Source organism: Notechis scutatus, chromosome 5 (genome assembly GCF_049901735.1).
Source record: "Notechis scutatus isolate UNSWTSFEM ecotype Mainland chromosome 5, rNotScu1.2, whole genome shotgun sequence".
Classification (NCBI taxonomy): Eukaryota; Metazoa; Chordata; class Lepidosauria; order Squamata; family Elapidae; genus Notechis; species Notechis scutatus.
The window spans coordinates 73,277,976-73,802,291 of record NC_142013.1 but is presented as its reverse complement, the minus strand read 5'-3'; the positions used below and the strand labels follow the sequence as shown (position 1 = coordinate 73,802,291).

General features: G+C 37.4%; 3 protein-coding genes and 1 long non-coding RNA gene across 8 annotated transcripts; 2 read left to right on the top strand and 2 right to left on the bottom strand.

Moving 5' to 3' along the window:
• Positions 1-14,585: 14,585 nt before the first annotated feature.
• On the top strand, positions 14,586-103,961 carry WWC3 (WWC family member 3). Of its 2 annotated transcripts, none has more exons than XM_087967040.1 (23): positions 14,586-15,277; positions 40,653-40,762; positions 45,492-45,695; positions 59,432-59,508; positions 60,174-60,253; positions 60,777-60,906; positions 66,021-66,170; positions 70,972-71,045; positions 73,603-73,845; positions 77,606-77,695; positions 83,203-83,765; positions 87,445-87,565; positions 88,483-88,557; positions 89,231-89,317; positions 89,657-89,849; positions 90,199-90,366; positions 92,769-92,920; positions 93,817-93,973; positions 94,204-94,368; positions 95,282-95,374; positions 96,704-96,934; positions 102,613-102,740; positions 103,751-103,961. In XM_087967040.1, the coding sequence occupies exons 1-23, from the start codon at positions 15,000-15,002 to the stop codon at positions 103,815-103,817; spliced, it is 3,636 nt and encodes a 1,211-aa protein (XP_087823166.1). In that variant the 5' UTR covers positions 14,586-14,999; the 3' UTR covers positions 103,818-103,961. The 2 variants fall into 2 exon arrangements, with proteins under 2 accessions (XP_087823166.1, XP_087823167.1); XM_087967041.1 differs by lacking the exon at positions 14,586-15,277 and adding an exon at positions 34,914-35,018.
• Positions 103,962-113,167: 9,206 nt separating this feature from the next.
• On the top strand, positions 113,168-146,980 carry CLCN4 (Cl-/H+ antiporter 4). The gene is made up of 12 exons (XM_026666911.2): positions 113,168-113,325; positions 115,531-115,682; positions 121,765-121,864; positions 123,387-123,574; positions 126,415-126,537; positions 126,832-127,038; positions 127,132-127,212; positions 135,715-136,260; positions 137,554-137,740; positions 138,581-138,973; positions 141,748-141,964; positions 146,039-146,980. Exons 2-12 carry the CDS (start codon positions 115,539-115,541, stop codon positions 146,127-146,129), a joined length of 2,277 nt encoding a protein of 758 aa, XP_026522696.1. The 5' UTR covers positions 113,168-113,325; positions 115,531-115,538; the 3' UTR covers positions 146,130-146,980.
• Positions 146,981-196,616: 49,636 nt separating this feature from the next.
• On the bottom strand, positions 196,617-208,200 carry LOC148130535 (uncharacterized). The gene is made up of 3 exons (XR_015749866.1): positions 208,093-208,200; positions 199,909-199,980; positions 196,617-196,729 (listed from the first exon to the last, which is right to left on the bottom strand). It is a non-coding gene; the product is annotated as an uncharacterized LOC148130535 (long non-coding RNA).
• A 2,453-nt stretch (positions 208,201-210,653) lies between these two features.
• MID1 (midline 1) lies at positions 210,654-438,152 on the bottom strand. 4 transcript variants are annotated; one of them, XM_026666914.2, is made up of 10 exons: positions 437,916-438,152; positions 288,245-288,960; positions 239,832-239,927; positions 229,312-229,419; positions 224,611-224,759; positions 223,069-223,196; positions 222,117-222,260; positions 213,697-213,858; positions 212,951-213,158; positions 210,654-211,920 (listed from the first exon to the last, which is right to left on the bottom strand). In XM_026666914.2, the coding sequence occupies exons 2-10, from the start codon at positions 288,902-288,904 to the stop codon at positions 211,572-211,574; spliced, it is 2,004 nt and encodes a 667-aa protein (XP_026522699.1). In that variant the 5' UTR covers positions 288,905-288,960; positions 437,916-438,152; the 3' UTR covers positions 210,654-211,571. The 4 variants fall into 4 exon arrangements, with proteins under 4 accessions (XP_026522699.1, XP_087823172.1, XP_026522698.1 ...); XM_087967046.1 differs by lacking the exon at positions 437,916-438,152 and adding an exon at positions 360,116-360,307; XM_026666913.2 differs by lacking the exon at positions 437,916-438,152 and adding an exon at positions 326,016-326,289.
• Between the last annotated feature and the right edge of the window lie 86,164 nt (positions 438,153-524,316).

The following is a 524,316-nucleotide window of genomic DNA, read 5'->3' as shown; positions in this document are numbered from 1 at the left end:
GTTTGTTATGAGTAATGCTTTAGACTATTTTTTAAAACAATACAGTATACAATATAAAAATAAAAACCAAACTGAGGTCTTTTCTAAAGATCTGTAAGGATGAAGAGCTTGTAAAAAGCTCACTGCATCTTAAAAAAATCTTATGGTGTGAAGCCAGTAGTTAATGCAGCTAATGCTACATTGCTAACAGTAAAAGAACAAAAGAGTTAATCTATATTTTAAATATTTTATTTTAAATGTAGTCTCAACATTTCAACTGAAACTTTGGAGATTCCCAAGGCAACAAGAATGTTTGGATCAACATTCTTAAGAAACAAAACTGCAAAAAAAAAACCTACCAGTAAAAAGAATCATTTGTAGTCATGCTTCAGCTCCTTTAATCTAGTCAAGGCAAGTCTCAGCAAGGCTAGTTTTGGTGAGGACTGGGAGAACAATTGCTCTACTGAGAACACTATTTTCAAAATAATTATTTTATTGAAAGCTTGACCAGGTTGTAATATTTTTTTATCTCATGTATTTTTCCATATTTTTAACAACTCATTTACAACTTCTGGAACCAAGTTTAACAGATAATCAGAGTTGGAAAGGACCTTGTAGTTCATCTAGTCCAACCCCCCGCCCAAGTGGGAGACCCTATACCATTTCTAACAAATGGCAGTCCAATCTCTTCTTGAAAGTCTCAAGTGAAGGTGCTCCCACAACTTCCGAGGGTAGTTGTTCCACTGATTTAATTGTTCTGTCAGGAAATTTCTCCTTAGTTCTAGGTTGCTTCTCTCCTTGATTAGTTTCCACCCATTGCTTCTTGTCCTGCATTCAGGTACTTTGGAGAATAGCTGGAGTCCCTCTTCTTTGTGGCAGCCCCTGAGATATGAACACTGCTATCATGTCATCCCTGGTCCTTCTTTTCATCAAACTAGACATACCCAATTCCAGCAACCATTATTTATATGTTTTAGCCGCAGTCTTATGAATTAAGCTTACTTGCTTTGAAAAGAGTTGAAGCAGACCAGAGCAACTGAAATACAAATCTCAGAATTTAGAAGGTATGGGATTGTCTGAGCTATTGATTAAAAAGATAGGTACATAGGAATGAAAGTTAAAACGTGAGGATACAATTGGTATCCTTACTATTCTTTGGGAATATCATAAATTCTAAGCAGTTTGGAGAACCAGTTGTTAGAAGAAATTACTGGCCTAATCCTGTAAGGAAGGCAGGAAGGAAACATTTGGGTGTTGCTTACAGAAACTACCTCTCCGTTAACCCATATTACATTCTTGGCAGGACTAGACTTCCTGTCTCTGGAACTCCTCTGGAGTTTTTTTTGCCCTCCTTTGCTGGTACTTTGCTTGTGTGGAGTGACCATTCAAAGTTACAATGGCATTGAAAAAAGTGACTTATGACCCTTTTTCACACTTAGGACTGTTGCAGCATCCCCACAGTCACGAGGCCAGGCGAGGAGATGCGTGCCTCAATGTAAGTGATATTGAGTTGGCCATGCCCAGCCAGTCACATTACCACAAAGCCATGCCCACAAAGCCACACCCACAGAACTGGTTAAAAAAATTGAATCCCACCCCTGCAGTAGATGTGAATACATCCACTGCTTTTACTTTCCTTATTAGGTCTCTGATGACCTTTACATTCTTATAATTAATTGAAAGAAATTACATTAGGTGTAAGATTTCATGGCTGTGAAAACTTCATTTTCCGAAATGATTAGGGTTAACCCAGTTGGTGTGATTATGTGTTGTCACAATACGTAATAAGATGATTTGACTGGGTTAATGGCTGCCTGGCTTAGTGGATGTATTGGAATAAATGTGTCAGTACAAGATAACAAAAAGAATTACATTCTTTGCTTTTAAGTAAAAAAAAAAGTGCCATCATTTTTTTCTGGTAGAATGCTGGTACCTAAATCCCAGAGTTACCATTTAATTAAACTTAAGTTGCTGCTTCTCTAAATTCTTCCTGCTTTTTCCACTGGGCATCTGCCGTGGAGTCTTGTATTTACTGTTTTTCTGCTGTCTTACTCTGAGTAATTCATCGGGTATTGGTAAGCATATCTTACTCATGAAGGTCACCCAGTGGTCATTCCAGCTCTATGACATTTACATTGCTGACATGTTGTTAATGAGCATTTGTCAAATGAGCATTCATATAGCATTTTTTAGTAATGTTAACCAGTTCTAGACTAGATTAGTAATTTACTTATATGATATTAACTGTAATAACATTGCCAGTTAGATTTCTACTCTCTGCCCTATCTAGAAAACATCACCCCACACACATATTTTCTCCCTACTCTATTTAAAAACAACAAGAAATTACTTTCATGATAAAGAAGAAAGTATCACTTTCTGCACAATGAGCAGAAATGTTTTTAAAAACAACTAGAAGCAGAATCTTGGAAGCTATTCTGAATTTCTAAAAACAATTCCAGTGATAACCTCTTTCCCTCCACAGGCATAGACAAAGGAATATTTGCCACCGGAAATAAATTGTATCATAATTTTAACACAGCTCTGTTTTTGCAAATCTCATTATTATGTTCTATTTCACATGTGCCATGTTTTATGGAGCTCAGGTTAAAAGTTTTACTCTTATGAAAGATATTTTTTTATTTCTTTATAGTAAAATGTTACCTGATACTCCCTCTCTTTCTCTACACACTCACAGACACTCTGTCTCTCTCTCAACACTTATACACATATGTATATGTATACAGAGAGAGAGAGAGAGAGAGACGGCGCATATATAAAAAAACCCAATACAATACAGATATTCCTATTTCTAAAAGTTGGCAATATGTGATTATTATCTGTCGTAACTACAGGTAGCCCTCGACTTCTGACCACAATTAAGCCCAAATTTTCTCTTAAGTGAGATATTTATTGAGTTTTGCCCCATTTTGCAACTCTTCTTGCCACAATTGTTAAATGAATCACTGCAAATGATAAGTTAGTAACCCAGTTGTTATGTGGCTTCCCCATTGACTGCTTGTCAGAAGATTGCAAAAGGGTTCTATATGACCGCAGGACATTGCAACTATCATAAATATAAACTATTTGTCAAGCATCTGAATTTTGATCATGTGATCATGAGGATGCTGAAAAGATCATAATTATAAAAAAGTGTCATAAGTAATATTTTTCAGTGCTACTGTAACATTGAATGGTAACTAAATGAACTGTTGTAAGTTGAGAACTACCTATATTTGCAAAATACTCTAGAAAGCATATCTGCCTTGTATAGGATCTTGGTTTAATCACTTTAAAAGTAGTGCATTAAGAGCTGAGATAAGCACCAAAAGATTATATAAATTATTTAACCATAATTACCCAGGCACCTTGACCCCTATGTTGAAAGTATTTAGGGCAAAAATAGTTCCAATGCTGACATATGGTGCAGAACTGTGGGGTTTAAATAAAGCCTCCCCACTTGAACAAACACAGACCTGCTTTTTAAGACACTTATTGGGGACTGATAAGAACACTTCTGCTTCAGCAGTCAGAGTGGAATTGGGTATCCACTCCTTACATAGCCACTTAATAATTAAAACATTTACATACTGGCTAAAGATACAATCAATGGATTCGGATAGACTTCCCAAACTATGCCTAATTGAACAGTTAAATAAGTTCCAATTTAACTCCTGGGCCATCAACTCCACAGAGCCATCTTAAGACATGGCTTTTCTACCCAATATTTATTGTCAAGGGCTTCCCAGGCAAGGGAAATTTTTAAACAGAGAGTCTTGGATATTAGTTCCCAGACTGACATGGAATTATTAGCAAAAAACAGATCTATAAGATGGTTGGCTAAGAATAAAAACATCTTCCAACCTGAAAAATACCTTTCAATGGATATGCCACAATTACAGAGAAGAGCCTATACCAGAGCCAGATTTGAGTTACTGGATTCCATGTCTAGACATGGGCGCTTCCACCATGTACCATACCACGAGAGAACCTGCCTATGTGGTTCATCTGCCATTGAAGATATTTCCCACATCTTGTTCAACTGCCAAATATATGCCCCTATTAGGCTTAAATATTTATCATTTCTACTGGAAAGAACAGCCCACTGGGAATCAAACCACAGATTGTTATATTTCCTCCGGGCCTCTGATGTACACATCGTTCGTAGGACTGCTAAGTTTATAATCAAGGCAACAGTCCTAAGAACACAATATATTGAACAAATTGGTGTATCCTGCAAAGGTGATCTATTATCCGATTTCTGACTCCCTGGTTTTCCACATATGTTTTCATTACTGTATTCTTATATATCTAACTTATCTGTATTCTGTCTTGTTATATATTTACATTATGTTATTGATACGGTCTTATGACTATTCAATTAAATAAACAATACAATCTGCCTTGTATAATGCAGTTTCATTATAATGCACCTACAGTTAATAGTCATTCAGAAAAAAACATAAATATAATTTCTGATAAAAACACTGAAAAAAATATTATGTTTTTAGGTAAAGTATTGTGGATTTCATCTGATAAAGGTAAGTAACGCCAGACATATGTCTATGTTTTGTCTCTCTGGTACATCTAAGAACAGGAACCAATAAGACCATGTGATGACAAGAAGAGTAGTAGTAAACATAAATGTATTTTGTAAAAATGATCTTGTAAAAATTACTTGCCATCTCAGTGCTGCAATTATATAACATAATGACATAGCCTACAGAAGTCTGTAATAAAAAGAAAATCTTTGATGGTTTGCTGCTTCAAATCTTAAAAGAGTTCACAGAATAATTTGTTTTTCTCAGTTCCCCATCTCTGAACCAAAATGAACTTGTTGCCAATAGAACTCTGGATATGCTTGAAATTCATAGAATTACTTGGGATCAAATATTGTATTATCCACGTTTCCCTGAAAATAAGACCCAACTGGAAAATAAGAATGATTTTTTGGGATGCTTGTAACATAAGCCTTACCCCCCAAACAAGCCCCAATTAAGATCATCAGCCAGACGGATGCATTTAGTACTGTATTTTCCCAAAAATAAGACCTAACCAGAAAATAATCCCTAATGCATCTCTTGGAGCAAAAATTTATATAAGAAACAGTCTTATTTTGGGGAAAACACAGTATTAACACAATAAGACAAACTTTGTCTATAAATTTGTCTATGTTTCTAGCCATAATGACAATTTCTTACAAAGCCATTTCATGCCTATAAAAATAATTTGTGACTCCCCAGAAATAAATGGTCTTATTCATTCACTTTGACCTAAATATTACAGAATATGACTCCCAATGAAAAATACTGTCTTCATCTAGTCTACTGTTTTTTAAAAAAATAAGCATAGTTTAATGGTAGCAAATAAACTTTATAGCCAATACTATGATCAACCTCGGTATATCAGGTAAAATTTGGAAAAGCTGCCCTTGAAACCCTTGCAAACTACGTCAGTCTACACAGACTTGCATATGACTTGCATTTCTTTGATTGAATATAGATACAAATCCTATGTTCCAGTTATCTCAATTGAAGCCTGGCATGTCCTACTCCTGAAATGAATATTTGAATTATGCATTTGAGTCTCATTACAGTTGTAACGAGGAAGCTCTTAAAAATGAGAGGACAGATTAAAATCAGGAAGCCCACCCCGGAAAATTTTACAATTTTTCCTGATTCTATGAAGTACATAACCAGGTCAACTGACTAGAGTTTGTCTACAACCTGGAATTATTTCAGTACCAAGGAAATACTCTCAATTACAGCAGACTGTTTAGGTAGGTAGCCATACATATTACTGAAGATTCACCATTCTAAAATCTTTTGAAAGAAATAAAGCTATAAAACTAGGATATACTTGAGAATGTAGCAAGTTTTGCTGGGGGAATAGGAGTTAGCTATTAACAATAGAATTTCTTTGTAACACCCAATGTGTAATTTTGTTCTAACTACAAATCAATATTGCGACTCTATTTAATATTTTCATACATTTCATATTTTTAATTTTATTTTTCAGTGATCCAATAATAGGTTGGGTGTTTCTGAGTGTTTATAAAAGAAAAGTTACAATGATTCATACAATAATATAACATTAGATTTAAAAAAAAAAGCTATTCTAGAACACAAAAATACAGTAGACATTTAAACATTAAGAGCAACATCCAGTTAATGCTAATTAAAGCTAGTGAGTAGATCTTTGATAGTATAGAAATAACTGCAGTGGTACTGATTAGTATTGTGATAAATGGGAGTAAAAATATTGAAGAATTACAACAATTCATCACATATTTTTCAGCACTCTACTTTTGTGTGAAGTTTCCAAAATGATGTCTCCAGTGACAATCGAGGAACAAGCACCACTGGAGGCAATGTATACTCTGCAATTGATTGGATTTTCAGCAGGAGCTGTGGGCTGCATCCTCTTGCCGATTACAGTACACCACTCAGACTGGAGGTTGTGGTCTATTCAAAAAAGTAGCTATTATGTAGATGGTGTCACTCGGTTGGGAATATGGAAGATCTGCTTTCCTCCGAAAGCAATGGAAGCTGATAAGTACAAGTTGCACTGTTGTCATGATTTTGACCTTTTTGAAAAATTCTTCCCAATAGAAATGAAGCTTGGTCAGATCTCAATGTTCATTGGCTCCTTGTTGGCATTTTGGGGACTGTTGTTTGCATTCCTAATTCCATGGAACAGTTTTTTTCAAAAACATATCCAGACTAGATGGCTGGCTTTTATTGGAGGCACCTTTTTTGTGATTTCTAGCTTCTGTGTCTTTGTTCCCATTAGCTGGACTGTCTGTTCTGTATTTAAAAATGAAAGCATAAATTTTCCCTCTTCTTTTCATTTGCCCTCAAGGCCCTTTGTGCAAAATATTGGGGGTGCTGTTTACTTAGGATATATGTCAGGTATTCTGTTATTTGTGAGTGGGTTTTCTATTATATTTCAGGTGGTTCTGATGAAAAAAATGTCAATTACATTTAGATCAAATAGAATTTCATCTGTATAGAAGGGAATCACCCTCCAAATTACTATTGAACAAGAATCCTAAGTTCATATAAAGACCAGTTTATACACATATATACAACAAATTCGTTAAATAGGTTAAATAATGATCAAATAATTCAATCAGTTTTGTTAATCTTAAGGACTTCTATTGTTGTGTAATTAATAGCTCATATATATTGCAACTAATAAAAGTGTTTATAAACATACATTGATTTCTCTTATTCTTTAAAAAATTCAGTTAAGCTTTGGGTTTAAATACAGAATCAAATGTAACAAGTAAAAAAATGGATTGGTAATATAAATACTTAAACTGTGCATACCTCCAATGCAACTTAGAACTAAAAAACACTTTATTAAAAAAAAATCAAAGTTTCTTTAAATGCTTATACAGTACAACCAAGAAGAGTCCTACACCTGAGTTCTAGTTATAGAGAAGAATAGAAAATAGGAATGATAATGTTCATATATATACACTTGTATGCGTGTATATGTAAGTGTGTCTATTTTGTGAGATATATAAGACAGTGCTACTGTAAAATCCTTGCAATTTGAAGATGGAAATTATGGTGGTAGACTAGGACCAAGGATATAGAGGTTCATGGGAAACATCCGTATAACATTCTGAAATTTTCAAAGACATTTTTAGGGAAAATGCTCAAGGATGTTAGGATTTGGATAATACAATTCTGTTTCTCGTCCAAATAGTTTTAGGAGAAGAAAAGAAACTAATTAGTATAAATAGAGCAAACAAGCAAACACTGATCATTTAGAGTTCTTAATAAATTGCTTTCTCCAAGTTTGTTAAAAACTATATTCCATCCTCTGATTTGGTGCTTGCAATGGCAATAGCCATATCATAAATATATTAAAAATCTAAGATGTTAAGGTTGGTTTCTCTATGGCACACATGATCTGTGGCTATCAGAACACTTGGAAGTGATGAAACAGGCCTATAATTTGGCCTGAGAAGCCTTGCAGAGGCTTTTTCCAAGCCTCTGGGAGGCCAAAAAAAGGCCTCAAACCAACAAAAAAAAAAAAATCAGCTGTGAGGCACAGGCATGCACAGTGAGGTAAGTTTGCCTGTGGCTCGCGTGCCAGCACAAATGGCTCTGCATGCCACTTGTGGCATGCATGCCATAAGTTCACCATCAGGGTTCTATGGCATTATCCGTAATATCATTGAACAACCACATCTGTCTATCTCAGGTCCTTACAAAGGACTCAAACGGTAGACAAAAATACCAAATCGTCTGTCTAACTGTGCAATGAGTCATAATAATAACTTATCATTTACAAAAAAAAAAAAATAGCACAAAATTAAGGATGGTAAGGAAAAACAGATGGAACAAAAGAGGAGAAAAGGTGCATCAGTCATCCTTGCCAAAGGCTAGGTGAAGAAATACTAATAGGGTGGAAGCCATATGAATTTTTGGGGCAACCTTATTCCATGCTTCAAGAGAAGGCAATGTTTCTGGGATTCTGTTACATGGCATTGTTTATCAATGGAAGCCAGAGTATACCATCTTGCCAGATTGAGCCAGCCAGGCAGATACTATGAGAGAAAGATGGTCCTTCAAGTAACCAAGCCCTATGCCACATAGAGCTTTGTAGGTAGCAATAAGCACCTCAAGTCACAACCAAAAGCAAACTAGAAGCCATTAGAAAGATTCAATATTATGTTGTCATTTCTTGGGGAGCAGAGAGTCATGGCATGTCTAAACAAGTTCATATAGTCCCATATCATTTGGAAGAAATAAAATTAATAACACATATCCTTCTGCTTTATTTAAATTGGCATTAAATATTTACTTGCACCTTTTAAAATGCCAATTCGATACTTCTCCTTGGAAGATATTACTGTCAGAAAAGTAACTAAATTTTGTTCCAATTGCCATTGGTGTTTATTACAAAAATAGCATAATAATTTTAAGTAATTGAAAAAATATATATCAATATATATGCCAATTCTCCCCAGATTTAAATATTTACATGTACATAGAATTCTGTAGGCTGTTAGAAAGGTCAATGAAGCAATGAATACTAACATTTGCATGTTGCCATTAGAGAACAATTCAATAAGCAATTTTATTTTCTTCTAAATATTATGTAACACAACTTAAAATAATTTATATACTATGTGGGAAAAGAGAAAGCATGAAATAATAAACCATCATAACCACAAGATGGTAGTGTAGGGCAAGTAATTAAAGAATCCAACTCCTACAAAAAATAGTCTGTTTTGAGTTTCTGTCAAATGGCCATATGTAGAGAACCTTAACCTACCAGTCGGAATCCATTACGTTTGTACACAGTTATGATTTTTCTAATGCAATAGTGTTATACTTTACAGCTAAAGGAAATGGGAAGAAAGCAAGATTCATTTAATAAGAACTTTAAATGAAATTAAGAAACTATTTGTGAACATTTTAATAACTATGAAATCCAGGCAATCAGAGAAAACTGAACATTTTGCTAGTCATACTGTGGTTGCTTTGATTTTTCTATAATCTAGAAAACCAAATATTCAAATGTATAAATAATGGTTCATTACCAAATACTGCCTGGGAATTAGACCATGGCAGCATGTTTAATGTGTAATTTTTTATTGCCATATTCAAATCCACCCAATACAATAACTTTTTAATGTCATAAATGCGAGTGGCTATATTAGTTTGGTGATTAAATGTGACTAAAAACTGCTAAGCCATTGATTGTCCTTACTACCCATCCATAAAGATTTCCATATATTTTATTGTTTCCTTTCTTATATTTCATTCTGTTTACCTACTTTTTCATGGATGAGCCATGTGTTTTAACTTTATAAACAATACTAATTCTTCAAGATCTAGACAAGTGTTTGAAAGCTTTTTTATGAAGGTTGAAGGGGAGGGAAGGAAAGAGGAAATTCCATCATATCAATATTCCAGTATGTCAATTGTAAACAAAGGTGGATATGTTATAAATGAAAGAAAAACTAAACTGTATTCATCTAAAACAGGGGTGTCAAACTGACAGCCTGCAGGCTGGATGCATCACACACAGGCCACGCCCACCCAAACTCTGCAAAGGAAAAAAAATGTCGTGAAACATCACAGGACAGAACACCCGTGATCTAAAAGGAGGAATTTCTTTGTAGAACTGGGATATATGAAGAACAAGAGAAACTTACAAAGGCAATATTAGCTTCTTGAATTGTTATAGCAAAATTTGCCAAATGGACTAGTTTGTCCACATGTGAAATTTATATTGTTTTAGAAAAATGGATATTGCAATGTAGTAATTTGGCATGTTATGACCAGTTTTAGACTAGAAAATGCCTGATGTTAAATCTTCTTTATATTATGAAAATCCTCTTATTAGTACAACAATCCATGCAGGTAGTTTTTTAGGGAGGGAAGAGGGGAAAAAAACCCAGGTGTAGAAATAATATAATTGTAGTACAAACTTTGAGATTGTCTTGTTAATCAGTAATGCGAATTTGGTTTTAGAAGTAAAATCTAGCCCATTTTGAGAATGACACCGCATCATTTTATGGATGTTTCCAAATAGTTTTCTTGGCAACAATATGGAAACAATTTGATACTGCCTTCTAGGATTTTTTCCAAGCTAACCAGATTGTTCTGAACTTGCTTAGCTTTTGAGCTCAGAGGTTAGTTAGGTGCTGCCATTTCACATGGCAATTTTGCCTCAAAAGGAGCAATATTAAATAAAGGTAGAAAATAAAGGTAACTTCATTTTGAGAAGAAGTATGCATACAACTTTAATATATTAATTACAATGTTTCCATGTTGATGACTCAGCCTTCCATCCTTCCGAGGTGGGTAAAATGAGGATCCAAATTGTTGGAAGCAATATGCTGACTCTGTAAACCACTTAGAGAGGGATGTAAAGCACTGTAAAGCGGTATGTAAGTCTAAGTGCTATTGCTATTTATATTTCACATATAAGCACAGGAAAGCTTTAAAAGACACAGTTACCTGTCTTGATTTTTCAGCTACATTGTTACTTCTCTTTAAACAGCATACATTTAGTCCTTTGTATACACTCTATGTAAAATACAATTATTAATCAAAAAGTGGTACAACATTTATCAATATGAAAAATTCAGAGGGAGGGGAGCCTGATATTTATTGTACAGAGCTTATTCACATGAATAACTGAGGAATGGGGGTACCATGTTGTCTTTCTCATCTCATGATCTGTTTTCAAGTAGTAAGTAATTAACAAAAGAAAGATGGCTATACATGAGCCATATTTAAGTGAACTTGTAATATAATATGAAAACTAGTGCTAGATTTACAAATTTGCCAATTTTTACAGCTATAGCTGTAAAATCCCTCTTACAATCTCAACTCATTAGAGATTCCTAGTAAAAAGGAAAAGGATCAAACAAATTACATCAAGTGTTAAAGGACCACCTGCTAATGTGATCTACTCTACCCCCATGTTTCATTTATTTAAACTGTTCCTTTTATCAGTGAGATGACTGATATGGGAAAAGGCACTTCTTTAGATATCCAGGTATCAAGCCATTTCTTCTTTGAAATTCAAGACCTGCACTTTGACTTTGGTCTCAAAACATAGTTTTTAACAAAATCAAAGCATTTTAACAGAATTGGAAATAATTTTAGTTTTTTTCACACACATATATATTTCTATAGTTGGAAATATGTATTGTAACTTAATAAAATCCTGTTTGTATTAAGTACATGGTTATTTCACATATATTAATGCAAAAATGTTTATGATCTATGTACTTCTGATTATATGAGTTAATCTTTCCCCATCATTTGACAATTTGCCTCTATAAGATAAATAACATAGCATCAAAGATGGTACAGGGAGGCCTGGAGGAATGTTGTCCATTGGGTCGTGATGGGTCGGACACAACTTCACAACTAACAACAACATATCTTCATTGCATGAAGAACTTCTTTGAAATGAAGCCTGGTCATCATTTATGGGCCTACAAGGTATAATACGGACAACGATGATCTTACACACACACACACACACACACACACACACGACTTTTTGGACAAATTGGACAAATTGTTCAAATCATGGTATTCTAAACACAATACACTAAACCATTCACACCTTGAAAACAATGTCATAATTACCAAATTACCAAAGTCAATGGATTTGGTCAAATGAACAGGTAAAAATAAATTTATTTAACAAAATTAAGAAATTTAGATTGGGGAATGCTGTATACATACAATATTTCATTTGTAAAAAATATTTAAAAATACAGTAACACGTGACATTTTGATTTGTAAACTAGTTAAGCATGTACTGGATGACATGACAAATGGATACAGACTTGGCTTCAAATCACAATGTTTGTCAACAGTTTCTCATGAAAGTGGTGATATATTAAATGTGATTTTGTAAGATTCAACCCCTTCAACATTTTCATTAATGACAATGATATGGAAGCACTATATAATGACATTACAGATCAGAGAGTCATTAGAGAACTAGAATGAAATGTCTTCTAATTTCTTCAATGAACACCTATCTTCTTCTGCATGGTTTCAATGGCATTCTTTGTCCAGAATTATTGATCTGTGTTCCTGAAATTACAACATGTAAAGAGATAATTCATAACACATGCATTCTGCTCAAATTATCCTGCAGTATGTAGAAATGAGTCACAAATATAATTATATATAGTTTAAAAATTTTGAATTATATGAAACTTAATATAAAAATGCAACAGATTTTACAGTCATGTGAAAAAGTAAGAACATCCCAGATAAGCTTTCTTTTACAACATATGTGGACAAATCATTATTTAATATTCATCCAAACAGCATATAGGCAGTCCTCATTTAGCAACTATTTATTTATTTAATTCAGTCATTAAATAAAGTGTGGCTATATGACATTTCAACTGTACTTACGAATCTTACTTTAACTTCCCTTTGCTTTACTCAAGGGTTTTTATGACAAGGGTTGTAAATGTGAGGATTGGTCATAAAGTTGTTTTTTCATCACCAATGAAATAGTGAACAGTTGCTAAATAAGGCAGTTGCTAAACAAGGATGCTTGTATAAAGATGCATGTAATGTAATTAAATAAAATACACATACATACCGGCATAATGTATTTAATACAATTAAATAAAAAACCCTTGTCATTATCAATAGAAGCTTCCTGTGAAATTCATGTATTGTATACTTAGAGAGAAAGGGGAAAAAAATAAGCCAAACTTCCTGTCCACAATTTTCTTGGCTCTAACACTGTTTGGGGTTCCCTGCATTATTACTTATATGGGAAAAAGACTGGGAAAATGCTGGGAATTTTCTTCTTTGAAATTCAAGACCGGAAAGACTGGGAAAATGCATTTGCCTTAAAATGTCCCAGGAAAAGGAAGAGAGGTGGAGATCATTGTTAGGAAATCTATACTGTATTAGACAGAAAGACAGACACACAGACAGACAGACACACACACATTTGGGATTGTATTTTTAAAAAAGGTTGGAGTATCCCAATACTTTACATGTCAAGCAATTATTTGTGTACTACTGAATTAGGAGCAATTACTGTATGCAATTGTTTATATGTATGCAACTTATAACTCTATACTTAAATAATTAATAGTTAAATAATTTCTGGCTGTGTGAAAATACTTACAATACTTTAGAAATACTGTTACACAGGAGGAAACTTTTATTACTTTTTCACCCTCAGAAAAACAAATTCAGCCTAATTTCTTTAGCAAAGGCCAGGATTGTTAAAGAACTAGTTCCACTTTAAAACCAGTTATTAAGACAAGAGAAGGGGATTAAATCCACTATGCATTTAACCAAATTGCCTTCCCAAAAAAGGAACAACCAATGAGCTTCCAAGAAATAAAAGTGAGAGCAGCTCCTGTAGCAATTTCATTGTTAGGCGCCGACTTAAAATACCATAAATTCCACTGAACTGACTGACGGCTAAATATGCTGAAAATGTAATGTAATGTAAAATGCCTCCGCAGTAAAAAATATCCTAACTGAGTTTATCCTAACTGAAGTGACTTTTGCATGTTCCACAGTTCCACGTTCAGATCTTCGGCATATTTTTTTTACCTTCAGTACATCTGAAGCGCACCACACCTTAAACCAGTCGGACTCGTTAGCTGCACTCTTTCCACGTGACTTATATATAGGGTAGACCTTCGACTAAGAGGGTGCCAATATTTTGTTGGGTTCAAAAATGTATCCCCGCTTGCACACACAGCCAGGAAAGCGAGTTATTTAACAACCGCTCCGCTTTTCCTTTGTCCTGAAAGGAAACCCGGAGTCTCTCATTTTTTAAAAAAGTCGCGTCCGTCAGTCATCGCTGCGGTCCCAAGGCCGAAGTTAGGAGAGACTCGAGTAAAGTTTTCATTCCCCTCCCAGCCCCACATCTTAAAACTTTTTTCTTCCGAGGGAGCCTCCCCAGCCCGCCGGCTTGTCCGGGAAACCCAGACGGCTTCCAAGCGGGCCTCCCGACGCTGCAGCCGCAGCCTCAGCAGCAGAAGGGCGGAGTGGAGGCGGACAGGCGGGCGGGGGGGGGAGGTGGTGTGGTTCTCGGGCAAAAGGGAGGGAGCGAAGGAAGATGGCGGGGCGGGCGCCGGCGGGATGGGAGCCGACGAAACTGCGAAATTGAGCCACTAGGGGAGGCCGGTCGCGGAGGCAGGAAGGAAGGAAGGGCGGGAAGCTTGCGGTGGCTGCTGCTTCCTCGGACGGGGCCAGGGCCGCTTTGAAGGAACAGCTGAGGCGGCGGCAGCAGCGGCTGGGCTGGTCCCGGGGTCCGGCCGGAGGCGGAGGCGGGAGGGCGAGAGAATGGTGAATCCGGAGCGGCGGCGGCGCTGCTGCAGCCGGACCTGCTTGGTTGTGGCCTCACGCGGCTGGGCCGCGCGCTAGTCAGGTCTGGAGGCGGCGGCGCGGAGCACTCGGAGCCCCGCGGCCGAAGAGCGGCTGCTGGAGGGAGAGAACTTACCGCCGAGGCTGCGGCCCGGGAGCGGCGGTGGAGCCATGCCGTGGCTCAGCGGAGGACGGAGACGGCGGCGGCAGCAACAGCAGCAGCAACAGGCGGCAGCGACGACGGCGCCCGGAGGACCAGGGACGGGGCCGCCTCCTGTCGTGCCCGCTGCGGCGATCGGAGGTGGCGGCGGCGGCAGTGGGCCGCGGGGCCGGGAGAGCTCGGAGTTGCCTTTGCCCGCTGGTTGGGAGGAGGCGAGGGACTATGACGGACGCGTCTTTTACATCGACCACAACACCCGGCAGACTTCGTGGATCGACCCCAGGGACAGGTCAGAAAGGCTGGGGAAAAGTCTCCCCCTGGAAGCCCAAAACCATTGGCGTCCTTGGCGCCCATTATTCTCCCCTCCCCTCCCTTTCCTTCCTGGAGCCCCGAGTCCTGACCCTGCCCTCGATTCACACAGCGGGGCCTGTGATATTGGTAGGAAGGAAGGAAAGGTTCCAGCATCTCGGGCCTGGAGTCTGATATCCCCGCTTTGCCTTCTCGAAAGGGCCTGAATCCCTGTTTTATGTTGAAAAAGGAGATCGGGCCGGTTCTCAGAGAAGTTAACTTTAGAAATAGCCTTCATTTAAAGCCCAGATTATTCGTGTACGATCATTTCCGCAAGCTTTGTAGTACAGGATGAACATCTCCAATTCCTGGATATGAAAACTCCATTTTGTTCTCCATCATTCTCTTTTAACTTGAATGAGAAGGCCAGTTCTTTATTCAAAGTTAGTACAACAGGATTTGCTTTTAAACTGCAGTGTAATAGATCTGAAGTAAGAGCAGATATGTCCATGTATTGCTTTCTAGGACAACACTTCTTAATTTTGCTGACTAGAAAGGAGTCCTGCCTTTGTTATCAGTATCCCAGTGACATTGACAATGTATTGCTTTACATAGTAGAAAAAAGATTTCTCTCTGGTGTATAATTATTTCTCTCCGGAAAATATTTCTAAAAGATCCATGTCAAATATTGTAAACTTAATATGAAATCTGAAATATTGTTTAATTCTAAGCGTTCTCTTAAAACTGTAGACATGCATTAAAATTTGTACCAGCCACATGTGTACATTGTTATGACCTTAAGTCTGTGTGCTTTATCACAGCGGAATTATTGTAATAATGAATCAGGATGATATCTGAGATAATATAGCAGATCGTTTATGGGGAATTTTGTTTTCTAAACTTTAAACAAATAAATGTACAAACCTGTTCATACACAGAAAAGGAGTAGGTTCAGTTAAATGTACTGTGTAAACTTAGGTATCATTTGCAGCTAGGACTTTGGTAGTTAGGACTACTGAATCTGAATCAATGACAAAGAAACCCAAAGCACCTTTTTTTGTATCTGTTAACTTTTCATTGATTGGTTTTGGATATCAGAAAGCTGTATATTGACAAAGATTGAATATGAATCTAGGTATTTAAGCTGCAAGTGACAGTTTGGTGTGGTTAAGGTATCAAACTAGAAACTGGGAGATTGTGAGTTCTGCTGCCTGAGGCACCCTTTAGCTGGGTTATCTTGAACCAGTCACTTTCTCTCAGCCTTAAGGAAGAGGCAATGGCAAGACACTTCTAAAAAATCTTGTCAAGAAAACTGCAAGAACTTGTCCAGGCAGTTTGAGAATTGGACACAATTGAACAGGAAAAAAAAATGAAGCTGCAGAGCAGCTTTTTCCCCTGGTTGTAATTACTTGGATTTCCACGTCTAATTACGCATCAGTCTATTTTAGTCTTCATAGGATAATGTTATATTAACATACTCCACACATACTTTCTATTTTAAGGAAATACTGCATAAATTATTTTACAATTTTAACATTACCATAATTTCACTGAATGATTAAATTATTATTTATACTTACAGTTTTTCATACTAATGCTGAAAATGCAAACGCAATTAATAATAATGGTTAGAAAATTTGCTGGCAAGTTATAGGTGAATTTTTAAAGGTTCAGGAGCATATCTTTTGTGTTTAATACTTTTTTTCACTAGTGATTTTGGAGAATGTCCCTAGCTGTCACTAGGAATTCTAAGTGGTTACAGTATAGGGTGTCTATGGAGATTCTCAGTCATCCAGGTCACAGTTGTCACAAAGGTGCTTTTTCAAGAGGCAATTGAACTTCCTTGTTTTTCTTTGAAGATGTTTCGCTTCTCATCCAAGAAGCTTCTTCAAGACATTACTTGGGACATTACAGTGTAGGGATAAAGTTATAGTTCCTGTAGAGTAAGGCACAGGAATATTTAATGTGCTTTCAAGGGACCATATGAAATTGACTGAAAGCTGAGATTACATAGGGACATTTAATACACAAATCTTTTTTGGAAAGGCTTTGTAAGCTTTATTATAAATGCATTCTGCTGCAGGCTGATGTTCTTTATGTGTGCGATGATATTGCTAGTTGAAACTCCAAAGAACTATAATCCTATTATATATAAATGATGCTAGATTGAGAAAAGCTATAACTTTGATCAAAGTGAGAAATGTAGTAAATCATCTATGTGCACCATTAGACATGCTTATTGAGCATTAGTACTATTAAATTTGCTTGACTGTAGTTCAGAAATTAATTTGGCTGAGTGGTCTTTACAAATATCCCACATCACATTACCATTGGGCTAATATTAAGTTTGGCTAGATATTCCTGGCTCCAGTCTCCTTTTTTTAATCAATAGGAACAACATTGTTTGTGATGCACACCAGGATTGAAAAACAGTTGGTGCTTAGGATTTAATGGCAGTCCAAGATCTATAGTTACTAAAATGGTCCCTGGCAGATTCTAAGTTCTAAACATGTAATGTATGCCAAGAATGTGATTAGGGTAAGAAGGGTCTTCTAAAATTGTGTATGCCATTTCTGTGCCTAATTTATATTCTGGGCCTATATCAATATACTGCTAAGCCAATAATTTAGAGATTACAAAATTTGATTGCTGGGTTGAGAATGGGCATGGGATTTGAGATCTAGCAACTTGGATTCATCTTTCTCTCTCTTTAAAAAGATAGGAAATAGATATCAGGGCTACTACTTTAAGATTATTTTTGTAAAAGTGACTGATGTTGCTAAAAGATGTGTGATTGTATAACTGTTTAATGTATTAAAAAACAAACATTTGTCAGTATTATGTGGTTTTGTGAAAGAAATATGTATTTGTTCTCATATACTGAATTATGCATTCAAGACTACTATACATCGTTTGGGTATTAGCCGCTGGTACCTGGCCAAAAAATAATTCTGCAGTGTTAAATAATTGCTAAAACAATTTGTTGTGAGTTTGTTAAAAGAAGTAAGAAAATTGTAAAATTCCTGTTTTGATACTTTAACAAAGGAGTATGACTAGCTAATTTCCAGTAATTTTAACATTTCAAAACAAGCCTTTCATAATAGTTTTGTGTCTACTACGTAATTAAGTTTCATGCATTTTTGCTGCAATTGAAAGTATTACATTAGTTTAAGTATGCTTAAGAACTGGAATAAGAAATTTACTTTGAATTAGTAGAAGTCTATAGTATCAAAAATATGTTGCAGTGTGACATAGGGCAGTGGCCTCCAACCTTTTGGGTACCAGGGACTGGTTCCATGGAGAAAGGTTTTTCTGTGGACTGGAGGGGATGTGGGTTTTGTGTATTGTCTCCATCCTGCAGATGGGGCTTCACTTGTTTGCATTAGTGTTATGCCATGGACTGGGGGTTGGGGATTAGATATTTGAGAAATATAATTCTAAGATGTATATAAGCGGTTGCATAGTTGTTGATTTCTCCCTAATATCACATTTCAGCAAAGGATTGCAAATATTCTATTTTTCAAAGAGACAAATTGTTTCAGCAACTATTTGTAGATTTGGAATATTGTATGCTTTAAAAATTGTGAAAATCAAATACACCATTCAATTAGAAAACGTAAAATTACATGTGGCAATCCTTTAAAAAAAACTCACCTTCTGTTCTAAAATAAAAAAATATTTTAAAAGCTTGCAAAATAGAACTTTAGTTAAGGGAAAAAGTAATCTTGCCTAAGAGCCTTTTTTGTATCTACAACATTTCTGCAAAGAAACCTCTGATATGTTGCTGTTAATTGTACATAAAAAAGTAAGAACTGAAAGAGCAGTTAATTTGAAGTGAGTGCATGTATTTGGCTAAAACCTGGTTTTGCTGTTTTAAATAGATTGTTTGCTCTATTTCCATTATGGATGACGTGAAGGCATTTATGTTAAAGATACCTGCCTTGATTAATTGGAAACCATCAACTTTCTTTGAAGCATTTGTGTGTATATTTTGAAGCTTATCTTTGCTACTACAAGGTATAGAAAAGAATAAGTTTAACAAAATGTTTACCTGAGCAACAAAATTTTTCCTTTTTTTGGCATAGATATGTACAATTTCTGGACTTAGAATCAAATTGTCACTGAATTACAATTTGAATATGATAGAAAGGGAATATGATTAAAGAAGTAGAAAAGAATTATTAACTAATTAAATACCAATTAATTTATAATTACATTATACTTTTCTCTTTGCTTCGTGATCTTTCAGATTTCAAGCCACTGCACTCTTCTTGAAAGTTATCTGTAGCCCATAGCGTGAAATATATTACACGCTTCTCATTTAGTTGAAGCATGCCATCCTGATAGGTATAAATATGACTTCATATGAGATGCTTTGGGAATAATATGTTTCAATATATCAATATTAGGCAACTAGTTTGTAAAGGTATATTATTGCATCTGTTACTTAAAACTTACACAAGGTAGTAACCAAGAAATTTGTAGAGATTCATCATCCCATATGATCATTTACGATCAAGTACTTCTTCTGTACTCAATCAGAATGAGGCAGTAGCCATACTTCACCATGCTCTGGGTAGCAGGCATTAGAGTAGCCCACAATTAAGACAGCTATACTTTGGGGATTGTATATTGATTGATTATCCCTAATTTACATCTCATCATATAGAATCATTTGTTGCAGGCTATGGTATACAAATTATAATATCTTTTGGGTGGGACTTTTTAAATTTCAGTTGGATGTATTTTTTATTTTTTTTTATTTTCATTTGTATAGCTGCCCATTTCAGAAAATACAACTGTAGGTAGCATACAACAATCAATAAGTATTAAAAACAAGAAATAATTCAGATTAAAAAATAAGTATTATTAAAACAAATTCAAACCCTTGTCAAAGGAAGAATAAAAGTTGGCATTTGAGCATGTTTCTGGTTCCCTGAGAGTCCCAGGCCTAATTATATAGCCAGGTCTTAAGGGGATTTCAAAATGTCAGAAGTGATGGAACTAATGTAATTTGAGGGAGAAGAATGTTTGATAAGATGGGCCCATGGCAGAAGAGACACATCTTCTGGAATCCACTGAATGTAGATCCCTAGTTGATGGTATCTGCAGCAGGCCCTCACTGCTAGATCTCATAAGGGAGATTGATGTGATTGGGAGAGGCAGTCTCTACTGAACATGTAATGAAACATTAAATGGATGCAGATTTCATCAAACTCTGAAGTCATCAATTAATTAAAATACCTTAAATATTGTAATTTAGAATAGCAAATTCCAGTTGGTAAAAGAAAAATTACTGAAGAAATTTAATGTTTACTGAACTTGCTGGTCTTTATGACAAATGCACAAGCATTTATACTTTTCATTGGATTAACAAAATAGGAACCACTTTGTGTACCATTTTATACAGTCCTTATGAAATTACCCTTTCTTAATATGTGATACTTCTATTAGAATGTTAAGACATGGCAGGTAAGATTACCTGATGTTGCCATTTCTGTAAGCTTTAGCAGCTTGGTAACTACTGTATTAAACAGAAAAGTGAAATTCATATATTAATTATACATCTTTAAAGTTCTTTGGGGGAGGTTTTTTTAGCTGAGACATGTACTTACTGGTTACTTGACAAATCTGTCTTTGCTTCTATTGTAAGACATTAATGTGCTACCTGAATGGAATGTAATTTGATTTAACTGCTTAAGTTACCTGCTTTAGAATTTGTTATTCTGTTTTCTTAAGATCTATATAAACATCTTTCTTTATTTTATATAGCTTACATGAGCATTTGGCAGGTTTTTCAAAATGTCAGAAGAAATTTGTAAAATAATTCTGAATACATTTTATATTTACTACTTATTTAGGTGACAGTGAGTTGAGTTCAAATCTAGGTGATTGTTACGAACAAATGCATCATTTTAACCTGTCCTTAGGGCAGTAACTATATTGGATTCTACTGTATAGTGCAATATTATTGCAATATCGGGTTTTCAATTCAATTGTATAGAATGTGAAGGATGTGTGTTTGTATTTTTATTTTTATAGTTATAAGGTACACTGAAGATGGCATTTAATTTCATTGTATGATTTGCAATGACAATAAAGTAAACTAAACTTAGTAATGTACATTCATCTCTCCCAAAGATGTTCCAGTAATATGTTTGATCCCATCCATTTTTCCTTATCTCCTGCCTAATTCTGTTATAACCCCTCTAACTTTGCCAAACACGCACACATACACACACACACACACACACACACACAAATCATTTTCATCCCTATGGATGCTATGTGTCTTCCTCAATCTTGAGTGTCCTACCAGAGCCTTGACAGTTTAAGGGTTCTGTGCAGTACCTTAGCAGTTCCTAGTACTGCACTCTTCTGATGTTCCTGGCATCTATAGAAGTCACTGTCCCTTCTTCAGACCTTGGTACTTCTCCAGTTTCTCACATTCCTCCTTCCCAACATTTTGGTACTGCTGCATCCATTGTCACTGTCATCTTCTGGTCCTTGTCTCGATCTAGAAATCCTACAGGATCTTAGCCCTGTTATTTTCTGTGACCCTCTGTGGAATCTCCCGTTTGGACTTGAAAGAGTGTAGCCCACACATTGTACAGATGTTCCTATGTACGGTGCCAGCCACTTCATTCTGCTATCCAATATATGCTGTTCCGTCTTACATCCAGCCACTCTATGTTCCTGATGCTTCTCAGCATAGTTTACACCTCAAATCCTTTCTAATGGGGTAGAGATCTGATTCTGTGGGTCTGTGGCTTAATGCATGCTCTTATATTGCTGCTAGTTGGATACCCATGCTTTGTGACGAAACTATGTGATTGCAGGAGCCCGGGCTTTCCTCTTTTCCTCCTTTCCCTTCCCATTCTTTCTTCCTTTCCCTTCCTTTCCTTTCCGTCTTTCCTCTTTTCCCTTCCTTTCCTCCTTTCCTTTCCATCTTTCCTCTTTTCCCTTACCATCCTCCTTTCCTCCTTTCCCTTCCTCCCTTCTCTTCCTTTCCTTTCCTTCTTTCTTCCTTTCCCTTCCCATCCTCCTTTCCTCTCCTCCCTTCCCCTCCCCTCCTCTCCTTCCTCCTTCCCTTCCCTTCCTCCTTTCCTTTTCTTTCCTTTCTCCTTTCCCCGTTCCATTCCTTTCCATCCATTCACCCACCTGCCTACCTACCTACCTACCTATCCAGCAAATGTGTTGTAAAATATATTCCTCCAACTGTTGTTCCAAAGGTGGTTTTTTGCAGGAGGCAACTGGACTTTCTGGTTTTTCTTTCAAGATGTTTTGCTTCTCATCCAAGGAGCTCCTTCAGCTCTGACTGGATGGTGGGTAATAAAAATACTAGAACCTTTGATGCCAAAGTAGCTTCCTGTTTGGAAGTGTAGTTTGCATTCTTTTAGAGAGTCGTTGAGGCAACTCGGGTCACCTGAGTGGTGAAAATGGCTGTGAAGTTAAGGTAACGGAATGTGAGGCAACTGGCAGTTGGAACAGAGTTCTTTTCAGGTGGAGAGGGGGAGTAGAAGTTCTTACCATCAGAGCATGGTAATAATAATATACGAAATACTAATGCTCTGGTGGTCATTTGAAAACAATCCTTTTTTAGCGAGCACCTAGAAGTCAAGAGGAACATATGTGCCCAATTTCAAGTTTGTAGGCTTTACGGTTCTGGAGATTTCGTGATCTGCGTGAGTGGTATTTCGTTTTTATATATATAGATAGTCAGTGATACAATGCTGTTTTTCTTTTTACTCCAACCCTTTCCAGCTGCTAGTAGAATTTACCAATGTCTGCCACCTCATCTGTATGTTGATGGTATGTCCCATTTAGGGTCTTCATTTTCCTTGCATGACTGCTGCTGCCTTAGGCATTCTCTCAGCAGCTCATCTTAAGGAGTCATCTATTCCTGGATGCTCTGGGTTTTGTGTCCTGGACAAACACTTTGACACACATTGGATGAACACTTTGACACACACTACCTGATTTATTTCCAGGTGGCATACAGTCCCTGGGTGTTGGTTTTGAGGTGGAAACTTCTGTATATTGTGAGGAGCTTCTTAACAGCTTTCATGTGCATCTTGATCAGCTATACCAGGAGGGTATTGGATGAATGGCAGGGCAAAGGTGTTGATGGCATGGATCTTCTATTCATTAAACCAGCTCTTCAGTACCTGTCTTATCCTGTCTTATCTTTGATGATACTTGGATGTTGCTGTTTTCCTTACCTCCTTATTGTGGATCCTATGTGACTTTGGGATACCAAGGTACTTGTAGCTGGTTTGTATGTCTGCTATGTAGCTGCTTAGTTCCAACCCATCAATCTTAACTACTTTCTCTCTCTTGACCACCAGCTGGCCATATTTCTTATGTCCTAATGACATCCCAAGTGTCCTCACTGTAGATCTCCGTCAGGTAGGCCAGCTTTTAGCATACGGCATGATGTCATCCATGCATAGGCGGTGCTTGATGGTAGTTCCCCTCTTAAACTTGTATCCATTCCTTATGATTGTCTGCCTGAGGAACTTCAAGCCTATGCAGAACAGCAGGACTGTGTATCACTTTGGTTTATGCCACATTTGATGACTACTTGTGTGAACTGTCTTGAGTTGACTTCCATTGTTGTCTTCCAAAGTCCTATTGAGTTCTTGAAGAAGATACTTAGATTATTATTCATTTTGTATAGTGCCAGGCATTCATAGATCCCTGTGCATGGCTTTGCATTGTAGGCTTTCCTGTAGTCAAACTTTACTGTGTTCAGATTGGTCTTTCTAGACCTTGGGTCTTAGGTGATTGCTCTCTATTGCTCTCTGTTATTCCCAATAACCTGAGTTGGGTTCATGTACTAACTAAGCTATATGTTTTTGTAGCTTGTAGGTCATGGTGCCTAATATGACTTTCCCTGTTCTGGAGAAGCTGGGGAGTGGTGGTAGTTATATGGTGCTGTTTCCTTGTGGGGATCTTTCATGATCTGAACTGTCCTTCCTTATGTTGGTTGGTTCTCTGTGCTGCTAGGTATTCAAACAGTGCTGTAAGTTTCTTTAGCCAATAGATACGGATTATTTCCAGGCCAGCTGCTGCCCAGCCTTTCATGTTCTTGACTTGTTGGATATCTACTACCATGAACGTGACCAGTTCTCATTCTCGGGGTTTGCTGTGGTCTGCTTTCAGATCCTATAGCCGCAGTCTATTGGTGTTATGTGTCTTCTTTTTTCTTCCAGTAGTTCTTCCAGTAGTGTTCAGTTTCTGCTATTGGTGGTTCTTCTTCTTACTGTGTTGATGCACTGTGTTTGGAAGTACACTTTGAAAAGTTCTTTAGAGAAGATGGCATTTATCTTTTTGGCTTCTACTTCTTTAGTATATCTCCTTAACCTGGTAGCCAGAGCTATGAGCCTTTGTTTAGCAGTCCTTAGGGCTTCAGATGGAGTTAAGACATTGTATTTTTTCAATAAATGAATCTTATCCTTAATCTTTATACTGTTCTGTAACTCTATGCAGTTGACAAACCTCTCTATAGATTGCCTTGATCTTAGTCTCTATTTTCCAGGTATGTGTGTTTACTACTGCTTTTTTTAATTGTATAGCAAATATCTCCAGGGTAACAGAAACTATAGTGTATACCACTTCATTGTTTGAGTTATGGTGGAAGTAGGGATTGTTGTTAGGGCTTCGTTGGCATTCTCTAGCATATTATCTGATGGTATCTTTTCACTGAATCCTGGAACCTGGTGTCAAAGGTTGATTGTAGCTAGCTTATCCATGATCATGTGCCTCGTATTAGCTTGTATTAGCTTCTGTATTGTGGAATGAAGGAGATGACAGTGACATTCCAGCTTCAGGTATTGGCTGTCCATCCAGTTCTCCCAGGTCTTCTTGAGTCCAGGATGTAATGTGTAGTTGATCTATGTCAGTGGTTCTCAACCTTTTCTTCACCACCAACCCCCTTTAAATATCGTTTGTGGCCACAGACCCTCACTTAACTCAAAATTTAAATCATGGCATTTCTTAAAACTTCCGCAGACCCCCCTCTGATGGCATCACAGACCCTCCAAGGGGTCCAAAGACCACAGGTTGAGAACCACTGATCTGGTTGGGAGAGTGGCTTCCTCTTCATTATGTTGAAGCATTGGATAACTAGCAGTTTCTCAGTGTGGGTGCAGTTTTTTGTCCATCCTTAGTTCCATCATATCTTTTATATATCCTTTCTTATTAGATCTATTGTTGTAATGCTATTTCATCCTTTCCAGGTTCTCTTGTTTTGTCCATGTATGGTTTGTTCTAGTAGTTCATATATCATATTGTCCTGGTTCTCCAACATCTGACATAGACCTTGTTAATCTAGGTAACATCCGAGCTGGCACAACTCTCCTAATTCATATCACACTCATATTTGACGTAGGCAGGTGAAGACCCCGAAAGACCCCTTCTGTTAATTTATTCCCCTGATATGGATAACTAAAAAGATACCTTATTAGTGGTATCATAAGATATGAGAGATCAAAGACCTTACAATGGACGTACCATTCCCAATCTGACACTGCCAAAGCTCTTCAAAGTGTGATCATGCTATCTTTCTTTGAATAATTGTTTAAATGATTGAGAAAAATTCAAAAATAAAAATCCAAAATTGATTGAGCAGGCAATCCTCCAGATGAGAGTTCAATAGTAAATTTCTGGTAGTAAATCCAAACACCTAACTCGTATTAAATCAGTTATCATCTACACTCAGAAACTCAATTAGATTAAAATCTTTACTGCAGAGAAGAATGAAGACTTAAATATAATAATCATTTGGCCACTACAATGTATTCACAGACTATATCTGTGCTTCAGAGTTTAAACTTTATGCTTCTAGGGCAACAGCACTTGATGAGTTCCATAGGAAGTGCAGTGAGCTTTGCCATAGCACGGCAACCACTAGTTCCCATCCTTACAATATATTACAAATCCAGGGAATGTGGAAGCAAAATAGTCAGGCTTGATATTTACATATATTGTGGGTACATTGTGCCTGTTACTCATATTAGTCTCAATAGTGTTTTTCAAGAAGAACTAAACTGAAGAAGCTTCTTGGATGAGAAGCAAAATGTTTTCAAGGAAAAACCCAACGAAGTCCAGTTGCCTTTTGAAAAGCACCTTTGGGACATCCATGACCTGGATGATTGAGAATCTCCATAGACATTTCTCTCATATTAATACATAAAAAGACTCCAAAATAGATTCCTGTTGTACTATATGACTATAATAAGAATTTACTATTTCTGAGACACATAAAAAAAATGATTGGATGGCATTGAGTGCAGGCATTTAGGTGCAGTGCTGCTGATTGTTGTGAACCTCTCCTGGTACAAAAATGTGCCATTCAAACAATAATTCATACAGGAGCTGATTTCAAAGCCTAAATATTTCTGTTTTTCATTCTGATCCTTCAAAAATACAAACATAGGAAGTTGATATATTAAATAAACACTCTAAGAGCTTGGAAACTAAAGAGGAAATAATAAGGGAAATGGAAATGTCTATTTTTAACTTAATGATGCTTGAATTGGTGGGGAGAGTGGAACTCTGGTAGTGGAAAAAGTGTCTTAATGCTGATTTCTATGAAATTGTCTTGAATCTTCTACCTTTGACAATTAAGATGTTAATAATAAATGACTAGTTGATGATTTTTACATCAAAAGTTAAAAGTGATGACCAAATCATTTTTTGAGGAATCCAATTGATACAGAAATGTCAGAGCATTTAGAATTTTGTCATATTGAAAGAAATTAGAATGTTTTTTATGATAGAGATACTCATATACAGCAGTGTTAGCATCATTGTTTCATGTGTGAATCAGAAGACTTGTTAAATTGCTCTGAAAATTTCAATTCTTGTTTCTAATTGGGAATATATGCTTAAAACAGGAATATAAAACATTTTGAATTTATTTTTAATTGTAAATACCTTGCTTTGAGTTAGAAAGTTATTTTGGTTTCAAAGCAGCTGTTTCATATTAGAACTGAATTGTTTCAATTATTTTGTAATTATGTTTTGAGCTTGAAACACTTGTAAACAATAGAATCTGAACTTGGTTTGAGTTAAAATACCTGTTTCAAAATTGAAGTGAGTAAAATGAAGTATTCAATTTTAAAATATTTTGCTACCCATATTTTACCGTGTTTCTCATATAATAAGGCCGGGTCTTTCTTTTTTTTTTGAGCCCCCCAAAAATGGCTAGGCCGTCTTTTCAAGGGTGACTTAATTCTCCCCCCTTGCATCTTCAGGCGGGCGGGCGGCGACAGCTTGGATGTTGACCTCGGCATTGGTGGGGCACTTCGTATCGGGGTCAATGAAGGCAGCACCATATCCGGGTGTGCAACAAAAGTACTTCCTGACGGCAAGCCCCCCATTTCGCATGTTTTAATATAGGCCTTAATTTGGGGGGAGGGGCTTAATTTCATTTCATGCCTATAAAACATGCTGGGACTTCCTATTGGGGGAGGCCATATTGTTGGAGAAACAGGGTAGTAGTATCCCCATTTTTGAAGGCACAAAGAGGTGAACTTGTACGAATGAACTATTGCAAAGGAGTACCAGTAAATCAGCATTTTTAAAAAACTTTTCCATGCATTTTAAAATAAGAGTGCTATAGTATATTAGAGTAAATAATTTGTGATACTTAGGATATCTGAGCTTTAAAAAAATCCTTCATTGTTTTATCTATAATTTCTTTAATAAAGATTATTGATAAATATACTTTACCCAGCTATGTATTTTCATCAGTAGAATGGGATTCATTTAGTACTTTGCAGTGCAACTCAAATTCAGAAAATTGGGTGAATATCTAGAGATATATCTTAGAGTAGGAGGATTTTAGTGGGAAGACATAAAAGAAGCTCTTTATTGCAATGTTAAATGAGGTTTTAAATTTTTTGCTAATTAGCAGAAATTGAAATTATTTTTAAAATATTGATATTCAAAGTGTATGCATATTGCAGAAATCTGATTTAATGTACAAATTTCAGTTTGCTTAAGTACAAGATAGTTATTATAGAACACAGAGTATGCAAGTTTGGTTGTTGTAGATAATGGGTTTGATCCTTGTGATTCATATTTAAATGAATCCTATTATTTCAGTGGTTCTTAGGAATATTCAGATCTAAGTGCTTAAGAAACATCATTTTTGAATCTAATTGTTCTTAATGAAGCACATCTAAAATGTGACTGGTAAATAGTTTGTATAATAAGTATTATTGTAAATTACTAAATTAAACACTTAGTCCTTTATAACGATTAAACGTTTTATCAACAGAGTGCTCTGTTTAAGTGATTTTAATGATTCATTTCTATAGTTTGATAGAGCTTTAATGATTTAATGTTAATAATGTGTATAATGCTAATGCTAATATAAAGTAAAATAAAGCAGCAAGAAACAAAAAGCAGAGCAAAGGAAGATAGCTTATTCTCAGTTGTACTGATTGGAGAATCCAAAGCGTGGGTTGTCTCTGCTTCCTTGCTTGAAGACTGGGTCAATCAAAGCTTAGTCCCGTCTCCTACTGAGCATGTCCAGTTTTTCACTCAGTCTTCATGCAAGGAAGAGGCATGGAGAAAGTGCTCAGGACAAAGAAACTTTAAACACGCTTTGGATTACTCAAACAACTTGGGGAAAAAAGCAAAAACCAGCCAACTTTGAGAAAAGCAAACCGGGCTGCACAGGCGAGAAAGCTGTGGTAAGGGAGTGCAATGGGGAAGTCCCAAACAGCAGTTTGGTGCTTGGATCAAAGCCACTGTGACTCTAATCGAGCAGGGGGGCTAGTGCTTGGCCATCCTACAGAGCAAAGAGCAAGGGTCTGAATAGCGCTCAGCCATCCAGAATCCGCCAGGGCTCCAAACAAGCGGACAGTAAACACTCGGTCATCTGAAGGCTTAGCAAGCCCAGAGGGAAGGGCAGAACGATGCCAGGACATCCTGAAACCGCCACAGCTCCAAACAAGCAGGCGGCCTGTAATTCAGCTGTCCTGAAAGCAGCCCATAGCTGCATCCAAGGGTGGGATTCAATTTTTTTAACAGCCGGTTCTGTGGGTGTGGCTTAGGTGGTGGGCGTGGCTTTGTGGTCATGTGACTGGGTGGACGTGGCTTAGTGGTCATGTTATTGGCTGGGTGCGAACAACTCAATATCACTCACATTGAGGCACGCATCTCCTCCCCTGGCCTCTCATGACTGTGGGGATGCTGCAACAGTCATAAGTGTGAAAAATGGTCATAAGTCACTTTTTTCAGTGCCATTGTAACTTTGAATGGTCCTCTATGCAAGCAAAGTACCAGCAAAGGAGGGGGGGGGGAAATCCAGAGACGTTCCTGAGATAGGAAGTGTAGTCCTGCCAAGAATGTAATAAGGGTTAACAGAGAGGTAGTTTCTGTAAGCAACACCAGAATGTTTCCTTCCTGCCTTCCATACAGGATTAGGCCAGTAATTTCTTCTAACAACTGGTTCTCCAAACTGCTTAGAATGTTAACAACTGGTTCTAGCAAATTGGTGCGAACAGGTAGAATCCCACCCCTGGCTGCATCCCCTCAAAAGGCTGTAAAGGGGAGGAGTCCTTACTCAGTTGCAGCTGAGCACACTCTAATTCGGAGGCCTTGTTAGCCCACCTAAGTCAGGGGACTAGAGTCACTGCTCAGTTGCGGCTGAGCATACTCCCCCAAAAGCAGAAAATATCAGATTGTTACAGCACAGCCCCAGCGTGGGCAAGACTGCCTGCCCCAGAGAGCAAAAGGGATGAACAGGGCAGATTCCTCTGAAACAGAGGTAAGTTTGGAGGATCAGTGTTCTCCTGATCCAAGCCCAGCTAGAGAAAGAGGCTCTAAAGGAGCAAGATGGCCAATAGAGCAACAATAAATGAAGAGAAAGAAAAACCTTTACAAAAGGTGTTAAAAGCTGATGAAAGGGAGGCTTTAAGGAGACAAAGAACAATTGAGAAAAGTTTTGCAAGGGCTGAGAGGGAGGTGGAGAGGAATGGAAATTCCTGCACTCCAGCAAATAGGCCAGTGGAAACAAAGCAACAGGAGGCCTATGCTCAAACTGCAACACCAGAGGGAGCTGGTGAGCAATTAGTCAGCCGTCTCTTTGTCTGAAGGAGAGTGAGTTTTTGTCAGAGAATCAAGAAAGCTCCCAGGAGTCTAACAATCACTGGGAACCTAAGAGAACAAAGTTGGCACCAGAGGCCACCTTTATGCCCACAGCAGCAGGGATCACCCCACCTGCAATGATGGGACACATGAAAGCCTTGATGTTAGAGTTTTTTAAAAATAATGGGAAACTGGTTGTACAGAGTTAGCAACATGGTGATACTTTTTTCAGGACTGAATATATGTGTGTGGCCTTCCAGAGAGCCAGCTCAATACCTCCTTACACCCAAAGTGAGGCTTCAGTTTCAGGGGAGGAGGAGCAGAAGGAAGCAGCATTTTCTGATGAGAAAGAAAATGGGCCAGAGACTCTAGCGTTCACAGGCCTTTTTCTCCCCAGCACTTGTTTAAGATGCTGCTAGGTAGAGCCAAAGCAGCAACAGGTCTAGGGATTACTACAGCAACCAGAATCATCAAACCCAAACAATCATTTCTTTGCAGGAACTAAGGTGAAATGTGTGATGGTACCCTCACCTGAGCTGTTCAAAGAGGAGATGGAAGGGCAATTGGCCTGACTGGTGATATTCCCAATACCAGGTGGGAATAAAAAGAATTACAACATAGAGCTGGCTGAGATGATACAAATGCTAACAATAGATGGACTAGTGGCTGCTTCTACATCCTCCAGCATCTTAGCCAACGAGATGGAAGAGGGCCTGAAAGGAGAAGACAAGCTGAACAGACCCTTCAGAAGGTCCACCAGGTGGCGGAATGGGCAGTAAAGGCAACCTCTACTGCGTCATTCTTCAGCAGGGCAGTTCTGATGTGGTTTGAATACCTTGTTTCTCATATAATAAGGCCGGGTCTTTTTTTTTTTGAGCCCCCCAAAAATGGCTAGGCCATCTTTTCGGGGGTGACTTAATTTCCCCCCTTGCATCTTTGGGCGGGCGGGCAGCAATGGCTTGGATGTTGACCTTGGCATTGGTGACCTCGGCACTTCATATCGGGGTCAACGCAGGCAGCACCATATCCGGATGTGCAACAAAAGTACTTCCTAACGGCAAGCCCCCCCACCATTCCCCCCCATTTCGCATGTTTTAATATAGGCCTTAATTTGGGGGGAGGGGCTTAATTTCATTTCATGCCTATAAAACATGCTGGGACTTCCTATTGGGGGAGGCCATATTGTTGGAGAAACAGGGTAGATGCAGGAAAGGGCGCCACCTAGTGATCTCTGGGTACAACAGGATCTGAATAAGATAATAGTCACAATGGAGCTTATAGCTGATGCCATGCTTAACGGTGTCAAATAGGTTACCAAGGCCATCGCAGCTTCAGTAGCAGTGAGGCGCCTGTTTTGGCTCCGCCATTGGCAGGTGGATTTAAAGCATAAATGGAAGCTAGCTTCTGCTCCAGTTAAGGGGAACAAGCTATTCAGGAAGCCATTGAACACCTGCTGGTGGAGACCAAGGACAAGAGGACGATCTTACCTAGGATATAGGGACAAGCAGATAGGCGACCTTCACCTTACACACGAAGGCAGTCTGTTCCAGCCGCAGAAAGAGTTTTGAGTTTCCAGGATCCCAAAGACCATACCCACAGGGACGACAACCGGACAGAGATGGATTTAGAGGCGGGGCAGCCAAAGATTGCAAGGAAAGCAACTGTTCAGGGGCTCAACTAGCAAGTTCTTCCGCCACACAAAGTGACAACAGGAACAGTGCACCCATCAGCGGAAGACTGGGTCTACTTGCCGACCAATGGGAAGCAATAACAACCGACACATGGGTCCTGAACACAATAAGGCGAGGCCTCATTCTGGAATTTCTCCCCACTCCTCTGAAGTGCCCGATCTCAAAAGACAGATCAAAAAGGAGCATCATGGAAGCAGCAGTGCAACACCGGTTGGACATCCAGTCTGTTCAACCAGTTCCAAAAGGGACAAGGGTTCTACTCAATCCTGTTCATAGTCCAGAAGGCATCGGGGGGCGGGGGAGACACCAATTTTAGATCTCCAAAGACCAAACAAGCACGTAGTGTACAAAAAATTCAAGATGCAACCCCTACAGTCAATTCTGGGGAATATCCAAGAGGGAGAGGTCCTAACATCAATAGACCTCATGGAGGCATACTTGCACATGCTGATTGCCCGACCGCATCGAAGATTCCTGCAATTTTGTTATGTGGGATGACACTTCCAACACAAGAGGCTACTGTTCGGGCTATCCTCGGCACCCAGAACGTTCACCATGATACAGACAGTGATAGCAGCCCATCTCAGAACAATACCAGTACGCGTCCAATGCTATTTGGACAACATAGGGATTCAGTGCTCTTCCAGTCTAAGTGCAAGGGAGGACATAGAAACCACAATGCGAACATTACAAGACCACAGGTTTTCCATGAACTTTGAAAGGAGTCTTCTGACTCCCGACAAACTGACTGCAACATTTTGGGGTAGTCATAGACACCAGCTCCTGCAAAGTTTATCTGTCACAGGAGCGGCAGGCCAGCATAAAAGCAGTAACTGGCCAGGGGATCACAGCCTCAATAGTAACACTGGAACTGCTCTCACAGCTATTAGGCAAAATGATATAGTGTATTTCAATCATGCCATGAGGCTCGTCTGCACGCAAGAACCTTACAATGGTTTTTCTTGCCCTACCAGAGAGCAAGCAAGGACAATGCGAGAACCAAGGTGAGGGTCCCACCAAAAGGTAAGCAATCACTCCAGTGGTGGAGGTCCCAGGTCATGACTAGCGGATGCAGTTTCAAGGAACCCAATTGCCTGGCCATCACGACAGATGACAGCCTATTTGGTGGGGGGACACTACCAGACTCAAATCACACAGGGCCAGTGGTCCAGAGATCTCAAAAACAATATCAACTGGTTGGCGCTCAGGGCAACGTACCTGGCTCTAAGGACATTCCAAGCAAGTACAGGGGGCCAACATGTCCTCACCCTGATGGACAATGTGGCCACAAAGGCCTACATCACATGATGGTGGGACCCACTCCAGGGCTTTCATGCAAGAAGCAGAGCACTTAGGCCACTGGGCAGAGAAAAACCTCCTATTGATCAGAGTAGAGCACATCTCTGGGACGGAGAATGTGCAGTCAGACTGGCTCAGCAGGACAATAGTCGACTACTCAGAGTAGTGTCTACACCCAGACCTTTTCAGGGAGCTGTCAGACATAGAGTCAGGAAACCAGTTAGGGATCTGTTTGTGCCCCCAACGAACACATACCTGCCAAGATTCTATCCAAGATTCCCAACACCAGGAGCAGAAAGAGCCAATGATCCCCGAGGGGCATGGCCCAGGGGCTTACTATATGCCTTTCCCCCACTCCCATTGATTCCAAGAGTAATCAAAAGAGGGATAGAGAAGGTGGAGATCCTACTCGTAGCAACTAATTGGCCCAGTTGGCCGTGGTAGGCAGATCTGATCGACCTGGCAATAGTCAGGCCATGGAGAATTCCCCCAGGATATCCCTGACCCAGGGGACAGTGCAGCACCCAGAACCACAATGGCTCCAGCTGACCATTTGGCACTTGAAAGCGCTATACTGAGTCAGCTAAAGTGCTCAAACAAGACCATACAGACACTCCAAGCTTCTAGGAGGCCTTCAACCAACAGGATTTATGATGCCACCTGGAGACCTTCTGTAGTTGGTTGTCCAAGGCACATATTGAGCCAACCATGGTGTCAATGACACAGGTTCTAGATGTTCTTCAGGAGGGGCTGGACAGGGGTCTGTCCCCCAACATGTTACGTAGGCAGGTGGCAGCAATAGTGTCAGTTTTGGGCAGTGGAACATTAGAGTCCTCGCCCGGCACCCCTTGGTTTGCACGTTCATCAGAGGGGCAACCAATTTGAAACCGCCAGTGATACATAGGTATCCCACCTGGGAGTTAACCAAGGGCTGAGAGCACTCGTGATAGAACCGTTTGAAACACTATGGATGGTTAGTTTACATTTTTTCACCTTTAAGGTGGTTTCCTAGTGGTCATTACCTCAGCCGACGCATATCTGAACTGGCAGCTCTATCCATAAGGGAGGATCTTTGCGTATTCCATCCAAACAGAGTAGCGTTAAGGATGGGTCCTACCTTTATTCTGCAGGTGAATTCCACATTTCATAGAGCACAGGAAATAGTACTGCCGGACCTCTTCCTGGAACCAGTCCATGAGTTAGAAAAGAGTGGCACTCTTTGGATGTTAGAAGAGCGATACGCATATATAGAAAGAGGACAGCTTCTATTAGGGAAACTGAATCACTGTTTGTATCATTCAAACTGGATTCTTTGGGACACAAGGTTCCCCCATCGATCATAGGCTGGTGGATTAGGTCATGCATTGCAATGACTGATGAGAATAAATCCTTAATGCTGCCCAGCTGAGTGACAGCCCATTCAACCAGGAGTGCAACCACAATGGCAGCTTGGAACACACAGGCCTCTATCGAGGACATCTATAGGGCAGCAATGTGGTCATCACCAGCTCCATTCATCAGGCACTATAAGCTGGAGGCCTTCGTGTCAGCGGAGGCAGCCTTTGGAAGAAGAGTACTGCAGAGAGTGCATACGGAGATGGAGACTCAGGACCAGACTACTACCTATCCATAGAGCAGCCAGCTTTGGTAGGTCCCACGCTTTGGATTCTCTGATCAGTACAACTGAGAAAGAGCATTGGTCTTACCTGAAACGCGTCTTCTAGTTGTACTGGAGGAGAATCCAAACCCACCCTGATGAATGTTGGGTCCTAAGTTCAAGAACACCCAGGAAGAGCACCAAGAAAATCTCCAAGTCAATCATTTAGCCTTCTTCAAAACTGGGCACGCTCAGTAGGAAGAGGCGGGATTAAGCTTTGATTGACTCAGTCTTCAAGCAAGGAAGCAGAGACAACCCACACTTTGGATTCTCCTCCAGTACAATTAGAAGACATGTTTCAGGTAAGACCAAGGCTTTTTATATTATATGCCAGCTGACATAATTTCATTCCTATTTAAACATCAATATTTTCAGTAAAATAGAAAAAGAGCTCAGGTTTTTAATTGATGAAGACTGAATCAGTTTTATACCTAAGCCATTGCGGTTCTAAATTAGTAACATGGTTGTAAAGTGAACCATTGATTTTGCTGCATAAAACATTGCAAAAAGTGATCACATGACTCCAGGACATTGCAACTGTCATAAATATGAGCCAGTTATCAAGTGTTCGAATTTTGATCATCCATGGGGATGCTACAATAGTTGCAAGTGTGAAAAATAGCCATAATATAGGCAGTATATGTAGGCCATAATATATACCACAATTTACTTAAAACAATCTAACATCTATAAGTAAAGTCAGGGATACAGCTTATATTAAATTATAATGTAAGCACTAAAATTAAATATGAAAACATCTAAAATTACAACAAAGTAATAGTATCTAAAACTATAAATATCAACAAAGTAATAATATCTATTATAAAATTTAAATAAATTATAGTTACAAAGAATGCATTGCAAGAGATTGAACCATCAGGGTCTAACAGATCCTCTGTACTGCTGCACAAAACCTAGAAGAAAGGAAGAACATGTTCTATAGCAGAGGTGTCAAACTTGCGTCGTCATGGCATTGTCACGTGACGTATTGGGATTTTTTTTCCCCCTTTGCTAAACCAGATGGGGGCAGGGCCAGCACTTGACGCATCTGGCCCACGGGCTGCGAGTTTGACACCTCTGTTCTATAGTGTCCACTTTCCAGAATCAGAAGCAGAATCTTTCAGCCAATGGTATTTTTTTAATATTTACTGTCCACTGCTACAGAAGGGTGGAGATGGCATTGGGCAAGAGAGAAAGCTTACCGATGACTGCATGTTTCTAGTTGTGTCAGGTGTAGCTGGCAGCAATGCAATATATCTGTTGAGTACTGGTGTCAGGAAAGCTAGGGCCTTCCCTAAACTGTTCGCCTCTCTATATTCTTTAACCTTTGCTTCAGGGTTTGTTTCAGCTGATCATATTCCGTCTTAAGTACTGAAGAGGGAAAGTAGCCTAGACTTCAACAGCTTTGACCCATGTGGATTGAAAATTGTCCTGAATGGTTTTAATCTTTGAGGATAGCAGTTGAGCTTTAACCAAAAGTTTATAAAACTTAGATTCACTCAGGAGTCAACTGATATCATACTTTTCTCCAGTCATAGAAGTATGTTTGTGTTTTGAGATTCATTGTATATTTGAGACCTAGTGTGATATCTTGAGATCGGCTCTGATAAATTTGGATTGTACCCTCTCCAGAGAAGTGAAACGAGGCTGAGGGCCAACCAGAATCCCATAAGGCAATTGGACTTTGCTGAAAGAGCTGAAGTGCAGCTGGAATCTAATATCCTCCATTGGACTGGAAAAATTTAAGGATGGCATTGGCAGATCTTTGTCTAGTAACAGCAGCATATTTACAGTGGGCTTTTCTCAAGCCAGTAGCATGCATGACTGCTCCTAAATAATCAGAACTAATCACTTGTTCTATTTTATGTTCCATAAGCAGAGCTTTGGCTTTTTGACAGAAGCCATAATCTTAGTTTTCTGATTTGCAGATTATCATTGCTCCAGTATCAGGCCAAAGTTCTCAGAGCTCTTTTGAGGTCTCTTGGTGTTCTGGAAAGAGCCACGGTGTTGTCTGCATAGAACAAAAGGGCAATGCTGTGATCCCCTAGTTTAGGGAGTTGGAAATTTAGATTGTTTGGATATCTCATCATATCATTGATATAAAAATTGAAAGGGTGGGACAAAATACATTGCTGTTTTATCTTATTTCAAGTTTAACTGACTTTGAAAGAAACCTTTGCATATTGCCTCTGACCTTAAGAATCATATTAGAGTGTGGAGCATGAATTAAGTGGAGACACCTACAGTTTATTGATGTGGCTTCCAGGTTTTTCCTTACTTTGGTTTTGAATACAGAATACAAAGATGCCTTAAGATCTATGAAGGTACTGTACAATGATATCACATTGTTGTTTGAATATTTTCTGATCAAGTACTGTAGGGCCAGTGGTGGTATTCAGCCAGTTCACACTGCATTGGGAGAACCAGTAGCAAGGATTTGCCGTGGGTCGCTGAACCAGTAGAAAGTTCTGGCTGGCCACGTCCCCGACCCAGTTGCCCGGTCACTGCTGGCTTGCTTGCCCCGCCCGCCCAATGCTTGCTCACCCCATCCGCCTGACGCTTGCCCCTTAAGATATTTCTTTCTTTTTTTCCCTCCCGACAATCAGCTGTACACACGATCAGCTGTGCCGGGATTCCCCTTGCTGAGGCCCAGGAAGGCAAAAAATGGAGAGAGGAGCTCAGCCCCCTCCATTTTTTGCCTTTCTGAGCCCCAGAGGAGCCTTCTGGGAGCAAAAATGCCCCCTTAGAGGCTCCTCTGAGGCCAGGAAGGTCCCAAAATGGAGCCAGGAGGGGTGCTGTGTGCCCCCTCCAGGCTCCGATTTTTTCTTCCTGAGCCCCAGAGGAGCCTTCTGGGAGCAAAAATGCCCCCCCCCGAGGCTCCTCTGAGACCCAGAAGGCCCAAAAAGGGGGGTGGTGGCTGTAAAAAAGCCACACCCACCCAGTCACATGGCCATGCCCACCTAGCCACACCCACCAAGCCATGCCCACAGAATCAGTAGTGAAAAAATTAACATTCTTCAATGGGGCCTATACCTTCTCTCAAACTGACCTCCTCTTCCGCTTTCAATATTCCCTGATTCATCTATTCCTTTTGATTATTATAGAGGCAGTTAGTATGTTTGCTGGTTATATTAAGCAGACTGGCCTGTAGTTATCTTTACCTTCTTAAAGATTGGGGACACATCCAGTGATGTCAATATAGGTAAAGAGCAATAACAAGTTTGAAGACCATCACTCTGTGTTATTTTTCAATAGTCTGAATTCCCCTGAACTTTGTGAAACAACTTAAATTCTTTACCCATGTTTCATTTTATGATCACGTTCAAAATTTAATACGGAATATTGATAGTTTTATAATTATGAGCTTAGTCAATATAAAGTTTAAAATCTGGTATTGTTTTAATGGTCTGTTTTGATTGGGTTTAAGTAAGCAGTGTGTGTGTGTGTGTACACATATATTCATATATATATGTATATGTATATGTATATAATATATACATATATTCATGAGAGAACATAATGAAGACATGCCCAGAGTTGTTGCTTTATTTGCTTTACCAAGTCATAATTTTTATAAATAGTTCATTTTAATTTTAGTTTCTTTAGAACTTCCTAATCAAATCTTTGTTTAAAAGTGATTTTTCAAAATCATTCTAGCAAACAGCATATTCTTCTGAGTTTATCTACATCAGGAAAGACCTAAAGGTTATTTTGTTAGCTGGTACAGTTGGTCTTCTATGAAAGAAGTATGCTAAATTGTAATATTCTCCAAGTTTAAAATAGTTAAGTCACTTTCTCTTTCAGAACATGAAATAAATTCTATGCTGAAAATATATATGAATGCCTGTGTTTGCTGCTGATGGTGTAGGGTGTGTATATGTTGACAACTGATATGTGTTTGTGTGTATGTATATGTATGTATGTATACACACATGCAACACACATACACCAGTTGTCAGCAAGGAGTTTCACTTTTTTTCTGGAAGCTGTATGAGTGACTGGAAAGATTGCTTCCTGAGTTGTATCTTGTATCTAAATAAAATGTAGTAGATTTTACAGGGAGCGCCTGCAAGATGATTTATCCTACAGATATAATACAGTATATAGATTCTTTTTAATTGTTAATAGAAATTATGATTGGGATTGAATAATACACAGCAGATTATTCAAGATATAGAAATGGAACTAATGTTCAAGATATAGAGATGGAATTAAAATATGCATTCTATATGTCAAATATTAGAGCAGAGATACAAGATAGAAGTGGTGAGTGAACGATCAAAGTCTTATTGAACCCGACTAAAAACAGAACAAGCAAAAGTAGCTAAGAGCAACAATGTGGATCGTGATAAGAACAAAGCAAGATTTAAATATTGTGAAGAAAAAAGCAAAATCAGGAAAATCTGAAAAATATGTTTGTTGAGAGAAGTATATGGAGAGTAGTTGAGAGAAGTATATGGACAACAAGTGAACCAGGAATTGGATGAAACCAAGATTACCCGTTTAGATTCAAAAGGATAGATGTGATTTGGCTCATGCAGAGGCATGAATGTAGTATGTGTCAGAAACACTTTAAAGCAACTGTGACTTTTCCTGTAGTTAAGCAGCTATGACTGGGAATGACACATTTTAAAGGTATTTCCAACAGGGGCTATATGTGTACTCACATGTGTTCTGAATCACATTTCTCCAGTTGAAATGTAAGCTTTCAGATAAACTTTGAAGTGCTAGTAGGCAAATGCTATGAAAGACTGCCCTTGCTTCCTTTCTCCTTGTTTCAAAACAAAAAGTTTAATAAGGTATTTTTTGTAACACAAATATATACACTCTTTTATCATTTCTTTTTGTGTGTGTGTTTATGAGAGCTAAAGATAAGAGTGTAATAATAAGATACTGTCTGCCTTCTAAATCAGTGGCAATATATCTGAGTATGCTTGTATATTTGGTGCAGTCATTTCTATTACCATGTGGCGATTTCAGTAGTGAGGTTTTAGTTTCTAGTTTAAATGTAATACTGAATGTTTAATATTAAACTGCATTTGTTTCCCCCACTAATATATCTGAAAAGTAACAGTTCTGTTAATCATATATGTCATGTCAACAGTCATAAAGGTGCTATTTTAGGTTTGAAGCTGTTTGGGACTTTAAGCACACAATCTAAAATATTCAAAGAGTTCAAAATATTTCTACTTTCTGGGAACTAGTTCTACAAGCAAAGGAGTGAAAAAGAATAACAGATAATTAGAGTTGTAAGGGACCTTGTAGTTCATCTACATCCAACCCTCCACCCAGGCAGGAGACCCTACACCATTTCTGACAAATGGCAGTCCAATCTCTTCTTGAAAGTCTCACATGATGACGCTCATACAACTTCCGTTGAGAAAAAAATTACGTAACATTATAAATAAATTGTAAAGTTCATATCTGAAAGTAAAATGTGTTACTCTTGCCTTTCTTAAAATGTTCCTACTTGAGATTGATTTTCTTTATCATATGTTAAAAGTTTTGGCATTAAAAAGTCATGTCCTTAATCATAATTTATCCAAGTTACATTATAGTCGACTATAACGATAATTAAACGCAGCATGTTTGAACTTTTTATTATTTTTTTATAATATTTGTAGGATTACCAAGCCATTAACTTTTGCTGACTGTGTTGGTGATGAACTACCTTTAGGATGGGAAACTGTTTACGATCAACAGATTGGTGTTTATTACATGGACCACATAAATCGTGAGTAACCAGTTTTGTTTTTATTTTAAGTTATGCAGTTATATAAAACTTGGATCCTAAATATTCATTTATATATAGACAAATCAGAGTTGGGCAAGGGAGAAAGATACAATAAAATTATAAAATTATTGCTATTGTGGATGCTGTCCTGCAATATGAAAAAATATGCACAATTCTCATGGGTTTAGGATTGTTTTTGTGTAATTTGTTTGAAGATTTCTGTCATAACTTATTGGAGATAGAACTATTGAATAATATTAACAAGCTTGATATGTGCTAATGCACATACTCAAATATCTGGGATTTTATATAAATTATTTTTTCCGTCAAATTTTGGATTTAATATTGCTTTTTAAAAATCTTTAGAGACTTTCCATTGATGGTAGCCATAGTAGAAAAGTCCAGGATGCTACCTTCGAATTAGATTAAATGGCAGATGGACAATGGCAGCAGAGATAGGAAAGAGCAGAAGAAAAGACAATGAAAAGAGATGAAAAAGAAGGATTAAAACTGAAAGAATAGGACTAATCCTAACCCTTCCTTTATCAATCATGAGTGATCCATTCCTGGATCTTACTCAATTACCCAAGTAATTTTGGTAGAGTAGTATAGTAGTACATGTCTATGGAGATTCTCAGTCATCCAGTCATGATTATTCCAAAGGTACTTTTTCAAGAGGCAACTGGATTTTCTTGTTGTTCTCTGAATATATTTCGCTTCTCATCCAATAAGCTTCTCCAGCTCTGACTGGATGGTGGAGAATGGAAAAATTTATATTCTTTGCAGATAGCTGGTCGTTTGCATTATTTTAGAGATTTGTTGTGGCCACTTGGAGGTTTATCTGTGTCCTCAGGATCACCTGAGTAGTGCAAATGTGTGTGGAGCCTTCTTGGAACTGCTGAAAGGACTGTATTGTAGACAGGAGATAGGTAATGTTGCATCCCTCTCCCTCTCCCTCTGTTGTGAAGTGATTGTTTTGTTTTCCCAATGTACTGCATTGTACTCCACATACTGCATTGTACTCCGTATACCATATTGCTCAGTTTGTGTCTGGGTGCTTTATCCTTGGGGTGGACAAGTTTCTTCTGCCTTAGTGTATTCTTGGGTTTAAAGTTGTATTGGTTGAAAATCCTCCTGAGCTTTTCAGATATTCCTGCAACATATGGAATGACAGTATTGCTTTGTTTATTATTCCCTTTTTTGTTATGGATGAGCTCTTTTGGGGGATTTGATAAAGGCCCAGTTGGGATAGCCACATGTTCTGAAGGTTTCATTATTATGTTTTAGTTCATTTTCTTTCCCATCTTTGCTGGCAGTGGTGTAGGGTTCTGAAAACTCCCATTTTGTGCTCCAGTGGGTGGTGGAAATCAAAATGTAAATCTTAATCTCTGTGTGGGTGTTTTCTGTAAACTTCAATCTTAAGGCTTCTGTCTTCCTTAATGTGTACTGCACAATCTAGGAAGGCCAGACAATTTTCCTTAACATCTTCCTGTGTGAATTCGTTATATCTGTCCACAGAGCTGATGTTTGGTGAACGCTTCCAATTCCTGGGTTTTGATTTTGATCCAAGTATCATCCACATTCCTGTATCAGTGAGTGGATGGAATTCCTGTGAAAGAGTTTAGGGCTTTGGTTTCTATCTCTTCCATGTAGAGATGGCCCACTATGGAGGACACAGGTGACCCCATGGTGCAGCCATGTTTTTGTCTGTAAAAACCTTCATTGTATTTAAAATAGGTAGTAGTCAGGCAAAAGTCCAGCATGGCAAATATGTGGTCTGGGCTGACGTTGGTTCCATCACCTAAGGTGCTGTCTTACAGCAGTTGTTTGTTCACTACTGTGACAGCTTTAGTTGTTGGAATGGAGCTGAAGTGGGAAGTCACATCATAGGAAACCATGGTCTCATCCAAGTCCAGTTTTGAATTTCCAAACCTTGCTGGTGAAGTCCTGTGAATTGTTGATGTGATAGGTGGTATTGCCGACAAGAGGCGCTAATAAGATGGTTAGATGTTCTGCAACATTATAGGTGACAGAGTTGATGATACTGAGAGTTGATCTGAGTGGAATTCCCTCTTTGTGGATTTTGGGAAATCCATATATGCATGGAGTTGCTTGCCCAGGGTAAAGGTGATAGTATTGTGGCTTGTTGATGGCATTGTCCTTCAGTAGTTGTTGCAGGAAATCAATGACTTTTTTCTTGTAACTGCTGGTGGGATCTCTCTTCAGAGTCTCATTCATCAGTGTCCTTCAGAAAACTGTTCACTTTGGCCTTGTAGACATCTGTGTTCTTCCTTTGTCAGCTGGCAGGATGGTGATGTTTGGGTCTCTTTCTAGGGATGTCACTACAGTATAGTGTTTTCTTTAGGGAGGTGAGGAGGTAGGGAGGTTGGGTATAGCATTTCCTAGATAACAATAACCAGGTTATAGTTACCAATAATTAATTAAACTAAAAATTAACTTTTTGTATAGAAAAGTCGATGTGGAAATATTTGGCTGGCTTTGAAGGAACTTTAAATGCTTTTTAAAAAAAAAAATTTCAAGCACAGCTATACCTTTAAATTATCATGTGGCAGAAGCGGGCATCCTCAAATCCTACAGATACTTTGAATTAGAACATTCTATTTTTGTTTGCTAAAATGGCTGGTGCCAAAAAAAGATAAAAGTTCAAAACTATCTAAGGGTTACTAGGCTAGTTAGACACTCCCTGGCTTTGGATTCAGCAACAGCATGTAAAATACTAATGTGTTCATCCTTTGTGTATTTTCTGGGCGCTCAGTGTTTCATATGATGTAATGACCACAGGAAACTTTTTAGAAACATTGCTCAGATTGAGATTTTTTCCTGAAATCTTGCCTTTACATTTATATAATTAGCCTATAAACCCAAATATACTATTTTTCCTAACTTTTAAATAGCCACATTAACACTAAAATGTTTGTTAAAGATGTAAGAGGAATTAAAGTGCATCCTTTCTCCTCTTGTCATTGAGGATTGGTATCAGGATTAATCTGAACTCCAGGTCTGACTGATGAATGTGTTGACAGTTTTGTTTCCTTTTCTTCATAATACTTTTGTTTAAAAAGTTTAATTCTAAAGCTGTCTCCTTCCAATTATGGTTCATAAACTATAATTGTTATACCCTGTTATGAATAGGCCAGCAATCTGAGCCAAAAACCAACAAATTGCCGGGAATTTGATCAGTATTCCTTACTGTTTGCCACTTAAACATTTGAAAAAGATGGACTTTTTCACATTTTATGCATTAATGAAATGAATATTGCTGTGGAAAGTTACTTCAACTTACTTTCTAGTTCTTGCTATGGAAAGTTCTAATTCAACTTTAAAGGTCAGTGTAGGCCTTGAACAAATCAGTAACTGAAATTTTATACAATCCCTATTCTAACTTCTACTTGATCATGAGACATCCTGTTCAGTTTTCAAATATAAGTAATCCTTGAATTATGACCATTCGTTTAATGATAGTTCAAAGTTACTTATTGCCTTGGAAAAAGAAACTTACGATCTATACTCGCACTTACAACCGTCATAACACCCTGTAATCATATGATCACAGTTCAGGTGCTTATCAACTGGCTTGTACCTGAGACCAATTGCAGCGTCCTATAATTATGTTGATTTCTGGCAAAAATATATCATTGGGGAAACAGGATTCACTTAAAGACTATATGATTTGCTTAACAACCGTGTGATGTGTATAATTTCTGTGATTTGCTTAATTACCACCATAAAAATAATCATAAAATTTGACTTGAATTACAATCTCAACAATTGTGATGAGAGTTTGGGGTCCCTTTTCAGTTGTAAGTAAGGGACTAATTGTAGTTGCTGTTTGTTGTTGCATCCAAACTACTTTGTAATAGTCATTTATAAGAAAAAGACAAATTGAGAATCATTGTCTTGGCTTGTTCAGGTACAATTAAAATTAACAATGTTTTCCAGTTAGGGCAGGATAAGAAACTATACAGGTAGTCTCGACTTACAACCACAATTGACCCAAAATTTATGTTGCTAAACAAGAGATTTGTTAAGTGAGTTTTGTCCCATTTTATGACCTTTCTTGCCACAGATGTTAAGTGAATCACTGCAGTTGTTAAATTAGTAACACAGTTGTTAAGTGAATCTGGCTTCCCATTGTCTTTGCTTGTCAGAAGGTCACTGAAGGTGATCACATGATCCTGGAACACAGCAACCATCATAAATATGAACCAGTTGCCCAACATCCAAATTTTGTTCACATGACCATGGGAATGTTGCAGTGGTCGTGAGTGTGAAAAATGGTCATATGTCACTTTTCCCAGTGCCATTGTAACTTCTGATGGTCACTAAACAAATAGTTGTTAGCCAATGACTATCTGTAGCTACAAAATAATGCAAATATTCCAGTATCTTCAAGTTGAGCCAAAGGGGAAGAAATGGAGCACGTTTACAGAAGCAGTGATAAAATTATGTCTAATTATTAGATTGATTCAGATCATTATCTATTTAGCATTACACCTTGTAATAATTTGGTTGTAAAGTACATTTCTTTGAAGTCTTAGTAGACTGGATAGAATACAGTTTTTAAAGTTTAAGTTAAATGTCAGTATAGTTTTAGACATTAGGTTTTTTTAAAAATAAAAATGTGATTTATTTGCTATAATATGTGAATTTTGTACATCTCTGTGTTTTTTCATTTAACATGTTGGAATACTTTTTTCTTTCTAATCAGAACACACACAAATTGAAGACCCAAGAGAGCAATGGAGAAGAGAACAGGAGCGCATGCTAAAGGAATATTTAATTGTTGCTCAGGAAGCACTTAATGCCAAAATGGAAATTTATCAAATTAAGCAGCAGCGATTTGAACTAGCACAAGAAGAGTATCAACAGTTGAATAAAATGTGTGAGGATGACAGTCACTCTTATGCAAGTAGTAAGTTTGAATTTCCTCTTCAATTAATACAAATTTGAAATTAAGATTTTGTATATTTTAGCTAAATTAAAAATCCCAATCCTTCAAAAATTGTATCACAAGATTATTACTACATTTGATAGTATGTGCAATTTATTTATTTTTATTTAATTGCAGGTTTTTAAAAATAATCTTTACTTTAAAAATCTTAAAAATTAACTCTATCTAAAGATACTTGCAGAATAAAGGACCAATCTAAATTTTATGTGGAGGTTGGGATTCTGTTTCACAATATTTTTGTTTAATGGAAAGCTAGTATAAGATATATTGTTACTAACATTGGTCTATGGGTATTAATTTTACTAACAACAAAGGTACTGTCACTCATCTTTATACAGTGTAGTAACTGAGAATCACGCTTTATGTATATCATACTTTTTCTCCACAAACTCATGGTAGCTAACAGCTAGCTTGGGGAATCAACTGTTAAGCTTGCATGGCTGAGGATAAATTTGAACATGGATCTTTCCAATTATAGTCTAATATTCACTTTCTGGAATTCAGAATGTGATATTTTCAAAATGAATGTTATCTAGATCAGATGAACTGAATTTAAGTTAAGCTACTGAAATATTTTCAAATTTAGTAATTTGTATTTTAAGTCCCAATTATTCAATGCATATAGAGCAATATATTTACTTTTAATCCAACCCAGTTGTGCAAATCTAGAGATTTGGTTTGATTTGGTTATATTAGGAGGAACTATTTATGCAGAGAACAGTGTGTATTCTCTTTTTTAATATTGGTAATACTCCTAATCATTGTCCTTTTTTGTGGAGTAAATAGTGTATTCCACTTATGAATGAAGGTGTCTTAAGGTCACTATTCAGCAATAATGGATTTGATGTATAAATTGGAAGTTCAAATTATTCAAAATAAATAAACAGTTGAAAATGAAAGAAAAATGCCACATATTTCAAATATGTGGGTAGTTTAAATAATTCAGGAATATAATTTTCATCTCAAAAATGAATCTATATTCATTCTTGAGACAAAACTGAAAGGATATCTGAATCTTATAGAATCTTTAAAAAACCAATAGTTTGATAGCATTTCTACTACATTATTTTTCATGGTGGTGTACTTTGAATTTTTTGTGCAACAACTGCAGTTTTTTAGATAACTTACACTTATATTTTAAAATCAAAATACCTATGGTATGATTTATTTAGTTTTAAAACTATTTTTCCACAATTCTATTACTTCCCCCCAACCTTTTTAAAAACAATTACAGTTGTCTATGGCAGGGGCCCTTCTTTATTTATTCAACAGAAATATTAGAATACCTACCTTTTCTTTATTTGATTGGAGTATTCCAAATTAAAGAGTCTAGAAAAATAGCTTGTTTAAAAGAGCATTAGCTTAAACAAAATAAATTTCACTGCCTAGCTGCAAATACCGTGTTTCTCATATAGTGAGGCCGGGTCTTATTTTTTTTTGAGCCCCGAAAAGACGGCCTAGGGGGTGACTTAATTCCCCCCCTTGCATCTTAGGGCGGGCAGCGACGGCTTGGATGTTGACCTTGGCGTTGGTGGGGCACTTTGTATCAGGGTCAACACAGGCAGCACCATATCCGGGTGTGCAACAAAAGTACTTCCTCACAGCAAGCCCCCCCGCCATTTCCCCCCATTTCGCATGTTTTAATATAGGCCTTAATTTGGGGGGAGGGGCTTAATTTCATTTCATGCCTATAAAACATGCTGGGACTTCCTATTGGGGGAGGCCGTATTGTTGGAGAAACAGGGTATTAATTTACTTTTAACTGTAAATAGTTAGAAACAGCATGCAAAACTATGCCCCCTCTGGTCCTTGTGAAAACCTCTTTCCACAGAACCAGATATGCCCAAAAGGGGGGACCACTGCTCTAGATCCATGAGTATCTACTAGTGTTCAAATATTACCACTGCATCTTTTTTTCCCCCAATAAATTTTTTATTTTTATATTTTAAAAGACATCTCTTTTCATAAACAATGTGGTTCCAGGTTTTTACATTTTAATGGAAGCATGACCATAATTACATATCTTTCATATTCAATTTCATATCGTATTATTACTTATTCCATTTTCTTTAAATATTCTCAAATATTCTTATATTAATTACATGTGTTTTATCCAATTACAATTCATATCATAATTTTTCATTTTTCTTTAAATATTTTCATATCTTGTTTTACAATATTATATAAGATTCTTATTTCATTTCTATACTCGTTACACATATTTACTCTTTATCTGTCACATTTGCAATTTTATTACATACTATTATTCCATTCATTGTTCAATAGGTTCCATCCTAATTCTAATAATCCAAAAGTCGTCCCCTTTAATTGTCAATTCAAGTTTGCCCCCCCTTTATATACTCCCCCAATTTATTCTCTTTAAATCGTTATAAAGATTTACCATAATATAGTCATTTTTAATTATCACATTCTACATTAATAACAATAATCTCCGAACTACTAAATATCACATATGCATATATATATATATATATATATATATATATATATATATATATATATATATATATATATATATATATATAAAATATAATAATAATATAATATAATATAATATAATATAATATAATATAATATAATATAATATAATATAATATAATAATATAATATAATTAATATAATATAATATAATATAATATAATATAATATAATATAATATAATATAATATAATATAATATAATATAATAAATATAATATAATATAATATAATATAATATAATATATAAATCAAATTCTGCATGGTATTCTTTTGCTTAATTACATTCTAAATCATCTATTTGTTTCAAAAATATTATTCTATTCAATTAATTTTAGAATTTACAATTATCATAGCTCATTTTAACTTTATTTATCACTTTATTAGATATCAATTAATATACTTATAATAAATTCACATTTCCATATCTATTTTAATTAAATCTACATCTAGGTTAACAATAATTCTTAGAAAAAAATATCAGTTCCATTATTTTCTATTTTTAAATCTATGTTCTTATATATCACCACACATTACCTTGCAGAATCCCCTTTCCTGTTCTTCTACCCATTGTCTCTCATCCTCCTGACTATATAATTTCTTCTTCATTTTTGTTTGCTTTCTGCTTCCCATCATTTTCTGGTCCTTTCTCTTAATTCCCCTTTTTTCTTTTATTATTTCCCTCCATTTCTTATTTCAATTATTTATCTTATTCCCCTCCCTCTCTTGATTTTTCCGCTGTAATTCCCTCTTCTGCTGTTTCCTTTTCCTTTGGTTAATTTTCCAAACAATTCCCCTTTTAATTATCACATCAAACCTCAAGTTTTTAGCTTTAATTCTCCCCCCCCCCCTGTTTTAATGTTCGTTGTTCCACTTGTTCTTTAAGGCTGGTTTCCCCTTTTTTAACTCCTCCCCCTCTGGTTCTCTTTGTTCTTCAATCTGCATCGCCATTTCTAATTTTTGTAGTATAATACTGCACATTTCCAAGCTTTCTTTCATCATTTCTTTCAAATTTTGTAGTTCCAATTATATTTCCACACACAATTCTCCCATTTTGTACACTACTTCTTCTTTTCCTCCTTTCTTTAATATTTATGTCCAATCCAATTGTCCAGTAGATTATTACAACCAGCATCTTTTATATTTAATTTCAACAGTCAGTGTCCATAAGTCCTTGTTTCCAGGTTTCTTCTGTTAATTTTTTCCCCAACTTTTTCCCAAAGTCACCAAATAATCCCAGGGCAATTTCTTCACATATCTTTTTTTCCTTGTAATATTCTAGTAATTAACTTTTCAGGGTTTTTATTTTATTGTAATGGAATTCCTTTTATTTCCTTTCAAATTCCCATTTTAAAAAGACCAAGCACTTTTCAAAGAATCACTGAAATTTTTCGTTTATCATTAGGTGGCGGTCTCAGTTCTGTTTTGACGTCCCACTTTTTCCTTTTTTTAAAGCTGTTATTCTTTTTGCTCATTCCAATTATTAGTTATCATTTCTTTTTAACACATTTAATTCCAGCATTTAATTATGCCTATTAGTGCCAAAATCCAAATAATTATCCAGTTCAATTTCCAAGCCTTTTATAATCCAATCTTTTTGTTCCTGAATTTTCCACCTCCAAATTAATTATTTTCAAAGTCCAAAGCCAATTTCACAAGCTTCCAATTTCCTTCACTCTCTCTCTCTCTTTGGTCGCCACTTCTACAATCTTTCATAAAAAATTCTTTGTTTCTTAATTCTGGGTAACTTAATTTCCATGTTTTTTGCCTGGTTTACACACCGCTCACAGCTTCACCACTCCAGCACAGTCTTAGTTTCCTGGACTGCCTCCCGTCTTCATGGTGGCCATTTTTGACCACCGCTGCAACTTGTCTTCAGAGGGGATTTACCTTGTCAGGGAGGGGAGATGCAGTGCCCCTCAACCCTCCAGGCGGTCCCCCCTTTCTTCACCACCCCTCCAGAGTGATTCTAGTCCTGATCGGACTCTCCAACAAGCAAGCACAGAGCAAAATTGTGCATGATCGTGGATTCCGCTCCGACGTGACGGAAGCACAACTGGAAGTCCACCACTGCATCTTATAGTAGATCTGGTCGTAAATCCTTCTACATCTTTAGATAGGACAGTCATATTCAGTCCAGTAATATAAGTTTTTGAATAAATGTTTGGCATAGAGTTTGCTAATTATATTCAAAAGTTTGATTGGATGATAATTGGCCAGATTTTTCTTTGGTCTTTTTTTACAGATTGCCATTATGATGTCTCGGGCTTGGTTTCTTGGGATGTGAATGGTATTGTCAATAAATGTAAAAAGTCCTGTGAGAAATGACTTTACTGAATGAAGAAAATAAATTATTGCTTAATTCTTGTTGAACAGTTTAGTCGTAAAATGCTTCAGATAATTTCTATTTTAGTGGGAGAATCAGGATAAAAATGAATAAATAACGTTTTCCAGCTTCCTTTAACTACACAATAGCTTTTAGTCTTAGATTGTACTTCATTCTGCTCTCTAGATAACATACAAGAAGTCTGGAAGTCATGTAGAATTAAAAGGAGCCTGGTAGCATCTTTTCAAACTGTCCATTTTATTTGGAATGGGTTACCTCATCCAGGGATGTGATGGACCTGGTGGACACAAAAGAAACATTTACAGCCTTCTTTAATACGGCAAATGAAATATAAACCGGACCCTTTCAATTTTTAATATATTGTGATGTTACTGAAATCAACTTTAAATCTACTATTATGTTCTCCTAAAAGAAAATAAATCCCAATATATCAAAAGATCAGATAACAACACCAAATCCTGCAATTGTTTAAAAAATGGAGGGGAAAAACATACAATTGTATCTGAGAACTGCTAAATTAGTCTTCTTAAGATGTAGAGCCACCCATGAGATATAACAATACTGAATTACCTTTTAAAACAACTATAATCCATAGCTTTTCATACACTATGCTCCATCAGTGTTCGTATTACAATGCTTTGTTTGAATAGGCAAAGTAGTAAAAAAAGAAAAAGTTAGAAAAATAAGAACTGGGATAGAAAGGTCACAGACCTATATCTAGAAAACTGCCCAATCCATCAAAACTGCTGGGTTTCTTTTCTTTTCTTTTTGCAGGAATAACAGTAGTTTTATTGTGAAACCAACCCACAAAGAAAGATGCTGAGTTCCTTTAAAGACTCAATTTCTGGACAGTTAAATAAACCCTGAGAAATTAAAGTGTGTGTGTGTGTGAACAAATGCATCTTTCCAGAGTTCCAGGCAGGAGTTAGTTAACTCCAAGGGGCGAAGGGGGCAAAGAAGAACCAATCAATCCCTGTAGTAATTCCAGAGCAAGGACAAGGAAGCTCTCCTTTGAGCTCTCCTTTGAGTAATGCAGCAGCTTACACCAACAGGCATGACCCTTCTAGTCCTGAATGTCCACATTTAATAGAAGTAGAAAAGCATCGGTTTTAATCACAGTCAGGTGGTGGAGGCAGAAAGGAAGGAGAGAGCCTTCACTTTGACCAATGTGGTGCTGCTTCTCCTCCAGTTTATTTCCCAGTTTTTGGCAGTTTGGGCTCCAATTGTTTTGAAGTTCTGCCTTCAATTCCCATTGGTACTAGACAATTCATGGCTATCAGCTCCCAAGCATCTGGCCAAAAGGTACACTGTTACTCTTTGTAAACAGAGGGTGGCTTGAGCTATAAAAGCAGGATTTGAAGGGGTTCAGTCTCTATACAAACTGTTCATCAACAGTATGAAAGGATGGAAAGTATACTATAAAGTAAAGGAAAGATCCAAGGAGGCACCAGATGTTCTCTTCACCAAGCCTGTTCACCAAACAGATTCCAGAGCTCCAGTGGCTTTTCCCCATCACCAGTCTCACAAGGTAAAAAGGTAAAAAAGTTTTATCTCAACTCTGCAAACCGTCTTGAGTGAAGGAAGAGAACGGGAAACAGTGAGGGGAAGGCAGTGCCAACATCTGGCAGCTGTGTCGTTCTCTCCCAGGTGGAAGCACATGTTCCAAATGTCCACGATCATGACCTCAGTCCTGTACCTGCCAGACAATGAGGTGGCTTCACTCAGCTCGACAGAGGTATGGGTTTGGGTGTAGCAGGTCACCATAGTGCTTATCGGGGTTGTCTCCTATCCATAGATTAATGTACCCTTCCCTTCCATTTAGCACCAATCTGCAAGGTTTGCTTGGTTTCTCTTGGCTGTGCGAGTCCTTGAGGTTTTCTGCAGCAGATGGATCTGCATATCCTGGGACAGAGACAAAGAAATGGACATCATCACAATGCCCATGGTAGCTGATCTGGGCTTGCTCCATAGCACACAAAGGGATACCAGCAGAGGGAGAAGTCCTTGTGGTTTCAGTAAATTCAGAGACAAAAGGCAAAGATATAATGGTGCCCCCAGATGTGCCAACTATAGCTGCTTTCCAAAAGCACCAAGAGCTGAGATGTTCAAGGCTAAGCTAACACTGTTGGGCCCAAATGTATGGCTAATGAAAGGCTCCAGTTCCACTTCCTGCAGTGGCTGCCCTGTCTCTGTATGGAGAAGATGCTGAGTGTCCAGATGGACTGAAATCCAGATGCCATCACCAGCTGCTGCCATGTGCCCGACATGGCTTTCAGGGTGCGAAGTCACTTCAAAGTATTGCTGAATGCGAGCAGTCTGAGGATCCAGCATGTAGATTTGATTTCCAGAGGCAATTAAACACAGGGATGATTGAATGAATGGAACACCATGGCCGTCCCAATTGGACCAGATGTGGGGAGTATGTTGCGATCTGCATTCCGATGGAATATAGCCAGAGATTCATCAGCAAGGGCAGTTACAACGCGACCTTGGTGTGCATAATATAATGGACAGTCTCCTTCAATTGTGCTTTGCGTTGGCAATGTCGCCAGTCAGTCGCTGCAGAATGAAAACGAAAACTGCTGGATTTCTTAAATTGTTTATTTATTTTATTTTGATTTTGGGAGGGGGGTGTCTCTGTGGGAAACACTTCTGTCCATGGCAGAGTCATCGGTACAAATGGGACAGTTGCAGCAGTGATTGCAATAGATTTCTGGCCCTAAAAGCCTTCTGCATTGACTTATATGATATCAATAGCAATAACTTTGACATACAGTACACCGCTTTACAAAGCTTTACAAAGCTTTACAGCCCTCTCTAAGCGGTTTACAGAATCAGCATATTACCTCCAACAATTTTGGGTCCTCATTTTACCCACCTTGGAAGGATGGAAGGTTGAGTCACCCCTGAGTCTGGTGAGATTTGAACTGCCAAATTGCTGGCAGTCAGCAGAAGTAGCCTGCAGTACTGCATTCTAAGTACTGCACCACTGTGAATCATCTTGTTACTGCCTTAGTCTTTAGCAGAAGAAACCATATATCTGAAAGAGAGTACTTCCTTTTGACTGCATATGAATGTTTTATTTTTTAAAATAAGGTTCGATACTGTGGAGGGCTGCAAAGTGGATAACATTTTATTGACCCAAGGCAGTTTTGACTCGACAACTATGCTAATGTTGAGAGGTAACATGCAGAATTCTTCCAGACAAGTAAGAGCTGAATATGAAATTTGCTTCTCCAATAAATAAGCATTTAATGCAATTGCTGGGGCAGGATGTGACTGAAATGAAGTTAGCATGTTAATCTATCTGATGAGATATAGTATGAATTGGTGGGACAGATTATCCTTGACACACAGCAGTTAAATCTACGCCTTAGTGCAATGCTTAAGGAGCTGTAGTGAGTACAAAATGGAAAGACATTTCTCTCTCTTCTACCTTCTTTCATCCCCCTTTTTTGACTCACTGGAGACTTTAGAGAATGAATCATTCCAGATCCAGTATAATTCTACTCTGTCCAGAAGTAGTGCCATCATATTAAACCCATAGTCATGGGAATAATACTAATGCTATGAACAGTTTCACCACTTCCGGCAGGGTAACCAGCAAAGCTTATTTAAATACTGAAGTTGGGTAGAATTTGCCAGCAAATACCCTATTCAGTTTTGATAAGAATTTATGTCCAATCACCAAGAGCAGTAAGTCTGAGATAACAGAAAATAAGTGGTGCCTACCCTTATGGAGCAATTCTTTCACAGTCATCCAATCATACTGAAAACCCATCTTAGTGGCAGAATATAACTGTAGATTGTAATAGGGTTTTGGTGTAGCGAGTAATTGTATAAAACCATTCACCTCATGAAAATATACTCTTCATTGTTCTCCATCTTGTTTTATTTGAAGCTGTTGGTGTTCAGCATATATGCTTGGACCCAATCACCAAGCTCACAAAACTATTGCAAATTGTCAGCAACAAAACCAGACATGTTCTCATGTTTTAGCTTTTCATACTTTTCAGGAGTCCTGGGAATGACCTGGCTTTCAGCTCACAATCCATGTATTCAGTGGGACCACAATGACATCACCTTTGACTGCATGCAAGATTTGTAGTTCTCAGGGGTCAGGCACTCATCAATCAGAGTTTCATAGAAGGAGGGCCTTCAACCTTGTCATCCAAATATTTGAAGTATGCAGATGTATTGGAAGAGTCAGATCTTAATCAGTCTCCACTAAAATACTGATTCCACAAACTTATCCCTGGATAAGTGTAGATAACAATCAACTCCATTATACCCATTGTTGGGCAGTCTAAAGTGTGTGTGGGGGGGTGGGAATTTGTAAAGGTGTTTTATCTATTCATTTTCTTCTTCCAGCACATACACCTTTTAGGTAAAATAAGGACAGTTATATTCATGTTGTCTGCTTTTTTTCTTGATTTCAGAGTTCTTAGAATGGTTATAGAAAGAATGAGTTTTCACTCAGGCTTCAGGAGATTTAATAATCACTATGGAAAATTTGAACACACAAAATTGCATTCAACTGTCTTTCATTATCAAATTGCCCTCATTCAGAAATTGGTTAATCCTACTTTCTATGATTTCCTAACATTTTTATGGTTTATGTGGTTGAGTTATTCAAGTAATTTGAGGGCCTTTTTCATTGGGATCTGTTCTTTTGAATCTCTACATATTTATCATTTTGAGTTAGAAGAATTTATTTTTAATCTGCCTATATTGGCTTACCTGGAATATTGCTTCTCATTTGAGAGTACACAGTTATAGAATATATATGCAAAAATGACTCATTATGATTTGTCTTTTCACACACTTCCAGGAATTACAGCAACTTTCAATTTTGACCAATTTTTTCATAAATTTATTCCAACACACTCTTCAACGATTTATCCAATATGTTAAGAAAGCATCTCTTTTCATTGGAATTTTAAGACTTAACTTTTAATTGACTCACACTAGTCTCCAGTTCTAGCCTATTCCCAATCATCCTGCTCCTTAATCATACAGGTTTGTGCTTCTGATTTTACTGAGGGAACTATGCTATTTCAGTCTGCTGTGGCTTCTGGACATAATGTTCCTTGCACATTTCTTTTTTCTTGTCCATCATCTACCAAATAAATGTGTGACATTTTTAACAAGGAATTTTGAGCTATCTAAAGATGTCTAAAGACAGAAATCTACTATATTACATTAACATCCAGAAGATGTTTAGACTGATTACAATAATATGAAACATCTAAAGAAGTTTATTCTACATCAGAATAAGTGGACACAATTTTTTCTTATTTGATTTTTGGATTTCTTATATCACAGGAATACATCACCAGCAGGCTGATGTATTATCATATTATCCAAAATCATCTGTGCCTTACAACCCTTCCTGGGCTTAACAATCTATGCCTTTAAAATTTTAGAGGACTGTTTCCCCAGCTACACTCAGAGACCGGGAGGAATATTTTTGCTTTAACAAATTAACAAAGCCTGCAATTAATTGGATGCTTCTGTCATCCTTTATGTAAGTTTTGGATAAATTTGACCATCCCACGGTTTGATGAGCTGCTAAGATTAGTGCCATCTTGGAGAAATATCAGTACAAACTAGGCCTCCCTTCCCACCCACCCCCAATACACACAAACACACAGAATATTGTATATCTGTTATGGAAGACAAATTGGGTCTCTCTGTGTCTCCCTCCGCCCCCTCACTCTCTCTCTGTCACACATACAAAATATATCTGTTATAGAATTTCTTATAAATGCTTTATGTATTCATCTAGTCATTATTCATCCTTTTGACTACCTGTGGATGCACTCCCCCACTCCTCACCCACACTTTTAACCCATGCTTTTCCTGGAAGTTTCCCAACTGCTTCAAGAGCTTCAGGCAGCTCATTGCCATCTTCAGGAACAAGCCTTACTATACCAAGGTTTCCTACAGGTGTCTTTCTGATTGCTATAACCTGGAATCTTTTCCTGAATTCCATGAGAAATGGTGTTTTGCTTTCTACCAAGCATATCCTATCTATGAAGGCATAAAAACCTAGATATTAAATTTATTGAACCATTCCTTTTTGGCAAAAGTTAGTCTGGTATTTTTTTAATTGCACCTTCTTGGTATGCTGAAGATATATCAGTTTTCCATAATCCTCACTGCTTCAAGAATAAATTCTCTGGGCTTAGTACATCTTGACTATCCTTTCTATTTTGACAGATAGGAAAAACTTTGAAATGGAACAGATTTTCAGTTCTCAATGCTCGAGAGACTTAATGGATTATTTAAAATATATTTGACTCTAAAATTCTTCTTGATAGGAATGTGGATATGTCAATACATAGCTGCTTTAAATATATAGAAACATAGAAAACTGACACCAGAAAAAGACCTAATGGCCCATCAAGTCTGCCCTTTTAGTTTTCTTTTTAATTTATTATTTTTTAATTAATAAGGTTTCCCTTAAACTACTGGTAGTCCTTGACTTAACAACCATTATTTACTGACCATTCAAAATTATAAAGGCACTGAAAAAAGTGTAATGACTGTTTTTCATGCTTATGACCATTACAACAACCCGTGGTCATGTGATCCAAATTTGGATGCTTGGCAACAGGGATGGGATTCAAATTTTTAACAACCAGTTCTGTGGGCATGGCTTGATGGTCATGTGACTAGGTGGCCATGGCTTGATGGTCATGTGACTAGGTGGCCATGGCTTGGTGGTCTTGTGACTGGGTGGACATGGCTTGGTGGTCATGTGACTGGGTGGACATGGCTTGGTGGTCATGTTATTGCTGGGTGTAGCCAACTCAATATCACTCACCTTGAGGCATGCATCTCCTTGCCTGGCTTCATGACTGTGGAGATGCTGCAACAGTCGTAAATGTGAAAAATGGTCATAAGTCACTTTTTTCAGTGCCATTGTAACTTTGAATGGTCACTCCACACAAGCAAAGTATCAGCAAAGGAGGGGGGGGAAACTCCAGAGATGTTCCTGAGACAGGAAGTCTAGTCCTGCCAAGAAAGTAATAAGGGTTAACAGAGAGGCAGTTTCTGTAAGCAACACCAGAATGTTTCCTTCCTGCCTTCCTTACAGGATTAGGCCAGTAATTTCTTCTAACAACCGGTTCTCCAAACTGCTTAGAATGTTAGCAACTGGTTCTAGTGAATAGGTGCAAACTGGTAGAATCCCACCTCTGTTTGGCAACTGGCATGTATTTATGATGGTTGCAGTATCCCAAAGTCATGTGATCATCTTTTGTGACCTTCTGACAAGCAAAGTCGGTGGGGAAGCCAGATTCACTTATCAATCATGTTATTAACAACTGTAGTGATTCACTTAACCACTGTGGCAAATAAAGTTGTAAAATGAGGCAAAAATCATTTTGCAAATCTCTTGCTTAGCAACAAAAAATTTGAGTTCAATTGTGGTCATAAGTAGAAGATTACCTATATGGAAAAAAATAGCAAGGGAAAAAAAACAAAATTGGTAGAGGAAAGAGTTGGAAATAACTTCACTTTTAGTATTATAGTAAAGATTGTTTCCTAGCTATATTGAGTTGAATGAGTTTTAGAAAGTTCTTTTCTGTTTGAATCTTAACAGGGGAGCTTGAAAATGTCCATGCTTTCAATCCTTTATATATAATATCCTTTTGTAAATCAGTTTCTGCTGTGAAGATAGATATGTATGCCTTGATTTTCCTAGAAATAAAAGAGCTGAGCTAGCAATTGTGACAGATGTTGAGGCAGACCGAGCCCATTAATTATATATAAACTACTGTGCGAACAGTTTATATATCCTTGTCTCATTTGAATTAATAATCATGGTTATTTAAATAGTATGATTTGGTAAAGATTTCCTAGACTAGGGATGTCATACTCAAGGCTCATGGGCCGGATCCAGTCCACAGGGTGCTTAGATCTGGCCACAGGGCTGCCCTGGAAATAATGAAGGACTGGCCCGTGATGCCTCTGCCAGCAAAAACGGAGCTCAGGAAGGCAACGTGCGGCCCTCCCAAGCTCCGTTTTCGCTGCCAGAGTGCTTGGGCCACCACAGGCGCTGCCAGCATGAGTGATGTCGAGCTGGCAACGCCCACCCTGACTATGCCCACCTGGCCCCCTGAGATGGAAACACAACCCTGATGTGGTCCTCAATGAAATTGAGTTTGACGCTCCTGTCCTAGACTGTTCTAAAAGTAAAATACAGAAACAAATTACTGGATTTGGATATATTTAGTCTGAGTAAATCTGGGCTTAGTAACAATTCAGGGCAGTTTATACAATTATTTATTTAATAAAAGTTACTTTGTGATTTCTTCCCCTTTATATTTAACAAAATTACTTGAATATTGGAAGTTTTTGGATTATAGTGGATTTTTCTTTCTTTTTTGCTGTCATTATTTAAATTATTATTTAAATATTTTGTAAGCTTATTTTCCAGTATGGTTTAATTTTGTGCTATGTGCCACTACTTATTATTTTTATTAACTTTATATCTTCTATACGGTACAATATTTTGAATTGAAATAATTGGACATTATTACAAGCACTATTCTTCTTTAAGTTAGAGTGAGAAGTTTAGTTCCTTACCGTTTATGTTATAAAATGCTAAATTCTAATTCTTGATTGTAAAATTAATACTAACATTGTGTCTCTTGAATAAACAGTGAACTTAGCTTTTAGGTGAAATTATATTTTTAGATGAACAGATAGATTATATGTTGCCACCTTATTAGTAAAAATAAACGTTTTCTGTGAAACAGGGAGTGAAATTCCCTTCTTTTCTTGTGCTTGTTAGGAACTTTTTGTAGAGTTTATTTTGAATACTTATTTTTTGTGTTTTTCAGCATATTCTGGATTTTCAACCAACACTAAATACAACCCATCTCAGATTAAAGCAGAAATAGCTAGTCGACGTGATAGAGTGAGTAACATTTTTTATAAATACTGTATATTAAATGTAATCATTTAAATTCATATTTTACCACAATAGAAGGACTGGTTAGGAAGAATTGGTGTAATGTTTGCATAAATATTTAAAATCCTTTTTGTCCAGAAAGTACATAATAAATTCTGGTAGTAATTAAGCCATTATATTGCATCATTTTCTTATTTGTGGTAACATTTTGAGAACAATTGCAATTTAGGATGCAGGGATTAATTTAGGAAAGTATGACATTTGTAATACTACTAATATTTTAATTATTTTTATATTTTATACTCTAACTTACTGTAGTTACCATACTAGTTGTAAATTTTATACTTTTAGATTGTCAAAAGGTGGTCTGTGACAAAGAAGGTATTATTTATTAATGTGACATAAAAATAACTCTGAATATCACAATGCAATATGGGTTTTCAAGGTAGTGCTCATACACAGTTTGAAACCAAATAACAAACTTTGTTGTATAATGCTTTTAGGTTTTCTGTCTAATTAGCTAATTGCAATAAACTACAGAAAGCTCATACTGTAATCTCAGACTCAACAACCCTATATTAAGAAACTAAACTGTGATAATCAGCTGAACTATAAATTGCAATTATTTGTTTGTTATCAGCACAATTGTTTCTTCATGGTTTTATCTCAAGCTTTCTAGATTAAAGAGAGAATTAACACAAATGAAGCAAGAGTTACAGTACAAAGAAAAAGGAGTCGAAACACTACAAGAGTAAGTTGAAATGTAAAAGGACAGGGCTGTTGTTTATGTTAATGTTTATAATGTAGGCAACAAAAAGATGTTAAAATAATGATATATATTTTATATCTTATTTTGTTTTTAGTTTTAGTGGTATTAGCAGTTTTTTTAAAAAAACTATAATTTTTACCTAAGAAATAACCTTCCTGGTGCTACTGAAGTAGTGTTTGCATAGAACAATTTCTTCTTTCTCATGACATCTGTGCATTGTATACTTTGGCCATTTTGCAGAACAGTAGCTGGCATAGATCCTTTTACTCTTCCATCTGTTCTTTCCCTCTCTATCTGTATCTATCGATAGAAGGGTTGAAAGGATAGTACTTCACCTAATTTAATATAAATGGCAAGGTGGAAAAAGCTTTTAACACTTGCCACCTCCACTACTACTTGTGACCATACAGCTGAAAAAAGGAAAACATTCTTAACATTCAAGATTTATTCAGATTCAGATATTACCAAAAGTGGGTAAACTTTCCTGTGTATGTTTGTGTATTAGGATTGATCGGAAGATGTCTAATTCTCATATGAATTATAAATTGGATGAAGCCCAAGCAATAATGAATGAACTTCGAAGCATCAGGAAAGCCATATGTTTAGGTGAAAAAGAACGGCAAGACTTAATGCAAGTAAGAAGTAAACAATAATGTTTATGGTTTTATAATGTCTGCTAACTCTTATAATTCTTAGGGATGTCCTTTTTCTTAACCAACAACAGAATTTTTTTAGTGATTGGCATATTTTTGAAGCATGAAAATATGTAAGTTTACTTCATATTTTATTGTATGACACCCAGAGTCACCTGCCGCTACAAAAATTAGATAGAAATATAAACCTTTTTTTGTAATTCTTAATAATATTTTATGTTTTTATCTTATTCAGGATTTGTCTTGGCTATAAGTGTAAAGTCAATTATCACCTCATATTTAAAATAGCTAACTATATGCAACCCTGAGACCAGTGTAGCCATCACCATTACAGCAAAAGCAAAGATATTTTGCAGACCAGTTTCTTCTTTAACTCATTTGGAAGGCAATCAAATAATTTACCAATATTAAATGCTAGAACTGGATTGAAATGAAGTAATTATGAGATATGGCCTATAAATCCTTCTTTGAAGATAAGTTGACCTCATGATTATGAATATATATATATGTGTGTGTGTGTGTGTGTGTGTATATATATATTTATATGTATATATATGTACACATATATATTTGTTTTCGTAGATTTTCACGGGTACAGGTATGTAGGTCTAGGTGTGTTCGGGTCTTTTCCCATGTAAGATTAAGAGTATCGTGGCAACATTTTGGCGAGGTCCCACTTGCCATCCTCAGGCTGGTGCTTTCAGCTTCGTGCTTTCGGCTTTCGACACTGCTTGCACTGGCACGAAGCTGAAAGCACCAGCCTGAGGATGGCGAGTGGGACCTCGCTGAAACGTCGCCAAGATACTCTTAATCTTACACGGGAAAAGACCCGAACACACCTAGACCTACATACACACACACACACACACACACACACACACACACACACACACACACACAGAGATGTTTGTGTGTATGTTCCAGCACAACTCTGGAACGCCTCAAGCAATTTCAACCAAACTTGGTTGAAGATGACTTACCCTCTGGAAACAAATACTGTGGGGATAAGACACCCCAACATCCCTCGGGGGGGGGGGTGCCTTAAAATGGCTCCTATTGTACAGCACAGTGGACTTGCCATGGTAACGACTTCACAGTACTCCACAAGGGGGCTCCCTCTTGTGGAGGAATAGAAGAATTGCAATGCACGAGAGACAGTACAACGGCGTGCGTTTGTTGGTTCAAAACTACAGGATTTTCCTGTCTAATACAGGATTGGGGTAAATAAATACCCAGGCAATGCCAGGTTATTGGCTATTTGTAAGATAAATGCTGAAAACAATCTAGCTTTGAAAGTGACCTATTTTTCTTTAAGTTAAAGAGTCACATTCATGTATCCGTATAGGTAGACCATTAACATTTCAGTCATCATCCATTACTGTACTGTTATTTATATTATTTTTTACCTGCCATGACTACATTATGTGTACTGGCATTTTAAAGTATAAGAGCAAAACACTCATTGTTAAATAAGGTTTAGAATTATGAGTATTTTAAAATTTCAGTTTTTACAAATGAAAAATAAGAAGAAATTAAGAAGTTAAAAGAAGTAAAGAAATACTGCTTTAATAATGGTCTTAGAAGAGATAGACAGCATTCATTATAACTAAAACCCTACCTTTAGTGATAGTTATTTCAGGCTATTTTGCTGAAAAGTATAAAATGGGAGAGAAGTGTCAGTCACATCTATAATTATAGTATGGTAGTTAAAATGATCTAAATGATGCAAAAATGCTGTTGTTTTACTAGTAGAGTTCAGGTTTTCTTTTGTAATGAGAAGAACTTAGAAGTTACTTCTTTTTGCTTTGGTGTAAAAAATGAAAGGCAATAATCATAAAAATATTTGTAACAATTGATAAATTGTATCTTTTATATATAGTTGATGAAGTTGAGAAAAATTACTAACACAGTAATTTTATTTTTAAAAAATCAAAATAACATTTCAACATAGATGTTGTTAGAGCTATAATAGAAAAGGGATATTACAAGCTTTCAAGAAAGAGCAGTTCAAGAAAGAACTGTTTTGTTTTCTTTGTTGGTTCAAATTCTTTGCAGTATGAATCATCTGTCTTAAACATGGCAAATAAGAGTGACAGTCAGCGTTCCTATAATACAAGAATGTTTAAGTAGGAAAGCAAAACTCCTACACAAGAATATTTTTAAAATGTTTTTCCCCTCTGATGTCTATAATGTGCATACCACAGAATTTTAATCCTTGTAGCACATCTCCAAAGTCTAAGTTTGCCTCACTTTAATTCTTATAAATTTGAGAACTGTTCCTTTTTCATCTTCAAGTTGATTTTCCCCTCCTCTTCATTGGTACAAATAGTCCTCAAATTACAACCATTTGTTTAGTGACTATTTGAAGTTATAATAGCACTGAAGAAGGTGTCTTACAATTGTTTTTCACATCTATAACTATTGCAGTTTCCCCACAGTCATGTGATCAAAATTCGGACACCTGGCATGTATTTATGACAGTTGCACTGTCTGGAGATCATGTGATCACTCTTTGCAACCTTCCCAGCCAACCTCCAACAACCAAAATAAATGGGGGAAGCCAGATTCACTTAATGACTGAGTGGTTTACTTGACAACTGCAGTGATTTGCTTAACTGTGGCAAAAAGGTCATGAAATGAAACAAAACTCACTTAACAACTGCCTTGCTTAGCAACAGAAATTTAGAGCCCAATTATGGTCCTACATCGTTGCATTCTGTGTAGCGTGGAAGTTCATTTGTTCATTTTTTAATTGTATGTATTTTGATTTTTTTTAAAGTTTTTTTTTATTTTTAAACATACATCAATATCATTTTGTGGACAGTGTAGGATCTGAGTTTCATTCATTTTGACACAAAAGTAATATTAATACAAGTAGAAGTTACCATATCAATCATACTTACATGATCTAGTGTTATACATATCAATATCAGCACATAATCCTTCATTTTTCAATTATTCAATATTTGCTCCATCCTTCTAATAGTAATGGTATTTTCTATCTCATTTTCTAAGCTTACAGTTTTCTCCCTTGTTTTCTGGATTTTATTGTCTTGCTTCATTATTCTTTGTTGCACAGTTTCAGTCTTTCCAGTTATATCATGCAATAAGTCTTTTATCTCTCTGAAATTCCCCATCATATTGTCATGAATGCTTTGGAGTAGCATAATAATTTTTTGTGTGTCTCCAGTTTCTTCCTGATGAGCCATTTTGCCTTATTTTGAAGAGTCCAAGTAGTATTCAATGTTCTGTCAGTAATCTGTCACCGCTCCGGAGTCTATTCTTTTTGACTTCCCAAAGCCAGCAGATTACTTAATCTTAATGTTATTCATCAGGAGATACAATAGTTATAGTTCTTTATATCCCACAATTAGTCAATAGGTTCCATTTATACAATCCAGGGAGTTTTCCAAATGACTCTTTAAATCCACTTTTTAATTTGCTAGTTAGTTCCAATATTCAAAAGTCATTTCATTAGATATCCTTCAGGTTTTCAAGGTTAGTCATCTAGTCACCATAAAGTAGATAAGTATAGAGCAGTAAATAATACAGCAGACCTCCTTTGATTCTTCTCATCAAAGTTTTCCCAGGCTGCTATCCTGTTTGGAATATGACATAGTATATATTCATTCACCAATAGATGGTGCCTTCAGCTTAGAAGTCAACATTAAAAATCCGTGTTCAAAGATCAACATTAAAAATCCAGTTTAAAACTATTCTGCCAATTATTTCTTTTAAGTTAATTCCAACAAAATATCCCATAGACAGTCAGATATCAAGCACTTTAAAACGCCTGTTCAGAGTCCTGTCAGTAAAGTTTATACATCCAGTCTTCTGTATTGTATAGCTTTTAGGGTGCAGTTTATCTCTGTCACTCTTTGAGTGCCGCTTAAAGGTATTCCAAAGAGTATCTTTTCCCAGATTAATTTTCTTTTAGGGAAATCCTTAGCAAAAGTTGAAAATCACCTTACCCAGCTCCAGTCACTGTCCACTTTCACCGCTCCAGCACAGTCTTGGTTTCTTCGGCTGCCCCAGCTTCACAGCGCCATTTTGGCTGCCTCGTCTTCATCCTTGGCAAAGAGGGAAGGAACCCTGGGTCCAGCAGGAGAGCTGCCACTCTCTGCAACCAGCAGTGTACCCCTCATATGTCACCCCTACAGAGTGACTTTAGCCCCTTGGAGGGCCTTCCGACGAAGAGGATTCAACGTGGGGATGCTGAGCCCCTCTCCCCTGCGCCGATCATGCAGAGATGTTTAATTTTTAATTTTCATTAAAATGACTTAGTGTTCTAGACAGGTAATCATTGCTAACAGATTTTAAAATGCAGTTAAAACATACTTTTAAAAAATTCCCATAGGAGAATAGTATCCAATATAAATTCAGTTTATAAACCATTTTCATGAACTGAAAATAAAAAGAGACAAATTCTCTAGTGTTAAGTTATAAATTAATCTTCTTTCAGTTTGGTTTTGGAGGAATAATCTGATTAAAACCAAAGATCTCAATATAAAGATGCAAGCATTGAAGTTTGTGCTATAAGAAAGCACAAATATCTTTTCCTTAAAAGATATTTTTTGCTAAGAGATCTGTAGAACACAGTTGCTTACCATCTGGATATCCCTGTTGGATGGTAGTTGCCTCAAATTAAGAAAAAAAAGTAATCTTTATAGAGGGTTTAGTACAAGGGTCTTCAAACTTGGTAAGTTTAAGACTTGTGGACTTCAATTCCCAGAATTCGTGAGCTAACATGACTGGAGTTGGAATTCTGGGAGTTGAAGTCCACAAGTCTTAAAGCTGTCAAGTTTGAAGACCTCTGGTTTAGCATATTATTTTTACTGCACATTATTATTATTATTTTAGACCTGTCAATGACTAGTTTTATATTTATAGTCTTGGGAGCTATTTTAAAATGTTTGTATTTTATTTAAAATTTCTTTAAACTTTCTTCTTTGTAAAGGTCGTATTCTCTATTATTTCCATAATTAAGAAAATTTTTGTGAACAATATTATTTTGTGTTGTTTTTTTTAAAAAAACTATTAAACCATGAGAAAGTTCTTTCATATAATTGTGTTCTTAATGTTCCTTTTTTTTCAAGAGTCTGGCCAAGCTGACAGATGGATTCAGAAATAGCTGTTGCATTACAGAATCTTTTCATGATCTTCAGCACAGTTCTGGTTCATTCAATGATTCCAATCTATCTCAACTATATTGTGACGCTTGTTCTCAAACTGACATCATTGGCGAGGTATACTATATAAATTTAATGTACTACACTATGTTTTCAGAGAAAAAGTTGTCATTATTCTTAAAAATGTGGCTAGCGTTCTATTACACTAAAATATAATTTAATCAAATCAAAACTGTCTCATATGCATTGGTGCAAACAAGAAAAAATATGTTGTATACTCTTGAACCAAAAGGTAATTTAGATATCTTAGGGATTCATGCCCAGCTTACTCTGTCAATGTTTCTCTATTTCAATCATGCTGAATTACCTTTTTTAAAAAAAATCTATAAAATAAGATTATAGAGCAGGTTTATCACATATACATTCTTAAATATAATAGTCAAATGATCAGTAATTTATTTTGAAGTAAATGAGGTAAAGTTAATAGTGGTTAAACACACACACACACACACACACACACACACAGAGAGAGAGACAGAGAGAGTGCGTTATGTGTTTCTACTATCTGTTCAACATTTGTTCCCCTTAAATAATTTTATATAATATTTATATTTTATAATATATTTATATTTATATAAATAATTTCTAGGTACACAATTTGTTAAATCTGCAATAATTGTACAATATAAAATATTACAGTATTCTAATAAATCAAGGGCACAAAGGCATTAATTAAGAAGGAAGTACAAAAATTAAAGTGCTTAGCCATTCAGGTTTCCTTAATAGTAGTGTTGAGGAAGTCAAACAACTTCCACATCTTGAGATACAAAACCACAGAAGTGAGGAAGAAACTTTTTTTTTGCAGAATTTTCTCCTTAAAGGGCATGCATACAGAAACCATTTATTCATTGGTTTGATTGAATATTTTCTTATGTTGAAATCATTGAGAAAGTTGTTTTCTTCAGATTTCAAAACAGATTGGATTCTACTGGCTCAACAACATTTTCTCCTTGTTACTAGTACTGGAGTTCTGAGAATGAACCCAGTTCTGAAGGTTTCAGGGAGCTGATAGGGATTCTGTAATGGAATTACGCTTCCTAGGTTGGATCTCTGAATGTCTAGTACTTTAGATGGCCTTTAAATCCACTACAGAGATAATAGATCATGGATAAATCTTTCAGGGACTTGAAATTAAGTAATTGCTTAACCTGCCAAAGAGGTTTGAATTTGCCTTGATTATTAAATGTCCATGGAGAGGGGAGATTTCTCTAAAAATAGAGATACCCGTTTGGTATGGTAGTAACTATCCTGAAGTTATATTTTGTATTGACAAAGTGAATATCACACACACACACACACACACACACATACACACATACACACGAGGCACTAGACTATAAGATGCACCTTGGTTTAGAGGAGGAAAACAAGAAAAAAATAGTTTTTTGCCTCCATGTGTCCTGTTTTTGCCCTCCCTGGCGTCCAGAAGCAGTCTGCAGGCCAAAAATGCACCCATTTTTGGAGGCCTCCAGAGGTCCCAGGGGAGGCCAAAAATGTGACCCCCGGAGGCCACAAACGGGTGCGTTTTTGCCCTGCAGAGTGCTTCTGGACTCGGGGGAGGGGGGGAACAGGATCCTCAGAGGCTTTGGGAGGCCAAAAATGGGCCCGTATTCACTGTATAAGATGCACAGATATTTCCACCCACTTTTGGGGAGGGAAAAGTGCATCTTATACTCCGAAAAATATGATATATAAAGACGGGCAGGGCTTCAGTTGCACACTCAAAGCCTCTATCTTGACTGTTTGGAACTTGCCCTATGCAGATACTCCTATGTACTAATCAGGAGTTGTTCTTTCATAGTGTTTTAAAGTCATAACCTGTGATGACCCATAGTCTCTCAAAATAACCCAAAACATACATTAAAGTCCGGTAAGGCCTTCAACTTAACTTCACTGTTTTATTAGGCACAGTTTAAAGTCACAAAAGTAAATAATGAGGCAAAAAGAAAACCAAAACAAACTGCATTGACGAGACTTCCAAAGCAAGCCAAGATAACTAATCATACATTCCAGGAAAATAACCCAGGAGAGTCCATGGGAAGAACGCCAGCAAAGATAAACCTCTTTCAAAGTAAACACTAAACTTTGACTCCAGCAATTCTGACTGCGCAGTTACAAACTTATATACATAGCTCCCAGCTGCAAGCCACGAGGAGGATCATGGTAATCTTCTCCTGAGTAGACCTCGCTTTTTCCTGATCCTCTCCTTCCTGCATGACCTAGGATGGATAGGAGATGGGCCTGGATCCTCCTCTGATTGCTCAGCCGGCCTCTGCCCTTCCCCAGCCTCCTCCACCACCTCTGGAGCCACACTCCCACTCCCTGTTGGCTGTTCCTCCTCTTCCTCAGAGTCAATCTCCACCAGGGGCATGACATAACCTATTACGAATCATAAAAGGCCATTGAGCTAATCCCTTCCTCCAAGTGCACAAATTCAAATAATAACATCCAAATCAGGTAGGTATTCAGATATCATTTGAATAGACTGAATGAAGAGAACCTTCTTTGGGTACTAAAACTCTTTTCTGAGTAATTAGTTTCGTTGTCAAACTGTACAAATTGTACTGTTAGAAATTTTGTTACCTCTAACATTCAGTTATATTCTATATTTCTATAATTTATAGTCTTTATTCTCTGATTTCTCAGGAATGAAATAGAACAGGTTTGACCTTTTCTGTGGCATATTTTCATGTCTGAGGAGTGCTATCAGTCATCTTTTCTCAAGGCTAAATGTACCCAGTTATTTCAGTGTCTCTTTATAAGACTTAATTTCCTTGATTATTCTCATTGTTCTTAACAGAAACAATTTATCTGAATCCTTTTTAAAGAATTAGAAATAAATATAGTACTCAAAATGGGATTGTTCCCATGATTTGGACATTATATTTTTGTGGATACAGTGTAAAATTGCTTTGGTTTGTTTTACTGCTATATTACTTCATATTCATCTATTATTCATATTCATTTATTATTTCCAATTTCATTTCACAGGTTTCATTACAGTCCCATGTTTAAATATTCGATTTTTCTTCTGAGAGTGAAGTACTTCAGATTTTCCTTTATGAAAAATGATACTTTCAGCCTATTTCTATCATCTATTATTCTTTTGAAGTTTATTTCTATGAAGTTAGCTATCCCAAACAGTTTTGTATCTGCAAATTTCTTGTCCTTATAGTCATTAACTATAATTAGAGGGTGCAGGACTGATCACTGGAATATCCCACTTGACCTTTTTCTTCAATTTTATGAAAAACCTTGATGAACATGCTCTACTTTAGAAAAGTGATGACAGCTATAGTATATATCATTAATTGTCATGCTATCTAGCCCATATTTAAATGCACTGCCAGTTAACATGGAATGTTCTGTCAGTGCTTTCCTAAAGTCCAGAGGATATTTTATTTTACAGCATTCCCAAAAACTTAGTGATGTTATTGCAATCAAACATGACTCATCTGTCAAGAGTTGATAAGCTAATTTTGATTTCTGATAATTCCTATATTATTTTCATCATGCTCTTTTATTATCTGCTGTAGATTTTTTGTCAGCGACAGACTGATTGTCTAATGGAGAGTCAGCTATTTCCTTCAGTATTCAATTCATCTAACTTTTAAAAAGTAACCTCATTAAAATATGGTTCAAGAAGTATCAGTCTTCAATTCTGCCTCTTTATTTTCCAGTGGCACATGATACTTTTTGTAACTTTCAAGAATAAAGTATAAAAGAAAATGTCAGACCTGCCCCAGTCTGATCTCCTAGGAAAGTAAAACTCTTGACTCCATTTGGTTGAAGTGGAAATGCACTTTTACGAAGAGATGCTGATTGCAATAGGGTCGGGTACAATTTAAAATTCCCATACATCAATACAGAACTAATCACTTGGTGTGTAGTCAATCCAGCACCACCCAGATGTTTAGGAAACGCTTTGGTATTTGGGCTGGTGAAATTCTACTCTCAGGTTAAATGGCCTTGAAGATGCTAGCATGAACCAAATTCAAAAACGTTCTGTTCTTCCTCAACTGTCGGTCCCCTCTCTCAATTTTCAATTATAAAAGTATACAGCTTTATTCCCCATTGGTTCCCTCCTCCCTTCTCCAGTTGATGGCAGAACATCAGCGAGGTGCCAAACTGAAGGTGGTAGATCTGACAGAAAGGGAACCAAAGCAGAAATTGAGAAGCTCTTCTTTATTATATGCTGTCTTTATTGACCAGTTGGCACACTATTAAAATTATTAGTTTTCTTTTGATATTATTTGGACATTTCAAAAGAAACTCTTTTTTGTTATTCTTAACGTCCTCTTCTAATAACAGTTCATTCTGATCTTTTACTTTTGTGACACTAGGTCAACGTGACAACAGATCAAGATGATTTATCTGTATTCTTCCTTTGTAAGCCTGTCTTGTTTTATTTCCTTTGTTTCATTTTGTTTCATCCTTTTAAACCTTTATTGAATTGATTAGAGATCCAGATTGGCTCCTTTTTTTCTCTTTGAAATTATTTGCACTTGTGCTTCTATCTCCTTTCTAAGGGACTTCTACTCAATTTGAGTTCCTTTTCTTATTAGCTTCTCCTGTTCTGAGATCTTGTTAAGCATTGTTCTGATTATCATTGATCTTTTGGGGGAAATTCAGACTAAATGTATGTGCTCAAGTTTAGTGTCTTTCAAAGTCAAGAATTTCAGCATCAAACAGACCCTTTCTTACAATGTATCTGCTAACTACCTATTCCTCAAATAAATCTTCCCTGCTGATTAATATAAAGTAATAACAGACATTTTTTTGTATCTTTCTGTAATTTATTTCTTCTCATGTTCTAATAGTATTATTAACTTTCTTGTTTTTCTTTTCTTCACAAAAGCTTGGATTGGAAGATACAACAAGCTATATAGACAAAATGAAACTAATTTGGCAGTATGAAGAGACCAAAAAAAGGTGAATATCTTAAGTTGCTATTTTTAACGTTGCAAATAATCTGTTAGTAGCTTTTGTCTTGGTTGGGATTTTGCATATATGTGACTAGATATTTAGCATAGTTTAACAATCTGAAGAACCACTAAGTAATTATCCAATACTGCAGCAATGCACATTTAAATTAGGCAAATTAAAAGTAATACAAAAAAGAAATACATAAAAAAAATTACATTCTAATTCCTTGGTTTGGCAAAACTTTTATGCTATAAAGAAATAATACTTTAATAAATAAATACGACATTAAAGTGATATGGATTGCTTTATATTTTAGCTATAACTTTTGAAGCAACAGGGTAACTTTTGAGATGAAATAAAAACCAGCTAACCAAGTTGTAATGAGGGAGTGTGAAAATCACATATTACAAACCCCAAAATATATGTGCTTGCAGTGAATCCTGGACATGGATAGACACAGAATAGGCACCAATTACATTTTGTTGAGGGGACATGATGGTTCAGTGGTTAAAGACCCGAGCTTGTCAGTGGAAATCTGATAGCCTGAGTTCGAGACTCAAGCACCATAAAAGAAGGGTGAGCTCCTGTTCCTGCCCCAGCCCACCTAGCAGTTCGAAAGCGGGCAAATGGGAGTAGATTAATACATACCATTTTGGTGGGAAGGTAACAGTGTTCTGTGTGCCTTTGGCATATAACCATGCTGGTGACATGGCCACAGAAAATATGATTGGACAACGCTTGCCCAAGAAATGGAGATGAGCACCGCATCTAGAGTTGGACGCTACTAGACAAGGAAACTTTTATTTTTACCTAATTTTGTTAGAAGATTACTCAGTCGGCCTGGTGAAGAAGAGTATTCAAATGCATTTATTAGACAGAATATTTTCATACCTCTAACCTAAGTAGATGTTGCTACATTCAGTTCATTTCTTTATAAATATATTGATATCCATTTAATATTTATATGGGTAGTTTACATCACACATTCCAGAAGCATGTATCTAAAAAAATAATGTAAGTATCACTTATAATTCCAGTTAACATTGAAGTGTCAAGTTGACAGAAAAATACATTCTCCGTTAAGTTTCCAAAGTTCTTCAGTTGGGAAAATGTAAAAAGAATAAAATATGAGTCATTTGAGGTATAAGTATGAAAAGTAAACCAAGATTTATGAGAAATTACTAGTAGTAAATGTTTGCATATTTTGTAAGCCTAGTGGTGTTTTTCTGTTATAACACAATCATATATATATAGTGTATGTGTTCATGTGTACACTGCTTAGGAAAAATATTCCTAATTGTAATTCTATATTTGTCTCTTTCATTTGTTCACAAATTTTATTCTTACATATGTATAACATGGTTTTTAAACTTTAAATCAAAGAGCTAAGACACATTTATTTCTCCTAGATTATGTCAGTGGTCACATTCTTTATTTATCATGCATTCCTTTCTGTTAGCTTATTGGCATTCTGTACAGCTTTTGTCTCCACAAAGTATTTCTGTGTTCAGACTAACTTTGCTCATGAAACCCTACTAAAGTTATACAGTGTGGATATGGAATGTGCTGTATTTGGTCTAAAACTGAAGTTGACAAAATTAAAGTGTTACAATATATTCAAAATATTTTAATCAGGCTCCTCATATAGTTAAAGTGGCAAGAGAACCAAATACATATGTTACCATTTCAGTTGGTGGATTCTTATATAAAATATATTTTTGTCTGTGAGTACTTTCCACTGGAGAACCTTCTTAACATGGTTGTCCCAAAATATAAGAATACTTTGTTATCCTTTTCAGAATGTAAATGGAATCTAAAAATTATACCTCATCTTAATTAAAAAATAGAAATAAAATATGACAGCTCTTTTTTTTTGTAGGTCATAATAATGCCAATGGTGAAATACCTAAGATACAAAAAACCCATACATTAAAAAGCTTTTGATTTGAAATGGGATAAATACTACAAATAACTGTTGTTATTGCTTCCTTGACAGAAAATTAAATACAAACAAACAGATATATTCTAGTAGGCCATTTGTGATACAGAATTTCCATTTTAAATGGTAGAAGAACTGGCACTATTTAATGCTTAGCAAAAAACATTGTGCAGCAGATTTCTTTCCCATAGCATGCTTGCACATTATTACCATTATGTTCAGAAACTCTCCTTCCCATTATTCCTGCTACTGCCTTGATCCAGCCATAACATCAACATTTTAAATTCCAATTTAAGTTTGTACCCTGGCAAACTCTTTGGAGTTAAAAAACAAAACAGAAGTAGAAGTAGAAGTTGAGAATAAGGATTCCAGAGATAGTGATAGAGATGTTTTTGAGAAGACATCAAATTCCGAAGATACACCTTTTAACTATATTAAAAGTTTATGCAATTCAAATTTATTATGGATTTTATAACTGCTTGTTATGTTATATATAGATGTTATTTTAATCTCACAGTATTTCAACTAAATACTTCCATATCAAAAAAATGTATCTTTGTATAGATTTGGAGGGGAGATGTTTCTTGTTGATATATTAACTTTTCATATTCCTTTGTAATTAAGAGTTATCAGAATCCAGCAACAATTGGCTTTACAAGACCAGGAATCTTGGCCAGGAATGGCGGAGGCTGATATTGATCATCTTCAGCTTATTAAAGAAAAAGAGGCTCTCTTACAAGAACTGCAGCTTATAAGTCAACAGCAGCGTTCACCAGAAGATCTGAAACACATAGAGGAGGAAAAAAGGCGCTTGGAGGAGGATATCCAGCAGGCTCAGGCTACTTCTTCTCATGGTGCTGCTGAAAGGTTGAGAATATATTGCTTTTGTAACATACTTGTTAATGCTAGTATAGCTGTTTAATAAAGGCAATAATAACAGTTATCAGACATCAACCATACAGAAGTTTATGGACTTTTTCTAATTTGGTTGCAGGCCTGGGTATGAGTTATTGATTGCACTTGTGGTTGACCTTTGGAGAGAGTGGGAGGTAGTAATCCATCCATCTTTATTCTCCCTGATTTCTCAATGGTCTTAAGAACCATGGTATCCTTTTGAAGCTGCTCCAGGAATTAACGGTTGAGAGTACATTGTTGTGCTGATTCTCATTCTTCCAAAAACAGAATAATTTCCAATCTGTATTAATTGGGAAAGGGGAGGGGGGCAGGAGAGAACTTGCCCTATGACTTCTGTTACACAGAATGCTTCAGTAATGACTTTTTTCACATTCCTGTTTTAACTTGTACATGAAACCACTGGCTGAAGTCATTCAGTAACAGAGAGTAAAATATTATCAATATCCTGATGATACTCTAGCAATCACATATGGCCAAATGAGGCTGTCTGAATGCATAGAGGCAGTGGAATCTTGATACAAAATAACAGGTTTAATATCAACCCTAGTAAGACCAAGTGGGTTGGGTTTTTAGACTTCCTGGATCTGGTGATTTTCCATCCTTAGTTCTGGATGGGGTTGTGCTACTGCCAGGGTGACACAATAGCAGGTATCAGCCTTTGCACAACTTTGTATTGTGTACTAATAGTTCTGCTAAATAAAAAAGCAAGAATTTATACCTTTGTCACCCTGTATTTTTAGGTGACAACTTAAAAACTAAATACCCAGAAAATAAAAATGGAAAATAATCCTTTCATTTTCTTGATGTCATCATTTTATTGTCCTGCTTGCCCCAAACCTATACTAGAGAGAGATTTGGTGCAATCCTTGCTCTACTCTCTTGTACTTTCTTGTGATGTAGTATACTTCAGTTGTACATAATAATCACTTTTTAGTCCAAATGTATTTCACCAGTGCAGTGTATTGGCAGTGCAATATTAACACCTGGGCAATTCCAATCATTAGATACATATAGTTGAATTAGAAGTCCTGGATAGGAAGACTAGAGAAACAATGACAGTGAATCATGTCCTTCACCCATATAGCAATGTTGACAGACTCTATTTGGCAAAGATCATACATGGGCATGGAATTTTGCAACTACATCAGATACTTAAAGAAGAAGAAAAAAGGCATTGGAAGAATATCTAAAGGATAGTGAAGACATTGCACTAAAAGCTAGTATACTATGAAAGCTTACCGAGTACTGGAGACAATCGTACTGGCTTACAAGAAAGACCAAATGAAAAATAGAAGGGAGACATGGCAATGAAAGTTAAAGAGGCAGAGGGGCGTGGACCATCTAGTTTTAGCTGTTGCAAAAAGAATGCACAAGACTGTGCAAACAACAGTATGACAAAGTAACAACAATGGCACATTGGAATATCTGTGCGAAATACCACTTCCCTGCAGACAAAACTAGTGGGACCACAAAAGAGAGAAAGTAATAAAAAATGTACAAGCTAAAGTCTCTGGGACTTCAGGTTTCACACAGACAAGCACCTGCCACACAATTACCAGTCTTAACAATTGTCAGTAAAAAGACAAAAGAATCTGGATAATGGACATTGCAGTACCTGGAAACACCAGAAGAGAAGAGAAAAAACAGGAGAAAATCACAAAATACAAATACTTGCAATTAGAAATAGACTGATTGTTGGAAAAGGAAGCAAAGACAGTACAGTAACCCCAAAACATCTGGAGCACCACTTGAACACTGCCAGCATTGAAAAAATTGCCATCAGTCAGTTGCAAAAGGTAGTTTTATAAACAGCATACATTCTGCAATGATGACTTTAACACCATCAACACTATAACAACAACAATAATGGCAGCAACCCGTATCAACCATTAGCACCAGTCAATGGTATTTATGATACATGGGGAGAACATTGGTGAAGTCAACATCAGATGAGGAATCTTCCAAGGGGACTCACTTTCGCCAATACTGTTCAACATCACATTAATCCCACTGATAATAATCCTACGAAACACAAAACTGGGCTACCAAATCTCAAGCCAACATGGCAAGATAAGCCATCTACTATACATGGATGACTTAAAACTGTATGCGAAAAGCCCCACTGAACTTGAATCAATACTCAACACAGTTCAAATGTTCAGCAACTACATCAGAATGAAGTTTGGACTTGAAAAATGTGCTATACTATCCATGCAGTGAGGAAAAATAGAAGGAATAGAACTGGGAAATGGGAGCATCATGAAAGCATTTGCAAAGGATGACGATTACAAATACCTAGGCATATTGGAAGCAGATAATATCTTGAATGGAAAAGTCAAAAGAGTCAATGCAAAAGGAATATATCAGGAGCGTCTGCAAAATATTAAAATCAAAGCTGAATGCTGAAAACACAATTAAAGCCATTAATACATGGGCAGTTCCAGTGATACGCTACCCAGCTGGAATCATCAACTGGACTGTGGCTGAACTGGAAAACCTGGACTGGAAAAAGCATAAACCTTTGAAAATTTACCACGCTTTACATCCACAAAGTGACATCAACAGGTTATACCTGCCAAGAAGAATAGGGAGCAGAGGGCTATTGCAAATCCATCAAACTGTAGAAGAAGAAAAACGAAATTTGAATGATTATGTGAACCAAAGTATAGAAAAATGGCTACAGGCTGTAAAAATGGAGAACATTATAAAAACAACAAAAACAAAGGCAGAATATAAGGAAAGACAGCTGGATGACAGATTAAATGGATGGAAAACCAAAACTTTGCATGGACAGCATTTGAAAAATATTGAACAAAAACGTGGTAACAACTTGACATGGCTTAAGAGAGGACTGGGCATCAAGAAAGAAATGGAAGGTTTAATACTTGCTGCTCAAGAACAAGCACTACAAACTAATGCCATGAAAGCGAAGATACAAAAATCCACTGACAATCCAAACTCTGACTTTGCAATGACAAAGTTTCACGTGAGTGCAGCAAAATCGCACAAACTGACTACAAAGCTGGATATGTTAGAGTTGCTAAATTAATCCATTGGTCATTATGTAAAAAATACACCCTACCTGTATCTGAAAGATCATGAGAACATAAAGTGGAAACGGTTGTAGAGAATGAGACATTGAAGATCTTGTGGGACTTTTGAATACAGACAGATTGCCATTTGATACACAACACGCCAGATATTACAGTTGTCGAGAAAAAGAACTGGGAAAAAAATCATGAAATATTGTGACCTGGCCATCAAAACTACATGGTTATAGATGAAACATGTAACAGTGATATCCATTGTCATCAGGGCACTTGGTACCATGTCCAAGAATTTTACAAAACACATCAAGAAATTACAGCTTCCTGCAATAACACCAATGGAACTGCAAAAAACTGTGCTACATCGTATATTTTAAGAAGATATTTGGTTGATACCTAGGCCACTGGCAGCAACCTGTATCAATCATTAGCACCAGTCACTGGTATTTATTATACATTTTTAAATGTTCAGTTGACTGAGTTTCATGTTTAGTGAATAAAAGAGATGACAATAATAATAATAGATGTCTGCACATGGAGTATGTAAACATTGAAAATTAGAACACTGTCTACAAAAGCCTATGTCAGTTCTCTGCCATAAGTTTTCTACATAAGAGGTACATTATATAAAAATTATAGTAAGGAAACAATTTGCTTTATTTTAGGATACTCTTACAAGAGAAGAAGAACTGTTTGCTTATGCAGTTGGAAGAAGCAACTCGTTTAAGTTCCTATTTATGCTCACAATTGAAAAGGTTAGTATATTATAGAGATTGACTAGCATGTTAGAAGGAAATAATAAGGATCAACCAATATAATTAATTTCTCATTGTTTCTAAAAATACTTTGGCTTACCCCAGCAGGATAGAATGTAGAATTATCCATTGTGTCATATTGTCGTTTATCTTCCTAATCTTAACTTGTTGGCCCTCCTGAGTTTCAGTGGAAATAAAATACTTTTTTTTAATAAAAGTTTTATTTAAGTTTTCACAAAACATATAAATACAAATAAAATATCTTTTTTTGAGAACAGCGTGACCCTGGGTTATCACTTCTCCATACAGACATAAACTCAATACATATTTATCTTAAACATTCTAATCCATATCTTATAACTATTTTTGCAATTTTTTTCAATAGCTTTTCCCTTTCTTTACTTCCTATAGCCTTATTTTAAATTATCTCATTCCTTTCTTAATTTAACTACATATCTTTTTCTAATTTTTAAAATCTTTCTAATCAATGTTTTTATACTTTTGTCTGTCCTCTTTACAATTTCATATTATCTTTTCTCATAAAACAAATTTTCCCCTGTAATTACTAGACTAGAGTGTAACACCTTTGTATCTTTTTTCAAATCTTGTTTAAAAATTTAAGTTACACCTTTACAGTTATAAATTCATTTTTTAACCTCTATTTTATAACACATACCTATTTTCAATTGAATTCTGCTTGGTATATTCCCTTAAAAATACACACTAAATTCTTAAAAGAAAAAAGTGTATATGTATATATATCTGCGTAAATATGTAAATAGTAAATGGGATAATTATTCTATTCAAGTACAGCTCTGCCATTAATATTAATAACAATATTTTACATTTCTATTTCTTTTAACAAACATTACCTAGTAATATCAGTTGTCTTTCACTTTAATCATCTATATTTCATATTTTACTTATTACTGTATTTAAATAAAAAACAAAACAATAGTTATTAACAGAAGTCAATAAAATTATTATTATTATTCAAATTCATCTTGTCAACTGATAAAAATCTGCCATGTTTTTTTTCCAGTTTTTTTACTTTCTTTTTAAATCATTGAGAGCCTTATTTTCTTTACAAACAAATATTCCATTACACATCAATACAATTTTTTTCTCTCACTTTAATCATCTAAACATATTTTCTAACCCTTTTCTATTTCTAATATAACAATGCTATCCCATGCACCCTTGCAGAATCCTCTCAAGTTAAATTTTAACCATTGTCTCTGTCTTTTAAATAGGTTTATACCTTTAATTCTTGTACACTTTTCCTGTACTTTTATATCTTGTTTCTGTCCTTTGTAGCTTCTTTTCCTTTCCCTCTTCCCTCTCTTCTTCTCCCTCCCCTTTTTATTCCCTTTTCTATCTGATTCTCCCTTCTGTGATCCTCCCTTCTGCTTCTTCCTGATATTATGATTGCTTTTCAAATTACTCTTTTTTTTGGTTGTTGCTTCAATGCTTAAGTTTTTAACTCCCTTTCTCCCCTTTCCCTTTTTTACCCCGCTTAAAGTTGCTTGGCCATTAAAGATGGCTTCTTCTTTATCCCGCCCTTCTTGTTCTGCCAGCATTTCTTGTTATTTTTCATAGTTCAAAATCTCCGTTTCTAAAAATTGAATTATGAAGCTAAAAGATCCTCTTCCCTCTTGTGCTTCTTTTTGTTCTTTAAGTCTCATTTTTAACTCTTCAAGGAGTGATGCCATTTTAAAAAAAATTAAACAACCCCCAATTGATTTTATTTTGTTTCATTAGGATCCACCGTCCAAAATTCCAGGAATCATCCAATATTCCAAAACTGTTTCTTGCTTCTTTTCTCACTTTCTCTTTCCAGAGGCTTTGTTATCTTGTAACAAGGTTTCAGCTAAAATGTATCTTTTGCAAGCCTTGTTAAAATTCCACTATCAATTTTTTAAAGTTCCAGGTGGTCTCCTCCATTTTCCAGATTCCACCCTCTTGTTTCCTTTTTCCCTCCTCTGCTTTCTTTCTTTTTTTAAGAAAATTTTTAAATTATCCAAGAATCTTTATCCCTTTGATACTTTATTTTCAGCTAGAAATAGTCTATTAATGTCAAAGTGGATTAGTATCAATTTCTTGTTCAAATCTCTTCTTCTTAACGTTCCAAGTCAATTAAAACTGTCAATATGAGAGGAAAAAAAGCCAATTCCGTTTCCTTTCCCTTTCTCTTTTGCTGCTTAAGATATTTTTTAGGAATAGTATTAGTCTTTAAAATTCAGGTTCCAGGTGCCTTAAATAGATGTTCTCCATTCAACCCTGTCAGTCAAGCTTTCTCCTTTAAACTTCCTCCTGCACAATCTTGTCCGGTCGGGTTCTTCTTTGAGTTGGCCATTTCTGACCACCGCTGCAACCACCTTTGGGAAAGGGAGTAATGGCCAGCTGAGGAGGAGAGATGCAGCTCTCCTCAACCCCACTGATGGCTCTCCCTTCTTCACCACTTCTATGGGGTGGCTTCAGCCCCAAATCTGGGCGGCTCGGGGCGCTCCAGCGGTGAGCACGGATCAAAACCATGCATGATCACGGATTTCGGTCCGTCCCTGAAGAAGCCCGAACCGGAAGTCGAAATAAAATACTTTTGTTAGCTTAATATGCACAGGTAGTCCTTGACTTATGATCACAATTGAGCCCAAAATTTATGTTGTTAAGTGAGACATTTGTTATGTGAGTTTTGCCCCATTTTACAACTTTTCTTGCTACAGTTACTAAGTGAATCACTGCAGTTGATAAATTTAGTAACCTGATTGTTAAGTGAATCTGGCTTCCTCGTTAACGTTGCTTGTCAGAAGTTGCAAAAGGTGATCACATGATCCTGGGACTAGAAGAGGTCATAAATATGAACCAATTGCCAAGCATCTGAATTTTGATCACATGATCATGGGTATGCTGCAGTGGTTGTAATTTTGAACAGTCACTAAACAAACTGTTGCAAGTCAAGGACTACATGTGTATGTTGAAGGGGCAGATCATAAAAATGAAAGATGTTGCACTAACAGTAGATTTTTACTTATGGAATGTCTGTAGGATCTGAATATTATGGTTGTTCCAATATTTTTACATCCCCCTTTCCCAAAAACAGAACTAAATGTTGCTTTTGTTACATTGGTTCCTTTTCATCTCCCAATTTACTGCTCTAACCTGTGTAATAGCTTATTCCATCCAGTTATTTCATGTCTGCCTTTTTGCTAGCTGTTCATTTATTATTTGGTAATTATTTTTAATGTATCTAGACTTTAAATTGTGCAAAGCATTAAAAATGCTTTACCTAGTGGGCTAGCATAAGGAAATATCCTACCCCCTCCCCAAATTGTAGAAGCAGATGTGGTCTTTAGATTCTCTAAATATTATGATGTGTAAGGCATTCAAATGTTGCTTCTCCTCCTTTGGGGTGGATCCGTTGGGAGAATCCTCTGGGAAGCTTGGTGCTAAGGGTCTGTAGGATGATTCCCTTTCTCTTCTGTTTGGATTGGAAGGTTTTCCTCTGCTCGAAGGGCAAGGTGGATAGATGGTTCCCTTTTTAAAACTACCGGGAGGGGTGGAGAGGAAGCTGCCTGGCCAGTCTGTATTCTTAGGGGACTAACGGAGGGAATGAGAGTAAAGAAAACTTAAAGAAGGGGAAAAGGTGCACAGGGGGTTTCGGGCGGCTGGAGCAAGAGGACAGCGCCTGACAGTACAAGGGACGAGACCATGACCCGAAGCTCTGGGGCGGGAAGCAAAGCGAGGCGTGGCAGGGGAGAGAAATGATTGCATCACCCTCCCTCCGCCACTTCCACCTACCCAATCCCAAAAGACTCACCGACTTGCAGGACCTTGTCAACGCAGCTGCCATCAATCAAAGCGATGCCCCTGCGGGAGGGCAGGCGGTTCTCATCGGCAGCGGGGTCTGTCTCACCGCTGCCCCTGTTATTGGAGATGGCACTGGTGAGAGAGGCACCAGCGCCGGCGGGAACCATTGAAGCTATGGCTTCCCCGCCTGAGAAGCAGCTGAAACGCTGCCGGTGGAGGAATGTGTAGCACTCCAAATGCGGCAGCATACAGGCAGAAGGGAAAGCAACAGCAGTGGAGGAAGCAACAGTGGCAGGCGCGATGCAAAGTGCCCCACCACCACCGAAGCCGACATCCACGCTGCCGCCACCCGCCCACTGACCCAGCCTGCACCCAGAACCACACCCGGATCTGCAGCAAAGGCGCTTGGGGATAGGGAGCTCTCCATGCTCCGCCATGAACAGCCGTTAGGAGCGGCTTGTGGTGAGGCGTGGCTGCCCTCAGGGTGTTCCTAACGGCAAGTTCCCCCCGCCCCCCTCCAATTTTGCATGTTTTAAACTAGGCCTAAATTTGGGGGGAGGGGCTTAATTTCACCTTATGCCTAGAAAATATGGTGGGTCTTTCTATTGGGGGGGGTGTATTGTTGGAGAAACACGGTATATCTATATCTATATATATGTGTGTATGGTATTCAGCTTTGTTGGGTATTTTCCCACGTCATTATAGTTGTGCTTTTACAGTTGTAAGTTGTAGCGATGTTTTGGTAGAATCTCATCTGCCATCATCAGGCTTGTGTATTGTGTTCGTCTGTGAGTCAGGCTTTCACAGCCATTTTTGTTTTAAATTTGGGGCTAGCCTACTGCTGTATTAGAATGATTTTTTCTTCATCCTGATTGGTTGGGAGTCTTGGTCTGTGTTTAACCAATCAGGATGAAGAAAAAAACTATTCTAACACAGCAGTAGGCTAGCACCAAATTTAAAACAGAAACGACTGTGAAAGCCTGACTCACAGATGAACACAATACACAAGCCTGATGATGGCAGATGAGATTCTGCCGAAACATCGCTACAACTTTAAAAGCACAACTATAATGACGTGGAAAAATACCCAAACAAAGCTGAATACTATACATATAAATACCTGCGAAAACTTAAGAAAACACACACACACACACACACACACACACACACACACACACATCTTTAACTTTTAGCAGTTCTTGCTATATGTATGTGTGATTTAGGAAAAGTATACTTTGCAATTTCATGCAGACATGTTCAGTCCAGAATTGCAGACTTGTTCTGATTATAATTTGGAACTCTTTTCTGAAGGAGAAAGGTCAGATCACAAATTCAGTCACAGATGAAAAATGGAAGACATAGGAGATACAGGAGATATAAATGTGTGAATTCAAGGCTGTCTAATATAATGCATAATTCAACTTATTTTCTATAGTTACTTGGTTCTGTTATTTATAAGTGTAACAAACATTAATCCTTCACTGTAATTAATTTTCCATTCTCTGATTTTAATTTTTCCCTGATGTTATTAATTTGATAATAAATATAATGACAAAGGAAAGCAATGGAGTTTTTATCTGCAAAGCCTGCATATAGGAGTATATCTTGATTATTGTTTCAGCTAATGAAGAGGGAAAAACTCATATTTTGAATCTACATTTGTGAACGCACATTTACTACATATATCTGTTATATTCCAGTTTATCTGCCAGTTCTTTGACAATATCTTCTGGAAGCAGTCGAGGATCATTGGCATCCAGCCGTGGGTCATTGGCATCCAGCAGAGGCTCCCTGAGTTCAGTTAGTTTCACAGACATCTATGGTCTCCCTCAGTATGATAAATCTGATATTGCTGTTGAATATGGTCATCATATGCGATATGATCCAGTTCCAGTTGATTCTCACAACAAAGATGTACAGTATCATGAATCTATCGGATCTCCAGCTAGCAGTAAACAACGAAGATCCTTAGATACTCCTCTGTCTTTGGCATCATTGTCATCAAGATCATCCCTTTCTTCACTATCACCTCCAAGTTCTCCTCTGGACACTCCCTTCCTACCAGCTTCTCGGGATTCTCCATTAGTTCATAAGTCAGAAGGGTATGAAGAAGTAACATACACAGGTGCTTCAGAAGTACTTCGAGCTCAGGGCTCTGTTTTGGGTGAAGACAAAGGACAAGAAATTGTGGCATTTAAGGCTACTGAATATTCCACAAGAAATGAAGCCGGGCTGCAAATTCTCAATATTCCGAATTCTGGTGGTAAGTTAATTTTTAGCTATTTATATTTCAGATATCAACAAAACAATGAATATAGGTCGGATGTCACAACCTACATAGCAGCTTATCTAAAAAAAATACAGTTGTACATGTTTTGCTTTGGAGGAAAAAAGGCTGAATGAAATTGTGAACAGTTAGCATGTCTGTGTTTCAGTTAAGTAAACGTTATAAAAACTTATAGTAAGTTTTAAGAGAAGGAAATAAAATGTTTTGCTGGCTTGTTACACATTTTAGCTTTTTAATTTGTGTTCATATTCTAAACTCCTTCCTATCTATTTCTGAAACAAAATGAGGGAAACTACTTTAAGTCCTACTGAAGTTATAGGGCAAATTAATTGTAATTTGAAATGAATAAAACATTTCTGCTTTGAAACTCATTTGCAGTGTTCTGAGCCTAAAAAAAGACATTTATTTGTTCATTCATTCAGGTTTTAACATACCACAATCACGCAAGTAGTTTCCACCACTCCCACACCACTTCTGCTATAAACTGACCAATAATTTCCATAATATGTATTTTAGTACATTTTTTACCATTTTTGCTACATTATAATATAGAATTTAATTTTTCAATGTTATTAGCTAGCATTTTTTTAAAAAAATATTTGCTATTTGCTAATTGCTATGGGTCTGTGTAGGATCATTTTTAAAAAATTAAATATATTACAGATTTTTCTGCTTTATACCCATGTGATTGAATTGCTTAGGCATTTCCATTTTCCTTTTCTCATTTTGCTCGTTTTCATATTTAAAGGTTAGGGAAATAAATGAACAACACTGTTGTTGCTTTTAAATGTAGTGCATAGGGTATAAATGGCTGCCATCTAGTGGTGGAGTACCATGAAATATGCTCATTTTCTGAAATAATTCATTTGATCTGTTTTTGATTTATAGAGACTTGAGTATTCAAACTTTCACTAATGCTGTTTGTATTTCTCTGCTGAGTGTAAAAGGAAAGAATAATTATTAGTACAAATTCATATTCTTTTTTTAACAATATTTTAAATGTGACAGAAATACAATTTTGGATGCAGAATTGAACGTAAGATGCCATAAATCTGCACTCTTAGGTTAACAAAAATAGTTCCATGAAAACGATTGGTTCTTCTTTTCCACAAAATAAAGATGTTACTGTACATTTTGATTAAAGCAATAAAGTTTAAGTGTTTCATTTATTATTTGTAGAATATTTGTTTGCGATAAAGAATAAAGATATATAAAGAACATATATATAAAGAATAAAGATAAAAAATATTTCTCTTGTACTATAGACTGTTAGCTCTCATTAATGAAGTTTGGAGAGTACTGTTGATCTAACCTTCAACATTCACTTTTTTCCCTGAGTTGCAGAATTTCAGGGGATGCTTAATTCTGTGGGGTTTTTTTTTTTAATGAAAATGTCAGATTGGCAAACTGGTTCCACATTTCACTTAAATTATTCCTTTATTTTGTTCCTCATGTGGCACAACAGAAAAAATGCTGTAAGTTATTCTAGATTTACTCTTTTCTTTCTGCCTGTAAAGTTAATGTGTATTTGTAGAGTTTGGGTTTTGTTCTGCATGTTTAAAAACCAAAATATTTTTTATGATTTCATTAAAAAAATCTTAGGAGCAACTATTGTTTCCTAGCCATATTGGATTAATAGTAATGTAACAATAATCTGGAATAGCTGGTATTAATAATTGTTGTACTTAAGGATCTTAAATATTTAGGTATACAATCTCTACCTAAGTTCTTCTACTAGCTAGTGTAAACTGAACAAAAATATGGAATTCTAATATCTTGCATTTCTACTTCATCATTTGATATTAGCTACATGTTCTCTTATTTGATATTAACTATGTTCTCTTTTGAAACTTTTGCTGCCGTTCCCTAACCCTAACTATTCCCTATCATATGGCTAGCATTTAGCCAATGCTAGTTGATCGCAAGAAGCTAAAATGATTTAGGCTTGGTTCTTTGAAGCAAAACTATCAGTTAAACCCCAAACTGTAAGCTAGATTGGGAACTGTGAAAGCAAACTGAAAACCAAACACAGAATAATTTTACTCAATTAATCAATGTTGTAACACAAAGTCAAGATCATTTCAAAGAAGACTTTAATCTTTTAAAATCTTTTAAAATGAAGTTTCTTTTAAGAGTCAATAAAATATTTAAAAGTGGGAAGACAGTTACTGCACAAAACGACAAACTCCTCAGTTGGAAATTCTGTTTCTGTCATTTGAGTAGGAAGCATGTCTTAACTTGCTGGCAATAGCCGTGTTACCAAATTGAAACAAGGTAGCAATATTATTATCTTTAACACTTCAATATAGATAAACATCAGAATATCACAATTATAGAATTTGATTCTAAGTGTTAAGAGCATCCTATTTTTAAAAACTGAAAATAAAAACAAAGATTTTGTATGGCAAGCAAACAAACTGTAAAATTGTATTACAAACTTTCTTGCAATAAGATAAACAAAATCTTACACTTAAAACACTGGAAATCTAAAATAATTATATATAACTTATAGCTATAATATAACATAATTATATATAATTTTTTAGAGAAATAAACTCTGTATCACTATATTTCTGGTAACACTAGCTGGCTTTGCCAAGATGGGAAGCTGACAGAGTTTGACTAATAAAACTGTAGACTAGGAAGTCTAAATCCTGAAGAATAAAATGACAACATATTTTCTTTGTTTGCGTTGTGCAATATATCAAAAGTTTGCTTACTGTTTTGTTACTGATCTTAAAAATACTTTGCATTTTTATGGCATAATTATTTTCATGCGATTTTCAATAAAATCATTCAACTTGGAAATATTTAAAATTATAATTGACATGATTATCTCGTTAATGAAACAGGTAGAGAGGTAAAGATAGCTTTAAGAAAACACTTGATATAATTATAATTTAATTGAAACAAATGCATATGAAACTCATACTTTTGGTGTTTGATTTCATTAGTTGGCTCCTCTTAATGTGCTGCACGTATATAATTGGTATTAGAGCTTGCTTAAAGGGTCCTTGTGTCATTTGTTCTTGGTCATTGGCTGAATGACTATTGTGCTGTTTTCTCTGATTTCCATTCATTGCCAACTTGAATATAAATCTAAGACAAGATATGGGTTATTTTATATTTGTTTCTCTTGTTAGTGAAAGGAGAAGTCATAGGCCAATTAGCATTAATCAGTCTGTTAATCTGTTAGTAATCATAAAGAGAATCATAAAGGATTGTGAGTAAGTGTTGGATAATTTATATAATCTGAATGCAGCCAATTATCTTCTATATATTCATGCTAGTGGACTATACTCATGTTAAATTGTTAATGGTTTATAAATACATTCTTTATGTTTTGCTTTAGCAACATGTATTATCTTTTTAATTTGGAGTGAATTGTATGGGTAGTCATGCAAGCATGTGCTCAAGACTCAGTTAAAAGTATTCAGATGCAAATTTAAGGTAGGCCAGTGTGTGTTAAGATTTCAATATACATATGACACATTTAATATATTTGTATTAGTAAACTGGATGGAAGAGAAAATAGGAAGAGGGAGTATTATGAATGCTACCTTTATCTATGCTTTACAAATTAAAAGGAGAGGATAAATCCAATAAATAAACAAACTTTCAGTGTAACTTATCTTTACTGTTTTCCATGTTGTAGCTGTGACCTTACGTGAAGATAGTACTAGAAGATTGGAAAGAAGATCCAGGCGAGTCTCAGCATGTCTGTCCAATTATTCACTGGCTAGTGACAGTGGCGTGTTTGAAGCTTTAAGCAAAAGGTCAGGTTGTACAAATATTTGTAAAATGGAATTATACTTAATTCCCCTCAAAATTCCCCTCAAAAATACTTGATGAAGATCTTTTTATCTTCTACTAGATAAGATTAATGGCAAATAAAATCTGAGCAAAGTAGGTTTTTTAATTCTAGGTCTTAAATTTTTTTTAGTTTACTGAGCATTGTAACTACATAGAAGTATGAACTCTTCTCTTTTAATAGTAGTTAAAAGGCATTTGGAAATGTATCTTTAAAATATTTTTACGTTTTAAAAATGAATAGAAATGAAACAGGAAAAATAAATGAATTAAAAGAAGAAAAGAATAGCTGCCATTTTATGAGAGGGTAAGGAAACACTGTGTTGCATCCACTGAAATTTTAATAATGTTGGATCCTTGTACTTTTCTCTGGCTATGCTTTAGTGCTCTAGCACTAAAATTTTATAACAAAATTCAGTTATAATAGACCAGAACACTACATATTAGTACATAGAATATAAGCAACTTTGCTTTGAATAGAAACTTTTATCTTTGAAAAGGACCTTGGGGATGTTAAAGTAGCTTCAGCTTTGATACCTGTACCTGTTTTAAAACTGGGAATAGCACATGCCTCAATATTTAAAATCACTTTTGATGCTTGTCTTGCCTATCTGGGCATCAACATACTATTTTTTTTATTTTTTGCAAAACGATCAAATGTGGTAGTTGCCAGTAAATAAAGTTAGACATTAGGTTAATCACCTATGAACTTATTACATACCATAGAATTCAACAATATCTTTAAGATTTGAGTTTGATGAATGTTTGTCATATAATATGGAAAGCAGAGGAAGGAGAGGTTTTTTGTACGTATTAGCTAGTATTATTTATAATGACAGAGTACTACTGTAATAAGTTATTAATTTTTTTAATTCCTATATAGAAATGAAGATGTTGAAGAATCACTTTATAATGATGGTGTCACTAATGAAGAGCCCAAAATGCAGGTTGGATTTCTGTAAGTATTTTTCTATGCCTTGGTCATTACTAACTATATGCCAAAACAGACGATATTCAGGAATACTTGTGAGTCGTGAAGGTACATCTTCTGGGCTACCTCATCTTTACTGCTTTAATTTGTGAAAAAAGAGTATGGGACTAAAAGAAAATCCCCCCTAATCCAGAACAGTACATCCAAAATGTATGGTTCATCGCACTGTCCTTAAATGGCCAAATTAATCAGTTCCCCAAATTTGTGAGCATGAACTAGAATTCCTCATAAGTTCTGCTAGCTGTATCAGAGACTTCTGCTAAAAGAAGAGGAATGTTAAATTAAATTGGTTACTAATTCTAAATTGTTGCTATTTTAAAGTTACATTATAATATAATGCTGTCATTATTGCAATATGATTTAATAGAAAATTTAATGTTTTATTTAATCGCCTGACATGCGGCAGAACATTTCGTGCCTATATAGGCTTTACCAGCCACCTGTGGACGTACTGTGGACAGCCCACAACCTATTAGATGTCAACGTCCTCTTTCTCGCAGATGTTTCAGACAAACATCATGATTGCTAATAAATATATGATATATCAGTTATATACAAACAAAAATATGCCTTACTGTAAATCTATCTGCCTTGTATGTTTGAGAATAGACTGGCAGTTAACAGTTATCTTGTTTTTCAGGCATGACAGTGGAAGTGAATGTCTCCTTGTCCATGTGTTGCAGCTGAAGAATTTTACTGGCTTTGCCATGAAAGAAGGCTGTAAAATGTACGTTGAGATTGTCATTATTCTAACACTGTCTTTTTAATCCTATGAAATGTCAAGATATGTGATTAATTATGCACATCAAGTGACCATTACATTTCTTAGCAACAAAAATTCTGGTCCAAATAAGTCAAGTTCTACTTGTAGGCATTCAGAATTACCAGGATTTGTATCATATTGACTATCTCAAATATTATTGCTTTAGTACATGCAAGAGAATTACAGCCCTTTGCAGTGCAGTGCTATAGTGACCATTTAAAAAGATAAAAAGAAAATGTATTTACCAATTTTATATATTTTATTGATATTTCTATTATATAGGAGTTTTTTCTTTTTTTCCAGACACGTGAGAATATATTTACCATCTGTTGAATCAGGCACCACAACCACATATTGCTCTAAGGCTTTGGAATTCCAGGCTTCTTTAATATTTAATGAAGTCTTTCAGATTCCTGTACAATCAAATATCTTAAAACTCAAAGCACTGCAACTTTACATTTGTTCACTTGGCCAGCACCAACAAGAAGAATTATTGGTAAGAGATTCATTTCCATGAAATGTTCCAGAATAGTCAGAACAACCCATTTCAGGGTTGAAGCAAAGGTTTCAAACTTAAGATAGATTTTTTTTTTAAGCTGGAAACATTTTACGCTGAAAATGTTTTACATATCCCTACCAACTAGTGAAAAAATCAAAGATAATTTATTAGAATTAGATGTGAAATATCATCTGCAGAGAAATGTAGGCAATGAGGCTAATTACACAGAATGTGACAAGTATTCCTTAAATACTGCAACTAATGTTTTTTTAATTAAAATAAATAGTTTTGTAATAGAAATGTTTTCTATGATACATTGACACATTTTGCATTGATATGTTTGCAGGGCATTGCTCAGATCAGCCTAGCTAACTATGAGAGTGCTAGTGAGATGCAGCTTTGCTGGTATCCTGTTCAGACCTTCATTGGTTCAGATTGTGAACAAAAAAAAGAACAGCCTAAGCGTGAAGAAAGTGCTTCTCATTCTGTTGAAAATAAAAATATAATGAAAATGGTATAGTCATATATAATTTTTCTTGTGTTTCTATGTTTATGTGATACTTGATACTAAAGGAAGATACCGTATATACTCGAGTATAAGCCGAGTTTTTCCAGCACATTTTTGTGCTGAAAAAAAAAAACCTCGGCTTATACTCGAGTCAGATTCCCCTCTGAAAAAAAAATGGTGTGGAGCTCCGGAGCTGGGTAGCCGCTTCCGTGTTTCCTTTGCAACTTGTAAGCATGGGGGTAATTGGAAGCAGAAAAGTTCTTGCATGAGGATATATTGTTTTTTCTTTTTTTAACTGTTTTTAGGGGGGAGGAAAGACCCACCGTCATGTGAGAATGCTCAGACACGAAATCTATCCGCCTGAAAATAAGTGTGTGTGTGTGTGGAGATTTTAACAGAGGGAAGACGTAGGGAGAAGGCAAAAGCGATGGAAGATCCTTCAGGGGAAACTGAGGGGGAGACTCACCCTTGGTCCAGATGAGCCCCCTTCCCCGCCCCTAAGGAAGCAGAGGCAGCCAGCAAGGGCAGGCAAGCCCCACTTCGCGGACTTCGTCCGTCCTCGCTCCCACCCACCCAAAGCCACGAAGTCCCCCAATCACGCAGCCCAGAATCGCCCTCCCCTCAGGGGACAGCTACGACGCCCGGCGTTTCCCGAGACAAGAAGCTCCGCCATGCAATGAAAGCGCCCTGGCTCTAGGCTCGCGGGCTCAGAAACAACGCGAGCCGAAGTGGTTTCGGCTCCGGCTTGGCTTCGTTTCCTCAGCCCCAGCTGCTTTCAGTCCGCTCGGGAGGAGGGGAGGAGGTGGTGGCGGCGGCTCGCGTGGTTTCTGAGCTCTAGGCTCGCAGGCTCAGAAAACAACGCGAGCCAAGGTGGCTCGGCTCCGCTTGGCCGTTCCTCAGCCCCAGCTGCTTTCAGTCCGCTCGGGAGGAGGGGAGGTGGTGGCGGCGGCTCGCGTTGCTTTGTGAGCCCGCGAGCCTAGAGCTCAGAAAACAACGCGAGCCGCTGCCACCACCTCCTCCCCTCCTCCCGAGCGGACTGAAAGCAGCTGGGGCTGAGGAACGCCAAGCGGAGCCGAAGCCACCTCGGCTCGTGTTGTTTTCTGAGCCCACGAGCCTAGAGCCAGGGCGCTTTCATTGCACGGCGGAGCTTCTTGTCTCGAGAAATGCCGGGCGTCTTTGCTGCCCCCTGAGGGAGGCGATTCTGGGCTGCGCGATTGGGGGACTTCGTGGCTTTGGGTGGGTGGGAGCGTTCTTATGATCTCTCTCTCTCTCCCCCCTCATACAGTCAAGCCCTTTCCAGCACGCGCAATCCACGCCGCCGCTTTGCACCTTGCAAATGCAAAAACCCCGGGATTTTGCATTTGCAAGGTCTAGGCGGCGGCATCGCGTGCTGGAAAGGGCTTGACTGTATTACGAGAGAAAGAGAGAGAGGGAGAGATCATAAGAACGGCTCTTGCTTTTTCTTGCAAGGGAGAGAGTGACTCCTGCCTCCCACTGTCATCATCATCTTCTTTTGGGTTAGTGAATCAATTAAACCTTTCATGATAGTGAGATCGTTTCCCAAATTTCCCTTAAATCAGGGAAGAAATCAGAAAAAACCTTTGGACTGAGAATAAGCCTGTTCCTATGATGCCATTTTTGTTCACTGCAGTGTGAAAAGTGTGAAAAAACACACTTCTTTTTCTTCATCTTCTTGTTCCCTATTTACTGGTCTCTTTCAAAGAGGAAATTGTGAACATCAAACTTATTCTCAAATGTCCTAGTGAAAGTTTTTATTGGTATCTATTTTTATTTTTGAAATTTACCAGTAGCTGCTGCATTTCCCACCCTAGGCTTATACTCGAGTCAATAAGTTTTCCCAGTTTTTTGTGGTAAAATTAGGTGCCTCGGCTTATATTCGGGTCGACTTATACTCAAGTATATACGGTATGTCTGAAATGCTAGATAAATGAGGCAATTGATTAAATGCTGCATTGGTAAAACTTCTTTATTATCAGTGGAACTGTTTAATTGGCATTGATCTGCTGGTCATGCTAAAAGAGTGAGTATGTTCTGTCTATGCATCCTTTTTTAATTGTCTGGTCATGTTTAGGTTATTTTGAAGCGTATGATTCATTCTACATGCTATGTTTGATATCTGAATTTAAGGAAATATAGCCTATTTGTTCTGGAAACTGTAGAACAACGAAAAATACAGCAGAAAGGGATACTTTTTGGAATTCAATATGAAATGGCACCCTTTACATAAGAATTTCCTAAAGTGTAGAATATATTGTGTATTGGCTAATTTAAGACCCTTTTGGGACATATGAACTTGGTCATTGTTATTATGTTTTGAAAATATTAATTCCAGCTCACATATAAATAAAATGGGAATAATTCAATCTGAATTGTCCTTTCTTCTCTAGGATGCTGTGACTGTTCTTTTAGCTAGGACCACAGCTCAACTGGAAGCTGTGGAGAGAGAGCTTGCAGAGGAAAGGGTAAAACTGGAGTACACAGAAGAAGAAATACAACAGATGGAGCAAAAAGAGGATCAGGGAGAAGCTGTGTCAGAGAGGTACTTTTTATTGTGAAGAATGCATACAATAAGAATGTGCAGAAGTTGGACAGCCATGTATATCCATCTATAGTGTCGTAAAACTGATTCCACTTCTGATGTTTGGTATTTTGACATGAATCCTAAATCTATCCAATTAATTCTAGCATGATTTCCCCTCTTTATTGTAGGAAGTATCTTAAGCATTTGTAGCTGAAACAGACTTAAAATGTTTTAGCCTTCGAGCTAAACTTAAGGAGTACACAAATCCATATTCTTTTCTGAGCCAACATGAGTTCATGCACGTTTCAAAAAAATTTTAAACATAGAATAAATAGCATTCTATACATCTGAAAAATACATATGTATTTTTGAGCCAACATGAGTTCATGCACGTTTCAACAAAATTTTAAACATAGAATAAATAGCATTCTATACATCTGAAAAATACATATGTAAGCAGTAATTACTACTGTGAACATAAAGAAGCCATCCTATTGATCGTGATTTCATACCTGAGGAGTCTAATAACAAAGATTGCATATTTGTTAGGATTATGATGCAGTAAAATACAATATAGAAATCAACCTGTCTGAACTGCTCTGCCAGGTATATTAAGGGTGTGGTTACAATATAAGACCTTTTCAATTATGACGACCATCACTTGAATATCTTCCTAGGAAGGGATTATATTGTCTGCCTCCAATTGATTGATTTAGTGTATTATCCAATATATACATCTTATTTTCTCTTAAATATAAATACAAAAATTTCTGATCCCTTGGTGGCTGATTTTAAATGGTTTGGTTGTTCTGTTTTTCTCTAAGTTGCCTATTGCTCATTCAGATCACTAGTTACTGAATTTCATAAAATAAATCAAATAATCATTAAAACAATATAAAATATTTCCTCTACAGAAGCTGGCAAGCAGAATCAGTTGATAGTGGATGTAGTAATTGTATGCAATCCAGTCATCACTTGGACTCCTATTGTGGTGAATCATTGCAGATTCCCATGTTTGCATCTCAAACAGATCGGTGTATTTCTGGAAAAAATCTGGCTTCAACATTAAAGGCAAGTAAATATAACTGGTACAGTTTTTCCTGAATCTTTATGGGACTTGGCTTGGATTTTTTATTTAAATCATGATGGCTTATTTTCTTCTTTTTTAAAAAGAAAGCACTATGAATTTGATTTTTATTATAAGTATGGTATAGTAATGGACTAATTACTTTAAAATTTTCCCTAAAATATTTGTGCTTTCTTTGTGAATAAAAGTATTGAGATTTTGATTGTTACTATAGGTGGACAAGGAGACTAATACAGAAGATCTTTTTCCTGAAGAAATGGTTTTGTCTCATAAAAACAGACTAGGCCGTCGCTCCCGTGGTTCTGCATTTGTTCGTAATAATACTATTGTTCGCTCACATACATTTTCACCTGGTGCACGAAGTCAATATATTTGCAGAGTGAGTAGAAAATGTCATAGCAAAAGTCATTTGGAATGCCAAATAATTCTTTCTAAAATGTGTGTAAATGATCTATCAGCAGAATACATATTTTCAAGAACTTTTTCCCATTAATTAATACAAGTCAAGCTATCTACAAAGGCTTTTTACTGTATATGTGTAATGGAATAGCTAGATAAGATTTGAACAAATCAGTGTATAGAGTTTGCTATCCTCTTCATGCTTGTTGCATTCTAACTCATATCAGCTCTAATCAGAATGATGAAAAACAATGCCATTGAAGATTTGTCAAAATCTGGATTGTTTTATATTAGATAGTGGATTTTTTTTATACAAAGTACATTATTCTAAAGCACGAAACATAATTTAGTTAACAAGTATTATGGATTAAGTATTAATCCATAGGACAGGTTACATTACAGGTAAATTTTATCTATATTTTGCCCAAATGTCTATATTCTTCCTTCTGAGGATTTTCACTATCATTACAAGCATTGCTTATATCTTACAGTATCATTACCTTGCTGATGAATTTTTTCATGGGAAAGTTATGGCAGAATCTGCTTCTGAAAATATCATTCCTTAAATTGTGCCACACTTATAGCACAGAAGTCATTTTCCTCAGCTGATCAGGGAAAGGGGTTCCTGCAGATAAGGGAAGATATAGATATGGGCAAAAATGCATCCATTTCCAATTCAATTATTCATTGATTTTTCATTTGGTTTTTTTGGGGGGAAAAAATGATTTTTTTTTGTTGCTATCGATAAATCAATAAAAGGAGATATAAGAATGATAAAACTGAAATTTTCATCAGATTCAAATTAATATGGATACCTATAATAAAATTACTGTCTTTAAACTTTAAATTGTATTAAGATTGACTTTAATCAGTGTTTTACATCTTTCTGTCAGCTATATCGTAGTGATAGTGACAGTTCCACTTTGCAAAGAAAGTCACCTTTTATACGGAATACTTTGGAAAGGCGTACGCTGCGTTATAAGCAGGTATTTAATAGTCTGATCTTATGATAAATGTTACAATTATGCTCATATAGTTAATAATAAAGGCTTGCAATAAGGTGTTCATTAGTTGTTGCTGTGTTTTATTTGTCTCATATAACTCCTTTTATTATTGATACTGCCTGACATTTTTATTATATATTTGACTAGACTTTTCATTACTTTATGTGAATTACCCATCATTGTTAAAAGAAGGCCAGATGATAACCGCATCTTTTTATTGATTTGATTATTTTAATATATGTTCAGTAGCTAGATAATGTCTTGATTAATATTGGTATCAAGAAGATTCAAAAAGGCTATTTGTTAGTGGCATACAGAAGCTAGCTTGGACATCAGTCTGAGGAAGACAAGTCTTATATAAAACCACAATTGAAGAACAATAGTGCATGCTTTATCAATATTTCCTAACACTTTTTTAAATAGTGCATAAAATGGTTAAGAATAAATACTTATACCAAATTAGAAATCAAGCAGGAATAGGTAGACATTATAGATAAAAATTCAGTTTTTATAAGGCACAAAACAATTAAAATAAGGATAAATAGAAACTGAAACTGACAATAGATTAAAAAAATAAAATGGAAAATTCATGTGATACAGTATATTGTATACTTTGAACCGTGGTTCTTTTTCCATTTTCCATATGTTCCTACTATAAGATAGATAACCTGTTTTTAAAACCGGACCTGTTATCTGCCAGTTTCTCCTAAAAGGCAAACATTAAAAATGCTTAATTTCTTAAAGTGTATCAATTTGCAGTAAATAAAAATAAAAATCTGTTTGATAACATGTATCAGTAACTTTAAAATTATATGGGTTAATTTATCAATTGTATATATTAGACATATTTTATGAACAAGTAATTCAATGACTTTATATTTGTAAAATATCATATTTTAATTTTTCTGACATTTTCATTTGTCCTGAGTAAAGAGCAGCTTTCTTCCACTGCTTCAACATTTCTGGAAATTTAATCCCAGCAATTTCATGATAAATTCCTGTTAGTTTTAATTGGGATTATATCAGTGCAAATATAAGTGTAAAATTAAAGTAAGAAGAAAAGGAAAACAATCTTAACGTAAGACATGGTGAAGAGGATATATGCCAGCCCCTAATTGTGTAAATGTGGTTTAAAGTTGTCCCATTTAACCTATAGTGGACCAATTTCTGCCTGAACATAACTGAACCAATTTTCTCCTACTGTTTTTGCTCACCATTGTGCAACAGCTGTATACCTGTGAAATAGTTTAGAGCCTTATAATTCTTTCTAAGACGGATAGAGGCATTGCCATAATTTTTATATTATTGTAGCATTCATGTAGAACATCTTTGGCTGATCTTATGGAAAGGACTTCCCTAGACCTGGAGCTGGATCTTCAGGCATCAAGAACAAGGCAGAGACACTTAAATGAGGAATTATCTATTCTAAGAGAATTGCGGCAGCGTCTGGAGGATGCCCAGCTTAGTGGTCAAACTGATCTGCCTCACTGGGTCATTCGTGATGAACGATTCCGAAATTTGCTGAAGGAAGCAGAAAGGCAGGTATGGAATCATCTGAACATTTAATACAGCTTGTTTTTATCGTTCATACAGCAATGAGATATAAAAATCAGATTTGTGATGTTTAGTTTTTATAAATATTTAAGAAATTATTGAAGAGCAAATATAAATAATTTAACAGCTTGAAGTAATGCTCTTGTATCAAGCACAGGAAAAACAGGTCTTAAATTGTTTAGAGTGGTCAATGCCTGGAATGCACTACCTGATTCTGTTGTTACATCCTGTAACCCCCACTCCTTTAACCTTAAACCATCTACTACTGACCTCACCCCATTCCTAAGAGGTCTATAAGGAGTGTGCATAAGTGCACAATCGTGCCTACCATCCCTGTCCTATTGTCCCCATTTATTTGTACCTATTTCTTGTATTCTTACTCATGTTTATTCTTATATCTATTATCTTGTAAGCAATTGACAAATAAAATAAATAAAATAAATAAAACTAAAAAAATAATTTTTTGCTTCTGGAAGAAGTTGATTTAAATATCCCCTAATATATAATATAATATAAAATATAAAATAGGGCATTCTCTTCTCTTTCTCAATCATTCATATCTGTTGCTAAGTCTACTGATATGGAACACTCCAGAAATAGGATTTAAAAACAAACCATCCTTGGAGTATGTGGAAAACTGCTTCTGCACTTACAAAAAAGTAGAAAATAAACCCAGTGTCAAACTACATGAGCACTTACATTGAAGTGGTCTGATAAAAATCTGTTTTTATCAGATTTTTAATGTTTAAAGGTTTTTAAAAAGTTATGTGGAGCTATTTAGAAGTCTATTTGGATTCATAATTCTTTTCAGATAATATAAGATAGTGTTTATGTTTCAGAGGGTGGATTTACATCTAGTAATGTATACATTTCAGATTTATATCCTAAAATCCTAAATAGAGATTTGTATCAAAATGATTATAGGATAGATGAATTTGTGTTGCATTGTTTTGTGGGAGGAGGAATTTTTACTAGCAGTTTCATTCATTTTCATATCTTAAATATAGCTTTAACAATGAGTGTAATTTTAATTGTAACAGATCTGCTGCCCCAAAAAAAAAAAAAAAAAAAAAGACTGAGACATTGAATTTTCCATATATAGTCTAATACCGATGTGGTATTTAGCTGGTTCGGACTGGTTTTGGCATCCAGTAGCGGAAATTTTGATCAGTTTGGAGAACCGGCTAATACCACCTCTGACTGGCCCCACCACCTTCCCCCCTTTTCCTGTCCTATATGCTCTTGTTTTTTGGATCAGCTGATTCGTGTGGGAGAGCGGATTGCCATGCCTCAGCTGAGCTAAAAAAAAAAACCAGCTCACCTCACTAGTGCTGACACAGAGGGCAGTTTTTGAGTGTTGCGCTGCACAATCAGTAGGAAAATCGCATCACTGGCTGGCCCCGCCCGCCGCACCCCACCCTGCCCTATATATCTTGCCTTCGCCATACGGCCTGGCTAATCTCTGCTCTGCGCCTCGCATGTTCTGCTCACCAAAGGTAAGCATGCCTCCTGATCACCCTTCTCCTCGGGTCGGGGCCCAGGGATGCTCCATTCCCCAGCTCCAGCCTTGGTCCGGAGCCTCTGCCTGCTTCCTGTTCATCTCAGCTGGGTCAGGGAAAGCACCATTTCCCTGCTCTGGCCTTGCCCCAGGCCTCCGCTCACATGCCGCCACACCACCTAGCCTCAAACTACAGCCCCTCGGCCTGTGGCTGCTGCGCTAGGCCAAAGAGCCACGGTGGGGGGTGGCATGGGCACAGGGGGCAGAAGCAGCTTGGGAATGGACCAGACAGTTCTTCTTATCTGTAAGAAGTCCTATCCAGAAAGCACTGCAGCACAGATCCTTCATCTGCTTCTGTCCCTTGTCGAGACTTGGTCACTCGTGGAAATACTTATATGTGCTCTCCGGGTTGGCAGCTGCTTCTCTCCAATGCTGCCCTTGCTGAGAGAGCATCTTGTGCAGTTTAGCAGCTGTGAGCTGCCGCTTTTCGGCTATTTGGTCGAGTCTTGCCACATAGCGGAAACCACACATGTGCGGAAACCGTGCAAGTGCGCATGCACAGAAGCCCTATGTGCGCACATGTGTGGAAGTCGTGCGTGCATACACACCACACTTACATTTTTGGCGAACTGGTTATGGAATTATTTGAAACCCACCATTGATCTAATAGGAGTTTAGGCCCATAGGAACCAATTTGGAAAAGTTGATATTAGGAATGGCTCTGTTAGAGAAATTGCTGAATGTCCATTCTTTTTCTGTGCTTATTTGTATACTGCTATCTATCATTTTAAGCCAAGTTAGTGCTTGCTTGCTTGTTTATTTATTAATTAATTATTAAATTTAAAGGTCCATCCAACTATATAAGACTCTGAGCGGTATGCCACATTAAAAATAGTAAGAGCAAAGAAGGATTAACCAAAAAACCTCCATTTCCCTCTCATCAATAAAATGCTATTGACACCTATCTTATCACTAGGCATGGGTAAAAATCCATGTTTTCAAGGATTTGTTAAACATCTTGACTGGGCAGAAACAGTCAAAGATAGGCAATACCTCAGATAACCAGTAGGTGATAGCTATCATTTTGAATAGCACCCCTTCTTCCAGCTATTACTTCCTTAAAGATATAGGCCTAGGACACAAAAAAATCACTCCATTTTTGAAATAGGAAAAAAATTACTAATTATTGAAAGTTATAACCCACTAAATAAATAAATATAAATTATATATATATATATATATATATATATATATATATTTGGTTATTCGGGTTTTCTCCCGCATAAGATTGGAATTATCTAGGCAACGTTTCGATGAAGTCTCATTCATCATCTTCAGGCTTGTGTCTTCGGCTCTGTGCTTCTCAGAGTGATGTGAGCTTGCTGCTTCTTCCTTTTAACTGCCTTTTAACTTTCCCTTTAACTTCCTTTTAACCCACACCCACGAGGGCCACACAAGATGCCACCACCACACTTCCACGTAAAAAGCAGACTCACCCACACAGAAGATGAGACACGACCACGGACCAGAAGCCGCACTGCAGCTGCATCACTACCCACTTCAAACCCCTCCGAGCCATACATGAAGCGTACTGACACCCACCATGAAGATGCGGCACAACCACGAACTCGAAGCCAAACAGCAGGATCACAGCTCACCAGCTCAAATCCCCCAGCAACTAAGACTAACCTGAGCACAACGAAGCCCCCACCTGAACAGAACACACCTCCAGCCAATCAGAACATGGCCAACCCCCCAACCAATCAGAACACAGCCAAACCCCCAACCAATGAGAACACACCCCCACCCAATCAGAACACAGCCAAGCCCCCACCCAATCAAGTCACACCCCCACTAGCAGTTAAAAGGAATATATACTACAATGACGTGGGAAAATACCCGAACAAAGCCGAATGCCACACATACATACATACATACATACATACATACATACATACATACATACATTTATTTATATTTATATTTATATTTATATTTATATTTATATTTATATTTATTTAAAGGTCCACTAATCTTGACTTTTTTCAAGCTGAGTCTAGAAAATAAAAAGGGGCATTGTTATTTTTATAGTTTGTACATTGGGTTTTTATTCTTTGTAAGAGCCACTGAGAATGAGTGGACAATCAAATTCTCTAACTAAGTAAATAAATCTAGAAAATATTGGAGGCATTATTGGTAGGCAAAAGCTTAACTTGAGGTTTGATATGAGGCTTGTTTTGGATGAGGTGGCATTTCCTGGAAAGTATAGTTTACAGTTTGGGAATTTTCCAGGAACCGCCATTTGTCATTGAATTTGCATATGGCATTTGTGCTTCAAATGGCATATGTGTAACTTAACAGCTAGTACACCAAGCATGATCCTTCCTCAATCAGTCCGATGGTTACATGCATCTTGTTTTGCAGTATTCTTGTTGTGGCCTGTCGGCTGCCAGCAGAGATAGCTGCAGAGTCAGATGAGAAGGAGGAGGAGGGACAACCTGGGCCAGCTTCGGATCCTTTGGAAGGCTCTGATAAGGAAACAGCATCAGAGGCAGAGCCAGGGCCTTCCATCCTCCCCCAGGTGGAGAGGCAGCTGTCTTCGGGGGCCTGAGTTGAATGAGGGGGAGGAACAGATGGGTCCCATCCCAGATGTGCCTATGCACAGAGAGGAAAAGAGAGTTGAGCAAAGGAAAGCAGTAAGGTGGCTCTCAGGGAGATGCAGACGCAGCCCTCCCTGGCTGGGAAATAAATAGGAGTGGTTTGGGAGTTATCACAAACAACTGTTTGTTTCTGGTATACAAGCAATTCGGATTTCTTGGATAAACCCAGGTTTGTTGGGACTACCGTATTTGCCGGCGTATAAGACGACTTTTTTGCCCTGAAAAAGATGCCTCCAATTGGGGGGGTCGTCTTATATGCCGGGTCGTCTTATATGCCGGCAAATAGTAATTGGGAAGCACTGCGGCTGCCCGCGGCTGAGGCACTTTTGCGCACCGTGGAAACGAATCCCGTGAAGCCGAAAGGAGCAGCCAGCCTTCTCCCAGCTCCCAAGGAAACGAGGCTCGCACCGCCCGAGCTCCGCTGAGGTATCCGGCTGGGGCTGTCAGGAATTGTTACCGCTGGCGCGGCTCAGTCCCGCGTTGCCTCGGGAAGGGAATGGCAAAACCAGGAGCCGCTGCTGCCATTGCAAAGCGCCGCCGCGGCTCTTCCTTTTTGCCTTTCCCTTCCCGAGGCAACGCGGACTGGAGCCGCGTGGAGCCGCGCCAGCGGTAACAACTCCTGACAGCCCCAGCCGGATACCTCAGCGGAGCCCGGGCGGTGCGAGCCTCGCTTCCTTGGGAGCTGGGAGAAGGCTGGCTGCTCCTTTCAGCTCACGGATTCGCTTCCACGGTAGACAAAAGTGCCTAAAAAAAAAAAAAAGTGCAAAAGTGGAAGGCGTGCGGAAGAGGGGGCGAGTATATAACAAACTATATTTTGAGTGGAAATGTTGGGGGGTCGTCTTATACGCCGGGTCGTCTTATACGCCGGCATATACGGTAATTACATTTGCTTTTTTAAAAAATCCCTGTGAATAAAAGACTGTGACTGCCCTGTTTTTCAAAAGGGGTTTGTTTTACTTGTGAGTAAACATTTTATCACTACTTGTGAAGCCTGGGTCAGAACAGTTCTTTCCTTGATACTGCCCTTCCGAAATGTCTCAAATAGTACCAGATAACAATGTGCAAGATACAGGGATTACATTAAGCTTGCACATAAAGATAGCCACTTGTCAGTAATTTATTGAGAACAATTTAAGGTGCTGGTCTTGACTCCAGAGCAACTTAGATCTTTACTATTTGAGGGACTGTGGCTCTCCTCTCACCATGAACCAGCCTAATTACTTAGACCAGTGTATATCATCAGTGTTGGAAGTCATATGGTCTTGGCTGCTTTCTAGCATAAATCTGAGGCTACAAACTGCACTCTAAGGAAAAGGGCAGAAAAGAGTTCTCTTTTGGCAAAGTTCATAATTATGCAGATTTTTTTCAAATGGATTACATTGATTTAGTGGGATAATATTTTATGTAATTATTTGAATGGTTATAAGCTACCTGGATTACTTATTATACCAAGAGAAATTTGTGGTATACATTCAATAAATAAATTAAGGAATTAATTGCTTCCTTAGACAAAGCAAACAAAATTTGAGCATCGTCAACAACAAGCAGCTGAAAAATTGCTTAAAAAGGCTTCCAAAGAAATATACCAACTGCGTGGTCAAAATCAAAAGGAACCTCTTCAGGTGCAGACTTTCCGGTAAACTATTAAGAATGGTTTAAAATATTTTGAAACTATTTAAGCTGATAGTTAATGTCATAATTTAAAAGAGCATACATTTTATTTCTCCTACACATACTATTTATTTATTTCTGATCATAGACTTCATGGAATAAAAAGTGAAAATGAACAGTTAAAAGATTTTTCATTTATAGTCTGAAGTGATAAAACCGAAATATGAGTTACCACTTGATTGATCACTAGGCTTGAGAAAAATTACAGGCTTTTCCTTAATTGTCTTAAACTTTTAGAATACAACTCTTTTATCAGACATGGTACACTTTCACATTTGACCTGCTATGCATTTGCTTTTAGATATAAGCAGATAGGTTATGTAAAATCAAATCCATGTCTGTAAGTACTAATGAATCTAAAATTTTTGAAGTACATATTTGGCTAATGATGTTTATATAAACAAAGAATGTATACATATGCGCACACGCAAACTTTCTATATTTATGTTCTATGTTACATGATATTTTTTTCCATAACAATACAATCAGATACTTTAGGCTCAGGCTAACTGATTAACTGCATGATCCTGGGTCATCCAAGGAGGGGAAATGTAATATCGGACCATTCCTGCTCTTAGTTCTATACTAAATCTCCTGGTTTTCATACATGCATATATTTGTACACACACCCAGATAAAGATAAACCATAAAAAATAAATGTAGAGAGGGGATTTGGGGATTTGAAATCTGATTTAATTTTTTCATCTTGCCTGAATTTGTGGAGGTCTCATAGATTATGCTTTATTATGCAAATACATTTGGTGCAGTTTCTAAGGTAATTAAGATAGCATCCAGTGGGACTAAGCAAATATGGGGATGATTGAGGACATCCAAACACCTGTTTATAAATTTTTCTAGTCTTATGTTGCTACTTTAGGAGTTGGTTTTGGGTGAATGATGTAATATTGTGCTTGTTTATTTGTTAAATGGGTTAAACTATGAAATAATTGTACAATATTTTTCCCACATATGAAGGGAGAAGATGGCATTCTTTACAAGGCCAAGGATCAACGTCCCACCTCTGCCAGCTGATGATGTATAATGAAGTATTTATCTGCCTTTTCTTGTTTTAAAATGAAGTTATTGAACTACTTAAGTTTATTTTTAAAAAATATGCAAAGAGTATTAATATACACATTTTGTAAAAATTTTTAGAAAGGTATACATATATACTGTGTGTGTGTGTGATATATATATATATATATATATATATATATATATATATATATATATATATATATATATATATATATATGGTATTCAGCTTTGTTCGGGTATTTTCCCACGTCATTATAGTTGTGCTTTTAAAGTTGTAGCAACGTTTCGGCAGAATCTCATCTGCCATCATCAGGCTTCTGTATTGTGTTCGTCTGTGAGTCAGACTTTCATAGCCATTTCTGTTTAAACTGAAACAGCTATGAAAGTCTGACTCACAGACTAACACAATACAGAAGCCTGATGATGGCAGATGGATTCTGCCAAAACATTGCTACAACTTTAAAAGTACAACTATAATGACATGGGAAAATACCCAACAAAGCTGAATACCATACATGTAAAACTTAAAAACGAAAACTTAAAAAACACATATATATATATATATATATATATATATATATATATATATATATATATATATATATATATACATACATACATACATATATACATACACGCGAAAACTTAAATATATATATATATATATATATATATATATATATATATATATATATATATATATATATATTGAGGTTCTCATGGTACTTGTATGTGGATCTTTGGTTATTCGGGCTTTCTCCCGTGTAAGATTGGAAGTATCTAGGCAACGTTTCGATGAAGTCTCATCATCTTCAGGCTTGTGTCTTCGGCTCTGTGCTTCTCAGAGTAATGTGAGCTTGCAGCTGCTTCTTCCTTTTAACTGCTAGTGGGGGTGTGACTTGATTGGGTGGGGGCTTGGCTGTGTTATGATTGGGTGGGGGTGTGTTCTCATTGGTTGGGGGACAAGAGAACAAGAGAACGGCAAAGCCCTCCTCCCATATATAAAAGGCACTACAGACAAAATCAGCAAGATCCTCCAAAAACACAACATTAAAACAGCATTCTGCACAAACAGAAAAATATCGAGTTAGAAAACCAAGGAGTATACGAAATCCCTTGCACCGCCTGCCCCACCACATACATCGGACAAACTAATAGAAGAATAAGTGCACGCATTGAAGAACATAAGAACTCAATCAAAAAAGAAGGACCGATCTCTTCCCTGGTCCAACACCTCAAAGCCACAGGACATGAGATTGACTTTAAAAACACCAGAACTATCACCAAAACTGAACACTTCAACAACAGAATAATCAGAGAAGCCATAGAGATAGAAAAACGGCCACACAGCATGAATAAACGAGATGACACCTCCCGCCTACCAGCCATTTGGAAACCCGCCCTCATGAACAGACGAGTACCTAACATGAAGAATGACACCAGACCCACACCCCCGAGGGCCACATAAGATGCTACCACCACACTTCCACGTAGAAAGCAGACTCACACCCACACAGAAGATGAGACACGACCACGGACCAGAAGCCGCACTGCAGCTGCATCACTACCTGCTTCAAACCCCTCCGAGCCATACATGAAGCGAACTGACACCCACCATGAAGATGCGGCACGACCACGAACACGAAGCCAAACAGCAGGATCACAGCTCACCAGCTCAAATCCCCCAGCAACTAAGACTAACCTGAGCACAACCAAGCCCCCACCTGAACAGAACACACCTCCAGCCAATCAGAACACGGCCAACCCCCCAACCAATCAGAACACAGCCAAACCCCCAACCAATGAGAACACACCCCACCCAATCAGAACACAGCCAAGCCCCCACCCAATCAAGTCACACCCCCACTAGCAGTTAAAAAGAAGAAGCAGCTGCAAGCTCACATTACTCTGAGAAGCACAGAGCCGAAGACACAAGCCTGAAGATGATGAATGAGACTTCATCGAAACGTTGCCTAGATACTTCCAATCTTACGCGGGAGAAAACCCGAATAACCAAAGATCCATATATATATATATATGTATGTACACACACAGACACACACACCTCACACACAAATAGATACACTTATACACATATATTTTTTAATAGTGACTGCAGCAAGGCTTGGGTTTTCCTTGTTGTGAAACTGATTTCTCTGAAAACAACTTATTTTATATTAAAAAAGACTATCATGTCAGAAATTGTAAGGGGTGGTTTTCTTCTTTTTTTGCTGTTTTATTTTATTTTAAGGGCTGGAAAGCAGAAACAAAGTGAGTTCAGGAAAATTCACTGTATTGTAATTTATTTATAGTAATGTGTTTTCCTTGAAGGAAAATATTTACTTTAAGATGTATTTTAAATGACATAAATTTTGTTACTTGGTGTTTGTCATACAGTAGAATGGAAACATTGAGCTGGTTTTGTTTCTGATAGCTGAACTGAAAACTCTAAATTTGTTACTTTTTAAATCAGCGTTACTGATTTATATTGCATAATACAATGTAATGTACTTTGGGCACTGTCTCTAGCTATATGTTATTTGCTATGTTTTTTTTTCCAAAAATTGAAAATGTTACTGAAACATTGCAGAGTGTGACTGCATGTTCTTATTGTGCACTAGTAGATTGTTCTTATTTTATTTGTCAGGTGTATCTTGTTATTTTAACTAGTTTTTTAGTTTAACGAGGGAAGGAAGAAGGTGACAGATCTTTAGTTGTTGTTTTAGGAAAATATTTCTCTGTGAACTATGCGAATAATGTAAAATGTGGACAGTTTCACTGTTATGGAAATTAGTCTGGAACTCATTTAGGAAAAACTTCAAATATCATAGGACTGTGATTTCCATACATTTCCTTGCATTCCAAATTTCATTATTTCACAAAAAAAGCTCAAATTCATGCTGAATCCAAGTATGCACAAAAGGAAGGCATCTGTCTTTCGAACTCTAGATTTTATTAGATTAGATCCTATAATATTTAACCAATACAGCCAAAAGCCATGTTCTGTCTAGATAGAACCTGTCTGAGGAGGTTGTGACATATAGATTATTGAATTAATGCATCTCAGGAAAAGTGTTATGAATTTTGAGAGTGATTAATCCTAACATTATTATATACAATAAAAAATCCAAATCCAAAATATTTTTTTTAGTTCTAAACCAGATGCCACTTTTATACATTCAGATTTTTCCCATCTTTTTAGTGAAAAGGCTTGTTTATCTTAATTAAAGCTGCATCAAAATTCCATATCTATGCAAAATTTAAGTACTACATGGATTTATTCCTAGAATTAATATGCCACAAAATATTCCACTAAAATGCTCATGTCATGATAATACTATATTTGATAGTATATTTGTTACTTGTTTTAGTGTCAAATTCTTAAATGGCCTTTTTTTCTTGATCCATTGCTTTACATATTCATTATTATAGTTTATTTTTCTTTATGAAAATTATGCCAATTTTATAAAGTGGCAACTTCCTCTGCCCTTATGTTTCTTGGGACATTTCAAATACTTTTCCTTCCCAGTGCTAATAATAAGTTTAGCTATTCAGTGGTGAGATTTTGGCTCAACGTTAAAGATTTTAAAATATGAGCTAAAATAGTTCAATATTATGTTTGAAAACAATATATTATTCAGTTAAATGTCATTGCTTTGGAGATAACAAATCCTTTTAGGGTTTTTGCTCATAAATTTTTACAGTTAAGGGTCTGTCACCTTAAATTCCTGAGAAAGCCACTTTTATGTCTTTGCAATGTATGCAATGTTGTTTATTATGTTGTTATATTCAGCTTCAGTTATCCAAATAATTATGCTCTTATATAATATAAAATATACTTGGGGGTGTTAATAAGAAATGCAATTTTAACATAGGATATTATAAAATAAAAAAAAATGGTTTTGGTTAAAAATCTAACAACAATGTAAAGAAATGTTAAGCACAGGAAATCAGGAGTCCAGGCAGTTCAAATGAATATAGATTTATTGTATGCTTAGTTTATTTGTGTTTCTCTACAAGAATCTGAATTAGTTCAGATTCTTGTAGAGAAACACAAATAAACTAATAAACGTGGAGTGGACTTAGATATCTTGTGGGCATGAGGGACACAGATTGATGACACATTTGACCCCTCCCTTGATCTCATCATCTATAAGAAGCCAGATAACAAAGAAACTTGTAACCTCAATAAATCAACAGTTTCTGTCAAATCTGAAATTGTGTTTCATGTTAAAATAATTAAACAGTAACCATTAAATTGTATTCTGTAGAGCTGGGCTTTGAGATGGTAGCAGTGTTATAAATCCTACATTGGGCAATTTTTAAAATCCAGATTAAAGAGAGTTCAGCACTGCTGAAAATTCACTGCTTCATATGATGTCTGTAAGCATATTATGACAACATAAACCCATTAAATTAACAAGAACTTACATGAAATCAAATAATTCATGATGGATGCTATATATTTTCCCATTGGTTGACATGATTAAATGATAAAATTTGCCATTGTCTTCTAATAAATTCTTATGGGTGTGATAGTAGATTACAAAAGTGTTTTTAAATTTTTATCTCAGAAAGATACAGGAATAAATGGGTGGATTAGATGGATAATGAAAAAAAAAGGTGATCAAATGCTTAAAATGTTAAAAATTTAAACATTGTTTTATATATTAGCCGCTATCATGGATTGCTGCATAATTCAATACATTTGGTCTCTAATGCAGCAGTCCACAACCTTTCCGGCTCGGTGGACTGGTGGAGGCAGCGATGGTGGGGTGGGGGGATGGGATGGTTTTGCACACACACACACGTGCCACTTTCACAAGTACAGCTTTGTATGCATGTGCGCACGTGCTCGCCCACCAGTTCCGCGGCCTGACTCTGGGCTGTGGACTAAGGGTTGGGGACCCCTGCTCTAATCCATTTGGGAAACATAGCTGAGAAAGGGTGGTGTGTGGTTTTGTTTTTTTGCCCAATCTGAAAGAAAAAAAATTACTTCTGATATGAAGCACTGCCTTGTCACCTGTGTCATACAAATTGTTTATGATAAAAAGCAGTTAGTATAAATATTTTGTCATCTGTTAGGTCCAAATATGATCAGCTTCAGCTGTTATGTACTTGGACAAAAAATGTGTTTGGGGTCCCAAATAGAAAGATATTAGTGGATAATAGTTGTAGTGACTATGTAGTATACATTCAGTATTTGTTTAGGAGGGAATAAGAACATGACTGCCCACATTAATATTATTACAGTATGTTATCCTCCACAGTATTCATTCCTTAATGTTGTCATTGTTTCTGAATGATTGTCATTTGTATTTGAAAAGTATTCTATGAAATTAATAAAAAATATACTTGCTATAAAGTCTTCAGGTTGTGCATTTATTTTACAGTTAACTAGCATAATGTTAGCTTATGTTTATACAGCTATTATGAGTTTGCAAATTGCAAAACAAGTGATCTTATAAAGGCTTTTATTTGTTTTGGATTAGCTACATTAAAATTTTATAGTTTTTATTCCAAAGTGTACATTACATTTTGTGACAATGACTAATGTATACAATACATACATACATATATATGGTTGTTACATTACTTATAAAACACTTTCTGCATAATGCTTTCATGTCCATTTTTATGTCAGCCATTCTGCTTTATGAAAGCCATTTATAGATTTCTTAATTGATTGGTAAGTATAGGTAGGGATGAAGGAATTTGTGGTTATTATAGCATCCTCATGGTCACATGATTAAAATCCAGATATTTGGCAACTGGCAATGATGGTTATGATGATTGCAGCAACCTGAAATCATATGATTGCTATTTGTGACTTTCCCAACTGGTTTCCAACAAGCAAAATCCATGGAAAAAGTCAGAGTTGATTAACAACTGCATAATTCACTTAACAACTGCAGTGATTTGCTTAACCACTATGGCAAAAAAAGTTGTAAAATTGGGCAAGACCCACTTAAGATCAGCCTTGCTTAGCAATGGAAATACTGGTCTGAATTATGGTTATAAATCAAGGACTATCTTTAATGTAGGATTAGAATGTATTGGATGTTATTGTAATTGGGATGAATTTAGTGTTTGTTTCTCCCAAGTTAGTAGCCCTGTCCTGGGACGTGTAATTTGATTGGCCTCAAAGGGTTGCTAGTAAATACAGTATCTGTAACGAAGCTATGCCCATTCATGATCGTGATGAACAGGCTACCAGGGGTGCATTACCAAAACCTGACTGAGGAAGGTGGCGATGTTGGTCTGTCATCTTGGAGCACTTTTTAGAATCACAACTTTTTTTCTGGAAGGGAGCAGCTCCAAGAGCTTCCCCCTGGCTGCTAAGAACAGTTACTGCTGGTTATCACTAATAAAGTCCTGTTTCACTTGAGTCTTGACTCCACTTGGGCAGGATCTATAGTAGTAATTGGGACAATCGCTTGCCAAGTTATGTGGTCTTTTTTTCTCCCTGTAACTTCTGAGAAAGTGGATACAGTACTTACAGGATGACCTCTGCAATCTGTAGTCTAGACCTTTGTCCTTCATGGCTTTTTGGTATAATGAAGGGGAGTTACTCTGTGGATCTGGAAGATTGATAACAGTTCCTTGTAAAACAGGTTATGGCTGGAAGCCTTGAAGAAAGCTGTTGGATTCCTTCAATAGCCCTCTGGATCCAAAGAATTATCCAACTGTCCTTCGGTAACAAAAACTTGAGAGTGAGGGATCAATTACACAGTACCATAGATGAACCAGATTATCTGGAATAACATCAGAGTTCAGGCATGAATTCTTTGTAAGTAGACAGACAACCATCTAGAAATTATTTTAAAATGTATGCAAATTATTTAATTTTTCAAAAGGGCTGGCAATCCACAAAAACACATATAATCTTTAAAACTATCAGGAGATTCAACATCTGAAGGTCAATGGTAATAAAAAATTACCATTTTTTAAAATGAAAATTACCAATTTTCATTTATGCATCAAGGGTTTTGGGGGGAAGGGGTTATTTGCATTTTAAAGGTCTGGAGATTCTCAGTCATTCAGATCATCATTGTCCCAAAGGTGCTTTTTCAAGAGGCAATTGGACTTTCTGTTTTTTCTTTGAAGATGTTTCACTTCTCATCCAAGAAGCTTTTTCAGCTCTTGCTTTTGCATTTTAAGTTGAATCCATTTAAAAATATTCTCCAAATCTCCCAGAATGAAAATATCCCCACTCACCTTTAACATGTTAAAATACAAGTAGGTGCATTGCGGCCTTAGTCCAATTTTTGCAATATATGTGCACTAAAACAGAAACTATATATATATATTTGCAAATGTGTGGTTGTATATGATTGCTGGTGCTTCAGGAATGCAGGTAGTGGTGCTCCTCACCCCTAGGTGTTGAAAAAGCCTCTTGGCCATCAGGAAAGCATAGCTTTGATGACTGTCTAAGACACTCCATGTAGAAAAAATAACTTGGTTAACAACTTTTGGACATCTATATTTGCTTTCTATGCAGAGACAATCAAATCGTGCTCTCCAGAAGTTTGTAGTACAATGACTGTGAGCCTAATCTTATGCTTAGGATATTAGGTTGCCAGTTCCTGAAATACAAGATAAAAATATAAAGAAAACAAAGGGGCAATTCTCACTGATACATGAAACTTGGTCCTGAGCAATGCTGAGCTACACTTTGACTAATTTGGCACTTGAGAGGTGCATCCAGTGTTCTCCTTTTATACCCTGAGTCATGCTTTTGCTTACCTACATTTACATATTTCAGCTTGGTTGTGGTAAAAATAATTGCTCAAAATATCTGCAGATGTCTAGGCTAAACATCTGATGGTGGCTGTAGGAATAGGTTGTCCACTTGAGAATCCTTCCAAACTTACACGAATATGAAGTATTTATCATAAAGTTATTTGATGAAGAACATAATTTAACTTTTGCTGTTTGCTTTCATTTATAAATTATGGTAAGTACTTTTATGGTTATTTCACTGGTTACAATATCCTAAGGGGGGAAAATACCAAATACCACATCCGTTTTCCATGGACCTCATAAACTAAAGCTGCTATTGCAGGATCCAATCTCAGTTGGTCACAAAGGATGGAAGATTTATTCTTCCAAGCTTTCAGACTCGTGCTGGAGCTCATTCTCAGAGAATTTTTCTTTCTCCATGGATGGGCTCCAGCACGAGCCTGAAAACTTGGGAAGAATAAATTTTTGGTCCCAATGAGTGACTCAGATTGGATCCTGCAACATTTGCCTTCATTCCTAAGGCTGCTGTTGCAAATGTTCTGCACATTTTGCATGTGTATGTGCAGTCCCAGTTAAAGGCAGTTCAGTGGTGAAAAAAAAAATAAGATCTTGTAATTAGACAGGAAAAACCAAATGAAGAAATACAGGATAGGTAGTACCTGGCTCAATATAATGTCTATGTGGGGTCTAGATGTCCTGGTGAACTGTCACTTAAACATGAGCAATATGCCGCAGTCACCAAAAAAGCCAACACAGCCCTAAGCTGCATCAACAGAGGGATAGCATCAAAATCACAGGAAGTGATAGCACTACTCCATACTGAATTAGTGAGGCCACCTTGAAATACTGTGTCTAGTTCTGGTCACCATGACACCAAAAAGATGCTGAGGCCCTAGAAAGAGTACAGAGAAGAGCAACAAAGATGAAAAGGGCTCTGGAGGCCAAATTGTGAGCTGAATGGCTACAATAACTGGTACATTTAGCCTAATGAAAAAATGTCTTAGGGGAGAAGTAATAGCAGTCTTCTAGTACTTGAAGGCTGTCACAGGGAAGGATGGGTCAATTTATTCTCCATAATATCTGAGGGCATGACAAGAAGCAATGGGTGGAAGCTCACAAGAGGGAGATCCAACATGGAAATAAGGACAAATTTCCTGACAGTGAGAACAGTTAATCAATGGAACAGTTTGTCTCCCAGAGTTATGGGTTCTCCATTGATGGAGATTTTCAAGAAAAGATTGGACAACCATTTGGTGTAAGGACTCTTGCCTCGGGCAGGGGGTTAGACCAGAAAACCCCCAGGGTTCCTTCAAGCCCTATGATTTTGTGGTTCTATAAAATCTCAGGAAAATACAAATAGCCTTTGTTTCTCTTTTTTGCATTTGTTCCTGGAGGGTCATGAATCAATCTTCTCACAGTACCACTTAATTTCATAGCCACTGTTCTATTATTTTAAGCAATGAAAATTTAATTGTTCTGGATAGGAATGTTTTTTAATTGAAAGCCCTTCCTTCCTTCCTTCCTCCCTCCCTCCCTCCCTCCCTTCCCTTTCTTTGCAGCCAGCTCTGAAGATGTAAGAGCATTTGCTTAGTCCTGAAGGAGCTCAGTTCTTGCCTATCTGCCTGCCTCTCTAGCAGTTCTCTAATGTGGCATGTGGTCATGTGACTAGCTGCTTCCTCTACATGACATCATTGCCTTTGCAGACATACCAGCGAAGAAAGGATGCTGTCAGGATCCTTAGAGCAGAATTAAATTATGTTGCATTGCGGGTAAGAGAAGATGATTATGCTCTGTTCCATTATTTTTTAAGCTTTTCATGGGCATTGTTCTGAATCAGCCATAGTCAAAGGAGGGCTTTAAAAATAAATCCTGATTATAATAGGCCTCTATGAATCTGAAGCCAGCAGGCGCAAAGGCTGTTTGATGGGTCTCCAGACATTCAGATGAGAAGTTTACAAATAATACTGTCAAATGGGGTCTTAAAGCTGACAAAGACAAACAATTGTCTGTGCCTATTATGTGACCTTTTTAATATGCAGGAAGCTGTATTTTTATTCTGTCCAAACGGCTGGAATGAAACAATTGTGTTCAGATATGTGAACTGATTCTTTGCAATATACCAGGCTATCGGAGAATATTTGTTTTAAAGGGAATAGAACTCTAAATTTCTGACATAATTCATGTGGAAATTCTGTTTCATTTGTTCTTGGGGAGCTTACTGGGGGGGGAAATCTTCAGTTAAATGGCTTACCGAAGGAAGTGTTAAATTGCCTATTTTGTTATTTTTTTCCTTGTAGTAGGGAAGAAGTGCGTTCTACGACCAGTTTATATAAAAGGAGATACTTATTAAGATATTTAGGAATATTTTTACAATGTGTTGAAGAATGGGATAATACGTAACCTAGTATTTGGTAGAATGGATCGAATAAAGAATAACTGCAAGAAAATAGTAAGAGTTCTCAATTTTTGTACCATTCAAAAGGCAATGATGAAATTTGTCTGCATAAAGAGAAAATATTACTTTGTGGTTCAGGAAGGCAGTTCTGTAATAATTTTGTCGAAACAGAATGTTCAGCTGTACAGCACTGAATTTTTCTACTACAGGGCAAAAAATGACTATGCTTTATTTTCTCTTCCAAAAACCTCTATGGTTTATGATGTCAAGCAGCATAACATTCAAACAAATTATTTAAAAATCTTAAACCACAGATTTAAAAAATAATTTTCATTTTTATTACCAAAATGTTGCATTGTCTAATAGCTGAAGCAGACCATCTGTCCCTCCCCCCCCCACCAAATTCCTTTTTATAACAAAGATTGCATTGTCCTATGTAAGCCTAGGATTGCTCTCAATCACAATATTACCTTATGTAGTTACAATTTTCATTCACCTCTCCAGGTAAGGAAGATTGCTGTTTTGCATATGCTGTAGACTACATGGCAAAGAAGATAATTTGGGTTAATTAAAAAAGTTGTGTTTATTTTTAAGCTTACACCCAAAACATATTTAATATATTGTTTAAGAAAAAAAAATTAAGGAATTCCACAATAACTCAGTCTGTAAAATTACACAATTAGTACACAATCATTAATCTGATGTAACCCCTCAGGAGTAACTATGCTTTACTAAGTTTACAGAGGCATTAAATGAACATTAAAACAGCAGGAATAATAAAAGTAGCATTATCTTTATACTGAAAAAAACCCTGCACTCTGATTTGTTGTACCTCATACCATTTAGTGAGTTTTCTGAATTTTCCTGTGGGTTTTCTATTTGATTGTAATTCATCTGTTGTAATTTAAACAAAATTGAAGAAGAATGGAAAATTTCCATAATTGTAAGAAAGGTTCAGCAATTAGCTAGGTAAATAGCATGCTAGTTGCCTTTTAGGAAAAGTACCTTTGGAACAATTGTGACCTGGATGACTGAGAATCTCCATAGACATCTTTTTAATGCCATTGGTCAGGGCACATGATTATCTCTTCAATCTCTTATTAAATATGTCAGCAATTCTTAGTAGTTTACCAAGGATTAGTCTGGACATTGTTTTTTAAGATAATTGGCTATTGGAAAATTCTTGGCCTCATCTTTCAAGTTCTTATTGAGTCACTAAAGCTGTATGTGAGGCATGCTTTACAGCAGTGCTCCCTTCTCCCAATCTTTTGGGCACCAGAAGATTGAGAAAAACCTTCAGAAAGCTTTTTCCGCTGACCAGAGGAGACATGGTTTTGCGTGCTGCTTGTATCCTGCAGATGGGGCTTTACTTGTTTGTGCAGCTCAGTTGCTGGCGTGCCACAGCCTGGTGCTGGTCCACGGCTTGGGGGGTGGGGACCCCTACTTTATAGTATTGCAAGTAATTTCTTCTTTGCAGGAAAGGGCTTGATGAGTATGAGGATGTAAGCATGATGTAAAAGAAATGCTAATGTCTGAATACTGAATACATAACCTGCTCCTTTTGTTTTTCATTGTACAGGTTCTAATATGGTTAATGCAGGAAACATGAATGGTTCTGGAAATCTGATGGATTTTTTAGACGAACCTTTTCCTGATGTTGGCACTTATGAAGACTTTCATACCATTGATTGGTTAAGGGAAAAATCTCGGGATACAGACAGACATAGGAAGGTAAATAAAAGATAAACACTTAGCATATGTGTTTAAAGTGATCACTTTTTAATTTTATTCCATTAATAGTTATATGCCTGAAATACTGGTAGTCCTTGACGTAGAGCAGTTCATTTAGTGACCGTTTGAAACTACAACAGCACTGCAAAAAAACAACATGACCATTTTTCACACTTAAGACCACTGCAGCATTCCCATGATCACATGATCAAAATTCAGTTGATTGGAAACTGATTCATAGTTATGACAGTTGCAGTGTCCCGGGCTCATTTGATCACCTTATGCAACTTTATGACAAGCAAAGTCAATTGGGGAAGCCAGATTCACTTAACAACCGTGTTACTAATTTAACAACTGTAGTAATTGACTTGTGTGCCAAGAAAGATTGTAAAATGGGGCAAAATTTACTTACAAATGTTTTGCTTAGCAACAAAAATTTGGGCTTAATTATGGTCATAAATTGAGGACTACCTGTATAGCAATATAATGGGAAACTGATCTAAGGAACTGATATGGCATGGAACATATATTTCCAGCTTCACTTCTAGATGAGTTTGAATGTTCAACCTGATCATTCTCACAAATAATGGGTTTTAGATTTCTGGCTTATTCTTTGCTCTGTAAGTAAAATGCTTAGAAGCAATTGAAATAAAACCTTATCAAACATTAATGTTAAGAATGTTTGAGATGACATTAGAGATGTATTCTTAAGGAAATTAACATGCATGTTCTTTTCTATGCAGATAATGTTGTTGCTAAATAAGGACAGAATTATTTGCAGCAATCATTAAATAACTGTATGGTGCAACAAGGAGTATAGATCAGAAATTAATGTATCAGAAACCAAGGTAGTTGTGATGCGAACAAATGCAGTATATACATAAATGTTAAAAATAAAAGAAATAGGTACAGTGCATCCAGAAAATATTCAGACTCCCTTCACTTTTGTCAATTTTATTATGCTGCAGCCTGATCGTATAGTTGTTGAAAATCATTTTGTTCTCATTAATCTATACTCAGTACTCCATAATGACTAAGTGAAAACACACTTTTAGAAATGTCTGTAAATTTATTAAAAAGAAAAAATACTGAAATATTGGCAGAAGTATTCAATCCTTCACTCAGTACTTTGTTGAAGCATCTTTGGCAGCAATTACAGACTCTGGTCTTTTTCGGAATAACGTGACAAGCTTTGCACGCCTGGGTTGTTTTTTACCATTCTTCCTTGCAAATCCTCTCAAGCTCAGTCAGGTTGGATGGTGACTCAGTAGACAGCCATTTTCAGGTCCCTCCAGAGATGTTCAATAGGGTTCAAGTCAGGACTCTGGCTGGGTCACCCTAGGAAATTCACAGAAGTGTCCCTAAGCCACTCTTGTATTGTCTGGTTGAAAAGTGAACCTTCAGCTCAGACTGAGGTCCTGGGTGCAGTGGAACAGGTTTTCATTGAAGATATCCCTGTACTTTACCATTCAGCTTTCCCTCAATCCTAACCAATCTCCCAGTCCCTGCTGCTAAAAAACACAGGCTGATGCTGTCACTACCATGCTTCACTGTTGGAATGGTACTGGGTAGGTAATGAGCAGTCTCTGGTTTCCTTCAGACATAATGTTTAGAATTGAGACCAAACAGTTCAATCTTGGTTTCATCAGACCAGAAAATCTTGTTCTCACAGTCTGAGAGTCCTTCAGGTGTTTTGTTTTTTTGCAAACTCCAATTGGGCTTTCAAGTGTTTTGCACTGAGGAGAGGCTTCCATCTAACCACTCTTCCATAAAGCCCAGATCGGTGGAGGGCTGCAGTGATAGTTGTCCTTCTGGAACTCTGTCCCATCTCCACACAGGATCGCTGGAGCTCAGTCAGAGTGACCATTATGTTCTTGGTCATTCTTGGTCACCTCTTTTCCTAAGACCCCCAATTGCTCAGTTTGAGTAGGTGACCAGTTCTTGGAAGAGTCCTGCCAAACCTCTTCCACTTGAGAATTATGGAGGCCACTGTTCTCTTAGGAACAGTGCAGCAGTGCAGCAGAAGTTTTACTGTAGCCTTCCCCAGATCTATGCCTTGCAATAATCCTGTCTCTGAGCTTTGCAGGCATTTCCTTTGACCTTATGGCTTTTGCTTTGCTATAGTATGCATTTTAAATCATAGTTTTTATTGTTTATCTATATATAAACTACAAAGAGAAATAAAAATGGAAAATTAGGGGGAAAGAAAATGTAAGGTATAAGAGAAAAAAAAAGCTGTTGACCTCCAACTCTTTTTAGCATAATGCAAGATAAAAACACCCCAACTTCAACTTTTTGCTTTTACACATTAGTATATAACTAACCATTTCTATAACAACAAATCTAATTGACAAAACCAAAGTCAAAGTTTAATTCTTTTCACCACAAACATAAAATTCAGAAGTGATATCCAAATGAAAAACATACTTAAATATATTATCCTCTTTGAATAAAATAATTAATATAACCATTTCTGCTTTATCTTCCTTACTGTGGAAATAATATATATTTCTATTTGCATTTAATAATCTTTATAAACTTCACTATTTATAATGCAAGGTTCACTGTATTCAGGGAAAAATACTTTAACATCCTTTTTAAAATGCTAAACTTTTCTTTAAACACATTTCTGAAATCAAAACTTTCTAATACATCTTTTTCTTTTAACTACTTAACATACATACTTTGAAATTTGGTGTTAAATTTACCTAAACTAACCTCATAGAATAATATTTTTTCTTTTGTATACATTCTTTTTAAAAGTCTAAATTTTTATTTAAACTAATACATCATTTTTTTAACTTTCTCTTAACACAAGTACTCTCAAATACATTTTCAATAACATTTTGCATAGTTTAGGAATTACTTATGCATTATATATATATATAAAGTTATATTTTCAAATTTTAGATTAAGATTAAGACTTTATTTCAATTATAAATATCAAACAGATGAAAATCCTAATTGCAGTTAACTTGTTAAGTTTAACTCACTCCTTCCAGCTTGTCTTCATGGAGTAAAATCGTTTTCTTGTCTGGAAAGTTTATCAAGTAGCTTCCCTTTTTGTCAAGGATTTCTCAATTTGTTAATATCCTTAAAGAAAAAGTCCCAAACTTGTCCTTTTAAAAGTTACATATTTCCTCGAAACTCTTATTTCAGTTGTGTTGAGAGATTTATATTAAAACCATCATAATAAGAGTTGGTATTCCAAAATTGCAGTTCACTTCTCTGCATTTTCAGCTACTTGTGAAGATGCCTGGATAGTTTGATAACTTTCTACACATTTGTATCTCCAAAGTAGTTTGAGAAGTTTTTTTTAATCATCCCTGGAGCACAGCTGATCCAAACTGAGGAATTTTATTTACAAAATTTTCCAATACATCTCTAATAATTTGCTCCTCCTTCTTTTATCAAAGAGTTGCTTTTTTATAAGTCACTTAGAAATTGCTAGCCGTTCAGGAATAATAAAAATCAGAAAGTTTTAGCCACCCACAACAAAGCAGACCAAATTACTACAAATAATACAAATAATAAACTAAAGCCACAACTTTTTGTCTTTATGTTTCCCCATCAGCTTTTTTTTTTTGCTCCGCACTTCCTTATTTTGGCTTGCCTTCACAGCCTTCTTCCTTGTTGTTCAACACTGAAGAAACCCCCAAAATGGCACAGAACTTCAAAAAGGAGTGACTAAAAAGAGCCTCTTTTAACTTAGTAAAGATTAATAGTCCTTAAAGGTGCTTAAGAAATGAAAAGCACTGTCAATTTGAAAAGTAAATTTGCAAGTGGCTGCTTCTCCCATGACAATCACATTGCAGCCCCTCTCCCCAGCTTTCAGCACGCAGTTGCTTCAAAGCTCCTGAAGTTACTTGCAGACCTCAGCTGTATCGGAGGATCTTGAGGGATAAGACTTTTCCTAACTTAGGAGAATCATATAAATTGAAGGAATGCTAGTTCCTTCCGTTAGTAGATGAAGAGCTACAGCCCTGGGAAAAACCCTTCAGGGAACCCTCCCTGGATATGTGTTCACTTGGCCATCTTCATCGGAAATGTGCTACAGCATGCATTGTCAACTGTGAGGCCTTCTATAGAGAGGTGAGTGCCTTTCCAAATCATGTCCAATCAATTTAATTTACCACAGATGGACTCCAGTCAAGGTGTAGAAACATGTCAGCAACCATCGAGAGGAACAAGAGGCACCTGAGCTCAATTTCAAGTGTTGCAAAGCGTCTGAATACTTATGCCAATTTGATATTTCCTTTTTTTCTTTTTAATAAATTTATAGACATTTCTAAAATTCTGTTTTCATTTTGTCACAATGGGGTACTGAATGAAGATTAATGAGGAAAAAAAATGAATTTCAACAACTGTAGACTCAGGCTGCAGCATAACAAAATTGACAAAACTGAAGGGGGTCTGAATACTTTCTGAATGTACAGTACCTCTGCTAATGGTAAAATACTCACCAAAGAGAGACAACTTGATAGAGAAACTGTTAGATATGAAATTCTGATAGAAAGATAGGTTGGATGGTGTACTGAAGGCAATTAATGTTTGTTGAAAAGCAAAAAAAAAAAGCTTTGTATAAGAGAATCCTTTTGCCTACTTTGTTATTGACAGTTTGTTTCTTGACAATTGAGTGTCAAGAAAGATAGGGCCAATTGAATTCAATGGGGATAGGTTACTTCAGCCTGTATGATAAACAAGTAAAGATAATACTAATTTAATAATTTATAAAGCTGTATGCCAACTCACTCTCAATGATTCTGGTTGATTCACAACAATCAGAGAAATTACAATAAAACATAAAACTAAAGAAAAAAGATGCTGAAATGAAAAATCTCATTTTCCCATGCCAAGTGAAGATCAAGTCATAATTTATTTTTATTAAAAAAAAATTGAACCAAAGAAAGGATATACTGAGAAAGTTGGATATTCTCAAAACCAGAGAGGATAAAAGTTTAAAAGGTTAAAAGTCACATTGATGTGGTGGGAGTAAGGATAGTTTCAAGGGTAGAAAAGTACAAATACATACAATGAATCAATTAGAAGCTAGTGTTAGCAATTGTACCTTTCCTTGTTCTTATATACCTTTAATTTTTTTAACTTACTATTCCTCATTCTTTTTAAGCAGTTTGCTTAAGAGTGCTTAGAAAAGAGTGCTTAAAAAGGAGCATTATGACTTATATGGATTCCTGATATGGGATAATGCCAGACCATAAGAGATCAAATTATCACATATAGTTTGTATAAAAACACCCAGCAATTGGCTAGGCTACCATTTTTGGAGAAGAAAGTTAAAGAACTACTGTTTGTAATCCCATTTATCTCTTGATGTCTTTTAAATATGAATTTACTAAATTTCATGTTTATAGGGCATAATTTTTATTACAATAGACAAGATACTAAGAAAAGAGAAAGAACCTTAGTAAAATATTAGCAGTGAGAGTTATACAAGAAATACAATATTGAGTCCAATAAAAATATGATTCCAGATTGATTAAATAATTTTTTAAAATTTTTACTCTAAACTCTATAGTTACAATTATTAGAAATATAGCACTAGAAATAGCACTTAAGCTTATATATTGCCCCATAGTGCTTTACAGAACTGTCTGGGCAGTTCACAATTTCAGTGTTATTTGCATATTGCCCCCAACAATCTTAAGTCCTCATTTTACCAACTTCAGAAGGATGGAAGGCTGAGTCAACCTTATAGATTTTATAAGGATAGATCATTTTTCCCCAAAAGTCAATCTGACACACATTACAGGAAATGATTAATCTTAATTTAATTTTTTTCTTCAATAAATTCACACTGCAACTAACTCTAGATAATGGAAAATATTCCTAGCCCTGACAGATTTCTTCAACACTTTTATGGAATATGTTTTGTTCATAAAAGCGGGATACAAATAAATAAAATAATAATAATAATCATATCTTGCCTCATCTTCTCTGCCAAATAAAAATGCCATTTGCATTTTATAGCTTACATATATTTATGTTAGGTTGAATATAGGGGATATATTTAATGAAATATCAACATTGCAACTTTTTCAATTAAATAATATATTTTTTCCAGATTACAAATAAAAGCAAGGAGTCCATATGGGAATTCATCAAAAGTTTATTGGATGCTTGGTCAGGATGGGTTGTTATGTTACTTATAGGATTGCTGGCAGGTAATTTCAAACAAATGTTAACTCATGTTTACTTATTAAAGGTTGTGCGCTGTAGAGACAGTTGTTTATTCTGGGTATACAAGAATTTTTGGGTTAATTGATAATAGTTTGCAAAACCTTATGTTTATTTATTAAATTTATATAGCTGCCCATTACATGAGAAGTTACTTTAGAAAGCGTATAATATCTCTTATAAAGATAAGAGGTAAGTGCTTAGCATATTTTTTACTTACTACAATATCTCTTATCAAGACAAGAGATATTGTAGTAAGTAAAAAATATACTAGGCAGTTATTTTAGATTGTATTGTGGTTTATTATATATATTTTGGTTTGGTATAAATAAACAACAAATGTTCTTCTAGTGTTTAGCTGAAATATGTAATTAGAGCCATGTATAGTTCATGAAGCAATATGACATTTATTCAGGCAAACTCTTATAAAGCAGTCACTAAAAATGCTATTTCAGTTTTTCTTGCTATGAGAAACCACTTGATGTCACTGTTGGTTGTACTATGTTATTTTAAAAACTGCAAACTATTTGGAATGGAAAGACAAAAATATTACAATTTCAAAATGGAAGGTATAAAAATTATATGTATTTCTAATACAATATAAGCCAATTATAAATATTTAATGCTACAAGTTGATGATGTTTTTACCATAACTATATAAAAATAAATATAAAAAATGTTTTTGATGGCCTAGTGGTGAAGATGCTCACTTTCCACTTGGAAGATTGAGAGTTCAATCCCAGGCAGTGGCAGATATTTCTCTCCAAGAGTGCAAAGAAAACATATCTGCTGCGAACACCACATGGCATCAGGAAGGGAATCCGGCCAGTAACTCTCAGCTCCATCCAGTCACCCCAACTCTATTCCATATTAAAGGATTACAGGGTTGTAAAAAGAAAGTTTTTATTTATGGTATTTGTTATTGAATCAGTGTCTGCTTTTAGGTCGGTATATTGAAAATAACAATCATGCACACTTCCTATTTGTTCAACAAGTGGTCTTAACCTACTATGAACTTTGGTGAATAATCCCAAACCCAAGTTTTGACCTTATCAGTTTCAGCTGCTCATGGAATAATCCAGATAAGAATATATTTTCTTGCTTTAAAAGCTTATTTAGACGAATAATGGTGTGTGTTGTTTAGAAGTTCTTAGAAATAAGTCAAGAAAAGCAATCTATATTTTAAGAGAAACACTATATTGCATAAAAAAGGTTATAGAAATATACAAGGAAACAATTCTCATCTTTTGTTTGGCAGATTTCATTCACTCACTCACTGTTGTAGGTGCTAACCAATATGTGTAATAAATGCTCTTGAAGGCACCCTATGGCTATGAGATGGACAGCTCTCCTAACTTCTTGTTTTGGTAACTGCGAGGTGACTTAATACGGAGTTACAGATGTGTCCAACTCATATTCAAGAGGCACTTCTACAAGAGCATGTGCAAACTCATTTCTTAGCGTCTATCGTTTGGGTCCTTCTTTAACATCTATTTCTCTTCCTGTTAGGCACATTGGCTGGAGTGATAGATTTAGCAGTGGACTGGATGACTGATTTGAAAGAAGGAGTCTGTTTAGAAGCCTTTTGGTATAGTCATGAGCAGTGTTGCTGGACATCCAATGAAACTACTTTTGAAGACCGGGACAAATGTCCTCAGTGGCAAAAGTGGTCTGAACTTTTAGTTAATGAATCTGAGGTATGGTTATAATTTTGCTGTAAATTACACACTAATTATTTAAGGTTTTAACTCTGTCTCTCTGTCTCTGTCTATATCTGTCATCTATCTATCTATCTATCTATCTATCTATCTATCTATCTATCTATCTATCTATCTATCTATCTATCACCTATCTCTATATTTCTCTATGTACGTTCATTTTATGTCTGTTTTTTAATCTTATAGTAGTTTGTTCAAATAGTTGCCTCAGTGTTAAGTAATGATGGTTTGTAAGGGGATTGCATGCATATCTACATAAATTTAGTTTACCATTATGTCATCACTGTCTCAGCATAGCAGTAAGTCCAAAATATTGCTTATATGCTTTTTGGGATGAAATCTTAATTTATATATGACAAACTGAGACAAATGTTCTTTGGCTGCCTCCCTATATATTTATTTATCAAGGAAAGAATATGTGTTGAAACTGTTCTTCAGTCACTCTGTTATGGACTGTAATTTTCAAACAAAGTTCAGCCTGCGAAGGAATAAAACTTATTGTCATAGCTGTCTCTTATTTAAAAATATGCAATGACAGCTGTAGCAATAAGAATCAAAGCATCAGAATAGATGCCCTTCATTTCAGATCTGCCTGGCTCAACTTGGGAGGCCTCATAGGAATCCTGCCATAAAAAGAAGAAGGGGGGGGAGGATGAAAGAGGGAAAGATGAAAGGGCAATAAAGCTTTTTGTGTATGTGATAGGAAATCGGGAGAAGGGAGCGATAGGTTAGAAGGACCAGAGCAGCCGGAACCTGTTTGTACCAGCATCCCACAGCCAGGCACCCTGAGACATGTACGAATTACCCTCAAACATCTCAGAATTCTCAAACATCTTGGCGAGCTCCAGTTGGCTGAAAACGGACTGGTCACAGGAAGAGGAATGGGATGGGTGCAGCCTACATTTTATTTTTGTATTCAGCAAGCACGGTAGTTTCAGAGCTCGCTTGACTTTACTGCAACTAAAAGAACCATTTGCTTTAACCAAATGGAGTTAAAGGCTTTTCTTTCCTAAGCGATCGGATTGGGACAGGTCTAACAATTCATCTATGTCAGGGGTGTCAAACTCACGGCCCACAGGCTGGATGCATCATGTGCTGGCCCCACCCTCACCCGATTTAATGAAGGGGGGGGAAGTCCTGATAGGTCATGTGACACCACCGTGACTATGCGAGTTTGACACCCCTGATCTATGTCTTAAGCTTGAATAAGTAAAGCCAGATGTCAAAATTATCAGAAGAATCTCCAGTCATTCATCATTCTATGCAATAGGTGAGAGTATAAGTGGGAAACATACATTTGTTACAATAACAATTTTTTATTATTGTCCCCCAAAAATTCAATTTTTAATGCCTATGTGAAATGCCATTTTTTCACTGCCCCCAAAGCATCTCATTAAAGCTGCAAAAAGCGTTATACATATTGAGCAATGGATTGTATTTATTTAAAATAGTTCCCCATTCTACTATTTTACAGGCTTAATTCTTTTTCATCCACTTTTTGCATAGACTGTAACTTTTGCTAACTTACAAAAGGAAACAAAACTGATTTGAAATGAAGGAGCCTTAATGGGAAATATTGCAGTTTTCAGTCCCAACTCATTTAAAATTGATTTAATTTGCCCTGCCCTCTTCATTTATGGCTACAGGACCTCTGCAATAATTTAGGCCTTAGTGATCAATATTTTTTGTAATGCATTATGTTTCCTTCTATGTTTTTGAAAAAATATTTGCAATTTTCATAAATTGCCTTATTGAGATCCCATATTGGAAGACCTGCAGTCCCAAACTTTTGGTGTTTATTTGGGAGTAAGTCCTCTGACAACATAAAGATTTATTTTCAAATAAACACGACACAATTCATGATCTTTTGAGTCATCCTTCTTCCACATATAATGTAGGCTGATGCTGCTTCCCTTCCTCTCACAACCTCCTAGTGAAGCCCCCTCAGCTGACCCATGGATTTGCCTGCCACTTTACTGGCCGGAGAGAGGGGGATAAAGAGACCTGAGGACCGCAAGGAAAACTGCATGCCTACTCCGCATTCCAGCATGCCCCTACAGATCCCTTTCTCCAGTGGGCTTACCCAGCCAGCTCTATCCAGCTATCCTTTTCTTGCCAATAGGCATACAAATCGTTTCCTAATCATTCCCTCACTGCCCACTATTGCTAAGAGATTTCAATTTTTGGTTTCCATTCCAAAGAAGTCAATTATCACTTACCCATCAGACCTTGCTGACAGCTGATTTGGTGCAGTGGTCAGAATAAGGCAGGAAAGAAAATGGGGATATGCCCCTCCCATCTTCCCTTTGATCATTTATTTCAATTAGGTGGGAGTAATGGTTCCTGGATTTTGGATGCATTATTTAAGTTAGCCCACTTGAAATATCTTGGTCAGAGGTGTCAGACTGGCGGCCCACGGGAGAGCTGTATCATGTGCAGGCCACGCCCACCCCAGCTCCACAAAGGCAAAAAACATCATGATATGTCACAATACGTCACATGATGCAATCAACATGTCCAAAACTTGTTTCTCTATGATGCTCCTTCTAGCCTAATTGACAAGACAAGATTACAAATGGACAAAAGAGACAGGAGAGTTTTACTAATATTTAGATGCATCAGACTGCAGACGTCAAGGAAAATATTTGTGTGGTTGAATAAGCCAAATATGAAAAATATACTGTACAAATCTTATAACATAGTTGATGAAGAGATTGTGCTTCATATTTTCTCACTCTCCCATACAGCCACCATAAATGTGCCCCCCTTTTTGGACTGTCCTAACAGTGATCTGTTCTTGTTTCTTTTTTCTTTTTTAGGGTGCCAGTGCTTACATTCTAAATTACTTCCTATATATCTTATGGGCATTGTTGTTTGTTTTCCTGGCTGTCTCCCTTGTGAGGGTGTTTGCTCCTTATGCCTGTGGATCTGGAATTCCAGAGGTAATGTCTCCTTACTTGATTGGTATAACTTTGACATTGGGAGTGAGAGGGGAGGGAATAATTTTCTACAATGCAACATTTCAGGCAGGCTCAGTCTGCACTCCTTGCTAATGGAGATGAAAGTAGGTAAAGGAAAGGAAATGGTTGACTTTAAAACTGGCCACTTGGTTCGAGTTTTTCAGCACGGAATATTCACCTATCTTGAAAAAGCAAAATGATTCCTGACCTGCCTAGATTTCCTAGTGGTTTCACAAAAATCTGATCAACCAACTTTTGTTCTTCTTTCTCTTTTAGATAAAGACCATCTTAAGTGGCTTCATTATTCGAGGATACCTAGGCAAGTGGACGCTCTTAATCAAAACTGTAACTTTAGTTCTGGTGGTATCCTCAGGACTCAGTCTTGGCAAAGAAGGGCCTCTCGTGCATGTAGCCTGCTGCTGTGGCAATTGCTTTAGCAGCCTCTTCTCCAAGTATAGCAAGAATGAAGGAAAAAGGAGAGAGGTATTGGTAGTTTCACCATTTCCTTCGTTCACCTAATATTCTGTGAATATTTTCCACAGACTACTAACATGTGGATTCATGTTTCCATGTTAGGTGCTGTCAGCTGCAGCTGCTGCTGGTGTCTCTGTTGCCTTTGGCGCACCCATTGGGGGGGTCCTTTTTAGTTTAGAAGAGGTAAGAAGTATTTTTAATGTCATAAGCTGAGCAAATGCTTTGTATGGCATAGTTTATTGGTAGCTGTTCCTGTATTGTTTTGCTTTAGACAGTGGGTGGCAGTCAGCGCTCAAGGGACAGAAATCATTAGAGAAAGAATGGAAATAGGTAGCTGAGCTGAGCTGGTGACTAGAAGCTGGAATTCAATATAATGCAAACACAAGCAATGGAACATAATCCAGCAGGTATCTAAGAAAAATTCCATGGATGAAAATCCTAAAGGGGAAAACAACTCAAGAAGCATAGGAAACTCTGAAAAATATTATCATAAAAGTCCAATCCAACACAATACCACTGGAAAAAAAACAAGAAATCCAAGAAGAAACCAGCATGGTTGCCCAAAGATCTCTCTGATAAACTGAAAAACAAAAAGAACAAATACAAAAAATAGAAAGACAGACACATAACTATCAGCAGATAGCCCAAATCTGCAAAGATGAAGTCAGGAAAGCAAAGCCTCAGAATGAACAAAGACTTGCAACAAAAGTCAAAGATAATTTTTTAAAAAGTTTCTTTCAACATACAAATAACAAGAAAAAAGTCAAGGAAACAGTAGGCCCACTTAAGAGAGAAGATGGCAGGGAAGTCACAGGCAGCAGAGAGAAAGCAGAACTGTTTAACTCATTCTTTGCCTAAGTCTTGAAGCAAAAAGAAATTATAGACCAACCTACTAAAAACCTAATTTTTAAAGCCAGACTAGAAATAAAAATTAAAATAAGCAAGAAAGTGGTTAGGGAACACCTGTCTGATTTTGATGAACATAAATCACTGGGACCTGAAGGATTACATCCCAGAGTTCTGAAGGAACTGGAAGATGTTATCTCAAAAGCATTGTACCATATCTTTCAAAACTCCTGAAACAAATGGGAATTACCCGAGGATTGGAAAACAGCTGATGTGGTTCCCATCTTCAAAAAAAGGGGGAAAAACAGATCCAGGAAACCGCAGGCCAATCCATCTAACATCAATACCTGGGAAGATATTGGAAAAAATAATTTAAAAAAAATCAGATCTGCGAACATCTAGAAACAAATAAAGCTATAACTAGTAGCCTGCATGGATTTGTTAGGGTTAGATCAATCTTATTTCATTCTTTGACAAAGTGACTAAATTAGTAGACCAGCGAAATGCTGTGAACATAATATACTTAGACTTTAGGAAGGCATTTGATAAAGCAGACCACAACCTTCTTGGTAAACTAGGAAAATGTGGAATAGACAACATCATCACCAGATGAATTTGACAGCCGTGCTCAATGAGTAGTCCTTAATGATACTACATCTACATAGAGGGGTGTAAACAGTGGCATACTACAAGGCTCCGTCTTAGGCCCAGTACTCTTTAATATATTCATAAATGACTTAAATGAGGAAATAGAAGGGGAACTCATCAAATTTGCAGATGACACTAAGCTAGCAGGAATAGCCAACACCCCAGAAGACAGGCTCAGGATCCAAAAAGATCTTGACAGACTTGAATAATGGGCCCTATCCAACAATATGAAATTTAACATGTGGAGAAATGCAAGGTTTTACACCTGGGCAGGAAAAACCAAAGTTACAAGTACAGATTAGGTGAAATCTGGCTCAAAAACAGTAAAACTGTGAGAGGGACCTTGGAGTTCTAGTGGACAATCACTTAAGCATGAATCAGCAATGCACGGCAGCAGCCCAGAAAGCTAATGCAATCCTTGGTTGTAATAAACAGAGGTATAAAATCAACATCACATGAAGTATTAGTACTGCTTTATAAACCCTTAGTAAGGCCACACCTGGAATATTACATCCACTTTTGGTTACCACATAACAAAAAAGAAGTTGAGACTTTGGAAAAGGTGCAAAGAAGCACAACTAAGATGATTAAAAGGCCTGGAGAGTAAAACACATGAAGAATGGTTACAGGCATTGAGTAAGCCAGGCTAGCTGGCGGTGGGGGGACATGATAGCAGTATTCCAGTATTTGAGAGGCTGCCACAAAAAAGAGGGGGTCAATTTATTTTCCAAAGCATCAGATAGTAGGGCAAGAAACAATGGATGGAAACTAATCAAGGAGAGAAGCTACCTGGAATTAAGGAGAAACTTCCTAATAATGAGGACAATTAACCAGTGGAACAGCTTGCCTTCAGAAGTTGTGAGTGCTTCATCACTGGATATTTTTTAGAAGAGACTGGACAATCACTTGTCTGAAGTGATATAGGGCAGGGGTGTCAAACTCAAGGCCCACAGGCCAGATTTGGCCCATGGGGTGCTTCAATCTGAACCGCTGGGTCGCCCTGGAAATATCAAAGGACCCACCTGTGGTGCCTCTGCCAGCCAAAATGGGCCACACGGAGGCCTCATGAGGCCCATTTTTGGCCTCCCCAGCCTCCAGCAGCACTCTGCCAGCCAAAACCAGGCTGCCCATGGGCCCCTGTGCCCCATTTTGGCTGGCAAAGTGCTGCAGGAGGTCATCCAAGCTGAAAATAGGGTGCGGGGTGCCATGTGTGGTCACTCTGTGCCCCATTTTAGCCAGCAGGATGCATCCATCATGTCTCCTCCCTCCCCACTCCCCCCGGCTGGTCCGTGAAGGAGAACTGCAATGCTAATCCAGTTTGATACCCCTAATTTTCTGCTTGAGCAGGGGGCTGGACTGCTTGATCCTGATTGTATCTTGATACTGCTGCTGTTATGCTTGCAAGGCCTTATATCAGTTGAAAACATTCCTAAAAGTAAGATTATCCAAAACAGTTTTTTTGTTTTATCTTCAATTGTATTTTAGTAACTACAATGGGTCCAGCAACTCAGTTATTAAGTGAAGCCGTCACTAAGTGAACCATGACTGTGCTTACTTCAGCTTTCCTTTGCTTTGATCTGTGAAAATCATAAATGCAAGGAGTTGCTTTTTCATCACCATTTTATTTGTGAATTGTTGCTGAACAAGGCAGTAGCTAAATGAGGACTATTATATTGTAACATTTTTTTTATTTCTCTGAGTCTCTTCTTGGCAGGAAGATATATTATTAATCCAGATGCTTCGTTGCTGTTGATCGGCCTGGAGGATTAAGTCATTTACATAGTTATATAAAGAACAAAATGAAATGCCTTAAAATGCATGGAAAACATCCAGTCTTGGTATCATAGAAACCAGTAACATAGCAACAGTGTTGTTAAGGAAGAATAACTTACCACATATACATCCTTTTTAGAAGATAATACCAAAAGATCATATTATAAATTGGTGAGGATGGTATGAACTACTGTACTGCTAGGTAGAAGTGGCTTTACAATAGATATTTAGGCAACAATTTGTCATATACCTCATTTAATATTCAGTTATTTTATTAAATGTGATAGAAGTGAACTTCTCATTTGATTCTTTAAAATAACTAGCAAATGTGAAGGCAATTTTCTTTTGCAATCCATGAACCATAGGGTAAGATTACCTTCCTATGAAAAGTACATATCAATTTCACAGTTGTATCAAATTAATTTTTATGTGGCTACTAGTAAAAACTGGGAAACATAAACGATTATATAACATTATATGATGAAATATAAGTACTGTATTTTTCGGACTATAAGACACTTCGAAGTATAAGACACACTAGCTTTTGGGGAGGAAAACAAGAAAAAAATCTGCCTCTGCCTCCTTGCAGCAAACAGCAAATAGCCTGGTCGGCTTTACCACAGCCTGATTAGCACAAGCAGCTGATCGTCAGTTGGATCTGCCTCGCGAGGATCAGCTGTTTCAGACTGCAGGGATTGCCAGCGCCTATGGCCACCTCTGCGTGCCCCATTTTTGGCCCCTCTATCCCATTTTCAGCCTCCACGTGCCCCGTTTTTGGCCCATTCTTTTTTTTAAAAAGAGTTTTTATTTTTTTAAAGACAAACATACACATACAAAACATAAAAACATAAAACCATCTTCCATTTTATATATATACAGTGTGTCAGTTGGTTGCAAATCTTTTGTGCTATTCTTTTATAGTCATTTACTCACAGTTTATATCAGTTTTCACATTGTCAAACTAACATATATTTATCAGTTATTAATCATACATGACTAAACTATTCCATCATTTTATACGAGATATTCCAAATTTTATCTTAAAATTTATGTTATGCTTTCAACCAATGGTTATATATGTCTATATCTTATATCAATCTATTACATTTCTATCACAAAATTATCTAGTCTATTATATTACCATGTCTTTTTGTCCAACCATTGATAAAACAAATCCCATATCATATAAAATTGTTTATCTTCTTGTTCTCTAATTTCAAATGTCAATTTACTCATTTCAGCACAGTCCATAATTTTCTTAATAACTTCCTCCTGCATAGGTATTTTATCATTTTTTCCAATTCTTAGCAAATACAATCCTAGCTTCTGTTTATACATTTACAATCAAATATTTCAGCTCTGTTGTATATTTCCAGTATAATTCCCAATAAAAAGATCTCTGGTTTAAAGTCTGTATGTTGTTTTATCATTTTTTCCAACCATGTGTGGATTTTAGTCCAATATTTCTTTGCGTCTGAGCATGTCCACCACATATGGTAATATGAACCAGGTATCTGATGACATTTCCAACATTTATCTGATTTATTCTTAAACATTCTCACAAGTCTTGTCAGGGGTAGATGCCACCTGTAAAACATCTTTTCAAGTTTTCTTTATATGCAGTTGACATTGTCATTTTATAATTTTGAGACCACAATTTTTGCCATTTTTCTAAATCAATCCTGTATCCAATTTTTTCCCCCCAAGCAATCATCATTTCTTTAACTTGTTCCTCCTCCAATTTAAATTCTAGTAAGTGTCCATGAAGTTTTTAAATTACCTTTTCATCAGTACCCATCAAAATCATATCTAAATCAGTCAACTTATCATAAATACTTTCTGCTTTAACATCTTTGTCAAATCTAGATTGTATTTGCAAATATGAAAACCAATTCATTTTTACACCTTGTTCTTCCAATGCTTGCATAGATTTAAGTTCACCCTTTTCATTCAATATCTCACCATGTCTAACTGTTTGTTCCTTTTTATATATTATTGGATAAGAGAAAGCTTCAATAGTAGATATTCATAGTGGAATTTTTAAATAATATTGTCTTTTTATCTTTTCCCAATTCAAAAACAATGCCTCTCGTATGTAGTGTCTTCTAAAAGACCCCTGTGTTTTAGTTCCCTTGTACCAAAGAAAGTCATACCCTTCTAAGGTCAATAGTCTATTGTTCCTTAATGTTATCCATTCCTTTGCCCACATCAATTTTTTTTGCCTGGTAGTACAATTCCCAATTAGGCAAGGCAAACCTCCTCTTATTCTTGCATCTTGTAACAGTTTTAATTTTATTCTTGCTTTTTTGCCCTGCCAAATATATTTCAGCACAATTCTATTTAAATCTTCAAAAAACTCCTTCCCTAGTCGGATTGGAATTGTCTGGAATAAATATAGAATTCTAGGAAATACATTCATCTTAATTGTAGATATTCTCCCAATCAATGATAATTGCAAGTTTCCCCATTTTGTCAAATCTGTCGCAATCTGCTGCTGGAGTTTAAGATAATTATCTTCCTTCAGTGTGCTGCATCTTGGTGTGATATATATCCCTAAATACTTAACCTTGTTTGTGACCTGTATTTCTAAAACTTCTTCCAACTCTTTCTTTCGTCTTACTAACATATTCTTTGTTAATATCTTTGTTTTATCTTTGTTTATTTTCAAACCTGCTACTTTTTCATATTCTTCTATTTTTCTATTAATCTAGAAAATGTTTCCAATGGGTCTTCTAATATAAATACCAGGTCATCTGCAAAAGCTTGCAATTTATACTCTTCCTTTTTAATTTTCATTCCTTTTATTTCTTTGTCTTCTCTAATATTTCTATTCAACACTTCCAAAGTTAACACAAACAGCAGGGGCGACAGTGGACAAAAATTAGGGAAATTATTAGGGAAATTATTCACATCGCTGGCACAATAAAAAAAAGAGGTGTGATTTTATATATTAAAGATACAATTTTGGCAGAATTAATTTACACAGATGACGATGGAAGGATTTTGATGGTGGAAATAACGGACAATAATGTTAAAACACTTTTAATTGTAATTTATGCTCCGAATTATAACCAAGAAGAATTTTACAGGAAATTACATATGAAAATAATTGAATTGGACTATGTTAATGTTTGTATGATGGGAGATCTTAATGGAATAGTTAATGATCGGTTGGATTACAAAACACAGAAATCAACAATGAAAGCTAGAAAGATATTACCAAAATCTTTCTTTAGAATAACAGAAGAATTCAACTTAAAAGATGCATAGAGAGAGAGAAATGTGGAGAGTAAGCAATACACTTTTTATTCAAACAGACATGTTTCATTGTCCAGAATAGACATGATATGGATGTCAGCAGAATTACTGGCCAACATATGAGAGACTGAAATAGAAACAAGCACCTGGGCAGACCATAATCCAGTGAAAGTTACTTGGAAAGGATATAAGAGGAGATCTAGATGGACCTTAAATAATACGATATTAAAAGAAAAAGACTTCAAACAGAAAATAGAAAAAGAACTTGCTTTCTTTTTAAAAGAAAATAGAAAAGAGGATACATCTCTACAGAACCTCTGGGACACAATGAAGGCCTACGCAAGAGGCTTGATAATCGACTATACAAGGAAAAGAAATATAAAACAGAAAAAGACTTTCAAAATATTGTAGGATGATTATAAAAAATTTGAAAAAGATTTACAGAAGTCCCCGCAAAAAAAGACATTAAAAACAAAATGGATATAATTAAGCATAAAATGGGACTAATGGAAAAAGAGGAACTAGCACAAAAAATTAAAAATGCTAAACAGAATTACTTTGAAGATGCAAATAAACCAGGCAGGTGGCTAGCTTATAACTTGAGAAAGGAGAGAGAGTCAATAAGGATTAGCCAACTAATAAATGAAGAAGGACATGCTTGCTATGGAAATGAGGAAAAGAAAAAAAAATATACAAGATTACTATGGAAAATTGTATTTTCAAGAGAATATTCAAGAAGAAAAAGTTAAGTAATATTTACAGAAAGTGAATTTACCTCAGATATCGAAAGATACTGAAACAATGCTAGAAGGGAATATAACAATGATGGAATTAACAGAAGCCTTAAAAAAACAGAATGTTGGAAAAGCACCAGGTCCAGATGGCTTACCAGCGGAATTTTACAAGACTTTCCAGGAAATATTGAATCTTCACCTATTAGAAGTTATGAATGAAGTTAGGTTAAAGAAAAGAATACCCAAAACATGGACAGAAGCATATATTACACTTATACTGAAGGAGGATACAGACCTGCAGCAAGTTAAAAATTACAGACCTATATCCCTATTAAATTCAGACTATAAAATTTTTGCTTCAATTTTGGCAGAAAGACTAAAAAGTTATTCAAATAATTTTATCCATATTGACCAAAATGGGTTCCTGCCAAAGAGACAAATCAAAGACAATGTGAGAATTATTTTGGATACTCTGGAATACTATGAGGCACATCCTGAGAAGCAAATGGCTTTGATGTTTTTAGACGCACAAAAAGCCTTTGACAATGTGAGTTGGTGATTTATGTTATTGCAATTGGAACAAATGGGCTTTGGTAAAAAATTCATTCAAGCCATTGAAACGATATACTATGAACAAACTGCAAAGGTTATGGTAAATGGAGAACTAACAGAATCTATTGATATAAGAAAAAGGGCCCATTCTGATCCCCACTGCCTGGAACTGGTCAAAAATGGGGCGCGCAGAGGCCAAAAATGGGGCGCGGTGGCCAAAAATGGGGGGCACAGAAGCAGCAATAGGCAATGGCAATCCCTGCAACCTGAAACAGCTGATCATTGGGAGGCAGATCCAATCAACAATCAGCTGCTTGTGCTAATCAGTCTGCGCTGAAGCTGACCAGGCTGTTTGCTATTTGTTGCAAGGAGACAAATTGCTGGGAAGCAGAGGGCGAAGGGTGGAGGCCGAATGGTGGGCAACATTTGCTGTATAAGACGCACAGACATTTTCACCCACTTTTGTGGGGGAAGAGCATCTTATACACCGAAAAATATGATATATGATGAAGCATCTTTCCTATATTCTCTTTTTTCACAATATGGATATTGTGTACCTGTAGAATTCTTTGGTACTTTAATAGCAATGGTTATGGGATCCTAGTATCTCCTGAAAATTTGAAAGTAGCTTATGATTGATTGATTGATTGATTGATGTATTTATTTATTTATTCTATTTCTGTGGTGTGGTTGCATATTTCTAATAATATATGCAAAGGTAGTGCAATCTTTCCACTCTTTTAAACGTCTACAATCCTGTCCTTGGACTGCATCTTTATCAATGCACAATAATATATCACTTCCACAAGTATTTGCAAAGGAAACCCTTTGAAAGAATTGAAGATAATTATTGATAGATTCTATTTTATCCTAGGTGAGTTATTATTTTCCCTTGAAGACTCTCTGGAGATCTTTCTTTGCTGCACTTGTGGCAGCCTTTACCCTGAGATCCATCAACCCATTTGGAAACAGCCGCTTGGTTCTCTTTTATGTGGAATATCACACCCCTTGGTACATGGCTGAACTTTTCCCCTTTATATTGCTTGGAGTTTTTGGAGGATTGTGGGGGACACTTTTTATTCGATGCAACATTGCATGGTGCAGGAGGCGTAAAACTACCAGGCTAGGAAAGTATCCAGTCTTAGAGGTCATCGCAGTCACTGCCATAACTGCTATTATTGCCTATCCCAATCCTTACACCCGAAGGAGCACCAGTGAGCTCATCTCTGAACTTTTCAATGACTGTGGAGCCTTGGAGTCGTCGCAACTCTGTGACTACATAAACGATCCCAACATGACTAGACCCGTGGATGATATTCCCGACAGACCAGCTGGTGCAGGAGTATACATGGCTATGTGGCAGCTAGCTCTAGCTCTGGTTTTTAAAATCATCATTACCATATTCACTTTTGGCATGAAGGTAAGTTGGAAAACCAAGCATAGTTTAACAAACGTTGTAGTCACCTAAGATCTGATACACTGAAACAAATATACCATTATAGCAATGGCACTCATATACTTCTCTATAGTGCTCTCTGGGCAGTTTACAATGTCAGCATATTGTCCCAGTAATCTAGGTCCTAATTTTACTAACCTCGGAAAGATGAAAGGTTCAGTCAACCTCGATTGAACTCCTGGCTCTGGGCAGAGTTAGCCTGCAATACTGCATTTCTAACCACTGTGCCATCAGAGTTCCGTCTTTTACTTATCCAAGTACAACTAAGGGGAAGATTGCACTAAAAATAATATTTTATACCACATTAAATGTTTATATTCAGTTCAGTTTTTAAAGAATTCTTGAATATTTTGATGTATTTATTTATAGTACTCTTGCTTTTTTTCTACACCACCATATGTGATAAAATGTTTCTTCTTTGTTATGGCATTTCTCACATTTCTTGTTGTATAATTTGTCTATTTTGGTAATAATTGACAGAGTTATATACTATCTATAAAGCATTTTGTAGCAATTTCCCCTTAAATTATAATGTGAAGTATCTACCAGTGATGGGGAGAATCATAGCGCTAATTAAAACTATTTTTTCATGCTATGATTCCTTCATATGTTGTCTCTTCTGCTCTTGCTTGATTAATTGTTGTTAAAGGGCAGAATTGATAACAATCTTGGAAAATAGCCAAGGTATTAAGAAATGCAAGGTGATAAGTTTCTGCAGTGAACAAAAACAATGGAGTTCTCTGAAGTAATAAGAAAGAAAAACATTTAATAGGAAGACTTCAGTAGTCACTGAAATAATTTATTAAATTTAAGAAATGTAATATGTTTATATTTAAAGTAAACTTTGAAATCACCTTTACCATATATACTACAGGTAATCCTCAACTTATGCACACAGTTGAGCCCACAATTTATGGTGTTACTTGAGACATTTGTTAAGTGAGTTTTGCTCCATTTTATTATCTTTCTTGCCACAGTTGTTAAGTGAATCATTGCAGTTGTTAAGCAGTGGTAGAATTTAAAAAACTTTTACTACTGGTTCTGTGAGTGTGGCTTGGTGGGCGTGGCAGGGGAAGGATACTGTAAAATCTCCAGTCAGAGGTGGTATTTGCTGGTTCTCCGAACTACTCAAAATTTCCACTACTGGTTCTCCAGAACTGGTCAGAACTTGCTGAATGCCACCTCTGTTGTTAAGTTAGTAACACAGTTATTAAGTGAATAATAATTTGGTTTTAACTTCACTTTGTGTTATTTGAGATTCCTTCAGGTCTCTTTATACCCAGCATGGCTGTAGGAGCAATAGCTGGTAGAATTGTTGGAATCGGTGTGGAACAGTTGGCCTACCATCATCACGACTGGATCATCTTCAGAAACTGGTGTAGACCAGGAGCTGATTGTGTTACTCCAGGACTATATGCAATGGTGGGAGCTGCTGCGTGCTTAGGTACCATATATTATTCTTTTATTTTAATTGTTGTTCTGTATGACAGATATCTGTTTACACTCCTAAATTTTGCTGTTCGTGAATATAGTACCTAAAGTTTCCTTGGAATGAAGGCACCATATCCATTTGGGAATGAAGAAAGCCAAGGCTGTATACTAATTCAATGGATACAATACAGTACAACTGCAGAGCTGCCTTTGTGTTTGGTTTATGGAAAAATGTCAACATTTAATAGTTGATTCCACTTATGAAAATGCATGTTAGGTTGCAGAAAATCAAACTGGCATTGTCTATAACAGTGATGGCGAACCTATGGCATGCATGCAGGTGGCACGCACAGCCATTTGTGCTGGCACGTGAGCTGCAGGCAAACTTATCTCACTGCGCATTCGCACGCCTCACAGCTGATTTTCGGCAGGTTTGAGGCCTTTCTTGGCCTCCCAAAGGCTTGAGGAAGGCTTCTGCAGGCTTTGCAGGCCGAAAACTAGCCCGGTTTCATCACTTCCTGTTTTTCTGAAAATACCGGAAGTGATGAAATGGGGCTAGTTTTCTGCCTGCAAAGCCTGCAGAAGCCTTCCTCAAGCCTCTGGGAGGCCAAAAAAGGCCTCAAACCTGCCAAAAATCAGCTGTGAGGCGCAGTACAGGTAAGGGGGTGGCAGGGGTGGGTAGGGATTGCCTGTGCAGGTGTAGGGGCTGTTGGAGGGCACACATTGCCTTCTGGGTGCTGGCACACGAGCGTGAGTGTGCAAGCATGTGCACAATTTCTGGCACAGGATGCCAAAATGGTTAGCCACCACTGGTCTATCACAATCCTACCCATCAATTTCTTTCTGTTGACAGGTGGAGTTACCAGAATGACTGTCTCGCTTGTCGTAATCATGTTTGAATTAACAGGAGGACTAGAGTATATTGTGCCTCTTATGGCTGCAGCTGTGACTAGCAAGTGGGTTGCGGATGCTTTTGGCAAAGAAGGGATCTATGAGGCACATATCCATTTGAATGGCTATCCATTTCTGGATGTAAAAGATGAATTTACCCACAGAACACTGGCTACGGATGTTATGAGGCCCAGGCGTGGAGAACCTCCCCTTTCTGTCTTGACCCAAGACAGCATGACTGTGGAAGATGTGGAGACATTAATCAAGGAAACAGACTACAATGGCTTTCCAGTGGTGGTTTCTAAAGAGCGTCTTATTGGCTTTGCACAGAGACGGGACTTGATTCTTGCAATAAGTGAGTTGCATCTGTTTCACATAGAGGTGATTAGTTTTATGGGTGGCCTAGAAGAAAGTTAGGTAAGAAATTAATTGTGTGCAATAGTATTCTAAACTTAAGATCCCAATATCATATCTTCTCACATCAATACATTTAATTTTACTTTTGCAAATTAGCCTTTATAAAATCTTGATTCTTTTAAGAATAACAGAAAGTTTCTTTCTTGTTTCTTTTTGTAACAAAAGAAGTGTTTCAATATATATTAACAATTATACTCAGCAACAGATTGAATGTCTATACAAATTTTCTGTCTTCTTTTTCTTATTCTTTTCAAAGTTAAAGCAGAACTATAGTAAATTGATGCATAGAGGAAGGTGATAGAGATGAACGCAAACACTGCAATTACAAAATTAGCCATATTTACCATAAGAAGAAAGAGAAAAAAGTCAATAATTTATATAAAATGTAATAAATTACATGTAGGCTTGAAAGCATTGAAGGATGATGCAGTTTGGATTTGGTAAATTACATTTCATGGCTTTTACAAGATGAGTTTAAGTGAGACATAATACAGTACAATGCCAATGTGTTAGAAACTGACAAGGTTCTGTTAGAAGTTAAGAGTTGGTTTTAGCTCCATGATTGATAGAAAATAGTTCAAAGGGAGAGATAGAAAAACTTGCACTGAAAATCTCTTTTGAAGATTAGCATCAAGAGGAAATATTATTAGTGTTAGTTAGCCTTTGTTTTTGAACAGAGGATATTTTTTAGAAAGCCTATTATTGTTCAGGAGATTTTAGCACTTCTACACACTGAAAACCAAAGAAAAGGAAAAGAAAGGGAAATGGACGCATTATTCAGCAGTAATTTTGCTATGATATTGCTGTGCACACACATTAGAGAAAAAAAAGTCAATAATAATAATAATATATGCTTCAATTAGCTGAAAAATATATGTCAATACTTTGAGCTTAATGAAGAGTGTAATTTAAAAGTCAAATAGGCACTTTCCTAAAATCAGGTGTAAGCTGATTAAGTTTTCCATTGGCAACCGCTTCAAGAATTTGACATTTAATTCTATTCAATAATCACAGTGCTAAGCTAACAACAAGCCACAGTATGGTTTCATGTTATATATGCTACTACTAGATTTCATAATCCTTTGCCATTTGTATCCCTTGCTAAATTCAGATTCCCTTCTATGTTCAAACTAATTAGTTTGTTGTTTTATCCAAATGCTGTCCACAATATTTTGCTCTTTCACAAGATTTTATTCCTTTATTTAAGCTACTGGACTGCCCAATATAAAAGTATGACTTTTAAAAGGCTTGTCTGTGTCTGGAAAGCAATCGTTTGTGAACCAACAGTTGAATTGTGTGAAAGAAAGATTGTGAGACTTGGTTTCAGTCCCTTCAGTGCCCCTACAAGATAGTGCTTTTGCATACCTTTCCCAGAAGATAAGATAAAATAACCTGGATGGTTAAAGATAAATGTTGGTGTGTATCGGCTCTACATTTTTCAGTTAAAATGATTAGGGATATGTTCCAAGTCCTTTCTACTGAAGCAGCGTCATCTGGTGACGCCTAGCAAGTAAACCTTCCCTCAAGATCTGGAGGACCCCTAGTCACTTAGGTTCAGGAAGGGTGTGTAAACCTGCCTCTTCTGCCAATCACTGGGCCAAGATGAAAGTTGAACACAACACATATTTATTTATTTATTTATTTATTTATTTGATTTGCCAATTGTTTACAAGATAATAAGTATAAATGTATACATTGTTGTGAATACATGAAATGGGTACATATAAGAAAAATAAAAGAATAAGAGAAACAATAGGACAGGGGTTATTTGGGCTATGAGTATTCTGCTGCTTTGGCTCTGTGTCCTGGTTCTAAGTTTGTTCAGTTGTGCTTTTTGTTGTTGTGAGCATCAGGATTGAATTGTAGTGGCCATGTAAATCTTTTAAATAAATGAATACATTTTTGTTATTGAGTTGAAGAAGCTTTTGAGGATCCCCTTGAATCTGCTGTCATATTGAATGTAGCAGAAAAGTCATATTAAATGATACTGTCACAATGGAAACTAGATCACTGCAGTGATCTAGTTTCAAAGGGTTAGGATTGTTCAGAATTTCATTTAACACTTTAAAAAAAGCACTATTCTTGAGCTTGTGCAATAGCTATAGAGGCAATTGCAGAAGCCCAGAAGAAGTTAGAGGTTCTTGAACAAGTTTTTAACATCTTATAGGGGAATATCTGGCTTGCTCTGAAATATTTTCTCTCTGTAGCCTCAAGGTAAGTAGTTTGGTTTGTGACCAGTGAAAGCAGAAATGTAGCAATCTACTTAATCTCTTCTCCTTTGCTCCCATTAAAGGGATTCAAATTAGTTAATTTGAACAACAGGGACAAAGTTATCTTTGTCTGTCTGTCTGTCTGTCTGTCTGTCTGTCTGTCTGTCTCTCTCTCTCTCTCTCTTTGAGCCTATGTAGTTGTGTGAATGCATGCAGATGGATTTCCGTAGGCCTGAACCTTATGGCCTCAGATATGAAAAGGTGCTGTTCATATAGAACAATGTGGTATTCTAGATAAATTATTCCATATCAAGATTATCCCTAAAAAGGGAGCTGGGATAAATCTGGCATCAGCATAAGTGTGCTGGGACTGCTATACAGATGCACTTAATAATAATCCTGATCTTATAAGAACCATTAAAGGATCATCAGAAAACAGTAACTATTTCTCTCCTGAGATGGATGTGCAATAGTCCTTATTTGTCTGACTTTTTTCATACAGAAAATGCAAGGCAGCGCCAAGATGGTGTAGTAAGCAATTCAATTGTATATTTTACTGAAGAGCCTCCAGAGGTCCCTGCCGATAGCCCTTATATGCTGAAACTCCGGCGTATTTTGAATCTGAGCCCCTTCACTGTCACGGACCACACACCAATGGAAACAGTGGTAGACATTTTCCGAAAACTTGGACTCAGGCAGTGTCTTGTCACACGCAGTGGGTATGTATATAAATTATTTTTGTTTTAAAAATACGGTATTTCTGTTAAAGGGGAGGAGTTTATTTTCTGGAAGAAATAATTCCAATCCTCTTCAGATGCATGTAATGTTAGACCTGGAAAAACGAGCTGGGTTGTTATAAAGGATTCATGCTTGAGTTTATAAAAAAAAAACAATAATGCAATTTTTGAAAAATAAATTAAAACTAAACTGAAATAAAAGAAGGTACAAGGTGCGTTTGAAGCACCTTCATAATTTTCAGTAACAATCAGAAAACAAGAACTTAAGGAAAAGATGCCATTGAAATAAAATAATGAATTCTCAAATTTGTTAGCTATTAATGCTTTTTATAATTTAAATACCTACCCTCTAGCTCAGAGCAATATATCTTATTTTTGCTCTTTTGACTTAGAGCAGAATTTATTACATGTATGTAATTAAGCTTCATATGTAGGTCAAGCTACTGCTAAATATGTATTATTTTTAATCTATGAAAAAAACCCTATATATTGCTGCTAGGGAGAAATGCCAGCCGAATATAATTGTTAGCAAAAGTTTTGCTAACGTTTTAGCTTTTATCCAGACTAAATGTGCCTCAAACACTTATGAAAATCCCTGCATGAATGACACATTAAGGGAATTAACTAATAGATGTTTATTTTTTTTTATAAACTGAGAGTCCATGGGATTTGTAAGCCTATAAGAAGGTAAGGAATAAACAATATAAGAGGTAGAAGCTAAATCTAATGAAACAGATCCTTGAATATAGAATATGTCCCTCAAAAGCTCAAACATTCTGGAGCCATGAGAGAAATGGTGAAGGCCTTCTGAAGCTATAAAGAACATTTGCAAGGTTGGAGGAATATTTAGTGCTTTTTCCAACTTCCTCATTGGCTAAAATGTAGACAGATTCTGTTTTTGATAAGCAACATTCATATACCAATACTTACAAAGGACAAAAGTTAGGAACCTGTCCTGCTGACAGTTTTCATATCAGTACAATTAAATTAATATAATAGTATAAGGCAAGAACATTTTTGTCCCCAATTCTGGTCTGAGCCTGGTGCTGAGGCCGATGAAGAACACCAGACATGAGGTGCAGGTTTTGTTTCTTTTTATTGAAGCGCTCCAAGAAAAGGGGTTCTGGCCAAAATGCCAAGGAACCCTGAATAATAAAATTATGAAAGCTTTATACAATTTCACTAAAGTAGAAGGTGGGATATATAAAGAATATCATCTAATAAACATTTTAGTAATGATCTAACAATTATTCTGTTGGTCTCTAGCCTTTCTTATTCTTAAACCTTGGCTAATGAATGTTCCAGGAGTTATCTAATACACATTCTACTTCCTCCAGGCCATTCCTATTCCTAATTTCTAGCTGAGGTCTGCAAGATGCCCCAATCTTTGTTTCTTTTATCAGCTTTCTAACCACCCAGAATTGTTACAAGCATTACAGGTGCATATTCCCTGTGAATAAGCAGGCTTTGTTCTTGCCAGACAGACTCCACAATTAGAAGCTTCCTGGTTTCCTTTCAAGGTTATGCCATAACCTTGCTTTGTTTTACCAGACAGCCCATCACTATTCTGATAATATGAAAATTGTCAGAGAGGGAGTATTCATAAGTATAATTTAATTCAACTTAAATTAATGAAAATTTATTGCCTTACACTTAGAAAATACTAAATACCTGAAACATTTTGAATTTGACCCAGGCATAGAAAGATGCTGCAGACAGAGCAGTATCCAAGTGTAGAGAAGACAGGCAGGCTACAGGTAGTCCTTGCCTAACAACAGTTCCCTTAGTGACCATTCAAAGTTACAACGGCACTGAAAAAGTGTCTTATGAGTTGTAGTGATCCCTGTGGTCACGTGATTTACATTCAGATGCTTGGTAACTGGTTCATATTTATGATGGTTGCAGCATTCTGGGTAGTGGTGGGATTCAGAAAATTTAGTACCGGTTCTGTGGGCGTGGCTTAGTGGGCGTGGCAGGGGAAGAATACTGTAAAATCTCCATTCCCTCCCCACCCCACTAACCTGCTTTCCAGCTCTGTTTTCCTGTGCAGGGCAACAAAAGAAGACCCAGCCCATCAGCTGGGACTCAGGAGGCAGAGAATAGATGGAGGCGGGGCCAGTCAGAGGGGGTATTTGCCAGTTTTCCGAACTGCTCAAAATTTCTGCTACCAGTTCTCCAGAACTGGTCAGAACCTGCTGAATACCACCTCTGGTCCCAAGGTCATGTGATCATTTTTTGCACGCTTCTGACAAGCAAAGTCAATGGGGAAGCTAGATTAATTTAACAACTGTGTTATTAATTTAATAACTGCAGTAATTCACTTAACAAATATGATTCACTTAGCAACAACAATTTTGGGCTCAATTGTGGTCGTAAGTTGAGGACTACCAGCATTTATTTGCACAACAAACTTGAGGGGAAAAATTGAGCCATTTGGAGCCAACAAAAGTTTAGCCAAACAAACTATGTTGTTTTTGCCCAATGTTACTCTCAGTGGGATTCAGTTCTGGTAAAATCAGGAAAGTACATGAGTTTACTAATTATGTTATTTTGACAGACTCTTTGCCTAATAGGCAGGCTTTTTTAAAGCAGGTAAAATATTGGTAAAAAGAGACTGTGGTTTAAGATCAATAATTACTATATCTAACTTATTTTTTTAGACATAGGATGTACAGAATCCTGGTTTTTAAGATAAAAACTCCACAAAATCTAGTTTTGTGAAAGTAATTTCAGATTATGGCTACAGTTCAAGGTAGAAAGTGTCCTATAATAAATATTTTAAAACACACTATTTAAAGTATTCTTTACTTTCTGCAACTTTTTACTTCAAGATATTGTCTAACAAACTATAATTGCATATATTCAATAAAAATAAATGACCAGACTCCACAGAAAGGAAATACTCTTCACTAGACAGATTTTTAATGGAACCCCAACGTTTCATAACTGCACTAAAATAATTGGAAATAGAAATATTTCTTTGAAATGATTCCCCTATTTTGCAGTATTTAGTACTATGAAAAGGATATAGTGTGATATTTTTAAAATAGAAAAGTTATCCAGACATCGCATTGCTCTTATATTTTTTTGGAGCAGTGTTAATAGAATATCTATCCTCTTTTTCTGTTTTTCCAATCCTTTGAGAAATTAAAAGGAATGAAAAATTGCCTTTCACACCTAATTATTTAAGTGTGTATAGTGTTTAAAAAAAAATATTTAAAACAGTAACGTCAATTATTTGAGGCGTTGGACTGAAAAAAATTAACATTGATTTTTCAAAAGGTTTTCTTATCAGGGTAAGTTAGTAAGTCTGTATTAATACAGTTAACATTAGCTTGACTATTAATTTCATTTCTATCTTTTTACCATTGTTTTTCAGTTTTCTTAACAGCTATAGCAATCCCCCTCTAAAATAATTAATAAAAACTCATGATAGATGGAATGAATAGATATTTGAGAGCTTCCAACCTTTTGCATAGTAGCATGCCTGCAGGAGAACGGGGAGGACATATTATTGAATGATTTTGCAGGAAGCTTTCTTTAAATGTGATACATTGGCATTCAGGTCACAGTTCAGGAGTCTCTGCCTTTAAGGTTTTAACAATACTTTGATGTATCACTCTCTTTATGCCCTGCACTGAGTTTCTTCTGCTTTGGCCTGGAGGATCCCAACAGTTTCTGCAAATGTTTTCTGAGAGATGTCAAGTTGGACAAGTTTGAGCCTGCTCAAGAAACAGCCTTAACTAAGTGCATTGAGGAATGCAGCTGGATAGAATATGGAATTTTTATCCCTTTGCCAAAGGCTGAGAAAAATATAATGAAAGTTCTGTATTCATAAAAGCAATGCATTGTGATGATTTTTTTCAGTTTGTAAATGTAAATCATTCTTTTTTGTTAAAAAAAAATCCCATTTCTTGGTTTTTAGAGAAGGAAGGAGCAGGGTGTCCTTCTGAAACCGATCGTTTTGTGTTTAAATTTTGCCTGCAGCAGACTTTGAAAAATGAACAAGACAGGTTAATGATTAATCACAATTTTGTTTCTTCCCTTCTTCTCTAGGAGGCTCCTGGGCATTATCACTAAAAAGGACGTGTTAAGGCATATGGCTCAAATGGCAAATCAAGATCCTGAATCCATCATGTTTAATTAGGCTGTTCCCAGCAGAAAGGCCCAAAACTTAAAGAAAAGATTCTTACTGAACTGATTGAAAGGAATTTGAATAAGCTGTTCATTTTTTGTTAAAATAAAATTTAAATTAATTGAACTTTGTTAAGGGTAGAACCCAGGGAAAATTATAGCAAACTGAACATTTGAGTTATGTTGGTAAAGGTATCTGAAAATTCTATTCAGCTATGGGCTATTTTTCCTGGGAACATGTTTCTCTTGTCATAAATGCAGTCTTTACTATGGCATATTTTTTGCCTTGTCCTGCCTACCATATCCCATTCATAAAAATACATTTTCCTCATGATTTGATGAGAACAGAAAAACCATCTTTACAAAAATTGGGAGCAGAAAGAAGCCATATCATCTTCATAAAAGATATTAAAAACAGCAAGCATATGTATGCCTACAATATAATCAAGAATGCCAAATGTTTTCATTGTACATGCCCTATTTCTTATTTCTTAAATTTCTATTTGGGTTCACAAATTAGGTTATTTTCTAAAGCTGCATACTTTTGTGAAGAATGTTCTTGCTTTTGCCATTTTTGCAAAATTCATAGATATTGTAGAAGTAAAGGGTACTTCAGTTAACTTTTAGTGCTATTGTTTAGTCTGAGTTATTCTGTTCACTTGTAATAGAATGAAATAACCTGCAAATTATGTCCTTTTTTATGATGAATTGTTTTCTTACTGTGTTCCCATATATGAGCATGATGTCAGGTAGAGTACAAAAGGTTATATATTTTCCAGGATAACTGACATTAAATTGCAATTCTGGCCACAAATTTTTGTTAAAAAGTATTTTGAATAATAAGCTTCAGTATTCCTACACACACACACAAATAATTGTTTTTTTCCCTAGAGAAAAAAAAACATATTAACACTCAGGTTTTTTTTTTTAAATGTATTTATTCTTTGTGGAAATGTATATTTATTTTATGTCACAAATAGATTTTACAGTATGAAATATTTTATAAACCATCTTAGAATCAGCTTAAACTAATTTTTATAGTTAAAAAAGTATAATCGAATTTGAAGTTGGACATGAATATGATAAATAAAATATTTGCCATAGATAATCTTCATATTACATGTCTCAGACATATGATTTTTGGGATGCTCATTTATTACTTGGTTCTTGGAAGAAATATGTTGAAATAGGCTCCAGGAAACATCAAGATAGTTTCCCAGGGTGTAACCCCATTAACATTAGCACATATTCTATGTTATATGGTTTGTTGAAAAATTTATTGACTGATGTATACATGAAACCTACTTCCTGTGTAAGCATGTTCAATATTTTGCCAAAAGATTACCCAACTGAAAAACCCATGGTTATTAATGCCTGGAAAAAAGAATTGGTATTAAGCTGCTTATGACAACATGGTATTGGTTTTAAGATTCATCAATATATCACTTTCTGGACACATGAAACAAAGTGTATTTAGCTGATTGTCACCCAATTTTAGTGACTGGGAATAACAATAATTATAATAATTGACAGGATTTTTTTCAGAATTGATAGAGGAGACTTACCTTTATAGAAGAACACCAGAGAATGTCTATTGTATTTAATTAAAAATGCAGTTTTCTACTTCTTCAATTGCAGAAAATAATAAAATAATAATGTTAGAAAAATAATAAATTTATCCAACTTTCCAAAAGTTATTAACCATCCCTACCTTTTAATACAAAGCAATGGCTCTTCCATAAGAAAGTGTATGAATTTGAGTGTGTGCTTGGAGACAAAATCTAGCATTATGTGGGGCTGTATATCCAAGCCACAATGCAACCATTTTTAGTAACTGTTTTTAAACTCTTTTCTCCTTGACATCCAAATATAGTTTTTATACATTTAACAAATTAGTCTGTACAACACATGGAACAGAATGGAAATATGGGAGATTGAACTGATAAATATTACATTTTGAAAGGTATTAAGAGAGAAGTTCACTGCAATAATCAACATGGTTCTGATATACAAAAAGAGTATGATAGTTTTCAATATACAAATAGATATGGAAAATATGTTAGATATTTTAGTTATATACTTTCTTATGTTTAACTATTAGCCTATAATTTATCAGCAATCCATGGCTTTTTTTTTGTTTGATATATGATGAAAAATTATCAAAAACAGTTATCTTTTTGTTTCATATTATTTCTGAAGAAGAAAAGTGCAGCTTGATAAAATATATTCTGAATTGCAACCATGAATAATAGATTTATTGAATTTTCTCATTTCTCATTTATATGTGTGGATTGAACTTGCATATATTCACTAAATGAATAAAAAAGCTTTGGTAAATGAACATCATCAAAAAAAACTGTACTTCATGTAGCTCTATCCTGATTTAATATACATTAATTGTCAAAGCTGCTGTTTTATTAAAATGTAAATTTTAAAGTAGGTTAAACATTACAGTAAAATTGCAAATCCCACAATTTGTATTCTACATATCAAGCTACAAACATGAAGAAACAAAAATACAAAGATCTTTTGAGTTCCTTGTATTTGACAATTGTTAAAATATCTAAATTTCATACTTACTACCTTCCAGTATGTATCTTAATGCAGAATTTGTGTTCTAGCCATCAGCTCAGTTTAGCACCTCTGGTTCCTGTTAGTTGTCTATACTCCCCAATTTCCCATAGCATTCTTTCACACCTCCAGCGTGCTTACCCTCCCAGATGCCCACTCCCACTGGTTATGGCAGTTGCTAGCAAGCTTCAAAGAATGTGAAGATAAGCAGCTGACATTCGGGCCTCCTTTGCAAAGGCGTTAGCGCTAAAAGAGAAAAGAAAAGAGAATTTTAAGTATTCAGTTGAGTTCTGACATTCTAGATTTGTTGGAATATTTCTTGCGGAAAGCATGAAGGAGTTTGTCAGCTTGAATGTGGTTTCTGTCAACTCATTTGGATTGGGAAGCAGGGAAATGTTTCCATGCAATCAATACTGGATCCTGCCCTTCTATTTTCACAAAATGTCTTTCACCTCAAAATGTTGTCTGGAAATATGTTGCACAAATAGCTCATCCAAAGTATGAGGTGATGGGATCTTTGAGCAAGGGATAAAGTGGACTTGTTTTGAGAACAAGTCAGTAATCATCCAAATGATGGTGTTCCCTGCACTTTCTGGCAGTTCTAATATAAAGTCCAAACAGATCTCTTTCCAAGGGACATGAGGATTTGCCACTGGTTGCAGTAGTCGTATGGATTTCCCTGGTTGTCTTTTGGCTGATGCACACACTAGTCAGCAGGCTACATAGCTTTCAATGCCCTTTTTGAGAGATGGCCACCAGAATTGTCATTTAACCAGGTGTAGGGTGTTTACAAAACCATTAGCCATTATGGCTAATTCCAATACATTCTGGGTGGCTTTGCTGCTGATCTTCCAGGGAGAAGTCTCACCTTTCTCAGGTCCCCCCACTCCAAATGTTTAACAGTCTCTTTCACCCGTTCATGTAGAGATTCAATTTTTGGAACAATGCCAGCCCCAGCAATAGGGGTCTCTCCATCCGGAATCCTCAATAAAACTCAGGGTCTCCTGGTGACCACCCATCCTTATTTCCACTGATTCCAAATGACCAGAGCTTCCCCAGGCATGGTCCCATCTAGCTGGCAAAATGCTACGGGTAATCTTAACTGTTATAGTCTGAGTCCTAATTTTTCTACCACATCAGGGCTCACCATGCATCTGGTGCAGCCTAAGTGCAGTAAGGCCAAGATCTTCCCCTGGTGCCTGACAATGGCACATTCAGCTCTACTGAGGTGGTGATGGGGATCACAGGGTGACTTACTCTGATATTGTCAGAGTTTGTGTTCCTTCTCTCTGGGATGGTTGGAGTTTCCCACCCCCCGGAGCAAGGAGGGGAGAACTCAATGATTTCAACTACCTTTAACACCATTTCACAGGGCTTTGGGATGGCTTTTCCTGCCTTTTTCCAATGTTGCAACCAGTCTTTGGGGTCATTTTGGTAAGTCATCAGTCAATGGCTCAGTGCCCTTCATCCCTGCACTTGAAGCATACAGCAGGTTGGCATATGGGGCTGAGATTGCATCTGGGAGTTCTCAGGACCTCTGTCTTTGCCAGAGGGGGAGAACAACACCATCCATGGTGTTTCAGCTTCAGGAGTAGCCACGTCAATTCAATCTCTTCTGGCAGAGAGTGTGAGGGGAACCCCCCCCCCATGAGATGTAGGTATAATATACATTATCATTGACCCCATCTTGGAAGCATTCTGCTAGGATGTCCTCTGGCCAGACAACCAGCTTGCATGCCAGCTCTTGAAGCTCTTGGTTATACACTGCCACTCTCCTGTGGCCCTGATTGATGATTTTGATGCAGGTTCAAGCCACATCTAATGACAGTTTAATGAATAGGTTGTTAGTGTCCCTACAGTTGATACACTAGCAAAGAGAGAGAGAGAGAGAGTTGTCTTTACATATGTGTGTGAGACAATGTGAGTGTAAAGATTCATGCCTTGTGTTTGTTGATCCTGGTTTGGTATCACATGCAGCCTTAACTGTTGGAATAAAGCCTCAGTCATACTTGCCTATTTTTCCACAAAAAATGGGGAAAAATTCTGCATAGTGATTTTTGCAGCCTGGGACCACAGTCACATAATCTAAATCATATTTTTGATTTACAAGGATGGCATGCTGTGATTAGAAGCATATATGTTCTCTGATAATTCCTGCTGGCACTTCATATGGATGGCTTCATTTTTAGCTTAGCATGCTTAGCTTGTTATGGGCAAATCTGGGACTTCCCAGCTCTTTTCTTCTTTTTCTGTGACACAAGCTGTAGCCTTTGATTGAAACAGCTGGCTAAAAAAAATCTTTGATAGATCCATCCATGCTTTGTTAGCTACACCAACTATACTACATATTTTGGATATCTCTGGGTATTAATATTTTCTTTTTATATTCCTTTATGGAAGATTTTGAAAATGTAAATATAAATAGCACAATCCAAAACATATGGCTTCTGGAATGTCAATATTCTAGAAGACACAGCTATTTTCTGAATAGATATTTCAGTCAGCAGACTGGTCATTTTTCATTCAGAATGAAAGGTTAACTCTGAATTTACTAATAATAGAGAAAATGACATTTAAGTGATCTAACAATTAGGCAAACAAGATGCAATTTAATCTTTCAAAACTTTTAATTAATATAATTTATTATTCTTTTTTATCACTGGGAGTTTATCTCTTCAATACTATAATAGTTTCATAAGTCTGATAATTTTCCTACATAATTAAGGCATGAGAAAACAAGAAAAAATACCTAACTATAAAATCTTTTCACTAATAACAAATAAATGAAACTTTCTAAAGTAAAAGCAAATTTGAGTAATTCTATTCACTAGTAGAATTTTCCTTATGACCCCTCAGTCTTTCTAGTTGTTCTTGATCATAAGCTTAATATAAGATGACAAATTTCCTTAGATTACTATTAGAAGTTGTTTATCAACAATTAAAAGTAGGTGACATACAGACTCCCAGGGAAGAAATTGTGAATTGAAGATGGCTCCATTAAAAGGCTCCATTAAATGGTTAAGGTGGAATGAAGAGCTGGCAATAGACTGCCTCTTTGTAATTTCTATCCTGACAAGGAGAGGATTTTAGATTACCCACAAAGGATCCAGACAGTTGTTCTTCATGAAGAAGCCTCAAGAAAGTGGTCTCTGGCAAACATAGGAATAACCATCTTGCTCAAACCACAGTGCTGGGAAACTGTTATCTAGGCAAGGAGGAGAGCTCAAGTGGGGAACTAGCCTTGAGTTGTTGCATAACTGCAGGAGACCTAGGACTGATCCTCCCTATGTTCAGTGAGTTCTTATCTGTTTGTTCCCAACACAAGGCAAGCAGTCTGGGGAGATTCCTGTATTATAGGAATACTACTACTGATAATAATTTTTTAAAAACACCTAGCTTGAACCCTCTACCTGTGGACTGGCTTTTTTCACCTGACAGTTGGCACAATTTAAGGGCACTGAGTTTGCATACTTCCTTTTGTAATCAAATTTTATAAATTGCTTAACTTTTTTTCAGCTTTTAGGATCTTTGAATCAAAAAGTCTGAAAACACTTGGTAACTTTCTTTCAATCCTTAATGGAAGATTTAAATATAAGTTTAAGAATTGAAATGTTTTGGGGAAATAAACAGCAAAAAGTGATTAGAACTTTGATTTTGGAAATTTACAAATGGACTAAAGGTCAAAATGAACTTGAACTAATATTTTGGATATTATTTCATTTAATTATAAGGATACTTCCCACTGAAAAATGTTTTTGCTTTGAATTTTTTTTAAAAAAACCTAGAGAACACATGGCCACTGTTTCATAGATATTTCTTTACCTAACAGAGAAACATACACACAAAAATAACCAAAAAGCACTGGCAACAGGAGTGAGTTCCAATTACCTTCTGGCTTCTCCATTGAGTTCCATGTGGTAATCAAGGTAGGATGATAGGAAATCTTTCCTTCCATTCCTTTTTCAGCAGGAACGGAAGTGCATGCTTCTTGGTAAGGTGTGAGTGATGGATTGCAAGATTGGCTGGGAAACTGTCATAGAACATCTAAAATAAAGGTCATGTGACTGTAGCAGTAGCCGTTCAGAAATGCAGCAATCAGCCAGTATCACTGAAAGAACTACGACATCTCCAAATTTCATGAGTCATGGGCCCCGTATTTTGGATACATTCTGTAAGCCTATCATTCAGGAAATGTTGTCATATGATGCACCATTTCACCCAACTAAAGGTCATGAAAATTAGACGATTAAAGTATATAGATGATATAATTGAACTTTGAAGTTCAACACTATTAGTTGGACACTATTAAGAACTAGAAGGAACTAAACTACCGTATTTGCCGGCGTATAAGACGACTTTTTTGCCCCGAAAAACATGCCTCCAAGTGGGGGGGTCGTCTTATACGCCGGTATATCCACTGCCGGCTTTCGGATGCTTGTTGGACGCAGCGAAGGCGCCTCTGGCTTCCTGGATCCCCTGCGTCGCTTCCGCTTCATCCCGCTCGCCTTGCTCCGCCCGAGGCTGCAGCCTTCCTGCTCTTCCCACGGCCCCTGGCACTCTGCCCTGCCGCTGCAGCCCCGGGGATTTCTGGAGGGCGTTTCCGGTGGTGGTGGGGGGTCGTCTTATACGCCGGGTCGTCTTATACGCCGGCAAATACGGTACAAGTAAAAGAGAATATCTAAATTTGACTTACTACTACAGAACAGAGCAAAATATTTTAACAGTCATATTGAAGATATTTTTGAACAATGGATGCAGAAGTTAATTTTAAGCGAGTCTGCCTCTATACTTAGACTGCATTTAAAATATGTAATGGAACAACAACAGGTCCTACTGGACAAGAGAAATTGATTTGAAAGCTGATTTTAAAATGATGCTATAAGAATGATTTGAAAAAAAATGTTATACAAAATAAAAAAGATGGACATACAAAATGAAGCCAGCTGATATCTTAATAATTAAAAGGAATATGCAAATAACAAACCAAGAGGATGAGCTGGATAATTTTTGTATTGCATTTATAAAAGAAACTTGTTAACATTTTAAAGAATTTTGTGAGGACAAAGGAAAAATGAAAAGAAATCAAGTTTTAGGACATAATTTGAAAGGATCAAAGATCAAGAATAATAATCTTTCTACTTCTTTCTAGTTTATTGGGCCTTTTCTAAATAATAATCTGTTAAGTATGCAACAATTGTGGTCTAGTAGTTAGATACACATCCCAAGTGATGTTTTTGTGCACAATGCTTGTCAGTCACCCAAAATAATTAAATTAATGAAAGATTTTATAAAGCATTTTATTCATGTTGTTCAGTAAGCCTGTTGAAAATCAAAGCAAAGCTTTACAAGTCCAGATAATGAAATGGTTGCTATTCTTATAATGTAAAGTAAATCCTACTGACTTCGATCATCGTCAAACAACTGTGTAAAGGATTACAACTTCAGTCATTCCTTTACTGTATCTAATCCTACAAAGTATGAGTCTGTCAATTGACATGAGACCCAGAATATTCAGTGTGGCTGTTTACTCCCAAGCTAGGGTAGATACCAAACATTATAAGGAAATATGGCTAACAGAAAAATCTTAGCTTTCTTATCAATCTACAGTTTAACCAACTGTGTTGAGATGAGAGCGGGGACCTTTCATGATAATATAAGCTACCACCAGTTTTTTTTAAAAAAAACAATTGTATTACAACCAAAGAAAAGTTATCTTCTCTGAGAATGTAATTCCTATTTTTTTAAAAAAATATTTTATTCACATGTTTGGGTCTTGTAAATGTGATATTTTCCTATCCTAGCTGAAAGCATCAGTTAATGAAATGATTTTTTTCTGTTCTTAAAGCAGATACCACATTCAGGTAATTCTTGACTTATGTCTGAAATTCTGACAGACCCAAGAAAAGGTACTTGTGATCTGAATTCAAAGTCCCAATAGTCAATGCAGTCATTTGATCATATTTTTGGCACGTAGCAGCCAGCTTGCAAGCATCCTGGAGTCATGTGACTGAAATTTATGGCCTTTTTAAACCAGAAACCAGCTTTTACTTATGGCTTCCAGCAAAAACCACCAATTCTAGACAATGGTTTCACTTAAAAATGTAGTATTTGCTTAACAACCATGAACTTGCTTAATGCCATCACAAAATAAAGTTGTAAAAATTTTCAGTCATGTGATGTCCTATTTAATGACCAGCATGACTTACAACCATAATTCTGGCTCAATTATGATCATAAATTGAGGAGTACCTTTACAGTAATATTTCATAGTGCCAATAATGCAGATTCTCTTTCCTGCTTCTCCATATCAGAAAGTCATGAAAGAGATAGAAAACTAAGCTTTGTTTTATTATAACTTATGTTATGCCTCAAATATGCAAAACATTTCTGCTACATGTTTTGCAGAATTGATTAAAACGTGAATTGATAAGCCTTTGTGATGGCTTGCTGGCTATAAATCCTGTTTGTTCATTTTGCAGCTTAGGACATGCATTCATTAAGGTCAGAGGTTAAACTCACCACTGTGGCATTTTGTTTGTTCAATATAGTAACACTGAAAGAACAGCATGAAATTTGTGTATATACTTTGAATTTCAGTGAACAGCCTGGTAATATCTTCCACTTTCAAATGGACAGAGAAAACTAAAGGAAAATACACTACACTTATCCTGCTGAGATGAATGTGACACAAGTAGGTCTTCTTTTAAAACAGAACCCTTATTACTCTGTTCAAAGAGCTGTATAAATGGTAAATCGTAAAATACTGTGTGGTGTCATGTAGTCAAACACTAAGAAAATAAAATTAAAATGAACAGGGTTTTTTTTTTGGCTTGACATCCCACTTCAATCCCCACTTATTTTTGAGACAGCATGAAAAGAAAGATTGTGCAGTGTAGAATTCTGTGCAATTTTCTCAAGTGTATTAAATAAAATCTTTACTATGGTCAAAGCCCAGTATAAGTAGAGTGGAGTGCCAAGCTAAAATACAGAGTAATTGTAAAAAGCTAAAAGATTAAAAAAAGGTATATACAGGGGTGGGATTCTACCGGTTCGGACCGGTTCTATAGAACCAGTTGTTATGATTCTGTGCCGTTCAGAGAACCAACAAATCATGCTCCTGGCTGGCCCCACCCCTCTCCGTCCACCTCTTCCCTTCCCTCCCCTCCCCTCTCAGTCAGTCCTTATCGCGCATGAGTGACATTGCGTGCATGCCTGACATCGCTGACTGCATTCTTCCCCACCCAGTCACACCTAAAGGTATTTTGTTTTTTTCCCCTCCTATGTTCCTATGATCCGTTGTGCCAGGATTCCCCTTGCTGCCTTACTGCTTTACCTAGGAGGCTTCCCTGAGGCCCAGAAGCCCCAAAAAATGCGGTGCTGCCAAAAAAGAAGAAGAAGAAGCCACGCCCATCCAGTCACATGGCCATGCCCACCTAGCCACACCCACAGAACCAGTTGTTAAAAAATTTGAATCCCACCCCTGGGTATATATAAAAACATCTAAAAAAAATCTAAAAGGTGAGGGAGATGAGTATAGGGGAGCATAAAAAACAATATGTGGCAAACTACACCTGTTGCGGTATGGAACAATCTAGTATGATGAACTAGGTACCCATTAAAATACACATTAAGACTAGATTGTGGCACAGGTCATGATCTGATAGGTTTTAAGTGCTGCTGCACAGAACTTGGCAACATTATATATTGTAGCAGGGTTAGAATATTACAGCATCAAGGAGGTGTAGAATTGCCCTATGTGCTCTGGGTATTTATGTAATAATAAATGCAAAGTTTCTGTTGGATTCACTGGCAATAATGTTGGGGACCTACCTAGATCCAATTGATGCTCTGTATCTTTTATTTATTTGTTTGTTTATTTATTTATTTATTTATTTATTTATTTATTTTGTCAAACAATTATTAGATAACAGGTATAAGTATAAACATGGTTATAAATACATGAAATGGATATGAATAAGAAAAAAAAAGAAACAATAGGACAGGGATGGTAGGCACATTTTGGTGTGCTTATGCACGCCCCCTACAGACCTCTTAGGAAAGGGGTGAGGTCAACAGTAGACAGTCTAATGTTGAAGATTTTGGGGTTTGGGGAAGAAACCACAGTTAGAGTATTCCAGACATTGACTATTCTGTTGCTGAAGTCGTATTTCCTGCAATCAAGTTTGGTGCGATTTATCTTTAGTTTGTATCTATTTTGTGCTCTTGTATTGTTTTGGTAGTTGTATCTGCTACATCCTACTTAATGGGTGCCTTGGCCTGATCATATTCCATACTGAGTTTAAAAAAAAAAAGTTTAAAAAAAAAACCCAGAGAGAAGCCCAAAATGTCACCCAGAAAGCTTCATAACTAGACATTTCTTTATATGTTGTTAATATTTTCTTCAGTACACTATTTCCTTTATAAAATAAAATTTTATATTGAATACAATGAAATTATCATATTGCAGGTTTCATATAATTAATCATCTTAGGGAGAGTGGGCTCAAATGTTAGTTGTTATTAAAATAGCATGAGTCCACTAGATGGCAAGCAAATACTCCAGATAAAGTGTCTACCTCTCACACTATTCACACACACTATTCATTTTGTAGATAGCTTCATATTTATATAATGTAAAATGAGGTTATAATTATATCTTTATTTTACTGTATAATATTCCTATAATAAAGGAAAATCAATAGAGAATGTTGATTCTTTGGAAAAGGGATCAATAGTAAACTTTTGCTGATCTTTTCCGACTCTGGAAGTACAAAGTTGATTGCACTAAGATAGATCTGATATTGTATACAATCAGGAGCACCATTTAGAGTAATTACTGGCCATCTTCTCCATTGGACAGGCTAGAAGTTAAAGTTCTATTGAAGTTCAGCAATATCTTTGAGAGGAGTTTGCTACACCTCATCTGTGGAAAGTAGTCATTCTTCTAAAATCAGTTGGGATGATAGAACTAGAGGGAGGAAGTCAAAATCATATAGCCAAGTTAAATCAATAAATACGCTGCAACAACAAGCTTGCAAAACATCTCAATTTTGGCTATTTTAAGGAAGTAGAATTTTTCTGCCTCATGATTTTAGCAGGTGTTTTATGCCACAGAATGAAAGCTCCTGTAGTAGAAAATATTTTTCCTGTTCAGCATTAGCTGAGTTGGAGCAAGGTCACTTTAGATAGGAAAACAGTGGTTGAGTGAAACCCACCTACCTCAAGCTGCCAGCCTGCCACCACATATCAAGTGGAATCTGGAGTAGACATATGAGCATCAGCTTAAATTTTCTATACCATTTTTTAAAAAAGGGACATCTGTAATTGTCATAGGAGCTTTAGAAGGATTGTTTGCTTAATAGATTGCAGTATATGTGATATATTCTTTATACACAAATATACCATTGAACAGTAGTCTGTTCTACAACTTTCTTTTGCAGTTTATTGCTTCCCAATTTTTAATATTTTAATAACCTTATAAATAATATATCAAACCTACTACTCATTTATATGCAATAATTCATAATGCTTTTTCAACAAATGTAAACTGGACAGCAATGGATTTTGCTTGCTACTGGTATCTATGTCTATGTGGAAGTGTCTGCTTACAAAGATCAGGATATTTCATATAAAATCTTATAATCTATAGAACATTTATTTTTCATTTCATTTTTGGCTTATTGGAGATATGGGAGAGTAAAGGAAAACAGGGCTGTTCCTCCACTTCTCCTCAGCTAAAAATATGTAAATCTGCATTTTCCATCCAATATTGATGCTGTGTTCTGTGAAAAGATAAAAGGAGTCTTGACATTGTCTCTTGTGGAGTTAGGACTGCTTATCTCAACACTTTGAATCAAATTCTTGGAGAACTCTCATTTGTATCACAGTTAAAGTGTTTCAAGAAAGGGAAGATATAGCTTATTCCATTGCAGTAGTAGATTTTATCTTCTGATTTTGAGAATTGCCATAAAATCTCAGATGTGAAGATTGAGGTATGAACTCAGTGTATATGCCAGTTTTTATTAGAATGCAATGTACTCTGAGAGAGAGAGAGAAAGAAAGAGAGAGAGAGAGAGAGAGAGAGAGAGAGAGAGAGAGAGAGAGAGAGAGAGAAGCCATCAGGACAAACAAGCACTTTTAACATTTCAAAAGACGAGTGATTCCAGCTTAGATTTTCAAATCTAAGCTGGTATCAAGAAGATCAAGACAGAATCCCTTAAAATATGCATTAAAATTGTGATTCTTGTAATGTCCCTCACCATACAAACATGTTGAGAGTTTAAGTTTTAAAAATGGTTCTCTGCTTTAGATACTGCATTGGTATGTGAATGCTTTTTCTTTTGTTGCAACCAGTCTCCCTTGTTGTTACATAAAACCTGGTTTGAACACGGTCTATCAATGCCTTGAAAAGCACTTGCAGCAGAGATTAGTTTAAAATTCTCACTGACAGACAATGATTTTTTTGAAACAGGCCGCTCTGCATGAGGTCTGGAATTGTCTTCTAGATCTAGAGTGACAGTCAGTGAACAAAGATTAAACTGTCAGCAGATGCCCTGTGCCTAAGAGCGAATGAATTCCCTTCAGATCAATCCAATTTGATAATATGTATCCTGTAGAGATGATCTTCTTCTGTGGATAAAGAAAATTGGGCATGCAGGGTAGAAGAAAAACAAACATTTTTCATTCTAAAAATGCATGTAATGTATGCTAGTCACTTTCCAATCTTGGGTAGCTGTGGAGAAATTATTTGTACCTTGATGCTGTTAATCAGTACAGAATTTATGTGGAAACACATGACTGGGAAATCTGAAAAAATAAGCTTGTTTTGGCTAAAATAGCCAGTTGTGCATTATAGGGACAAAGTGTGATCACTCAGGGTGGGATACAAAAGCAACAAAGTCACAAAAACAGGCGAAGTCCCTTTAATTCCTTCAACTTGGCTTTAAAGGTCCAATTATCATTGACTGGAGAAAAAACTCCCCCACAAACAGTTGAGAAAAGGAAGAACGTTCAAACTCAAAATACCCTGTTTCTCCAACAATACGGCCTCCCCCAATAGGAAGTCCCAGCATGCTTTATAGACATGAAATGAAATTAAGCCCCTCCCCCCCCAAATTAAGGCCTATATTAAAACATGCGAAATGGGGGGGAATGGTGGGGGGGGCTTGCCGTTAGGAAGTACTTTTGTTGCACACCCTGATATGGTGCTGCCTGCGTTGACCCCGATGCGAAGTGCCCCACCAATGCTGAGGTCAACATCCAAGCCGTCGCTGCCTTCCCGCCCAAAGATGCAAGGGGGGGGAATTAAGTCACCCCTGAAAAGACAGCCTAGCCATTTTTTCGGGCCTCAAAAAAAAAAATAAGACCCGGCCTTATTATATGAGAAACATGGTACATATAAATCATAAATAGAAAATATTTTGTTACTGTGGTCAAAATGAAAAATGGATCCTTCCCTTTCCGTATCTATATATGAAATGGCCCAGGGTAAAATTGCCGGATTTTTACTCTCTCCACAAATCTCCCTTAAACAAGAATTGTTGCACTGAAATAGTTAAATTTGGTGCTACCTCATGTGAAGCTACTTTAAATAAACAGTTTATCATTTGGAATGACATTAGTACAAGTCTATTTGTAACAAAGGCATATGGCAGTTTTCTTAAAGATAAACAAGGATTTTCGTGTATAAATTCAAAGGAACATAGGATTTCCCCTCCCCCCCCTACAGAATAGTATTTACCCTAAAGGGAAAAGCCACATCCTCATTCTCTATATTCTCAGATATTAAATTATAGATGTCAGCATTGGTAGTTCTAAATGGAAGTTAGTATATCTTTAGATTCTAATTGGATGTTTGCCTTATACAACCAGAGAGAAGAATTCTGAACAATTTTTATAATAACTTGTAGAATCTATCTGTATCCTGAACTATGTTCAGATTTACTTCTTTTTAAAATGTATATGATGTACAGAACAATCTTTGGTAAAGCACATTGCTACAAAAGTAAGATATATTTCCTTCATAGGCACCAGAAATAGTGGAGATATGTTGAAGAACAAGATACAAAGAGCAAATCTTTGATGCGCAGATGTAATAGAACAGGGGTCACCAACCTTTTGGACCTCAGGGACCACCAAACTCATAATTTTTGATCCCAGGGACCACTAACCGGTTCTGTGGGCTGGCCTAATTTGTGGGTGTGGCTTGGTGGTCATGTGACTGGCTGGATATGGCTTGTATGTATATATTATAAATATTTATATAAATATTGATTTTTTTATTAAAAAAAGAACAACTTTTACCCAAAATCAGACAAAGCAGGCAGGCAGATTGAGTTGCTCACAGAATCATTCAGTGATCTATCTATCTGCCATCAACTACCTGAGTCTGTCACATAAAATTTGCTTGCAAGCAAACTCATAAAATTTGCTTGCATGCAAACTCACAAAATTAACTCACAACACATCATGTATGTAAATATTGATTTTTTTATTAAAAAGAGAGCAACTTTTACCCAAAATCAGGCAAAGCAGGCAGGCAGATTGAGCTGCTCACAGAATCATTCAGTGATCTATCTATCTGCCATCGACTACCTGAGTCTGTCACATAAAATTTGCTGTGAGTCTGCACTGAATAATAGAATCTTCAGTCCTAAGGGAGGTTCAGCTGTGCTTAAAAGCAGAGCCGAAGATCTAAAGGCTAGCTAGAAAGCAAGAAATCCAACCATTTCCTGCTTCCTAGCTAATCTAAATCTCCTGGCACAGCAGAACAGCTGATGGTCGGAAAAAGGAAAAATAGCAATTTAGCAGGCAAGTTCGCCAGGTAAGGAGTGAATGGGTGGGGAGCATTCCCATGGGCCATGTGGGAGGCACAGCCTTGTGTTTCTGCGCAGCCTGGATTAATTGTTTTGGGGGGGTGCTCTGGAGGTGAGATTTATCTGCGGCCCACCAAAAATTTCTCATGGCCCACCAGTGGGCCATGGCCCACCAGTTGGCGATCACTGTAATGCTAGTCCATCACCACAATGAAATTCAATTCAACTACAAGTCCAGGAGATTTCTGGGATGTGTGCTACCTAGTCCATTGTTTCAGGAAGACAAAAGTCTTGAAAATGCCTGATAATTTCTCATGGAAATGATAAATTTTATTTATTTCCCTCCTTTAACATTGTTTTAATAGACAGCTGTCTCCACATCAGATTTTTTAAACAATCCCAATAAGATATAATATACGAGTAAGCATATCTCCATAAGAGTTCTGTAAAATATTTCCTATCCCACTTCATTAAACTTCAACCTTTCGCAATCACTTTTACATTTGAGGCTTGGGAAATGGCTTCCATGCAGTGTCACTTTTGTAGGTATTTTATACATTAGTATTACTTTTTGATAGAAAATCCTATATTTTTAGTTACCCTTAGGGGCACATATGTATTAGAAAAAGCGTATTATTTTCTATTGCACTTTTCTATAGTGTAATATACTTCTGAATATATCATTACATATTAACCAAAATTAGGCCTCACATTTCTTTTAAGATTAGGTTGGGAAATATGACTGGAATTTTCATATTTTATTCATATAACAATTTTGTTTTTTGGATTAAACCAAAGTGAGAAAGAGAGGAGGGGAAAACTGATATAAGGTTACCCACCTGTTTCATGGACCAGTTGGAATCCAAATCTTATCACTCCAAGTCAAGCATTGCACCAGAAGTGAACTTTGTACTACTTCAGATAAGAGACTAGATCAGTTTTATAATGGAAAAATCAAAATTTGAAAATGTTTTTATGTCCACTCATATATTTTAAATATGCTATTCAATGAATAAAGTGAACTGTATTCTCAAACACCTTTAAATTTCTGTAGGCAGTTTGAATCTCTTGAGTCAAATCTTTAATCTTCATAAAGTGAAAGGTTAGAATATTAAAATAAATGTCTTCAAGGGCTACCATCTCTCCTGATAAAAGGAGGATCTGTTTTGTAGATGAATGGCAGATAACCAGTCTATGTTTATATGAAAAGGCATGACACCAGGGCATTTCTAATTTGTTCAAGATGAGCTTTTGAAGCAATTTGAGAATTTGGCCTAATTCTCATATGGCATAGAGAAGGAAGGAATTTGTGTTTTTTTCCCTGGGCAACACAATTAAGCTGACAGGAGTCTCTGGAGACGAGAACTCATCTTTCACTATACACTAATTTGGAGATGTCATTTAACTGCAGAATACTTGACATCAAATAAACAGAGATGGCACATGGTATTTACAATACTGTTCCCAATTCCAATGAAAAATTTAAAGCATATATAGGAAATAACTAGTTGCTTGTTGATTATCTTCAGCATTGTTTAAGAGAAGACTGAAGTTTCCTTCAAAGACTTTTAATAGAAGTGAAATATTTTGAGGAGGGTAGGAGTTAGGTTATGTCTGATTATATGGCTGAGTTTTGTGTGAAAGGCAAAATACATGAACTGGATAGCCGAACTCAGCTGTTTTGGATGCAACAGCTGTGAGCTCCTGACATGCCCCTCACCACCTTCCCATACATACACAAGTATGGTTTATTAAGCTAGTTATCTATGCATCAGAGGAAATTCTGATTTAATTTCTATTATCATTATCAAATTTCTATGTACATTACCAAATCCTTTCAGACTCCTGTAAACTACAACAACCAACTGTAAAATATAAAACCTCAACTATATTAACCTCCTAACAGCAAAATACCATAAATTAAAAAAAAATAAAAATAGTAGAATAAAAACAATATAACACAAATTATACATTACAAAATTCTTCAGTGCAAGTTACCAGTCATGAATAGTCAATCCCCAAAGATCTTACAGAAGAGATAGATTCTCAGAAGCTTCATAAGGCTGTCACTGAGTTGCCAATGTAGTTTTGTGGGCAGCTGATACAGAAAATTGGCACCATGGTGGAGAAACAGAACTTCCTGCCCCCATTCACAAATTCAGATTATTGGGGCTGGATGCCAGGTTAAGTTAGTACCTACACTGGTTAGGAATAAAAAGGATATTATGAAGGAACTAGGGCTATGGATAAGGCCATCTAATGACTTATTATATAATACTATATAGATAGTGACTGGGCAAATGATATGCGGGACAAAAAAATCAAACTCAGGGTTTTTGGTATTGTTTGCCGGCACTGTAATTGTATGGACATCCAGAAAACAATCTTCAGTAGCACTTTCAACTGCTGAAGCTGAATTCATAGCATTGTCTGAAGCATGTTATGAAATAACTTGGTATATACAATTGCTAAGGGATGTACATATTGATGTAAAAGGAACTTACCAATATTGTACAATGTTGCATGTATTAAAGATGGCAACAGGAGAACGTATCGGAAGCAAGAAAAGTATTGTAATCTCAGGGAGGCTGTAAAGAATAAACTGATAAGGTTACAGTATTGTTCCATTGAAGACAATATAACCAATAAGTTGACTAAGCCTTTAAATGCAAACAAGCATCAAAGGTATGTAAAAACATTTGGACTGGTCGCTGTTTTAAATGGGAGGAGTGTCAAGGTAATAATTTAAGAGCTGATCAGCTGAAGCAATGATGGAAATGAGTCAGCAGGGTCTTTGGCTGTTATCCCTTTAAGAGCCTGTGTAATAAGAGGAGGCCCTGCTAGAGTGTTTACAGTTTGCCAAGATTCTTCCCTGTTGCAATTACTGTTTGCTTGGACACTGCTTGTAGCACGTGTGTGTATATTATTCCTATATTCCTATTGCAGATAAAACTATTTGATACAAACTACTGTTGGTTCTACTTGCTCTTGGGTTAATACACATGATAGACCTGTGTAAATCCTAACAGTTTTCTGAATATTAATATTTGTATTTTAAGCCACTTGATATCACTTGCAGCATGGTGATGTACAGAAACAGTAAACAAACAACCCCTCTTTTTTTATTTCTCAGAGAACAATCTATCATCAAATGCTACATCCATGCACAAGAAGCATTGTGGGATAAGCAAGAAGGACATGAATCATTATTCACCATATGATATATGAGAGCAGATACATCAGGAGAAAAAAGTTTGAAGCACCTGAAGAAAAACTTCATTTTGCTGACCTTAAATCCAGGGGATGTTTTAGTGTACCTTGGCAATTATGTGGTGGCCAGTGGCACAGGAAATATTCTGGAATGAAGAATTGAATTAGCCAAATATTAAAAAACCAAAGAAATTAAAGTTCCACCATTAGTGAAAAATCTGAAGGAAAAAAATTGAGTGTTTCAGGAAGACAACAATCCAAGACATATCTCCAAGTCAGTCGTGAATTAATGAGTCAGTTTGGTCTAATGATTAAGGCTCCAAGCTACAAAGTGGGAGATTGTGATGAGTTCAAGTCCAGCCTCAGCTGTGAAAGCTAGCTGGGTGACTATTGGCCAGTTACTCTTTCTCAGCCCAACCCACCTCACACGGTTATTGTTGTGGGGAAAATAGGAGGAGGATGTTGTTCACTGCCTTGAGTTATTTATATAAATAATGAAGGCAGGATATAAACAAACAAACAAATAAAAGACAGAAAGATAAAGATTTTCCTGAATGCAAGAAATCTTCATAGTCCCAGACTTGAATAAAATTAAAAATCTGGGAGGAGATTGCAGTGCAAGAAAGGTGACTAAGAATATTTCTCAGATAGAAACATTAACCAAGAAATGTCTGCTAGTAGTTACTTTTGCAAAAAGAAGTTATTCCAAAGAATTGACTGAAAAGCGTGGTCAAACCTCTGCACCAGGTCAATGGTACTGTCTTGAGAAAAATGATGGAAAAGAAAAACAGAAAAAGTGAATTCAGAGAAATAAAAAAGAATAAATGGGGAATTTTGTGTTAAAACTATATACATTAGTTAATTGTAGATTGAAAAACAAAATATTCTGTATATATTTGCATTTCTGGGGATTATTACTTTATTTCTATACTTGTAAAATATGTCCTATTGTTTGAAAGCTAGATAATATTTGAAGGTTTTAAAAAAGATGATGAAGCTACAATAGTACTGATCATCATAAAGAATTCTATGTAGTTGCTAAGAGTTGTGAACAATGTTATGGCACATACTCAAATAACTCCCATCACCAGCAGGATATTGTAAACTGGATCACTTTACTTAAACAGATAATGCTGATAGTGAAAAATATTTGGTTCATAGGAATACTGTTTCCTTAAAATATTACTGGATCAGTCTTTGATTTAATAAGTTGAGGAGTGAAAGGAAACTAAATACTATTCATAACAACAGTTAGGGGTTGTTGGGTTTTTTTTGCCTTGTCTCTCGTAATTACCGTACTACCTCTCATGGTTGCTTTTAATATTAGAAAATAATTATTCTCCTAAATCATTTTTCAATGTTTTTCCAAAGAAAGAAAAGGAAGAAGAAAGTTTTGGGAGAAAGTTTTTTTTTTTTAAACCTCTCACATGTCATCTGGGGATTGTTAGTTTATAAACACTCAGCATCTGATCTGCTTTCCCTCCCTTTTTGCTGAAATCTGGATGAGAGAAAAAAAAGTTTCTTCAAAGTTTTCAACACTGCAAGCTGTGGAATGTAACACTTTCTAGCATTTTGACTTTTTAAAGCCAGGATGAGTTATTGTGGCAATTCAACAGGTTTTTTTTTCTGTTATATGTTTCTGATCTTTTAGGATGAAAATGGCAATTTCTTATGAATCCAAGTCAATATCTCTTAGGAAAGAAATATATTGTACACCAAAGGTATATTATCCCTCCACATTTATCTTACAACTTTGGAAATAGGTCTCTTGGAAAAAGCCAAATAGAATCTTAATAATCAGATGCTCACAAATCTATTAACTATCTTATTTAAATTGTTACAGCTTGAACTTTGGTAACATAAACATAATAACTGCTTAAATGTGGAACAAAGAACAGGAAAATAGAATTACTTAAGACAAATACATCTTACAGGCAATTTTAAAAATACAAATAAATGTGATAATCCATTTTATATTTGACCCTTGGCCCCAGAAACCCATCATTGTGGCAGCAAATTCTGTCTATTTTGCAAAATATCTGTCATACAAATGCCTCAGTAATAGACAGTATTCAAAGTTCTGGAAACTGACTTGTTTTAGCTAAACACAGTAATATCTGTAAAGCTTGGGAAAGAAAAAAAGGAGGGAAAGTTATCTGAGAAGGAAATGGTTACTTTGATTCAAATATTAGGTTAGCTTATCTGATACACAATAAGAAAAATGCACCAGAGAAACAGAATTTTCATATTCTCTGTGGTGTCTAATTGAATGAGATCATCTTGGCTACTAATACTTAGAACGTTTTTGAAATCACATAATCCATAGAAGTCCTCTTATTTTCTTCTTCTTAGGATAAAACATAAACAGAGCATCTTTAGAATACTTGCTTTATATATAATCCCTCATCTGATCATATATTATAAGGAAATTTAGAAAGTTATATGAAATGTAAGATGGAGTTAAAAAAAATGGAAAGTGCTACGTGTCATGCACAAAGAATGTATTCATCACCATCGTTGAATTTAGGAGTGTGTGCAACAACATGTCATAAATTTTAACATTTTGGACCACATTGTTTTGCCAAAGTCATTTCCTTTATGCTGCTGCTAGATTAATTTACCTGATCACAATTTCTGCTTGTTGATATCCTTCCAGTCCCTAATTTGATGTCTGCTGCTATAATATGCATAGGATATGCTCTTCCAACTGGATCCTAAGATAGACTTGCAATGTAAACTACTGAATGTTTCCTGGGGTATACTTTTATCATTTTAGAAATATTTATTTTATGGTTTTAATGTTTCGAAATGCTGTAAACTGCCCAGAGTAACTTCAAAATGAGAAGAGTGGCAAATAAATTTAATGAATAAATAAATATAATAAATTATCCACCACTCGTTCATCATTATTATCTAAAACACCTTGTGATGGATTGGCCCCAACCTTACTATCTTTTTGTAAGGCCTAAAGATGTGGCTCTGATAGTTGGCTTGGGGCCCCAATGGATGAACAGTGCAGTGGAGGTGGTTGATTGAGACAAGAGATCCTATTCCCCCCTCCACCCCCGATCCTCCCCATGTGTCCATGGTTTTAATGTCTTTTTATGTTTTAACTGTATATGTAGCTGTAAGCTATCCAAAGTTACCCTATGGTAAGAAGGGCGGCCAATAAATTTTGTAAATAAAATAAATGAATAAAAATGGTTATGCAACAATGCATTCAGTTATGTTAATCAGCTTAACATAAATAGCATAATCACTAAAGAGTTGATTCCATTTAAAAAAGGAATAAACAATAATGATCGGAATAAACAGGTACTAATTTATAAACATTACCTTCTCATCCTTGTGGGTGGTATGTATCTTCCTCAATTTTGGGTCCTCTGTCAGAGGCCTAGTAGTTTGAGGGTTATGCACAGTATCTTTTTCTAGCCCTGCATTTTTCTGAACAGAGAGCTCTGATGCTGAACAAAGAACTCTGTTGGAGCCAGTCTCCCAGCATAAGAGTCAAAGGCCCAAGAACTCCTACCACCACTGGGACCATTTTGGCTTTTACTTTCTACATCCTTCCTCTCTAGTTCCTCCTTCAGGCCCTGGTACTTCTCCAGCTTCTCATATTCCTTTTCCCTGATGCTACTGTCACCCGGAACTGCTACATCTATCATCACCCACTGTCTTCTGGTCTTTGTCTACTATGTATATTGACCTTAGGACCAAATTTAAACTCATTGCTTGCAATTACAAAGGAACAGAATTTAGTTTTATAAGTGGATCAATTCTCTAATAGAAAATCTACTGCCTCCTTTTCAGGCTGATCTAAAGATGGAAGTTCCTAGCTTAAAGCACCTCATGTCATAAAAAGGAAAGGGAGGTAATTCATGACCAGCTATTTCAATAGCTCCATCCAGTCATGGACATAAATATTTCAAGAATGGGGCATTTCACTGAAAGTTGATCGAAAAGTAATGCCTCCACCTCCATAACTAAATTATTTTTCATGTATGACACAGAAAAATACATGTTGAAGTGAGATTTTTTTAAACTGTATTTACTTCTCCGCACGTTCTCTACACATGTTTTCTAACAATACAGTACCTTCATCCACCTTGGCTGGCTTGTCATATTACAGCAAAATTTCTTTCTTATGTTTTTTTTTTAATTCTGCTCAATTTTTAAAACATTTTCAGTGTTGCAATGTAGCACCTCGAGTTGATAATACGGCACCAGATTCAAGAAAAACCATGTAAATAACCGTAACAGCAACAGAATCTTAAAAACTATAACCATGAATATTTCTGCTGAACCCCAAGTTTTGACTTTATTTATTTAAGTGAATACTTGTTTCTGAATCATAATGATGAGCCCTTGTTTTATCAGTTGTCACAATACTGTGAAGAAATTCTTCACCTTTGTTTTTGCAACAATTTTTAGCAAATTTCAATTCTTGAAGCTTTCATTTTCACCATCAGCATACAAAGAATCTTTTAATATGAAAAATAAAATGACTCACACATTTCTGTGAAATTCTAGACTTGATTTGGTCCTCCAGTATTGCATACCTGTCTCAGTGTCTTGTAATTATGATCTGGACTTTAAGCTAATCTACTGCCGTCCTTTCTCAATATGCATTATACATTTCCCTGAGATCAGATGACATCATTACAGATGGAATCCATGTAGAATTTGTCATTATCCTAATCCCTGAGAGAGGTGTTAAGTATAAAAACCTGTTCTGATTCTGAACAGCCCCGACTTGGACAAATCTGTTAATTTTTTGACCCTCTTGAAAGCTCACATTGACAAGCACTAATACAGGGCAAATATTGAGTCAGTTGCTGAGTCTCTGCTGTTAGCACAGGATATAAGTTGATGAAAAAGCATTAATTAAATATTTCATAGAATGACTAACAAATGAAGACACCCCAGATACTATGATAGTATTAATTTAGGTCTGCTTGTGCATCAATGGATGATTCAAGAAGCTGCAGCACAGTGCAGGTGGAAAGAGTAAATGCAGTGAATTCTTTCCTTCTCTTTCAGCACTCTCCACCTAACTGGCCAGAATAACAATGGTAACAATATATCTATGGAAATTCTCAGTCATCCAGGTCATGATCGTCCCAAAGGTGCATTTTCAAAAACCAACTGGATTTTGTTTTTCCTTTTAGACATTTCACTTGTTATCCAAAAAGTTTCTTCAGTTCTGACTGAATGGTAGAGGATGGAAAGATTTATATTCCTTGCAGTTGTTAGCACTCTTTCTGAGAGTTGTTGAGGCCACTTAGAAGGCACAGATAAACCATCTTCAAGGAAAAACAAAGTCTAGTTGAAAAAGTCCTTTTAAAACAGCATCTTGGGAGAATGGTAGCAGTTGTATTAATTTTATATATTACGCATTAAGAAGGTAAGAACAGTACATGCATAGAATAAAAATTCTGTAACATTTTAAAGTAAATACACTCTGAAATACTCAGTGCCCACCTTAGATCTGTAACGTTCTTCTATGTCTGAATATAAGTATTTTCAAATAGCTACATTTTTACATCTAGAGAACATTATACAGAGGTGGTATTCAGCAGGTTCTGACCAGTTCTTGAGAACCGGTGGAGAACCGGCAAATACCACCTCTGATTGGAGATTTTACAGTATCCTTCCCAAGCCATGCCCACAGAACTGGTAGTAAAAAAAATTGAATCCCAGCATTATGAAGAATATAATATCAATTCTTTTAAATATCTAGAATTATGTGTCATCTCTCTGTGATGAAAGATTTACAGATTTGTTGACCGTATTTTCTCTGGCCTTGCTCTGACTATCAAATGCTATGTTAGATTATATTAATCTCATTTGAAGATATGAAATATCCTAGCTGCTTTCAAATGGTTAACTGAATCTTTGGCATATTTGGATTCTTAAGGGTTTTCTTTACTTCTTCTGTTTTGTTTCAAATGATGTAGTGGACGAGGGTATATCATTTAAATCAGAAAACTTCTAACTTTCTTGGAAAAAGCATACTCAATTATTTTACTTTACAACAAGAACCATTTTTAATGTAAAATTCAAGATAATATTTTTATAGTTTGATGCTTTTTAGCAAAATCAAATTGGGCTGTGACCACAAATGAAAATAACAAAATATTATAATGTTGCATTTTACAGGAAGGCTTATTTTCTCAAGATTTCCATGCCAAAGCTTTTATAAAATAAATGGGCATGGATGGAAAAAGAACCAAAGAAATATGGACTTGGAAACCCCCTGACATTTATACTGTAATTAAAATCTTCCAAGACATGCTAGTTTACTTTTTAACTAAAAGTTATGGGTCTTTTTTCATGTTTTAGTGCAAAATTATTTAAAAAAATTGTGATGATACATGTCTGACAAATAGTTTTGTAATTTCTTATTTTTTGCACTTTTTAATTTTAAAAAATATTTTTCTTTATTTTTATATGCTTTTATATTTTGTAGATTGTGTTAATTTTATATGTACAATATAATCTTCAATAAAATTATTGCAAAAATTGGGTGATTTATTCTAGTGTCTTTTCAACCAAAGATATACTGTACTGTCAATTTCAAACCGAACCTGGCAGAAGCCATTTTATTGGTTCTCATTTGCCACACGGTATTTGGTGGGGGGAGGGTTGGATTGCACTGCTGGCCACAACACCAATCTATCTCATGGGAACCAAGGTCATCTTCATAGATGTCGGATGAGGACGTGCCCAAGGAGCCCTCCAATGACCGAATTGGACAGTGTGGTCTGTGACACTTGGGGAGAGGATCATTTACTATTTTAACTCTACTGAAACCATGGGAAATATTCAGAGTTGGCTTATTAGTCAGAACCTTGACATTTGCTGCATAACAGTCAAGTGATTTCCTATTAAAGCCATAAGTAAACCAATTTGAAATGCATTCATGTGGAACATCAGATTAGCACACAAAATTCCCCATATTGTAAGTTCACTGATGTTCAGTGAGATTCCCATACATGTACATACTCATACACTTTAACATTAATTCCACACTAGCATGTGGAATTATGTATCTAGCCCTCTTTTACTATGGTTAATCAGGGATATTGTGCATATGTTTAGAGCAGGATCCTCCAAATATGGCAACTTTAAGACCTGTGGACTTTAACTCCCAGTATTTCTCAGCCAGCATGGGAGCTAAAATCCACAAGTCTTAAAGTTGCCAAGTTTGGAAGCCCTGGTTTAGAAACTGTTGTATGATCCTCATCACAAACAATTTCTCCATACTTGATCCCACATCTCATTGTACACCATATCTATATCCTACTGAAAGTGTAATACAAAGCTTAGAAAGAGTCCTCAGTTGATTCAAGCTGAGTGTTGATTCTAGAATTGCATATATGGTAGACAATTTATCACCTGTGGTTGATCATCTCTGTTTTATTTCCTGCTGCTTGCAAAAGTAATTGGAAAGAAAATAGAATTTCTGGTTGTATGTTATTTTGGAATTCCTGAGGGAAAAATAGATAAGCTGAGAGATGTAGGAGGTGGTGTCATCAGGGTTTCTCAAGAACATTTTTAAAGCTGTCAATATTTCATTCAAAACTGGCCCTAGCTGAAAGGAAGGAGTAGAGAAAGATATTTAGGTAGAACTAGAAGAAGCTTAATATGTTTCTTATCCAGCATCATCTTCATGAACCTGGACTTGAGGAAGGCATATCACCAAGTGAAGATTAAGGAGTGGAATGAGTGGAATAAGTGTGAATTCCACAAGAGCTGCTTAGACTACCTTGGATACCAAATAGAATTGAATCCCAGAAAGGTGAAAACAATACTGGAGTGGGAACCCACTCAGACCTGGAGGCAACTATAGAGTTTTCTGGGCTTTGTGAACTTCTACCGCCAGTTCATCCCCACCTTTGCCCAGATAGCTTTATCTACATGTCTTTCAAGTTGTCCAACACTGAAAGGCACTATCTGGGAAAAGGAGTCCAATGGGCTTTCCTAACATGGAGATAGTTCCTGGACAGTAGCAAGATCTTCTTTGAGGTCTGGACAGATCATAAGAACCTAGAAGTGCTGAAAACCTTCCAGAAACTATCCCCTAAGCAGGTCTGATGGGCCCAATATTTTAACCAGTTCAACTTCACTCTCCAGTACATGCCTGTGGGAGGGGGAACTTCCTTGCAGATGCCCTCTCCTGCATGCTGGAGTACAATAATGCCCAAGAGGCAGTGGTGACATTCATCCCATTCACGCAGCATGCCTGAAAACAAGCGATGACCCAGCCGGAGCCAGTCCTATACTTAGTGCAACCCTTATAAAAGGCCTAATAAGAGATGAATGGTTCCAGTAGCACAATTCAATCTATCTATGAGGGAGGGGCTGGTGTGGAAAGGTGTAAACATATATGTCCCAGCCAACCAGCAGACCTGAATTTTACAGAGAAGTCATGACACAAGGACAGCAGTGCTCGGAGTGGCTACCATCTAGTCAGTACAGAATGGGTGGCAGTGATAGATGTGAAGGCAGCTAGGTTAGTGAGCAGATTTCATGCTGAGCATCCAGATTGGCCAAGTGATGGTGGTCTTGGAAGTGGACAGGAATGTCTAATGTTGTATGCACTATTGTGTTTTTCCAGGGCTATCATTCTTCTGGAGGGTTGGCATGTCAAACTTGACTCAACTCCATAGTTCCCTGTACCTGCTTTTGCTTGCAATTTGCCAAACAGTGACAGGAGGAAGGTGGCAAATTCCTAAGGGGAGGCAGGCTATGGAATGCACGACAGCTTTCTGTTGCCAGTGAGACATTATCCACCAAGGTAAAGTTATGAAGAATGTTTCAGCGCTACAGACAGTTTTTCCCAAAACAAAAGAACTGAACACAATTGGTGAGGTGGGTGGCCCAGAGGAGGAAAAGACATTTTATCTACTGTATTTTTTGGTGTATAAGATGTACTTCCCCCCCAAAAAAAAGTGAGTGGAAAAGTCTGTACATCTTATACAGTGAATATGACCGAAGCACCACCCACCCACCAGCCCCCACCCTTCGGCCTCTGCCTCCCAGCAATTTGCCTCCTTGCAGCAAACAGCAAACAGCCTGGTCAACTTCAGCACAGCCTGATTGAGCACAAGCAGTTGACTGTCACTTGGAATTGGGAGGCAGATGTTTCAGGCTGCAGGGATTGAAATCGCCTATTGCCACTTCCGTGAACCTCATTTTCATCCCCCGCATCCTGCTTTCGCCTTTGCGTGCCCCATTTTTGGCCCATTCCAGGCAGTGGGGATAGGAACAGGCCGAAAATGGGGCATGCGGAGGCTGAAAATGGGGTATGCGGAGGATGAAAATGGGGTGTGCGGAGGATGAAAATGGGATGCAGAGATTGAAAATGGGTGCACAGAGGCAGCAATCGGTCATGGCAATCCCTGCAGCCTGAAACAACTGGTTATTGGGAGGCCGATCTAACTGACAATCAGCTGCTTGTGCTAATCAGGCTGTGCTGAAGCGGACCAAGCTGTTTGCTGTTTGCTGCAAGGAGACAAATTGCTGTGAGGCAGAGGCAGATTTTTTTTCTTGTTTTCTTTCCCAAAAGCTAGGAGTGTCTTATACTTCGGAGCATCTTATAGTCCAAAAACTACAGTATGTGGGTTTTTGTTGGAAAATCCAAGAACTGGCTTTGCTTCTGCTGTGCCTAAATGGATCTTTCCATAAATTTACTCTCTTGGTCATTCTGAAAAGCTTGGAATTCCTTTTGTTGAATGTGCCAAATGGTTGGCAAGATGTCAAATTCTTGGTATTCCAATTCTGACTTATAGTTAAGAATACTGTTTTTGAGGAAGCAGAGAGGGGGAGACATTTATTTTAGGAAATTATCTTTTCAAAATAAGATTTGTGCCTTAAATGATTGTGTATGTGTATCCTTTTGAATGAACTGGCATTTGGGAATCTATGAATCATTAAGCTTGCTATCCACTAAGGACCATTTCCTTTCCAGATCATGAGCTGAATATTTATGAAAGCTTGAAGATTGATGCTATAAAAACAATTTGTTAATGATCCATGGAGACAAATTCTGGTTCTCACCTATAATTTAAGAAAGCAGCATAAATACCACCTTTCAGGGTGAGAAATAGTGAGAAATAAAATGCTAGAAGAGATTGAGAGTGTCATTTTAACCATTACCTATATTAGTAATTATTAGACAAAACAAGTATGAAATGGCAGTTGTATCTGCTTATGGAAAAAATTAAAATCTTATTGTACTGTATTACTATTATGTAGTAATTACTATTATGTAGTATAAAATAGTATGATCTTTTGGATGCTTTTTAAAAAACACCACGAATTAGGCCAGTATTGTCATCTTTATAAAAAAGGGGTCTGAAAACAGAAAACAATGGTTTACTTAGTATTTGGTTTTTAATTTTTTTTTTGTAATGTTTGTCCTTGAATTACAATGCATTTATGAGTATTCTGCAAATAACAACATTTAGAAAAATGATCTATGATAACTCTAACACCAGTCAGAGTGAGGATCTTTCAACCAGTAGATTTTAGAGGTCGTGAAAGTACAACAGATTGTTTGCTAATATATTGCATTTTACTTCCTTTGCCAGGAAAAAAGAGAGATTTTCTGATCATGCTAATTAATTGGCTTTAGACCAGTGTTCTGAAGGGAAGTGCATTCATTATTCCTACTTAGGTAGTGACATGTTGTGGCCTTTTGCTGATTCTGGAAAGACTGAAAATATCCTCTTTGTTCTTAACTAGACAATCTGGGACCCTTTGGATCATCCTTTCATAGGTATCTCCTTACCAAAATAGAAAAACAAAATGACCATAGGTAGCTTGCTATTGTTTTGATTTTAATATTAAAAAAGAAAACATCAGTTTATTAAAGATCATGAGCTTCAATACCAATTAATGAAACTCTAAATCTTTATTTGGATCTGATATTTTGGTTTCCACAAACGTATCATAATCTTGGCTTAGTTTGTATGCTTCACCAAACCATAGCAGAAAGTGCAAATGAAGTAGATTCTGCTTTTGGTGTCCCACACTTAAGCAATACACCTTCCAGAAGAGACCATGTGTTCCAGTGAATTAAATCTGTCTGATCATTTGGTTGTTGATTCAAAAAAGAAATGCTATCATATTTCTGGACAGTTTATTATTATTTTTTAACCACAATGTTATATACTGCCATTTCACCCCAGAACAGTTTAGCAACCTTGCCAGCTACTCCACTGAGGAAGCTGTCAGAGACAGTTCAAAAATAGGATTCCATGACTTCCTAAGGGCTGGGCCTGGACCAGTCTATCTGGTATCTGGCAACCAAAGGAGGGGATGGTCTATAATCATTTCAGGGTAGGAAGCAGTTGGTACTTTGGTGCAAAAAATGTTGCCCTATGTTGCACATATTGCCCAGGTAAAGATCATGTCAACATGAGTTTTTGTAGTATATATACAGTATAGTGTTCATTTCCTTTCCTTCTTACAGTATACCGATTAATAGCCACATCATGTATCTTTCAGAGGTAGCAATGCCAATACCACTTAGACTTATATACAACTTCATAATGATTTACAGCCCTTTCTAAGCAGCTTACAGAGTCAGCATATTGCCCCCAACAATCATGGATTTCATTTTACCAACCTCGGAAGCATGGAAGGCTGAGTCAATCTTGAGCTGGTAAGAATCGAACTGCCAAATTGCTGGCAGTTGGCAGTCAGCCGAATTAGCCTGCAATACTGTATTCTAGCCAGCTCACCACCATGGCTCTTAATGATAATGAACTATACGTACCATTATGGTCAACCAGCATCACCATTGTTGTTTGGAGTGATGGAAATCATATACAATTATTTATTGTCCATGTTTACATATAGTCTATTTCTGAAGTCATCAGATTGGAAAAGATAAGCAATGTGTGATGATTGAAATAATACACAATAGTTCATTTCTTCCTGTAACTGAACTTTGTTATCTAGAAGTTTGGGCATTAGGATCCAGATTCTGAAAACCTTAGTACTTTTACTCCACAGTTCAATTTTTGTAAGTCTATCTGCCCCTTTACAGACATGTTCATGTGGTTAATACAAAGATAAAGTAAATACAGAATGGCAAAGATCACAAGTTGCCTGATACATATCAATTGGTGTAGCGATAAACATTCAAGTTTTCAACATATCTAAAATATATTTTCTTTTTCATATGGAAATAAACTCTGATGAACATTTTTAGGGAAAACAGTTATTGCTCTCTGAACACTTTACATTTAATTTTTTGCTGATTCTACAGTTTACAATCTGTTAAACAATCATGAATATATATATAAAATAACTCCACAGAACACTTCATTCATCTAATGCAGTGAACGGTTGTCAGTGAAAGTTTATGCCATAATAAATTTGTGAATGTTAGGGTGACACAAGAATCCTTGTTATTTATCTCTAGAGATCACATTCTAAGTCCTACATGCAGAATATTTACAATAAATAAACAACCTAATAATGAAGACTGACATGTAATTACAATGGACAAAATCATGAAAAACTTTTTGTAAAGCTTGTGTAAATCATTTAACAACAATTATGCAACAATTATTCAGAGTAACTTGAGTTATAATTTTCTACCTGTTTGTTTCATTATTGAGGAAAACAGGTATCTACAAGATTCTCTGTTCCAGGTGCCTTTGTTTTATGAGAGTAGGGAGTACTTCCATTTTCCATAGCAAAATGTTGTAGGTTTATCCTATGCAAATACCACACTTATTACTTAATAAAAGATTATGGGTGGAAAGATATGGATTATTTTGTACTGATGCAATTCCATATTATACTACAAACTGTTCTATAAATGGAATAGCACACCACCATCTTTCTCACATTTTTACCCTTCCTGTGCTTTACAGGACAAATCACTAAACTTCCTTTTATTATAACTCTTTTACAGAAGGGTTCCAAAGACCATTCATTAAAGAAAAATAAGCTGTCATGTTTATCCCTGTTATCACTTTCCATTTTGCTAACTGTGAGAATTTGTGGCACAGTTAAAGTGTGAGCACAATCCTCGTATCCAGGAGACAGACAAAAAGCAAAACAAATTTGGTCAAATGAAAGAAAGAAAGAAAGAAAGAAAGAAAGAAAGAGAGAGAGAGAGAGAGAGAGAGAGAGAGAGAGAGAGAGAGAAAGAAAGAAAGAAAGAAAGAAAGAAAGAAAGAAAGAAAGAAAGAAAGAAAGAAAGAAAGAAAGAAAGAAAGAAAGAAAGAAAGAAAGAAAGAAAGAAAGAAAGAAAGAAAGAATAGGACAGGGATGGTAGGCACGTTGGTGCGCTTATGCACGCCCCCAGAATATCAGAACACATTCTTGGGAATGGATTCTCATATGAACTGGGAATACTTTGACAGTGGTACTGGCTGATTTTCAGCATGAATCATTTTACTGTTACAAACATTCTATCTATAAAGTGGTGAGAAGCTCAGAATCAGCTTGCTAATGTTTTGTAAAAATTTGCAAATGGATATAGTTTCTCAGATAAAATACTATCAAGAATATGACATCCAAAAGCATTAACAAAATAGTGAATGTTCCAATCATTCCTATAAAATGATTGATAGATACCATAGATGACAGAGAAAGATAGAGACAAAGAATGGTATTAATTTAGTCAACACTTAATATTGGTACTCATATCTTTCTTTCTGATTTAGTGAGACATTAAGAAATGAAAAAACATCTGGTTTGCAAAATGTCTTAAAATACGCATTTTTTATTTTTTATTGTAAATGGGATGTCATAAGTTTTAGATTATTTTTTTTTAAAGTTAGGCTTTTCTTAAGGCAAATTTCTTGAGAGTTGCCTCATAGTTTACTTGTAGAAATCAGATAGCTAAATACAAACCATAAAATATAATACATGATGAAACTACTATTAAAGGAACATGTTATTTGTCCTTACCTACATAAATTAGGAACTTTTTGAAAGCTTCTTAAAAAGATATTTGTGCCATCTTTGGATAGCACCTGTTAAACATATTCCTTCCTTGAAAGTTGGGTAGGTATCTAAGCACAAAAATTTGATGTAAACAGTGCTTCAGAATAGCCTGAAATATACAGTAATTAATATAAAGGAATAATGGCATAATAATTTAAACAGTTCACTAATTACCTATTGATAATAATGTCTAACTGTTTTTCTTCTTTGGAACTTAGATAGGTATCTTAAATTCAAAAACTCAGAGTAAAAAGGTCTCAGGCTGTCCTGAACATTCTAGTAATATTATGGCAACTAGAACACATATTCTAACAAAGGATTCAGCTACATAATTATGATTGAAATTTTTAGTAAGCACTTAATTTGTTATATATATCAAATGACATTCAAAAGGAAAACTGCATTTGAAAATATAGCTATTAATTTAAATTTGAGCGAGAAGGATGTAGAAGAACAAGGAATAAAAGATCAAAGAGAAAAACAAACAATGTAAAAATAATACACTATAGTAAATTGCAAAATTAGTGTAGTTCGGAGCAAGTCAAAACAATTTAAGAGTAATTGCCCATGGATCAAAAATTAATTTTGTGTTAGATTCCATTATGCAAAATGGACATTTCAGATTTATGATGATGGATTTTGACATGGAAACAAAATCCCATTTTTAATCAACATAAATATCTTATGTGATTATCACCATCTGCCATCAGTTAATAAGTAGTAAAGTATCTTTTCTGTTTTTAGAAGCATTGTAAAATACATTCGTATAATGAGATGAAATATCAATTAGGTTTTCTGAAACTAAAATTTCTAAATTAAAAAGTGAGCAGACTGTTGACAGAAATGTCAGTGTATAAAGATGACAAACATAAAATTGTTATGAACAGTGTTGTTACAAATGAGTAATAATAGCACTAAAATGTTAAAAGAGCCAAAATGTTCTTTAGTACTACAAGAAAGAATTGAGGATTACCACTGTTTACATATATGAAGGGAATTAATAACTGTGGTTTCTAGGTAACTAGAATTCAAAGGTCTTAATCTCTCATAAAAGTAAGCCATTAAGTTTATACAAGGTCTGTATTTGTTCTAATTCAAGAGAGTTGAGATATGGTCACATATTGTATAAACTGATTTTACTTAGTGCAAACATTAAATATTTGATTAAGGTCTGATTCCACTTTCATTAGACCATTATTAGCATTCCTTTTTGAAGTTGACTTTGTTGGAACAATATAGTATGATTAATGGGAATATTTCTATTCACTTGGATGGAGTGATTATTGCACATGTGCCTTTAAATAGGAGCAAAACGTTGTTTTTGGTGTGAAATTGTTACAAGTAGGACTGTTTCCAATTTTTACTGGGAAGGAAGAAGAGCATGCTTTCACATTTTCTAGTGACATTTTCTAGCTGCTATTCAGCTCCTAGATGCAACAATTTACATCAAAATGTCACTGATTTATTTCCATTGGCAAATAACTGCTCATCCCTTTCCTTCCTGTTAACCCAAACCTTCACAGATTTCCATCATAGAGACACTTGAACCGAGGTGTCCTCCCACACCAATCAGCAGAGGAAATGGTAGGTCAGGTTTCCAATAAAAACTTGCTGGGAAACAAAACCTACAATCTTCCTTTCCTTAGATTCCAATTACATATTTCTGTTAGAAGTGGAACCAGAAAGGAAGTATGGAAGGAAATCCTTTTTGTCTAAGTTTATTATAAGTTGTCACAAAAGAGAAGTTGGCTATGGCAACACTTTCTACTTTTTCCCCATCCAACTTGAAATGCTCTGTAACAATATTTGAACAGCTGGATGGTGCTAGTTTAGCACAGTTGTTGCTTATCTAGTATGTTGCATGGATTGACAATAAAATGGGGAAGGGGGTTTTCTTTCCAAATTAAATTTAAAAATGATTTCATACTTTTATAAAATATTGATTTTTATATCTTATGGTACAGTGAGCTATTCAAAACAAAAGGTAACTTCAAGAAACATTTGAAATAGCCTGAACACTTAGCTAAAGTAGGCTAAAAGCATCTTATTTAAAATAGTTGCAAATATCTGCAACTTGGGTATAGGATGAGGGTGAAGGTTCGTTCTCCGAGTTGGGTGGGTTGGTTTCTGAATGTTTTGTTACCAGGCTAGGTAACATCTTCAGTGGAGTTTACAGGATGCCAGTGTTCATCTGTTTATAAAGACTTTGATGGTCAGTAGATCTTGTGACAATGAGGTCATGTCAGGTGAATGTCCCATCAAGTCAGATTCTTGTGATGGGTCTTATGCTGGGTCAGGTATGAATCACCAGTGAGAGTCTTGTAATGGGAAGGTTATGTCAGGTGAGCAGGGGTGGGATTCTACAGGTTCTCACCTATTCGCTAGAACCAGTTGTTAACATTCTAAGCCAGGGGTCGCCAACCTTTTGGACCTCAGGGACCACCAAACTCATAATTTTAGATCCCAGGGACCACTAACTGGTTCTGTGGGCATGGCCTAATTTGTGGGTGTGGCTCGGTGGTCATGTGACTGGCTGGGCATGGCTTGTATGTAAATATTATAAATATTTATATAAATATTGAATTTTTTATAAAAAAGAGCAACTTTTACCCACAATCAGGCAGGGCAGGTAGGCAGATTGAGTTGCTCACAGAATCACAGATTCATTCAGAAATCTATCTATCTGCCATTGGCTAGCTCAGTCTGTCACGTAAAATTTGCTTGCAAGCAAACTCATTAAATTAACTCACAACACACCATGCATGTAAATATTGAATTTTTTTTATTAAAAAAAGCAACTTTTATCCAAAATCAGGCAAAGAGGCAGATTGAGTTGCTCACAGAATCATTCAGTGATCTATCTATCTGCCATCGGCTAGCAGTCTCTCAAATTTGCTTGCCGTGAGTCTGCACTGAATTTGCTTGCAAGCAAACCTTCAGTCCTAAGGGAGGTTCGGCTGTGCTTAGCTAGAAAGCAAGAAATCCAACCATTTCCTGCTTCCTAGCTAATCTAAGTCTCCCTGCACAGCAGTAGAGATGATGGTCGGAAAAAGGAAAAATAGCAACTTAGCAGACAAGTTTGCTGGGTAAAGAGTGAGTGGGTGGGGAGGGTTCCCGCGGGCCATGTGGGCTGAGCAGCCTTGTGTTTCTGCACAGCCTGGATTAATTGCTTTGTGAGGGGTGCTCTGGTGGTGAGATTTCTCTGCGGCCCACCCAAATTTTCTCACGGCCGGTTGGCGAACACTGTTCTAAGCAGTTCAGAGAACTGGTTGTTAGAAGAAATTACTGGCCTAATCCTGTAAGGAAGGAAGGAAGGAAGGAAACATTCTGGTGTTGCTTACAGAAACTGCCTCTCCATTAATCTTTTTTTACATTCTTGGCAGGACTAGATTTCCTGTCTCTGGAACTTCTCTGGGGGGTTTTTCCCTCCTTTGCTGGTACTTTGTGTGGAGTGACCATTGACCAAAGTTACAATGGCACTGAAAAAAGTGACTTATAACCATTTTTCACACTATTGCACCATCCACACAGTCACGAGAGGCCAGACGAGGAAATGTGTGCCTCCATGTGAGTGATGTTGAGTCACCCAGCCAGTCACATTACCACCAAGCCACACCCAGCAATTAAGCCGTGCCCACAGAACCAGTTGTTAAAAAAATTGAATCCCACCCCTGCAGGTGAGGGTCATTGGGAGTTGAAGTGCTGGTTGGGGCGGTGTTTGCATGGGTTGGTTGAGGATTGGTGCTGATTCTGGTTGGCTGTGCAGTTGATTTGGATTCTGAGGGGTTTCGTAGGATGTTTGTAAATCAATGTATCTCTTGATGTGGAGTGCTTGTGGAGTGCCAGACTTTGATGAATTAACGAGTGTAGGGGGTGATAGTGTGGCCGATGATTTTTGTGTTGCTCCAATAGAACTGGTGCTGTTTGGTGTCAGAGTGGGTTGAGATTAAGGATTTGAGATCATGGCTTTGACTGCCAGCCAAAGCTGTTTGTGGATCCTGGTTTTTAATTGACATGATGTTTGTCCCATGTAGAATTGGTTGCAATTGTTGCAGTTGATTTTGTAAATTACATTTTTTTCTTTCAACCTTCTATATTTTGTCTTTGGTTTTGGATAATTTCTGGTGGAGTGTGGCTGTGGGTTTGTGGGCTATTGCTATTCCTAGAGGCTGGAGAATTCTGACTGTCATTTCTGACACAGTGTTTGTGTATGGTGGGGTTAGTTTTTGAATGGTGGTTAGTTGTGTGTCTATGTTGTGATTTGGGTGCTGTTTTTTGGATAGCTATTATGTCAAGCAGCCGTTTCTCGTCCGCTTTTCTTAGTGTTATAGTGCTACAGTGTGTCCTGGCGCTTCTGAAGAGGGTCTGGACACAGCTTATTTTGTGTGCAGTAGGGTTGCTAAATAAGAATGTTGTTGTTTCCATTTTACTATCTTTCTTGCTATGGTGGTTGTTAACTATTGTTAACAATAGTTGTTCAGTTGTTAACCAAATCACTGCAGTTGTTAAATTATAACACAGTTGTTAAGTGAATCTGGCTTCCCCACTGCCTTTGCTTGTCAAAAAATTGCAAAAGGTTACTGCATGACTGCAACCATCATGAATACATGCCAGTTTCCAAGCATGCAAATTTTGATCATGTGTCCATGGGGATGCTGAAATGGTTGTAAGTGTGAAAAAGATAATAAGTCATTTTTTTTCAGTGCCATTGTAACTTCAAACATTCACTAAATCAATGTTGTAAATCGAGGATTACCTTTTGTTAATTTTGGGCCTTTGCACTGTTAATTCCTTAAAATTATGGTATGTTGATAGGTCCACTGTTCAATCATTTGATCCATAGGTTAGGGGAATGTGTGACAAGCCAACATGTAGTTATTAAGTCAGTCAACATGATGTGGCTCACATTGTGCACAAAGATCACCAGAGAACGAGGCAGTTGCCCTCAGAAGTCTTTTAATCAAACTGACTGTATTTTATGCAAAGACTGAATTGTGATAGCTATACAACAGAAGATGTTTGCTTCATGTATATGTGTTACCAGATAGGTGTATAGTGGACACTTTACCTGTATGCTACGTCTGGAAGCAAAAACATGTTATTTAGCACTTAGTAAAGTAGAAAATGCCATACCATTGCCCTTGAGACATTGGTGTAACCTTCTTGAATATGAATTCGCTTTGTTTCCATCTCCAATGCCCATCAAAATGAAAAAAATAATCCCCTATTCATATTTTCTAGAAAAGTGAATATTTCCTAATAAGGGAATAGTTGGAAATTTGTAGTTTGGTATGAAATGACATTTAAGCAAATAACTTTTTGAATGCAGTTGAAGAAAAAAAAAGCTGTATAATTGAATAGACATAGTCTAATTATAGCTTATGTTCCAAATCAAATTAGGTCAGCTAGTTGTTGCTTGTAGCTCTGCTTAAGTGTTCAGGAACTGAAAAATAGCCATGCATGAAGCTGTAGGGGGGAAAAAAACCCTGAAAAACAGAATTCCACTCACACATACCTATTTAATCAAAGGGAAAGGCTAATGCCTTCATTTCCTAAGATAGAAGCTCTATGATCAGATGTTCTATTTTACCATAGTATCAAAATAGTACTATTTTACTATTTTGCCTCTTTGAAGACCATCTTATGTAATAGTTTTCTGAGGACAAGGATTCATAGTGTCTTCAGAGTCTATTAAATAATCCAGAAGGGTTCCTGTTCATAGGAAATGAAGAGTTTAGGATGATTCATTTCAACTCTGATATTTCTGCATGTTTCACTCAAAAATACATTTAATATTTCAATACCCATGATAATCTGAGGAAAAGCATGTTAACATAGTCTAATACAAGGAGCTGCTTATAAAATTTAATGTGGGCCATCATTCATCCCATACAATTGTCCAGTGGTGGGATTCAACCACTTCGGGAAAACCGGTTGTTAAATTTCTGAGTAGTTTGACAAATTGGTTGTTGGAAGAATTCATTAGGGCAGAGAACTGGTTGTTAAATTATTTGAATCCCACCACTGCAAATGTCCCTTTCTTACTCTGAGATTTAGAAAACTGCAATTTACATAAAAATTTAGAAAGCAATTTATGATTTAGAAAGCAATTTACATAAAAGCAATCTAATCTAGCTTCTAATGTGCCAGTTTTCCATGAGCATCTGTGTCAGAGGTGGAGGTAAGCTAATAAATGATGAGCTTTGCAGTATTGTGACCCAGACTCTATTCTTTTATATGTATCTTGTGCTGATGCACATAAGTACATCTTATATCTCTGTCTCTGTCACTCAAAAATGGATTTAAGATTTGCCCACTTGTTTCATCATTCTGCTGTAAACTGTTCATTCTGCAAAGGCTAACAAGTGCTAACAAGCAAAGGTGATATAACAACTCCCTTTTTGTATTATCATCCTATGCTCATCCTACTTCTTATGCTCATCAAAGTCCTGCTTTACTATTATTTAAATTCATGGTTGTGGTTGTTTTCTATGATTTGTAAACTATAGGATGTATGTGTGATGTGTGTGTGTGTGTGTGTGTGTGTGCAGAGCATGCTAAACCAATACCAAGGAAAAAATGTTATGAATTAGTTCAGTTTGGATTTTAAAATCCCAATTCAAAAGTCATTATAATTATAAAATGCCAAGAACTTTGTACCCATAGATCAAATTTGTAGTTTGTCATGGATCAATTATCTTATTAAAGAACTTTGGAACTTAAATATCATTGCTGATTTATAAACATTAAGATCATTTTGAGTATATTCAGGATCTCTTAATTTTCTATAATAGTAGTATAATAATATAAACATATAGAGATCCTGCAAATGCTTAAAATAATGTATTATTTTATTCTTAGAGTTCACAACATGGTACCCACTGTTCTTCAATTTAATATGTCCAGAGAGAGCTTAATATCTGCCTGACTCTCTGACACACTAGATTTTTAAAATGTTTAAACTAATCATTCAATATATTTTAAATGTCACAACTAATATGTTGGGAAGCAAAATGGCAAACTCCAGCATCCTCTTTATTTCTAGGCCATCTTATGTTTCCCAACATGCATTTTTCTTTTAAAAAATGAGATTTCCTGTTTGTGTGAACACCCCTGGGAAACAAACATTGTGTTATGCATTGTGAGTGAAAGTATGTGTTTGGGTATACTATTACTGCTTAGTCTTTTGGCAACCTTACTTTTCTTTCAGTGTCACAAATTTAGTTCTGACTGATTTATTTCTGATTTATTTAGTTCCATGCCAGAGCTTTTTCCTTTAGATGTGTATTTCCCCTAAGTCCTGTCAAAGTAATGCAGAAAAATCCTCCCCTTATCCAAACTATTTAAAAAAAAATATGGTTACATATTGTCCTTTGACTCCTTATGCAAGTTGTTTAAGCATTCCGGTCTAGCACAATGTTTTTAAAATAATTGGAACATGAAAGGAAACTGTGAATTAGATATCAAGAAAACTATGCATTATATGAAAAAGGTATCACCAACCAGGGTAATATGTATGTATCCAAAAGAAATTTCACAGAAGTATACCAATGACAGTTGAATGAAAAACGAATTTCAATCTTCAGAAACACAGCATTATATGATATACAAATGTGAATAAACTAAGTGCAATTGTCCTTGCAAGAAAAATGTACATTCTGCACAACAGCATATTGGCATAGAAAACATCTGGAAATTATCAAGTTTTTTTAAAGTCCCTAAAATATTCTCTGTAGTACTATAGTAATGAAAACTTTAAAGACATATGTAGATTGGCAATGTAAATAGAAACGAATAAGTCAAATCAAGTAGATTGGGGAAAATGGAAAATGCCTAATTTTGAATGCAACACTTGACAAGTGATTCATTTGCCTGAAAATAAACTATGAAGGTGACATGAAAACATTAAGTTTTATTATTCCAGAAGATAAGCATAAGAAAATCTACTGAGGAATATAACTCTTAAGAAAGGTGCATTATACTGATATAATTCAAAATGCACCAATTACCTGAAAAAAAAGGAATTAACTTTTTCATTTTGGAAGCATCAAGAAAAAAGTCAACAGAGGGAACAAAAATAAATCTGAAATCAATTTCTGATAGATAATTGAAATGTAACAAGTTATTGCAGATTTGGGAAGACACAAATTTAGTAAATAGGGTTTTTAAAAAATAGCATTCTGTTCCAGGGAAACACAAAACAGAGTGTTATACCATGTTGATTTCCATGTGAAGCTAATCAAAACATGGACTTCACAATGAATCATAAAATAGTTTTTTCTCCTCTTCTTTCTTATATTAAAATTTTCTTAAATATATCAAGAGAGACTTGACCCCCTCTTCCAGTTTTTCAATCCTTACCAGTCATATTTAAAAGTAGCCAAGAGTAATCTTGGATATTTTAACTATTTGTAGCTCTATTAAGCATCAGAACACAATGAATATAACCGAATGTATATATCTAGTGATGTAGTTCTATCACTCTCTGCTTTACTACTAAGTCTGTCCTGTCAAACCAGGACAGTCAGATATTTATTGTCACCGTCTTCTTTTTCTCCCCTACATTAAATTGCAGCAGTAAATCTGAAAGAAAGAAAATGCCGTCTTCTATTCTTTGCTTGAGAAAAACAAAGATGTGTATCTGATAGTCTATTAGGAAAAGCTTGGGCTTTCTGAGACAGGTAATCTCCTGCAAACGGTTGTATTTTTGATTTTTTCCCAATCTCCAAAGAAAATTTGGAATTACTGCCTTCATCTTTATTACTGCAATATGTTCAGCATCGGTCCAATCTAAATATAGCATATAAAATCATACATTGCAATGTCCTACTTGCAAATGAATACTTCAGCTTTAATCATAACAATACAAGAGCACATAATAGATACAAACTCAAGGTTAATCGCACCAAACTTGACTGCAAAAAATACGACTTCAGCAACAGAGTGGTCAATGTTTGGAATACTCTACCTGACTCTGTAGTTTCTTCCCCAAACCCCAAAAACTTTAACCTTAGACTGTCTACTATTGACCTCACCCCCTTCCTAAGAGGCCTGTAGGGGGCATACATAAGCACACCAGTCGTGCCTACCGTCCCTGTCCTATTGTTTTTTATTTTTCTTATAAGTATTTATCTCATGTACTCAAACTATATTTATTCTTATACCTGTATCTTGTAAGCAATTGACAAATCAAATAAATACTAAAAAATACTAAAGGTACTTTAACACTAGTGCTCTTAGCTTGGTGGTATGATGACTCTCAGTCCCCCCATCATACTATTACTGTTGGGATTATCATGGTGTTCTTAAGCCCTGTTAAATAAGAATTTGCAGCCATTCTGCATTGCTGTGTATTATCAAGGGTTAGACCTGTCCTAATCTCTTCAACTGTCATCTTGCTGAGAAAAAAGCAAAATCCCAAAGGAATCCCAAAGGAAAACAAGGCACATTGACATTGTTGTATGTCCTCTTGATTTCTATTTCATATCTGTGTCTTCCAAGGAATACAATCCAACACTGCATTTGATTAGCTGCTATATTGAAGCTTGGCATTAAGTAGTATCTGGCGATCAGTGATGAAGTTAGATTTCCTCCTTTGTAAGTATTCATTGAAAATTTCCCAAACCACATTCAGTGCTTCCTGCCTATTGTGTAAATATTTTCTCCACAACTGTAAATATGATTTGAAAAACCAAGCTTTTCCTGTTTCTTTCATGATGTGTACCATGGCATGATGATGCCATATTGTTAGGCAATGCAAACCAGCTTCACAGAAATGTGTGAGCACCATGTCTAAATACATTTTTTTTACTTCAGTTAAAGTTATTTGCTCTATTTTGTTCATTCTCATGCTTCTAGTAAATCATTCAAAGGGCGAGAACAGTGCTGCAGTATTTCTAGCAGCACTTCACATAGAGATAACAATTTTAAATGCTCTTTTGTATCTTAAATACGCCTCTTTAATAGTCTTACTGGAATATTTTCTTCCAGAATTCCACAAACTAATTGCTTTCTCAATGCATCATTAATTCTTAGTCACATTTGCAGCATCCAGCTGCAAAGCTGAACTATAGCACTATTAAGCTTCTTAATAAGCTATATGTTTTATTTTTCCATAATACTAAATGTAATAGGGCACTTTTCTCAGCACTTTCCTATTCGCTTGAAAAATGATTCAAGACTTTCTATACCAATAATTAGTTATCTATAGCACTGTCAAACCATTATCTTACAAATAAAGCTAGTTACCCTGCTGCTCAAACCTGGGAGGCTTTTTCTATGATGTCATTTAGTTATTTCCATTGAACAAGTTATCAACCAATGGAACAGAAGTTGCCTTCAGAAGTTGTGGGAGCTTCATCACTGGAAGCTTTCAAGAAGAGACTGGACTGCTATTTGTCAGAAAAGGTGTAAGGTCTCCTGCTTGGGTGGGGGGTTGGACTAGATGACCTACAAGATTCCTTCCAACCCTGTTATTCATTCCTTTTAACAGAAATAGGCAATTTATGGCTTTCAAGATGTTTATAATCTGCATTACTCAGTAATGACATTCCCTACTTTATAACGTCTTGAAATATTATTGATATCAAACACTTATGCAACTGTTTGGGAAAAATACTTGATGATTAGCCAAGTATTTCAGAAGAAATATTTCCTATGAAAGTGAATCTGAAAATGCATTCTAGTTCAGTTCACAAATTTATATATAGTTTTGGGAACATACATTATATCTAATATAATAATAATCTGTTAATATCTGTATGTCTTTTCTACTAAGCAGTTAAAAAGACAATACAGACACTACTGTCTTTTTAAGTTTTCTTTTTGCCTGTTTTAAGAAACTTCAGAAGAAATTACTTCACTCCATCCAGCATACACAGGAATTTCTAGCTAACTGAGTCACAATTACTCAGTCATGATCATGAGCGCACCTGATAAATCAGTAATAACAATAACCTAACACATTGCAAGGAAAGTCAGCCTGGTGTTGTAGTTCAAAGTATTAGGCTAGAGATTGAGAGACTAAGAATTTTAGTTCTTCTTTACAAACCTAATTGGGTGATTATGGTCACTCCCTCTCAGCCCCAGGAAGAAGGCAATGGAAAACCACTTCCAAAATCTTGCCAAGAAAACCCTGTGCAAAGTTGAATTCTGAGCAGAGAAACACCTATCTTTATCAGACCCTGGAGGAATGCTCAGAGGTTCAAAGAGAGGAAGATATTGGCTAAATGGGACCTGCAAATTTAGAAAAAGATTTGCACAGGTGCATTTTATCTCACTTGTACTATGGTAAACTATTCACTAGGCTTTTAAAATAATGAGTATTGGAGAATCCAAAGTATTTTCCAATTATAATACTCTTGAACAAGATAAAGTCCTGTTTTCATTGCATTTTGGCCACCTTATAATAATTAAGCTGAATTAAAGGGGTCATGATATTGGCCAAATTTATAAAATGATGTCAACACTATAGAAACATTCCTTCATGGATTTAATTTCTTCTGTGCTGGGAAAATGATCTCCAGAATACCCAATTAGCTTGCCGAGACTTACTGGATTCAACTTTGGGGAAGAATTATTTAAAGCAGAAGCTTAAACGAAACGTTCATTTTGCCCTGAGCTCAAAACCAATAAGAGCTTTTTGTTCCATGTAATTTCAAATAGATTAACAGATGATGCTGTTAACATGGCTCTGCATTACATCCTACAACACCTTGAATCTCCAAATACCTATGCAAGGGTCCTCTTCGTAGACTTCAGTTCAGCATTCAATACCATCATTCCAGACACTCTTCTAAGTAAATTAAACCAACTTGTGGTACCTGAACACACTTGTAAGTGGATCATAGGCTTCCTAACAGACAGGAAGCAGCAGGTGAAGCTAGGCGGAATCACATCCGATACCTGTACAATCAGCACAGGGCCCCCCCAAGGCTGTGTGCTATCTCCACTTCTCTTCTCCCCATATACCAATGACTGCATCTCAAACAATCCATCTGTTAAAATACTGAAGTTTGCTGATGACATAACAGTGATTGGTCTCATTCAATACAACAATGAATCTGCATACAGACAGGAGATTATACAACTTGCCCCGTGGTGTAACCGGAGCAATCTGGAACTGAACACACTCAAAACCGTAGAAATGGTGGTAGACTTTAGAAGAAACCCTCCCATACTACCACCTCTTACAATACGAGACAACACAGTATCAACAGTAGAGACCTTCAAATTTCTAGGTTCTACTATATCACATGACCTAAAATGAACACCTAACATCAAAAACATCATCAAAAAAGTACAACAAAGAATGTTCTTTCTGCACCAACTCAGAAAGTTCAAACTGCCCAAGGAGCTGCCCACAGTTCTACAGAGGAATTATTGAGTCTATCATCTGCACCTCTATAACTGTCTGGTTTGGTTCTGCAACCCAACAGGACAGACACAGACTTCAGAGGATAATTAGGACTGCAGAAAAAACAATTACTACCCACCTGCCTTCAGTTGAGGACCTGTATACTGCACGAGTCAAAAAGAGGGTTGTGAAAATACTTACAGACCCCTCACATCCCGTACATAAACTGTTTCAACTCCTTCCCTCAAAACGATGCTATAGAGCACTGCACACCAGAACAACTATACACAAGAACAGTTTTTTCCTGAAAGCCATCACTCTGCTAAAGAAATAATTCCCTCAACACTGTTCAACTATTTACAAAGTGTACACTACTATTACTGTTAATCTTCTCACCATTCCTTATCACCCATCCTCTCCCACTTGACTGTTTCCTAGTATGATTTGATTGTTGATTATACCCTATGACTATCATTACGTGTTGTACATTATGATTCTTGATTCTTAATGAATGTACCTTTTCTTTATGTATACTGAGAGTATTTACACCAAGACAAATTCCTTGTGTGTCCAATCACACTTGGCCAATAAAGTATTCTATTCTATTCAACTATCAAAAAACATACGAGATCAACTTGTTCATGTAGCTGACAAAATATCAAAGAATAGCTGGTCTATTTTTATTGCTTTCTTTATAGCTGGGTGACATGACAATGGGGAAAAACAATAGCCAAAAAACTGAGAGAACAAGGAGCTCATTTTCAGCTGAACATGGAACCCAAAGGAACATTCTATTGGTTCTGGATTTTTTACTGTTTCTTGTTTCAAATTGTTTTCTCTCTCTCTTTAATTTATAGCCAATCAGACTATTCATATTATTCATAGCCTATCAGTCTTCTCAAGGGCATTGGTTTGGGAAAGCTGATATCAGCCAACATTCCTTTTAACATTGGAGTGTAGTATGGGTTTAATTTCCTGCTCCTCATCCTGTGATTTCAGTCCTACTAACTCTGTTTTGACATATCTGTAAGCATTTGAAAGACATTTTCTAATAGTGAATTGATTAATGATCTTCCCATGGGCATATAGTCCATTCCTACTTTTCCTTAATCTAATTAATCACTCCATGTGAATAAGAAAGATTAATTCACATTAATTTTCATTGCCGGAAAACCAAAAACCTCTGAGAATATTGTCTCTCCCCCGAATAACTATTGTAAATCTTATCTGTGCATTTTATATGGATTCGTCCAGTTTCAATAATTTGAAACATCCTGCTTGTCTTTAATCAGGCAGCCTTTAAAAAAATTTAAAGAATGGAAGCCAGAAAATTTCAGAGATTTTTAATGGTGAATCCACTGAAAAGCTACAGTGCTTGGATTTAAATGGCAACATATGAGCTTTGCTATGCATATTTCAGAGGAGAGACAGTGGGAATTTCTCAGTGTTCAACCTTTTATTTCAAAAATTAATGACATCTTTGTTCTTGCACTTTCATTTTTGATACAGACAGTCCTCAACTTGCAACCACAATTGAGCCTGTAACCATCATAAATATGCATCAGTTGCCAAGCATTTGAATTTTGATCAAATGATCATGGGATGCCCAGGGGTGGGATCCGACAGGGTTAACTACCGGTTCGGTGATTTACGAGGTTCGGTGATTTATGATGTGCTTCCCTGCATGCTGCGCGGACCTGCATGCAGAGAAGCAGCCTTTGAAAAAGCACTTTTTTCCCTGCTTTTTAAACTGCAGCTGTGCCTTGCATGGCAGCTGAAGTTGAAAAAGCAGGAAATAAAGGTCAGGTAAGAGCCCGGGCGGGTGGGTGGGCAAAAACATCAGCAGACATAGAACCGGTTCTATGTCTGCTGCTCTTCAGAGCTACCGGTTCTACAGAGGTGGACAGAACCGGTAGAAACCCAACCCTGGGGATGCAGCAACAATTGTAAGTGTGAAAAATTGTCATGTCACTTTTTCAATGCCATTGTAACTTTGAACGGTCACTAAACGAACTATTGTAAATCAAGGACTATCTGTAGTCTTTAAAATCCAAAAAAGGATATCATTCCTATAAGATAAACCAGACTCAGAAAACAATGCTGAATAAGTCAGGATTTCTTTTATTGTCACAGATACAATAATGGAATTGTGCAAGTCTGAAAGTGTTTCCCCCCTTGTTCACTTTACTAGAACTAAGGTGGGGTTTATATAAGATATTGTCTCAGATTGGTTTCTTGCAATAGGTTCAAGCCTCATTTGTCTGAACATTATCTTCCTCCTGCCCCTTTTGGCCATTTTTTTAAACTCTCTACAGAGCATAATGGAAAGACTCATAGAATCATAGGATTGGAAGGGATTTTGGAGGTCTTCTAATCCAACCCAAGAGTCATTTTATCCTTGTCTTCTATCATATTCTTTTTGTAAATGTTTCTTGATCTTTTTTACAAACCTGCAGTAATTCCTGGCCATTATCAGCTATAGTTTTACCAGTCCTACATCTATGAATTTTTCTGAGGTAAGCACGTCTAGTTTTGCTCCAATTTCAATATCAATACAGTGCCTACTGTCCAGATGCCTTAAGTAAAAAGAGAATTATTGTGAATTCATATATAATTCTTGAATGAAAAATATATATTTTCCCTTTGTTGTCACCATGTTCTTCTGTCCTCATGGTCAGTACCTTCATTTTCTGGACTGGATGACAGAAAATGATTTTTATGAAGAAAATTATTCAGACAGGATGAAGAAACACACATAAACATTACATTAACATAACATAAGATTACAATAATTATTCCATTACACACTCAGATGTAAATCACGTGACCTGCAAGAGTCTTAAGTGTGAAAAATGGTCATAGGTCACTTTTTTCAGTGCTGTTGTAATTTTGAGTGGTCACTAAATGAACAATTGTAAGTCGAGGGCTACCTGTATACCGTATGTATGTATTTTATTCATGTTTTGCTTATTTTTCTATTATGTATGGATTAACCAAAAATTCTTATAGTTCAGTCAAATAAATGCCAAGGTATTAATGAATGAATGAATGAATAAATGAATGAATGTATTTTTCCAGTGGGCTAGTGCAAATAATTGAGTTATTCATTACAGTGACACTATTCTGTTCTTGGAAGTGTTAGATTAAAAAATGGCAGCAAAAAATATTACCATAGTTTCCAAGACAGATTAAGGAAAGTCACACTCCGAAATCTAATCTAAACTACCAGTTCCTGTTTACTGAATCTTCAAATTTTCTATGTTTAATATAAAAAAATATAAAATGTCTAGCAGGAGAAAAAATGCAGTTATTTGCTTCAGTGGGAAAGGTTAAATAAACCACAGATCTGAATATCATCAGTGGGAAAATTAAAGCCAGATGATACAATCAATACTTCAAGAGAACTTAAATGTGTGTGTGTGTGTGTGTGTGTGTGTGTGTGTGTGAGAGAGAGAGAGAGAGAGAGAGAGATGATCTATTTCATTTCTCTTTTCTTTTTGAATGCAATCTTGTACCTCCCAAATTGTTACAGATTCCAGAGCAGAAATATTAGCAATGGAAAATTATGGGGATATTTTTTAAATTTGTAATTTTTTCTTTTTCCCCCATGTCATATTTAAATTCTATTTTTTCTTTTTCAATACTGTTGCAACATAATATTATTGTTGATATAAGGTAAATAAGTGGTTGTGAAGATATCTGACTCTGTGAGACACATAAACAGAAATTTGCGAAGTGTGTACATTTTTAACTGGGGGGCAAATAACACAAGCTTACCACCTCTTGGATTCAGTAAGACTTAAAAGTGCTACATTTTGACATAATCTTTCAACTGTGCTTTGATAATTAATTGCTTTTGCTATAATCTGTTTCAGCACTAAACTTTACTTCAGTTATAGCATACAAACTTGGATTTGTAGTTTCTGTTAGTGTGTTTTACAACAGCACTAATGCCAGAATTTATGTCTGATTTTAAAGGCTGAGATAAAAGTGCAATTTTATGAAGCTGTTAAATACCTTAAACTTTTCCCACAAAGAACATCAACCTTATTATGTTTCCAAATGTTCCCTAGTTCTATCATTTCAGTATGCTTAATCCTGCAATATAATAAAAATTATATGGCTTGATCAGATATTTAGTAATGCTGGACGATATTACATCTGGATGGAGTTTGGATGCAACTGAATACCTTGGGGAGGTCATCGTCAGAATGAAACATCATTCTATTATCAGTGCTTGTTAGTCAAGAATACCTGGTATACTTGCAGCAAGGTTATTAAATTTCCTTTTCACAAAGAAAGCTTTCAAGAACCACACTGGTGCTGGGTTTTTGTTTTTTTAAACGAAAAAGATTGAAGTTGAAAATGGGACACAAAAAGGCTTCATTTTCATTGATTATTAAAATATTTTTGTCTGCCCCACATTTGGAGTAGGAGAGTAATTTAAGGAATATTTTTTGTCTTATAAAAATGTGGAGAAAAAAAGCCACATGTAATCAGTTTTTTTTCTATTCAAAAACTATGAAAACTGCACCAAATCTGGGAGAAAGAAACATGAGATGTAATTATTTTCCCGAAATCCAACAGATTTGGCTCTAGTCTTCCTGCTTCTTTTTCATAAAACCATGAAAGAAGTTTCACTCATTGAAGAAACAGATGGATATTGAATGAATGTAATGAACCTAAACAAAGACTGTGCAAACTTGTCCCAAAGGTGCTTTTTCAAGAGGCAACTGGACTTTCTGGTTTTTCTTTGAAGACATTTTGCTTCTTCAGCTCTGACTGGATGGTAGGCAATGGAAGGAATTATGTCTTCAGTTACAGCTGAAGAAGCTTCTTGGATGAGAAGCAAAATGTCTTCAAAGAAAAACCAGAAAGTCCAGCTGCTCTTTGGGACAACCATGACCTATGGATGACTGAGGCTCTCCATAGATATTGTGCAAGCTTGTTTTTTAAAAAAAACAAAAAAAACAAAAAACTTAGTTGCTATAATATAGATCTGTATAAGAACTCTATTTATGAGATCAGCTTTGCTGTGATAATATTTTTAGATTAAAAATGAGAAACCGAATATGTAAATACCGAGGGGCTGTTCTCATATTTTCCCAAACTATAGCGTAAACTTACACGGGAACCTATTTTTTAATGCTAGGTCATCATGATGTCTCTCAGTCAACTTATTTTAGCTCATATGTTTAGTACTCTTTCAGAAGTGCTTTTCTGCTGTTCAGAAATAATCTGACTAGCGGGTCAGAGGCTCAGAGCACCCTAACAGCTGCCTATCTGGTCTGTTTACTGGACAGTTTGACAAGGTGTTAAACATTCTGTTCCAACACCTATCTGTTTTCATCCATTCCATGGCCACCCAGAATAGAGTTTGTATTTGAAGTATTCCTTTTACTTGTGACGGGAAAAGCACTCGTTTCATGGGGGAAAAATTCTCAGTCATCCAGATCATGGTTGTCTCCTGCTTTTTCAGGAGGCAACTGGACTTCTTTGCTTTTTCTTTTGAAGACATTTCGTTTCTCATCCAAGAAGCTTCTTCTTCTCTGACAGGATAGTGGGGAATGGGAGGATTTATATTCCTTGCAGACAGCTGGTCATCTGCATCCTTTGAAGCAGGATGCTCATTGAAGCACTTGGAGGTTTACCTGTTTCCTCAAGGTCACCTGAGTAGTGCTCCTGGTTCCTGTAGTGTTAAATGGGAGCAGATGAGGAAGGAGCAGGACTCAGAAGTGCGAAAAATCTCCTTTTTAACAACCAGAATCAAAAGCAAACAAATGCAGTCAGCGCCGGCTTTAGTCCAACACTTCAGTCACTGACGGGGGACTCAATCTTCCCGCCAGCGGCTGAACCAATGAGTGGAGTTTGACATCAGACTCCACTTTGCATATAACGTAAACTCATGTAAATGTAGCATCATGCATATTTAACATGTAGTCTGAATTTTTTTCTCTGGAAATCCATTCCTACTCCCACACCATTCAAAGGGTGTTCATCCCAAATTGTGATGACCCAGGACAAGGCAAAGGCCACACAGCCAGCTGAGAGTTCAAACTCCACTTTAATGCTCCAACTTTCCCCCCAAACACTCCCATATTATGTAAGTCCCAGAGCAAAGCACTCACATGCACAGAGAGCAGACCCTGGCTATGAGTAGTCCAGCAAAATGCTGTTGGCACAAAGACTGCAAAGCAAGAAGTCCAGCAAGGCAAAGAAACAAGGAAATGAGTCCACGAAGCAAGGAAGAAGCAATGAGTCCATGAAGCAAGGAAGAAACAATGAGTCCACAAAGCAAAGAAGAATCAAGCACGTCTGGAAATGCCAGAAGTCAGCAATGGCACACAAAAACTCCACAAATTCAGCATTTGTTCCTGATAAATGCCCCTCTCCACAGTGTCTTCTTAAGTCTCAGTCCCCAGGTGTGCCTTGTGAAGAGGGATGAGGTGCTCTCTTTTCAAGTTGTCGGGTCAGCCTGAACTGTTCCTACCTCCTCTCCACTCCCTGTGCTCGGGGATTAGGAGGGGGCGGCCCTTGCTCATCGCCTGAGCTCCGTCGCTCCTCATTTCCACTGCCTGCTCTCTCTCAGTTGTCCTGCACCCGTTCCTCTCTGCTGGCAAGCTGTCCCAAGCCAGAGGAGCCTGAGCAGAGGTGGATTATAGCTGGTTCTCACTGGTTCAGGCAAACAGGTAATTAAGATTCTGTAGTTTGGCAAACCGGCAAATCCCACGACTGGCTGGCCCTGCCCTGATGGGGTGGAGGTGAGGATTTTGCCTTATCATTGGTCTGGGATGGGGTGGAAATGAGGATTTTGCATTATGATTGCTCATAAGTAAGTAAGAACCAGTAAAAGAGGAATGGAAAAATCCCTTTCTGTAGATCAGCATTTTTCAGTCTTGGCAAGTTTACGAACTTCATACTGCCTGGGAATTCTGGAATTGAAGTCCATGCACTTTAAAATTGCCAAAGTTAAGAAGCATGGGTCTACTTTACAGCTTAGGATTTTCCATTACTGTTTTATTTAGAATTTGCTGCAATTAAATAAACAAATAGTGATTAAAGTGATAGGAACCATTACTGGGCTTTTAGTGAGAAACTGAAATTAAAAGTTGATCTGGGCTTTGATTATTAGATATGGGATTATGGAAATAATATAGAGAAATGTTAGAGTAAGAGTTTGATATATTTTTACTTATATATGTACCAAAGAAAATTGGAATTCATTCTTTTTTGGTTTTCCTTCTTTTCTTCTTTCTTTCTTACACTTTCACTTTCTTTCCTGAACCTTTTCCTTTTTCAAATGTTTTTTATTCGTTTATCCCTTAGCTTTGTATTTTTTTTTTGATGTATGAAGGATCAAATACTCAGCCATTATAATTCTACACTCCTTATTTATAGCAATCATATCAAGATTTAGAATGAAATCCACTGGGAGCCATCTCATATAAGGCAGGCTCTGAGTCTTTCCAATGAAAAAGTGTTTATCGATAGAAGAGAATATTTGTAGCTCAGGGTTGAATTGTGAGTCCTTGGTGCTCTCTGAGCTTGATGGTTTTCTTGCAGATGTTTCATTACCAAACTAGGTAACAACATCAGTACTAGAAGGGAGTGGAGTTTGCTCTTATTTTCATACTAGTGGATTACTCTGTCAGTGTTGATCGCTTCACAAACAGTGTTTTGATTGGTGCCAGGTCTCTACAGCCTCAGGCAGAGAAGGGCTATTCTCTGCATGCCTCCCTCAAATGTTCTTTAAAATACATTCCTTTAGGAACCTCCAACATGCAAACTGTGGTTACTCATTCTAAAACGAACCTTCTTTACATGGAGCTTCAAAATTTGCTGTTTGCTGGGAAGACGTGTAGCTAAAAGTCAGTCTACATTTAGTGTACATCTGATTTTGGAGATATTTCTTCATAACCAAACAAATGTGTATTTTATGTGCAGTTCGCACCCCTTGCTTGCTGGATCTGGATGTCACAAAGCAAAGCCCACATTTGTAATTAACCCAGCACCTTGTTTTGACTGGCAGACTCCTGCAGGAGACTGAGTGCACACCCCCTGGCCATTCCCACCCACCCATGCCCACCCAGCCAGCCATTAGGACAGAGAACTGGTTGTTGAAAAATTTGAAGCCCACCACTGGGCCCAAGGCTGCCTCGTCCTGCTCCTCCCCACATTCCTCCGAAGCCAATGAGCTACTCCCTCCACCTCCATCAGCCCCAGCTCCTGCTTGTCCTCCTCCGCAGATTCAGGCTCTGACAGGAGCATGACAAAAATTGTATAGCTAAAAGTCTGTAGAGATTCTCAGTCATCCAGGACATGGTTGTCCCATAGGTACTTTTTCAGGAAGCAACTGGACTTTCTTCTTTGTTCTTTTGAAGAAATTTCGCTTCTCATCCAAGAAGCTTCTTCAGCTCTCTTCAGCTTCTAAACCTCCAGGTGCTTCAACGACCTGCTAAAAGGATGCAGATGACCAGCTATCTACATGGAATATAAATCCTTCCATTCCCCACTATCCTGTCAGAGCTGAAGAAGCTTCTTGGATGAGAAGCGAAATGTCTTCAAAAGAAAAAACAAGGAAGTCCAGTTGCCTCCTGAAAAAGCACTTTTGAGACATGGGAGGAAAAATGACTCCATGAGGATCCACTAATCATTTCTATGTTTCTTTTCTTGCATTAAAACATTATTCAGGAGCAGTAACCAACATAATTGCTATAGCTGGCTAGGGATGTGGCAATCAAAATAGTAAATATAATTCCACTCTACTTTCTGTTGGCTCTAGCACTGTTGTATAGCACTTTGATGTGGATCTCTGACTGCAGTAAGAGTGTTTATAGCTTTGGTGTTTATAACCAAATGTTTGATTACCTTCACTGTATGCAGTAGCAATATCTCTTGGATCATCCCATTTTACTCTTGGTGGAATTCAATTCCTTCAATCTGTGAAAAAGATACATTCTCTCCATTAATATTTGGACCCCTTGACTCTGATTAGCTCTGCCTCTATGTTTTGTACCAAATATATATTATTTATTTTATTATATTCATATGTTGCTTTTTCAAATTACCCTAAATTGATTACAAATTACCCTAAATTAATTAATTGATTATTAATTTCAAATTGTGTGACATTAACAGTAAATTGGATCTAATCAGTTTATAATTTGGATTACAGAGCATCATAAAATCCAAGAACTATAAAATAGCTGGGAAATTGGAAATAACATCCTGGAAAAACAGACTTCCTATATTGCTGGTTAAAAAAAATGCAGAGACATGATCATATAGTAACTAAAAATTAAATATAGCTCCAAGAAAATGTGATTGATACCTTTATAAAATACTTGCACACTCTCAGATTCATACTACTTATTCTGTTCACTAACCTCTCTAGAGTGAATAGTTAGGGCCCACTAAGGCAGGGGTCTCCAACCTTTTGGACTTCAGGGATCACCAAACTCATAATTTTAAATCCCACAGACCAGAGACCCTGGGAAAATCCCCCCAAAATGCAGGAAAATTTCCCACCAATTTTCCTACCAATTGATCTTTCCTTATTTGGGATCTCAGGATACCATCTCCAGCTCCGTAAGGAAAGCAGCAGAAGCAGCAGAAGTCTTCCTTTCTCTTCCCCAAACTCCGCCAGAAATGAGTCTTTGTGAGACTTGTCATGCCGGTGCAGCCTCTTGGAGCAGGATGCCTTTCAGGGTCCCAAAGACTCATTTCTGGTGGAGTTTGGGGGAGAGAAAGAAAGACTTTTGCTGCTTTCCTTGCGTGCAGCCAAAAGCAGAAGAAAGAAGTGGAAAGAAGCAGCCCAGTGGCCAGGTGAGGCATGTGAGGGGAGTAGGCCAAGTTCTCCCCCTCTGACCTCCCCCCCTCACTATCTCATGTTGTTCACAATGTAAGCAACGCAAGCCTCGTGTTCCCGCGGGCCATGTGGGTGATACAGCCTTGTGTTCCCATGCAGCCTGGATTAATTGCTTTGGGAGGATGCTTTGGGAATGACATTTCTCTGCAGACCACCAAAATTTTCATTTCACGGACCACCAGTGGTCCCTGGCCCACTGGTTGGCAACCACTGCACTAAGGTATCTTGCAGCTTGAAACAGCAAGAGATAGTGAGAAACAGTCATTCAAGTACAGAAACTGGTGGGGAAACAACTGCATCTTTTAACATTACCAGCAATATTAGACTGGGCAAAACAACAACAACAAAAACAACAACAAAACAGGGAAAGTGGTATGGAACTTTGTTGTCTGACATTATATTATCATTTTCCCTGAGGCATTTAGCACCTTGAATGTCTAGCTCATTCTTTCTAAGGCTGAGCTAGTCATCATCTTGTTTGATTTTGTAAGAAGATCACTGCTTTTGCTCAGGTCAGTAACATGTTCCCAGTGGAGCTTAACCAGGTTTCAATATTCAAAAGCATTTTCATACTCTGCAAGTAGCCAACTCCCAGATAAGCAGAAGTTAACACCAGGCAAAAATCAAGCAGAAAATAATACCTTAATCAAGGAGCTACCAAGGGGAAAAAACCCACTAAGCTACTAAAACTGGCAGGCAAGCTACTAGGTTTAAACAGAGGGTAAACACTACATTTTAAGACAAATGTTAAAAATAGGAATGTAGAATTTATGATTCCATCCTCTCATTTTGGGAGGTTTATAAAGTTAAAGGAAAGTTTTTGGCCTTTGTTTTGTGTTTGTGCACTGGGCAATTTATAATTCTGGGTGATAGAACAGAGGGAGGGAGGGAGGGAGGGAGAGAGAGGGAGGGAGGGAGGGAGGGAGGGAGAGAGAGAGAGATTGGAATGGAAGAGGAAAGAAAATACAGCAGGATTATAAATACTATGGCTGATATTATGTTCAAGAAGTTCAAGAAATGATTAATTATGCATTGTAGGTGTGTCAGTGCCAGGAAAAAACTAGAGCCTCAGTCTCATAAATCCTGTTATTATCATCTAAATTATATGTTCTTATTTTAAAGTGCTAATGGATGACTAACAACTATACCGTTGCCCTGGCATGGACTTGCTTGAATAGCAATGTGGACATTTTGCATAGCATATCTGTGAGGCAAGTGCCCAGGAATGCAGTATAATGTTACTGTTAAATATTTTCTTCTATTTGAGAATTCATGATTTAGACATAATTCCTTAATGCCAATGACTTTGAAAGAAGGAGAGTGAGTCGGCTTCTTCTCCTTTTCACAGGGTCTATGCACTCTTGTTTGCTTTTTAGCTTCAACAAACAAAATACCTAGTCTAGGTGTAAGCAGCTACAGTGTGTATATTCCAGATATTTCAAATTAAAATTCTGACAGGATCCTTCCATTCCCCACCATCCAATCAGAGCTGAAGAAACTTCTTGGATGAGAAGCAAAATATTTTTCAAAGAAAAACAAGGAAGTACAGTTGCCTCCTGAAAAAGCACCTTTGGGACACCTGGTTGACTGAAAATCTCCATAGACATTTATCAGTAGGAGGGTATTGCAGTATATAAAGTGTAACAACGATAAATTTAGATTGTAAAATTAATACTGGAGAGTGTAGTTTAAAGTTGAAAGGGATATGTTTGAAAAGGATAAGAAAACATGTAAGTCTGAAGAATAGCAATTATGTTTTAACTGTCTACTTAAGTTATATGGTAAAATGAAACCATCCCCAAATAGAAAAAAGAGAAAACTAAAGTTAAGCCAAGTTAATTTAGTTTCACCAAAGTGACGGACAACCATGACAAGCAAAAAAGGAATAAATCCAAATCTGTGACTCAGAACACAAATTAATTATACAAAACATCATTCTAAAGATTATTTTTCAAAGATCTTTGATAATTGCTTCTCTGTTTCCACTTTTCTACTTTATGCATCATCCAGATGAATTTTAAACCAAAGCTCCCTGGACCTTTTTGCCCAAATGCACCTTGTTTTATATCCTTCTCTGTATTTTGCAAACATAACTTTACTGCAATACTTTCTTCAAAAATATTGGGATAGTTCTACACTACAGCATTCTAATTTGGGCACCAAATGCACTTTTCTTAAATGCTTCCTATGCTTTTTGATGAGTGAACTTAGCCAGACCAAAGAAACTGGCATTCTTTGAAATGTCTTTCAAATCAAACAGAGGCCCTTGTCTTGAACACTCATGTTTTGACTGTGATGTGGGGACTACTGCAATGCACTCTACATAAGGCTGCCCTTGAAGACCACTTGGATATTTCAGGTGGTTCAAAATGTGGCAGTATTTATGGACATGCCACAAAATATCTGTGTAACACTTTTGTTTTGCAACCTGTAAAAGGTTACCAGAAGATTTGTGAGCACAATCAAAATGCTGACTATATAACTTTACAACAGTTTGTTTAGTGACCATTCAAAGTTACAACAGCATTGCAAAAAGTGACTTATGACCATTTTTCAAAGTTACGACCTCTGCAGCATCCCCATGGTCATGTGATCAAAATTCAGATGCTTGGCAACTGGTTCATAGTTATGACCATAGCTGCATCCCAAGTTCACGTGATCACCTTTTGCAACCTTCTGAGAAGCAAAATCAACGGGGAAGCCAGATTTACTTAACAACCTGGTTGCTAACTTACCAATTGCAATGATTCACATAACTGGGATAAGATAGGTTGTAAAATCAGGCAAAACTCACTTAACAAATATCTCACTTAACAACAGAAATTTGGGGCTTAATTGTGGTCATAAGTTGAGGACTACCTGTACATGATATAGACCCTAATTGTTTCTACCCATTCTACAGAATCTGACAGAAGGGAATGCTTCAGGTCCCATCTATTAATGGCATCTAATAAGAGCCAAGACCCATGCCTTCTGTTATGGTCCCTCCATTTGGAACAACATCTCCCAAGACATTTGAAGGAGCCCAAACCAGCTTTCCTTTTAGAGAAGCCTTGAATGGGGGCTCTTTACCCAGGCTAAGTTATGATGCGGGCTCCTTGCATGGAAGGTACTATCTCTGTTCCACAGGATGACATTTTCTTTCATTTTATTGTCTGGTGTTATATTTCTTTAATTTCACATATATATGCCACCCAGACTGTGAAGAAATACAGGTAATCCTTAATTTATGACCACAATTAAGCCCAAAATACCATTTGCTGATCAAGACAGTTTCCAAGTGAGTTTTACCACGTTTTGCAACCTTTCTTGCCACAGTTGTGCAGTTAAGTTAGTAACCTGATTAAGTGAATCTGGCTTCCCTAGTGACATTGATTGTCAGAAAGCCACAAGAAGTGATCACAGGATTCTGGGACACTGTAGCAATCATAGATACGTTACCAAGCATCCAAATTCTGATCCCATGACTGTGAGGATGCTGCAATGATCATAAGTGTGAAAAACCAGTCATAAGTCACTTTTTCCAGTGTTGTAACTTTGAACGGTCACTGAATAAATGGCTGTAAGTCAAGAACTACCTGTATGGAAATATGAATTATAAACAATAAACATAGAAGATAGAGAAGATATGAAGAGCTTTCATAAAGTAGGGTGATGGTGATGCTTAAACCACTGTCTTCAGCAGTTGAAAGTCAATTACGAGTTGGAGTGCAGATTCAGTGAACTATACCATGTCTAGCTCATTAATTGCAAGTCATCCCTGAGGTTACTCTTTGCCCCCATTGCTCTCATCCATCTCTAGAAAATCCGAGGGCTGGACTGGTGCAGAGAATTTGCTTTCTAACCCAAAAGTAAAGGAAGTGGCAATGCTCACAAATAAATACTCTTCCTGGAGCAGAGGTGGGGTACAGATAATTCTCCTTCCTGGAAGTTTCTGACCAGCTGGTTACTTGCAATATCCTGCTGCAAGTTGCTGCAACAATAGTGTGTCCTGTGCTGAATGTAGATTTCTCTTTGCAGAGATCAGATTAAACTAACCTTTCACACATGTATGAAATGTATGTTCTTCTGGGTTTGGATACAAAAGACCACAATTCCATTTTTGGGTAGTCTTGATGCTTATAATATAGGGGTTTGCTGTTTTGTTTTGGTTGGCATGCCAAGAAATCTAATCTTTTATAAATGAACAGATCAAACTAACAGAACAAGGAAAGCTTCATGTTCTGATGCTAATGACCCAGCTGAGATATAATTAGAACCATAGTGTGAGAAACAGACTTACCAGACAGAAATCTGACAGTCATGAAGTGAAGCAGCAAGAAGTTTATTGCATATAAAATACGTTCTTGTAGGCACACGGAGGAGTACATTTCAACTTTTTATTCCCTGCATCCAAACCACAAATCCCTCCCCACAGCCCCTTTGACAAAGACCACAGGGTTACAATCTTCCTGGAATGCCTGTTTCTCCATGAATCTCCCCATGCTTAATCTGTTTCTTTACCTTTTGCCCAGTCCCCCCTTTTCCAGACCACTTTTTGTCCCTTTTTTATTTCTTAACATATATTTCTTGTTTCCTTACAATCCTTATTATGCATAAGCATAATAAATAGAGGCAACCAGTTAATTAATTTCTCCACTACATAACTAGGTTGTGTGGTTAAAACTATTAATTAATCTGCTTGCCCAAGTTGACTTGCTTATCAGAATTACAGACATGTAATTCTGTTTTCCAGTTGTGACCTTTTTACCTTTAATGTCCCAATGTCCTACTGGACTTTTAAACACACATCTCTCAAAAATGGCTTTCTTTGCAAAAATACTATCTCCATCAGTTTCTTAAAATAGTAAGAAGATCCACATCATTAGTTCCATGATATAAACTGTTCAAATGTACTTTCCAACATTTAATTAGTGTTTGAAATAATGAAAGAAAATCTGATTTATTGTTTTTGCATGAAATAATTGAATTCAACAAACCAATTCTTAGATTTGAAAAATCAAAGTTAGTACTATGAAAACTACCCAAAACAATCAGGTTGGACAGTAGATGTCCTAGTTTATTCATGAAAGAAATGCTTGGTTCTCTCATCTGGAGTCTAGCAATGAAACTTTACATTCCTCTTTGCTGTAAAGAGTTACTCACCTGCTCTCTTTTCTGTGCATCCACTAATCATGAAGGGGAAAAATGGTAGAAAATACTAAAGCCATATTACCTAAATATGGAGGGCTATAAGATCAGGACTTCAGAACACAAAATCTGTAGATAGCAGCAAAGGTATCTCCATATCTCCATAAAGGTATCCATCCAAATTTGTTGCCATTTACTGATTTGCCAAATATTGCAACTCCAATATTAGTAGCTCTAGTCAGGTAAAAGTGTATAATTTGTCTGATCTCTCAAAAATATATTACCATGTCCCTTTGGTTCTCTGGCTTCAGCTCCTCACAGAACCAATTATTGTTTTCAACTGTATAAATATAGCAGTTCCCATTACACATTACACATCACTTGCCAGTTACACACACACAGCAACATCATATCAGACTGTTCTATTCCTTTGGCTGTACGTATATATTATACTAAGCCATATGTGGAATAGGATGATATTATTTTGGTTTAGCATTTGGTGAATGAGACATTTAAAAATCATGGTTTAGCATTAGTTAAGCCACTCTATTTTAGGCATAATGATTTTAGAAAATAATTATATGCATACCATGCAATATTGGTATAATTTCATTTTGCCACCCTTTTTTCTGTGATTGTATTTTATATTGTTTGTTACTTTTTAACTTAATAGGGTTCTTGATTCTGTCTTATTTACAGCTTAAAGCAACTTTGTTAGGCTAAGCAAAAATTCAATGAATGATTCAGGCTTCATGATTGAGCACAGATTTCAATCTAATTTCTCCTGCTCTAATCACACTTTAAAAGTATGGGGAAAATATAGCCCCCCAAAGATTGTACACACGCAACTCTTATCATTCTTAATCACTGTATACTAGTTAAAGCTGAAGGAAAAGTTCTCCCACTCAAGAAAATGTAGCACACAGAACTTCAAATCTAAGTATATATAACCTTTTGTTTGAAGTGATACCCTGTTTCTCCAACAATACGGCCTCCCCCAATAGGAAGTCCCAGCATGTTTTATAGGCATGAAATGAAATTAAGCCCCTCCCCCCAAATTAAGGCCTATATTAAAACATGCGAAATGTGGGGGAAATGGCGGGGGGACTTGCTGTTAGGAAGTACTTTTGTTGCACACCCGGATATGGTGCTGCCTGTATTGACCCTGATACAAAGTGCCCCACCAACGCCGAGGTCAACATCCAAGCCATCGCTGCCCGCCTGCCCGAAGATGCAAGGGGGGGGAATTAAGTCACCCCCGAAAAGACGGCCTAGCCATTTTTTCGGGACTCAAAAAAAAATAAGACCCGGCCTTATTATATGAGAAACACGGTAGGAAAAACATTATATAGGTGCACAATTATGGGTCTTTCCCACAGATTAGAACAAATAGCTTCCAGGATTTGATGATTCATTTGGTTTGTTTTAGGCCAAAAACTATAAAAATTTCATTCCTTTCACAAATGGATCATCCAGGTGCTAATGCCTTGCAATTTTTGCTATGAGTAGTGGTGGAATGGAAAACAGGTTGCTGAGATGATGACCTTTCGCCATGAGATTTTGTATAGATACTGTGTCCTTTATAATATAATGATGAAAGTAATCTTTTATAATGTTATTGAAATTGTTTTTCTACCATTGTGTGAAACTGCTATGCAATATTCATGACTACAAACCGTTGAGATATTACAATTTGTTTCATTGGCTGTTCTTAGAAGCAAAACAGATTTCTTTAATGAATGAACATAAGGCTATGCAAATTAAGGAAGAATCCATAGCTACTTCCAAATTAGTGTGTCAAATGAACTATTTTATTTAAACTTGTAAGCATTATCTCTGTAAGGCTCTTTACCTAGTAACATACATAGACTTGTGTTCTGTCTCGCCTTTCCTCTTTCCCAAAAGATGAAAGAGTACACACACACACACAAACACAGGCAGGCAAGCTGGCTCGGACTTCGCAGAGTTAATTCTTTGGAACTGATACTATTCTTGGCATTCCACCACGTCCTGCCTGCCAAGTCCAAACTGGCAGCAAATAAAGTTTTACTCACAGAGATAAATGATTCTTTTACTTCATAAAAATCACAAGGTAGTCCACAAAATAATCATTCACGAAGAAAATCTGAAGTAAGGTTAAACTTTGTCCCGTACAAAGTTTAAGGAGAAAATACACCCACTTTTATCCCCTGTGGGGTGTGGCTCAATGACTCACTCTCTGACCCTCCCATGCCTCCTACGTTGCTGCTCATGTTTCTCCCTACGACATTGCTTGGGGTCAAGCCAATACTCTTCCTCTTCACTCCCTGTCAGGGGCTGCTCTGACATGCCTTCCTCCTGATTAATCTCAGACTGTTCCTCTCGGTTGTCTGATGGAACCTGAGGCATTACCAGGGAGGAAGGTCCTGGGGAGGTAGGCATTGCCAGGGAGGAAGGTCCTGGGGAGGACGGCATTCCCAGTTCCTCCCCCTCATCTTCCAGGTCCTCTTCCTCTGACAGCATAGGCTCTGGAATCGGGGCCACAACAGACTTGTATGGGTTATCACTTTTTATACAAATATTTTATGGTGCTGTAAGTATGGTCATTAAATACAATGCTCCTTCAGAGTCTCTTAGGAAATGTCTTCATTCAAGAAAGTTTGCATAGAAAGGCTAAGATATTAGGGTTAATTTATGTGAAATAAATAAGGAAGCATTAATAGCCAATTAAGTAGCACATGGGGAACGGGTTAAAACTGTACCCTGGCAAGACAGAGTGGCTCTGGGTTTGGGGTTGTTTGGACTCATGACTCCTGCTCGAAGAGCAGGTGGTGATCGTGGCCAGGAGGGCCTTTGTACAACTGTGGCTTGTGCACCAGTTATACCTTTTCCTGGACTGACAATCCCTACTCACGGTCACTCGTGCCCTAGTCACTTCCCATTTTGACTATTGCAACACGCTCTACATGGGGCTGTCCTCGAAGAGCATCCAAAGCTCCACTTGGTGCAAAATCCAGCAACCTGCATGTTTTTGTGCAGACCTTGGTGTGCACATGTATCACCTCTCCTGCCGGAGCTGCATTGGTTTCTGACTTGCTTCTGGGTGCTGTTTTTCACCTTTAAAACCCTTCAGGTTATCTGAGGGGCCATCTCTTGTTTGTCACATCTACCTGACTCACCAGAACGGAGAGGCAAGGAATGCTGCGGGTCCCTTCCCATAGGGAGATACACCTGGTGGGACCCAGAAGAAGAACCTTTCTACAAAAAAGAAGTTTGTAGTTTTTAGCTCTTAATAGTTCTAACAAATACTAGGGGGTTTATTATTTTGCTAGAATGTGTAGTGCAGTACTGTCAAACTGCAGGCCTGTGGGCAGAATACAATCCGTGCAGGCCACACCCGCTCTGTCTCCGCAAAGGCAAGAACACTGTGACACGTTACATCTGGTCCACAACGTGATCAAGTTTTGACACCCCTGGTATAGTGCAAGGTTCCTATAGTGGTTCATTTTCTTGGACAGCAGTTGAGCTACAGCAGTGTTTTTCCACCTTGGCAACTTCAAATGTATACATGCTGGCTGAGGAATTCTGGGAGTTGAAATTCACACATCTTAAAGCTGCCAAGATTGAAAAACATTATAGCAAGGGACGAGAGAAATGTTAATGTACACATTATGACAGCATGATATTCAGCATGATAGATAAATATTCATAAGGAGACAGAAGGGACTAAATTCCTTAGTCTTTGATTGGCTGCCATGATATCAACTTTTAACTATTTTGTCCCCCTGAAATTTAGCTTGGCAAATTATATTCTTATGAGCATTTTTGTGCAGATAATGTGATTAGAGGGCTTATTTACTTAAAGTACCTTTTTAGATAAAGACCAAAAAGCGAGTGAAGGGTTCAGCCATTTACCACAAAAACCTCAAAGAGGTAGAGACCAGAAACTGTTGATCAACTTTTGTTTACTTGTTTAATCTAGGCTAGAAACATTATTTAATGCTTGACTGAGAGGAAAACAGGAATGATATAGCATTGTGAATAGGCTGGAAATCTGGTCACCGATGTTTGCATGGGTTAGTATATTAAAACCTGCCAAGATTTTGCAACCTGCAAGCCCCACGTTGTAGCTGAATGCTCATTCTTTTTATGTGTGTTGGGGCACATCTATATGAGAGAAGTGGTTTTGATCATGTCTTAGTTTTTTGACTTCTCCCTCATTGCATATCTAGTCAACTTGTTTGACTCTTGAACTTACCATTTATGTTTCATAAATACACAAAATGATCAGTTATCCAAAAGGAAACTGATTCTGAAAAAGCAAGAACAGACAAAAAAGATTTACTACCTCATTGTTGGCATTTTTAGTGACCCTCATACTTTCTGTAATCATTTTGGTGTTCCTTTCAGGTTAAAAAAAACAAACTCGCAGAATACATTGGTTTAATAATGTATCTGTAAAAGTATTTTCAGTCTGTGTGTGCAGATTTTACAATTAAGTATTTTCATTTGGAATTCTTGTTGACCTCAAAAACTTGACCCTACAGACCTTACTCCTCAAAAGAAACAAATAACGAAGAAACTTGAAACCCTGGATCCCTTCGAAGTCCCACAGAATGATACAGTGAAGTACGGCTCTTTCCGGCACTGTTTACAAAACAGATACCTTTTACTATTTTTATTGATATACTATAACATAACAAAATCTCATTTTTAAACTTAAAATCAGTTGTACATTGCCTAGCCCTAGCACTGTATATGTGGCTGCTTTGTGTACCTATTCAATGATATGTAACCAAATCAATACCATCAGAAATTGATCATCATTTGAGCTTAGTGATACATTTATCTAAAACATAATGTTAGATCTATCTTAGCTGTTTCATTCTAGTTGATGGTTTTCTGAGTCCAAAAAGAAAAATACAAAATACATATTCCTAACTGTGACAGAGGTGAATAATTAGTATTTAAGAAAATTGTTATTAATAATATTGACTGCTGGTTGATTCAGACACTGACTTTATACATTAAAGTATAATTTAATGCGCTCCAAATTGAAGCGATATTTTGTGGAGTGAAAAGTGACTGCTAGGAAAGCACCATAAGAACAAAATTGAAGAATAAGTATTGTATCCTTCTTTCAAATACTTCCAAATAACTCTATTATAAAATAAAATTATTGGAGACCTCTAGTAGGAACCTTTGTGACACAGCTCTTCATGTGCAAAAAGAAGTCTTTGTTATGAGGTGCTCAGATGCAAACACCAAATTGTGGGTTCCTATTCAAAGTGTTTTTTTTTAATATAAATAATTTATAAATTTTCTGAAGGAGTCTAGATACAAAAACAATCTGAAAAATTATTAAAGCCATATCTTGCTTTTAATACAAAACAAATAGTAATGTCCAAGAAGAGCTTCCTATTTTGACTTTTTGGCTGAAAACAGGTAAAGACTTCTTTTTTGTGTGAAATGTATTTCCCTTTTCCAATCAAAGTCACTAAAAGTATATGTGAGGTCCATAGGACATTCATCATCCATCTTCATTCAGTATTGATCATGGCATCTGCTCAATAAAATCTAAATGATCTGGGATTGGAAGACCTGTTATGATTGTCAAACATTTATTCCAGACTGTGAATGTTGGGCAAACAGGCTGTGAAAATGTAATATCAAAAGTGTAAAGATGTAGAGAATTCAAGGCATCATAAAAGGCCAAAGAACCATTGTCATAGTCTAGCAAAATGCCAATACGGCGAAGATGGGGTGCAGGGTCTATTGGAATTTCTTTGCTGTTATGTCTCACCACCCATGTATTGTTGCAGCGACAAAGAACCCAAGAAGCAGAATTCTTTCCAATCCATTCATGTTTTGGTACAGTTTTATAAGAAATACCAATGGCATACCTACAAAACAAAATTAAGAAAATATATAATTCATGTCATATATTTGCTGTATTTCCGAAGCCATAAAATGTCTTTAAAAATGTCTTTTGCAGTTCAAAAAAAGTATATATTTAGTTAACATTCTTCCGTCTACTGTGTGAGGCAAGTCGTTGCAAATCTTATTGTCCCAAATTTCTCTGCTATGAAAAGAGCCATGTTATGAAACTGTAACAGTCAAAATGAAGAAGGCCTAGCTTATATAGGTTAAAACAATGGCTCCGAACTATTACAGTTAAAGGTAAAGGTTTCCCCTATCCAGTCATATCTGACTCTAGGGGGCAGTGCTCATCTCTGTTTCTTAGCTAAGGGCGCTAACACTATCTGAAAACGGTTCCGTGGTCATGTGGTCAGCATGGCTATATGTAGAGATGCACAGAATGCTGTTACCTTCCCATTGAAGAGGTATATATTTATCTACTCGCATTTGCATGCTTTCAAACAGCTAGATTAGGAGGAATTGGAGCAAGTAAACAGGAACTCACTCCATCGTGTGGTGCTTGGGTTTCAAACCCAGACTGTCAGCTTTCCAATTGACAAGTTCAGCATCTTGAACTGTTGAGCCATCGCGCTTTCCTATTCTGAATTATTAGTTTAAAAAATCACTAGTAGAATATTCTCTAATTTATTTCTTCATTCTTCTACGTTCTGATATGGTTTCTGGAATAGATTGGATTTGTGAATCCCAATCTGGAAATGTCTCTGCCTAGAAGCTATGTTTCCAAGTCCTGATTTTAGTAATATTGTAAACTGGTCTCATCCAATCTGATTTAAGCTACAAAGCTATTAATATAATCTGAACTGCTGCCACCTTTATAATAAACTTTTTTTTTTTTTTTACTATTGCAGAAACCAACAACAAAAACCCCAGATTAAAGTTGCATTATAACATTTTGTCAGTTTCTTTGCATCTGTTAAAGTGAACAAATCTGAAGTGTTATGAATCATTTAGGGAATGAAAGTATGTGTTCTTGCATGGGTTGACCCTACCTACCATGTACTTCCACTGATAACCACCTCCCAGTAATGACGGCCACTGTCAATAAACACATTGCCAGCCACTCCATAGCTGCCTTGGCTGGTAAAGCGCTCAGGGGTGTGGCTCTTCTTAGAAGAGGTTTCATCTCGTTCCACAGTCAAGTTATCGTGAGACACTTTTAGCTTTCTATGAGCAGACTTGGGATCCAGTTTGAATGGCTGACCTAGAATATGAACAAGATAAGAGTTTTAAAATAAAGCCTGTGTCAGCATGCATGAAAACGGTATTTAACTTTGTTGATGAATTAATATGCTATTTGATTATTTTCCCTTCCCACCCCTGAACTGTTTTAATGTATTCAATGGTCCTGCCATGTTTTGCAGTTGCCTTGTTTTCTTAGCAATTGCTATTTTGACCTTTGTAAGTTTAAACCTTGATTGTGTTTAGATAAGCAGCATATAAAAATAAAAGTTAGCATGGGATGAAAACTTTTAGAAAGCAAAAGTCAACAGTATTCCCTTTGTATCCTTCCCTAAATTGTGCAAAGTGCTTCAGAGTTTAGGTGTGTCAATGAATATTAATACGAAGTTGTCAGCTGAAAGACTTTAGCAAACATTTCTGCTGAACGGAATAAGAATTGTACAGGAAAACACTAAAACGGGAGGGAGTACACTATTTCTGTACTTTTCAAGTGTCTAACTGAGTCAGATCAAGAAGAAAGAAAAAGCAAATGTATTTAGGTTAAATGTAAAACTACTCACTATTTGTCTTCAGCTTTCCAGGTTCACTGTTGCGACTGCCAGCTTGATTAATGGCCTTAACAACAAAGATGTACTTGGTGCCACTCTGCAGGCCATGCACTGTGTAATGATTCTGTTTGATATTTGGAACAATCATCCAGCTGTCGGCTGAATTACACAGACCTGCATTTCAAATCAAAAACATTAGTTGTTTTATGAAGCATGCATTCATTATACCTGAAACAAGGTGGTGAACCTGAACTGTAGGGGGCGTGCATAAGCGCACCAACGTGCCTACCGTCCCTGTCCTATTGTTTCTCTTATTCTTCTTTTATTTTTCTTATATGTACCCATTTCATGTATTCACAACTATGTATACACTTATACTTATTATCTTGTAAACAATTGGCAAATCAAATAAATAAATAAATAAATAAATAAATAAATTCAAAGGAGCAGAAGTCCTTTGCTTCTTTGAACGGTTAAGCATCAACAGTAAGTTTTCCATTGATGTTGAGATATAATCCACACTCCATCTCAAGAATAAAAAAACTGAAATGAAAGAGCCCATCTGCACTGGGGGCATCCACATGCAATTTACTGTTCTAATGAGATGACAACTAGGCTAGAGTTTATATTAAATTGTAAAAGGCTCCTATAAGATATAAGTGAAGGAGGGAGGGGGGGGAGGATAGACTATGGGATGGACGTGGAAAAAAGCTAGGAATTTCCACAAGTGATATAAACTTATAGGTAGATTTTGTAAATTACATCAGATAAATTGTCTTAAGTATTTTGGGAAAATGGTTTCAGTCTTGCCATCTGTTTTTTTAGTTCACTAAAACTTTTACGGGAAAGTTAACAACTTCCAAATTCCTTTCAACAGTATGATACAGGGATATCCATTTCTTTTGTAAGATATTACCATCTATAGGATATTGGGAGTCTGTTACTGTGATGACAACGAGATAAGACAAAATTTGGAATCCTCTTCAGTTTTATTCACCGTGGGCCTCTGAGTAGAGATAATATTTGTAAAGTAATGCTGGTTTGACCATGAAGATGAATTCATGTTTTTGATTTTAAAAAGATATGCATTAAAGCAAGGATATCAAATAATCACATATGGTACAGTGTAAATTTTAAATACTCTATAAATACAAATCAAAGATAAGTACACTGGTTCTAATGAGATATATCAGATAGAATTCTGAGAACTTGGAAGGGAAAGTCAATCTGGAGATAATCTCCCTTTTTTTCCCGTCAAAACTTTTTTGTTGATGAAGTTCCAAAAATAGGTTGGTGGGTGGGAGAAAATCATTGGCAAATCCTTGTAATATTTAATGATATAATATGTAATATTTAATTATAAAAACATCAGTGTAAGAGTCAATTAGTAATATTAATACATTTTAACTATTTAAAATACAATATACACACAGACACGCAGAGAGATAATCTTTAAAATGCACAATTGTCAAGTTCTTTAGTAAGCTTGTGATGCTTTTTTTTCTTCTGTGGTTGAATACACACACACACACACACACACACACATACATACATACATACATATATATATATATAGCATTCAGCTTTGTTTGGGTATTTTCCCACATCATTGTAGTTGTGCTTTTAAAGTTGTAGCAACGTTTCGGCAGAATCTCATCTGCCATCATCAGGCTTCTGCCGAAACGTTGCTACAACTTTAAAAGCACAACTACAATGACGTGGGAAAATACCCGAACAAAGCTGAATGCCATACATGTAAGTGCCCGCGAAAACTTAAGAATCAATCTATCATCTATCTATCTATCTATCTATCTATCTATCTATCTATCTATCTATCTATCTATCTATCTATCTTTGGTTATTCGGGTTTTCTCCCGCGTAAAATTGGAAGTATCTAGGCAACGTTTCGATGAAGTCTCATTCATCATCTTCAGGCTTGTGTCTTCGGCTCTGTGCTTCTCAGAGTAATGTGAGCTTGCAGCTGCTTCTTCCTTTTAACTGCTAGTGGGGTGTGACTTGATTGGGTGGGGGCTTGGCTGTGTTCTGATTGGGTGGGGGTGTTCTCATTGGTTGGGGGCCTGGCTGTGCTCTGATTGGCTGGGGGGTTGGCTGTGCTCTGATTGGCTGGGGGTGTGTTCTGTTCAGGTGGGGGCTTGGTTGTGCTCAGGTTAGTCTTAGTTGCTGGGGGATTTGAGCTGGTGAGCTGTGATCCTGCTGTTTGGCTTCGCGTTCGTGGTCGTGCCGCATCTTCATGGTGGGCGTCAGTTCGCTTCATGTATGAGTCAGAGGGGTTTGAAGCGGGTAGTGATGCAGCTGCGGTGCGGCTTCTGGTCTGTTGTCGTGTCTCATCTTCTGTGTGGGTGTGAGTCTGCTTTCTACGTGGAAGTGTGGTGGTAGCATCTTGTGTGGCCCTCGTGGGTGTGGGTTTGGTGTCATTCTTCATGTTAGGTACTCGTCTGTTCATGAGGTACTCGTCTGTTCATGTTTCTGTATGTGTTGTGGGCAGATGGTTTTCTGTGCTTTTAGTCTTTTATATTTTATTTTAATACTGTTAGCTGCCCAGAGTCAAGAACCTGAGATAGATGGCTATATAAACTGAAATAGATAAATAATAAAACTGTTTATATTGTAGCAAAGATCCACTATAAACAAATGTGTATCTGGCCAACAGACTAATTTGAATCTGCTGGATGCCCTCAAGTTTTCTGCAGAATTCATGCACCTGTTCATGTTTAGAAGCATATTAATTATTAATCAAATAATATTAAGCATTAATGAAATGGACCCCAATTAAAGATTATAGTACAATTGACCATAGAATTTTCCAAGCAGAGCGCAATATGTAAACTGGATTCTTTCCCTTTCCTTACATAGTCCAAAGGAAATGGTTGGGTTAGTGTATAATTGTAGCATCCCATCTTGGTAATGAATTCATCAACCCATGTAATTCGATTTTTGAAGAGTCACTAGCACAAATATGTAATAGGTTGGCCATATATGATGTGTTTGCATTAAGTAAGCATAATGGTAATATGAGTACAGGAAAATTACTGCGACTGAATGAGCTCCAAATCTGTGCTTAATTAGGAAGACAGTAGTAATTCAAATGCAACTGCCAGATGAATTCAGAGACACTAGAAAGTTTTCTACCAAGATTCCAGATTTCAGTACTTTTGACAATTGTAAAATCTTGTCTTCTTAAATGTATTTCAGGTTCTTATAGCCAGATGAGCCATTATGCACACAGTTGCAGAGGGGGAATTATCTGAATCTATATCTATAAAAGCGAAAAAGCACTCACACATCATCACAAAATCTCCAGAACCTCAAGCCTACAAACTTGAAATTTGGCATGTATGTTCCTCTTGGCTTCTAGGTGCTCACTAAGAAAGGATTTTTCAAAATGACCACCAGAGCATTTGTATTTTATGTATTATTATTAACACGATCTGATGCTAAGGAGTTCTACTCCTCCCCTCCTCACCTGAAAAGAAATCTGTTCCAAATGCAAAACACAAGCAGAGGAGAGGACTTTCATTTTCAGTCTTAGTTTCACAGCACCAAGCAGCTTTAGTACAGAACAGTTGAGCTAAGCCACGCCCAGGCTCCTTGCTGTCTCTTTGCTCACACAGCAAATACTGTTTCACTTTCCAAACAACCCTGAATTCTCTCACACACTGACAGGACGCTAGCCAGATGAATACCAATGGATGCTGGTAGACAGATGCACATTTCCCCCCCTTCTTATTTCCCTCCCCAAAATCTTTCCCAATCACATAGTTTCATAGTAAAGCACGGGTACCCTGCTAGTTTATCTATAAAGAATCAATCAATCACCCTTTTAAAGTAAAGAAAAAAACCTTTTTCTAAAAACATTTTCTAATACATCCAAGTAATCAATACATCCAATTAAACAGAGTCCCTTCCAAATCTGTTTTCTGTCATAGATATGATATTGACGTAACAAGGGGGGAAATCCCCACTGGAAGACTTTTAGAGGGAAGTTCATAAATAATATGGATAATAAGTGGAAAGGAAAGGGACAAAGGATGTTACTAGTTGTGTTCATTACACAAAGTCATTACACATTAAACAAAGGACTAGGGGTAACATGATAGCAGTGTACCAATATCTAAGGGATTGCCACAAAGAATAGGGGTCAAAATATTCTCCAAAGCACATGAAGGCAGGACAAGAAGCAATGGATAAAATTAATGCATTATTTATTAATGCAATATTTTTAGTTACTAATTAACCTATGGATAATGAATATTGATCTAATATAAGAATTTGTAGGAAAAGTAAGAAGCAAATTCTAAGACACTTCAAAGGTCTAAATTGTAAATGTTGTCAGGTGTTAACCAAAGCATTGTTTCTGCAGAATAAATATATAGTCATTGCACATCAAGTCACAGCTATTACTTCTCTATGAATGCATTGGCTGACATTGATGAGCTTTTCAATTTCTTTTGCAATGATTATGGTCGTTAATTTAAATGAAATATTCACTTTCAACTTCTGCTTACCTAATACCATGCCAAATACTAAATGTCAAAACAGTAAAGAATATTGTGCACAGATATTAAAAATAAAAATTTACAAAACTATACAGGTAGTCCTGTACAGGTAGACACAATTGAGCCCAAAATTTCTGTTGCTAAGTGAGATATTTATTTAGTGAGTTTTGCTCCATTTTATGAATTTTTATGATGGTTGTTAAGTGAATCATTGCATTTGTTAACTTTGTAACATGGTTATTAAGTGAATCTGGGTTCCCCATTGACTTTGCTTATCAGAAGATCTCAAAAGCTGATCACATGATCCCAGGACAAAGCAACCGTCATAAGTCACTTTTTAATGCCATTGTAACTTTGAACAGTCACTAAATGAGCTGTTGTAAGTCGAGAACTACCTGTATTTAAAACTATATAAAATATACCGCACTGATTGTTCTTTTTTTACATATACACATGCTATATAGCTACTCAGTATTGTCTGGATGGACAAGCCAGATATAAACACAATTAATCATAATTAGTTCATTAAAATGTTATTTTTATTTATCTAAGCTATAATAGAAAACAGCAGAACATGAAGCATCATTAGAACCGGTTAGTCTGATTCTCGAAACAATTCAGTATGAAAATATTCTACTTAAAAGTGTCTAACATTATATCCTCCAGGTGTTTTAAAGCATAATTTGCGCAGTCATTTAGGAATTATGTCCAAAACTTCAAGAGATCACTAAGTTCTTGTAAGCTGCCTTGAGTCGCCATGTGCGAATAGGCGGCAATATAAATCTCCTAAATAAATAAATAAATAGCCTGACCAAAAAAGAAAAGGAAATTGACACCAAATGTTCACACACTATACACAACAGAAGCTACTTGTCACACCATACTTTGTACATTTCACACTATAATAAGATGATACTGAAAAATGACCAACCTATCTCAACCACGTCATACAATAAATATTTGCCCCCCTCACAGCCCATTAAGGCAAAATATTTCATGCTGATTCATTATGAAGCTTTACTTCATTAAGACTGGAATAACATTCTCAGCTCTTTTTCCCACAATACAGGCTTTGTTTAAAGTCTCTCTTCAGAGTTTTGCAGCTGAAGTATTGTCTTTACCACACAGTGTGCTTTCCATCAGCATGATGCTAGACAGAAAGTGAGTCAAATGGAGTGAATCACAGTTTACTAGCAATTAGCATTTCCTGCCTGCTAGTGATTAATCTAAGAAAGTTGAATTCTTTCATAGCCTTTTCACTTTATTGTCTAATTGCTGTTTAAAACTCTCAACTTTTGTAGCAGGCTTGCTACAAAATATGTGTTTCCAAGAATTATATCATCAGCTTGGGTGTTCCTGTTTTTGCCCACTTTCATCGGATATTTTCATATAGATGATATAGCTTAAGTGATATCTAGAAGATTCAGGAAACATTCAATTTTCAATGTTTAATATTAGAAAACATCATTTTCATCATTATTTAATATGGAATTAATCACTAGTCTTCATTATTAAACCATTCAACAAGAATATGAGGTGACCAAGTTAATGCAATACTTTTCCATCAGTATATAATGTGTTTGTTTTATATTCTGAAATATACTGATTTGAAATATAGCAGGCCACACATTGAAAGTTAGGTTAAAACCTGATGCTTAATCTAAACCAAACCAAGGTGAATAAAAATTATTTAAAAATCATATTTTTAAAACATAGTTAAATTTTAAGCAATGTGAAAGACGGATACATGGGGTTAATCTTGGAATAGATTTCTGCTTAGCAACTGAATACTAATTCTGTTTTTCCTATAAACATGGAATTTGCCTATTCACAGGTAGGAGGTTAAGCTACCTCCAGAAATGCCAGCAAGGGGATAACATCAAGACGAAGCATGGTTGCTGCTATTGCAGACCTAAGAATTCCTTGAAAGCTAAACCTTAATTTCACTAATCAGAAATCCTCCTATCAGGTTGGAATAGTTGATTTAGGTTAAATATTAATTAAACTAGATTCTGGATCTAGAATCCAATTTATAATGTTTCAACAGAATGCACTTGGTTAATAAGTGAAGAGCCAGTCTGATCATTTCTCAAACATGAGTATTCTTAATTTACAAAGAACATATATTTCAGCATTAAGACACTATTGAGTAGTAGACACTCCTTTTAATACACAGATTTTTAAAAATATCATTTGTAAAGATAATATAAAGCTCACAAACTGAACAAGAAATGAATACTAAAAAACTAAACTAAACTAAATTAAAATAAATTTCTCTAGTCAACAGTTCTAATAACTCTTATCATAACACATACATACATACACACACATTCAAGATATACATTGTGGAATTAAGAGGTGCAAGAACAAAGTTGTTGCATCTCTTAATCCCATTTCTATTTGGAAGAACAAAAGTGACAATATCTACATCAGGAGGCAGACATGCACCATTTTAAATAAAATCTATGAAGTATCACTTTAAAAAATTGATATTAAACAAGAATTTGAATCAGATTTCTCTCATTGCCTCATTATTTTTATTTACTGTAAAAAAATCTACCCAATCTAAACGAAGACAAAATGCATGTTTATATAGTTTAAATATTCAGTAAAAATAAAATATATCAGCTACCTTTACAATAAGAAAGTAAGATGTCTGATAATAAAATAAAAACAATATATGACCTTATCTTATACAAATAAATGTAAAAAAACACAACCAAGTGAGTAAAGCAACCTACAAAAATATCACAAGTAAATAAAAAGACAACAGTCCCAGTGCATTCATTTATTTCATTTGTAATCCACCTTTTCTAGCAGGAGATCAAGGTGTATACATAGTATTAACTATTTCAATGCCTCAAAAGTCATTAAAGTAAGGTTACATAAGATATATTAATCTAAATGAGTGAAGATCAAAATCAAAAATAAAGTTTAATCTTCAAAATTAAGTAACATTCTCTCACAACTAAAGAACATGGTGGAAAACAACATTAAACTGTTTAGAATATGGAATGTGTAACTTTCTAGGATGACTGGATAATGGTATTCAGTTGTTGAGTAACAAGTTTAAATTGATTCATGTCAAAATAAACAAGACTTCATGGAAAGACATTTATTATGAAGAAAAGACGAAACTGAATAAACTTCCACCAAAGGATTCCTGTTGCTAAATGTATCTGTTATATCATTAATACACTGATAGAAATATTTTCACAATCCTGTATACATTGACAGCAATGTATAGCAACTAAATACTTCAGCTTACTTTTCAAAAGTTTCAATTTATGATATTGTCTTTTTCAATATGTTCCAGAAAAGCCAATTATTCTGCTGCCTGTTTAAGTTAAGAAAAATGAAGAACTGAACCAGGTTTTATGATGTTTGCAAAGTAAAAGTGAGTAAGTAGCTATGAAACATTCCCTTTGGAGACACAATTGCTTCACAAATGTAATGAAAATGGTTCTCTACAAGTCTGTTCTCTTGCTTTTGCTTCCTCTTTCTCCTTTTTGTATGAACTGTAATGTGATATATCAATTTCTTGCAGCAGTATGTCTATAATGAAAAGTTGTTGGCCTTCAGAAGTTTGGGATTCCTTTATGTATTCCTTGTGGTGAAATAGGGGAAGTAGGGCAATTTTTCACTTTTTAAAAATCAAATTAGCATAACACCAGTTGTAATCAACTCATGCCATGTCCCTTGCAAAATATCTATTATAATATATTTGTATATCAATTATAATGTTAAAGGCTGTTTAATTATAATTTTATCTTGTTAAAGCATTATACCTCTGAGTTGGCTTCCATTAAATCACTGTTTGTGAAAATTCTGAAAGCTCCACATAAATCTCTTAGATTTAAATTTAAATTCAATGCTTCATTTTTATGGCCTTAGTTTAAAATGCTTTGTACTTACTAACTACATTAGCTTGTCCAGTGAAGATAGTATACTGCAGTTCATAGGAGACCACACTGAATTCATCATCTGAAGTCCAGTGAACTGTGATTGTGTCATAAGAAGCTGTGCAAAGCTCTTCTCTAATTGTTGGTGGGTTTGGAGCTGAAAAAGGGTTAAATGAGCTGTTATAGTTCTCAGACATTCATTTACCCATTTATCACAAAAATATGAAAACAAGAAAAAACATATTGGATATCATTGTATAAAATTGCAAGAATTGCAAGAATATTACCAAGAAGATCCTTTATATAATTCAATAACCCAGAGACACAATTGTTTATAGTATGGAATTTTCATGCAGAATGGATCTTGTTGCTCATATGTCATTGAACCACACTACTTTAGTATACTTCCCAAATCCTGCTTCTGTATCTTCTTCAGAACCCATCCCAAGACTGATATTACTTTTACCTATGGGATTCTGACATGGTAACAGTTTGAGGAGAATACTTATGTTGAATGCCTTCAGCTTGAATTTGTAATAAAACAAACTTATTTTGGAGTGTGAGAAAATACTGCAATGTTAGTTAATGCTGGCTGAACAATGAGACACTAGATTTTAGAACTATTTCATCATGAGGTCAAAAACACTCTGCAGAATATGTTGCAATCACTGACTGATCCTTATAAATCCTATTAAATCAGAACATTGTCTAAGCATCTCTTTGTTGTATGAACATAGCTAAACTGATATTATTATTATATACACATCTGGAACTGGGAAGGATTGTGTGGTTGTACCCCCATCTACACATTTGCAAAAAACAGTAAAAGTATTGCAAGATCGTTCATTAAAATGCTATTTACCTAAATCACAATAACCTCTTTTTAATCCAATGAATATTACCACATTCATTCTTCTCTATGTTAAAACAAGTATACAGGTTCTTATATATATTTTGATTCTTACCAGTAAGATAATCAAGGCATTCAAGCAGTTTCTTTTCTCTGGTAAAGTCCAGTGCAAATGTATCAAAAGTGTCATTAAGATTAATTTCAGGAATTAAAACCTGGGAAGATGCAGTTGCCATGGCAACCCTACAAGATAAAAAACAAGTGGGTTTAGTTCTGAAAATTATTTTACATGATAAGGATACATAAGGCAAATACTTTTAAAATAAGTTAAGAAGTGCTGTGTAACATGTATTTAAGGTAATTTTCATATCCCTGATCAGCCATATGTCAACTAGAATGTAGAAAGTTACCTAATACCATGAGGTACTGCCTGCTTGCTTGTAGCTGCTGGGAATTGAATTTCTGATCTTTATAATGGAATCCATGAACAATGTTACTTTACTGTATTTTCTCCTAAAAGTGACTGGTATACATTTCAGTATTTTTTTGCTAATTTGCCATTCATGAAATGGTAAAAAGCTTCAAATGCTCCCAAGAAAAAGAATTGTCATCTAAAATCTGAAATCTCAAGACTGAACTTCATTACAACTGAGTTCATTTTAATTAGTTATTGAACTAACTTCAATAATGAGTCAATATTTTGTTACTTAAGCAGATAAACAGAAAAGATCACAGGCAGGCAAAAACCAGTGAGAATGGACTTGATTTCCAACTTTCTGCTGGCCTTCCCACTGGCTGGGCTTGTGGACAGCTGGCAGGGAGTATCAGAAATCATGATCACATGATTGCAGGGATGTTGCAACTGCCACAATTTTGCAAATAAAACTGGCCTGAACATTGAAAATTTCAATTCCACAGGACTAACGAACCCTGGATTTTTACACATTCTTCAGGTTAGCAATTAGCAATTCAAAAATCATTGTATAATGCACCATTTGGAATGCCATTTGAGGGTACAAACAAATATATAAACACAGGAAGAGTTTTAATAGCATAAAAATATGGAAGACTGCAAGAAAAGGTAAATGAGTCCCTGTGGATTTTACTCCACTAGTTGTTGCCAACTATATGGTGATGTTCATCTCCATTTCAAGGCCATTGAGCTGTCCAAAGACATTTTCTGTGGTCCTGTGGCCAGCATGCCGATACGGAGTGCTGCTACTTTCCCACCAAAGTGGTACCTATTTATCTACTTGCATTTGCATGCTTTTGAACTGCTAGGTTGGCAGAAGCTAGGGTGAGGATAGGAGTTCACCCCATTGCGTGGAACTTGGGTCTGAAACCTTTCCAGCTGACAATTCCCGGATCTTAACTTCTGAGCCATAGCACCGCCATAATATGCAATTATATGGAAGTATTCTAACATTTTTCTAGAATGATGTTTCTTAATCTGTCTTTAACATTTTGCTTCTGTATACCAGTTGTTGGATATGTTGATGTTTTATATCTACATTATATACTTCTTTAGATGTGTGGGTTTTTTTGAGCATCCCAAAGATTTGATTTCTCCTTTAAACATCCGATTGACATATTATAAAGAAAATGGTTAGTTAGCAAGGTTATCTAATTCTCAGAACTCTTCAATTTATGGCATTACCTTTCAGTTATATTTTTAGCCGACTGCAAGAAGCGTGCATGATCGTTCTCCTTCAAAGATTGCTCAGCCTGTGAGATGAGAGAGGTGGAGCGTTCAATACACTGCTTGCAATTAGCTATCTGCTGGGCCAGTTTTCTCAGTCTCCCAACCTGGAGCAAAGAAGAAAATTGTTACTTTTGTGGACACAAAAATGGGCATTAATATTTGACTATAGCTCAAGACCATAGCTATAACTCAAATTGAGTACTAAAGGAAACAGCTCAACTGCTTTCCTCTTCTATTTCAATAGGAGCCTAAGTTCTAAGGAAGTTTTTAATATTATCCAGAGTGGGGTAATCCAAAATAATCACAGCTTGTTTTCTTTCATTTTTTTTAATAATAAGAAATCTCAATTGCCATCAGGCTCTGTTTCTTGGATGCTCTACTGTGATTTCCAAGGTGCTTTAATTCTTGACCTCAGAACAAAAGGAATAATTTGACAATAAAATAAATCTTTGTTCTTGGAAATGTCTTTTCCTGGGGGATTCCCCCCCCCCCCAGCCAAGCCTGGTATATTAACAAAAGTGGGTACATAATCAGTGTGATACAAATGGAACGCTTTAATTCCAATTCACTTTCAATATTCAGTACATTGCAATGCTAAACATTTATTTAACAGCCAATCCAATTGAATTGGTAGATTTGTTTCACTGCAACTATGTTTCAGATGAACCTACTGAGACAGTATTGAATTCTATCTGAAATGGAAGAGTAACAGAACATAAAGGCCACCTCAATCTTTTCTAGTGCTTGCCTCCTTTAGTAACCCGACAAGAACCTACATTTCATTACATTCAAGATTGCAATTCTCCCAACAATAAAAACAACGTTTTTTCTCGTATCTTGCTTAGGAGCTTTCCATTGAGATTCTGGGAATAGAATGGCATATTAAATAAATCCTGTGTGTTTAATCCAGTGCAACGATTCTCATACTTACAACAGAAATTGGGACCAGAATTTCCAATGCTAAGCAAGGCAGTTGATAAGTGAACCATTCTTACTTTTATGGCCTTTTTGTTACAACTGTTAAACAGTTAAGTGAATTGTGTGGTTAAGTGAACTATGTGGTTGTTAAGTGAATCTGACTTAACAGATTGACTTGACATTGAACCTGTTGATTTTGCTTGTTGGAAGCCAGCTGGGAAGGTTGCAAATGACAATCATATGGCTCCAAGGTGCTACAACCATCAAAAATACATGCAGTTGCAGGCCTAAATTTGGATCACATGACCATGTGGATGCTGCAGAGGCTTTAAGGGTAAAGACTGGCTGTAAATCACCTTTTTCCATGCCATTAAACTTTAAATTGTCGCTAAAGAAATGATTATAAGTTGAGAACTACGTGTATTTATTTTCAACTCAAGCATCCTATATTGCTAACAAAAACAAGATCTCCTGACTCACCCGTTCCTATTTTCTGAATCATGTGGATTTGAATCTTTGACATTCCTCACTAAAGAAACAAAAGAACTCCTGAAATTACCTGCAACTTGGTAAGGCTTGATACTTTGGAAAAACAGTCCTATAAATCTAGCATGTGGATACTAGGCCTTTATTTCGAATACACTTACAGACACTGTAGTGCCTTTTACTGACATTAGGCTGAGAAAGTGGACAACTTGTATGAAATGTTAATTCCAAAATATATAATGTTCACTGCTTAACTACATACTAATACTGCTAAAGCAGCTGGTAGAAACACCTGCTTAATTTGCTGGAACAATGCAAGACACACTGTCTTTATTTGGAAATGGCTGTCATGACCACTCACTGGTGTGCATACCTAGTTTGGGAATGAATGTATCGGGTTTGTTAAACTATTCCCTTCCCCCTTCCAAAAAGCATGAAGTACAGTAATGAGCACATCTGTTAATAATAATAAAAAAATCTCATGCTTTCCTTTAATGTAAACATAAAGTTTGGAATGGAACAGCATTTCTGATTCTGTAAAAAGTGTATGAACTTTGGTGGTAGAATATGCATTCGCTCTACAGTTAAGTAACCAAGGAGATTATACAGAAGGTTGTCAGGTGGAATTCTGGAGGGAACTGAATCTTGTTAATATGTAAAGAAGTTCAGGACTTGTCAAACAATAACCTAGAGAACCATGGTCCTTGAAACAGCCCTTGCCTGCAGGGCTTTCTATTTTAAATTATTTGGAGTATCTTGACAGCTAAGTGAACCATTTAACCTGCCCACTTAACCTGCATCTAATGTTATTTCTTGTCAAAGCTTTTTTCACACAGGGAGAGTTTGTTGATTTCTTCAAGTTACTTTAGCAGTAAAGGACTACAGTAAGTAGCTTGCATATGTTCTCCCCCCTCCCGCCCTTACACACACATACATACACAAACAAGCACAGAAACAAAGCAAGGATCATGTTGAAACTGATTTCAAAGTTAGCTAGGTAACCAAGCTTGAGTAGTATCTGAGATTTACCTTGCACAGAGATTTACATCAGAAATATGTGTAGTATAGTTATTAACTGTTTTGTTCTCGGAAACAAACATACTCACAAACTGAGGCAAGGCGGCTTGCTTGGTTGCTCAGGCTTTATTTAAGCTTCATGTGCTAACAATACTCATTCATCTCAGCCCTGAGGCAAAAGCTGTTGGCCCATTTGACAGCTCCTTTTATACCGAGCTGTCAAACTGGTGACCAATCAGGTTGTGGCTGGGTGCCACCTGCTGGATCGGACCAGAGGGAGAACTGAAGATATAGCACTCCTTCCCATCTCGATGGCGCATGCGTATTCCGTGAGGTAGGTTGGGCGGCAGCGGAACCTTGCTGATCTGCCCAGCGCTGGCTCTCTGGAAGCGGCTGGAGTTGCTGGTGCCGGAGTCGTTGATGCTGGAGCTTCAGGAGTCAGCACCGGGATCTCTGCTGGGATCAGCTTGACTGGTGGCACTGCTGGAGACTCTGGTAGGTTTGTCTGGTGGCGTGTTACTGGTGCGGTAGGCCCAGCTTCAGCTAGCGAGGGATTCTCGTCTTCCCTTGGGACAGGGACCTCGGACCTATAACTCCCTCGCCCCCTTAACTGATTAATATGGAGTCTCCATGCCTGGCCATCCTCCAGCTTGATATATACGAACAAGGCCCTGTTACCTTTGTAAGGGTGGCTGGTAGCCACAGGGGGTTGCCTGAGAAATTCCTAGCATAAACTGGGTCCCCTTCCTTAAACCCCCTAGGATTGCTGGATGAATCCAGAGGCTTCTCAGGCATGTAAGTGAACAGCCTGTCTAGGACTGTTCTCAGCCATTGGCCCATTACTAGTTCGGCAGGGCTGCAGTTGGTGGAAGGGCATGGGGTTGTATGCTGACAGAATAGGTATTGGGCTATTTTTGCTGGCCATGGACCTGGGCCCATTCTTGCCAGGGCCTCCTTTGCTGACCTTACCCCTCGTTCTGCCAAGCCATTACTAGAAGGATTGAAAGGAGCAACCAAGGAGCAACCCCAGCCCTATAAGGAATACTTCAAAACTCCTGGACGTAAATTGAGGACCATTATCTGAAACAATTAGGTCTGGTAGCCCATGGGTGGCAAATATCTTTTGTAATGCAATGCTGCTTACGGTCTCAGCCGTGGTGAGGCCATGAGTAATATTTCCACCCATTTGGAGAAGGCATCTATCACAATTAAAAAGGTTTGACCCTGAAAGGGCCCAGCAAAATCAATATGCAGATGGGGCCAGGGGCCTCTAGGAGTTTCCCATTCCCACCTTCGTCGCCAATGTTTTGTTCTTGGAAGCAAACACACTCACAAACTGAGGCAAGGCGGCTTGCTTGGTTGCTCAAGCTTTATTTAAGCTTCGCACGCTTACAACGCTAATTCAGCTCAGCCATGAGGCAACAGCTGTTGGCCCATTTGACAACTCCTTTTATACCGAGCTGTCAAACTGGTGACCAATCAGGTTGCGGCTGGGCACCCCCTGTTGGATCGGACCAGAGGGAGAACTGAAGACATAGCATTAACAATTATTTAATTTGAGCTTCTTCTACATTACAATAAATATTTCATTAAATTTTTACTTCTGTAAAAAGTTACAATAAATATTTCAATAAATATTTCAATAAACATTACAATAAATATTTCATTAAATTTTTACTTCTGTAAAACACTAATGGTCTCAACTTCCTTCAAGATGCTTCATGAACTTGCTTTCTTACAGAGCAAACTAAGAAAGTTAATTTGTGTAAGTGTCTTTAATAGATGATTATAGTACTTATATATAGTACTTATTTATAACACCTATGTAGATGGTTATAAGTTATGAATTCTTATTTTATAGACAATTTTTGCCCTAAGAAATTTTTCAAACAATTAAAGCATAAATATTTTAGAATATTATTATAAAACTATTCTGGTGAATAGAGCAGAATTTCCCTTGCAAATATCATTTGTACAGTTATTATTTATATAAAGTGTCTTATAATAGAAAGATAAAATAACATAAGATGGTATCTTTCAACAGGCATTCAACAGATTTTAAATGAAGACTGAAATGTTTATTTAATAAATTCAGACAACAGGAAAATAAATGAAGCAACTGTCAAGGGGATTTCAAGATGTGCATTTTAAGTAAGAAATTAGAAATTTTGTAGAGCATAAACCATTTAGTAAGAATTTTAATCTATTTCAGAATCTCAAAGATAATATTCTTACTTTTCCCTCCTTGATTTTGGTTCCAATTATCTGACGTCTTTGCTGGATTATTTCTATAAGCAGGTCACATTCTTCCATCAGCTTGGATTCTTGTCGAGACGCATTTACCTAAAGAAGAGATCAAGCATTGCACTGAATAAATTTAGAAACATTCAAAACAAGATAAAGCTAACAAAGTTGCATTGTTTCACAACCATGTTTTTAAAATGCTCTTAAACTTGAATGAATGCTTGAATTCTTGAAAACAATATATTTTATCAGATAATATTAATACAAGTAACTATTATAATATATGGGTGATATCCAATACTGAATGAATGTAATTTTGATTCCTTGCAATATAATTTTCTCATTCTTTATTTCCTCTACATATCATTTCCTGTCTAATTTTCTCCAGACGAAGTTGTAATTTCCCCCCCAAATGGTGGCTATCTCATTCATTACTGAGATGACAAAACAATAACAATATCAAATTCCCTTTTCTTGTTTTACTATTTAGACTTATGTATTCCTTTCACACCAACATATCTAGTATTATACAATTTATTGAATAGTCACTGCAAATAATTTGAATTTCAATCAAAACATAACCATAGAGATTCTCAACCCAACTAACAGTCAAGACACTTCTATTTTGAAGTGATTTAAAGAACATAGCCAAACTCTGTGTAATCACTGATTAAATGATCAATAAAATGACCAATAAGCTATAAGAATTAATATAATAAGTGCATAGTTATTAATTGTTTATAACTTCATAATTATATATATATTTATAATATCTGTAATGGCTTTGCAGCTGCTTGCCATGCTGCAGCTCAGAGGCTTCTTGGCACACGCAGTTCTGTGACTGCAAGAAACTCTTAAGCCTTGGTGCAGCATAAAGCTACTTCTGGAAGTCTCATCTTCCTGAACTCATCCTCGTACATGGCACAAAAGAAGCCCCACCATTACCAGCAAGCTACAGCACCCAGGAATCCAAAGCAAGGATTTGGCCCAATGGGAAAATTCTGAGGGTTGTCCCCAGGGGTAGGATTCTACCGGTTCTGTCTGGCTCTGTAGAACCGGTAGCTCTGAAGAGCAGCAGACATGGAACCGGTTCTATGTCTGCTGCTGTTTTGGCCCACCTGCCCGTCCGGGCACTTACCTGACCTTTATTTCCTGGTTTTTCAACCTCAGCTGCTTTGTGTGGCACAGCTGCAGTTGAAAACGCAGTAAAAAAGGAGTTTTTCGAGCGCTGTGCACCCACATGCAGCGCTGCTTAGCAGTCTAGGCAGCAAGCTGACAACGATTTACACACATGTGCAAATCGTAAATCACCGAACCGGTAGTTACACCAGTCGGATCCCACCCCTGGTTGTCCCAGAGAACCACATGCAGGAAGCACAAGCCAACCCCTGGCATTTTTTCATTAGATAAACAGTTTCTAGCCTTCCCACTAACTGACATTTATATTTGTATTGTGCTGCTAGGCCAAATTGGAAAACCACGTCTTTACCAGAAAAGCTGAAGTGTCCAGGGTGACATGGTGGTCATGGGTTTGAAAAAGAGACTGCAAAGGAAGTGAAAGATAGACAAACAAAGGCTGTAAATTGATTCTGCTTCAGCCATAACAGGTCAGTGTAGGGAACTGGAAGAGATGGAAGTTGGGCAAACGAATGCTTGCTGACGCTTGCTGGCAGTTGCTAGGCCCTCCCCAGTCTGCGGCCTGGCACTGTGCTGCTCGGGCAGGCTGGGGAGCCCCGTGTAGAAAGTGGTCAGCAGAGAACCTAGACCACAAATCCAAAAAGGAGAGAACAAAACCACCAAGAAGCGCCCGTTTCAGCAGCTGGGTACAAAAGACAAAATGCCACCAAACGGAACTGGGAGAGAAGGCAACTGGGTGAATGCATGTTTGCTGGCATTTGCTGGGGCTTCTTGGATGTTGAAGCTTTGTCAACCTGCTTCAGCTGCAATGCTGAGGCAGGTTGACCATGGTTTCATGCTATGTGATGGCTCAGAGGCTTCTTGCAATCCCATAACCATGTGGTTCTGGTGCTGCTTGCTGCCCGGTAAAGCAGAATGCAGGATGACAAAAAAGGCAGAGATGGGTAGCAGCTAGGTGGCTGGAGAGAGGTGGAGGCAGTTTCTCACTTTACTGAGGTTCAGGGCTGGAAGGAACCAAGCCTGGAATGGCTTGGCTTGACAAGATTGGGGCAGCTTCTCAGCTAATGGCTACTTGCCTTTGTATAATGACTACAATCGGGAATGCCAGAATAGCTGTTGCTAAATGATGTAATCATTTATGTCTGTATCATTTAGCAATCTAAATTCTGGTCCCAATTGTGGTAATAAGTCAAGGACTACCTGCAAAAGCTTTATAGTACTACTGCTTCTTCTGTTTCTCTGAGACAGAGTTAACTGTTCCAAAATTTAAATTTGTAATTAAAAAAAAAAAGATAGACAGTGCTGTGCCACATAAGGAAAACACAGAAAACATTAATTATTTGTTTTGCCACAAACAAAGCCCTATTATCATTTAAGGTAGTGTATTTGGGGACAGGCTGCCAGCATAGTTTTACATTTTGCTCAACCACAAACAAGAGATTTGTCTTAGTCTATTTCATGGAAACTGAAGGCAGAGACCCATTGTGACTGGACTTAAAAGACATCTTTGTTACAGGACAGAAGTCTTTTGAAAATACTGGCAATACATTATCTGTAATTAAATTCTATTTTGCTTCTTTAAAACATCCATCTGTTTCACTTTCCTACATTCTCCTTTTCTTTTTGATTTGATTAGCACTAAGAAAGGAGATTGCAACATTTTTGATTTGACTAGCACATAAGAAAGGAGATTGCAACGTATCTTAAATAGCACTAGTGCTCCTTGTCAGCTTAACGTTATCCTGCCCTGAAGATTTCCATAAATGAGGTTTGCAGCCCCATCGCAGGCAGCTTTATCAAGATAACCTGTTCACCTTGCTCTCAAGGGTTTAGAGAACTTGGACTTAAAACAAACTATCTCTTTTGAACCAAGTCTTGTATGTGGATCCTGAAACCATGTTAAAATAGATGTCTATAACTAATGTAAAAGTGTTTTCATATAAATAGAACGAGCACAGCTGAGTTTCAAGACCTAGAGAAAAATTGCTTTTCCGGTGCTGTATAATCTAAGAATGATGTACGTTATCTCACAGTTGGTTAGGAAACATTGGCTAAAATTGTGTCTTTTAAATCAGCTGCAGTCCAGGAAAACAGGTTTCCTCCCCATTCTTGCTGGCTAATTGTTCCTGGTTTTTCCACAGCTGTGTTCTGATTATGTTCTGTGCAACAGACTAAAACAATTTCATTCTTGACTAAATAATGCAGGATTTTCATAAATGCCAAACACATTTCAAAACATTCTCTCCTCCTTGCTGGACCAACATACACAATATAGAGGAAGGAGATGGTGTCCATATTTCCAGCAGTCCTTTACCAAGTGACACAGAAAGGATCCCCGATCTCTGCTCAGATAACCAAATGGATATGATTGGCTTGTGCTCTTCATGAAAAATACAAGCTTCTTCAATGGCTGCTGCAATGCTCAAAAGGGAAGATCTGGCCAATAGGTTTAAAACCCAAAAAATGCAAGTTCCCTCTTGTAAGAAAACAGAGCTGCTTGCAAAAAATAGCTCGGTTTTGAATTTTTGCTGCACAAGTTTGTCACTAGCCAAAAGCAGTGGCTAATGATCCGAGAGGTAACACTATTGGGTTAACTTGATATCAAGATGATATGTTTAAAGTTTAGGGGTTCAGCTCAGCTTCTTTCTTGATAGTTTGAAGAGTTGTAAGGAGAGGGTGGATTAAATATAAGGAGGGGCATATATTTGAATATATAATATGGAACAATATCTACACATTTACTTCAGATTGTCAGAAATACCGACTATGCAAAAACACTAATTTTACATTGGCTCTTATAGCTACCTAAATCCTTCTTTTCTTACAAAAGGGTATTTTGTTTATTATCTGTAATGATATAAAACAATATGCACCCATCTAATCAAAGCATTTGCTCTCAGCTATTGATTTTAATGTTAGAGCTATTTCATTCAAAGTTTCTAAGATAGGCTGTATGGGAGCTTATCTTAGATGCACTGATATCTACCTTCTTTACTCTTCTTTCTTACAGAAAAAATATATTAGAGATCTGAAATTCTAAATGGTTAAGATATATACACAGGAACCCAAGAGCACATGTAAAATCTTGAGAAAATGTATGAACTGAACAAAGTTTTAGTATATTTATATTTAGAATATAAAGATATATACTCTATTTTAATATATAATATTACAAATATTATTAATCCACGTTTGCAAATTCTTGCATTTCTTTGTAAAGTCCACTCCTAGTTTGAAATACTGTATATCTTGATTCAGGAGCCCTTCCACAGCCACTGAGCTACCATTTGATGTTGTAATAGCTGAATTAGAGGTAATCTGAGCTTAAAATTGTCTGGAATTCCAGCCAGTTCTATCTGTCTGTCTAAGACAAAGAAAACTCCATGTAACTAGGAGTAATTTTCATAGACATAAATAAGTGAAAATTTGGGGAAAATAGCCAGGCATCAACAATATTTAATTGCCTAGGTTACACTCTGGACAAACTCAATACAGGCACCCTGGCCTTAGAGATTAACAAAATGAATTAAGACAAGATTATAATAATTACTGTCAACATGTGGGTGCAAATAATTTTAAGTAATTATTTTCATGATTCATATGTCATTCAACTGCAGGAAGGCTGTAATTGGTAGGATGAAGAATTTGAAATATACTGCCACTTGGAAATTACTTCAGGCCATCATGGTGTTCTCTCCACAGAAACCCACCAAACCATTAATAATTGTTTGCTATCATTATATAAAAACACATTTGACACCATGATCAGTTTTCATAAATTAAGAAGACAGGGAGAAATGTCTTGGGAACATGTTTATTTTCTTTTTTCATTCTTCTTTAATATTCTGGTTTCTCACTGATATAAATAAGATAATCATTCCTTGGTTTGGAATGTCAAGTTTAAATACAAACTACATTTTTATGCCTCAAATTAGCACACAATATTTCACAAACCATAATTTGGTAAGCTCTGGATGTGGTCACATTTGCTAGTTTATTGTAAATATAAATTGCCTAAAGGAGCTCTCTTTAAGTAAATACTATGCCTCAGCTAGTGAAACATTTATATTTGTGTGTGCATCCAATTTTGGTCCCATGATGTAAAAAAGATGTTGAGACTCTAGAAAGAGTGCAGAGAAGAGCAACAAAAATGATTAGGGGACTGGAGGCTAAAACATGTAAAGAACATTTGCTGGAACTGGTTATGTCTAGTCTGATGTAAAGGACTAAGGATGACATGATAGCAGTGTTCCAATATCTCAGGGGCTGAGACAAAGAAGAGGCAGTCAAACTATTCTCCAAAGCACCTAAGGGTAAGACAAGAAGCAATGGTTAGAAACTAATCAAGGAGAGAGACAAATCTAGAACTAAGGGGAAATTTCCTGACAGTTAGAACAATTAATCAGTGGAACAACTTGCCTCCAGAAGTTCTCTGACACTGGAAGTTTTAAAGAAGAGATTTGATAACCGCTTGTCTGAAGTGGTGTAGGGTTTCCTGTCTAAGCAGGGGGTTGGACTAGAAGACCTCCAAGGTCCCTTCCAACTCTGTTATTCTTATTCTAAATATACATATATGTGTGTGTGTGTGTGTGTGTGTGTGTGTGAGAGAGAGAGAGAGAGAGAGAGAGAGAGAGAGAGAGAAATGGCTGTAGATTTCTCAAATAGTAATAGTAACACTTAAAAGAAAATGAATTTAACTATTTATTATGATTTTAAGAGGAATGGTATGAAATGATATATAACCTATGCAGCTGTTATCCTTTGGCAAGAGAGAACAATCTAAAAAATTAAGATTGAGGAGAAATAACACATCCGCTTACAAGATGGCAGCTGCATCTTTACTGTAGAAGAATTACTGAGTGAAAACTCAAATTAAAAAGGAAGCTTCTTTGTATATAGTTTATAAAATATTAGCCATTACGAAAAAGAAAATAGTTCTTTTAGAAGTTAGAAAATGGCTGAAATCCAATCCACAGGCAAATATAAGTGTTCCAAAGTATTATAATGCACATATAAAACACCTAAACACCTAAATTCATAAATCCATAAACTTTGTTGGTGGGCCAGGATTAATAGGATTTTATTGCATTTGCCGAAGACTAACAATGTAACACAGGGGTTCTCAAACTTTGTGATATTGTGATTGTGTCCAATTATATACAGTATTCGTGTAATACCTGACCCATTTTTAAAAAACTATTTAGTCAATTATTTTGACAGGTAATTCATGCTTTTATCTATCACCTAAAAGCCATTCCAAAGTTTGATCCCTGCTCCAACTTTGTTTGGGCCAAGTAGGAGAGTTCTCAAAAGTTTCCCAGAATTACTATACAGATAATCCTTAGTTAGCAATAGCACTATAGCAATATCACTTAGACTTATCTGACACTTCATAGTGCTTTATAGCAGGGGTCTCCAACCTTGGCAACCTTAAGCCTGGAGGACTTCAACTTCCAGAATTCCCCAGCCAGCAAAGCAAAGCTGGCTGGGATATTCTGGGAGTTGAACTCTGCCAGGCTTAAAGTCACCAAGGTTGGAGACCCTTGCTTTATAGAATTCTCTGAGCAGTTTACAAATATTAGCATATTTGGCCCCAACAATTTGGGTCATTTTACCAACCTCTGAAGGATGAAACCCGAGTCAGTCTTGAGCTGGTCAGGATTGAATTCCTGGCTTTGGTCAGAGGAAGCCTGCATTTTAACCACTGAACCGCCATAGCTCCTTAGTTATTTAGCAATCACAACTGAGACTGACAACTCAGATGCTAAATGATGCAGTTGTGATTGTGCTTCCAATTTTATTTCAACTTTCTTTTGTTTTTCAGCATCAGAAGGCTGCAATTCCAAACAGTTATGCAAGCTCAAATGGTAGGGAAGATTTCTGGAACTCAAATTATGAGGAAGGTGGGTAAAAGGACAAATATAGCCCTTTTACTATACTCTGCCACCCTTTGAAATGATTGTTCCCACCTATGGGATAATAAGCAAGAAGATAATTGTTTGCATTTATATTTATTAGAAAATATTACAAGAAAGTAAACAGGCACACAATGGGAAATATACTTTAAAAGAAATGTGCCAGGATGGCTCCTTGCCTAGTTTGCTCCTGCTTCCAATCCAGAGCCACTCGGGGACAAGCAAAAACGGAAAGTATGAAACTAATTAAAGTCTTGTCAGTTACAGGCAGCAGCTATGAATAGGTTAATTACAACCACAGAGCTGAATGTGTTAATTTGTATTTAACACTGCATTGTGGCCAAAAGCAGCTCAGGAAGAGGTAGTCTACTTTTAACTTTGAATTGTCACTGATCAACTTTCTCCCATCTGGGCATCTTCCAGATCAAGTCCCGAAACTGTCAGTAGTCACACATTTGGAAGTATTGAGTGCTTCCATTTTTCTTATGCTATTACTGTGCTTGTTTGCTACACAGAAATTAGAAAAATATGCATTAGGGCCAGTGATGGCATTCGACCGGTTCTGCCCAGTTCTGGAGAGCCGGTAGCAGCGATGAGCAGTGGAGACCGAACCGGTTCTCTTCGCTGCTCTGTGTTTGGCCCATCCACCTGCCCAGGCTCCCATACTCACTTTCAAAGCGCAGCTGCTTTGCGCAGTGCAGAATAGCGCCGCGCGGCAGCTGCTGCAGCAACCAGCATCGCTCTGTGCCTGCGCAAAGTGCGTGTTTGGCATGCGCGTGCACCACCAAAGTGCGGCCACCAAGCCACACCCACCGAACCGGTGGCAACTTTATTTGAATACCACTGATTAGGGCACACACATTAAATTATGAGTCCTTTATTATAATTCAATGTTAGAGTTATGTATAAATCACTATCCGTTATTTTTTAGATGTTGATTTAAATTTAAAGTAAAAAAATAATTATGCCATATTTACTTTTATAATAAAATTACAGTATAGCAATACCACTTAGACTTACACAGTACTTCAAAGGGCTTTACAGCCCTCTCTAAGCAGTTTACATTATCAGCATATCACCCCTAACATTCTGGCTCTTCCTTTTACCAACTTCAGAAGAATGGAAAACTGCCCCATCAGGATCGAACTCCGAATTGTGGGCAGAGTTACCCTGCAATTGTCATGGATCCACCCCCAGACCAGAGGTGGTATTCAGTTCTGGAGAACCGGTAGTTCTGGAGAACTGGTAGCAGAAATTTTGAGTAGTTTGGAGAACCGACAAATGCTACCTCTGACTGGAGATTTTACAGTATCCTTCCCCTGCCACACCCACCAAGCCACACCCACAAAACCGGTAGTAAAAAAAATTTGAATCCCACTACTGCCCCGACCCTTTCTGGATGCAAGTTTAGAGGAGTCTACACCTCCTCCTGATCCAAGGACACCTAGGTTAGAGAGGAGGTAGGCACAATGCTGGTCGGCTAGACTACTTGCAAGCAGGCAACCTCACCTCTTGTGAAGGGCTGTACCAACATCACCTATTTAATCCCGCCCCACGGACTTGAGCCTTGCTGGAGCAACATGCCGAGTTCTGTGCTTTGTGTGCTTGTGCCATATATCCTGACCTGTTTGATTCATGGATTGATTTCCTGGACTTCATGTGTGCTGTTGGACTCTTTTCCCACTGACTCTTGCCATGCTGAGCTTGGAATCCAAACCTGTGGAATGGCAGTGCTTTCTAATGACCTGATTGTGGGGTCTGAATAAACATCTGTAGAATTCTTGCTCTCTGTGTGTGTGTGTGTGTGTGTGTGTGTGTGTGTGTGTGTGAGAGAGAGAGAGAGAGAGAGAGAGAGAGAGAGAGAGAGAGAGAGAGACGGAATGGGGCAGCACAGCAATACTGCATCTATTGCATTGTACTATCAGGGCTCCTAATAGAAAATTACTGTATATATCTTAATTAACCAACTGAATATTTTATGGAAAACTAATAAATTATCACTGGAGTTTTTTCTCTTGAGTTATATATAAACTTGTAGTGAGATGAGCAGCAGATAGATAGATAGATAGATAGATAGATAGATAGATAGATAGATAGATAGCAATGCTATATTAGCAATTGAATTTACTTTTTTGATATGACTGTCAGAGTAAAATAGAAGCCGTGTGACACTTCAGGAAATATAGCTAGAGTTAAAACTGGAAATAATGCATTTTAATTATGAAGGTCAATTTTTTTCTATCTCCAGGGAATCCTGTCTACATTAATCTATTTGTTAAAGAGCCTCTGTGTACCACAAAGAATTATGGAGAATATTTTACAGCATACAGTTAGTTCATGCCAGGATGTTGTGAAATCTCTTGGGCTCACTTGTCATCATGTATGAATTCCTTTACAGCTTGTTTACTGCAGGAAGCAAAAGTATTTCATGTTACCAATTGCTCATTCCAATTTTATTCCTACCAGACTTCAAGGAAACCACTAGGGAATATAACTAAAACAACATACTAACATAAAATAATTGATCAGTCTGCTTTCTCTAGGACAATATATTCTAGAAAAACAGGAATTATTTTTTCCTTTATTTTATAATTTAGCCATTAAATGAGTTGTATATATACATTAGAATGTTTTTATATAATCTGCCTTTAATTATTTGAAATATTTTGTCTTTTATTTTATTTTTTTAAATAGTGTGTTAACAGTAAACAAATGATATTTTATTCAATATAAAATTATATATATATGTTTCCAATAGTGAAATCTCCATGACATTTATTTAACTGCTCTATAAAGAAGATACTAAATTATCTATTTGGTCCAGGGGTGGGCTACTGCCGGTTCTCCCTGGTTTGGGCAAACCGGTAGCTAATTTTGTCATTTTGAATTACCAGTTCGGCAAACCAGTAAATCTCACCCCTGGCTAGCCCCGCCCACCCCTCCCTTCCCCTCCCCGGAGTCTTCACATGGCCCGTTTTGGATGCCAGGTAAGTACAAGGCCCGCATGGAGGCTCGGGGAGGGCAAAAAACAGGCCTCTGGAGCCTGGGGGAGGCCGTTTTCGCCCTCCCGGAGACTTGAGGAAAGCCTCAGGAGCCCAGGGAGGACAACAACATTCCCCCCTGCCCTGGTTCAGGAGGCCGACTCGGCCACACCCACCATGGCCACGCCCATCCAGCAATGGGGCTGAGAACCGATTGCTACATTTTTTGCAGCCCACCCCTGATTTGGTCCATATTCAACTTCAGAACAGGTGTATACTTGCCTATATACTTGCCTATAAAGTCACCAAGACTCAGACACGACAGAAAGGTTAAAACAAAAAGAAATAGGTATATATAAAATAAATAAACACACATGTTTTCAAACTGTAACATTATGATTATTTTAAAAGTCTATAAAACAGGGTGTCATATATTCAGAAAGAATTGTGAATTAAATATACTGGAATTAGTACTTACCTCTACATGTTGACAAGTCTGAATTAATTTAGCCAAAAGTGTTTCCAGTTCAGTGTTTCTTTTGATAAGGCTGGTAAGATTACTTTCTAAATTTTGCTGTTAAAAAAAAGAAGAGTTAGTATAGTATTTGGCATTACATATAATCCAATAAAAAGTAGCATATGTAAATATAATTATTTGGGAAATTAAAATAAATTAGTGTTCAAATATTTGTTCATTGCTAGGAAATGAGATGATTTGGCGGTATTGTGTGTGTGTGTGTATAATTTATAAATGTAAATATACTATAACACATGCCAGTGAAACATGGACACTAACTTCACAATCAATACAAAAGCTATGAGTGGCGCAAAGAGCCATGGAAAGATACACGATTCTATTCTATTCTAAGACAAGATAGAAAGATCTGCACATGAATTATAGAACAAACAAAAATATATGATATCATCAAGAGAGTAAAAGAATTGAAATGGAAATAGCAAGAACTGATGGCAGGTGGACCAAGGGAGTTATAGAATGGATCCCACTTGATAAAAAGCGTCCATGAAAGATACCTAAAACAAGATGGATCAGCGACACCAGCAAGTATTATGGGCCTAATTGGCAAAAGAAAGCTCAGGAAAGTATTGGTTGGAAACATGCAGAAAAGGCCTTCATCCTGCAGTGGATAGAAAATTGCTAATATGATTATGATAAATATAAACACATACACACACACACATACACACACAGGCATTCTCACATTAGGATTGCTCCTCTCAATTCAATCAGAATAGAAGCCATAACTATAACCTTAATTAATATCTTAATTAGAGAGAGAGAGAGAGAGAGAGAGAGAGAGAGAGAGAGAGAGAGAGAGAGATGCTTTCACTCACATATTTAGAAACAAGCACGTCCAACTTCTTCAGACAAATAATTTAGAGCTGGCTTCACTTTTCTAAGTGCTGATATGATGTACTCAATAAAGAATTTCATGAACCTCCAAAAAGTGACAGAATCCTGACTCTCTGAGTTCATTACTTGGAACAATGAAACAGCATACTGGGAAATAAACTGACATAAAGTGTATTTAAATAGTTGGCTTCTGAAGAAATATTATTTTCAGAAATATTTTTTTTTTTTCACTGTTCAAAAATTTAGATGTCTTCCAGAGATTAAGCATAATATGAGAATTATATAGGTCAATCATTGTTGCGCACTGTTCAAACCATGCATAATCCCATTAATAAACTATTTATCGATTATTAAAAATTATCAAGAAAAACTGCCATCAGGATCAACAGAAACCAGATAGATTACTGCAGATCCAGGCTGTGATGTGAGTCATGCAGGCTGTCTCTACTATTAATGTGGAATCTTTATAGATGCAGTCAACAAGGTGCTTTCTAGAACAATTCAGTCCTGTGTTTCATTTTTATTTTATGTGGAAATATATAATGAAGGCTTTTGACAAATATAAAAAAATCTGTTCAATTGAAAAATATCAAAACACTGTAATGATTAAATCAAAGATATACAACGTTTGTTTGCCATGTTGTGTCAAACAAGCAAAGGAAGATTATACAAGTACTTATGCCCATGAACATTCAAGATCTTATGTGTTAGCAATAAAATCTGAGATAGAATATGATATCTGCAAGGAAGCATCCCAATCAATGTTGTAATAATGTGTACTAATGTTCTGTACTAATGTTCTGCAGCTTTGTCTCCCAACTGCACTTCTGAACATTATTCTTGAAGGAGGATTTACTTATGGAGATTGCAGCAATCCAGCTCAAAATAAGACACCAATAAAATGTTAAGCAAATGAAAGCCCAAGAAAGAACTTCAGAACATTTAAACGCACACTCACTATACAGTTATCTATTAAATTATCAGGCTTTCTTTGATGTATGCAGCCATTCATCTCATATACAGTATGTAACTCTAGCTGGCTTACAATAAAATACATAATACACAATAAAAAACATAGCAGCTGTTTCATTAAAAATCCTCAACAACTTCAAGACTATACCGCACTCACAGGGCTTCTGGCCAAGCACAAAACCAGTTTTTTGGGCCTTGTGAAAGACCAGCAGTGTCATGGCTAACCTAATATCAATTGGCATGATATGCCATACTTATTTTAGTTAAAGTTATACCTTTTAATTTGCAACAGAACCTCAGAAAAGTGTTCAGAGATACAATGGATACTCTTGCTTTGGAAAGCAGGCATTTAAAACCATCCATTATTTGATTTTTATTTATTCTCTGAAATAAAAAGGAGAACATTTGCTTTCAGTGAACCCTTGCATTATATTAAATATTTGTGATTAAATACAACTTGTCTTGTCCCTAATTGTATACAAATGAAAAATATATATTATTTTATTGTGACAGCTATGAAGTACAGCCAAGAAGCCTAAGTTCACTTTACCCTTGTGAATTGTGCATGTGCTCCAAATATTATTTCTATTCTTTATTTAAATTTACAGGTTTTCATTGCTGAATATTTATTAAGCAATTGAGCTCACTATGGTTTTAGAGAAAAAGAAAGATAATACAAATATATAACACTACTATTATCTTGAAAAGAAATATAACTCATGTGATCTAAATTGCATTAAATTAGTAATAAAATTAAATTAGTCCACAACTAACAACCACAATTGAGCCCAAAATTTCTTTTTTAAAAAAAATATTGTTTTATGATAGAAAATAAAATATAAAACAATAGAACAAACAAACAAAACTAAACTAAACAAAAACATACATCCAACCCTAACAGCAACAACGAAGAAAAAATAGTGTACAGAAAAGGAGGAAAAAGTGGTCAAACATCTAACATGATGTTGGATCCACCCTGGCTGGGGGCTGAAACAAAAGAAAAAGCAGTACATTCTCCTCCCCTTTTACAAATATCTATCTATCTATCTATCTATCTATCTATCTATCTATCTATCTATCTATCTATCTATCTATATCTAAATATATCTGTATCTATATCTACATATGCAGATACACACATACACACACGTGTGTGTATGTATCCGCGTGCGTACGTGTGTAAAAAAACAAGAAAAAGCAGTCAAGAAGCTGAGCTAAACATTACACTAATCTTCAAATCCCTGTTAACCATCTATTATTATACTGAGCACATAGAAAGTCCACAAATGGTTTCCAGTCTCTTATGAAGCTATCCAGTCCATTATCTCAATCAAAGCAGTAAATTTTGCCATCCCTGCTGATTCAATCAATTTCAAAATCCATTCTTCAACAATCAGCATCTCTTTTTCTTTCCGGTGTTTGGCAAGTACAATCCTCACAGCTGTGAAGGAATTGCAACCAAAATTGTTTTTCAATTGACTTGTCCATACCTAAAGGAAAAGCTTCAGGTGGCACAGTGGTTAGAGTGCTGTATTGCAGGCCACTTCTGCTGACTATCAACTGCCTGTAATTTGGCAGTTCAGATCCCACCAGGCTCAAGGTTAACTCAGCCTTCCATTCTTCCGAGGTCGGTAAAATGAGGATCCAGATTGTTGGGGGCAATATGCTGACTCTGTAAACTGCTTAGAGAGGGCTGTAAAGCACTATAAAGTGGTATATAAGTCTAAGTGCTATTGCTATAAATATTTTTGCATTGTCACTGTTATGTTTATCCACTATATATTTTCACATATTTGCAAGAAAACCACATATGATAAAATAAACCTAGATTTTGACTACATTTCCAGATTAGAAATCCCTTTATACCAGTGGTGGGATTCAAAAATTTTTACTACCGTTTCTGTGCGTGTGGCTTGGTAGGCATGGCAGGGGAAGGATACTGTAAAATTTCCAGTCAGAGGTGGTATTTGCCGGTTCTCCAAACTACTCAAAATTTCCGCTACCGGTTCTCCAAAACTAGTCAGAACCTGCTGAATATCACCTCTGCTTTATACATTTTGGCTAATCTATCTGGGGTCAAGTACCAATGATACATCATTTTATAAAAGTTTTCTTTCAAACTATAATTTAATGTAAATTTTAGTCCCTTCATCCATACATTCTCCCATTTATTTAGTTATATTATGCCAACATTTCCCCCATTTTACCATACATTCTTTAACATATTCATCTTCTAGATTCATCTTAGCATTATATATACTTTAGAAATCAACTAGGATCTTGCACAATCAATACCAAGTCATTAGCAAATGCATGTAATTTGTAATTATGTGCTTTAATTTGTAGTCCTATTCCTGTTATCCTGTCTAATACCTCTATTTAACAGTTCCAACACTAGAATCAATAATAAAGGGCACTCCTGTCTTGTTCTCTGGTTTTGTAAAGTATCTGTTCGCCATGATTTGACCTTTCTGGAATGTATAGATGGACTTCAGTTCCTTTATAAAGCCCAATCCAGAATCCATCTTTTCTACTACATTAAACATACAGGGCCAGTTCAATGTCAAAAGCTTTTTCTGCATCCAGAAAGAATAATGCAACCTGTTTGTTGTTATGTTGTTGTAAATATTCGATTATATTCAAAATTACTCTTACATTATCTTTTAGTTGTCTTTTAGGTAAGAAGCTACACTGGTCTTTGCGTATATAATCCTGTAAAACTTTTTAAAAGTCTTTCAGCTAAAATAGATGTAAAAAGTTTGTAGGCACTATTAAGGAATGAGATTGGCCTGTAGTTCTTCACGTAAGTTAAATCCAGTCCATCTTTGGGTATTAAAGAAATGTAGTCATCCTCCCAAAAGTCTCATATAGTGTTCCCTGTAAAATAGAATTCATTAAGTCCTTCATCGGAAGTAGTAGTTGATCTTCAAATATTTTATAGAATCTACTTGGCAGACCATCGGGTCCTGGAGCTTTGCCTGTTTTAGCTCTTTTAATTGATTCTATTATTTCAAAAGTTGTTATGTTTGTAGTTTTCCAATAGTTTAGGAAGATTTTTAGTTGTTTATATTCTCCTCCATAATATCTAAAGAGATTTCATGTTTTGAAAATTCAGGTCACAAATAAGATGAAGTATTTGGGGATACATTTGACAGCAAGTTGTAGCACACTTAAAGAGAATAATTATATTAAACTTAAGCAACAGATAGCGACAGATTTGGCGAAATGGGAAAACTTACAACTATCATTAATAGGGAGAATATCAACAATCAAGATGAATATATTACCCAGAATTTTATATTTGTTTCAAACAATTCCAATTAGGCCAGGGAAAGATTACTTTGAAGATTTAAATAAAATCGTGTTGAAATATATATGGCAGGGTAAGAAAGCGAGAATAAAACTAAACTCTTATAAGAAGCTAGAATAAGAGGAGGATTTGGTCTGCCTAATTGGGAGTTATACTAGCAAGCTACAAATCTGATGTGGGTTAAGGAATGGATAACATTAAAAAATACTAGATTGCTGACATTAGAAGGACATGTTTTTTTGAGGTGGCATGCCTTCTTATTGTACAAGGGAACTAAAACACAGGGGTACTTTAGAAGACATTATATACGGGAGGCTCTATGGTTAAATTGGGAGAAGACTAAAAGGCAATGTTATTTGAAAATTCCAGTCTGGCTATCGACTATTGAAGCATTTTCTTATCCTATAACATATAAAAAGGAACAAACAGCTAGATATGGTGAAATATTGAATGAAAAGGGTGAGCTTAAATCTATGCAAAAACTAGAGGAACAAGGTATAAAGATGAATTGGTTTTCATATGCGCAAATATGCTCTAGATATGATAAGGATTCCAAAACAGAAGGTTTCTATGATAAATTGGCTGATTTAGATAAGATCTTGACAGGTACTGATGAAAAGGTGATTAAAAAATTGTATGGATATTTATTAGAAATTAAGTTAGAAGAAGAACAAGTTAAAGAAACAATGATTGCTTGGGGGAAGAATTTTGGATAAGGGATTGATCTAGAGAAATGGCAAAAATTGTGGTCTCAAAATTATAAAATGACAATGTCAACAGCATATAAAGAAAATTTGTGTAAGATGTTTTACAGGTGGCACCTACCCCCAACAAGAATAGCAAGAATGTTCAAGAACAAATCTGAAAAATGTTGGAAATGTCATCAGATACCTGGTTCATATTATCATATGTGGTGGACTAAAATCCACACATGGTTGGAAAAAAATGACAAAAAAACCACATAGACTTGAAACCAGAGATATTTTTATTGGGAATTTTACCTGAAATATACGGTAAGGAATTGAAATATTTGATTGTAAATGTATTAACAGCGGCTAGGATTGTATTTGCTAAAAACTTGAAAAATGAGAAAATACCAACGCAGGAGGAAGTTATTAAGAAAATAATGGAATGTGCTGAAATGAGTAGATTGACATTTGAAATTAGAGAACAAGAAGATAAACAATTTTATAAGATTTGGGATTTATTTTATCAATGGTTAAACAATAAAATATGGTAATGAAATATCTAGAACTTTAGAATATAAAGAATATTATTATCTTTATCTTTATCTTTATCATAATCATAATATAATTATGGGTGTTAGGTATAACATTGATACCAAATATGGTTTGGGTGAATAAATATATAAAACTTAGATATCATGGTTTATGTGCTTATCACTTTAAGCACAATGCAGCAGGCAATTAGCCGATTAAGGGTGCGGTTAGAAGTTACTATATAAGGAAGCAATAGAAGCTGGAAAGCTTACTCTGTCTCTGGCTGTCTGTAACTGTAACTGTGTGCTGCTGCGAGTAACTGTGTGCTGCTGTGACTAACTGTGATTACTGACTGTGAGTGCCTGTAACTGAACTGTTATTGTTTGCTACTGTTTGCTGAATATCCAGCGTTTGTTTCTCTGGAGAGTGAAACCGGAGAAGGAGAAGATATCTTTATCGGCTGATAAAGATATTGCAAGGACTCTTAACTTGGACTATACTAGTGAGTCTTACTGGATGGAAATACTGTGAATGACTTAATGGACTGAATGACAATGCTTAAACTCTAACTGGATTAAAAACTATTTAAACTACAAACAGTGTTTGTGTTCAGTGTGTGTATACTCTGGGGCCCTTCCGCTCTCCTTTGGTTGCCTGGCTTGACTACTGCTGCAATACTCTGCTAGGGGTTAATTCCTAAAACCCTAACATTGGTTATGGGCCCAGCAGCATAGTCTAACTAACCAGGATATAGCAGAGAGAGTTGGTGTGAGTTGCACATTACTGTAAAAACAAACTGTTTTAATTAGTTTAAAATAGTCTAAATATCTGAAGAGCAATGGCACAAGTAAATTTGTCACAACTGTCCATGATATCCAGGCTGGATGGAACAAACTATGTTTCATGGTCAATGAAATGTAGTTTACTTCTACGCAGAGAAGGTTTGTGGGACATTATAGCAAACCCACCAGATGTGAGTAGCTGGGATCCTGCTAATGATGATGATAACGAAAAGTTACAAGACTTTAAACTGAAGAATGAGCAGGCTTTATGCATCATAGGACTGACTCTCTGTGATCAGCAGCTTGTCCATATTCGTGGAGAAGAAAATGCTGCAAACTGCTGGGAGAACCTCAGGAAGATTTATGTTCGGGACAGTGTAGGAGCACATATAAATCTTACACGGAAGCTTTTTCGAACGCATCTTCAGAGGAATGGAGATATGTTAGTTCATTTAAACTGTATGAAGAGCATTTTCAAGATTTGCAAGAAAAAGAGCTTATATTTAATGAACTGCAACAAGTCTACATAATATTATCTTCATTAGATCAAAGCTATGATGACTATGTGACTTCGTTGGAAGTATTGCCAAAGAAAGCCTCTCATTAACCGAGATTACAGGCAGGCTACTAGAAGAAGCCAGAAGAAGGCGTGAGCGTGACGAGCTGAGAGAAGATAAGAAAGAAGAGAAATTATCTTCAAAGCTTGAAAGAAACCAGCAAAGCAAAGTAAAGCACCTGGAAGAAGAGAATTTATCTTCAACGGCATACACAATTAAAAGTGTTTTAATTGTGGAGGCAGAGGACATTTGGCAAGGTTCTGCAAAAAGAGAAAAAGCCAGAATGTAAAAAAGCCAAAGAAAGCATTTGAACTAGCCACGATTAGCAACTCTGATGTGAAGAATAATTTATGGGTGGTTGACAGTGGCGCATCCCACTGCATCACAAGAGATAAGACAAAATTTATAAAAATGTCTACAAGTTCTCAACATATATCACTTGCCAATGGCTGGAACCTGAAAGCGAAAGGTCAAGGTTTTGCACATTGTCCGTGCATAAACCAGGATATAAAAATGTTGTATGTACCGCAACTAAAGTTTAATTTGCTTTCAGTAAGGGTATTAGATAAATTAGGTTATGTAATTACGTTTAAAGATAATAATTGCATAATTGAAAAAGATAACAAAAGGGTAACTGCAGCTTTAAATGGAACATTATATGTCTTAGATAATAGTAAGAAAGGGGAGGCACAAACTGTATTTAATAATATAAAGCCTCATGAAGAATGTATCCATTTATTGCATAGGCGTTTGGGGCATGTAAATTTTAAAATGCTAAAACGTACAGTTGAGTTATCTGAAGGAATAAGGTTAAAACCTTGTGATAAATATTTACGTTGTAATGTTTGCTGTGAAGATAAGAGCAAGGTATTGCCTGCAAATAGGCTAAATGGTTTCAAAACAAAAGAACCTTTAGAAGTAGTATTTGCAGACATCATAGGTCCAAAGAAACCCAGTATGGGGGGTGCTAGATATATACTGAGCATTATGGATCATTATTCTAGATATGGGTTTTGCTATTTAATGAAAAGCAAAACTGAAACATATCAACATTTTTTCAATTGGCTTAGGTTTGCTGAAAGAAAGTCTAAACGACAATTGATAACCCTGGTGACAGATAATGGTACGGAATTTGTTAATAACAAATTCCAGAACAGACTTAAGGTAGCTGGAATAGAGCATAAGAAGTCTGCTCCATACAGGCCAGAACATAATGCTTTTATTGAAAGAAGAGGTCAAACACTACAGGCAATGGTTAGAACAATGTTAAATGATTCTGGGTTACCTGATTCTTTGTGGGGGGAGGCTATAATGTGTGCTAATAACATATTGAATAACGTTGTTAATACAACAACAGGTGAAATACCATTTACCAGGTGGCATGGCAGGAAACCTGATCTAAGTTACCTGCACACATTTGGTGCACCAGCATGGGTGCATATTCCTGCACAAATCAGAAAAAAAGGGCAACATAGAGCTAAAAGATTTTTCTTCGTTGGTTATCAGGCAAACCATAGGGCATATAGATTTTGGGAGAAAGGCACATCTAAAGTGTTATGTAGTGCTAGTGCCCAATTTCTAGAACATGAAGGATGGGAGAAATTAGAACAGGATGCCAATAAAGATGTAATTATTGAATCCTATAGAAATCCCATTAGTTATCCCTGTAACTTTAAAAATAAAGTAAAGAGACAAATACAGGATGAAATAGTGCCCATAAAGGAAGAAACAGATTCAATAGCTGAACAGGATGAGGAAGATGAACAGGTAGTAGTTCAACAAAGTCCTCCTGTAAGCCCTGTAATTCCCAGAAGAACTACACGTGTATCTAGACCGCCTGATAGGTACCAGGCTAACACAGTGTGCCAGATTAATGAAGTTCCTAATTCTGTTGAAGAAATTAAAAAGTATCCTAATAAGGAAAAAGAAAAATGGTATGCAGCAATGAATAAGGAACTGAATTCATTAAGTGATATGAAGGTGTATGAGAATGCCAAATTACCTGTAGGAAAGAAATCCATTGGCTGCAAATGGATATTTAAGGTAAAAACAGATAAGGATGGTAATTTAATCCGTAAGGCAAGGTTAGTAGCCCAAGGTTTTAGGCAGAATGCTAATGACTATGATGAGGTGTTTGCACCTAGTCTTAAGGCAGCAACCTTGAGGGCAGCTTTAGTGTGGGCAGCTAGTAAAAACTATATAGTTAACCATTTAGATGTGGAAACTGCTTACTTGCACGCCCCATTAAAACATATTATTTATATGAAAAAACCTGTTGGTATTAAAAGTGAAAGTAAGGATAATAATGATTGTTGGTTGTTAAAGAAAAGCCTCTATGGTCTTAAACAATCAGGCTATGAATGGAACCAGTATATTGTAAAGGAACTAGACAATATAGGATTTAAAGCTGGTTTAGCCGATCCATGTCTGTTTAAGAGGAGACAAATGGGAAAGTATCATTATTATTACTATTCACAGATGATATTGCTTTGATAACTGAAACTAATGATGAAGCAAATAAAATAATAGCATCATTAGGAAAGAGAATAAAGATCAAGCAATTAGGGGAGATAAAGAAGTATCTCGGTTTGAATATAAAGAAAACACGAAAGGTTTTAAGATATCTCAGGAAGATAAGATAAGCAAATTGCTAAAAGATTACAAGATGGAGCTTTGTAAGCCAGCTAAGACTCCAATGAGTCAGGAGTTTAGCAACACTGATGAACAAAGCCCGGAGTTTGATAAAGTGATTTATCAATCTTTAATTGGTAGTTTGAGTTATATTAGTAATTGGTCTAGACCAGATATATCGTACTGCGTGAATCAGTTGGCTAGATTCAATTCTGCACCATGTGAAAGACACTGGAATGCAGCTAAGAGGATATTAAGATATCTTAAAAAGACAATGAATTATTCATTGTATTTAAAACCAAAGGGTGATTTAATTTTGTGTGCTTATGCAGATGCTAGCTTTGCATCAGAAAGAGACACTAGAAAGTCGACTTCAGGAACAGCCATAATGCTGGGTAATACATTAATAGGCTGGAAGTCAATAAGACAACAGCATATAAGTTTGTCTACTATGGAGGCAGAATTCTCCTGTTTATCATTGTTATGTACAGAATTAATAATGTATAAACAAATGTTAATTGATATAGGTATAACTGTAGATTATCCTATAATTATACATGAAGATAATCAGGCAGCAATTCAAATGGCCACAAATATTGGAGTAAAAACAAGGAGCAAGCATACAGATCTAAGATACCTAAACGTGAGACAATCTGTAAGAAGTAAGATGATTCAGCTAGAGTACTGTATGTCGGAGGACAATTTAGCTGATAATTTTACTAAAGCCCAAGGTGCCAGTAAGCACCAGGAGAGTTGTGAAAAATATGGGATAAGATTGTAAAGGAATTATATATTTATTTCACCCAAAAGGGGAGTATGTTAGGTATAACATTGATACCAAATATGGTTTGGGTGAATAAATATATAAAACTTAGATATCATGGTTTATGTGCTTATCACTTTAAGCACAATGCAGCAGGCAATTAGCCGATTAAGGGTGCGGTTAGAAGTTACTATATAAGGAAGCAATAGAAGCTGGAAAGCTTACTCTGTCTCTGGCTGTCTGTAACTGTAACTGTGTGCTGCTGCGAGTAACTGTGTGTTACTGTGACTAACTGTGATTACTGACTGTGAGTGCCTGTAACTGAACTGTTATTGTTTGCTACTGTTTGCTGAATATCCAGCGTTTGTTTCTCTGGAGAGTGAAACCGGAGAAGGAGAAGATATCTTTATCGGCTGATAAAGATATTGCAAGGACTCTTAACTTGGACTATACTAGTGAGTCTTACTGGATGGAAATACTGTGAATGACTTAATGGACTGAATGACAATGCTTAAACTCTAACTGGATTAAAAACTATTTAAACTACAAACAGTGTTTGTGTTCAGTGTGTGTATACTCTGGGGCCCTTCCGCTCTCCTTTGGTTGCCTGGCTTGACTACTGCTGCAATACTCTGCTAGGGGTTAATTCCTAAAACCCTAACATTGGGATAGAATTGTCATTAAATAAATCCATTAAAATATGGATTATCTTGTATAGCATGAACGAATAATATGATTGATTAACAATGATATCAATGTATTTAGGAATATTTGATAGATAATATGAGAACATATACAAGTAATTGTAAGTGATGACTATGAAGTAGATGCACAAAACAATCTGTAAACCAACCGACACACTGTATGTACATAAGTGGAAGATGGCTTGATGTTTTTATGTTGTGTTTGTGTATGTTTGCCTAAAAAATAATAAAACTTTAAAAAAATATCTAAAGAGATTTCTTGTTCTTTATATAAATTAGTATAATAATTCCAAAAAAGCCTGAATGTTTTTGCTATCCATGTAAGTCTTATTCTTCATTCTTATTTTTGAAGCTTGGTTATCCTCTTCTTTTCTGTCTGTTTTCTTCAGTTGTATGCCAACCATCTCCCTGGTTTATTTGCATGTTCAAAAAAGTGTTGTTTTGTAAACTTAAGTTTTTTTTCAATATCTGAAAGTCAACAAAGAAATTTGTTGTTGCAATAATTTTGATGTTAAGTAAGTTAGAATCTTTTGGTGAGTTCTGGAGTTCCCTCTTCTTCTGTTTAATTTCTTGTAACACATTTTGGATTTTTAAAAATCAATTTCCCTCTTAATTGCTGTATTGTATTGTATAAAATGTCCCTGTATTAAGCCTTACAACCATTCCAAACTGTTGTTAAATTGGTTCCCTTACCTAAATTATTATCAAAGAAGTCTTGAAGTACCTGTTTACATTCTTTAACAATCTGTGGTCTCTGCAAAAGACTCATTTAATCTTCATTTAAAAGAATGAGGACCAAATTTAAGATGTAAAGACACTGGATTATGGTCAGAAACAGTTTTTGGATGAATAATAGCTTTAGTTGTTTTGTGAAGATGATTTTTTGTAATCCAAATCAAGTTTTCCTTGGGTTTCTTTGATTCCTTTACCAGCTGATCAGTCCAGTTGTGGAATTACTACCCCACTGTAATCTCCAATTACACACCAATACTGAAAAGAATAGGAGAGTAAGTGTTGACAGATGTTTAAAAAACTTAGCTTTTTCTTTGTGTGGTGTATAATCCTACCAAATAACTTTTATGCCCTGCAATTCAATTTGCACAATTACACATCTGTCTTGATCATCAGCAAACAATAAATGTGGATGTAGTTGGGGTTTTATATACAAAATCACCCCATAATCTTTTTTCTTTGAATTAGCAGAATTAAATTCCAGATCTAAGGCGTTATTTGCTAAATACTTTTTGTCAATCTCTTTAATATGAATTTCTTCCAAACATATCACTTTTTTCAAATAATGAAATAACTTTTTTCTCTTTTGTGGGAAATTTGCCCCATTAACATTCCATATCAAAATCTTGCAATCCATATGTTACGAAGAGGAAGTTCCAGGGATAGAGGGGAATGGAAGGATTGATATTCCTTGCAGACAGCTGGTAATCTACATCCTTTTGGAAGGTTGTTGAAGCACTTGGAGGTTTATTTGTGTCCTTAGGGTTACTTGAGTAGTGCTCTTGGTTCCTGTAGTCTGCAATTTTCCCTCTGGAAATCCATTCCTACTCCCACACCATTCAAAAGGTATTCATCCCAAATCGTATAGCTAAAAGTCTGTAGAGATTCTCAGTCATCCAAGTCATGGTTGTCCCAAAGATGCTTTTTCAGGAGGCAACTGGACTTTCTTGTTGCACAGCTAAACTGTACAGACTTTTAACTATACAATTTGGGATTAACTGTACAAATAGCGCTCCATGGAAAGAAATTAATGGACTTTATTGTAGAACTCCCTGAGTGCTCAGGAAATACTGTGATCTGGGTCGTAATGGACCAATTCTCCAAACAAATACATTTTGTTTCCTGCCAAAATATCCCATCTGCCCATGCCATGGCTAAACTTTTTCTTCAACATGTCTGCATGAGGCTCTGCAACAAATAATCTCCTATCGTGGAGTGCAGTTCATTTTGAAGTTTGGGCAGGAATTTCTGGGACTTTTGGGGACCTCCCAGGACTAAATTTCAGGCATCATTCCCAAACGAATGGTGTGTGTGAACGAAGCAATAGGGTTGTAGAGCAGTACCTCAGGTGTTATATACACTACCAGCAAAACAACTGGATGGAACTCCTCCTGTTTGCCGAAGTAGCTTACAATAATTCCATCCATAGCAGCAAAGGCTTCACCCCATTCAAAGTGGCCATGGGCCAAGACTTTGCCTTAATACCTGAATTACCCATGGCCACCCTTTCTGTCACCTCTCTCAGAGACTGGGTGACTGAATTACAACACATCAGGCCAGTGGCTAGAAAATCATTGGATGAGGTGAAGAATGCCTATAAAAAGCAATCAGCCAAAAAAAGCATGAAGCCTAAGAACTTTAATGTGCATTTTTCTACCAAGTGCTTGCAATCCAGGTAACCCTAGAAAAATCTAGGGTCCAGGTATGTTGGACATTTCCCCATTAAATGCTTGGTTAACCCAGTTACAGTGGAACTCGAACTCCCAAATCACTCAGGCTCATCCACCCAATCTTTCACTGCAGTCTGCTGAAACCTGAGGAGCTTTCCCCCTTAGGCCTAATGTCACCACCTCCACCTGAGCCTCTCATGATCAAAGGGGGCAGCATTTTGAAGTCAAGGACAGTCTGGATTCCCACAAACACCGTTGGAAGGTCCAGTATCTGGTGGCATGGAAACACTTTCCCCCTTCCGAAATGGAGCGGGTGGACTTCAAACATGTTAAAGCTGCCAAACTCAAATGCTTCCACAATCAATACCTTGACCAAAATGATCGAACCCTGATTTTCCTTGTTTTTTCCTCTCTCTCTTCTATTGCAGAACTAACGTCCTTGTCAAGGAGGGCAGCATGTCAGGATCTCTATTGTCAGTCTGATGCCTTGCTGGATTCCTGCCATCAAAGGTAAGGGAGTGGGGAGGCATTTGGGGAAATCCAAACCTGTGTATCTAATGGTGGGAATTGGGGAAGGGGAGTTGACATGTGAAGAAGACCTGAGCTGTTTGTACCGGTTATTCTGGGAATCTTCAAGGCCACTTGCCCTGGGTGTGAAATTCAGCATCCTAAACAACCAGAGTTTTCTACAACATGACAGTGATCCCAGATTGGGTGGCAAGAGACCGGACATAGGGGGAGGGCTGAGGAACATTGGGTTGGCTCTTTGTATCTGTGAATGGGAACTTCAGATTCTGCTTTAGCTTCCGGTAACCAACATCTTTAGTAAAAGTTCTTTTCACTTCAATCAATTGGAGTTGAGAGTCTGCTTTCCTAAATGATTGTTTTGGGGCAGGTCTGACAAAATGTTGGTGTCTATCTCATCCAATTTAATCTGTATATTTTTCACATCTTCTTTAGCTCTGATACTAATAATTCATTTTTTTAAATCAGATTTTTCATTCATCCCTTTTATTGTGTCGTGTAGCATAAAAAAACTTTTCTCAAATACTTCCAAAAGAAATTTAGTGCTGGGATCATCCAAGTTTAATTCCTTCAAGTCCTTCTTAAGAGGCATTTTTGCAAATATCCTCTAATACAACCAGTTACTCACAGCAGAAAAGCAGGCACTGTTCAGAGGTGATATTCAGCAGGTTCTGACCAGTTCTGGAGAACTGGTAGCGGAAATTTTGAGTAGTCTGGAGAACTGGCAAATACCACCTCTGACTGGAGATTTTACGGTATCCTTCCCCTGCCACGCTCACCAAGCTACGCCCACCGAACTGGTAGTAAAAAAAATTGAATCCCACCACTGACACTGTTCTCTTTTCAAGATCAGATAAGGAGTTCCAAAAGTGAAACTAAGTAGCTGGAAGTAGAAATAGTGTTCAAACTCATAGAGATTAAAAAAAGAGGTTTCTAAGCTTTTAACATAGAAAGCCGAGAATTATGTGCAGAGTGCAGAAGAAATAAAATGAAATAGAATAAAAACATAAAGTCTTTTCTAGTTGATAATATATATATAGTCTTTTTGGTAGAAGTTCAATATAATTAAATCAGTAGCTCATTTTCTCAGTAATCTAAAAAAACAATTATCTCATACACTCCTCCAATGTTATTAAATCAATTGGAGACCACAAGGATAGAAGGTATCTAAATTCCAGCATACAACAAGCAATTAACATGCAAAAAGTAAAAAGAAAAGAAAAACATTACCACATATGAAACAGAGGCATCTTTGAAAACAATGACTGGATGGATGTGATGTCGATCTCTTCTTTGGTAAACTTACCAGAGAAAAGAAATCCACACCCCAGCCAAGGAATGCCATCCGAGAAGCTTCAAGGCTTCTCTCAACAGAGGGGAAGGGATATGACATCATCAATCTCCAGTCTACAACACAGTCCTTTCAGCACTTCCAAGAAGGCACCACACCCATTTGCACTGGTTACAGTTAAAAACTGTTCAGAGTCACTGGATTAGAACAGTAGAGAAATTGTCTTAATAATTTAAAAAATAAAAATGAGAATAAGTAAGTAAATGTAAGTAGGCATGATTTTATACTTTTTACAGAACTACACATGACCAAAATAAATCAGTTACCATCAATCAAGGAATTTATAATATAAATTGTAGGGGACATCACAGAAGAGAGGTAGGGATGGGAGAGAACTGACAGATAATTCTGTGGCAACAGCTGTTAACATGAACGGTGAAAATAAGCATGAAAGATGGACTTTAATGAAAAAGAAAGAGTGCAGGGGCTCATATGGTTAGAATGATGGGTTGGAACTTAGCAAGCAATTGAGACCTGAGTGCTTCTTGTATGATGGGGTGAGCTCCTGCCATTCGCTCAAACTCCTTGATGGGGACATGAAAGGAACCTTCCCGTGGGCATTCTTTGGGCAACGGTGATGTTACCAGCTAAACCTTTCAACCCAGAAGTGGCTTAAAAGTGCTTCCAACATGAAAAGGACAATGAATGAATGAAAAAGGCTGATGCACATACAAAGTTGGAAAATAATGTGCACATAGGAATCTACAGTAACATTTAATAGCACAGAAGACAAATTGGTAGAACATGGAATAGTAACTTCAAAAGATGAAAAATAATCTCCTCCAACTTTTTTTGTTTGTAAAATTTCCAATTTGGTTATAATTTATCATGTAATTAATTTCAAGTAGTTAAGTTTAGAAGTTGCCATGCATTGTTAAATGCCTGGGAGCAAAGGGAAACATCTATTGTTTTATATGTCAACTTGAAGGATTGAATGGGGCATCTATCTTTGTTTGTGTTACGAACTAAGTTAACGCGTTCATTAACAACCCTAATAGTTTTACTTCAACAGCAGGCTCGTAATCCTGCACTTCTGATTGGCCCGCGAATAGCGAGTCGTGATTGGTCGTTTCTGGCTGATCTGATTGGCTGACAGCGGGTCGACTCTGATTGGACGTTTCTTAGAGCGGTAAACTCAAATCATTGGTTGTTTTGACAGCAGCCAGCTCTATAAAAGAGCTGCTGCTGCCCAAGTATTTTGCTCTGTTCTGAAGTCACTAATAAAGAGTTGAAGTCACAGATCGATGCCTCGTCTCCGTTCCTTGCGCCCATGCTCAGGACATAACAGTTTGTATGTATGAACTGCATATCACTGGGCTTTCATTCTTCTGGAACACTAATCTATATAAATTTTTCAGCAATCAATATGCATTATAAGGACATATGCATTTATATAAACACAACTGTATATTTATTAGGCAAGTTTCAGAATGAGGTACAGTAATGTCAAGACATAACCACCAAGTGGTTCTGCTTGTCATTTTTACTGAATAAGGGGATACATTTTAACTTCTACTGTATTTCTATTTCCTATGTATAGAACTTCCAAACAATTGTGCTCTTTAGATTTTCTATAGTACTGCTTTTCTATAAAGAACAAGGTAGAATTAAGAGGGGTAATAAACAGAATGGAAGAAAACCGGTGAAAAGTAAAAGTAACATTACTTATACCTAAAAAAATTACACTGACCATTTTTTTTTATTAATCTCACATATCTGGTTAAAAGATAATGAGGGGTGTTTGTATATGTGTGTATATACTGCATAGCATACAGAGTGAAATATTTACAGATGTACAGTATATTCCTTTGAGTTTCAACAGGCAGCAGTTTATGACAGACTTTGGGCCAGAAGCTAAGCAGAATCAATTCTTTGGGTACTTGGTGCTCTTTGAGCTTGTTGGTTTTCTTACAGACATTTCATTACCAAACTATATAACATCATCAGCACACTGATGATATTACCCAGTTCGGTAATGAAACATCTGCCAACCCCCCCCCCAAACAAAACAAAACACTAAGTTCAGAGAGTACCACAATTAAATCTGAGCTACAAGTATTCTCTTCTATTAGAATCAACTCCGGTAATACTTGGATGGAGATTTCCAAGATATAAGGATTAAAGGTAAACTGGGAAAACATTGACAAACATTTCCATACTGCTGTCAAGTACACTCCAAGAGATATGTTTCAAGTAGTTACCAAAAGTTGAGCTTGACTTGAAAGAGACTTTTTGAATTAGATTGATAGAAAAATGAGCAGCATGCCAAGAATAATATTCAGATCTTATTTCCTTATTTTGCTACATGATATAAACAATTTGAAAATACAATTTCCATATACAGCTACCTTGATAGGTTAGGTTAAAAAACAGTGAATGTCTAAACAGCATGTCAGATCCTTATCACATTGGTGCCTGAGTATCTCTCTTGTATTTTACTAACATTGGTTGTATAACTAGATATTTGGCCATAAGCACTATACAGTAGATGAAGTCTGCATCTTTAAATGATAATTTATAGTCAAGCATGCCAGATGAATATTAGTTTAAACAGGTAAATCACAGATGCCTATCTCTAGAAAATTTGGTATATAAAATTGGATTTACTTATAAAAGACTATAATTAGGCTTGGTTTTTTAAATAGAAAGAATAATATATCATTTTAAAGATTGAATGGTTGGAATAAGTAAATTACACTACAGTTTTTAAAACTTGATTTAATGTTACACTACAGGCTTATTATTCTGAAAATAAAGTTTGCAGAGGGAAAAAGGGCAATAAAAAATAAAATAAAAGCCTTAAAGGAGGCTCCATATATGGAAATCTAATATGGTATATGCAACATAATTCAATTTGTTGTCTTTAAACAAAAACATGTATTAATAGAAGCTTATTTTTCTTTAGTATTTAATAATTAAATAAAGGAATAGCGGGGTTTCAGCTTGTAAGAAACATATACACTAATTAACCCAGCTCTTATTTATTAAAAAAATACATTCTTGACAGATACCCAACTTCACCTCAAACATATCCATCAAAGAGAAGCCCATATTTCTCTAGGTGTATGATTCTAACATCCAAATGCTCTTATTTAGGAAGTTAGTAAAAATTTTATCTGAATCAATATTCCTGTAACTTAAGTTTATCATTCTATCTCATGTATTGTGGTTGGACAAGTCCTGAAGTTTTCTGTATGCCTCTTTTCGGGTATTTAAAGAGTGATGTTACATTGTTGTCTTCATTCTCCCTTCTCAAAGGTAACCATTTCAGGTTCCTTAATTTTCTTTCAAAAGAGCTTGCATTTTTGAATCGTGGTAGTTTATGTTGTCTTTCTCTAAACCTGTTCCACTTTCTCTGATTTTCCTTAACAGTGATAAGCAGAACTAGCTATTATGCTTAATAGACTTATCAATGCAGAAAGAATTAAATGAGCCTTTCTGTGATTTACTATGATACAGCCCCAAATTGCAATTACCTTTTTTGCAAACTGTTGACCTATACTCTAATTGTAATATATCATTTATAAATGAAACATTAGGAAACATCTCATAATCCATTTTTTCATTAGGAAATACTAACATAAAAAACATGGGATTTCTTTTTTTTTTTTGCTTTTCTTGACTTCTAGTTAAAAGATATAAAATCTCTGGATGATCTTGGAAAAGACACTTTTCACTCTTTACATATTTAGAAATTAACCATTTCACCCCATATCATGGCTTCTACTGTGTCTGCTTATGTGCAAAAGTGTATGGTGGATGTCAGTGTTCTTAAGACTTTTGTCATATGAGCAAATGAGAAACCTTGCATGTCACAGGAGGTCCGTGCAATGCTGAAGGTGAGATACACAGCTTTGAAATCATATGATGTGGGAGCACTTAGAATTGCAAGAGCTGATTTGAGACATGCTATAAACACAACAAAGCAGGCCTATAGTCAGAAAATATAGAACTTCTTTCAATATCCTATGGACCTGAGATGTATGTGGCGAGGTATTCAGGTCTTTACTGACTATAAGGCAACTTCCCTGACTTGTAAGGGTGACACAGATTCTCTAAACAAGCTAAATATGTTTTTGGGATGGTTTGAGGCCACAAATAACATTCCAGCAAGGGAGGCCATTCCCCTCCCTGATTAGTAGGCACTCAGATTTGATACAACTGCTGTTTGGAAGATCCTGCAGAAAGTCAGTAATTGGAAAGCTGCTGGTCCTGATAATATCCCTGGGCGAGTACTTAAGGAGTATGTTGACCAGCTGGCTGCTGTTCTCACATATATCTTCAATCTCTCGTTGCATCAGGCCATAGTTCCATCATGTTTTAAGACTGCCATCATAGTACCAGTGCTGAAAAAAACATCACCACATGCCTTAATGATTACCATCCAGTTGCACTCACTTCCGTTATGATAAAGTGTTTTGAGAGATTGATAAAAGGCTACATGGTTTCATGCCTTTCCCCTACATTTGATTCATTACAGTTTGTCTATCGGAAGAACCGCTCTATAGATGATGCACTTTCCTATGTGTTTCTTCTTAGTTTGGCACATCTGGAGGAGAATACTCATGTGTAAATGCTGTTTGTTGATTTTAGTTTGGCGTTCAACACAATCATTCCTCAGGATTTGGTGAACAAACTATTAGATTTTAATAGTCATTTATGTAAATAGATACTGGATGTCCTTATTGACAGGCCCTGGTTTGTGCGAGTTGGAAGAAAAGTTTTCAACTCCATCTCTTTGAGTACAAGTTACCCACAGGGCTGTGTCTTGAGTCCGCTACCGTTCACCTTGATGACTCACAACTGCTGTGCCAAATCTGCTCAAATCATATTGTGAAGTACGTGGATGACACAGTAGTGATAGGTCTTATCTGGGATGATAATGAATATGCTTATAGGGAGGAGGTGAAGCCTCTGGTGGACTGGTGCATTAAAAGTAACCTGGTTCTAAATGTTAATAAAACAAAGGAGAGCATCATAGATTTTAGAAAGAACCGGCATGGTCATACCCACTCAATATCAAGGATGCAGCTGTAAAGGTGGTCAACAGTATGAAGTATCTGGGGGTGCAGATAACTAACAATCTGAATTGGTCTCTCCACGTGTCATGCTTAGTGAAGTGTGCAAACCAGCACCTGCATTTCCTGAGTTGGATGTGGAGAAGAAATCTTTCTCCTTCTATCCTGGCCACTTTTTATAGAGGCACGATTGAGAGCGTTTTAACAAACTGCATCACTGTTTGGTTTGGTGGCAGCAGTGCCTCAGATAGAAAGTCCATACAGAGAATTGTAAGGACAGCCGAGAAAATTATTGCTTCCTGTTATTCAGGATACTGCTTATAAGCACTATGTGCTTAGAGCTCAAAGCATTGCTAGAGATCCCACACACCCACTTCATGGTCTGTTTCAGTTGCTCCCCTCTGGGAGGAGATTTTGAAATATTTCTAGTAGGACAACCAGATTCTGTAACAGCTTTGTTCCCTATGCCATCCGTCTGGTAAACTTGCAAGATTCGTTTTTCTTGCCATGTACATATATACATCTGAACTAGACTGTGTTGTTTCTCCTGTGTCATATATGTGGGTATATGCATAATTTTGTATGTTATTTATCTTGTCATGTTTATGTAATGTATATTGGAGGTGGTGACTCTTTGAGAGCTGTATGCAACAAAAATTCGTTTTTTTAAATGTATGCTGATTAATGTACATTCAAAGCAGTGGAGAATTGCTACCAGTTTGACTGAACCAGTAGTAAAAAAAAAGCTCCAATAATCAGCTGAGAGGAGAAAGAAGAGAAAAGCACAGGATCAGCCCTCCCATCCGCTCCTGCACTTTTCTGTTCTTTATCCTCTCAGCTGATTGGCATGGGCAGAGCCTCGGCTGGTGTTTGGAAAGCTGCGTGCATGCATCACCGAACCGGTAGGGAAACTGGTAGAATCCCACCACTGATTCAAAGTGACAATAAAGTTATTCTAAGTCTTCGTTTTCATCTAAGTCTTTACCTAGTGATTTTTCCCTAGCTATAGGAGGTAAGCTAAGGTAAAGGAGTCACTGAAGCTTTTACTCTAGTCATTGCCAACTATAGGAGGTAGTGCTCATCTCCATTTCAAGGCCATTGAACTAGCACTGTCTGAAGACATTTCGGCAGTCATGTGGCCAGCATGACATCATGGAGTGCTGTTACCTTCCCCCACTGATATGGTACCTATTTATCGACTCACTTTTTCATGCTTGCAAACTGCTTGGTGGGCAGAATCTGGGGCAAGTAATGGGAGCTCATCCTATTGTATAGAGCTTGGGTCTTAAACCTGGGCTGCCAGCTTTCCAGCCGACAAGTCCAGCATTTTAATTGCTAAGTCACGGCACCACTATAGGAGAGAAGCAACAAAAAATAACTAAAGTTATGTTCAACTCTTTTCACAAATTGCATCTTCACAAGCAACAATGCGTCTTTTCTCAGCATTCTCAAACTGAAGAATAGTAATACTTTTGATAAGCCCTCTGGGTTTTGATTTTTAGTCATCAATGGCCATTCTAAATGTTACAAGGCTTTTTGCAAAGTTCCAAGAACTTTGATCTGAAACAGATTTATCCCCATCAAGATATAATTGAAGATCAACTGTACTCTGTTCAAAAACCTTCTGCCATATGTATTAATATGCATCTAAGCACTTTAAGAACCATAATCCAGATAATATGAGAACAACCTTCTCATATTATCTGGATTATACCCTATTATCAGATGGAGAAATAATGTTTTTGTCCCCTCCAAAGTTGCAGAATTGTAGTTTTTCTCTGTGAAAGGTTTGGCCATGTCTTTTCAATTTGTTCTACAGCTGGAAACAATTTTGTTTAAGCATGTTTTTTATTAATTTTGTTGATTTTAATTACAGCATTTACTATGTTATTTATTTGTTGTTTGTTTTAATTTATTGACTCCTTTAATTTTGTAAATTTAACTTTGTGAACGGACTTGAGCACTGCTTTTATATGACATTATAAAATATAATCTAATAATGAATTCATTTATAGCTAAACTGCTCTTCTTCTTTTTCTTTTATAAAATTATACTATTCAGACTGTACCAATTCAGTTTACTTAAGAGAATAAGAATAGCAGAACAATATTTCTTAACAACATAGTCCAGAGTGTAAGCATGAGTTTAACCCTCTGGAAAAATTATATTTCTTTTGTAAACTCATTGTAAGCCTGACTGATTCTTCTAAACTTAGGACATGCCAACTGGCAGGCAACTAAAAGTTATGCACATTATATCACAAGAAAAACCACAATTGGTTCACTATACACAACTGTCTTATTCAGTTAAATTGAATCCAATATGTATTCACATAAGTTCACATAAGATCAATTCAATTGATTGAATGCTTATCCCATTTCAGCTTCCTATGCAATATGTACTTTCTCCATAACAAAATGTTTACTACTGTAATTTTTGATGTTATGCTAGCACACATTATACATTAACAGAGATTTTAGTACTTAGAATCAGATCATAACATCTTTGTCAATGCAGTATTGTAAAATAACAACAGAGTTTTAGAATACTTAAAACAGATAACTCACAAACAGCAGCATAGTCATATTTTGACAAATGCTTCACTGTAAGATGACCTAATACTTTAAGTTAGTTCTTTTCATTTATGTCTCAAGTCAAACCATCATAGCTAAAACCAATAGATGCACTGAATGTATACACGGTCTAATTACTGTATATGTGAACTACGCTTTTTTGTGCAAAAATATACAAATCTCTCTTTTTTAAATAGGAATGGAAACTTATGAGGAAGTTCTTTAGTGAAAGACTGGCATTCCTGATAAATCCAGTTTATTTAGATTTAGTTCAAATGACTGTGTAATAAATAGGACAATTAGCCCAAACGCAACACAATTACATTTGAAGTCAGCTATCTATTTTGAGTGGCTGAATAAATTTATTGAAACTTCAAAATTTGGGGAATCTGCCATTCAAACATTTAATTTTACATTCAAAACATAGCGAAGTGTAAGTAAGTTGCTGTTACTAGGAAAGCATCACTGTACTGTGAATTCTTATACCTGCAGATTAGCTAGCAGCTAATTATAGTGTGCTCTCCCTGAATAATAAGGCAGTAGCAATGTCTCCATTAATCAGTGAAGAAATCCAACCATTTTGCAAAGATATTACTACTTATGAAAAGAGTTCCCAAGTTTCAAAAGCCTTTGCAACTGGAACAAGAGTAAACTGCAACCAATGGAAAGAAGTCAATTAACTCCATGTGGTCTGAATTTTTGTCCAGAAGTACAGCATGCCTTTTGTTAAGATGGTAGAAAAGATTGACAAGTCTGACATTAGATCTTAATCAAATCAAATCAAATTATAAAACAATGTGTATATATTCTCTATGTAGTAATCCATGTAGTTATTACTCATTTGCAAATAGGACAGTTTCTATTTGGAAAAAATCTCAGCATAGGAGATAACTATCCATTAATTACTTGATTAATAGTAATTTTAATCTACCCAACCATAGGAAGAAGAAGATAAAGCAAGGTGGAAAAAACACTTTCGTAACTATGAGGCCAATCTTACCACAAGCATTTGGAAAGAGAGAGGATGCTTTTTCACTTCTTCAAAGTGCAAATTTGCTGATCTGCAGATAAGAAAAACCCTTGACTGCAAAGCTGGAATTTATTTATCTAAATTTATTTAACATAATTGTGTGTTGAATTATTTTTATTAGAAAGAGAACAATCATGCTACTTCTAATTAAAAATAAATGGTATGTGAACAAGTGTTTTTTTTCTTCCCACAATTGTTACAAGTCTGCATTTTATTAATTATTTCATCTCTCAGCCTCCCTAAAAAGTTCTGAATAAAATATTAAGGTAATACAGCAAAATTACCTGGCAAACAATCTGTCAAAATTAAGCTGAGTTTTCTTTTGAAATGATCCCCTTATGATTCATTCAATACAGGGGTGCCAAACTGGATTTCTTGGAGGGCTGGATCAGCATTGTAGTTGTCCTCCGTGGGCCGGCCGGGGGGGAAGGAAACGAGATGACCTTCTGCAGCACCCTGTTGGCCACAACAGGCTCTGGGAGGATTGTGGGTGACCCCTGCCCACCCCAGTTTTGGCCTGGCAGCCTTCTGCAACACCCTGCCAACCAAAACAGGCCAAACCAGGGCTGCAGGCTGGGCGGCCTCGTGCAGCACCCTGCTGGCCAAAACTTTTTTGCTGGCAGAGTGCTGCAGGAGGCTATCCAGGCTGAAAATGGGGCATTAGGGGGTCACCTGTGGCCCCCTGCACCACATTTTCACTAGCAGAGGCATTGTGGGCTGGTCCTTTGCTATTTCCGGGCCAGCCCCATGGGCCAGATCTAAGCACCCCATGGGCCTAATCTAGCAGGACAATTATGAATTATCATAATGGACCAGAATTTGACAGGAAATCTCAGGCTCCCCATTTTATGCAGAATCACTTGAAAAACTGGTTGGATGCCTGGTCACTATAAATGTGCAGTTCTCACATGCACCTAAATACTTCTTCCTCCCACTTTTCTCACATTTAAATAAATTCTTTTGACCTGTGCATCACGATCTTGCAGCCAATACATTTTCATTATTAACATAGCTAAGATTTCTGCCCAAAGAACTACTGGCTCTCAGTTTATTGTTCCCATTATTCTCTTCTCTATCTCTATTTTCTCCCTTCTAATATCTGGATGGATCATCCCCTATTCTCCCTGACTCAGAACAAAGGGGTTTCTCCTCCCTGCTGCATCTCCATGGAGATAGTACTGGGCAAAGAAATTTCAGAAAAGTTTTCAGTCTCCATTTGATAACTCCACTGATGATAACAAGACCTCAATCCTTTCAGAATTCATTTCTTCTTGTCTAGAGGCTAAAGAGACATCCTCTGCGCCTTTCTCCTTGGAGACACAACCTCCTTCTCTTGCTCTACCCAGTCCCTCTTTTCCTTAGTGTTGGAATGACTGGGAGCTTCAAAAATGTCAATTATTCAACCACTTACGTGCTTTCAATTTCTGAGGATATATGAATGCAAAAGTTGAATGACATGGGTCACAGGTACACAACGAATGTCCAGTGTCTGTGTAGGCTTTCCAATCAATCAATACACAAGCCTACCCTTTCGCGAGAATTGCTGAAATTCCAGAACGCATAAGGGACACATATAATACAGTTCTCTCATAGCAGAAGGGAACAGTTAAAAACTCAGTGTATTTTTAATGCGGCTAGATGCTGCTGCTGAAAAGCTTCAGAATCGATTTGTACTATGACAGGAGATGCTCCAATAAACTTGGCAGCCAGATTGTTAGGCAGATGTGTGGGAAGGAGAAATTTAATAGAAAGACAGATGAAGTTTTCAACTACATAAGTCAGAAGGATGTGATGTCCAGGAGAGAACTTGCTGCAATCTAGTTATCTTTAAGGAGATACTAACTGCTTATCTTTAAGGAGATACTAGCTTCTGAAGGAATCAGGAATCTCCTGGGATAAGTGAAGTCTGGAAGGCATTCAGTTGAAAGCTAGATTAGAGATGACTACAGGTTGTTTTTGACTTATAACCATTTGTCTAGTGAGCATTCAAAGTTACACTGTCATTGAAAAAGTAACTTAAGACCAGTCCTCACACTTATAATCATTGCAGCATTCCCATGATCACCTTATCAAAATTCTGATGCATGGCAACTGGCATGTATTTTTGATAGTTACACTGTCCCAGAGTCATGTGATCACCATTACCCAGCCAGCTTCTGTCCAACAAATTCAATGGGGGAAGCCAAATTCTCTTAACAACCACATAGTTCACTTAACTATCATGGCAAAAAGGTTGTAAAATGGGGGAATGATTCACTTAACAACTGCCTTGTTCAGCAATGGAAATGTTGTAACTGCCTTGTTTAACAATGGAAATACACACACACGTACACACACACGTGTCATTCTGGAGTAATATTCCACATTTCCAGAAAATGGAGGAGTACTCTTTGAAAGACATTCATCCCACACCATATACAAAGCTTCTTCTCTCACTGATAATGCATTTGATCAACTAAAAGTATCGCCCTTCTTGCTTTAAGAATCTCATGGTGGGCAAGTGTTATATGAGAAATAAGCTGTAATGTTTGTGTAATTAAATACTTCCCAGATAAAATTATTCTATTGGTTTCTGAATTATACAATAAAAATTCATACACAACTCAAATTAATATGGAAATATGTTAGAAAAAAATTATGTCGGGAACAATTTGTATGTTATCTATCTAGCAGACAGATTCTTCCCAGCCAAATTCAGTCATTTCATATTTGAATCAGGATAGCTTATGGTCTGATTATTACATTCTTTATAATCTCTCTCAAACCATGAGTCATATACTGTTTAAATGAACATGAAGCAGACCATTGAGAGAAGTGGGGCCAACATGAGAGGAAAGCAAGTGGATTAGATAGCAAGAATTGGAAAACAAGTACCTTCTACCTCATCTGTATTAAAGGTGCAGCAAGCTTACTCTTGGCTTTAGTTTAAGAAAACATGTACCCAAACTGGGAACAAGCGTCTTTTGTCATACTGCAAGAAGTGGGTCTGAAATAGACCAGTTATATGTGCCAAAAACAATCCATTGGGGCTTGCCGTTTACAAAAGCTTCCATAATTGCTTTCAAAGAGAATCAAAGCACTAAGCCTTTTATTTATTTTTTTCCAGTGCTCAATGAACATATGATGAAAGGACAGCCCACCTTTGCTCTAGGAAAGTCACTTGCCTTTTGTCCAACTTTATTTTTTTAAGACATTGAACACTGTTTACCAGAGTGCTTGAAGTGAGGCACCCTTAAACTGTGTTTTGAGAGATAGTTTGCTTATTTTGCTTTAGACAATTTTTTCCACAAGCCCAAAAGCAGATCAGCCTTTTAAACCCAGGCCAAATAAGGCTGCCAAATTGCAAAAGTGCTTTTGTGAAACCACCTATTGTATACCAGCTCTGATCTGAGGCAAAAAGACAAACACCAGTCCTTTCATGTCCTCCTGGCATAAAGAGAGGAGAGGAGAGGAGGAGAGAGGAGGAGAAATACACATTCTATGCATACATACATACATACATACATACATTCTAGCATTTAAGCCAGCTTGGGAGGTTGACACATTTTTGATATTTTTTGGTTCCTCAGCATTTTCATGAAGTGAGAAAATATAACAAAAGTTGCATTGTTTCCAAAAATGTCACTTTTATTCCTCATACTACATTATCTTGCAATAAGCTCAAAAGCCGAAATTGAAAAAAGGAATGCATTCTGAAATGTTTTCTCTCTATTCTCCCTTTTAATCTAGGTTGCTCACTGATAGATTAGAATGAGACTCACTTTGATGAATGTCTAAAAATATTTTCTTTTGTTTGTTACCCCAGTCTTATACATGGGGGGGGGAATCCCACAAAAAGGGCATGAGGAGACAATGCTGAAAAGAATTAAGGAGAATATATTTATTTTTATTTATTTATTTGATTTGCCAATTGTTTACAAGATAATAAGTATAAGTGTATACATAGTTGTGAATACATGAAATGGGTACATATAAGAAAAATAAAAGAATAAGAGAAACAATAGGACAGGGACGGTAGGCACGTTGGTGCGCTTATGCACGCCCCCTACAGACCTCTTAGGAAAGGGGTGAGGTCAATAGTAGACAGTCTAAGGTTAAAGTTTTTGGGGTTTGGGGAAGAAACTACAGAGTCGGGTAGAGTATTCCAGACATTGACCACTCTATTGCTGAAGTCGTATTTCCTGCAATCAAGTTTGGTGCGGTTAACTTTGAGTTTGTATCTATTGTGTGCTCTTGTGTTGTTATGGTTGAAGCTGAAGTATTCATTGACAGGTAGGACATTGCAATGTATGATTTTATATACCATGTATATAAAATATTTTATATACCATATTTTTATATACACATTATTATATGTGTCTCAGGATAATGTTGTGAGCTTTTGGATTCCTAAAACTCCCTGAAGATGGGCTCCAGCATGAATCCAAAAGCTCAGAAGACAAAATCTTGGGTTCCAGATTGGATCCCATGACATTGCTGAAAGTTTAGGTTCTGTTAACTTAAAGAAAGAGAGGCATGCATTTGCTTATCTTTCTTTTTAAATTTAATGGAATTTATATCAAACATTTGCATCAGACACATCAGAATTCACTACATTGCAAATGTTCTTGATTTAAATCTTCCTTTACCAATCTTAAGGAATTTACAAATCTTAAAGCATCTGAGATCCCAAATTGCACCAAAAGTACTAGAGAGTTTAAGTTTAATGAAGCATATTCAAAAGTTTTCTGCCTTATTTAGTAGATTATTGTTCCACCAGAAGGAAGGAAAAAAGTTGTAGCATATACTCTTATGTATGGACAAAATACTTGGTCATATACAGTATAATTAACATAATATGGACCAGCAATATATTCATTTTCTCACTCAATGAAGTGAAATTGTTATTACATCAAACATATGGAAATGTAAGAATTGCATATTTACAGTCAGACTGCATACTAATTAATGGAGGCCCAACCCAATATATATATAATTTATATGCACACACAAACTGTGTGTGTGTGTGTGTGTGTGTGTGTGTGTGTGCATGTGTATATATTCATTTGCAAATTAAATATTCTTATAAGTTCCTTTCAGAAACACAATCACAATGGAAGAGGTCGATCACAGGCTCAGATTGGCAGATAAAAATCAAGATAGAACAATAGTATTATTAGAGAGGACAGGGCTGATTATTACTTAAGTTTTCAGAAAATTGAAGAAGAAAAGGGAGAAAATTTGGCAGAGATAATGGCAGAGCTGCTGGAAAATGCCTTAGAGATATCCAAAGAAAAGATGTTTTCTGAAATGGATGAAATATTTAGAGTTCATACTAGATATGCAACAAGAAATAGACTTCCCAGAAAGGTACATGTGAGATTCACCAAAAAAGCAATGAAAACAGAGATATTACAAAGAGCAAAGGATGAACCTATACAATATAAAGAGAAAGAAATAGTACTTCTAAAACAGATTCCTAGAAGAGTAAGAGAGATAAGAAGGGAATATCAACTTTTGACTAAACAACTTATTAAGAATGGAGTAAACTTTAGATAGCTGATACCAGAGGGAATATTGGTGACTTAGATGGAGCAAAGACATAGATTAGACTCCATAGTAAAAGCAGAACAATTTTACGATCACTATTTTGGACCACAAAAGGGAATGGTAGTAAGAGGGGGAAAAGAGGATAGACAACAACAGAAAGCTACAAGAGAGAGAGATATACAGGGGAAAAATGTGAAAGAGAATAAGAGGAAATAGGAAATAACTAATTGTTGTTACTTAATATAAATGGACTGAATTTGGCTATAAAAAGGAAAAGGATTTATAGCCAATTAGAAAAATTAAAGTTGGACATAATTTATTTACAAGAGGTTCATATTAAAAAGCAAAATAATAAATTATTGCCCAGTTTTTGATGAAGGCTGATGATTGACTTGGAGAGTTCTTGGTGCTCTCTCTTGACTGTTCTGAGCTCGGGACTAACTATCTAAGGATGGGATTTGGATTCTCCTCCCGTACAACTAGAAGATGCATTTCAGGTAAGCCCAACGCTCTTTCTCAGTTGTACGGGTCGAAGAATCCAAAGTGTAGGACGTACTCAAACTCCTTGTCCCGAGCCCCCATCTCCATCTTTGTAGCACTCTTCTTCCGAAGGATGCTTCTGCTGATGCAAATGTATCCAGTTTATAATTTTTGTTGAATGGAGATGGCAATGACCACGTTGCTGCCCTACAGATCTCTTCAATCGAGGCCTGTGTGTTCCATGCTGCTGATGTGGCTGCACTCCTGGTTGAATGTGCCGTTATGTTACCCGGCAATTGCAATGATTGGCTTTCATAAGCTTTTGTGATACATGTCCTGATCCATCTGCCTATGGTAGATGGTGAAACCCTTTGTCCCAACGAACTCGGTCTAAATGAAACGAACAATGCTTCCATTTTTCTAATGGGCCTTGTTCTCTTAATATAAATGCGTATAGCTCTCCTAACATCCAAGGAGTGCCACTTCCTTTTTAGGCTATGGACCGGTTCCTGGCAGAAGTCTGGTAGTACTAACTTTAACTCTGGTAGTACTAACTTGGGATAAAGGTCGTGTCTAATCTTAATACTACCCTGTTCGGGTGAACTATACAGAGGTCCTTCCTCATGGATAATGCAGTTCAAAGGGCTCAGTCATGAGCGCCCTTAGCACCCTTGTCAAGTCCCAAGTAGGGTACCTGTGTATCACTGGTGGCTTTAGATTGGTTGGTCCCCTGATGAACATGCGGATTAGGGAGTGTCATGAGAGGGACTCCGACTTACTCACGGTTTGCTGACTTTCACTCTTTCTCTTTTCTCTCTTTTTTTCTCGAAGAATCCAAAGCATTGATCCTATATTTTCTATCTTTCTTTCTGAGCACTCTCTCCTCGTGTCCTCTTTGCATGAAGACAGAGTCAAAAACTGGGCACGCATAGTGGAAAGGGGGCTGGACTAAACTTTGACTGACTCCGTCTTTAAGCAAGGAAGCAGGAGACAGCCCATGCTTTGGATTCTCTGACCCGTACAACTGAAAATAATTTAACAGCAAGATGTGTGTAACTATTAAAGAAGATAATTACTATAAACTGATGCAACAAATTAAAACAGATCTGGAGAAATGGAAAAACCAGCAACTATCACTGATAGGTAGGATAGCTACAATAAAAATGAATATATTACCAAGATTATTATATGTATTTCAAACAATTCCAATAAAACTGAAAAAATACTTTGAGGAATTTAATAAAGTAATATTAAGATTTATTTGGCAAGGGAAAAAAGCAAGAATAAGTCTAAAAATGTTGCAAGATTCGAGAAATAGGGGCGGCTTTGGGTTACTAAATTGGGAATTATATTATCAGGCTGTGGTACTCATTTGGGTGAAAGAATGGATTGTATTGAGGAACAAAAACTATTGACTTTGGAGGGACATGATTTGCAATTGGGCTGGCTTATAATAAACTTATAAAAAATTTAAATGATATTGGTCTTCATAAATACTCTGAAGTATCTTTAATTTTTATTAGATTTTTCCTCTTCAGAATTTATCAGTAAATTGTATCATTTTTAAGACAGCTCCAATACAAAACCAAAGATAAAATTAAAATATGTAGATCATTTTAGGATAACCTAGATTTAGACATTTTTAGACATTCAGATTTTATAAATAGTTTTATAAAAACTATTATTTATATTGTTAGATCACCTAGATTTAGAAACCTAAATATGATAATATGAACAATACTTTAAATATCATATTCCTGTAAATTAGGGGGGAAAACAGAAAAACATCTGTTTCCCCTTATTTTTAATGCAAACTCTAATACTTTTAAGGTTTCTCTGTCAGATTTCAGTACCCGAGTAAGGCTAAAAGAAACTGGAAACCAAACAATAGGAATTTCTTACAAGTTGTTAATCTAGCCAGTGACATCTTCCTACTACCTAGAGCACCATTTCTTTTATATATTGCTGTGCATTCTCTTCAGCACTCTGAGACGTGCGGTTTCTAGCAGTTGTTTAATTTTAATGCTTGATATGGCCTAAATTATTATGTTCAATAACCAGCGAAGTGTTTTAATACAACAAATTCATATTTCAGAATTACTATACAGGTAAGTTAGAGAGGGGTCAAATTGCAAAGAATATAGATATACTATATTTGGCCAGCAAAATTCTAGAGATCAATAAATGATAGCAAAGTGATACAAAATGCTCTTACTTTCCATTGCCTTAGAGTGGTGGTCCAGATTTTTGCACTCCAGGTATGGTACATCTCAAAGAAGAGAAACCTACTACTGGGATCCATCAAAAAGCCAGATCTTTATTCATTAATGTATGATTGAGTTGAACATTTTCCAGCCTCAAGTAATTTATCGAAAGCCTTAGATGTTAAACACAAAAGCTGTACCTCATTGGCATGAGCACAATATTTTGTATTGAATAGCCCAATTACATAATTTGCTCTTATGCTTCTTGTACAATTGCCAACACCAACCTGTCGTTTGGAAAACCAATGATAAATTCATCTTTCCCTTTAAATCTCAGGCATATTGGGAATTACACAAAATCCCTGGCTGACCTATTAACTCCACCCTTCTTTCTCTGTTTTTCTTCCTCTTTTGGCACACTAAATTCAAGCTATTACAGCTTGCAAATATGATAGATTCATGCTGGAACAAAAGTTTAGCTTGAGGCCAAATGCTTTTGCAAAAATCTCTTCTAATCCTGCTCAATATAGAATGTGTAGTTCCTAAGTATATAATTTTCCAGGCCCCTTTCAGTTTTGAAAGAAAAATTCAAAGGGCACAATCCAACATACAATTACCTAAGGGTAATCTTCATTAGCTTGTACAGTTTCTTCCTAAGTAGATATACTACAGCAGACATATCATTGATTTAATAGTTGGAAATAGTACTCATTTAGTTGAAATGTTAAAGTTTTTGAGTTATTTAAAAATATAATTTACCAAGAAATCACACTTTAATATAGCATTTCTTAAAATTTCATTTACCTATAAGATGCACTGTTTGGGATATAAGATATCTGTTTTAAGAACATGCAAAAAGGATGTTGAAACTTAAATAGGAGTCAGCAGTGTGATGTGGTTATGAAAAATACAAACACTATCTGACTTCATCAGTGGAAGCATAGATTTGAAACCACAGAAATTAATTATTGATTATTCTGAATATTATTTTATTTATATATCTTTCTTCTTACCCTCTCTTTAGAGGTGGTATTCTGTGGTTCTGAGGTGGTTATGACCAGTTCTGGAGAACCGGTAGTGGAAATTTTGAGTAGTTTGGAGAACCAGCAAATACCACTTCTAACTGGAGATTTTATAGTATCCTTCCCCTGCCACGCCCACCTTCCCCTGCCACGCCCACAGAACTGGTAGTAAAAAAAAATGAATCCCACCACTGCCTCTCTTGTATAGAAAACACAACATCTGTATAGAAAACACAGATTTGTCCAATCAGAAATATTTCCAGATTTAGCAAAGTATAATAGCCATAATTATTATTGGTCGCATTATGAAAAAAATATTAGGAAGAATTATATTTATGTATACTTGGGTAGATCTGAACCACGTTCAGCAGTTTATGGTATTTAATCTTTCCAAAGTGCACGTGTGTGCGCGCACGCGCGCACACACACACAAAAATGCTGTCTTTCTTTTGTGAGGGTTCTTTTTATCAAACAAGAAAAAGTCAGAATTGTTTTCAATACTTAGATCTGTAGAGCCACAGTAGAGAATACTTATATAGGAACTTTTACTTTTCAGTTACAATATATACAGATGTTGCAGATGTTAAAAAAATTAAATGTGGCCTTTGACAGAAGACCAGTATTTTAGAGAATTGAAATAAATGTAAGTAAACTTGAATTCCTCAGTAATTATGTCTTAAAAGTACATAAACGTAAACAGAAAGAAACAGGGGTTTACACAGTTCTGAGAATTTACTATGGTTATGCAAATCATTTACTTTGCTTTACCTGGGTATATTTTGTATCTACAAACTCTATATACAGTATCATTAGACACCATGGAGAGATCCTCAACATGGCTGATCCAACCTTAGAGGAGATATGGATCTTTAATATAACAACAGATTAATAATAAACATTACACAACAAAATCCCATTTCAAATGACAAGATAAATTAGTGTTTTCATTAGATTGCAAGAATGAATGTATGTTTGCCTATCTATTTATAATTTTTATTTTTATTTATATAAATATTTATATATATCTATATCTATATACAGGCATGATATTCCCCTCTGAAAAAAAAATCGGGGCCGGCCAAAAGAGACCCCCCCCACCGCGCGCCAAGAAATCGCTGCCCAGCTCCCTTTCGCACCGCCCGCCTGCCCGCCCGCCGCTCGCACCGCCCGCCCGCCCGGCCGCCGCTCGCCCGGCCTCCGCTCGCACCGCATTGCCTCGGGAAGGGAAAGGCAAAACCAGGAGCCGCTGCTGCCGTTGCAAAGCGCCGCCGCGGCTCTTCCTTTTTGCCTTTCCCTTCCTGAGGCAACACGGGACTGGAGCCACGCAGAGCCGCGCCGGCGGTAGCAACTCCTGACTCGGGGCCTCCGAGGGGAGGGGAAGGAGGAGAAGAAGGGGGGAAAGGGGGGGGCGATTCCCAAAAAAATCAGAATTCCGATTTTAATCGGAAGAATATCATGTCTGTATATATATTTTTTCTTAAGTTTTCACGGGTATTTACATGTATGGCATTCAGCTTTGTTCGGGTATTTTCCCATGTCATTGTAGTTGTGCTTTTAAAGTTGTAGCAACGTTTCGGCAGAATCTCATCTGCCATCATCAGGCTTCTGTATAGTGTTCATCTGAGAGTCAGACTTTTACAGTGGTTTCAGATTTAAATTTGGGGCAGCCTATTGCTGTGCCAGAATGGTTTTTTCTTCATCCTGATTGGTTGGGAGTCTTGGTCTGTGTTTATTGGTCTTGGAGTTTGCTGTGTTCTGCTTGATTGGTGTTTCTAATATCTTCTGTCTGTTTTTTGGCTCTTTTTGTATCTTGATTGGCTGGCAACATTGTGTTACTTTATTGGAGGCCTTTAGTGCAGCTTGCCTCTGGGTAAATGGACGGCTATCATTAGTTAGGAAGCTAGGTTTCATCTGGGTGCCTGGTTGGGGTGTGTTTGAGCTGGAGGTATCAGGGGGGATCTGTTTGTGCCCAGGTGTTTGCCTGGCTTGTGGTGTGGAGATTTGTTTGTTTGTGAGTGCAGGCTTCCAAATGATTGACAGTCTGGTGGAATCATCTCTTCTATTCATGCTTTCTGGTCTTTTTTCAATCTCTATGGCTTCTCTGATGATTCTGTGGCTGGGGTTTTCTATAGTGGCTAGGGTTTTGGTGCCATTGAAGTTGATGATACTCCAAGACCAATAAACACAGACCAAGACTCCCAACCAATCAGGATGAAGAAAAAACCATTCTGGCACAGCAATAGGCTGCCCCAAATTTAAATCTGAAACCACTGTAAAAGTCTGACTCTCAGATGAACACTATACAGAAGCCTGATGATGGCAGATGAGATTCTGCCGAAACGTTGCTACAACTTTAAAAGCACAACTACAATGATGTGGGAAAATACCCGAACAAAGCTGAATGCCATACATACATACATACATACATACATACATTTATACCTTTCCTTGTCTTTCTAGATATTTGTTGGGAGACTGGCATACCAGGGGGAAGAGTCAAATGGAAAATTAGTGTAGAATCCCTATGTAGACATAAAAGGGTGAAGTCTGGCCGCCCCTTGAATGCCATTGAACCTTATCTAATCTAGATGCAAGCTATCAGTCTGAGAATATTCCAGCGTATAGGCTTCAGCAATAAAATAGTTAATTGAACAATTTTTATGTATGGATCTGTTTGTTTCCACATGACAATATTAAAACTATAAATGCATACCTTTCAGGGGGGAAATCATTCCTTGTTTCTTATTAGAAATGCAACCAGGCTTTGCTTTCCCTAATGAAAGAGAACATCAAAGCACACGATAATCATAACAAAATAATGTACTCATTTGTTCAAATTAGCCTTGATCTATTGAGTTTTCAAGTTGCCAGTGATTTTAATCAATATATCACTAGCATGATGAAAAATTAACAGTATGATCAAATCTTGTCTGGACTTGGAAACTAAGCAGGATTGGCTACCCAGAGAATATGAAGATCGTAGGAGTGGAAAATTGAAAAACATCCCTGAAAGAAACAGTGCAAAACCAGTTAAATTTCATTGTCAAGAAAGCTACATAGTTACTTTCTAGTAGTCACAAAGAATCACATTTCACTTGAGAGGCTCTATCAATTTTCATACATTACTGCTTTGAGGGGAAGGCATTTTGTGGTCCAATTTATATAGTCGCCCATCTCACCAAAGAAGGAAACTCTATGAAAATGCAGTTAGTTCCTACATTCCCAATCAGTTAAAATAATTTAAAACAAATTTAAATTCATTTCTGTATTTTTATATTACCAGCTAAAATTAGACTTTTCTCAAGATTTAGAAATTTTAAGGTAGAGTAAACTTGGGTTATTTAAGAATGTCTTAGTTTACATTGTGACTATAATTTGAATGTGATCACTCCCTGCTTTCGTCCATGCATTTGCCAATCGAATGCATGGGTCATGAAGTATACAAGATATCTCAGGGTAGATTATGGGGGACATAATGCTTCTGACCACTCAAAGTATCCCTCAACCCACTAAGATAACCCTAACCCCATTTTTCGCTATTGGATCACTTGCCTTACATAGATCTTGATAATCAAGGGAGCTGTCTCCTCTCTAGCCTCTCTGCTGCGGTTTCTGCTGAGGCCTGCAGAGATTTCATCCCTATAGGCTCCAGTTGTCTGTTCAAACAGCATTTGCCACTGAAAATGGATCCTGGGAGAGACACGCAGATCCCTCTGGGCCTCGGTTTATGGCGGCAAAGGCCTTTCCTCAAGCCTTTGGCGCTGAGAATGGAGCCCGGGAGGGGTGTATGCATCCTTCCAGGCTTCTGTTCAAGATGGCAAAGGCCTTTCCTCAAAGTCTTTGCCACTGTAAATGGAGGCCTGGAGGGACGTACATGCACTTCTCAGCTTCCATTCTCAGCGCCAAAGCCCTTTTGCAAAGACAGCAAAAGCTTTGAAAACGGAGATAAAGTTTTGGTGCTTCAGGCCTTCCCTTCTTGTGCAAAGCCTTTTGCCACAGATCTCATCCAGGCCTCCGTTTGCAGAAAACAGAGGCCTAAAGTACTGTAGATCATGTGAGATAGTACCGCAAGATCTCATGCTACTGCTCTCATGTGATCAGTTGGTACCTTAGGGGTTCCTTCTCTGCAAACGCACCAAAGGCCTGAAGCACCAAAGCAGGCCAAGAAACTGAAGACTCACTAGATCTTCGCAAAGTATCCACAGGCCCAGTTCCAGTGGAGCCCCAGTGGTAGGGGATAGGCAGGGTGAACGTTGCAGTGCCACTGTGGTCGTTGTAAGAGTGAATGACTGCCGTGGTGCTGCAACATTCATAACTGTGTTGTAAGTACTTTGAGGGGGTTATGAACTAAATGAACTGTCATAATTAGGTTCAGGATGCCTAGTAGAGGATTACCTACTAGGCATCCTGAACCTAACTTGAGGTTCAAATTTCATTCTATCAGGCTTGTAAGAAAAACATTTCTTCCACTATGATAAAAGCAATAATGCCTAATTGTTTAAAGTTCTACTTCAAGATGTCACTTTATAGAACATACAACAATATGCAATCAGTTCAAATGGATGAATCTATCAAAAGACATAAAGACAGTGGTGGGATTCAACTGGTTCGCGCCTATTTGCGAGAACTGGTTGTTAACTTTCTAAGCATTTTGGAGAACCGGTTGTTGAAAGAAATCTTTTGTTTTTTTCTACTTTACAGGGCTAATCCTGTAAGGAAGGCAGGAAGGAAACATTCTGGTGTTGTTTCTAGCCTAATCTTTATTGCCCTGCTTACAGAAGCTGCCTCTCAGTTAACTCTTATAACAGCTAAAGGTTCTTGGCAGTACGCCCAGACTTACTGTTGCCTGAGCTCCAGAGTTGTTGTTTTTTTCATTTGTTCTTTGCTGGTACTTTGCTGGGGCTTGACTTTCTTAAAGGGGAAGGGTTGTTTTAAGCTTTTTACACTGCTGTTGGGAGGAAATACTCCCCTGTTGGAGTTCTTCCAGCCAGGATGCAACAATCAGCACTTTGAAGAAATACTTGAATAATGAAGCAGAGCAGCCGTAAAGAAGCTTTTAATGACAAGGAACCTAGATGAGTGATATTCAGCAAGGCTTCTTGGCTAGCTAATAAGACATTCAAACTAAGTTTACAAACCCTTTCTGAATTTTGTTCTAAAGCTGGTTTTTGGTGAAGTTTAATTCTGTGCTTTGTGACGTTTAAAACTGTGTTTATTGATAGGATAATTTTCCCTATTCAACTTGGTTTGGAAGGTTAATCTCTCTCACTGAAAAGAAGCAGGGTTCAGAAAACTGGCTAGTTCCTGTGTCTATTTGTTCTGGTAATTGGTTTTAACAAGCAACAGCTACTGTATTTGCTCTTTTGCTAATTGCTTTCTTTGTAGTTAGACTTATCTCAAGTGTTTACACTTGAACTTGCCTGGAGTGTGAGCTCTGGCAATGAGCCAGACAAGACTTGTGTTTGAGCTTTAAAAGGATTTAAACTGTTGTGATTTAATTATTTGTATTGTGTTTGAATTTTTTTCTTGCCTCATGGTTTCTTTTTCTATCTGGTAAGGCGGTCTTCCTTCACTGCTTTAGTGGTTCCTGGTACTGTCCTTTTGGGGTGTAGTTCCAAGAGGCAGGATGTAAGCTTGCCACTGATTTTTTTTACTGCCTTTCTGAGGTCATGTGATCTTTTCTTAAATCTGGATGATTTCCTTAGGATACCTTGTGAGGTGAGTGAGACCAGTTGGTATCTTTAAGTGGTGCAAATGGATCTAAGGATTGGTTTTCCTGGATTTGCTCTTTCTGGAGATGACCTCTCTAAAGGGTTCCACTTTATGATCAAGAGTTGGTTACTGATAGTTATCAGTGCATTTTTAACTATTTTAATTCCTCAAGGTGCTCTGGCACTCTGTCTAATTTGTAACTCCGGCTTGCAGGTATTTCTAATCTAATGATTGGTATTTTTGCAAGCAAAGAAGCTTTTTATATTTTTGACTTACAACAGTTCATTTACTGACCACTGAAAGTTACAATGGCACTGAAAAAAGTGACTTATGACTGTTTTCACACATACAATCATTGCAGCATTCCCATGGTCACAAGACGCCAGGAGAAGTGAATCGCCCATTGATGTGAGTGATGTTGAGTTGGCCATGACCACTCAGTCACATGACCACCCAGCCACGCCTGCCCAGCTGGTCATTAGGGCAGAGAACAGTTGTTAAATTATTTGAATCCCACCACTGCATAAGGACTAGCAATGAATACAGGATGAGCACCCAAGTCCTAAACCTACCAACCCACGAACACATGCCTCATTAAATGTTCACATATTTAGTCCGTATAAGGTTCCTAATTCCCATTTTCACCCCAGGCTAAATATATATAAATGCAAAACTGGGAACCCTGAGAATCAGAAAGTCTCAAGAAGAGACAAAACAAAACCTTCAATGAAGAACATCATCCTTTCCACCTGACTCTTGTTTTGGAATTGGTTGCATCAACATGACAACAATTTATGAATCGGCGTCCCACTTCCTTCATACTAGCAGAGACAGTGATAGATATAGACATATATTTGTGATTTCAAGTCAATGCTGACTCCTAGAGACTGCATGGGATAATCCTGTAGTTTTCATGGCAAGACTTTAGAAGTGCCTTCTTCCTAAGGCTGAGATGGAGCTGACTGTCTCAAGATCGTGTAGCTGGCTTTATGCCCACAGTGAGACTGGAACTCATCATTTCCTGGTTTCTAGGCTTTTATCTTCCTTAACCACTGCACCAAACTGCTGTTCATATCAGCCATAGGACTGTTTTATAATACATGCAACTTTTTGTTCTAAAAATATTATGGACCCCCAACTTTCAGACATTCAGGCCAATGACTGAATAAGACTAATACTAATCTGTGATGTAAGAACAAGCAGAAACATGATAAAACAATTCTGAATTTTTGCATTTGAGCCAGGAGGTGCATACAAGGGGAAATCTGGACCAGATTCAGGCCTGCTGAACTCAGGGGGTCCTAGAAGAAAGGTGAGTTCAGGACTATAGTGGAAAATGAAACCTGAAGAAAATCAGTCAAAAGCATTTTATGAGGAAAGGAGATTGTAAGGAATGCATTCAGTTAATATAATATTGAAAGCCCTCTATGTATTTGTTATTTAAGGAATGGAAAATTAAGGAGAATGTGCTGCCATATATAAAACAAATTTATCATGCATAATTTGTGTTTTGCTCTACACTATTTAAGAGACCGTAGAATGATATATACTGTAGTAAGTAAATGACTTTTTGACACAGTGTGCATATTATTAAATCTAAATACAGCAAATTTGGAATAAACATTTTGTTGCAAATATAGAGAGTATACTTGAGGAATGCAATAGTTTTCAACACAGACTTTAACCTAGTTTCTACAGTTTACAAATATCACTATAGCCTGTTAATATATGTTAGAAAAGCGTAGTTTTATTCAGGATGATTATGTTGAATAAACAGTCATTTGTGATTTCTTATATTTTTTTGTCTTCTTAGTTTATGGAAAACATTTCATAGCTTTCTAACCTCATTTTCCTTTAAAGCTCATATGCCAGATGTGACTCAGACTGGATGTGAAAAGCAAATAGTTTACAATCTATTCAGAATTGGCTACTTTGCAGTAGAACATGCCATTTCAATAAGTACATCTCAATAAGTAAATCCCTAGTTCTCTCAATCTATCCTCATAGGATTTAATCCACTGATCTTCCTCGATGCCCATCTCATTCCTAAAGAATAATGTCCAGAACTGTATATTGTACTCAACATTGGAAAACGTTGCTCATGGAAAACGCATTTGCATTTTTGAGTTACCTTACACTGCTAACTTATATTAAACTTGGTATCAACTAGAGCTACACTTTTTTTTACACATAACTATTACTAGACAGTCAACCATTCTGTATTTGTGGAAGTTATTCATTTTTCCTAAGCGAAAAAGTTTGTTAGTTTGGAAAGAATTATTCTCAATTTGTCTCTATTAAATGTATTGTTTTATAAGGTTTATTTCCTATCAGGATTATTTAAAAAAATAAAAATGATGAAAATAATTTCAGAGATTATTCAGGTATCACATAATAAGAAAAAAATAGAGATGAAGTGATGAAGTGCTGAATAACAAAAAAGATGTGGGACAACTAAGAGAAATTTCCAATTCCAACAATAAAGAAAGGGCTGACAATCAAGGGGGTCAACATTAGATGAGCATACCAAGAAAAAAGAAACAAAATATCTGTCAGAGTATATTCATGAACTGGAATAGAGCATGGTAACAAGGTCAGCCAATGAATAGGCATAGCAACTAAGTCAGCCATCTAGGACTGTTTTGGAAACTGAAATTAGAATTAGCCTAGGCTGGAAACTGAAACTAAAAGTAGTCTAGGCTTGCTCTATATTGAGCTCTGAGTCTGTCTATTGAAATAAAACTGTTTCTCTCCTCTGCTTGCCTGCTGAACTAAAGTGAAACTGATGTCTGTTTCTGAGCTGCTGAGTTGCTACTGAAGTTACTTGCAACATGTTTCTGAGTTTGCTCCATGTTGGAGAAATCTATAACTGGTTTGTAAAATCTACTTATTATGTTTATAAAAATGTTAATTGAAGCATCAGCCATCTGTGTTTATTTTTCTGGTGCTGAATTCACGCTGGAAAACTCTGAACAATACCTTTTTAAGAAGGCTGAAGAATTGACAGTAGAATATACAGTATATCCAAGGTAGAAATATTAAAGAGTAATTGAATAAACATCTAATAGAGAACATTGAAGTTAAAGAAAGATGGACTAATATCCTTTGAAATTGGGAATTATTGCTCCTTGCTCAGAAATAAAACTCTAGGAAAAAATATTTTCAACAAAGTTAAGGAAATCTGAAAGAAAGGCATAGATGACAAATATGGATCATAGTTTGGAGTTCTATGAATTATTGCTGGATTGAGTGATGAAAGTTTGTCTATACAGTCACAAGTAATTAAGCTCAATTCACTGGCTCCTAACTAACATAAATTAATGCCTTAAAAATGACTTGGAAAAAATGTATAAATAACATTAATATAATGACCACAACAATAACATTCTTAACTATGTTAAGATAAAGTGAAAAAAATATATCTTTACCATTTGCACATCTGTTACATATATATGCCCTAATTAAAATCTTACTTACTACAAATTCTTTCTCTATAATTAACACGCACATGCACATGACACATCTGGGTACTATTTCCAGAAGTTAAATGCAAGCATTGCCTTTTTTTAAAAAGGATTTTTCTTCACAACTTCTTGTGCATCAAGGTCATGCACTTTAACTCACAGGGGCACTAGCAAAAAGTGAAATGGCTTAGTGCTTTCCTTAAAGTGTCATTTCTTTTATACACTTTTTTAGATTTTGATAATTAATGGCTATTACATTCACTGTTAAACCAGTGCAGCTTTGTATGCCTCAATCAGACAAGTGTACAGAGCTCTTAATTAAACCATTTCATTTTACCACACAAAAGGAGCTAGATTGTAATGACATTTTTTGTTTTCTAGCTAATGAAGGATGAAATATTGTTTAAATAATTAGCAACACTGCTGGGACAGAATGTCAGTAATTACATAGTTTGATACTCAAAAACTGCTCATCAAGAAGAACCAGTTCCTGTGCACTTAAAATGTAGGAAATTTTCAATAATTTACAAACCCAAATAAAGTGATCATGGATCAGACAAAACATTTAAATATGTAGAAGTCTCCTTATGGAATAGCACAAACCAAACATTTTTACTCAAACATAATTTCCAGGGCATGAAATAGGATTTCCCCCCCCCCTTAATAATAGGGTTCAGTCAGTTATTTTTTCAATGGTTGTCAGGCACCACAAGCTGCATTTTAACCACTACAAATCCTACTCAAAGTTTACAATAAATTTAGGAAGGGAAAAAGAAAAAAATATACAATTTACTTTGGGTAATCCAATTAAGCTGTTTGGCTGTTGTTGGAATTGGAAAGGAAAACTAATTTTGGGATTGCTATATAAAAGGGGAATTCCATTATGTGAGCAGGTTTCTACTTGAATGATACTGGATTATGTCACTTAATATTATTCCAAAACAACACAAAACTTGATACTGTTTCCTGCAATATATTATCCCCTTTCAACCATGTATTAAGCACTATTTCTTCTAAACCAACTAGACAAACACCACACAATTAGCAATTTAATAAATGACTTTTTAAAAAAGAGATAGCATGGAAATCTGCATTACCCTTTGACTTCATAATACAGTACCAAACTAGATATCCAATAAAGATTATTAGGCAAAGGGATCAAGTATCTATTCTCATTGAAGGAATCTTTTTTCCAATGCAAATACCAGACACAGACAACCCTATTGATCTGGATTAGCTTGTTAGTAGAAGTATAGGTTTAAAATTCCCTATATTTCTTCCTGGGTTATGTTCTGGGGCCAATTCTTCCCCTGTATCTATTATTCACTTACATGATGCCAACTTCACAACTGCCAAATGCATAGATGCTGGTTTATTAGCCTTTTAGTCTCTCTCACAACAAAAATTGTAGCATATTATCCCAAATATTTTGAGGCTTAGAATTCATGAAACCCTGTGCCACAAATAATAACCACAATCATAGTACCGTGATAGTAGTGATGGCAGCAGGACTCACTGTAAATGGTAATGAACAATAAAGAACATCATTATTTCTGGTAGTTAGTGATTACTAACCAGGTAAATTAGCTTTTAACAAGCCTGTATTATTCTGATTTCAGGTAGTCCTCAATTTATGACTGGTCATTTATTAACTATTTGAAGTTATGATGGACTCCCAAAAATTAGTTACAACCCAAATGTAAAGTTCTGATAGCCATCCCTACCCTGCAGTCATTTGATTACATCACGGGCACTTAACAACAGCCCACATTTACAGCTGTTTGTAGTGAGCCATGAACATGTGACTAAAATTTATGAGCTTTTTTGCCCAAAACTCATATTTATCTCTGATATTTTTTTTTTTTTGGGAACCATGCATTGTGGAAAATAAATTTACTTAACAATAAGAGCTTTCACTTAATGACTGTGTATTCATTTTATGAATGCTTCATTTGCGTAAACTGCCCCACAAAAAAGGTCATAAAATTAGTCACAATCACATGAAGGTCCACTTAATGACCTGCATGTCTTATAACCATAATTCCAGGTTTTATTACAGTGTAAGTTGAGGACTACCTGTAATTGGTATATCTTTCACATCCTGAAAGAAGACAATGGCAAACTTCTTTTGTACTTCTGCCAAGAAAATTGCATGGATTAGCATCAGATTTCACAAGTTATATAAATTCTATTCCATTCTCATATAGGACAGTGCATTTACCTCACTCAACATAAGCAAAGGGAGGGAAAGGCCCCAAATTTAGATAATTATCTTTTAAAACCAATCCAAAATGCATGAATCTCAGCAACTTTTATTTATCATAAAGATATAACTAGGTTTTGATTACAGAAAAATATACTAATTTGATTGTATTTATACTATTCATTTCTTATCACAGATTTATTTTTAAACAAAAATAAATCAAAAATAAAACTATCATATTTTGCTGACCAGCAGAATATGATCAAGCAACTTATGTGTAGTCAATGGAAGGTCCACTGATCTTTACCTACGAACATTCTATTACTACATAGCAAATTTCATTTTCTTTATTTTAAGAGTGACTTCCAATGTTTGCAGATACTGATATTGACAAGAATATATTATCATACATCCCACAGATTTATAAATGCACTAACTCTACAGATAAATATTATTACTATCAATGCAGCAAATTCATCATCATGAACTCTTATTATCAGAATATAAATGTATTATAGTTTATGATCTTATTTTGCCAGAGTAGCACCGTTACTTTGAGAGCAACCGCTGAATGCTAGTTGACTACCCCAGCTAATCCACTTATTATCTTTAAAGCTTTACATTTCTCAGAACCATCCCAATCTGGTAACAGCTGAAAGAAATTGTCCTCACTGTAAGCCTATGTTGAAGGAGTGCCATATTGACAATGAAACCACTAACAACTCCATTGCTTCCCTCTTCTATGTAACAGGATTTTCCTGAGGGTTTCAGTAGCTTGAACCCTGTTCAGATTTAGGAAGGCCATAGTGTTCAAGAAGTCTTGGGGGTTGAAAATAGATAATCTGCTAAATAATTGCATACAAAATAAACACAAAATCGCTCATCAATGCAATGGAATTGATAAGCTAATTATGTATATTGGGTGGTATTGATTTAACTTTTTTAAACTGGTACAGAATATATGCCATTTGGAATTGGCTATAACTGAAACAGCATATAAGCTTGAAAAATAAGTTAAAAAGAAAGGTATTATTCATCTACAGCATGATTATTGAACTATGAGTTTTAAAACTTGAATGTGTAATCAATAAATAAAGTATACTTAACATTGAATGAGTAAACTCAATTAGTGCATAACTGTAAACATTTGAAATGGCTAGAGTTCCCTGTAATAAGCAGAAGCAATTAATTAAAAAGAATGAGATGCCCCATATTTAACTGAGGAATTTTGAATATCTGCATATTCGCTGGATTTGACAATCCAACATGGATTAGATACAAAAGTGCAAAAGAGCTTTACAATTATTTTTAAGTTGATTAGGTTAGCTTTAAAATGTAAATGAATAGTCCACAAATATTACTCAAATAAATCTCTGAAATAAGTCACTAGTCTATCCATGTTCGTTTATCAATGTGAACATGTGAATTTACTACAAGATGCTACTGTTATCTAAAAAAGATGCTTTTTTTATTTACTGTGTCCTGAGATATGTGATAGATACCTACAAGGTATAACTTAGCTGGTCCAGGAGGCAAGACAGAACTGCTGAGGCACAGGCTTATATAAATATATTTCTTTTAATCCATACCAGCTTTGCCAAAGACTAACAATAATAGAACATCTAAAAATTAAATAATCCAGTCAATAAACCCCATATGCACTTATGAACAACTGACAAGAAAAATGTATGAACCATGCAAATAATAAAAGATTAAGACAGTAATAGAACTATGCAGTTGTCATATATTTTTTACCTAAATTATTACCTCTTAATGCTTATTGATGATAAGTAATAATTATTGAATTATTATCTAACACATAAGTACAACTTTTAAAATAAATTTGGGCAATGCTGTAGTCCAAACCAAACTGGCATCATATTTATCTTTTAAGAACTATATATTAAAACAAGATTTCTGTGTACTTTGAAGAATGTTCCCAAAATCATTTTCTAATGAAACACTTTGGATACATAAAATTATACATCTATGTGTGTGTGTATTTATAAATAGAGAGAAATGTAAATGAAGACATAGATTGTTTCCAGGGTAAGAATCACAGCAGCCAAAGTTCACATTCTCTCTGCCCCTCCCATCCCCCCGCACCTACTGTAATTTTCTACAAATAATCGCAGTAGCATTTCCTTAAGGGAACTGGAACAACAGATTTTTGTTTTTCCCATTTTCTTTCTTAAATCTGCTTTGCTTTTAATGTGACATCTAAAATAGCAGATGGATACAATACAGTACCAGTACAGTACAATAACTACACTATTCTATTTAAATCTGTTCCACACTACTGTAAAACCGCAGAAGCAGAATCCTAAGGACCTGTTCAAATGAAATACAAGAATACTGATCTATTGCTGTATTTGGTGTTGTTTATAATGTGGGAAACTTATTAAGAACATTTCAAAAATGCTATTCATGTGCATCCATAACAAAAAGCTCATATAACAAGTTTGCTTGATTAGATCAGTAAGTAAGTAATGAAGGTGCCAAAGGTATCGACATTTTATCAATGGGATCGAACAAGTTCCTTGAGCTATCAGTGTGAACACTTTGAGACCCACTAAACTTGGTAAGCAGTGTAGATTGTTTTGTTAAAGCTGTATCAATAACTTAAGGCATTTTTACCACTGTCCTAAGATTTTGGGCTTCAAAAGTATACATAGAATATTGTTCTTTTTCTAAATGTCAGCAGAGCAGGCCACAGATAACTGTAAATGGAGACCCCCACATCTATAATTATTTGGGCATTCTCAAAGTATTTCAGTATAAATGTATAAACCACACCTTTTTTTAATTGAAAACCTGAATCAAAGTTAAGTATATGTAATATTTTCTTCAGCATTGGCACTTCAATTTTCTACATCAAAATTTAGGTTTAACATAGCTTAATTATTTCTAATTCAAAATTTATAATTTATATAGGATCGGGCTAAGCAAATTCACAGATATGTTGAATAAAAGAATGGGAAATGCAAATATTAGCCACACAAATAAAGTAAAAATCTTTCATTTCCTGGCACTATACTTATTATAAACAAATTAATACAAAACTAACCTTTAATTTGTCATAGCGTTCACTTAGAGCTGCCACTTGGTGATCACGATGCCTCCCAACCAGTTTACACAAGGCACAGATTAACTGGTCATCAGTCACACAATACATGTTAACTTTCTCATCTTCATGCTCCAGACACATCAATCCTCTGATATGAGAATCAGGAATAGGCTCAATCAAACGGTGTCCAGTAAATGGCTTCTTGTTTGGATGAGTTGTTTTTAGGCACTCCTCACAATAGGATACCTCACAAGTTACACAGGTCTTGACTGCCTCCTGAGCAGGATCTTGGTCACAGAACTGGCAGAGAACTTTTTCACTCGATGACATGCTGTTGCTGTCAAAAGCTCGTTCACGGCGAGTTTCACTGGGAGAATTGGGCCCGCTCACAGAAGCTTTCTGAAATCTGTCTATAATATTCTGCAGTGTGACGTTGCGCTTCAGTCCGTCTAGACCCCGTTGACTGAGGGTGATGACATAACGACAAGTGGGGCACTGGAAGGCGGTGATAGATTCCACTGATTCGTTGGTAGCACACTGGGAGACCAAGATGCGATGTGCACAGTTGAAACAGAGACTGTGAGCACAAGGCAGCAGCAATGGATCCTCAAACAACTCCAGACAGATAGGGCAGGTCAGTTCTGACTCCAGTGTTTCCATCTTCAAGCAAAGGTTTCCTGTGTCATCAGCAAAATCCAGGGAAGCCAATCAGCTATCTGAAAGCATAATATAATGTTCAATTAGACGGAAGAGGAAATTCTGTTTCAAATGTCTCTTTCAAGTTATATTTTTACAGTTATTTGGCCATATTTTTTCAGATTGAAGGTGACACATTTTGAATCCATCTTATATATTTTAAGTAAGCTTCTATTTCTACCTTTTACTGCAAGACATCCAGAACAGTTTACAGGCAGACATTTGATAACTTTTATATTATTTAGGAACTTTACTGCAATGCAGTAAAGAAAGACATCTGTTATAGGAATTCAACTCAATCGCACTATGAAATCAGCTACCCCCCTCCCCAGGGTCTTAATGCAATTGGACCTTAGGAGTCACATTGGAATCAGAAATGTGTCCATTCATTTACTATTTCTATCTTAAGTGTCAACTTTTGGGTTCCAAATTAATTTGTATTTGCAAAGATAATGGTCACTTGCTTCTGAGTGCAGGAGTCATATGTCTCTAAAAGAATTTGTGACTATAAAACAAAATAATATGCAAACATTTAGAGCAAATAAAGAGTGAAATAAGATAATATGCTGACAGTTATAGATTAGGAGGAGGACAAACCATAATTATAATAAAAACTGTGCTTTGGTAAGTCAGAAACCTGGCAAGAATGTCGTGTTATTTGCTAATCAGAGAAGTTTTTTTTTTTTTAAAAAAATCTCAGTTTGTCTTTTTTTTAATTGTTTATTACAGGTAAGGAAATGCCAAGAATTACTATTCTTCCCAGCCACAAAGTACAAATACTATTTCACTGTGTAAATATTGTTTTTAATAGCTTTGCTGGTTTGCATGTAGTGTAACTTGACAATTATTTTTCTCAGCAAGGAATTCAGGAACATGCAGCAGCTATTCCACCCCCTGAAAAAGATCAGCCCCTGAAACGACTGAAACTACTTTTCATTTCCTCCTTCACTGAAGATGTAATATGAAAGGATTTTGAAAGAATTGCCCTATGTTATGCTTTTTCCCTAAGCTCTTGTCAAGGTCTTGTATTGTTATAAGTAGACAGATCAGTGAACCATAAGCAAAAGCTCTGGTTCACACTAGCAGAAATCTATCTCTTAAGAGTACAGTCCATTTAAACTCCATGGCTCATAAAAAGGATGGCTTCAGATAGCCCAGCTGCGTACTCTGTAAGGTTGCCCTATTGTGTGAACATCTCTCTTTTTATTCCCCTAAAATTAACACAGAAATCTTGATTCATTAAGAGTGAAAGGAACTTTATGCTCATTAGCAAGCTTTGGAGCTAAATCTCTTTGAATGACCAGTACTTCCCCACAATTAAACTGAGGGATGCAGTTCAGCGCCGGCAATGCCATGTGTAACTAAATCATAATAGCAAAAAAAGTATTCAACAATGGCATATAGTTGCAAGTCAGATTTTAATGCTTATTCATAAATGCTTTATGATGAGGCAAAAAATATTTGTCACAGAGGGACATGAAAAAGTGCAATTGGATTTCACACTTATTTGCCAAAAAGTTAAGAAAATATCAAATAGCCGCCTTTATGGATAACACTGGATTCAATAAACTTTATGTTGTCTGCTTTATTCATCCCCTCTTGTTATACTCCAAATATCTTACATAGAAAGTCTTTAACATATAAACTGGAAAAATCATTGGATTTGGAGGGAATGGCAATCAATCAATGAGGGAGCTAATACAGTTCCCTAATTAAAATAATAAGACATTCTTGAAATGATGCACATTTATGGTAGAGTAATACTATATTGATGCCTTAAAGTAGCTATTTAACTGTTAATTATTCACTGAATTACAGATTGAATTACAGTTTCAGGACAAATTTGTGCAATAGCATAATTGTATGGTGATTTCAATGGTGTAACAAAACTGAATTAACAGCAACAACTCTGAATCTAGATATTATGAGACACAGAGTGTAATATTTAAAAAAACAAATATTTCCAAATTTTTCCTTAAGAAACAGCTTTTTAGGTAATCTGGGATCTCAAAGACATTTCTACAAACTGAGGTTTTACATAACTAAAATTATAATGTACCAAACAAATAACTGCATGATCTAGTTAGTATTTAATGTTTATTCCTGTAGTTCATTTTTCTGCTAAAGGTTCATCTGCCAATTGGATTGTCAATAATAACCATCCTGGATAAAAAGTCATTTCTCTTTCAATGATGCTCTTTCATTTACATACAAACAAATTAAATAAGAAAAATATTTTCTAAAATCTATATATTTATATGTCTTTTTTCTCCGTCTCCATATTTATATGTCTCACAAGGAGGGAGGGAGAGGGAGAGAGTAGATACATAGGCTTCCTTTATTAAACATTACTCTTCTACATATAGAGTTGTCTTTCTACTTTGTGCAGCAACTTGTACAGACTTTTTTACACCCAAGCAATTAGAAAACTAGGTCAAGTAATTAATTGTTCTGCCTAGAGGAATGAATCCAAAAAGAAAAGTTAGTGGATAAATACACTAGCCTTACAGAACAGTAAGACCAGATTTCTGTTGGTGCATCAAAGAAATTAAAACCTGCAACAACATTCAGTCGAGAACTAACCTTTTCATTAGTCATTACTCAGGACTGACTACCGTTCAGCAGATAGAAAAGAGGTGCTGCTGCACAGTGTGATCTGGCTCCTAAAACAAGCCTGCTGGAGTTTAAAGTAAAATGTGCTGTCCCATACTTGACTAGAAGTGAGTTTCGGTGCCAATACAATCAGCTTCCATATGAGAAAGGCATGAATACTTGGCCCCTGCCCTGCCATCATAATAACCACAAAAGGAAAAGGATCGAAGCATTTCAAATGCATTGTTGCACATTTAAGTCCAGAGTTAATTTCCTCCCACCCAAATGATTTGTGCCAAGAAGTACTTTAAAGACTGTAATCATGTTTCTTAAGTCATAAAAAAATATTCTATACAGGTTAGTTCTTTTTAAAAAAAATTATATGTTTACCATAAAAACTAATAACAATGAATGGTTTCTAGAAATAACCACAAGACATGCCTAATTACTATGCAAATATATATGCCCATTCAAAGATATAGATATTAAATCACATGTTCAAGCAAACATTTTAAGAGTGATATTGCAAAGCATGTCAAAGAACCAGTAATATTTTTTTTTTATTAACAACATCCTAATATTAAACAACAATTTTAAACAAATTTAATATCAGGGATACAGTTCACATATCTAACACAAGTCTCCTATGGGATTTCAAGTAAAATTTGGTAATTTAAAAAAATTGCCTTATTTGGCAACCTTAACAAGGAATGATAGCCCTACAAACATCTGTCACCCAACAGCTTTTCTACATCTATTAAGTTTATTATCAAAAATCTGAACACAATACTATTCATAAAATCACATTTAGAAATATTACAAAGCTATTTTGAACTAGTTCACCTTTTTATAAAATAAAAGCCAAGTTTACAATCAAAGAAAATAAAGCTTATTCATCATATTTTTACAAATTTGTTTTAAAAAGTTTGTCTATATTGAAAATCTCTTCAAACTATCAATTGCACATATATACCCACCAGTGGATTTCGACCCGAATGTTTTAGCTGAAACATTGCTGATAAGTGAGCACGCTGATTCTTAGTCAGAAAGTGAAAAGCCGAGAGATACAGTGGCCTCCTCTACTTGCAGTAATCCCAAGCTTTTAGCACTGTGAGTGGGTTTGTAACTTGGAGACAGTTGATATTGAAGCACAACAGGAAAATCTATGCTACAATTCCAGGAAAGCCAGCTCCACCTAATTGCCTCCGTCAGAGTTTAAGGACTAAAAACTGCGCTCTGGAAGCAGGCTACCTTTTGTTAATGACACGAAAGCAAACTCTCCCCTTTCTTTTTCAGTATTCGGCACCTATCATGTGAGAAAGCAGCAAGGGTCAGATTCTCTAACTGTGCATCCACAGAACCACCCAGCATTGCTTCTAATAAGGCCACTGGGCTTGGCAGCCACATTATTTGAACAAGTAAAAGCTCAGCCTGCTGTGTAATTAATCCAGGGTTGAATAATGAAGTTCCCATGCCTGTAAAGGGAAAGTGACCTGAACCAGCAAACTCTGTCACATGGCCAACATGAAGGAAGAGCTAAAGTTTACTGAACAAATACTGTATGATTCATATTTGAAGTTTTTCATATTACTGCATTGTTTGGTTGCTTCTAAATATCAATCAGCCAGTTGGAATAAAAGTACTGTAATACATTATTTAATTATTCTTCCTCAATAATGCCTTCCCAGGCACCTTAAGAACTCTCAGTGTGATTATTCCCTAAGAGCAAAGTATTATTGATTATAACAAGTTAATCAGAAATGCTACTATATTTTTGTAGCATTTAATCTTAAGAACATGGATTTGCACTTGCTGACAAGCCTAACTATACCCTTCTCTCTTTTTTTAACCAATTAACTTTTAAAGATCTGTGCTTTACTATTAATTGAATTTTCTAGTTATTTAGAGCTGAATTTAGTCAATACTACTGTTTTATCAATATCTTTAATAAACTTCGTAAGAAAAAAAACCACTTTCTGACATTCTGCTACATATACTTTTAGCTTTCAATGAAGGCATTAAAAATTCATGTGAAAATGGAAGTTGCCGGAACAAATTACTTTCTTGGCTTCCACTTTGTATATGCAATGATTTTTTTATGTTGTTACTATTAAATGAAAAACACATTACATATTTAAAAGAGACTCAAATCATCATTCCATTTGCTCTTCATCCCAGAGAGAAGTTTGAGTTTCATTTGCTTTGCAGGCTAATTTAATTTCCCTCATCATTTCCTTTCTTACATAAAGATTAGAATACTGTGACAATAAGAGAACCATTGTTTCTACAGGCAAAAACCATGACATTTATGAAGCATTGTTTGAAATAGCACTGGCATAGTAAGAATATATGAAACCGATCTCTGGTTTTTATTGTCATTCATAGATTCAGAGAGCTTTAAGAAACAATTCCCCCAATGTAATCCAATAAGTGAAGCTTGAGAGAATAAGCAGTTCCTGATCTATGTCTCAAAGCATTAAGAAAAGAGAGAGAATAAACTAGAGACAATGCTCTTTCCAAAATTATTTAATACAAGATTGTTTTAAACCATTTATTAGACCATGTCCTGTTTTATCACTTATAAAAACAAAAGCACAATTCATGACACAATGTGAATTCACCATAGGAACAGTCAATAAATGCACCATTTATTTAAACACATTCCCCAAAGGATAGGATCACACCACAGAGAACTGATTCTTCCCTGTGTCAGTTGTGACTGAGAAAAGAACATCACCTCCAGTAAAATCTGCAACACAGCAGAAAACCTATCACGGAGTTTGATTTTTCTTAACAATCACAACTATCTTATTATTCCAACACAAAGGTAGGTGAACACATTTTCAGGCTTAAACATTATAGCATCCATTTAGTTTTCAGCATAGGAAATCGACTTTAGGAAAATGAGGCTTGAAGTAGAAAAACTGTTTATCAAACTGATCAGCATGATCCCAACATTATAGGACCACGCTAGATTTTCATCTTCTGATTTTCAACTTTCTTCCAATATGTAATTAGTAACAAAGCTGATTAATCACATTACATTTTTGTGCATATCCAACTGAAAACATGGCAAGTATTTGCTGTAAACATAATTGATTAAATTAAGTAGACACTTAGTAGCAAATACTGATGTGGCCTTAAAATACCTTGACTAAAGAGTCAAATTAACTTTTGCAGCATTATTCCATTATTTTGGTCCATCACACCCAAATGGTGGTTCTGTTTCTCATACCACTTTCACTTTGAATATACTGTGCACGAGAGGGATTTTTGCAACACAAAATCATAGTTTCCTCACTGGACTTTTCCTATGGAATAATCACATTCTTTCTCTGGTTTTTGGCTGTATCTACAAGATAACATGAACAAAGGTTCACTCTCCCATGCTGATTTCCTGAAAGGTCTAAAAGGTGACTTTTAAACATATCGATATGCTTGCTTAAGTAATTTAATGGCTTCTGCAGTCAAATTATGATCTGTGTAAACAGCTCTTTCAATTTAAGTCTTTATGAATTGCTACTAAGACAGAAGAATCAACTCTAACATTTTAACATCTTTCCTTCAAAAACAAAATGGTCTTAACCTCAACCTTCTCTCTTCCTCATCCCACCTTTGAAATGGAAGTCAGTCTTATCCAGAATTGCTATACAGCAGGTGGATACTTAATCCTTTCATAACCTACTTCACAGAATTTATATTACCAATATGAAAATATTTATACTTCATATTACAAAGCTTTGTCATGACAGCAAAAGCCTTCTGAAAGTCTGTCACATGTAACAGTATCTCCCTTCATATGATTCAGTTTGCACACACATAAAAATTTTACTATGATTTTCATTAATGCAGGATACAAAATGTGACTTTCATCTCCCATGTATCAAAGGAAGAAGAGAGCTAGTTTGGTGTGATAGTTAAAGTGCTGACCTAGAAAACCAGAAGATTATGAGTTCTAGTCCTGCATTAGGCATGTAATCTAGTTGGTGACTTTGGGCCGGTCACACTCTCTCAATCTTATTTACCTCACAAGGCTAGGTTGAGTGGGTCAAACTATATATCCTGCCTTTCACATGTATCTCCAATCAATATATCCTGCAAAGGAAGGGAGGGAGGGAAGGAGGGAAGTAAGTAAGTCTAATAATAACATCAATGTACTTTTTGGAAAAATTGCATTTGAAGACAATCATTCCCTGTGAATCTATAATGTACTCCCATTCCATGGTTCTTTACTATTTGGGGGCATATGTTTAAATTTAACAGCTGTGATAGCACCCCAAAGGAAGAAATTACTTCCATAGAACAGGAGTCACCAACCTTTCGGACCTCAGGGACCACTAAATTCATAACTTTAAATCCCGTGGACTACTAATATGAATCCAGCGTGCCGCTTGCTGAAGCACCTGGACTCCCAGTGACGGGATGGGGTCTTTCAGGCACTTAGCTTGGCCGCCTGTTTCTGCAACCTTAAACACTCAAAGAGCTGTTTCCCACAGAAAACAAAACACCGGGATCTCTCATCTCTCTCTCATCTCTCTGTATCTCTCTCATGTCTCTCTCTCATGTCTCTCTCTTTCTGTCTCTTTCTCTCATCTCTCTCTCTCCCCCTCTCTTTGTCTCTCTCTCTCATCTCTCTCTCTGTATCTCTCTCTCTCTGTGTCTCACTCCCTTTCTCTTTCTCCCTCATTCTGATTCTCAGGTGCTCTCTGGGTCTTACGGGTGCTTCTTTGGCTTTTATTGGTGCTGGACATACCTCAGTCACTCACTCACCCGACCCGGCTGCAGCCAATGCTCCATGTCGTAATGGGCTCCAGGAGGAGGAGTGGACACCATCTCCCCCATTGTGAAGGATGCTAAATTTAAGCAGACCATGCATGCACCAACAGCAGCAGCGGTGAGGAGCAGCTAGGTTGGGCCAGTGTCTCAGGGCTGAGAGGAATTGCATGCCTCTCTGAGCGACTGAGGTACGCACAGCACCAACAAGGGCCAGAAGAAATGCCCGCGAGACCCAGCAAGAGATGAAACTTTGCTCCTGCACTGGAATATGGAGTGAGTCTCCATCCCCCACTGTTCTCAGGCCAGGCAAGGAGTGACTGGGAAGGTGAGGGGCAAGGCCAGCCAGTGGTTGGTTCAGCCAACAGGAAGCCACAGCAGGGGGAAGAAAGAGCCACGGGTTGCCGACACCCATTGCTTGGGCCCACCTGCACCTCCACCCCCCTTGCTGCAACAGCACCATTAGCTCATTTCGGCTGGCGAGGGCTGCACTACTCCTTGCATGTTCATCACCTGCAAAGTTGCAAGTTGCATGTACCTCCCTCTATGGCGATTTCCAGCCCCACCATGAGCTGCTGGCCGGTCCCATATTCCAGAGCTGTAGTCACAGGACTGGCGCATTGGTCATCCCAGAGCAGCTCCTCCAACCAGGTGCACTGCGGACCACCAAAATTTTCTTGCAGACCACCGGTTGGTGACCTCTAGCATAGAAGTTTCATTGAATCTTATGTAATTAGTCTGAAGTTACAGAAATACTTCATTTGTAGACTACAAACTAATAAATTGTGATCGTTGGCTCTGTCCTGCTAGCATAGTTGTATCCACTAGAACAGTGGTGGTTAACCTTTTCAGCACCGTGCTGAAATGCATGCGCACATGTGTGCTGGAAACTGGAAGAGCAGCTCCCGGTGCACACATGCGCGCTGGCCACCTGGTCTTCCAGCTTCTAACATGCATGCACGTGTGAACACCAGCTGGCCGGCTGGTTTCTAATGTGCATTTTTGCACCGGCCAGATGGCCTTTGCGTGTGCATGCATATTAGAAGCTGGAAGACCAGGTGGCCAGTGCGTATGTGTGCGCCGGGAGCTGCTCTTCCGGTTTCCGGCACACGTACGCATGCATGCATTTCAGCACTTGGTGCTGAAAAGTTTAACCACCACTGCTCTAGTGGATACAACTATACTAGCAGGACAGAGCCAACAATCATAATTTATTAGTGCCGGAATCTGGAAGAGCAACAGGCAACATCTAGTGTGCCTGGAGAGATGGCTCTGTGTGCCACTTCTGCCATGCGTGGCATAGATTCGCCATCATGGCACTAGAATGTTTTTCTCCTGACAGAGACAGAGGGTATCATTAAGAGTCCTAGATACTGTAGACATCCTGTGATAGGGAGCAGTTACTTCCCATATATTTCCAATATAGAATAGTCATCGTGATATAACCTCACACTGGTCTATCAGGAACATTTTCCAAATACTTTATGGCCATGTTTCCCATATTACAGAAATTATCAGCCCAGTTTAACGTTAAAAGGTATTTTAGCAAACCTTGTTTTCTATATTGATATAATTACATAATGTAATCACTTCAGAATCTCAGTATCAATCTGGGAATGGAGGGTAGAATGAATGTCACACTTTTATTTGTTCCGTCTTGCTTTGACACCCAGAAACTAGAACTTCATGCCTGCAAACATTGTTCCTATTGCTAGGGCTGTAAGAGGACAATTTCTTCACTGAGATGCAACGAATTCCTTTTTAGATCCATGGCTTTTCTTCTGCTTCAGCTTAATATTATTCTCAGTGGAATATGGCTTAATATGATTCAGTCTGACCTATGATTTAATTATTTGAAGTCTATATTAAATTCTTATGCTTATGTTTTGTTACTGTCCATTCACACACACACACACACACACACACACACACACACATTAGGTAGATACATATGGATAATTAAGTTATCCTTATATATCCAAGTTAATTACCTCCCCAATTAAGGTAGGAAATATAATAATCCAACAAAATTGTCACTAAATAATCTTAAGAAAATATTAAACCATTTATGAGGATTGTTAAATTGTGCAACTAGTTTTACAAAAAATATATTCCAGAAATATCAAATAGCATCAAGATATAGCCATTTAATGGCTGGAAATTAAATTGAAACTATTAATAGCTTTGTTTGATTAGTGTGAGCAAGTTATTGAGAGACAGGTAGCATACAAGTTTAATAAAGTAATACTTTTATGATTTTTTCAGGCTTTTAATCCATCTTTTCTTTAAACAGAGACAAGTCCAGATATGGTCCGCTTTGATTGAAAGGAAGTGTCTCTCTGCCCACCTCCCTAGATGCTCTGCCTCCTTCATCAAGGCCCTGGACCTGGTCCCCCCCGCCTGTTGACATGGGCCTTTGTCGGTCATGTCCAACATATGTTGGCCTGCCACCCTGTTCCAAAAGTGTTTTAGGGCTACAAAGATAGCCCTGAGCTCCAGACAGTTGATGAGGCATGTCCTTTCTGCTGGAAAGAACAACCTGGGCTATTTCTCCCTCCCCCTCTTTGAAGGAGAGACCATTCTCTAGAGCCCAGGACTGCCACCATGTGAGGGACTGTATGACCTGGGAAGGAACCTGAACCTTCATGGCCGAATGGCTGGTTCCTGCTGTTTGAAAGGGGAGAAAGAACCATTGGAGTTCTCTGGCATGGAAACAAGCCCACAGGACAATCTCAATGCAGGAGATAATCTTTCCCAGGGTTTGGGACAGTAAGGACAACGGAACATTGGGCAGCCTCCAAATCCGAAGGATGCAGCTGCGAAGGCTCTCCCCTCGATCTGGGGAGAGGAACACTTTGCAGAGTGACGTGTCTATAATCGCCCCAAGGTGGAGCAACCTGGGTGTTGGGGAAAGGTGACTTTTCCTTAGGTTGATCGAAACCCCGTGGTCTTGTAGAGTCTGCGATGTGATGTGAAGGTCGCAATGGGCCAAGTGGATAGACTGCAACAGGATGAGAATGTCGTCCAGGTAGCATAGGACCCTCACTGGAATGGTGCGAAGCGAAGCTGCCAAAGCTGCCAAGACCTTTGTGAAAACCCTTGGGGCCGACGAGAGACCAAAGGGTAGAGCCCGGTACTGGAAGTGGCGTTCTGATAACAAAAACTGAGAAACTGATGGTGATGGGGCCAAATAAGGATGTGGAGGTAAGCCTCTGTGAGGTCTATAGAGGAAAGGAGGTTGCCCTCTCGAACGCTCTCAAGGTTAGAATGCAAAGTCTGCATCTTAAACCCCCTTTATGGGATAAATTTGTTTAATAATTTCAGATCCAATATAGCTCGTCACCCCCCAGAGGCCTTTGGAATCACAAAGAGGCAAGAGTAGAAGCCTTGCCCTCGTTGATCCTCAGGAACCGGTTGAATAGCTCATATGTCAACGAGATGTCGGATCGCTGATTCCATAAGGGCCCATCTAGAGCAGTCCCTTGACGTGGGGCAGCAGACGAACCATCGTGGAGGTGGGGAGAGAAATTCCAGTTGGAGACCGTACCTCACTGTCTCACGAACCCAGGCATCAGATGTAGATTCCTCCCATCTGGAGGTAAAGAAAGCCAAATGGCCTCCAATGGGAGGGAGATGCATTCACTTTGAGTGTCTAAACGAACGACCTCCTCCCCCTCAAAAGGGCCGTTTACTAGGGGCCTGTTGCTGCTTGCCAGAAGTATCAGGCTGTTGTTCCTAACGAGCAGGGAAGGACCTCTGACCTCTGGAAAATTGAGGGCTGGTATCAGAACTGAAGGACGAGAGGCAATAGTAAGGCCCGGGACGATATTCGGACTTCTTCCCTGCCGAGGAGAGGACCTTCCTCTTGTCCTTGGTTTCTGTCAAATAAGGGTCAAGGACGTCGCCAAGCAGCTTCTCGCCTGCACATGGAGCCGACACCGACTTCCATTTTCGGCGAGAGTCAGATTGCCAGTTGCACAGCCAAAGCAGCTGTCTGGCTGTCACAGAAGAAGCCATGACCCTGGAAACAAATTTGGCCGAGTTCAGGGTGGCATCTGCTGTAAACTCCGCTGCTGCAATAATTTTATTGAGGTCCTGGTGTGCCCTGCATTCGGTGGCCGGAAGCCTCTCCTGAAGCTGGTGAAGCCAGAGCAAAGAGGATCTCGTAAAAAATGAGGCTGCCATGGATGCTCTAATTGCCCAAGCTGCAGCCTGGGGAGTGTGCTTGAGAGTTTGCTTGGATCGCCTGTCCTCTGCCTTGAGCACATCCTCTGGTTCAGTGGGGGTACCAGAGGAGGAGAATGACGCCACCACTGGAGCATCTACCAACGGCACGACCAGGGCATTGGCCAGGGATGGTTCCACATTGTAGAATCATCTGTCATGAGCAGACGGGCGAGGTCCCGCCCCTGGGGAGGTGCACTGTTCCTTTACTAGATCAAGGAAGAGAAGCGGGGAGGGAGAACCTCCGCCTGAACCACTGGCTTGGAGAATAATGAATTGGAGTGGCCAGAAGCGGTTGCTTGTGGTTCAGAGGCCACCTCCTCAGGGCTGAGTTGTGCAGTGACCAAGGCCTTCTGTAACAAGGGCTTGAATAATGAAGGTCTAAAAACTTCCGCAACAGGAGGTTGATCAACTCTGAGGTCCTCCTCTTCAGACATATTGGGATCGATAAGTTCCCCTTCCTCAGAGTGACCAGAATGGCTATGGTCAGAGGATTTGGAATAATTATCCTCCTCTTCCTCCCTCCACTCCGAGTGGGAGGGCTGAGAAGAAAACTGATGTCTGGGCGCACCCTTCTGAGAATGGGAGGCCCCTTGTGGAAACCTTTGGGTTATCAAGGCTGGGCCCCCTCCTTGAGGGTGAAGGAGATGTTTGAATCCTTCTGCTAGGCCCTGTCTAATGGCTACCATGACCATCTCCCTGAGATCTTCAGGCCTATTCTCCTCTGAGGGTAGGCCCGCAGCAGTGGGGGTGTAGGTTGCTTCAGGCTTAGGCCTAAACCCTCCCTGAACCACCTGACCACCTGGGAAGGAAGGGCCAGGTCCCCATGTAGCCTGTCTAAAGGAAGGCCCTGACCTGCTTAAATCCTGGGGAAATTGTTCTTCCTCCACTCTCTCAGGGGACCATGCTAACAGGTGACTGGAAGCAGATTTCCCCCCCCCTTAAAGGAAATCTCAGGGCTAATATGCACTTCCCCAGAATGAGAGACTTGATGAATCTGGGCTTGCATTTGTACCAACCTTTTTTCAAACTGCTTTTCAAGAGCAGCATGTCTTCTCTTTTCAGCCCTAAGCTTAGATTTTGAAGACTTTTGAGGAGCTAGGGCTTTGGCCTTGATTTTTGCAGCAACTTCTCTGTTGGCAGAAGGGGCTCTGTCTTTTTTGCTTCCTCAAAGGGGCTTGTGCCTCTTGGGGCTCTTCCAATTCTTTGGTAGCAGGTTGGGGTGCTTTCCTTTCCATATTGCAAACAGCACAGACACCAAGGGTGCTGTAAGCTTCCCCCGTGAGGTGCTGTCTGATGCAATGGGTCAGGCTAGTTATAAACTGTGAAGCCCTGAGGAAGTGTTTTTACACTCAACAAAGTGGCCGCCCTGCTGATTCAAAATGGCCACCTGCCACGTGGAGAGGCTCCTGAATGGTTTCTTTACTTCCTTCGCTCAATACGCTCTTATCAGGCCCCGAGTGATCAAATTGCAGCGAAATAGCTGAGAAGCGGTAGATTGAAGCTCCGAGGGCAGCTGTGGAGCAGTTCTGGCGGCAGCGGTGGCAGCAAGCCGTGTGATCAATGGAGCTGAGTAGAAGACTTCTAAAAAGGCTCCCTGGGTTCGCAGCCCTTCGTGAGGCAGCGCCGAAGACTCAACGCTGCAGGAGAATGGATCCCGCTCTCCTGGAGACAGAGCTCTACCATATCCCTGGGAGCTGGATTTTTCAATCAGAATCTGTCTCCTAATCGATTTTTCAAACTTTCTCTTACTGTTAAAGCAATCTTTCCAGAGATTAGCTCTTGACAAGAAGCTGAGCCAAAAGATGGGCAGGCCAGTCAGGGGATGGCATTTTTATAGTGGCAGACTCAGCTTGATGACATCAGAAGGAAGACCGTAACCCATTCCTGGACTCTCGTCGCAGCATCGATGAGAATTTGTTTTAACTGTAAATCTCTTTTTATAAAAGTTAAGATAAGATAGTTAAAAATTTCCCAATGGGTCATGTTCTGTTCTTCTGGATCCACCTCTATCCAATAAAAATGTGAACAATGGATCAAAAATCAACTCATCCACAAGGCAAAGTTCTGTTACACTTTCCCCAATACCATTCCAGCCTGAATAAATGGCCCTTCCTTGCCCTTTAAATACTGTCTATTGCCTCTCCTGTTGCATTGCAGGATCAGCAAGTTCAAAATCGGAGAGATCATTTCCAAGAGATGACTTCACTTGCACATAAGCTTTGCTTGCCTTAAAACATTTGACAACTCCAGTATTTTCTAAGACAGCACAACACAACTCAGCTAGCAGAATGCATTAGAAGATGATCATATTGGCTATGCATTCCAGAACATGTCATGACAATGTTGCCCTTACTTTGACCAGACTTTATAAACAATTCAGCATAACTGAACTTGAGTTGATTTAATGGACTGCATCTGACTTGCTATAACTATAACTTGTTGAAAGTGACTAACTTTAACTAGAGACTAAGTGTAACCAACACAGATTTGCCTGGTTTAGCTTGATTATTTATTTATTCTTTTTGTGTGTTCTCAAGGACACAACACACAAAAAGTCCCAACCTGATTTCAATAGTAAAATACAACTAAACAGATCACTTGTAAATGTATGACACAGTTTATGACAGTAGCTCCTATAAGTATTATACTTCTATATTCTCAGAAATTTGACAGATAATATGATACATAAAGTATAATACATGATAATCTGAAAATCTATCCATACCATTTAGAAGGCAAGGAAAATAGGCTGTTGAGTTAAAATGCTCAGAATGGATATCCTTCATTATTTAAAAAATATACCACGAATACAGGCTAGAATAAAGCACAGTGATATTTGAAGAGGAATATACATACGCAACAGACACACACACCAAAATGAAAGCTACTGGCCTTTTCCTCTCCTATCAGAATTATAAAATTTAACTTGCAGGATTACATGACAGGGCACATAAGCATACAAAATATTATAGAAATACTGTGGTGCAAAAATGATGTCAAATCTCTTATCCCCAGAGTGACATAATCAATACTGACATATAATTTCTAAGTAGCTAAGCAAAAGTAGGTCATGTCACATTGACCTATCTAACGCAGTAAGCTTCTTTTTTCAGTGAGAAATTAAAATAAATCAAACCAAAAAGAGCCACAATTTCCTTCTTAATTATCAAGAAGTGCTGAGATGAAATGTTTATAATTTATTTCCCAGAATTATGATAAATTGAACAATACATTGAACAATGTATTAGGCTCATTCTGCTATAATGTAATAATACTAATAGCTATTTTTAAATGGTTGTACTGATTTATTTATAAGGCAGAGATGGATCAGCTTTAACAAAATGAAATCAGGAAGCAAATGAAAAAAAACACAAAATAGAACATATATTTGGAATAAACAGTTCCACATTTTTTCTTTGAGTATGTTTGCAAATAAAGATAAAGACTGAATCTCAGTAAGAATCAACAGTAGGAATCTTATACCAAGATCAAGCATACTTTATTCACTTCTCCATACCAAAATAGAGTATATAAACAATACATGGTCTAAATTCTCAGATAAGTAGTATTCATGTCAGGGGAAATGTCCTGTTTTTTATAGCTTCCTGTAAAAATGTCATTAATGACACAGAGTGACTACACATTAAATAAGCCTATATACTAGAATGAAGAACTTGTTTTTTAAATTTCTAAACCGTAGTTTAGAGTTACTGTGTGCCCACCTACCTATATCCGCTATAGTCCAGGATCAGGAAATGATTTGATAACTTCCTAAGTCTAACCACATGTAAGTTTGTTGTTAAATCATTTGTTACAAAATTGTTACTTTGAATTGTGGTTTAATTGCAGAATGAGAACTCTTCATTTTTTCTCTGCTCTGATTTTGCTGCTTACGGAATATCCTCAAATTATATTGCTGAAATTAATCTGTACTATATTTTTAAGTTATAAGAGGTGACACAATGCAGTTGTTAGGTTTCTGCAAAGATACCCATTGTTAAAGTATTTTTATCCTAACACCCCACAATCCAATTCAAAAAATTATTTAACATTTTGAAGATAAAAACTTAAACCTTCACTGAGGTTATTAAGTGTCTGTACATAAGACTAATGGAAAATATTTATTTCTACTTCTTTGCTTTTGCCTTTGGTTTTGCCCAGATCAGTAAAGTTTCAAAAATAAATGCTTGTATCTAAAACAAAGATTTTACAGTCATGTATTATATATAATAAGTGAAGAAATTATTTAATTGCTGAAAGTTATTCTCAGAACTTTTTGAGAACTTTGCATTTTTTTCTACTACTTCAACTTTTAGATTCAACTATACTACCATCACACTCTTGTGTAACCTAATCACGCCCAAACCCATGTAAGCCCTCCAACTTGCACAGTACTACAGTATTTGTGTATAGCGGTGGGATTCAACCGGTTACTACCGATTCGGTGACTAGACTTCACGTGCACGTGTGCCAGATGCACACTGTGCGCGCGTGTAAAAAAACAACCCTTAAGCTGTGCTGCCCAGAGAGCTGAAAAGAGCAGCACGCAGGTGCACAGCATTTAAAAAGTCTCTTTTTTCCTGCTTTTTCAACCTCAGCTGTGCTGCGCAAAGCAGCTGAGGTTGAAAAAACAGGAAATAAAGGGCAGGTAAGAGCCCGGGTGGGCGGGTGAACCAAATAGCAGCAAATAGAGAACCAGTTTGGTGTCTGCTGCTCTTCAGAGCTACTGGTTCTATAGAGCCGGGCAGAACAGGTAGCATCCCACCCGTTTGTGTACCCCTACACACCCTTCACATATTCCGTGACTCATGTATTTCTTTTGTGTGTATGCACTCTTCCAACCAGCAAGGTGCCTCTGGCACACCTTTGCACATCCTCCTAACAGGGAGGGCACACGGGGGTGCTGCGAGATTGGCAAGAGTGTACAAGGCATGACAGGTACTGTGGATGTCTGTGAAGGCTTATGGGGAAATGGTGCAGGTCAAGAAGGATGAGCAGACATGAACAAGTAGCCAGTGTGGCATGAGCACAGAAATGCTGGGGCAGTTGTAGGGGTGGAGGAGACCTGCAAGAGCAACTTGTAACGTTCCCTTCCAACTTCCTCATTACCAAGACTCCCTGCCAGCTTCCCACAAACAAAGGTTTTGCTTATAGGAAGCTGGCAGGAGTGTCGGCAGTCATGATTGAGCTTGCACTCCCTGCAAGCTTCCCCGCTGCCTTATTTGTGGGAAGCTCTGAGAGTGTTAGAAATGACAATCTTTCAACCATATCTGACAATGGTGCTGCTGAACCATCAGTAGCTTCAGTGTTGCTGAAATAGTCACAACTTTTCCAACTTTCATTCCCATGGGAATAATGGGTTGGGACATTCTGTAAGTTAGTCCATATGCAGTACATTAGTTGAAAATATTGTTGCCCTATGACACATGGTTTCACCCAATTGAACATTACAAACAGATAATGTTTTATTGTGTTCCTTTCTGTGGACATCTATCCACATCATTTAGTGAAAAGTTGGATTTTTTTAAAAAAACAATTTTTTACTTCTTTCTGCTTTTCCTTTGCACTTAGCAAGAGATTTCTAGCTAGAGAAACATACTTTGCTTTTAAATTGGCAACATAAATGTGCATTTTCCTCCCAGAACGTATGTTTTTAAATAGCCTGATTGTTACCACCTTTTTGTAATCATAACCAACTATTCTAACAAACTATCCTTTGTTCAGTGATTGAGTCTCCCCTGTTCCCACAAACTTATAGCACATGTTGCCATGGTTACTCTGCATGTCTATTTACCACACAAGTGATCAAAGAAGGCAGACAACACACACACATGTACACACATACACAAAGCTTGCCAGACTTCCAACTGTGCAATGTCCAGCTCCTAATTAACTGATACTACTTTCAGCCTATGGACTCTGTGCATTTTTCCTCTCTTTATTATCTATGAAATACAACAGCAACATTCTCAGACAGAAAGTACATTTTTCTTTCAATCCAAAGGAACAATACAGAAGGATGGGAAAAATTCTCACTAAAAGCTGAGGTTATTTTCCCCTCCATATTTTGTGAAAGTAAGGACTAAACTATACACTGAAAAGTCTAAGCAATGAAAACGATATAATAAAAGCAGATTCAATTAATGTTGGACACCCTGGGAATAAGACTGCCATCTATAAAATATCAATTTGCTTTCATAATTGAGTAATGTAAAACTCTGTAAAACATAGTTATGAGAAACTGGAAAAAATGCGGAACTTTTTGGATTACCTGCAACATAATCCAAATAGATAAGCCCTTCTGTATTTCATTGGTTCTAAAAGCAGATTTAAGTACATGGTTTTCATTATCACTTTTTTAAAAAAAATATTATTTTTCAAATAAAATAGAAAAAGTACAAGTGTGTTCATTCATGGACTACTTAATATTACATAAATATTCAAATCGTTCTGTACAGTGTATTTCTTTATACATAAATCAGTTTAACTTTAAGAAAGCGGTAAATTGTGTGAAAGATTATTCATACAGATTAGCATAAACCAAGGTTTTATGCAATTCTCTAGTCAAAAGTCCCCTGCCCAAAAGGGGGTTGTTGAGATAAGGAAGGAGGGGTAAGGTCTTCATTGCTCTGTAGAACTGAAACTGAATGAATATTCTTTCATTCTTTTAATATCAAACTTTTCACAATCATAAAGGTTCATAGTATCCTTTCTTTATCCCTTTTGTTACTTTTAACAATTCAGTATTTGCTTTATCAATAAAGCAAAAGCATCCACTCAAAAATAGCATCTTCCAAATAAAATTAATGTGGGAGAACTTCTTGCTAATACAGCAAAACAAACAAACTAGTTAGATATCTAACTAATATATATTTTGAGATCTTTTTGAGGTGAATTGTCCAACTATTTTTAAATACATATGAATATACACACAAATATGTTGGGATAGAACAATCAACAGAGAATATTAGTGGAGAAGTTCATGGGGAAATTTACATACTGCAAGATTTACTTACTTTGAGGGAATTAAAACTGGGCATAGTCAAATATTTTGGACTTTAAAAATGGATTTTAATAGTCACAATAATGATCCCATGGCTAAAGCCACTAAACTAAAAAAAAAAAAAATTACAAAAATCCAATAAAAATGGAAGAGAACAGGAACATAAAAGTTAAAATAAGTTGAGCTTAGCAAAAAGTCTTCAATATTTTCAAAATAAAATAAATTAATATACAAGCTACTTAATTAAAATAGCAAAATGCTAAGAGTAAGAAAAGAAAGGCACAGTTTTTTTCAGTTTTTCCCCCCCCGAAAAAAATGATATTGTGAAGATAAGCACTTTAGTTTGAGATATACAGACATACATAATTAGGGAATACTTCTTTATTCAGAGCAACTTTTAACCTTTAGGATAGTTCTGGAGTACTGAAGAAACTATAAGTAGTTCTTGACCTATGACAATTCATTTAATAATGATTCAAAGTTACTACAACCTTGGAAAAAAGTGACTTTCAACCTATCCTCAAACTTATAACTCTGTGGTCACATACTTACAATTCAACCACTTGGTAACCGGCTCACATTTACAGTGGTTGCAGCACTTTACAGTTACATATTCATGATTTCTGATCTCCTCAGCCAACTTCCAACAAGCAAAATCAATTGGGAAAGTTGGATCTGCTTAATAATTACATGATTTACTTAATGACCATGATTTGCTTAATCCCCATGGTAAAAATATGGCTTATCATGTGATGACTTGCTTAACACAGCATCATTTAGCGACCAAAATTCTGGTTCCAATTGTGATCATAATGGAAGACTACCAGTACTTCATGGAATAGCTCAGACTTTACAAATTAACTTCCAGAAATATTGGAGAACTGATGGGATGCCAGATGACTAGAAAACAGCAAATACTTTTTAAAAAAAAAATGGAATAGGTAAAGGAAAATTCAATGAAGAACAGGTAAGACAGACTGACATGAGAAAGGGCGTTGGTACTTACCTAATACGCCCGTTCTCTGTGAGCTGTGAAGAGCATCCAGTGATGGGAAGGTGCTTCAGTCTCTTCTAGGAAGGCTGGGCTTAAACTTGAGGACGCTCCTCCTCCTCCACGAGACTCCTCCTTAGCATCCCCAGTTTTGCAAAGCCGAGGTATTGATACCCTATATGCTTAAGCCTATGTAATAACCCTGGTCGGAACAGACCCCCTACCAGACGGAATAAAAGGGTGGGGCTGGATGCTCTTCACAGCTCACAGAGAACGGGCGTATCAGGTAAGTACCAACGCCCTTTCTCCCATGAGCTGTTCAGAGCATCCAGTGATGGGACATACCAAAGCTTGGCACTGTCCTAAAGGAGGGACTCCGTCTGGGTTGCAGACCTGTCTCTGAAATAACTTGCTGCAGAAGTCGCCTACCAAATGAAGCCTCAGCAAGGCAAATACGTCAATTTTATAATTTCTAATAAATGGAGATGGAGAAGCCCAGGTTGCAGCTTGGCAAATCTCCTCTATTGTAGCTTGGGTTGCCCATGCTGCTGTGGTGGCTGCACTCCTGGTGGAGTGAGCGGTAATGCCTTGGGGCACTGGTATTGAGTGAGAGTCATACGACTTAGCGATGGTGGCCCTTAGCCATCTACCTATGGTAGAGGGTGAAACCTTGTGCCACAGGGTGTTAGGCTGAAAGGACACAAAGAGGGCTTCTGTCTTCTGGAGGGTGCCCTGCGCTGTATGTAGATGCGTAAGGCTCTTCTTATGTCCAAGCGATGCCATTGGTGTTCAAGCCTGTGTGATGGACGTGAGCAAAAATTTGGGAGCACCAGCTCTTGAGCTCTATGGAATGCCGAATTAACTTTTGGAATGAAGGAGGGATCTGGTCTGAGAACCACTCTATCTGAATGGAAAATGCAGAGGTCTTTGCGCACCGATAATGCAGCTAGTTCGGAGATTCTTTGGGCAGATGCAATTGCTATCAGGAAAACTACTTTGTAGGTTAGAAATTGAAGCGTCATGGTCCTTAGTGGCTCAAAGGGACTGTAGTAAGGGCCAATAGTAGCTTATTTAAGTCCCAAGTTGGATATTGGTGCGCTACGGGGGGCCTCAAGTTCTTGGCAATGTGCAGAAAACTGTGAATGCGAGGGTGATGAGATATGGAGGTAAGATCATCCCAAGATATGACAGAAGCCAGGGCCACCACCTGTCTCCGCAGAGTATTGGGTGATAACCCTTTGTTTAGGCCCTCCTGTAAAAATTCTAATAACTGTGCTACTGATGGGGAAGTGGGGTCGATCTGAACCCTCTGACACCAACGGCAGAAGCTAGACCAGGTGGCCTCATAGGACGTCGAGCCGATTGAAAAGTGTGAATAACTTGAGTACAAAGGTGTTCATCTCTCAGACGTCGCTGTTCAACTTCCATACGGCTAAGTTTAGCCATTGGGGGTCCAGGTGTAGTACTGGGCTTTGAGACAGCGATATGATCGATGATGGGATCCTCCAAGGTGGTACCGTCAAGAGGTCCTTCAGGTCCGCGAACCATGCTCGCCTTGGCCAATAAGGAGCCACTAATAGTAGGTCCGCTTTTTCTTCCAGCAAACTTCTGAATCAATTTGGGAATCACGGGGAGGGGAGGAAAGGCATATAGCAGTCTGGTGGGCCAGTGACATCTGAGGACATTCACATCCTCCGCTCCCTGTGATGAGTAACAAGAAATGAATCAGGGAAGCTGTGCATTGAGTGGGGAGGCAAACAGGTCAACAACCAGTTGGCCCAACCTCCGAGTAACCTCCAGAAAGATCTTGGGGTCCAGACGCCACTCTTGATTGGTCTAATGTGGCTCTGCTGAGCCAATCCGCTTGTACATTCACTACTCCAGATATGTGCTCTGCCTTCAGAGAGAGAAGATGGATTTCGGCCCACAGGAATAGTCTTTCTGCTTCCCTCATTAGTAGATTGGAATGAATACCCCCTTGTTCATTGATATGGGCCTTTGTAGTTATGTTAACAGACAAGCACGTGTTTGCAATGGAGATGCGGGAGGAACTGTCGGAGTGCCAAGTACACCGCTCTCAGTTCTAGCCAGTTGATATTGTGTGCCTTCTCTTGCGCTGTATGTGATTGGAAGTGGGGGGCCCATCCCACTAGACTGGCATCTGTTGTAACAATTGACCTGTGTGGATCCTTTAAAGGGCATCCCTTGTTGATTTCGGGTCGTGTCCACCATTGTAGAGACTTGAGGACGGTTGATGGAACTTTTACACAAGTCTTGGCGTCGTCTCTCCCGGCACATTGGTATGGCAACAGGAACCATTGCAGGGTTCTTGCATGGAACCAGGCCCAAGGGATAATAGAAATACAAGAAATCATTTTTCTGAGCAATTTAGAAAGGAGACATAGTTGTACTTTCCTAAGAGTTCTGATCTGTTGAGCCAAACCTCTAATGCTTTCTTGTCTGTCAGGGGAGAGGAAAACTTTGCCTTCCAGGGTGTCAATGATGGTGCCAAGATGAATGAGTCTAGTCGAGGGTGTTAAATGACTTTTTGACCAATTGATTGAGAACCCACGTTGTTATAGGGTTACAAGTGTCGTTTGAATGTTCGAATTTGCTTGATTGATGGAAAATGCCAGAATAAGAATGTCATCCAAGTAGCATTGAAGTCGGATGGACCTATCTCTGAGTGATGCTACCAAGGCAGGCAAGACCTTTGTAAAAGTTCTGGGAGCTGAAGCTAGGCCAAATGGGACAGCAATATATTCATAATGGATGTTGTTTAACAGAAACGAAGGAATTTGAAATGTAAGGGCCTAGTTGGGATATGTAAGTAACCTTCCATGAGGTCTATGGAGGTAAGGACATCGTTTTTTTCTGATGTTGAGTAAGATGGATTGGAGAGTAGTCATTTTAAATTTTCGGTAAACTAAAAATTGGTTTAGACATTTTAAGTCCAGGATTGCCCTCCATCCCCCCGAACTTTTAGGGACCACGAAGAGGTGTGAATAAAAAGAGGTGTGGGATGGCTGAGGAAGATGCAAGTGTAATGATAGGCTCGTCCACTTCCAGAGTGTTTAGAAATTTAGAGAACGGGTGCCAAATTATAGTATTTTTTATCATGTCCTGTGGGAGCGGGATATGAGGCTGCTGTGGCCCATTGTTTTTGCACTAAATTGGAAAACATGTGTGGCACAGGGATAACCTCTGCCTCAGTGCTGGTTGAGAGAATATGAGATCCTCTGCTTCCCCTGGAGTATTTGGTGAGGGAGGGGTACCCGTATTATCCAGCCGTGCAGTGTTCTTGGCCTTAAACAGCAGGGATTTAAATAATTGTGGGCGGAATAATCCTGTAAATATGGGGAGGTCAGGTGAGAGGCCTTCATTGTCAGACATCCCCCTTTCTAGCAGATCCACCTCTGACAATACCTGGTCAACTGTGTGTACTGACCCCTCCTCCATTTGATCCATTGTATCTCCTTGGTCATCATCACCATCTTTAAAGCCTAAATGTTCAGAATTTGGGTATTTTCAGGATCATCTTCTCTGGGTTGAATCAATTATGTGGCTGAATCAAATAGGAATGGCTAACTGCGGTGTCCAGGGAATGTCATCAGCAGGGAATCAACTGTAAGCATTTTCAGTGCTAGACCCCCTCCTCAGAAATAGCTTACCTTCAGGAAAGAGAAACTTCTTGACTGATAGGATTCTAGAACAGGGGTGTCAAACTAGCAGCCTGCAGGCCAGATGCATCACGTGCAGGCCACCCCCACACCAGAAGGGGGGGAAAAGTCACGATATGTCACGTGACGGCAACGTGGCACTGTAAGTTTGACACCCATGTTCTAGAAGGTTATAAGATTCAACTCTTGCAACAGGTCTTTGGAGATGACTTAATTTTTAACTGTCTCCTGAGGATATACACTGCTCAAAAAAATAAAGGGAACACAAAAATAAGATATCCTAGAATCTGAATGAATGAAATATTCTTATTAAATACTTTGTTCATTACATAGCTGAATGTGCTGACAACAAAACCACACAAAAATTATCAATGGAAATCAAATTTAGCAACCCAAAGAGGTCTGGATTTGGAGTTACACTCAAAATTAAAGTGGAAAAACACACTACAGGCTGATCCAACTTTGATGTAATGTCCTTAAAACAAGGACATTAAAATGAGGCTCAGTAGTGTATGTGGCCTCCACGTGCCTGTATGACTTCCCTACAATGCCTGGGCATGCTCCTGATGAGATGGCGAATGGTCTCCTGAGGGATCTCCTCCCACACCTGGACTAAAGCATCCCCCAACTCCTGGACAGTCTGTTGGTGGATGGTGCGAGACATGATGTCCCAGATGTGCTCAATTGGATTCAGGTCTGGGAAACGGGCGGGCCAGTCCATAGCATCAATGCCTTTGTCTTGCAGGAACTCCAGCCACATGAGGTCTAGCATTGTCTTGCATTAGGAGGAACCCAGGGCCAACCGCACCAGCATATGGTCTCACAAGGGGTCTGAGTATTTCATCTCGATACCTAATGGCAGTCAGGCTACCTCTGGCGAGCACATGGAGGGCTGTGCGGCCCCCTAAAGAAATGCCACCCCACACCATTACTGACCCACTGCCAAACCGGTCATGCTGGAGGATGTTGCAGGCAGCAGAACGTTCTCCACGGTGTCTCCAGACCCTGTCACCTCTGTCACATGTGCTCAGTGTGAACCTGCTTTCATCTGTGAAGAGCACAGGGCGCCAATGGTGAATTTGCCAATCTTGGTGTTCTCTGGCAAATGCCAAACGTCCCGCACAGTGTTGGGCTGTAAGCACAACCCCCACCTGTGGATATCGGGCCCTCATGGAGTCTGTTTCTGACCGTTTGAGCAGCCACATGCACATTTGTGGCCCGCTGGAGGTCATTTTGTAGGGCTCTGGCAGTGCTCCTCCTGCCCCTCCTTGCACAAAGGCAGAGGTAGCGGTCCTGATGCTGGGTTGTTGCCCTCCTCCACGTCTCCTGATGTACTGGCCCGTTTCCTGGTAGCGTCTCCATGCTCTGGACACTACGCTGACAGACACAGCAAACCTTCTTGCCACAGCTCGCATTGATGTACCATCCTGAATGAGCTGCACTACCTGAGCCACTTGTGTGGGTTGTAGACTCCGTCTCATGCTACCACTAGAGTGAAAGCACCGCCAGCATTCAAAAGTGACCAAACCATCAGCCAGAAAGCATAGGAACTGAGAAGTGGCCTGTGGTCACCATCTGCAGAACCACTCCTTCATTGGGGATGTCTTGCTAACTGCCTATGCTTTCCACCTGTTGTCTATTCCATTTGCACAACAGCATGTGAAATTGATTGTCAATTAGCGTTGCTACCTAAGTGGACAGTTTGATTTCACAGAAGTGTGATTGACTTGGAGTTACATTGTGTTGTTTAAGTGTTCCCTTTATTTTTTTGAGCAGGGTAGTTCTAATACATGGAGTTATGTTGAGATGTCCTTGTTGGTTGGACATATTTGCATTTTTTTGTCATTTGTAATCATTTTGGCCCTATTATTTTTATTTTTAATGAACTATGGAATGTACATTACATAGTATTATGGATTAGAGTGGCATATCAACCCACTTAAATAAAGACGTTGGAATATTCTATAGCAGTTCATAAATAATTTGATCTGTAGGCACTTTGAAAACAAAGCAGTAATTACAAAACGAGAACATAGATTTTGAGAAAAGAACTTTCTTAAAAGATTGTAAAAATGCTGGGTGATAGGTCCTGATTTTAGCAAAGCTTTTGACAAAATGCCCCATGACATGCTGATTAACAATTAGATACAAACTTCAGAATGAACATAGACAAGCAATGTAATATGTCTCAAAAGTTGGGGAGGGCAATATAACTTTAGGCTGTATCAAGAACGTTTTCCAAATCATGAGAAATAACCATATGTATGTACAGTATTTTGCTTTGGTCAAAACGCAGCCTGAATATTGCACCCAGTTCTCATCATCGCATTCTACAAAAGATTCAGAGAATCTAATCTGAAACACGTTCAGGGAGGGGCAATAAGATATAGAAGTTAAGGTGGATTGTGTTGGTGGTGGGAGTTAGAGAGGATATAAATACCTAAAAGATGTCACACAGAAGTTCAAGACGTTCCCTTCTCATTTCACAGTGCAAGATGCAGAATAATTTAATAAAGTAAATTACAGGAAGGGTGATTCCAGTGGTATGTCAGAAACAATTTAGTAAGACCAAAGTGACAGTGAAACCAATTTTCCAGAGAGACAGTTGAGTCCCCTTCACTGGAGAGGTTCAGGCACAGGCTAGACAACTGTTTGCTTTAATTTGGATATGAACACAGAGCAGGTGGCTTGCTATGGTGGTCTCTCATGAATGAAGACACTGAGGCAGTCGTCTTGAAGCCAAATCGGGATGAGAGCCCAGGGCAAGCTCTGACACCCTCTTTTATTAGAAGCAATCTTTGTTAACGTTTGCAATTTTTTGTTAGTGTGTTGTTACAAACTCATTACATCACACAAAATACCATATGAGAATACAAAGCTGTAAAGTTTAAGTTTGCTACAATTCTGGGTAAGAAGTGGCAACATTTCGACCTTGTCCCTCGCCTCGTGTTACAAACAACTACCAGAAGGCCCGTTGTCCTTGCACGCGCGGGAAACAGATAGCAATTCCCACATCTCCTCTGTTTTTCTTTTTTTAAAAGACAGGAGTGTTTAGTTCCAACAGCAGCCTTTGTTAGGCGCGTAGGCAAGAGTGCTGTGTATGCTGATGTTATCCATGGCGTTCGTGACTTCTTCGACCATCACAAACATCTTGTCCTCGTCTGGGTCATCACAGGTTGGCTCTCCCATTTCGTCTTCGGATGGCAGTGGTTCATATGTGTTAGTTATTTGTTGATTCCAGAGAGCCATTACCTGTGCAGTGGCTTTTTTCTCAGCCAAAAGGGATAAACTGTTAGAAATAGTGCGTACAAAGATAGGTAATACACAAGGCAATATAATACATCCCGCAGCAATCATACCAATAAGTGCTACAATAGCTTGCAAACCAGGTAATTTTGGGAACCAAGATCCAAACATGTCTCTAAAATCAAGACCATTGCATGTTTGTACAGGTACATGTGCAATCTTGATCATTCTATCAGTAATTTGTTGGATAACTTTTCCACTATCATCTATTTCAATACAACAATTACTAAGGTTAAATTTTCCACACACTCTTCCTTCTTTGGCAAGAAGATAATCTAACGCCAAACGATTTTGCATGATATATGTTCTAGACAATGCACTTTCTTTAGCTAATGTTTTCAAAGCAAGAGCAGTTTCATTGGTTATAATTTCTAATACAGCTTGCAACCTTATAATTCTATTGAGCATATATATGTGGGGGTATGGTACCCTCTTGTTTCAGGTAAGTGAGTGTACAAGCAAATAGGATTACATTTGTCAGTGGTACATGAAGTAGAGCTTGATTTAACAGTGATATTAATATTTTGAGGGCCTCTTACTTGAGCAGAGTCAATAGGTGGGGTGTATCAGTAGTTGTAAACAGTGGTGGCCCCCACATTAGTCCCGGACACCTTTTGGAAGAGATATTTCTTTTCCTGTAGATAAGATCTTTGCCAGCTGTGTGAGCCGCAGGTGACTCCTGCAGCGTCGTTAGGACCTTGGCCTTTGCTGATGGCAAAACAAGCATCAAAACACACAAAAGTGTTGGTAACCCCCCGAGTGACATTATGGGTAATGTACCCATTTTTTGCTTGACTGGTAGAGAACATTGAGGCAAGGTCAGAGCTGGATCCTCCTTTGTAGGCATAGACATACAGTGAGGCGGTGATGGGCCCCACAGCCTTTGGTTCGTAGCATTGGATACCTTGTTTGATGTAGCATCGTGCATATTGAGTGTTGTTATGCAGACAAGGGGAGACCGTCATGGAGTTGCATTCAGGTTTCAAAGTATGATAGATCAGGGTGGACTGGGTCTTTGTTCTGCTGCGAGTAGTTTTGATGCAGGCGTCACAGGAGGATGGGGTGGCTGTTGTATTGGCAGGAACAATGTGGAAACCCAGGAAGCAAATGATGAATGAAGTGGGCAGCTTCATGATGCTGATGTAGGCAAGGCTGGTTTGGGTAGAAAAGGCCTTACTTGTCGTCCAGGACCCAGATGGTGTTGTTGTTGTCAGCGTACCCTCGTCCCTAGGTTATAAGTTCAGCAGGACCTTTCCACTGAGGATCTGGAAGCTGATACCGTTGGTCTGGGTTCAAGATGAGGCAAAGAAGCGAAATGACGTGATGCTGCTGTGCATGGGGGGGATCCGGACTCATTGAGGAAGTTAAGAGTAAACAAGCAAACATTCAATGCATTCTGGAGTCCTGGCAACCCTGTGACATTTTTAAATTTGAATTTAAACTGTCTGGCCAAGGCTTTTTTATTTTGATGAAAATAACTATGACTGTCCCAGGGTGTTTGTTGTGAAAGAATCATGCAAGAGATGGCGCTGTCTGCGGTTGCAGCTGCAGCTGCCGCATCAGCCATATCATTGCCTTCCTGGAGAATTCCTGGGAAGGGTTGGTGGCTGCGAATGTGTGCTACAAAGAGCGGGTGCTGGTGCTGTGCAACAAGGTGTTGCAATGTAACAAAAAGAGAGAGAAGATTTTTAGAGACAGAGACTGAAGTGAAGGATAGGCAGTAGTTGAAAGCATTTTATGCGTATGGAGTTAGTACTTTGATGAAATCAATCTGTGTTCTCTGGAAAGGCCAGCCCATCAGGGGTTGCCCTCCCATTTCTTTTTTCCTTGCTACTTTCTTGTTTACTTTCAAACATACTTTGCATTCACAGAAACCACTTTCACCCCTTCTCAGTTTCCCAACTCATCTTTCTCTTTTTCCTCAGGTTTCCAATCCTAACAACTCACATTTCTGCACAGACCATGAAGGAAGGGAGGGAGCCCTTTTATGACCTCCCCTACTCCTATCATGACTGCAAATCCTGATTTCCTCTTTCCTTCTTCAACCCTGCTTGACCCATCCACCTACTTGCAACAAACAATCATGGTCCTCAGTTCCCACGATTCTGCAAGCCTTTAGATAGTCCGAGAGGGAAGCCCCCCTTCGGGCAGATAGAGGCTGCAGAATCCTCTTGCAATCCTCATTTGCATTTTCAACAACCAGTTTTAACAGACTAAGAGATTTTTTAGGAGTGTTGAGGAAGATGTATCCATTCTAAGATAAGGAGGTTGCTAGTGTGCTGAGACTTTTGGGTTAATACAGCAGTAGGTAAGGAGGGGTGTATTGAGCAAGATTAAGGAAATAGGAGCATTGTTGTGACATCGGTTGACCCACCTTTTCTGCATAATGTGCTATATGTCCTGGGTGATTTTTAATTGATGATCTGTAATGGTAATTTTATCCCCTGGAGTGGTTCCTCCCTTTAACACATCAAACAGGGGGTTGAGCATGTGTGTAGTAATGCCAAAATAGGGACGGGTCCAATTAATAGCCCCTAAATATTGTTGTAATTGTACGAGGGATGTCTACACAATGGCATCACGTGTGGATGGACTGAAACTTGTATATCAAAATTTAAAAAAAGAAAAGCAAGAAGGGAAAGGTGTCCTAGGCACTCTTTTCCAATATTTTACAAGGAGAAGCAAGGGAGAAAGGAAGAGATGAGAGGCCTTAAGCAAAAGTTCTCCAGAGACAATAGACAAATTCTACTGAAAAAGGGATTTCAGAAAGGCACACAAGACCGCATTTCTACACCTGCATCCAGAAATAACCATAGAAAACTGGAAACAACATGCAATTCAAAATGTGACAAAACACTCAGTATAATCTAGTGAAACCTTTGCCAAGAAAAGGAGTACTGTAATGAAACAATGATTTAAGACATGGGATGTGGGGGGGAAAAACAATCCCGGAAAGCATAAGTGTTTCCACAAAGGCATGATATCTAACCGAAAGGGGTAAAATGTTCAAGACATAAATGATTGTCAACATCAATAATTAGACTATGTTATCCCAGCGAAACCTTTTGTGAAATGAGAGATCTGAAGTAGGAGAAGGGGGAACACTGCAATGAAATAATGATCAATAATATGTGATGTGGTTTAACTGAAAAGCAATGCACCAAATGTTCAAGACACAAATGAACATCAACACTAATGAATAACAATACTGCACAATTTCAGAATGCACCAGATAGAATCCCAGTGCAAATTATGTGTTCTATATTAAGTATTACAAATATAGGGGAAAGAGTTAAAGGCATCACACTCCATTCAGTGCACAGGAGAAGTTTTTCTTCAAAGAAGAAAGACAAATGGATAGCTGGAAATAGAACAAAGAATAACAAACTATGATTCGAATTGAGAGGAGATAAACAAAATAAAACCGAGAAAATTCAAAAGAGAGGAGAAGCTATGTAGAAAATTGAAAATGCCAATAAGATGCCAATGGTATGCAAAATGCCAATGGTATGCAAAATGCCAATGGTATGCAAAATGCCAATGGTATGCAAAATGAACACGAATCTGAATCTGTGTCTGTACCAAGAGTTTTGACCTGGGACTAAGCAACTTTCAGAAAAGAGATTTTTTTTTTTTTATGCTTTTATGTTTTGTGTTTCTGTGTATCCATGTTCTGCATGTCTTTAAAAATTAACAAAGTTTGTTAAAAAAAGAGAGAGAGACTGAGAGTTTTGAGGAAGGATAGAGCAGAACGGGAACCACAGAGATTCCTATGAGAAGGGCATGAGGGTGAGATTGTAAGAGCAGTTTTATCGGAGAAGAAGGAGGCAGAAGGAGGAAGCTGTGTGCTGACAGAGATGGGGAAAGGATATGAACACATCTTCTGCCATTGATAATTCATACACAGTGGATGGTATATGGGCAGCCTTGGGAGAGGGGCTAGCTGCCGGCCCCTCTACTGTCGAGCATAACTGCTGGCGGAGGGCTTTGCTGCCCCCCCGCCGGGGCTTGACATTGTGATTTAAAATGACCAGGCTTCCCACAATTGTAACAATTACCAGATGGTTTATTACCTCTGGTGATAGCTGCAGCCATCATTTCGGAAGTGTCTAAAGAGGCTTTACTGAGGGGTTTTTTAAGAGAGCCCCCTCTTTTAAAAAGGAAAAAATTTCGTTTGGTTGATTCTCTTAGTTCCTCAATGTGCAATTTCTGGTCCCGAGAGAATCCTCCACCCATACTCACGAGGGATCCACGGCGATCGCCTGCGATCGAATCAGGGATGAGGTATACCAAGGCTATGCCAGCCGATGAGTATGGATGGTCCAAAGACGTACCACCTCGCAGATGATCACGTCGGGGTCACCAGTTATGGTTTTAACGGCATCCCTGGGCTGCAGCTGGCTCGAATCACGAATCACGTCGGGGTCACCAGTTATGGTGGTCTCTCATGAATGAAGACACTGAGGCAGTCGTCTTGAAGCCAAATCGGGATGAGAGCCCAGGGCAAGCTCTGACACCCTCTTTTATTAGAAGCAATCTTTGTTAACGTTTGCAATTTTTTGTTAGTGTGTTGTTACAAACTCATTACATCACACAAAATACCATATGAGAATACAAAGCTGTAAAGTTTAAGTTTGCTACAATTCTGGGTAAGAAGTGGCAACATTTCGACCTTGTCCCTCGCCTCGTGTTACAAACAACTACCAGAAGGCCCGTTGTCCTTGCACGCGCGCGAGGAAACAGATAGCAATTCCCACAGCTTGCCCTAAATGGGTTCATCCAACTTTAATCGTCCTTGTTGTCATTTTAATTCTATTGAAATATGGAAGCCAAAATAGTTTTCACTGGCATGGATTTATTGATCACTCTGAACCCCTATTACATGCCCCTTTAGAATCCATCATTAATATAATTTAGACCACTTATAATTACTGATTTATTATTTTGTACAGTAAAATCTATTAAGTTCTCCATAAATAGAGATGGTAATGAAGTACTTAAAAGCTACAAGGCCAAATTAAATGTTAAACAATATTTTAACTAGATAATTGCTACTCAGCAGTTTTTGACTGATTATATTTACACTATCATATTTTGCCACAAATGGCAAAAAATTATTGCTGTTATATTAAACTAAAGTATGCATTCTACATTCCATGTATATTTTTCAACTAAAATTCCCTTTCTATTTTCAAGTTGAATTATGTCATGTTAATTCAGTCATGTTAATTAGACAGAGCAGAAAATCCATCTTCTTTTAAATAACAGTTTTCTAAGATGCTAGATTTTAGGAGATGTGTCAGCTATGCCAATTTAACCAATGAAGGGAAGTTTGCAATGTCCTTTACTGAACTGTCACAGTAAATTTACAACACCAACCCTGCAGAATAGCCTCCCTGACATCTGGAAATCTGAATAGTCCCAGCTTGTTGGCCTTCCAAAAGGCTATAATAACCCTGCTTTTCCCACAGGCATTATTCATTTATTATTTGTTTCTCAACTTAATTATTTTTACAAATAACTCAAGGCAGCAAGCATATCCAACACATCTTCCTTGTCCTATTTTCCCCTCAACAACAACCCTGTCACATTAGGGTTGTGTTTGACCTCGTGTGTGTGTGTGTGTGTGTGTGTGTGTGTGTGTGTGTGTGTCTCCAGGTTGACATCACTCATTGAGGCTCTGTTTTTGGCCACGACGGCCTCCTGCAGCCCTCTGCCAGTGAAAACAGAGCGTGCGGCATGCCTGGGCTTCATTTTTGCAGGCCGAGGCACTGCGGGCCAATCCTTCACTGTTTCCAGGGTGGGCTCACAGGCCAGATCTAAGCACCCTGCAATCCAGATCCAGCCTATGGGCTTTGAGTTTGATACCCTGCACTAGATCAAACTGGCTTCTTATTGTTGCTTGTGACTGAAGATGATATAAGACGGACCTCAACTTGGTATTTTTGTATTTTTACATTTATTTGTACTTGTTTTTAATGTTGTTTTTATTTTTTTTTACTGTGAGCCATTCAGAATTATTTGCTTGAGATGAATGGCCATAAAAACTTCCAAGATAACTAAAATAATTAAACCTGTGTTGTGGTATACACTTAAACCTTCACTAACTGGAAACTTGACCAAAATTGTATTTAGAGTGCATTTTTTAAAAAAAATAGATAACACCATATATAAAAACATATTACCTGGTTAACCAACAATAAAATAACCACACATATTGTCCTCATCTTACAACAATTTGTTCAGGGACTGAAGAAATAGCAGCAATGAATGAAGACATTTATGACTTGCCCAACCTGGTCCTTCACACAAGGTAACTGCTGGCTGCAGAAGACTTTCTTCCTAAGGTCATGCAAAGTGCTTTCTTCACAAAACCTGGGGAAGGTGGCCTCGCATGCTTTTCTTGAAAGAGGAAGGATGGACATGCCTTGTCAGAAGATACTTCAATTTTTGGAGCCTGACACTGTTTTCAAATCAACCCTTTCCACCAGCATATTTAAAACTGTTGTGTTTGTATACATTCCTTTAAAGATTCCAAAGGTATGATACGAGAATATATCTGATCAGATAAGTTGCAATTATAGGTGCAGCCTTTCTGTATTCTTTCATAATCCTTAGTCTTTAAAAATTATGATTGCATGTAATTCTTGACATGTTATTTGGAATACACTCAATAGTTTAAGATGGTAGGATTGTTGGCCTTTCTAGATTTTTTACAATTTAGCCTTCTAAAATAGGTTAAATTTAGCAAACTGCATCAGAAAACATGCCATTTCCTACTTTATCAGAAACAAGGTTAAAGGTTAGAAGATTTAGTTGAGGCATGATGGTTTTTGGCAAGTCAGTAAGTCTCAGTTTCAAAATCCACATAGGGAACCAACTTTCTATTGCTGTCAACACAAGTATTGTTTGTTCTATGCCTATAATTATTCCCTTTTTAAAGGTTCAATCTGATAATTTTTCCTAACACATTCTTCTTTAATATACCTTAAGCATACTAAATAACTATCTATTTTTAAATAAAGTTTAATGTAATTATATAATTAAGATTGCCTTGCTCAGAACTTGCTGACTTGTCTCCTCTTTAAAGAATGTTGAATTTTATCCTCATGAGCAGCAACAATTTCCTCTCTGTGGCTTATTCTCCCTTTCCCAGAATGATAGTTAGCTGCCAAATACAACAATATGGCTTTGTGCTGTTCTTGAAGGTTTGCATTCTTCTTTAGTCAACATCATTTATCTGTCGAATGTAGGGCTCTGTTTCATAGAAAAGACATGACAGTCTGGTTGAGATTTAATAAATCGAAATAGTGTCATTATGAAAAATTATACAGCAACATGTGGCCTGCTTTTGTCTAAATTACCTTTTCATTTTTCATTTTTTAAAGAAATAATTATGAGATTAGTACACCCTGTCTATCACTTTTGGACACATTTTGCTTCAGTGAATTAATTTCCAATATTCCAATTGGCTGTTGGTACTTTAATTACAGTAATCCTTGAAAAATGCCTGTCTTGGCCAAGAATCTTTTCAAGAGCACTGTTGTGCTTAGATGGGTCACTCCCATTCTTGAAAGATCAAGATATTTTATTTAAACGAAGACTACCAAAAATAGAAATGGTTCACTAGAGTTGAAGTGTAAGTTGACAATCAAGGTATATTATCTCTGTTCTAAATATGCATTCAGTTCATAAGACTTAGCAAAGTTAATATTACACACTGGGAATAGTTCCGTAATATACAAGAAGAGGAATTGCTTCAGAAATGTCATAGAATTCCTGAATCTTACTGAAAGTGAGAATAATTTTGTTAATTGAGAATTTGTTTAAGCTATCCAGATATTGGCATAGCTGAATTGGAACAGAATATTTCTTATACTATATTTTAAAAATTCAGAATCCTGAAAAAGTACAACTGACTTGTATTCAGGCACTAACATTATTAAGTCACTCATAACACACGCACAAAGGCTATTAAATTACACATCATATATGGATTGTTTCTAAAACTATTCTTAAAGTTTACTTTTATCCTATTACATATGGCTCTTTCATTAAAGGAAGAGCCATATGTAATAGGATACCAATACTTTATTTTATAGGATACCAATACAATACCAAAACTTTTTCACATTCTAGTAATAATGAGGGGCGTATCAAAAACAGTGCCATTAGTCTGGTGTTTTTTTTTTACATATTAACATATTTAACATATTTGGAATAACATTAACATATTTGGAACAACATTTGAAAAAGCTGCTGTGGAAACAGGCAGCTGCTTTTTAAATACTTAACAACACACACTAATTCCTAATAGACTGTGAATTTTTTTTGGATTGAAAGACTTAACACTTTTCTTTAACATGCTGGCCAAAATATATATTTTAAAAAATCACAAATTCCATACAAGTTTTTGCTTTTGTGTAGTTTGTTTTCTAAACTCTTTAATAATCATGTTTGAGAACTGTATATTCAGATACATTTTTAAAGAGAAAAATGAGTATCTCACCTAGTTTAAAGTAATTGTAGGCAAGACAAGTACAGCAAGACTGTTGACTTACAATTCATTTAGTGATTGTTAGAAGTTACAAAGGCTCTGAAAAAAGTGGCTTATTACAGTTTTTCACACTTACAACCATTGCAGCATCCCCAGTCACGTGATCAAAATTCAGATGTTTGGCAAACTGACGCATATTTATGCTGTGGTGTCTCCGGATAATGTGATCCCATTTTGTAAACTTTTGTAAACTTTTGACAAACAAAATCAAATGGGGAAGCCAGATTCACTTAAGAGCTGTGTTACTAACTTAACTGCAATGATTCACTTAACAACAGTGGCCAGAAAGGTCATAAAATGGGGCAATACTCAGTTAACAAATGTCTCACATAGTAACAGAAATGTTGGGCTCAACTGTGGTCATAAGTCAAGGACTACTTGTATGTAACGAGATTGTCACAGTCTAAGGCAGACTGTCAGTGTTTCTCAAAGGTGGCATCTTTAAGGTGTGTTGCCTTCAATTCTCAGCATTCCCTAGTCTGTTGTGGCCAGACTGGGGAATTCTGAAAATTGAAGGCCACACTTCTGAAAGTTGCCAAGTTTGAGAAACACTGCTCTAAATGCTTACCTTTTGTGTCACCATCTAGTAACATTTTGAAACCTCAGCCCCAAAAAAAGATTTTCGTAAAATGTGTCACTTATTTCCTCTCAGACATTTTGTTTTTAATGAACGATGACTACGTTTAATATCCTGAGATTAAAAATTCAGCAAGGAAAATGAGTGTGCTTTTCTCAAAAGTGGGATTTTTGTAAACCTTCCTTTTGGAAGAGCTCCCCCTTGTGGCAGTACATTCCACGATGCTTTCATTCCAGCTTGGATCATTTTTTTTTTCTTTTTCCATTCAATCGTGCCCGATTCTCAGACTGCCTGTGCAGTTTTCTTAGCAAGGTTTTTCAGAAGTCGTTTGCCATTGCCCAGGGCTAAGAGAAAGTGGCTTCCCCAAGGTCATTCATCCAACTGGCTTTGTGTCTATAATAAGGCTAAACCACACAGCCTCCTGGTTTCCAGTTTGGTGCCTTACTATATCAAACTGGCTCTCACTTGGATCATTCCTGCAGCCAATAATAAATTGCTTTTCCACACAGCAAGACAATTCCACAAGTAGGAATATTTGAAAAGCAATTTTTAAAAAGAAATTTCCCTTCACAGCTGGCAAAATTATCCAGTTAAGAGTTCCTTTGTAGTTTTCATTAAACTACATAAACTATTCCATTTCCTCTACAGGTGCAAATCTCTTTTTCCTGGTTCCTTTTTATTTTCTTTACTTTGCTTCCCTAACCTCATGGAGGATATTCCCACTCGTGAAGTATAAAACACTCAAAAGGCATGCGATATCCCAAAGGTCACCAAACGAAAAAAGCGTTTTGAGATGCTAAATATCTAAGCTTGAAATACCGAAACCCAAAACTTGAAATGCGTTTAATAGTTGTTCTAAAACCGTACATAATTAATATACATTTGACCTGTAGGGTTGAAACCACATATAAAAGCGACACGATCTTTTGTCTCCTCTTACTTCTGCTAGCTTGAACGAAAACAAATGTTTCCCTTCTTTTTTCAAATGCTATTACACACACAGCCCACTTAACTGCACCCGCATAGTGAGCGCCAAATACCGTACCCGTTGGGCTAACTGATAACACGCAGGTTCAATTGCCCAAAGTTTGGGGTAATTGAAATCCCAGAAGTGTCTGCAAAAAACAAACGGGACTTGATCCCAACAGCCCGCCGGTTCAGAACCACGACTCGGGAGTGATTCCCCTCAGCTATCAGCGACTAGAAACTGAAAGAGTGGCCGGAAAAGGCGTTCCTAACTCAGCCCGGATTGCAGTAACAAAAGTCTCATCGAGCCTCCAACAAAGAGTCTTCCCTTATCCAGTCATGCTGGATTCACTGGATCTCCTGAGATCGCCAACTGCTTTGCAACAAGTCGCTGGCACTTTACCTGCTTCATGTTTAGGCTTCCATTATCCATCCATCCGTCCAGAAGTTCAGCAGAAACTCATCCGGTTTCCCAGTTCCCCAACAAGCCAGCAACTTTTTGCCTCCCGGCGGCGCCTCTTGTCGCAACGGCACTTTCGTCCACTTTCCCAGCTTTGTCCCTATAATAGCCTGCGCCAACAGCAGAGAAGCGATTCTGCCTAAGCTCCGATTTCAAATCACAATTCAGATATGCATTTGTGGGCTGAATTAAGCCATGAAATAGCTTCACCAATCAGGAGAAGGCGGGGGGGGAGAGAGGGGGGCAGGGAGGAATCGCACGTTAAGCTGCCTACGTGAGGATTAGCAAAGCTTTTAAAGGATTCAGAGGCTGAAAGTGGTGTCTAAAGAAGGAAATCAACCTGTGCTGTAAAAGATCGATTTTCATTTGTATCTGCTGCGTATTCATTCCTAATCTCGAACAAGCCTTGAGATTTACCAACAAAAAGTAAAACCTGTATATTTTAAAAGACGAATGAAGCTATGGAGGGAATGAAATGACACCTTATATACTCCCGATCTGCCATCACAAAAGAGAATCAGAAGAAAATTCCTTGATATTGTTCATATACTTCCTTATCTTTCAAGGAATCATACTAATCAAAAGGGGGATTGAAAAGCCAATTGATATTTCACACATAATTTACTTCCACACATAATTTAGCTCCGTACCCATTTTAAATACTCTATAAAGAATTAAAATAAAACTACTTTCTACTTGGAATAGTATTTTATTTCCGTTTTTGTTTGCACTCTGACCAGCTCTCGCTTTGAAGTTGGGTTTAGTACATGGCACTTATTTGTTTACACTGTTCAGCTTTGGTCAGGGGCTACATGCTCAAACCAAGTCTTAACTTTTTTTTTTTTTTTTTTTGCAAATTTATCCTTGGCTGGGAAGATTCCACTCTAAAGGAAATTTGTCCTTTGTTCTCTTGGTTTACAAAAAGCAAATCTGCAGTCTGAAAAAACCCATTATCATGGATTTGCTACAGCAGTAACGGCACTTATCTAAGTGCGGTGTAAATCACTTTGAAGAGTCTCACAAATCCAGAAATGTGCTATAACTGAACACGAGAAAAATTCATCCTCATGCCAAAATATCACAGTCAAATAATGAAACTCCCCTTTTCTAACTTAAGATATTCACATTGGAGCCCCATCAATGTACACACATAAAGATTCTCCGTAATTCTGAGTAAAAATTAATACATCATTTATTCCGTTGTTTCTTGTTAAACATCCATAGAGTTGCCTGAAAGATAAGTTAGAATATTTATACTACCAGCACAGATCAATAAATATGGCAGCAGTAGGATTATCATAAAATAAAAATCAACCCTAATTCTGGAGTCAGACAGTGCTTATTTATTAAATAAACAAAAATAGCATTATTAATACAGTAGGTAAAAGAAGAAAATTAGTAGCAAAGTATTATTCAACAGCCTGACATTGATTCCTATTTCCAGAGAAAAAAAGGCCTTCATCTCCTACCAGAAAAACTTAATGAAAGTGTCGGGCATGTGTTGTAGTTTTGGTTGTGGAGGGAAAATAGATAAGACAGTGGTGAATAGGCCTTTTCTCTTTACAGCCTACATATTTATTTCATCAGATGGACAAATGGAAAAGGTTTAAACAGTATCCAGGTCTCTTCCTGAGCATTTTGCTCTAGAAAGAAAAGGGAAATAAGATTGAATGTTTGGGGCTGTAACTCCCATAATTCCTTACTACAGTCATATTGGACAACTGTCACCAGAAACATCCCTATTGTCTATTATTTTCTAGTGCAATAGGCATTTTTGTATCAGGTAATATCTTTTTCTCTCATACCTGAAAGATACAATATTGGGATGGAAAAAGAATGAATCAGATATGTTTCATATGATTCCTTTCTGCATATACCTATCTGCTTTCTGTGGATTGATTTGTGTTTTCATGAATGTTTACTTTGCTATTTTATGTAAATCTCATTGCTGATTGCAAAGTTGGAAGGTATTGCATTTCATAGAAGTGCAGCTGCTGAATTAGCTATTTTTATGGCACATAAAGGCTAAGCCTATGATCAAATGGTTTTAGAAATAGTTGACATACTTAATTATTGTATAATTAATGTAATTGGTCAGCCTTAACTACAGCTTTAGGATTGGCAATTAATTCTCATGTGAAGAATTGTGAATATCATCCACTGCATTCATTTTCAAATACCTGTTGAATTCAAGTAGATTTAAATGTTAGTTGTAGAAATATAAAATCCTTTTTTTTTAATTTTTACAGACTGCTTTGTCAGGCAGAATGTTTTAAATGGTGGAGGATCAGGGTTATGCATGGGAAAACATAATCCAATAGCAGATCTGACATCTTCAGTTCTTTGTTGTTGGCCCATCAGCCACTTTTCAGACATAGTGGGAAAATGGTCTAACTTCTGTAAGAATACAGTGCCCCATCTTTCCCATGGTGATTATAAATTATTGTATAATGTAATTAGAAATAATATCCCAGTGTGAAATGTCATATGGTTTCTAATTTCTATTCTTTCACAGGAAGACTTCAGCACATGCAAACTTCAATAGAATATCTCGATTTTTAGCAAAAAAAAAAACCAATGCAATTTCATTAAAAACAGAATATTTTTCTGAGTTACATAGGTCTATAATCATTACTGCCTTTGGATCCCCATTTGATTACAGAATTTTAAATCAGGTGACTAAATAAAAAGAATTACTAGTATGTCAGTGGTTTGCTCTCTGAATAATACAGTTTGTATGTATGTGTGTGTTCTGTAACTAGGAAAATAGAGATCAGGCTAAATTATCCTGATCTGTAATTGCCAAGGGGTCCCTTAAAGCAAAAAAGAAAAAGAACAACCACTCATAAATTAGCACTTGTGAATCAGAAGGAAATATTTAGCTGGATGCAAAACAGCTGGAGTCTAAGGTGGAATGCAGAGTGTCTGAAAATTATTTCACCTGAATTACATTTATGCCATCTCATATTTTACTAAGAAATAATGACATTTTTTCTTTAAGTAGAAAATGAAAAACTCCTGTCTCCGTTTGATTTTTGTAGTGGGTAAGTGTTAAACTGGATTCAAGATACTGTATGGGTGAACAGTAAATGAAAATCAGAACAAATTATACTGACAATTTTATTATACACACATGTATACATCTCTTAATATATAATTAAAATATGTTCCTATAATTTTTTTTCTCAGACTACAAACACCTATCTTTCCCCAAAGGATTAATGTGTCAAGAGTGATATATTAGAGCTGATCTGGGAATATTGGTACAGTGCTTCTAGTCCTCAAACAATGGACACAATAGCACCATTCTGTTGGCCATATAGCCAACTAGTTGAATTAAACAGATGTTGCCTTTTTTGAATGTAAGGACTGAGGCCTGTTTCTGTGTCACCTCAGTCCCCTCATTGGTTAATTGTCTCCAAAAACAGCATCTAATTGTTTCAGCTGGCATCATCACTGGATAATAAGCATGTTTGTATGAGTAAGCAAGCAAAAAAAGATATAAGCGGTGACACCAGGGAGACAAGTTGGAGAAGGTTAACTGAAGTTGGGTTGTCAGGCAAGTACTCAGAGAGTGAGGAGGTTACAGTTTATGGGATATCAGCAGCAGGGTAAGCAAAGAAATAGGCATGGAATTGGCAGAGACTGTCACAACTCTTCTCAAGAACTGTGGCCAAACTGCAGGAAAATTTAAATTTTTAAAAAATATAATAGAACACATCTGCCAAAATGTACTGGAATTGATACAGGAGCTTTCCATACTCCTTATATTTTTAATATTCTTTCTAACAATATAGGTAGGCTGAAACACTTTCTGTAAAGGAAAGGGAGTTCATGAAGAATGAAGATGCCATAGCTTGAATGCACAAAGTTGGCTCTGGGCACATAGGAATCAGCACTTTTATACAACATATATAGATGACAAAGAGACAAGACAAATGTGGCATTAGTCACATCTAATAAGTAGAATCCTACTCTCTACTACAGAGAGTAGGAAAAATGTAATACTGCAAAGAAAAGCTGTCAAAAGCCAGTTTCACTCAAGAAGAACTGGTTGTGAGACTCTGTTGACTGGAAATAAACAAAACCACATGAAACAAACCATAATAAGCCATAATAATCATCACTGAGATCAGGACTCCGGTTTCATAGAAGTGGAGTCCAGACCAAAATGAATTAGCCCATGTCATCCAGGCACCAAAAGGTCTGTCTGAATTATCCTGCTTTGGTTGTGGAATTATAATTCTTCTAACTCCATTGTCTAACCTATACACCCATATATAAAGCTTGGCTTCCAACTGTGAAGATTTCACAATGATATAAAATATATTGTTGTAGATAAGATACTGTAATGGTAACCATTATAAATAAACTAAATGCTCCAAAGTTGTAATCAAGGTTTTGAGCTATCCAGAACTAGTTCTAAGCAAAACTAAAGAGAAATTTCCTGACAATTACAACAATTAATCAGTGGAACAACTTGCCTCCAGAAGTTGTAAATGCTCCAACACTGGAAGACCTCCAAGGTCCCTTCCAACTCTGTTATTCTATTCTATTCAAAAGAAATGGGGAGAGAAAAATAGAACCTGCCTACAAACTCACAAAAATGTAATGCAAGTGATATTAAGCAGGTAAGTATATCTTATATTACTTGGTGATCAAGTAGAGTTGGTTTGTAAGTTTCATTTCAACGGTTTGAAGCCTTTGCCTAATAACAGGAAAATAAAAAATACTGAACTTTCAAAATGAAATTGTACCCAGTTATATAAGGAAACATGGGTAAGTAATAAATCTTTTTGGCATGGAGAAATACAAGCTTCATGAATGGTGACTACAGTCCATCTTCTTAGTTATTGACTAAGGCATTAAAATTAATTAAACATCAATTAAATTACATATTTGTGGGTCGTCTATCTACTATCATTTAAAATTTAAACTTCATCACACTACTCAAAGGAAAACATAGACAAACTAATATACCTGGCATAGGAATATTTTGCTAGTTCTCCAGTAACTTTATTTTCCAGTACATCAATGAACATTCTAAAGTATTAAAATCCAAATTCTATATAATATTTCAAGTATGATAGCAGGGGTGTGAATGTTATTTATTATAGTATCGTGTTGGTAGGTTCTCTAAATGTACCTTCATTAAAGATTTTATTTAGACACTCAGCATCAGTTCTACAAAACCACCAGTAACAATAATTTAACATGAAATATTAGCAACATATTGCCTTATTTTGTGAATGGGCTAATACTACAGTCTCTCTACATTGGGTATGTCAAATCTCACACATTTTTGATATAACAAGTGATGGATAAGTAATAAATAGATGTACTCAATGAAAATTAGCAGTTCCTTCAGTGGCAGAATTTGAATATCAATATCTTTTTAATTTTGTATTTTCTGTTGATTGTGACAATTGAATACTTTTGTTGTGGCCCACTGACTGCCAGCAGAGCTTGCGAAGGCTGGGTCAGAACAGCTTTTTACTTACCACTGTGAGAAAACACAGTAACATTCTGTCACTAGATTTGCCTTTGTATGGAATTCATGCATACAAAAATATAACCTTCTGTATATTCTGAAAGGTAAAGGTAAAGATCCCCTTTGCATATACGTGCTAGTCATTTCTGGCTCTAGGGGGAAGTGCTCATCTCCATTACAAAACTGAAGAGCCAGCGCTGTCCGAAGACGTCTCCGTGGTCATGTGGCCGGCATGACTAAATGCCAAAGGCGCACAGAACACTGTTACCTTCCCACCAAAGTGGTCCCTATTTTTCTACTTGCGTTTTTACATGCTTTCAAACTGCTAGGTTGGCAGAAGCTGGGACAAGTACATGGTGCTAAGGATTCAAACCACCAAACTGCCGACCTTTCTGATCGACAAGCTCAGTGTCTTAGCCACTGAGCCACCATGTCCCCGCTCTGTATATTATACATGCATTCAATAATTCATAGAACAAAACTGCCTTCTTGATAAGCAATAGATGAATGCATTCAAGCTCCCTAACTTCTGAAGTTTTAGGGTGTTTTCTCAGTTCCACATGTTCATGACATGAACATGCTCGGGCATGTTTTTTTTAAAATTCTGTCTTGATTGATACTTACTTCATTGTCTTAGGCTATGGGATTCCTCTTTCTTTTTAAAAGCAAAGGATCTCCATTTCTCACAGATGGCCATCATCTTCCTCTCTGCTTTCTGGGACACCAGGTTCCCCTTTAAATGTTCAGTCTTTTCTAAATCAAAGATCACACTGGTGGAAATTGCAGCAAAGCCACTTAATTGCAACAGTCCACTTAGCCTAAGTGCCTTTGAATGAGCTGTGTTTCATACATCAGACACTCCTTCAAATACAATTCTTTCATTCTTTTGGAATCCACCTATCACATTCTCCAATTTTTTTCCCTTCAATATTATGTTTTATGATGTATACTCCATTACCCATTATGCTTCCATTCCACATCAGAACACTGAGGCCATCAGTCAACAACAACACAGCCCACAAGTGCATGCACAGCTATTAATCTCCATTGTGTTCTGAATGGACAGATCATTGAGAAACAATCTCTCAATCCCTGCTGAGTGAAGCTAAGAAATTTTACAGGCAGCTCCACAAATTTATAAAGGTACAAATATACATACAAGCTGAAAAACTTCTCAGTTCTACACATGTATCTTGCAGTGATGTAAGGGAAACAAAATCAACTACCTTCCTTCTTGCATTTCACGATATAGAAATTATACAGGAATCTCTCCTATCCTTTGCAAATTCCATCCTATCATGGTTTTTTAAGGAATTAAAAACAAAGTATTTTCCAACAGGAAGGATTCTTATAATTAATTCCAAAATCATATTTCAAATTCATCTGAGCCCTTAGTCCATTTATAACATTTCCAAATCAAAATTCTAGTTACCATTTTGCTGTTTATTCCAAAAGAAACAAAATAAATCCTTTCAACTTTAGTAATTTTTTTCTTGGAATGTACCAATCCTGAATTTTTTTTGCCTGAAAATATATATCTGAAAAAATAGATCAATTTATAGGGAAGTTCCTAATTAAATATAAAATTATTATTATCTATTATTAATGTATATCATTCCAATTTAACAGTTACTAGAGTATTCATTTCTTATTTTATTTACATTAGAAAACAAATGCATTTGTAATAGTACAAAGAGAAAAAATAGTTCTGGCATTTTATTGAAACATTTTAACACATGAAAGTATGTGTTATCTTTCTTGGCTGGTGTTTTCTCTGGACAGAATTATATTCTGTAATACAACAGTCTACTAAATCTCCAATTCTGGTTTAAAATGTATGTGTATTAAATTACGAGATATTTCTGAAATTATATCTCCTCAGTGAATGAAATGGAATGTATTACATTCAAGCAACTAATAAAAATACACAACATGATAAAACTGAAACCATGTCTATATGTGTTTTCAAAAATATAAGAAAATATTTTCTTATAACAGATGTGTACAGATATAGAGAAAATTTTTGATACAGCATATATTTACATTCATTTGATAATATGACTAAATGAAAAAATAAACCAAGAAATCTTATTTTTCATGTAATTGTAAATAAACCTGATGAGGGAAATAACAATACAATATTACAGTTCATATTAGAGATATGAATTGGCAGAATGTTTTGCAACAAAAATGTTACATATCTATTATTTGAAAACTCTTTATTGTGATGGAACAAAGAAGCAGACATATACATTGGGCTTCCAAACTCCCACAAACTGGGGTGGGAGCAATATGTTATTTCACCCATAGCAAAGTTTTAACATCTAGGGTGTGATCGAATTACTATATGGATAGCTATATTTTTCCCAATGTAAGATGACAAGTGACATACTTGGAAGTTACATGGATGGTGTGGTATTCAATTAATTTAATTCCCTGTTTATTTTCTCTCACTTATCCATCAAATCTTATAAAGTGCACTTTATCATATAAAAATTCTCTTTCTATCATATATAATTACAAAACTCAGAAAAGATAAAGAGAGGGAAATAGAGAGGAAATAACTCAGGTCAACCGCATAATATCCTTATTTGAACATCTAGCCTCCGAGGGTGAGATTTGCCACTCTCCTCACTTCCCATAAAGGCCTGAAGATCTGGTTCTGCCAGTTGGCTTGTGGCCCCAATGGGGGATATCATGCTGGAGGTGATTGATGAACCAACAGCAGATCCCACCTTCCCCTATAAATTAATCATAATTTATATTTTTATTGCTAATACACACATTTACCCTGTTTCTCCAACAATACGGCCTCCCCCAATAGGAAGTCCCAGCATGTTTTATAGGCATGAAATGAAATTAAGCCCCTCCCCCCCAATTAAGGCCTATATTAAAACATGCGAAATGGGGGGGGGAATGGCGGGGGGGGGCTTGCTGTTAGGAAGCACTTTTGTTGCACACCCGGATATGGTGCTGCCTGCGTTGACCCCGATACAAAGTGCCCCACCAACGCCAAGGTCAACATCCAAGCCGTCGCCACCCACCCGCCCGAAGATGCAAGGGGGGGGAATTAAGTCACCCCCAAAAAGACGGCCTAGGCATTTTTTCGGGGCTCAAAAAAAAAAAAGACCCGGCCTTATTATATGAGAAACACGGTATATTTTGTATAATTTTATTGCTTTTAACCTTAACTTAATGGGCAGGAAACAAATTTAATTAATAAATAAATATTTTAATCTCAAAAGCATATTACATAAATCTATATAAACTTCCCCCCTCCCTATCCTAAGTTCTGCCGTATTGTCTTTTCATAGCAGGATGTTATATTCCTGGGAGGATGAATGAAGAATGCCAAGGGAGTGGGGGAGAGGGGATACTAACAGTATATACCCAACGTATAAGGGTCATACTGTTGCCCAGCTAAAGCAAGCAGGCATCTATACTGGGCAGTGACAGTATAGGAAGATACTAATGATTATTTCATACTGGGTGGAAGCAGGCAATGGTAAAACCTCTGTACATTATCAAGTAAAACAATACAATATAGAAAGATTGATAATATAGTGTTGGATATTGAGCCCCTCAGATTGGATGGCACTCACATGTTACAGAGGAAGAGTAAATTATATTTATGATTAACGTGCCATGGAGGAAAAGTAAATATAAAGCTGTAAAGACAGAATTACAGTGGGAACTTAGGATATAGTATGGGAAAGTTTAACACAATGAAGGACTCATTGGTATTTTAGGCATCAGCAGATTGAAATGGATTGGAAGTGGACATTTACAATTAGATGATCACACTGTTTGCTATTCATGGGCAGGAAAAATACAACAAGGCCATACATGGCTACAATGCAATCAATGACAAAATATTGTCAATTGGATTTTGTGGATAAACCGTTTAATATAATTACCCAAATTCATGCTCCAACCACCAAAGATGAAGAAGAGGAGGAGGTTGATGTAATTTATAATCAAATTCAGTTTGAAATTGACAAAAATATAAACAATAGTTCTGGACTTACTACAACCATTAGTTTATCAACCATTCAAATTTACAATGGCATTGAAAAAAGTGGCTTACAACCACTTAATGATAGTTGCAGCATCCCACAGTCGTGATCAAAATTTGGGTGCCTGGCAAGCAGTTTTATAGAACAATTGCAGTGTCCAAGAGTTATGTGATTGATACTTGCAACCTTTTCAGCCAGCTTTCAACAAGTAAAGTCAATCAGGGAAGCTGGATTTGCTTAATGACTTAACTGCTTAGTGATTCACTTAACAACTGTGACAAAAAGGGTCATGACTCTTTAACAACTGCTTTGATTAGAAATGGAAATTCTGCTCCCAGTAGTGGATATTATCTATGAGCAAGATATGGAGATTAGAGGTTGTGGTTTGGACACTAAAATTGCCAAAGTTGAATATATTAAGAAAGAAAATCTAGCTGAATTGTATGGCTTAGGAGACCAAAATTAAGCAGGGCAATAACTTATACTTTTCTGCCAACCCAATGATTTCTTCAATGCCAATAGCCAAAATGATGCCTATATACATGGACACTGCCAGTTAGAGTAACGTAAATCAATTTGACTAGATTATTAGAAGGAATGTTACCTTCTAATAGAAGGTAGAAGAGCTCAAGGATAGCAATAGCAAAGACATGGCCAGAGGCTGAGTTGTGAACACATCATGAACTATGTCATGCCCCTGGTGGAGACTGACTCTGAGGGAGAAGAGGAACAGCCAACAGGGAGTGGAAGGGTGGCTCCAGAGGTTTTGGAGGAGGCTGGGGAAGGGCAGAGGCCGGCTGAGCAGGCAGAGGAGGACCCAGGCCCATCCCCTATCCATCCTAGGGCACGCAGAGGAGAGGATAAGGGAAAGGCGTGGTCTACTCAGGAGGAGAGGGCCTTGATCCTCTTCATGGGATGCAGGTGTAAGAACTGCATAAGAGTTTGGACCTGTGCGCTAGCAAACACTGGAAACAAAGAGAATTTTATTGCTGGATGAGGTTTATCATGGTTGGCATTCTTCCAACGGACTATACCTGATTATCTTCTTGAAGTTTGTAATTAATTATCCTGGTCTGTTGTGGAACTTTCTTCAGTGCAGTTTGGTTTTGGTTTTTTCTTGCTTTGTTATCTGCTCTTTGAGTTGGACTGTATTGCTTTCGTTTGGAATGTTATTTTAGAAAGAGTTTAATCTGCAACTGTGAACAATTGAAGACATTAAAGAACATTTATTTACATTTTGGTTTTTGTTACATTTGTGGGACACTCCGGGTCATCACAAACTGCCTATGGACAAATTCTAAATTCAGCTAAAATGGAAGAAGAAAGCCAAACAGTTTCTACAATATCATATTGAGCATCTGCCCATCATTTTCAAGGAAAACATCAGGAACTACTGTACTTAGAATTCCAAAATCTGGAGGATGTATGGGATGACTTTAAATAAGCTGTTGAGAAATGTGAAGAGATTGCCAAAGATCAAGAAAAAGAAAAAAGCAAACAGGATGTTGGAACAAATTTTGGAAATTGCTAAGAAGATAACAGAATCCAAAGCCCAGAAAGACAAAGATGTTAGGAAGTAACTGAACCATTTCAGAGAATTTTGTAGAAGAGACAAGAAATATAATTATAATATCTGTAAAGGTATAAAAAAGCAATCTTCTAAAAGATTTCCAACTCAGAAGGAGCTATCAATCTATATTTGGAGGTCAATGGACCGATATTAAATATTCAAACAAGTTCAAAGGAAGGTGAAAGGAATGTATTGAAATACTGTACAGAACTGTACAGAATCTGATCTAGCCCTAAATCCAGGGGTAGGATTCTACCAGTTTGCACCTATTCGCTAGAACCGGTTGTTAACGTTCTAAGCAGTTCGGAGAACCGGTTGTTAGAAGAAATTACTGGCCTAATCCTGTAAGGAAGGCAGGAAGGAAACATTCTGGTGTTGCTTACAGAAACTGCCTCTCCATTAACCCTCATTACATTCTTGGCAGGACTAGACTTCCTGTCTCAGGAATCTCTCTGGAGTTTTTTTCCCCTCCTTTGCTGGTACTTTGCTTGTGTGGAGTGTCCATTCAAAGTTACAATGGCACTGAAAAAAAGTGACTTATGACCCTTTTTCACACTTAGGACTGTTGCAGCATCCCCGCAGTCATGAGAGGCCAGGCGAGGAGATGCGTGCCTCGATGTGAGTGATGTTGAGTTGGCCACACCCAGCCAGTAACATGACCACCAAGCCATGTCCACCCAGTCACATGACTACCAAGCCACGCCCACCAACTAAGCCACACCCACAGAACCGGTTGTTAAAAAATTTGAATCCCACCCTTGTTTAAATCCGTTGACTCCATTGACTGTGCTCTATTACTAAATCTGGATCTTCAATTACTTTTAATATCTCAAGAAATGGCTGATTTAATTGTTTTCAGCAGGCTTGTCTATATTACTATATTCAATTATTTCTAACTCCAGAAACATAGTAATTTTTTTCAGATCTTTCTTAAACAGAAGCTATATTCAATCTCATGAACCTGCATGAAAGACAGTATATTAAACAGTACAACAAACACAAACAATATATATATATTTTCAGCAAACTTCAGCTTTAATTTCTCCTGTCAACAAAATGCTATATAAATTGGAACCTTTGTGTGTCTTATAGGAGCATTTCCAGGAGAGGAAGTTTAAATAACACACATAGCTTGATTTGCAATTCTATGACTGTATAAAAGGACAACATATGTTATGTATCAAAATAATTTGCAGGACCCTGATTCATATAGAGCATTTAATCCATTGATCAAATGCAAAACAAAGAGTATGCCATCTCCTGACTGCAGACAAGTAATAATGCATTAGCAATGAAATTCAAGAATGATACTGGAAATATGCCAATATGGATGTAGGCTAAACAACAACTGCTTCTATCCTCCCCAGCATTACAATAATCAGTACAGCATAAAAAAGAAAGGGGAAAAACACACTTTTCATAGCTTACCGTATTTGCCGGCGTATAAGATGACTTTTTTGCCCTGAAAAACATGCCTCCAAGTGGGGGGGTCGTCTTATACGCCGGCAAATACGTTGTTGTCACTTGGTGCAAGAGCGACGGGGGCGGAGCTCCGCAACTTGCGAAGCCCCTTCAAGCCCAGCCAGAGTCTCTATTCCTCCTCCTCCCCCCCGCACCCTCCGCCCGGCTCAGGGCGCTTGCGGAGGCCAATCTGGAGGTGGGGTGGGGGTGGAGCGGGAGGGTCTCTGGCGGGGCCGCTTTGCCCAGCCAGCCCCGAGCCGTGTAAAAGCCCGGGGAGTGGGGGGGAGAAGGTGGTGGGGGTGGACTGTGGCACCCCTCCTTCTGGGCAGCGGGGCAAGGGTGGCAATTTGCTCCTCCCGCTTCTCCCTCCCTCTTTGAAAGACCGGGAGGGCTGTGCTTGGGGCGGGGGGGTGTCCTCAGGAAGTTCCTGATGGGACCCCGCTGGGCAGGGCCACCTGGCTCCCGAGCTGCTTTCCAGGGTCCCCTTGGGAAGAAAAGGGTCCGGTGGGCGGTGGAAGAAGGCGAGGGACCTCCTCCCGCCCCCTGTCCCATCCCATCCCTCCTTTTGTCCCCTCCTCCCCTCCCCGCTTAAGAGAGAAAGATCCGCCTCCCCGGCACCGAGCTGCCACCCAGCGCCGCGTCTCCCGGCCAGCGTGCGCTTGCGACTTGGGAACCGGCCAAGCGACTTTAAAACCGAGCGGAGGCCAGAGATAGCCGGAATTACTCTCCACACCACACACACACACACACACACACACACACAGAGAGAGAGAGAGAGAGAGAGAGAGAGAGAGAGTTGGCAGCTGTCCATCCCCCACCCTTGGAGTCCTGATGGCACGCACGCGGGGGCTGTCACAAAGAAAGGGAGAGGAATTGAGTGCCAGCCCGAGAAAGGCTGCCTCTCTAAAGCATTTTGGTGGCTTTGTAAGTTTGGGGGAAAGGGGCGGGGGTGTCAATCAAGAATTATATCCAGAATACCCCAAGTGTTACAACTTACCGTATTTGCCGGCGTATGAGACGACTTTTTTGCCCTGAAAAACATGCCTCCAAGTGGGGGGGTCATCTTATACGGCGAGTATATAACAAACTCTATATTTTGAGTGGAAATGTTGGGGGCTCGTCTTATACGCCCAGTCGTCTTATACGCCGGCAAATACGGTAATTCAAGTTGAAGCATTATTGAAGCATTATTCTATTCCCTGAATGCAAGATTCATTGGTTTTAATAGGCAAGTACCTCTGTATTTTAAGGCATCACTGCCTTAAGCCAGTGATGGCGAACCTTTTCGGTACCAAGTACCCAAAATGGAATGCGTGTGTATGTGCGCGTGCCAGAGCACCAGAAACCCGAAGACCAGCTGGCCGGTGCGCACATGCATGTTCTTTGGCCTGGAAAATGGCCCAGAAAACAGCCAGAAATCAGCCTGGAAAACAGTCCAAAAACAGCCAGAAAATGGCCTGAAAACAGCCTGAAAACGACCCAAAAATGGTCTGAAGAATAGCCTGGTTTTTGGCCATTTTTCGTGCCGTTTTCCAGCCCTCTGGTGCCTGCAAAGACCAGCTGGTTGGCTAACCCTAACCAGGAGAGCAGCTGGTGACGGCATGCGTGTGCACAGAGAGGGCTCTGAGTGCCACCTCTGGCACACGTGCCATAGATTTGCTATCATGGCCTTAGGCACAGCTACTCAAGAGTTGCTTGGGTATTTCTCCATTCTATTTCCTACAATCACAAATTAAGATAGGCCAAAACTCCTTAGACAAGCACACTTTACACATAAGAGCAGTTCATTTGCAAATCATGTTTAAGTATCTATGGCCAAACCTGTATATATTATTTGAAGAAAACATCCTCAACTTCTTGCCTTCCAAATGTGTGGCACAATGATTTTTATACAACTTTTAAACAGAAGCAGAACTGTAGTTAAATGTATATTCAACATAAATGTATGAATATACCATCATTTTTTTAAAGAAATTATTCTAACACGCAGGGCTAGCACAGATTTTATTACTGTCATCCTCTGCATGCCATGATTTTGGTAATAAAGCAATATCCTTACTGGGCAATGGTATTTTGATGCAAAAAATATATATATTTCTGGGGTGTTTGAAATATCCATGCAGTTTTAATAAAGCCTAATTCTGCAGAGAAATGTTTCTGCATATATATAGTAAGTAACACTTGATCTTACCAGCCCGTATTCCTCCTTAGAGAGATTTATATTTGCTGTCATTTTCACATAAAAAAGATCAAACTGTTACAAAGCTTATAGGACACTGCATGAACATGAAGTATATATTGACATGATACTCTGTATGAGCCAGGGCTATACCACTTGAAAGTAGAAAAGTACATCTTAGTATAGTAAGTCTTAGACAGACGTGGTATTCAGCAGGTTTTGACCAGTTCTGGAGAACCGGTAGTGGAAATTTTAAGTGGTTTGGAGAACCAGCAAATACCACCGGTGACTGGGGATTTTACCCTGCCACACCCACCAAGCTAAGCCCACAGAACTGGTAGTAAAAAAAATTGAATCCCACCACTTGTCTTAGATTCAGGAATATATCTATTGATGCCTAAAAGCAAGGATCTTCAAACTTGGGAAGTTTAAGACTTGTGGACTTCAACTTCCAGAATTCCTGAGCTAACATGACTGGAGGAGGAATTCTGGGAGTTGTAGTCCACAGGTCTAAAAGCTGTCAAGTTTGAAGACCCCTGCCTAAAAGCATCGTAAAAGGGATGGTGAATAGCTGCTATTCTTAGACTCATCATTAATTCAAGCTTAGATCCTATTAAAGCTACTATCATTGAATAATTGTTATGAAGATCTCGTTTTGGTTGTATGATCTGGCTTAATGATCCTGTGGCTTTAATTCACCCAACACCATCTATCTCACTTCATTAGAGTGTGTTTGGAAAGAACATTTATGGAAAGAATCATGCACAACTGAAGTTCATAATTATATATTGTGCTACTCATAGCATCTTGGCATCTTGTACTTGCAATATGGATACTAAAATGATCTTTATGCTTTTTGAGGCAATATGAAGCATTTCACAGTAATCTGACAGCTTCTAGGCTTATAAAAAAAAGATATTTTAGTTATTTCTTACCTGCCTTGTTGAACTCTCACAGCAGAGTTAATTTTTGGAAACTGTCTTGACATTTTGATACACACGTTTCATTAGGACATAGCTATGTTAGAAGCATACATCTTAGCTCTCAACAGAGTGGTTGTCATGGTTACTATGTTCTGCACTAGATCATCTACTAAGTAGCTGTGCTAAGGCTTCATGAGTACTCATTTTTATAATCAATTAATATCTTAACAACTAGATCCAAATTACTATTTTACACTCTGTTATTCCCTTTTTCCCAAACTTTTAATTCTTTCTAATAGAAAACTGAAACATAGTTCAGTTCATTAATTTTCATCAAAGAAAAATTATGGGGTTTAATTTCTACTGTATAGAAAAAGGGAAGATAATAAATTCATTATCAAGACACTTGTCAGTTAAATGGATAACAATGCATTCACAGACTTCATTGAAACAATTTTCTTCCTTAGCCTCAAAATGTAATGACTCATTAAAAAATAGTAGGGATCAAAGTAGCATGGGTAGCAATGGGCCATACAGATTTTAATAGCTTAAATTCTTTTATTTCTGTACACATTAATACACAGTTATCCTGTGGTGCTCACACAATTAATATCTGAATCAATTGGTTTGCATTTCAAGTTAATGGATCTGAAGTATACATTTAGGAAGCCTATTAACAGAAATGTAACTTGAAATGTTTGAAATGACACATTTCACAACAGATTAATAAAATATCACTGGTGAATATATACTTTCCAACCATCTTTCAGAGAAAAATCTATTTTTACATTAGCAAACAACATTATTTTTCCTCAACGCACATCCAGAATTATTGTCTTCTAAAAGTTAACTTGAAATGAGATTTCAAATGTAGCTGGAAGCATACTAAAGGACATTTAAAATGTTTGTTTTATGCTATTTTATTAGATTCTCTATTATCCCCAATGTTTTATTATTCTCTACATCATTCATTTGATACATGTACTCTGAACTTGAAAAGATTGTACTGAGACTTATAAATAACCATTCTATATTGTTTTGCTTTATCATGTATAACTGTAGATGATTACTTTCCTATCCATTTCCCAAACAATGAAATTAATGTAACTAAGACTCATGGATGATTGTACTATTTTCTGTCTTGAAAAGCTTTTTATTATATTTATCACTCTCTCTTCCTGGCATGAGTGCAACTGTAGTCATTCTTAACTATTCAAAATAATAGTTTCCAAATGTACATAAAAGACAATCATTCCTGCTAAAATAGTAAATTGATTTTCTTTTCTTTTAATATGGGAAGAATTTAAACACACTGACCAACAATTCAAGGATTGCCAAGAATCATAAATTTAACAGAAGAAATTGTAATTATGTGTTCATTATTTAAACCTAAACTGGCATATTATACTTTCTGTTAAAATAAATGCTTCATAAACATCTAAAAGCACCACACTACAACACTATGCATGTTTTCCATGCACATAAGGGTTTGTGGATTTATAAAGCTCTTTCTCTCCCTATCTCTTCTACATGTATGTATGTATATGTATGTATGTATGTACGTATGTAGTTCTCAAGTTAAAAACATTTGACTAACACACAACTCAAACTTACAAACAACCGTCTCTTTGCTTGAGTTGACAAATTTCTCAAGCCCTGCAATGTTTTCATGAGTTTCAAAAAAGTAGCACGTGCATTTTTAATATGCAGCCTGGTTTCAGCAGTTCATGAAAACTGCAGCTTCAATGGTTCATCAGTTTAAGGAAGAACATTGTCCGCCATTTTTTTTCAGATCACATTGCTATTTAGTCACATCACATAGCTGTTTTTCTCTTATAATTTACCATGCCTCTGAAGCATAATTTCTAGTACAAGGTTCATCCTCTTCAACATCAAGTCCATCTATTGTTAACTTTTAATTATGATTTTTTTTCTTTCAATATAAACTGTTTTAAGAACTTGGTAGCATAAGGAAGCAACAGCCAATAGCCAGTCATCAACATACTAATCAACCAATAGGAAGGCACCACATAAATACAACACCCAAGAATAGGGCGAGAATTGCTCAAAGTACATATTCTGGTAGAGAGAAGTTTCCTAAGGATGGGCTCCAGCACAAATCCAAAAGCTCAGAAGATTAAACCTTTGGTCCCGATGACCGACCCAGATTGGATATTGTAACATTATCCTGGGATACATATATTTGCCTTCATTCATGTTTTAAGAACTGTTTCTGTTCTTATTACATTATTATTTTTATTATCTACTATATAATCATGTTTAAGATGTAGTATATTTGGAAGTATTTCTTAAGTGATTTATATGTATAGATTTATATTTATAGATTTATATATAAAATAAATACTTATGTGCTAAGACAAACATTTGACTAACTGATGCTAAATAACTTGTTCTGACTTACATACAAATTTGACTTAAAGATAGACTTAGGAATGAATCATGTTTGTAACCTGGGGACTGCTTATATTATCAAAGTCAGTATGTTTTCTCACATAGAAGAAATAGCCCTGTGTTCAAATATGGCTTTAAATGGTAAAATTTGTTCTTTACTTAATTCTATTCTCTGCACTGCTGTGTTTCCAAAACTCTTGGAAAAATAGCCCAGCCTCCTATCAAGTTTCTTAGTATGGCTAACAGAATATTTGAGTTAACTGACTGCAGTGCTAGGCAACAGAGCCCGAGAATAAGGAATCTAGTCACTACTTTATCAGATTTTCCTTTTCACTGCTTGGCTATCATTGTCCTAATTATGTTACTGGTCTTATCATTAATTTTATTTTACAGAAATGTGAAATTAAGCTTTTGAAAGTCAATTTTGTTAGAAAAACTACTGTTTCATAGAATCAAGAATTTTAAAAATTGGCAGAACACCATATATTTATTACTTTGCCACACATATCATACATCCTATGTGAGTCAAATTTGCTGATGTCTGAGCAACCTCTGGTGGCCATTATTAAATATAATCTGTTTTTATATCAACCTATAACCAGGAGATTTTTCAAAAGCATAATTAACTAGCTTCCCCCAGCGTGGTGCATTCCAGATGCTTGGGTCTATATTTTAAAATGTTCTGAAACATTTAAAAAAAGTTAATAGTATACAGCCAGAAAGCAGTTGTTATAGAAATTGTAATCTCCAATAAATAAGAAAGGAGTTAAAAACTTTCCAGAGAACTAGATAACATCTAGTGAAAACTTCATGAAAACTCTTCCCTCTCTGAATTCTACTCTTTCAAGCTGTCCTTTTGTACTTAAATAGAATCAATCCATAACTTACTTTGTGTAGAGAAAAAACAAGGACTGCTAGTGCCATAGATTTTAGAAAATGGCTTGCTAAAAGGAACAACAATGAAAAAACCCAAGCCCCCCACAAAAAAAATCCCAGTCATGGTTTTTTCCAAGCTCTTATCCTGACTCTTAGGATAATTAAGTGAAAGATAAAAAGCAAAAGAAAAAGATGAATAGATTCAACTGTTCTTAAAATCTCACAGAACTCCACTTACACATATAAAATGAAGTAAAATAATTAATTGCTTCTAAAGGGGAATATTCCGCATTACACATAATATTAGAGTAGACATTCTGAAAACTATGGACCCACAATTTTTATACTTTCAAATTGTGTCCATGTAATTGCTTATCTCCTTAAGTTTCTACATCTGCCATCCTTGAAGTTTAGCTTTGAACAGCTAGGCCTGGGTTGAGATCAGTGGTGGGATTCAATTTTTTTTATTACCAGTTCTGTGGGTGTGGCTTGGTGGGCGTGGCAGGAGAAGGATACTGTAAAATCTCCAGTCAGAGATGAAATTTGCCGGTTCTCCAAAGTACTCAAAATTTCCGCTACTGGTTTTCCAGAACTGGTCAAAACCTGCTGAATACCACCTCTGGTTGAGATATTGTTTTTGTTAGGTTTTGCACAAACAAGTCTTCTCTTTTTTGGTTCTATTATTTTTGTTTTGGTTTAGCTATGTTTCTAACTGGTTTTCTTTAAAGCCATCCAGAGTCAGTTAAATTGGGCTATTTCATACATTTGATTAAATAAATCTAGATTCTAGAAGAATCTTCATATCTAATTTTTCCTCAAATATGTTAAATTTTATAATGAAATAGGAGCAGCATGTTGGAAATGTACTTTTTAAAATGGTATGCAAATGAAAATTTTAAAATGGCCTTTAAAGAATATTATAAGTTTTTATATGCTAATGTGAATCAAGCATTCTATATCTTAGGATAAAAAAACTTTATCCAATTGGATCAATTACAATGGGAAAATTTGGCCTAAGTGCCACAATAACCAAAACACTGCATATCCCTATCCATATAGTTTTAGATAGCCACACAATGTTGTTCTGCTAGCTTTGTCATTAATAATTTTTAAAGTTAAACATTTGTTAGAAATGCTGTGCTGATTAAAAGCATTGAATGGATTATCACTCAGAAATTTAGCATTTTTGGAAAAAATAGAAATGAAAAGTAGCTATATAATATGTAACACAATGTAAGAAAGACATGTTTTCATGTTCCCCTATTCATATATTCCATTTTGTTTTCTGAGGGTTACATGAGAAATGGAAAAGTGATTACTACTTTTGTATTTTTCTCTAGAGCCAGTTCCTAGATTCTTCATAAATATTATATTTTATGAGATTACTAAACATTATAAAAGAATTTAGCTACTACATTTTTCTACCTCATTTAGCTACTACAATTGGGACTCGTAATTCTGTCGCTAAGCAAAGTAATTGCAAGTCGAAAATCACATGATTGCAACTGAAAATCATATGACTGCAACTGCAGCTGAAAAGAGCAAGACTAATTCAATTCCATATCTTCAGCTTTCCTTTGCCTTCTAACCATTCCTGCCCTTTGGAATGCTCATCCAGTGCTTCTACAATTAACAAGAACAGAATTAATGTTTGTAATGATATTCACTAGAGAGGAAATGTTTGCAAGAGAATAAGCAAGCACACATTATAATAAAATACACAGTAAAATACACATTAAAAAGCATTGGGCTGGTATTGGAAGCTGCATGTGCACTACACCAGAGGTTGCCAACCTTTTGGACCTCAGGGACCACCAAACTCATAATTTTAAATCCTGGGGACCACTAATATGATTTTTGACTGATGGTGGCTTGCTGACGTTGGTGGGAGAGAGAGAGAGAGAGAGAGAGAGAGAGAGAGAGAGAGAGATCTGATCTAACCTCTCTCTCTCTCTCTCTCTCTCTCTCTCTCACACACACACACACACACACACACACACACACACACAGAGGCAGGGGTGGGATTCAAATTTCTTAACAACCGGTTCTTGGGCATGAGCTAATTTGTGGGCATGGCTTGGATGTAAATATTATAAATATGTAAATATTGATTGTTTTTATAAAAAAGAGCAACTTTTACCCAAAATCAGGCAATGCAGGCAGGCAGATCGAGTTGCTCACAGAATCACCGACTCAGAGATCTATCTTTCTGCCATCGGCTACCTGAGTCTGTCACATAAAATTTGCTTGCAAGCAAACTCATAAAATTTGCTAGCAAGCAAACTCACAAAATTAACTCACAACACACCATGTATGTAAATATTGAATTTTTTTATTTAAAAAAGAGCAACTTTTACCCAAAATCAGGCAAAGCAGGCAGGCAGATTGATTTGCTCACAGAATCACTTAGAGATCTGTGTTTCTGTTATCAGCTATCTGAGTCTGCAGTGAATAATAGAACCTTCAGTCCTAAGGGAGGTTTGGCTCTGCTTAAAAGCAGAGCCAGAGATCTAAAGATTAGCTAGAAAGTAAGAAATCCAACCATTTCCTGCTTTCTAGCTAATCTAAATCTCCCAGCACAGCAGAACAGCTGTTGGTCGGGAAAAAAAGGAAAAATAGTAACCTAGCAGGCAAGTTTGCCAGGTAAGGAGTGAGTGGGTGGGGAGGGGTTCCAGCAGGCCATGTGGGTGAGGCAGACTTGTGTTCCTGTGCAGCCTGGATTAATTGCTTTGGGGGGGTGCTCTGGGGGTGATATTTCTCTGCAGACCACCAAAATTTTCTCACAGACCACCAGTTGGCGACCACTGCACTACACTAACAGCCCAATACTGTATGTTCTCCATTATGTGCCTGTTAACTCTCTTGTAATCCCTTCTTCTCCAAACATTCTGCTCTGCAAGGTTGGGGGGGGGGGGGAAAATCACAGGTCAGGCATAGAATAATGCATACTGATTGTAATGACTACTATATACCTGAAGGTTGCTGGAAATATGGGCTGGTTTTTTTCAGCATCACTGTAACTTTAAATGGTTGCTATATGAAGCAGTCAGAAAGCAAGGACTATCTACTGGTATATAACCAGACAGAATTAATTCATACCGAAACATTTCTTCAGTAGCTATAATTATCACTAAATAATAATGATCTGGTGTCTGGGAGAAAGTTGGTTTTGTTTTTATCCTTGTTTCTATTGAATGTTGTGAGTCACCTCGTGACATTATATGAGATTCCATACATAAATACATAAAATATAACAAATATAACCATTTTGTCTCTTTGGACTTGAACAATCATTAGCTCTTTTTATCCCCAAAGAAGGAATTTAGCATAGTTACCACCTGTCTGCTACAGAAATCAGTGGAACTCCAATTGAGTTCTGTATGTATTATATAAATATTATTTTTCTAAGTTTGGTGACTTAAAAATCAGAAACAATAGGAATTATAATTTCTACTGACAATACAACAAATCCGCCCACAGTGCTAGTATAACCTCTTGAGCCCAATGCCAGGGGAAAACATCCAAGTCTTTAATGCTTTATGAAGGCCAAAAGGTCAGAACTATTCTATTCTTTGTGAGAGCTACTCTTCCATAGGACCAGAGCCCTTGACACAGAAGGCACAACTCCTAGCCCCACAAAATGATATTTCCTAATAGAAGGACTTGAAGCATGCCAACTCTGCCAGTTCTGATGGCATGAACAGAAATGATCAGAGACCAATCGTTCCTCAAGTATCCTGATCTCCTTGTCATACATTTAATTTGGGTATACCTGAATACCAGTTCCTTGCTTTGGACTAGGAAACCACTAGAAGGTAGTGCAATTTACAGGGCACAGATGCCATTGTCTGAATTGCCCCAAAATACCCGTCCCTAGACAAGTCACCCAAACCTGATCTTGTTACTGAATCCTGGAGCAGCTGTACCTTCCAAATGCTCTTGAAGAGTAGCCCCATGTAAAACACATTATAGTATTTCAGCTGGGAGGTGATTAAGGCCTGACTTACATGAGTAGGACCTTCTGGCCCAGGAACAGGCATACCAGACACTGTACTTTGAGCAAGAGATGTGAATCCAGAATTATACACCATCTCTGTGTGGCAGTTCTTACCCCATTTAGAGATGAAGATGGAAAATCAAAAAGGAACCTCAAAAGCCACAGTCTAAACTGAAACCTGTTATTCCCTATCCAGATTCCCACAGCTACTGGATCCTGGAACAATCTTGATAGTTTCACATGGTTAGCTCCAGGCAGAGAGAGGTATATTGTACATCATACAGATGATTCCTTGCCCTGTGCTGAAGGATGACTTTCCCCGGGAGTTTCATATAGATGCTAATAATGAGAGAGTAAAGTCCTGAGGAATCCCACAAAGCAGGGCCTCAGGCTCTTTCTCTCTGCACCAACCAATAATGACTAGAACTGGCAGAGAAGAGGAGGAGGGGAGAGGGTTTTTTTTCCAAACAGTAGAAAAGAGGTCTCAAGAGAACACCAGCTACACAGTACATCAACAATCTTTTTATCCATTATTTTTTTAAAATGGTAAAAATGCAGATGGTAAACAAAACCAAAACCACTGTTCACTTACTCTCCCACGTTCAACCCACAGGCATTTTCCAGCTCAAATGCTGATTTCTTCTTTCTCATTGCTTATCTCGTTTCAGTCAGACTACCAACTTACCTCTTTCTAAAAAAAATAACCATGTCACATACTAACATGTTCACAATTTTTCAGTACTACAGCTGCTAACAGACATTTTTTTATTTTTAATTAGCTCAATGTATCTCCACAAAATGTTTTGTAAGCAAATCGTATTTTGCTGGGAACATCTATGACCTGGATAACTGAGACTTCCACAGACAGATAGATTATAACCTTAATCAACAAATAAATGCAGAAAAACATACCATGCTGCAGCATTCAGAACATTATTCCAAAACTAAACTTAAGCTTTGTCAATGGAGGCTAATGTCTTTCAAGATACTGTTTGATAATAAGCTGATACTGCTCTCATCCTGATAAGGTCTGCCTTATTTACAGTCCCTGTTAAGAATTTTAAAAGTTTCCTTGATCATATCAGTAGTGAGGCTTTCCTGATTATATTGCTCTCCCTGAGGAATTCTGTATCTTTGGAAGTACAATAGATAACTTTGTTAGTTCAGTTTCATAAACCAATCAGAATGTAGCTTTATACATCAGACTTTCAGTCTCCCCTGATGCCTTTGCTGCTGATTTGTGTAGAGCAGGGTGTCAACTCAAGTTCCAGAGGCTGGATCTGGCCCACGGGATGCTTAGATCTGGCCCATTGGGCCACCCTGGAAACAGCAAAGGACCCGCGCCTCTGCCAGCGCAAAAGGAGCTTGGGAGGGCTGGGTCCAGTCCTCCTTTCAACTGCAGCAGCTTCCTGCAGCCCTGTGCCAGAGAAAACAGAACTCAGTTTTTGCTGACAGAGGGCTGAAGGAGGCCATCATGGCCAAAAACAGAGGTTGGGAGCTCGTTTTCGCTGGTCAAGCATTTGGCCCACCTCACCACACCACTCGACACGAGTGACATCAAGCTGGCTAAGCCCACCCTGGCCATGCCCGCCTCAGTCACTGAGGTCAAACACAACCCTGATGTGGCCCTCAATGAAATCGAATTTGACACCCCTGGTGTAGAGGATATGATCCTACTGATTTTAGCTCTGTGTGATTTTACTTTCCACTCTTAGTGTTATAAAGTGCTTGGAATTGCTCAGATCAATTTCATCTTACCAACACCTGTAGGCTATGATAACCTAAGATATGCCTGCAATTTCAGATTGATCATTGAAGGAATAAGGCTCTATTCCCCCTTAAACTATGCCATTATGTATCCCCTAACAAAGACTTCCCCACTTCTATCTTAAAGAGAAAAAAATCCTCACTATTGCCTTGAGACTAGCAAGATATTTTTTGTCAGTTTCAACCTTTCCATGACCTTTTGAAACCTTCCCTGACACTTTTCCCAAATAAGTGCCCTCCAGGCATTTATGACTACATCACCAGGTGCAACAATTTATATTGCCAATGATTTGTATCACTGTTCCATACACGAAGAAACTATTACAAATTCAAAATAGCTTAGAAAATTCCAAAAGTTATGATCATAAATCATATAGAAAAGGACTTTTGTACATATTATATAGGAAAAAAGTCCCAGATTTATGATGTCTTTCATTTTGATCTGAAATTATACTATCTTATAAAATTAAGACTATTGTTTTAATGGGAGAAGGGAAAAATCATGCATACAAATGTTTTTGATTTTTGGATCAATACTATCAAAGAAAGTTCACAAGTTTCTGAACCCAGACAGGGTTTGACTGCTATGTTAGTTTGTCTTCATCTGTCATCTGGACTCTGCTATTAAAAGGAAGGAGCTGAATTTTATGACCTTGGGCAGTCAGATTAATTCCTCAGTTACAAAGAAATATAATCAATTCAGCCAAAGAAGAGGGATACACTTTGCTATATTTTTTGACCTAGGAATGTCAGTCAAATCTGTTAGTATATATCAATACACTTATTTTGGTACTGATAGTTTTCCTAGATTGATAGCTGTATCACCATATATAACTACTATTGAATGGCTACTATGGAAACACACAGAACAGTAGACATATGATTTAATATTGGGTGAAAAGGAAGCTGAGGTCTAATTCTGATATTAAGGGGTTTGGATTTCTAGCCCTCTCTTAAAGAATCAGTACTCTCAGGTGAATGGTTATTATTGATTTTAAAAATCTAGAATTGTTTTTATGCTAGAAAATGATCAGAGAATAAAGCAGAAAAAACATGAAAATGCCTGTTATTCTTAAATTTAGGGTGCATCCACATTTAGGTTATGGCTAAAGGCACAGAGTAAAAAATGGAAAAAAGGAATATGGTAGATTAAAACAAGAGTTGGACTAATTACTACAGCTCTCAAGCTCCTTTTTTATGGGTCCCTATAATCATTCACACAACACTGCCTAATTTTAGCAAATTAACAATTATTGCTGAGACAGGAAACACACACAAATTAAGTAGAAATATTAACAGAGGCCTAACATGGCTTTAAAAAGACTCCCCCACCCCCACCCACCCCCAAAAAAAAACCCAAAGAGGAGAAAGCCTTGCTTCTTCAACCATCCTTCCCAATAGTGAAGTGTTTTCCAAGAAACTGGCTGCCTCCCGATTAGACATTGGATCAAAGAGAAGCACATAGGTTTTGTACAAAAAACCCAAATAAATACAATTATTAGTATACAATTATTAGTAGAGAATTGAATGACTAGAATACCCTTTCCCAATCTGGACTCACTATACACAACTGAGCATTGAAATTCAGGAAGGGAAGGAAACAGTAGCATTTTCCAAAAATTGGAATGAGTAATTTTGTGGGTTTTTTTCCCTTTTTTCCAAAAAACTTAAAGCAGTATATAAAGAAAATTCCATAATCTTTGTATCTTAGAAAGCATTACTGATATTAATAGAGTGATCATGCATAAATACTTGCTATGGTAATAGTTAAAATGGAGGAACCCTATAAAAGATATAAGAAGCAAACCATATCGCATGATTCTGTCCTTTATACTTTGCTTTTGAGCTTTCTAGGAATTGGCAGTTAACAGTTATTGGATTTATCTTGTATTCTAGCAAAGCAATTCTTACATTTCTGGTTAGGCAGCTGGTCAGTCTTACAGCTTTCCAATTCAAGCATTACATTGCTGCTGCAAATACAAAAGAGGCTTTTATCTGCGTATTTAAAGATGAAAGAAAAATACTTTAAATTTTCAAACCACAAGAATGTGAGGCTTACCAAATGCTATTATAGAAACTTTGGGAGATGGATTGCTTTATGTCACTATCTATTAAATTCATAGGTTTTTCCATATTTCTTGTTTAGTCTTTCTACAGAGTTATATTTGGTACATTTTGGAATGTTTGAAATTTCATTAAGCAAAATATTGCAGTTATTTTCATTACTATTTGTTCCATTATTTTTCTTGCTTAACCATTGCCTTATGACTAGGACAAGTAGCCATAAATACTATGTAAATTGCATTAAATTGGTAACAGTTCAGAACTCTTAAAATATAATATCTAAAATTCTCTTCCCAATTTTATTGCTAAAAGAAATCCTTGAGAAAATCAGAAATGGATGTTTATGCCAAAAAATCAAAAGTGGATGCTTGTGCCAACCAAGCTAGTTAATGGCTACTGACTACAACTTCTTGGACTCCATGAATGGACTGAAATACATCTTGTTCCTTTATTTTTATTATATGCTTGCCACAGAGCTACAAATCTGGATGCAAAAATATGGAAAACTACTAGCTTGGAGAAAAATGTTAGTATTTTTTGAATACCCAGATCTGGTAATCAAGTTAGTTATCCTAAACTGATACTGCACCTGTCTCTGATACTTCAATACAAAGGCTTCTGTGATGACCCAGGGTGTGGCACAAAGGCAACATAGTAAAATAATCAGTACGAGTCCCTTTATTAGCTCCAACTTTTCTCCCAATGTCCTGGTTTCCTTCTGACTGGAGAAAAACTCTCCCAGGAACAGCCTTTGGCTGCAGAGAATCAAGTCCAAACGTGGTCAACAAAAACTGTAACTAGAAGTCCAATCAAGGAAAAATGAGGTAATTGGTTCGACAAGGCAGGAGCAAGCTTTCTCCCAGCCGCTGCCACAGTCAGCATGCCTTTCTTTTAAACTCTCATTCCCAGGTGTGGCTAATGAAGGAAATCAGGACCCTTTCCTCCCCCATAAGCCATACAACCCATGTTGCTCTCTTCTCCGTTCCTCCCTGCATGCCCTAGGATAAAGAGGGGATGGGCCTGGGTCTTCCTCTGAACTCCCTCTCCCTTGTTCTATCTCTTCCCTGCTCTGCCCAGCCGGACTTTGCCCTTCCCCAGTTTCCTTCACAGCCAATGGAGCCACACTCCTACTCCCGGTCAGCTGTTTGTCTTCCTCTTCAGATTCAGACTCTGACAGGGTCATGACAGCTACTCTACTTCCTAATCATATCTCAACTGAACTTACGAAAGCACTGTAGCTTTTTGGCCTTGTTGTTAATACTACTATAAAACAGGGGTGTCAAACTCAAGGCCTGCAGGACGAATCCAGCCTACAGGGTACTTAGATCTGACTGGAAACACTGAGGGACTGGCCTGCGGTGCCTCTGCCAGCAAAAACAGAGACCAGGAGGGCCACATATGGCCCTCCTGAGCTCCGTTTTCACTGGCAGAGGGTTGCAGGAGGCCGTCACAGCCAAAAATGGAGCTTGGAAGAACCATGCACAGTCAATTTTGGTTATAAGTTGAGAACTACCTGTATATTTGAGACTTAACAACCAAAAGTGCTTTATAAAAAAGGAGTAAAAAAGAAATTCTAATCATGTAGGGTACTTACTCTGTAATGAAAAGATTACTTCTTCAATAGCAGAAGCTACATAGAAAATCTATCAGAATTAAGATTTGAAAAATGTTATTCTGGAATAACTAAATCTTACAGTATTGTTTCAGCTGCTATGGCAAAAAGTAAATACTCATAAATAGAAAGGAAAGCTAAGATGTCATTTGTAGCTCAGATAAGAAATGATAAATAGTCCATCCACAAATCACTATTAAATATTACTGCCCATTGCTTGGAAAAATCTTGCCTTTAGTTTCAAGAATATTCCATCTCACTCACAAAATTATTACTCTTTTTTCTCAACACAATGAACTTTTTACCTCAATAGGATAATGCAGATAACATATGCTATATTAGAATGGATAGCATGTATATGGCCCTTGATTCATCGCTCTTTCTCTTTCTTTTCCTAGAATTGGATTGCTACTTTTCAACAATTAATATGAAAAAAAAACAAAAACCAGCCTTTGGGAAGCATATATTTTCCCTGAAAAAAACAAACATTTTCAGGACTCCAAATATAGTCACCACTGCTCCATGCTGAGATGGGGCTAATTAAGATGTTGATGGAGACTATGCTAATCATGGCTTTACCACAATCTATTGGATTTGCATGTATATTAGTAAACCATGTTCTGAAATTGCTTAACCATCTGAAGTCTAATTACTGACTGGACATAAGAAACAATAGCTGCAGGAAGATCCACGTGAAAACAGATTTTTGTTTTGCTTTTTCTTAATGGTTAAATAGTGTGTCTGGAAAGGATTGGATGAGTTTGTTCATGCACATGTATTTAAAAGTAGTTCTGTTCTGAGGAATTATTTACTTGACTTAAAATTAAACATAAATCTATACAACTGAGAAGTTACAGTTGCTAAATCCTTGTGTCATTAAATTAATTTTACTTAGTCCTATCAGAATAACAAATCATTGTTCATTTTTTTAATCTCAGGATTTTATTAGTATTTCCACTTTTTAACTGTTGTGAATGTAGTGAAAGTAAAATATCATAATATCTGAAGTGATTAGTTTTTCAACTTTGGCAATACTGAAACCATAACAAACAATACCAATATAAAAAGGACTACAAAAATGGGCCATTGTATATTAAGGGCATTGGTTCAACCTTTTAAAATGAATAGTATAATTGAATGAAACTGAGACATATATAATTAAGACTTTTTAAAGATTATTTTTAAAAAACAAAGTCCATATAATAACATTCTACAAATAGTCCTGGGCAGGCATAGAAAGCAACTTATCAAATAATGATTCTCAATATACCAAGGGTATATTATATATTCTCATACATCCATTTACATTTTCTAAATATATCCAGCATGAGCATCCACAGAGGGTAAGGTGTAAATTATCATATAATCCCAAATGTTGTGACTTGTGTACTTACATCGTATGTTCAGATGCTAGTATATAATTGTGGCTTTTGCATAATTACATCTTCATGCATATGTCACCATTTTGGCATCATAAAAGATTGCTATAGATGCTGCTAATATGGGCAGTTTATCTCAGTCTGCTGGGCGTGCTGGAGACCCATATTACATATCCAAACTTTAATATTTTTTTCTGGAATAATTTAGCTAATTATTGTTTTGAACAAAGGTGGTATTCAACAGGTTCTGACCAGTTCTGGAGAACCAGTAGCGGAAATTTTGAGTAGTTCGGAGAACCAGCAAATACCACCTTGATTCTCTCCGCCCCCATCTATTCTCTGCCTCCCGAGTCCCAGCTGATCTGCTGGGTCTTCTTTTGTTGCCCTGCACAGGAGAATGGAACTGGAAAGCAGGTTAGTGGGATGGGGAGGGAATGGGATTTTGCAGTAACCTTCCCCCAGGAGTGGGGAGGAATGGAGATTTTGCAATATCCTTCTCCTGCCACCAAGCCACACCCACAGAACCAGTAGTAAAAAAAAATTAATCCACCACTGGTTTTGAAGTTCATAAAGCCTAATACTTGATATGTCTTGAATGTTTTCGTCTCTAATTCAGGAGCAGATATTTGTTTGTTCTTGGTGGCTTGGAATCAGTTTTGGTGCATGGCAACTGCCTGGACAAGTCCCTGCAGTTTTCTCAGTAAGATTTCAGAAATGATTTGCCATTGCTTCCTTCCTAGAGATGAGAGAGGGTGACTGTTCTAAGATCACCCTGCTGGCTTTCTGCCTAAAGAGGGATTAGAATTCATAGAACTCATGGTTTCCAGTCTGATGCCTTAACCATTGTATCACATTACCTCTCACAATATCAAGGAGATTTTGGAAAATGCCTAGACACTATCAATACACTTTTGTAGCTTTGATACTACTAAAACAATTTTGTAGGCATTGAAAGGATATTCTTGTTTATACACTACTTAAGCAATAACATGCCTGTTTGGTTTTGTGCATATCCAAACAAGGATCATACAACGGATAATTTCAATAAATCATAATGATATAAATCATGTATATATGAACCAGTAGTGGGATTCAAATTTTTTTACTACCAGTTTTGTGGGTGTGGCGTGGCTTGGTGGGTGTGGCATGGCTTGGTGGCCATGGCTTGGTGGCCATGGCAGGGGAAGGATACTGTAAAATCTCCATTCCCTCCCCACTAACCTGCTTTCCAGCTCCGTTCTCCTGTGCAGGACAACAAAAGAAGGCCCAGCCAATCAGCTGGGACTCAGGATGCAGCGAACAGATGGGGGTGGGGCCAACCAAAGGTGGTATTTACTGGTTCTCCAAACTACTCAAAATTTTCGCTACTGGTTCTCCAGAACTGGTCAAAACCTGCTGAATGCCACCTCTGCTTTCCACAATTTGTTTTCCTTGGGGCGGAAGGCCAAAAAAAATCCAGAGAGAATACCAAGTAAGTTGAAGATGTAAATTAAAATAAACAAGGATCATACATACTTTTTTGATTCTAACAAAAGGATATTATTTTGATGTTGTCTGTATCAAACAATGTATGTTTTCATTGTAATTTACCCAGCAGACAATACATGAAGAAACAAACCACGTACTCATTTTCTATCTTTCCTCTGAAGAAGACAAGACACCTTCAATTTTCATTTTGTAAGAAACATTACATAGCTTTCTATGAATATATTATATTAAAAATAAAATCCAAATTACTTTCTTAGTAATTTTCTTAGTTACTAAACAAGCTGCTCTGTCTAGTTCCCAGTTTTCCTTGCCAAAATATTCATAAGGTTGTGATAGTACTTTTTAAAAAGTTAATATCATACAAAACATACACATGAATAAATGAATACTGGACTAAAATGCATCTTAGCACAAAAGGCACAGTTACATGGTATATAACACAAGCAAAGCTGTTTCATGGAACAAAAGTTTTGGTACTAAAATGGGGGGGGAAAACAAAGTTTATCAGTTGGAGATCCTTTTTTAAAACACAGAAAATAAGCCTGAATTTTGGTATAGTATTTCCTAACTGGCATTATTATATTATCTCAAAGGTTCATTGACATTTTTCACTTCAGAGCTTCTACTTTAATAGTTAAAATACTCATTTAGCAATACTTAAATCTCTATTTACAATGATATATTTTAAAATCTTTCATTTCCCTTCTTTAAAAAGATTTAAAAAATTTATGCCTCAGTAAAAAGAAATACACACCACCAGATGACTTTACAGTGACAGTTTTTAGATATGTTTAACAAAAAAAATTAAGCATATGAAACTAAAATCTGATTTGCAGGTCTACAGGTGCCTATCCTTCTATAACTTTAAATGATTATGTATGTTTACTTAAGAAAAATGCATTGGTTGAAAAAGTTTTATATCCAATGTAAAATTATAAAGGTCAAAATAAAAATTCACTGAAAAGAAATAACCTGAAAGAGAAACGCTGTCAGTTGCAAAATTGAAATTAAATTAATGTCAGGGTTAATTAATGAATTAGTGACAATTAATGCAACTCACTCAATACTCCTGCTGTGACTAGATAAATATTGGAATACTGTGAGGATTAAATCTGGAAGAAAAAAATCCTTAGCAACCAGTTCAGCTAATATATACATGTTTGTGTATGTGCTTATGACAGAAAAACATAGATAAGATATAAATAAAGCAATTGGAAGTTTTCTTATACCTCATAATGTATAGTGAAGTTATGAAAACATTCAGGAGTTTGCACTCCAAACATTTATTCAGAGACACTCATTCTCTCTCTCTTTCTCTGGTTCCATGGCAACTCATTTTTCTAAAATTAGCTTTCTGTTTTTAAGGGGGGAAAGCCATCTCTACTTATGGCTCAGCTCCTAAACTAATTTATACAAGGCTACATCATGGCTCATCAAGTTTTTTCCTCTACGTTCATAGCAGTGACATTTAAATCACAAAAGATCTAGTTAACAATGTGAATAAGAACATTAAAACATTTATTTTGGTATCCCCAAGAGGAAAAGAAAAGAAAGTTAGAGTCAATGAAGCACACAAAAGAAGGAAACATATTCATTCACAGCATGAAATACAGAGAGGTATTTCAGATATGCATGCTGAAGAACATGATAAAACTTTAAGGCCTTGGAACAGAGATGAAAAAGAAACAATACTGGAAAAGATATAAAAGTTAGATCCAAAGAATTCCAGGTTTTCTGTCAACCATGACTATTAAATAATGTCCATCATCTCTTGCTTTCTTTATTTGAATTCTGACTGACCACAAAATAAACGTTTTGCTTGCAATTATGTCTTTTTTGTTCATGAAATGCACCAGGAAAATGTTCCCATCCTTTGAGAGATTATCCTGAATCAAATTTATACATCTTTTCTCTTCAAATCAACTTCCAATTAAAGGTTATGCCAAAACAAATTAAAAAGATACATAGAAATGCACTCATTATAAAAATACATTTTAAAAAAGAAATAGAAAAAGAAAAAGAAAGACTCTGACAGTAACCCCAGTTCCCTTAATTTCTATGCAATTTATTTTCAAAAGTTTCAAACTGCAGCATAAATTGAGATCTCTAAATGCACCTGTATTTTGATGCTGGGTTAAACAGTCACTAGGATCTTTCCCATTTAGTTATGCAAGAACTGAATCAACCTATTTTATCATTCTACACTGCATTCACCACTCTTTTGAAATTAACCTCATTTCTTTTCTTCAGAAAGTGTTCCAGAAAGTACAACCTCGCTTTGCTTCCCTCTACCCTTCTGGGAGAGACCTTAGAAGATATTTGCTAAATAAGTTGTCTGCTTAGTTTTTATTGCTAAAGCAGGTATCCCCTATTGCTTTGTGGATCATAATATATGTTTCTCACGCACACCCCGGGAAATCTGGAATTCTGCCAGGGAAGTGACAAATCCAATAACATCAAAAATGTTGCAGAGCATTTATCTGAAAGGCCTCTCCCTCACCATAAAATAGTTTTGAGAATATATCCAAATAGCTTGATACTTTATAGATGACCTCTTTTCCTCTCATTGCTCAACTTTTAAAAAATAAATTCCAAGCAAAAGCAGCAAATAATGCTTCTTACAAAGTCCTTATTCTTTGTTTCTTAAGAACCTACATAGGAAGCAACAGACGGCCATGCCTTATAAACTTAACATCATTAAAAGATCCTTTATTCCAAAAAAAATTCTTCCATAAAGGCAATTATATCAGCATTACAAACAGTAGAATTGGATGGGGGGAGAGAGGGGGAAAGATGAAATAACCTTACCAGCGTGACTTAACAGTATGTACAACAGCAATCAGCTGCTGCATAAAATGCAGTTCATCTCAATTGTCTACAAGAAGTATTTCCAGGCCTTTGGATTTCTTCTCAGCATTCCTTCTCTTTCTCTCTGTTTTTTTTCACAAAGCCATTCTCTTCTTCTCTAATCCTCTCACAGGAAAAAGCAACCCTATACTGAACAGCTTCAGCAGGACGACTCTGGTTGCTGTGGGGTGGGGGCCAAGAGGGAAGGGGGAAGGGAGATTTTCTGTTGGCATTCAAGCATCACAATATGTTAATCCCTGGAGTGGGAATCCAAACCAAGTATTGCCTACACACATTTGGCCATAAAATCCCTAATATTGTTTCAAACTAGTCATAAACTCCCCCTTACAATATATTACCCAATGGTTCTAAGTCAGACACCTTTCAAACTTCAAACATATATGTGGATGTGAGAGAATGTGTATGCTTGTGGACATGTGAGAGACAGAGGATTTCAGTAAATAATCTTTAATAATAAGATTATACTGTCATTATACTGTCTCACTGATTGATAGGACTGTAATCTGCTTTACCGGTCCAATATGAGGGGATGTATTCACATCTGTGTGTGTGTATGTGTGTGTGTGTTTAGTGAAATTGATAATGAGTCTAAATTAAGCTATGAAGATAAAATTTTAACACTCTGAGAGAAGGACTACAAGACTGGCATTTTCATCTGGCTCTCTGCAGCCTGATCTAGTAATTACTCTCGCACCTTTTCAGCCACAGAATCTGAACAGAACTGGATATTTTTAACAGGGTATGACAGCAATTGTGCATTATTTATTAGGAGTTTTTTTCTGCATCTAATGTAATTGCACCAGGATTACCAGTTTCTTTGAGAAGTGTTTTTATTCCATAGCTATGATCTGTATGTCTTAAGATCAAGGATTTAAATGAGTTGATTTCAGATTTGACATTTCCATTCCATAATGAAAAGAAAAATACATCAAAGAACTTCAGGAGCAGATGGCACAATTCTATCTCCTACCTAAACGATGGTGGTCAGCCTTCATGTAATAATTTATGAGGCTCCCTCCCCCTCCTTCATCCTATGTCTCAGCAGTAGGCCATATGAGCTTTTCAGACAAAATACACTTACCACTAGCTTCAAATACACTAATGTTTACTAGCGCTCTTTCATCCTGACAACAAGCTATTTTGTTTCTTTGAGACCCTTGTTCAAATACCCAAAGTGATGATTTGATGGATGAAATACTCTATAATATAGGTTGTAACTCTTAGCAATACTTCAAAATTAATGCCCATCCCCGGACAATGCAAAACAAAACAGATCTGCTCTGTGGTTTTCTTACTCATGAAAACAAAGCAAGCTGAAACATTACGCTGGTCATAAGAATACAATCTTCTCAAATGACTGGGAAAGAGAATGAATCAAGATGTTACTAGGAGATGAACTCATGTTATTAGCCTCCTAAAAAACTCAATCAAGATTTTTTGAGGCAAATGTATTTGCATTCACACACCAACAATAAATATGTGGCGTGTTGTTGTTTTTCTTCTTCTGAATCTGTTAGAAGTCTCAGAATTAACTTATTAACAATTTACATTTGCCAATTGTTGTTTCCAATTTGGGATTTGGTGGTTCTCCTCATCCTTTTTTAATTCTCTTTATTTTATTTTTGAATCATTGCAAGCTGCTCAGAGTCTACTGTATTTTGGAACTGAACTGCACATAAATTGCAGAAATACAGTAAGTATTATAAAAGCCCTAAATACTCAATTTCACATGCTCAAAAGTTCATTATTATACTAAATAAATAAATATGCTAAAACAAGCTTATTTAATAACATCAATCCTGAAGCCATATATAAGTCCTATTGTACAATATAACCGTTGCCATTTCTTAAGAAAAAGTTACATGTATATGTTCATGTGTTATTAAAATCAATCAATCAATCAGAGGCACCTTCAAGGTCTTCTAGTCCAACCCCTGCTCAAGCAGGAGACTATACCCTTTCAGACAAGTGACTGTCCAGTCTTTTCTTAAAAATCTCCAATGGTGAAGCTCCCACAACTTCAGAAGGCAAGCTGTTCCACTGGTTAACTATTCTCACTATTAGGAAGTTTCTCCTTAATTCCAAGTTGTTTCTCTCCTTGATTAGTTTCCATCCATTGTTTCTTGTCCTGCCCTCTAGTGCTTTGAAAAATAAGTTGACCCCCTCTTCTTTGTGGCAACCCCTCAAATACTGGAATAGTGCTATCGTGTCACTCCTAGTCCTTCTTCCTCTAGACTGGCCAGACCCAATTCCTGCAACCGTTCTTCATATGTTTTTGTCTCCAGGCCTTAACTTAGTTGCTGTTCTTTGCACTTTTTCCAAAGTCTCAACATCTTTTTTGTAATGTGGTGACCAAAACTGGATGCAGTATTCCAAATGTGGCTTTAGTAAGGATTTATACAGCAGTACTAATTAATACTTCAGGTGATTTTGATTCTATGCCTCTGTTTATACAACCAAGGATTATATTAGCTGTTTTGGTTGGGGTCGTACAATGTTGGCTTATATTTAAGTGATCATCCACTAAAACTCCAAGGTCCCTCTCACAGTAATGTTTTTCAGCCAGGTTCCACCTAATCTATACTTGTATCCAATCTCCTGCCTAAGTGAAAAACTTTGCTTTTCTCCACATTAATATTCATTTTGTTGGATAGGTTCAAGTCCGTCAAGATCTTTTGAGCTTGTCTTCTGGGGTATTGGCTATTCCTGCTTAGTGTCATCTGCAAATTTGATAAGTTCCCCTTCTATTTCCTCATCTAAGTTGTTTATGAAAATATTGAAGAGTACTGAGCCTAAGATGGAAATTTGTGGTAACCCACTACTTACTTCCCTCCATGTAGATGTAGTAGCATTAAGGACAACTTGTTTGTCAACCAGTGACAAATCCATCTGGTGGTGATGTTGTTTATCCCACACTTTTCTAGCTTACCAAGAAATAATTTGTAGTCTACTTTGTCAAATGCATTGCTGAAGTCTAAGTATATTATGTCCACAGCATTTCGCTAGTCTACTAATTTAGTCACTTTGTGAAAGAATGAAATAAGATTTGTTTAGCATGATCTGTTTTTAACAAACCGATGCTGGATTTTAGTTATAACATTTGTTTCTAGCTGTTTGTGGACCTGTTTTTTAAATTAACTTTTCCAGTATCTTCCCAGGTTAAGCTGATTAGTCCGTAGTTTCCTGGGTCTGTTTTTTCTCTCTCTTTTTTTTGAACATGGGAACCATATCAGCTCTTTTCCAATCAGAACCAATCCAATGGTTCTGAGATAACATCTGCCAGATCCTTCAGAATTCTGTGATGTAATCCATCAGGACCCAGTGATATATATTTGTCAAGATTAGTCCCTAGGTGACTGTTGTGGTCAAAACTGCTCAAAAGTTCTATCGATAGACGTCTTCTGTTCCTAATTAGATCCTTGTACCACCAGACCTCTAGTCAGGTCAGGTGTGGTTTGCAGGGAGAACTTTCAAATCCTATCCCGATTAAGAATGGAGTAAGGCAGGGTTGTGTTCTGGCTCCTCTTTTGTTTAATTTATTCTTATCTGACTTGGCCTTTCACATTGGACGTATTGAGTCCCACGCCCCAAAGCTGTCAACTACGAAGATCCCGCTTCTCCTTTATGCTGACGATGCGGCCCTCCTTTCATTGTCAAGACCAGGTCTGAAAAGATTACTTTCTGCATTTGGGTCTTACTGTGCTGAGAACCACTTGTCCATTAATTATGACAAATCCAAAGTATTGGTGTTCTCTAGAGCCCGGAAATTGTATAACTGGGCTATCAATGGTAATGCTGCTAAGCAGGTTTTCCATTTTAAGTATTTAGGTATTCAATTTCAGAACACCGGTGCTTGGACTAGACATCAAACCCAGGTGCTGAATTCAGCCTCCTGTAGTCACCAGCAGATTTTAAGATTTTTTTATACCCAAGGAGGCCAGTTTATTCCTTCTGCTCTGCGTATTTACAAAGCCAAAACTTTAGCTCAAACTCTTTATGGAATTCCCATATGGATACGGGGCTTCAAGGATTGTATTGAAAGAACCCAGGCTGTCTTTCTTAGAAAACTTCTGGGTCTTCCTCCTTGTGTTGGTTTTGCTCTGATGTACCTGGAACTGGGCACTCAATCAGTCGAATGTATGGCGTGGATTAACACCTTTAAATGGTGGTTTCGGGTGCTCTTTCTGGCAGTTCCTGGTAGCTACCTCTCCCTGGCATTTGCTGACTCTCATATTTCTCGTTGGGAGTGGGAGCTGATGAAGAAATTACACCTGCTAGGTTTTACGGGAATGCCCTGGGAGATTATGGCCTTAAGGACGCCCAATTTAGGGTAGTCCAATGGGTTGTGGACATTGACTTGCAATATCTACGAGCCAGAGCTAACAAAACTTCCTCCCCTCTGATCTTCAGCCAATTTAATAATTACGGACTGAGGATGGCTTCCTATTTTTACACTCTAACCATTCCCAAGTATAGAAGAGCTTTCTCCCAGCTCGCTTTAATGTCTTGCCCTCAGCACTACTGGATGGGCAATTTAAGAGGCTCCCGATTAACAAGTGGCTATGCCCCTGTGACAGAGCTGAGGTTGAAACTGTGGAGCATGTCCTTTTATATTGCCCTATGTATAATGCAGGCAGATCTAAGTTACGTCTCTCCTTGAAATAGACCCTTCTAGACCCAATGTTAGTAATTTGTTCTTATATTGTCTAGGGATGGCTCCTCATACATCACTTCTCAGGTTTCCATTTTTTTTTTAAGAGCTGTAGCCATCAGAGGAGAATGCTGTAATTCCTCTTAGTCAAGTTTTTGGTGACCAATTGTTCATGACTAATTTTCCCATGTTCTTCTTTTGTTGTACTTGTGTTTTGGTCTGTGACCGCAAATAAAGTATTATTATTATTATATTTGTCAAGATCAGACAGGTGGTCTGCAACCATTTTCTGACTTATTTTATTTTTTATTTCTAGTCTGTCTTTTACAGTTATGCTTTTGAAAGGTTGGGCTATAGTTTCTTTTTGTGTAAAGACTGATGTAAAGAATGTATTGAGCAGTTCTGCTTTATCCCTGTTGCCTGTTACTTCCTTGCCATCTTCTCTCTTAAATGGACCTACTGTTTCCTTGACTTTTTATTGTTATTTATATGGTGAAAGAAACTTTTAATTATCTTTGGCCTTTCTTGCAAGTTGTTCTGAGCCTTTGCTTTCCTGACTTCACCTTTGCAAATTCTGGCTGCCTGCTGATACTCTCTACCTTAGTCCATTTTTTGTGTTTGTTCTTTTTGTCTTTTAGTTTATTAGAGAAATCTTTGTGCAACCAGGCGGGTTTCTTCTTGGATTTTTTCTTTTTCAGTGGTATTGTGCTAGGCTGGGGTTTTACGATCACATTTTTCAGTTTGCCATGCTTCTTGAGTTGTTTTCCTTTTTAGGATTTTCATCCATGGAATTTTTCTTAGGGTCTCTCTGAGTTTGTTAAAATCAGCTCTTTTGAAGTTTAAGACACTGGGTGGATTGTGTTCTATTGCTTGTGTTTGCATTATATTGAATTCCAATATAACATGGACACTCTTGCCCAAAGTTTCAGCAACTTCAACTCCCTCTAACACTTCTTCTCTATTAGTTAGAATTAGATCCAATATAACTTTGCCTTTAGTTCACTTCTCTACCTTTTAGATGACAGAATTGTTACCTAGGATGGTTAGGAATCTGTTTGACCTCCCACTTGCTGCAGAGTTTTTCTCCCAATTGATATAAGGGTAGCTAAAGTCTCCCATTACTATTGTGATATGTTTCCTACATACATGTTAATTGTTTAGCAAAAATTCATGTATTTCTTCTGTTTGGTTGAGTGGCCTGTAGTATATGCATATAGCAATATCATTCTTTTTTCCTTTTATATTGACCCATATGAATTCTAGGAGGTTTTCATCCTTGATTTTGTGGATTTCTGTAGAGATGTAGTGATCTTTTATATATAATGCAACTCCACCTTCTCTTTTGCTAAGCCTGTTTCTTTTGAATAATTTGTATCCTTCCATCAATACAATCTAGTCATGAGTTTCACCCCACCATATTTCAGTAATAGCAACTGTATCATATTTACCTTCATGCAATAGTACTTAAAGTTCACCATTTGTTCCCTAAACGTTGAGCATTTGTGTTAGGAATAACATAGATTACCTAACGTAGTTTGGGTAAAATAATATATATAGACTATGATAGTGTGTGTCACTTTAACTGCAAAGCATGTAATTTTGGGTGCGGCTGTAAATCGCCATAAGAGGGAGCAAGAAAACCTGAATTGTTTGCTAATTTACTGGATTCCTTGCTGACGATGATGAATTGTTAACTGCGTGTTTTTTCTGCTACTGTTGCTGAAGGAAGAAAGGAGGTTTTTACTTCTTCTTATCTCTACTGAGAAGAGATAAATTACTGGACTGATATTAGTAAGTTTAATGACCTCTTTTTCGACACTGGACTTTGCAACTGATTAATCCCCGGACGAACTGAACTAAGTGTATGATATATGGACTGTTTGACTATGCATATAAATCTTACTGGAATAAACAATTTAACTAGCACTGTGTATCTGTTTTACTGAGTGTAAACTACAACAACCTTTATCTCACATATTTGCCTGCCTGCCTGACTGCCGTGCAGGTTCTGCTAGGGTGTATATCCCTAACACTGGTTATGGGCCCAGCTGCACAGTCAGACTAACCAGGATATAACAGGCTTATATAAAGTGAGAAGTTTGTGTAGTTACACAATACTGTAAACAGACAGCTGTGTTTTATTAATTATAGTTTAATATCCAGAAAAAGATGGCACAAGTCAATTTACAAAGTTTGTCTCTAATATCCAAACTGGATGGAACAAACTATGTTTCATGGTCTATGAAATGCAGCCTACTTCTACGCAGAGAAGGTTTGTGGAGTATAATTCAAAACCCACCAGAGGTAGATGCATGGGATCCGGAGGATGAGGATGATGCCCAGAAAATACAAGAATATAAACTGAAGAATGAGCAAGCTCTCTGTATAATAGGACTGACACTCTGTGACCAGCAGCTTGTCCATATTCGTGGAGAAGAAACAGCTGCTAAGTGCTGGGAGAATTTAAAGAAGATTTATGTTTGAGACAGTGTAGGAGTACATATAAATCTTACACGGAAACTGTTCAGAACACATCTTCAAAAGAATGGAGACATGCTGACTCATATAAACACAATGAAGAGAATTTTTCAGGAACTGCATGAAAAAGAACTTATCTTCACAGAACTCCATCAGGTTTATATAATTTTGTCTTCGTTAGATGAGAGCTATGATGACTATGTAACTTCACTGGAAGTACTGCCAAAAGATAACCTCACATTAACTGACATTACTGGCAGATTAATTGAAGAAGCCAGGAGAAGGCTTGAAAGGGATCAACTCAGAAGGGAACCACAAGAAGAAGATAAAGAATCTACAACAGCCTATACAATTAGAAAATGTTTTAATTGTGGAGGAAAAGGACATTTGGCTAGATTCTGCAAGAAAGGAAAATGCCACAATGCCAGCCAGAATGCTAAAAGGCATCAAAAGGATGAAAAATGCTTAGAGTTAGCCATGTATAGCAACGAAACTGTGAATAATAATTTATGGGTTGTAGATAGTGGAGCATCGCACTGCATAACGAAAGATAAGAAAAGATTTGTTAAGATATCCACGAGTTCACAGCAGATATCGTTAGCTAATGGCTGGAAAATGAAAGCAAAAGGTGAAGGTATTGCACATTGTTCTTGCATAAAAGAAAATGTAAAAATGTTATATGTACCACAACTTAAGTTTAATTTGCTTTCGGTTAGAGTTTTGGTTAAACTAGGTTATGTAGTTACCTTTAGGGGAGAAAACTGCGTAATAGAAAAGGAAGGTAAAAAAGTGACTGCAACTTTAAAAGGTGAATTGTATGTGTTAAATGATAATTCATTAGAGGTAGCTAACACAGTTTATCATAATGTTAAACCTCATGATGAATGCATACATTTGTTACACAGACGTTTAGGGCATATAAATTTTAAAATGCTCAAGCAAACGGTTGAACTGTCTGAAGGTATAAAACTGAAGCCTTGCAGTAAGTATTTGCACTGCAATGCTTGTAGTCAGGAAAAAAGTAAGGTAATACCAGCAAATAGAATAAATGGATTTAAAACAAAGGAACCTCTAGAGGTCGTATTTACTGATATTATAGGTCCTAAAAAACCAAGTGTGGGAGGTGCTCGCTATATACTAAGTATAACGGATCATTATTCTAGATATGGTTTCTGTTATTTAATGAAGAGTAAAACGGAAACATATCAGAATTTCTTTAATTGGTTGAAGTTTGCAGAAAGAAAAACTAAAAGGAAAAACTAAAAGGAAACTAGTAACTCTTGTAACTGATAATGGTACGGAATTTATAAATAATAAATTCAAAAATAGACTGAAGATGGCAGGCGTTGAACATAAAAAGTCTGCACCATATAGGCCACAACATAATTCCTTTATAGAAAGATGAGGCCAAACAATACAAGCAATGTCACTTTAACTGCAAAGCATGTAATTTTGGGTGCGGCTGTAAATTGCCATAAGAGGGAGCAAGAGAACCTGAATTGTTTGCTAGTTTACTGGATTCCTTGCTGACGATGATGGATTGTTAACTGCGTGTTTTTTCTGCTACTGTTGCTGAAGGAAGAAAGGAGGTTTTTACTTCTTCTTATCTCTACTGAGAAGAGATAAATTACTGGACTGATATTAGTAAGTTTAATGACCTCTTTTTCAACACTGGACTTTGCAACTGATTAATCCCCGGACGGACTGAACTAAGTGTATGATATATGGACTGTTTGACTATGCATATAAATCTTACTGGAATAAACTATTTAACTAGCACTGTGTATCTGTTTTACTGAGTGTAAACTACAACAACCTTTATCTCACATATTTGCCTGCCTGCCTGACTGCCGTGCAGGTTCTGCTAGGGTGTATATCCCTAACAATTTGTGTATAGGCATTTGAGTCCTTTATGGATCTCAGGTATGTTTCTTGTATCTCCTACTTCGTATCTGGGTTTTCTATCCTTTCCATCACTCTCTACTTCATTGTGTTTTTTTCCTCCCCTTCCTCCTCCTCCTCCTCCTCTCCCTACCTCATTATATGATTGGTTATCTAGTGGTTTTTGCTTGGAATTAGCTTCTAAAGGTATTGAAGATTGCCCCCCTCAATTTCAATTTAAAGCCCTTATGATAAGATGAGCTGGACAATCATGGGTCTACACCCATTTGAGTGTCAAACTCAAGGCCTGAAGGCCAGATCCAGCCCATGGGGTGCCTAGATCTGGCCCGCAAGGCCACCCTGGAAACAGCAAAGGACCAGATTGCAGTGCCTCTGCCAGCAAAAATGGAGCTTGTGAGGGCCACGCATGGTCCTCTTGGGCTCCATTTCTGGCCGTGATGGCCTCCTGCAACCCTCTGCAAGCAAAAACAGAGCTTGGGGAGGCAACACGTGGCCTCCCTAGGCTCCATTTTCACTGGCACTGGGCTCCAGGAGGCCATTGAGGCTGAAAATGAGCCTCAATGAGTGACATCGAGATGGCCATGCCCACCCAGGCCATACTCCCCAACCCCCCCGAGGTCAAACACAACCCTAAAGTGGTCCTCAATAAAATCAAATTTGACACCCCTAGTCTACACCTACTATGCATTCATTTAACTTTTCATACATTTTATCTGCCTCCAGGTTTTGATCTTAGACTTCAGTAGTGCACAGTTATGGGAGAAATTACAGTTACATTTAGTCTTTGAGTAATTTGCTAGATTCATGGTTGATTAAGACCAGCACAAAGAAGTGAGCAGAATTAACACAAAGGAAATACACCTTAACTGGTGCAACTTCATAAAAAGTTAATGCAATTTATATACAGTAAAATTTCATTTACACATCTAACTGGAAGATTAATTTAATAAAGTGGTTTATGAATGTCAGGTAAATTGAAGAACATCATTACGGTGTTCTATGTAATTATTTATTATAGTTACTTCAAATTTATGTTGCTTCAGGCCCAAAACTCCAATATCCAAGAATTTCCAATTTCAGTAATTAGGTTAAACACTTTGAACATCATAAAATGACAAATCCAGTTGGCATCTCCTCATCCTGCCATATTTTTTTCAACCCATTGTTCTTTTGTGTCACCAACTACCATCTCCCACTTTTGTCTTCTTGCAAGTTGAAGTTGCATCAGTTTTTCCTTTCAACTATCTAATGTCCTCTCATGTGTTCTATAGTGTCTCTTTTTCTTCACTGAAGGTCAAAGTATATTCTTTTTTTGTGAAGGCTTGTTTTGAAATTTAGTAGTGTAAGAAAACTTCTAAATCTATTACTTCTGATAGTCATTTTCATCCCCTGGGGATACACCTTTGTTTAATTGCTTCCATGATGGAAAGTTGCTTCTTCTGTCAATTCCTGATTAGTATCTCTTTCAATTAATTGTATATTTTATCTTCTAATCTCTATGTCATCTATGCTGCATTTTCTTATGTGCAGAGGCAATAGAACATAAAAGGACACCACCAGTTTACCTAAAATGATCATAGAATTATAAAAAGAAATATAGACACTCCTCTTGTTATTAATGAATTAGATATGTAAAGCATTTCACCATAGGGAGAAATTTGCAACCAGACATCTTCTGTTATTGCTTAGTCCACTGTTACTAATTATTAACAATAATTTCAAGACCTCTTTACTCTGTTTATTTGTTACATATTTGGTACCTCAGTACACGACTGCTTCAAAGCTCATCAAATTTGGTACTCAACACATTTTAACACGAAAATATTGTCCTGATAATCATCATTTGTTTGGTACTACACATGCTGCAATAGGAAGGGTACAGCCATGGAGAATGGACAGGAAGTTGGCCATGCCAAGAAGATCATACCAAAAGGAAGCAGGGGATGGCCGCAAAGGGTAGACTGGAAGTTGGCCATGCTGGGAAGGTTACTGACATAGGAAAAGGGACAGACAAATGTCCTTTCTGGACAAAACGAAGAGTAACAGGGTAAATCCCATGATTTGTTTGGTACCGGGGTGGTATTTAGCAGGTTCTGACCAGTTCTGGAGAACCGGTAGAAGAAATTTTGAGTAGTTTGGAGAACTGGCAAGTACCACCTCAGACTAGAGGTTTTACAGTATCCTTCCCCTGCCACACCCACCAAGCCACGCCCACAGAACCAGTATAAAAAAATTTGAATTCCACCACTTTTTGGTACTCATCATTTTTAGTACTTGTTGCAATTCCTAATGACAAGTACCAAAAATACCATTCTATTTTAAACCAATATAGACTGAACCATCCTTCAATACTGGACACCAAATAGAAAAGTGCCTTTCTTAATATAAGACTCACCTTTATAAAGTTTGATTCATGACACTTTACAAATGAAGATGATTTATATACTATGTTGGCTATGATACATTGTCTGGGATATCAAAAACTACTCATATAAAGAAAAGGGCTAGCCTTGTAATCTTGTTGCTCTTTCCTCCTCCCAACCTTTTATATCACCAGAGTACATTGCAATAATTTTTTTAAAAAGTTATTCTGTGTAACAAGAGTATAAACAAGCAGTACTGGTATGTATGAGGAATTTCATATATTTTTACATTGAAATCATCAAGTATACATGTATTTCTAAGGAAAGGGCGTTGGTACTTCCCTGATACGCCCGTTCTCTGTGAGCTGTGAAGAGCATCCAGTGATAAGAAGGTGCTTCAGTCTCTTCTAGGAAGGCTGGGCTTAAACTTGAAGACGCTCCTCCTCCTCCACGAGACTCCTCCTTAGCGTCCCCAGTTTTGCAAAGCTGAGGTATTGATACCCTATATACTTAAGCCTATGTAATAACCCTAGTCGGAACAGACCCCCTACCAGACGGAATAAAAGGGTGGGGCTGGATGCTATTCACAGCTCACAGAGAACGGGCATATCAGGTAAGTACCAATATCCTTTCTCCCATGAGCTGTTCAGAGCATGCAGTGATAGGACATACCAAAGCTTGGCACTGTCCTAAGGGGGGGACTCCATCTGGGTTGCAGACCTAACTGTCTCTGAAATAACTTGCTGCAGAACTCGCCTACCAAATGAAGCCTCAGCAGAAGCAAATACGTCAATTTTATAATTTCTAATAAATGGAAATGGAGAAGCCCAGGTTGCAGCTTGGCAAATCTCCTCTATTGTAGCTTGGGTTGCCCATGCTGCTGTGGTGGCTGCACTCCTGGTGGAGTGAGCGGTAATGCCTTGGGGCACTGGTATTGAGTGAGAGTCATACGACTTAGCGATGGTGGCCCTTAGCCATCTGCCTATGGTAGAGGGTGAAACCTTGTGCCCCAGGATGTTAGGCTGAAAGGACACAAAGAGGGCTTCTGTCTTTCTGAAGGGCGCCGTGCGCTCTATGTAGATGCGTAAGGCTGTTCTTATGTCCAAGCGGTGCCATTGGTGTTCAAGCCTGTGTGATGGACATGAGCAAAAATTTGGGAGCACCAGGTCTTGAGCTCTATGGAATGCCGAATTAACTTTTGGAATGAAGGAGGGATCTGGTCTGAGAACCACTCTATCCGAATGGAAAAATGCAGAGATCATTGCGCACCAATAATGCAGCTAGTTCAGAGATTCTATGGGCAGATGTAATTGCTATCAGGAAAACTACTTTGTAGGTTAGAAATCGAAGCATCATGGTCCTTAGTGGCTCAAAGGGACCTGTAGTAAGGGCCAATAGTACCTTATTTAAGTTGAATATCGGTGCACTATGGGGGGCCTCAAGTTTTTGGCACCGCGCAGAAAACTGCGAATGCGAGGGTGATGATATGGAGGTAAGATCATCCCAAGATATGACCAAAGCCAGGGCCGCCACCTGTCTCCACAGAGTATTGACTGATAACCCTTTGTTTAGGCCCTCCTGTAAAAATTCTAATAACTGCGCTACTGATGGGGAAGTGGGGTCGATCTGAACCCTCTGACACCAACGGCAGAAACTAGACCAGGTGACCTCATAGATTCGGTTCGTCGAAGGACGTCAAGCCGACTGAATAATGTGAATAACTTGAGTACAAAGGTGTTCATCTCTCAGAACGGTGGTTCAACTTCCATACAGCTAAGTTTAGCCATTGGGGGTCTGGGTGTAGCCATTGGGGGCCTGGGGGACAGTGGTACCACTGAGAGGTCCTTCAGGACCGCGAACCATGCTCACCTTGGCCAATAATGAGCCACTAATAGCAGGTCTGCTTTTTCTTCTAGCAACTTCTGAATCAATTTGGGGATCATGGGGAGAGGAGGAAAGGCGTATAGCAGTCCGGTGGGCCAGTGACATCTGAGTGCATTCATGTCCTCTGCTCCCTGCAATGGGTAACGAGAAATGAATCGGGGAAGCTGTGCATTGAGTGGGGAGGCAAACAGGTCGACTACCGATTGGCGGAACCTCCGAGTAGCCTCCAGGAAGATCTTGGGGTCCAGACGCCACTCTGATTGGTCTAACGTGGCTCTGCTGAGCCAATCCGTTTGTACATTTGCTACTCCAGATATGTGCTCTGCTTTCAGAGAGAGAAGATGGATTTCGGCCCACAGGAATAGTCTTTCTCCTTCCCTCATTAGTAAATTGGAATGAATGCCCCCTTGTTTGTTGATATGGGCCTTTGTAGTTATGTTGTCTGTTAAGACAAGCATGCGTTTGCAATGGAGATGCGGGAGGAATTGTCGGAGTGCCAAGTACACCACTCTCAGTTCTAGCCAGCTGATATTGTGTGCCTTCTCTTGCACTGTATGTGATTGGAAATGGGGGCCCCATCCCACTAGACTGGCGTCTGTTGTAACAATCGACCTGTGTGGATCCTTTAAAGGGCATCCCTTGTTGATTTCAGGTCGTGTCCACCATCACAGCGACCTGAGAACAGTTGATGGAACTTTTACGCAAGTCCAGGTGTCATCTCTCCCGGCGCGTTGGTATGGCAACAGGAACCATTGCAGGGTTCTTGCATGGAACTGGGCTCAAGGGATAATAGAAATACAAGAAATCATTTTTCCGAGCAATTTAGAAAGGAGACATATTTGTACTTTCCTAAGAGTTCTGATCTTTTGAGCCAAATCTCTAATGCTTTCTTGTCTGTCAGGGGAGAGGAAAACTTTGCCTTCCAGGGTGTCAATGATGGTGCCAAGGTGAATGAGTCTAGTAGAGGGTGTTAAATGACTTTTTGACCAATTGATTGAGAATCCATGTTGTTATAGGGTTACAAGTGTAGTTTGAGTGTTCGAATTTGCTTGATTGATGGAAAATGCCAGAATAAGAATGTCATCCAAGTAGCATTGAAGTCGGATGGACCTATCTCTGAGTGATGCTGCCAAGGCAGCCATGATCTTTGTAAAAGTTCTGGGAGCTGAAGCTAGGCCAAATGGGAGAGCAATATATTCATAATGGACGTTGTTGTAACAGAAACGAAGGAATTTGAAATGTGAGGGCCTAGTTGGGATATGTAAGTAAGCTTCCATGAGGTCTATGGAGGTAAGGACATTGTTTTTCTGATGCTGAGTAAGATAGATTGGAGAGTAGTCATTTTAAATTTTTGGTAAACTAAATATTGGTTTAGACGTTTTAAGTCCAGGATTGCCCTCCATCCCCCTGAACTTTTAGGGACCACGAAGAGGTGCGAATAAAAACCAAGACCTTTTTGATTAGAAGGTATGGGTTGTATGGCCCAGATCTCTAGTAGATGTGCTATGGCTGTGTCCATGAGAAACCTTTTTTCTGCGCCCCTGGAAATCGGGGACTTCATAAAAAAAATCCAGGAGGTGGAGCTGAAGTCAAGTGCCAGACCAAATCGTACTGTGTTCCTGACCCATGCGTTAGTGGTAGAGGAGTCCCATTGGTCAGCAAACCTTTTTAGGTGACCACCAATGGGAATCCTGTTGTAGTCGTTACTTGGACCTGCGAAAGGGCCTAGATCCTGTACCTCGAAATTGTCTCCTAGGATGGAGTCCCCTTTATATCTGTCCCCAGGTTCAATTTTATCTGTCTGTTGTCTGAATCCAGGCTGTCTTTGAAATCTTGGATAGTAGGGTTGGTAGAAGGGGCAAAAGGAACCCCTACAAAAGGGCTGTGGTGATCTGGGTCCAAGCGCACTGCCAAATAGTTTGTTCTCCGAGATGGAAGCTGAGGCAAGCCGCCACTTGTGCTTGACGTCTGCCTACCAATGTCTGAGCCAAAGTAACCTTCTAGCTACAATTTGGGAAGCAATGGCCCTAGAGGAGAATTTAACTACATTGAAGGTAGAGTCTGCTGAAAACTCTGCAGCGGCGATTAATTTAGCCACATCTTGATGTTTCCTAATGTTTGAGGCTGGAATGGTATCCCTCAGGTGGCGGAGCCATCTGAGAGATGATCTGGTGAAAAAGGAGGCGGCTGCGGCCACTCTGAGTTGTAGTTGCTGGCCATGGTAATGCCTTTGATAGATTAGCAATGGAAAGAGGCTATGAAATTAGGTGGCTGGAACACCTATGGGCCTGCTCCCTTAAGGGACAGGGGATCCTGGAATAAATAGTTCCCCGATGCCTTTAACAAATGTTGTCTCCTTGTTCTGTTTTGCTTTGTTATCTATCTATCTATCTATCTATCTATCTATCTATCTATCTATCTATCTATCTATCTATCTATCTATCATCTATCTATCTAATTTTAATAACTTAAAGATTTGTAGAATTTAAGTCAATGAAGTCAATTATTGAATAAAGTACTTGTAATATCAAATATGGAGACCAGAAAACCCCCCTCCAGACCCGGCACCTATATGAGGGCACAGACGTCTGTAACTGATCATTAGATCAGTTTAGCTGCACTTATTGCCTGTGGAATCCAGCAGTTCAAGTCCTTTATCATCCAGTGGACTGGTGGTAGGGACCCCCCCTTCCCAGGTCCCCAAGAAGGAAAACCTTGTTGGGTAACTTGCCTCACAGAAAGTAACAATTACTCAGCAAATTTAACCACGCGGCCTTTAAAATGGTGGCCGCCTCGTGGCAGAATGAAAACGAAAGCAGCTATCACCGCCTGGCCTGCTGAAAGCAAAACCACTCAGCGGGAAGGCGCAGGGGCTAATTCCCTGCCCTGAGGTGTTCTGTGGGGAAAGCCTCGTAATAAAAAGGGGAAAAGGCTGCACTTTTAAATGGAAGCTTCAAACCTCGAAGGGACAGAGCCAATCAGAAAAAGCATGTGTGTTCATTCTTGACCCTTGATCATGGATAAATTTCAAAAGTGTTCATCTCAGCCAGCCAACCATTAGTTGTTTTGAAGATATTTTGCCTGCTTTCACAAGGAAAAAAATAATAAAAAACAAAGCTTTAATAAAGCCCAAGGTTCTCAATTTGTATTTATGACAGATGCTGTAATATCTACACTGGTTCATGTTAACATGTTGGCAAGAAATCAGATAAACTTACTTTTTTGACAGGGAAGGTTGGGATTCCAAATTTTCTTTTTTAACTTGTTTTCTCTAAACATACTTTGAGCTTTATAATCCTTATATTTGACACTTGCATAACACTTATTTTTCGTTTTGTTAAACTCACATAAAATAAAAAGGCTATGGCATGACAGATGCCACTCTGCAAATAACTTTCACATTTTCATAGTTGCTATTTCTACCATGTCTGTAAATAGTTCATAGAAAGCTTATTCTATATATGATTACAATAGGTTTCAACATTCTAAATTGTTTGAAGTTTATCAAAACAGTGGATTAGTATAATTTAGAGTGGTGGCTTGTTTAATTGTTGTTCTTGAATAAATTTTTAAAAATTACTGCATGTAGGGCAAAGAAAGGTTATACTGCAGTGATGGCTAACTTTTTCAGCTTGGTGTGTCGAAAATCGGGAAAAAGTGTAGCCTTCCTCGGGTCGTGTGCCACTTCAAGAAATATCAATAATTTGGTTTATGACAGACTGGGCTGGGGTGATCACACAGGGCTGTGAAACTCGTCTCCCTGGTCTCAGGGCTGCAGGTGCAGGATGTGGGGATCGGAAGGCCACCTTACAGGGCTGTGAACCTCATGGATCTCCTTTCCTCCTGTAGCGTTCCTGAGGTAATGAAACTGACAAACCTCAGTTTATGGCGGTTAAAACTGGTTCTCTGCTGCAAAGATCTTGCGGCAGCGGTGACACCACGCCTCCACGCAACAAGCAGGGAGCAGGGATTGGAGCAGAGCACAGGCAGCCTCTAAATGTGCAGGTTTTCCCCACACCAACAGGCATGTCAGTCAAAGTACCTCGGCGTGTCATGAGTGACACGCGTGTCATAGGTTAGCCATCACTGTTATACTGCTATCTATCTGAAGTAGCACTCCTGTCTTTCATACGTGCATTTCAAGAAGATGGGTCTTCATAACTCTAAACAATGATTAAAACTTTTTACCAAAAGCTAAACAACTGTGTGTGTGGGAGAGCACAGAATACAATTTAGGAGTCTTAATTTTAAACTCCATAGTACTGATTTTACTTCTCTAAGTTATTGCAGGAAAAATTATCATTTAGTTTGCATGTTATCATCCTTTCTTAGGACAGTTGATTCTACCACATGTAAACTGTACCTCTGTGTTCAGAAAATAATAGATGACAAAGAATGTTATACTAGGAATTACCATTATAACTTAGTAAATCAAGAACCAATTGTTTTCCCACACAACTAGTGAAAATAGTTCTGCCCTTAAGAACTGAACAAGTCATGGTTTGACTGGGACTGCAGGGAAGCAAGAAAAAAAAATCTTACCCAGTTATGTATGTTAAATTCTAGTTGTACTATCCAAACAAACCATTTATTAGAGAAAACAATCAAGGCAGACTTTTTATTGAAATAAAAGATTTGATCCAAACTGATCCATAAAGTCAAATCCACTAATAAGTTCATTTTTGACATGTAACAAAATGGGGATTTTTGACCATGTATTATTATAAAGACAGAATGGCTTACCTTAGCTGAACAATTGGATACACATTCTAGGAATCTTGTTATATTATGGGAGGAGTCCTTTCATAGGTCTACTGAAGATATTTTAGAATGTCTCCCGAACTGCCCAGAGGCATCCATTTCAGAAATTAATGGCCTTAAGTTGTTTCCCATTCCCAGAATACAATCTCTCCAGAATACTAAGGTAAATAAAGGTAAATACCAGGGTAAATACCAATCTTGCCCTTTCTATTCAGACATATAAACCAGACATATTAACCTCTGTTCATTCCAAAAGATGGGATTCAGCCTCCCCGAGCTCCGTTTTCTCTGGCAGAAGGTTACAGGTATAATCCCATTTTCAAATGGGATTTACATATCTGTTAGTCTTTCAAATGCAACAAGCATGTTGTATAGGAAATACTAATGTAGTAAATTATTAGATTTATATTAGAAAGGATATATTAATTCAAAACCTCAAGTGGGTTTCAGATAACTTCACAGTTGCTCAAACATCAGTGTTACAACATCTAGATAATAAATATTTTGTAACTTTACAGGCATTAGATTTGCATTTGACTTGATATATTATTGTAATGAAGGCCAGTAAAAACCTGCCAATGAGAAAAGAATTTAAAGGCAAGTTTGGATGCAACTTTTACCATTTTTAAGTGAGTAATTAGACATTTACAAACAATGGTACAAAAGATTAAGTATGCTTTCAGTCATAAGATTTGAATTTAAAGCTTTATTATTGGCAATTTACCATCTCAAGAAAAATATTCTACAAGAAAACTCCAGCTGTCTCACTAAAATTTCTTCTATGAGTAGTCTTGAAATTCTCTGATCTTGACATTTGCATCTATTGACATTCTTTATTGCAACATTTTTTACCACTCATTTTTGCTTGAAGTCTGCACTCAATCATCATATGCCATCTTATTGATCAGAGCTTTTATCCTTTGTTTTTCTTTGGCTATCATAAGTTTGCTGGAATCCATTTGAATCTTTTTGATATATTTAGAACGTTCCTCCCTGCTTTGATCTTCATAGTGTGTCTTATCTTTTTCCATAACTCCTCAGGTTACTTTTGCATGAATTAAGTGAACTGGATTTGTTTCTAGTATTGATTTTCTATTCTGACTGTATATCCCCTAGGCCAAATCTTGCTGGTACGCCTATTCCACTTAATTCCCTAAATTTAGCCTGTATATCTGACAGTGATAATTCAAAGCCTGTTCTACAGTCTCCGCCTAGATGTGTCTGGCTGACTTGAACTATTCTGTTTCTTATTATGCAGTTGATTTCATTCCAACTTGTACATCTGGTTATGTCCAGATATAAAATCTGTGCCTATGTTTCTTATAACAGGTGTTGGCAATAAAATAATACTTTTCATAAAACCCTATGAACATATTTTCTGCATTTATCCATTCTAAATCTTCCTATAAGACCAACTTTCTCCATTTTTGCATTGCAATCATGCACTATCAGTGCTATGTGGTTTTTAGATGTTGTATTTAGCACCTTTGGCAACTGGCCTCAGTTGCTTTCATCCCATGGTTGTAATAGATGCATATATTTCCATAATACTAATGCTTATTGGATATCCATTAATCTTAAAATATTTTAGTTGTAACAGAGAACATACCTAACAGCACCTTTTTGAATATTAAGGATATTTTTTCATCTAGTCTCATGTCCTTGTCATGTAATAATCTGATTTAAAATACATTTTAGGGTTTATCTGTAACTCTCCTTTTTGTGGGATATTCACCGTTATTATCATATTATTTTTTCATCCTCTTAATTGTTCACAAATCCTTTAAAAACCTAAAATCGCATAATAGGCTAGAACATGGAGGAGGCTCAGAAAAATAGTTATGTGATTAATATAGGAATATTTAAGACTAAGAAGGAAAGGTCTAACAAGTCAAGCACATAGTTTTTGTAGACCTCATTTTGGAGGGATTTGTTTTTCCATTGGTAAGTATTCTTCCATAATACCAATAGAGCACCCTTAGGTTGATTGATTTTATATCTGTTTCATCAGAATCTGCACAGACTTGTAGCCAGTTCAATACATAATAAAAACAATGTGTATAAAACCAGATAACAGCATTACATTTGGATGGTACCAATCCATTATTTCCTAAATACTGTCTAGAATAGTGGTTCCCAAAGTGGGTGTACCGCACCCTGGGGGGGATGCTTTAGGGGGCACTAAGATGCAAGGGGGGCAAGTAGGGGGCGCTAAGAGGTGGCAGGGGGCGTTCAAGGTGCCGGCCGGCCCTGCAGGTCCCAATGCGGAAGCGGTGGCATGTTACGTGCTGCCGCGGCCGCGTTCAACGTGCCGCCTCCCCTGCCGCCTCTTAGCACCCCTCTGCCAGCCCCTTGGGGATGCTAAGAGGCGGCAGGGGGGCGTTCGAGACGCCAGCCCTGCAGGTTCACCCATTGACTGTAGTAACGCTCTGGAGTGGCGCCTCCATGCCTTAGCATCTCCAAGGGGGCCAGCAGAGGGGCGCTAAGAAGCGGCAGGGGGGCATTTGAGGCACAGCCGACCCTGCAGGTTCACCCATTGAGTTAGCCTGCAGGGCCGGCGCCTCGAATGCCACCCTACCACCTCTTAGTGCCCCCAAGGGGGCCAGCAGAGAGGTACTAAGAGGTGGCAGGGGGCAGTGTGTCGAACGCGGCCACAGCGGCATGTAATGTGCCACTGCTTCCGCATTGGAGGCACCAGCTCTGGAGAGGTGCTAGTCAATGGGTGAAACTGCAGGGCCAGCCGGCACCTCAAATGCCCCCCTGCCACCTCTTAGTGCCCATCTGCCAGTCCCCTTGGGGATGCTAAGAGGTGGCAGGGGGGCGTTCGAGGCGCTGGCCCTGCAGGCACATCGGGAAAGCAGAGCAAAGCCAGTCTGGGAGGGAGGGAGGGAGAGAGAGAGAAAGGGAGAGAGACCTGATGCATCAGAATGAATGAGGCCTAGTTTAGACTGAGGCCCTTTTCAACATTGAAACATCTTTGCCAGCACATTGAAACCTCTTCGACTTCTATTAAAGTTTTTTTCGGAGGAAACATGGTCAAGACTATCAGGAAGCTCTCACATTTTTTGAGGCTTTAAACAGGATCCTTTGGACCAGATCTCCACCCTAAAAAATTACTTTTCCCAAATGTATTACAGTGCCAATTCTGAAGAAGGCAAAACCAAAATGTACTGGTAAATTACAAGAAGAACACACACACACTCCCTTCTAACCCTGCTGGATCAGGTGATTGGACTAGAATAGATATCTCATTATGTTTCTCCTCCCTCCCTCCTTCTTTATTTCTTTTTCTTTCTATCCCTTCCTTCCATCCCCCTTTTTTTGTCTGTTCCTTTTTCTTTCTTTCCCTTTTCTTTTTCTCTTTCTCTTTCTTTTCTTTCTCTCTTTCCTCCCCTCAGGCTCTCACCTCTTTAGATCAGGGGTCACCAAACTTTTGGACCTCAGGGACCACCAAACTCATAATTTTAAATCCCAGAGACCACTAATATGAATTTTGACTGACGGTGGCTTTCTGGCGTTGGTGGGAGAGAGAGAGAGAGAGAGAGCGATCTGATCCAATCTCTCTCTCTCCCTCTCTCTCACACACACAGGCAGGGGTGGGATTTAGACCCCTGATCTAAAGCTGTCAAAACTCCAAAAACAGGTCAAATAGCTCTCGGGAGACCAGTCATAAATTAGATCTCTTGCTAAACAACCGGCCATTAAGTGAGGACCACTTGTATTTGGTTTGCCAGTCACCTGGCCACACCCACCCAGTCACATGACCAGCAAGCCACACCCTCAAATGAGGCCACACCCATAGAAATTTGAATCCCACCCCTGGGTGGAGGGCACCAAGGATGAGTTTATAGCACCAAGGGGAGGGGTGGACTTAAAAAGTTTGGGAACCACTGGTCTAGAAGAACTAAGTCTCCAAAAGCTTCCAAAAACTCACCAAAATAAACACTAACCTGTTCGATAAAATTAAAACTACAACGGAAGAGAACTGCTTGCAAGGCCAAACTCTTAGGAACATTAGGGAAGCACACACTAACTGGATCAATTTCTCATGAAGGAAGAAGATTAATGACACATAAAGAGGACAATCTTATCAAAAATGATGACCATGCTAGGAAGTCATGCTCAGGCAAGAATCATTCTCAATGATATTGATGCCACTGACACCTCCCATCAGGGCCCACTAGTAATTTTGTGGGGAGAAAAAATATATATAACAGTCATTCAACCATCACCCAAACATCCAACTTTAGGAATGCATGCCCCTTACTTCCTCCAGACCCACTCCCTCATATCTTAAATGCAAACTACTCAATGCAAGAAGCCTCGCAAATAAAGATGTGGTTGAATGCATCTTTCCCAGACTCCATTACCACTGTAAGAGAATATCAAGTTTATCGGTCTGATCACGAAATCGATAGAGGAGGTGGATTTGCTATATTTTATAAAAAGTCTCTAAATCTAAAAAAGATTCAAATTATACAAGAACTTGCTCTTCCCGAAACCATCGTCTGTGATCTGTCCTTAAATACCTCAATCCCCTTCTTACTTTGCTATTGAGCCCCTGACTATGATATAACTCATGAAAACAAGCTAACTTCACTACTGACATGGGCTGCCTTTTGCCCACACCCTCTTATTTTCCTTGGTGACCTCAACTTACCTCTCATAAATTGGACACTAAATGAATGTACATCTGACCCCATTCATTCAACCCTATACAATGCTGTTACCATGCTGGGACTGGATCAATTAGTATATAACAACACCAGACTAAACAACTGCCTCGACTTCATCTTCTGCAACAGCTCAAACTCAATTTATGGCCTAAAAATACAGGAACCATTTTCAAACAGTGACCATAGCATGATTGACTTTTGTCTAAATTTACACCCACTAAAAGAGGATAATAATGATGGATTTCCAAAATACAATTTTAAAAAAGCCAATTATGAACTTATAGCTGCCGACTTATCATCTCTTGATTGGCACATTCTGTTCTCTGACTGTAACACCGATACAACACCTTATGCCGACAGATAAAGGCAGAATGCATCTATTACCACTGCAAGCAAGAGGAAAATCTTCTACGCACAAAATCCACCCATGCCTTCTATAACTTTGTAAACACCAAACTTAAAGACTCAAAAACCATCCCACCTCTAAAAGGTCCTAATGGGAAAGACTATAGCAATGAAGTTGTTAAGTCAAACCTCTTCAACACGTTCTTCAGTTCAGTCTTTGTTAATAGTAATGGCTCATGCCCCTCATTTCCTAACCGTACAACAACTAACTGCAACGATCTACAAATTGACTTTACTGAAGATAACGTAGAAAATGCACTACGGCACCTTAAACCATCCTTATCTATTGGCCCTGATGGGTTATGCGCATTCTTCTTTAAAAAGCTCTCCACTACTATAGCAGAACCACTAAGCATAATATATGAGTTATCATTCAGAACCAGCTCTTTACCAAACCTATGGTCTTTAGCAACGGTCATCCCTATTTTCAAAAACGGTGACCCTTGCTTGGTTGATAACTACAGACTAATCTCATTGTGTTGTGTTACATGCAAAGTTATGGAATCAATTATTAATCAATGCATTACCTTCCACCTAGAGTCTAACAACTTACATTCCAATAATCAATTTGGTTTCAGAAAAAAATTCTCCTGCAATTTGCAACTTCTACACTGCAAAAACATATGGACCAGGGTAAAGCAATAGATGTAATTTACATTGACTTCTGCAAAGCATTTGACTCAGTGGTACATGACAAATTACTATTAAAATTAAATTCTTACAGCATTTCTGGATCCCTTCACAAGTGGATTACTGCCTTCCTGACTAACAGGCAACAAATAGTAAAAATAGGAAACGTCCTATCAAACCCTGCACCAGTTATCAGCGGTGTCCCACAAGGGAGTGTTCTAGGACCCACTCTCCTTACACTCTATATAAATGACCTTTGTGATCACCTTATTAGCAACTGCGTCCTCTTCGCTGATGATGTAAAACTATTCAACACCACCGTCAATGCTACCAACCTTCAAAAAGACCTTGATTATGTGTCTGAATGGTCTAACAATTGGCAACTCCAAATATCTACCAGCCAATGCTCTGTCCTACACATTGGTAAAAAAATCTATATACCAAATACCAGATATGACCTTGTTGATGACCCTCACTTTGTCGAGGGACCTTGGAGTTCTCATATCGAATGATCTAAGCTCCAAAGCTCACTGCAACAGTAGGCTTTAAGAGTTGTAAATTTAATTTTACGAAGCTTCTCCTCTGGTAATACTGTTTTGCTAACTAGGGTATTCAAAACCTTTGCTAGACCAATATTTGAATTCAGCTCTGCTGTCTGGAATCCGCACTGTATATCAGACATAAATACAATTGAGTGAGTCCAGAAGTATTTTACCAGAAGAGTACTACATTCCTCTGTTCACAACAGAATACCCTACAACACCAGACTTGAGATTCTTGGCTTAGACAACCTTGAACTAAGATTAGACTTAAGCATAGTACATAAAATCATATGTTACAACATCTTACCAGTTAATGAATATTTCAGCTTTAACATCAACAACACTAGAGCGCACAATAGATATAAACTAAATGTAAACCACTCCAAATTTGATTGCAGGAAGTATGATTTCAGCAACAGAGTGGTCAATGTCTGGAACTCATTACCTGATTCTGTTGTCACCTGCTCAAACCCCCACTACTCCTTTACCCTCAAACTAACCTCTGTTGACCTCACCCCATTCCTAAGAGGTCTGTAAGGAGCGTGCATAAGCGCACAATCGTGCCTACCGTCCCTGTCCTATTGTCCCCAATTATTAGTTCCTATTTCTTGTATTTAAACTTCTGTTTATTCTTGTTTCTGTTATATTGTAAGCTTTTAACAAATAAATAAATAAGTTTGCCTATTGAAAATGTCTGGAGAACATGAAGGCTTGCGGAATCCCTGGTGAATGTGAAAAAACATTTTTGTCTATATTGGTTAAAACGCTAAGATTATAAACGTGTGGTTTTAATGTACTGTTTCCAATGTCCTTACAAAGATAAAAATGATGAAAAGCTCATTACCACAGATCTCTAGTGTGGTACTAGTTTAAGATATTGTTACAAATTTGTAATGTCCAGACCCCTTTTACAACCCTAGTTTTTATAGATCGGTAGAGATTTTATCTTTGAGCAGATTAGTGCAGTGGTACTTCAGTAAAGTAAAACACATCAGCTCAGAAATTCAAATATTCTATGCATAACAACTTGAAATAAAAAAATACCATTTAAAAGGATTAAAACTTTAAATCTAGAACTTAGGGTAATTTAAGTGTACCATTTTGCATTTTTCTATATACATACATACATACATACATACATACATACATACATACATACATGACTTTTTAAAATTCTATAAATACTTTGCAAAAGCTTTAAAAGGTTTTCCTCACTGAGACCAGCATTCCTATATTTTTAATGCATTGACCATAAATTGTATTTTCCTAACAATATTTGAAATTCCTATGTCGCCTTAGGGATAAATGGAGTTACATTTTGAACTACTTTTTAAAATAAATAAATAAATAAATAAATAAATAATAAACAAACAAACAAACTCTTTTTTGAATAAATATTCATGTATTTATACACACACAATATGTGGATAATTGCAAACTAAAGGACCCATGTCCCTGGGTGGAGGAAGAGAGGTAAAAATTTGACATACCAACAAGATATACTATCTTAGAAATACAATCATCACTTGCTGTTTTAAAGCTGTGAGTGAATCCAGAACAGCAAGCAGACAATTGCAAAGAACTGTACGTAAAATATAAATAGCATTTTAAATAATTTACTTACATGGATACGATCTTCTGTTTTACTAAGCAGAATGGAAAAAAGTCTGCAATCTTTCTGAATGTAAGATTTCTGAATTTATATAAGCACACTTTTTCTTTTCTTAGGAAACTGAATGGACACAGATAATATGCTGCATCCTTATATAAAGATAACAAAAAATAAAAATTAGGATAAAGTTTGCAATTTCCATCTCTACTTATGCAGTTGTTAAGCATGTTTGCATAAAGTTATTAACCTAACCAAAGAAATTTATTTTCAATTATATTTTAAATGTGTTTTTATAAATTTTCTGGAATAAGCATATAACCTTAATACAGCAATATCAAACATCTTTTTTTGTTTATTTGTAAAACAATTATGAATGCAAAGCTCATTGAACATTAAAAAACTATGGAAGCAATAAATAAAATAACATTAGAGAATAATGATTCTGATTGAAAATAATACTTTTATTAGTAGGCTATGCTAATAATTTTTATTAGTAATGATAAATCATATTTCCATAAGTAATCTAAATCTCAGGTGAAGTATTATCATCCAAAGTACTCAGATAATGTAAGCTCCCAAAGGCAAATGAGACTTCACTGCATTCAACAGTTGTATTACAAGTAATTACTAAACCAATTCTTTAGAATACATAAATGGTTTTTGTTATAAAAGAGATGCAGTATACAACAGGGGTCCCCAACCACCGGCCCGGTACCGGTACCGGTCCGTGGATCACTTTGCACCGGGCCACAAAGAAAATAAAAAATAAAATAAAAATGGCGGCTTTCTTCGCCTTCGGTGAATGCTGCTGGGATCAGGGATCAAGGACACAAATGAAAGAAGGGGAGGGAGGAAGCAACCAAAGCCTGTCCTACTCTCTGGCTCAGTGGCTTCGGTTTCCTCCCACCTCCTTCCTCTCTCAGTCGCTCCTCCACCAGCCCAGGAAGAAACTGCTTCAAAGAAGCCGGCCAGGTGGCTTTTCCTGTCGGCGCAGCTCCCCCGAAGCACCCGTTCACCCCCACCCCGCCGCCAATCAATCCAGGTTCAATCCAGTGCTCCGTTCTGCCTGCCTGCCTGCCTTCGTTTCTGGTTGTTTCGGAGCAGCTTCGGCTGAGAATAATAACTATTCGCCTCTTTTACTCAGCTGAAGCTGCTCCGAAACAACCAGAAACGAAGGCAGGCAGGCAGGCAGGCAGAACGGAGCACTGGATTGAACCGCGGGTGGCGGGGTGGGGGTGAACGGGCGCTTCGGAGGAGCTGCGCCGACAGGAAAAGCCACCTTGCTGGCTTCTTTGAAGCAGTTTCTTCCTGGGCTAGTGGAGGAGCGAGAGAGCGACTGAGAGAGGAACGAGGCGGACACCTGAGGGATGAGGCTGTGTGAGGGAGGGAGACACCTGAGGGATGAGGCTGAGGGAGGCAGGGCCAAGAGGCGGGGCTTCTCAGCCGTCCTGCAGGGACTTGTCCTGAGCCGCGGAGACAGCCGTGGGCCGCCGCCGCCCAGCGCTGTTTTGAAGGCGCTCCTCAGCCTGGCGCAGTTCCTGAATCTGCAGCTGAAACCCTCCATTTTAAATGTCCCAATAGAAGAGAATATCTGTCACTCAGGGTTGCAATGAGGAGGCATTGGCGCTCCCTGAACTTGGTGGTTTGCTGGCAGACGTTTTATTACCCGACTAGGTAACAACATCAGATGTTACCTAGTCAGGTAATGAAACGTCTGCAAGCAAACCACCAAACTCGACTCCTCCCCCGGTCCTTGAAAAAGTGTTTCTGCGTGAAACTGGTCCCTGGTACAAAAAAGGTTGGGGACCACTGGGATACTAGACCCTCTTATCAGTGAGTGAATCAGTAAAAAAAGGTATTTTATGTATAGAAAAGCACTACCTAATCTAATCTGTTTATGTTAGTATAATTATATTAATTAAATAAGGAAACCAGTATTTTAGAAAGAAATTGAGATTCAAAAAGCAGGAGCTACAACATGAGTCCAAAACCAAAGGACTTCTCCAGTTGCAAAATTTGACGACATAAATCTAACTAAAGCATCAGAGCAGCCTACACATTTACTTTATTTTACATTCTAACATGCCTATAGAAAACATATCAGATACAAAACTGAAGTGTCTAAAATCTTTACCATTTAAGATTAGACAGTTGTCAACTATTAGGAGGCAAATCCAAGCCAGCAAATGCAGATGACTTCATCCATGCCTATAATATAGGCATAAGAAAATATCCTCTGCCATAATTTAGTTTCTGGTTTTCGAATTTATTTATTTGCTGCATTTTCTCCAATAGATGCCTTCTATACAGGTTTAATCACACCTCCTAGAATTCATAATAGAATTACCATCAATATATAATTATGACCAGTACTGATATAATTTTCGTTGTGTGTGTGCATGTGTTTAACCAGATTATGGAGAATTTGGTTATTGACAGGGTTGTTTGACTTAAACATAATTTGGTAATGAGCAGGATTGAATTCTGAAAGCTTTTAACCTATCCTCCTACCATGTGCTCTATTTCTCCCCACACCCCACCTCACCCCAAAGATTAGCTTGTAGTACAAGAAATTTTGTGCATAAAAGACTGAGCTATTATTTATTATGACACTTAGTCTACTTTGCAGCAATATACACAGCTGATATATAAAGCAGTGATTTATCATCACAGGAAAAGCTAAGGGATACTATAAATTGCTAGTGTGGACAGTCTCACTATATATTTGTGAATTGTGCCTGTATATATGATGTACCTCATTAATTTTATGAAGACTAAAAATCAACGATGTATAAAATAATCTTGAAAGATCTTACATGTATATAGAGAGTCACAATTTGCACATTTTAACATGTTTTAGTGCCTGGGTGATGTCCTTGGTGTATTCTTTTTCTTAATTACATGGAGACTATTATGGTTGGTCACATAATCAGCCAGATGTTTAGAATGGATTTGGCTTTTTTAACTCTACCTATTGAATCCTTTCCAACAACTGGGATAGGCAGGTGGTGTTGTTCAATGGTGTTAAAGGTATCATTGCAGGATGTAACCTTTTCCAAGTAAAACTGCTTTTTTGCAATTGATTGAAAGTGATTTTATCAATGCTGATGATGTTCAAGTGGTATTCCAGATGCTTTGGGATTGCAAGAAATCATTTTGTCTAAATTTAGCATGTAATTGATTTTTTAAAAATGCAAATACTCTTAAACAAAGAACATTTACAGCAGGGCCAATAATAATGTAATACTGCCTTCTCTGATTTAATCATGAGGAAATGTATCCCCCATTCCTATTTTTTTCTGCAATGAAATTTTTAGTTTGGGTATATAAATTGGACAAGTTCTTCACAAAGCAATGTTGATTTTGGTAATCAAATGAAAATAGTATAAAAGACAAATTACCCCAAAGTCATTTAACATACATAGCAAATTGGAATTTTAAACACTAATTTGTATTATAGGAGGAGCCATAAGATAAATCACAGGTGATTTCAATTTACCTCTCAAATCATGTAACATTGCTATATAGCCCCTTCAAATATGATTTCAAAATGCTTCTCTTTGGTGGTCAATTTCAAATTAAAATGTACACCTCTGAATAGGCTTCTCTTCCTTTTTAAAAATCCATTCTTGAAAATGTAACTGAAAATCTGAATTTGCAGTCCTTTCTATCACAATACTGTTTTCTGTGTTTGTTTCTACCAGATAGATTTTCTTTACAGAACAAACCAATATGTTCAGATGTAAATTCTTTTAAAGCATGCCCATAAAAAGTTTCCATATGGTTTAAATAAATCAGTTTTAAAACTTATTTCCCTCAAAGCATTGCAACTTTGAGGTTTTATAGTAATCCTTTATGCCGTATCTCATCTATGAAGGTCCAGCTGTCACTGAAAAACTGCAACAAGTATAAGTAAGGTAAACATTCCTTTCTTCAATGGAATTTTTTTTTTTGTAAATTTTATTTGAGTTTTCAGAAAAAGAAAAGAAACACAATTAAAACATCTTTTTTGAAAGCAGCATAATCCCGGGTTACATTTCTTCGTGCAGACACAATTTCAGGTTCATGCTCATTTTTATATTCTATTCCATATCTTATTACAATGTTACATTTTCTACATAGCTTCTCCCCTCTTTTAATCTCCTCAATTTTATTATATTTATTTCATCTCAATTCAAATCATTATATTTATATTTTTTGTCTGTCCTGTTTCAATTGTCTATTATCTTTTCTCATTAAACAAAATTTCTCCTGTAGTTACTGATTGGAGTATGACGCCTTTATATCTTTCCCCTAAAGTTATAACACTCAATATAATACATAGCTTCCATTCGGATTCTGTTTGGTACATTCTTAAACTACACACAATATTCTTTAAAAAAGAAAAAATTATAAATGTATATAATTAAAACAACATTCCATTCCAATTCAACTCTATCATTAATATTAAAATTCATTAAAGTCTTAAGATTTTTCACGTTACTTTTCAATTAAATATCATACCTCTATGGGAACAATTATTAGCTTTCCATAATCAACCCCCCCCCTTTCACTTATATTTTATAAAACATTGACTAACTGAAAAGTGTTCCCATTCCTTCCTAATTCAATTTTCTCATTTATTTTATTTCATTTACTTTATTCACAAACATTTCACTAAGTTACACTAACCATGCTATCCCTCATTCTAATCATATGTTGTTTCCAATTTTCTAAAGTTATTTCTATTTCAAATATAACAACACAATCTCATGTACCTTTACAGAATCCCCCTTTCAGTTAAATTTTTACCCATTATCTCTAAATAGGTCCTGTTTCTTTATATCTTGCTCCGGACCTTTGTGACTTCTTTTCCTTTCCTTCTTCCCTCTCTTCTTCTCCCTCCCCTTTTTACCCCTTTGTCTCTCTACCTCTACTTCCCTCTTCTGTATTCCCCTTTTCTGTTGTTTTCCAGTATTATACTTATTTTTCGAATTATTTTTCTTTTCTTTGGTTGTTTTTTTAAATCTTAAATTCTCCATCCTCTTTCCCCCCTTTCCTATTTCTTCCCCACATAGAGTTACTTGTTCATTAAGATGGCTTCTTCTTTGTCCCAGTCTTCTTGTTTTGCAGTCTTTTCTTGTTGTTTCTCATAGTTCCAAATCTCCATTTCTAAGAATTGAAAAACAAAGCCAAAGGAACCCTTCCCTTCTTGTGCCTCTTCTTTGTACTTTTGAAGTTCCATTTTCAATTCATCGAAAAGTGATGCCATCGTAAAAATTTTTAAACAACCACCCGATTGATTTTAGTCATTCAAATATAATAGCCAAAAATCCAAAAGTCACCAAGTAATCCAAATACACACAAACTGTTTTTTTTGCTCTTTTTTTTCCACTTTCTCTTCCTGGGGTTACTATTTAGTTGCAAAGTTTCAATTAAAATGTATCTTTTAGAAGTCTTATTAAAATTTTACTTTAGATTCTTTTAAAATCCAGGCAGTCTCCTCCCTCTTCCAGATCCTGCCCTTACTTTTTTTTTCTCCCTTCCTGCTTATAGAAGAAAAAGTTTTTAACGTCCAGCAATCTTTATTGTCCCTTTGGCATTTAGTTATATTTTCAGCTTAATTGCCTGTTGATGCCAAAGCGGATTTTCCAATTTCTTATTCTTAATTGTCAATATAAGGAAGGAGAGAGAAGAAAAAAAAAAAACCTTTCCCTTTTCACTTTCTTTCACTGCTTCTGACTCTTCTTTGGGAGCGATGTTATTTCTTGTAAAATTTAAATTCCAGGGTACCTTAGTTATTGCTTTTTTAACTTAGCCCAGTCAGGCAAAACTTTCACTTCTTAGCTTCCTCCTGCACATTCTTTTCCGGTTGAGTACTTCTTTGAGGTGGCCATTTCTGACCACCGCTCCTACCGCCTTCGGGAAAGGGAGTTTGACCAGCTGAGGAGGAGAGATGCGGCTCTCCTCGACCCTGCTGGCTTCTTCGGGGTGGCTTAGCCCCGAAACCAGCCGGCTCAGGGTGCTCCAGCGGCAAGCCCAGGCAGAAACCATGCACGATCGCGGATTCCTGTCTGTCGCCAAAGCCCTTCAAACCGGAAGTTCCCTTTCTTCAATGAAATCTTTTGATGTTGGCAAAGGTTACAGAGACAGGGTTGTTTTAAAACAAAGAGTTCAGTCCTTAATGCCCCAGTATTATCATACACAGTACTTCCATGAACAAAATCTAAGTGTTTTCCTTTCTATCTACCTATGGAAGGCAGTACATCTTTAGAAACACATATAATGTTACCAAAAAGGAAGGATCGATTAATGTAATAATTGCTGGATCTTTGGATTACTTATAGTTCTAGTCTATTTCCTAGCAAAGCTTATTTTGTCTGGCACAACAGCATCAGGTATAAGCAAATGACAAAGCTTTGGATAGGAAAGAAAGCATAGGCCACCATAGCCCAGCATACAAGAGAGGGGATGTTCAGAGAGACATAACTGGCGACAGGAAGCATATATCTAACTCATTAAAGAGAGAAAATAAATATTTTCTCCCTTTCTGAAAACAATATCAACAGTCTTATCATGGAACCCTTTCCCATCTTTAAAAAAGCCTACTCTTGTCCCTGAAAATTGCCAGTCTTCAGGTATCGAGACATAGTCTTAATATCATCACTTGGACTGAGATATATAGCAGAATATAATCAGCATACTGAAGATATCTCAAGTGATGCTATAAAATAACTTCACCTAGTGGCTTCATGTAGATGTTAAACAGGAATGGGGAGACAGCTGAGCCCTGAGGCCCCATGAGTACATGGGCAGACCTCTCTTTCTTATCAATTGGCTGGAACCAATCCTGGAGGAAGGAGAAGAACCAACATAACATTGTGCTCCTGACTTCTAACCCTGGAGTTGGTCCAGAAAGATACCATGGCTGCTAGTATTGAAGGTTGCTGAGAGATCCCACTCCCTCCAGAGTTCATCTACTAGTGCCACCACTGCCATTTCAATCCTGTACCTTGCCCAAACCCAACTGGAAGGGATTCAGATAAACTGCTTCATCCAGGCCCCTCTGAAACTGCAAGGCAACAACCTTTCAAAAATGAGATTAGGAATAAGATAAATCTATGAACGGCTTCTTGAGGAGGCCATACTTCTTGAGGCAGCCATACCCCCCTCGCTCAGGGATGTTTTCACCACTGTCCGGACCCAATCACACATCATTTCCCAGTGGCCTTGAACTGGAAAGAGTGACATGAATGCCACATTGAGGTAAATATCTCCAGTGATGAAGCACCCACAACTTCTGAAGGCAAACTGTTCCACTGGTTAATTGTCCTCATTGTTATGAAGTTTCTCCTTAATTCCAAATTGTTTCTCTCCTTGATTAGTTTCCATCCATTGTTTCTTGCCTTGCCTTCTGATGCTTTGGAAAATAAGTTGATCCCCTTTTCTTTGTGGCAACCCCTCAAACACTGGAATAGTGCTATCGTGTCACTCCTAGTCCTTCTTCCTCTAGACTGGCCAGACACAATTCCTGCAACCTTTCTTCATGTTTTTGTCTCCAGGCCCTTAACCATCTTAGTTGTTCTTCTTTGCACTTTTTCCAAAGTCTCAACATCTTTTTTGTAACGTGTTGACCAAAACTGGATGCAATATTCCAGGTGTGGTTTTAGTAAGAATTTATACAGCGGTACTAATACTTCATGTGATTTTGATTCTATGCCTCTGTTTATACAACCAAGAATTATATTACCATTTTTGGCTGCTGCCACACATGCTTAAGTGATCGTCCACTAGAACTCCAAGGTCCCTCTCACAGTTACTATTTTTGAGCCAGGTTGCGCCTAAACTGTACTTTTGTATGTTTGGTTTTTCCTGACTAGGTATAAATCCTTGATTTTCTCCACATTAAATTTCATTTTGCTGGATAGGGCCCATCATTCAAGTCTGTCAAGATCTTTTTGGATCCCGAGATTGTCTTCTGGGATGTTGGCTATTCCTGCTATCTTAGTGTCATCTGCAAATTTGATGAGTTCCCCTCCTATTCCCCCATTTCCCTAAGTCATTTATTAAGATATTGAAGAGTATTGGGCCTAAAATGGAACCTTGTGGTACCCAACTGCTTCCTTCCTTCCATGAAGATATAGGATCAAGGACTACTCACTGAGTATTGTTTATCAGACAGTTACAAATCCATCTGGTGGTGATGCTGTCTATCCCACATTGCCCTAGTTCAGTGGTTCCCAAAATTGGCGGTACCGCTCCCTGGGGGGGATGCCTTAGGGGGCGCTAAGAGGTGGCAGGGGGGCGTTCGAGGCGCCAGCCCCGCAGGGTCACCACATTGACTGTTGCACCACTCTGGAGCCAGCGCCTCAAATGTGGCAGCTCCGATGCACCGCTCTGGTGCAACAGTCAATGGCATCTGTTGATCACCTAGGATGGGGGTCAGCAATGTGCAGCTCTGGAGCCACATGTGACCCTTTGGACCTTCTTCTGCGGCTCCCTGTTAGATGATCCCACCACTGGCTGGCCCTGCCCCTCGCCCTCCCCACCCACTCACTCTTTGCCTGCCCTGAGAAGAGAAGGGCAATGGCGGCAGATGGAGTCACATTCCGTATTCTAGGGTAAAAATGCTACTTCTTTTTCCAGCCCTTGCTGGTGCTGTATTCACCTCGGCCGCTGGGAGAGATTTGTGACTTTTCTCCAGCCTGAGACACTGGCCGGGTCAGCTTGGAGCCAATGTTCCGCATTGTAATGGGCTCCAGGAGGAAGAGGAGGGGATGGGGTGAAGTGCACTAAGTTTGAGTATGCTGCACAGGTGTTGCAAGAGCAGCGAACAGCCATGGAGCCGGCTGTGGTGAGGGTGCACATGAGAGAAGGAGGGGGAGAGGGAGGAAGGAAGCCTCCGCCACGGCTTGCGCTCATTCCTCAGCCAATATGGATTTCTAAAAACTTGCCAAGAAGAAAGAAAAGAAGCTTCTCACACTCTCGGAAAGCCCTGAGTGCTCTACTTGGGGCTCTTCACTATCCTTTTTTCTTCCTTCCTTTTGGAAATCCGGGCCAGCTGAGGAACGAGCGGAAGCCGCGGTGGAGGCTTCCCTCCTCCCCCTCTCGTTCTTCAGCCAGCCCAGATTTCCAAAAGGAAGAAACAAAAGGAGACAGTGAAGAGTCCCAAGGAGAGCACGCAGGGCTTTCCGAGAGAGTGAGAAGAGACACAGACAGGGAGAGAGAGAAAGAGAGATAGAGATAGAGATAGAGATAGAGATAGAGATAGAGATAGAGAGAGAGAGAGAGAGAGAGAGAGAGAGAGAGAGAGAGAGAGAGAGAGAGAGAGAGAGAGATACAAAGGGAGGGAGAGAGATTAGGCTCAATTCAGCTCTGTCTGCTTCCTTCTCTCTATCTTTGCCCAGTTTTGCAAGGATTCAGCAGCGATCTAAGGCAGCAACCTCGTAGCACTTTGAGGTAACAGCCTGACTGTCACTCCTTTTGGAATGCAAGGTTTATTTTTGTATCTTTCCAGAGACAGAAAGAACCCAAATTTCCTTACAGTTATTCCCTGGGTATGGGAGTTGGGAAGGGGGGTGGGGAGTTGGGGAGAAGGAGGGAGGAAGAGGGGCATAGAGAGAGAGAGAGAGTTAGAGGAGAGAGAGAGAAGGAGAGGGAGAGAGAAAGAGAGAGAGAGATGAGAAGGAGGAAAGGAGGGAGAGGGAGATAGAGGGAGAAAGATAGACATGGGAGAGGGAGGGAGGGAGGGAGGGAGGGAGGGAGGGAGAGAGAGAGAGAGAGAGAGAGAGAGAGAGAGAGAGAGAGAGAGAGAGAGATGCATTAGATTGAAATGAGGCCTAGTTTAGACTGAGGCCCTTTTCCACATTGAAACATCTTTGCCAGCACATTGAAACATCTTTGACTTCTATTAAAGGTTTTGTGGACAAAACATGGTCAAGACTATCAGGAAGCTCTCACATTTTGTTGAGGCTTTAAACAGAATCCATTGGACCAGATCTCCACCCTAAAAAATTACTTTTCCCAAATGTATTACAGTGCCAATTCTGAAGAAGGCAAAACCAAAATGTACTGGTAAATTACAAGGAGAACACACACACACACTCCCTTCTAACCCTGCTGGAGCAGGTGACTGGACTAGAATAGATATCTCATTATCTTTCTCCTCCCTCCTTCTTTATTTCTTTTTCTTTCTGTCCCTTCCTTCCATCCCCCCTCTTTCTTTGTCTGTCCCTTTTTCTTTCTTTCCCTTTGTCTCTTTTCTTTGAAAAGTCGAGCAAAGCCAGAGGTCGGTAATTTTTGCTGCAAAGAATCACAAAAGCTTCTGGGTTGTGCACAAGAAGGGACACACATGTCAATGCAATTCAGTAACATAAAATAAAGAAATACAAATAAAACAAATCAACAAGAATCGGCAAAGCATCTCTGATTAGATTTTATTCACTACTAGAATCTAATCAGAGATGCTTTGCCGATTCTAGCCCAATGACCTGCTCCAGCAGGGTTAGAAGGGAGTGTGTGTGTATGTGTGTCCATGGATGTCAAAACTCCAAAAACAGGTCAAGTAGCTCTGGGGAGGCCAGTCATAAATTAGAACACTTGCTAAACAACCAGCCATTAAGTGAGGACCACTTGGATTTAGTTTGCCAGTCATCTGGCCACGTCCACCCAGTCACATGACCACCAAACCACACCTACCCGGTCATGCAACCAGCAAGCCACGCCCAGCGAGGAAGCTATGCCAGCCAGTCACATGACCAGCAAGCCACACCCAGCCAGTCACATTACCAGCAAGCCACACCCTCAAATTAGGCCACGCCCACAGAAATTTAAATCCTACCCTGGGTGAGGGGCACCGAGGATGAGTTTGTAGCACAAAGGGGGCGGTGGACTGAAAACGTTTGGGAACCACTGCTCTAGTTTACCAAGCAGTAGGTTGTGATCTACTTTGTCAAATGCCTTGCTGAAGTCTAAGTATAGTATTGATAATAAAGAACACCAGTTTGATTGGAAAGGAACAAAAATCATTGGCCATGCCAGCACCCACCGCACTCAATAATTTATTGAAGCCTTTTCTTTCCTAAGGGGCAGGTCTGACAACTGGTTCCTTTTTGGATTTCTTGTTTTGCTTTTTCAGTGGTACTGTGCTGGACTGGGCTTTAATGATCATATATTTCAGAGTTTCCCACACTTCTTGAGTTGTTTTCCCCTTTAGGATTTTTATCTATGAATTTTTTCTTATGCTGTCTTTGAGTTTGTTAACACCAGCTCTTTAAAGTTTAAGGCACTGTTTGGATTATACTGTTGCTTGTGTTTGCATTATATTAAATTTTAATATGGCGTGGTCACTCTCACCCAAGGTTCCAGCAACTTCAACCTCTATTACTTCTTTTTTTGCACGCTGTATTGGAAATTCAAGGTGCAGGAATAAGTAGCACATCTGCTTCTTACTTTTTTACTATGTCATGCCAGGCCACTACTTGTCATTAAAGACAAATGAGACAATCCAATGTCCAATGTAAGAAAACTATCCAATATGACCTTGATTGCTTTTAGCAAATGAATTTAAAGGACATTTGTGCACTTGGTCCCTTGCATCCAACATTTGTATCATGTTATGCAACAGCAATTTCTATTTGAAACTGAAACCGAGGTACGTGGGAATAGGCTAAAGAAGTCAGGATTGTGGCTGCGGCTATTCAAATAAACCTCACCCATTTAACACACCTGTAAAAAGTTTCAGTGCTGTAATCACAGATGCCATCTTGAATTATGTGACCCCTAGTAATGCCCCTAAATTGAAGGCATTTTCTGAAGCAAATCTGTCAGTTGACTTAGGAGAAAATATAAAAATAAATCTCTAATTTGAATGTTGACTAGGTCATAGTCTATTTCCTTTTGAGATATTGATTTATTTTGAACCATATGTTTTGAAAGAAAACAAAGAGATAGTTCTTAAAATATACTGGCCACCACAAATGGAAGATCTGAAAACTTACATCAACTTAAGCTTTAAGACTGTCCTTTAAAAAGTATTCTTGTGTAGAGTATTGCCAGATATTATTGTGATCCAGTGTGATTCAAAAACTTCACAAATCTAACCCCAGAGCCATGCTGCGAGATTAACATATTTGAGAAAGAAGCTTTTTTATCTCCTTCTCCTTCAGGAGAAATACATAAATATATATAGGCAGTCCTTGGCTTACGACTGCAATTGAACCCAAAATGTTTATTGTTAAGCAAAGCAGTTGTTAAGTGAGTTTTGTCCCCTTTTACAACATCTTTGGTCACAGCTGTTAGGCGAATCACTGAAGTTGTGAAGTGTGAGTGATGCAGTCATTATGCAAATCTGGCTTCCCCCATTGACTTTGCCTGTCAAAGGAAGCCATCTGGGAAGGTGATAAATGATGTTCACATGCCCCTAGGACTGTCCAGCTGTCTCCAATACAAACCAGTTGCCAACCACCTGAATGTTGATCACATGACTATGGGGTTGCTGCAATGGTTATTCCGGAAAAATAGCCATAAATCACTTTTTTCACTGCCACTGAAATTTCAAATGGTCACTCAATGAACAGTTGTAAGTCAAGGACTATTTGTACAAAATATATAACATTTCTAAAATGACTTTAGGGTGTATAATGTTGTAGTTTATGACATCTTTCTGTCTTGTCCTAATTAAGCAGAATCTATATTTCTAAGCTGAAAAAATGTCTAGCTTCTCTATTAATACAAATGCTCATAGTATTTAATATATGTATTTCAGTTAATGTTAATTTTAGGATGAATTTTAAAGAACAGATCAGCTTAGAACTTCTCTGACTTCTCTACCTATAATTTCTAATTACTTGCAGTGTAATATTTTTAGAAAATCTGAAATCGTCATTATCCTATAACATAATGTAGGATTGCTAAAATATGTTCTTTAAAGAGAAGCAAAAGTATTTGTTAATTCATATAAATTCAGTACAATTCTTTCAGTTGTAATAGAATAATGAATTAAACATTATTAAAATTAAAAACTGTGGCTGAAATCCCAAAATACTGTCATTAATCCCCAAACAAGTACATTTGTTTCCTTATTAGGTTTTATGAAATACTTATATATGGAGGCATGAAAAAAATTAATCTTAACTGCAACAGAAATTCAACTAGATGGTTCAAACTATTTCCAAGTGTATGCTTCATAATTTTCTCAAGAATTTTTTGACCTAGAAATGATTAGTTACAATGAACAATTGTGATTATCTTTGCAGCAACCCACAAGAGCTTTTAAATAGCAGGTTTTCTTTTTATCAAGAGTTTGAAAAATTGTTTTTTTAAATGGCAGATAAAACATACAATAAATGTTGAATCAAATCAAATAGTAAACTATGTGGTTGCCCAATGTATGTATTAATTGGAAAAGATGAAAATTTTGTATGTAGCTTGCCTACCATATTGCCAGCTGAGATAATTTCAATCATCTTAAAAATATTTAATCCAATTTCATTAGAAACATTGGATTGAGTGTTACCCATGTCTAAATACTGACCAACTATGATCCGTAAGCAGAGTTCTCAGCCTTTTAAATTAGGCACAACAGTGTGTTCCCTAGGCCAGTGTTTCTCAACTTTGTACTGTCTGGAGAATTCTGGGAATTGGCTCGCTAAGGAATTCTGGGAATCAAAGCCCATCCATTTTTAACTTGCCAAGGTTGAAAAATACTACCTTAGACCATGCTTCTTTTTGCATCATGAAACTCTTTTCATTGGCAAAGCATCAGTGAAAAAAATGTTAAAAAAAGGAAATTATAAATAAAATATTCATCAACATTTCAGTTTCTATTAGAAAAAAGGTACTTTGAGGCACATTATAATAGAACCATTTCCAACTCTTTAAAACAGATGCATCTTTCCTAGAATTGATTGGCTAGCCCTTGAAACTAAGATGTAACAAGCAAAGCACTTGACATATCAATTACAAATATTTCTTGTTCAAATTTGCAAAAACGGGATTAATTCCATGAAGGATTGTGTGTTTGTATGTGTGTTTTCCTCTGTGAGAAAAGCCAAGCAATTCTATCTTTAAATCATAATTAAATATTATTTGGGTTGAAATTGTTACAAAGTCACAAAGAGTTCTTAGTGGTTTATTTAACAGTCATATAAATTGTGTAAAGAATGGCCTGCTTACATTAGCACACTGGTTGTTTATATTATTCATTTAGCAAAACTTCACAGGCACAAATGTAACTAGTAGACAGACTCACTCCAGATAAAGACTAGGAAGGCTCTCCAGAAAGAAAGAAAGAAAAACACATACACATAAATACTTGGTGTCCAAGTATTAAAAAGAACAATAAACACATTTCTTTTTATTGAACAAAAATGTCTTCAACTTCTTTAAGTACTTCATAAAATAATCTCAAAATTTATTCCTGGGGAGAGATCTGAAAAAAATGGGATTCTCAAACATATAGTTCATATTTTAGAACATGTAGTTGTAAAAAAATTCTTTCACATGCACTGTGCTTAAACAAAAAGAGTATTGAATACATTCATTAGAAAAGCAGTGGCTCTTAACGAGTCCTCTCTACCACTCATACATTAAAACCTTTTTTGTTTTAAAGGAGTAGGTTAAAATTCCACTTTGCTTGAAACGTGTTCTTACTATTTCAAATATATTGACAGAGGTCATTTTCCTTGAGTGATGAGGTCACTTTTGTGCCCCAAGAGACTGGGGGGAAAAAATGAATGAGTCTGCACATTATCTTTCTATTTCCAGGTCATTGCCAATCCTGTTCTCATGCTGTCACTTGGGTTCTGAATCTTTAATAAACATTGTTATTTCTCCTGGTGATTTTCTTATACTTCCTAGACATTTGAATACCATTGCAGAGTAGTCACAAAAAATCACAACATTAAGATTCTGAGCCCATAGGAAAATGTTTGGATATTTTGATACCCAACTTTATCAAAATGCAATATACCATTAAATATATTTATTTTCATATAGTGTATCAACAATAATATAGAACCACCATAACAACCATAATAACAATCATAATTATATTTATATTCTGCTTTTTGTTCAGGAACTTTATCATATTCCCTCTGCACAAATGTTTTCCTAACAATTCTGTTAAAGATAATAGTCCAAAGTCTTCCAGGGAGCTTCGGCTTCACTCAATTCAAACTTTGATCTGCCCACTTTTAGTATAAGATTCTAATTATACCACACTGGCATACCCTAAAATAAAATTTAAAAAAGAGGATTTTTGTTCAGCTCAAGGCAATCTTAGCTGTGATTTGATCATAGCAACAATATATTTCTATTTATATATAGTACTTTTCTTTATTACAGCATTAAAACACACTTAAAAAATAAATTAAAGGCTTTTAAAAAAATAAACTAAAGGCTATTTCAGTGGAAAGGCCCCACTCCTTTTTAATGAAATAAAGTACTAACTATATACAAAATCCTTTTGGCTAAACCTCTGCATACATCTACACTCTGTGAATGTCTGTGCATACGTGTACAGTTCAGTATTCATTAATATTATATTGTCAAATAAAATATACATTAAATATGTTCAGTAAAACAGCAATTGACAACCTTTTTGGCACTCAAGATGAGTTTTGTGGAAGACAATTTTTCCATGGATCGAGGGGAGGCAGGGTTTGGCTTGCTCAACACCCCACTCATTTCCAACTATGTGGCCTGTTTCCTAACACACCACTGGCCAGCACAGGTCCATGGCCCAGTGGCTGGGGACTCCTGCAGTAAAGTAAGTTTTTTTAGAAGCTTATACTGAAGAGCTGTCTGAAGAAACTACCCAGTATTAGAAAGTAAATAATGGGAAAATTATTTTTCAATTAAGGAAATTTTCTCCAAGCTGTGTTTAATTCTATTTCTTATATGAGTTAAGAAGTCTGTGCTAAGCTTTATAATAGTTAACAGATTCATTTCAAATCTCCTTCAAACATATGATTTTAATGTGACTGCCAAAACAAAAGTGATACTATTATTACAAGAATAATTAGGTTCAATTCTGGATAAAAATGTGGAAAGCTTATTCATACCATATCAACGAATGTACTGTATATACTCGAGTATAAGCCTAGTTTTTCAGCCCATTTTTTGTGCTGAAAAAATCCCCCTCGGCTTATACTCGAGTCAGATTCCCTCTGAAAAAATAATGGTGTGGAGTCGCGGCCTCCGGCGGCAGCGACTCCCAATAAGCCCAGCCGGGAAGGGAAAGGCAAAAGCGCTTTGCCTTTCCCTTCCCGAGGCGGCGGGACTGGGGCGCGCCGGCGGTAGTGACTCCTGACTCAGGGGGCCTCCGAGGGAGGGGAAGAGAGTGACTCCTGCCTCCCGCTGTCATCATCATCTTCTTCTTTTGGGTTAGTGAATCAATTAAACCTTTCATGATAGTGAGATCGTTTCCCAAATTAATTATTTTTATTTTTGAAATTTACCAGTAGCTGCTGCATTTCCCACCCTCGGCTTATACTCGAGTCAATAAGTTTTCCCAGTTTTTTGTGTAAAATTAGGTGCCTCGGCTTATATTCGGGTCGACTTATACTCGAGTATATACGGTAATTCAGCCCATACAACATAGTGCTATCACACTAATATGGAGGAAAAACATGGATGTGTCAAATTTGCAGTTTTTCAGATGTTGCAAAGCAGGGAGAGCTCTGGAGCGTAAACCAGATTTGTTGGGATCACCAAAAGTTCCAACCAGAATGGGAACATATATTCCAAAGACAAGGTATCAAGTTCCAATCATAGTCAATGGTGACTTAATTTCTGATCAACATTGGATGCATAATTTATACATTTGCAATGACATGACTTCTATTATAATCATATTATTTTCCCTAAGCAATATGTGGCCTTTTAGTTTAGTCAACTATTGATTTACTTATATATTTAATGTGGATTTGTTTTTGGAAAAAAAACATGAATTATCTTTCCGCGAGTGTGTGAGGTTGCAAGTGCCCATTATACATGCACAAGTAGGGATGCAAGCACCCACGACACTCATGTGAGGCCATGAGCACCTGCAACACTTGCATGAATGGGGTTATGCATGTACATATGCACACACAGCCTGGTTGCGAATAGGTCACAGCCCGGTAGTGGGCTACTGTCCACAGGTTGGGGACCCCTGTTCTAGGGTTCTATCAAATCTTGCTAAAGGAACTAAATGTATGTGATTTGTTCTAACTTTTAAAAGCTAAATGCTTTTGGAATTTGTTAATCCTTGGAGGGGAGACCACTAAAAATCCCAAGATTTTAGAAAAGAAAAAAAGTGGATGATGGATCACCAGGAATCCAAACACAGTTAAGTTAAAAAGAAAAAGAAAGAAAGAAAGGATATGCTAGAACTGTGATGACAAACCAAAACTGCAACCCAAAACCCACTTATTTATCACAAAGTGCCAACACAGCAATTTAACCTGAATAATGAGGTTTTACTACCTAAAATAATGATAAACAACCCAGAGTTCACCTAATTATTCTAAGAAAAATGTGATATACGCACTTTTATGCCCCTTCATTGTTTTTTCTGCTGTTGAACTATTACATTTAGCAAAAAGAAAAAAGAAAAACTTTTGTAATATCATTTCTCTTTCCCTCCCCCTTTCTCTCTTTCCCTCCCCCTCTTTCCATCCCTCCTTCTCTTTCCCCGTCTTTCTCTTTCCCTCCCTCTTTCCTTCTCTCTCTTTCTGTCATTCCCTCTCTTTATTTGCCTGTTTCTCTCTCTCTTTCCCTCCCTCTTTATCTCTCTCTGTCCCATCCATCCAGCCATCAATCCATCTATCTATCTGTACTTTGCTGTCCAGCTTTATGTATCGTGTGAATCCAACCACTTGGGCTGTGAAGGGGGAGTGGAGGCTGACAGGCAAAGCCAAAGATCCACACAAAATAAGGCAACTCTATCAGAGTTTGTTGCAGAAAATCAAATACAGAAAGCACACACAGATAACTGATTCAGTAGGATTCATTAACTTCTTTATATACATGATAATACATGAAGTAAATGTACAATACCAACAAATTCTTCCGTGGTAGCGCTTACAAGGCAAAACACAAGCAGAGGAGAGAATAGCAGAGAACAGTTTCAGTTTTGATTCAGAGTTGCAGGCTAGTTTGCAGCTTCAGAGCTTAGAGCTTAGTACAGAGCCACGCCCAGGCTCCTTCCAGTTCCAGTTTCCAAACAGTCCTCATTGGCTGACTTAGTTGCTATGCCTATTCATTGGCTGACCTTATTACCATGCCTCTGCCAGTTCATGAATATTCTGACAAACTCCAAACTGGATCCTGTTGGGGAGACCCCTCCTTTCCCTCTCCCTCTCTCCCCTCATGGTGGGGCCCCAGGCAGCCTGAGCGCAGCTCCCTCCTCGGAGGCGACCAGCAAGCAAACAAATTTGGCACTCTGACTGGGAGGTAGCGGTGTGGAGCCCCACCTCTGACCAGAGAGCAGAGTAGGTAGGGTGTACGCCTTCCTCGCCATCACTGCGGCGCTGACACTGGCTGGGAGGGACATGCGAGCCAAATGGAGCTGCACTCGGCGGGGCTGCTTAGCCGGGAGACTCCAGCCCGTTTGGTTCGCCTCAGAGCAGGGTGGGAGCACAGAAGGCAGTGCAGGGTGGGAAGGCAGAAGAAATCTATGCCTTTTGGCATTCAGCTCTCAAAGACTCCTTTGGGGTGACTTTTTCAGGCATGATATTCCGCTCTAAAAAAAAAATCGGGGCCAGCCAAAAGAGACCCCCCGCCGCGCGCCCGGGGAGCGCCCGCTGCTTTCCCTCGCCAGGGCCGGGCGGTGGCGTGTTGCACGGAGGCTGGTCTGTGGCTGGCCCAGCTCCCTTTTCCTGCCGCTCAGCGGCCTCCGCCGCACCGCCCGGGCTCCGCTCAGGTATCCGGCTGGGGCTGTCAGGAGTTGCTACCGCCGGCACAGCTCCACGCGCTCCAGTCCCGCGTTGCCTCGGGAAGGAAAGGCAAAACCAGGAGCCGCTGCTGCCGTTGCAAGCGCCGCCGCGCTCTTCCTTTTGCCTTTCCCTTCCTGAGGCAACGCAGGACTGGAGCGCGCGAGCTGCGCCAGCAGCTCCTGACTCGGGCCTCCGAGGGGAGGGGAAGGAGGAGAAGAAGGGTGGGGGGAAAGGGGGATTCCCAAAAAAATTGGAATTCCGATTTTAATCGGAAGAATATCATGCCTGCTTTTTCTGCTTTGGAAACATTGTGTTTAGCAACAATAAAAAAAAAATTGTAATATCATTTCTCTTTCTCTCCCTCCCTCCCTCTCTCCGTCTTCCCTCTGTTTCTCTCTCTCTCTCCCCTTCCATGGAGGGGAAGGAACCTCGGAACTTGTGCTGGGTGGTGAGAATCTAACATCCGTAGGCCAGTGAGCCCAGGAGCAGTGCCACCACATTCAGCTGGCCAGCAGGGAGGTGGGGCATCCTAACATAGGCAGCTCCTGTGAAAAGAAACTGCTTTTTTTTGCTGAGCCAAGCTGATGCACGCTCACATTGTGGCTCTGCATCGTAATGGGCTTCAGGAGGAGGACTGGACCCCATCTCCCCCATTGTAAAGCGCACAAATCAGGCATGATATTCCGCTCTGAAAAAAAAATCAGGGCCGGACAAAAGAGACCCCCCGCCGCGCACCCGGGGAGCGCCCGCTGCTTTCCCTCGCCAGGGCCGGGCGGTGGCGTGTTGCACGGAGGCTGGTCTGTGGCTGGCCCAGCTCCCTTTTTCTGCCGCTCAGCGGCCTCCGCTCGCACCGCCCAGGCTCCGCTCAGGTATCCGGCTGGGGCTGTCAGGAGTTGCTACCGCCGGCGCAGCTCACGCTCCAGTCCCGCGTTGCCTCGGGAAGGGAAAGGCAAAACCAGGAGCCGCTGCTGCCGTTGCAAAGCGCCGCCGCGGCTCTTCCTTTTTGCCTTTCCCTTCCTGAGGCAACGCGGGACTGGAGCCGCGCCAGCAACTCCTGACTCGGGGCCTCCGAGGGGAGGGGAAGGAGGAGAAGAAGGGGGGGGGGAAAGGGGGGGATTCCCCAAAAAATCGGAATTCCGATTTTAATCGGAAGAATATCATGCCTGGCACAAATGAAAAAGTTCACTCCATCAATTCCAACTTTGCAAGATCTTTTTCTTTCGTGAGAAGTTGGAATTGAGTGCAATGCGATGGAGAAACGCGATTGGAGCTGGGCTGGGGTGACTGCGTGCATGTCCACAGAGAGGGCTCTGCGTGCCATGTCTGGTATGCATGCCATAGGTTCACCATAATGGACCTATATGCTTCATAAAGAATAACAATAACAAAAATCTTATCACCTTGCAACTTTTTAATACAAGATAATTTTTCAAGCTCCAAAGCCTGACATCTGACAGAACCAGTAGATTTTAAGTAAGCTTGAAGTTCTCCCAATGTATTTATTAATATTTCTGTATGTTTATTCTTCAAATCAGTGAGGCATTTGAAATACCAACATAAAATAAATAAAATAGATCTCCTAAATAAACCAACATATTTTGTGGAAAAAACCCTTAGTATAATGTGTATAATTATTGTGATTTTTCTCTTGAATACTGTGCCTCCTTTTCTCAGAGCTATTCAGATATATTGCAATTTTACAATAAAGTCTGTGTTTTTCTAGCTGCTGGAAAAGTTAAATAATAATAGTTTATTTAATCTGAAAAATTGTTGTGGAATGTAGTCTAGATTTCCAGGAGGGAGGGTATGCATTCCAGAGGAATAAGAGATAGTGAAATTTAGAAAGTTTGATTAGAAGGAAGAGGGTCAGGCCAGTTCTTTCTTTGACGTTTCTCAGTATATACAGTTATCTTCAATGATGCAAGGAACTTGTTTCACTTTGCTGTGGCTAAGTTTATTTCTGTTGATGGGTGAGGAACAATAAAGGAAACTTCTTAGAAGTAACTCTATGTGGATCTTTCTTGGTACTTGAAACTTGACATAACTATTTTTAATCTTTAAATAACTAAGGGCATAACTTGACAATGAGCCTGGTATTTTGTGGTTTGATCTACTATGCATGTAAAAAGTGACACTGTCAATTTGTGGCAGTGCAATATGGAGTGCTATGGTTGGACCCATAAAGGTTTACTAGGCATCACATGACCATCCCTTAACCATGACCACCTGTTGTCATTTGAAAGATGAGAATCTAGATTTTCTAATGCCCTACAATCTGGGTTTTTAGACCAAAGATTCAACACTGAAGTTAATATACCCTATATCTTTTTTTAACTTAACAGGGCCCTCAAGTTGCTGCTAATTTAATTTCAAACAGTGAAAAAAAAGAATGCTGGCTTGTGCTAGTGAATATAGAACTAGCTAGCAATTGAGTTCATGTACAAAAAAGTGATAGTGAAACTACATGGGTTGAGAGCATTGTACAATATGTCATACTAAACTGCAGGAAATTCAAACACAGCGCAAATAATTTAAGTGTCATATGAGTATACTGGGAAAATAAATCAAAATTAAAACAAGCCACCATTTAGCTCTTTTCTATAAATTCTAATCCACTCAGTTCTGATGGTTTAATTTAATATACTTCAGTAGACTGAATAATTGATTTTAATCTATGTTGATAAATATTCAAGCACTGAACAAAACTATGACATATATCCAGGGTTCCCAAACTATGGTACCCCAGAGCACCATAGTGATCCTACAAGGCGCATGGGGCATTTTAAATTTTTCAATGTCCTTTGCAAACTTTGGTTTTGTGACATCTATTTGCAACATCATATCTTTGTGAAGCTGTAGTTTTGTTTTTGCAGCCTTTTGGCCCTGGGAGCCATGAAAAAATGGCTGACACATTAAGGGTATGTGAACTGAGAAAGTTTGGGAATCTCTGGCATATCTTGTAAACTATTTGAAAACAAAGCAAATATTTAACACCACCAAAAAGAGAGAGATGAGGTCAGGGGGTACTACTTATAGTTGCCTAATATAACTATTTTTATAATACCTCGAAAAGAGGCATCAGCATTAATCAATTTGATTTTGCCCTTTTAAAAATTCATATCTTAATGTAGAATTGGTTTTGGTAAAAGAGGCTAATCCAAATATGAAACACACTAGAAATATTGTTTTAAGGACTAACCTTTCCTGGGAACCAGTCTTGCTTATTTTACATTCTCATTTGCTCCCCAAGATTGATTGCTTTCAACTTGGCCAATATCCTAAACTGATTTTATGCCCTGGATGAATCTCTTCTTTTAAATAAGAGGAAAGAACATGGACGGAAATAAGATTCAAGATGTATTTGTTTTAAGGTGGCCTCATGAGGATTTCCTTTTCATAATCAATTCATGTTTATTTGAATTTTAAAAGTTCTGCATATTTCTCAGATTCCTCAAGTTTCTACTCCTCAAAACTTTAAATACAGTTTACAGAATAGTTGCCAATTCATTTTTAATTCATTTGTCAGTTCTTGCCTATGCTCAGAATTCAATGCAAGTTCATGGGTCAACATCTAACAATGAGGTAATTCTGGTTATTTATGTATGTGCACCACCAAACATCCTTCACATATTACTTCAGACACAATAAGGAAATTTATTTATTTTCCTTTGGTACCTTGAAATATTTCCTTGGGTTGGAAGACTCCCGCAATAAGCAAAAAGGCCTATGTAATATTTTAGACTTCAAATACCATACTGGTTATTCTTCTTCTCCAGATTTACTTACCTCACAATGAAAATAATTCAGCTCTTTTTGCTAAGTATCTTATACCAATATCTTAATATGCTTCTCCCTCATGTTTAATTGCAGCCACTGGATCAATCATCAGATTCAACCTGATGTTTCCAGATGCCTTTAAATCTCAACCATTGCAAGCATTAAGTCTGCAATTCACAGACAATCCTGGAAACTGCAACTTAACACTTCCAGACAGTGACAGGTTGGATAAAGTATGTCTTAAAACAGAGAAAAATGTTATTGCCAAACTCTCTTTTTTGATACATCTCTCTTTTTCCTTGTAAACTACTTTAAATAAATTCTGAACACTTGAAAACATCAACCATTACTTTCAAAATTATTACATTTGAAATGAAAATGTTTCCTACTATGAATTTCCAGTTTTTTAATATCTGTATTTAACCTACCAATATTAACTCTGACCATTATGTGCTTTGTATAATAGGTACCTTTCAAACATGTTTGATTTCAACCTCCCTCTCCACCTCTGAATACTGCATTGGAAAAGCTGTTAAAATCTGTGAAGGGTTCTATGTACCAGGATAATATCAATTTAAATTACATTAAAATGAATGGTTTCTGATGTACTTCATTAGAATATCAGCAGCAGAACATTTAGCTTTTTTCCTGGATTTTTTTCTTATAATTTACAGTCAAGGGAAGCTAAGAGAAAAACATTTGCAAATCATATAAAGTGTATCAGTAGTTAAAAATAGCCATGGCTACTTTTCAAGGTTCTTTGAAAAGGCTATGGTGAATGACAGGCGGAAGATTATACGCTATATAAGCAGCTCTATGAAAAAAAATCTGGATAAATGATAATTTTAATCAACCTTTCATGGGATTAAGAAAAAAAGTACATAAACTTTAAAATTAAAGCAAATCCATGGCCTTATATGAAAAAGTAATATCAGTGATGTTTATATATCATATTTTGAGTCTCAGAGCACTTTGGAAGAATGATATATTTTATTAAGATTCTGCCATTCTGTACATTTACAGTATTTTGTTAAGATATTAGCTTTCTAGACATATCTAAATCCTCCACCTCATTTTTAGGGGTGCATAAATCTGCAAAAACTTAAATTAGGAAAACAATATAGTCTCAGGGTGACTACAGCTGTAAATTGACACAGCAAACATTGCTTGAATAGAGTTTATTCAATAAATCATATTAGATTATGTTCATACTAATTGCACTTTCATGAAGCCTGTCTCCAGTCTCAGAGTGGCATTAAAGGCAATTTTCAGGACTGGAATAATCCTAAATTGTGCATGGAATTGATAAACCAAAAGAGGAAAACAGGAATTAAATTTTATCTATAGCTTTACAATTCATGTTTTACATTGTAACTTAGATATAACATTTCACATAATACTCTGTTTACAAACTAGTAGAAATACCCCCTGGATTTACCATATATACTCGAGTATAAGCCGAGTTTTTCAGCACATTTTTTGTGCTGAAAAAAACCCCCTCGGCTTATACTCGAGTGAGATTCCCCTCTGGAAAAAAAATGGTGTGGCGCTCCGGAGCTGGGCAGCCGCTTCCCTGCTTCCGTGTTTCCTTTGCAACTTTTAAGCATGAGGGTAATCGGAAGCAGAAACGTTCTTGCATGAGGATATATTGTTTTTTCTTTTTTTAACTGTTTTTAGAGGGGGGGAAGACCCACCGCCATGTGAGAATGCTCAGACAAGAAATCTATCCGTCCGAAAATAAGTGAGTGTGTGTGGGGGGGGAATTTTAACAGAGGGAAGATGTAGGGAGAAGGCAAAAGCGACGGAAGATCCTTCAGGGGAAACTGAGGGGGAGACTCACCCTTGGTCCAGATGAGCCCCCTTCCCCACCCCTAAGGAAGCAGAGGCAGCCAGCAAGGGCAGGCAAGCCCCACTTCACAGACTCCGTCCGTCCTCGCACCCACCCACCCAAAGCCACGAAGTCCCCCAATCGCACAGCCCAGAATCGCCCTCCCCTCAGGGGGCAGCAACAACGCCCGGTGTTTCCCAAGACAAGAAGCTCTGCCGTGCAATGAAAGCGCCCTGGCTCTAGGCTCGCGGGCTCAGAAAACAACGCGAGCCGAGGTGGCTTCGGCTCCGCTCGGCTTCGTTCCTCAGCCCCAGCTGTTTTCAGTCCGCTTGGGAGGAGGAGGAGGTGGCGGCGGCTCGCTTTGTTTTCTGAGCTCTAGGCTCGCGGGCTTGCGGGCTCAGAAAACAACGCGAGCCGCCACCACCACCTCCTCCCCTCCTCCCGAGCGGACTGAAAGCAGCTGGGGCTAAGGAAACGAAGCCGAGCGGAGCCGAGCCACCTCGGCTCGCATTGTTTTCTGAGCCCACGAGCCAAGAGCTCAGAAAACAACGCGAGCCACCGCCACCACCTCCTCCCCTCCTCCCGAGCGGACTGAAAGCAGCTGGGGCTGAGGAAACGAAGCCGAGCGGAGCCAAAGCCACCTCGGCTTGCGTTGTTTTCTGAGCCCGCGAGCCTAGAGCTCAGAAAACAATGCGAGCCGCCGCCACCAGCTCCTCCCCTCCTCCCGAGCGGACTGAAAGCAGCTGGGGCTGAGGAAACGAAGCCGAGCGGAGCCAAAGCCACCTCGGCTCGCATTGTTTTCTGAGCCCGCGAGCCTAGAGCCAGGGCGCTTTCATTGCACGGCGGAGCTTCTTGTCTCGGGAAACACCGGACGTCGTTGCTGCCCCCTGAGGGGAGGGCGATTCTGGGCTGCACGATTGGGGGACTTCGTGGCTTTGGGTGGGTGGGTGGGTGGGTGGGAGCGAGGACGTTGATTTTAAGCGCTGCCGACCGAGTGTTTTACAAATACCAGTGGGACCTCCATCCACCACCACCCCTCCCTCTTTTGCCTCCTTCCTTCTGATCAATCAGGTTTTCCCAGTATTTGCTCACAGCTGCGTTTTCTCTTCTGCCGTGCTAGGCGTTGAACGCGGGGATTTCTGATTCCCCTTACACGCGCGTGGATATGCCGCGGGGCGTTTTCTTCCAAACGCCCCACGGGCAGAGAACACTGACTTTCATGATAGTGAGATCATTTCCCAAATTAATTGATTCACTAACCCAAAAGAAGATGTTGATGACAGTGGGAGGCAGGAGTCACCCTTGCAAGAAAAAAGCAAGAGCCGTTCTTATGATCTCTCTCTCTCTCTCTCTCTCTCTCTCTCTCTCTCTCTGTCAAGCCCTTTCCAGCACGCGCGATCCGCCCCCGCTGCTTTGCACCTTGCAAATGCAAAAACCCCAGGATTTTGCATTTGCAAGGTGCAAAGCGGCTGGAAAGGGCTTGACTGTATTACAGAGAGAGAGAGAGAGAGAGAGAGAGAGAGAGAGAGATCATAAGAACGGCTCTTGCTTTTTTCTTGCAAGGGAGAGAGTGACTCCTGCCTCCCACTGTCATCATCATCTTCTTTTGGGTTAGTGAATCAATTAAACCTTTCATGATAGTGAGATTGTTTCCCAAATTTCCCTTAAATCAGGGAAGAAATCAGAAACAAACCTTTGGACTGAGAATAAGCCTGTTCCTATGATGCCATTTTTGTTCACTGCAGTGTGAAAAGTGTGAAAAAACACACTTCTTTTTCTTCATCTTCTTGTTCCCTATTTACTGGTCTCTTTCAAAGAGGAAATTGTGAACGTCAAACTTATTCTCAACTGTCCTAGTGAAGGTTTTTATTGGTATCTATTTTTATTTTTGAAATTTACCAGTAGCTGCTGCATTTCCCACCCTAGGCTTATACTCGAGTCAATAAGTTTTCCCAGTTTTTTGTGGTAAAATTAGGTGCCTCGGCTTATATTCGGGTCGACTTATACTCGAGTATATACGGTAATTTAAAAAAAAGTTTATACTAATTTACACTATCTAATGTTCCTATCCCTTTATATATGTATGTAAAGAAGCATCCAGAAGGATATATCTACAGAATTACAGAGAACTCTAATAGATGCTTATTAAGATAATTTACGGCATGAGTTATGGATTTTAAGTACTGCTTTGCAGAACCTGGCAACATTGTTATGTTGTAACTGGTAGGTATTTGAAAAAAGCAGCAAGGCATTTGTCCTGTGCATCCTGGGTAGTTATGCAGTAATGGTGAAATAAGACTAGCATGAATGTCTCTGCAATACAGGCACTGCAAAAGCACATGTTTTGCTGTCTTTGTGTCCAGAGTCACAGGGGCATTGTCTTTCCAGGTAAGGAATCTTCCTGTACAAGTAGTCCTCGACTTACGACCACAGTTGAGCCCCAAATTTCTCTTTCTGAGCTAAACATTTGTTAAGTGAGTTTTGTCCTCTTCTATGACCTTTTTCTGCCACAATTGTTAAGTGAATCACTGCAGTTGTTAAGTTAATAACATGGTTGTTAAGTGAATCTGGCTTCTCCATTGACTTTGCTTGTCAAAAGGTCACACATGACCCCAGGACATTGCAACCATCATATTACTCAGTTGTCAAGCGTCTTGATTTTGATCATGTGACCATGGGGATGTTACAGTGGTCGTAAGTGTGGAAAACAGTCATACGTCACTTTTTTCAGTGCCATTGTAACTTTGAACAGTCACTAAATGATCTGTTTTTAGTTGGGGACTATCTGTATTTGTCCTTCAAAGACAGCTGAACATACATTGTGCCTGCCTCAACATTTATGCATTGTCATTAACATCAATTTTAACATTTTTCTTTGTTTTTTTGAATTTTGTATTTCTTTGAAATGTAATAATCTTTTGAAAAAATAATCAATAGCTGACAAATACTAGCGGACAACAGAGGGCAGTCTCTAACTGGGTTCCAAAACTAAGCAGCCAGCATTTTAACGGCAGTCTAACTATATAGTAAATTGTTAGGAAGTGATCACATGCTCATTTCCAAAGAAATTGTCTTATATTATTTTTTCGAAGGTCAAAAGAAAGGCAAAAGTGAGAGGCTAAACCTATCAATTCTATGGGAGAAAAAAGAGAATGTAATGACTCAACTGAAGCATTTCTGCTTGCTCTGTTATTATGGCTGAGGTAGTTAAATAGTTCATTCCAGAATGCTGTAATCTATAACCACTGAGTACCAAAAACAAATTCAGCTGATTACTTATTAACTAGTTCATAGTTAAAACTAAGTACAGTTTAGGCTTAAATAAAACAGGAAACCACAAATTAAATTAAAACAGAGCTGGGAGTTCTGATTCTTTCCTTCCATGATTGTAGATTTTGTTTAGGCAAACTGAGCCCATGCATATGAAATAAAGAAGCAGGATGTGTAGTTGAATTTCACTGGAACTTTGTAGTACGTGGTTGACATTCTTTCCAGCCTTCAATTTCTTTGAAGTTTATATAAATTCCATGTCCTAAATTTCTCTGCATCAAAGCTACTGGCCTGCCTAGAAAGTAGGAATATGCTATAAAATGAATATGTACAAATAGAATATATACATTTCAGAAACAACTTAGAAGAAATGTTTGGATGCGATGCAAGAAAAACATCAGCTCTTGCTGTCCTTCATTTAAGTGGCTGCTTAAATAGATCAAATTAACTTTAATTAATCAACTCCTTAAAGCAACGCCATGGGTGTGTTTTTTTTTCTTTCAGATTTGTATGAGAACTTTACAATAGAGCAGCTGTTTTAATCAGCAGAAAATTGATCTTTTCAGCAAGAAGCACATTTTCTAAATTACTTGCAAAATATGCACAGCCTTGCAGTTGGGTTTTATTCACAGTTATTTTTTTTATTAAATTCAGGGGGTATTTTTACTAGTTTATAAACAGAGTATTATGTGAAATGTTATATCCAAGTTACAATGTAAAACATGAATTGTAAAGCTATAGATAAAATTTAATTCCTGTTTTCCTCTTTTGGTTTATCCATGCACAATTTAGGATTATTCCAGTCCTGAAAATTGCCTTTAATGCCACTCTGAGACTGGAGACAGGCTTCATGAAAGTGGAGACTACAGTGTGGGTGACCATAGTTAACCATTGCTCAAACTATGCTCCCCCTCCACGGCTTTGCTTCATTAACAATGAGGGATGATTTTCAGTCCATATGGCAAAAGGCAGTGATAGTCTCATCCTTTGGGCTTCTTTCTAAGTCTTTTGCTCAGTATGGTATATGATCAGACCAAAGCACTCATTTACATACATGTACAATCATATACACTTAAACAGTGTGTAGCAGAGTGCCAAATGGACCTAGGCAGTTATAATTAAACTGCCTGTGAATCCAACAGATACTCTGTCCTATGACATACTTAACTAACCTTGAAGTACCTACCGGTAATCACTGAAGGTCCTTCATTCTGGCCTGATGTCATGTTCTCCCTTCAATGTCCTGGACTGGCAACACAGGAATAATCCCTACTTGGAGACACAATGCCACTGTGACTTGGGAACTTTTCTGTCATTTTTTTTCTAATAGCTAAAGTTCCCTTTACAGCTTGTTTCAATAATCTAATTTTTAAAAGCCAAACTGAATTCAATTACTATGCTTCGTCATTCTTTCAAAGAAAGCAAGTCCTGTATTTATTTCCTATTCATAGTTCTAAAAGGATTCTCCACTGTTGAACTTTTCTTTACAGAGGCAATACATGGAGAAACTAACTGATCAAAGATTGATGGATGTATGGATATACAGATGGATGGAGACAGAGATTACAATAGATACAATAAGACACACACACATGTATGCACACACACACACACACACACACACACACAAAATAATATGTGGAGATGTGGCTCCACTCTTGCTGTACAGGTTTATTGTGCATATTGTTAAAAGGGCTTATGATATGCATTCTTTTATACCTTCATTATACAGCAGAATTTCCCAGATTTTCAGACCTGAGAAATAGACCAAGTAAATGCTTTGAAGGACTGGTTTTATAAAATGTATGACTACTTTTGAAGCACTTCTCAGTTGTACATGGCTAGTTTAATGACTTGAATGGAGGTACTTCAGAGATGCTCTTACATCTTATAAAGCATATTTTTCAAACATTTACACAGCCCTTTTGTAAAAGAACATTTGTAAACCAGAAAACAAATCAGATTATAGTTGACAGTAACTTCTCAAAAAAAATATATCAGTGTAGACAGAGATTTTTGCATTGAGTAAATATCACCTATTTTAACTTAAAAGAGCTTCCCCCCTCAGTCTGTAGATAAACATAGAGATCAAGGGATCCATTACAGAAAATATGTTCAGAACTACCACAAGTCAGTAATTTGTACTGTTAGGGTATAGACAGATCTTGGAAAATACAAATTGAAACTCCCAATTAGCCATGAAAGCCTAACTAAATGAATTTGGTCTGATCATTACATCTTAGATCACTTTAATGTGCAAGGTGGCTGTTGTAAGTAGATGAGAGAAGGAATGACTAAAAAATTAAACAGAGTATGAATATAAAAATTACCCTGCTTATTTGAAATTTCTTATTTATGTAACATCAAACTATTGGACAATCAATATGGAATTTTCTTCCTGATTGCTTTGAAGTTTTGCTTCTGCGCTTCATGCATTTTCCTGTGTTCCCCTACATCAGAGGTAAAGTACTATGGCCCCTTTATGACTTATGGACTTCAACTCCCAGAATTCCTGAGCTAGCATAGCTGCACTACATGAAGGCAAGCTAATGACAATACAATGTTCAGAACTAGCATGGATCGAATGCAATACCACCAAAACCAAAAATAATTACAATTAGATTTGTCACATTAATTAGATGAAAGTGTCCAGAGAGCCTGGTTAAATGGCCAACGCTCACACACTGATGATTGAAAGAGGATGGAAAATATTTGGACTCTCACCAGAGCAAATTCTATTCCTGGGTTCTGCCACCTAACAGAATGGTTATTGTTAAGTTGACATAAAACATATAATTTGGATCTCAAAGTTTTGGTTTAAAAGAGAAGCATCTTCCATACTGTGACATCAGCTGACATACAGTATATATCCCATTGAAGACTTTTGGAAAAATAAGTTACCGTATTTATCGGCGTATAACACGCACAGGCGTATAACACGCATCTTCATTTTAAGAGGGAAATTTCACCCCCACTCCCACCCCACGCGCGCGCTTCAATCCACAGTGTCCCATTCTGCCTGCCTGCCTGCCTGCCTTAGTTTCTGGTTGTTTGGGAGCAGCTTCGGCTGAGAATAATAACTATTCGCCTCTTTTACTCAGCCGAAGCTGTTCCGATTCAACCATTAACGAAGGCAGGCAGGCAGGCAGAACGGAGCACTGCGGGCGGGCGGGCGGGCGGACGGGGTGGGGAGAAAGGCGACAGGAAAAGCCCCCCGCTTCTTTGAAGCAGTTTCTTCCTGTGCTGGTGGAGGAGCGAGAGAGCGACTGAGAGAGCTGACCCAGAGAGAAGGACAGGCTTCGGTTGCTTCCTCCCTCCCCTTCTTTCATTTGTGTCCTTGATCCCCGATCCCAGCAGCATTCACCGAAGGCTTCTTAACATTATATCGGCGTATAACACGCATACATCATTTGCCCCCTATTTTCAGGGGGAAAAAAGTGCGTGTTATACGCCGATAAATACGGTATATGGTTTTAATTAGTGTGTTTTCTTTTATTCCTTTAATATTGTTTTGTTATGAATTATAGATATGGTTTTGATCTAAAAAATATGACTACACTTGGTATAAGATGTCATCTCCCAAATGTACTTTGTTTGGACTTCAGTTTTCACAAACACTAAAAAAAATGGTCTCTAGGCAAAATGTTGAGGCATATGGTATAGTTGCTTTTTATTGAAATTTAAGAAACATGATTTGATTAACTTTCATATAATAATTTAGAGTGCAGGTTTTAGACATACTAATGCAGAAAGTCATGTACTATAACCTAATTACCCAAGTTCACAGAGATTTAAAAGGATAACTGGCAATTAGAGGTGAGCATTACCAACAATTACGACATAGCAATATTTCACATATTGTACTATTCGAACTTCAAAAGTGGAATGAATGGTACATAGTGGTTAATACTTTGTAACAACTATAGTATTAATGCAAAGCAGCAATGGAAAATTGTAAAATGTTTTGGGAAAAATTCCTGCTAAATAAATACTGACTTTTTCATTTTACTAGCATAGCTGCATCATTTTAATATATCTAGAAGCACAACTGAACTTAGACTCTCACCCTATCTAGATTGAAAATGTTTCATTTTCTCAGCATTCTGTAAGATATGCCAAGTTCTGGAGTACAAAATTAATGCCCTTGTTATAGAAAATGTAAAGATAAATTGTCACAGCAATTGTATCAACCACAGCATTTGGCTCCAGGGAGTTGCTGCTTTAATTTGAGCAGATTCCAAGAAGGTGAGAGATGGGTCTGGATGAAAAACAAGCTATCGTTCCTCTTAACTCCAGGACTACATTAAATTAAAAGAATATATTGAATATGTGTAGTTGATGCTAGCATTCCTTCCATGCTCATTAAAAAAAATCATTTACTTGGCAAACACATGCAACTTTATAAAAATATTGAGAGTTGGTTCCTGCAAAAATAAGACATAATACTGATATCACATTGTAGCACAATCAGTCATTTTTATGACCATCAAAAATTAAATCCAGCAACTTGTAGAACCAAGAAATTATCTTGCTCCATTTGTAGAATAAAGGCTCTTGCGTTGGAAAGAAGCTGTTTAGAAATTTTTCTATTAAGCCCCTTAGGGTATAAATGGCCCCCGGGCTTACAAAATGGCCGCTCACCTCGTGGTGGAAGGCTTGAATCCAAGATGGTCACTGACTACAGGAAAACAGGCTCCAAGATCGAAGAATCGCTCCTTAGGCTATACAGAGCCCCGAAAGAAGTCAGCAAGGGAAAAAACACAGCAACCAGCCACACTATCAGCTGGCTTGTGCTCTTATAAGTTTGCTGATCATTTTTACGATCGCTCCAAACCGCAGGCATGGGGGAGGTCTGCAGACGCTGCCCAGCTTGCCTGCACAGAGCTCTGTAATGCTGCTCCCAACATTGCAGGAGAGAGAGCCCTGTTCTCCTGGAAGAGCAGCTGGCTTGGGAGCTGCTTGAAGCAAGGAAAAAAGTACTGAAGATCGCTGTGAGTTCTGTCTAACAGAACACTTTCAGAGACACAGCTACTGACTGAAAGGAGCTGAGTCAAAAGCTGGGGTCTCTCCCAGGGGCTGGCTTTTATATCTTAGTACAGACTCAGGTAAATGACATCATAGGAAGGAGTCAACCCATCCTATGCTCTCTCGCAGCATGGAGGAGAATGCAGATATTTTGCAAAAACAGGATCAGCAAGGGCCTGAAGTCATCATTGAAACACCAGGAGTACTCAATGCCAGGCAGCAAGAACTGAAAACTAAAATCTTGGCACACGCTGCAACAAATGCAGAAAGAAGAAGGCTTCCAACATTGAAGACTGTGCCTAGAAAATATTTGGTACCATTGATGATAGATGCGAACTATGCACTTGCAGCAGTCCAGATAACATCAACTGAACAAACAAATCAGCTTTCCTACAGTACAGTCATAGTCACAGAAGAATTCAAGTAACAGGGGATTCAACAGCGGCAGTCCCTAGAAAATCGACTGGAAAACCGCAGTGGAAAATCAGGTTGGAGTTGAAAATCAAGAGCCTGCGAGGAGAAGCAAGCAACTTGAAGCATTTACAGGAGAAAAAGCTGAAGAACAGCAAGATCAAGAAACATCTGATAAAAAAATATGGGCTCAGCACAAGAAAAGTTGACGAAGCATTGGAAATTGTGAAGCAGCAGATAACAGCAACAGCAAGAAAAATTGAAAGATATGAAGCCAGAGTCATCCAGTACAAACAAAATCAATTGTTCCAATCAGACCAAAGATGGTTCTATCAGAGTATGAATCAGACAGGGGATATGAAAATTGAAAAACCTGAAAAAATGGCAACTACTCAGTTTTGGAAAGACCTATGGGAGACTGAGAAATGTTACAACAAAAATGCTGGGTGGATCAGAGACGTAGAGACAAAATTCTCCAAGAACAAAATGGACCAATTGGAAATAACTACTGAAATGATAAGCAACAGGGTGAAAAAAGTCAAGAACTGGACATCGCCTGGCAATGATCAACTGCATGGCTTTTGGCTCAAATACCTAAACAGCCTGTATGGGAAAATGGCCGAACAATTCAAGGAGATGCTGCAGACAGGAAACATCAGTGAATGGTTAACAACTGGGAAAACCTTCTTGATACAGAAGGATCCAGCAAAAGGGGCAACACCTGCAAATTACAGGCCAATAACGTGTCTGCCAACCATGTTCAAGCTGCTGACCAGCATCATAGCTGACAGGATCCAGGACTACCTAGAAGCAAATAACATCTTGCCAGTAGAGCAGAAAGGAAACAAATGAGGAAGCAGAGGCACAAAAGATCAGCTCCTGATCAACAAAATGATTTTAGAGAACTGCAAAAGCCAAAAAAACAAATCTGCATACAACTTGGATTGACTACAAGAAAGCATTTGATTCACTACCGCACAGCTGGATCATCAAGTGCCTGGATGTCATCAGAATATGCAAGTGCATTGGTACTTTCACTGCAAATGCGATGAAGCACTGGAAAACAGAACTGTTTATTGGAAGTGAAAGCTATGGACTGGTCAACATCAAAAGAGGGATTTTCCAGGGTGATTCTTTGTCACCTCTGCTGTTCCTCATCGCCATGACCCCCCTGCCAACAATTTTACAGAAAACTAACCTGGGTTATCAAACTGCTAAAAATTCACAGAAAATCTCTCACCTGCTATACATGGATGATCTGAAGTTATACGGAAAATCAGAAATTGAAATCCAGTCACTGACCAGTACAGTTCGATTTTTCAGCACTGACATCAGCATGGAGTTTGGCCTGGACAAATGTGCCACAGTGGCACTGAAAAGGGGAAGATCATAGAAAGTGATGGAATTGAAATGCCCAATGGACAAACCTTCAAATGCCACGAACCCGAAGCCTACAAATACCTGGGCATACTGCATCTGGATAATATCCAGCACGGGCAAGTAAAAAATGTGATCAGCAAAGAATACACACAAAGGGTCAGAAAACTTCTAAAAATCGAACTGAATGGTGGTAACATCATCAAGGCTATAAATACCTGGGCCATACCTGTCATCAGATATACTGCTGGGATCATAAACTGGACACAGGCAGAGCTGGACAGCTTGGATAGGAAAACAAGAAAACTGATGACCATACATTATGCGCTGCACCCGCGTAGTGATGTCAACAGGCTATATTTGCCCAGAAAAGCAGGTGGCAGAGGATTTTTGCAAGTGAAGCAGACAGTCAAAGAAGAGAAGCATGCTTTGGCAGATTATATGAAAGACAGTGTTGAACCAGCTTTGATGGAGGTCAACGAGAGGAAGCTGCTCAAAGTGCAGCAAACCAAGAATCAATATAGAAAAACAGTGATGCAAAATCGGGCTGACAGCTGGTGTAACAAAGCACTGCATGGATAGTTCCTTGAAAAGATCCAAGGAAAAGTAGATAAGGAAAAGACCTGATTATGACTGACCAACGGAACACTGAAGAAAGAAACAGAAGGCCTGATTCTTGCAGCCCAAGAACAAGCCATCAGAACAAATGTAATCAAAGCCAGAATAGAAAAATCTGCTGGTGACCCCAAATGCAGACTCTGCAAAGAAGCGGATGAAACTATTGATCACATACTGAGCTGTTGCAAGACAATAGCTCAGACTGATTACAAACAACATCACAACACAGTCTTTCAGATGGTCCACTGGAACTTGTGTCACAACTACCATCTGCCTGTAGCAAAGAGCTGGTGAGATCATAAGCCTGAAAAAATGGTCGAAAATGAGCATGCAAAACTACTGTGGGATTTCCGAATACGGACTGACAAAGTTTTAGAACACAATACCCCAGATATCACGATTGTGGAGAAGAAAAAAGTGTGGATCGTCGACATTGCCATACCTGGTCACAGCAGAATCAACGAGAAACAACTTGAAAAAGTCACCAGATATCAGGACTTGAGAATTGAACTGCAGAGACTCTGGCATAAACCAGTGCAGGTGGTTCCAGTGGTAATCGGGACACTGGGTGCTGTGCCTAAAGACCTAGGCAAGCACTTAAAAACAACTGGCGCTGCTGACAAGATCACCATTGGTCAGCTGCAGAAGGCTACCTTACTGGGATCTGCTCGCATAATCCACCGATACATCACAAAGTCCTAAACACTTGGAAAGTGTTTGACTAGTGATTTATGATACGAAACCCAGCATGATTATCTCGTTTTCTGTATAAACTGTCATTTTTGTGTATAATAATAATAATAATAATAATAATAATAATAATAACAATAACAATAACAACAACAACAACAACAACAACAACAACAATTCTTCATCCTCTTTCCAGAACAATTCCATCATCAAGGCTGGAGCTATAAGACTGATAATTATGCTGGAGCCATTCTACATACTAAGTAATAGTACTACCGACATTGTGAATAATTACCTCATATATAAAAATTAAGATGAAATATGTGAAAGTCAAGACAAGATCTCTTTCACAGAGATTGAGAGAAATGTTCAAATGTTGTTCTTTGGAAGCTTACCAGGGTTCAGATCAGAAGATCAGTGATGATAAACAGATCTTGTACTTTATCACTAAATGTCTTCCCCCAAGGTATAAAAATCCTGCCTGTTTTCTGTAGTGCATTCCTGTACACAATGCATTCCCAGGAAAAACAATGTAGGTCCAATAGTCATGGCCAATTTTCCACATGTATTATCATGAGATGATTTGCAAAGTTTAAAAAATTTCTATGAAGCTATAGAGTTGGGTATCAACTGCCATAACATAACTTTACATTTTATTTTGTAGATGCAGATGAATGAAAACTGCATGGAGTTTTATAACCTCTTTATTCAGGCAAATAAAATATCGGGTGTCTCACGGGTACCAGTGATGCTCCTTTCAATCCTTTCAACCTGGAAATGCCTCTGATGCTTCTGATTCTAACGGGGCAGGAGGTAAATAAAATATTCCCCTTAATTACAAAAGTTGACTAAAAATCTGTAAATTTGTTCCATTCCACTGGAATTTTATATGTTTCAACATCCCTGATTTTGCTGGAAAAACAAAGATGTTGTTTTCAAACTATAACAACCTTACCTATTACATTTGCATGAAATCTGTTAAACTTTACCATCTAAACTACTCATTAATCATAATTTAAGGAGGGATAAATCAGTCCTATCACTCATATTCATGAAAAACTGTTTTTTTAAATGCACATACACAAATATACAAAATATATGTCAATATGTCCAACATTTATTATATTCATATCTTACCTTTTCTTTACAGCCAAAAACATTTACAGAGATTATGTTCCATTTATCAAATCAACAATCCTCTGAGAAACTGAAATCGAATGCCTTAGTTACCATAGTTCAGATGAAATGCTATTATAGTTCAGATGAAAGGCTATTCTCCTTGAATCTGTCCAGTATCTTTTTAAATGAATATCATCACCACTTCCTGTGATCATAAATTGCATAGATTAAATTATATTCTCTGTAGAGTGTTTTGTCTATTCTAAATCTCCTTTCCCTCAGTGCCATTAGGTAATCCCTGACTCCAGTGCTTTGCAAGATAAAAAAATATTTTCCCTGCCCACTACCTCAAAGGCTCATATGGTTTTATCCACCTCAATCATTACTTTTCTCAAGCTAAAAGAATAAGCAGTTTTCTAGCCCTTTCTTGTGGAGATTCTATTCAAGTTCTTAATACATTTCATTTGGTTGCCATCTTCTGCATTTTCCAATTTTTATTTTATCATTTACAAATGTGCTGATAGAACAGCACTATTCCTTATGCATGCCTATTTCTTCTAGTCTTTCTGCTTATGATGCCTAGCATGAAATTTTCTTTTTCTCCCCCAGTTGATGCTATCCACTGTGACATCTCTGGAGATTCTTAATCATCTCAAGGGTGTCAAACTGGTGGCCTGCTGGCTGGATGCATCACGCACAGGCCACACCCACCCCAGTTCCGCAAAGAGAAAAACATCGCAAAATGTCATGTGACAGCAACGTGACACTGCAAGTTTGACATCCGTGATCCAGATCATGGTTGTTCCAAAGGTGCTTTTCAAAAGGCAACTGAACTTTCTTGGTTTTTCCTTGAAAACTGAACTGAAGCTGAACTGAAGAAACTTCTTCGATGAGAAGCGAAATGTTTTCATGGAAAAAACAAGAAAGTCCAGTTGCCTTTTGAAAAGCACCTTTGGGATATTTATTGTGACCCTAATTATTTTACTTTGTTACTGAGTTGCAAACAAGCAACTCAGTTACATGAATATAATATATGCATCATTATACACTTTGATAAACTGAACTTTGCTAAACAGGTAGTTCACCATCCATTTTAAAGAGATCCTTTTGGGGTTCCTCATAACCACTTTAAGTTTTTATCACTCAGAATAGTTTAGTATCATGTATAAATCCAGCCAGTAAACTGATTACCACAAATAAATCAGTTAGAACATCAGTCCAATGCAGATTTTTGAAGGACTCTGTGGTTTACTTTCCTCCTCTGAAAACAATTCCTTATTTATTCTACTCTTTGTTCTGTTTTCTAAACAATGCTGGTTAAAAGAATTACATTTTTATGCCATAATCACTGAATTTTCTCAAGAATCTTTGTTAAGACTTTTGAAAAGTCAAGTATACATTTGAGTAGGACATTTTCACTCATCTCTCTATTGACCTCTAAGGGTTCTACAAGGACTGTAGAACTTTAGACTTATGCTTAGCATTATACCTTAACCTTTGCACTAGACTGAATTTTCCCCCATTTTAATTGAATAAGGCTATCGTTATTAGAATATCCGAAAAAAATCAAAACAATATTTGGAAACATAAAATGTGTTGAATGACTCAGTTATGATTAGGAAAATAGTCTAAGGAAAACAAAGTAAGACATTTTTTCTCAAAATAGCAGATAGATTTCCTTAAGCCTCCTTTGGGTTTCTTGCAGAGGTGGTATTCAGCAGCTTCTGACCAATTCTGGAGAACCGGTAACGAAAATTTTGAGTAATTCGGAGAACCGGCAAATACCACATCTGACTGGAGATTTTACAGTATCCTTCCCCTGCCACACCCACCAAGCCACGCCCACAGAATCGGTAGTAAAAAAAATTGAATCCCACCACTGGTATTGATTCAGTGACTCAGTGAGGTTTCTAGATCTTGCTAGCTATGAAATCTTCCAATGGTGTATATTCCATCTGTTTAAACTATATGATAATAATCTACCTTCTCTTCTGATCTTGAAAGTTCAAATTTCATTATTAATTTTGAGGTAAGATAAATTAGCTCAATTTTGTCCTATTTCTATTTTGGTACTGAGGGGCTTTTCCAATTTAATTTTGTACCTTAGAAGTTTACTAGGAAGCAGTCACATTATTTGCAATGAGTCATGACAATAAAATCTGTTTTCTGAAGAATGAACAATATCTATTCATACTTACTTTGTCTTTTAAATTGACCTTTGATTTACAAGGCAGAATTTCATCTGGAGTGGAAAGTCTGATTGATTTCTTCACTGTAATTACTTGCCCTGATTATTATTCAAAACCAATTTCCTGGGAAGGAAATTATAGGATTTTCATTGTCCTATAAATATTTCCATAGCATACCTGTTCAAAACAATTACATATAGTAATACTCTATACAGCTAATTCAACACTGTAATTAATATTACAGGGTTATTTTTTAAAAATATGAAAGGGGATGGTAGCTTAAGAACAGATATCTAAGAGTAAAAACTATTCTAATTATTCTGTCATGCAGGCTTTGCTTTCAGTGGTTGATAGAAAAGCATTCCGATTTTGAGAATTTAGGCACCGAAACCATGAGCCATTATATACTAATATTTGACAGCAAAAACCTATGTCAAAACATACTTTATAAACAGAATTATCTAAAATAATATTAATCCTCTAAAATCTCATTTAGCAGCAATTACTATTCAAAAAATAAAATGGTAATGATACCAAAAGCAGCATTTCCCAGATTTTTCTACCGAAATTTTATAGAAATATATTTCTATCACACTATAATGGCTAAGAAAAAGAGAAGTTGCAATTTCTAAATCATCAGTATTAAGTGTCACAGAATTTGAGAATCTGATATTGTATTGATCTTACAAAATATTTTTATGCAAACAGAAACACATACATACAGCCAAACACTATTTTGTTTGTCTAGCTGACTTATAGCGACTGGCTAAAAGATTGATATCATATCAAGAATCAAATTATTAGCATATGGACCTATTTTAGAAGGTAGTATTGTCATAAAAAGACAATGGTGCTATCAAAAACATTGAGCAATTGAATTCTGGATAAACTATGAGGTTAGAAAAATGAATCTATAGTTTCTATTCAATTTAACTTGATAATGTCTCTGAACGTCTAACATTTGGAGCACACATGGCCACATGAAAAAAAGGTCAGGGAATATGCCTACTATGAATTTTTTGAAAATTGGTTCTATCAGAATGATAGCTCACCTGAGAGAGAGAGAGATACAGATATTAAATTATGTCATATTCACATCCAGCACTTTACATGACATCACAACTGCTGCAGAAACCAAGTAAAATCTTATACATGGGAAGTTTAAAAATATAACATCTGTATCTCTATTCTGAGATAAGATGAATGGTGATCACCATTCTGAAGACCTCTGTGTATTCTTTTTTTATCTGAGTACCTTCTAATGCTAATGCACTGTATACAATCAATTAAGTGTGAAGGTCTATAAGGGCAATTTGGAAGAGGGTTTAAGTCCATAGAATAACTGATGATTCCCAATAAGGATGAATCCAATAATGTGGCAATTCCTTGTAGTAAATGTAATTGAAATTAGCATGCATATGTGTATTTAAAAACCATTTTAAACAAAACTTTATATATTTAATGAAGAGATTGAAAGACCTTAAAAATTGGTGATGTATATAAAAACCTACATTAAAATCTACATTAAAATATGTATGTTAGAAAAAATAAGATTAACAGTAGAACAGAATATCGGCAGAAAAATATTAATTATATGGAGGAAAACATTGTAAAGAATGCATATAAAAACCCACAATGCTGCATTTCATTTACTATTTTATGTTCAAAAAGTATTTTATAGCCTGAAAAACATTGTCGCTATTACATGCATTTATAATATTTAAAAAACTACAATTTTTCTATAGTTCATTACTGCTTCTGTTACCCTTTAAAAACATAGGTTAATACACAGAAGGGAGGGGTTTTTTTTCCTTTTAAAAGCTCTTGGTCTTCCTAAGAATGCTTAGCCTTTGTGAAAAACAATATAGGAATAGAAATGAATTTTTCCCACAATTCCTCTATTCATATGTTCAATTAAAACACACAAAATGGGGGGGGGGACAATTTCACGTATGCTCATAGCAGCAAACATGTAGAAAAAAATGCAAATGCAAGAAAATGAAACATACATTATTTAAACTTCACAACTACAACATTTTATTTCCGTGCTGGGTCCTTTATAAAAGAAAAATTAGTATAGCGTTATATCTCTCCTTTTTCATCATTGCAATTGTACAAAATAGTGATAAGCATAAAATATTAGTAAAATCATTTTGGAATCTGATGTGATTAAAATATACTCAAAATACACAGTTCTAATTTTATAAAATGTGGACACTTGGATTATCTTTATAATTGAGAATGTTAATCTATTTTTCACTAAAAATAAGTCAGACAAATTTTCTAGACAAAGATCCGTTTAGGAATGAGGATAACATTTTTTTTCTTCCTGCCTACCTTAGCAGTCAGCCTTCTGGAATTTTATTATTGTCTACTACATATTTAATGAATCTGGGGTAATTACTTACCAGCAACAAGGTATTATTCTGACTTGTTGCAAATGATTATTTATTTGTTCAATTTGTTTGACTTGCAGCAGTGGTCAGTGCAAATAAAAGTGCTTTGAATCAAAGGTGAAAGCAAATAAATAATAGTTCAATATGCTTGCTTTCCTTTCCCATTTTTGGATTAAGTATGTTTTTCCCCTCCTAATTAATCTTTTCTTAATGGAAAATCACATGTCTAACTTAGCTTATAAAAAGATGTCAGGCAGAATTGTCTTGTTTCCTCTGGATGTGTTCATGTTCTTGCCATGGGGGAAATATTTCATTCAATTCTCAACCATATTATTTAATAAACAAATCGCACATGTCAGTCAAACACCACTGATGTACGTCATGTAGAAACAGTTCTAAAGAAGCACAGGCCAAGTAAGAGCAAACAGATGTTTGTAATCCAGCCAGGGTGCTAATGGGAGCAACATGGCAAGTCTTCAGAAGCAAAAGGTATCGCATCCTGAATCAGCCAGCCTGTGAGCTGCAGGAGCAACCGCTTAACTTTGTAATCTAAAGAACATTCCTTTCTGTTTTAAAATGTTAGTTCAATATTTTAAAACATAATAATGCAGGAAGAAAAAGAAAGGAAAAGCAGGAAAAGCGTCAAGTAATTAGGGAACAAACAAATGTATAAGCACAATAAACTTGAATAAGAAATTCAAAATGTCATATTCAAATCTCTTTCTTAGACTCAAAGTTCTTTGAAGTATTTTTGAGTCCAGCAAGAACTTGTCAATCTGCCAAGAGTTAACATCTAACTGCAAAAACTATAGGGAGAAAAGCAAGAGGAGCAAATTTCAAATTGAACACCCCGGCCCCATGATACCACACAAACATACATAAGTTTATAGTGATTCTCATTTAATCATTCTGGAAAGCCACTAGATTCAGTGGGCATCTCTGCTTAAGGCACAAACTGGCACCAAAATGTTTGCTTTAAATGATAATTACTCAATTAAAAACACACAAGAGTACAGGATACATAGATAAGTGCTGGTTTTTGAAAAAAATGTTTAGATTTCAAGAGTAAGTGAATAAGGGAACAACACATAAGCTGTTCCAAAAAAGAGCTCCTTGTGGGGAAAAAAATCATTATGAAAGGAACTAGCAAGCCAACGGGGAGGTGGAGTTAGGGAGGAAGAGAGAGAGAGAATAGCCTCACACTCTTAAAATAATTTACTCTAAAAATTCTACATATAATCAATTCTTCCCTGATTTCTTTGTTCTTGCACAATTGATGTGGGCATCCTGCTTTTAAGTAATCTCAAAAGAATGAAACACCCAGCAAACCCATCCTTTATCTTTTAACCTCAAAGAGATACAATCATCTTAATAAAACTAGACAAGGGCAAATCACTTACGAACAGGAATATGCTGCTGATCCAACAGACATCTTTAGATTTCACACTTCTGAATGTACCCCTTGTAACTTCTGAAGACAGACAATTTACTTCTCTAGCGTACAGAGAAAAGAACCTATTGATTGATTGATTGATTGATTTTAATTTATTTGATTTGTCAATCGCTTACAAGATAACAGGTATAAGTATTAACATAGTTTTGAATACATGAGATGGATACGTATAAAAAAAATAAAAAGAAACAATAGGATTGGTATGCTTATGCATGCCCCCTACAGACCTCTTAGGAAAGGGGTGAGGTCAATAGTAGACAGAGGATTTATTTGTTGAGATTTGAAGTTGCCATTTGTTTGACCATTCTGATACATAGTCGAGGTCTTTTTGAAGGGTAGCAGTATTGTCTGTGGTGTTGAATAGCTTTACATCATCAGCGAAGAGAACACAGTTGCTCTTGATATGATTACAGAGGTCATTTATGTAGAGTATGAAGAGAGTTGGTCCTAGAATGCTGCCTTGGGGGACACCACTGTTGATAGGTACAGAATTTGATAGGACGCTCCCAATTTTGACCATTTGTTGTCTGTTTGACAGGAATGCTTATAGTGGCTAGAAACCAGGAGACTGGGTTCTAGTTCCACCTTAGCCACAAAGCCAGCTGGATGACCTTGGACTGGTCACTCTTTCCCTCAGCTCTGTGAAGGAGACATTGACAAATCACTGTTGAAATCTTTCCAATATTTAGAATGCAGTGAACATTCCACACGCAATGCAATAGAACATAGAAAAATTTGGGTTCTACATCACTTCGAAAACATATATGGGCATCCTTTGCTTCATAATTATAAGAAATAACCTGTTGGGTACAAACAGCTAGTTCAGTGCAAGCTAAGGTTTGTTTTCAAATTGTACTTGTTTTATACCTTCCCCTATTATTTCCTAATTTAAATCATTTTGGAATCCTGTTTATAGGAAACTCCCACAAAGACCACAAAGAATGTATTCTCTGAGCCCAGTGGTAGAGTAGGTTTTCTTAATGTCAGAAAGAAAAGCCTTCGACTCCATTTGATTAAAGCAAATGGTTGTTTTACTGAGAGTGTTGGTTGCAGTAAAGTCAAGCTCTGAAATTACTGGGCTCACTGGATACAAAAATAAGATGTAAGTTTGCCTCCATCCCATCCCTGCCCCCATGACCAGTCAGTTTCCAGCCAACCGGAGCTTGCCAAGATGTTTTGAGAACACTGAGATGTTTGGGGGGGTCATCCGCATATTTCTCAGGATGCCTGGCCATGGGTTGCTGATACAAACAGGATCCGGCTGCTCTGGTCCTTATCACCTGTCACCCCCCTCCTGATTTCCTATCATACAAACCTTTATTGCCCTTTCATCCTTCCCCCTTTTCATCCTCCCCCTCCTTTTTTGATGGCCTGTGAGGCACCAAGCAGGGGCAGGCAAAGCTGACATTTCGCTTCTCATCCAAGAAGCTTCTTCAGATCTGACTGGATGGTGGGGAATGGAAGGATTTATATTCCTTGCAGGCAGCTGTTAATTTGTATTCTTTTAGAGAGTCATTGAGGCCACTTGGAGATTTGTCTGTGACCTCAGGGTCACCTGAGTAGTGCAAATGGATGTGGAACCTTCTTGTGACTGTTGAAAGAACTATGTTGTGAAGCTGTCCTTTCTGCAGGACACAACACAGTCATTTCAGCACCTTTAGGACAACCATTTAGGACACTTTAGGACACTTTAGGACACTTTAGGACAACTGAGAATCTCCATAGACATTCTGAAAGCAAGCTGTTCCACTGGTCAATTGTCCTCACTGTTAGGAAGTGTCTCCTTCATTCCATGCTGTTTCTCTCCTTGATTAGTTTCCATCCATTGTTTCTTGTCTTGCTTTCTGGTGCTTCGGAAAAGAAGTTGACCCCCTCTTCTTTGTAGAAGAAACTCAAAATACTGGAATCCAAATACTGTAATACTGCCATCATGTCACACCTAGTCTTTCTTTTCTCTAGACTGGCCATACCCCAAAACTGTAAACATTCTTCATATGTTTTTGTCTCTAGGCCCTTAATCATCTTAGTTGCTCTTCTTTGCACTTTTTTTCCAAAGTCTCAACATCTTTTTTGTTAATGTGCTGACCAAAACTAGATGCAGTGATTTTGATTCTATGTCTTTCTTTATACAACCAAGCTTTTTTGGCTGTTGCCACACGCTGCTGGCTCATGTTTAAGTGATTGTCCATTAAGACTCCAAGGTCCCTCTCACAGTTACTGTTTTTGAGCGAGGTTTCATCTAATCTGTACTTTTGTACCTTTGTACCTTTTCCTGCCTAGGTGTAAAGCATTACTTTTATCCACATTAAATTTCATGTTGTTGGATAAGACCATTTTTCAAGTCTGTCAAGATCTTTTTTGAATCTGAGCTTATCTTCTGGGGTGTTGGCTGTTCCTGCTAGCTTAGCATCATATGCAATTTATGAAGATATTGAAGACTACTGGGCCTAAGACAGAATCTTGTGGTACCTCACTGCTTCCTCCCCTCCATGTATAGTACCATTAAGCACTTCTCGTTAAGTAGGGTTTGTCAGCCAGTTACAAATCCATTTGGTGGTGATGCTGTCTATTCCACATTTTTATATTTTACCAAATAGGTTGTGATCTACTTTCTCAAGTACCTTTCTGAAGTATACTATGCTGAAGTATACTATGTCCACAGCATTCATTGCTTTACTAATTTAGTCACTTTGTCAAAGAATGAAATAAGATTGGTTTGGCATAATTTGTTTTTAACAAACCTGTGCTGGCTACCAGATATAACTTTATTTGTTTCTAGATTTTCGCAGATCTGTTTTTTTATTCTATTTTTTCAATATCTTCCCATGTTAGACTGATTGGTTGGTAGTTTCCTGGGTCTGTTTTTTCCCCTTTTTTGAAGATGGGAACCACATCAGCTCTTTCCTAATCCTCTGGTAGTTTCCCGATGCTCCAGGTTTTTTTTTAAAGATATGGTACAATGGTTCTGAGATAATGTCTACCAGCTTCTTCGGAACTCAGATGTAATCTATTAGGTGATGGATTTATATTCATCAAGGTCAGACAGGTGTTTCTTACTATTTTCTTATTTTAATGTTTATTTCTAGTCTGTCTTTTACAGTTATGTTTTTTGGTAGGTTGGGCTATAGTTTCTTTTTGCATAAAGACTGATACAAAGAATGAGTTAAGCAGCTCTGCTTTCCCTCTATTGCCTGTTACCTCCTTGGCATTTTCTCTCCTTAATGGATGGTCCAACTGTTTCCTTGACTTTTTTCCGTCTTCATTCTGAGACTTTGCTTTCCTGACTTCATCTTTGCAGATTCAGGCTATTTGCTGATTTAATTATTCTGATAATAATTAAATATGACTTGTTCCTGTGAACTGTTGCCAACTGGCAAATAGATAAAAGTACCCAGTATCAGAGATTAGGACTGTGCTCCAACTCCCACAAATCTTCAATTCAGTGCCAAATTTGGCTCCTCCTTGTGGTACAATGAAGATGACATTGGATATGATGTCCACAGTTCAGAATGTTTTACTGTGCTCCCTCATTCAGAAAGACAGTGATAAGGTGGAAAACATGGCACCTATGTATCTGTTCATGACTTGATGGTTATAGGATCATGGAAGAGTATAAGTTCCTGTTTAGACAGTTTTGCTTTGTCATCAGGATTATCACTATTTGTTCCAATTTCAGCACCTTGCTGATGGGAGAACAGTTGTGAGAGCCTCTTTCCTTCAACCATTTGTATATTTCAATGCTACTTTCCCATCCTTAAAAGTGGTACAAGGTAAAATATTTCTAATCTCTAGCCTGGGTAGCATCATAAGGTAAGAAAAAATATGATTAAATCTGTTCCCTATGTTTTGCCTCCAATGCCAATTCCAATCTATGCATGATAAGATAGCATTCTTTGTTACCAACAGCCCTTCCCTGCACTCCTGTGCTTCCGTAGGCTGCAGTGTTTCCTGAACTGAGCATCCGGTCAAAATGACATGCATAAACATACACAGAAATCCCTTAAACCATGGGTGGAATTGGCCACAAATATTCATCACTATCCTATCGAATATCTTCTGCAAACTTCATTCTGAATTACAATGAACATTTTAAAAAAAGCAGAATGGAAAAGAGTCTATTTTGCAAATCCTTGCACTGATTCTTATTAAATTTAACATGATCCATCCCTTAAGTTCTGTCTAGCTTTCCTATACATATCATGCTGTTCTGATTAAAACTCATGGGGATTTTATAGAACAGATTTTAGGAAATCTGGCTCAAAAGTTCTTATACCAATTTCTAATTACATTTGGATTACTTTCTTTATACAGTTCTAACTTCCATGGAAACATCTATCCCATCAAGCATTGCTTTGAATGAAGCACAATGCTGGGAACATACAATCTGAGCATTTTCTTTTCCACTTTCAAGCTATTCCTTATCAGTTCTCTTTCTGATAGGGTACTAATGTCTTAGTTATAATTTATTGTGAATTTATTACTGGACCATTATGTTTCTTGAAAGTATCTTAGCAAAATTCATATTGTAAAATATGGTGTAGAAAGTGAAAACCAAATTATTTCCACTATAGTACCCAACAATTTGGATTGATTTTGAATGGACTGAATTATATCTTAAGATAGATGTCTAATCATGAAGTACATCAGGTAGCCTGAGTTGAAATATGAAGTTACAATCAAATATCCTTTTGGGAGTCATGGATATTACTTTCTTTTCCCTTCAGCCTTGCCTTACTTCTAGACAACTATAAATCTGTACATAAATGTATACATGAGTTATGAAATTCTTTGTCACTATCTCTGTATTTAATACATTTAAGGAAAAGGCAAATCATAGCACTTGTGATAAAAATACAGTACAATCTTCAAAATTAGTATTTTCTTCCATAAATTGTTTCAGAAACATTGAGAAATGTCAGTTGTGTTAAACTGATCTTATTTTTAAAATATATTGCTGAGTAGAATGGAGTGAAGCGATATGGTCTACATGGTAGTGGTGCTATTTATTAAATGTTTCTGGCTGCCCAATTCACACATGACGACCATATAACATTAAAAATCAACAATATAAAAACCCCGGAAATCCCCAACTATTGCGGCAGTGACAAATATCATCACAGAAGCCACTTGATTGGTTACAAATCAACATGAAGTTTCCAGGCCCACTGACAGAACTATTTCTTCAGACCATTCCAAAAAAGGACCAAGGAGAGGGCCAACATTATTTCCAAGGAAGTGATGTTCCAAAGAAGAGAACCACTTCAGAGAATGTTCCTCTTCCTATGTCCCTTGAGGTATACTTAATAGGTGGGACCCATAACATCCCATTCTCCAGTAACCCAGGGGTGTCAAACTCATGGTCCGCAGGCCCCACCCCCGCCCAGTTTAGAAAAAGAGAAAAAAGTGCCAATACGTCACGTGACACTGCCGTAACAACGCGAGTTTGACACTCTTGCACTAGCCAGATAGATGTAACTGGGGAGAGACTGGGAGATATCTTGGACCCAAGCCAAGCAAGGCTTTAAAGGTAATAACCTGCAACTTGAATTGCACCTGGAAGCAAATCAACAACTCCTGCAGAAGTTATAGATATACAAATCTGGATTTGTGCAGAACTGTGCATGCTAATGCATTTTCGATGGACTGAATCTTTGGGATACTCATCAAGAGCAGATCCATGCAGAGCTCATTACAGTTCATCTGAGAACTGACCAGGGCATAGGTGATTGTGAGAAGGGTCCATTGTCCATGAATGGACATAGTTGGTGCACAACATGCAGTTGTGCAAAGGCATTTCAGGTCATGATGCCACCAATTCCTTAAATAGGAGCAAATTGCCACGTATATAATAGTTTTATCTGTATAAGATTTTGCCTAAAAATGAATATGATCACAAACATATGAATACCATATACTGTCAGGTAATAGTTTCTTTAATCAATATAAATGTGACAAATGACTTTTGTAAATGAAAGAAAGCTGCAGAAAAAGAAATAAGCAACTCATGCTTCATTTTGTCAGGATTTTCAACCAAACAGATAAGACAATGCCTTCCTCCAGAGGAAGTTTCAAGATTTTGCAACTTTCAAAAATATAATTGTTCCAGGCTAAACTGGTGATGGAATGAAAAAAATTTCAATGTACTTCAAGGAATAAGAAAGAAGCCACCAAAACTGTTTAAACTATCTTAATTTCTAGACCACTTAAGACACCTAGTGGTTAAAAACTGTGTCCCAGAAAAAAACTACACATAAAAAATTCACTTCAGTACATAAATGGCAAGTTGATACTATCTTCATTTTATTTATATTCCATCGTTTTTTGTCTGTAACACTACGCATCAAATCAAAACATATAATGCATCAAAATATATGTATGCATACACACGTCCACACACAGAAAAACTCAACAGCAGTTCAAATACTCAATTTGAACAATGGCACCTAAAAATAGTAGTCAGTATATAACAAATCAATATTAATTAAATTACAGTTCCCACCTCCAAGTACTGAAAGACCAGAAAATTGCTTGTTAATGAAGAGCAGATTTAAGAAAAGATTAGACTAAACTAAGTGCTAAAACTATAAACAATTGAGTTCTTGTCTCATTTTTCTTGGAACACTAAAGTTGGGAGCTCTACCATATCTGAGTCAAGGCACTTCACAACCACAGAACATTATTATTCTAATAAAGCAGCAACTTCCAGGAAAGGCTAAAAGCTGTCTGTATATGTACCAAGTTTTGGCTTGTTCAGTACCATTTAATATGTAACTGCCATCATTTACTGTAACCATTATCTGCAATGTGAAGAATGCTATGATTTCAATTTAAAAAAACCACTATCATACTTCAAACAACTTTTAAGGATATTTTAACTATGTCTTCAACATATTTAGGCTACTCTCATTCAAATTTATGAGGGGGGGGCACTGATGAAATGCTTATAAGTACAGCTGCATAACTTAGATACAAGCGGCTAAGGAGTGTGTAGGAGCAATCTGCCTTTACTGTGATCTCAATTACAGCCCTCCACATTTTTAATGCTTTAATGAAAAGCTAAGAGAAGCAATAATAAAGGAACTCCTCCCATGGGACTTCAGATGATAAAGGCTGGGCAATGGAGTTGGGCAGTCTACAGAGGGATGGAGAGATGCCTTATACCAAAAAAAGAAGCAAGACAAACAACAGTATTCTCTGCCAGATCAAGGCAATAAGCTACACCACAGCATACTCAAGGCCTTCACCTAAAGACTTTCTTAAGCACACACAAAAAAACATTCAGAGAATCATAAGTCCCATTTGCAAAAGAAGAAAAGTTTCAGAAATCAGAAGACAGATTTTGAAACCCAATCATATTGTTAATGCAAATGGATGTATATCTTCCAACCTACGGTCCTAACATCCTCGTCTTTGGTAGATGATACCAGCAAATTTGATTCCCCATTTCTCTCCTACATTCCAGGATTTCCAATTGTCCAGTTTCTTTTAATAACTCAAATCTTCCCTACTGAGTATATATTAGATCTATCCTTACACTTCACCCAACAGTGGCACTGGAGGCAACTTCCTTAGGGAGGTTTTCCAGGAGCAAAGTGCTGACACTTAAAATTACACTTCCGATGGTCACATGCCTCTATGGAAAAAGTGACCAGGACATGTAGTAACATCATGTTCTCCAAAACCCCTTGTACATTCAATATAATGTTAGTCCTTTCCCCATTCCAAGGAATGGTGAATTTGATATTTTAAGTCACAAAATCTTTTAGACACAGAGTGATCCTATCTGAGATTTGCATCCTAACTTCTGGGTAGTTTAATATATCATTGTCTTTCCACAACATTTTCCTTACACACCATACAATAGGTTAAAAAGAAAAAAAGAGATGCTAGATTCAAATGCTTTGGGTCAAACTCATTATATGAAATGAGTTTTTATAACTATCTCATTATAATATTCTATGGCTGCCAAGTAACCCAATTGCCAAAATGCTGGCAGGCAGCAATCAGCAGAAGTAGCCTGCAGTACTGCATTCTAACCACTGCCCACCACAGCTTATCCTAACAAATCTTACTTTTTGCAAAAGAATTAACGAATTGTACGTTCTATAATTGCTTCCTTCAGTTTCAATAGTCAAATCCCCAAAGAAAGTAAAAATGTGTTCCTTCAAAATATCCATCTTTTATGGAAAGGGACAAAAGGTATTTCATTTCAGAATTAAAATTCATACACGTGTTCTGGAATATTGTCGGTATGCTAAAACCTCTGAAAAGGCAATGCACTTTTTAAAAATGTTCAATTCAAAACTCTGGAGAAAGGAACCCCTGAGATGAATGGAGAGTGTTCCATCCTTACCCTTTTTATTTCATGTGTTTAACATTACTCGGATTCTGTTTCCAAGACAACGCATTTGTAAAAAAAAAAAAAAAAAAGTTCTCAGAATTCAAAATCAAAAGACGAAGCCCGTGTGAAACCTGCAACTCTCCCTCGACTTGTCTCATCTTACCGTCTTCTCCCCCTGCTCCCGCCAAGCGGCATCTCTTCTACATCTGCTGAGAGGAAGTTCGCCATCTCTTTTGAGGAGAAAAGTGCAAGCAACAGACGAAGCAGAAGCACATGCACCGTACAAGAAACCAGAGCGACGAACTCTGCCCGTAACTGCTGCTCCGCAGCTGAATCCACTCTAAATTGTAAGAAATGATTCCCAGGCGCTCCTAAAACAAATTCTGATTTTCCCTTCCGCTTTGAAAAGAAATAAAGAATGTTTAGGAATGTCAATATCTTACCCTGATCTCCATTGTTTATTATGCCCCCGGATTCCCTTTTTCTGAATAAAAACGGAAAGTTACTAGCTTGTTCAGGCAGAAAGGAGGCTTCCTGCTTGCACGCCGGCTTTACGTGGTTCCTCTTAGGAGCAGCTTAGCGTTGTAGACTGTAGTGAGTTCGGCTCAGGAAATTCTGCTCTGTCCAACCTAACAATCACTCCCACTCTGGAGGGTGTGAGCTCTTACTTGTCTCTCCAGGCAGCTTAAACACCAGCCAGGCTGTTTTAAGTCTAATGGAGAGAAGAACCAGAAATTTAACTCTAAAAATGCCAAATGGTTTAATATGCAATTTGGACAAGAGCCCCTGTAAAGTGATATTGCTTTAAATGTACCCCTCCATCATATTTTTTGGATAAATTTGGTATTCCTGTTTGATTTTCTGATTCAATAGCCAATATTCAATCTTCATTGCAAATAAGCAAATAAATATGATTAGGCAATGCTAATGTTGAAGACGGAAGAGTACAAGAAATTACCTATACATTAAGGTGGAATCTTTTCTCAACTTCAGATGGGTAAGTTTTCTGGCACTGGTTCCCAGTGGAACCCATTTGAATCACAGACAGTCTCTTCACAGTGGCTAAAGGTTGAATATGCAGCTGCTTCACAACTATGCTGACCCCCTAATTTCTTCTCCATAAAGCAGGGGTCCCCAAATTTGGCAATTTTAAGACTTGTGGACTTCAACTCCCAGAGGATCTCTGGGAGTTGAAGTCCACAAGTCTTAAAGTTGCCAAGTTTGGAGACCTCTGCCATAAAGCCACCTTCTCTCCAATCCTGTGCTTGCAAGATTATATTCTCTCTTCCATATCTGGACACTTAGCACCCACAGCCAGGGTGATCCTATGTGCCAAACCATAGCAACTGGGAAAGAAAAATATATTGAAAGGTGAGACTTGCACCTCTAGCCCTTCATCGTTGTCTCAATCCAGCCTTTCTATTTCTGAGCAGTAGAAGAAAGGATTAGGTTTAAGGTTGGAGAACCTGTTATTGATAATTGCTAACAACTTCGGGCTGAGCTGACAGAAGACAATCAGCAACAGAACAATTGTAAGCGCTGTGATAAATGAGGACCTTGAACTTGGATGTCCCTCATTCTAATCGAGTAAAGCCTCGTTCAGGTTGTGTACAATTATTGGTAACTTCATGGATATGTTAGCGTCCAATAGAGAAGTGCTTTTCTATGCTTTTTTTTTCCAGGCAGCTTTTTTCGGTGTCTGAGACCAGCTTCAGCCCTGGTATATCCTGGTGGTTTCCACGCCCAAGTACTAATTAGATCTAACCCTGCTTATTTTTTTAAGATTAACTCAACCAATTACAGAACACTGGCTCCAGCTGCAATTAAAATAGGCATTAGAGAATATTAGTTTGCCTGAGGGAGACAAAGTCCTGATCTACTTTGTTTTCCTTTTCTCTCTCTCTCCCCCTCATTCACACTGATAAAAGTGTTCCTTAAGCCATCCAGAATTCCTATAGCAGTTCTTGTACAAATTATATAAAAATAATTATTCTGTATTTGTTCAGTACACAAATACTAACTTTAATCCTGCAGATGAATGATATGTAATAAGGAAGTAGAAGAGAATTCTATGGGTTGATTTTTGCAGATGTTTTCTTTGCTAGTGTTGGAACTAAAATCCAGCCTGGTTCCAAGCCAAGAGAAAGATGCAGGAGCCAGTGAATTTGGAGGCAAGCTGCAGGAAAGGAGGTCTTCCTTTATTTAGGAATCAGAAGCCAAGTGACTCAGCATTGGTTCTGAGCCTGGCATGGAGAGCAGAGTGATTTTTATACCCTTTTGGACCTTTGAGTTTGAGATGCCTATTGGGATTATTTGATTAGATGAATAATGTGCCTTTCTGTCCCTATTTGGTTTTCTGGGTAGTGGTCAGGGTCAAGGCTAGCCTTTGGGAAAGGTGGAGAATATAAATTTGTGTGGCTTTGTGTTTTATGACTTAATCCTGTCAATTCAACATGTTTCAGTCTTTTCACGAGATTACTTGAGGCCATTCTGGCTGGGAGGCAGAGATTGCTTTAGCTTCTGTGGATGGTTTTCCTTTGCCTTCTCTGTGGGCATAGAAATAAAAGGTTTTTTTTTATGATTCTTCCTATAATAGTCCACCTTTGACCACACTTATTGTGTTCTGTATGTAAACAAAGATACATTCTGCCTGGTCAGACAACTTTGTTAACTAGTATAAATACTTTGAGAAAAATCTTGGGGATATTTATTATTTATTCATATTTGTCTATTCCTATAACACAAAGACATACGGTACATATATGTCATCCACATTTTCCTGAAGAAAATGAGAACAAAACTAAATATATTTCAGGTCTGGACCTGAGATCAATGGATTCAAGTTCATTTTTGAATCCTTAGACTTGTCAATCTTTATCTTCCAGACTACAATTAGCTGTGCATCCAAAGTATCTCAGTTCAGAAGATAAGGGATAAACACAGTCAATAGGGAAGGTATGATAGTGTCTTGCATTGAGTGTACTGAAATATCAGTAGTTTTTTTTTTTACCTCAGCATTGCCTATAAGTCAGAAAGTGTAACATTCAATACTGCACTTGTGCCAAATATATATTCCGATATGCCGTGACCCAGAGCTAGAAAGTCGAGATGTTTCTCAGTCCCAGCTTTCCCCCCTTATAATATTTGTTTATTTCCTGAGTAGCAGCAAGACACAAGTCTTAAGCTCATATTATTCTGAACTATACAGGAACATTATCTGTAATACATTTTCATGGATGCTATATTAGTTACAACTTCCTTTTTCCTCAGAGATATTAATATTTGACTGTAATAGTTCAGAAGAAGCCAAGGTTGGACTTCTAGGTAGGGGGGGAATACAAAAATCAATGCCAGCAAAAATATTGACTGAGAGAAACAATGGAAAGGAAGTTGAAGCTTGACTGGAGGATGAATTATCTCTACAAACATTACTTTGCCTGAAAGAAGAGTCAGTTTAGATTAGGTACAAAAAAGCTTCCTAATCAGAAGAACAGGGCAGTGATGGAGTACTGTGCCAAAAACTTACACAAAGATTAGATAGTAGAATTTAAAACCTAGATGAAAAATATGGGTTGAACTTCTGAGTGAGTTGATTCCTCATTATAAATTAATAGAATTGTAGGAAGTTAAAACCCACCCCTTTCCTAGAAAATAAAATATTTTAGGAAATATTAAAAGGGCAGAATATTTCTCCTAAAAGGGAGACAGAAACTCAGTCCTGCACCTTTGTTAATGGGCCATTAAGGCCTGGGGCAGTCTATTCTACATAGCAAAGACCTACTTCCTTCAGGCAGAGCCATTTAATTGCCCTTCATTGCATCACCCAGCAACATTCAACCAAACCTAACACAGAGACAACTTACAAAGCTAGCTATGACCTCTGACAGCAACCAGTCAGGATACTCTTCCTGTGCCCCAGGAATTTCAAAGCCAGAGAGCGTATTAAACCTAGGGACTCTCAGCATCTCTTCCCTTTTTCTTCCCAAGATCTCCAAGGCATGTGATCCTGTTCATCAATAAACCTTATTTCCAAGCAACTTCCATGAATCCAGTGTCTTTTCCCCCACTTGGAACTAAACCCAGAAGGATATTTCTTCCAGCAGAACAATCCACTCCCAAAACCATAGATTTCAGTGTACCAGAAACCTCATAGGGTACACTAAACTTAGTCTATCTATCTAATATATGTCATGTATAAAACATGTCCTAAATGTATTGCAATGTCTTTTAGATAATGTCATCTCAGAAATGTCCCTGCAGGCCAGAAAATGGGAGGTCATAACAAATGAAGCTTTGGACTAATCAGTTTATTGAATAAAATGTATTTTTCTTAATATAAATGAAGCAAAAAGGAAATAGACAAAACATCTATAAAATCTGATTTTATACACTAAAAAGTAGAGTACTCCTTTCATTTAAAAGTGAGACTAAAAAGAACAGGTTTGCACTAATTACCATGGTAAACTCTGTATATCTGATTGATAAAGATTAATTACTGCCAGTCAGAGGTATCTACAATGGGGAATAGGGGCAAAAGGTCAAAATGGTTGGTCCAACCACAGGATCAAGGCCCCACCCTTTTGCATATGTATACATTGCATACATATACCAATGTGTGGGGCTTTGATAATGTGTCTGTGTCTGCCATTTTGGTCTGCTGCTTCCCATATAGACACTCTTGTAATCTTGGCTCTAATAATTTTTTCTATATTTTTATCTCATTCCCATTCATCTCTTCAAGTTGCCTAAAGAATATTTTTTTCTATATTCCTGTTCCACAATAATGTTTACTAGTTTCCCAGACTTCCATTATTAGTATTCATTAGAGTGTAACAGGCAACTATCATTGACCTATAAATTCTAAATTACAACAAAACGGCAACAATCCATTTTGGATGGATTGTTGACACTAATTAATAGTATTGACATAGATTTTAGAGTTTTAATTGGTAATTAAACCTTCACTTTCTGGCATTAATTTAGCAATGTCATCATTTCTTTTGCTGTAGTTTCCCAGACATACTGGCATATTTACAGTTCTTTATTTATTTACTCATGCTCTTCATCTTTTACTAATTTTGTACAGTTCAATCTCATAATCTCCCACATGCCATGTCATAAATAGAGGGGCTCATGGTTATTAATTTTCACTGACTTTTAGTCAGCTGAAGTATGTATATGCAAAGATGTATTTGTGTACATATTTGTGCGTGCATATGGATGGTTGTGAGTATATAGATAGTAAGAAATAAAGGGGGAAAGGTGAGAAACAGTGCTACTCAGCTCCAGACAGATCTGTTCTGTAAAGTTTCAATCTCAAGGCTGGAGAAAAGAATGGCCAGAAGGAAGGACAAGATGAAATTCTGCGGTGACATACACACATACACACACATATATAAATAATCAACATTTTAGCCATTGTCTATCCACTGCAGAGTGAAGACCTCTTTCCAACCAGTACGGTCCTGAGCTTTCTTTTGCCAGTAGGGCCCTCAATACTTGCTGATGTCATTGATCCATTTTCTTTTAGATCTCTTTCGAAGATGCTTCTTATCAAGTGGGATCCATTCTATGATTGCTTTGGTCCACCTGCCATTAGTTCTTCTTGCTATGTGATCAGCCCATTTCCATTTCAATTATTTTACTCTCTTGATGATACTGTACACTTTCATTTGTTGTCTAATCCATGTGCAGGTCTTTCTATCTTGTCTTGTAATGCTGAGCATGTATCTTTCCATAGCTCTTTGTGCCACTCAAAGCTTTTGTATTGTTTGTGAGTGTCCATGTTTCACTGGCATATGTTAGAGCAGGTAGCACACATTGATTGAAAACTTTTCTCTTCAGACATAGAGGGAGGTTGTTCTTGAAAATTGCACTTCGTTTATCAAATGCCTGCCAACCATATTTAACATGCCGTTCAATTTCCTTTATTGTATCACCTTCCATTGAGATCCATTGGCTAAGGAATATGTAGTGGTATACCACATCTAGTTCTCCAGATAATTTTTTTTTTCCTTTGGTGAATTTATTGAATACAACCTGGCTCTTGTTCAAGTTTATTTTAAAGCCAAATTGTTCTTCTGTTTTGTGCAGATCTTCTTTGTGTCTTTGTAGCTCTTCTGGGTCTTGTAAGAAGAGAACAACATCAGCTGCAAATCTTAATAAGTGCCCTTGATTTTTATTCCATCTTTTGCCCAGGCTAGTTTGTGAAATATTTCTTCAAGGCAGGCTGAGAAAAGGATAGGAGATATTGTACCACGTTACTAAAAAAGAATGAACAGTAATCAGAGTGAAAGGTAGCCAAAATAATGGTGGTAAAAAATAAAAATGTCGATAAACATTCATTTTCCTCTAGACTGAGAATTCAAAGTGGGTTGAGTGGTATTTTTCTCTCTCTCTATCACTCTTTAAAATAATATAAAAGTAAAATCTACTTAGCACATAAGTATATAATAAGGTCAAATTAAACATTTGTCATGCAAGATAACCAAATGCATTTACTATATATGCATTTTTAAAAGACACCTTCCATTCTAAACACTCTCTAAAATACTTTATAAGATTATACATATGAAATTATTTATTTTTTTCCTAATTAACATGTATTAAACTAAGGGTAGCTTATATTTAAAATCATTGGAAATATTTAAAGGCCAAAAAGTCAATGCTAAAAGTTAATCAGAAAGAATAAAAAAAAAAAATTCCTTTAAGGAGTCTATAGATCCTGCATAATGTTGATGTTAGTTCCTTAGCATGTACATATGTATGTTGCCTATCTTTTATCTAATGTACTTATTTCAAAATTGTGTTAATATTTGGAAATTTCATTTATTTTAGGTCCTTTTCAAATAACAGTACTCTGAAAAAAGTAAGCAAAAAACGTTGATATTGCTTAACTTTGTACATGTACTTTTATTTAAATGGTTATTATTCCAAAATTTTCAGCTGACATATTTTTCCATATTGGTTTCCATGGTACTGACTCAAATCAAATCATGAAGGATTTTACCACAATATATATCACTGTGAGGTCTTACTTTATTTTCAGAAAATAAGAAGGTAATTATAACTTTTCCAGCCCTGCAACTGTGTTTTCCATGAAAAAGAGAATGGATAGACATGCTAGTATAGCAGTAAAATAAGTAACGGTAGGTAATTATTTGGGAAAAAATATAATCATCTAAAATATTGAATGCAATATAACTTTATTTCCAGCCTGCATAAGAGGATTCCCAGCAATAATGTGTTTGTGTGTGTGTGTGTTAGTGTGTGTGCTTTTGTGTGCATTTAAAATTCTATTTGACTTACACAATATGCTTTATATTTTTTAGGATTACAGAGATTTATCTCACCTACAACTGTGCAGAAACAATTATTTGAAAATCTACAAATTTGTGTCAAAAAGTTGTGTGGCCTCCTTCTTCTGAATACTTCTGAAATAAATTAGTGCCCCTATTAAAACATATCTCAGTGGAAGGAATTCCTTTAAAATGTTTTCTGATGTGACTAAAGTTTGGAAAACCAAGATATCAACACTAACCAGTTGTCATTAAATAAATGCAGAAGCACCACATTATTTTTAAAGAGTTTATTTAAATTCCTCTTCCCTTTGAAAAGAATGTCTAAAGTTTGTTTTTGTAAAAGTAAATGAATATAATAATAATAACAACAATAAATTTATAAGTAATTCTTTATATAATATTGTTTCATATCTGCAGCTGGAGGAAAAAAGCTCAAACATTTGCCAAACCTACAGACCCACAAAAGAAGCATGTCAAGTCATATTTTCATTTTCAAAAACAAATTTATAGTTGTGGAATTTTTTCTGTTTTGTTACATAGCCAAAGGCTCAAAACAGAAATAATAATAAATGCATTAAACAAACATTTGATATAATTCAAATATATTTGGGGTTTTAATTGTGTTTCATTGCTTTGCTGCCTCAAGAATGGAGAGTAAATACAAAGACTTAAAACAGATAGTATTCACATTTGATTATGTATATCCTTGTTTAGTATCAAAGGTTATGGGATAGCATCACTGTTTGGAGTTATTAGAATGTGGATAAAAGTCAAGCTTTGTTCCTCTTTTTATATATTCCAGACCTGATGCAGTCTTTAAACTAAACTAAAGCTCAAAATGCAGCCAAGATTTTAATAGCAGATGGCTTATAAAGGAAATCTATTCCCTTTTAAAATACTTTAAGTAATACTTCTGATAATGCAAATGCAAACGTTTCTGGAATAATTCCTTAAAGTAGGATGAAGTCACAATAGCTTTATCTAGGATCACTGTACTAGACCAAGTATAGTATGCTATTTCTTTACTCCACAATTATAAAGCAAGCATTCCACCCACCATTTCCTGCTGTAGGCAGTGGTGATCCACTTTTTAAAAAAAGGAAAAAAAAGTTGTACCGCTTTAGAAACCATTGTTGGGTGGAGTAGATCTTGTTGTCTACCATTTGCAGAGGAATACATTCAATTTCTTGGCTTGGAATTATTCCCAGTAATGTCATCAGCTCAACATTTCTGTTTCAGCGCCATCTACAAACCATTTGGCCAGACTTTTGGCTTGTTATCTTATAACAATGCAGTACAAGTCAATGGAATAATGACCATGGATTAGAAACTTGTCTCCAACACACATTTAAGGCATTCCAGTTCTATACCCAAGAACAGAGATAGTGAACCTGTAATACTCCAAATTCTACAGAATTATAATTCCCAGCATTTCTCCAATTGCTTGCATTAGTGGGGCTGCTAAGAATTATATTTCATCAAAATCTGAAAGGCCATCAATTATCTGATCCTGCTGTAATCCACTACCTTTTAAACATGGATTTATTCACATTTTCACTCTTTATCATGTCCATGTGCCTGCTATTTCTACATTTCTTGAAACTTAAATCTAAGGAGCAATAGACCAGCCATTTATCAATAACATGTATAATTATGTGTTAGATTTAGATGTTGCCTCTCTTTCAAAAGTAAAGACGATATACAAAAATTAATCTAGTCTCATTTTTTTTCTACCAAACTCTGTAAGGAAGGCAGGGCTATGAGAGAATGACTGAAGAGGTTGTTAGGCTGTTTAGTATTTTACTGTATTAATTGATTTTGATAAACTAAGACCTTTCCTTCAATTGACTTTTTTCCCCTAGTGATTGCTTTCCACCAATGAGTCTACAAAGAGAGATTGTCATACAGGCACAAAAAGATAAGTAATTTCTGCAGGACAGGTAGCAAAGCACAGCACCCTTCTGAATGGTTTGCTATATATTCTTAGCCCAGGTTTGGTTTTGACTCTACAAGAAACAAGGCTGTAGGCTTTCCTCTGTACTTTTTTCATTTTTTTCTTTTTCTTATTCTTAATGGAGAATAGCTATATCTTTCCAAGGGCTTATTTACATTGTGATCTCTATCTCAAGTCCTAGTATTCAGCTTCAATAGGTCTCTGTTTTCTTAGTTTTTCACTGATTTCTACACATACATAAATACTGTCCTGAAATGATTGGACTTTTACTTCCATTCCTAATTCTTTCTACACAATTACACATATTCCAGTATGTGTGTACCAAAATTCTCACACTTTGGAACTGAAGAGAGACCATTACTAGCCTTCACATTCATGGAAGTGTTGGAAGAAATGTCCATCTGGGTTCAGTTCCAAATGGGCAGAAAGACACTGGAAACATGGAAACTACTTGGAAGGATGGTTTAATGGTGGAACAAGCCACATGGTTTGGTCCTGGGTAGCTGACCACATGGAATGGACAGTGTTATGAACTAAGCAAACTCATTCATCAATAAACCTACTAGCTTTACTTCAGCAGCAGGCTCGTAATCCTGCACTTCTGATTGGCCCGCGGATAAGCGAATTGTGATTGGCCGCCTCTGGCTGACCTGATTGGCTGACAGCGGGCCGTCTCTGATTGGACACTTTTAGAGCGGTTAATTCAATTTCATTGGTTGTTGTGACAGCAGCCAGCTCTATAAAAGAGCTGCTGCTGTCCAAGTGTTTGTTCTGTTCTGAAGTCACTATTAAAGAGTTGAGTCACTATCCGATGCCTCGTCTCCGTTATTGCGCCCACTCCTCCAGATCTAACACTGGCGACAAGGGTGGGATGCGGAGACGATAGAGCTGACTGAGCACTCGCTGAGTACCGAACAGAGCACGTGGCTAAGAGCGCGCCAACAACGGCAAGATGACCAGCGGCGCCATACCACCCGCTCTATTTGACCCAGCTAACGAAGACTGGGACTCGTATATAGACAGGTTCCAGATGTTCCTGGAGACCAACAATCTGAAAGACGCTGCACCTGGCAAGAAACGAGCGGTCTTCCTGACCCATTGCGGGCCTGCCGTTTTTAAAATGGCTAAGGCACTTGCTAAACCAGCGGAAGTTAAGACAATGGATTGGGATAACCTCGCTCCTATCCTTCGGGCCCATTATGCACCCGCGGTGCCAACACTCATCAGGAGACACGAGTTTTACCAGAGGGACCAACGGAAAAACGAAAGCGTTGGAGACTTCATCGCTGACCTCTGGAACCTGGGTGGACTCTGTGGTTTTTCAAACCTCGAGGAAGCCATGAGAGACCGAATAGTTCTGGGATTAGATGACCACACGACCCAGAGCAAGATCATGGCTAAAGGGGACATCGACCTCGCAGATGTCATCGCCGACGCTACTGCAGCAGAAGCAACCAGGAAGTCGGCCGCTCGAATGCGCCGCACCAACGCACCGCTCCGCCAACTCGCCAGTGTTTTTCCGAGAGGCACTCAACAACGGCTCACCATGAAGACCTCGAATCCTCGTCTGATAGTGAGGAAGAGGAGGTCAACCGACTCAGATCAGAGCGCGACCAGCGAGACCAGAGGAGCCAGAAACCTTCGCATCCATGTGCCGGTTGCGGGGCCAATCACCCGCGATCTGACTGCAAATTCCTCGACGCACTCTGCCGTTCCTGTGGAAAGAGGGGCCACATTGCAAAGGTCTGCAGAAGCAAGTGAGGGTCAAGTCCAATCCGAAGAGAAAGCAACTTCCGCCAAACAACGGGCAGCCCACCTGTAAATCGGGACCGCCTGAATCACCAATGGAACCACTATCACTACAGAAATAGAGCGCCTGCTGCGTCAGCTAGACGGGAAGAGGCGCATCAAACCATTACCATTGGTCACGCATCATTCTTGGATGCAAGAAAGATCCGAGTGAAGGTCGCCATTGAGAATCGTCCATGCGTAATGGAAGTAGACTCGGGATCGTCCCTATCAATGGTCTCATGGAAAACCTTCAAACAGCTGATCCCTGACATCCGTCGCCAGGATCTCAGCAACCAAAAAATCATATTAAGGGACTACCAGGGAAACAGGATTCCCGTTGCCGGTTCCCGCCACGTCCAGGTGTCCTTCAAGGACCACACCGCAACTCTGCCTATTACCATTGTCGATCGAGACCGGCCCAGCTTGTTGGGGTTACAGTGGTTCGCTCCACTGGGAATTGAACTAGCTGGCATTCACCAGACCGGAAGCAGCGACTGGGAAGCGGCCCTTGTCCAGGATTTCCAGGACGTATTCACCGAGAAGCTAGGCAAGTACAAGGGATCCCCCATATCGTTTAGCCTCAGCCCCGATGTTGCGCCCATCCGCCTTAAGCCTCGTTGAGTGCCTTTCGCACTCAAGCCAAAGATCGATGAACAATTGGACAAATTAATAGCCCAGGGGGTGTTGGAACCGATCGATCACGCCCGTTGGGAAACCCCGATTGTAACACCCATAAAGCCTGATGGATCGATAAGAATTTGTGGGGATTACCGGGCCACCCTAAATCACGCGCTTCAGCAGAGCGCTTATCCTGTACCTGTGGTCCAACATCTTCACTCCCTGGGCGGCGGGAAAATATTTGCAAAATTGGACCTCGCCCAGGCATACCAGCAACTACCCGTAGATGCAGAGACTGCTGAGGCCCAGACTATAGTCACGCACAGAGGTGTGTTTAAATGTAATAGACTCCAGTTCGGAGTGAATGTAGCACCAGGCATCTTCCAAAGCCTGATGGAGAGACTGCTACAAGGTATAAAAGGGGTCATGCCTTATTTCGATGACGTCTTGATAGCTGCCCCCACTAGAGACTTATTAGAGAAACGACTCAGAACAGTTCTCCAGAAATTCAAAAACGCCAGTTTGAAAGTAAAAAAAGACAAGTGTCAACTTTGTACGGAGAGGGTTGAATTCCTTGGGTACCTTCTTGACAAAAAGGGAATCCATCCTACTGAAAAAAAAGTAACTGCAATAAAAAACGCCCCAAGACCCAGGAATAAAACAGACCTCCAAGCCTTCCTGGGACTCATTAACTTTTATAACATCTTCTTGCCCCAGAAGGCGACTGTAGCTGAGCCCCTACATAGACTACTCGACAAGAAGGCTTCCTGGGTCTGGGGACATCGGGAAGAACGAGCATTCCAGCAAGTAAAAGATCTCTTAACCTCAGACACTGTATTAATGCAGTATAACGAGACTTTGCCTTTAACCGTCACCTGCGACGCTTCACCGTTTGGGGTGGGAGCCATCTTAAGCCATGTCCTACCAAATGGCAATGAGGCACCTATTGCTTTCTTTTCACGAACTTTATCAAAGACTGAAAGAAACTATAGCCAACTCGATAAAGAGGCTCTCGCTATTGTATCCGCTATTAAACGTTTCCATGAATATGTATATGGAAGACCGTTTACCATAATAACCGATCACAAGCCATTGCTTGGCATATTAGCGGGAGACAAACCAACTCCCCACATCTTATCACCCAGAATGACCTGTTGGTCAGAGTTTCTAGCCGCATACGATTATCAACTGCAACACCGCCCGGGGAAAGCCATTCCCCACGCTGACACCTTGAATCGTTCTCCGCTACCAGAAGCCATAGACGATCCAGCTCCAACTCTAACTGCACTCCAAATTGAAACTCTCCCTGCACCACCCCTGACTGCACGAGACATCGCCGCGGAAACAAAAAAGGATCCTGTATTCACTCGAGTTCTCAGCTGGGTGGAACGAGGTTGGCCTGACAACGAACCCAACGACACCTTCGCGCCTTTCAAACCCCGACAGACAGAACTGTTCTCCCAGAAGGACTGCATCTTGTGGGGAAACAGAGTCGTCATCCCAGAAAAATTACAACATACAGTTCTAAAACTGTTGCACGATGGTCATCCAGGCATCGTGCGAATGAAGGCATTTGCAAGAAGTTACGCGTGGTGGCCAGGTATCGATAAACAGATAGAAGCCTGGGTGGCCACATGCAACAAGTGCCAGGAAATCCACGCTGCCCCACCGAAGGCACCTCCAACTGAATGGGATGTACCTCGTGGTCCCTGGTCCCGCATCCACATTGACTTTGCGGGACCCACCAAGGGACACACTTTTCTCATAACAGTGGATGCCTATTCCAACTGGCTCGAGGTCCACAAAATGAAGAGCACCACCACAGAAGCCGTTGTTAAAAAATTAAATAGACTATTCGCTACGCACGGATTGCCTGACGTTTTAGTCTCAGATAATGGTCCCCAATTCACTGCCCTAGCATTTGAACAGTACCTAGCCGACCGGGGCATCCGCCATGCCTTAACTTCGCCGGCTCACCCTGCGGCCAATGGCAGGGCTGAGCGCATGGTCCAATTCATAAAAAAGACCTTGCACAAGATGGAACATGGAGACATTGACGACAAAGTAACCAGAATGCTTCTCCTCCAACACATCACCCCGCACAGCATCACAAACAGAACCCCGGCCGAACTTCTGATGGGCCGGAAACTTCGCTCACACCTCGATCGCCTACACCCAACCTACACGCCAGAAAAACCTTGCGGTTCCAGCAGCAAGTGTCGTGCGTTCAAGGTAGGCGACTTAGTCTTTGCGAAAAACTTCTCGGGTGACCCATTGTGGGTCCCCGCTACTATAACTCAACTTACGGGCCCTAGATCTTACTGTCTACAAACTAGCGATGGGAAATTATGGACGCGCCATATAGACCAACTTCGTTCCCGATTGGCACCTAACCCTATCTCAACCCCTGAATCTTAAACTGGGGGGGGGGAGGGAAATCGAGGGGGCCGAAATAGAAATAGCAGATGACCCAATAATTGAAGCCCAGCGGTCTGCACAACCAACTATGGGATACTCACCTTCCGGAGGAGGACCGAGCCGGGTGATTGCCTCGCCGCAAAGCAGCCCGGCCATAGAAGCAAGTCCAGGGAACCCGGATGACAGCAGAGAGGACAGCCCTGAGTCCCCGAGCGGAGTAGTGGAACCGTCTTCGCCACCCGGTTCTACAAACAGCCCACCGGAGCCAGCGCCAGATCAGAAACCGGTGGAACAGCGGAAATCAAACAGACAGGTGAAACGGCCTGCCTACTTGCGAGAATACGTCACCCCACCCCTCAGACGGAACCTAGGGGGGAGGGGTGTTACGAACTAAGCAAACTCATTCATCAATAAACCTACTAGCTTTACTTCAGCAGCAGGCTCGTAATCCTGCACTTCTGATTGGCCCGCGGATAAGCGAATCGTGATTGGCCACCTCTGGCTGACCTGATTGGCTGACAGCGGGCCGTCTCTGATTGGACGCTTTTAGAGCGGTTAATTCAATTTCATTGGTTGTTGTGACAGCAGCCAGCTCTATAAAAGAGCTGCTGCTGTCCAAGTGTTTGTTCTGTTCTGAAGTCACTATTAAAGAGTTGAGTCACTATTCAATGCCTCGTCTCCGTTATTGCGCCCACTCCTCCAGATCTAACAGACAGTGAGTTATATTTATACCCTATGAACTTGCTTTCTGTTCCTGTGGCAAGAAATGTATCCTGATTGGTTGCCAGGCTCCCATGGGACCATGCAGGGGTAACTTTGTAGATTATCTTGAGTCCCAAGCTTGGTTGAATCTTGCTGGGTGATGTAACCTTCCCAGGTGCTGTGTGGTGAGATGGGTAGAGGGCTAATCCTATCATGTTCTGAGGCCATGTCTTAATCTCATCACCCTGGAGCTGAGGGGGGGGGCAGGGAGCTGCAGGAAGCTGTTTTGTCTTTAAAAACATGTTTCTCCTTTTCTCGTCCAGGGAAATACAATATTCTTCCTTTTTAATATTTCCTGGAATATTTCATTCTTCTAGGAGAGGGGTGGGTGCTTTAGAAGAACTTTTGCTCATTATGAAAAAAAAGAGCTTTTGCTTATTCTGGGTTCCTGCAAGTCTGTGTGTGTGTGTATGTGTGCTACAACATGCCAATTTCAACTTGCAAGCAGGATCGAACAAAAAGAAAATTTGAACTATTGTACCTTTTACACACAATTCTTTCAAGACTGAATTGCATCTTTTTTTCTAAGCTTAAAAACAAACTATTAGTAGGTAGCAAGGAAGATTTTAAGGCAAAGAGCCTTCTCTTCCACTGCGCTGTTTGGAACATCTTGCCCCCTGGAATGAGGTCGGCTCCAACGCTCCTGACCTTCCATAACTGCTTAAAGACCTGGCTCTGCCAGTTAGCTTGGGCCTACAATAGAGGAGTTTCACATTATTTATTCATTCATTTGATTTGATTTGTCAATCGCTTACAAGATAATAGGTATAAGTATAAACGTGAGGAAATAGGTATGAATAAATGGGGACAATAGGACAGAGGCAGTACGGTAGGCACGATTGTGCACTTATATATGCCCCTCTTAGGAATGGGGTGAGGTCAATAGTGGATAGTTTGAGGTTAAAGGCATGGCTGATAGATTAATAACAAATTCTCCCCTCCACTCCTTCTCATCTTATCCCTCCGTCCCCCATCTTTTAGTTAGTTCTAGTATTTGGATCTTTAAAGTATTTTATTTCTATCATCTAGGTTTTTATATAGTGTTATCTTTTTAACATTGTAAACTGTCTAGAGTCAACCCATGGTAAGATGGGTGGCTAACACATTTTATGAACACACAAACAAACAAACATGATCTTCAAGGGGGTACACAGAATCTATTGAAATAGTATAGGGCAGGGGTGGGCAAACTACGGCCCGCGGGACACATCCGGCCCGTTGGTCATTTTAATATGGCCCGCCTCTGAAAAAAAAATATTCCTCTCTGAAAAAAAAATTGGGCCCGGCCAAAAGAGACCCCGTGCCACGCGCCAAAAAATTGCACACACAACACGGAGCTGGGCAGCCGCTTCCCTGGTAGCGGGGCCAAGGCCACCGCCCGGGGAACGCCCACTGCTTTCCCTCGCCAGGGCTGGGCGGTGGCGTGTTGCCCTGCGCCGCGTGGCCCCCGCCTGGCAGCGTGCTTCTCAGCTGGTCTCCTCCTCCTCGGCCATCCAGAACAAACAGGCAGAGAAGGAGGAGACCAGCCGGCTGGTTGGGGGAAGCTTTCTGCGCCGAAAGAGGCAGCTACTAATCTCCGGCTTTGCTCCGCTTCTCCAATGGTCCGGCACCACCCTGTTCTTCTTGTGCTGCGAAAGAGGCGGCTAATGATCTCCGGCTCCGCTCTGCTTCTCCAACATCCAGCGCCACCCTGTTCTGTGTCAGGCCCAGCAAGTCCGAGCAGCCGGCGCACAGAACAGGGCGGTGCCGGATGTTGGAGAAGCAGAGCGGAGCCGGAGATCATTAGCCGCCTCTTTCGCAGCACAAGAAGCCTCCCCAACTGGCCAGCTGCTCTCCTCCTTCTCTGCCTGTTTGTTCTGTATGGCCGAGGAGGAAGAGACCAGCCGGCTGGTTGGGGAAGCTTTCTGAGCCGAAAGAGGCAGCTACTAATCTCCGGCTTTGCTCCGCTTCTCCAATGGTCCGGCACCACCGTGTTCTTCTTGTGCTGCGAAAGAGGCGGCTAATGATGTCCGGCTCCGCTCTGCTTCTCCAACATCCGGCGCCACCCTGTTCTGTGTCAGGCCCAGCAAGTCCGAGCAGCCAGCGCACAGAACAGGGCAGTGCCGGATGTTGGAGAAGCAGAGTGGAGCGGGAGAAGAAGCCTCCCCCAACTGGCAGCACAAGAAGCCTCCCCCAACTGGCCAGGTGCTCTCCTCCTTCTCTGCCTCCTTCTCTGCCTCTCCCCTCTTGCTCCTCACAGTTGCCCTGAGCTGGTGCGGTTCTTTACTTGGGCAGCCAGACGCCCGCAGCAGCGCCCGCAGCAGCAACAGGCAGTTCTGCCCGGGCTCTGCTCAGGTGTCCAGCTGGGGCTGTCAGGAGTTGCTACCACCGGCGCAGCTCCGCGCGGCTCCAGTCCCACGTTGCCTTGGGAAGGGAAAGGCAAAACCAGGAGCCGCTGAGCCTGAACCTCCGGTGCCGCTGCTGCCGTTGCAAAGCACCGCCGCGGCTCTTCCTTTTTGCCTTTCCCTTCCCGAGGCAACGTGGGACTGGAGCCGCGTGGAGCCGTGCCAGCAGTAGCAACTCCTGACTCAGGGGGCCTCCGAGGGAGGGGAAGGAGGAGAAGAAGGGGGGAAGGGGGCGATTCCCAAAAATCTTGTGCTGACCGGCCCGTCTGTCAAATTTTAAAAGTGAATGCGGCCCCCCGAGCCAAAAAGTTTGCCCACCCCTGGTATAGGGTCTCCTCATGCAGGGGATCGGAGTGGATCAGTGGTCCCTAATCTTTCCAGCTTTGCAGACCAGTGCCGGTGGGGGTGGGGGGGGAGAGGGAATGGTTCTGCATGTGCAGCCAGAGAGTGTGCAAGCAGATGCAGCTCCATTTGTGAGCAGGTTAGGGTTAAGCCCGCTGCTGGCACAAATGCAGCTTTGTGCACGAACGCAATCCCAACACTCACACACTTACCCACCGCTTGCGTGGCCTAGTTCCAAATGGGCCATGGTCTGGTACTGGGCCATGGCCCAGGGGCTGGGGACCCTTGAACTCCCCTCCAACTCTGTTACTCTATGTTCTATTGTCTAGGCAAAAGGGGCCGAGGCATTTTAAATTCCTTAATGAGATAATGTGAAAGTAGTTCCCTAATTCATCGAAGTATTAGAAGGAGATTCGGGATAATCAGACTTGCAAGTTTCTATTATAACCAATCAGAACAAAAAGTAATTTCATCTTTCCTGTTGAGCTGATTTCCTGGTCTGGTATACCTAGTAGACTGACAATACTCAAGTCATTCCTTGTATTTTTCACTTTGCGTGCAAAATTAAATGCTTGGGCAAACACATATTTATCCTTTGCAAGAAATATAAATAGATTGCTAAGCACAGATCCTTTCAGTTTAGGAAATTTCTCCAAAGGGAATGTAATTGAGCACCTCATCAATCTGGGCTTCATACATAAAGCTTCAGATAGCTTCAGAAATAGGGGAAAATTTAACCTGGCTAAATAGGTTCAGTACATTCAGTACTTTCTATAATCATTACCAGAATTAAAATCAGAATGTCTGAAAAAGAGCTTTAACAGATATTGACATTGTGTCTCAAAATGCTAGTTCTCTGTGAAGCATTAACTTCTATTGGGTCAAAGGAATTTAACATGTTGAAATAATATTTTATATTTTATTTGTTATCCCTGGTTCATTAATCAAATGAAACTGATCAAATCTGTCACCATCTACCAAATTTGTCGCAAAATTCTGCAGCATTTTTTTTACCTTTCCTAAATCTTATTTGGGAATGTATTTAATTAATATATGATAATGTTTGGATTAATTATTTATAACTTTTAACTTCCCATTCTCCAAGTCTCATGTCCATTTTGCATTAAGTCTGCATTCAAATGAAATAATTAAATAAGATAACAATGTGAGCAATTTATCACAGTCAGAAAAGAAGGAGCATACTGGATTGCCTCTTTTAGTGTTGTTATTGTGCTAAAACTAACTCTGTGCTGAGGAAAAAACACTGGCTTAAAATCACAAAGTAATTTTCACAGCTGACTGGTATCATGAACTGGACTCTAATAGCCTTTGTCTTTCAGGTCGATAAAATAAATACAGAGCTGTGTATAATTTAAATTCTGCATAGACCGTTTTCCTATTATTGAAAACATACACTCCAAATTCCTTCCTTTTTTCTTCTCTCTTTAAAATAAACAGAATACTTTTCCTTCCTCTGTCTCTTCTAAACTCCAGTTGGTTACCTCAACGTACAATTATGAATACAGAATTAAACAAAAGCTAACTGGGAAGGGAAGTGGTGACAAAATATTGGCTGTGTTTTAATACAAAACAACAAAACAAAACAAAACCCCCTAAGGTTTGTGATTTGTTTTGAATGTGAGATTAATCACCCAAGGAATGAATGAATGCATTCAATTAAGTAAATCACATTGTTGATCATTGTTACAGAAAGTTTTAATACCTTGATCCTGAATCTTCAGGGTGAGCCCCAGAATGAGGATGCTAAGTGTACTGGAAGTGGGTAACTTTGGAAGGTGTGTGTGTGTGTTTTAAAGTCTTAGCCATTATTGTTTAGCACAGTACTGCAAAACTAAACAGATAATCTGTGCTTTAATCAGAAAAGCCCCTATGAATTTATGTAGTCAAGTTATTGCTAACTTTTATAAGCACAGACATGGCATTTAATTGAGAAAATTACAGCAAATTCCTGATTCCTGAATCATTCTTCACAGAAGACAATATACAAATCTTTCCTTAATCTGATCTCAAATTATAGCTACAGTATGTGGTAATGAGAAGCTGCTTTTCTTATAGTGCTAAAGACTAGGTGAGGTTCTATTGTCTCTTTGTTGTATAGCCAGTGAACATATAGCAAGTTAGAGCCACATCTAGATTGGTTCATGCAAAGAAAAAGCACTTGTTACTTTCATCCATTCATGCAACTTTAAGCCTTTTTGTTGTTGTTTTGTTTCAGAGAAACTAGCCTGGTATTTGTTAGTCAAAGGGCAAAAAAATATTTCTCCTTCAAAGCACAATATTTAGGAAGACTTGGTCTTTTGTTCTACTCTGGCATTGTTGAAAGGTGTCAAAATGCCTTTCTTTCGAGGATTCAATTTTCCCGCTGGGAGAGCTCCGGCGCAAGGATACGGACAACTGCTTGAAAGCTGGATCTTTTTCTTTTTCAGGAAGGCGGGGGACAGCGAGAAGTCTGCGTCCCTGGGCTAGCTGGCTTCTTATGGTAAGTCCCTGGTTTTTATACCCTTTTCTCCCTTTGTGAGTTGATTTCGTGTGAATGTTTGTATTTGTGTTTAATGTTTCAAATCCTGTTTGAGTTTGTCTTTATTCCCTCCGGAGGGCAAACTCCGCGGGGTGCGGAAGGCAAACTCCGCGGGGTGGTTAGATTGTATTATCGGTTCTCTTTTAGCTTTATAATGGTTTTTTTCATATTTGTTTTGTGGCAATCTCCTGTCTGTCTCTTTTGTAATTTATATTTTTTTGTGTCTTTTGTCTGTTTGTTTTGTTTATTTGGTATGTCCTGTGTTTGTAAGGGTTTCCTTTTCTTATTTGTCTAGTTTTCTCAATTACTTAGGCTTTTGTCTATAGGGATTCTTTAATACCTTTTATTTGATTCCTTTTCCTATGTAAGTTTGTTTTATGGCTGGCCTGATGTTCCCCTTGGGTTTTTCCTGTTTGAGTGACACTACTGTCTTCATGAAGTTCCCTTTCCACAGCATGTTATGGAGAAACAACATCTATGAATGTAGGGCTTTCACCTGACAATGTGTGTCTTTCTTCAACGCTTCAGTTCTGTCTCATATCTTATAATAATCTCTAACTGGCATCTGCTTTAGTAACTTTTGGTTACATGGAAGAAGTTGCTATTTGATCAAATACTTTTAACAATTCAATATGTTCATCATTGGCAATAATAATTTTATTAATTGATTGTTCAACATCATTATTTTTTTTAATGTTATTCCTTATTTTATTATTGCATAATAAGTGCCAGGATGCTAACTAGAGATTTGTCTGTAGTCTTACTAATAGTTATAAACAATATATGGTCAATACATATATTTTCTCGTACATGAAAAATCCTGCAGGAATTGTATACAACAGAGATACTTTGCTCATCCCCAGACTCTTCCACAATTTGAGTTCCTATCACAATTTGAGTTCCAACTTATGTGGCAGCTCTTGCATGTTTGCAGAGCCTCCATGGTACAAGTAATTGCACTGTACTTGTAGACAACTGGTTGGTGAGTGGTGCTATTCCTCTTGAACTGAGAGCTATATGTGGCCTTGTTCAGTATTACCTGAACAAGGCTACATGATCCATATTGAATGCCCTAGTTATTGGGATATTTTTTTTCAAAAGTGTATTAGTATACTGAGGTTTGCTTACTTTGGATCAGATAAGAGACTGGATCAGATGGAAATACTTTGGATCAGATGTGAAATGTGTGAGCCTTCACACACTTCAACACCCCTTGGTGTTGCCCTATGCAATATGTTTTGGGTGACACATGAATACATTTACAGGCAATCCTGTTTTCTCCCTCATCATCAACTCTGTGTTGTCTTCCCAGTTCCTTACCTTTTTTAAAACTTCCATTTGTATTTGGACATATTCTCTATCCTCTCTCTTTTGTAACCTCTACTCTAAATAATAACTTTTTCCTCTTTTCTCTTTAACTTTTAAAAGTATTTGGGTGTGTTACAGAACAAAGTTGTGGATGACTCAGCATTTTCCTTTCTTCAGATAATGTCTGCAAGAGTTAAGAGCTCTGTTGAATATTCTTAAACAGCCAAATCCATCACTCTGAGTTTAGGTACTCTCTCTACTGCTCTGGGGCCTCCTTCCGCACATACCAAGCCAGTTTCTTAGATGCCTAAAATAGTTATCTAGGTCATGCACCTTACATGTGAACAAGGAGTGCTAAAGATGGGTTACATTGACAAAGGGACTAAATAAAGGCTGTAAGGAAATTATTGAAGGCAGCATGAAAAAAATAAAAAAGGTTAAGTGAAAATAAACACTTTTATACATGTTCTCTTCTGTTGTTTTAGAAATATATATGTGATCCATGTTTTTGGCCATGCCAGAACAATATTTTATTTTCTCCCAAGCCAACATATTCACATATGACAAGCTAACAAACCGGGGGACAAAAACAAAAACAGGCTTAGAAAAATCCTTTTGAAGCAATTGAGAGTACAAAGACTCTGTGGCAAATCAGTGCTAGATGGATTGGACAGAAAAAAATAAATTAAAATCCATATTGGGGCAATAGCTTTCATAGGACAACAGAAAATAATGCTTAGCAACAAAAAATTAGAGTAAGGATGATTTGTCATCAACTAGACCTATTTAACTTCTAATTTTAACAAGTATGCAGCATATCCATAGCAGCAACTCTAAGAAATAAAATTGGAACAAGGCCTGTATAAAGGTTTCAGATATGGAAGCAGGAAAGGAAATTGAACAAAATTGGAAAGAGAACAAGAATGAATCTGCCAAAACAGTGCTTACAATAACTCAGCAGTGTCTCTTAAAATTAATGTTCTTCCTGCACGATTTATTACAGTGTCAAACCTGCCAAAATACAAAAAGGAAAAAAGAGAGAGATCCAAGTGTTAATTCAAAATTGATTACAAATACTTAAAAATACATAAAGACTAAAACAATCAATTAAATTTTGTAATGTGTATAAGATGCTGCCTCTCAGTGTTGAGAATTAGGGAAAAGTTGTTTGAACCATTACAAATGCTTAACACATACACTCTGAAATTATTCAGATAAAGGAAAGGGGAAAAATCCAATGACAGAGTGTTAGAGAAAATAGTATTTTAAAACCACAGTCACAGTATTAAGTATCTGAGTTGACATGTTTGGTGAACGCTTCCAATTCCTGTGTTTTTTATCTCAACCCAAGTATTGTCCACATACTTATACCAGTGAATGGATGGAATGGATAGGGCTTTGGTTTCTACCTCTTCCATGTAGAAATTGGCCACAATAGGGGACACAGATGAACCCATGGCGCAGCCATGTTTTTGTCTGTAGAAACCTTCATTGTATTTACTCACAGGTATGTGGACAATGTTAAGAACAATAGTCTAGCCTTCCTGGACTGTGCAGTACACATTAAGGAAGACAGAAACCTTAACGCTGATGTTTACAGAAAATCCACACACAGAGATCAATATTTACATTTTGATCTCCACCACCCACTGGAGCACAAAATGGGAGCCCTCAGAACCCTACACTACCAAGCTGAAGGCCTGCCTACTAGCAAAGATGGGAAAGGGGGAAAAAAACCTAAAGCACATCAAGGAAGTCTTCAGAATGTAATGGGAAAAGGAGGGGGTGGGAACTGTTCTTTTCTCAGAGGCAATGTTTTGAGAAAGTCCAAGACCTTATCACTCAGCTGGAGACAGCTTCTAGGTGTCAAGTTGGATGAACTCCCAGAAGTTAAAACCAACAGCAGTACATAGTTAGGAGAAAGGAGGGGTGAGAAAAGTAACTTTTTTTCTGTTTCACACTGGTCATAAAAGCAACACACAATACATTTACCAGAAATAATTCTTATGTAATCTTTCAGACAGATCACAACTAAAAAAACAGCTGCCATAAATACATGCCCATTGCCAAGAGCCCAAATTTTGATCATATGATCATGAGGATGCAAGGACTTTTTTTCAGTGCTGTTGTAACTTTAAATGGTCACTAAGTGAATGGTTGTAAGTCACGGACTGCCTGTATTGTTTTCAAAATTAGTATTCCCTACGTGTCATTGAAGGAAGATGAAGCTATTGTTAGGATGCTCTGTGCTAATGTCCCATTTATTTAGTCTCATAAACTAATTTATTTATTTCAACAAATAAGCTTACCATTACTTTCATCCTAATATTTTCAGTATGAAGTTGGAGAAAAAAGTTGTCATTTGAAAATGTGTTTTCTATCCTACAATGTATTCTCTTCCAGATGATTTTTAAATAAGCTAGTTGTCTGAGGAGGAATAGGAACAATGTCTCCAAAAGATAATACAGTAAAGACAATTAATTAATCCAAAGAGTTGTCTTTGAAAGCGTTTGCACAAATATATCAACAGATGTCTCCTTAAACAACAAATGTCTTTGAAGGCAACTAAGTTCTAGAGCAGAGGTCTCCAAACTTGGCAACTTTAAGACTTGTGGACTTCAACTCCCAGAATTCTCCAGCCAGCTCTAGAGCTTGGTTGCTCCAGTTTTACCAAGTTTCATAAATCTTGTGTATCTTTCTGTTATAGCTCATAAAACTGGAGTTTTGTTCCCAGTATAATTGACTTCTATGTATTTATAAGAAAAACAAAACAGCACTAAATATACCATTAAAACGTAGTGGGAATACAGAGAGAGAAAATGCAAGACCACAATTACTATTTTTCTTTCATAATGGATTTTTTGCTTTCCTTCAGTAGAGTCAGGAGCAAGCATATTTAGTCCATTATAATAGCTACTACTAAACCACTTCTAATCTCTGACAACAGATGTCTCCTGCCATGGACCAGATGCTTGATATATAGTAATCATTTTGGGGTGTATCTTTAACTGTCGGCAAGTCATTTGAAAATCTCCTTCTTTTGTTCAACATCCACCTGGCATGGGGCATCTATTTGAATAGCTCATTGTAAAAAATGAATGATAGACACCAGTGGAGACAGAAAAAGACAGAAGCACTGTTGAAGGCCAGTAAGAAATAGTACTGATTGTTTTATTAAGTTTGGTGTAATCCATCGATTTTTAGTGATAGGTTCAGGATGCCAAATCCTTTACTGCAATCAAATTTTATAAAGAAGGTATAATTAAGTATATCTTCTGGCAATAATTGACATACTTAACTTTATTCTAGTTCACTCACTAGCCTTTGCTGCACTTGCCATGCGGTAAGATCCATTTTTAGCTGAAATGGTATTTGATTTATAAGACCAGACTATGTACTTTGTTTATGCACAATAAAGTATAATCCTTAAAACATAAGAATAAAATACTAATAATTTTTTAACAATTGTATGCACAAAAGGTAACTGGTATATTAAGCATTCTGACAACTTCTCCTATTCAGAAAAAGCACAACAGCTGATATGCTGGAGGAATGACAAGGATCTACTGAATTAAAATAAACAATTGACTAAATGTATAAACCAATCACAGGCCAATATAAAATAATGTTAAGTATATGATGCAATAGAAGAGCACATGTAAACACAAAGAAGAAGCAATGGGAAGAACTGCTGAAGGTCATACTATTTGAAATGATCAGATCAACGAAACTAGTCAGTTAAATTGTAATGTCAAGGAAGGAAGGAAGGAAGGAAGGAAGGAAGGAAGGAAGGAAGGAAGGAAGGAAGGAAGGAAGGAAGGAAAGAAAGAGAGGGACATTTGATTGCACCCAACTCTGAAAGACCTAGGACCTTTGTCCTAGAAAGACAAAGAAGAAGAGGTTGTTTGTTCCAGTTTAGACCCCTTTAGACCACCTGTCATGCTCTTTGGAAAGTCAATCTCCTTCTCTCGTTAATGGGGTTTTCTCCATATTAAAATTCCTTCTCCTCCCAGGAGAAGGCTTATTTTAAAATATGCAAGAATTTTTGAGCTGTTACCATAACATTTCCTATCACACTGAATTATGTTTGTTAAGTTATTCAGGAAACAGCAGGTCTATATTTTGAAAACATGATTGATAAAAGTCTTTAAAAAGATAAAAGTCACAAGGCTCAAACAACCTTCTTTTTTATTTAACTTTGGCTACATCATTCCCCTTGGGATTACAATCTAACTCAGGCAGGCAAGTCATTTGATAGGATGGGGACACAATAAACAAAAGAAAATTTAGATCCAATCCAGAATAGACACCTGCCACATGTGCCAAGATTGTAAATATTTGCTGAACTGAGATAACAAACTAGAAATACAGCTTTTTTATGTCAATGACATTCTGAGAAGTAAGACGTGTACCTGAGAAGGTAGGCCAACACAGCAAAGAAACTTCAATTCTTTTTTACTTTACCCAACATAGCAAAATAGCAACTGAAATTTCAGTTTTCATAATACAGGTAATCCTTGAGTTATGACCACAACTGAGCCCAACATTTCCATTGCTAAATAATACATTTGTTAAATGAGTTTTGCCCCATTTTATGACCTTTCTTGCCACAGTTGTTCAATTAATTACTGCAGTTGCTAAATCAGTAACATGGTTGTTAAGTGAATCTGGTTTCCTCATTGACTTTGCTTGTCAGAGGGTCGTAAACGTTGATCACATGACTCTGGTACGCTGCAAATGTCAAAAAAAAATGCCAGTTGCCGCAGGTCTGAATTTTGGTCATGTGATCATGGGAATGATGCAATAGTCATAAGTGTGAAAAAGTCATCTCAGTTTTCAATGCCATTGTAACTTTGAACGGTCACAAAATGAACAGTTGTAAGTCAATGAATATATAATTTTTTTAGTTCAATATTGTGTTACATTCACCTTCCTCTTATTTATCCATTGCCATGTATTTAGAGACAACGAACACCCAGATACAGGCAGTTACGTAGATGACCCTACACAAAAGGTGCCAGGTTTTTACCTTCCTCACCAGCATTGGTCAACTCTGAACAGGAACCATACCCAACATGGTGTCTGCCAGGACTCATTGTTTAAGTGGGATCTTGTCTCTATCCCTCAGTGTGACTGTGGTGCTCCTCAACAAAATATCCATCCCATTGTGTCCGAATGTGCATCAAGAACTTACATCGGCCCAATGTCTGATTTTTTTCAACATAGACCACCCTGTCCTCGAATGGCTGGGTGGACTGGACATTAACATTTGAACTACTACAAGTCAGTGGTGGAATTCAAATTTTTTTACTACTGGTTCGGTGGGCGTGGCAGGGGAAGGAGACTGTAAAATCTCCAGTCAGAGGGGGTATTTGCCAGTTCTCCGAACTACTCAAAATTTCCACTACTGGTTCTCCAGAACTGGTCAGAACCTGTTGAATACCACCTCTGCTACAAGTCCATATATTTGCCATACGCTAAATAAATGAATCCTCTTATTTAAAGAAAAAAACTCGTTCTTTGACATCTCCCCCTAATAAATATACTAGATGTACAAACCAATGATAGATACATGAATTAATTCCTTATGATACAATCCACAGTGGATATTTGGCAGAACTAATGAATTACAATATCTGAAATGTGCTATTATTAGTTTTTAGTACTTCATTTTCAAGTGAAAAAGAAATAAGCCTAGAACAAGATCTCTCTTTGGCAGAAGATGTGTCAGCTGTAATAATTACATACCAGAATAATTCCTCACCATCCCCACAAAAGGCACATAGACATAAGTGAGCCAATCCATGATAATCACACATACAGTGCACCACTCATTCCACCCCTCTAAATACTTCTTCAGCCCTTTATTTAAGTCCTTTATTTAAATGAATGCATATAAGATACAATTGAAATCAGGAAGCTCTTAGGGCCTGAATGTGTGGGTCATGGTAGAAAGGCCGTGGGTCTTGGTAGAGCAAAAGGAGTCTGGAAGGGAAAACCCATTTTTGGGCAAAGGCTAAGTAAGAGGTGGCCTGTCAAATGGCAAAGATCCCTTTGTGCCTTGAAGCAAAGAAACAGGTGGTGTCTAGCCTGGGTAGACTTTAAGAGAGCAGGGTATTATCAAGTTTCATTGATATGGACTAGTTGAGCCTCTCTGGTATTTTTTCCTTAGTCTCCAAATCCCCTTACAGCTTTCTCCTTTCATTTATATTGGTGTAATGACTGATGTCTTGCTGTGGATTTGGCAGAAGTTGGCATCAGAATATTTGCAGCTTTTCATTATATCACTTGCCAGTGAAAGAACACATAACTGAGATTCCTAGTTACTGTGACACCAATATGACAAGGTATGTATTTCGACATCACATTGCAAACACTATATCCTTTTATACTTGTATTGCAATAATGCACTCAAGTTCATAAAAGGTTTATGATTTACATTGGGGTGCCCTGGTGATTATGCACTCACACGTGTTGATTTATTTATCTATCATTGCATGATTGCAAATTTTAAGCCCACGGTTTTAAGTACAGTGGAGCCCAAATATAAATATTATATACATACAAAAGTCAGAAAATATTTCTTGGTATTATTTCTTCCCTACTAGAACATTTCATTATAAGAGAATACAATATCCAGTGTATTCTGGTTGTTATGTAAGGTCATCATTAGACAGAATCCTAAATTGGCATGATTATTTTTGCAGATTAAAACCAGTTTTGTGTGTGTGTGTGTGTGCATTATAACTACTTATTGTCCCACATCATGGTCATTGCCAGCTAATTTGACAAGAAGAGTAATTCACTGAAAATTGATGTTCTTTTCAAATTATTTCCTTGGTAAGCAACTGTGGGAAGAAATATCCATTTGGTTCAGTTCCAAGCTGGGAGAAAGACCTGGAAACATGGAGGGTGATTGGAAAGATGGTTTAATGATGAAGCTTCCTCTCTAGATGACCTACAAGGTCCCTTCCAACTTTGATATTCTATATTCAACGGAACAGAAGTTGCCTTCAGAAGTTGTGGGAGCTTCATCCCTGGAAGCGTTCAAGAAGAGACTGGACTGCCATCTGTCAAAAATGGTCCAGGGTCTGCTTGGGTGGGGGGTTGGACTAGATGACCTACAAGGTCCCTCCCAACTCTGTTAATCTGTAATCTGAAAGGCTAAATCTGAACCTGTGGGGCCCTTTTTTAGGGCTAGTATAAAGGACAGGAAATAAAATTTAACACGAGAAACCTTCTTGGCTGATGCACAGTAAAACTTTCTGCTTTGGGAACAGCGGCACATTTTGTCCTGCAGGCAGAAGAGCCACAGGTGAAGTGATCCACTGTATTACTGCTCTACACTGATGGGATACAGATGTTCTGTTTCCTGGGCATTAAAGTATTCACTGCTGGAGAGAAAGAGAAGGAGCAGGGGAGACATGATAGCAGCCTTCCCAGGGGTGGGATGCTACTGGTTCTGCCTGGTCCTAAAGAACCGGTAGGTCTGAAGAGCAGCAGACACCAAACTGGTTCTGTGTTTGCTGCTTAGCCCACCCACCCGCACAGGCTCTTACCTGTCCTTTATTTCCTGCTTTTTCAACGTCAGCTGCTTTGCACAGCACAGCTGAGGTTGAAAAAGCAGGAAAAAAGAGGCTTTTCAAACACTGTGCACCCGCGCGCAGCGCTTGTCAGCTGTCTGGGCGGCACAACTTAAGGTTTTTTTTACATGCGCACGCAGCAAAATGTAGTCACCGAACCGGTAGTAACACGAGTTGAATCCCACCCTTGAGCCTTCCAATATTTGAGGGCTGCCCCAGAGAGGAGGGGGTCAAGCTATTTTCGAAAGCACCCGAAGGCCAGACAAGGAATAATGGGTGGAAACTGAACAAGGAGAAATTCATCCTGGAAATAAGGAGGAATTTTCTGACAGTAAGAACAATCAACCAATGGAACAGAAGTTGCCTTCGGAAGTTGTGGGAGTTTCATTACTGGAGGCTTTCAATAAGAAACTGGACTGCCATTTGTCAGAAATGGTGTAGGGTCTCCTGCTTGGGCAGGGGAGGTTGGTCTAGATGAACTGCAAGGTCCCTTCCAACTCTGATATTCTATATTCTTCTTTATAACAGTTATAAATGCATCTATATTTTATCCACTTATTGTAAAGTTATAGAGTGGCTTCATTCTTTCTATATTATAACTTTTCTAATAATCAAACCAATAAATCACAAGTTCATTTTTTTTCTCTTTTCAGCAAAAATCCACAAAGAGTTTCCGGCACTTAAAAATATAGTTGTTATCTTTTCTCTAATCAAACAAGGCAATTTTGTCATCTCTGCAAATTCTGTCATCTATGCCAGCTATTCCTCTATTCTGAGTATTTTAGAATCTTTCATCCTTGTACATATAACAATCTTGCTTTTCTTACCATGTACAAAAACAACTACCATAGCAGCAGGAAAACAATCTGGTTTCAGCTAAATAGTAGTCCTTCAATTTTTTTGGTACAAACATTGTGTGTAAGTGAACCTAAACTTTTCTAGCTTTTTTACTAGTTCACTAAGCATTATAAAAGGATCCTTCATGTTTTCCACATTCCCAGCATATTTTTGCTGTTTAGTTTGATAAAGAAGAAATGACTTTTTATTTATGCATAAGGGAAAGGGGCAAAGGATTCTTATGTGGGGTGCAGGATTTTCAAGAAGGGCAAATATGTGGGAGTTTCCTTTTTTCATAGCACAATCAACTGCCCAATGGTTTGCTGTCTGTCTAGCTTCTAACACTTCAGTTAAATGCCAAGAGAAGATACCAGAAGCAATTATTCCCACAGAGCTCTTTCAAATCTTGAAGCCTGTGGAGATTTGGTTGAAAAGAGGGATGGGGTAGAAACAATGGGACTTCAAGGTTTTTAAACATGTATAATAGGAAAACAACAGCACTCCCTGGCATTTTGCATGAAAGCTTAAAAATATAATCACCGTTAAAAAAGAAAAAACTTTCAGGAGCAGATCTGAATATAAATAGAAGTATCTAAAGAAAAGGGTACAAAATTGCAAATCATTATCTCATGGGGAAGGCGTTTACAGGAAAACATATTTTTCCTACAATATTATCTGCATATTTTGTGATCATGGCTAGCAGTGATGAAAACTAAGAGTAGAGAAGGAGAGAAATACAGAATGAGTTGGTGGTATGCAGACATTTTTTTCTCTGTTTTAATAAGTTAGGTTGAATCCAAGGATGTCCGCAATGAATTGTATTCTCCACTAATAAAAAGATATTTTACACCATAAGGAGGAAAATATATCATAAAATATCTTCCGCTTAAAACCTATTTGTATAAACTATTGGGGACATACAACTTCTGACATGAGCTCTAGTGCCAACTCATGAATATGTGCAAAATCAGCCTAGCAGTGGATATTTCAAGGGACCCATCAATCTCATAAATAAAGCAATTTAAAGAGTAGCTTCCTAGAAAACATATTCAGATAACCTGTATTCAATAATCAGGCAATTTACAGTTGCATTAGCTAGTTTCAGTCATCCTGTCTGAAAACAAAATAAACTTTATTCTTTATCTGTGTTTGCATTCAGAAGTATACAAAAGTGTGTTTGTTCATCTAATTTTACAGAAAATATTTCATCCCTAAACATTTTTCTAGCTGACCTATTTCAAATAACTTGCATGTAATGTGTATGACCAAATGTGTGTATGAGAGAGAGAGTGAGATCTGAACTTAATGTTCAAAGAAAGGTGCCTAGGGCCCAGAAGTAATGCTGGAACTGTAATGTATATGAGAAAATGCTTCATTTCTTTGCCAAGAGATTGTTGGCAACTGGCTTGATGCTGTTAAGCCTATTAAGGTTATTTTTAATTAGCACATATATGGGGGCAGAAGTATAAACTGAGACTTAATTCTGATTAAGTCACTTATTAATTAAACTCCAGTGATCTCAGATATACTGATAAAACAAGCAGAAACAGTCCAGTAGTGCCAGGAAATGTGAGGACAACATAGTCTATGCATTAAGAAACTGAAACAACAGGCAGAGTCAGAGGTTTTCAAGGTCCAAAAGTACATCCATGAGTCTGTCAGAGTTGCCAGGCATATCTATAGCAGGAAATAGGGCAGCAGCTGCCTTCCCAGACAAGCTGTCTCAATGGAACATAACAGGATCCTAGCCCTTCACTAGTTCAAAACCTCTGGCACTATTTATGATTTTAGGCCAAGTGATGTTTTTGAGGGATATCCCAGTCTTGTCCATCAAATTGTTTTCTTCATGGTGCAGAATGGAAGAGAGGTCATTGGCGTACTACTTCCTGTCTCTATTCTGCAGCTCTTATTTACACAAGAAAGTTAAAGCTGGAACGACCAAAGGCCACTGTCTTTGGGACTGTCCATGTTTCCACTGGCTCTGGAAATTCTCTGCCTCTTGCAAAAAAAGAGATTGTCAATCCTTGCCTGTTTTTCATCTCACTCTGCTTCTGCCTTTTTACCTCATTTTGCCTATTTAATAAAAATCAAGCTGTATTTTTGCTATCTGAACTGAATGGCATGCATATACAGTATATTTGTTCTGATCTGGATATAGAAATTAAACGACAATGTACTGAATGCATACTAAACTAAAAATTGCCCACAGTAATTTTCCAACAATGTTAAGAATTTTTCTAATAACTGTTAAGGATATGCTTTAATGTTATTTGTAACGGAAGGAATGTGATGATAAGAACTATTTCTTTGCCAAGAAAATATTTCTGAACCCCTAAGCCTATTTAGAAATTATCTGTAATTATTTCAAATCCTTTGGAACAGTTAGTAACTTGAAAAATCAAACAACTAATATTCAAAACTATACTATAAAAATTAAAAGTGAACTTAAGTAGGAAATGAAAACCCATGCACACCTAGAAAAAGAAAACAACCTGAGCTTCTAAATATTATTCTGTGTTTCTGTATTCATAAAGGTTGATGATAGGTTAGGTATGTTTAACCAATGTACACAGAACTAATTAAAGTGGGGGTTTTTCCCACAGGTTTGCAATCCAGTAGAGTCTGCTGTGAGGAAAATAAAATAAGATTTCCTCTGCTATGAGGAAAATAAAATACTTCTCTGGCAGTAACATTTTTAACTACAGTTTGACTGCAATCCTAATGCCTCCTAGATAAGTAGGACTCAGATATCAGAAGGTAAATTTCAAGGGGAACCTTCTTTTCTGCAACTTTTGATGGTTGATTCTTTTAATGTTGAAAATTCAACATTGATTCAAATTATAAAAAGAGAAATAGCCACTCTCTTCCAGGATGGCAAATTTCTATCCTCTTAAATTTCTGACTGGAGCAAAGAAATAATTTTGCAATTACATTGTTAATAGTTAACTAGAGTCATACGTTCTCTCTCCCTCTCTCTCTTTCAATCTCTTCCCCCACTCCACATCAGCTCAAAAAGGATGCAACTGATTATCCAAGACCATTTTAACTTTCCCTCCATGTTCAGTTTTTGGAATGAAATTACTTTGTTTCTGAAGTCTTAAAAGAAAGAATAATAATTTTAAAATGGGAAGAACCAAGTGTGCTGGTTTGTAATTAAAGTCTTTAGGTTAAAACTCTAAGCTTGCATAGAATGGAAACCTTACTTTTATCCATAGTGGAATGTCACTTTCATCCCACGTGGGATGAAAGTGACATTTAATTGTATTTGTAGCATATTAAACAAAATGATCCAAATTGGCTGGCATCTTTGTTAGGATTGTTGGAAGGAAAATCCAGGTCCAGTTCCAAGGTAGGAGAAAGGTACTGGAGACAAAATGGAAGCTGGAGGCTGATTGGAAAGAAAGGTTTTCTTTATAGATGAAGCATGTAATTCTGGGTAGCTGACAAAAGGGAGTTGAGATTGGGTGGGTTTTATACCTACTTTGGGCTTTGTATTTGAGCTTCCTGTTCCTGTGCAAGAACTTGTCCTTTTAGATTCTATTGGTTGTTGTCAGATTCCTATGGGGTCATGGCTGGCTCTATAGGCAAAAGGGGAAATGCAAATCCTAGGTGCTTATTTGAGCTAATTTTGTCAACCTTTTGTTGTTGCTTATCTGGGTTTCTGTCTTGACCCTTTCTGAATGGATTACCAAATCTGCATTTCTAAAAGCTGGCCTCCTCAGTTTCTGCTTGGGGGCAGGGAAACTGAGGCTGGTTTCTCCTCCCTTAAGATTTTTTTATTTCTCCTTTAGGAGAAATACACTGCTCAAAAAAATAAAGAGAACACTTAAACAACACAATGTAACTCCAAGTCAATCACACTTCTGTGAAATCAAACTGTCCACTTAGGTAGCAACACTGATTGACAATCAATTTCACATGTGGTTGTGCAAATGGAATAGACAACAGGTGGAAAGCAGAGACAGTTAGCAAGACATCCCCAATAAAGGTTCTGCAGGTGGTGACCACAGACTACTTCTCAGTTCCTATGCTTTCTGGCTGATGGCGTGGTCACTTTTGAATGCTGGCGGTGCTTTCACTCTAGTGGTAGCATGAGACAGAGTCTACAACCCATACAAGTGGCTCAGGTAATGCAGCTCATCCAGGATGGCACATCAATGCAAGCTGTGGCAAGAAGGTTTGCTGTGTCTGTCAGTGTAGTGTCCAGAGCATGGAGGCGCTACCAGGAAACAGGCCAGTATATCAGGAGACATGGAGGAGGCCATAGGAGGGCAACAACCCAGTATCAGGACCGCTACCTCCACCTTTGTGCAAGGAGGGACAGGAGGAGCACTGCCAGAGCCCTGCAAAATGACCTCCAGCAGGCCACAAATGTGCATGTGGCTGCTCAAATGATCAGAAACAGACTCTATGAGGGTGGTATGAGGGCCCGACATCCACAGGTGGGGGTTGTGCTTACAGCCCAACACCGTGCAGGATGTTTGGCATTTGCCAGAGAACACCAAGATTGGCAAATTCGCCACTGGCGCCCTGTGCTCTTCACAGATGAAAGCAGGTTCTCACTGAGCACATGTGACAGAGGTGACAGGGTCTGGAGATGCCATGGAGAAGGTTCTGCTGCCTGCAACATCCTCCAGCATGACCGGTTTGGCAGTGAGTCAGTAATGGTTTGGGGTGGCATTTTTTTAGGAGGCCGCACAGCCCTCCATGTGCTCGCCAGAGGTAGCCTGACTGCCATTAGGTACCGAGATGAGATCCTCAGACCCCTTGTGAGATCATATACTAGTGCGGTTGGCCCTGGGTTCCTCCTAATGCACGACAATGCTAGACCTCATGTGGCTGGAGTATGTCAGCAGTTCCTGCAAGACGAAGGCATTGATGCTATGGACTGGTCCGCCTGTTCCCCAGACCTGAATCCAATTGAGCACATCTGGGACATCATGTCTTGCTCCATCCACCAACGCCACATTGCACCACAGACTGTCCAGGAGTTGGGGGATGCTTTAGTCCAGGTGTGGGAGGAGATCCCTCAAGACACCATCCACCACCTCATCAGGAGCATGCCCAGGCATTGTAGGGAGGTCATACAGGCACGTGGAGGCCACAAACACTACTGGGCCTCATTTTGACTTGTTTTAAGGACATTACATCAAAGTTAGATCAGCCTGTAGTGGTTTTTTCCACTTTAATTTTGAGTGTAACTCCAAATCCATATCTACATGGGTTGCTAAATTTGATTTCCATTGATAATTTTTGTGTGATTTTCTTGTCAGCACATTCAACTATGTAATGAACAAAGTATTTAATAAGAATATTTCATTCATTCAGATCTAGGATGTCTTATTTTTGTGTTCCCTTTATTTTTTTGAGCAGTGTATTGTATCCTGCCTTTTTAATATTTCCCAAAATATTTTATTTTTCTATGCAGCGGATGGGATGGGCTTCCTACAATCCCCGTTTTTGCCATAATAAGTGTATGTGATACACCCTTTTACTGGCAAAAGATTAAGAAGTGATCAAACTGTTTATACAAAGGGGGAAAGCATTGATAGAGGCATCAGAAAAGTATCCCTTTGGTGGCTCCCAAGAGGACATCTTTCAACCCATGATGGTCTAGCAGCCAGGGCAAAAGTTTATAGAAATAAATTTACAGTATCCAATTTTCTATACCAATTATTTTCAGATTTATTTATTTATTTTATTTATTTATTTATTTGATTTGCCAATTGTTTACAAGATAATAAGTATAAGTGTATACATAGTTGTGAATACATGAAATGGGTACATATAAGAAAAATAAAAGAAGAATAAGAGAAACAATAGGACAGGGACGGTAGGCACGTTGGTGCGCTTATGCACGCCCCCTTACTTTCTGCGAGCTTCCAGTCAGGTTTGAAGAGAGCACAAGGCCCAAAATTCTTCACAGCCATGGTTTTGCTTTAATAAATAACTACTGGCTTCCCATTGCCATGGGTTGCTTCTTGAATCTGCCTTAGCTCTTAGTTTAGTGCATCCAGGGTTTGTGAGGCCAATGTGCAATCCAGGCTATTAATATTTTGAAATTGTGCATAATGAGCTCTGGGACTTTTATTAATGAGATCACCAGTACAACATATTCAGCCTTACTGGGCAACTGGGCAGAATCATTTGTGAGTCACAGTCCTAAAGGATTTATAGAAAATGTCACATGTGGCACGGGTTTTGCAAAGTTGCTGGTAGTTGAAATACCCAGAAATAAGATTTTTTTAATTGCACAAGATTCTAAATGAATATTGTCTGGAAGGACATTCTATCAAATCACATGAATACCTATGTGGGAACAAGCTCGGGGCTCCAACAGAGGGGTATCCCATGGTGTGTGTGGGGTTTTTTTTTTTGATAGATTAACAACAGATCCCACCCCTCCCCTTCTCATCATTATCTCCCCCTCCCCATTATTTTAGCTAGGTTGATATTTTTTGTAGAATTGTGTTTATACTGTATTATTGGATTTTATAAAGTTTATTTTTTAAAGAAAGAAAGAAACAAGATGAGAGATTATAAAAATGTTACTGAGTCATTCAAAGACACAAGCATAAATTAAAATGGTGTCTGGCAAGGATTTGCTTAGAAAAAACTTGTTTCCTTGAATATGTGGTTTAAGCATATGTCTGTTGATACAAAAACATGTCAAGGAATAAACATAGAGCATCGAATAACAGAATTGGAAGGGGCCTTGAAGGTCTTCTAGTCCAACCACCTGCAGAAGCAGGAGGCCCTATATCATTTCAGACAAATGGTTGTCCGAACTCTTTTTGAAAGCCTCCAGTGATGGAGCACCCATTGAAGGCAAGCTATTCCATTGCTTGATTGCTCTACCCATTAGGAATTTTCTCCTTCATTCCAGGTTGCTTCTCTTCTTGGTTAGTTTCCACCCAATGAATTCCATCCATACTATTAAAACCTCATTATTCTGACCTTTAGTTGATTGAAACTGTACAGCATAAGACAACCATACAGAATGTGCCCCACAACCCATCACCCTTGAAGGAATAAAATTTGGGGAAGTCATCCCTTGCTATCTCCCTCCACCCAGCAGCAGCTGCTTACAAGGGAGGGAGGGAGGGAGGACTTCCAATATCCCCTGCAAGATTTCCACAAGGAAACTCAACAGAGAAGCTGGCAGGAAGTCAGAAGTTACTCATGTTTCTACTTTTTTGCTCATTCTGTTTCTCTGTTTAAGTAAACACATTTTTCGGAAATGATGTCCTAAAGATTATGGGTTGTCTAGTATAAATCTAACATTTGATTATTTATCAAGAAAGGCTTAGTGAATCAAGAAAGGATATATGGACAGGATATAAGTACTATATGATGAGAGATTCTGAATATAGGACAAACAACCATATGGTATTATCAGGGGAGAAACAGACATAAAAGATATGAAAAAAAATAGACTAAAAAGAAGAAAGAATACAGAAGACTCACATGCGAACTGCATGGAAGCTGCATGGAGCAGCATGAAAAGTGTTATGTTGCGCAGGGGACTAAATGCATAGTGAATGGCTCAACCCAATGTAGCAGCTAAGACAAGGATATGATTACTGTCATTAGTAATTAAAGTTATTATTTATTTATTTGTTTGTTTGTTTATTTATTTATTTATTTATTTGTCTGTTTATTTATTTGCCACCTTTATATCTAATACTCCAGACATGGTATTCAGCAGGTTCTGACTAGTTCTGGAGAACCGGTAGTGGAAAATTTGAGTAGTTCAGAAAACCGGCAAATACCATCTCTGACTGGCCCCGCCCCCATCTATTCTCTGCCTCCCGAGTCCCAGCTGATTGGCTGGGTCTTCTTTTGTTGCCCTGCACAGGAGAATGGAGCTGGAAAGCAGGTTAGTGGGGTGGTGAAGGAATGGGATTTTGCAGTAACCTTCCCCCAGGAGTGGGGAGGGAATGGAGAATTTTGCAGTATCCTTCCCCTGCCATGCCTACCAAGCCACAACCACCAAGCCATGCCCACAGAACCAGTAGTAAAGTTTTTTGAATCCCACCAGTGTAATACTCCTTCCTTCTTATTTTCCTACAACCACCACCCTGTAAGGTGAATTGGGCTGAGTGAGAGTGACTGGTCCAAGCCCATTTTTTATGGCTAAAATGGCCCTAGAACTCATGGTTTCCTGGTTATTAGGCCAGCACCTTAATTACTACATCTTAGGAAATACCAAAGGAATGCTTGTATGGATATTAGAGGCATACTGGTTGAAGAAAGGGATCTAGCTTTGTATTGAAAGGATACAAACAGATACCTTTTCTAAGCTGGTTAAATGACCTGATTACATTTTTTTCCTTATATATTCACTCTAGCAAATGAAAAACAGAATGACTTAGGCAATCAAGGGATTTTAAAATAAAGTTTAGATCACTTTGGATTTATACCTCTGCATTGTGAAAGAGCTATGTTGAAAGTAGTTCACCATTCTTCATGAGACAATTTTGTCTGACAAGTATATCAGAAGACTAAAGTTCTTCTCTTTTTCTCTTTTCCTGTTATAAAAAGAGAAGAGACAGAATTTGCTAATTTAAATTATGAACCATTTTGGCTTAAAAAGTACACAAAAGAAAAAGAGGACGCAAAAAAATAATGTCACTTGCAATCGTCGGCTAAAACTGAACATTTGGATCGAACAAAATAAATACAGGCAACGTGCACTTAGCCCAACATTATTTTTATCAAACTTTTTCAGTCAGTTTTTAATTAATAGTAAAACAGCTTGTGATTTCAGATTACACTTTATGTAATACAGCCTAATATGAATTTATCAAGTTGCTAAAGATTGTTGCAGGGCTAAGTTGCTCAAGTTATTTTTTAATTAGATGCACCCAAATTAAGGGGTTGTGTGATGAACACAGGTTCGAAATGCAAAAGGCCTTTATGTTTTCATTTATTTGCAAAAATAAAATCATATTAAAAATCAGTCTCACATATAAAAGATTATTTGTTTTCCTTTATTGCACAAAATGCCAAAGCAATTTAGTCACCTTCCAAAAACAGGAGACTAGTTTAAATATAGAAAATCAATCACATCATTAAATGTTTTGCAAGTTTGTTGTACTGTACAGCTAAACTGTCAACCAGTAAGGAAGAATTTCAGTTTTTTAAATCATCATATTAGCTTTCAAGCTGTCTCTATTTATTAAACAGGAATGGATTCCCTATTTGAGTACCTACATATGCATATGTATCTAAATCCTATATTTCTTTTGTGTGTGTGTGTGTCTGTGTGCAAAGCTAGTTCCCTGTTTTAAAACATTTCTATCCACTGTAATTGAGAAAATAAAAGTTCACCAAAATAATAAAAGAAGAATCTGAAAAATATATAACTACATCATCAGAAAATCTATCTGCCTAATTTCTTGAATCAGAAATGTCAGAATAATCTGTCACATATATCTTTTAAAAGGAAATATAGTGTGGCTGCCAAGTGAAATCTTGTAATATAATTGCATTCATAATTCTCAGAATCCATTAATAATATTTCACAGCTCAAAATTGCATTTAATGTCCATTATTTAAATAGGTTATATGGAAAAATGCAGGCATTTGGAACATTTTAAACAAAATGCATACATCATATAATATGTATGCATGATTCACAAAGAAGCTCAGTCTAGATAGTAAAAACTGTATAAAAATAAATGCAAATTCTCTTATTGTAATGATAACTCAAGGAAATTACATGGAATATAATAATAGCAAACAGGTATTAAATGTACATGATACTAACAAGGACTGGTATTGTATAAACTACACAATTCTGTTCTGGATCTAAGATGTAATATTTGTCATGCTTTGAATGTCATCATATATTAGACATTCATAAATATATGAATGTCATCATATATTAATCATCTGATATGATGATTACACATCAGATTTTATATTTAACCATTTTGCTTTGGACAGTTTCTGGAATTGTATTTGGTGCTCTTTGTGTTATCCTTGGATTTCTATTTATATCACTCTTTTAGTAATTAATTATTTGCCTTGGCCTGAAGGGGAAATTTTTTTCCATCAACAGACTGATTCATTAAAATTTCTTGGAAGGTTGCTAATTTTTGCCCAATTGTGATTGCATTAAGAAATGAGCTAGCTTTAAGTCTCAGGATGTTTGATTAATTACTACTACCCAGAAGCCTGTTATTTCATTTTATTAATCCTTTGGTTTGTTTAATATGTTAAGTTCCTATCATCTAACTTTATACAATACTTCAGTCTTCGACTGCAATTAAATAAATAATTATAATAATATTGTCAAAATTACAGATCTGAATCCCAGATGAGTGAAGACAAATTATTCTATCCCAAATAATAAATGCATTTATTCTCTCTTAGAAAATTAACTTTTACCTGCAGAATCAACTTTCTTACCATAGCCCTTTACCTAGCACAATAAGGCAATTTGCAGCAATTGTATATGTTAAATATTACTTCCCCAGAATGTCATTCCATTTCTGAGCCTTCAAAAGGAGAGGTAGAATCGAGTTTCCGGTTTGTCGGCTTCGCGAGCGGTAGGGATTCGCGAAGCTGTGCGATCCCTGCCGCGCTAGCCGTTTTGGGGCTCCGACCCGGACGGGTGCGGAGCAAGGCTGCCCTGTAGGGGTAGCTGAAGGTAAGGGGATCCGGAGGAAGGGTTTGGGGGTGTTGCAGACCCCCTCCCTGGCCGGCAGAACCCCCTTTACCAGGACGGTGCAGCGGCGGTCCGCAATGGCCGCCACAAAGAAGTTGACAGCCGGGCAAGTATGCGCAGGAGGAAGAAGAGAAAGTTATTGAAAGTGAAAGTTCTTCTTGGTCGACCCAGGGCTTTGAGATTTATCTAATTTAATTCCTGGAAAAGATGGTTTTTTGATGATTTTTTCCACAAGAGAAAAAAAAGCGGCTATTTTGAGGTGCTGAAAGGAAAGTTTACTCTCCCTCCCGACGGAATTAAGCCGGAAGGGAGAGGATAAAGAAAATATATAAATTTGGATCTTGTTGGAGGAGATGCCTTGAAGATTTGAGGACAGAAATATAATCTTAATAAGGCTTTAAAATATAGATTTGGACTCTTTTTTTTATTTGTTTGATACCACCCTGGAAGAGGAAGGGAGAATTTTGGCTTGCTTGGATTTATTGAGGATTGTGGATTTTGGGATTGTTTTGCCTTTCTCTCGGAATATTTGGTTGGTGTAAGAAGAAAGAGGAATAAAGAAAAGAAAAGATTTATTTATAATGGCTTTCCTTTTTGAAGACCTGAGGGATGAATATGAGCAAACAAAAGCAGCCTGCAAAGATGGCATGGAAAAAGCTTTTCTATTTCTAGAAATGGCGCTGGTCAATTACCAACAGACAATGGAACAGATGGAAACGGAAGAAGAACAACAAGGAAGAGACGAAGACGCCATCTTCATTGAATCCCAAAACTTATCTAAGGAAGAAGGAAGGAAGAGAGCAAGGAAAATGAAGGACTTAAGATCTAAAAAAACATTTGAGAAAGAGAAAAATATGATGCAAAGTAAATATAATGATAATAAACAAGAGAAAAAGGGAACACAACAGAGAAGGGATCCCAGCAAGGCAGAGGTTAGAAGAAGAAGGGGGGTAGGAAGATTTGGTGGGGGAAGAAAGAAAGGGGAAAGGCGGAGAAAAGCCTCAAAGCTTTAAAATTGGATGGGAGAAGAGGGATTTTTTTTAGAGACAAAGGATGAAATATAAATTTCTGTAAGAAAGATTCTGCTAAGGTACAGAAGATGGTATTGTAACATTTATATTTGAAATAGTAAATTAGAATGGTTTAAGATTTAATAAGAAATTAAAATGTTGAAGTTTTTAATAATGATTGATTTTTAAAATGTAATAAAATATCAAAGGAAAGGAGGATACAATGTATTTAAACATTTTTGGTGGATAGAATGTACCAAGCAGAACCAAATTGGGTATTTGTTATGTTGAATGTTAATTTTACTAACTTAGGGGGAGGATAGAAAGGCATCATACTCTGATTAGTGATTTCAGGAGAAATTCTTTTTATTATAAGAAGAGATAGAGGGATAATGAATGGGCAAAAGATACAAATTTAATGATTTAATTAAGATGGATTAAATAAGATAGAATTGTGAAGAGTGATATGCGCTATTATTTTAGCCCATGCAAAGAGAGGTAACTGGGGCCAAGGTACTTTACTAAAAGATTTTTTTATGTTTGTTTGTGTTTGTTTGTGTTTTATGAGAATATTGGGGAAATTATTGTAGAAAGACAGGGAAAGATTTAATATGTAATGATTTGTTTGTTGTTGAAACTTTTAATAAAACTTGTTTTAAAAAAAAAAAAGGAGAGGTAGAATCAACTCAGACCAAATGCATATTATTAGTTTTGTCTTCAGTTACTTTTGTCAAAACTTTTCTGGAAAGCCAAAGGTTCCCTATCTGTATTTAATACATATTATCAGAGTTTCCAATTTTTCACTCTGATTTAGTAAATTAAATTTCACTCAAAATATTTCAAAGAAGATAATTTTAAGATACAATCACTTCTATGGTCTAATAATTAATTCAATGTACCAGGAATAGATGGGTTACCAACAGAAATAATTCAAGCAGCATCAGGTGGCTACATAGGCTCTTAACGCAGCATGAACACAATTAAGTGCACCTATTAATTGGCAACAAGCAATAATAATATCACTATGAAAAAAACAAAGGGCTCAAACAAGAATCCACACAGTGCTGAGGTTTCTCATTCTTGAGCCATGTAGAGAAAATATATGCCAGTATAATAGAAATGAGATTAAGACCAATTATAGAACCACAACTAGCAGAAGAGCAGATGGGAATTAGAAGAAATAGAAGCTGCACAGGTACAATTTTTAGGCTTAAACAACTAACAGAAAAGAATATTGAATATAATACAAATCTATTTGTTGTTCTTTTAGACCAAGAAAAGCATTTAACAGAGTTGATAGGAAATTGTTATGGCAAATATTGACCCAGTATGGAGTATTTGAACATCTTATTAGACTATGCAAAAGCTTATATACTGAGAGCAGAAATGTAGGAAACCAAGGAATATTGGGAGCATTCATAGCAATATTTAGAGTAAAACAGGATGTGTACTATCACCACCACAATTGTTTGTCATTTATATTGATAGCATAGGCAAAAAAAAAAAAAAAAACCAAGAAAGGAAATAATCTCAACTAATTACTCTTTGCAGATGATCAGACATTGATAACAAATACAGCTAAGAAACCGCAGCAACAACTTATGGCCATGAACCAACAATGCAAGACAAATAATATGAGAATCAGCAAAGAGAAAATAGAAGTAATGGCAATTGGAAGAAAAAAAGCATACCCTAAACATAGCATTAGAAGCAGTGATGGGATTCAATTTTTTTTACTACCGGTTCTGTGGGTGTGGCTTGGTGGGCGTGGCAGGGAAAGGATATTGTAAAATCTCCAGTCAGAGGTGGTATTTGCCAGTTCTCTGAACTACTCAAAATTTCTGCTACCAGTTCTCCAGAACTGGTCAGAACCTGCTGAATACCACCTCTGATTAGAAGGAACAAGCATAAACCAGTTATCAAAATTCAAGTATGTAGGAACAACATTCACTGAAGATGATAAAATGGACAAAGAGATTAACATACAATGGAGTAAGGCAAACCAAGTATTAGAAAAGCTTGTTTCATGCCTACAATCAGCACAAAGAAGCATCTTATACAAAGCATATTCATCCCCACCCAAACATGGACACTTATAGCAAAGCATAAAGAAAATTAATGATCATGGAAATGAGGTGTTTGAAGAAAGCTGTTAGAGTGTTCAGGAAAGATAAATTCAGAAATAAGAACATAGGAGAAAGAATGGGCACAGAACCAATCTTAAACTACATTAAAAAAAAACCAGAAAATAAAGTTGTTTGCCCAAATGGAGAGGGTTGTGGGATTCCATACCATACAAAGCACATACAAAAGAGGAGAAGGTAAAAGAACATGAGGCAGATGCAGAAGAAGATGGAGAGAGAACATCAAAAGCAAACTACCACAACATCAATTAACAATGGTTGAGTTTGCCAGAAGAGCAAAAACCAGAATTTTGTATCTTCCTTGAAACCCGAAGTGGTAAAAAAGGAAGTTAAGAAGAAGAGTTAATACAGTTTTGGAATATAACTTAAATAATCACTAGGCCTATATATGGATGTTTTGCATGAAAGCACATATTTTTATTTTTTTCAGGCAATTTGGCCAGTTAGGTTTTGTCCTATTTTTTATAACAATTGTCTTGATACAATTAATTACAACATATACTATTTTAATGTAACCCTTAAGACATAATGATTTTTATGCTATTTTGCTAAATATTCTAAATTAGAGTATTTTTTTCCAGAGCTCTGTAGTGAGTAATACAGATAAAGTGTAGCCACTGTAGAGCAGTGCAGATTCTTTGGCAGATCAGAAATTTAATCTTAAAAAATGAAATAATAAATAATTTAGTAATGATTTAATTATTTAAAAAGTAATACAAATATAAAAACAATAATGTAAATGTGCAAATGCTGTTTGTTGATTTCAGTTTGGCATTCAACACAATCATTCCTCAGCATTTGGTGAACAAACTGGGCCTATTAGGTTTTAATACTTCTTTATGTAACTGGATACTTTATTTTCTTATTGACAGGCCCCAGTTTGTGCGAGTTGGAAGAAAAGTTTCCAATTCCATCTCCTTGAGTACAGGTTCCCTACAGGGCTGTGTTTTGTGCCCATTACTGTTCACCTTAATGACCCATGACTGCTGTGCCAAGTCTGCGACGAATCATATTGTGAAGTATACAGATGACATGACAGTGGTGAGTCTTATCCGGGATGACAGTGAAGATGTTTATAGGGAGAAGGTGAAGGCTTTGGTGGACTAGTGCAATAAAAATAACTTGGTTTTGAATGTTAACAAAACAAAGGAGATCATTGTTGGTTTTAGAAAGAACTGGCATAGTCATACTCCACTTTGAATCAAGGCTGCAGCTGTGGAGATGGTCAATAGTATTAAGTATCTGGGGGTGCAGATAACTAGCAATCTGACTTGATCTCTTCATATGTTATCTTTAGTGAAGCATGCAAACCAGTGTTTTCATTTCCTATGTTGGATGAGGAGAGCACGTTTTTCTTCTTTTTTTCCTGGTCACAATTGAGAGCATTTTAACAAATTGTATCACTATTTGGCAGCAGTGCCTCAGAAAGAAGGTCCATACAGAGATTGGTAAGAAGATTATAGGAAGCTCACTTCCCATTATTCAGGATACGGCTTATACTTAGAGCTCGAAGCATTATTAGAGACCCCAGTGTTTCTGTTGCTCCCCTCTGGGAGGAGGTTTCAAAGTATTTATAGTAGGATTACTAGATTCTTATGCCATTTGTCTTGTAAATTTGCAGGATTCTATTTCGCCCGCCATGTATACATATACATTTGAACTAGAGTGTGATGTTTCTCTGTGCATATGTGTGTGTGTGTGTGTGTGTGTGTGTGTGTGTAAATGCATAATGGTTATTTTTTGAGAGCTGAATGCAATGAAATTTCATTTTAATATATGCAAATTAGTCTAAAGTTTAAAGTGACTAAAGTTTCTATGCTATTCTAGTTTTCTTTTTAAATTATATTCTGTTATTTGTTCAGGCAAATGCAGTCTATGAGGTTACAACATATTAAGAAATGTTGGCTATAACAAGCCTTTCTCCTAGCTGTCATGTAGAATGAATATCACTAGTTCTATCATGGGCTCTAAACTTATTATGGCTAAAATTCACTTGTTTCCCATTTCTGTTTTTAAGATGTATGAAATTTCACACCCCAGATCAGTACTTTCAGAAATTATGTTTGATGTAAGCCATGAAATCCATGAGGGCTTAAAACAAACACATCACCATAACAAATGTATAAGGGCTCAGCCTCAGAAACTCATTGTGAAAAAGGAAACGATGCTTTAAAATCACTGCTGATCAGGCAAGGCCTATATTGTTTCAATAGTTACATTACTCAATATATACTAACCATATCAGTAACTTGACAGAGTGGAATACATGGGCTCCTTCTGATTTTCATTTTCATTAAAAATGATTACATGTTTATGTAACATAGGAGAAACTTTAAAACTAATTACCGTATTTTTCGCTCCATAAGACGCTCCTGACCATAAGACACACCTAGGTTTAGAGAGGAAAACGGGGGAGAAAAATCTGCCTCTGGCACCCTTGCAGCAAACAACAAACAGCCCGGTCAGCTTCAGCACGTTATTGCACCCCCAGCACGTGGCTCATCAGGGCTCTGCTCTGTTGTGTCCACCACTGGTCAGCTGAGTGATGGCTGGATCCTGGCCTCCTATAGCCCCACTAATCAGCAGGTGGCCGACTGGAAACACCAACATTGCTGCTTCCTCCATGTCTGCTGCCTCCGCCGGCGAATGCTGACTGATCCAATCACCAAGCAGCTGTTCCAGGCAGTGGTGATCGCTGCTGCTGTTCGCTGCTGCTGCCTATCGCTGCCAATGGTGATGCATCAACCCCCTCCCCTCAGGTATGTCGCCATTGCTGCCTCCTCCATGTCTGCTGCCTCCACTGGGGAATGCTGGAAACTTTGCTGGAGCAGCAGCAAATGGCGGCAGCAATCCCTGCCATCTGGAACAGCTGCTCGATGGTTGGACTGGCCTCCCAGAATACCACCAATCAGCTGTTCCAGGAGACAGGGATTGCTGCCGCCATTCGCCACTGCTGCCTGTTGCCGCCACCGCACCAACCCCCTCTCCCCAGGTATGGTAAACTGCTGCGACCCAGTCTGTGGTGCAATATTCGCTCCATAAGACACACAGACATTTCCACCCACTTTTTTGGGGGGGAGGGAAGTGCATGTTATGGAGCGAAAAATATGGTATGTTACATAAGACAAATCCTTTCTGTGTGATTAAGGAAATTAAGCAAGTTAATGATCTTTCACAATCTAAAACTAAGGTAGTCTAAATGAGAGTTACATTTTTTCACAGTACAGTATGTCAGCATTCCACAAGCTATTTTAATTGGAAGATAGTACAGTATTTAAAAACTTGCCACCACTTGGATTTCAAGGCTACCAATTAAAAACACTTATAAATTCCATCTCTCTTTGTAACATTGACTTTTTAAATATTCTGGTGATTTTAAATTGACCTTTAAAATGGCTTAGCTATACTTTTTTAAAAACTCATTTGTAGAAGACCTCATATCCCTATACATACTTCCAAAATGCTATTTACAATCTGTTGCCAGATTTTAAATAAGAATACTGTAAATGAGATTCTAGTTCTGTACACAAAACAGATGTTTCAGTTTAATATAATTGGACTGATCCTTTTATTTTTCTGCAGGTGCACAAATTTGGATAAATATCCAATGTTTCCCATCTGAAATAGTTTCCTTTTCTTCATGGAAGGCACATGCATCCTTTGTAAATGCAGAGCAGTTGCTTTTAATTAAATCACAAACACTGAAAAATGAGTGCACTATAAATATAACAATATAAATCAACAATCACATTTTGAGAATGACTTTTAGAAAACTGGGACTAAGTCAAATAAGTTCTTAATAAACATACAGAATAAATTGATTGGTATACAGATAATCCTTGATTTATGACCACATTTGAGCCCAAAATGCCTATGAGACATTTGTTAAGAGAGTGTTGCCCCATTTTATGACATTTCCTGCAACAGTTATTAAGTGAATCACTACAGTTATTAAGTTAGTAACATGATTGTTTAATGAATCTGACTATCCCATTTTCCCTGACTTTCCTTGTCAGAAGGTTGCACAAGATGATTACATGACCCCAGGACATTGCAACCATCGTGTCAGGATTCTGGCAGTTACTCCAATTAAATTATGAGCCTCGAGCCACTACCCAAAACTAAAGAGGATTTATTTGAAGTTAACATTCTACGTCAGGCACTAAACTGGGCATAGCCAACTCTGAGATACGTAATTCACTGTCACCCTTGATCCTGCTTTCCTCCCCCACCCCTCTGGGTGTATCATCGAACGAAAAACCTCCACAGCCAAGACTCATCAACCATGCTCTCCAGTTAGATTTTTTTGAGGCAGAAGCTTCAGCCATCTAATCAGTCTTTGAAGAAAATATGAATGGAATGTACTTTCGATTCCACACTGTTGCCTGCTCTTTGAAACTCCCCCACCTACTAACTATAAAACATGGATACAAAATGTTTTATGAGTTGACACATCGTAAGTATGAGTCAGTTGCCAAACATCTGAATTGTGTTCATGTGACCATGAGGATACTGCAATGGTCTTAAGTATGAAAAATGTTAATAAGTCACTTTTTCAGTGCTGTTGTAACTTTGAATGGTCACTAAATGAACTGTTGCAAGTTGAAGACTACCTGTACATGATATTATATAAGGTATTTATAAGAAATGTTAGGGCTTGCAATGGTAATAATGTGGAGTAAGTCAATCTGTAGAATGTTGTTTCCAAAGTCTAGAGAAAACTTTTCCAATTGTTTTAGTGTTTCAAATACTAAATAAATAGTCAAGAGACAAGTATTAAAGTACAACCTACATAAGTTTGGGAAAAGCCATAGTTTTTCCATGTATATCACTGCTTCATGAGTGCAGAAATGGATGACAGCCTCTTTTCTCCATTCCCAGCCAATTGGAAATGCACTCCTTAGCCAGTTTCTAGTCACATCCCAAGATGTCCTTCAAAAACAGATGATCTCCAACACTTCATTCCAGCAGAAGCCGGTGTTCCAACTGGCTGCAGTGCCTAATATGCCCCCTCTCCTCTGATCACTGCCCGGTGTAACCTGCTTCTCCTAGGGTGCTCCATTTTTAAGCTCATTTTTGCCACAATCTTGCAGTTGATCCATTGACAGTTTCTTCATTAAATAAACTCTCCAGAGCTCCAGAAGCTCCCACAAGTTTTCTGCAGTCACCCATTTTATTTCTGTCCAGGTTGGTGAAATATCCTCCCCTTGCTTTCTTACCCTCTGTCCGTAGAGATTTTCATCTCCCTTCACCCCGTTTTAAACATCTTTTAAGCTCTAATGCCAAGAGTCATTCCGAGTCTGGCAGCTCTGGGATTTGATGAATGAATGAAACTTAAGAACATTACTATTTTATTGTTATAAAACTTTCAGTTCTTCCCCACTACAAAATTTCCGTGAAACTCCAGAGGAATATAGAAACAAAAGAACAATTTGTTCCTTATTGTTTTCATTGTTTGAGCATCAAGTGAAGCATGGGGGAGGGGGAGGAAAGATCTGTATTATGTCAAAGGCAATACTGTGGGAAAGTGAGAGTGAAGAAATCTATTTCTGCATTAAAAGGAAAGGGGGAAGGAAAGGAAAGGAAAGGAAAGGCACTGAGACTAATGATAAGGCAATAATCCCTAAAAAGAAAAGGCAGGCACAATCCACCCCTAGAAGGAGGCAGCATGGTTTGTCTTGCCTAGAGCAGTGGTCGCCAACCTTTTGGACCCCAGGGACCACCAAACTCATTATTTTAAATCCCACGGACCACTAATATGAATTTTGACGGACTGTGGCTTGCTGATGTTGGTGGAAAAGTCAGTCCCATATTCCAGAGCTGCAGTAGTCACAGGTTTGGCCCTTTGGTCATCCCGGAGCAGCTGCTCCTCCACCCAGGTGCACTGGCCTGCAATGGACTGGAGGAGCTGCTCCAGGATGACCAAAGGGCCAGTCTTGTGATTATTGCAACTCTGGAATATGGAACTAACTTTCCCACCATCAGCAAGCCACCCCGGGGGCAGATTTCCCTTCCCCACTATTGGTCTTATCTTCCAGCTCCAGCTTGTATGGCTCTACTCAAGGTAAGGTTTAGGGTGGGGGCCAGCAGGTGGGTGGGCCATGTGGGCGGCACAGCCTAGTGTTCCCACGCAGCCTGGATTAATTGCTTTGAGGAGGACATTTCTCTGCGGACCACCAAAATTTTCACGTGGACCACCAGTGGTCCCCGGCCCAGTGGTTGGTGACCACTGGCCTAGAGGATGGGCAGGGCAAGAAGCACAGGTCAGACCAATCAGGTCTGGAGTGGCCATAACTCAGGCTAAGCATCAGCAGCCCCATTGTTAGATCAGTTCAGACTAGAATTTTTAAAGTTGGCTTAAAAAAATAGCTGGAAGCAGCATGGGGGACAGGAAATATAGGCTGAAATGTAGAATTGCCCATAGTCTCATTTCATGAATGGAAAACTGCCATGCTAGCTCACGTTTTAAAGCACTTTGATAGGGAAAGAAATATGAGCAGATACTACAAGCCCCATTCAATGCAAATTCTTTCTTATTGCAAAAAAAATGGTTAAGAATAATGATCTCCCTGATTCCTATTGCGAAAGGGGCTTCACTTAGGTCATAAATAGGACCTCTGAAGAAGAAAAGTTAATCAAAAATAACTTTATGAAGTACCAATATTGAACTCTGAAGAACAGGCTTGGATAATGTCATTCTACAATAGAAAACTTTTGTTGGCTTCTTTGATTTGAAGTAGAAACTTCTTTCTGTCTTCCCGGCATCATACATATGAGCAAATGAGCTGATTTGTTTTTGGTTCAGTGAAATATAATCCAAAGTTTCAATTCTGGATTTCTGGACTGACATTTACCCCATTAGTAGAAGCTTCTTTCTCCAGGCCCATAAGTTTCAACTGGTGTTGTAGTCTGCATACATTTCCTGAAAAAGGAAAATTAAAATAGTTTAACATATCATTTCATAACAGTCATTTCCAGAGTACAAATTGTTAATTTGCCTCTTTAGGTCAGCATTTTGTAGCCCAACTATGCCCACCTACTTTCTGAAGAGCTTAAATGACCTCTCTGCTAAAGGGTTTTACTTTATGAGCAAGAGTTGACTGCTGATAGTTATCATTGCATTTTAATTATTTTAATTCCTCAAAGTGCTCTGGTACCCTGTCTGATTTGTAACTCCAGACTGCAGATATTGCTGATGAAAAGGAAGATATTCAGACAGAATGGTTTAGGTTTCCATTGATCTTCAATAGATCTTCAGTGTGAATTCCCCCATTTCTAATCTAATGATTGGTATTTAGGGCAACTTTTTGCAAGCAAAGAAGCTTTTTGTATTTTTTTACAGGTAATCCTTGACTTACAACAGTTCAATGACCATTTAAAGTTAAATAATTAAATTAAATTACTTGAATCCCACCACTGCATGCACCCCACTCCAGCCACTGTTGCACCTTTTAACCATGATCATAGCAGTTAAGAAAAATGTTTGTTTGTAAAATAAATAATGGTATATTGACTTAAAAATTAAAGAAATGACTTGAAAGTGTTTTAAAATCAGTGCCAACCATATTACTGTTGTGCCTCTCCTTCCTAATCTACATTGGAGAATGGATGTCTTATGTAAAAAGGAATTTACATAAGTATAAAAAAGAGCTTTCCAAGGTAGCTAAGCTTGGTTCAATAGAACTGTGTTTTAAAAAGGCAATATTAAATTCCAAGGAATTCTGATTCAAACCACATCAGTTTTAGATTCCTGATTGCATATTTTCATATACAAATTTTGTCTATTTCATTACTTTGGTATCTTCAGCAAGACCTGCTCAAGAAATCCAAATGGGTACATGTTTCTTAAAATGTATTTTTCAAAATATCCATTTTCTATGGTTAGATTGGGGGTGTCAAACTCATGTCACGACGTTATGTGACTTATTGGGACTTTTCCCCCCTTTGCTAAACTGGGAGTGGGCGTGGCCAGCACATGACGCATCCAGCCCACGGGCCAGGAGTTTGACAGTCCTGGGTTAGATGGATTAATAATAGACCAGGACAACTAGATACCATTAGATCTTTAAAGTCCAAGAGAGTTGCTGTTGTTGTAAATTTCTGATATGTAACTTTGAAAGAGTTGGGTTAAGAAGAAGTATGGTGTTAATTGGCTAAAATGAAAATGGACACATATGGCACTCCTTTGAGCAAACAATTTTTGAGAAAGAGGAAGATCACTGAGCTGAGGACTGTTATTGTGAGTCTGAAGACACTTTGAAGGCCACAACTCCCAGAAGTGTCAAACAGCCTGGCCAAAGCATTTTCAACTGATGTAGTTCAGTAGTGTCTTACTCAGCTCAACAACTATATCTGTAATATATCTAAATGTTACAAAAGTAGATTGTGAGTCCACAGATCTCTGCTTACACAGAGCAAGGGAAGGATTACTCCTTAGAAGTCTTTCTTGTAACTTGTGGAATGGGAAAAAGGGAACAAATTTTAAAATACTAAAAAACTGGAAGGGTACTAAAGGCTCATTGTTAAACTGACTGATTGATATATGAGTTAACTAATTGGGGGTTACAGCTTATATCAGTCTTACTCTGTCTACTTTCCTGTCCACATTACCTCTACCTCCTAGCAGGGGAATGTTAACAAAACGCTATGCCTATAGTATCAAGAATACTAGGTTAATTTTCCCCAGCTGGAATAATGAAGGTTAAAGAGAAAAAGGAGGAAAGCGCTTCAGCCATTATTTGATTTGGACATATGTTCATTTCCCACTGTGGTTATGAAAGACAATGTACAGCACAGCTAAAGAAAATCCCTTGAGCCCTTTTTATATAATACAGCTGGTTTTTCCTTAAATAACATATTCCACTGCAGTCATATGTAATGAAGCTCAAATGACTTATGCAAAGTGCCAGCAGAATCAAAGTAATAACAGAAGGCAATGCTTTGGTTTGAGGTGGGCAGCCTGTAGCTGAAGGGATGAATGTAACCCCGATAAACATTTAAAAACTCTTTGCAATCAATTAGTTCCTATTTCTGGCAAGAACAAACTTGCTTTCTATGGAAGCATATGAGGAGGGGGTGGGAGAAGAAGGAGAAGGAAAAGATTATCACCTTTTATATGTCAATAAGATGAGTGGCTATATAATAAATGAAATAAATAGAAAAATAAAATAATAATAGAGCCACTCAATATAATACAGGTGGTCATATGTTTTAAATAACTTTTTTTCATTAGACTTCCTAAAAGAGAGTTAAAAGACAGCAATGTGTTACAGTATCAAGCAAGCTGAAATCCACTTAAATTGTTGTCAATTGTTATGAGATTCCTTCACTTTTTAAAAGTGCAATAACAACATTTCAGTTAACAACTTACAGATTGCCTTCTGAACAGACACTTTTAATTTCCGCATTTTCAGTTTCTCTAGCTATTTCATTATAGATAGTTAAATAGAAAGGTAACCATGAAAATGCCTATACTTGTTACAACAGAAATTGCTGGGAAGGATTCATTGGCCAGGTAATCCAACAACTACCCTTAACAAGAAACGAGATTCACAAACAGTGAAGGAAGATCTTTTCTTCAGCGGTATGTGAAGCGTGAACAAACTTTTATCCTGCCTATCTCCTTTGGGATACTAAGATCCAAACACCTGTTACAGTAAAATAACTTACTTTTTAAGCTGCAGACTTGGGACTGACAAGTCCCCACTCAGCTATGGAAGTGTCTTGAGTGAGTCACACTCTTCAGTCAAAGGGTGGATGTCAGAAAAAGTTGAAAGAGAGAATATATTTCTGCCATCTGGAGCTCTTGAAGGAAAATAGGCCATAAATGTAACTAATAAATAAAGAAAGCAAAGAAAATATCAGCACTTGAAGAGGCCTGACATTTTTTGCCATACCACTTTGTACAACAGTGACAGCTGAATAAATATGAGAGGGAAGGAAAGGAAAATTTGGGGGGCATTTTTAAGGGGTGCATTTGGGGGGATGGAAAAAGAATGACAGAAATAATGCCAAAAAATGTATCTGAGCATTATAAATGTATCTGAGCATTATAAATTTACATTTTACAACCAGAAAGTAGCCATTGGGGATAAGGACTGTTGAATAGAATATTTCAGAATTCCAGGTAATTGTAAAGTGTGTGATAAAAACCCAACTCTTGTTTAAATCTGATTGCAGAGGCATATTGGCTTATCATAAAGATAAATACTTTTAATAAACAGTGATGATATTAACCACGGTATCCCCAGAAACAGTTGTTGTAACCCTAGCATTTGCTATTAGCTTGGGATGGCTAAATTGATGACACATCACCAGCTGGATTATCCTGATGGGAAAAGGATCCAGCAGGAGACTCTGCAAGAAAAGCCCTTGCTCAAAGATGGAATTTTATGATGCAGTTTTATGTGAGGACACCTGTTAATGTACGGTTTCTCTTAAGAATAGTTAGATGCAAAAACTAAAAAATCAAGCAGAAAAAAGGGAAGAAATATAGCCAAGTCATAGCAACTTTGCTGATTGTAATCTTGTTATTTTTCAGGAAGGACTGAGGGAAAAACGTTAGTGAATCTGGAGAATTCAGATTCAGAATTCAGCACCAGAAAGAATTGTATGATTGTCTATTATCAAGTGATGTCAGTCAGCTCCCTAGGTACAGAATATCTGTACACAAAATACAAAATAATACAAAGTATATTATTTCTATAGCATGAGTCAGGAAAAAAAAAGATTACCTTGCTACTTATAGGTAAAACTTTTTGAATTCTTTATTAAGATCTAGAGAAATTTCATCAGTTAAATAGAATGTTTTCATAATAGAAAACAATAGATTTTTTTGTAAAAAAAATCATCAAGGAACAAAATTAACATATTTTTTATTTACAGTTATTTTCTCTGCATTTATAAAAGCGCATATTAGAAAGAGAAATATATAAGTATGAATGTTTAACTTACAGTATTAAAGTATCCCATTGAAGCTTCCTTATTGTTATGGGTAATCTGTTTTTTCTGGTTTTTGGAGTTGTTATTGATACATATAGTTTGATGGCTCTTTTGACTTCAAGTAAAAATATGTTGTAATGGTCTTCAACAGTATTGCATCCAGTGAATAGAAATTGCCAATCAAGGGGTGAGAGATCATTGTCTATAAGATCATAGTTGTCTTTTTTGAAGTTATAATTGGGGATCACGTCATTGTGTTGATTTTTGTGTGGACATATGTTGAGACAAAAGTCAATCATGCTGTGGTCACTGTTGGAAAAGGGTTCTTTAATTTGTATTCCATAAATTGAATTCAAACTATTACAGAAAATGAGATTGAGGCAGTTGTTAAGTCTAGTGTTGTTGATTACTAGTTGTTCTAGTCCCAGATTTGTTACTGCATTGTAGAAGGTTGCATGTGTGGGTTCAGTTTTACATTCGTTTAGGGTCCAGTTAATGTGAGGTAGATTGAAGTTACCAAGAAAGATAAAAGTGTGTGGGCAGGATGTTGTCCATGTTAGTAGTGAATTTAGCTTGTTTACATGTTCGATGTCATAATCAGGGGCTCTGTAACATAATAAGAATCGAAATGTGATATTTAAGGACAGTTCACAGATGATGGTCTCAGGAAGAGCAAGTTCTTGGGTAACATTTTACTAAATTTCACAAGAAAATGTGTTTCAGGAAGACAGAGACTTTAAGATGTTTACTGATATGAAGAGAAGAAAAAAGAGATTCTGAACAGCCGGCTGTCACTATGATAGCATTCATGATTGGATTTTGTCTGATTTTATCTAATTAATCTCAAATTTGTAGAGCACTAAAAACACGTTGTCCTGGCTGCTTGACTGAGTCAATTTCTGGGGCAACCTTAGCAACAGGGGAGTGTCCTCACAGATCTGACAGACTCAGTCCAATCAGCTAGCAGCAACTGACAACCCAGTCCTAATCTTGGATGTTATCTCCACCATAATGGAGAATGTGACGATCTTTCACTTTGGTTCAGAAAAGCTTTCAAGTTGCAAAATATGAAAAACAGACTTTCCTTTTCCACATTGAATCTTAGCTCATGTGCAATATGTTTTGTAAAAAGTTGCTCAGCCAAAAGGCAATATGGGCATGTATGTAAATCAAGTAATGCTATCCTTTTTGAAAATTTAAATGTAGTTTTTGGGATTAACGCTTTATTTGTCCAAGAGGATTGAGGCAAACCTTGATGAGGTTTTATGACAGGAATGTGTTAGTCACCTCAAGCATTATGGGCTGCGGGTTGTCAATGTTGGTTTTAATCTTTACTGTATACCCTGCCCAGAATCACTATTGAGAAATGGGCAGCCAAAAAACAAAACAATACAGAAAATTGTTGTAGCTTGTAAGGCAAGCAGTAGGTATATTCAGTTTTGTAGTTATCAAGAACAGGAATGGGCATTTTTAGATATGTATGGTAAAAGAACATGAAAGTGTTAAATAATTAAGTTTTGTGTAGATGTGATGTACCTTTATATATATAAAAAAACATTTTAATGAATGATTTTGAGTATCCTGGAAGGCCACAAAATGCAGGCTAAGGTCCTTATGTTGCTTTCCTTCTAGATCAATCAACCTGTTTCTAATTTTTCTCTTAAAGTTGTACTTGGATGCTTCTTACCTGCAAGTATTCTTGAACTCACTATAATTAAATTCTCAGTATAAGGATTCACATCTATTTCAGATAGATATTCAATTTCGAATTGCCTTTTAGTTCACATTCTGATACCACATATTGTGGGCTGTAGTTTGGCACAACAGTGTAACTTCATTTTTTGTTGGCTGAAAAAATAATTCCTGTTATCTTATGTAATGGACAACTGAATCTATAAAGTGGAATGTGAGGATTTCAAACCTCCCCTTTAAGTAGTTTCTTAGTCTTCACACCCTAATGCCAAGTCCTCTGTATGGTAACATTTTGATAGCCTACCTACTGTCACCATCTGTGAAATAATTTCTATAATGCAACTATCTGATTTTTTAGCATGAAAGTTTGTGACTATATTCAACTCTTCATTTCCCCTTCTTACTAACTTCATACAATAGACAATCTCATAACAGACACACAAAATCAAACTTTATTAAAAAGTCATGTCTGACTCTAAGGCATGGTGTTCATCTCAAGAAGATTATAAATGAAAACATATCTTCATGTCCAACCAGAAGTAAAAGTAAAGGCATATATATTACATAGCATTGACAAAAGTTTAATATATCTAGCAATTAAGAAATTATAAAAGTAATGAGATATGCCTATCTGCCTGTTAAATTAAAATTATGAGTTAAATATCATATTTCAATAATTAATATACAATGAAACTGTCAAATCAACTCAGTGGTTTTATGTGACATATTGTGAGTTCTGTGAAAGAACAAATCTGAAGAAATCATATTCATGAATGTAGAATCTCAGGGGAAAGCCAAAGAACCAAAAAGGTTAGTATTTTTATGGTTATTGCTAAGGTATTGCACAACATTAAGTTATGGAACCTACATAGCTCATCTATTCTATCAAAATAGAAGCATTAAATAAACAATAGTTGAGTTATTGAGTTATTAGTCACCAAACTTCACATCCCAAGTCAGTCCTTCTTTGCTTAATAGATTTCCTACTTTATCATTAGCTACACAGTTCAAGCATAGCCAACAGATAGGTTACATCAATGCAAATTCTTAAGAATATGATAATATTTCAGGAAGATGAGTTGGCTATTTCTTCATCAGGAAATGCTTTAAATTAAAAGCATGCTTGTTTACATTATAATTTGGACTGTTTCAAAACCACCACTTTTCCTGCTGGTTTGCCTTCAGCCTAATTTCTTGCTACTTTGGATTAGTTCTTTCATTTCAAATCAAATTAAGGAAACTATTTTCTATAAGTTATTCAGAGTGCCCTTACTGTGAACTATTTTTGTGCAGAGCCTAAGTTGGTAACTCAAAACAATTTAGAGAAAAATTAGGCTTGCTTAAATGTACCTGGAATATTGTTATTCTGTGTCAGTATACATGCAGATATGTGTTTAGTATTTGCAAAGGAATAGATCAGTGGTTGGATTCAATTTTTTTTATTACTGGTTCTGTGGGCGTGGCTTGGTGGGCATGGCAGGGGAAGGATACTGTAAAATCTCCAGTCAGAGGTGGTATTTGCCAGTTCTCCAAACTACTCAAAATTTCCGCTACCGGTTCTCCAGATCCTGGTAAGAATTTGCTGAATACCAGCTCTGCAACAGATTCAATGTATACTTTAATAATTCTTGGCATATACCTAGATCTAGGTGTAGTATATAAAGCATAATATAGATTTTTTAAAAAATTAAAACAATATTTTGAGTATTTTTCTCTCAAATTTGTTTCCAATGTCCCAGTCCTAGTCCCTTAATAGGGTTAGATGAGTGAGTGTAGATATGGAATTACATACATTTGTTTTAATTTTTCTTATGTTTTTTTCAGTCCCAGTTTTCCTGATATTACATGTACATAATTCAACAGAATTATGATAGCATAATGCTATGAATAAATAAGGTGTAGCAAGAGAAACTATTGGTTGATTATGAAGAAGATTCTAAATATGTTTTACTCAGTGATACTATTTTCAATGGGCTCTGTCATTTAATATAGAAATAAAACACTTTCTCTGTGAACCATGAAGACCCAATTGTCTTACCTGTATCCTCACGGATGCAGAGGTTCAGAACTAAGACTGGAGCCAAAACTGACAGAAAGTGAAGTTTTGTCTTTCTCTCTCTTTTTTCTGTTCCTCTTTTCTCTGTCTTTCTTTCTTTTGTCTCTGTATGTCTCTTTCCTACCTTTTTATCCCTGTCCCATAGCAATTTAAATTATATTAAATTATATTTAATAATTTAAATTATATTTAAACAAAAAAACTCCAATTAATGTCAATGAGGAAAAGCTGCCTGTATCTCCTAATAGCAAAATTTTACACACATTTGCTTGGGGATTAGCTAACACAACAATCACAATCTTAGGTTCAAAACTGATTACCGATTCTAACAATTAGAACTGTATTCTATATTGATTGAAAGCACCATTATATGGACTGTTTGCACCATCTCTTCTGCAACCCAAGAGTTTTTCAATACTTGATTTAAGTGTATAGCAGGGCTGTCAAACTCCCAGCCCGCCATCAAACTCCCAGCACGCGTTGGCCATGCCCATGCCCAGTTTAGCAAAGGGGGGAGGAAGTCCTGATACATTACGTGATGCCACCATGACGATGTGAGTTTGACACCCTTGGTCTATAGCATAAACCAATGTTAATATGCAAATATGTAAGAGGTCCCCCCACACAATGCTTTTTTTAAAAAAAAATATTTTCCAGGTTAAATATAATATAGTTGAATTCAAAGGTGTCCTCCCAATGGAAAAATACTTTGAGCCAATAGAAACATTTGCAAATTATTTTCCCTAATGGCCTCTTTGTTTTGCAGGTCCTGAATTATCTTCTGCCTAGTTTAGAAAGTCCACCTAACACTTTTGAATAATTTGAAGAAAAATGACAACAATTACTTTCCCTTTGCAAAATTACCAAAAGCATCTGCTCCTAGAACAGAACATTGTTCAGAGATCCTGGGCTCAGTTCATAGTTTCCACCAAATAAAAGATGGACAAAATCTTTGAGTTCAAATGATGCAGAGTTTTCTTTTAAGTTATTAGGAGGAGGATCTTGCTGAGCACTATTGAATATCACTGTGATATAATGAGATATAATGAGACCGAGGAGAAGGAATTTTGCATCTCTTTAAAGAAGCTTTAAAAGTAAACATAATATTCTAAGTCTATGAATGGCTAAAAGCAGCCACATTATTACTGTTTAAACAAAAAAAAAAACCCTCTTTTTTGAACAATCAGTTTGCCTGCATAATTTTGGCAATTCAAACTGGGAGAACCCAAGAGATGGAATGACGCAAGCTAAGGAGCTCCAAATGGCCCCCAACAGTCATTGCCTTTTCTTAATTCAGTACACAGCAACAACACCAAAGGCCACTAATCTTTCTGTAACTGAGTTTTGCCATGACATTATTGGGAAGAGTCCCTATGGGAAGCAAAATTAAAAGGAAACAAGCAAGAAAGGGATATTTTTCAGATCTAAACAGAGATATGTACTGATGCAGTTGCAACCACGTTGATCTATGACTAAAGAAAAAAGCAGAAACTGAATATAAAAGGTTTCATGAAAATTATAGTGTTTTCCATTTGTTTGTGGATTTCTGATTTCATGTCTAGGCTTCTTTCCAGTTTAAAAATAAAATTCCAATCTGAGACCACAGACCTCAGAAACTATGTATATATGCAAACATGTCAAATTCCCAGTTGGCGTTTTTGTTGTTCTCATTCTAAGGTTTAAATGTTACTACTTAAATTGTAATATATTATTTTCATGGTTCATATGAATCTGTATTACTTTACGTTTTTGTTGGCAGCCTCCATTGTGCCCTTGTGAGTCCTAGAAGACATCAGACTTTCCTGCTGTTGAGAGATATACTTTCCATCCTGTAATCTAATACAAAAATAATTTACTCTGATTTGCTTTGCTAATGGAGAAAAATATGCTAAAAAATGGAAACCTACTTTTGTGGCTGTGTCATCTAATGGGAAATTAAGGAGGAGTACATAAGGACAAAGATCTAGGAGCCAGGTTTTAATAGGCTGCATAACACTTAATGTTTCATATCCATCAGATATCCACTTTAGAATGCAAAAATGAACCATGGAAGGCTAAAGAAGACATTATTTTGAAAATGGTAGGACTGTCTGGTTATCTGCTCCAGTGAATTTTGGCAGAAAGCAAGGTAGATTTTACCATTTGCCAATGCACCTGCGTTTGAAAGACTGGGGAGAGAAGGTATCTCAACTGGGGTTCTATAATAACCCATAATAGATAATTTTAGGGATAAGAAACTATTGCTTTAAAAACACCTTTTCCTTATAAAAGAACTTGTCTGGTGCTTCAAAAAGTACTTTGTTGGGAAATGATCCTTTCAATTTTATTGCCAAAATGTTAATCAGAGCAGTTCAATATACACAGTGTAATTCATGACACTGATTCTTCAACACCTCACAGTTTTCTAACCAGAAGGAACATTAAGTGCAATAGCACTTAAGACTTATATACTACTTCACAGTGCTTTACAGCCCTCTCTAAGCAGTTTACCGAGTCAGCATATTACCCCCAACAATCTGGGTCCTCATTTTGCCGACCTCGGAAGGATGGAAGGCTGAGTCAACTTTAGCTGCTCAGAATCAAACTCCTGCATTCTAACCACTGCACAACCACAGTTTTTGATAGATAATCTAAAGCAATTTTTAATAATAATATTAATATAGATAGAGCATTAAGGATTTACTCTGAGTTTTTTCTTGATCTCTTACTTTCATTCTTTCTGCCTTTGTTCCTAGGTACTCACTGTCTTCTTTGTAGGATGGTGGTGGGCGGGTTTGTAATTTTTTTTGGTTCCTTCAAATCAGTGTTGACTCCTGGACTATTCACTGTAGATTTTTTGGCAAGATTTTGGAAGAGGTCACCATTGCCTCCTTCTTAGGGCTGAGAGAGAATGATCAGTTCAAGGTCACCCAAGTAGCTTCGTACCTAAGATGGAACTAGAAAACATGGTCTTTTGTTTTCTAGCCTGATGCCTTAACCACCACACCAAACTGACTCTCATGGGACATAGTTAGCCAGGAAATTATAATTATATGATTATAATTATATCATAGGCTTTTCCAATACCAGTTATCTATGTCTCTAACTCCTCTTCCTGGCATTACTAGCTAGCTAACTACTACCAATTGGATCATTAATCAAGTTCAGATTAGATTGCTACTCACAGAAAGCAGATAGACAGACAGACACAAATAAATATTTTCCTTTAACTTCTGTGTTTGACTATGTCCCATAAACATAGTCTGTTTTCTTGGATTTTATGAGAATTCAGAAACTTGGTCAAATCAGTGGGAAAGTTAGGCATGCAATGAGAACCCAGCCAAGAACTCAGATTAGGAAGTGAGGTATTACAAAATGATGCCAGGTAAAGATCGAAACAGTGCTACCATATTCGATTGAACTAAACTGATAAAACTCACCTTTTCACCTATACCTGACTCAAAACTGGAAAAGTTAATCGGCACAATTACATTTCTTTAAATTAAATACAGAACATATCTAAAAATTGGTATTTTTAAAAAATAAAAATTCAATTAATAAAATTAGAACTCTGGCAACATTGCATTAATAGCCAAAAGCCCTCCAGACAGGAACTTCTGCTGAGATACTGGGATAACAAAGGTCAAAAATGTGTTTACAATCATAGCCCCCAGATCATTTTTACTGCGAAGCACATACAAGGGGACAGTTGCAGTCACCATCTTGATTTTTGTTTACACATTTTCCTCCAGAGTAATCCAGTTTTAGCTAGTTTTTAGAAGTCTGGTGGTGTATGTTAACATGAGCATCACTTTCTCCTTTAATATCATTGAGTGCTATGATTGTAGCAATTGCATGACAGTCAGAGAGATGTCACCAGTCCATGGCAATTCTAAAATCGGTTTAGTATTTCCTTTCCTATGTCTATACAAATTAGTATTAGAACAATTTCTAGAACGATTCAAGGCATAGATCTAAAAGTACCAAAAACATGTGAAAAAATACAAAATTCAGTTTCACTAGCAAATATAACATTCTGCTTTTAATGCTGGAGCAAAACATTGATTTTGATCTTAGAACAGTGAACTGGCTTTTAAAAAGCTGAGCATCCATACATCACTTTCTCATCTTACAACATTTTCAAAAAAGGGGCAAAAGCCTCAGCAGACATAAGAATGGGCCCGAAGAAAGAGAAAGCAAAAATAAACAAAGAGAACATAAAGATTTATTATTGAAAGTTAAACAAGTTAGTTTGTTTTCCCCAAAGCAAAGTCACATTCATGTGTAATAATAGGAACATTTTCAGAATATATCATATTTGTGTTGGCATTTTTAAATGCATATCACTTTTCAGATTTCCATTTTAATCTGAGTTTGGCATTGAATATTTTCTGATGTGGCAATTTTCCATAATGTTTTGAAAGGTTTTTATTTTAATACTGATGATTTCCATTCTAAGGTGTCCAGGCATATTATTCTGAAGTACTAATGAAAGCATAGATAACTATACTAAATACATTTTTGTGCAACTTAACCCTCAACAAACACCTTCAGTGTGGTTAGTGTTTGCTTTCATAAAGAGGAAAAAAATCATCTGTGATTTATTTTAGAAGTTATAACACAGAAAACATATTACGTACTAAAAAAAGTTATAAAGTCAGCAAAAGGAATAAACTGTTGTAAGGATAGACGCCGTCAAATATGGATTTTTATGCTGAGAATGACATTTTATGCTAATTTATCTCTTATACATCAAATAATTTTTCCAACTGCCTCAACTTACAGTTCAAATGGACATTTGAAAATATCTTCCTGCTACAATAGGTATACATCTTTAGTTCTCTGTATTAGTCAGTGTGCTAAAATAATTGCAACAGGTAATGTAAACTGTATGCTGTCTTCAACTATCGCTCTTAGGTAATCACCCATAATATCTATTGAATTTAGCTTCAAAGTATAAACAATAATGCATCACTCTGAAATATAGGTTGGGATTTCTAAACTAACACAAATATTTAAACAGCCCATTTGTTCTACTTCATCTCCATTATGGCATATGCTCTTATCTTGATCTTCATCAAGATTTATCCGAAAATCTTAAACTCAAGCTTTTGCTACAGGTAGTAACAATTAGCAATTCTGGAATGAAAGCCAATGAGATTCTCAACTATGATAAAATGGACACTGAACATTGTCAGTAGAACAATATATATTTCGTATAATTTAGAGATAAAGTTAATTCATCAAATATTTTGTTTGTACTTATTTGGGCTCCTCCGAAATATTTTTAAAGGATGGATAGATGTTTTTGTAAGAAATTTAAGGGATTTTTGATCGCCATGATTCAGTTATGTTTCTTTCTGACTCCTTTTTGGTTTCAAATTATTATATATGTTAGCACAAATTTAGGGAAAACATATAGTTAGATGTAAATTGAATGTTGAACTATATATTCCATCCTGAGAAAAATATAATTTGACATTTTGTGAGAAACCGGTAGTCTCTTGAGATAAAACCTAAGACAATTATTCTATCCATGTGGAAAAAGAGCAGCAATCCACGAGTAAGCCCTTCACATCCACACAGTGGATTTAAGAGATGAATTCTTTGTCCTTTTTAAAAATATCTTTATATTACAGAAATGAAAAGAGGAAGCACTATGTTTCTGTATTGTCTCTATTTAATGTTTAAAAATTGAGCTAGTTATATATTAACATTATATGGATTTTTCCTTTTTAAAAAAACATTTCATTTTTATCATTATTACATATTTGTTTTTTCTCCTTGATTTATCATTATAGTTTTTAAAACCAGTGGGACAATTCTATAATACTGATTTCACTTGTTTTTACATCAGACAATCCTTATTATGGAATTGCAAAGAAAATCTCTTATAGATCCTTCAACCGGCTTCTTTGGATCAAGATTTCACAGTCTGATAGACTGGAAGTAGAATTATGAACCAATCTGCTTCTTTTTCTATGTAAATGAAAATATGTAAATCCATTTTTGTGTACATGTTTCAGAGTTTATTAGCTTTTTTAGTTGTGACATGGAATATGTGTAGTTATTATCATGTTTTCTTTTCCTAGCCAAAATTTATTCAGACCCACAGTTTATTTCTGAATCTGGATTGTTCTATGTTATCAAGTTTACACTTTCAGAATGATTTGTGGGTGATACATGTAATTTGTGGGTGATAGATGAAATGTAATAGAACTCTTTATGTAAAACAATCAGTTGGTTCTTATTAAGACTACAACTCTGGAATAAAGTTTCTTTTTAATACTTGAAAGCAAAGTTCATACATCCTACTTTGATATGGCCTCACATGACTTAGAGACTATATTCTTAAGTACAATCAGCTGATTGAGGTTTACATAATAAACTATAAACAAGAAAACCACAGATAAGTACAATGTATAAACTAAGTCACAATGTACCCTTCATATTTATGCTACAATAGTATTTTTTTCTGATTGCAGTACTTTATGGATAAAATCAGTGGCGGGATTCAATTTTTTTTACTACCGGTTCTGTGGGCGTGGCTTGGTGGGCGTGGCAGGGGAAGGATACTGTAAAATCTCCAGTCAGATGTGGGATTTGCCGGTTCTCCAAACTACTCAAAATTTCCACTACCGGTTCTCCAGAACTAGTCAGAACCTGCTGAATACCACCTCTGGATAAAATGAGGTGGCTGGAGTGTTTTGTTTTTCATTGACAGAAGATAGCATGAATAATGACCAAATACACTCAAATTGGGATATTTAATTAATTGCATAAAATCTGCTATCATGTCTCTTGAATCAGTGAGGTGTACTGTATACGACAACTTCAGTTTAATAATAAATTTCTTCAGTGTAAAATAAATGTCCTATTATTCTAAATTCACGTCAGACATTTAAAAATGTAAGTGATCACAATACAATCCCTTAAAAATAACTTTTTAAACATACCCATGAAAATTGTTAAATATTACTCTCCTTCTTTCCATTTCAACAATTCCTTTGAGTAAATTTGTCCATATTCCTATTTGCCATCTCAATAGCAATTGGGTAGAAATCTAATTATACAACAGGATATACTGTAAAAGTTAATTGCTTGATTTCATTGTTACATAATGTTATTCAAATCCCAAAGTGCTAGATAATATTATTAAAAATTGCTTTAGATAATGTGTCTCTTTTACATTTTAGAGTGAAATTTGCATAAATTGTATTATGACTCTTCAATTTGAACACAATCTCAAATATAAATTGCCCCACAACTAGCATACCACACTTAGATAAAAAGTTCCATATCCCTCTTCGGATATCTTGCAGAAAAAGGTTACCATCTTCTGTAAACTTTTTTTTTAAAAAATTAAAGTTTCTGCATTTGATGCCAATAATTAATTGAATTCAAGTACAGCCCATTGGGAAAACAAAGTAGACTTCATCATTCACAAATATACTCCATTGAGAGATATTTTTAGAACAGTCTAGTTTTAGGAAGCAGCTTGAGCCTTGCCTTGTAATTTCAGCCTTTTAAATTACTTCTTAATTAATATTATATTTCATTTTCATCAATATATCTTTGTAATATTGTTTAATTATATTTCCATTTTTGTTCACATAACTCTTTTCAACATCTGTTTGAATGGAAACACCAAGTACAAATCTAGCAAATTTATCTGTTGACAGTGATCTATTTCTGCCTTTGGTTCACTTTTGTATTATAAGCATCTTTGTGCAGAGTTCTACCTATCCACAGTGTATAAATCTTTAAAAGTTTTTCTATAAGATGGGTGTGGTTTGGTGGGCATGGTCATGTGACTGGGTGGGTGTGGCCTTTTTTGCTTTTTTTGCAGCCACCCCCCCCAACACAGTTTTTTGGGGGCATTCTGGGCTCAGGCAAGCCTCCTGAGGCGTGTTTTTGCTCCCAGAAGGCTCCCCTGGGGCTCAGGAAGGCAAAATTGGAGGGGGGGGGACTCCATTTTTTGCCTTCCTGGGCCTCAGGGAATCCTCCTGGGCAAAGCAGGGAATCCTCCTGGGCAAAGCTAGGGGAATCCCGGCACAGCTGATCATATGAGTAGCTGATTATCAGGAGGGGAAAAAAAAGAAATACCTTAAGGCAGAGGTCTCCAACCTTGGCAACTTTAAGACTTGTGGACTTCAACTCCCAGAATTCTCCAGCCAGCTCTGCTGGCTGGAGAATTCTGGGAGTTGAAGTCCACAAGTCTTAAAGTTGCCAAGGTTGGAGACCTCTGCCTTAAGGGGCGAGCGTCAGGTGGGCCGGGCAAGTGAGCATCAGATGGGCAGGGCAAGCGAGCCAACGGTGACCGGGCAACTGGATCAGGGGCATGGCCAGTCAGAACTTAATACCGGTTTGGTGACCTACGCCAAATCCTTGCTACTGGTTTGCCTGAACCAGTGTGAAACTGGTCTTAGGCCCAGTACTCTTCAATATCTTCATAAATGACTTAGATGAAGGAATAGAAGGGGAACATCAGATTTCCAGATGACACTAAGCTGTCAGGAATAGTGAACACTCCAGAAGACAAGCTCAGGACCTGAAAAGATCTTGATAGACTTGAACAATGGGCCGTCTCCAACAAAATAAAATTTAATGTGGAGAAAAGCAAGGTTTTTCACTTAGGCAGGAAAAACCAAAGGTACAAGTACAGATTAGGCAAAACCTAGTTCAAAAAAAGTAACTGTGTGAGGGACCTTGGAGCCCAAGTGGACAATCACTTCAATATGAGCCAGCCGTGTGAGCAGCAGCCAAAAAAAAGCCTAATACTTGGTTATATAAACAGAGGCATAGAATCAAAACCATGTGAAACATTAGTACCACTTTATAAAGCCTTAGTAAGGCCACACCTGGAATACTGCATCCAGTTTTAATCACCACATTACAAAAAAGATGTTGAGACTTTGGGAATAGTGCAAAGAAGAGCAAAGACCTGGCGACAAAAACATTTGAAGAACAGTTGCCGGATTTGGATTTGGCTAGTTTAGAAGAAAGAAGGACTAGGGGTGAGATAATAGAGCATTCCAGTATTTGAGAGGTTGCCACAAAGAAGAAGGAGGGTCAATTTATTTTTTTAAAGTACCAGAGGGCAGGACAAAAAACAACAGATGGAAATTAATCAAGGAAAGTTGTGTGTGCTTCATCACTGGAGGTTTTAAAGAAGGGACTGGACCAATATTTGTCTGAAATGGTATAGGGTCTTCCGCTTGAGCAGGGGGTTGGACTAGAAGACCTTGAAGATCCCTTCCAGCTCTATTCTGATTGGTTGAGTGATCTAAATTTAATGAGTTAAATGGAATTAGTTGGAATTTTATTGGTCTGAAAGTGAACTTTAAAGTATGTATGCTAAGAGGAAGTTTAAAAAAGATGTGTTAAAATGTTTTAATGTTACAGATGTTTTTAAAGAAAAGCTTAGTGTTTTAAAATGGATGAAAAATAATTTTCCTTCAAGGTTAAAGAATCTGAAGGAATACAGTGAATTTTGTGAATACAAATTTATAAAGATTATTAAGTGCAAATAGAAATACATTTTTCAACAGCAAGGAAGATAAAGCACTAATGGTTAAATTGTTCTATTCAAAAATGAAAATGTATTTCAGTCCATTGAAGAATAGCATTGAAACTAATTCACAAAGGAAACACTTTGTGCTGTGAGAATGATATGATTGCAGTCACTGTTTCTAGACGTAAAGTAAATTTTGTCTACAAAACACTATTTTTATTTGCATTAATTTTGAAGGCTTCAGACATGGCTGATTTATAAAAAACAAGTTTTCTGTGGCTCAGATTAATTATTGGAAGAGTCCTGAAATGTAATATAGTTCAAAGATCCAAATACATTTGTCAAATGTAAATGTTTTGGTATAAGAATAGTTTAATGGATATTCACATGACAATCCTTTTTTTTATATAAAATAATGCTTACTACTGCTTTATATAAAGGAAACCAATCAATCATTATTTCTTTAATGTTGGTGGGAAAATTAATGAACCTTCTGACAACAGGGAACTTTCTGTAGAGTAGCCTGACCAAAATTGTCATAATGGTCTTTACATCCATATGGACTTAAGTGACAAGAAAAAAAAGAGGTAGCATCTTGGCAAAGATAAATGCTGAAAAATTTAAGGGAGCAAGGACCAAACTCTTGAGTAATTTCTCTTTTTTGACACATAGTGTATTGGTTTTATCCATTTAAATGGGAATAAAAGAACAGAAATGTTGAAATGAAATAATGCCTAAAGAACTTTTTCACACATTCACTTGTGTCCAGTATTCTTAGAGACTGTCCTTGCTTTTTTGGCAAGGTTTTTCTGAAATGATTTGCTATTAAGTCCTTCCTAGGGCTGAGAGGACACCTAGTTGGCATTGTGCCCAAGGCAAGACTAAAAATCACAGGCTTCCCTTTTCTATCCTGATACCTTAACCACTACATCATACTGGCTCTTTGTAAAGAACTATAACGAGATTAAAATACTCTAGAGCAGGGGTGTCAAACTCAACTTCATTGAGGGCCGCATCAAGTCTGTGGTTGACCCCGGGGGGGGGCAGATCGGTGGGTGTGGCTGACTGGGTGGGTGTGCCCAGCTTGACACCACTCCCCAAACTGCTTGCATGTTTCCTCTTCAAATTGGGTAGACCGGGCTGAGCCTCATCTGCCAAAGGGAGCTTAGCAGACCAGCGGGGAAGCAGGCAACAGGACAGAGGCAGAGGAGAAGACAAGGTGGTGGTGTGGGTAGCAGCTCCCTGAGCAAAGATGGTAGCTGTTAGCACTGTGCAAGCCCTTGCAGGCCCTTCCCTCTAAGAATGTATAGGTCCCACACATCTCCTGACATAGTCCTGACCCCATTTCCTTTTGTTCTGTTTCATTATTGGAGTCCCATGATCTAAAGGTTGGAATTAGGAAAGTTTGTTAAAGAAATTGCTGACACAGAAAGCTGCAGCTGTGATGAGTGTAACAAATGGTGGGACATTATTGCCTAGCAAAAAGAAAGTTAGAAGTTAGAAGGACATGCTAGGAGGATGCTAGCTAAGGCACGTAGATCAGAGGTGGTATTCAGCAGGTTCTGACCAGTTCTGGAAAACTGGTAGCGGAAATTTTGAGTAGTTTGGAGAACCGGCAAATCCCACCTCTGACTGGAGATTTTACAGTATCCTTCCCCTGCCACGCCCACCAAGCCACGCTCACAGAACTGGTAGTAAAAAAAAAAAAAAGAATCCCACCACTGAGGTAGATATATAAACTTTGGTAACCTCTAGCTTATTATAATAGTAAAAGACACGCCTCTTTTGATAAAAAAGGTTATTAACATAAACATGTGATGTATGAAGAAGGAAGGCAAAGTAGAAGAATCCAGTCAAAAGAAACACTGTCAAGGAACCAATGTGTGATTCTTAGGGTATTAACGGTAGGGTATTAACTGTATAAAATGTGTGCTTGTGCATTGAGGTCTTGGCTGCTTTAGCTGCTGAGACCGTTTTGCTGGAGTACTCCAATAAAAGAAGCTGGAAAAATGGACTTGCAAGGCTTCGGCGGCAGCAGGAATCCGCGATCGTGCGCGGTTCCTGCTGCACTCACCACTGGAGTGCCCCCGATCCAGTCGGATTTGGGGGTTAATAGTTACCCCATAGAGGTAACTGAAGACAGGGGAGACCCAGCAGGGGTCCGGGGGAATCGCAACCCCCTTCCTCAGCTGGCTTAACTCCCTTTTCCGAAAGCGGTGGAGCGGCGGTCAGCAATGGCCGCCACAAAGAAGCTTTTATCCGGACAAGAATTTGCAGGAGGAAGTTGAAGAAAGTGAAAGTTTTTGGCTGAACCAGGATAACAAGTAACATTTAAATACCCTGGAATTTTAATTTCATTAAAGATACATTGTTCCCAAAGAAGATCGGAATAAGCGGCGGATGAAAGTTAAAAGGGAAAGTTTGTTTTTTCTCACTCTCCTTCCTTACGGTGATAGCAGATGGAAATCGGAAAAACCCATTTTGGCACCAGCAGGTAATTAAATTTGAAAATTAAAGCCAAGGGGACATTAAAGATTTCTGAACATTGGAATTAAAAAAAATTTTTTTTTTGCTATAAGTGGGAAGGGAGAGGAAAAGAATTAATATTAAGATTTTGCTGGAGGAGGCTGCTTGGAACTTATAAGATCAGAGTTAAATTGTAACAAGACTTCTAAAACAGGGATCCCCAACCTTTTCAACGCCGCGGCCCGGTTCCGGCGTCAGCTGGGCGCCGCGGCCCGGTTCCGGCGTCAGCTGGGCGCCGCCATCTTTTTTGAAAAATCACTTCCGGTTACGTCACGAAGTGATTTTTCGTCAAAATGAGCGGCGCTAGCGCTTGGTGAGCTTTTTCGGGTAGAAATGGCTTTCTACCCGGAAAAGCTCACCAGCGCTGGCGCCGCCATCTTTTGACGAAAAATTGCTTTTTTACCAAAAAGATGGCGGCGCCAGCAACCAGCGGCCCGGTAAGGCTTGTTCCGCGGCCCGGTACCGGTCCGCGGACCGGCGGTTGGGGACCCCTGTTCTAAAAGATATACTTTGGAACTTTGCAATTGAACTGTACCCCAGGAAGAGAAAGTATAAACAGAAGAAAGTGCTAAATGAAACAGTTTGTGTCTATTTGGATTGCTTGGTGACTTTGGGACCTTTGGAAATTATTATTTGAAAGATTAAAAACATTTGGGTTGTTTAAAAATTTTTCACAATGGCATCTCTTGTTGATGAACTGAAAATGGAATTTAAAAAGCTAAAAGAAGAGGAACAAGGTGGGAAGGGCTCTTCTGGATCTGTCTTTCATTTCTTAGAAATGCCGATTTCTACCTATCAGAAATTACAAGGACAAGAAGGTTGGGATGAAGAAGAAGAAGCCATCTTTAATGAACAAACAACTTTAGCTGGGGAAGAAAAGGGAAAGAGGGGAAAGAGAATGGAGAATTTAAGACTTAAAAAAACAACCAAAAAAGGGAAAAATAAGGTGAAAAATGTCAGAAAGCAACAGAAAAGAGGAATACAGAAGAGGGTGGAGATTAAGAGGGTGGAGATCAAGAGACGGGGCGGGCGGGTAAAAAGGCTAGATTGGAGAAGAAAGGAAGGGAAAAAGGGAAGAGAAGTTACAAAGGTTTGAAACAAGATGTAAAGAAACAGGATTTATTCAGAGATAATGGGTAAAAATATAATTAAAAAAGAGATTCTGCAAAAGTACATAAGACTGTATTGTTGTATTTGTATTTGAAATAATGTTAGAAAACTGGAACATTATATGATTATAAAATGGGATAAAATATTAAAAGGAATGTGTAAAATGCTTAAGATTTAATGATAGAGTTTAATTTGCTATGGATTATTGTTTTAATTATATTATAAACTTATTATTTTTCTATTTTAAAATATAGTACGTAGCTTTAGAATGTACTAAGCAGAATCAGAATGAAAATTATATATTATTTTAAGTGTTAAATTTAGGGGAAAGATATAAAGGCGTCATACTTCAATCAGTGATTACAGGAGAAATTTTGTGTTAATGAGAAAAGATAATAGATAATTGAAATAGAACAGACAAAAGATACAAGCATAATGATTTAAATTGAGATGAAATAAATAAAATAGAATTAAGAGAGTGAAAAGAGGGGAGAAGCTATATAGAAAATGTAGAATGGTAAATAAGATATGAAATGGTATATAAAGTGAGCATGAATTTGATTTATGTCTGTGCAAAAAGATGTAACCCGGGACTAAGCCGCTTTCCAAAAAGAAGTTTTATGTTTTCATGTTTTGTGTTTTGTTTGTATATGTTTGTTTATTGAAAATTAATTAAAAAAAAAAGCTGGAAAAACCATTCTTCATGTCTGGTGGTCTTTATTGGCTCTGGCGCAAGGTTAGGAGCCATTTTGGGTACAACAAAAGTATTAGTGATAAACATTTATAGAGGTAGTTCTTGTTTGGTGACTGCCCTGTTTAGTGATTGCAGTTATGACAATGATGAAAAAGTAACTATGATCTTTGTAGGTCTATAAAGAAAATGTAAGCTGAAATAAGACCATAAGTACAATTGCAGTTTCAGTTAGTAAACACCTCACTTAACAACTGAGCTGCCAGTTATGGTCACTAAACAAGGACTACTTGAAAGGAAATTTCCAAGTCTCCCTTTGAATTTGGAGTTCTGTCTCCTGTATTAGAAAAAATAATTGGTCAAATCAATGCTCCCTGGGAAATTCCCATCAAAACAATCAAATACTTCTTAGTAGTGCAGCTGTCCATAAGCCTGTTGACCTAGATTTGAACAATGAACCACAAGTTATTCTGTTTATTAGTAGTATGATTTGAATGTCAGAATAAAACAATGTTCTTTCCAGTATTATAAGTAATGATGCCAGGACACATCCAGTACAGTTAACAGATATTATGACAACTATATATTAGAAACATATATAGCAGCTTTGTCATGGAATTGCGCAGCAGCTGTCTAAATAAAGTCAGAAACACTGACACAAATATGTAGTTTTTAATATAAATAAATATATTTAACTTTCTAACTTACAACAGTATTTGTTATCAATACAGAGAGAACAAACACAAGATAGTCAGGAGCACAGGAACATCATGAGGTAAATCTATGTGGTAAATCTAATAGTATATAGGACACACAAAAGAAAAAAGTGTGTGTGTCTTTCTTTCTCCCTCTCTCTTTCTCATCTCTTTTTCTTTCTCCCTTTTTCTTTCTCTCTCTCTCTCTCACACATCTTTTTCTTTCTCCCTTTTTCTTTCTTTTTCTCTCTCTCTCTCATCTCTGTCTCTCTGTCTCCATCTCTTGTCTCTCTTTCCCCCTCCCTGTTTCTCTCTGTGTGTCTTCTCTCTCTCTCTTTCCCTCCCTCCCTCTCTCTGTGTCTCTCTCTTTCACCCCCTTTCCGTCTCTTCTCTCTCTCTTTCCCTCCCTCCATCTCTCTCTCTTGTCTCTCTCTCTTTCTCTCTTTCCCTCCCTCTCTCTCTGTTTCTTGTCCCTTTCCCTCTCTCTCTCTCTCTCTCTCTCTCTCTCTCTCTCTCTCTCTCTCTCTCTCTCTGTGTGTGTGTGTGTGTATGTGTGCCTTGACTCTCTCTTCCCCCTCTTTCTCTCTGTCTCTTGTCTCTCTCTTTCCCTCCCTCCCTCCCTCTCTCTCTCTCTCTCTCTCCCTCCCTGGGAAGGGGAGGAAGGAATATAAGCCACTTTTTTCAGTGCTATTTTAACTTTAAATAGGGGCTAAACAAATAGTTGTAAGTCAAAGGCTATCTGTATCTCCTGCTTTAACCTTCCAATTAGCATCTAACTAGATTTCAGCTGCATCTCTGCACCAGGCACAATAGGATAATTTCCTTATTCTCAAAATGTAGGAAAATAACCCAGGCACACAAAAAGTTGTACTTCTGAGTGTTTTTCAAGCTTAGCAACTTTAAGACATGTGAACTTCAAATCCCAGATTTCCCCAGGCACCATGAGACCTGATCATTTGATTACTCCCAAGTCAGTAACATGAAAGAATTACCAACTTTAAAGATACTGAGCATTGTATCTCTGTATGAATTGATTTAATAAGATTCCATACAGAACCATCAAAGCACTTCTACTGGATTACCCCTTGTACCAAGGCTCTGATTTAATATTGCTGCCATCTCCTCCCCACTAAAAGCATGGATTGACCTCAAATGATGTTACCTATTTCCTACTGGTGGATTAATCTATAAAATGTAATATAAACTGCCCCTTCATCACAAGGACACAGCTTTAAAGAGTAAAGTTCTCCCCCACCCCCCAAATATCTCTTCCAGGGTGGCTGTTGTTAGTCCATTAAAATGTTCTAGGGTTAGTGCTGACTTAAATTTAGAGATAGGTATTTAATTTAATTATATCAGTAGTGTAAAGCAGCAGAGACCGACTATTGAAAATCATACCTAGGAAGGCCAGAAAATCTAATTGCCTTTCTACCTACATAACATAATTTTAAGGCTGAGTATTACCTGTTGATAGCCCGTCATAAGCACTACATCCCATGAAAAGCTATAACATAGCAATTTCTAATGAATTAGTCAATTAAATAATGTTAAACTACTTTCTCTCCAGCAACCTGGGCTGAAGCAGAATTAAACCATACCTGCTCCTTTGTTTTCTGAATGGATTTTATAGGAAGGAGGCTTAATTTCACATGCACACACACACCAGCCACTTCCCACTCGATCTACCTCATTTAGGAAGCATGGAGGACGTAGTCAGCAACAGCAAAACTAACTCAATATCTTCCAAATGGGATAGGCATGGCGGGGTGGGGGGAGGAGGAGAGAAAAGGATTCTTGCTCCAGGCTTAAACCCCGGCAGCTCCAACAACATATCTTCAGCCTCATCAGAGGCGAGTGGCCTGGAGGAGAAGGGGTGGGGCCAGCCAGGGGCATGATTTGCTGGTTCTCCGAATTGGGCAGAATCCTAAGATCCAGTTCTATAGAACCGATGGGAACAGGTAGAATACTACCCATGCAGTAAATGTTGATATAATAGTATATCTAAACTCATTTTCTTTACCTGTATTCTGTCCCCAATTGCCACCTAACATGATTGTTTACATGACTTGTAGAGATGTCTGTGACCTGTTTATATTTTCATTAAACTCCTTAGATCTTTACAGATATTTCTGGATACACCTAACACATCCAGTGAAACTTGGTATTGGTATATATTGATTGGACTATATGAATACAGCAAAAATAATATTTTATTCATATATTGCAGAGGTATATAGAGATAAGCTTGGTGAGAATAGGTAAGAGCCATTAAGGGAACATAATAGAGAACACAGTCCTGGGAAATGGGATGGTATATTCTTGTAACTATTGCAATGTCTATTACTCTACCTCAAAGAGTTGAATATATCAAAATTATGTTTATTAAAATGACTTTATGTGTTCTTTCTCTGCCAAACATGCCAAATGACATGAATTTCCATTCCCTTTTTAACTCCTCTGTCTTTCAGACACATTCACACATACATATTTTCCATGAATGTATTACCTCATTTAATAAAATTATTCTCTAGAAGTGCCAGAGAGCGAGACAAGAAATAACAGTTGGAAACTAATAAAAGAGAGAAACAACTTGAAATTAAGGAAAAACCTCCTAATGATAAGGACAATAAATCAGTGGAACAGCTTGCCTCCAGAAATCATGGGCACTCCATCACTGGAGGGTTTTAAGAAGAGACTGGATAGCTACTTGTCTTAAATGGTATAGTGTGTCCTGCTTGAGCAGGGGCTGGACTAGAAGACCTCCAAGGTCTATTCTATTCTATTATTCTATTCTATTCTATTCTATTCTATTCTATTCTATTCTATTCTATTCTATTCTATTCTATTCCATTCCATTCCATTCCATTCCCCAAGTCCCAATCACAGGATTACACTGTAGGAATGTATGTTTTGACCTAGCATACATTCCAACAATCAAATACTTCTTACTAGTGCAGCTGTCCATAAGCCTTTTGATCTGGATTTGAACAATGTATCACAGGTTAGTTTTCTGATATTCATCATTCTCTTTCAGGGTAAGCAATATCAGTACAGAAAATAAAGAAGAAAGATGAAGCCAAAGGAATTAAGGCATGAGAGGATAAAAAGAGAAATAATATAACTAAATTGAGCTTATACTAAATATCATCTGTTCTACATATCTTTCTATCTTCACAAGCTATGCTTGTGTCCCCAATGACTATTCACCTCTTTAAACTTCTTTGAAGCTATTTAAACCTCTTGACTCTTTTTGAAGATCTCAACCACTCAACTATAAAGATCATATCAATTTTGTTCAACGGTTTTCCATTTCCTCTTAATTCTTTCATCATTTGTTTGTTCTGAATTTGATCCTCATTCATTTTCCCTATATGAGTAAACTGTCTTGGTACACTTTTAAAGTACTAGTTATACACATTTGTATTTAATCCATACACATTCAGCATCAGTTAGTATATTCTCTATCACCCAAATAAGCAGGGATTAACACCAGACAAACCATAAAGCAGGAAAAAACAGTGAAAGAACTACCAAGGAGGCAAACAATTGGACAAACAATACCTTAATCAAGGAACTACCAAGGAGAAAATCATTCTCCCATCAATACTGTCAAGGCAAGCTACTATATGTAATCAATGAATAAACCCCATATCCACTAGCATTGACGATATTACCTAGTCAGATAATGAAATATCTGCAAGCAAACAACCAAGGTGTCAGCTTTGGAAGCCATATTAGCACCAGAAGATGCCTATCTTGGAGTTATTTGTTGGAATTGAGGTTTTCTGGAATGCTGACACAAGGTCAGAGAGGGCCAAGGACTTCACTTTATTCTATTTTTAAAGTGTATCTTATCATTCCATGAAAGGACGACATTCAAAGTAGTTAGGTATATGTATATGTATAAGTACATACACACTAACTCAGGCACATACACACAGCCAGTCAAATATGTTGTTTAAATAGCTGCATAATATTTAAAATACACGACTAAAATAATCAGTGATAGAGCCAGTTTGGTATTGTGGTTAGGGACATGGAGACCTGAGTTCTTGTCCCACCTCAGACACAAAACCATCTGACCAACCTTGGACCAGTCACTCTTTCTCAACTCTAGGAAGAAGGAAATGGCAAAGCACTCACAAAAGCTTGTCAAGGAAGTGCATGGACTTGCTCAGGCTGTCATGAGGAGTCAAGACTGATTCAAAATCATAATGATAACAATAATAATTAGCATTTATTTTAATTGACAATGATCTAACTAAATAAATATATGTCTAATCAGAGACGGCTAACCAGAGCTTCCCTTTTCAGCATGCAATTCCAAATACTTTTCGTAGTAGCTTTATAAGAAGTATATTGCAATAGTCTAAACAAAATGCATTTAAGACCTGTCTCCCATGGCCTGACCTGACATGTACAGGAATGAGGACAGTTTGCTCTTGCAATATAACTATGCAGAACTGTTCTTGAGAGTATAAAATAAGCATCTAGGTTCAGGATCAAGGGAAATTGAATTCAGGGCTGAATTCAGTAAACAAACTACAAACTGGAATTTTCAGGAATATAATCCTATCTAACAATAATTAATTCTTTATTATTTAATATTGGTTATTTTATTTAACCCTATTCACACTCTTTCTTTTGATTGTCTAAAATACTTTTGTCTTGCCTAGATTCATTTACTTTTGTTATTTCATATTATCGATTTCTAGTATCATATAACACAGTAATTTAAAACATGAACAGCATCCTTGAATGGAAATAAAGGAAAAAGTTGGATATCATCAGCCTGTACCAAATCCTAAATTTTCAATTACTTTTCAGTCTAAGACATTGAAAATCCTTTTTTTAGTTTGTCAGCCTTACCTGCCCCCTGCTGGCGGTTTTTATAACACAAGAGCTTGCCAATCTACTACACTTACCACCACAATTGAGCCAAAAAAATTCTGTTGCTAAGTGAGATATTTGTAAGTGAATTTTATCCCATTTTACAACCTTCCTTGCCACAGTTGTTAAGTGAATCAATGCAGTTACTAATTTATTAATAAGGTTGTCAAGTGAATCTGGTTTCCCCATTGTTTTTACTTGTGAGAAAGTTGTAAAAGGTGATCACATGACCCTGGGATATTGCAACCATCATAAATACGAGTCAGGTGCCAAGAGCCCGCATTTTAATCACGTGACCATAGGGATGGTGCAATAGTTATAAGTGTAAAAAACTGTCATAAGTCAACTTTTTTCAGCCATTTTAACCATGAACGATTTTTAAATGAATTGTTGTAGGTCGAGGATTATTTGTATTCCTTTTTCTTTGCATTTTTTCAAATGATGAAAAGTGGGTTTCATTCTCTGCAATTTCCATTGTTACTGGATTTTTTTTTTTACTATATTCTGAACCTTTACTGCAATTTTGTAGTTGGCTGCAGGGATGCAGTCTATTTCCTATGGAAAGAATTTCTTATAATACTTTCTGCCTTTACATGCCCATTCAGATCTTGATATCAATCAAAAACAGGCCAGATATGTCCAGGTTCAGTGGTTTATTGAGAAAGCTCCAGATCAATTATAAGGTACTTGATATGGACAGGGGCTTGAACTAGAAGACCTCCAAGGTCCCTTCCAACCCTAATAATGTATGTTCTAATTATTCAGTAAAAACATATCCCATGGCTAAGCAAGGAAAGAATAATTAACCCATCTTCTTCTTGCTCACCTTTACAGTTTACCAATATCAAATAATCTAGGTTAAGTGGAAGGTTGTGGGTGTTCCACAGTGGTGGGATTCAAATTTTTTTACTACCGTTTCAGTGGGCGTGGCTTGAGAGTGTCAAGGGTAATTAGCTCTTTCACCTAGATACTTCTTCTCTCTCACCTTGACAACAATAAGGAGGCGGGGGGATTGGAATGTCTGGGGAGGGAATGGAATGCCAAGACTCCGACTGCAGTTTGTGAGACGCTGCTGCCACCCCAAAGGTCATGCCTCGCAGGTGTTTGAACGATGGACTGTTCTCCTAATAAAAGCAGCAGATTTAATTGGATCACACAATGACCTGAGGGGGTTGGCCAAAGGGGAAAAGAATGTTTAACTATGTGGGCTTTCATATGGGAAACTCAGAGCTAGTTTTACTTCTTCTGTGCCAATGTAGTGTATTCAATAAAGTGTTACTTTTTTGGAAGAACAAGGTTCTAAGAGTTCTCTTTTTGGATTCACTAGGGGGTCAGCTGACAGAGACTATGCAAAGTCACCCTATCTGGTAATTATTTAAATATATGATTTTTGTATTCATGCATTCATTTCTTGGTACTTATCCAGCATGACATTTTATTTTCATATATTTAAAAAAACCCTTTTCCCTGGCTTTGAGAACACATAACAGATTTGGAATAATAATGTTACATGATCAGAGAGCCTCCTACTGGTTATGTAACAAATCCTTCTGAAATTATGAATTAATACATGCATTTATTTCAAGCAAAACACTTACATTCTAATGACCCTTTCTTCAGAAATGTTATTTTCAGCCACAGCCAACCACAAAGTATTCTGCGTCTTGGCTACATTACAAATATTTTGTAGATTCAACAGTTTTTCATGCTGTTACAGCACAGAAGAGAGATTTTCAAATCCAGCTAAACAATCCATGCCAAATGTTTTAAATGGGTTCATATTTTGTGTACCGGTATTGGAATAATAACAGACATAAGAGGGTGAGGTAGAAACCCTGTTACACAAATTGGCTGATTAGAAAGCAGAACAATTTAAAGCATGACATATTGACGAATTGCAAATGCATGATAAAAGGGTTTTTGTGTTTCTAAAAAGTCCACCAAGCATTTGCAGTCTTTCATATCCTGATTTCACTATATGCCAAGACTTGTCAAAGCATTCTACTTCATTCATACACTGTAGACCAGACCCGGGCATTTTATGGGCCCTGGACCACATCTGGCCTTTGGCTGTCCCTATCTGGCCCATATGAAGTTGGAAATTAGAAATAATTATTTACCATGAATGCAATAGAATTGCATTATTTTTAAGCAAGAAAAATCAAAAAATAAAATACAAGCTGGACGGACAAGACCTTATAGATAACCCTCACTCTGTCGAGGATCTTAGATCTCTGATGATCTAAGTGCTAGAGCCCACTGTAATATTGCCAAAAAGGCATTAAGAGTTGTTAACCTAATTCTGTGAAGCTTTTTCTCCGGTAATATTTTACTACTAACTAGACCATACAAAGCATTTGCTAGACCAATTCTTGAATACAGCTCATTTGTCTGGAATCCGCACTGCATATCAGACATTAATACAATTGAGAGAGTCCAGAAATATTTCACGAGAAGAGTCCTCCACTCCTCTACTTGCAACAGAATACCCTATGCCTCCAGACTTGAAATTTTAGGCTTAGATAACTTAGAACTACACCGCCTTCGGTCTGACCTAAGCTTGTTACATAACATTATCCATTACAATACCCAACAATGATTACTTCAGCTTCAACCTCAACAATACACAAGCACACAATAGATACAAACTCAGGGTAAACCGCACAAAACTTGATTGCAGGAAATACGACTTCAGCAACAGAGTGGTCAATGCCTGGAATACTCTACCTGACTCTGTGGTTTCTTCCACTAATCCCAAACACTTTAACCTCAGACTGTCTACTGTTGACCTCACTCCATTCCTAAGAGGTCTGCAAGGGGCATGCATAAGCGCACCAACTTGCTCACTGTCCCTGTCTTAATGTTCTTTTTTATTCACATCTATTTCATATATTAATAATCATGTTTATACTTGTATATATTATCAAATGCATGCTTGACAAAATAAATAAAAAATAAAGTTTTACTTTGAAGGTTAGTGCTATTTTTAAATTTTATATATATGCGTGCCTACGTACTTTCACAGTAATGTGTTGGTCCTATTGGTTCCGCTCACCACAGCAGTCCCAGTTTCTCACCACAGGCCCAGTTTTTTCCTTGGGAAAATTAATTGCCCAGCCCTGCTATAGACCATCATTTAAAAACAGGAATCAGCATTTATTTACGTTTTTTAGATTCAGCAATTCAAACTTGTTATTCTGCATAGTACTGTAAAACTAGGAGGTGAAAACAAGTTTAAAATGTTTTTACTCAGCAACTGACTTGCTGTTGCTCTTTAAGCATTCTTGTCAGTGGGCTGTTTTTCTTATAGACGAATGCATTCCATGATTCTTGTCATTATAAAAAATTATTTGATTTTTAGTTCAGGTGGTGAGTAGATGCATAGTAGCCTTCCACTCACTTTGACCCACTCCTGAGACTTAAATGTTTAACAGCTGATGCATATAATTTAGCTAAGAAAGGCCATCATAAAAAAAAAAGAGAAGAAACATTTTGGGGTTAGAGTTTTGGAAAAAAATGACTTATTTTTTTGCATCTTTTCACACATTTATATGTACACTTCTAGGACATAAATTAAAAATGTTTTCTTTTTGAAACTAGCAGGTATCTTTAAGTTTTTTTGTATTACTGAATGAAAACAAAAGGCTACCTAGGCCTGAAATAGTAAGTCATTTTATGCAAAATATTGATTTGCAAAGATGATCAGCTCAAACATGTTTTATTTTGATTATTGATTTTATCCATTACATAATATAAAACACAGAATATTTTTCATCTCAACCTGAAACACAAGTACATAAGCCTTAAGGATATCTCTATAACAAAGTTTCTCAGCACTGTTTTAATTTGTCAGGAGCTGTCACGAAGTGAGGACTCCCTGTAATCTGCTGATTGGTTGAACAGAATCAATCCTTAGGCTCAGTGCTGTTGTATAACATCTGTAGTATAGCAGGAAATCATTAAATGAAGGGAAAAAACAGAACCTTTCTTAGCAATCTATTTTAAATGGGATACTTTGAAAACAGATTCTTGGCCTGTTCAGTCCATCTCTGAAATTAAGACAATAAACATTGTAAGCCACCTAGAGTCATTTCATGGTAAGATGGTTGGCAAACAACCTTAATAAATTTTAAAAAATTTTTTTTAGAAAGATGAAAATAAGAGTCAAGCTTTGCAGCAAAAAGTTTGGGTTTCAATCAGAATATTTTCTTATGATAAGTACATTTTTATGATAATTAAGTAAAATATAAAACACTGTAAAAATATGAAAACCACTAAAAATACCCAATGCTAATTCAAGACTTATCAAAACAAATAACTATTACTAAATACAGGTACACCAAGGGTTTAAAACTTTTGATTACTAAAGTGATAGCTGTAATGAGACAGGTATAAATAATGAATATAAAATTATTTACCGCCACTTAACTTTAACTGTACTCCAAAACCATAACAACTGAGGTTTAAAATTCTACCTGAGCCCTTACATTTTAAACAGGAGTGACTCATCTATTTTACAACTAACAACAATGGCAATTGACTGAAATTTAGCTTCTTCTGGAAATCATCAACCTTGAAGTGTCTACTAAGTGGGAGAAAAGATGTTCCAATGTAACTGGAGATAAAAGAAGTATAATTAGACCTTTATTTATATGAAAGGAGCAGCAAATAAAATATGGTGAATGTGATTATTTCTAAAGAATTTAAGTTTAAATGACCTTGTCTTGAAGACTGTGGAATTTATTTTCTATAAAGCCGGAAAGAAAATAATTTTTTATGTCAAGCAAAAAATTGGCTGCTGTGAATTGCTCTCCCCTTACATTCCTGAAATGTAGTATTTGTGGAACAAAGCTTAGATCCCTTTTTAAATCTCGATTAATACAGGTAGCCTTCCTTACTAATCACAATTGGGACTGGCAACTCCACTGCTAAGCAATGTGGTCAAAAAGTGAAACAGCACACAACCATGCCCCACTTATGTCAGTTCCAACTGCAGTCATTAAACACAATGTCACATAGCAGTAACTTATGATTTCCTGCCAGCTTCCACATTGACTTTGGTTGTTGGGAGCCAAGTAAAGTCAATGGGGAAGCTGCAGGAAATCGCAAATCACAGCCATGTGAAGAACATAAATGGTGATCATGTGACAGATGCTGCAACTGTCATAAATGCACTGATTGTCGAGCATCCAAATTATGATCATGATTGTGGGATGCTGCAATAGCTGCAAATTCACAAATTGATTATAAATCTCCTTTTTCATCACCATTGTCACTTAGGTCATTGAACAAGCTGTTGTTAAGCAAGCATTATTGTAATCTGATGCTTTATTTCTGACTGAGCTAGTTTATATCCAAGACAGATATTGCATGGAAAGTTTAGTCTTAAATTAGATTTTATTTCAATTGACTATAATGGCATAAAGTTATTTTATGAGCCAAATAATCTAAAGATTTTCCAAAAGGCTACTGTGATCTCAAATGTCAGGAACAGATTCAGATTTCTAATAAACTCAAGCCTCTTTCTAGTTTTAATAAGGAATTGCAAGCACATCTGGGCATGTAAAATAACAGCTTGGAATTTGTTGACTGGACAGATTTCAGTCACATTGCCATAGATGCAAATCTGCACTTCAGAAAACAGGTAATTCCCAACTTTATCTCAGTTATTGCTGGTATGGAACTGTAAAATAGAACTAATTGTGCTTACAAGGATACAGATCACAATTGGCTGGACGAGGACATTGAGGCTTGAAACAGTATTGCTAGATATTTAAATTACTTGTTTGATGCTGCAAATTGTCAAGGTGTGATGATGCATTAAGGGCATATGTTCTATAACTTTCTATAGCTCTAGAGTTATTCTATAACTCTAGTTTATTTATAACTTTATTGTTTTGGAAACAGAATGCAAGAGAATGCGAGAAAATATTGGATAAGGACAAAAAAATGTATAGAAGAAATAATTAAACAGCAAATTGAATTAAGACCAGAGATATAATGGGAAAATATGATAAGAAAACAAGAGTATTTAATGCTACATTTATTAATGGCAGCAAGAATAACTTACACATAGAATTGGAAAAATGATAGTATGCCACCAGAGGAAAATGTGATAAGAAAAATACTAGAGTGTGCCGAGATGGATAAGTTGACCATGGAGATAAAGGAAAGAGAGGAAATGGATTATTACTTGACGTGGAATGTACTGTATGATTGACTAAATAATAAACATAAAGTTGAACAGAGAAGAAGACAATAAGGTAAAAGATATAGTGGATAAAGATAGATTAAGCAACATAGACAAGTGTATATAGTGTTAAGATTTATGTAAAAGTATGTATACTGTCACGAAAGCATTGTAATGAATGGAAATGATGTTGCATATAAGAAAAATTGTTTTAATAAAAATTATTTTTAAAAAAAGAATGCAAGAGCCCAAAGAGATCATAGTAAGTAGAAAGAAGCATGCCAGTTCTCTATTCTGCTCTTCACATGGAAACATCTACACATGATGTTTCCATTGAAATGGTCCCTTAATCGAAAGCTTTCAATTACCTCGTCCCTTCAAATAACAATTATGTGCTGCGGTTTACAGTATTTATTTTTCATGGATTATATGTACAAAATGCTTACTTAATAAATAGAAACAATTTTTTCTGCAAGTCTTTTATTCTATTGCACAAGATATAACTTAAAAGACACCACTAGATAAAATCCCACTGAAATTTAAGGAAACAATTTTTATAATAAAAGAATTAACAGGTGGACCTCTCCCATGCTGAATGATAATAAAACTTTTAAAAGCACAGAATATTAACATTTAAAAAATACAACATTGCACTGGAATCATCTTGTGGAATTCTGTCAATATTTTAGGAATTGTGAATATGGAAAATTGTTGGTTAAAAAAGGAAAATATTTTAGTTAATTGTCAGAATTCCAGGTCCCATGAATACATATAAAAACATTTAGTACAGTGGAGCTTAAGAGTTTGTGAACTCTTCTGAATTTTTAATATCTCTGCACAGATATGTCCTAAAACATTTTCTGTTTTCCACAAAGGTCCTAAAACTAGGTAAAAGAACACAATTAAATGAATGAGTCAAAGCACTATATTTGTTCATTTGTTTATTGGAGAATGATCAAAAACCTGTATATGAACCTTTAGGATAATCAGTTCATTTGAAGGGGAAATTAAGAATCAGATATTTCAATCCATGGGATGATAATCAAGTGTGAATGTGGGTGGTCCTTCCTTATTTAAAGTACAGGATTCTGGGTATGTAGAAAGTTGTCAATGTTCATACAAAGGAGAGATATAAAAAAATAAAGCTGTCATTGCTGCTCATCTCGAGCCGTGGTGGCGCAGTGGTTAAAATGCAGTACTGCAGGCTCCTTCTGCTGACTACCAGCTGTCTGCAGTTGGCAATTCAATTCTCACCTCAAGGTTGGCTCAGCTTTCCATCCTTCCAAGGTCAGTCAGATGAGGACCCAGATTGTTGGGGGCAATATGCTGACTCTGTAAACCACTCAGAGAGGGCTGTAAAACATTGTGAAGCAGTATGTGTTCTAAATGCTATTACTATTGCTATCTAAAATTTGAAAAAGACCACATAGATAAGCCAGAAGTCTATTGAAATAATGTTTTATGGAAAGGTGAGACCAAAACAGAACTTTTAGGCTTGATTGAAAAGCATTGTTTGGCAAATACTATATTGTAATGTAAGAATCTTATCTGTAAATCATGGTAGTGGTATTTGAGCCTCCTTTGTACCTTATGGACCAAGTTAGTGTACCATCATTGATGTAATTCTGAATTGTACCAGCAAATTCTTCAGGAAAATACCAGGATATTGTCCATGAACTGAAGCTCACAAAAATGGGTCATGCAGCAAAACAATGACCCCAAGTATTCAAGTTGTACAAACAAAGAATGGTTAAAGAAGAAAATTAAAGTCTGGAATGGCTAAATCAAATTCTTGAGTGTAATTCTATGGAAAGGTTGTGGAAGAACCTGACTGGACTATTTATGCAAAGAAGCTTACCATCCTTGAGCTAAAGGCAGGGGTGGGCTGCTGGAGGTTCTCAGGGATTCAGAGGAGCCCCTAGCTAAGATTCTGTGCAGTTCAGAGAACCCCCAAATCCCACTCCTGGCTGGCCCCTCCCCTCCCCTCCCCTCCCCGGAGTCCCCAAATGGCCCATTTTGGATGCAGGTAAGTGCAGGGCGTGTGCGGAAGCTCAGGGAGGGCGAAAAACAGGTCTCCCGGAAGTTTGGGAAGGCCGGAAATGGGCCAGAGAGCCTCAGGAGCCCAGGGAGCCTCAGGAGTCTGGAGAGGCCGTTTTTTCCCTCCTGGAGGCTTGAGGAAAGCCTCCAGAGCCCAGGGAGGGCAAAAATGCCCCCCCTTGTGGTGCAAGAGGCTGATTAGGCCACGCCCACCATGGCCAGGCCCACCTAGCCACTGGGCAGACAAACCCCTTGCTAAAATTTTCGAAGCCCACCCCTGCCTAAAGGTATTCTCTGAGAAGGAATAAGCTAGAATTCCTCCAACCAATGTGCAGGATCAACAGTTATTGAAAACATTTAGTTGCTGTTTCTGTTCTCCAACAGGGGCACCCAAGTTACTGAAAAGCAAAGGTTTACTTAGTTTTACTATATACAAATGTGTAGCTTTGGATAATTTTCCATAACAGGAATAGCAATAGCACTTAGACTTACATACCGCTTTATAGTGCTTTACAGCCCTCTCTAAGCGGTTTACAGAGTCAGCATATTGCCCCCAACAATCTGGATCCTCATTTTACCACCTCAGAAGGATGGAAGGCTGAATCAACCTTGAGCCTGGTGGGATTCGATCTGCCAAACTGCAGGCAGCTGGCTGTCAGCAGAAGTAGTTTGCAGTACTTCACTCTAACCACTGCATCAAGGATTATATTTATAATCCTTATAAATATATAAGGATTAAGGTTTTTGGCTCATTTATTTCATGGGGTTCTTTTTATCTAGTTTTAGGACTTGAGAGCAGATCACGTTTTTGTTCATATTTATACAGAAATACCGAAAATTTAAAAGGGTTTGTCATA

Coding starts and splice junctions, on each gene's coding strand:
- WWC3 (XM_087967040.1), top strand. CDS start 15,000: ATGCCGTGGCTCAGCGGAGGACGGAGACGGCGGCGGCAGCAACAGCAG. Junction 87,566..88,482: donor TTTGAAGCTTTAAGCAAAAG/GTCAGGTTGTAC, acceptor ATTCCTATATAG/AAATGAAGATGTTGAAGAAT. Junction 90,367..92,768: donor ATAAAAATATAATGAAAATG/GTATAGTCATAT, acceptor TTTCTTCTCTAG/GATGCTGTGACTGTTCTTTT.
- CLCN4 (XM_026666911.2), top strand. CDS start 115,539: ATGGTTAATGCAGGAAACATGAATGGTTCTGGAAATCTGATGGATTTT. Junction 121,865..123,386: donor ACTTATAGGATTGCTGGCAG/GTAATTTCAAAC, acceptor TCTTCCTGTTAG/GCACATTGGCTGGAGTGATA. Junction 137,741..138,580: donor GGGAGCTGCTGCGTGCTTAG/GTACCATATATT, acceptor TTCTGTTGACAG/GTGGAGTTACCAGAATGACT.
- MID1 (XM_026666914.2), bottom strand. CDS start 288,904: ATGGAAACACTGGAGTCAGAACTGACCTGCCCTATCTGTCTGGAGTTG. Junction 239,928..288,244: donor AACGCTATGACAAATTAAAG/GTTAGTTTTGTA, acceptor TTTTTTTAACAG/CAAAATTTAGAAAGTAATCT. Junction 213,859..222,116: donor TGGACAAGCTAATGTAGTTA/GTAAGTACAAAG, acceptor TTTGAAATGCAG/GTCTGTGTAATTCAGCCGAC.